The following is a 576,716-nucleotide window of genomic DNA, read 5'->3' on the forward strand; positions in this document are numbered from 1 at the left end:
TCTTTCCACATCCACACTAGCCCTCCAATAATCCATAGGTTTCATCAATATTCAGTCAGTGAAACCCAACATAGATTGGGGCATCACTTTGTCAATTTCACTCCATCCACCACAACTGGCGGGATTTCCTGGTGACCATCCATTTTAATTCTACTTCCCATTCCCATTCCGACATGTCAATCCATGCCTTCCCCTACAGCCACAATGAGGCAGGTTGGAAGAGGAACACCATATATTCCGCCTGTGTAGCCTCCAACATTGATTTCTCTAACTTCTAGATTTTTCTTCCTCCTCCCCCTTCTCTCCTTTTCTATACCCCATTCTGGCTCTCCTCCTACCCCTTTTCTTCTCCTCACCTGCCCATCACCTCCTCCTTGTGTCCCTCTTCTCCTTCCCATTCTCCCATGGTTCACTACCCTCTCCTATCAGATTCCTTCTTCCTCATACTTCTGCCATTTCCACTTAATTCATCTCCCCCCACCTAATCTCACCTATCACCTTCTAGATCATACTCCGCCCCCTTCCCCTCCATGTTATTCTGGCTTCTGCCCCCTTCCTCTCCAGTCCTGATGAAAGGCCTCGGCCTGAAATGTCAACTGGTCGTTCCCTCAGTAGATGTAGCCTGGCCTGCCAAGTTCCTCCAGCATTTTGTACGTCGTACTTCCAAAACCTGTCTGTCAGCTTCTCCCAGTTGTAATGACAGGTCATTGACCTGCAAACTGTTCCTCACCACGCAGCTGCTGTTGTACCTCTGGCATTTTCTGTATTTATTTCACACTTCCAGCACCTGCAGCTTTCAGCTTTATGATGCGACTTATGCTGGTAATATTATACTTCACTCTGATTCAGATTCTGACCAGCTATTTCCGTTTGATGAGCCAGCAGCCGTGGCCCAATAGTCCAAGCCAACCTTGCAGGCATGTATCTTGGAAGCACTTCAACATGTGGGAAAATGAGGCAAAGAGCGTAGTGGTTAGCACAACACTGTCAAGACTCGAGGCATTCCGGAGCTCAGAGTTCAATCCCAGCACCCTTCTGTAAGGAGTCTCTGTAAGTCCTCCCCATGGAATGCATCGGTTTTCTCTGGGTCCTCTAGTTCCCTCCCACAGTCCAGAGACGGACTGGGTAGGTTGTAAATCTGTCCCGTGATTAGGTTAGGGTTGACTGGCATTGCGGTGTTGCTGGGGCGGGGTGTATTGGAGGGCTGGAAGGGCCTACTCTGCGCTGAATCACTAAATAAATAAATGAATTTAAAATGTGGTACATGTGGTGAAGCACTTCAACCTGAGGCTTTATTCAGACCACACTTGGAGTACTGTGAACAGATTTCATCCCCTTATCAAAGAATGGACGTGCTAGCATTGGAGAGGATCCGGAGGAGGTTTGCGAGCATTCTCCCGGGAATGAAGGGGTTAATGTATGAGGATTATTTGAGGACTCTGGGCTTGTACACGCTGGAGTTTAGAAGAAAGAGCATGTAATCTCATTGAAACCTAGCTAAAATGGAAGTCTTAGAGTGGACATGTAGAGGATGTTTCCAATTGGAACCGGAGTAGGTATAGAAGAACGTCCATTTAGAATGGAGATGAGGAGGAATTTCCTGAGCCAGAGGGTGGTGAATCTGTGGAATTCATCGCCACAGACGGCAGTGGAGGCCAAATCACTGGGTATATTTAAAGCAGAATTTGTTAGGTTCTTGATTCGTTAGGGCATCAAAGGCTACAGGGAAAAGACAGAAGAAGGAGCTTGAGAGGGAAGTGGATCATCCATGATGGAATAGACCATGAGGCCATAAGATATAGGAGCAGAATTGGGCCATTTGGCCCATCAAGTCTGCTCTGGCATTTCATCATGGCTGATCCATGCTCCTTCTCAGCTCCAGTCTCCTGCCTACTCCCCGTATCCCTTCACGCCCTGACTAATCAAGAATCCATCAACCCCTGCCTTAAAAGTACACAGAGGTTTACAGATTCTTGACTGGTCAGGGGAGAATGGTGGAGTGGACTCAGTGAGTCAAATGGGCTAATTCTGCTCCTATGATTAGAGTCTGATGGTTATTGTTTCATGTTGTGTTGCCTAACCTCAGTGCATGGTTGTAATGAAATGATCTGTATGAATAGTGTGCTGGATAAGTTTCTCACTCTGTACTGGGGCGCCACAGTGGTGTTTTAGTTAGCGCGACGCTATTACAGCTCGAGGCATTGGAGTTCAAAGTTCAATTCTGGCATTCTGGTTTGTATGTTCTTCTGGGTTTCCTCTGGGTGCTCCGGTTTCCTGCCACAGTCCAAAGACCTACCGGATGGTAGGTTAATTGGTCATTGTAAATCATCCCATGATTCGGCTGGGGTGAAATCGGTGGGTTGCTGGGCAGTGGAACTCAGAGGGCCAGAAGGACTGGCTCCCCACGGCGCCTCAATAAAGAAATAAATAATGAGACTATTTTCCAGTTTACTTCACCAATTTATTTTGTAGTTCTTTATTTAAGAGCAGCTAGGCAAGAATGATTGGGACAGCTTATTAGAAAAGGCAATCTTGCTATTTAATTTGCATTGGCAGCTTCGTCTAAAGGGAACAGGGTTGACATTGTAGATAGAAAATAGAACAACTAATATTTCAGCACAGTACAGGCCCTTCAGCCCACGATGATGTGCTGACTGCCTAATCTACTCTAAGATCAATCTAACCCTTCCTTCCTACATAGCCCTCCATTTTTCTATCATCCATGTGTCTATCTAAGAGCTTCTTCAACGTCCCTGATGTATCTGTGTCTACCACTACACCTGGCACTCACCGCTCGTAGTGTAAAAGAACTTACCTCTAACATCCCCCCATACTTTCCTTCAGTCACCTTCCAGTTATGCCCCCTCATATTGGCCATTTCTGCCCTGGGGAAAAGGAGTCTCTGGCTGTCCACTCAATCATCCTGTACACCTATAGTAAGCCACCTCTCATCCTCCTTTGCTCTGGCTTAACCCACCCTCCAGTAGGGAAACTACAGGCCCAGCGACTGTGTAGTTGCACGTGTGGGGCGGGAGAGAGGAAAGAGTGAGAAACGGTGGCCTGCAGGCATCAAACTCCCAGACCCGCTTCACTCAGCTCAGCACTGAGCCGTCTCTGTGGCTGTGGAATCACATCCGGGGACTCTGCAGTTCGTGTTATTTGTTTACTTTTTTCACACATCGGGTGTACGATGGTCTTTGTGGTGAGGGGCTTTTCAGGAACTCTGCTATGTTTCTTTGTCTAGCAGCTGCCTGAAAGAAGATCATTCTCAAGGTTGAATATGGTATACATACTTTGAATTTTGCAGTACAAGAGATTCTGCAGATGTTGGAAGATTTGAGCAAACGCACAGAACGCTGCAGGGGAATAAACAGTCAGCGCTCCGGACCGAGTCCTGATGACGAGTCTCAGCCTGAAACGTCGACTGTTTATTTGCCTCCATAGATGTTGCTGACCTACTGAGTTCCTCCAGTGTTTTGTGTGAGGATAGAGTGAGATTATCCAAGAGTTGTTTAAGGCACAATGGGGCAAAAAATCTCTTGCTTTGTCTAAAGCCTCAGGGAACTGTAGTACTGTCAAATCTTACTGCATCCAGAGCTTGTGAGAATTAAAACTCTCTGGTAACTTGTGCGCATGCTTTCCTCACAGGGAACCAATGCATGTGCACCTGAAAATAACTGGTAACTGTACAGAACTGGATTAAACCTGACCGGCATGGTCAGAACCTGCTACTGAGAAACTGTAGGTCCATAGTTCACTGCAGCTCAGAAACTGGCCCATCCAGTCCATGCTGAACTGTTGACCTGCACCTGATCTAATGCTCTCCATCCTCCACCATCCAAATATCTCTTAAACTTTCAAATCAAACCCACATCCACCACTTGCGAGGGCAGCTCATTCCACACTCTCACCACCCTGAGCAAAGAAGCTCCCCCTCCTGTTCCATTTAATTATTTGGCCTCTCACCCTTAACCTAGAAATGCTGGGAAGAGAGTGAACCTCAAGGTAGTATAAACATTCTTTGATTATACATTTACTTTGACTTTGAACAATCAGATGTCAGATGTACACACAAGCGCACACAAACACACACTCACACACACACACGCACAGAAGCACACAAACACACATACACACACAAGCGCACACACATGTGCACTCAAAAGACTATAAGATCAAAATTCAAAGTTTAAAGATATGACAAAAATATCATAAGACATAGAAGCAGAATTCCGCCATTCAGCCCATCGTCTGCATCATTGCATCATGGCTGATTTATTATCCCTCTCAACCCTACTCTCCTGCCTTCTCCGCGTAACCTTTGCCACCCTGACTATATCACAAACATCTATAACCTGATGCATTCATCACGCACCACAGACACACACGTATAACACCAAGGGTTTGTTTTCCTTCGCAGATTTTGAAACATATCGTGCTTTCAGAAGGAAAAACAGCCTGCAGGCCAATCCAAAGATTGTTCCAGTCATTTCAATGTTGCTATAATGGTGGTTGTAAATTCAGGACGCTGGATGCTCTCACTTCCTCTCCAATCTGGATCATAGTTAGTTCATGGAGAGCCTAACCAAAACCAGTTGCGACTCCGACATTGTAGGGTGGTTGGTGCAGAAGCACTGACAGAACAAATACCTCTTTATACCCACAAACAACTGATAAACGCAAAAAAGAAAATCAGCAAGGATTATTTTAAAAAGCAGCGTTAAGGATACAGTAGTTGCTAAGCCTGATTCAAATATGTTTTGGCATTAAAACACCTTCAAACAAAATAACAATCAATTCCCCAGGACCACAAAGCTCTACAGTTGACTTGGAGTGTGTAATTAAGTCAAGCCAAGATAAATGCTAACGAGGCACAGCAAGAGTGCAACTTGGCGCCCTCGAGCTGGCGTGCTCGCTGCAGCAGTGAATGGTAAGCTGAAGGTGGGGTGGCACGCCTCGCAGTCCGAACTGCAGAGGGTGCAGAAATCGGTTCTGGACATCACTTCCGAGTTGTACGTCTTCACTGCTTTTTGTCCTGTGGAACAAAAGTTCAAAGTCCATTGTAAATTTATTCACAAAGTACATATATGTCACCATATACTACCCAGAGTATAATTTTCTTGTGGACATGCACAGAAATGCAATAGAATCAATGAAAAACCAACACGATAAAGACAGTCAATGTCCAAATATATAAAAAAATAACGATAATAAACAAATAAATAATAAATTAGCACATAAATAAACAACCAGACAAATAAATAGGTTAAGTAAGTCAGTAATAAATATTAACTTAAAGTGAAATTATAGGCTGCAGATTCTATCAACAGCCATTCAAAAGAACTATATCTAGAAGTTTTGTGGGAAACTTTGAGGGAACTAGACTATACCAAGGATGTAATGCTGAGACTTTATAAAGCGCTGGTGAGGCCTCATTTAGAGTATTGTGAGCAGGTTTGGGCCACTTATCTAAGAAAGGATGTAGTGACATTGGAAAGAATTCAAAGGAGGTTTACGAAAAAATGATTCCGGGATTGAAAAGCATATCACATGGAGCATTTGATGGCTCTGGGCCTGTACTTACTGGAATTCAGAAGAATGGTGGGGTGGGGGGGGGGGGGGGTGGTGGTGGTTGTTCTCATTAAGACCTTTCGACTGGTGAAAGGCTTCAAGAGAGTGGAGGTGGAGGCGATGTTTCCTATGGTGGGGGAATCTAAGACCAGAGGACACAGCCTCAATACAGAAACATCTATTTGGAATGAGATGAGGAGAAATTTCTTTGGCCAGGGAGTAGTGAATCTGTGGAATTCTTTGCCACAGACACCTGTGGAGGCCAAGTCATTGGATATAATTAAGACAGAGGTTGATAGATTCTTGATTAGTCATGGATAGGGGAGAAGGCAGGAGATTGGGGCTGAAAGCAAAATGGATCAGCCATGATGAAATGGCAGAGCAGATTTGATAGGTCAAAGGGCTTATTGCTGCTCCTGTGTCCTGTGGTAAACTACCCACAAAACGCCACAGTGTTTCACCAGAGCCATCTTGATTGTGACTTTGTTCACCAGTTGCAACCTCCTCTTGTGCTCCTTCTCAAAGCCACTCACACCAACTTATTACACCTATCAAAAGTCAGTTGAGTCAAGATTTTGGGGTTGTTTGGGCAATGACAGGATAGTGTTGATAGGGTAGATAAGAAGGCATTTGGCATGCTTGCTTTTTTTAGCTGAGACATTGAGTTCATAAGTCAGGAAGTTATGTTTCAGCTTTATAAAACTCTGGCTGGGCCACATCTGGAGTTCCGGTTGCCTCACTATAGGAAGGATGTCAATACTTTGGAGAGCCTGCAGAAGAGGTTCACCAGGATGCTGCCTGGATTAGAGGGCATTTTTATGATGAGAAGTTAGACAAATTTGAGTTGTTTTCTCTCGAGCAGAGGAGGCCAAGGAGAAGTGAGAAAGAAGTTTATAAGATAGAGTAGACAGACAGTATCTTTTCCCCTGTGTTGAAATGTCCTTTAAAAGAGGGCATGCACTTAAGGTGAGAGGGAGAATTTTGAAAGGAGGTGTGAGGGGCCAGTTATTTTTTTTAAATCTTTTAAATTTCCAAATTTATTTATTTTTACACAGAGTGTAGTGGGTGCCTGGAATGTGGTGCCTAGGATGGTGGTAGAGGGCTTTAGGAGATGTTTAGATAGGCACAGGAATGCAAGGAAAACGGAAAATATGGGCAGTGGGTAGGCAGAAGAGATTAGTTTAGTTGGCCATTTGATTACTAATTTAACTACCTCAGCACAACATTGTGGGAAAAGGGTCTTTTCCTGTTCTATGTTATATGTTCTATGAATTGTAAAGTGAGGATTAAAATGACAGATCCACAGATTCATAGAGTGGGACAGGTAGAAACAGGCCCTTCAGCCCACAATGTCCATGCTAATCATTCGTCTATCTACACTAATCCCCCTTAACCTATATTAGATCATAAGACACTCATTCGATAGGCCAGTGACATTGTGGGGTTGGAACTGGACTCTCTGACGGTGGTGTCTGAAAAGAGGATGCTGTCCAAGTTGCATGCCATCTTGGACAGTGACTCCCATCCACTCCATGATGTACTGGTTAGGCACAGGAGTACATTCAGCCAGAGACTCATTCCACCAAGATGTAACACTGAGCGTCACAGGAAGTCATTCCTGCCTGTGGCCATCAAACTTTACAACTCCTCCCTCAGAGTGTCAGACACACTGAGCCAATAGGCTGTCCTGGACTTATTTCCACTTGGCGTAATTAACTTATTATTATTTAATTATTTATTGTTTTATATTGCTATATTTCTACACTATTTTTGGTTGGTGCGACTGTAACAAAGCCCAATTTCCCTCGGGATCAATAAAGTATGTTTGTCTGTAAAACGACAAGACATTGGGGCAGAATTAGGTCATTTAGTCTAAGTCTGCTCCACCATTCAATCAAGGCTGATATATTTTCCCTCAAACCCATTCTCCTGCCTTCTTCCCATCACTTTTCATGCCCTTACTATCAAAGCAATGTACAACTATCACCTCCCTTCCTCAGGTTGCAAACAATACACTGGTCAGGCCCCACTTGGGGTATCGCGAGCAGTTTTGGGGCCCATATCAAAGAAAGGATGTGCTGGCGTTGGAGAGGGTCCGAGGAAGGTCACAAGAGTGATCCTGGGTATAAATGGGTTAATTTATGAGGAGCGTTCGATGGCTCAGGGCCTGTACTCACTGGAGTTTAGAAGAATGAGGGAGGATCTCATTGAAACCTGTCGAATATTGTAATACCTAAATAGAGTGGATGTGGAGGGGATGTTTCTTCTAGTGGGGGGGGGGGTCTAGGACCAGAGGGCACAGCATCAAAGTAGAAGGAGGTCCATTTAGAACGGAGATGAGGAAGAAGGTAGCTAGAGGGTGGTGAGTCTGGAATTCATTGCCATAGATAGCTGTGATGGCCAGGTCACTGGGTCTATGTAGAGCAGATTTTGAGAGTTTCTTGATCAGTAAGGATGTCAAAGGTTACGCGGAGAAGGCAGGAGAATGGGGATGAGAGGATTAATAAATCAGCCATGGCAAAGCAGGTGTGATGGGCTGAAAGGCCTAATTCTGCTCCTGTATTTTATGATGTCCCTATCAACCTCCTGCAGGGAAAGTCTGTGTTTCTCAGTTCCCAAGCTCTACTGGATCTGTCGATTTTACGCCAAACAACAAACAGACTCTACTTGAGTCCTGTGATTGAATCTCTGATAAATCACTGTGAGGATGGTTGGTGGGAGGAGGTGGAGAATGGACTTCCACGAAGCTCAAAATAATTATTCAGTCACAATCCAATTACATCACTGCTCCCTCTGAGCACGATCATCTGAAGATATGCAGCACATTCTGGCCCCAAGTTGTAATGTCACTATATAACCACTCACACCCAAAGGCAGGCGGATAAATTAATACACACAAAATGCTGGAGGATCGCAGCAGGTCAGGCAGTATCTACGGAGAGGAATAAACGGTTGACGTTTTGGGCTGAGAACCTTCTTCAGGACTGGAACGGAAGGAAAATGAAGACAGAATAAGAAGCTGAGGGAGGGGAAGGAGTACAGTCTGCCAGCTGATAGGTGGACCAGGTGGGGGAGGAAGGTAAGTGGATAGGGGAGGGGGGGTGAAGTAAGAAACTGGGAGGTGATAGGTGGAAGAGGTAAAGGGCTGGATAAGAAGGAATCTGATAGGAGAGGACTGTGGACCAGAGGAGAGAGGGAAAGCAGAAGGGAACCAAAGGGAGGTGATAGGCAGGTAAAGAGAAGAGGTAAGAGAATAACCCAAAGGAGAATGGAGAAATAAACACCTTACCTGGCTCATAATAATCAAAGATGCTCACCACAGCATCCTGGGCATTCGCTACCTTGGAATCTCTTATTACTGGGATGGTCACACAGACTTCTGTTTCATTCAACTGTTAAAAACAAAGGAATGTCTCTTTACAAATGCTTCTAAGCATTTTCCAAAGAAGACAAGAAACATGAGGACAGGATTCTTCTATCAAACATCACATGACACAAAATTCAAAGTGCTTGAAAGACAGTTACCACTCTTTGATGTATAGTCACCAGTGGGTGCTGTGTACGGGTGCCGCCTGGCCCTACAGAGAACTAAAAGAGCGAGGGATCTATTTTCATGAGGTTGGTTAAGGAATAAATATTGACCCAAATAGCAGGATAGTTCTCGTATTCTTCTTAATGAGAATGAAATTCTTTCAAGGCACAATGTGCCTCCTTATACTCTGTTTCTGGAATCTGGTTCCAATTATGTCAATGAATCTGAGTTTTTGAAATAGTGTGCAATTGAAGCCTGCTATGACATTGCAAAGTTAAGCATTTCAGAGGTGGGATTTTATGGAGCAGTTGTCCAGCTCATTGGTGAGGCCACTCTTGGTGTAGAGTCATAGACCACACAGAAACAGGTCCTTTGGCCCATCTAGTCCATGCCAAACTACAGGCCACAATACCTTATCCGAAATCCTTGGGGCCAGTTGCATTTTGGAATTCAGAATTTTTCAGATTTCAGAATCCCTCTTTATTGTTCTGGGACCCGCCTCGGATGCCAAAAATCATGTACGCTCAAGTTCCTGATTTAATCTGTTTCAGTGTGGATGGACTTTAGGACCCGGCGGAGCTCCAGACCTACGCACATCCTCCCATATACTTTAAATCATCTCTAGATTACTTATAACACCTAATACAATGTAAATGCTATGTAAGTAGTTGTTATACTGTATTGTTTAGGGAATAATGACAAGAAAAATATTTTATTGCCAACAGAAATATTCAATAATACATAAAAATATACAGCTTCAAACGAACTGAATCAAACACATGGTAAATGACTATTGGGAATAAATGTAGAACATCACTGTCACTATAAAATTTCAGTAACTTGTCTCTCTGTTTCTTTAAATCATATACAGTGGTAGTCCCGACACGATATTCTTCAGTAAGACGCTGCACACACCACAATCAAGCTTCTGTAATAACTCCACTTTCTGTGTTATTGATAGTGATAGATGCTTCCTTCTTTTTTTCTCATTGTTATCTTTAGGGGTACCTGCACCTCTTTTTGACATTTTCACAGTGAAATTAAACACAAAGTCAACAGTAAACACAAAATATCAGCGAACAGCAAATGCACGTGTAATCAGTACGAGCGCTGAGCCACAACTGACGTCTGGCGGGCTCTGCTAGTGCTGCCACGTCACACCTGAGTGACGCCAGCTGTGGGTGAAAAAACTTCGGTTTTCAGAGCTTTTTGGATTTCAGAATTTTGGATGAGGGATTGTGGACCTGTAGTCCCATCAACCTGCACCTGGACCTTAGCCCTCAACACCCCTCCCATCCATATACTTACACAAAACTTTCTTAAAAGCTGCAATCAAATCCACATTCAGCATGTCTGCTGACAGCACATTGCATATTCTCACCACCCTCTGAATAAAGAAGATCCCCTTCAGGTTCTTCTGTATTTCATATTTTACCCTGAACCCATGACCTCTAGTTCCAGTCTCACCCAGGCTAAATGGAAAAGGCCTGCTTGCATTTACCTTCTCTATACCCCTCATAAATTTGTATACCTCTATCAAGTCTCCCCTCATTCTCCTACTCTCTAGGGAATAAAGTCCAAATCAATTCAAAGTATCAGGTCCTCAAGTCCCAACAAGATCATTGTAAATGTACTCTCTACTCTTTCAATCATATTGATATCTATCCTGTCTATCGTGTACAGCTTTGGTCACCGTGTTTAAGGAAGATGAGACTGAACAAGAATGAGTGCAGAGACAACTTATAAGAAAGATTATTATCACTCCCTTATACAAGAAATTTCTCATTATGTAAGACAATGATTCTGGAGGGACTGAGTTATAGGGAGAGATTGGCCAGGTTAGGTCTTTATTCCTTGGAATATAGGAGAATGACGGGTGGTTTTACAGAAATGTTTAAAATCAGGAGACACGCAGATAAGATGGATAAGGTTACAGTCTTTTCCATAGGATAGGGAAGAACAACATTAGAGGGCGTAATCAAGAGAAAATCTGCAGATGCTGGAAATCCAAGCAACGCACACAAAATGCTGGAGGAACTCAACAGGCCAGGCAGCATCTGTGGAAAAGAGTAATCAGTGGATGTTTTGGGTCACACCCTTTCATTAGGACTGGAAGAAAAGGTGAGAAGTCAGAGTAAGAATGTGGGGGGAGAGGAGGAAGGCAGGAGGTGATAATGAAACCGGGAGAGGGAGAGGTGAAGTAAAGAGACGGGAGGTTGATTGTTGAGAGAGATAAAGGGCTGGAGAAGGGGGAATCTGATAGGTGAGGGTTGAAGTCCATGGAAGAAAGGGAAGGGGAGGAGCACAAGAGGGAAGTGATGGGTAGGTAAGGAGATAAGGTGAGAGAGGGAAATAGGAATGGGGGAACTTTGAGGATGGTGGGGAGCAATTACTGGAAGTTCGAAAAATCAATGTTCGTGCCATCAGTTTGGATGCTACCCAGATGGAATACAAGGTGCTTCTCCTCCAACATGAGCATGGCCTCATTGCGACAGTAGATTGCCGCTTGGAGACACAAGTTCAGGCTGGTTGGCAGAACGAAAACACAGGGGGAATCCTCTGACTCACACATTATCCTCTCCAAACAGAGTTGCAGGGACATTCAGCACAAACCTTTGGTCCAATTTGTCCATGCTGACTAAGATGTCTATCTAAGCTAGTCCCAGACACAAGAGGTTCTGCACAGGCTGGAAATCCAAGGCAACAAGTACGAAATGCTGGAGGAATTCGACAGGTCACTCAACACCTATGGAGAGTATGAAGGGTTTTCGTTTGAAACATTGACTGCTTATTCCTCCTTGGAGATGTTGCCTGACCTGTTGAGTTCCTCCAGCATTTTGTGCTTGGTAACCTTGTCCCGTGCTTGGCCCGTATCCATCTAAACCTTTCCTCTCCATATGGGTGGATTTATTTATCGAGCTACAGTGCAGAGCAGGCTCTTCAAGCCACACCACCCACCAATCCCCTGATTCAATCCTAGCCTAATCCCAGGACAATTTATAATGACCAAGCAACCTACCAACCAGTACGCCAGTGGACTGGGGGTGGGGGGGGAACCAAGGGGAGCACTCAGAGGAAACCCACGCGGTCACAGAGAGAATGTACAAACTCCTCACAGACTGAGGCGGGAATTGAACCTGGGTTGCTGCTACTGCAGAGCATTGTGCTAACCACCACGCTGCAGTTTTCTCCCTTCCTCATTCCAGATCATCAAAGAAACCAACCATGGGCTCTGTCTACACTTCTCACTTCCTTGGTAAAATAGCCGACATAATCAAAGACTCCAACCGTGCCCAGACATTCTCTCTTCTCCTCTTCTTCTACCGGGGAGAAGCTACAAAAGTTGGAAAGCAGATATCAGCAGGTTCTACCCCATTGTTATAAGACTATTGAATGTTCCCCTAGTACAATCAGGTAGATTCTTGATCTCACAATCTACCTCGCCATTATCATTTACCGGATTGTCCATCTGCATTGCACTTTCTCTGCAACTAAAGAAGACTTCATTCTGCATTCTGTTCTTGTTTTCCTTTGTACTACCTCAAAGCACTGATGTAATAATGTGATCATGCTAGGGGAGGGCCGGAAGCATGGTGACACTTACAGGCTGCTCCCAGCACCTCCCTGCGGGTGTGTTGCGTGTTCATGCACACGACACATTTCACTATATGTTTCATGTACCCGAGTTAAGTAAATCTGAATCTGAATCTGATCCGTACTGATGGCATGCAAGGCAAAGTTCTTCACTGTACCTTGGTACATCAGAATCAGAAATCAGAAATCAGAATCAGGTTTATTATCACCGGCATGTGACGTGAAATTTGTTACCTCAGCAGCAGCAGTTCAATGCAACACATAATCTAGCAGAGAGAAAATGTATATATTATAATAATAAATAAAATAACAATAATAATAAATAAACAAGTAAATCAATTACAGTATAGTCACATTGAATAGATTTTTTTTTAAAGGGCAAAAATAGAAATACTGTTTATTTTTTAAAAAGTGAGGTAGTATCCAAAGATTCAACGTCCATTTAGGAATCGGATAGCAGAGGGGAGTGTGTGCCTTCAGGCTTCTGTACCCCCTACCTGATGTTAACAGTGAGAATCGGATTTATTATCACTGACATATGTCAAGATATTCCTTGTTTTATGGAAGCAGTACAGCAACATACATAAAAACTCAATTAAAGGTCATCATCATCGTCATTATGCGTCCTGTCTTATGACATGGGCGATTATGCTCTCGTGACCATGATTGCTCTTGGCAAATTTTTCTACAGAAGTGGTTTGCCTTCTGCATTCTTCTGGGCAGTGTCTCGACAAGTTGGATGACCCCAGTCGTTATCAGTACTCTTCAGAGATTGTCTCCCTGGCGTCAGTGGTCGCATAACCAGGACTTGTGATAGGCACCAGCCATCCACCACCTGCTCCTATGGCTTCCTGTGACCCAGAATGGATATTCTTCATTGTGCTCTCACACAATTAATAATATACAGTAAAAAATAAATAATAGAGAGCAAAATAGTGAAGTAGTGTTTATGAGTTCATGGACCATTCATAAATCTGATGGCAGAGAGGTTCAGAAAGGCTGTTGAAACATTGAGTGTTGGTCCTCAGGCTACTGTACCTCCTCCTCAATGCTTGTAATACATGTAACAATATTATGTAATAATAATGAACCAATTAAAAAATTTACTCACTGAATCAAAGTACAGATTAACGTTTCCATTTGTAAATTCCACCTTCTTGATGACATCACTGGTGTGGATGCTATCAGTCTCTGGAATGAAACCACTGAGCATCCCAACTTCCATCAGGACCATTCCAGTGATTGAGTGATTTCCATCACCTCGGAACCTTCGGCAGCAAAAGAAAAGCTCACTTTTAGATTAAATGCTTCTCCTGCCTGCACTGCACTCCAACTCTCCCCACTCCTCACTGCCTCCCACTCTCCTCGTTCAATAAAACACAGAGCACAACATAGTACAGGCTCTTTGGTCCATGATGTTGTGTCGACATTTTCGCTTATTCACGTGTAAAAAAGTACCTCAAACATCCCTGTATACTTTCCTCTAATCACTTTAAAATTATGTCCACTCATACAGCCATAGTCATGGAGAAGTAGAGAACAAAAACAGGCCCGTTGGCCCATCTAGTCCATGTCATAACCATTTAAACTGCCATTCCCATCGACCTGCACAGGGACCATACCCCTCCATAGCTCTACAATCCATGTGCCTATCCAAACTTCTCTTATACGTTGAAATTGAGCTTGCATGCACCACTTGTGCTGGCAGCTCATTCCACGAGTTTCTGAATGAAGAAGTTTCCCTTTATGTTCCCCTTAAACTTCTTACCTGAACCCATGATGTCTGGTTGTAGTCCCACGCAACTTCAGTGGAAAAAGCCTGCTTGCATTGATCCTAACTATACCTCTCATAATTTTGTATAACTTTATCAAATGTCCTCTCAATCAGCTACATTCTGAAGAATATAGTCCTAGCCTAATCAATCTTTCCTTATAACTCAGGTCCTCGGAACCAGGCAACATCCTTGTAAATTTCCTCTGCTCTCTTTCAATATTGTTTACATCTTTCCTTTAGGTAGGTGACCAAAACCACACACAATATTACAAATTAGGCCTCACCAAGGTCTTATACAACTTCAACAAAACATCCCATCTTCTGGACCCAACAAATTGATTTATGAAGGTCAATGTGCCAAAAGATTTCTTCATGTCCCTATCTACCTGTGATGCTACTAACAAAGAATTATGGACCTCTATTCCCAGATCCCTCTATTTTGCCACACACCTCAGTGCCCAACCATTCACTGTGTAAGACTTACCCTGGTTGGTCTTACCAAAGTGCAAAACCTCACACTTATATGTGTTAAATTCCTTTTGCCATTTTTCAGCCCATTTTTTCCAGATGATGCAGATCCTTCTGCAAGCCATGATAGCCTTCCTCACTATCCACTACACCCCCAATCATGGTGTCATCTGCAAATCTGCTGATCCAGTTAACTGCATTATCACCCAGATCATTTACATAGATGTCAAGCAACAAAGGACCCAGCCAATCCTTGCGGTATTCCATTAGTCACAGGCCTCCAGTCAGAGAGGCAACCCTCTACTACCACTCCCTGGCTTCTCCCACAAAGCCAATGTCTAATCTAATTTACTAATTCATCTTAAATCCTGAGTGATTGAAACTTCTTGACCAACCTCCCATGTAGAACCTTGTCAAGTGCTTTATTAAAGTCCACTTAGTCAACATTGACTGATTTGCCTTCATCCACTTTCCTGGTACCTTACTCCAAAAACTCTGTAAGATTGGTTAGACATGACCTACCACACACAAAGCATGCTGACTATTCTAAATCAGTCCATGTCTATCCAAATACTTGTATATCTGGTCTCTTAGAATACCTTCCAATAGTTTTCCAACATCTGATGTCAGACTCACTGGCCTATTATTTCCTGATCTCTGTTTAAACTATTTAAGTAGCACAACAACATTGGCTATCCTCCAATCTCCAGGTACCTCTCCTGTTGCTAAGGATGTTTTAAATATCTCTGCTAGGTACCCAGCAATTTCTGCACTTCACTACTGTAGGATCCAAGGGAAAACCTTGTCAGGTCCTGGGGAGTTATCCACCCTGATTTCCCTCAGGATAGTAAACACTTCCTCCTCTGTATTCTGTACAGAGTCCATGAAGTTGACGCCACTCTACCTCACTTCTATGGACTGTGTATCTGTCTCCCGAGTGAGTACAGATGCAAAGAATGCATTTAAGATCTCCCCCATCTGCTTAGGCTCCGCTCTTGGATTACCATTCTGGTCTTCCAGAGGGCCAGTTTGTCCCTAGGAATTTTTTTGCTCTTAATATCTCCATAGGATCCCTTAGGATTCTCCTTCACATTGTCTGCTAGAGTAACTTCACACCTTCTTTTAGACTTCCTGATATCTTTATTGAGTATTCTCTTGCATTTCTTGTACTCCATAAGCACCTTATTTATTCCAACTTGCCTAATACCAGCTATGCACCTCCTTTTTTTTGCTTAACCAGTATCTCAATATCACTTGAAAACCAAGGTTTCCTACTCATGTTATCTTTACCTTTTATTCTGACAGACAATGCAAGCTTTGTATCTCAAAATTTTGATTTTGTGGGCCTCCCACCTACCTTTGCCAGAAAACAGCTTTTCCCAATCCACACTTGACAGTTCATTTCTGATACCATCAAAATTGGTCATTCTCCAATTTAGAATCTCAGCCCTCGGACCAGACCTATCTTTTTGCAGATTTACTTGCCCTCTTTCATTCCTCAATAGCAGACCCAGTATCGCACGCTCTCTCATTTGGACTTTTACGTACTGATGAAGGAAACTTTCCTGAACACATCTGACAAACTCTATCCCATCTCGTCTTTTTACAGTATGGGAGTTCCAGTCAATATGTGGAAGGTTAGCAACACCTACTATAACAATCTTATGTTTCTTGCCACAGCCTGCAATCCCTTTACAAATTTGTTTCTCTAAATCTTTAAGACTATTGGGTGGTCAGTAATATTGCCTCATTATCTTCGTCATATGCTTCTTATTTCTCAGTTCCACACGTATTAGCCAATTTTCTGGCTATCCATTATATTAATACCTCTTATAATTTTATTCACCTCCAACAAGTCATGAGTCAGCATCCTGAAAAAAGCCCTAGCTCACACAATCTTTCCTCATAAGACATAAAACCATATCTGCTCTATCAAGGCCTGTCATCATTTGATAGGTTTCAAGGACATCACACCTCATTCTTTGAATTCCAATGCATACAGGCCCAGATTCATCAGACGATATTCATATGACAAGCCATTCAATCATTGTATCAGTTTCGTGACCCTCCTTTGAACCCTCTCCAGTTTCAGCACATCTTTTCTAGGATGAGGCCCAGAACTGCTCTCAACACTCCAAGTGAGGCCTCTCCAGTGCTTTGTAAAGTCTCAACATTATATCCTTGTTTTTATATTTCAGTCTTTTTGAAATAAATGCTAACATTGCATTTGCCTTCATCACCAAAGACTCAACCTACAAATTAACCTCAAGGGAATCTTGCATAAGGACTCCCAAGCCTTTTCGCACCTCAGTTTTTTTTTTGTATTCTCTTTCCTTTTAGAAAATAGTCAACACTTCCATTTTTTTCTACCAAAGTGTATCACCATACACTTCCGACATAATATTCCATCTGCCATTTCTTTGCCCATTCTCCTAATCTATCTAAGTCCATCTGTAGCTTCTCTACTTCTCCAAACTTACATGTCCCTCTGCCTATCTTCCTATTGTCTTCAAATTTTGCAACAAAGCCATTAATTCCATCATCCAAATCATTGATATATAACGTAAAAAAATCGGTCCCAACACAGACCCCTGTGGAACACCGCTGTCACCGACAGCCAACCAGAACAGGCTCCCTTTATTACCACTCCTTCTCCTGCCAATCAGCCAATGCTTTATCCACACTAGAATCTTTTCTCTAATACCATGGGGCTTGTGTCTTGTTAAGCAGCCTCTTATGTGGCTTGTTGTCAAGGGCCTTTTGAAAATCCAAGTAAACAACATCAACCAATTGTCCTTTGTCTATCCTTCTTGTTAGTTCTTCAGAGAATTCCCACAGATTTGCTAGGCAAGATTTTCCCTTGATGAAATCGTGTTGGCTATGGCCTATTTTATCATATGCCTCCAAGTACCCTGAGACCTCATTATTAATAATTGACCTCAACACCTTCCCAACCACTGAGGTCAGACTAACTGGCTCATAGTTTCCTTTCTTCTCTCTCTCTCTCTCTCTCTCTTTCTCGCTTCCTCTTACTTGACCTCTCCCTCCTCCCCTCTCTCTTTCCCCCTTCTCTCTCCTTCCCTTTCTCTCTCTCTCTCTCTCTCTCTCTCTCTCTCTCTCTCTCTCCCTTCTTGAAGCTTGGAGTGACATTTGCAATTTTCCAGTGATTCTTGAAAGATCATTACTAATGCCTCCACAATTTCTTCAGTCAGCTCTTTCATAACCCTGGGGTGTACACCTGCTGGTCCAGGTGACTTAACTACCTTCAGACCTTTCAGTTTCACAAGAACATCCTTTCCAGTTATGGTAACTTCACACACTTAGTATCATCTGACACTTGGAACTTCTGCCCTTAGCGGGGCATGAGAGAGGTGTTGGCCAGAATTGTTTGGAAAAGAACACTGGGAGAGATGACAGCAAATAGCTGGAATTTGGAAGGCACAGGATAAATACATACCAAAGAGGAAGAAGGATTCTAAAAGAAAGATGACACAAGCGAGGGTAACAAAAGATGTTGCCAGGGATGGCTGACCCCTCAGGTGGGGGCAGTGTGGCGCTCTGGGATCCTGGACAGTCGCTCACTGCAGCATCCCCCGCAGCCAGCGCTACTTACTTATCTTGTTTTAAAATGCATTCATGGGATTATGGTAAGCTGTTCAAGACCACTTCTTGTTACCCTTTAGCTTGGGCTATACAGTAGTGCGCTTGTGTTTTTGTGGGTCACCCTGACTGTAACCAGGGTGGGTAATAATCACCTCCCTTGTCTGCAAGTGACTGAGTGGGCTCTCACTGAATGACGATGCTCAGTCTCTCATTATGCTGCATGCGAGATAATCAAGCTCTTCTCGTCTGTCGTCATACTCACCACAATTAGTATGACCATAATATTTTTAGGAGCAGAAATAGAGCATTTTGCCTATCAAGGATGCTCTTCCCGTCCATCATAGTTGATTTATTACTCCTCACAATCCCATTCTCCTGCCTTCTCCCCATAACATTGATACCCTGACTAATCAGGAGCCTATGAAACTCTGTTTTAAATATACTAAATAACTGGACCTCCGGAGCCATCTGAGGAAATGAATTCTACAGATTTATTATGCTCTAGCTAAAGAAAGTCTTACTCATCTCTGGCCTAAATGGACACTCCTCTATTCTGAAGCTGTTTCCTCTGGTCTTATACTCATCCTCTCCGCATCCACTCTTTCTAGACCTTTCAATATTTGAAAGGTTTCAATGAGATCCCCCCCCCCCCCCCCCCGTTCTTCTAAACTCCAATAAGTACAGGCCAAGAGGCATCGAATGCACCTAACATGTGAAACCTTCAATTCCTGGAATCATTCTGTGCACCTACTCTGGGCACTCTCCAATGCCAGCACATCCTTTCTCAGATAAGGGCCCAAAAATACTCACAAAAGCCTGAGTGCAGTCTGAACAATGCCTTATAAAGCCTCAGAATGACATCACTGCTTTTATATTCTAGCCCTCTTGAAATGAATGCTAACACTGCATTCACCTTCCTTACCACTAACTCAAACTGCAAGTTCTGGTCGTCTACCTAGAGGAAAGATAGCGATAAGACCATAAGATATGGAAGCAGAATTGGGCTATCTGGCCCATAAAGTCTGCTGTGAAATAAGATTGATATTATTTAACGGTGCTCTGTTCAGATTCTCACACTGGATGTTGCCAGGACAAGTATCCTCATAATAGGGAATGATTAAATAACTTCGCTAACACACCATACATCTTTCTAACCACCCAATCAAATTGCATGTCAACTTTGAAGGATCTTGAGCCTAATCCTTGTAAATTTTCCTTGTACACTTTCAATTTTATTCATAACTTTCCTGTAGGTATGTGACCAGACCTGCACACAATACCTCAAATTTGACCTCACCATCATCTCATACAACTTCAACATAACCTCCCAACTCCTGTACTCATTACTCTGGTTCTTTATGACTCTGTCTACCTGTGACTCCACATATGAGACATCACACTTCCATAGTATATTCCATCTCGAAGCATAGAGGGAGGCCACTCTGCTCATTTCAAATGAAATAAGTCTGAGGTGCTGCATTTTAGGGATTTAAATGACAGAAGTCCATTTACAATGAATGGTAAGGCCCTGGAGAGTCTTTGTAGAACAGAGAAACCTTGGAGTTCAGGTACATGGTTCCCAGAAATTGGGTGGATAGGGTGAAGAAGAAGGCACAGAGGCAACAGATGCTGGAATCTGAAGCAACAAACAACCCATGAAAGAACTCAGCAGGGTAGGCAGCACAAACACAAGAAAATCTGCAGATGATGAAAATCCAAAGCTACACATACACAATGCTGGAGGAACTCAGCAGGCCAGGCGGCAACTGTGAAAAGGAATAAACAGGTGACTTTTTGGACTGAGACTCTTCATCAGGACTGGAAAGGAAAAGGAGAAGACAGGGTAAGAATGTGGTAGAGGGGAGGAAGAAATACAAGGTGATAGGTGATAGGGGAAACCAAGAGAGGAGTAGAGGCAAAGTAAAGAGCTGGAAAGTTGAATGATGAAAGCGATAAAGGAGGAATCTGACATGAGAGAACAAAAGAACATGGAAGAAAGGGAAGAGGGAGGAGCACCAGAAGGAGATAATGGGCAGTTAAGGAGATAAGATGAGAGAGGAAAATGAGAATGGGGAATCCTGAAGTGGGGAGGAAGTTCGAGAAACCGGTTCATGCCATCAGGTTGGAGGCAACTCAGACCGAACGTAAGGTGTGGCTCCTCCCACCTGAGTGTGCCCTCATAGCAGCAGGAGAGGAGACCATGGACTGACGTTTCAGAATGGGAATAGGACTTAGAATTAAAATGTGTAGCCACCAGGAGATCTCGCTTTTTCTGGTAGATAGAGTGTAGGTGATTGGCAAAGCAGCCTCTGTCAATCTACATTGGGTCTCACATATGTATAGAAGGCCACACTAAGAGAACTGGATGCTGTAGTTAACCACAGCAGACTCATAGGTGAAGTGTCGCGTCACCAGGAAGGACTGTTTGGGCCCTTGAACTGTAGTGAGGTAGGAGATACAGGGGCAGGTGTGGCACTTGTTCCGCTCGCAAGCTTAAGTGCCAGGAGGGAGATCAGTGGGGAGAGACAAATGAACAAGTGAGTCACATATGAAGCCATGTCTATGGAAGGTGAAAAGTAGGGGAAGGAAAGAATTGATTGCTGGTGGGATCCGATTGGGAAGGCAGCAACTGTGGGAGGAAAGGAATTGCCAGTGTTTTGGGTTGAAAGGAATTGCTGACATTTGAGTTCAAGAGCCACAAGGTCATGTTGCTGCTCTATAAAACCCTAGTTAGACCACACTTAGATTATCATGTTCAGTTCTGGTGTTTGGAAGGATGTAGAAGCTTTGGAGAAGGTGTAGAGGGAACTTAGACCATAAGACCAAAAGACCATAAGATATAGGAGCAGAATTAGGCCATTTGGGCCATTGAGTCTGCTCTGCTATTCAATCATGGCTGATCCTTTCTTCTCTCCTCCTCAACCCCATTCCCCTGCCTTCTCCCCATTACTTTAGATGTCATGCCCAATCAAGAACCTATCAATGCCTGCTTTAAAGACTCCCGACAACATGACATCCATAGTTGCCTGTGTTAACAAATTCCACAAAGTCACCACCTCTGGCTAAAGAAATTTATCCACATCCATTTTAAATGGACCCCCTCCATCCTGAGGCTGTGCCCTGGTGTCCTAGACTCCCCCACCATGGGAAACATCCTTTCCGCATCTACTCTGCCTAGACCTTTCGACATTCGAGGGGTTTCAATGAGATCCCCCATCATCCTTCTAAATTCCAGTGAGTACAGGCCCTGAGTCATCAAACATACCTCGTATGATAATGCTTTTATTCCTGGAATCATTCTTCTAAACCTCCTCTGGACCCTCTCCAATGGCAGCAAATCTTTTCTTAGATGAGGAGCCAAATACTGTTCACAATACTCAAGGTGAGGCTTTACCATTACCTTATAAAACCTCAGCATCACATCCCTGCTCTTGTACTTAAGACCTCTTGAAATGAATGCAAACATTGAATTTGCCTTCCTCACCACTGACTCAACCTGCAAATTAACCTTTAGGGTGTTCTGCACAAGGTCTCCCAAGTCCCTCTGTATCTCACATTTTTGGATTTTCTCTCCATTTAGAAAATAGTCAGTACTTTTATTTATATTACCAAAGTGCATGATCAAGCATTTTCTAACATTGTATTTCATTTGCCACTTTCTTGTCCATTCACCTAATCTGTCTAAGTCCTTCTACAGCCTACCTGTTTCCTCAACACTATCTGCCCCTCCACCAATCTTCATATCAAAGCCATATATTCCATCATCTAAATCACTGATATTCAGCATAAAAAGAAGTGGTCCCAACACCGACCCCTGTGGAACACCACTAGTCACTGGCAGCCAACCAGAAAAGGATCCTTTTACTCCCACTCACTGCCTCCTACCTATCAGCCAGTGCTCTAACCATGTTAGTAACTTTCCTGTAATACCATGGGCTCTTAACTTTGTAAACAGCCTCATGTGTGGCATCTTGTCAAAGGCCTTCTGTATTGTTTGCAGTTTTGGGCTCCTTATTTTAGAAAAGGTATACTGACATTGGAGAGGGTTCAGAGAAGATTTCAGGAATGAAAGGGTTACCATATGAGGAACGTCTGGCAGCTGTTGGGCTGTATTCCCTTGAGTTCAGGAGAATGAGGAGGGATCTCATAGAAACATTCCAAATGTTAAAAGGTCTGAACAGGTTAGATATAGCAAAGTTATTTCCCATGGTAGGGGATTCTAGGACAAGAGGATATGACTTCAAGATTGAATGACATCCTTTTAGAACTGACATGCGGAGAAATAACTTTAGTCAGAGGGTGGTAAATCTGTGGAACTTGTTGCCATGAGCAGCTGTGGAGGCCAAGTCACTGGGTGCATTTAAGGCAGAGATAGATAGGTTCTTGATTAGCCAGGGCATCAAAGAGGAGAAGGCAGGGGAGTGGGGATGATTGGAAAAATTGGATCAGCCCATGGTTGAATGGCAGAGCAGACTTGATGGGCCGAATGGCTTACCTTTACTCCTATAACCTATGGATGGGATGGAGTGAGTGGGATACAATGATTTCTTTCAGCATTTCAATGATTCAATGGTTTAATTTAATATCAGAGAATGTGCACTGCAAACAACCTGAAATGAGCCCCCAAATCCCAAGAACTTTCTACAGAGGCAGAATTGAGAGCATCCTGACTGGCTGCATCGCTGCCTGGTATAGGGACTGTACTTCCCTCAATTGCAGGACTCTGCGGAGAGTTGTGTGGACAGCCCAGCACATCTGTAGATGTGAACTTCCTACTTTCAGAATCTTTACAAAGACAGGTGCGTAAAATTGCCCGAAGGATCACTGGGGACCCTAGTCACCCCAGCCAGAGACTGTTCCAGCTACCACCATCCGGTGAGTGGTACCACAGCATAAAAGCCAGGACCAACAGGCTCCGGGACAGCTTCTTCCACCAGGCCATCAGACTGATTAATTCACGCTGATACAATTGTATTTCTATGCTATATTGACTGTCCTGTTGTAAATACTATTTATTACAAATTATTATAAGTTGCACACTGCACATTTAGATGGAAACGTAACGTAAAAGTTTTTAGTCCTCATGTATGTGAAGGATGTAAGAAATAAAGTCAATTAAATCCAAATCCTTACTGTTTGCAGACATCCACAAAAGAAAAAACCCCGAAGAATGAATGACAGGAAAACATTAGAACCCCAAAGCCCCACGCCCCCACCACCCACCACACAAACATTAGCAAAGCCGCCAAGAGGTCATGACCTAGAGTTCATCAAAAACCACAGTCCACCCCAACACTTCGACGTCTCCTTCCAGATCTGCTAACAAACAGAGAAAAGTACAAAGAATGAAATGGAAGCAACGATATTATTGTGAATGTTTTCTGTTGCATTAAAGAACACATTAGTTTTATATTTCAAAACACTTTGCAACCTTTGAGTCCTCCTGAAGTTCATTCATTCTTAGATTACAGTGCACACTGCTCTTACATTGCAGCCTCCCACACTCCCACGTTCAAAGTACCCATACAGTACTATCAAAGCATGTAGCATGTTTCACTCCTCTGCCATAGGTTGCTACGTTCCTGCATTGCAGTCTGCTACAGCCTTGCATGGCAGCTTGCTGCGCTCCTACGTTGCAGCCTGCTGCACTCATGTGCTGCAAGCTGCTTCAGTCGTGCATTGCATCCTGCTGCATGGTTGTTAGGCAGCTCACTTGCTAATTGCTGCCCGACAATTTGTTTCTTTCCTGCAAAGATGAATAGGAGGTGAATAGTGACATGGACATGACAGAGAATATCCCCATCCCTCTTCAATCCTGTCATGGACTATTGAAACAACCAATTTCCCAGATATCTTCATGGAAAAGCAGAGGCCATGGTTACACAGCCAATTTTGAGATAAATTCTGAATCAGAAACAGTTTGATATCACCGGCATATGTTGTGAAATTTGCTGTTTTGTGGCAGCAGTACAGTGCAATATACAATAATAAAAACTATAAATTAAAATAACAAGTACATATAAGAAAGAAAATTAAATTAAATAAGTAGTGGGAAAAGAGAAGGATAAATTTACTGAGGTAGTCTTCATTGGCTAATTGTCCATTCGGAAATCTGATGGTGGATGGGAAGAAGCTATTCCTGAATCATTGAGTGTGTGCCTTCAGGCTCCCGTGCCTCCTGCTTGATGGTAGCAATAAGAAGAAGGCGTGTTCTGGGTGATGGGGGACCTTAATGATGGACACTGCCTTTTTGAGGCATCACCTTTTGAAGGTGCCCTAGATGCTGGGGAGGCGAGTCCCCATGAAGGAGCTGACTGGGTTTCCAACTTCCTGCAGCTTTTCCTGTGCAGTAGCTTCTTCATACCGGATGGTGATTCAGCCAGTTAGAATGTTCTCCATGGTACATCTGTAGAAATCTGTGAGAGTCTTTGGTGACACACCAAGTCTCCTCAAACTCCTAATGAAATATAGGCGCAGTCACGCCTTCTTTGTAGCTGCAAACCACCCATGCACTGCGAGCTCCCATTTCTGAGGTACAAGTCATGCAAGGTTTGCCAACCTTTAGAATGATTTCTGTCTACACGATGGTCAGCAACCGAACAGTGAACTGGAAAAGGCTGTGTACACTCACCGGGTACAGATCATCAGAGACAGATGATTTAGGTCAAGTATGTTGTCTGAAACAGTAATGTCCAAATCAAACGCCTCCTCTGACTCCACCGATCGCTTCTCAATCGCCAGAACGTTACTCTCCAGGTTGAAGAGAACATTAAGCTAGAAAAAACACAAAAATGCAGCAATTCAGTTACTCTGTTAAACACTGGCTTCATCAGCTGTGATTTACTTCGATACTCATGCAGCATGTCATCTAAAACTCTGACAAACTTCCACAATGGAAAGTATCCTGGTTTTGTCACAGCCTGATGGGGAAACACCAATGCCCATGAACAAAAAGTCCACAAGAAGTGGCGGTTGCAGCCCATTCCATCACAGGAAAATCCAACCCCACCACTGGGCACATCTGTAGGAATGCTGCCACAAGAAAGCAGCACCATTATCAAGGAAACGCACCAGCCAGGCCATGTTCTCTCGTTGCTGCTGCCATAAGGAAGGAGGTTCAGGAGCCTTAGGCCCCACACCTTTTATGTATTGAGTTGCTGCCACATGATTGGATGATTAGATATTTACATTAATAAGCAGATGCATAAGTGTACCTAGTAAAGTGGCCACTGAGTGTATATCTTCTGTAGTGGGTAGTTGCCGTTCTGTAGCAATTGAACATCACGCACTTGAATGCTGGCCACATTGCCTGCTCAAGAAGATTACTGTTGTGCTCATCACCTGAGAGCAAGTACCAAGGATGCTGTGGGAGAACTTTACAGGATCGATAGCTCTCTACAAATCGAACATCCAGACAGTCTCTTTATTATTGCAGGAGACTTCAGTCATGTTACTTATTGTGTTTTTTTTTGTCCTTTTATTGTGTTATTTATGTTTATTGTGTTATAAAGCTGCATTAGATTGGGAATAATAATCACTTTGTTCTCCTTTATACTTGTGTACTGAAGAATGACAATAAACAACCTTGAATCTTGAATCCATAAGACCATAAGATCATAAGACATTTTTCAATTATCTAAATTTATTATCAAAGTAGGTATATGACACCATATACTACCTTGAGATTTATTTTCATGCAAGCATTCCCAGGAGCTTAACCAAAAATCAAACGAACAGCCAATGTCAACCTAGGTCACCCAGAGATAGGCACCAAAAGCCAAAAGGTGCCCCATCCCGAGAATGAACAGGACTTGCTTTGGATCAGGCTCCTGGTTTCCTTTATTTTCCGGAATTAAATCTAGTTCATTCCTGGCAGAAGAGTTGGTTTCTATTTGCATGTCATAGGTCTGTAACAATGTACACAGAACAGATCCCTGCACACCTTTCTCCTTCCAATTCATTCCTCCGTAGGCTTCTCAGGCAACTTGACACCTTCAGCTGGGAAACTACTTGTGGCTCAGTGACCATGTGTTCAATTGGTCAGCACGGACACAGAGACATACAGTCATTAGACCATAAGACATAGGAACAGAATTAGGCCATTCAGCCCATCATCTGCTTTGTCATCCCATCATGCTTGATTTATTAATCCCCTCAACCCCATTCTCCTGCCTTCTCCAAGTAACTAATGCTTTTACTGATCAATAACCTATCAACTTCTGCTTCATATATACCCAATAACTATGCCTCTGTAGATGTTTGTGGCAATGAATTCCACAGATTCACCACCCTCTGGCTAAAGAAACTCCTCCTCATTCTATATTCTAGTAGGACATCCTTTTATTCTGAGGATGTGCCCTCTGGTCTTAGACTCCCCCTCTATAGGAAACATCCTCTCCACATTGACACTATCTACCTATCCATTCCCCATTAAGCTGCTGCAGTTTAGGGCAGCAATGAAGGTCCTCTATCTCTGGCAGTGTCCAGAGCTTCCTTCTTTCTGTCAGTAGCTCGGTTTTTACTACTGTCAGTCAGGCAAGTTCTGGGTGGAGACTCAGGAATACTGCCGCATTCCGATGTAGGAGTGTTCTTCATTGCTCTTAACATAACAGCTTTGTTTGACCCGCCAGTGTTGTTAGCCTCGAGTTGAACCCCTGAACCTGGAAGACTGGTGGACCACTCCTAGTCTGGCCTTTATTTTTTGGCTTGTTTGACTTAGGTGACCTACCAAGAGTTGAAGCATAAAGCTCTTACTTCAGCCAACATAGCTCTTTGGGTCTATCTTGACCTTTTAATATTTGATAGGTTTTAATGAGATCCCCTCATTCTTCTAACTTCCAGTAAGAACGGGACCAGAGCCCACAAATGTTCTCAAATGTTAACCCTTTCAGTTTTGTGAACTTCCTCTGGACCCTCTCCAATGCCAGCACAGCCTTTCTTAGATAAGGGGTCCAAAACTGCTCACAATACTCCTAGTGCAGTCTGACCAATGCCTTAGTGAATCATGAGTCTTGAATCTCTTTGTTAGCAGTGAAATGACCGTACCTGAAAAATGGCCATGCCTTGACCCTTTGCTGTCACCGTCACCATCAGAGGCTGCTCAATGCCAAGCTGTACAAGAACAAGACCACAGTAAGCGAGCAGTGTAGTAATCTGTCACACTACACAACAATGAAGACTGAAGCAACCACATGGGACGGACTGACTTATAGGGAAAGGTTAAACAGGTTTATGAGGGGTATGGATGGAGTAAATGCAAGCAGGCTTTTTCCACTGAGGTTGAGTGAGACTGGAACTAGAGGTCATGGGTTAATTGTGAAAGGTGAATTATTTAAGGGAGCATGAGGGGGAACTTCTTCTCTCTGAGGATGGTGAGAGTGTGGAACAAGCTGCCAGTACAAGTGGTTGCAACTTTTAACAGAAGTTTGGATAGGTACATGGGTGGGAGGGGTATGAAAGACTACAGTGTGGGTTGACAGGATTAGGGGAAATAACAGTTCAACACAGACCACTTGGGGCCAAAGAGCCTGTATCTGTGCTCTATGACTCTAAAAAGGAATGGTTACAGAGGATGTGGAGAACTTCACAACAGTGGAAGTCAGGATTGAAGCCCAGTTGTTGAGCTGTGAGGCAGTGCCTCTGGTGGCTGTACATATTCACCTTAAATGTTGAAACTGAACCAGCATTCACACACAGAAAATGCTGGAGAAAATCAGCAGGCCAGGCAGCATCTATGGAAAAGAGCACTCAGTCGACATTTTGGGCTGAGACCCTTCATCAGGGCTCAAAGGGTCTTTTTGTGTGTGTGTGTGTGTGTGTTGCTTAGGTTTCCAGCATCTGCAGATTTTTCTCGTTTGTGACTGAACCATTACACACCACTTTTGCTAGAAACTCATTCCACAGCCTCCGAGTGAAGGTTCCCACTCATGTTCCCTTTAAATATTTCACCTTTCATCCTTAACCTATGACTTCCAGCTCCAGTCTCACCCAACCTCAGTGAGAAAAGCATTTACCCTATCTACACCCCTCATCATTTTGTATCGACCTATCAATTCTCCCCTCATTCTCCTACACTCCAATGATTAAAAGTCCTCCCTTTAACTCCAGTCATCAAGTCCCAGCAAAACCTTTGTAAATTTTCTCTGCACTCTTTCAATCTGATTGATATCCTTCCAGTAGTTACCTCCACTGTCTGCAGGACGAACATGTTGGTGGAAGAGATGGTCAAGGTTGCCGGGTCAAGGAGCCCGGATCCGCTGATTGACACCTCCAGGTCTGTCGAAGGAGCGATATTCTCTGCTGTGAACTGCGATAGAGCCTGGAGCGCCACTACCGTGTCCTGGAATCAAGAGCAAAACAGGCATCCCTGTAAGCAAATCTGGGAAGGATCTCCACAAATTCCCTGGATGAAATAAGGTCAAGGAACTGCCGTGTTTATCTTCTAAGCACCCTCCCAGAATTTCACGTATCTACCAACTTGGTCGACTGAAATTACCGAGATTAATGAGATCTTCAGAAAACCAACAGAGTAAATTTACACTCTGGATAGGGTGAAGAAGGCAGCACAGAGAGCAGATTCTGAAGCAACAATCAACTGAAAGAACTCAGCAAGGCAGCAACGACTATGCTAGGAAAGGAATTGAGTGTTTTGGGTCGAAAAGAATTGTTGATGTTTGAGTTCAAGAGCCATAAAGTAATGTTGCAGGTCTACAAAACTCTGTGTAGACCACAGTTAGAATATCGTGTTCAGCTCTAGTTGCCTCATTATAGGAAGAACATGGAAACTTTAGAGAAAATGCAGAGGAGATTTCCCAGGACGCTGCCCGGATTAGAGAGTATGTCTAGTAAGGGAAAGTTGAGAGAGCTATGTCTTTTCTCCTTGGAGTGAAGGAGGATGAGAAGTGATTTGATAGAAGTGTACAAGATGGTAAGAAGTATAAATAGAGTTCACAGCCAGACACTTTTACCCAGGGCGGAAACAGCTAATATGAGAGGGCGTAATTTTAAGGTGCTTGGAGGAAGGTCCAGGGGAGATGTCAATGAAATAAAATAAAATAAATAAATAAATAAAATCTCAGTTTTATTGAGAGAGAGAGAGATGGGTGCAGCTGCCAGGGTTGGTGATAGAGGTAGTTACATTAGAGACTGCTAGATAGGCACACGGAAGAAAGAAAAATAGAGGCCTACTTGAGGGGGAAGGTTGGATTGATCTTGCAGAAGGTTAAAAGGTCAGCACAACATCATGGGCCAAGGTGCCTGTATTGTGATTTAGTGTTCCATGTTCTATGATAAACCTTGGTGATGGGAAGAGTGGTGAGAAGATGGGGGTTGTTTTGTTGAGAAGCAGAAGGGAATGGGTGATCAGATGTAAGTGTACACAATCAGAAGGAGATGTGGGAGTTTCTCCTCGCCTCCAGAAGTACACAGATTTGAACAACTTAACGGTACCATAGCGGTTAGCATAACATTATGGCTGAATGAGGTCTATTTTGTCTCCATTACAACAGTGTCTTCCAATCACCTACCACTTTCTATAAACAACACTTCCATATGTAGAACATTTGTAGGATTTTGTGAATAAATCATGCAAGAGTTATTTTATGTGCTTTAACAAAAGCTGCAGCCCTTGACTTTCATTGCAAACAAACCAAAAGCATTTCCCTCACTCTGGCAACATTATGTCAAACATTGTCTCTTAAAATGAACACAATAACTCGATGATGGTGTTTGTGAACTTTGCAAAACAGTTTCTATTATGAATAATATGTGTCATAAAACCATAAGACTATATGACATAGGAACAGAATTAGGCCATTTAGCCCAAATCTTTCCACCATTCCATCATGGCTGATCCCGGATCCCACTCAACCCCATACACCTGCCTTCTCGCCGTGTCCTTTGATGCTCTGGCTGATCAGGAAACGATCAACTTCGGCTTTAAGTATACCCAGGAACTTGGTCTACACCGCAGTTTGCTACTCCCTGGCTAAAAATAAATTCCTCCTGACCTCTGTTCTGAAAGGTCTCCCATCAATTTTGAGGCTGTGCCCTCTAGTTCTGGATGCCCCCAACACAGGAAACATCCTCTCCACGTCCACCCTATCTAGTCCTTTTCAACATTCGATAAGTTTCAATGAGATCCCCCCACATTCTTCTAAATTCCAGTGAGTACAGGCCCAAAGCTGCCAAACGTTCAACATATGTTAACCCCTTCATTCCTAGAATCATCCTTGTAAACCTACTCTGGATTCTCTCCAATGATAATGCGTTTTCCGAGATATGGGCCACAAAAATCTTGACAATACTCCAAGTGTGGCCTGATTAGTGTTTTACAAAGATTCAGCATTATCTCCTTGCTTTTATATTCTATTCCCCTTGAAATAAGAGCGAATATTGCATTTACTTTCTTCACCACAGACTCAATCTTGTGGGAGTCTTGAATGAGGACTCCTAAGACCCTCTATATCTCTGATATTTGATTTTTCTCCCAATTTAGAAAATTGTCCGCATTGTTGTTCCTTTTATCAATATGCATTATCATACATTTTCCAATACTGTATTCCATCCATCACTTTTTTGCCCAGTCTTCCAGTTTGTCTAAGTCTTGCTGCAATTGCACTGCTTCCTCAGCGCTACCTACCCCTCCACCTATCTTCATATCATCCACAAACTTTGCCACAAAGCCATCACTTCCATTATCCAAATTATTGACAACCAATGTGAAAAGCAGCGGTTCCAATACTGATCACCAAGAAACACCACTAGATACTGGCAGCCAACCAGAAAAGATTTCCTTTATCCCCACTCATTGCCTCCTGCCTGTCAGCCATTCCTCTGTTTATGCCAATATCTTTCCTGTGACACCCTAGGATTGTATCTTGTTAAGTAGCTTCATGTATGGCACCTTATCAAATGCCTTCTGAAAATCCAAGTAAATAACATCCACAGTCTTTCCTTTGTCCACCCTGCTTGTTAGTTCCTCAAAGAACTCCAACAGATTTGTCAGGCAAGATTTTCCTTCACAGAAACCATGCTGATTTTGACTTATTTTATCATTAGTCTCCAAGTACCTCGAAACCTCATTCTTTATAATAGACTCCAACACTTTCCCAATCATTGATGTTAGGCTAACTGGCCTATAATTTCCTTTTGTTTGCCTTCATCGCTTCTTAAAGAGTGGAGTGACATTTGCAATCTTCCAGTCCTCCGGGGCCATACCAGAATCAAATGATTCTTGAAAGATCATGAGCAATGGATCTGTTATCACTTCAGCAACCTCTCTCAGGACTCTGGGAAGTAGTCCATCTGGTCCAGGTGACTTATCCAACTTAAGACCTTTGAGTTTGCCTAGCACTTTTTCCGTTCTAACAGCAATGGCACTCAGTCCTGCTACTGGACACTTACGGACATCAGGCACAATCGTAGTGTCTTTCACAGTGAGCACTGATGCAAAGTACCCATTAAGTTAATCTGCCATTTCTTTGTCCTCCAATTATACCTCACCAGCATCATTTTCCGGTGGTCTAATATCAACTATCAACTCCTTTTTACTCGTTATCTAACTGAAAAAATCTTTTAGTTTCCTGCTTTACACTATTGGCTAGTTTGCCCTCATATTTCATCTTTCCCCTTCTTTTTGCTTTTTTAGTTGTCTTTTGTTGGAGTTTAGAAGTCCCCCAATCATCCAGCTTCCCACCCACTTTTGCTACCTTACATGCCCTTTCCTTGGCTGTTTTGCAGTCATTAACTCCCCTTGTCAGCCATGGTTGCCTACCCCTGCCACTTGAGAACTACTTCTTCTGTGGGACGTATCTATCCTGCGCCTTGTGAACTTTTCCCAGAAACGTCAGCCATCTCCGCTCTGCTGTCATTCCCTTCAGTATCCTCCTCCAATCCACCTGGGCAAGCTCCTCTCTCATGTCTCTGTAATACCTTTTATTCCATTGCGATACTGATACCTGTGACTTATACTTCTCCCTCTCAAATTGCAGTATGAATTCATATTATGATCACTGCTTCCTAGTGGGTTCTTTACAGTAAGCTCCCTAATAAGATCTGGATTACATCTGTCACCCATTATGTTACCCTACTCATAGAATGCTACAGCACAGTACAGGCCCTTTGGCCTGCGATGTGGTGCCGACCTCTGAACCTACTCTAAAATCAATCTAACCCTTCACTCCTACAGAGCCCTCCAATTTTCTTTCATCCATGAGCCTATCTAAGAGTCTCCTAAACGTCTTTAATGTATCTGTCTCCACCAGCAACCCTGGCAGGGTGTTCCATGTACATCTCCTTTAAACTTCTCCCCTCTCACCTCAAGTTACCGTATGCTGTCCAGTATTTTAGCTATGAACCTCAGGTTAGTGCTGTATGTGGCTATATTTACACACTATGATAATAAATTAACTGTGAACTTTGTAATATATGTTATTTCTACGCTGAGAAAGAGACTCTCTATCCTGACCATACCCCTCATCAATGTATAAACCTCTATCTGGTCTCTCTCAGGCTCTGATGCTCCAGAGAAAACAACCCATGTCTGTCTAACCTCAACTACCAGTGGGTGGGACTACATTAATCATGACTCCAGAGAGCCAGAATGGGTGGAGTGATACAAATGGCCTCTTCGCTCACTGCATACCTCTCGTCTACTGCATCTATATCGACGAGAACACACAGGGAGCAGAGGCGACGGGCGTACCTGGGTGGAGGAGAAGCCTCCCAGATGGTTCCGGCGTTGACTGAGCCACTTCATGACGGGGATACCTTCCAAGAGTCTGCTCTGCCTCAAGTATGACATCAGAGCGTAGGCAGCCACCTCAATGTCGGACGACAGGACGCCCTGCATCCACCGTGAAGGTCTGTTCACGGGCGATGACCAATATTTTACACCATCTGAGATTGAGGGAATGGACAAGAAGGGATGTTTAGTCTGAATTGCTTAGAAGGAAGTTCCCAAAGTTCCCAGTCCCAGGAATAAAGTCTGGAGAGTGGCATAGAGAGGACAGCACTGTAGTGTAGCGAGTAGCTTTTTTTTAAGACCAGAGTTTGATTCCCACCCATTTGTATGGAGTTTGTATGTTCTCCCCATGAGTACACGAGGACCCTCTGGGTGCTCCAGTTTCCTCCCACACTCCTAAGAATATGGATTAGCGAGCTGTGGGCACGTTATGTTCCAGAAGCTTGCTGATATTTGCGGGGTGCCCCAACACATGATAATAGAGAGAAAAAGAAAACCGTGCACTACAGTTATATATCTATACAAGTGTGTATCTATATATTAAATAGCTAAATAAAATAAGCAGTGCAAAAATAGGAAATAAAATTAGTGAGGCGGTGTTCATGGGTTCAACGTCGATTCAGAAATCAGATGGCAGATGATTCACATAGCCTCCCCTCTATGTACACCGTATGTAGGGTATTTCTCACTATCAGCAAAATCAAAGACCTCACCCTCCTCAGGCACTCTCTCTTCTCCCTTCTCCCATATTCAACATTCAGGCCACTTAACACTTGAAATAATTCCCAGGCTGTCTGTAAGGAGTTTCTATGGTCTCCTCCAAGTGCTCCAATTTCCTCCCACATTCCAAGGGTTAGGGTTAGTCATACGATTAAGGTTAAAGTCAGTGAGTTGTGGGCCTTGCTGTGTTGGTGCTGGAAGTGTGGTGATCCTCAGTAAGCTTTCTCCAGCACAATCCTCACGGATTTGATTTGATGCAAACAATGCATTTCACTGTAGGTTTCAACATCCCTACTCACCACTTTTTATCTGATAACCCAATTACACAAACCACTCACGCATACTACAGAACACTGGGTATTTTGGTTTTGGTTTGTAAAATCCTGCTGACTGCCATAATCTAAATGAATGCGAAGGTATTTTCCAGAAGCCCTGCTTAGAATAACAAGGATTTGGTCTTATTAAAATAATGAGCTGGTCTTTGCCTGAAGTGAACACTTCTGCTATTTGTCCTGCAGTCCTTGTGGTATATTATATATTAAACTAATGCATTGATTTTCATTTAGTGACGCAGCATGTAACAGGCCCTTCGGCCCACCGGGCCCAGCAACCCGCCTATTTACTTATTGCCCGTTACACCACCTGCTGCTTAGGGCAGCAGTGAAGGTCCTCCATCTTGAATGCTGCTTCTGTACAAAATGTTTTTTGTTTTTGACTGGTCAGTTGTTAGCCCTGAGCTCTATCTGGGGGACTTGCTGACCACACTTACTTCTTCACACAAACTTCTACAGATGTACCGTTGAAAGTATTCTGACTGGCTGTGTCACCATCTGATATGAGGGGCCACTGTACAGAACTGGGAAAAGCTGCAGAGGATTGTCAACTCAGCCAGCTCTCTCATGGGAACTAGTCTTCCCAGCATCGAGGATGTCTTCAAAGGGCGATGACTCAGAAAGGCGGTATCCACCTGAAGGACTCTCAACAACCAGGACATGCTCTCCTCTTGTTCCTACCATCAGAGCGGAGGTATAGGAGTGTGAAGACGCGCTCTCAGTGTTTTAGGAACAGCTTCATCCCCACTTCCATCAGATTTCTGAATGGACATTGATCCCATGAACAGGGCTTTTGCTCCCTTTTTGATTCACTTATTTATCCTTTTTAAATATATTCATTATAATTTATGGTATATTTTATGCATGGAAATGCGCTGCTGCCACAAAATGACAAATTGCACAACATATGATAATAAATCTGATTCAGATTCTGAAGGTTTCTATTGTCTAATCCCCTTCCATCCTCTCAACCCAAAATACTGACTGTCTACTTTTGAATCAATAAAGTATGGATACTGGCCCTTCAGTCCCAGCCATTCATTCCAAGCATGGTGCCCACCCAGCTAGTTTTTCTCCACAGATGCTGCCTTACCTACTGAATACTTCACTTCTTTGAGTGATTATGCAGAAAGTCTGAAGTTAATAACTCATCTCCTTCTACCTTAGGCCACAAACTTATCAATCACCCTGATGAGTTATTAACTTGCATAATCACTCAAAGAGTTGAACTGCGTGTGCATGTAATGAGAGCTGTATCACTCATTTCCTTCTACCTTAGGCCACAAGCTTATCAATCACCCCTGCTGTGGACACTTTCTGGAGGTCCAAGATCCGTACGTTCCATGACCGCAGGACTAAGTGTGTAAATGTAGGAGGGGACTATGTTGAAAAATAAATGTGCTAGGTTTTCTAAAATTGACCCCTTTTACCTTGGGCCATGAACTTATCAATCACCCCTGATGAGTTATTAACTTGCATAATCACTCAAAGAGTTGAACTGCATGTGCATGTAATGAGAGCTGTATCACTCATCTCCTTCCACCTTAGGCCACAAACTATCAATCACTTCCTGGAGGTCCAAGATCAATATGCTCCACAACCACTGGTCTAAGTGTGTAAATGTAGGAGAGGGCTATGTTAAAAAATAAATGTACTAGGTTTTCTAAAACTGACTCCTTCTACCTTAGGCCACAAACATATCACTCATCCCTCGTACAGTGAAATGCATCGCTTGCATCTGGGGGCAGCCCTCAAGGGTCTCAGTGCTTCCAGCATGCCCAAATCTCACTATCCCTAACCTGTACATCTTTGGAATGTGGGAGGAAACCAGAGCATTGGAAGGAAATCCACAGAGTCATGGGGAGAACGTGCAGACTTCTTCCAGGAAGTGCACCCTCAACTGGCAGCTCGTGCACTCTAAAGCATCACGCTAGCAGCTACACTATCAGTCAGTCTTTAACACAAGAGATTCTGCAGATGCTAGAAATCCAGAGCAACAAACACAAAGGTGCTGGAGGAACTCAGCAGGTCAGGAGGCATCTATGGAGAGGAATAAGCAGTGATGTTTCAGGCTGAGACACTTCATCAGTCAGTCTTTAGCCATAACCAAAGACTGTTCCAACCTAAAGAAACACAATACTGTTATTTCAGAATAATTGTTCCACCATCTTACCCTGTTGGTCTGCCCTCCGGTTCAGTTCATCGAGTGCTTCTTTTGCAAGCTTACTCTTGGCTAAAGTTAGTGCATATGTTGTGAGGCACAGGGTGTAGTTACTATGGATCCCATCGCGAAACTTGCCTTCAAGATATGAGACAGCACTTGATACCTGAGCTAAAACAGTAACCTGAAAAAAAAAATTATTTATAGGCCAGAGTAAAGTAAAAAAAAACGCAAACTCAAACTTCATTAACATTTGACAATCCTTTCCACTTTTGGCTTCTTTATGCAGAGAAGCAAAGCACAGAATAAATTAAAATTTGATTAGATAAAACAAAAATGCTCAAAATTCTCAGGGCACATTGGTGGGGGGAGAAGTATGTGTATGTGAAACTCTTAGAATCAGGTTTAATATCACTGGCATACTGTATACTATTCAATAGATATTTTGCAGAGGCAGTACATTGCAATACATAACAATATTAAAAACTATAGAACATAGAACATAGAATAGTACAGCACATTACAGGCCCTTCGGCCCACAACATTGTGCCGACCCTCAAACCCTGCCTCCCATATAACCCCCCCCCCCACCTTAAATTCCTCCATATACCTGTCTAGTGGTCTCTTAAATTTCACTAGTGTATCTGCCTCCACCACTGACTCAGGCAGTGCATTCCACGCACCAACCACTCTCTGAGTGAAAAACTTTCCTCTAATGTCCCCCTTGAACTTCCCTCCCCTTACCTTAAAGCCATGTCCTCTTGTACTGAGCAGTGGTGCCCTGGGGAAGAGGCGCTGGCTGTCCACTCTGTCTATTCCTCTTAATATCTTGTACACCCCTATCATGTCTCCTCTCCAGAGAGTAAAGCCTAGCTCCCTTAATCTCTGATCATAATCTATACTCTCTAAACCAGGCAGCATCCTGGTAAATCTCCTCTGTACCCTTTCCAATGCTTCCACATCCTTCCTATAGTGAGGCGACCAGAACTGGACACAGTACTCCAAGTGTGGCCTAACCAGAGTTTTATAGAGCTGCATCATTACATCGCGTCTCTTAAACTCTATCCCTCGACTTATGAAAGCTAACACCCCATAAGCTTTCTTAACTACCCTATCTACCTATGAGGCAACTTTCAGGGATCTGTGGACATGTACCCCCAGATCTCTCTGCTCCTCCACTCTACCAAGTATCCTGCCATTCACTTTCTAATCTGCCTTGGAGTTTGTCCTTCCAAAGAGTACCACCTCACACTTCTCCGGGTCGAACTCCATCTGCCACTTCTCAGCCCACTTCTGCATCCTATCAATGTCTCTCTGCAATCTTCAACAATCCTCTACATTATCTACACCACCAACAACCTTTGTGTCGTCTGCAAACTTGCCAACCCACTCTTCTACACCCACATCCAGGTCGTTAATAAAAATCACAAAAAGTAGAGGTCCCAGAACTGAACCCTGTGGGACACCACTAGTCACAACCCTCCAATCTGAATGCACTCCCTCCACCAGGACACTCTGCCTTCTGCAGGCAAGCCAATTCTGGCCAATCTTCCCTGGATTCTATGCCTTCTGACTCTCTGAATAAGCCTACTATGTGGAACCTTGTCAAATGCCTTACTAAAATCCATGTAGATCACATACACTGCACTACCCTCATCTATATGCCTGGTCAACTCCTCAATGAACTCTACCAGGCTTGTTAGGGACGATCTGCCCTTCACAAAGCCATGCTGACTGTCCCTGATCAGACCATGATTTTCTAAATGCCCATAGATCCTATCTCTAAGAATCTTTTCAAACAGCTTTCCCACCACAGACATAAGGCTCACTGGTCTGTAATTACCTTGTCTATCCCTACTACCTTTTTTGAACAAGGGGACAACATTTGCCTCCCTCCAATCCTCCGGTCCCATTCCCATGGACAACAAGGACATAAAGATCCTAGCCAGAGGTTCAGCAATCTCTTCCCTTGCCTTGTGGAGCAGCCTGGGGAATATTCCGTCAGGCCCTGGGGACTTATCCGTCCTAATGTTTCTTAACAACTCCAACACCTCCTCTCCCTTAATATCAACATGCTCCTCACTCATCAACCTCACTCATATTGTCCTCACCGTCATCAAGTTCCCTCTCAGTGTTGAATACCGAAGAGAAGTATTCATTGAGGACCTCATTCACTTCCACAGCCTCCAGGCACATCTTCCCACTTTTATCTCTAATCGGTCCTACCTTCACTCCTGTCATCCTTTTGTTCTTCACAAAATTGAAGAATGCCCTGGGGTTTTCCTTTACTCTACTCGCCAAGGCCTTCTCATGCCCCCTTCTTGCTCTTCTCAGCCCCTTCTTAAGCTCCTTTCTTGCTACCTGATATTCCTCAATAGACCCATCTGATCCTTGCTTCCTAATGTATGCTGCCTTCTTCCACCTGACTAGATTTTCCACTTCACTTGTCACCCATGGTTCCTCCACCCTACCATTCTTTATTTTCCTCACCGGGACAAATTTATCCCTAACATCCTGCAAGAGATCCTTAAACATCAACTACATGTCCATAGTACATTTCCCTGCAAAAACATCATCCCAGTTCACACCCACAAGTTCTAGCCTTATAGCCTCATAATTTGCCCTTCCCCAATTAAAAATTTTCCTGTCCTCTCTGATTCTATCCTTTTCCATGATAATGCTAAAGGTCAGGGAGCGGTGATCTCTCTCTCCCATATGCTCACCCACTGACAGATCTGTGACCTGACCCGGTCTGTTACTTAATACTAGATCTAGTATGGCATTCACCCTAGTCGGCCTGTCAACATACTGTGACAGGAATCCATCCTGGACACACTTAACAAACTCTGCCCATCTAAACCCTTGGAACTAATCAAGTTCCAATCAATATTAGGGAAGTTAAAGTCACCCATGATAACAACCCTGTTATTTTTGCACCTTTCCAAAATCTGCCTCCCCGGTATCTCTGCTGCTACCAGGGGGCCTATAGAATACCCCCAGTAGAGTAACTGCTCCCTTCCTGTTCCTGACTTCCACCCATACTGACTCAAAAGAGGATCCTGCTATATTACCCACCCTTTCTGCAGCTGTAATAGTATCCCTGACCAATAATGCCACCCCTCCTCCCTTTTCCCCCCCTCTCTATCCCTTTTAAAGCACTGAAATCCAGGAATATTGAGAATCCATTCCTGCCCTGGTGCCAGCCAAGTCTCTGTAATGGCCACTACATCATAATTCCATGTATGTATCCAAGCTCTCAGTTCATCACCTTTGTTCCTGATGCTTCTTGCATCACTTTAGTCCACACACTTTAGCCCTTCTACCTTACTAGCTTTATTCTGCTGCTCTTTCCTCAAAGCCTCTCTATACGTTAGATCTGGCTTTACTCCATGCACTTCTTTCACTGCTCCATCGCTCCGGTCCCATCCCTCTTGCAAATTAGTTTAAACCCTCCCGAACCATGCTAGCAAACCTACCAGCAAGGATATTGCTCCCCCTCGAGTTCAGGTGCAACCCATCCAATCTGTACAGGTCCCACCTTCCCCAGAAGAGATCCCAATGGTCCAAAAATCTAAAACCCTGCCCCCTGCACCAACTCCTCAGCCACACATTCAACTGCCATCTCCTCCAACTCTTACCATCACTACCACGTAGTACTGGCAGCAATCCAGAGAACGCCACCCTTGAGCTTCTGTTCTTCAGCCTTCTGCCTAGTTCCCGAAACTCACCCTTCAGGACCTCATCCCTCTTCCTGCCTATGTCATTGGTTCCAACATGTATCACGACTTCTGGTTGCTTTTCATCTCGTACCAGGATGTCATGCACCCGGTCAGAGACATCCCGGACCCTGGCACCTGGGAGGCAACAAACTATGCGGGTTTCCTTCTCACGTTCACAAAATCTCCTGTCTGCTCCCCTGACTATAGAGTCTCCAGTGACGACAGCTCTCCTCTTCTCCGTCCCATCCTTCTGCACCGCAGGGTCAGACTCAGTGCTAGAGGCCCTGCCACCATGGCTCACACCTGGTGGGTCATCCTCACCAACAGCATCCAGGACGGTAAACTTATTATTCAGGGGAATGGCTACAGGGGTGCTCTGCACTACGTGTCTACTCTCCTTCGCTTTCTCCCCTCGGACTGTCACCCAACAACCTGCTTCCGGCAGCCTAGGTGTGACTACCTCCCTGTAGCTCTCATCTATGACTGCCTCATTCTCCCTTATGAGACAAAGGTCATCCAGCTGCTGCTGCAGATTCCTCACACGGTCTTCCAGATCGCCCAGCCGCAAGCACTTCCAGCAGATGTGACTCTGCGGGAGAGGGGAGTTCCCCCAAGACTGCCACATCTCACAGGAGAGGCACATCACCGTCTCAGCAGGCATTGTAAAAACTAACTGGGAACAAGCTCGTCCTCCGCCTCTTCTCGTCGAAGCCTCTCGAGTCAAAGCCTCAAATCTCCACTCCTTTACTGGCCCATTCACTCACTGGCCGCTTCACTTGAGGTAACCTTCTATTTATTTGTTTGAGCTTTTCAAACTGCTTGGTCACCTGACCTCGATTGCCCAATCAGCTGCTTTCTGCTGAGTCTGAGCTATTCAAATCTTAATTGACTTGATTGCACAGTCCAACTGCCAAAACTGCCAGAATCTCTCGAGTCAAAGCCTCAAATCTCCACTCCTTCACTGGCCCACTCACTCACTGGCTGCTTTCCACGTATAAATTACGTTTGTACAATAAAAAGGATATATTAAAAAATAAGTTAAATAAGTAGTGCAAAAAGAGAGCAGATAACATGTAGAGTTCATGGCAGAGGGGAAGAAGCTGTTTCTGAAACATTGAATCTGTATCTTCAGGTTTCTTCACCTCGTTCTTGATGGTCGCAATGAGAAGAAGGCATGTCCTGTTTGATGCTGTCTTTCTGAGGCATCACCCTTTGAAGATGTCCTCGATGCCGGGGAGGCTCATGCCCAGGATGGAGCTGTCTGAGTTTACAACCTTCTGCAGCTTTTTCCAATCCTGTTCAGTGGCCCCTCCATATACGACAGTTCCCAGCTCTCCACATCATCTCTCTTCCCTCACCGATCTCCTTTCCTACCTCATCCTCCCTACTTATGACCATGTCTCCCAGCTGACCATCTGAGGGGTTCGTCATTGGTCGGCAGGGAATGATGGGCCAAATGGCTGTTTCTTTGCTGTATAACTCTGTTCTTGACACATTGATTTTGTTTAACCAGCCCAGCTTCCATGTTACAGAACCAGAGCAGTTCAATCGTAACTCTCCCCAACTTCAAGGACATCTCCATAAAGTATTTTCTCAGGTAGAAGGCATCCATCATCAAGGGCCCCCACCATCCAACCTATGCCCCCTCCTCAATACTGAGGTCAGGCAGAAAGTACAGCAGCCTGAAGACACACACCTCAAGGTTCAATTTCCCCACTGCCATCAAGTTCTTGAAAGACCTTCTCTACCTCAGACTATATTTCCCTCAACTTGCACTAATGGTACAGCATGACACTGGCACTTTGGCCACCGAAGTTGTGTCAAATTTCTACCCTGCTCCTAGATCAATCTAACCCTGCCCCCCTACACTTCTGTCCATTATTCTATCAGCCATGTACCTATCTAAAAGCTTTTTAAATGCTCTACTCCTAAGCTATCTGCCTGTAACACCACTGCTGGCAGTGTGTTCTGTGTGATTATCACTCTCTGTGTAAAAAATGTCCTTCTGACATTCCCCCTCCGCATTCCTCCAATCACCATAAAATTATGCCCCCTTGTATATTAGCCATTTCCACTCTGGGGATAAAGTCTCTGGTTTATGCCTCTAATCATCTTGTACACCTCTATCAAGTCACCTCCTTCGCTCCAAAGAGAAGAGCCCTGTCTCGTTCAGCCTTTCCCTGTAAGACATACTGTCTAGTATAGTCAGCATTCTGATAAATCTCCTCTGTACCCTCTCTAAAGCTTTCACATCCTTCCTATAGACCAGAAATTTACTTTGATCTTTGAGAACTGAACACAATACTCTAAGGGTAGTCTAACCAGAGTTTTATAGAATTGCATTACCTAGCAGCTCTTGAACTCAGTCCTCCAACTAATGACGGCCAGCACAGCAAACACTTTCATAAGCCATCAACTGGCATAGCGTCTTTGAGGGATCTATGGATCTATGAATGTGGATTATTTTCAGGAGTATTTCCAGCATTTTCGGTTTCATTTCCAATGAACACAGACCCATTCGCAAATTTCTACAGATGTACTGTGAAGAGCATTCTAACTGGCTGCAACACCGTCTGGTGGGGGGGCAGGGAACGCAGGTGGAGTTACTTCTCAGAATCAAAATAAGCTGCAGAGAGTTGTAAAATTAATCAGCTCCATCATGACCACTAGCATCCGTAGTATCCAAAACATCTTGTAGGAGTGATGCCTCAAAAAGGTGACATCCATCATTAAGGACCCCCCTTACTTAGGCCAAGCCTTGTTCTCATTGCTACCACCAGGGAGGAGGTACAGGAGCCTGAAGGCACACACACAGTGCTTGAAAAACAGCTTCTTTCCCTCTGCCATCTGATTCCTAAATGGACATTGAAATCTCACTATTTTTTTCTATTTTTGCACTACTTACTTAATTAGCAATTATATACAAGGGGTGATTGATAAGTTTGTGGCCTAAGGTAGAAGGAGATGAGTTATACAGCTCTCGTTACATGCACATGCAGTTCAACTCTTTGAGTGATTATGCAGAAAGTTTGAAGTTAATAACTCATCTCCTTCTACCTTAGGCCATGAACGTTGTGTGTGTGTGTGTGTGTGTGTGTGTGTGTGTGTGTGTGTGTGTGTGTGTGTGTGTGTGTGTGTGTGTGTGTGTGTGTGTGTGTGTGTGTGTGTGTGTGTGTGATTACCGTAATTCAGATTTCTTTTCTCTATTATTATGTATTGCAATGTAATGCTACCACAAAGATAACACATATCATGACATATACTGGTAATATTAACCCTAATTCTGATCTGGATTCTGTTTGTAAAAAGAAATGATTCAGGAACCTTGATTTTTGGATCCTCCAAGAGGGCTGTAAGAACGTAGGCTGTGAGCGTGATGGGTCCATTCTGTCCTCCTTGTAGCTCTGTATGAATCACTCTCCCCGGTTCCATGAATTCCCCACTTTTATTCTGGTACTTTATTATCCAGGATGTAACCCTGTCCACCACATTTGAGTCGATGTAGATAAACTCCCGTGCCTGTAAGAAGCACCTCAGTACAAAGGCCGACAACCTTAGAAGATAAAAGCAGATGTGTTAGAATTATCCATTCTTCAAATTAGAGCTCGGAATGGTGAGAGGCAGGGGCTGCAGTCTACTCTTGGTTGCATGGTCAAGCCTGTGATACCCAAGAGCAGAATTAGATCATTTGGCCTATTGAGTCTGCCCATGTCTGATTTATTACCCCTCTCAGCCCCATTCTTCAGCCTACCCCTGTAACCTCCTTACAAATCAAGAACTTCTTAACTACTGCTTTAAGTGTACTCTGATAATTGGTCTCCCGAGCCATTTATGGCAATGAATTGCACAGGTTTGAGTTCGTCCAGCATGTTGTGTGTGTTGCTCTGGATTTCCTGCATCTGCAGATTTACGACTTGCTGCTCACTGCGAAGTCTCTTTGAGGGATGCCTACCCTGAAGAAGTTTAAATCTTCTCTTTGATGGAAGTTCAGTGAAACCCTCTCTCATTGCTGCCCCTCTGTGATCCCAGCTGCCCTCCAACCCTTTGACCATGTACTTCCCCTATCATCTTCCAGCTAGCCTCCTTTCCCTACCCCCTCCTTTCTATTCTGGCACCTCCCCCCTTCCTTCTCTCTTTTCTTAGCCAGAAAAGTTGACTGTTGATTTTTTCCACAGATGCTGCCTGACCTGTGGGCTTCTCCAGTGTTTTGTGTGCGTTGCTCTGGATTTTCAGCATCTACAGACTTCCTCATGTTTGAAATTCCTTCTCATTTCTGTTCCGTGGTTCCCACCCTGGAGTTCATGCACCCCTTGCTTAATGATATTGGGCTATGGCATAAAAAAGGTTGGGAATTGAGGCTGTGCTCTCTAGTCATAGACTCCCCAACTCTTGGAAACATCCTCTCCACATCTAATCATTTTAGCCTATCAGTATTTGATAGTTTTCAACGCAATCCCCATTAACACTCTTCTTATGTTAATCTTGTTATTCTGGCCTAGCTATTCCTGAGTCTCCACCCAGAACTTGAATGACTGACAGTAGTGAAAACCGGGCTACTGACACAATGAAGGAAGCCCTGGACACCACCAGAGATGAAGTATCTTTATTGCTGCTCTAAACACTAGTGGCATAATGGGCAGACAGTAGGTAAGATCACAGGACCACAAGACACAGGAGTAGAATTAGGCCATTCAGCCCATTGAGTTGTTTTAGTATCCCTCTCAACCCCATTCTCCTGCCTTTTCCCCGTAAACTTTGAAACCCTTACTAATCAAGAAACTATCAACATCCACTCTATATACAGTATGTCCAATGGCTTGATCGCAGTAGCCATCTCCATTCTATTGTTTCTTCACCCCTTTCTACTAAGATTTCTCTTCATCTCTGTTCTAAAGGGACATCCTATTATGAAGAGCAAGCTAGGACTTTTCTCTTTGGCATGAAGGAGGATAGGAGGTGACTTGATAGAGATGTAGAAGATGATAAGAGGCATAGATTGAGTGGACAGCCAGAGCAGAAATGGCAAATTATGTGGGGGCATAATTATAAGGTGATTAGAGGAAAACATAGGGCGGGATATCAGAGGTAGGTCTATTTATGAAGAGAGTGGTTGGTGTGTGTACTGCTGGGGTGGTGGTAGAGGCAGATACATTAAGGACATTTAAGAAACGCTTAGATAGGCACATGGATGAAAGAAAAATAGAGGGTTATGTGGGAAGGAAGGGTTAGATTGATCTTGGAATTAGGTTACAAGGTTGGCATAACATCGTGACTCGAAAAGCCTGAACTATGCTGTGATGTTTTACGTTCTCTGTTCTCTGTTCTATGCTCTATGTTCTGGACACTATTGAATCCAGCGAAACCTCATTTCACAAGCAGAGTGCACCATACAGTCTTTATCATTGCCTTTGGACATTGCCTCAAGATTCAGGGGAGAAGTTTTAGAACGGAGATGAGGAGAAACTGTTTTTCCCAGAGAGTGGTGAATCTGTGGAATTCTCTGCCCGGGGAAGCAGTTGAGGCTTCCTCACTAAATATACTTAAGAAACTGTTTCTTAAATATATCATAAGACATAAGAGCCGAATTAGGTCATTTTGGCCCATTGGGTCTGCTCTGCCATTTTAATATGGCAGATCTATTTCCCTCTCAACTCCCATCTTCTGTCTTCCCCCTCATATCCCTTCATACCCTGACTAATCAAGAATCTGTCAACCTCTGTCTTAAATATATCCAATGACTTGGCCTCAACAGCCTCCTGTGGTGAAGAATTTCACAGATTCACCGCTCTTTGACAAAAGAAATTCCTCCTCATCACCAGTCTAAAAGGGCGCCCCTCTATTCTGAAGCTGTGTCCTCTGGGCTTAGACTTCCACACCGTAGGAACCTCTCCACATGCACTCTATTGAGCCCTTTCAACATTTGATAGGTTTCAGAGGTCACCCCTCAGTCTTCTGAAGATCTGTGAGTACAGGCCCAGAACCATCAAATGCTCTTCATACAACAGACTTCTCAGTTCCAGAATTATGACCCTCCTTTGAACCCTGTCCAATATCAGCACATCCTTTCTAAGATAAGGGGCCCAAAACTGCTCACAATACTCCAAGTGAAGCCTCACCAGTGCTTTACTAAGCCTCAACATTAAGTCCTTATTTTTGTGTTTTAGTCCTCTTGAAATGAATACCAACTTTGTTGAGGTCCTGTTGAGGTTTGCGTGCTTCAAGGACTCCATCAGGTGATGCCAACTCAGGGCCAACCATGCTGGAATGGCTGTGGGTGAGATGCCAGATGAAGACTGAGTCAATCCTGGCTTCCGTGTAGACAGACTCGTGCCTGTTCTTCCCAGGCCACACTTCTTCATTTAAAGCATTAGAAGTGTAAAGAGAAAAACACCTGCCATATGAAACAACATCAACCACAGACTCAACCTGCAAATTAACCTTCAGGGAATCCTGAACAAGGTCTCTCAAGCCCCTTTGCACCTCAAGTTTTTTCCATTTTCTCTCCATTTTGAAAATAGTCGACCCTTTCATTCCTTCTATCAAAGTGCATTCTGCATTCCATCTGACAGATTCTCCTAATCTATCTAAGTCCTTCTGTAGCCTCACTACTTCCTCAAAACTACCTGACCCTCCACTCAGCTTCGTATTATCTGCAAACTTTGCAAAGAAGTCATCAATTACATGGGATCCAAGGGGACCTTGCTTTGTGGATCCAGAACTGGCTTGCCAACAGAAGGCGAAGAGTATTTGTAGACGGGTCATATTCTACATGGAGGTTGGTGACGAGTGATGTGCCTCAGGGATCTGTTCTGGGACCCTTTTTCTTTGTGATTTTTATAAATGACCTGGATGAGGAAGTGGAGGGATGGGTCAGTAAATTTGCTGATGACACAAAGGTTGGGGGTGTTGTGGATAGCGTGGAGGGCTGTCCGAGGTTACGGCAGGACATCGATAGGATGCAAAACTGGGCTGAGAAGTGGCAGATGGAGTTCAACCCAGATAAGTTGAGGTGGTTCATTTTGGCAGGTCAAATATGATGGTAGAATATAATATTAATGATATGACTTTTGGCAGTGTGGAGGATCAGAGGGACCCGGAGGGGTCTGAGACCATAGGACACTCAAAGCTGATGTGCAGGTTGACTCTGTGGTTAAGAAGGCATATGGTGCATTCGCCTTCATGAACAATGGGGTTGAGTTTAAGAGCCGAGAGGTAATGTTACAGCTATAAAGGACTCTGGTCAGACCCCAGTTGGAGTACTATGCTTAGTTCTGGTCACCTCATTACAGAAAGGAAGTGGAAACTATAGAAAGGATGCAGAGGAGATTTACAAGGATTTTGCCTGGATTGGGGAGCATGCCTTATGAGAATAGGTTGAGTGAACTTGGCCTTTTCTCCTTGGAGCGACGGAAGATGCAAGGTGACCTGATAGAGGTGTATAAGATGATGAGAGGCATTGATCGTGTGGATAGTCAGAGGCTTTTTCCCAGGGCTGAAATGGCTAAATTGAGAGGGCACAGTTTTAAGGTGCTTGGAAGTAAGTACAGAGAAGATGTCAAGGGTAAGTTTTGTTTTGTGCACAGAATGGTGAGTCCGTGGAATGGGCTGCCGGCGGCGACAGTGGAGGTGGATACGACAGGGTCTTTTAAGAGGCTCCTGGGTAGGTACATGAAGCTTAGAAAAATAGAGGGCTATGGGTAACCCTAGGTAATTTCTAAAGTAAATATATGTTCAACATTGTGGGCTGAAGAGTCTGTATTGTGCAGTAGATTTTCTATGTTTTTAATTCTGTCATCTCAGTCATTGACGTATAACATTGGTCACCTGTCACATACTAGCTTGCACTCCTCCTGCTTTGCCTGTTCTGGCTTTTTCCCCTTCCTTTCCAGTCCTAATAAAGGGTCTCAGCCCAAAATTTATTGCCCTCCTTAGAGACTGCTTGATCTGCTGAGTTCCTCAAACATTTTGTATATGTTGTTCTGGATCTCCAGCATTTGCAGAATCGCTTGTGTTTTTCTATCCTACTCTTGCTCTGGCTCAGTGAATTTTGAAACTGCCATCATTTGACTTTTTTCCTCTGCTATTACTGAGTTCCTAAACCATCCTCTTTGGGTGGCAGGGTGGAGATACATCTCTACCAAGGAAGGTATAAGGTGCTCCTTCCCTCTGCTAGCCTGCAGGTCACCTTGGGAAGGTAACTCACCTGATTAGCCCCCTCCCTGAATCAGGGTCACGTGAAACCATGGGAATAGGTGGTGGATGCTTGCATGAGCAGCTGGTTCATATCACAAGTTCTGGTTAAATGACTACTGTTGCCGGATAGACAATCTGATAATGGCTGTGGTCACCTGTCTTGTAAGGACATCCCCAGAAGAATGCAATGGCAAAGTACTTCTGTAGAAAAAATTTACCAGGAACAATCATGGTCAGAAATTCCCTTTACCCCAAATAACAGACCTCCTCTTTCAGCTGCAGAATTCCCGATACATCAGAATCCTTTACTGGAATCCTACCTTCTCTAGATTTATTCAGGAAAAAGGGTCACCTGAGATTTTCAAATTCAGGATTGTCTTTCAAGGGTCACAGTGCATCAGAACCAGGGAGGAAATGTGGTGGTTTGAGTTTCTGTTGGGCCTCATTTGAGTTGTATGGGAGGGCATACACCTAGAGAGTAATAAAGTGGAGTGGCCACCAAAATTAGACCTGAAGCTATGTGAGGACTTTTCTCTTTGGAGCACAGGAAATTGGGAGATGACTTAATAGAGGTGTACAAGATGATAAGCAGCATTGATAGAATGGACATCGAGAGACTTTTTCCCAGGGTGGAATTGGCTGATATAAGGTAGCCTAATTTTAAGATGATTGTTGGAAAGCATTGAGGGATGTGAGAGGTAGGTTTTTCACACAGAGAATGGCGGGTATGTGAAACGTCTGCCAGAGGCTGATACATTGTTCTATGTTATTTGTTCTATGTTCCACATCCTACGTTCCAAACAATGAGCAGGCTTGTGAGAATGTGCTGTCGGCCCCTGCTGCGGTTTTTAATGTTCCTGTATTTCACAATTGTTTTCTGTGGTTTGGAACACACTGCCTGAAGAACCAGCTGATGCAGAGTCAACAAGATTCTTCAAAAGGAATCAGATAACTGCTCAAAAGGAAAAACATGTTCGAAGTTATGAAAGGAGCAGCAACAAGAGAGACTACTTCATCATCTAGTCATGCTGAGGCTTTATCAGGCATTGGGTCTGACTGCACTTGGGTCCCTTATCTGAGCAAAGATGTGTTGACTTTGGAGAGGGTCCCAAGGAAGTTCACAAGAATGATTCAGGAATGAAAAGGGTTAATATATGAGGTATGTTTAATGGCTCTGGGCCTTTACTCACTGGAGTTTAAAAGAATGAGTGGGGAACTCATTGAAACCAATTGATTATTGAAAGGGCTGGATGAATGGACCTGAAGAAAATGTTTCTTTTCTTGGAGGAGACTAGGACCAGAGGGCACAGCCTCTGAATAGAGGGACATCCATTTAGAACAGAGATGGGGAGGATTTTTTTCAGCCTGAGGGTAGAGTACCTGTGGAATTCATTGCAACAGAGGGTTGAGGAACCTATGTTACTGAGTATACTTAAACTGAAGGTTGATATATTCTTTAATAGTTACAATGTGAATGCAGGAGAATGGGGTTGAGAGGAATAATAAATTAGCCATGATGGAATGGTGGAGCAGACCTGATGGTCCAAATGGCCTAATTCTGCTTCTATGCCTTAAGGTCTTAAATCACAATGTGTGGGTGAAAGTTCATAATTAAGGGTGGAAGGTGAAAATTTAAGGGGATTGTGAGGGGGAACTTCTTCACTCACAGGGTTGTACGACTGCAGGATGAGTCATCGGTGGAAGTTGGAGATACAGGTTTGATCTCAACATTTAAGAAAAAATTGTAAAAGTGCATGGATGAGAGAGGAATGGAGGTGTGGGTGCAGGTAGATGGGATGCAACAGCAAACTGGCACAGAATAGATGGGCTGAAGTGCCTGATTCTTTGCTGTTGCGCCCTGTGACCCTAAGAGTTGAAACATCCTGTGGGGATCTGGGAAACAACTTTACCCAGGGATGGTGGGAATGTGGAGCAGGGTCCAGGATAATGTGAGCTGCGGTCATTGAAATGAAACTGGAAATATGAGAAACAACCAGGCCTTATTTACTGCCCACCAGCATTCACTATTTACACCAGATACATCTTAGCCTTGACTTCAGACCAGCACCATTCCAACTTCACCTGCTGACTGGACCCATTTGAGTCTTGCGTCTTGCTGCGGAGGCCAAGTCATTGGGTATCTGTAAGGCTAGCTTCCTGATTAGTTAGGGCGTTGAAGGTTACAGGGCAGCAGGAGAATGGGGTTAAAATTAGCAATGAGAAGATGACAAGTAGGACAGATAAAGGGAATGCAGTGCATGTTGTATATTTGGACTTTCAGAAGGCCTTTGACAAGATGCCACACATGAGGCTGATTACCAATTAAGAGCCCAAGGTATTACAGTAAAGTTATTAACATAGTTAGAGCATTGGCTGATGGGTAGGAGTCAGCGAGTGGGAATAAAAGGACCCCTGTCTGGTTGGCTGCCAGTGACTAGTGGTGTTCCATAGGGGTCGGTATTGGGAACACTTTTTATGCTGTATATCAATGATTTAGTTGATGGAATAGACGGCTTTGTTGCCAAAGTTTGCAAATGATACAACAGTTGGTGGAGGGGCAGGTAGTGTTGAGGAAACAGACAGGCTGCAGAAGGACTTAGACAGATTAAGAGAATGGGCAATAAAGTGGCAAATGAAATACAATGTTGGAAAATGCATGGTCATGCACTTTGGTAGTAGAAATAAGTGTTCTGACTATTTTATAACCAGGGAGAAAATCCAAAAATCTGAGATGCAAAGGGACTTGGGAGTCCTTATGCAGAATACCCTAAAAGTTAACTTGCAGGTTGAGTCAGTGGTGAGGAAGGCAAATACAATGTTAGCATTCATTTCAAGAGGTCTAAAATACAAGAGCAGGGATGTGATACTGAGGTTTATAAAGCACTGGTAAGGCCTCACCTTGAGTATTGTGAACAGTTTTGGGCTCCTCATCTAAGAAAAGATGTGCTGGCACTGGAGAGGGTCCAGAGGCAGTTTACAAGATTGATTCTGGAAATGAAAGGGTTATCATACAAGGAACGTTTGATGGCTCTGGGTCTGTATTCGCTGGAATTTAGAAGGATGAGTGGGGATCTCATTGAAATATTTTAAATGTTGAAATGCCTGGACAGAGTAGATGTGAAAAGGATGTTTCCCGTGGTGGGGAAGTCTAGGACAAAAGGACACAGCCTCAGGATAGAGAGGCGTCCTTTTAAAACAGAAATGCAAAGAAATTTCTTTAGGCAGAGGGTAGAGAATTTGTGGAATTTGTTACCACAGGCAGCTGTGGAGGCCAGGGTCATTGGGTGTATTTAAGGCAGAGATTGGTAGGTTCTTGATTACACATGGCATCAAAGGTTAAGAGGAGAAGGACAAGGAGTGAGGTTGAGGAGGGGAGAAAGGAATCATCCATGACTAAATGGCGAAGCCTCGATGGGCCATATAGCCCAATTCTATGTCTTATGGTCTTTCGGCCTTATGATGAAATGGCAGAACAGACTCGATGGTCTAGGCCTCGATGGCCCTATGTCTTATGGTCTAACAAAACATAAGCCCTCTTAAACACTTGAAAATTGTTCTTCTTTGAAATTTCTAGCATTAGCATTTCCATATCCCAAAATTTGATTGATAAATCAGCACTTGCTGTTAAAAGATAAACACCTGGATTGTAGGGGGAAAGAATGTATTTCTATATGCTGTAGGGAATCTTGCATCAAAGTAGTTAGTGTCAGTATTAGAAAACAGAACAGTCCAGCTCAGGTCAGGCCCTTGCACCCACACTGTTGTGCCAAACCAATGAAATTAGTAATCAAATGGCTAACTAAGCTAATCTCTACAGCCTACACAATGTCCACATCCTCCCATTTTCTTCACATTCCATGTGCCTATCTGGACGTATCTTAAATGTCCCTAATGTATTTTCCTCTACCATCACCTCTTAGGTTACAGCAAATTGATGGCTCAGGGACCTAAGGAAGAAGTGGTTGGCTCATTCTCTACTTTCTGGCATAGGGAAATTAACTCCGGCATTTGAGGATGTGGTTAGGTCACGTAAGTATTTGGCTCAGGCTTGGATTAGTCAAAATGAAGCATCAAGTGTAATATAAATTGCGGAAACAACTAATTCAAACATATATTCTTTTATTGCCACTGCCCTGGCTTCCCTTCCATGGCCCATCATGTGAAATCAGACATAAGAGGCACCTAAACAATTGAATAAGCAACACACACAAAATGATGGAGGGAACTCAGCTTGCCAAGCAGCATCTGCGGAGAGGAATAAGTAGTCAGGTGCTTTGGGCCGAGAACCTTCATCGGGACAGGAAAGGAAGAGGAAAGAAGCCAGAATAAAAAGATGGGTGGGGAGGGGAATGAGTAAGCTGGCAGGTGATAGGTGAGACCAGGTGGGGTGGAAGATTGGTGGATGGGGAAGGAAGGGAAGAATTAAAAAGCTCAGAGATGATAGTGGAGGAAGTTTAAGTTTGAAGAAGAAAGAATCCATTAGGAGAGGGCAGTAGACCACGGGTGAAAGAGAAGGAGGGGAACCAAAGACAGGTGAGCCCAGCTTCTTACTTCAACATCCACACTCTTCCACCCACCTTGTTAGCTCCCCTGAATCTTTTTTGTCCTGTCCTATCCTGTCACACAGGACCTTAGCAAAGACTTGCTGAAGTCCATATAGACAACATCCATCGCCTAAACTTCATCAGTACCCTTAGTTACCTCATTGTCCTTCTGTCCAGGGTTTGTCTCTCTTCCTTCAGTCTTCTCTTCCTCTCCATCACCATCCTCCACTTTTCATTTAGCCCTTTAAGATTTTCTCTCTTTCCTTCCTTCTCTGTGATCCCGATTATCTTCCCCACTCATTGTACCTCCCTTAACTTCTGTTTCTTTATTCAGTCGTGCTCTTCCTCACTCGTGTAATGTTCCTCACTCTCTTCTCTCCTTTTCAATTCCCCATTCTCGTTCCCCTCTTACCTTTTCTCTTCTCCTCACCTGCCCATCACCTCCCTCTGGTGCCCCTCCTCTTTCCCCTTCTCCCAAGGTCTACACTGCCTTTAATTCCCTTTTCTCCACTGATGCTGCACGGTCTGCTGAGTTTGCCCAGCGGATTAAGGGTCTTTCCAGATACCGGCACCTGCAGCCTCAGTGACTTCAGTCAAATTATTGGAACTATCGAGTAAGCAAACATGTCAGAAACCCTAACAGATCCAGAAAAGAAAAATAAATTTGACTTTGCATAATGTAATCTTTAAAGGACTCTCCTTGTAGATCAACAATATTGCCTGTGAAAGTAGAAATCAGCAAAGTTGAAACAGCTCCCTTTCGAAAGGGCTTGTGATGGCTTGAAAATTCTATAACGTGCACTGTGGTATTGTAGACATGAGATATGAAATAATACACAGAAAATGCTGGAGAAACTCAACAGGTCAGGCCACATCTATGGACAGAAATAAGGGAAATATTTCCGCTTGATTAAATATTTCCCTTCTCATGTTAAACCTAAGCCCTGTGGCTCTCCACTACTCTCTACACTCTCTAGTGATTTGTAGAGAGAATATTGATTGGCTACATCACAGCCTGGTATGGAAACGCAAAGCTTTTGAATACTACAAAAGTACGGGATACGGCCCTCGCCATCATGGACAAAGTCCTCCCTACCAATGAATACTACAAAAGTACGGGATACGGCCCATGCCATCATGGACAAAGTCCTCCCTACCAATGAATACTACAAAAGTACGGGATACGGCCCACGCCATCATGGACAGTCCTCTCTACCAATGAATACTACAAAAGTACGGGATACGGCCCATGCCATCATGGACAAAGTCCTCCCTACCAATGAGCACATCTACAAAAGTACGGGATACGGCCCACGCCATCATGGACAAAGTCCTCCCTACCAATGAGCACATCTACATGGAGCAGTGTCCATCATCAGAGATACCCCACCACCCAGACCACACTCTCTTATCACTGCTGCCATCAGAAGAAAGGTACAGAAGTCTCAGGACTCACACCACCAGGTTCAAGAACAGCTACTATGCCTCAACAATCAGGCTGTTGAACCAGAGGAAATAACTTTAATCAACTTCACTTGCCAAATCATTGAAACATTCCCACAACCTATGGACTCTTCATGTCATATTCTCAATATTTATTGCTTGTGTAATTACTGTTATTATATTTGTTTCTGTTTTTCTTTCTTTATGTATACGCACAGTTTATTGTCTTTTGCACACTGTTTGGTGTGGTCTTTCATTGATTCTGTTATTGTTACTGAATTTATTGAATATTCCCACAAGAAAATGGATCTCAGGATTGTATATGGTGACAATACATGTACTTGATAATAAATTTACATTAAACTTTCTAGTTCTGACACCCTAACTTTGAGTAAAAAGACTGTGTCCATTCACCCTATCTATAGCTCTTAGGAATTTATACATCTCAAAAAGATTCCACTGAATTTGAGTGAGACAAGAACTAGAAGGCATGGGTTTAGGGTGAAAGGTGAAATGTTCAAGGGGAACATGAGGTGGATTTTCATCACTCAGTTGGTGGTGAGAATGTGGAGTGAGCTGCCAGCACAAGTGCTGGAAGGGTCAGGAAGGAAGGGAGGGGTCTCAGCCCAAAATATCAACTTTATTCCACTCCATAAATGCCGCCTGACCTGCTGAGTTCCTCCAGCATTTTGTGTGTGCTGCTCTGGATTTCCGGCATCTGCAGAACCTCTTGTGTTTATGAAATGCGGAACACCGGAAGGCTGCTTACTTTTTTGTGTGTTTTTCTGCCCACAAAAATGTTGATTTAATCATCTGTCACAAACCATTGCGTGTGTAGGAGCCAGAGCACTCTGTACTTCACCCTTTCTTCCCAGAGGAGTAGTGGAGCATAATTTTCATGCATCAGATGTCCCAGATGTCCCGTATTTCCAAAGCATGCAATGTTCACTCATTGGCCATTTTACTGGGTAACCTCCTGCACCCAACAAAATGGCCACTGAGAGCATATTTGTGGTCTTCTGCTGCTGTAGCCTGTCCACCTTGGGGTGACATGATAGTGCAGTGGTTAGCACTATGCTTTACAGAACAGGCAACTGGGACCGTTTCCTCAGATCACCCATCTGGCACCAACAATCATTCCATGGTCAAAGTCACATAAATCACATCTCTTCCCCATTCTGAGGTCTGGTCTGAACAACAACGGAACCTCCTGACCCTGTCTGCATGTTTTTATATATTGAGATGCTGCCTCAAGATTGGCTGGTTAGATATTTGCATATTTATATAGGTTTGCATATTTAGAAAGGTTCTTGAGAAGGCAGGAAAATGGGGTTGAGAAGGAGTATAAACCCTGAGGCCAAACAGCCTAATTCTGCTCCTGTGTCTTATTGTTTTAACAAGAGGGAGATGCAAAGAGAGAGCAGCAGAAATTAATGAGTGAAAGGAAGACAATAAAAGTGAGCATGTAATTAGCGTGAGGGCATGCTGGCTGGGCTAGAGACTGCGTCTCCAGGTTGAGTGAGCTAGGGCTTTTGTCCTTGGAGTGAGTCCCATGCCGGCATGGCCAATGCAAGGGAGCATAATTTTAAGAAGATTGGAGAAAAATATTGGGGGATATCAGAGGTAAGTTCTCTACACAGAAAGTGGTCAGTGCATGGAAAGCCCTGTCTGGGGTGGTGGTAGAGACAGGTACATTAGGGGCATTTAAGTAGCTATTAAACAAGCATACAGATGAATGAAAGATAGAGAGTTATGTGCAAGGGAAGGGATAGATTTTTAGGGTTAGATTTATCTAAGAGTAGGTTAAAAGATCAGCAAAACATTCTGGGCTGAAGGTCCAGTACTATGCTGTAGTGTACTATGTTCTATGTAAGCAACAGTTCAACTTAAGGAACTAACAGGCAAAAGAAACTGATTGGTTGATAGAGAGTGGGAGACAACTACACCACCAGGTTCAGCAACAGTTACTACCTCTCAAGCATCAGGCTCTTGAACCAGAGGAGATAACTTCACTCACCCCAACACTGAACTATTCCCACAAACTATGGACTCACTTTCAAGGATTCTTCATCTCATCTTCTCAATATTTATTGTTTATTTATTATTATTATTATTGATATTATTATTGTTATTATTATTTCTTCTGTATCTGTGCAGTTTGTTGTCTTTTGCACACAGGGTGAGGGAATAAAAGCTCAGAAGAACCGCAGAAAGTGCAAGGGGTGGAGAGAACGAGAACAGAGAGGCAACAGACGAATGGGATGAATACAAAAAGAAAGAGAATATTTAAGAACTAAGAGGCCAGATCTGCCAGAGTACACCAGTTGAGAACCAGCCACTGCCTCTCCCTCCACTAAATCCATTTGGAAGTGATGGGAAGTCACTCTCAGTGCTGGTTATTCCCTCCTAATGTATTCCCTTCTGACAGTTATCCACACCACATTCTTCAGGAATTCAAGTGAGGAAGAGTAAGCTATAAATCTCGCAGAGTTTTTTTTGGGCTGGTTCCACTGAAGAGAGAATGAGAGCTTTGTAATCGAAGCCACAGATGGAAGGGGCCTTCCAGCCTATCCCTCCAGAAATCTTCTTACCAAGTGCTTCCAGAAGAATCCGAATTTCCAAAGGCACTGAAGGAGCCATCAGTCCGTTGGTACGTTAACTCCCTTTGGTAACCTATGAAACAGGAATGATCCTGAGAAGTGCTCGGTCATTGACTAGGATCTAGGATCAACTTTATTTGCCATATATGTTTACATATATTAGTAATTTGCTGTGGTGTGTTGGTCAGGGTGTGACATGCAACAAAAAGCAGCAACATTCAACAGTTATAAAGAATTATATAAAAAGTAAACTTAAAGTTTAATGTAGAGATATGGAATAAAATGTGCATAAATACATAAATACCAGTATGTACTTACAATGTAATGATTGTACTTACAATGCAATGATTAAAAAGGGGTTTAAACTGTCTACAGTGCAGTAACCGAGGTAATAGATAGAGGGGGTAGGGAGGCTAACTAGGATGGTTGATCAGATTAATGGTCTGGGGGAAGGAACATTTACAATGGAATGAAGTTTTTGTTATAATAGGCCCATCTATTTTGAAACATGGGTGGAAACTGGAGCACCCAGAGGAAACACAAGCAGGTAAGGGGAGAATGTGAAAGCACCTTATCTACATTAAAGCCAGGTCACTGACACTGTAAAGCGGGGGTCACCAACCTTTTTTGCACCACGGACTGGTTTAATATTGATAATATTCTTGCAGACTGGCCGACGATGGGGGGGGGGGGTATTAATCACGGCCGGAATATAGGTGACAAGTCAACTATGAGTCACTTATAAGTGGCTAATACACTCAATTTTGTTTCTAAAAGGGTTTAAAAGGGTTTATCTAATGAATTTAATATTAAACACAGAGCGCATATTTTCCTCGCATGAGTATAGTGAAAGTCAATTATAAGTCACTTATAAGTCAATGGCATCATAACATTTTAAGTAATGCTTGGATATTAAACACACAATGCATATTTTACTTGTATGAACATATAAAATCATTGCAACACACCAATATCGCTGAATCAATGGGAGCCCTGGCCTCGTATCCATGCAACAAGACGGTCCCATCGAGGGCTGATGGGAGACAGTGATACTCAAAAGGGGTTCCTTATGTCCAGTCTATTCCACAATTTAGTTTTTGTGGCTGTTAGCACTTGCTTCTGTCCCGCTTGCTCATGTTTTCTCCACTCAAAAAACTCAACGGGTTTGTCTTTAAGTGCAGGGTACTTGGACTTAAGGTGCCAAAGCAGTTTTCATTGCCTCATTATACAGCCTCCCGCTCGCCGCCAGACACCTTGGACAGGTGGGGTTGGCCGTGGGAGGGCTGAGAGGACAAGGTCAGGGACAGAGGTCCCCGTGCCGGGGTCACAGTCCGGAGAGAGCGACCGACCGAGCGAGGAGTGCAAAAGGGCACCCGCCCCACCCCGCCTTGCAGGTCGGTAGGATCTGTCAGCTGAGAAAAGTTTGTCTCGAGGGATGACTTTCAGTAGATCGCAGCGAGGTAGCTGCTCTGCTACTTACAAAACCCTGAGACAGAATTAGGTCGTCTGTGAATATTTTAGCACTGGGTTCCCCATGAACATTTGGTGTACTAAACAGGTTTAGAGGTGGCGCCCATCTGTCCACGCTCCAGGCCAGTAGCCAAATCATATTGTTTCCTCGCAGCCCGGTAGCACATGTTTTGCAGCCTGGTGGTTGGGGACCACTGCTGTAAATTGTTACACTAACCACTATGTTACCATGCTGCCCTCTAAGCCACTATCCCACCTGTGGTGACACTTAGTTGGATGATAGGGAGGCTGAGGAGTAAGGGATGAAATAAGGAAGTCTGGATCACAAGCCAATGTCTGCTCAGAACATGGAGCAATGTCGCCGGAGAGCAGCGTCCATCAAGGACCCCGCTTTTAGACCATGCTCGCTTCTTGTTGCTATCATGAAGGGGATACAGGAGCCTCAGGCCTCACACCACTAGCTTCAAGGACAGCTATTACCCCTTAACCATCAGGCTCTTGAACCAGAGGGGTAAATTCATTCAACTTTTCTCACCCCCATCACTGAGATGTTCCCACAACCTATGGACTCACTTTCAAGGACTCTTTTGTTCTCAATATTTATTATTTTTTATTCATTATTAGCTTGTTTGTGATTGTTTTTGTATTTACTAGTGAATACCCACAGGAAAATGAATCTCAGGATTGCATATGGTGATATATAGGTACTTTGATAATAAATTTACTTTGAACTTCGAACTTTGAAATCTAGGATAACTATATTGTTGAATTTTCTGTTTCAGATGGGACATTTAACCCAGAAATTTATTAAACTCTTTAATAGACATACTAATTCTGATGAAACCATTCGGAATAAGAGAAAGAAAATGTCTCAGTCAATATTTATTTCTTAAGGATCAAAGCTAAACTTTATTCACCATAAATATTTACATGTATTAGGAATTTGTTCTGGTGTGTTGGTCAGGGCACGACATGCAACAAAATATGACATTCAACAATTATAAAGAATTATGTAAAATAAAGTTGGTTAAAGTACAGATGTGGAATAAACTGTGCATAAATATATAAATACAATATGTATTTACTAAAAAACAGCATTATAAACAGTATAATATTGTTTCCAATGTGAATACATACTAGTATTTATGTATTTATTCACACTTTATTCCATATCTGTACTTCAAGCTCTAACGAGTTTATGTAATTCTTTATTCTTTATCATTGTTGAACGCTGTTTTTGTTACCTCACGCCCTGACCAACATGCCATGGCAAATCCCTAATACATGTAAATGAAAATTCTTTATACTGGGAGTGATTGGCCATAGAATCATAGAGTCATAGAAAAGTACAGACAGAAGCAAGCCATTTGGTCAATCTAGTCCATGCTGAACCATTATTCTGCCTACTCTCATCAACCTCCACTGAGACCATGGCTCTCCATACGCCTACCATCTACAAGGAGAAACCAGCATAAGCACTGGCCTGCTGAGCCTAACGGCTCGGGACAGATTTTAACTTTATCTACGAGGGGTGATTGATAAGTTCATGGCCTAAGGTAGAAGGAGATGAGTTATATAGCTCTGGTTACATGCACATGCAGTTCAACTCTGAGTGATTATGCAGAAAATTTGAAGTTAATAACATCTCTTTCTACCTTAGGCCATAAACTTATCAAACACCCCTGATGAGTTATTAACTTCAAACTTTCTGCATAATCACTCAAAGAGTTGAACTGCATGTGCATGTAATGAAAGCTGTATAACTCATCTCCTACCCTAGGCCATGAACTTATCAATCAACCCTCGTATGTACCTCTCCAAACTTCTCTTAAACATTGAAATCGAGGTCCCATGCACCACTTGCACTGGCAGCTTGTTCCACACTCTCACTACCCCCTGAATGAGGAAGTTTCCCCTTCATGTTCCTCGTAAACCTTTTACCTTTCACCCTTAACCTAAGGAACACCCTGGCAGGGTTGGTGGTAGAGGCAGATATATTAGGGGGATTTAAGAAACTCTTAGATAGGCACATGGATAAAGTGAAAATGGAGGGTTATGGGGGAGGGAAGGGTTAGATTGATTTTGGAGTTATTTGAAAGGTCAGAACAACATTGTGGGCTGAAGGGCCTTATTGTGCTCTGTCCATGGCAAATAAAGTTGATCCTTCATCCTTGATTATAAAAAATGACTTGAAGTGAGGACAGTGCAACATAATGATGACTACAATATATAGAGTGGGTGGTTCTCTAACTGGATTAACTGCCTGGGGAAAGAAACTTTTAAGATGGCATGAAATTTTTGCTTTAATAGTCCTGCAGTGTTTTTCAGAAGGAAACTTTTGGAAAGGGAAGTTTGCAGGGTGGATAATGTCCACGATAATTTTTCTTGGGACAACTTTATTTGCTGGGCAACTAGGGAGAGGCAGCTTCTGTGTATAAGATGCATTTGGGGAACCAGTAATGGAGTGAACACTACACCGCCTTCCCAGATCCAAACCGTCAGTTCCGTCATGTGCTTCTCTGACAAGCGAGCACCACGGGAATGTTCACACATTGATTACATTTTTGTTGTTGGTGCAGAGGTTCAGGATTCAAGATTCAAGATTGTTTATTGTTATTCTTCAATGGTTAAATGGATCAATGGTTCTATTTATATCTGAGAATGTATACAGTACACAACCTGAAATTCTTACTCTTCACAGGCACCCCAAAAACAGATGTAAAACCCCAAAAAATGAATGACAGAAAAATGTTAGAATCCCAAAGCTCCCCCCACTTGCTCCAGCCGGAAGAATCAACATCCCCCCCCCACTACCCAGCATGCAAGCCATAGCAAAACCTCCAAAGAAACCATGATCTAGAGTCCACCAGAAAAGTACCGTCCATAAATCAGCAGTTCGACATGCCACAGGCTCGCTCTCTCACTAACGAGGGTGAGAGTGGTATCCACAACAAGAGTAAAGGAGAACAAACTGATTGTTACTCTGGATCTGATGCAGCACAAAAAAAAACCCCACAATAAGTGTGAACATAGAAATCTACAGCACATTACCGGCCCTTCGGCCCACAATGCTGTGCTGACCATGTAACCAACACTAGAAACTGCCTTGAATTTCCCTAGCGCATAGTCCTCTATTTTTCCAAGATCCGTGTACCATGAAAAATACAATAAACATAAATATGAAAGCAATTCTTGTAAAACATGATGTACACGTAACTTATTGTGGTCATAAAAACATAACATTTGCAATCATAATGCAGTCTCGTTGTCTTGAGCAATGACAATGAAGCTCTGTTTGGTTCTAAGTACAAAGACTGGTTTTATGTATGTGAAGTGTTTGAAGTTTTCATAGAATGCGTTCCATGGTATTGTGTTGTTTTGCGGCTGCCGTGGAAAGGCAAATCTCAGGGTTGCATACTGCGTACATTCTTTGATGATAAAACTACTTTGAATTTTTGACACTAGGTGCAGGAGTATTTGTACATAAGGTGACTCTGACAGGAACTGATAAAGTGACAAAGTGACTCTCGGCAAGATGAACTGTCCCAGGTAGCAGAAGGACATTCGGAAACACAGTAGGACAGTGACTGTCCATGTAGGGATGAGACGTGGAACGTAAGTGTAAAGTGGCCGTGCATGGGAGGGCATGGAGAGTGCAGAGGGGTTGTGGAGAGGAGAGGCTGATGTGAATGTAGCGGTGCAGGGTGGAGGTGTTGATCTGCCTGATGGCTTGGGTGAAATAATTTGGATAGGAATGAATGACCGAAGAATATGGGTTCAAATCTCACAGCAGCTGGGAAATTTAAATACACTTAATTAAATCAATCTGGATTTTTTAAAAAGCCTGATTCTGCAACATGACCAGGAAACCACTGAATTGCAAAAATCCATCTGGAATCTTCAGGGAAAAGGATCTGCCGTCTTTACTCAGTCTGTGTGACTCCAGGCACACCAGTGTGTCTGTCTTGTCATTGTCATCAAATGACCTTATAAGCCACTCAGGCTCAAGGAATAATTAGTAACTGGCTTGCTGGATCTCATGAAGGGATAAAAAACAAACATTTTTTTGTCTCCCGAAGGGTTACTCAGTCACAAACAGAACCCAGTATAGTATTTGCTCCAGTTCTGGTGAAGGGACCCAACCTGACCCAAAATGTCAACCAGCTCTCTACCTCCATAGATTCTGCTTGACCCTCTGCTCCTCCAGCAGACTGTGCTTTATCTGCTCCAGTTGAATGTTTTGCCTTCTGCCTCACATGCTGTGACTTTCCTGTGGGTTGCTTTCTCTCTTTCTTTTCCTCAGTCTTTCTCTCTCTCTCTCTCTCTCTCTCTCTCTCTCTCTCTCTCTCTCTCTCCCTATTCTTTGTCCTTCTCTCCTTTCAGTCTCTCTCCTCTTTTCTATCTCTCCCTTCTTTAGTTTCTCCTCTTTGTCTCCTACTCTCTTTCTATCTCTTGGCTTTTCCTCTCACATTTTTGCTGCCTTTCTCTCTCTCCTCTCTATCTCCTTTGACACTCTCTCCTTTCTCCGCTACTCCCATTTCTCTCCTCTCATCCCTCTCCTTCTCTTTCTCTCTTACACTATCTCTCTCCCCTTCTCTCACTCTCACTTTCTCCTTCCCTCTCTCTCACCACTTCCCTCCCTCCTCCTCTCTCTCTCTCTTTCTCCCTCTATCGACTTATCTAGCAAAATATCTCTCTCTTCCTATCACCACACTCACACTGTGAAGAAATGTTTTTCCTCAGTTCGCTGTGACCCAACAAGTTGGTCAGACCGCATCAACTCTTCTGGGTCCTCAGAGATTACCCTTCCAGTCACACAGGGAGCAGTGAACCCCAGTCTGTGCCAACCTCACCTTGGTACAGTGATGCAGTGGGCAAGACTCAATATGGCAATGAGCTCTCTGCTCAAAGAAGATGGAATAGTTTAAACCTAAGCAGTGGGTGATGAATGTGGTTAGTCAGAATCTGTCTGCAGAGTAGGAAATCACGGAGTAAGAGAGAGTTGAAGACAGTTCTTTGTGGAGTTTGTATGCCTGTTTCAAAAGCGAGCAGGGCCTATTGGGTTGCAGATTGCTTGGGTTATTAGGAATTTAGCAAAGGCCAATAAAAAGAAGCATGGTGTAAGTGGATCAGTCACTGTTGGAGTGGTCATTGTTGAAATGGTCCAGGGTTAGAATGGGAGGCTTTGGCATTTTTTTCCTCTTTCTTTCTCTATTAGTACATAGTAGTGCATTGAGAATGGGTCCAGGTTCATGGTATGCTCTTCATGTGAGCTCTGGGAAGTCTGGGCTCCTCCGTAATCCCTGATAACTACATCTGCACAAAGTGCATCGATCTGTAGCTCTTTAGAGACTACATTAAGGAACTGGAGCTGCAGCTTAATGACGTTCAGCTCATATGGGAAAATTAGGAGGTGATAGATAGGAGCTAAAGAGAGGTAGTCACCGCTAAGTTGCAGGAGGCAGGTACCTGGTTGACTTTTAGGAGAGGGAAAGGGAACAGGCACCAATGCAGAGTAGCCCTGTGGCCATTCCCCGCAATAATAAGTATATTGCTTATGATTGTGTTGGGGGGGAGGGGACTTATCAGGGAGTCACTGAGTGATTGGGTCTCTGACACTGAGTCTGGCTCAGTGGCTCTGGAGGGATGGGGGAGAAGAGAAATGCAGTAGTGATAGGGGATTCCAGAGCTATTGGAACAGATAGGAGATCCTGTGGACATAAAAGTTATATCAAGATGGCTTGTTGCCTCCCAGATGGGTCAAGTACACAGCATTCTGAAGGTGGAGGGTGAACAGCCAGAAATCATGGTTCACACTGGTACCAAAGACATAGAAAGGAGAAGGTGTGATAGCTTGAAGGGAGAATAATGGAGATTCGGTAGAAAGCAGAGGAGTAGGACCTCTATAGTAGTAATCTCTGAATTGAACAGACCACAGAGGGTAAGAATTGGATGATCTGGCAGATGAATGTGTGCCTGAAGAATGATGCAGTGGACATGGGCTTCTGATCTTTTCTGGGAAAAGTATGACCTGTACAAACAGGACAGGTTACTCCCGAACCCGAGGAAGACCAATATCCTTTCAGGCAAGTTCACTAGAGCTATTGGGGATGGTTTAAATTAACTTGGCAGGGGAATAGGGCTGAGGATGATGTAGTGTGTCGTGAGACTGTGAGGAAGAACAGGCAGATGATAGGGCAAAATTACAGTGAGTGGGATGAGATCAAGTATAACAAAGGGGAAAATTGAAAAGGGGGGTGAATACATGACTGAACATGTAAATTTGAATGTACTCAGTATACGGAAAAGATAGATGATCTTGTAGCACAGTTAGAGATTGGCAAGTATGACGTTGTGGGCATACTGAGATGTGGCTAAAAAACATTATAACTGGGTGCTGAACATCCAAGGATACACTTCGTTTCAAAGGGACAGGCAAGTAGGCAGAGGGGGTAGCTCTGTAGGTAAAAAATTAAATCAAATCCTTACAAAGAAGTGCCATAGGATTGGAAAATATATAATCTTTGTGGGTAGATTTAAGAAATTGCAAAGATAAAAAAACCCTGAGTGAAGTTATATAGAGGCCACCGAACAGTAGATTTTTTTGGACTACAAATTACAAAGGGATATATAAAAGGCATGCCTAAAGGACAATGTTACGATAGTCATGGGGATCTCAATATGTAGGTAGATCAGGTTGGTGCTGATTTTGGATCCCAGGAGAGGAAATGTGTAGGATGTCCACAAGATGCCTTTTAGAGCAGCTTGTGGTTTAATCCACTAGGGAAAAAAACAGTTTTGGATTGGTTGTTGGGTAATGAGGTAGATTTGATTAGGGAGCTTATGGTAAAGGAACCCTTACAAGACAGTGAACATAATATGATAGAATGCACCCTGCAGCTTGAGAAGGGAAAACTAAAGTTAGATGTATCAGTATTGCAATGGTATAAAGAGAATTACAGAAGCATGAGAGAGGAGCTCGCCAAGTTTGGTTGAAAGAGGACACCCACAGGGTTGACATCAGAACAACAATGGCTGGAGTTTCTAGGAGCAATTTGAATGGCACAGGATAAAGGCATCCCAAAGATGAAGAAGTATTCTAAAGGGAGAGTGACAATTCATTGCTGACAAGGGAAGGCCAAGGCAACCTAAAAGCAAATGAGATGGCATATAATGCAACAAAATTAGTGTGATGTCAGAGGATGAGAAGCTTTTTAAAAACCAACAGATCACTAAAAAGCAATAAGGAGAGAAATAATGAAATATGAAATGAAGCTAGATAATAATATAAAAGAGGATACAAAAAGATGTTTCAGATATATAAAGAGTAAAGGAAGAGCATGAGTGGATATTGGACTGGTAGAAAATAATGCTGAAAAAGTAATAATGGAAGACCAGGAAATGGCAGAAAAATTAAAGAAGTATTTTGAATCAGTCTTCACTGTGGAAGACATCAGCAGTGTGCCTGAACCTGAAAGGTCTGAAGGTAGAAAAGTCACGTGGTCCAGATGGATTGTAGCTCAGGATTCTGAAAGCAGTAGCTGAAGAGATTGTGAAGGCATTAGTAGTCATCTTTCAAGAGGAGTGGAAAAAGATTCACAGTGTTAAAACTCAGTCAGCTCCAACATGGCACTAATCTCCCCAGAAATCAGGACATCTTCAAAAGGCAATGCCTCAAAAAGGTGGCATCCATCATTGAGAAGCCCCATCAGGACATGCTCACTTCTTGTTACTACTATTAGAGATGAGGAACAGGAACAGGAAGACACAAACTCAGTGCTACAGGGACAGCTTCTTCCCTTCTGCTATCAGATTTCTGAATGGACGTGGAACCCATGAATGTTTCCTCACTATATTTGCTCTCACTTTGCAAACAATAAACCTGATCCTGATTCTGATTCTCACCATCAGGGACGTGACCTCTTCTGATTACTACCAGCAGGGAGGAAGTACAGAAACCTGAAAACCCACACTCAACAATTCAGGAGCAACTCCTTCCCCTCCACCACCAGATTTCTGAATAGTCCATGAATCAATGAACACTTGCTCATAATTCATTTTTCCACTCTTTATTTAATCTTTGTAACTTATAGCTTTTATTATTGTCCCTTGCACTGTACTGCTGCTGCGAAACAACAAATTTCACAACATATGTCAGTGACAGTTTGCACGTGAACCAGATGTGGATCAATTTTCTAATGGGCAGGCTTAAGCTGTTGGGGAGGATTTAAACTGATTCGGCAGATGGGTGGGAACTGGAGTGAAGGGTCTCAGGATAGGAAGGATGGCAACGAAGCAAAGATATCATGCAATCAGACTGTCAGGAAGGGCAAGCAGATGACAGGACAAAATTGCAGCCAGCAGGGTGAGTATCAGTGTATTAGGGATGCAGAATCAAAAAGTATAGCAAATACAGTACTCAAAGTGTTATATCTCAATGCACAGAGAATAAGAAATAGGTGGAATGTCTTGTTGCACTATGACATATTGTCAGGTATGATGTTGTGAGCATCACTGAGTCGTGGTTGAAGGATGGTTGTAGTTGGGAGCTGAACGTCCAAGGTTACACATTGTATCGGAGGGATAGGAATGTAGGAAGTGGGGATGGCATGGATCTGCTGGTAAAGAATGACATCAAATCAGTAGAAAGATGTGTCATAGGATCGGAAGATATTGAATCCTTGAGGGTTGAGCGAAAAATCTGCAAGGGTAAAAGGATCCTGACGGCAGTTCTATACAGGCCTCCCAAGAGTAGTTGGGAGGTGAACCACAGATTACAACAGGAAATAGAAAAGGTGTGATAAAAGGGCAATGTTATCGTCATGGGAGATTTCAACATGCAGATCAATTGGGAAAATTAGGTTGGTAATGGATCTGAAGATCATGAATTTGTTGAATGCCTATGAGCTGGCTTTTTAAAGCAGTTGGCCATTGAGCCTACTAGGGAATCAGCTATACTAAATAGAGTGTTATATAATGAACTGGAGGTAATTAGGAAGCTCAAAGTAAAACAAGCCTCAGGAGGCAGAGATCACAATATGATTGAGTTCAACTTTAAATTTGATAGATAGAAAGTTAAGTCTGACAAAGCAGTATTTCAGTAGAGTGAAGGAAATTACAGTGGTATGAGAGAAGTGTTGGCCAAAATAAATTGGAAGGAGATGATGGTAAGGATGACAGCAGAGCAGCAATGGCATGAGCTTCTGGGAAAACTGAGGAAGGTGCAGGATAGAAACACCAAGAAATATTCAAATGGCAAAATAATACAACTGTGGCTGACAAGGGAAGTCAAAGCTAATGTAAAAACAAAGGAGAGGGCATGGGAAAACAAAAGATTGAGAAACTTTTAAGAAGAGTCATTGGGAGGGAAAAGATGGAATATGAAAGCAAGCTAACAAACAATATCAAAGTGGACAGTAAACGCTTTTTCAAGTATATAAAAAATAAAAGAGAGATGAGAGTGGATATAGGACAACTAGTAAATGAAGCTGGGGAAATATTAACAGGAATAAGGAGATGGCAGGTGAACTAAATGAATGTTGAAGGGAAGAGAAGTGAGTGCAGTTCCTATTACAAGGGAGAAAGTGCACGAAAAGCTGAAAGACCTAAGGGGATATAACTCATCTGGGCCAGATGAACTGCACCCTAGAGTTCTGAAAGAGGTAGTGGTGGAGATTGAGTAGGCATTAGTAATGATATTTAAAAATCATTGGACTCTGGCACGGTGCCAGAGGACTGGAAAATTGCAAATGTTACTCAACTCTTTAAGAAAGGTGGAAGGCAGCAGAAAGGAAATTATAGACCGGTTAGCCTGACTTCAGTGGTTGGGAAGATGTTAGAGTCAATTGTTAAGGATAAGGTGATGGAGTACTTGGTGACACAGGACAAGATGGGACAAAGTCAGCATGGTTTCCTTAAGGGAAAATCTTACCTGACAAACCTGTTGTAATTCTTTGAGGAGATTACAAGTAGGATAGGTCAAAGGGATGTAGTGCATGTTGTATATTTGGCCTTTCAGAGGGCTTTGACAAGGTGTCATGCATGAGGCTACTTACCAAGTTACATGGAATTACAGGAGGGTTACTGGCATGGTTAAAGGATTGGCTGATTGGTAAGAGGTAGTGAGAGAGAATAAAAGGATCCTTTTCTGGTTGGCTGCCAGTGCCTAGTGGTGTTCCGCAGACGTCGGTGTTGGAACCACTTCCTTTTATGTTAGAAACATAGAAAACATACAGTACAATACAGGCCCTTTGACCCACAAAGCTGTACCGAACATGTCCCTACCTTAGAACTACCTAGGCTTTACCCACAGCCCTCTATTTTCTAAGCTCCATGTAGCCATCCGGGAGTTTCTTAAAAGACCCTATTGTTTCCACCTCCACCATCGCCGCTGGCAGCTCATTCCATGCACTCACCACTCTCTGCATAAAAAGCTTACCCCTGACATCTCCTCTGTACCTACTTCCAAGCACCTTAAAACTATGCCCTCTGGTGCTAGCCAATTCAGCCCTGGGGAAAAGCCTCTAACTATCCACATGATCAATGCCTCTCATTATCTTGTACCCCTCTATCAAGTCACCTCTCATCCTCCATCACTCCAAGGAGAAAAGGTCGAGTTCACTCAACCTATTCTCATAAGGCATGCTCCCCAATCCAGGCAACATCCTTGTAAATCTCCTCTGCACCCTTTCTATAGCTTCCACTTCCTTCCTAGAGGCAACCAGAACTCAGCACAGTACTCCAAGTGGGGCCTGACTAGGGTCCTATATAGCTGCAACATTACCTCTCGGCTCTTAAACTCAATCCTACAATTGATGAAGGTCAATGCACTGTATACCTTCTTAACCACAGAGTCAAACTGTGTAGCAGCTTTGAGTGTCCTCTGGACTCATACCCCAAGATCCCTCTGATCCTCCACCCTGCCAAAAGCCAAAATATAATGCTATATTCCGCCATTATGCTTGAGCTACCAAAATGAACCACCTCACATTTATCTGGGTTAAACTCCATCTGCCAATTCTCAGCACAGTTTTGCATCTTATCAATGTCTCGTTGTAACCTCTGACAACCCTCCTCACTAACCACAACACACCCAACCTTTGTATCATCAGCAAATTTACTAACCCAACCCTCCACTTCTTCATCCAGGTCATTTATAAAAATCACAAAGTGTAGGGGGCCCAGAATAGATCCCCGAGGCACACCACTGGTCGCTGGCCTCCATGCAGAATATGACCCGTCTACAACCACTCTTTGCCTTCTGTGGGCAAGCCAGTTCTGAATCCACAAAGCAATGTCCCCTTGGATCCCATTCCTCCTTATTTTCTCAATAAGCCTTGCATGAGGTACCTTATCAAATGCCTTGCTGAAATCCATATACACTACATCTACGGCTCTTCCTTCATCAATGTGCTTAGTCACATCCTCAAAAAATTAAATCAGGCTCATAAGGCACGACCTGCCTTTCACAAAGCCATGCTGACTATTCCTAATCATATTACGCCTCTCCAAATGTTCATAAATCCTGCCTCTCAGGATCTTCTCCATCAGCTTACCAACCACTAATGTAAGACTTACTGGCCTGCAATTTCCTGGGATACCTCTACTCCCTTTCTTGATAAGGGAACAACATCCACAGTCCTTCAATCCTCCGGAACACCTCTCCCGTCCTCATTGATCAATCACTTGTCAATGATTTAGATGATGGAATAGATGACTTTGTTGCCCAATTTGAAGATGGGGTGGGGGGGGTAGGTAGTGTTGAGGAAACAGATAGGCTGCAGAAGTACTTAGACAGATTAGGAGAATGGGCAAGAAAGTGGCAAATAAAATACAATGTTGGAAAATGCATGGTCATGCAGCTTGTTAGAAGAAGTGAATATGCAGACTATTTTTTAAATGGAGAGAAAATCCAAACATCTGAGATGCAAAGAAACTTGGGAGTCCTTATGCATAACAACCTTGCAGGTCAATTCAGTGGTGAGGAAGGCAAATGCAATGTTCGCATTCATTTCAAGGGGTCGAGAGTACAAGAACAGGGATGTGATGCTGAGTCTTTATAAGGCATTGGTGAGGTCTCACCTTGAGAATTGTGAACAGTTTTGGGCTCCTCGTCTGAGAAAAGAGATACTGGCATTGGAGTGGGGTCAGGGGAGGTTCACAGGGATGATTTCAGGAATGAAAGGGTTATCATATGAGGAACATTGATGGCTGTGGGTCTGTACTTACTGGAATTTAGAAGGAAGAAGGGGGATCTCATTGAAACCTTGCAAATGTTGAAAGACCTAAACATGGTACATGTGGAAAGGATGTTTCCTATGGTGGGGTATTCTAGGGCAAAAGGGCACAGCTTCAGGATAGAGGGGTGTCCATTTGAAACACAGACACAGAGAAATTTCTTTAGCCAATGGACAGTAAACTTGTGGAATTTATTAACACAGGCAGCTGTGGAGCCCAGTTCATTGGATGTATTTAAGACAGAGTTTGAGTGGTCCTTGAGTTGAAATGGAATCAAAGGCTATGTGGAGAAAGCATGGAAGTGGGGCTGAGGAGGGAAAAAATGATCAGTCATGATTGAATGGCAGTGCAGACTCAATGGGCCAAATGGTCTTATACTGCTCCCATGTCTTATTGGCTTATGATAAACCTGATTCTGATTCCAATTGACCTCCCCCTACAATCATTCAACCTTGATCCAGTGACATTTCGAAATCAAACTCATCAACACACCGAGCTGCAATAGCATCGTGCTAACCACCACGCTATCATGGTTCTTGACTATTTGGGTGAGGTGAATGGCTGACCTGCTTTTCACTGATCCTCGGGATAAAAAAACGTGAGTGATACACTCATGACAACATTATAATACAAATGTGGTTGTGCCATTCCAATCATATAGATACACGGCCAAGAACACCCTCCAGCATCTCTACTTCCTCAAAATACCAAAACATTTAGGCATGTTCCCTTTGACTCTCACCAACTTTTATTGATGCCCTCTAGAAAGCACCCTATTCACATGCATCACGGCTTGGGATGGCAACTGCTGTGCCCGAGACTGCAAGAAACTGCAGGGAGTTGTGAACCCACCACAGAATGGAAACCAGACTCTGCTCCATGGACACTGTCTATATTGCTCAGTTGCTCACTGTAAAGCAGACAACAGAATCACTGACCCCTCCAACCCCGGTCATTTGCTCGCAACACACACAAGATGCTGGGGGATCTCAGCAGGTCAAGTAGCATCTATGGAGGGGAATAAACTGTCGACATTTTGGGCTGAGACCTTCATCAGGACAGAAAATGAAGGCAGAAGCTAGACATCCTCTCTCCTCCCGTTTCAATGGGCAGAAGATACAAAACCCTGAAAGCATACACCATCAGGCTCAAGGACAGCTTCTATCCCACTGTAATAAGACAATCGAATGGTCCCCTCATAAAATAAGATGTACTGCTCACAATCTACCTCATTATGACCTTCCACCTTATTGTCTGCCTTCACTGTACTTTCTCTGAAACTGTAACACTTTATTCTGAATTCTGTTATTGTTTTCCCTTGTATTGCCTCAATGCACTGTGTAATGAAAAGATCTGTATGGACGGCATGCAGAGCTTTTCACTGCATCTTGGTATGTATGACAATAATTAACCTCTTTACCAGTTTACCAAATACAACTGGCAAATTTATCAATTTACCAAGACAAGTTGTTCACCTTATCTTATTATATAGGACAATAATAAATTTGAATAATAATATTTATTGTGCTTTTTTATAATTATTGGGTTCTTTATCTTATTAGGATTTTTTGCGCTGCAGCAGATCTGGAGTAACAAATATTTCATTTTACTTTACACTTGTGTACTGGAAATGGCATTAAACAATCTTGAATCTCTTGAATCATTGAATCTTGAATTTACCAAGTTATTAATTAAATGAAACAAGTTTTTCTCTGTACATTGGTACTTAAGACAATAATAAACCAATTTACCCACCTTGGACCATGTATTCAAAAGCTTTTTCCTTTATCTCCTCGGTCACTTGGTTTACAGATGCCAAGTACTGCATGATGTAGATGTTTGGAGCAAACATTATCATGTTTTGTTCACCACAGCCGTAGGGCATCTGAAGCAGGTTTTCCAAGCCATTAATGGAAGGTCCCAATATATCACCTGAAAGAAAGAACCAAATATCAGAAGACACTTCCATTCAGTTTTTTTTCTGAAATTGTCTCTTGCCTTAAGCACATCTGCACTTAAGATACGGTTTTCTGTTCCAGGACATCAGAAATTTCCTCCTTTTTACAGAAATAGTTTCCCTTCTGCTGTCATTGATGGAGCCCAGTCTTGCACCTTGTACTCTGGAGAGCAATATGGCTGGATGCATTAACATCTGGCCTGGAGGCGCGAATGCACGGGATCACAAGAAGCTGAAGAAGGTTATACATTCAGCCAGCTCCAACACCAGATGAAAACTTTCTTTAACCAGAGAGCGGGGAACCTGTGGAATTTGTTGCTACAGGCAGCTGTGGAGGCCAAGTCTTTAGATATATTTTAGGCAGAGGTTGATGGATTCTTGATTGGTCAGGGCATGAAGTAATATGGGAGAAGGTAAGAAATAGGGGCTGAGAGGGGAAATACATCAGCCAAGATGAAATGGCAGAGCAGACTCGATGAGCCAATTCTGCTCCCATGTTTTATGGTCTTATAGTCTAACTCTCCCCAAAGTTGAGGACTTCTTCAAGAGGTGGTGCCTCGTGAAATGGTAGCTATCATTAGGAACCTTCGTCACCCAGAATGTGCCCTCTTCTCATTACTATGATTGGGGAGAATACGCAAAAGCCCAAAGACACACGCTCAATGTTTTAGGAACAGATTCTTACTCTTTGCCATCAGGTTACTGACCAGTCCATGAACATGACCTCACTATTTTACTTTTGCACTGCTTTAAAAAATAAATAACTTGCATTAAATTTTATGTCTTGCATTGTGCTGTTGCCTCAGACCAACGCACTTCATGGTAATGAAGCTAATTCTAATTCCAATCCTGATTCTGATTCAGATTTAGATTTTGATTCTGATTCTGATTTTGAACCCTTGTTCTGGTCCTTCTGCTTTCACCCCACCTCCCCTCCAGGCAGAACAGAGTCCTCATTGTTCACCCTTAGAGCCACCGCATCCAGCATATCATCCCTTCGTATTTGCACCAGCTGCAAAGAGATCCCACCATTAGCCACATCTTGTCCGCCCTACCCTCTTCTGCCTTCTCCAGAGACCAGTCCCTGATGATTCACTGTCTGCTCATCCCTCCCTGAACCCTAGTTCAACATGTACTAGATGGACAGAAGGGCCTGTTTCTGTGCTGTAATGTTCTATGACTATATTTCTTATTATAATTTATTGTATATTTTATGTTAGTTCTTAATTCTATTTCTTATTCTAATTTATATTACATTTGATGTAGTGCACGGTATTGATGTCAACAAATATCAAATTTTATGACTTTTGTCAGTGATATTAGACCTGATTCTAATTATGATTCTGTTGCTGGAGAAAATCAATCAGTAAGGCAGAATTTCTGGGGGAAAGCATCAGTGAAAGGTTGAGACCCTGCTTCTGAACATTGCCAGCAATTCCAGATTTTACCTCAGATTTCCAGTTCTGCAGTGTGTTTTCTCTTTTTGCTGTTTTGCTCTCCACAGATGCTGCTTGATCTGATAAGTATTATGATTTTATAAAATAGAACATTACAGCACCGCACAGGTTGTCTGTCCCACAATGTTGTGCTGACCTTTTAACCTTCTCCAAGATCAATTTAACCTTTCCCTCCCACATAGACCTCCATTTTTATGTTATCCATGGGCCTTCCCACGAGTTTCTTAAATGCCCCTACCGTATCTGCCTCTACTGACACTCCTGGCAGGGTGTTCCAAGCATCCACCACCCTCTGTATGAAGAACCTACCTCTGACTTCCCTCTCCACCACTGTACTTTCCTCAAAACACATTAAAATTACGCCTCCTGGTATTTGTGATTCACATTTTTAGTATCCTGTGTGTTGGCAGTTTTTTTAATCACAAGAGGGGGTGAGAAGGTAAAGGTTTAAGGGGAACCTGAAGGACAGCTTTATCGCTCAGAGGGTAATGGTTATATGGAATGGGTTGTTGGATGAAGTGGTTGGGGAAGGGAGGTACTATTGCAATGTTTAAAAGGCATTTAGACGGGCACATGGATAGAAAAGGATTTGGGCCAAATGCAGGTAGATGGGACCTGTTCAGATAGTCAAACTGGTTGGTGTTCGCATGCAAAGGTTGGGCCAAAGAGAGCTTATCTGTGATGTGTAACCCTACAGTTCTGTCTGAGGTATCAAACTCCTGTTGTAGAACATAGATCAGTACAGCACAGTACAGGTCTTTCAGCCCACAATATTCCAAATGTGGTCTAACCAGAACTGCAATATTACTTTACAGTTCTTGAACTCAGTTCCCCAATAGAATTGTGTAAATTGATATGAGGGATTGATGGGTGGACAGCCAAAGACCTTTTCCCAGGGTGAATACTGCTAGTACAAGAAGGTATAATCTTAAGGTGATTGAAGGAATATATAGGGGGGATGGCATAGCTATGTATCATACACATATGGAATGCCCTACCAGGGCTGATGTTAGAGGCAGATATATTAAGGATGTTTAAGAAACTCTTATATAGGCACATAGATGATAGAAAAATGGAGAGCTATGTGGGAGAGAAGCGTTAGATTATCAGTGGTGTAGGTTAAAAAGTTGGCACAATGTCGCGGACTGAAGAGCTGGTACTCTGCTGTAATGTTCTATGTTTTTTGTTCTCAACAGGAAGACCAAGCTTATTGAGGAGTGGGTTTGGGCATTCCAGAAACCATTAACAAACCACTAGAGGAATTTATCAGGTGAGGCAGTATCTGGAAAGGGAAATGGGCATCAACGTTCTGGATTGAGATCCTTCAGAGGGAAAATAAATCAGCTATGATGGAATGGGGGTGCAGATTTGACAGGACCAAGTGGCCTAAATCTGCTCCTATGTCTTACAGCATTACAAACACATATACTGCCCTGAAGTTCATTTTCTGGTGGACTTTCACAATAGATACAAGAAATACAACAGAATCAATGAAAACACACAGTGAGACTGACAAAGAATCAATTTGAAAAAGAAGATAAACTATGCAAATGCAAAATGTAGAAATAATACTGAGGACATGAGCTGTAGAGTCCTTGAATGTGAGTCCATATGTTGTGGAATCAGTAAATTGTTCCAGATCAGACATGAACCATTAGGTTGGAGAGCCATTAGATGTGCCGTAACATTGGAGAGGGTTCAGAGAAGAGTCACGAGAATGATTCCAGGAATGAAAGGGTTACTATATGAGGAACATCTGGCAGCTCTTGGGCTGTATTCCCTTGAGTTCAGGAGAATGAGGGGGAAATCTCATAGAAACATTCTGAATGTTAAAAGGCCTGAACAGATGAGATATGGCACAGTTATTTCCCATGGTAGGGGAGTCCAGGACAAGCGGGCACTACTTCAGTATTGAAGGATATTCATTTAGAACAGAGGTGCGGAGAAATTACTTTAGTTAGAGGGTGGCAAATCTGTGGAATTTGTTTCCACGAGCGGCTGTGGAGGCCAAGTCATTGGGTGTATTTAAGGCAGAGATAGATTGTTTCTTGATTAGCCAGGGCATCAAAGGGTATGGGCTGAAAGCAGGGGAGTGGGGATGACTGGAAGAATTGGATCGCCCCATGATTGAATGGCAGAGCAGACTCAATGGGCCGAATGGGTCTTATGGTATTATAGGTTGAAGCCTTGTCTGTTCTCTCCCATAGATACCACCACACTAATTATACAGTACTATGGTAGCAGCATTTAAAAGGTACTCAGAAGGACACCTCAGTAGCAGGGAATCTTCCATTCATTATGTGCTATGTCATTTGACTATGTGATTATGGTCTTCTTGGCAAATTCTTCTGCAGAAGTGGTTTGCCATTGCCTTCCTCAGGGCAGTGTCTTTACAAGACAGGTGACCACAGCCATTATCAATACTCTTCAGAGACTGTCTGCCTGGCATCAGTGGTCACATAACCAGGACCATGCACCTGCTATTCACATGACCATCCACCACCTGCTCCCATGGCTTCACGTGACCCAGATCAGGGGGTTAAGCAGGTGCTACACCTTGCCCAAGGGTGACTTGCAGGCTAGCAGAGGTGAAGAGTGTCTTCTGCCTTCTTTAGAAGAGATATCTCTCCACGCTGCTACCCATTCCTATGTTTTACGGCCTTGTAAACATACGTATGACCTTTGGGATTCATTTTCTTGTGGACATTCACAGTAGAGCAAAGAAACACAATAGAATCAATGAAAACTACACACAAAGACTTACGAACAACCAATGTGCAAAAGAAGATAAATTGTGCATATACACTAAATAAATAAACTAACAGACAAACATTGAGAACATCAATTGTAGAGTCTTTGAACATGAGACATTGAGTTGTGGAATTAGTAAATAGTTACAACTCAGAGATCTGTCATTAGGTTGAGGCCTCATCAGTTCTTTACCGTAGACTCTGCCACACTACCTATAGAGTACTATGATAGCAGAATTTAAGAGGTGCTTACGTAGATACCTCAGCAAGCAAGGTAAAGAGGGACTTAAACAAAAGATATTCTACTGGTACGATGCTGGAAACCTTGAGCAATTTCATCAGCACTGGAAAGGAAAGCCAGAAATGGTCTCATGGACTTCGTCGGGATTTTAGCCTGAATCTTTGACTGTGCAATTCTCCCCATGGATGCTGCCTGGCCTGCAGGGTTCCTCTGCCATTTCGTGTGTTATCCCAGATTCCAGCATCTGCACAGTCTCTTGTGTCCCTGTGCGAGGATGCTTGTTCCTGGAAGGTCAGCGACCTTATCTGGTAAATGCTGCATCTGGAGGACCAATAGCAAAGGAGGCTCATCCAAGTGAGAACGTAAGATGAGAAACAGACTGCACTATTGATCTGAAGTCTGGTAGGAACTTATGCTCTTGGGAGAAGACAAAAAGAAAATTAAAATCGAGGGGAATGTATTCTGTATCTGCCTATTTCGGATGAGATGATTGGATACAGATGTGAACCGCAAAATATTTGTATCCAGAAGGGACGAAAAGGAACCAAAAGGCTTTGTAACAATAAGATACAGAGCCCAAAATAGAACAGCTGGCTCAGGATGACCATTTAGATGAGAAACACATGCTGCACAAATCTGGTAGCACGAATACTGATTGATGTTCTGGGAACATGATATTCATCTCCACGCCCAACTGCCCTCCACCTTACGCAACTTTGTGGCCGGCACAGTAGTTCAGCGGTTAGCGCATCGCTTTACAGCAGCAGCGATCAGCAATCAGGGTTCAATTCCTGTCGCTGTTTGCTCTTTCTCCCCGTGACAACGTGCATTTCCTCCAGATGCTCCAGTTACATGCCACGTCCCAGAGGTTATGACATATTATGTTGTTGCCAGAAGCATGGTGACACTTGCGAAACTGCTCCCAGCGCAACATATTTCTGAATGCATTGCTTGTTGACACAAAATGGCTCACAATACTCCAACTATATTTTGACTCTCAGCATTATATGCTTTTATATTCCAGTCCTCTTGGATTGAATGTTAACATTGTGTTTGCTTTCCTTACCACTGACTCAGTCTCGGAGTTTACCCTAAAGGAATACTGACCCAAGACTCCTAAGTCCCTTTGCACCTCTGATTTTTGAATTTGTGCCCAATTGTAAAGAAATACATAGCATTATTGTTCCTCTCAAAGTAGATAACCCCACACTTCTCTATGCTGTATCCAATCTGTCACTTAGAGTCATAGAATCATACAGAAGTAGTGCACAGAAACAGGCCCTTTGGCCCATCCAGCCCATGCCCAACCATTTAAACTGCCTACTCCCATTGACCTGCACAGGGATCATAGCCCTCCATACCCCTACCATCCATGTACCTATCCAAACTTCTCTTAAACATTGAAATCGAGCTCACATACACCACATACTGGCAGCTTGTTTCACACTCTCACAACACTCTGACTGAAGAAGTCTCTCCCCCCACCCCATATTTCCTTTAAACTTTTCACCTTTGAATTGAATTTAATTGATTTTATTTCTTACATCCTTCACACACATGAGGAGTAAAATTATTTATGTTATGTCTCCGTCTGAATGTGCAATTTATAGTAATTTGTAATAAATAGTATGTAAAACAGGACAGTCAATATATCATAGAAATACTATTTAATCAGCATGAATTAATCAGTCTGATGGCCTGGCGGAAGAAGCTGTCCCAGAGCCTGTTGGTCCTGGCTTTTATGCTGCGGTGCCGTTTCCTGGATGGTAGCAGCTGGAACAGCTTGTGGTTGGGGTGACTCGGGTCGCCAATGATCCTTCGGGCCTTTTTTTACACACCTGTCTCAGTAAATTTCCTGAATAGTGGGAAGTTCACATCTACAGATGCGCTGGGATGTCTGCACCACTCTCTGCAGAGTCCTGTGATTGAGGGAAGTACAGTTCCCATACCAGGCAGTGACACAGCCAGTCAGGATGCTCTCAACTGTCCCCCTGTAGAAAGTCCTTAGCAGCTGGGGACTCATGCCAAACTTCTTCAACCGTCTAAGGTGAAAGGCGCTGTTGTGCTTTTTTCACCACACAACCAGTATGTCTAGACCACATGAGATCATTGGTGATGTGTATGTTTCACTCTTAACCCATGACTTCTAGTTGTAGTCCCACTCAATCTCAGTGGAAAAAGCCTGTTTGCATTTACCCTATCTATATCCTTCATAATTTTGTATATTTCTATCAAATCTCCTCTCAATCTTCTACATTCCAAAGAATAAAGACCTAACCTATTCAATCTTTCCATTTCACAGATTCTAAATTCCCTCCGAAGTATCAAACTCTAGAGGTGTCAGGGGTGACTGCGTTGGCAGCATTCCACTCCTACCTAGATCCACTGACGCACGATATTGATGCATCCTGTCTGGAGGCATCAGCACTTAGTATGACAACTACTCCACCTGTGACCACAAACAAACTGCAGAGGGTTGTAGGCATGCTCAGCGTATCATGGAAGCCAGCCTCTCCTCTATGAACACTTGTCGGTACTTCTCACTGCCTTGGTAACCAACAGCATTAAGTTCCATGTCACATGACGTTCTCGGCAACTGTTTCTACAGAAATGTTTGCCTTTGCCTTCTTCTGGGCAGTGTCTTTACAAGACCTCAACCATTATCAATAATCTTCAGAGTTTGTCTGCCTGGCATCAGTGGTCACATAACCAGGACATGTGATGTGCACCACCTGCTTCCATCGATTCATGTGACCCTAAGTAAGTGCTACACCTTGTCCAAGGGTGACCTGAAGGCTAGCAGATGGAAGGAGTGTCTTACACCTCCTTTGGTGGAGCCGTACCTCCACCCCACCACCTGTAATGCCGCCTTGGTAATGCAGCTATCATAATCAAAGATCCTATAACCTACCTGCATTGCACTTTCTCTGTAGCTGTTACACTTCATTCTGTATTGTTAAAGAACAGCACAGCACAGTACAGGCCCTTTGGCCCTTTAACCTCAGCATGGCAAGTTAGTGTAGATGTTAGCACAATGCTTTACAGCACCAGCTGTAAAATCTAAGTTTGATTCCCACTGCTGTCAGTACATTGTCCCTGTGATCATGTGGTCTTCTTCCAGTTTCCTCCCACCTTCCAAAGATGTAGAGTTAGGGCTAGGGAGCTGTAGGCTGTCATGTTGGCGTTGGAAGTGTGGCATCCCTCGCAGGCTGCTCAGCACAATCTTCACTGATTTGATTTGAAGCAAGCAGCACATTTCACAGTATGTTTCGATGTATGTATGATAGATAAAGCTAATTTTTAATCTGCTCCAAAATCAATTGGACCCCTCCTTCCCACATAGCCCTCCAGTTTAATTTCATCCACATGCCAGAGAACAGCGGTTCCTCTGGCAGCATCTTCCAGAGAGTCAATCATTTCAGTTTTTCTACTTATTCTTGTTATCTTCATTTTGTTTTTGAAACGGTTGCAGCCTGTGACTTATAGTCTGAAGTTCAATCGAGTGAGCGAGCATTCTGCTGTCCTGAAGAAACGCCAAGAGAGAAATGCAAGCGTGAGCTACCAAGAGGAGAAGCTCAGAGCAGAGACGAGGGGCCACGATAGACCTCATCTCTTTCCGATTAAAGTGTTGAGGATGATCGAAACATGGAGTCAAATGCAGAGGAGAGCAAGTGGTTCTTGAAGGGGCCTCTGGGTTCCATTTGCTGCCCTATGAGCAGCCACTGGTTTGAATTGCTGCCCTCAGAGGGGCCACTGGTTTGAGTTGCTGCCCTCGGAAGTGTTGCTGGTTCAAATCGCTTCATTCGGAGGGGCCACTGTTTCGAGTTGCTTCCCTCATAAGGACAGTTGTTCGAGTCGTTGCCCTCGGAGGGGCCACTGATTCGAGTCACTGCCCTCAGAGGACCTGCTGGGTCCTGACGCTTTTGAAGCTGTTATTGAAATTTTGAGATTTACAGATTAGATTGTAGTTCAAACCATTCGTACTTCATATTGGCATCTTTCACTTCTGTGTGTTTTTTTTGAGTTCTTGCCCATTATTTCTTGTTGCCAAATAGCGGACTGAGAGCTTGGGGTTTGATATTCTTGTTGCGTTAGTTTTCTTCTCCTGTTAGTTTTTGTGCGAGGGAGGGCATGGGGCAGATTGGAGCTTGCGAGTTTTTGTTTCTTTTTCTTTTCGTGTGGGGGGGGATTGAAGTCTTTCTTTCAATTGCTTCTATAGTTTTCTTTGTTTCATGGCTTTCTGGAGAAGACAAATCTCAGAGTTCTATTTTGCGTACATACTTTGATAATAAAATGAACCTTTGAACCTTTCTGCCTTTGACACTGTTTTACCTTGTTCTACCTCAATGCACTGCGTAACGATCTGAACACTATGCAAGTCAAGCTTGTCAACATAGTTATTTTATTTAGAGATACAGCACTGTCATAAACCCATCTGTCCAACGAGCCTGTGACGCCCAATTACACCCGCGTGTCCAATTCCCATCTCTGTATGTAAGGAGTTTGTACCTTCTCCCCGTGACCGTGTGGGTTTCCTCCAGTTTCTCCCACATTCTGAAGACAGGAGTTTGATTGGTCTTACGCTGCTGGCATTTAGGGCAACAATGAAGGTTCTCCCTCTTTGGTGGTGTTCAGAACTTCCTTCATCACGTCAGTAACTTCATCTCGGCTATCGTTACAGTCAATCATGCAAGTCCGGGGTGGAGACTCAGGAATACCACCACACTCAGATGTCGAATGATTCTTCACTGCTACTTCCGTAACAATTTTGTTTAACCAGTCAGGTTTGTTAGCCCTGAGCTGAAACCCTAAACCTGGAGGACAGATGGGCCACTCTTAGACTGTCTGCTACCTTTTGACCCTGCCAAGAGCCAAAGTATAAAGCCCTGACTCCAGCCAACATAGCTCGTTGGGTCAGTGAAGTATTCAAGCCTCCAAACCACAACAAGATAGTGGTCCTCTTGGAGGGGGTTCATTGGTCGCACGGGCATAATTGGGCGGTGTTGGCTCGTTGGGCTGGGAGGACCTGTTACCGTAGTGTGGATGGTGGGTGCCTGGAATGTGACACCAGGGTGGTGCTGAAAGCTAATAAAACAGAGGCCCTTAAGAAACTCTTAGATTGGCACCTGAACGTGCAGTGAAAGACGTGGGCATTTGTGTAGGTAAAAGGCATCGTTTTAGCTAGGTGTGTAATACATGAGATTCTGCAGATGCTGGAAATCCAGAGCAACACACACAAAATGCTGGAGGAACTCAGCAGGTCAGGCAGCATCTAGGGAGAGGAATAAACAGTCGATGCTTCTGGCCAAGACCTTTCATCAGGACTGGAGAGGAAGGGGGAAGAAACCAGAAAAGCTTTGGGGGGATGGGAGTAGCTCACACTGGCATGTGAATAGATGAGTCATAGAGTCATAGAAAAGTACAGTATAGAAACAGTACTTTCAGCCCATCTAGCTCATGCCTACCCCTTTAAACTGCCTACTCCCATTGACTTACACCAGGAACATAGCCCTCCATACCCCTACCATCCATGCCCTATCCAAACGTCTCTTAAATGTTGAAATTGAGCATGTGTGTGCCACCTGTGCTGGCAGCTTGTTCCACATTCTCACGACCCTCTTAGTGAAGAAGGTGGGTGGGTGGGAATGAAGTAAAAACAAAGTTTAATTAGCTTAACATGATATTGTTGGCTGCAGTGGCTGCTCATGTCCTGTCCCGTTCTAGATGCTACGGTCCTGCGTTGTAGCAGAAAGCTTACTGAAGGGTGAAATCCAGTTACATGTTTTGAGTGGAAACTGATCGTTCGTAAGGTCAGTTATGCTGGAACAGGCAGCTCACTGGTGAAGATGGACAGGCTGTCGTCTCCTTACCAATCACAGTGACATAAGCCCTCTCGCTGCCTTCCACGACGTTCAGGGGAAAGTTGAACTGCACTTCCTTGGTCCAGAGCTGATTGTTGTCTTCCACCACGATGAGGTGGGCCTTGGAGAATGACTGCTGTATCCCTTCAGCCTGGAGACAGAGAGAAGCAAGCACAGTGTTACACATCCTCAGACACATCACAGTATGGGAATCTCCAATAGGCTCAAAGAGTCATAAAGAACCACAGCACAGAAACAGGCTCTTCGGTCCATCTACTTCTGCCTACCCCCAGCAATACACACCCGGACCATAGGCCTCCATAATGGTGCATTGAGGTGTAGAATTGTTACTTTTCTTGTAGTTTAACTTTCCTGAGCTTTTTTGTAATTTTATATAATCAATTACACTCAGTGGTCTCTTTATAAGGTACACTTGTACGCTTGTTAATGCAAATATCTAATCAGCCAATCATGTGGCAGCAACTCAATGTACAAAAGCATGCTGACACGGTCAAGAGTTTCAGTTGTTGTTCAGACCAAACATCATAATGGGGACAAAAGGTATTCTAAGTGACTTTGAACATGGAATGGTTGTTGATGACATGGAGGGTGGTTTGAGTATCTCAGAACCTGCTCATCTCCTGGGATCTTCATGCGCAACATGTGTGGATTATGAGTAATTACATAATCATGTGTGGATTATGGAATAGATGGCTTTGTGGCTAAGTTCGCTGATGATACAAAGATAGGTGGAGAGGCCAGTAGTGCTGAGGAAACAGAGAGTCTGCAGAGAGACTTAGATTGGGGGAATGGGCAAAGAAGTGGCAAATGAATTACAATGTCAGAAAGTGTACGGTCATGCACTTTAGTAGAAGAAATAAACGGGCAGACTATTATTTAAATGGGGAGAGAATTCAAAGTTCTGAGACGCAACGGGACTTGGGAGTCCTCGTGCAGGATACCCTTAAGGTTAACCTCCAGGTTGAGTCGGTGGTGAAGAAGGCAAATGCAATGTTGGCATTCATTCCTAGAGGAATAGAATATAGGAGCAGGGATGTGATGTTGAGGCTCTATAAGGCACTGGTAAGACCTCACTTGGAGTACTGTGTGCAGTTTTGGGCTCCTTATTTAAGAAAGGATGTGCTGATGTTGTGGAGGGTTCAGAGGAGGTTCACTAGAATGATTCTGGGAATGAGAGGGTTAACGTGTGAGGAATGCTTAACCACTTGGACTGTACTCCATGGAGTTTAGAAGAATGAGGGGGGACCTCATAGAAACATTTCGAATGTTGAAAGGCATGGTCAGAGTACTTGTGGCAAAGTTGTTTCCCATGGTGGGGGAGTCTAGTACGAGAGGACATGACTTGAGGATTGCAGGACACCCATTCAGAACAGAGATGCGAAAAAAAATTTTAGCCAGAGGGTGGTGAATCTATGGAATTTGTTGCCACGGGCAGCAGTGGAGGCCACGTCATTGGGTGTATTTAAGGCAGAGATTAATAGGTATCTGAGTAGTCAGGGCATCAAAGGTTATGGTGAGAAGGCGGGGGAATGGGACTAAAGGGGAGATTGGATCAGCTCATGATGAAATGGCGAGGCAGACTCGATGGGCCGAATGGCCGACTTCTGCTCCTTTGTCTTATGGTCTTATGGTCTAACAGTCTCTTGAGATTTACAGAGAATGGTGCGATAAACAGAAATAAAAATCATCCAGTGAGCAATAGATCTGTGGGCAAAATTGCCTTGTTAATGAGAGAGGTCAGAGGAGAATGTTCAAGCTGACAGAAAGGCAACAGAAGCTCAAATAACAATAGTGATGTGCAGAAGAGCATCTCTGAACACACAACACATTGATTGGCCACTCAGTGTATATACATGAAATTGTTTGGTAAATTTTTGCAGTAATTACATTTGCTTCCGTATTTTTTCCAGAAATGTCTTAGTTTTCAGTATCAAGTGTCACACCATTTAAATCTGGCTTTTATAGGTTGGTCTGAGTATAAGACGATCATGACTGCTTTTTCCAATGTCTTATTTTGTTCATTCTTTCTTCATGGAACACTCAATGAAATTGCTTAGCAATAGGTTTTATGCCTCATCCTTGACTTCTGAAGAACCTCTAGGCATCAAAAGCTTCAGTATACAATAGAACCCCTCCTATCCATGTACTTCTCTTAAATGTTGTAATCAAACCCACATCCACCACTTCTGCTGGCAGTTTGTTCAACACTCTCACTCTGAGTGAAGAAGTTCCCTTTCATGTTTCCCTTTAAGTATTTCACCTTTCAACCTTAGCCCATGATTTCTAGTTCCAGTCTCACCCAACCTCAGTGGAAAAAGCTTGCTTGCATTTACACAATCTATACCCCTCGTAATTTTGTATACCTCTATCAAGTCTTCCGTCATTTCCCTATGCTCCAGAGAATAAGGTCTTAACCTATTCAACCTTACCCAATAACTCAGGTCCTCAAGTCCTGGCAATATCCTTGAAAGTTTTCTCTGCATTTGTTCAATCTTACTGATATCTTTCCTGTGGGTAGGTGATCAGAACTACATTAAAGGTCCATGAACTAATGATGGCCTTTGGTTTCGAGGCAAATCATAGAGCAAATCAAGATTCAAGGTTGTTTAATGTCATTTCCAATACACAAGTGTAAAGGAGAATGAACTAATTGTTACTCCGAATCTGATGCAGCACAAAAAACATAATAAGATAAAAAAACAGAATAATAATTAAAATCACAAATCATGTAAATATATAATATACTGTAGCTTACATACACAGACAGACTGTACCTCTATAAAGTGACACTAGGCACAGGAGAGTATACATAAATTGACTCTGACAGGAAATTATTAAGTAGTGGTGGTTGGGGGTGTGGAGAGGTGGGTTAATGGGTGGAGGTGTTGGTCAGCCTTACTCCCCGGGCAAAGTAACTGTTTTTGAGTCTGGTGGTTGTGGTGTGGATGCTATATAGCCTCCTCCCTGATGGGAGTGGGATAAACAGTCCATCAGCAGGCTGGGATCTTTCATGATGTTCTAGGCCCTTTTCTGGCACCTTTCTGGTACCATGAAGGTGGGTAGGCTGGAGCCAGGGATGCATTGGGCAGTTTTGACTACCCGCTGTGGAGCCTTACTGTCCGCTGCAGTACGGTTTCTGCACCAAGCAGAGATGCAGCTTGTTAGGATGCTCTCTACGATGCATCTCTAGAAGGCCGTGAGTATGGATGTGCAGAGTCCAGCTCTCTTCAGCCCCCTCAGAAAGCTTTCCTGATTATGTAAATTGGGATGCATATGAAATTCACAGAAACCTAAGTCCTGTAAGAGGCCATTTGCTTCACATAGGACATTGAATACAGTACTCCCCATCAGAGGGACAATCCCTTCAGCCCCCGTGATGCCAATCTATATAACCCCAAGCACAAGACATTTTACCAATGCTGGAAACCCAGAGCAACACATACAAAAAGCCAGCTTGTCCTCCTTTACCTCCTCTCACCTTCTTATTCTGGCTTCCATTCCTGATGAAGGGTCTCAGCCTGCTAGTTCCTCTCCAAAAATGATACTGCTTGACCTGCTGAGTTCCTCCAGCATTTTGTGCAGAGTTCTAGCAACTGCCTGAATGTGGCCTACTATATATCCCTCGATTTTCTGCCTGCTCACGTGCCTGGTGAGATGTCTCATAAACATTATCATTGTATGTCCTTTCACCATCTCCTGTAGGAACAAATTCAAAGCTCTCTCTATTCTCCTTGCTTTAAAATTCACCCTCACCACCCTCCTGCCCCCAACAACCTTAAAGCTATTGAGAATTTGACATTTCCATTCAGGATGGGTCCCTACTTAGATGGAGTCATAAGATTTCAACATAGAACAGGATAGCTCAGTGCAGGCTCCGTGGCCAGCAATATTGTTCTTCTAACCCTTCCCTCCCTCATAACCCTCCATTTTTCTTTCATCCATGAGTCTCTTAAATATCCCTAATGTATCCTGGGATGTTCGGACTGTCTTACGCAGAGAGGTTAGAGAGACTGGGCTTGTACACACTGGAATTAAGGAGATTGAGAGGGGATCTGATTGCAACATATAAGATTATTAATGGATTGGACAAGATAGAGGCAGGAAATATGTTCCAGATGCTGGGAGAGTCCAGTACCAGAGGGCATGGTTTGAGAATAAGGGGTAGGTCATTTAGGACAGAGTTAAGGAAAAACTTCTTCTCCCAGAGAGTTGTGGGAGTCTGGAATGCACTGCCTCGGAAGGCATTGGAGGCCAATTCTCTGGATGCTTTCAAGAAGGAGCTAGATAGGTATCTTATGGATAGGGGAATCAAGGGATATGGGGACAAGGCAGGAACGGGGTATTGATAGTAGATGATCAGACATGATCTCAGAATGGCGGTGCAGGTTCGAAGGGCCAAATGGTCTACTTCTGCACCTATTGTCTATTTCCCTCTACCACCCTGGCAGCACTTTCCAGGCACCTGACACTCTGGGTAAAATCACGATCTCTGACAAAGCCATACTGTCCTCCAATCATGTTAAAATTATGCCCCCTTCCATCAGCCTTTTTCACCCTGGGGAAAAAGTATCTGGTTGTCCACTCAATCTATGTCTCTTATCATATTCTACATATCTATTAAGTCACCTCTCATCCTCTTTCACAACAAAGAGCTTAATCAACCTTTCCTCATAAGACATGTTCTCTAATCCAGGCAGCATCGTGGTGAAGCTACTCAGCATTCTCTCTAAAGCTTCCACATCCTTCCTAAAATGGGTGACCAGAATTGAATACAATATTCCGAGGCACAAGAGCTTCTGCAGATGCAGGAAACCCAAAGCAATGCATACAAAATGATTGGCGTACTCAGCAGATCAGGCAGCAGCTCCGGAAAAGAATAAACAGTTGACATATCAGGCTGAGACCCTTCATCAGGATAATATTCCAAGCAACGTGTAACCAGGGTTTTCTAGAGCTGCAACATTATCTCACAGCTCTTCAACTCAATCCCTCGACTAATAAAGTCCAGCACACCCCAACTTTGATTGGAGGGATGTCAGAAGTGGATTTTTACACAGAGGGTGCTGTGGTACACCCTGCCGGGGTGGTGGTAGAAGCAGATAGATAAGGGACATTTAAGAGGCTCTTATATAGGCACTTGGATGAAGAAAAAAAAATGAGGTTTACGTGGGAGTGATGGGTTAGATTTATCTTGGAATAGCTTAAGGATCAGCGCAACTTTGTGGGTCAATTGTGGGGAGAAGGCAGGAACGGGGTACTGATTGTGGATGATCAACCATGATCACAGAGAATGGAAGTACTGGCTCGAAGGGCCGAATGGCCTACTCCTGCACCTATTGTCTATTGTCAAAGGGCCTGTACTATGCTGTACTGTTCTATTTTCTGAGTTCTTCTGCACTGTAATCCTGTATTTCTAAATTTCTTCACCTCTCCCCTCCCCATTGCTGTTCTACATCCCTTTTTCTCCTCAGCCATGTTCCCTTCAGAGGCTTCACACATAATTTATCAGGCCCTGCTTCGAAATAGTTACACCAGCTATCTTCTGCCGCGTGCCTTTCCCACATATCCACTGATGTGGCTGACAGGAATATCCCTAATTGTTCAGCTTGCTTGAGGCTTTTTATAAGTTTAAATCCAGCCTGACACTCGTGGTCCAAGTTAAACAATCCCCTTATGCCTGCATTGCAGGGATAGCTCCCAGATTTTTAGAGATCTGGGCCATGCATCATCTGTAACACATTTGTAACATCTGAACCAATTCAACCTTCTCACTGCCGCACCTTTAGGTAAACCCCAGCGGGTCCAACTGTGTTGCTAGGATTCCAAATACTGGATGCTTCATCATGTTCAGCTGGCTTCAGTGAGGCTCTTACATCACGTTAACTGTGGCCCAGTGGGTAACACTCCTCTCTCTGGATCCTACGATCAGTGGTTCAAATCCCCTTCAAAGACTTGGATGCAAAATCTTCACAGGCCCTGGGGGGGCTGCCATTCCAAGGAGATGTGAACTACAAGGAGCTATAAGGGAAGGTTGGACAAGCTTGGAGGTTGGAGTGTTGGAGGCAGAAGGGAGGCCGGATTTTGGACAAACTTGAGTTGTTCTCCCGGAGCATCAGAGCCTGAGGGGAGGCCTGATTGAGATTATAAAAATTATGAGAGGCTTAGAATGGGTAGACATCAGATTTTTTCCCCCAGGAAAGAAATGACAAACATCAGGGGATATGCTTTTAAGGGTTACCCACTGGATTTCTGGTAAGGTGGCGATACGTTCACATGCAGCAGCCTCTCGGGGGGCCAACCAAAGGTGCTTTTTTTCTTTGTTAAATGTGTTTATTATGATTGCAAGACAATTCTGCTCCAAGAACTACGGGGCTACTCATCAGTCAGCAGCTCGTTGATCAGACTCGCTGGACTGCTGCCAGTGGCAGAGCCAGCCCAGGTGTCGAAGGGGCCAGCTGGGATGGCGGGAAAGAAGCCAATCAGGGAAGTCGGTCAGGATGTCAGAGGAGCCGGTTTGGGTGTGGACAAACTGACCTGGCTGCGGACTCTGTTGCTTCCTGCTAGTGATAAGCGTCGGAGTTGGTGTACGGAGGCAGCACGCGGTATAACCGAGGAAGATTGTCTCGGGCTTTTCACTTGAAATCTGTTGGACAATGATGATGCGAGTTGCCGCAGGCCTGTTGTCCTTGTCTGGTGATGTGGGAGCTGTGTGGCCTTGGCTGTAGTGAGGACTAGGCCTCGAGCCGCAGGTTTGCCCACTGCTGCAGACCAGGTAAGGAAACGCCAGAGGCGGTACAGCATGGCATCCACACCCAGCAATGGCTGGCCTTTCCTGTCAGAGCTAACCTCCCGTGTTCGAGTGGTGGGATGACAAGCTGGATTGCGTGCATCTGCCCACTGCCAGGAGACTGTACCATCAATGACATGTCACTGAGGGTCTTAGAATATATATTTTTTAATGTTTTTTCACGTAAATATGCTTCCTTTCTCGCTATCTTTAACGTGCTATTTTATTTGCTTAGCACCTTGGCCGCGGAGGAACATTGTTTCATTGGCTGTATCTATTGTGGTTGAATGATAATTAACCTTGATTTGATTTTATTTGAAGATGAGAAGGGGAAGTTGCAACATAGAACATAGAACGTTACAAAACAATATAGACTCTTCAGCCACAATTTTTTTCCATCATTTTAACCTACTCTAAGATCAATCTAACCCTTCCCTTCTACATAACCCTCCGTTTTGCTATCATCCATGTAAGAATTTCTTAAATGCCCCTCTGTATCTGTCTCTACAACCACCCCAGCAATCACCACTCACTGTTTAAAAAACTTAACTCTGACATCCACTCCCTTAAATGTTCCTCCAGTCGCTAAAGATTATGCCCCATTGTAATAGAACTTCTGACCTGGTAAAAAGTCTCTGTCTCTCCACTCGATCTCTGCCTCTTATCATCTTGTACACCTCTATCAAGTCACCTCTCATCCCTCACTCCAAAGAGAAAAGCCTTAGCTCAATCAATCTTTCCTCATAATCAAGGCAGCATCCTGTTAAATCTCCTCTGCACCCTCTCTAAAGCTTCCTGTAATGAGGCGGCTAGAACACAATTCAATTGATTGGAGTATTGTGCAGATGTAGGAGAAACGTGTAGGGATCTCAGTACTATTAACTGTGGTAACTGTTCGGGCTAACAAAATGGCTTCTCCGTATTGTTATAATGAAATGGCTTCTCTGTAATATTACTTAATGCTGTAATGGGTTTCTGTAGCTGGAATGTTTGGGATATGATTGCAGATAAGGGGGGAAATAACCAATGGAGAATTGTTCTGCTATTTTGTATGTGTGAGCTGAGCAGGAGTTTGCGGTCTTTTTTGGGAGGCAAGCAAGGAGGACGGACGTGTGAGAAGTGGACAGCGGATACTGGATGTTGGCGGTTCGGACGGTGGCTGAAGGCTTGGAAGATCATTGTGGATGGAACCGGAGGCATGAGCTCCAATGTATTAAAATATTATGTGCACAAACTGATAAACTTACTGACCTGGTGCCTTTAGGTTATCAGTTTCTACTAACCCATCACTAAGAAATAACTATAAAGTTGCAATTATTTACTCGCCTTTGGAGTATTGTCTGATATTTGTGTTGCAAGATTGTACTGGGGGGCATTACACCATATTTACACTGAAGTATTTCACTGTTGGCGGGGCGACGGCGGTTCACCCTAGGTGAACGGGAGGTAAATTGGGGGCACGGATGCTACAAACATTTCCGTGCAAGACCAGTGAAGAGCTTTAAAAACCCAGTCTCCATAAAGAGGAGTACTGTCTAGCAGAGCAGTCATCATGGGACGGTCATTGATTGGAGTGGTCTGAGTCAGAGTGGTGAGGCTTTGGCTCAACAGGACTTTGGCGAGAACAGGTGAAGGCAAGGTAAGTAGGTAAGTTAATTCCTTCTTTCTTATTTCACTTTTTTATCTAATTCTTGAGAGAATAGGGAGCAGGTCTGCAGGGTCAATGTTCTGTTCTGGGTGTCTGCTGTGGGATTTCTGGGAGACTACCAGCCTCCCCAGTGGTCACATCCGTGCTATCACGATCCTTCTCTTTAGCGACCATGTTAGGGAACTGGGGCTGCAGCTCAATGATTTTCACCTTCCTAGGGAAACTGAGGTAGTGAGACAGGAGCTACAGGAAAGCAGTTACTCCAAGGCCATAGGAGACAGGGAGGGAGAATGTCAGATAGTGGAAAACACTCCTGTGGCCATCACCCTCAACAATAAGTGCTTCATTTTGAGTACTGTTGGGGTGGAACCACCTGGGGAAGCAACAGCGGCCATGCCTCTGGCACTGAGTCTGGCCCTGTAGCTCAGAAGGGTAGGGAAGGGAAGAGCATGGCAGCAGTACTAGAGGAGTCTAGACAGGTCCATTTGGCAGCTTTGAGCCTGTGCTCTCTGGCACTTAGAAGAATGCGGGGAATCTCATTGAAACCTACCGAATATTGAAAGGATTAGATAGGGTGGAAGTGGAGAAAATGTTTCCTATGGTGGGGGTATCCAGAATTAGAAGGCACAGCCTTAAAATTGAGGGGTGACCTTTTAGAACAGAGGTCAGGAGGATTTTTGATAGTAGTGAATCTGTGGAAGACTCTGCCACAGGCCAAGTCCGGGGGCAGAAATTCATAGTTCCCTGATCAATCCAGGCATCAAAGGATATGGAGAGAAGGCAGGTGTAAGGGGATTGAATAGGATCCAGGATCAGCCACAATGGAATGGTGGAGCAGTCTTGATGGGCTGAATGGCCTAATTCTGCCCCTATGTCTTATGGTCTTACATTCCAAGTGTCTAACCAGGGTTTGATAGAAATATAACAGCTGTTCTTGAACTGTGATGTGAGGAACATGTTTTTTATGCTGAGGTTGTAGGTGCTTGGAATGGTTACCAGATAGGCAGATTGGTGGAGTTTAAAAGGCTTTTAGATAGATGTGTGAATATGAAGACAATGGCATGATATGGACAAGAGAGAACCATTTGGTGTAAATTGGCATCAAGATCAACATTCAGATTTATTTACCTCATGTACATTGTGCACATGCATTGTTTGTATTAACACCCAAGGGTGTCAAAAGCACCAGAGACTCTGTGGATGCTAGAAGTCCAAGCCACACACACAAAATGCTGGAGGAACTCAGCAGGCCTTACAGCATCTATGGATTGAATAAGCTGTTAATGTTTTGGGCCGAGCCCCTTCATCAGGATGGGTGAGATCCTCCAGCGTTTTGTGTGTGTCACCCAAGGGTGTGCTGGGGATAAACCACAAGCATCATCACACATCCCAGCGCCAACATAACCTGCCCACAATACTTAACAGAACAATACAGAACACTACACAACAGAGCACAGCAAACAACAAAACAAGTCCTGTTCCTCCCTCTCGTCCACACTCATACATGGTCCTTTAAACCACAAGACACTCCGTCATCACAATGAACAGTAGTTATTTTGGATCCTGGATCAGGACTCAGAACTAAATCGAAATCTTACCTTCACTAGAATATGCTTGGTGACAGCATCAAATGCGACTGCAGTCCTGGCCTTCACTGTGATAGGAACCTTTCCAAGAGCCTTTGGAGTGACGGGGAAGTAGAACACGTGGGCTTCCTGTGTCCTCACGGACCCACTCTGGCTGTTCAGTGCCATGTCTTCACTTGGCCCCGTGGTAAACTCAAAGAAGTCACCCAGCTCCACGGTCACCTGAACCTATTCAGAGAAGACCAAAGCCATCTTTATTGAATGATCAGCTTTTCATCTCCTGACTTACTTAACTTTTCAATAAGGTAAACTCAGGTTCGCAAATTGGCCCAAGTGGGATTTGAACCCACATCCTGACTGATCTTTCAGTCAGTGTGGCTGTAATCTGATCACTTGGCTACAGGAAGATCAAACCCCAATGTTTGTGAGCATAGATGTGCATTAAATCCTGACAGGCATTGCGAATCACACCATCTTTTATCCAGGGGAAAAAAATGCCCATTATGCCACCAACATTCAGGGCAACAGTGAAGTTCCTTCACCTCTGGTGGTGTCCGGGGTTTCCTTTACCCTCCCAATAGCCTCTTCTCGGTTTTCACTACTATCAGTCATACAAGATCCAGGTGGAGACTCAGGAATACTGTTGCATTCAGATATAGAGAGAATCTTCATTGTTCTTTCTACAGCAATTTTGTTTTACCAGTCAGAGTTGTTAGCCCTGAGCTGAACCATGAAACTGGACCATGATCAGTCTGACCTCCACCCTTTGCCCTGTTTGGCAAGGGTGACCCTACCAAGAGCCAGAGCATAAAGCCCTGACTCCAGCCAACATAGCTCTCTGGGTCATTGAAGCACACATGGCTCCAAACCCTATGACAATGTTGTGGTTCCCTTAGAGGATCCAAAGAAGGGGAACTTAAAAAGAAAACAGAGGGCATAGTTTTAGGGGAGAGGTGGAAGATTTAAAAGGGATCTGAGGGGCAACTGTTACAACCAATGGTACATACATGGATTTAGCTGCCTGCGGAGGTGGATGAGGCAGAATAATATCAGCATTTAAAAGATACTTGGTTAAGTACAGAGATGGGATGGATTTGGAGGGATAGGGGCCATGGAGAGCAAGTGGGACTTCCTTGGTGGGCACCTAGGTCAACATAGATTAGTTGGGCTGAAGGGCCTGTTCCGGTGCTATGGTGAATCTACATTTTTGTGTAGGAACTCCAGCCACTGAACCTTTCACTAACCACACCACTGTTTCAACTTTTTTTCTGGTATTAAGCACTGACTGTTCACTACAGATCTGTATTTCCTTCTCCCAGAGATCCTTGCACTCTTGACCTTGGATAACTCAGTTCAAAGTACATTTATTATCAAAGTATATATAATCATTTGCAGTATTATATAGTGTATATATATATATATATATTTATATATTTATATCAGTAGTATATATAATCATTTGCAGGTGGCGGGATGGGGGTATGCCTCTACCAAAGGAGGTGTAAGGTGCTCCTGCCCTCCATTAGCCTGCAGGTCACCCTTGGGCAAGAGGTAGCATTTGCTTAGCCCCCCCACGCCGCTACCCCACACCCAATCAGGGTTGTGTGAAGCCATGGGGGCTAGTGGTGGATGGCTGTACGAGCAGCTGATGCTGAGATAGGTAATCAATGTCAGGGATTGCATAAAAAGAATTATATTTCAATCAGGACCGCAGTCAAGATTTGAAAGGCAGTGTCTCATGGCAATTTCTTGGGGTTTAGGAGTGACCAATTAATGAGAGGGATTTAATAGAAAGGGCGAATATAAATAACTCAAGGGCAAGCCGAGTGGCTATTCATTTGAGTGTGTCAGTGTATAGGTTGACTTTAGCTCAACAAGCTTGGGCGAGATAAAGTATTTGGTAAGTTTCTCTCTTTCTGTTCTGATATGTTCATTCCTTGTTGGTTACGGCATGGCAGTGAAGTGAGAATGGCTCCAGAAGCAGTGTTTTGCACTGTGTTTGGGATGTGAGGATTCTGGGAAACCTCCATTCTCCCGGATAAACACAACTGCACCAGGCGCACTAAGGGAACTTACTGAGGAACTGGAGCTGCAGCTCACTGACCTTTGACTCATACGGGAGAATGAGGAGGTGATAGGCAGGAGCTACAGGGAGGTAGTCCCTCCTGGGTTGCAGGAGGCAGGTAGCTGAGTGACTGTCAGGAGAAGGAGGGGAAATGCACAGCCAGTGCAGAGTCTACCTGTGGCTGTTCACCTCAATAATAATTATACAACTTTCGAGACTATTGAGGGGGATGGCCTACTGGGGGGAGCCACAGTGACCGGGTCTCGAGCACTGAGTCAGATGCTGTGGCTCAGAAGAGCAAAGAGGTGAAGAGGCCTGCAGTGCTAATTGGAGATTCCATAGTCAGAGGAACAGAGCTGTGGGTGTGATAGAGACACCCAGATGTTGCTTTTCTGGTGCCAAGACCAGAGATGTCTCAGATCGTGGCCATGGCAGCATAAAGGGTGAAGGTGAGAGCCCGGAGTCTTGGTGTATATTGGCACCAAGGACTTGGGTTGACAAGGTGAGGGGGTCTGAAGAGAGATTTTAGGAAGCGAGTTAGAAAACCGAAAAACAGGGCCTCCCAGTGGAGTAATCCCTGGATTGCTGCCTGTACCACATGCCAGGAGGGTAAAAATAGGATAATTTAACAAGTGACTGAGGAAGCGGTGCAAGGGATAGGAGATCCGATTTATGGATCATCGGGATCTCTTCTGGGGAAGGTATGACCTGTACAAAAGGGATGGGTTACACCTGAACCAGAGGGGTTCAAATATCCTTCAGGGCAAGTTGGCTTGAGTAGTCTGGGAGAGTTTAGACTAATTTGGCAAGGGTATGGGAACTGAAGTGATCGTGCAGAGGATGAGGCAGCCGGTTTATAAACAGAGTCAATATGTAGGGAGACACCAAGCAAGAAGAGGCTGATGGTAGGGCAAAAGTGTAGTCAACAGGGTGAGTTGCAGCATTAAAAGTGGATACAATCAAAAAGGGTGAACACAGGACTGAAGGTGTTGTGTCTGAATATGCACAGTGTACAGAATAAGGCAGGTAAACTTGTAGCACAGTTACAAATGGCCATGTTTGATGTTTGATGGGCATCACTGAATCACAGCTGAAATACGATTATAGCTGGAAGCTTAATGTCCAAGGATACAGATTGTATCAAAAGGGCAGGCAGGAAGGCAGAGGGGGAGGTGTGGCTCCGCTGGTAAAAAAGTGAAATCAAATCCTTAGAGAGAGGTGACAGAGGGTCAGGAGGTATTGAATCGTTGTGGATAGAGATAAGGAACTGCAAGAGTTTAGAAAAAACCCTGATGGGAATTGTATACAGGCCCCCAAACGGTAGTAAGGATGTGGTCTACAATTTACACTGGGAGATATAAAATGTATGCTAAATGGGCATTGTTACAATGGGGGATCAATTTGAAGGTGAGGTTGGTGCTAGATTACGGGAGGGGGAATTTCTAGAATTTCGAGATGTTGGGGTCACTAGGGGATCAGGTATTCTGGATTGGGTGTTGTGCAATGAACCAGAATTGATTGGAGAGTTTAAGATTAAAGAACCCTCAGCAGAAAGTGATTATGTTGCAATCAAATTCACCTTGAAATCTGAGGAGATGCATGAACTCGGTCTTTTCTCCTTGGAGCGACGGACAGTGAGAGGTGTACAAGATGATGAGAGGCATTGATCGTGTGGATAGTCAGAGGCTTTTTCCCCAGGGCTGAAATGGCTAACACAAGAGGACACAGTTTTAAGGTGCTTGGAAGTAAATTTTTTTTATGCAGAGAGTGGTGAGTGCGTGGAATGGGCTGCCAGCGGCGGTGATGGAGGCAGATACGATAGACTCCTGGATAGGTACATGCTTAGAAAAATAGAGGGTTATGATCTAGCCTAGGTAGTTCTAAGGTAGGGACATGTTCAGCAGAGCTTTGTGGGCCAAAGGGCCAGTATTTTGCCGTAGGTTTTCTATGTTTCTATGCATCAGTATTACACTAGAATAAAGGGAATTACAGAGTCATCAGAGAGGAGTTGTTTGGAATAGTACACCGGCAGGGATGATGGCAAAGCAGCAATGGCTGGAATCTCTGGAAGCGATTCAGAAGGCACACGGTATATACATCCCAAAGAGGAAAAAGTATTCTAAAGAAAAGATGACACTACTATAGTTAACAAAAGAAGTCAAAGCCAAAAAGAGGGCAAATAATAAAGCAAAAATTAGTGGGAAAATTAAAAGACCGGGAAGCTTTTAAAAGCCAAAAGAAGCCAACTAAAAAAGTCATTAAGAAAATAAAGATGGAATATGAAAGTAAGCAACCCAATAATATTAAAGACGGTACCAAAAGTTTATTCAAATACATCAAGTGTAAAAGAGAGGTGAGAGTGGATACCAGACTACTGGAACACGATGCTGGAGGGGTAGTAATGGCGGATGAACTGAATAAGCATTTTGCATCAGTCTTCACTGTGAAAGACACTAGCAGTATGGTGGAAGTTCCAGGTGTCAGAGGTCATGAAGTCTGTGAGGTTACGATTACTAGGGGAAAAGTTCTTGGGAATTAGAAAGGTTTGAAGGTAGATAACTCATCTGCACCAGATGGTGTACACCCCAGGGTTCTAAAAGAAGTGGCTGAAGAGATTATGGTGACATCAATAATGATCTTTCAGGAATCCCTAGATTCTGGAATGGTTTTGGAAGACCGGAAAATAGCAAATGTCACTCCACTCTTCAAGAAGGGAAAGAAGCAGAAGAAAGTAAACTATAGGCCAACTAGACTGACCTCAGTAGTTGGAAAGATGTTGGAGGCACATGATAAAATAGGCCATAGTCAGCATGGTGTCCTCAAGGGAAAGTCTTGCCTGACAAATCTGATGGAATTCTTTGAAGAAATAACAAGCAGGATAGACAAAAGAGATTCAGTAGATGTTGTGTACCTGAAGACCTCTGACAAGGTAACACACATGAGGCAGCTTAACTAGTTAAAAGCCTATGGTATTACAGGAAGGATTCTAGCTTGGATAAAACGGTGGCTGATTAGCAGGAGGCAAAGAATGGGAATGAAGGGAGCCTTTCCTGATTGGCTGCCGGTAATTAGTGGTGTTCCACAGGGGTCTGTGTTGGGACCGATTCTTTTTACGCTATGTGTCAATGATTTGGTTGATAGACTTGGTGATTTTGTTGCAAAGTTTGCAGATGATCAGAGTAAGAATCAGAATCAGGTTTATTATCACCGGAATGTTTCGTGAAAATTGTTAACTTAGCAGCAGCAGTTCAATGCAATACATAATCTAGCAGAGAGAAGATAAATAATAATAAATAAAATTTAAAAAATAATAAATAAACAAGTAAATCAATTACAATTATTGAATAGATTTAAAAGTGCAAAAACAGAAATACTGTATATTTTTTAAAAAGTGACGCAGTGCCCAAAGATTCAATGTCCATTTAGGAATCGGATGGCAGAGGGGAAGAAGCTGTTCCTGAACCACTGAGTGTGTGCCTTCAGGCTTCTGTACCTCCTACCTGATGGTAACAGTGAGAAAAGGGGCATGCCCTGGGCACTGGAGGTCCTTAATAATGGACGCTGCCTTCTGAGACACCGCTCCCTAAAGATGTCCTAGATACTTTGTAGGCTAGTGCCCAAGACGGAGCTGACTAGACTTACAACCTTCTGCAGCTTCTTTTGGTCCTGTGCAGTAGCCCCTCCATACCAGGCAGTGCAGTAGCTTGTCAGAATGCTCTCCACGGTACAACTAGGGGCAGATAGTTTTGAGGAAGTAGAGAGGCTACAGAAGGACTTAGACAGATTAGGAGAATGGGCAAAAGAATTGGGAAATGGAATACTGTGTCGGTAAGTGTATGGCCATGCACTTTGGTAGAAGAAGGAAAAGCGTAGACTATTTTCTAAATGGAGAGAAAATACAAAAATCTATGGTGCAAAGGGACTGGCTGCTATAGCCATACGTACATTCTTGAGAGACTAGTTTGCCGAATTCTTCAGGATACAACAAAAACTTCAGATCGTTCGGAAGTTAAAAGCACAACTCCTGAAGGGAAATTATAAGCTGGAGATTCCAGTGGTCGTGGTCCGGTAAAAATATACTTAGTACATAGTTAGCAGATGCCCGCAAAACGCAGTATATCACAGGCATCATCTTGCAATGGGCTTCACATTAAAGGTTGACTTTTACCAGGTTGTGCAGCCCAGCCCAGTCACTGAAGAGTCACTTTGCAAGTCAGTCAGCATAACGACATGCTTGTGAACAAGGAACCTGGTGATTACATGGTCACCAGTACTGAGATTTACATTTTACTCCCAGCTGTTGTGGTGAGATTTCAACTAATGCTCTGAGATCATCTGGCCAGAAGGCTAAATTATTAGTCTGGGAACATAACCACAATGATAACACATCAGCGGATAAGAGAAACATTAGCCCCCGTGAGAAACCCATGAGGTCCACCCAGAAGAATGTACACACATTTCCAGTGTATCAAGTCCAATAGGGATCACTCAGATCCTTTGCCATGAGTGTGTGATACAGCACAGGAAGATGACCTTCAGCCAATCGAGTCTGCTGACCATTGGCCATCCATTTAAACCAACACTACTCTACAAAAAAACATCTGTTTCCCAAGCAAACATCGGGAAGCTGCGATGGCCAGGTGATCACAGTGGGTTACACTAAAGAGCTGTGCTGAAAAACATCTGCTTTTAGCGAATATTGAAGGCCTGTTGAATATAGAGTGGATGTGGAAAGAGAGTTTTCTATAATGAAGGAGTCTAGAACCAGCCACAGAATAGAAGTGTGTCCCTTTAGTTCAGAGATGAGGAGAATTTCCTTTCCAAGACAGTGGGGAATCTGTGGAATTTGTTGTTACAGACAGCTGTGAAGACCTAGTCACTGGGTATATTTAAAGTGGCGTTTGATAGGTTCTTGATTAGCTGGGGTGTCAAAGGTTACATAGTGGAGGCAGGAGAATGGGGTTGAAAGGAATAAATAATCAGCCATGATGGAATATTGGAGCAGACTCAATGGGCTGAAAGGTCTAATTCTGCTTCTATGTCTTAATAGTCTTATGGTCTTATCTCCTAATTATGACTGATTTCAAAGCATGCATGTTAGGCTCCATAAATCCTCATGAATCCAGCGTAGTGAGGTAATCTTGACAATCACATGCTGGAATTCCTGTTGACAGTCCATTGACATTTCAGACAGAACTGTTTGGGGTTTTGTTCAACAACAATTATGTTGTGTTTCCCAGAAGATCTCCCTTGTGTAAAGTTCAAGGTACGCATATGTCAGCATTTACTACCTTGAGATTCATTTTCCTGCAGGTATTTACAGTAGAACAAAGAAATACAATAGAATCAATGAAAATCCACACACCAAGACTGACAAACCATCAACGTACAAACTGCAAATTCACAAATGACCCAAATAATAAATAAAGAAATAAGATCATAAGACATAGGAGCAGAATTAGGCCACTCAGCCCATCGAGTCTGCTCTGCCATTCCATCTTGGCTGATTTATTATCCCTCTCAACCCCTTTCTTAGATCCACTCTGAAGAAGTGTTTTGAGATTTTGGTGGTGAAACGTATCAGCTCCTGCCTGAGATCGACTTGGATCTGCTCCAATTTGCCTACCGTCACAACATGTCCACACCAGATACCATTTCATTGGGTTTTCACACAACTTTGGAAAGTCAGGACAGTGAAGATGCCTACATCAGGATGCTCTTCACTGACTTCAATACCATCATTCCCTCAAAGCTAATCAGTAAACTCCAAGACCTTAGTTTCAATATCTTCTTACGCAATGGGATCCACGACTTTCTCGCGTGTAGACCCCAGTCAGCTCAGATTGGCGAAAACATCTCCTCCACAATCAAGATCAGCACAGCTGCACCACAAAGCTGTGTGCTCACTTTATACTAATGACTGTAAGCACAGCTCCAATGACATATTTAACCACAATCATAGGCTGTCAAAAGTGATGATGATTCAGCATAGAGAAGGGAGACTGAAAATTTCACAGAGTGGTGCCATAACAACAACCTCTTACTCAATGTCAGCAAGACCAAGGAGCAAATTATTGACTTCAGCTCCATGAGCCAGTCCTCATTCATGTTATTTCGGAGGACTTGTCTTGAGTCCAGCACATTCGTGCAATTAAGAAAAAAACATGGTAGCGCATGTACTTTCTTAAGAGTTTGTGGATTTCAGCATGACATCTAAAACTTTGACAAATTTATATATTTGTGTATACTGACTGGCTGCATCTCAGCCTGGAATGGAAACACCAATGCCATTGAATGGACTACAAAAAGTAGTGGACGCGGCCCAGTCCATCATGGGTAAAGCCCTCCCCACCATTGAGCACATCGACACAAACTGTTGCTACAGGAAAACAGCATCTATCATCAGGGATACCCACCACCCAGGACATGCTCTCTTCTCACCGCTGCCACCAGGAAGAAGGTACAGGAGCTTCAGGACTTACACTACCAGTTTCAGGAACAGTTATTACCACTCAATCATCAAGCTCTTGAACCAAAGTGGATAACTTCACCCAACTTCATTTGCCCCATTACTGAAGTGTTCCCACAACCTATGGACTCACTTTCAAGGACACTTCATCTCATGTTCTCAATATTTATTTATTTATTATTAATCTTTCTTTCTTTTTGTACTAAATCTATTGTCTTTTGCACACTTGTTGAACACTCAAATAGTGTGGTCTTTTATTGATTCTGTAAGCTTACACAGCTTACTGAAAATTCAATCTGGGACGAGCACCCCACAAATGTAACACACACGCGATCGGCTGATGTATGTCTAGGGGAAAATCTGCCCACCCGCCAAACCGTGTCTCCCGTATGCGTGGCTGCTGTGAAATGCACACTGGCACCAACTCGCGCACACATTATCAGACCGCACACCATGTACGGTTACAAAATACACTTTATAAATCTTACTTACTAGGTAATTAATAGGATACAATATATACGAAAGGAAAGAAAAGAAAGAAAAGGCGCCAAAACTTATCAGAGCTCAGTCAATTCGTGCACAACTGTTGGAGCTCAACTATCGAAGTCTTCGGTCCACTATTCGATCTTCTCCGATCTCCAGGACCCGCCGCCTGAGACCAACCTCTGTGGTCGACCAGAGCGCAAGCATCCTGCACGTCCTCCTTCCTCGCGATCTCCCCCTCCAACTCCCCAAACCTCTGCACAACACTAGCTTACAGACTTACAAGAAAGAATAACATCTATCCCAGTTGGTTAACAACTGAATACAATTCTCGTTATCAGTCATTTTAACCCAAACAAGCTGCGAGAGAAAGCACTCTCTCACCAGTTACCACACAAAGAAGCATTCTTACTTCAAACATAACAAGAAGCCATTTTGATTAACATACGCAGTAACATAAAGAAGAAACCTCTACAGATATTACTCTATTATAGATTTATTGACTATGCCCACAAGAAAATGAATATTTGAGTTGTATATGGGGACATTTATATACTTTGATAATAAATTTAATTTGAACTTTGAACTTCTTCTGCCTTCTTTTCATAATCTTAGATGCCCTGACTAATCAAGAACCTATCAACCAGCACTTTAAATATATCCACAAACACGAGGAAATCTGCAGATGCTGGAAATTCAAGCAGCACACACAAAATGCTGGTGGAACGTAGTAGGCCAGGAAGCATCTATAGGAAGAAGTACAGCCGATGTTTCGGACCAAGTCCTGACAAAGGTTCTCGGCCAGAAACGTTGACTGTACTTCCTCCTATAGATGGTGCCTGGCCTGCTGTGTTCCACCAGCATTTTGTGTGTGTTGCTTTAAATATATCCAATGACTTGGCCTCCATAGTTGCCTGTGGCAATGAATTCCACAGATTCACCATTCCCTGGCTAAAGAAATTCCTCCTCATCTCCGTTCTAAGAGGACACCCCCCCTATTCTGAAGCTGTGTCATGTGACAACTACGTGCCATTGTACACGTGAGAAATAGAGCTAATCTTTTCCTTATTTTCTCATTTGCAGGAACACAGTCCTTCACAATCTCTGTGTGCCCTCAGTTCTGGCCCCTTGGACCCACACCAATCTTCAGAACAGCCATGGCTATGCAAGGAATGATGGTCACCTTATGGTGGTTGGCTGTTGTATCCGATGATGACGGGAAACCTGTGCGGGAGAATCTTAATCCTTTGTGCACTGGATCAGCTTTACTCTCTCAGCCTTGGAAGGCCAATCCAGAGCTGAGAATAACTGGGGTCTACCAAAGCATTGCTGAATCACCTTCTTGGCCGTTGGATCTCACTGTAGATCTCAACTGCCCAGTGCACCAGAGTGGACCTTGCATGCTGGGACAGGCATCTCTCTACCTCACCAGAGTACGAAGCCTGCCAGCTGCCCTCACCTGGTATAACAGGCCTGTAGTGGTATAGTGGGGTGTGGCCACTGTCAGGGGCAAAAAGCTACTTGGAGCCACAGGTGTGAGCTGAGTCTCCAGTGGGGCCAAAGGTGAGTGAGCTGCCCCAGAATGGACACAGCAAGTCCCTTCACCAGAGCTGCTCCCCTTCTCTGGGCACCCCAAACAACCCCGTTCACCTACGAGAGATCTACAGAATCATGAAGGGTGTAGATAAAGTCAAGGTTCCAGATTCCAGACTCAAGTTTTTTTACTACGAGAACATCTTGTGAATCCTGAGACATGGAGCTTAAAACAGATAATGTCCTTACCTCCAATGTCTGTTCCAGGTAGTTGAAGATATTTACTTCCAGGATTAGTTGTTCCCCTCTGGTCACAGAGTATGGGAGGTTTAACTCCAGAAAGAAAAACTTGAAGACCTCCAGCTGTTGATCAAAGAGAGGGGACAAGTTATCATTCACATTTAATTAAATCTCAGGCCACTAAATTAATTGGAAAACCAGCCTGTAACCTTTATCACCTTTAAACTTCTTTTGCACTATTTATTCTGTAACCAATAACAATTTTCTTTAGGTATTACCCTGTACTGCTGCCACAAAATAGTACATTTCATGACAAGCCAGTGATAATAATTGTGGACCAGACTCTGCAGTTCACATTACGATGAGTTTCCTGTTACTATTTTGTGCAACTTTGTTTGGGATGGTCTAGCTCTGCATCCTGGAGTTAACAGGTGACAGAGAGCCAAACTGAACTGAATATACCTGCACTGGTTTGTTAATTTGTGGTAGAGTGTTCTTATATTCTGTATTTCTCGCTCTTTTGTTTTGCCATTTGCGCGATTTGTTCTTTTTTTGTGCAACAGGGTTTTGATGTTTTTTACCTGAGAGGGTTCCATGGTGTCTCTTTGTTTTGTGGCTGTCTGTGGGAAGTCGAACCTCAGGTATGTATACTGCATACATGCTTTGATAACAAGTGTACTTTGAATCTTTCACCACAAGAGCATTTACTTGTCTTTTTTTTTTGCAATTTTATGCCTGGCACTGTACCACTGCTGCAAAACAACTAATTCCATTTTATATAAGACAGTGTCTTTGATTCTGCATGCAGTCTTGTGCTGAAAAGCCAACTCTTTATTCTTTTACATTGATGCTGCCTGACCTGCTGAGTTCCTTCAGCATTTTGTGTGTGTTGCTCGTATATCCAGCACCTTCAGATTTTCTTGTTTTGTCTGTGTTACTTCGATTCTGTAAGAATCTTTTCTCCAATAACATTGAGTCTGGCGTCATCTAGTGGGAACATTGGGTATTAAACCCCAACGGTGCGGAGAACATTCGGGTAGAGCGGCAGCGTCGATGGAGAGGAATAAAGTCGGTTTTTCGAGTCAAAAATGTCCTGTTTATTCTTTTCCACAGATGCTGCCTGATCTGCTGAGCCTCTCCAGCAGTTTGTGTGTGTGTTGCTCCAATTTTTCACGAATCTTTCCCTTAATAACCTTGAGTCTGGAGCCATCTTGTGGGAATATTAGATATTACATCCCGCTGGAGGAGAGACCCTTCAGGCAGAGAGCTACATCTATAGTTGACATTACGGATCAAGGTGACACCTGTTTATTCTTCTCCATAGATGCTGTCTGGCCTGCTGTGTTCTTCCAGCATTTTATATGTGTTGCTCAAGATCTCCAGCATCTGCAGAATAACTTGTGTTTATAACTTTCTGTACTCATGCACTGGATTCCAGACTGCCTTACACCAACCAAAGTTTTATCCAATATGTTATGCGAGTGAATGGGGTTGTTTTATTACTATTTTTTTCCAGCGTACCTGTGGCATGGGCATAGCCAGGCACACTTGTTTCTCAATTGCCAAGGACTTTCAGACTATTCTTGTGGCTTTTGGTATTATGACTTTCTGGAGGTTTACATATTTCTGTGTAGCCCTAACTGTTTAATTCTGTTGTGTAGTGACTTTGGGATGATATGAGTTGTAGATATTACTGTTGGGACAATGTATACCTCGTTCATGTTCAATGTCTTTCAATTTCCTCTTTTAATTCAGCTTATTTCTGGTGTTTTTCACTTACTGATTTCTGTGTGTTATGTGTGTTTGGAATGGCTAACTATTTATTAAGTTGTTCTTGATTGTTTATTATATCTGGATGGTTATAATCTCTAGTAATGGATCAGTTGTAATATAATTTGTAGGACTCTGACCCTAAAACTGGATCAGGTTTGTATTTGTAGTAAGTTATGGTATCTTTCATGAGTTTGTATTTTGAAGCAAGATTTTGGTGAATGATGTTTGCTGCTTGATTGTGCCTGTGAGAGGAATTAAATTGAATTAAACTGCTGCAGGATACTTTAATGTGTTGGATTGCTTCTGGTTTCTCTTTGCATTTTCTATGTTTATCATTTTGAACTGGTTGGTCTTATTGTTGATACTTATTATTCCAGCCACCTGGATCTGTGTCTGAAAGGAACCCCTCTGTGTCTGGGAAGAGGTCTCCAACTCTGAGCCAGGCATTCAACGTTACCTTGTTGACATCTAGTCTGCTTAGATCGTGAAGACGTCTTCCATGGAGGGTCATGCTCTTCAGTTGGTTAACTTTTGCTTCTATAGTGATCATTTCTTCATTTTTCTGGGTTGTGCTCTCACTTAAGTTTTGTGGTGTATACTTAATCAGAATTGCATATGTTCATGTGGAGTGCTGAATCCTGTTTGCATTGACAAAACTGTATCCTTCGAAGTTTTATCTAACTGTTGTGCAAATTTTTTTGTGCTTGTTATTCCTCTTCCTCCTCTGTCCCAGGTAGTGTTAATCTAAGTGTATTCAAGTGTACATAGTGTTTTCTAAATTTTGTTGTTTCTGTTCTTAAATTTCTTTGTAAATTGTCCAGATCAGTTTCAGACCAAGATATTATGCCAGAAGAATATCTTTATATGGGTATAGCAAAAGTATTTATTGCTTTTTTTATGTTTAATGTTGAGCTGTGTTTGGCAGATTTTCTTTAGCCTTAAAGACAATAGACAGTAGACAGTAGGTGCAGGAGTAGGCCCTTCAGCCCTTCTAGCCAGCACCACCATTCACTGTGATCATGGCTGATCATACACAATCTGTACCCTGTTCCTGCCCTCTCCCCATATCCCTTGACCCCACTATCTATAAGAGTTCTATCTAACTCTCTCCTGAATGCATCCAGAGACTTGGCCTCCACTGCCTTCTGGGGCAGAGCATTCCACATATCCACCACTCTCTGGGTGAAAAAGTTTTTCCACATCTCTGTTCTAAATGGCCTACCCCTTATTCTTAAACTGTGGCCTCTAGTTCTGGACTCACCCATCAGCGGGAACATGTTTCCTGCCTCCAGTGTTTCCAATCCCTTAATAATCTTATATGTTTCAATCAGATCCCCTCTCATCCTTCTAAATTCCAGTGTATGCAAGCCCAGTCGCTCCAATCTTTCAACATATGACAGTCCCGCCATTCTGGGAATTAACCATGTGAACCTACTCTGCACTCCCTCAATAGCAAGAATGTCCTTCCTCAAATTTGGAGACCAAAACTGCACACAATACTCCAGGTGGGGTCTCACCAGGGCCCTGGACAGCTGCAGAAGGACCTCTTTACTGCTATACTCAATTCCTCTTGTTATAAAAGCCAGCATGTCATTAGCTTTCTTCACTGCCTGCTGTACCTGCATGCTTGCTTTCATTGACTGATGTATAAGAACACCTAGAAAATTCTGTCAAAAGTTTTCCCTTTCTCACACTATGATCCAATCTTTCCTAAGAGCCAGACTCTTCAATTGTGACCATATCTCCCCTGCAGTCAACCCAGTGTGATATCCCAGATACTTAAGTTTCATATTTATCCATTGGTTGCATTGCATCCTGCTGCTCAGTTTTATATTCTACTAGCTATTTTTAATGTTCTGCACAAATCCCAAGTTCTTGTTTATATATTTCAAAAATAGTTCTACCATCTGAATTAATTGCTTTAGCCTTACTGATGAAGGTGTAAATTTCAAATCATCCATATACAGGTGTGTCGAGGTATAATTTGTCCTGACAAAGGGTCTCGACCCCAAACGCTGACTGCTCCTTTCAACAGATGCTGCCCGACCTGCTGCGTTCATCCAGCTTTTTGTACATCTTGATTTGACCACAGCATCTGCAGTGTACTTTGTGTTTATAATTTGTTCTGTTGTTTCTGATTTGATACCTCATTTTTGTCTGATTTAGTAAATTAGGCAGTGGGTTTGGACAAAACTATAGTGGACATAGAGCGTCACTCTAAAAATGCCTTGATTTATTTTGATAACAGTGGTTGTTGTTTTCTGGTTGTTAATAGATAGGGTGATTATAGTACATTTATTATTGTTCTTTTTCATTTGTATTTGTTCAATAGTTCAATAGTTCCATTTAATATCAGGGAATGTATACAATATACAATCTGAAATTCTTACTCTCCACAGGGGTCCTCAAAACAGAAGAAAATGCCCAAAGAATGAATGACAGAGAAGGTTAGGATTTTATTCCTAGGAGAGCAGGAGAATGAAGGAAGATCTTATAGTGGTGTGCAAAGTTATGAATGGTATAGATAGAAGGAATGCAAGCATGTCTTCTTCACTGAGGTTGGGTGGGAAATTAGAACTACAGGTCATAGGTTAAGAGTGAAAGGTGAACTGTTTAGGGAAGCTGAGGGGGAACTTCTTTACTAGATGAACACATCTCAGCATATCGCAAAGTCCAGCCCCCCCCCCTCCCCCATGGTCTCTGTCTACATGGACACTGCCTCAGTAAAGCGGCCAGCAAAATCAATGACCCCACCCACCCGAGACACTCTCTCTTCTCCCTGCCTCTCGTCAGGCTGAAGATACAAAAGCCTAAAAGCCCATATCACTAGGCTCAAGGACAGCTTCCATCCCACTTTTATAGGAATCCAAATCAGGTTTACTATCACTGGTGTATGTCATGCAATTTGTTGTTTTGTGATAGTAGTACATTGCAATACATAATCACAAAAACCATAAATATATTTAAAGACTTAAATAAGTAGTGCAAAAAAGAGAGCAAAAAGTATTGAGGTAGTGTAGATGGGTTCACTGGGCATTCAGAAATCTGATGACAGAGGGGAAGAATCAATTCCCAAAGCATTGAGTGTGGTTCTTCAAGGTCCTGTACCTCCTTCTCAGTGGTAGCAATGAGAAGAGGGCATGACCTGGGTGTCGGAGGCTCTTAATGACGGATGCTGCCTTTTCGAGGCATTGCCTGCCTCAGCATAGTTCCTCGCAGCATCCTGTCTGCCTGCGTTTTCTCTGTAACTGTAACACTATATTCTGCATTCTGCTTTCTTAAACTCAAGAGATCCTGCAGATGCTGGAAATACAGAGCAACCACTGCTCCATCTATGAAAAAACATAATTTCCTGGTAGTCAACCATTTTGATTCCCATTCCCATTCCTGTTCTAACATGTTGGTCCAAGGCCTCCCCTTCTGCCACAATGGTTGGAGGAGCAACACCTCATACTCCATCCAGGTAGCCTCCAATCGATGCATGAACATTGACTTCTCCAACTTTGGTAATTTTTCCCCTTCCTCTTTCTTCACCTTCAGTTCCTTACTTTGACTTCTTACCTCATCTCTTCACCTGCCCATCTTCTCCCCTTGGTGCCCCTCCACATTCGCTTCTTCCCACGATCCACTTTCCTCTCCTATCAGATTCCTTTCTTTTTTCACCTATCAACTCCTGGCTTCTTATTTCATCCCTCCTCCCCTACCCACCAGGTTTCTGCTATCACGTTCCAGCTTGTCCTCCTTCCTCTCCCCCCACCTTATTCTGGCATTTCCCCCCCTTCCTTTCCAGTCCTGATGAAGGGTCTCAGTCCAAAGCATCGACTGTTGATTCATTTCCATAGATTCTGCCTGACCTGCTGAGTTCCTCCAGCATTTTCTGTGTGTTGTTATGTATTTTTAATACCTTCTGCACTTCCTCAATCTATTTATCTATGGAATGATCTGTCTGGATGGCAGGCAGTAAAAAGCTTGCCACTGCATCTCAGGACATTTGAAAATAATGAACCAACAACTATTACCAAATTCCCCGCAGAAGGCTGAAGAGCACTCACCTGTGCAGGTACAGTCGCCAGCTGAAGGCCTTGGTTTTTGGAAATTGCGAAAGCACTGGCCGTCCAGGTGGTGAGGGAATCAGGGACTGTCCTTTGGATGCTGATCTCCGAATTCAGACTAACAAAAAGTAAACAATATTGGAATAACAGTCAGTGATCAGGACGAAGTCTATATGAGTGGAGAACTTTCTGTTGGGTTTGTGTAGAAGAACATGGAGGTCATGGAACTGGAGAAAGAGCTTTTAGATATTTAGATCAAAGAACTTCTGCCCCATAGTAGAAGCTGACTGAAGCTGATCTTAATATCTAATAATAGTTGTAAGATTCTGGGTGGCAGGTTGGAGATACATCTCTGCCAAAGGAGGAAAGGTGCTCTTTTCCTCCACTAGCCTGCCAGTCACCCTTGGGCATGGTGTAGCACCTCCTTAACCCCCCAATTAGGGGTCACCTGAAGCCATGGGAGCAGGTGGTGGGTGCACGTAAGATCAGTTGGTGCATATCACAAGTCCTGGTTATGTGACCACTGATGCCAGGCAGACAACCTCTGAAAAGTATTCTTCCAAAGTGTAGAATGCATCAACATCTGTCTTGAAGCTTGATCTGATTAATGCAGAATGATTCAGGAATGAAAGGGTTACTATATGAAGACAGAAAAATGCCCGTGGACTTGTACTACCTGGAATTTGGAAGAATGAGGGGGGGGGGATCTTATTGAAACCTATCAGATGTTGGAAAAACCCCAACAGAGTGGATGTGGAGTGGTTGTTTCCTATGGTAGGGGAGTCTAGGAATGGAGGGCACAATAGAAAGAAGTCCGTTTAGAACAGAAATGAGGTGGAATTTCTTCAGCCAGAGAGTGGTGAATCTGTGGAATTCATTGCCAGATACAGCTGTGGAGGCCAAGTCATAGGGTATATTTAAGGCAGAGGTTGATAGGTTCCTGATTAGTCGGGGCATGAAGGGATGTGGGGAGAAGGCAGGAGACTGGGGCATGAGAGGGAAATGGAGGAGAGGCTCGATGAGCCAATTGGACTAATTCTGCTCCTATATCTGATGGTCTTATGGTTCTCCAATGTCCATTTGCATGAACACTTCTATGAAACTGCATGTCCTGATTTTGCTCTGGAACATCTGACCAAGGAAGACAAGAACAAGAGGAGCATGGAGACACCACAGTGTTCAGATTCCCCTGCAAGGCATACGTCTTCCTGGCTTGGAAACTTGGATCCTTCATTGTCACCTTCATGCCCAAACTGCTTACGGGAGCCACAAGCTATTGGATCTGGAATTTTGAACCCGAAAGTATAGAACATACCATGTTGTAATGTTCTACAGTCAGTATCGAATATTTAAGGTACAGGAGAGGAACCAGGTGTGGTCTTATGTTGCCCTAGCTCATCCACTTCAAGATTTGATGTGTTGTGCATTCAGAGTTGCTCTTCTGTGGACCACTGTTGTAACATCTGGTTGAGTTACTGTCGCCTTCCTGTCAGCTTGAACCAGTCTGGCCATTCTCCTCTGACCTCTCTCATTAACAAGACACTTTCTCACATAGAAATGCTGCTCGCTGTATGTTTTATTTTGCACCATTCTCTGTACACTCATAAATCTGTTGTGAGTAAAAACCCCAGGAGGTCATCAGTTTCTAAGATACTCAAACCACCCCATCTGGCACCAACAATCACTCCGTGGTCAAAGTCACTTCGACCACATTTCTTCTCCATTCTGATGTTTGTTCTGTTACGAAGGATGAACAACTCTGATGGGCAGAAGGGTGCAGAGTTGCCCATGCCCCCCTTTTGGAGAATCGCAAACCGTTACTATTTCGCTGCTGCTAACAGGAGAGTAAAGGAGACAAAAGAAAACATGCCAGGACAGCTGTACTGATAACAGCTCATGAGAGAGAATGAGAGAGAGACACTGATAAGAGGTAAACAAGTTGGAACATCTGCTACTAATAAGAGAGGAGAGGAGCCATTGATTTACTGTTATTGTCTTTTGGAGAAGGATTGTTTACTTGGTACTATTCTATTCATTGAAATTCCTCGATGGACAGCTGGAGTGGGCTGGTTTGATGGGTTAAGTCATTCAAAACTGATTGACACTTGAGACCCCATGAGTGGGGATAAAAGTGAGGTCTGGGGTGATACTCCTCAGACACACCAGGAGACACACTAGTGAGCATCAGACACCCACGAGAAAGTGTGGGGCATCGGAGACCGAACGAAGGATCGGTAAATTTTAACTCACAGTGTTTATAGTGAGGACGGTGGGGGCTTGTGCGTGTGTCCACCCTTGTTTGGGTGACGAGTCCACCACGGAAGAATGGTCTAGCTAAAGGACGGAGGGGTCATACTTGAATGGCCACAAAAGCACATCGACGGATCAAGATCGTAAAGAAAGGTTTGCAAGACAATTGCTGTTACAGTTGCACTCTCTCTCTCTCTCTCTCTCCAATAATTACAACACATCGACCAACAACTACCTCAGCCTGCATGAACTGAACTGAACTTTATATTTCCATGTGACAATTCATTATCCCCTAGACAACGATAGAGCTTGTTTATAATTGATTGCTATTATACCCACACTTTTAGGTTTAGTATTGCTAACGTATATTATCTGTATATTTACATTGATATTGTTTTGTATATTTTTACTAATAAACACTGTTGAAAATAGTACCACCAGTCTCCAGCGGACACTTCTATCTTTGCTGGTAAGACACCCAGTTATGGGGTACGTTAAAAATTGGGGGCTCGTCCAGGATTTGATACCAAATTGGGGGGCCAGTGAATCGGGCTATAAGTCCATTATTTTATCTGGTTGCGTGGGTAACCAGACGGGAAACCAGCAGAGATGGAAATAGACAAGTTTTTAGGAAAGCTGACTTTGAAGGCGCTAGGGGGTGCCGCAAAGACGGACTTGGTGGAAAAGGAATTGTTGGCACTTGTTTTAGCTATACAACATTTTGAAGTGTACATTTTTTCAGTGCAAAGACCCTTAATTGTTTATACAGATCACAACCCGTTGGTATTCCTGGCTAACATGAAAAATAAAAATAGGAGGTTATTAAGTTGGAGTCTGATGCTGCAAGAATTTGATATTAAGGTATAGCAATTTAAAGGAAGTGATAATGTAATCGCTGTCTGCTTATCTAAATGCTAAGTTGAATGTATATCTGTATTGCTCTGTAGTTAAAAAAATCTTCTGTATTTTGTTAGATTCTGTAATTCTGTAAGACTCTGTATTAGTTAATTTTCCCCTTTGGTGAAAATTCCTAGAAGGATGGAGGTGTTATGAAGGATGAACAACTCTGATGGGCAGAAGGGTGCAGAGTTGCCCATGCCCCCCTTTTGGAGAATCGCAGACCATTACTATTTCGCTGCTGCTAACAGGAGAGTAAGAGAGACAAAAGAAAACATGCCAGGACAGCTGTTACTGATAACAGCTCATGAGAGAGAATGAGAGAGAGACACTGATAAGAGGTAAACAAGCTGGAACATCTGCTACTGTTAAGAGTGAAGAGGAGCCATTCATTTACATTGATTTCTGAACAACAACTGAACGTCCTGACCATGTCTGCATGCTTTTACGCATTGAGTTGCTGCCACATGATTGGCTAATTGGATATTTGCATTGATGAACAGGTGTACAGGTGTATATAACAAAGTGGCCACAGAGTGAATGTTCTATATTCTTTTCTCTTATGGGAGCCTCATTCCACCCTTAAGGTATAGGATGAGAATAAGGCTGTTTAGCCCATTTACTTAACCTAGACATTCAATCATGCTTGTTTTCTTTTCAACCCTATTTTCCCATCTTCTCCCTGCAACTCCTCATACCCTTATTACCCTGAATCTTTACCTTAAATGCATCCAGTAACCTGGCCTTCACTGCTTTTTTTGGCAAGGAATTCCACAGATTAACCATGGTGTGGCTGAACAAATTGCTTCATGTCTCAATTCTAAAAGGTATCACTTTATTCTGAGCCTGTGCCTTCAGGTGAGACACTGCTAATAATGCAAATATCCTCCCCGTGCCCACTCTATCCAGGTCTTTCAGGATCCAGTACATTTCTGTAAGATGCCACCCCCTCATCCTTCTGAACTCCTTCAGGCACAGGCACAGAGACATCTTATACATTAACCCTTTCATTCTCAAGATAATTCTTGTGACCACCATCTAGACAGTCTCCAGGGCCCACACGTCCTTCCTTAGATACAGAGCCTAGAACAGCTCACAATATTCAAAATGTCATCAAACCAGTTCCTTAGAAAATCCCAGCAGTACATCCCTGCCTATTTCCCCATGAAACCATCCTTCTTTCTCCTTTTGCAAATAAAATCGATACCTGAGAGGTGAAAACTCTGGCTGAGTGGTGTCTCAAATATAACCTCTCACTCAATGACAGTCAGCAAAACCAAGAAATGATTATTGGGTAGAGGAGGAGGAAACCCGAGGACCACAACCTAGTACTCATTAGGGGTATCAGAGGTGGAGAGGGTCAGTAACTTTAAATACCCGGGTTTTAGATTCCAGAGGATCTTACACGGATCCAGCATGTGTGCCATTAGAAAGAAAGCATGGCAGTGCCTATGCGTGCTGAGAAGTTTGCCAAGATTTAGGGTGTCACCTAAAACTTTGATGGGATTCTATAGATGAGTGATAGAGAGTATATTGACTGGTTGTATCACAGTATGAAAATAAAAGTCCTAAAAATGGAAGACTGGAACAGCCTTCAGGAAGTAGTTGATACAGCGCAGTCCATCATGCATAAAGCCCTCTCCACCACTGAGCACATCTACTTCCAGTGCTGTCACAGGAAAGCAGCATCCACCACCGAGGACCCCCACCATCCGGGTCATGCTCTCTTCTCACTGCTGTCATCAGGAAGGAGGACCCACACAACCAGGTTCAGGGATGATTATTAACCCGCAACCATCAAGTTCTTGTACCAGAGGGGATAACTTCATTCACCCCAACACTGAACTTTTTCCTACAGCCTCTGGATTCACGTTCAAAGACTCTTCATCTCATGTTCTCAATATTTAGTGCTTATTTATTATTATTATTATTTATTTTGTTTCTGTGTATTTACTGTGAATACTCACAAGAAAAAGAATCTCGGGGTTGTATATGGTGACATATATGTACTTTGGTAATAAATTTATGTTGAACTTTTGAATCTTTGATACTGCCCCCACCAAACTCATTGGGCTGATGAACCCAACCATTTCAGACTTTCTCTCCACTTGGTGATGTAGCTGAAGATGATTTGGTCAGGAGCAGTGAAAAACAACCCTCCCCTCCCATAAATCAACAATATCTTCCTTTGCATAAATTGTAACCCATCAGTGGGAGGGTTCTCCTCTTGTTTCCCAATGACCTCAGCTTTACCAAGGCTCTTTGATGTCATACTCAATCTAGCACTGTCCTGGTGCCAAGGGTATCATGCTGTTGCCACCCTTGGAACACAATTCTTTGGTCTATGCTTGAAACAGGTCAACAGTGAGATCTGGAACTGAGTAATCCTTGCAAAGCTGGATGTAGACATCAGTAGTTTAGTTACATTAGACAAAAATGATTTTCCTTCCTGAATCCTTTAGAATGTACCTTATGGATTTTAGGCTGTTGATCATGAAAATCACCTCGAAATGTCCCTATCACGCATCATTTTTAAAATTACCTATACTGTATTAGTTACTTCAATTCATATCACAAGTCAGAATAAGTGATGCCAAGTTATTTTTGTTGGTCTGCAAATCAAATAGTCTTCAGTGACAGGCAATTCAAAGAACTTCTAGTTGGACCAGAGAAAATCGCATGGGAGGCATTAAAGGATGTTGTTGAAAATTTTCTTGGCAACTACAGAACACCAAACTACATGCAGCTGGTTGGCAACATTCTTCAAGCATACAAAACTATGAAGTGCAAGATTAATTTTCTACATTCCCATTTAGACTTCTTCCTTGCAAATCTTGGTGTTGTCAGTGCCCAGCATGGTGAACGTTTCTATTAGGACATTACGGTCATAAAGAAATTATACCTGCACAACTGGAATCCATCAATGCTGGCTGATTATTGTTGGTCACTTATGTAAGAAGCTTCAGACTTCAAGTACAAATGAAACACTTGGCCTCCACAGCCGGCTATGGCAATGAATTCCACAGATTCACCACTATGTGGCTAAAGAAATTTTTCCTCATCCCTGTTCCAAAAGGACACAGATCTATTCTGGGGCTATGTCCACTGGTCTTAGACTCTCCTACGTTGGAAACATTCTCTCAACATCTACCCTATCGGGGCCTTTAACATTTGATAGGTTTCAATGAGGTCACCCCTCATTCTTTTTGAAATCTAATGAATACAGGACTAGAGCCATCAAACGTTCTTCATATGATAATTAAGTGCATTATACTCAATAAAAGTTTATTTCTGGTTTATTGTTTGTTTCACCAAATTCCTATGTGATACAAGTAGTGTGAAATTATATTTGTGTTCCCAGTCAAGTGGGTTATTATAAACAAAAAAAAGTTTGATGAAGTAACACATCTGATAAAAAATTGTTGTCCAGTGTTATTGGTGAGTATCTGCCTGGGGTCAGGTCACTGAATTCAGTTTTATAACATAGAATATTTCAGCAATCTGAAATCCCCTCCCCGTACTTTCCATCAATCTCCTTAAAATTCCGCCCTCTTGTATTAGGCATTTCCGCCCTGGGGAAAGCCATTGGTTATCAACTCTATTGATATCTGTTATCATCGTTAAACACCTCTATCTAATCCTCCTTCACTACAAAGAGAAAAACCAAAGCTCGCTCAGCCTTTCCTTATGAGACATCCTCTCTAATCCAGGTAGCACTCTGTGTCCTGTCTAAAGCTTCCACCCCCTTCCTATAAAAGACGCGATCAGAAATGAACACAATGTTCCAAGTGTGGTTTAATCAGCGTTTTACAAAGCTGCAATATTACGCCACAGCTCTTGAGCTCAATCCCCTGACTAATGGAGGCCAACGCACTATATGCTCTTTTAACAATCCCATCAACTTGCATGGCAATTTGAGGGATCTATGAATGTGGACACCAAGATCCCTCTGTTCATCTACACTGCTAAAAATTCTGGCAGTAACCTTGCATTCTTCCTTAAAGTTTGACCTTCCAAAGTGAGTTACTTCACATTTTCTGGATTTAATTCATTTTGCCACTTCTGCTGATATCTTACCCAGTTAACATGTCCAACCATAGCCAAGTTTCTGGGAAATATGTCCGGACTCTTTGATCTTCTGGCTCTTCTTCTTCTTCTACATCAGCGAAACTTTCGAGCTTAAACTCAGGATCGGCGTTATATAGGACTGGGTCTGCAGAAGTACAGACACAAAGTTAGCAGAGCTCCCTGCTTGGTACCGAAAACACAAGTTTGGCAAGTCAAAGTCATCTGAAAAATCAGATGCTGTGCACTTTTAAGGAAAGTCTCATTATTAGACCTCTTTGATCTGAAGATTGAAAGAGTACAGTGAAAATTTGTAATGATGTTGCCAGGGTATGAGGACCTGAAATATAGGGAAAGATTGAATAGGTGAGGGTTTTACTCCCTGGAGCAGAGGGGAATGAGGGGAGATTTGACAGAGTTATACGATATGATGAGGGGTATAGATAGGGTAGATACAAACAGGCTTTTTCCACTGAGCTTGCGTGAGACTAGAACTTGAGGTCATGGGTTAAGGGTGAAAGGTGAAATATTTAAAGAGAACATCTGGTGAGAGTGTGGAACAAGCTGCCAGTGGAAGAGGAGGATGCAGGTTTGATTTTTAAATTTAAAAGAAATTTTTACAAGTACATGGATGGGAAGGATATGGAGGGTTAGGGTCCAAGTCAGGGCTGATATGACTGGGCAGAGTAACAGTTTGGCGTGGACTAGATGGCCGAAGGGCTTTGTGACTCTATGAAGCTGAAGCCCTTTGAGTGCCCTTTTTACAACTTCAAGTTGAGAAGGTGTGCTTCAAGTTCGGGATCCAAAAGGGCCAGGATTAATCAAAGCAGTTCCTTTTACTGCTATGGCTTACATATTCTGTCAAATAAGAAGAAAAATGCAATCAGAAGTTGACCATTCAGACCCGCCTACCCTGTCATTCAATAAGATCACAGAAAATTCAGTGCCTCATTATTTTTCCAATCTATTTTCTTCTCTGTTCACGTTTAGCACAGTATAGCAGAACAGTATAGCACAGTACAGGCCCTTCAGCCCACAATATTGTGCTGACCTTTCACCTGGTCTAAGATCTAATAGAAACATAGAACATAGAAAATATACAGCACAATACAGGCCCTTCGGCCCACAAAGCTGTGCCAAACTTGCCTCTACCTTAGAATTACCTAGGCTTTACCCATAGCCCTCTATTTTCTAAGCTCCATGTAGGCATCCAGGAGTCTCTTAAAAGACCCTATCGTTTCCGCCACCACCACTGCTGCCAGCAGCCCATTCCACGCACTCACCACTCTCTGCGTAAAGAACGTACCCCTGACATCTCCTCTGTACCTACTTCCAAGCACCTTTCCCTCCTACTGGTTGCAAGAAAAAGTTTGTGAATCCTTTTCTGCATTAATTACTTATAAAATGTGGCCTGATCTTCATCTAAGTCACAATAACAGACAAACACAATCTGCCTAAACAACTAACACATAAACAATTGTACTCTTCTTGTCAATACTGAGCACACTATTTAATCAATCACAGTCTAAGTTTTAAAAAGTACGTGAACTTCTGGGCCTTCGACAAAAGCTATTTGGAGTCAGGTGTTCCAATCAATGAGATGAGGTTGGAGGTGTGGGTTATAGAGGTGCCCTGCCCAATGAAAAAGACAGACAAAGTCAGGTTACTGACAGAGTCTGCTCTTCTCAAGAAAGATCTGTTTATGTGGACCATGCCTCGATCAAAACAACTTTCAGAGGACCTTAGAAGAATTGTTGAGATGTATGAAGTTGGAAAAGGCTACAAAAGTACTTCTAAAGACATTATTCCACAGAAAGAGAAATTGTCTACAAACGGAGGAAATTCAGTCCTGTTGCTACTCTCCCTAGGAGTGGGCGTCCTACAAAGATCACATCAAGAGCACAACGTGCAATGCTGAAGGAGGTGAAAAAGAACCCAAGGGTGACAGTTAAAGACCTGCAGAAATCTCTAGAACTTGCTAAAGTCTCTGTTCATGTGTCCACTGTAAGAAATACACTGAACAAGAATGGTGTTCAGGGAAGGACACCATGGAGGAAACCACTTCTCTCCAAAAATATCATTGCTGCATGTCTCAAGTTTTCAAAGACCACCTGGATCTTCCACAATGCTTCTGGGACAATGCTCCATGCTAAGTGAGACAAAAGTTAAATTTTTTGGCAGAAATGCATATCGCTATGTTTGAAGGAAAAAGGACACTGCACATCAACACCAAAACCTCATCCCAACTGTGGAAGGAGCACCATCGTTTGGAACTGCTTTGCTGCCGCAGGGCCTGCACAACTTCAATCATTGAGGGAACAATGTATTCAAAATTGTAATTAAGACATTTTACAGGATGAGTAATGCAACACGGCAATGATACGAAACACAAGAGTAAATCAACAAAAAAAATGGTTTAAAAAGAATAAAATACATGTTTTGATGTTTTGGAATGATCAGACCTTAACCCAATTGAGATGTTGTGGCATGACCTGAAGGGCTTTTCATGCAAGGTATCCCAGAAATATTAATGAACTGAAATAGTTTTGTGTGGAGGAATGGTCTCACATTCCTGCTCGCCATTGTGCGAGTCTGATCAGCAGCTGCAGGCAATGTTTAGTGGAAGTTACTGCTGCCAAAGGAAGTTCTACTAGTTATTAAATACATGGGTTCTCATATGAACTGTTCTAGCCTGGACTGCAAACAATGTGTACAATAAAGACATGGAGAATACAATTGTTTGCTTGTTATTAGTTTAGGCAGATTGTATTTGTCTATTATAGTGATTTAGATGAAGATCAGACCATATTTTATGAGAAAATAATGCTGAAAATGGGGTAACTGCAAAGTGTTCAAAATGTTTTCTTGCAACTGGGAATAAGCCTTCCATTTCTCTGTCATCCATGTGCTTACTTAAGGGTCTCTTAAATGCCCCTATAATGGACCACTCGGGGCAATGCATTCCACATAGCCACCTCAAACTTACCTCTGACAAACCTCCTATTCTTTCTTCAAATCACCTTCAAATTATGCCTCCTCATATTAGCCATTTATACTCTGAGAAAATGTTTCGAACTATCCACTCAATGTATGCCTCTTATCGTCTTCTACAGCTCTATCGATTCACGTCTCATCCTCCTTCGCTCCAAAGAGAAAAGCCCTAACTCGCTCAACCTTTGCTTGTGAGACATCCTGTCTAATCCAGGCTGCAGCCATGTGGTCAAAAATGCCTTGTTAATGAGAGAGGTCAGAGGAGAATGGGTAGAGCAGCTGAAGCTGACAGGAAGGTGACAATGATTCAAATAACCACAGATTGCAGGAAGAGTGCTGTGCAGAAGAGCTTCTCTAAATGCACAAAACGTTGAACCCTGAAGTGGATGTATTTCAGGAGTAGAAGATTGTAGAAGGTTCCACTCCAGTTCTAATAAAGTGGCCACTGAGAGTACTCAGTGATTTATCCCATAATCTCTGAGGATCTGGCCTCCCCTCTATAGGAGGGATGTTGAGGCTTTAGAGAGGGTGCAGAAAAGGTTGGCCAGAATGCTGCCTGGTTTAGAGGGCATGTGCTATCATGAAAGGGTGGATATATCTGGGTTGCTTTCTATGGAGTGGCAGAGGCTGAGGGGAATCTGAAAGAGGTTTATATGGTTATTAATGGCATAGATAGAGTAGACAGGGAGTATGTTTTTCTCAGAGTAGAAATGTCTAATACCAGAGGGCATGCATTGAAGGTGGGAAGGTGGGGGGGGGGGGTGGAGGGCAGGTTCAGTGGTGGATGCCTCTGGTAGAAGAGGTAAATACCAGATGTTGTAAGAGATGTTTAGGTAGGCACAAAGATGTAAAGAAGATGGAGGGATATGGACATTGTGAAGGTAGAAGGGATCCGTGTTTAGGGCTTTTTTTTTATTTAGAAATCAGATTATTTGATTACTAATTCAATTGGTTTGGCACAACATTAAGGGCTGAAGGGCCTGTTTCTTTGCTGTACTGTTCCATGTTCTATGACACAGAATTCAAAATGTTCATGGTCTTCTCAGATGTAAAAATGTTTATCCTGAGACCATGAGCTCTAACTTTAAGGTTACAGACAGTTCACTCTGCCAAGTGCTCAAAAACATTTATACATTTCAAGATGACTGTCGTTGTTCTTTATGTCAGTGAAAATGGAACTTACTTTACTCTAAATTAACTAGCTTTTTTCCAAAAATGAACCTTCCCAGAAAAACTCCAGAGCTCCATCTTTAAGGCCAATACATCTTTCCTTGGATTAGGAGACTAAATCTGGGATAAAGGAGAGGAGTTTTGCCTTCTTTCTAAGAGTTGTATCAGTACAAAGATTCAGGCTCATGTACAACTCTATTTCAGCCAGGAAGTGTTTGGTACAATCCCTCTGGAGTTAAAAATTACTGGAATCGCAATGAACTTACAATGTGGAATTAGGCTGTTTGCCTGCAAGGTTCACGTTGGCTTTTATGCATCATACCTTCCACGTTTAACCCCATCAGTAATGTGTTATTGATCCGTTTTTCAGAACATTATCATCACCATCATTATGTGCCGTGTCATATGACATCATCATTATGTGCCATGTCATATGACATGGACGATCGTGGTCTTTGACAATCATTGTTCTCGGCAAATTACAAACTACAGTAGTGGTTTGCCATTGCCTTCTTCTGAGCTGTGTCTTTACAAGATGGGTGACCCCAGCCATTATCAATACTCTTCAGAGATTTTCTGCCTGGCATCAGTGGTGACATAACCAGGACTTGTGATCTGCATCAGCTACCTACATCTGTGACACTTCACATGCTCTGGATCTTTTCAATGACTTCAAGTTTCCTGGCCCTGGTCACCTCATTTACACCACGCATGTCCAGTCGCTATACTCTTACATCTCCCATCAGGAGGGTTTTAAAGCTCTCCGCTTTTGTCTAGATAATAGACCTAACTTGTTCCCCACCACCACTACTCTCCTCCGTCTGGCAGGTCCTCTCTCTCAATAATTTCTCGTTCAGCTCCTCCCACTTCCTCCAAACAAAATGTGTGGCCATGGGCACTCGCATGAGTCCCAGCTCGGCCTGCTTGTTTCTTAGCTACATGGAACAGTCCACGTTCCATTCTTACACCAGCACCGCTCCCCAGCTTTTCCCATGCTACATCAATAACTATATTGGTGCTGCTTCCGCGTTCCAAAATGAACCACTTCACACTTATCTGGATTGAACTCCATCTGCAACTTCTCAGCCTAGTTTTGCATCCTATTAATGTCCTGCTTTAACCTCTGACAGCCCTCCACACTATCCACCTCCAACCTTTGTGTCATCAGCAAACTTACTAACCCGTCCCTCCACTTCCTCATCCAGGTCACTTATAAAAATCACAAAGAGTAAGGGCCCCAGTACAGATCCCTGAGGCACACCACTGGTCACTGACCTCCATGCAGAATATGACCTGTCTACAACCACTCTTTGCCTTCTGTTGGCAAGCCAGTTCTGGATCCACAAAGCAATATCCCCTTGGATCCCATGCTTCCCTACTTTCTCAATAAGCCTTGCATGGGGTGCCTTATCAAATGCCTTGCTGTAATTCATATACACTACATCTACTGCTCTTCCTTCATCAATGTGTTTAGTCACATCCTCAAAAAATTCAATCAGGCTGGTAAGGCACGACCTGCCCTTGACAAAGCCATGCTGACTATCCCTAATCATATTATACCCCTCCAAATGTTCATAAATCCTGCCTCTCAGGATCTTCTCCATCAACTTACCAACCACTGAGGTAAGACTCACTAGTCTATAATTTCCTGGGTTATCTCTACTCCCTTTCTTGATTAAGGGAACAACATCCACAACCCTCCAATCCTCCGGAATCTGTCCTGTCCCCATTGATGATGCAAAAATCATCGCCAGAGGCTTAGCAATCTCCTCCTTCGCCTCCCACCTGAAGGAGAAGGGAACAAGGGACACATCTGCCCTTCATCTCCTCACTCACGACCATCCAACACCCCAAACAGTCCTTCCAGGTGAGGCACCACTTCACCTGTGATTCTGTTGGGGTTATCTCCAGTGCTGGGTGTTCACGGTGTGGCCTCCTGTATATCGGTGAGACCCAACATAGATCGAAAGCACCGTTGCTCCATCTACCAGAAAAAGTGGAGTCTCCTGGCGGCCACCCATTTAAACCTACTTCCCATTTCTATTTCAGCAGTACTGTCGTGCTGAGGCCATTCTCAGATTGGAAGCGCAACTCCTTACATTCTGTCCAGAAAGCCTCCAACCTCATGGCATGAACATCGTTTTCTCAACCCCTTCACCATTCCCCATTTCCATTTCCCTCTCTCACCTCATGGTCTTACCTGCCCATCACCTCCCTCTGGTGCTACCCCTTCCCTTTCTTCCACGGTCTTCTGTCCTCTCCTATCAGACATGCCCTTCTCCAGTCCTTTGCCTCTTTCACCAATCAACTTCCAGCTCTTTAACTTCACCCCCTTTCCCTCTCCCTGTTTTATCTATCACCTACCACCTTGTACTTCTTCCTCTCCTCCCTCCACATTCTTACTCTGACTTTCCCCCTTCCCTTCCAGTACTGAAGAAAGGGCTTGACCTGATACAGTAGCGGCAGGAATGCAACCCAGGGTGCTGGTACTGAAAAGCATTGCACTAGCCACCATGATACCATATCACCCATATTCACTATTGTGCAAATGTCTTAGGCACATATATATAGCTAGGGTGCCTAAGACTCTTGCACAGTACTGTAGTAATCTTATGTATTGCTCTGTACTGCTACAAAAATAAACAAATTACATGACATATATGAGTGATGATAAATCTGATTCTGATATGGGTCTCTACTGTGGACTGAGAGTGGTGAAGGGTGTAGGGAGAGGGGAATCATGATAGGGAAAAGGGAAAAGGAGAGGGAAGGGAGCAGGAAGCACCAGAGAGACATTCTGTAATGATCAATAAACCAATTGCTCGGAGTTAAATAACATTGGCTGGGTCAGGGCCATCTCAGGGGCTGGGTGTGTCTGCACCCGCTCCATCCCCTCTCCCCTTGCAGCTGTCCCATGCCACTCCCACGACACACCATCCTCGTGATTCCCAACATCCTTTGCTCCCGCCTGATGTGCAAGCTTGCTCTCCGCTCCACATTGTGCATACAGTACTATCCAAAGGTCTTAGGCACCCTAGCTATACACATATGCCCAAGACTTTAGAACAGTGTTGTAAGTGCATTGATAATTACTTTGAATCTGAACAGCAGAGTGGACTGTTGTTAATGCATTATGGAGTCAATTGTCCAAATAACCTCATCTGAAGCCGTAACCACAACTTCAACAACTGTGAAACAACTAAACTCGACCCTTTCGATACAGGACATATTTATCCACCTTTCAAATGGATCTCCATTTCTCAATAACCAGAGGTAGCTGAAATACTTCATGATTCATACTTACACAAAGACTCAGTGAGCGGGATCCGAGCATCTGTTAATATTATTAGCCCACTCATCTGTCAAAAAAACATCAAAAACATAAAAATCAATAACTCATTCCTTTCACTCAACAAACTATTGTATGAAAACTTGCAATGGCGGCCACACAATCTTGTGCGAAAATGCAGGAGGAACTCAGCAGGCCAGGCAGCATCTATGGATAAAAGTACAGTTGATGTTCTGGGCCGAAGCCCTTCGTCAGAACTGGAAAAAAGATGAGGAACCAGCATAAGAAAGTCTCTTTGGCAGAATAAAAATCCTAGACTAGGCAAAAAATATTTACAGAAGCCTAAGAAGGAAGGTGGTTTGGCTTTGCCAAACGAGATTTTATTATTGGGCAGTTAATATACGATATTTAATATTTTGGACACAAGAATTGACTACAGCTGCCTGCCCACAATGGGTAAATTTGGAATGTAAATCTGTACAAGACTTTTCGTTGTTTTCAATCTTAGGATCTTCACTTCCTTTTTCTTTATCTAAATTGAATAAACAAATAACTAATCCTATTGTCAAATACACATTGCGAATCTGGTTTCAATTTCGTAAAGTTTTTGGTTTGAATAAGTTTATTCTATCATGCCCTATAGTATCTAATTATTTTTTTTTGGCCTTCCTTTATGGATCAAACATTTTTTTATGGAAAACAAAAGGTATAACATGTTTTCGTGATTTGTTTTTAGATGATAGCGTTATGTCCTTTGAACAGTTATCTAATAAATATAATTTACCTAAAACCCATTTTTTTAGATATTTGCAAGTTAGAAATTTTTTGTATAGGGTTACAGTCTTTTCCGAAACTAGGTCCATTGGACATTACGGAAAGAATTTTAGCTCTGAATCCTTCTCAAAAGGGTTTAGTAGCTGTCATTTATAATATGATTATGAATATACAGCCAGATGTATCAGAAGAAATTAAGAAGGAATGGGAAGAAGAACTTCATTGTCTTATATCCACTGAGCAATGGGAGAAAATGTCACTATTAGTTAATTCGTCCTCTATTTGTGCTAAACATGCTCTAATACAATTTAAGGTTGTACATAGAGCTCATATGTCTAAGGATAAACTTGCTCGATTTTATTCTTATGTTAATTCAACCTGTGACAGATGTCATTTTGATGTTGCCTCATTAACCCATATGTTTTGGTCTTGCCCTTGTTTACAAAATTACTGGAAAGATGTTTTCAGTATTATTTCAAGAGTTTTGAATATTAATATCCAACTGCGTCCTTTTACTGCAATATTTGGTTTACCAATGGTGGATAATAGTTGTCTATCCTTTTCAGCTCGACGAATGATTGCATTTGTTACACTAATGGCTAGAAGATCTATTCTATTGAATTGGAAAGAAATTAACCCTCACCCTCCAACTATATTTCAGTGGTTTTCTCAAACCATTTCTTGTTTGAGCTTAGAAAAAATTAGAAGTGTTGTTTTTGACCCTTCGGTTAAATTTGAAGAAACTTGGAGACCATTTTTTCAACATTTTCATATGAGTTGAATTGTCTTTTCCTAAACCTTACTTATATTATCCTTAATTATTTGGATGGAGGTTCGGAGTTATTGGCACTACTGTATATGTACTTAACATTATTCAATAGCCCATGTTGGGTAGTGTTTTTTTTTTCTCTTTTTTTCTGGGGTCTTTTTTTTTTCTTTTTATTTCTTTGTTCATCAATGTTATGAGTTTGGGAGGTTATATATTTTTATTATTATATAGTCTATTTAAACTATTAATTATCTACTCTCAAACACTTTGTATTCATGTTTCATTTATGTTTGTTTAAAATTAATAAAAATATTTAAAAAGAAAAAAAGAAAGTCTCTGACTCCTCAGCTTTTTCCCAATCCTGCTGAAGGGTCTCAGCCCGAAACATTAACTGTACTAATTTCCATAGGTGCTGCCCGGCCTGTTGAGTTCCTCCACCATTTTGTGTGTGTTGCTCAGATTACTAATGCCGTTATTCACAAACCTGAAATACATTGTGGCTGTAGGGAAATCCTGTGTTATCTTCAGCTGTGTTGATCAGTGTCTGAAGGACCTGTGATCAGAATGTATATAAACTACAGGTCAAAAGAGCCAATTGTTAAACAGTCATCAAATCACTTCACAACCCTTCCTACTGTTGAGAGCATTTTCATGAGTAATGCAGCAAGAAGACGGCATCCATGACTAAGGACCCTCACCATCCAGGGCATGCTCTCTTCTCATTACTACCTCAGGAATGAGATACAAGAGCTGGAGGACCCACACTCAGTCATTCAGGAGCAGCAGAGGCAGCGTAGCAGTTTAGTATAACCCTCTCACAGCACCAGCAATCCAGGTTCAATTCCCTTCGCTGTCTATATGGAGTTTGGACGTTCCCCCCCCCCCCCCCTTGAGCTCATGGGTTTCCTCCACATGATCTGGTTTCTTCACACACTCCAAAGAGGTATAGATTAGTTAGTTACATGGGTGTAATTGGGTGACATGGGTTCCTTGGGCTGGAAGGGCCTGTTACCATGCTGTATCTCTAAAATAAATTTAAAAATACTTAAGCTCTTCCCGTCAACAAAGAGATTTCTGAAGAGTCCAAGAACATATGAGCTATGTTAATAAAACTAAATCTGAAAGGTGGATTTGTCTTCCCCTTGGGCCAGGCCAGCATCAGGCAGAAGATACAAAAGCCTGAAAGCCCGTACCATCAGGGTCAAGGACAACTTCTACCCCACTATTATAGGACTATCGAATGGTTCCCAGGAATGATAAGTGGACTGTTGATTTCACAATCTACCTCGCTCTGACCTTACACTTTATTACCTGCCTGCACTGATCTCAAATCCCTCTGGACAATCTTTCATCTCACTGGGGCTCAAGGACACTCTTCTAACAGCGGGTTTTACCCCACTTCTAAAAGACTATTGAATGGACCTCTGGTATGGTAGGACGGACTCTTCTCATAATCTATCTTGCCATAGTGGGTGGTGGGGTGGAGATAGGTCTGTGCCAAAGAAGGTGTAAGGCACTCCTTCTCTCCAGTAGCATGCAGGTTACCCTTACGCAAGCTGTAGCATCTGGTTACCCCATCTCCCCCACCAGTCAGGGTCACTTGGAGCCATGGGAGCAGCTGGTGGATGGTCGTATGAGCAACTGGTGCATATCACAAGTCCTGGTTATGTGACCACTGACGCCGGGCAGACAAACTCTGAACAATACTGACAATGGCTGGGGTCACCCATCTTATAAAGTGACTTCCCAGAAGAAACCAGTGGAAAAAAACTTCTGCAGAAAAATGTGCCAAGAACAATCATGGAAAGACCATGATCACCCATGTCATATGGCATGGCACATAGTGAGCAATACGTGTTATCGTCTTGCACCTTACTGTCTACCTGCACTGTTTTCTCTCTGTAACTATAACACTTTATTCTGATTCTGTTATTGTTTTACCTTGTACAACCTCAATGCATAGATATGATGATGCCTTGTAAAGCACAGTTTTTCACTGTATCTCACTATGACCAAACGACAATTACCAGTTAATGAATGTTCACAAGTATCTGCAGTTACCAACTATTGGTTTATGTGATACATTGGAAAATAAACTGAATCCCAATCAATGAACCCCCAAATTCCAATACCAATACAAAGCATCAGGCATCATGACTTATTGACCTGAGCCTCAATCTCTCACATAGGAACTGATAAATCTACAGAAAGGTCACTATTAATTAATCATAGAGTCATAGAAAAGTACAACATGGAAACAGGCCCTTTGGCCCATCTAATCCTTGCTGAAACAATTTAAGCTGCTTACTCCCATTGACCTGCACCGGGATCATACCCCTCCATAGCCCTGCCATCCATATACATACCCAAACTTAGCTTAAATGTTGAAATCAACTCGCATACACCACTTGTGCTGGCAGCCCATTCCACATTAGCAGGACGCTCTCAATGAAGAAGCTTACCCTCATGTTCCCCTTAAACCTTTCACCTATCACCCTTAACCCATGACCTCTAGTTGTAGTCCCACCCAACCTCAGTGAAAAAAGCATGTCAGCTGACTTTTCTTGATTTCCTACCAAATATGTCAAGTGTAGAGCCATCAGGTTTCCAAGAGACCTTTGAATCAACACATACCAGTTCCTCGGTGATGTCATTTCCTCCCTTGAGAAGCTGCGCGCTCTTGTCCACGACCAGGATCCCAACAAGTGAGTTGACCTCATTGGTAGACACATTGAGAGAGACACTGTCAGCTGGCTTTGCCTGCTCTGTACTCCAGGAAAGTGAAACCTGTATTGGTTAAACATAGAACAGTACAGCACATTACATGCCCTTCAATCCATGATGTTATGCTGACCAGTTCTCCAAGATTAATCTAACCCTTCCCTCGCTCATAACCCTCCATTTTTCTATCATCCATGTGCATATCTAAGAGCTGCTTAAATGTCTCTCAAACACTGTGCCCAGCAGTCTGTTCCATACCACTCTCCATATAAAAATCTGCCTCTGACATCCCACAGGTACTTTCCTCCAGTCACCTTCAAAGTATGTCCTCTCATATTAGCTGTTGCCGCCCTTGGAAAAAGGCGCTGGCTGTCCACTCTATCCATGCCTCTTATTATCTTATAAACTTCTAGCAGGTCATCCTCCTTATCATCCAAAGAGAAAAGCCCTAGCTTGCTCAGCCTACCCTTAATAAGACACACACTCTAATCCAGGAAGCATCCTGATAAATTTTCTCTCCACACTCTCTAAACCTATCTTCACCTCTCCCAACTTCCGACTTGAAAGCCTGAAAGCAGGTACCACCACCACCATCCCATTACACTATGGTCGACGTCATCATCATCATCGTTTAGGGCAGCAATGAAGGTCCTCCATCTTAGGCTGCGTTCATCGTGTCTGTAGCTTCCTACTGTCAGTGGGTGGAGACTCAGGAATTCCTTTGTACTCAGATGTAAAAGGATTCTTCATTGCTATTTCCATAATAATTTTGATTTACAAGACAGTGTTGTTAGCCCTTAGCTGAACCCCCGAAGCTGGAGACAGGTGGATCTCTCTTACTCTGGCCTCTACCCTTTGACCTGTTTGGCATGGGTGACCCTACCAAGAGCCAAAGCATAAAGCCCTGACTCCAGCCAACGTAGCTCACTGGATCATTGATGCACGCAAGCCTCCAAATCCAATGACAAAGTAGGGTCGTCTCGGAGGAACCCCACTGGCATAAGACTACTAAATGGTCATGTAGTACAATGAATTGGACTCTTGATCTCACAATCTACTTTGTTGTGATCCTGCACTTTATTGTTTACCTGCACTGCACTCTCTCTGCAGCTGTTACACTTTATTCTGCTTTGTTATTGCTTTACATTTTTCTATCACAATGCACTATGGAATGATCAGCTGGACTGGGTTGTCTACGGCTGCATGAGTGTGTGCTGAGTACTGCTGCATGCTTGTCCCAGACAACATCCCATGCACCATCGAGCTACAGGCCATGACACACAGGGATGTGGGCTTTTTTTTCTGACTGACTGTATATTTTTCTGCTATCGTAAGTGATATCATTTTCCATTGTGTAGTGGTTAGCACAGCGCCTTACAGTACCAGCGACACAGGTTCAATTCCCACTGCTGTCTGTAAGGAGATTGCACATTCTCCCCATGACCATGTGGGTTTCCTCCAGATGCTCTGGTTCCATCCCAAACTCCAAAGACGTACCAGTTGATAGGTTAATTGGTCATTGTAAATTGTCCTGTGATTATGCTACAGCTAAAGTTGTTGTTTGATGGGAAGCAGGGCTCGAAGAGCTGGGAGGCCCTAGTCCGTTCTGTATCTCAATAAATAAATTATATATACCAAATGTGCCGTGGGTTGCGTATGGCTGTTGGTTTGTGTTTTGCACCTCAGCCCCAGAGGAACGCTGTTTCATTTGGCTGTATTCATGCATATAGTGGAATGACAATTAAACATGAACATGAACTTGAATTGGAAAGGTCCGATCTGATCTGGATGACGTGTGGCGGGGTGGAGATAGGTTTCTACCAAATGTGGCGTAAGGTGCTCCTTGTTATGTTTTGTAGTTTCAAACATTAAATTAATTCAAAGTAAAACTATGGTGTCCAAAATTAATTATTTACATAAACAAGAATGCTTAATGAAACTATATATAGTGTCACAGTTAGTGAAACTAAATATGGTGTCACGTGGAATCATGGGAGAAGGTAGTTGATGGCCGTATGAGCAGCAAGTGCATATCACAATTCCTGGAATGTGACCACTGACACCAGGCAGACAATCTGAAGAAGATTGATAATATCTGGGATAACCCACCTTGTAAAGACATTGCCCAGAAGGCAATGGCAAACCACCTCTGTAGAAAAATTTGCCAAAAATAATCATGGGCATGAGACCATGATCGCCTACATCATACGAAATGGCACATAATGATGATGATGTTGATGTTGACGATGATGACCTGCATGAGCAGTGTGCAGGACAATGTTTTCATTGTATCTCAGTACATTGACAATAATAAACCAATAATAGTTGCAAATACCAATGCCTAAAGAGAGAGAACTGAGTGGGAATGGTACGAAGAATTAAAATGACAGAAAATAGGAAATTCATAATCACTCTTGTAAATCACGTTTCTCAAAATTATCACCCAAACTGCATTTGATACCCCCACCACTCCCCAATTTCAAGGAAGGCCACCTTGAGGGCCTTTAGAACAGAGAAGAGGAGGAATTTCTTTAGCCAGAGGGTGGAGAATCTGAGGAATTCGTTACCACAGGCTGCTGTGCAGACCAAGTCTTGGGTATATTTAAAGTGGAGGTTGATAGGTGCTCAATAGGGGTGTCAAAGGTTACCTTATTTGTAAAGATTCCTTCCACGTTCAAAAGGATTTCATCACTGACCATGAGATAATATTTGATGAAATAGACAATGAGGTGTGCTGCCGGTGCCCAAGAAATATCAGGTGTTAACTGGACTTGAGTCAGGTTACTTTTGCCGATAGCTACCATTTGCCCTTTTGATATCACCTGAGTGTTGGAGAAAGTTGGGGAAAAGGGAAGATGTTAAAAATTCAGACTCATTCATTCATTCATTTTCCACATGTACAGTAAATTGAAACATACACTGAAATCTGTTGTTTACATTAACAATCAACACATCCAAGCGTGTGACTGGCTGGTGGCGCAATGGCATCAATGCCGGACTCTGGAGCGAAGGCTCCTGAGTTCGAATCCAAGTCAGGCCACCCCTGAGCGCGCTTCCCATCCGTGCCGGGTTGAGCATCGAGCTAGCCACTCTGCCTCATAAAAAATACAAGGGTCAAGTCAGGAACATTCATATCATGACCCAGTTAATTGGAAAGGAGACCAATTCTGACACCACGCACCAGACAAGAACGGCTGACTACTGTCTAGTACGACACACTAAAAAAAATTCAAGCATATGCTGAGGGCAACCCAACTTCTGAATCGTTTGCAATATTGCATACTCAGTGGCCACTTTATTAGGGACCTCCGAGTGCAACTGAGCCACTGAGTTGGTCTTCTGCTGCTGTGGCCCATCCACTTTGAGGTTCGCCATGCGTATTCATAGAAGCTCTCCTGCATACCACTGTTGTAACATTTCAGTTACTGTCACCTTCCTGTCAGCTCGAACCAGTCTGGGCATTCTCCTCTGACCTCTCTCAGAACAGGGCATATTTGCATATACAACCTCTGCTAACTGGATTTTTGGGGGGGTTTTTTGCACCATTCTCTGTAAACTCCAGAGACTGTTGTGCATGAAAATCCCAGGAGATCAGCATCTTCTGAGATATTCAAACCAACAATCATTCCACAGTCAAAGTCACTTAAACTCATATGTTTTGGTCATGTTCATTTTTGAAAAAATATTGGAAAGATACTTTTGATATTATTTCTGCAGTTTTGAATATTGATTTACAACCTCATCCTATTATCGCAATTTTTGGTTTACCAATGATGGACTCACTGCATTTATCTTCTTCCGCCCATCGAATGATTGCATTTCTTACTCTGATAGCTAGAAGATCTATATTGTTGAATTGGAAGGAAATTAACCCTCCCACTGTATTTAATTGGTTCTCTCAAACTATGTTATGTTTAAATTTAGAAAAAATTAGAAGTGGTGTTTTTGATACTTCTAATAAATTTGAAAAGTTATGGAGAGAATTTATTCAACATTTTCATATGATGTAATATGACCCCGTTCCAAGTTCATTTGACTTTCCAGCTTTTAGCTTATGTATGTTGAGAGGACCAGAGGTGACGGCATTGATGATTATTTATTTTTGTGAGATATTATAAACAGCCCTTTTTTTTTCTTTTCCCAATGTTTCTTTTTTTTCTTTTTTTTCTTCTCTTTTTTGCTTCTTTTTTCTTCTTTATTAGTCATTAGATTAATAGATTAGCTAATTTTGCATTATATTTTTTTCTTTTTTCTGTTTTTTTATATCATGTATTATGAAATATTTAGACTTACCATGTTCATACATATACTGTATGGTTTATGTCTTGGTAAACCCATTTATACTGTAACTATTGTTTATGTCTTTTTTCATCTGTAATGGAATTTGTATGTTTATAATTTCTTTTTTATTCATATATCATTTGTATTTTGTCCTTATTAATAATAATAAAAAGATTGAAAAACAAAGAAAGAAAGAAAGAAAGAAAGAAAATCACTTAGATCACATTTCCACTCCATTCCGATATTTTATCTGAACAATAGCTGAACCTCTTGACCATATCTACATGCTTTTATGCATTGAGTTGCTGCCACATGATTGGTTGAGTAGATATATGTGTATTACTGTGCAACTTCATTCAACTTCACTTGCCCCATCACTGAACTGATCCCATGACCTATGGACTCGCTTTCAAGGACTCTTCAACTCATGTTCATTGCCCTTCTAGTCTGTGCCAAAACTTTATTCCGCTCGTCCCATTGACCTGCACCCAGTCCATAACCCTCCAGATCTCTCCCATCCATGTATCTATCCAATTTATTCTTAAAATCTTAACAGTGAGCCCGCATTTACCACGTCAGATGGCAGCTCATTCCACACTCCCTGAGTGAATTTCCCCTTAATGTTCCCCCAAACCTTTCCCCTTTCACCCTAAAGCCATGTCCTCTCATACTTATCTCTCCTAATCTAGGTGAAAAGAGCTTACGCGCATTTACTCTGTCTATACCCCTCAACATTTTGTAAACCTTTATCAAATCCCCTCTCATTTTTCTACACTTCAAGGAACAATGTCCTAACCTATTCAATCTTTCCCTGTAATTCAACTCCTGAAGACCCGGCAACATCCTAGTAAATCTTCTCTGCACTCTTTCAATCTTACTGATATCCTTCCTATAGTTAGGTGACCAGAACTGTACACAACATTCCAAATTTGGCCTCACCAATGTCTTATACAACCTCACCATAAAATCCCAACTCCTATACTCAATACTTTGATTTATGAATGCCAGGATGCCAGAAGCCTTCTTTACAACCCTGTCTACCTGTGACGTCACTTTCAGAGAATTATGTGTCTGAACTCCTGGATCCCTTTGTTCCTCCGCACTCCTCAGTGCCCTACCATTTACTGTGTATGTCCTACCTTGATTTGTCCTTCCAAAATGCAACACCTCACATTTCTCTAAAATTCCATCTGCCGTTTTCTGGTCCAATTTTCCAGTTGGCTCAGATCCCTCTGCAAGCTTTGAAAACCTTCCTTGCTGTCCACACCTCCAATCTTAGTGTCATCAGCAAACTTGCTGATCCAATTTACCATATTATCATCTAGATCATTGATATAGACAACAAACAACAATGGTCCCAGCACAGATCCCTGAGCACACCACTAGTCACAGGCCTCCAGTCTGAGAAGCAATCATTTGTCTTCTCCCATACAGCCAATTTCAAATCCAGTTTACAACCTCTCCATGGATACCCAATGTCTGAACCTCCTGAACTAACCTCCCATGTGGGACCTTGTCAAATGCCTTACTAAAGTCCATGTAGACAACATCCACAGCCTTTCCTTCACCTATTTTCTTGGTAACCTCCTCGAAAATCTCTACAAGATTCGTTAAACATGATCTACCACACACAAAGCCATGCTGATTATCCTTAATCAGCCCTTGGCTGTCCAAATACTTGTATATCCGATCTCTCAGAACGCCTTCCAATAATTTACCTACTACTGACGTCAGGCTCACCAGCCTGTAATTACCTGGAGATGGCGAAAATTACAGAGAATGATGCGAAGACACTTGGGATGGTAGGTAAGGACATTAGGAACTCTATCACTATTTATGTATTTATACAGTTATGTACATTTTATGCCATATCTATACTTTCATTTCTAACTTTATTTTGATATAATTCTTTATTCCTTATAATTGTTGAATGTTGTGTTTTTTTTTTTGCATGTCACGCCCTGACCAACACACTGCAGCAAAGTCCTAATGCATGTACAGTAAATGTTTATCGTGAATGTTAGTCCTTAATAATGTTATATTTTACTGATGGAATTACCTGGTAGGTAAACTCGATTGGTAACTCAAAACTTTCAATGGAAAATTCAAATGGTGTTCCCACCTAGGTTAAAAAAAAACACAAAATTTATTCAGTTTTTCAATGCATTTGTACTTTTAAACCAAGGTGTCCAAGAATGACCAGGACAGATTTTTCCATACGATACAGGTATACATGGTTTGGAACACAACGATAATAATCTAAGAATGCTTAGAGAAACTTCATGGCATGGTAGCATAGTGATTAGCAAAATGCTTTACAGCGTCAGCGACCCAGGTTCAATTCCTGCCAGCGACTGTAAGGAGTTTGTACTTTCTTCCTGTGATCATGTGGGTTTCCTCCGGGTGTTCCAGTTCTCTCTCACAGTCCAAAGGCGTACCGGGAAGCTTAGTTGGTCATTGAAAATTGTCCCATGATTATATTAGGATTAATTGGGTTTGGCAGGGGGTTTGAAGGGCTGAAAGGGCCCACACCGCACTCTATGGCTAAGTAGATAGAGAGATAGACAGTCATTTGGGTACATTTGGGTGGTGCAACTTTGTGGTCATGCTGTATCTCTAAGTAAATAAAATAAACACAAGGGAGCAAGTCCACAGTAATGTGTTGCAAATTTAATGTGAGCACCCTAGAGAGTAGATAATGATGAAAAATATATTTGTCTGAGAAGGTAATGGGGTAGGTGATGTGATAGATTTTTGAAGGGATCTTGAAGAGAATAAAAAGGCATAACTTCTTAATGCAAGTGGGACTCTTCCTTCGGACTGGGCCATGACCAGTGCTAGGGTAGAGAGAGAAGGTTCTCAATTAGTACTGGCACCCCTCAAGGATACATGCTTAGCCCACTGCTCTACCCTCTCCATACCCATGAATGCATGGCTAAGCATAGCTCAAAAGCCATCTATAACTTTGTCAATGAGAGAACTATTGTTGGCAGAATTTCAGATGGTGACAGGGAGACATACAGGAGTGAGATAGATTTGCTAATTAAATGGTGCTACAGCAACAAGCTTGCACTTAACATCAGTAAGACTAATGAATTGACTGTGGCTTCAGGATAGGGAAGTAGAAGGAACATCGAGGGATCAGCAGTGGGAATGGTGAGCAGTTTCAAGTGTCAATGTCTGTGAAGATCTATCCTGGGCCCAGCATACGGATGCAACTACAAAGGGACAACAGCAGCTATATTTCATTAGGAGTTAGAGCATCACCAAAGAGTCTCACAAATTACTATTAATGTACTGTGGAGAGCATTCTATTGGATTGCATCACTGTTAGATATGGAGGGGCCACTGCACAGGATAGGAAAAAGCTGCAGAAAGTTGTAAACTCAACCAGTTCCGTCAAAGGCACTAGATTCCTCGGCATCGACGACATCTTCAAAAGGTGGCATCCGTCATTGAGGACCCCCATCACACAGATCATGCCCTCTTCTCATTGCTGCCATCAAGAGGGAGGTACAGGAGCCTGAAGACACACACTCACTGATTCAGGAACAGATTCTTCCCTCCACTATCAGATTTCTGAACAGCACTTCGTCTTGCTCTCTTTTTGCACCACTGACGTAATTTCACTTTACACACACACACACCCCTTAAATATATATATATATATAAAACCATAAAACCATAAGATATAGGAGCAGAAGTAGATCATTCAGCCCATTGAGTCTGCTTCGCCATCCAATCGCGGCTGATCCAGTCATCCCCACTTTGAATCCTTCACTCCATACCCTTTGATGCTCTTGCTAATCAAGAACCTATCTATCTCTGCCTTAAATACACCCAATGACTTGGCCTCCACAGTCACTCGTGGCAACAAATTCCATAGATTTACCACCTTCTGACTAAAGTAATTTCTCCGCATCTCAGTTCTAAATGGACGTCCTTCGATCTTGAAGTCATGCACTCTTGTCTTAGACTCCCCTAGCATGGGAAATAACTTTACCATATCTAATCTGTTCAGGCCTTTAACATTTGAATGTTTCTATGAGATCCCCCCTCATTCTCCTGAACTCCAGGGAATACAGCCCAAGAGCTGCTAGACATTCCTCAAACAGTAGCTCGTTCATTCCTGTAATCTTTCTTGTGAATCTTCTCTGAACCCTCTCCACTGTGAGTATATCCTTTCTAAAATAAGGAGCCCAAAGCTGCACACAATATTCCAAGAGTGATCTCACAAGTGCCTTATAGAGCATCAACATCACATCCCTGCTCTTATATTCTATACCTCTAGAAATGAATGCCAACATTGCATTCACCTTCTTCACCACCGACTCAACCTGGAGGTTAAATTTTAGGGTATCCTGCACAAGGACTCTCAAGTCTCTTTGCATCTCTGCATTTTGAATTCTCTCCCCATCTAAATGATAGTCTGCCCCTATATTTCTTCCAACAAAGTGCATGACCATACACTTTCCAACATTGTATTTCATTTGCCACTTCTTTGCCCATTCCACTACAATATATATATGGTAACTTACAGGTTTTTTGATTATGTATTGCTGCAAAACAACAAATTTGTTGACATATGCCAGTCAATTAAACCTAATTCTGATTCTGATTCTGAAGGCTACATGTAAGGTTGGACATCTGTGGTTCCCTCCAGCATTGTATAGAACAGTTGATAAAGAGGATGGTAAGCATTATTTTAAGTATAAGTATCAGAGATGTCCTCCTTCTTTAAAGAACAGGATTAACGTCCTCCAGCATTAGTGCTGACCACTGCTGCGTCTCCTCCATTCCCCAGACATCCATGCTCAACCCATCTTCTCATTACCTTAACAGAGATAGAGTTCCTCTTGTCCTCATCTACAACCCCATGAGCTTCTGCATCCAACACATCACAGCAGGTCCCTCAACACCAGCTCCATAGCAAAGAAAGCCCAGCAGCGTCTCTACTTTCTGCGAAGGCTGATGAAAGTCCATCTCCAAACCCCCATCCTCATCACATTCTACAGGGGTTGTATTGAGAGCATCCTGAGCAGTTGCATCACTGCCTGGTTCGGAAATTGCACCATCTCGGATCACAAAGCCCTGCAGCAAATAGAGGTCAGCTGAGAAGATCAACAGGGTCTCTCTTCCCGCCATCACGGACATTTACACTACACGCTGCATCCCCAAAGGAAACACCATTATGAAGGACCCCATGCACCCCTCATACAATCTCTTCTCCCTCCTGCTGTCTGGGAAAAGGCACCGAAGCATTCGGGCTCTCACGACCAGACTATGTAACAGTTTCTTCCCCCAACCTATCAGACTCCTCAATACCCAAAGCCTGGACTGACACCTTGCCTTATTGTCCTGTTTATTATTTATTGCAATGCCTGCACTGTTTTTGTGCACTTTACGCAGTCCTGTGTAGGTCTGCAGTCTAATGTAGCTTTCTCTGTGTTGTTTTTTAAGTAGTTCAGTCTAGTTTTTGTACTGTGTCATGTAGCACCATGGTCCTGAAAAACGTTGTCTCATTTTTACTATGCACTGTACCAGCTGTTATGGTCGAAATGACAATAAAAGTGACTTGACCTGACTTGGTTTGATCCTCTGCAACTTCTGTCATCTCCCGAGAGATCCCACTACCGAACACATCTTTACCTTCCCCTTTCTGGTTTCAGCAGAGAGTGCTCGCTCTGTGATTCCCGTGTCCATTCATCTGTCCCCACTAATCTCCTTCCTGGCACTTATCCGTGTAAGTGGTCAATGTTCTACACCTGCCTATTCACCTCTTCCCTCCCTCCATTCTGGGCCCCAAACAATCCTTCCAGGTGAAGCAACATTCACCAGTGAATCCACTGGGGCCGTCTATTGTGTCCAGTGCACCTGATGTGGCCCTCTCTACAGAGACCCACCGTAAATTGGGTGACCACCTCATCGAGCACCTCTGCTCCAACCGCCAAAAGCAGAACTTCCTGGTGGCCAAACATTCCCATTCCAACTTGTCAATCCACAGACCTCCTTTAGTGCCGAGATGAGACCTCGCTAAGGTTGGAGGAGCAGCACCTTATATTCCATCTGGATAGCCTCCAACTCAATGGCATGAATATTGATTTCTTTTTCCGGTAAAAGTTTTTATTCCTCCCACTCCCCTCCTCTCCTCTTTGGCTTCTTTTTTCTTCTCACCTGCCCCCTTGGTCCCCTCCTCTTTCCCTTTCTCCTGTGGTCCACTATCCTCTCCTGTTAGATTCCTTCCTCCCTTTCCTCCCCACCTGGTTTCACCCATCACTTCCTAGCTTGTTCTCTTTTCCTTCCCCTCACCTTTTTATTCTGGCATCTTTCCCCTTCCTTTCCAGTCTCAGCCCAAAACATTGACTGTTTTTTTGACTTCCACAGATACTGCCTGACCTGTCGAGTTCCTCCAGCATTTTCTGTGTGTTGTTTATGTGTCATTTTGTATCCATCTGTATTTCATTAATTATTCTTCCTGCTGTTATTCTCCATATAATTAAATTAACGTATTTATTATAACTTTTAGCACATGTACAGTGCTGCCTTTGTTTGTGGATATCTTTAGCTGCTGAATCAGAAAAGCACAAGGAACAAATATTTTAATATTTGCAAGAGTAAACCCTGCACTGTTCTTTCATTCTTTACATTCATAGTCAATGCTTTCTGTGCTCTCATCAATAGCACTGCTGACAGTCAGGTGGGACTCTGGAATGGTATACTAACTACCTCAATAATAATTGAGGAGTTTCCTTCCCCCACCTGAGCCCTCCCTATCCAGTGAAGAACTCTACAACTGTGTTCCTCCTCTACCAAGCCCTTGTGGTGGAAGCTTCAGTGGATCCCTCAGCACGTATTCCTGCTGCCTGGAATATGCCAGCCGGCAGCATGCTCCACGGACATCTCGATGTTCTAGCAGGCCCACAAGTTTCGGGGAGACCAAAGAGCATCTTTCACTGAGCTGATGATCTGCCATCAACACTTGATGTGTGTCTCCTTGTGTGTCCCTTGGAACAGCCGGTAGATCAGAGTCTTCTGTCACACAGCTGCATAGGGTGAACTGTCTCACAAGCCCTTTCAACTTTCTCCGCGCGCTCATTCCATCGGCAGTGCACTGTGAGTGATGCTCTGGGCGTGCAGGAAGGATCTGACTGCAAGGGCTCCGCTCAGCACCAGCCAGGCGAGGTCTTGGTTTTCAACATTTTGTTAAACATTGCACCCTGACAACAGTAAATTCCTAATACATGTAAACGTATATGGACAATAAAGTTGATTCTTGGTCCTGCGGTCTTTCTCTATGTAGCTTCAATGGGATAAAAACATAAAGTATCAGTTGGAAATACAAAGTTTTATTTCCTAAAGACTGGTTCACCTGTTAAATAATATATAATTATGCCATGGAAAAATGTTCACCCTCCAAATAATAATCCCTAGCATTTTCCAGTATTTGTATTTCTACCTTGGAAACATTCTGACTGTCTACTAGGTGGATCTCTATCAGAACATTCCCCCTCACCTAGCCTCTGCTGCTACAGCAAAGACAACACACGGTTGTCCAAATGCTCCTGATAGCTCAGACGCTCTGATCCAGGCAGTGCCTCAGTGAGCCTCTTCTGCACACTGTCCAAAGGAATGAGGGTAATCAGAACCGCCCACAATATTCCAAAGCTGATCTAACCAATATTTTCAAAGTTCAAAGTACATTTATCATCGAAGTTTGAAAACATTACACAACCTTGAGATTTGCCCATTAAAAGAAAAGACTGTCAGTGTGCAGAGAGAAACAAACAAATCGTGCAAACAATAAAAGCAGGCAACTAGCATTCAGAGCTGAAGTGCATGAAGGAGGGTCCTGTTTAGTGCAGAGCCGATAAGTCAAAGAGTAGTGAGCTGAGCTGGCCCATCCCTTGCCTTGGGACCTGATACTCTGATCTTTTTAATTTGGCCCAGCACTTAAAATGTCATCCAAGCGTTACAGAATCCAAATCAGTTTAACAACATTTTTCATGGAACCTGTCGTCAGAAACATGACTTCTTCACTCTTATATTCAATGCTCTGAACAATGAAGTTGAGTATAACAAATGCCACCCTATCTATTTGAGTGGTCACTTTCTGGGAACTATGGGCATGAACCCCCAAGATCCCTCTGTACGTCACATTACCTTGACAGTAGAGCTCTGAAGGTGGAGGAAGATGGCCGGTGTGCGGTAAGTTTGTCTCACATTTAAACCTGCTGATGCATCCTCAAATGTCACCTGTTGGGAAGTTCATCAGAGACAATCAGAACGAGCCACACAATACTTGCATGCTTCACCTCTTTTTAAGATGACAGGACGAAAGTAGAGGGGATGTCAGCAGCCTAGAGAGGTGGGTGCGTGGAACACCCTGTAAGTGGTAGCTGTAGGGGCAGATACATTAGGGGTATTTAAGAAATTATTGATATAGATGATAAAATCATAATAGGTGCCTCAGTAGCATAGCGGTTAGCGCGACACGGTTACAGCTTGGACCATTCTGCAGTTCAGAGTTCAATTCCAGTGCTGGGCTGTAAGGAGTCTCTGTGCGTCCTCTCAGTGAAATGAGCAGATTTTCTCCGGGTGCTCCGGTTTCGTACCACAGTCCAAAGATGTACCATGTAGGTTAATTGGTCATTGTAAGTTGTCTCTTAAGTAGGCTAGGATAAATTGTGGTTGGCAGGGGAGCGTAGTTCAGAAGGATGGAAGGGCCTACTCCTACAGTATCTCTAAATTAAATGGAGGGCTCTGTAGGAGGGAAGGGTCAGATGGATCTTTCAGTAGGTTAAGTGGTTGGTTCAAAATGGTGGCAGATGGGTCTATGTTTCCTGGATAAGAGAACATGTCCTATGAGGAAAGTTTGAGTGAGCTAGAGCGAAGGAGGATGAGAAGTAACGTGATAGTGGTATACAAGATGATGTGGCATTGAAAAGAATGATTAGTCAGAAAAATTTTCCCAGGGCAGAAATGGCTAATATGAGGGGGCATGATCTTAAGGTTGAAAGTTCAAAGTAAGTTTATTATCAAAGTACATATACGTCACCATATACTACCCTGAGATTCATTTTCTGGTGGACATTCACAATAAATAGGAATTCACAGTCATGGGGTTTTGATCAGCAACCAATCCAGACACGGTAAGTCTGAGAGGAAGGGATTTCACTCAGGTCCACTGCCCGAGCGGAAAAAGGGAGCAGAGATTCATGGCAGAGCAATAGAGCTTTGACCAGCAATCAATCCATGTTTGAGATGGATAAATAACAGAAAATTAAAGGAAGGCAGGGTCAAGTAGTGCAGTGGCTGTCATCTGAGTGGACGGAGTCAGAGTGGAGATCTTGAGGCTTGAGCTCTTCAAGGGTTCAGCGAAGAGAAGTTTGAGTCAGAAAACAAAAAAAAAAAGTCCAAGATTACTTTTTTTTCCTACCCTTCTTAGAATCTGTTCTGTTAGGACAGTAGAGATGAAACCCGGAGAAGTGTGAGGTGGTACACTTTGGAAGGACAAACTCCAAGGCAGAGTACAAAGTAAATGGCAGGATACTTGGTAGTGTGGAGGAGCAGAGGGATCTGGGGGTACACGTCCACAGATCCCTGAAAGTTGCCTCACAGGTAGATAGGGTAGTTAAGAAAGCTTATGGGGTGTTAGCTTTCATAAGTTGAGGGATAGGGTTTAAGAGTCGTGATGTAATGATGCAGATCTATAAAACTCTGGTTAGGCCACACTTGGAGTACTGTGTCCAATTCTGGCCGCCTCACTATAGGAAGGATGTGGAAGCATTGGAAAGGGTACAGAGGAGATTTACCAGGATGCTGCCTGGTTTAGGGAATATGGATTATGATCAGAGATTAAGGGAGCTAGGGCTTTACTCTTTGGAGAGAAGGAGGATGAGAGGAGACATGATAGAGGTGTACAAGATATTAAGAGGAATAGACAGAGTGGACAGCCAGCGCCTCTTCCCCAGGGCACCACTTCTCAGTACAAGAGGACATAGCTTTAAGGTAAGGGGAGGGAAGTTCAAGGGGGGATATTAGAGGAAGATTTTTCACACAGAGAGTGGTTGGTGCGTGGAATGCACTGCCTGAGTCAGTGGTGGAGGCAGAAACACTAGTGAAGTTTAAGAGACTACTAGACAGGTATATGGAGGAATTTAAGGTGGGGGGGGGGGGTTATATGGGAGGCAGGGTTTGAGGGTCGGCACAACATTGTGGGCCGAAGGGCCTGTAATGTGCTGTACTACTCTATGTTCTATGTCGTGGAATCAGTTCAGTGTGAGGTGAGTGAAATTATCCACTCTGGTTTAGGAGCCTGGAGTTGAAGAATAATAACTTCTTGTACCTGGTGATGTGGGATCTAAAGATGCACCTCTTGCACGATGTGGGAAGGTGAAGAGACTTCCAGTGTCCCCGACAACCACAACCACAACCACAAAGAAGTGAAACCAGCTGCGGCTTCTAACAAACCACGTTAAGGAATGGGAGCTGGACCTCAATGAACTCTGGATATTTCGGGAGGTAGAAGGGGTAATAGACAGGACATATAGCTAGCTAGTTATGCCCAACATGCAGGACAAAGGAAATGAGGTGACATTCAGGAAGGGGAAAGGGTTTAAGGAGCCAGTGCAGAGTTCCCCTGTGGCCATCACCCTCAACAACAAATATATCACGATCTATATTGTTGGGAGGGTTGACCTAACAGAGGAACATCACAGTGGTCGGGTGTCTGGTACTAAGTTCAACTTTGTGACTCAGAAAAGAAAGGGGGGAGAAAAGGTTCATTGTGGGGATAGGAGATTTGTTAGTTAGAGGAACAGACAGGAGGTTCTGTGGGTGAGAACGAGATTCCTGGATGGTATGTTGCCTCCCAGGTGCCAGGGCCCAGGAAATCTCAGATTGAGTCCTCAGGATTCTTAAGTGGGAGGGTGAAGAGCCAGAGGTCGTGGTCTATGTAGGTACCAATGACATGTGTAGAACGAGTGATGAGGTTCTGCATAGAGAGTTCAGGGAGTTAGTTGTTAAATTAAAGGGCAGGACATCCAGGGTTGTGATTTCAGGATTGTTACCTGTGCCACGTGCTAGTGGGGAACTAGGAAGATTAAGCAGTTTAATACGTGGCTAAGGAGTTGGTGTAGAGGAGAGAGTATAAGATTTTTGGATCATTGGGCTCTCTTCCAGGGAAGGTGGGACCTGTATAGAAGGGACGATTCGCACCTGAACTAGAGGGGGACTAATACCTAATAGGAAGGTTTGCTAATGCTGCACGGTGGAGTTTAAACTACGGTTGCAGGGGGGGAAGGGAACCAGAGTGCCAGAACAGTTAGTGGAGAGGTTGTGGAGGCAGATATTGTTAAGACCTCAGACAAAGTTAGGAATCAAAGGTTCATCATGGTGTGACGAGTGTCCTGAACTGTGTACATTTCAGTGCAAGAAGGACCATAGGAAAGGTGGATAATAGTGCTGAAGATAAGGTAACTGGTTTACAAAAAGATGCAATTTGCAGTGAGGAGAGGCTGTTGATGGGGCAAAATTGCAGTCAATAGGATGAGTTACAACATACAAGACGGACAAAATCAAAAAGGGTGAATACAGGATTGAAAGGGTTATATTCAAATCCATGCTGTATACAGAATGAGGCAGATAAACTCGCAGCACAATCACAGATTGGCAGGTTTGATGTTGTCGGCATCGCTGAATCATGACTGAAAGAAGATTAAAGCTGGGAGCTTGATGTCCAAGGATACACTCTGTATCGAAAGGATAGGCAGGAAAGCAGATGGGGTTGGTGTTGCCTTGTTGATAAAACATGAAATCAAATCATTAGAAAAAGGTGACATAGGGTCAGAAGGTATTGAATCATTGTGGATAAAGCAATGATAAAAAGACCCTGATGGGAGTTTTATACAGACCCCCAAGCAGTAATCAAGATGTGGTCTGCAAATTACAATGGGAGATAGAAAATGCATGCCACAAGGGCATTGTTGTAATAGTCATAGAGGAATACAATATGCAGATAGATTGGGAAAATCAGGTTGGTGCTGGATTCCAAGATTTTAGATTGCCTATGAGATGGCTTGTTAGAGCAGCTTGTCAACGAGTCTACTTGGGGATCAGTTATTCTGGATTGGGGGTTGTGCAATGAACCAGAATTGATTAAAGAGCTTAAGGTAAAAGAATCCTCTGAGGCAGTAGATCATAATATGATCCGTTTCACCCTGAGACTTGAGAAGAAGCTGAAGTCAGATGCATCAGTACAGTGGAGTAAAGGAAATTACAGAGGCATGAGAGAGGAGCTGGCCGGAATTGATTGGAAAGGAACATTGTCAGGGATGACAGCAGAGCTGCAATGGCTGGAATTTCTAGAAGCAATTTGGAAGGCACAGGATGTATTTTTCCCTAAGAGGAAGAAATATTCTAAATGCAAGGTAACATGAAAGTGCTTACATGGCTAACAAGAGAAGTCAAAGACAACATAAAGCCAAAGAGAGGGCATATAATTGAGCGAAAATTAGTGGGATGTTAGAGGACTGGGAAGTTTTTATAAACCAATAGAAGGCAACTAAAAAGTCATTAAGAAGGCAAAAAGGGAGTACGAAAGTAAGCTAGCCAATAATATTACAGAGGATACCAAAAGATTCTTCAGATACATAAAGTGTAAAAGAGAAGTGAGTGTGGATATTGGACTGCTGGAAAACGATGTTGGAGAGGTAGTAATGGGGGAAAGAAAATGGTGGACGAACTGAGTAAGTATTTTGCATTAGCCATCGCTGTGAAAGACACTTGCAGTACTGAGGAAGTTATAGGTGTCAGGGGGCCAATTAGTCTGACCTCAGTGTTTGGGAAGATGCTGGACTCGATAATTAAGGATGAGGTCTCAGGGTGCTTGGAGGCACATGATAAAATAGGTCATAGTAGGCATGGTTTCATCAAGGGAAAATCTTGCCTGACAAATCTGTTGGAATTCTTGCATAAGAATTCTTGTTATTTCTTGTTATTGAAGAAATAACAAGCAGGATAGACAAAGAAGATTTGGTTGATATTTTGTACTTCGATGTTCAGAAGGCCCCTGACAAGGTGCCATACGTGAAGCTGCTTAATGAGCTATGAGCCCATGGTATTACAGGAAAGATTTCTAGCATGGATAAAGCAGTAGCTGATTGACAGGAGGCAAAGAGTGGGAATAAAGGGAGCCCTTTCTGGTCGGCTGCTGGTGACTAGTGGTGTTCCACAGGGGTCTGTGTTGGGACCGTTACTAGGTTAATGATTTCGACAATGGAATTGATGGCTTTGTTGCAAAGTTTGCGGATGATATGAAGACAGGTGGGGGGGCAGGTAGTTTTGAGGAAGTAGAGAGGCTACAGAAGAACTTAGATTAGGAGAATGGGGTAAGAAGTGGCAGATGGAATACAGTGTCAGGAAGTGTATGGTCATGCACTTTGGTTGAAGAAATGAAAGGGTTGACTCTTTTCTAAATGGAGAGAAAAAAAAATTAAGGTCCAAGGGGATTTGGGAGTCCTTGCGCAGGATTCCCTAAAGGTTAACTTTCAGGTTGACTCTGTGGTGAGGAAGGCAAATGCAATGTTAACATTCATTTCAAAAGAACTACAATATAAAAACAGGGATATAATGTTAAGTCTTTACAAAACATTGGTGGGGCCTCACTTGGAGTATTGTGAGCAGTTTTGGGCATCTTATCTTAGAAAGGATGTGCTGAAGCTGAAGACGGTTCAAAGGAGGTTCATAAAAATTATTCTGGGACTGAATGGCTCGTCATGTCCCTCAGGACCAAATTTCCCTCGGGATCAATAAAGTATGTCTGTCTGTCTGTCTGTATATGAAGAATGGTTGATGGCTCTGGGCCTGTACTCACTAGAATTCAGAAGAGTGAAGGGTAACCTCATTGAAACCTATCGAATGGTGACAGGTCTTGGTAGAGTAGATGTGGAGGCTATGTATCCTTTGGTGGGGGAGTCTAAAACCAGAGGTTACAGCCTTAGAATAGAGGGGCGTCCTTTTAAAACAGAGATGAGGAGTAATTTATTTAGCCAGAGAGTGGTGAATCTGTAGAATTTTTTGCCACAGGCGACTGTGGAGGCCAAGTCTTCATGTATATTAAGGCAGACAGTGGTTCTTGACTGGTCGGGATATGAAGGGATACGGGGAGAAGGCAGAAAATTGGGGCTGAGAGGAAAAATAAATCAGACATGATGGAATGGCAGAGCAGAATCAATGGGCTGAATGATCTAATTCTGCTCCTATGTCTTATGGTCTTATAGTAAAAAGCAAACATGGTAATAATACTTCTGTTATTATTTTGTATACAATATTAATGCCCTTCCTTTGGACAACATTGGTAGTGTGGAGAGGGGAGACTTGCAGCTTGGGCAACTGCTGGCCTTCCACAAAAAAAAACCTTGCCCAGGCTTGAAACCCTGAAAACTTTCCAAGGTGCAAATCCATGGTCTATCGAGAATAATGGAGGCCTATGCTATATACAGTATTATGTAAGTGGCTTTACAGTACAGGTGACCCAGGTTCAATTCACACTGCTGCCTGAAAGGAGTTTGCACGTTCTCCCCGAGACCAAGTGGGTTGTCTCCGGATGTTCCAGTTTCCTCCCATAGTCCAAAGACATACTGATAGGCAGGTTAATTGGGCATTGTAAGTTGTCACGTGATTGGGCAGGATTAATTCAGTGGATTGCTGGGCGGCACAGCTCAAAGGCCCAGAATGGCCTTTTCCTTGCTGTTTCTCAATCAGTCAATTAAAAAAAATCAAGTAAATATATAAATAAAGATCAAGAGGGGGACAAATTCGACTGGGCATCAGTGAAAGTCATGGTGCAAGCAAACACGTGGCATGTAAGAGAATTCCTAGAAGGGTGGTTTTCTGTGAACAATTCTGCAAGTGGACATGTAGACCGCGATCCTATCTATGATCCGTTGTGCGGAAAATTTCAGACCACAAGGCACAGAGTTTGTCATGCAACCAATCAGCATTGAGTCCCCCTCCTTACATCACAGTTGAGTTTCTATAATGATGACCAATCAGCTGATTGTTACATATAAATGCCAAGCACTTGGAGACCACTCCACCAGTGAACAGCGCACTGATGATGTCTCCTCATGTGGTGATGAAATGGTTGCAAGATTGGCAAAGATCGGAGGACAACTCAACCTAAATAAATAGATGGGCTAATTAATGAATTAGATAGATGGAGAGATAAATAACTAGATAGATAAATGAGTGAATTGATAGATTTTAATAGATAAACAATACATAGAAAGAATAGTAAATACAGCAACTGGTACAATAGCTACAATAGAATGCAGCAAAGTCCAGTAGCGTAAACGATACTGGTGCGAGAAGAAAGGCTACAGTGACAGTAACGGCAAAGGTAGAATTAAGGGTTTGAGAATATGACCGCATGACCAGGGAGAGGTTGTGAAGCATGTAAAGGCAATATATTCTGTAGATGATGGAAATCCAGAGCAACACATACACAAAATACTGGAGGAACACAACAGGTCATGGAAATGAATAAACAGTAGTCGCTTCAGGCCAAGACCTTTTATCAGGGCTGTAACTGAAGGAGGGAGAAGCCAGAACAAGCTGGCAGGTGACAAATGAAGCCAAATGAGGGGGAAGGTGGGAAGGGGGTGGAGGTTGAAGTGAGAAGTTGGAAGGTAAGGAGTAAAAGAAGAATTCCCCAATCAGTCTGCCACCAATCCTGGACAGGCAGGAAGTTCAGACTTCCCCAATAACTCAGGACATGTAATATCCTCAAACAGTAAGTCCCAGGCTGAGATGCAACCCATCGGGGTACATCTGTGCATTGTGGAGGGACATGGTAAAGTCAGGATATGGATGACCAGCAGCTTGATACCATCAACCAGCTCTGCATCACCGCCCTCTTGTGGAACCTGACAAACTTGCAAGGAATTTTTAATTATTGCTTTGAAGTCCCCAGTCTTCATGATATAAGTTTGACATTGCGATTATCTCTGTGTGTCTGTGAGCATCTCAGTAACAAGTATTTGCGATGTGTGTGTGTGTGTGAGAGAGAGAGAGAGAGAGAGAGAGAGAGAAACAGAAAGAAAGAAAGAAAGAAAGAAAGAAAGAAAGAAAGAAAGAAAGAAAGAAAGAAAGAAAGAAAGAAAGAAAGAAAGAAAGAAAGAAAGAAAGAAAGAAAGAAAGAAAGAAAGAAAGAAAGAAAGAAAGAAAGAAAGAAAGAAAGAAAGAAAGAAAGAAAGAAAGAAAGAAAGAAAGAAAGAAAGAAAGAAAGAAAGAAAGAAAGAAAGAAAGAAAGAGCGAGCAGTGGGGAAGAGAGACAGAGAAGCAGTGGCAGGAGGAGAGAGAGCAGTGAGGGAGGTACTCAGGGAAGTAGTGGAGGGAGGAGAGATATAGGGAAAACTGTGGGGGGTAGGGAGTGAAAGAGAAAGAAAGAGAGCAAGAGGGAGAGGGAAAGGAGTGGGGGAGAGTGAAAAGAGAGAGAAACAGTTTGGGTGATAGGGAAAGAAAGCAGTGAGGGAGAGAGACCGTGGGGAAGAGGGAGCAAAAGAGGAAGATAAAACAGTACGGAAGAGAGGCAGAGAGAGAGAAAGCAATCATCATCGTCATAGCTTGTCACACCAGACAGCCAGCCACTCTGGTGTTGTTTGGTTGATGTTGAGCAGGTCAGTTTCAGCTAAATCAGGTGAGAGTGGGCAGTTGCGCAGAACGTGCTTAATGATCTACACCCTCTCACCACACTCACAGGATTCGCTGGTCTTTAAACCCCACTTCACCATATTGTCTCCCGTCCTACAAACTCCCGCTCTCACTCTGTTGAGAGTGCACCCCTTCCGTCTGTCAAACAGTGCCCCGTCTGGCCACATCTCTGTGGGGTCTTGCACTGTATTGTTTGCTGGGGTTCTGGCTTCTGTTTGTTGCCAGAGGTCAATCCTGTATGTTTGGGGGAATGTTCCGTGTGGTAATTCCTCCACCGTAGCAAAGCTTTTCCTCAGTTTTAGGCGTTTGGAAACTGACACATGATGATGTAGTAGGTGCCGTGGATCCAAGTTCTATTAACCATTTTTATTTTTGTTGTAGTGAGTCTTCGGATCTCTGGGGGAGCAATGCCTGCAAGTCTGTAAATGACGTTAGTGGGTGTGGGTCGCAGTGTGCCCGTGATTATTCGGTAGGCTTCTTTAAGCAATGGGTCTATTTTCTTCGCATGGGCTGATCTGCCCCACACAGGTGCACAGTATTCTGCAGGTGTACTCTGCTACTCTAGTACTGCAGAGTACTACACAGTACTCTGCTATGAGTGCTAGGGCAGTTGATCTAAGTGTGAGAGCATTAGCTCCCCATTTCATGCCTGCTAATTTTTTTCAAGACAGGATTGCGAGAGGCAACTTCCCCTCAGAGTTTTTGGATGTGGGTGGCAAATGACAGCATCCTATCCAGAGTCATGCCCAGGTAAATTGGAGTCGGTTGGTGTTCAAACTCCTTCTCACACCAGAAGTTCTTGAGTTTCCGAGCTGCTTCTCGATTCCTCAGGTGGAACGCACACACTTGAGTTTTTGATGGATTTGGGTTCAGAGAAAGCAATGAGGGTGGTGTGTGAGAAAGAGAGAAAGCAGTGGAAGGAGAGTGAAAGAGAAAGAGAGAGAAAACAGCAGAAGGAAGAGAAGAAGGCAGAGAGAGAATGAACGAGAGAGAGACAGAGAGAAAGCAGTGAGGAAAAGAGACAGAGAAGCAAGGGGGGAGAGGAAAGAGAAAGAGAGAGTCTAAGCTTCTAGCATGATGGTGACAGCAGCTTCAACAGTGTTAACAAAAGGTGCTACTGTTCTACTGTACATCTAATGATCACAAGATCCTGCAAAGGGCTCAGGTCTACGCCATCAGCGAGTGGTTCCTTGGCAGAGAAAATGAAGGAGACGCGCAAGGTGCTGCTGCTGCTTGAGTCGAAGAAGGCTCACAGACAAATAGCCAGCGGCCATCGTCATCACATTTCTTGTGACCACAAGACCCGTTTGGACACTGTTAAACTGCTACGCCACAGGTTTGATCCACGGAAAGCAGGGTGGGTGGTGGGGTGGCTCCCTGGCCTCAGTCGTAGTGAGGATTGGGCCTGAGGCTGCGGTGCAGCCGTCGGAGTGAGGCAACAAAGCCGTTGCACTTCAACGGGGGGATGTTGTGGCACGGTGTCACTGCCCTCCCAGGGTTTCGCTCGGCAGAAGACAAGCTCTGCTGTGGTTGCCTGCAGGTTTCTTGGCAGCAGTCGGTGGACACGAGCCTCCAGCTGCAGGAATGCTTACTTTTCAGCTGCCAGGGGAGAGGCCTCCAAGCCGTCACACTCTACTGGAGGCAGCACAGTGCAGATGCAGGTGATTTCATTTGGACTATGCACATGTTTATTTGTCTGGTTGTGTTTTTATTAAAATTCTATCTGTGCCTCTACATGTGAGGACTGGGCTCCAGAGCCACGATGTCTGCCAGCGGGTGACGGGATGGGTTGTCAGATGAAACTGGTGGGCTGGGGAGGTGGGGTCTGAACTACGTACGTGCATATTCTGAGTTGTTATATTTTGAACACTGAACTTTGAACATTGGATCTGTTTTGGTTTGCATGTGCGAATACTGGGTACCAAGCTACATTGCTGCATGGGTGGGGGGTATTGGGACTCTTTTATTCCATGATTGTGCTCTTATCTGTGACTGCTGGTAAGGTGTTTTAGCACCCTGGCCCCATAGTAACACTGTCTCATTTTGGCTGTATGGATGAGCAATGATTAAAAGGCAATGAAAATTGAATTGAATTGAGTCCAGTGCCTACCTCTGCCCACAAGCTGACAACATGTGGCAGCAATGGAAACTGAACTTGAACAAGCCCATTCTCAGGGACGCTGAAATTGAAGGTCTGCAGGGTTCGCATCAATGTTTCTTTACTTCCTGGGATGTTCTGGGCCTGGCTGACCATAACGGTCAAGCGGTTCTGCCTGTCCTGAGGCGAGATTTTTTGCTGGTCATTTCGCTTCACCTGCACCTGAGAATGCAAAAGGGAAGTTCACAGTCCATTCCAGCAGAGGAGAAACGGCAATATAAACAGCTGGGCCACGAACCTTTCATCTCCCATTCTACAATACCTCTACTTCCTCAGCATGGCATGTCCCCGTCGTTCCTTACCAATTCTTACTGATGCACCATGGCATCGGCTCTGCAGAGAGCTGTGGACAAGGCTCAGCGCATCGCGGATACCAGCCTGCTCTTCGTAGACTCTGTCTACACTTCCTGCTGTCTTGGCAAAGCAGTGAGTATAATCAAAAACCCCACCCACCCCACACATTCTCTCATCTCCCCTCTCCTAACAGGCAGAAGAGACAAGAGCCCAAGACCGTGTACCACCAGGCTCAAGGACAGCTTCTATCCCGCTGTTATCAGACCAGTAACTAGCTCCCCGGAACAGAGCTGTACTCTTGACATCACAATCTGTATTAATCTTGCACCTTATTGTCTATCTGCACTGCACCTTGTCTGTGGCTCTTACACTTTATGCTGCATTCTGTTATTTTTTTTAAATTATTTTTATTTATTGAAATACAGCATGGAAAAAGGCCCCTGTGGCCTTCGAACCACACTGTACAGCAACCCACCAATTTAACGCTAGCCTAATCACAGGACAATTTACACTGACCAGTTCGCCTAACAAATGATACAACTTTGGGCACTCAAAGGAAACTCACACGGTCACAGGGAGAGCGTGCAAACTTCTTACGGGGAATTGAACCCAGGTTGCCTGTACTGTAAAGTGTTGTGCTAACCACTACGCTACCTTGCCATCATGCAGCGTGTAATGATCTGATCTGTATGAACAATTTGCAAGTTAAGTTTTTTTACACAGAACAATAATAAATCAGTACCAGTTCCAATTCCAATTTGGGGCCATTATACGGTATTTGTTTACCTGCTCTGCATTTTCTCCGTAATTGTAACACTATATTCTGCAAAACAGCAGGCCAGGTAGCATCTATAGGGAGAAGGGCTGTCGACGTTTCGGGCTGAGACCCTTCGTTAGGACCTTTCGTCCTGATGAAGGGTCTCGGCCCAAAACGTCGACAGCACTTCTCTCTTTAGATGCTGCCTGGCCTGCTGTGTTCCACCAGCATTTTGTGTGTGTTGTTGTTTGAATTTCCAGCATCTGCAGATTTCCTCATGTTTGCACTATATTCTGCAGACTGGTTCCTTTTACTGACAATTATATGTGGAACAAACTGTCTGGATGGTATGCAAATAGATGTTCTGATTTTTTTTTGCATAGCAGTCCACATTCAAGTTTGTGGATGACACCACAATTGTGGTATCATAACAAAAACTTCTCCCACAATGTCAGCAAGAGCAAGGAACTGATTCTAGGCCTCAGGAGAGGAACACGGCGGCCCGTGAGCCAGTAATCATCAGAGGATCAATGCTGGAGAGCACTAGCAACTTCTAAATTCATGTGTTAGTATTTCAGAGAACCTATCCTGAACCCTGCCCGTATAGTAAGTGCAATTACAAAGGCAGCATGGCAGCATCTCTATTTCCTAGGAGTCTGAGGAGATTCAACATGACGTTTAAAACTTTGACAACCTTCTGTAGGTGTGCAGTGGAGAGTATATTGACTGGCTGCATCATTGCCTGGCATGGAAACACCAATACCCTTGAATGGAAAATCCTAAAAAAGGTACTGGATTCAACCCAGTACGTCATGGGTAAAGGCCTCCCAACTATTGAGCACATCTACAGGAAACACTGTCATAGGAAAGCACCATCCATCATCAGAGATCCCATCATTCAGGTCATCATCTTTTCTTGCTGCTGCCATCAGGTAGAAGGTACCACAGCTTCAATATTCCCCGGCTAGGTTCAAGAACACTTGCTACTGCACAACCATCAGGCTCTTGAACAAAGGGGATAACTACACACACTGCCCATACATTGAGATGATTCCACAACCATTTTAAGGACTCGTTATTTTGTTATTTCATGTTCTTGTCGTTTTGTTGGTACTTCTATTTGCATTTGCACAGTTTCTTGTCTCCTGCACTCTGGCTGATCTTTCATTGATCCTATTGTAGTGACTATTCTATATATTTGCTGAGTATGCCCACAGGAAAATGAATCTCAGGGTGATATATGGTAAAATATATATGTATTTTGATAATTAAAATCTACTTTGAACTGTTGAACTTTGAATTGGCATTAATAAATCAATTCCAGTTTTAATTCCAGTTACTTCCTTTTACCTCAGTACCTTTTCCCACCAGCTTCACCTCCCTTTCACCCACCATTGCATCCTAATATCCTCTTCCATTCTCCTGCCTCTCCCTTCATTCCTAGTGCATCCTCAATTGCTGCCTCCTCCCTCGGCCTCCCGTTCCTCCTCTCCCCTACTGCACCCATCCCCCTCCACTTCAGCTTTCAATGGAAGAACATCTATCCCTCACAATGGCCCCAGCCTCGTCTGACACTCCCACAGCCTTCCCACCTTTCTTCACCTCCATGTGTGGGTCTTTGATGCCCTCCCCAATGCCCTCTGACGCAACACATCTCTAAGTTAGGACTTACATAGGCCGTGAAATTCATAGATGGCTTTAAGATCTTCATATGGTCCAGGACAGCCAGGTAGTATTTCCTGAAGGATAATGTAATGTTTGTTGTTGCTGACTGTACTACACCTGTGAGAGCCAGGAACAGGGATGAAGTCAGAATGTTAGTAAATACCAGTAACGTTGAGCAAGTTACACATTAAGCAATGCCTTATAACAGGGAATTCTGACTGGCGCTGCATGGGCAATCTGACCACACTTGGGACTATCATGAGCATTTTGAGCCCCTTGTTGTTATGGTCCGGTCCGGAGACCGCATTCCAGGTCTTGATCTGGTCCGCAGGCTCCAGACTCCGGGTCTTGTAGCTATCCCTCCTTTCACCCTTAAGCCCAAATAGGATCATCTTGGCTTAAGGAGACGCTACTGATGCCTATCGGCTGGCAGGTGTATGTAAGGGGCTCTGGAACTGAGTCTGCTTGGGGTGTTGTCCTGTTCCTCTGTGTGTCTTGTACCTGCTGTTCTGTCTGGCTATCCTGTTTTGACCCCAGCTTAGAGTACCCACTGTTAATAATCTAGTTCTGTGAGTCTGTTCTTGTAGTCACCCTGGACTAAGCTCCCTTCTGCCCTTGCCTCTGTCGGGTAAGCAGGTTGGACTACTGTTGCCTGGTGGGGGACTCTGACCCTTTCCTACCCAGGGTTGTGCCCTGCACCTGCCCAGGTGCCCTGTGTTCCTGCCTGGGAGGTGACCCTGCCCAGGAGCTATGTGGCCTGCCCAGGGGGCTATCCTCCCAGCATTCCTTGTCCCATAGACCCATCCTTTAGCCTAGCTAAGGTCCTGCCTTTGCCATGAACTCCAGGGTCCTGACTTTGCCATGAACTCTCTGAACCCCAGGATCACTGTTGCATGCCATGGTCTCCCCCATCTTGTTCTATAGTTTTTCCTGTCCTGACCCTAGTACTTCAGTGCCTGTGTCCTGCATTTGGGTCCAGTCTCCATGTCCCCTGGTGACATTTTTTTAAGAAAAGTGGTATGAGCATTGGAGAGGAGATTCATGACAATGATTCCACAACTGAATGGGTTAATGTATGAGGAGTGTTTGATGGCTCTGAGCCTGTACTTGTGGAGATTAAAGGAATGGTGGTGGTTGGGGGAAGTCTCATTGAAACCAATCAATATTGAAAGGCCCAGATAGTTGATATTGAGAGAATATTTTCTACAGTGGGACAGCCTAGAACCAGTGGGCCAGCATCACAGTAGAGGGATATCCATTTAGAATGGAGATCTGGAGGAGGAACTTCTTCAGCCAGAGGGAGGTGAATCTGTGGAATCCATTGCCACAGATGGCTGTGGAGGCCAAGTCATTGTGTATATTTAAAGTGGCGGTTGATAAGTTCTTGATTAGCCATTGCGTCAAAGGTTATGGAAAATGGCAGAGCAGAAGAATGGGTTTGGGAGGGACAATAAATGAGCCATAATGGAACAGCAGAGCAGAATCGATCAGCCTAATGGTCTAATACTGCTCCAATGTCTTGTGGCTATCTCTAGAGTGACTAGATTCACCATCGTCACCATCTACTCTTGTATCTTCACTTCTATGACTCATACACACTTCCAGCCCATTGCTTCTCTCTCCACAGCCTGGATATACACAAGAGATTCTGGAAGATTCCAACCGCCCTGCTCATGGACTGTTTGCTCCACTCCTATCAGAGAGGAGGCTACATACCATCCATGGCAGGACTACCAGCCTCAAAAACAGTTACTTTCCCAAGCAATGAGGCTGTACAACTCCTCTGCCCACTAACCCACCCCTCCACATCCCCAACCACCACTACTTTATCATTTCCTGTCAGAGTCAGCTTATGTAGATACTCCTGTGCCTAGCATCACTTATGAATATACAAGCAGTCTGTGTATATAAGCTATCTTATGCATTTATATTTATTGTGTTTTATTATTATTTTGTCCTTAATCTTTTGTGGGTTTTTCTTGGTGCTGCATCAGATCCAGAGTAACAACTATTTGGTTCTTTGCACTTGTGTACATGAAATGATATTGAACAATCTTGAATCTTGGACTCTTGAGCAACACACACAAGATGCTGGAGGAACTCATCAGGTCAGGCAACATCTATGGAGGGGGAATGGACTGCCTATCTCCTCTACCAGATTTCCTCTTCCATCTATCACTTCCTAGTTTCTGACATCATTCCCTTTCAACTCCCCTGTCCACCATCTACCCATTGTCCCTCTCACCTATCACTTGCCAGTTTGTACTCTTCCCTCTCTCCAAAACTTCTTGCTCTGGTTTCTGCACTCCTTCCTTTCCAGTCCTGATGAAGTCCGAAATGTTAACTGTTTATTCACTTCCATAGATGCTGCCTGATCTGATGAGTTCCTCCAGCATTTTGTACATGTCACCAGCTGGGTATTTCTGTTTTTATTTCAGATTTGCACCATCTGCAGCATTATGCTTTTGCACATTTAAAATACTTTTAATCTGCTTACACTGCCTAAGGCATCTTGTAGACACACAAGACAGCAGATGCTGGAAACCTGGAGCAATACCCAAAAAATGCCGGAGGACCTCAAAGGGTCGGGCAGCATCTGAAGAGGAAAATCACCATTCAAAATTTCAAATCTGACCTGAGGCACATTTTTATGAGAGTGATCAAGACGTCCAGAGATATTAGAACAGACACTTGGTGTATTGGCTGCTGAGATAAGCCTCATGGAAGGGACAGTGGTGAGGTTTAGTGAAGGAATTTGAGACCCTAGGGCCTTATCACTAGAAAACAACCTCCAAAGTAGTTGCTGATTTGTTTTTTGGAGGTCCAAGTGGACAGGAAGCATGAGGGTCAATGATTCCAACCCCACCCCCCCACTACCCCCAGGTTGGCAAGTCCTGAGTTCCTAGGCTAGGGTCCGAAGGTCCCATGATACCCAGAGGTTGGCAAAGCCCAGAAGTTGATGCCAGAAGGTCAAAAGCCAAATTTGGCAAGTCTGAAAATCAAGGTCGACACCCAAGTTCAAAATCCCTGGGTCTGCGTGACTGGAGATCAGATGTCTCTGAGTCCAGGGCGAAGGACTGGAGGCTGGAGGTCCAAAGGCTGTCTGTCCTGCAGTTGGAGGCCTGCGTGTGTGTGTGGGAGGGGGCATGGGTTTGTTGTTGTCTCTGTAAGCACTGCGGGCATGCTCTGCTTTCAACAGAATGTGTGGCGACACTCACCATGGAGAGATTGGAGGTCCAAAGTCAGCAAGTCTTTTTATTAATACCTTTCATAAGATTTGTACTTTTTAACAAATTCATGTATTTTTCAGTATGTGGTGGTTCATCCACACTTAGATCAGGATAGTAGTTAAACTAATGGTTTATCAGCATTCTCAATGTTATGTGGAAGTTGTACAAGATGCCGGTGAGGCCTAATTTGGAGTATTGTGTGCAGTTTTGGTCACCTACCTACAGGAAAGATGTAAACAAAGTTGAAAGAGTGGAGAGAAAATTTACAAGGATGCTGTCAGGCCTGGAGGACCTGAGTTATAAGGAAAGATTGAATATGTTAGGACTGTATCCTTAGAGCATTGAAGATTGAGAGGAGAGTTGATAGACTCATATAAAATAATGAGTGACATAGATAGGGCAAAACAAGCAGGCTTTTTCCGCTGGAGTTGGGTGGGATTACAACTAGAGATCATGGGTTAAGGGTGAAAGGTGAAAATTTTAAGAGAAACATAAGGGGAAACCTCTTCACTCGGAGGGTTGTGAGCATGTGGAACGAGCTGCCAGCACAAGTGGTGCATGCAAGCTTGATCTCATTATTTAAGCAAAGTTTGGATAGGTACATGAATGGTAGGGATATGGAGGGCTTTAGTCCCAGTGCAGTTCGATGCGAGTAGGCAGTTTAAATAGTTTCAGCATGGACTAGATGGACTGAAGGGCCTGTTTCTGTGCTGTACCTGTCTACTCTATCATCTATGTCATGTAATCGTTTTAATTATGTAGCCAATTAGCTAGTTTATCTCAGTCTAAGGAACTACTTATTTATAAGAAATGGCTTGTTCAGAGACTCCATCTTTATTCCTTCTATCTCCATATTCATTCTAACTCTTAGCATCATTTCTCAGCGCTTTATTTAGTTTGCTTAGTATTTGTACTCTAAAATAAACTGTAATCTTAGAATTAAGACTACTCATCATTCCTGACTCCTGGAAGAACCTGCATAAACAGAGATTCAAAGCCTCTTTCCCAACCCACCCATCCACTCCCATACACAGGTAGGCCTCCAACTCCAGGACAGGCCACCTTCAATCCTCCAAGCTCCAGTCCTTGGCCCCTGACTCTCAGACTCACTGGCAGTAAGCCTCCAACCTCTTCATTATAGGTAAACACTGCAGTGTCAGACAAAGGGATCTCCAAGCGTCAAAGGTGATGAATTTCCTGGGAGATATTAGCTTTAGTCTGGGCTGTAGGTTCAAGGATCCCACAACTACAATCCCACAATCTCCTCCTGGAGTGTAGGAGAATAATGGGAGATTTTATAAAGGTACACACAATTCAAGGGTACAGATAGTGGCAGGATGGTGATACTTCTCTACCAAAGGAGGTGTCAGGTGCTCATTCCCTCCACTAGCCTGCAGGTCAAACTTGGGCAGGTGTACCACCTGCTTAGCCCCCTGATCAGGGTAACATGAAGCCATGGGAGTAGGTCATATGAGCAGCTGGTGCATATCACATCCTGGTCATGCAACCACTGATGTCAGGCAGAGAAGCTCTAAAGAGTACTGTATTGATCATGGCTGGGGGTCACCCATCTTGTAAAGACACTGCTCAGAAGAAGGCAATGGCAAACCATTTCTGTAGAAAAAAATCTGCCAAGAACAATCATAGTCATGGAAAGGCCATGATCATCCACATCATACAACACAGCACAGGATGATGATAGATTGGGCAATTGCAAGCAGGCTTTTTCCACTGAGGCTGGGTAACACTAGAATGAAAGGTTATGGGTGAAGGGTGAAAGTTGAAAGACCGGAGAAATAAAAATGGAGGACAAGGAGATGGCAGCTGAATTAAATGACTATTTTGCATCAGTCTTCATTGTGGAAGACACTAGTAGTCTGCCAAGTGTTGAAGGGTGTGAGGGAAGAGAAGTGGTTGTAGGGACTATTATGAGGGGTGATTGATAAGTTTGTGACCTAAGGTAGCAGGAGTCAATTTTAGAAAACGTAACACAATTATTTTTCAACATAGTCCTCTTCTATATTTACACACTTAGTCCAGTGGTCGTGTAGAGTTGGACCTCCAGAAAGTGTCCACAGCGCGGGTGATTGATAAGTTTGTGGCCTAAAGAAGAAGGAGATGAGTTATACAGCTCTCATTACATGCACATGCAGCTCAACTCTGAGTGATTATGCAGAAAATTTTAAGTTAATAACTCATCTTCTTCTACCTTAGGTCACAAACTTATCAATCACCCCTCGTACAAGGGAGAATATTTTCAAATAGCTGAAAGACCTAGAGGTGCATAAGTCACCCAGACTAGATTAACTGCACCCTAGGGCTCTGAAAGTGGTAACTGTAGAGATTATGGAGGCGTTAAAAAAGAAAGCGAGTCAGCAGAAAGGAAATTATAGACCAGTTACCTTGACCTCAGTGGTTGGGAAGATGTTGGGGTCAATTGCAAGGATAAGGTTATGGAGTACTTGGTGACACAGGACAAAGTCAGCATGCTTTCCTTAAGGTAAAATCATGCCTGACTAACCTGTTGGAATTCTTTGAAGAGATTACAAGTAGGATAGATAAAGGGACTGTAGTGGATGTTGTATATTTGGACTTCCAGAAGGTCTTTGACAAGGTGCCAGACATAAGACTGCTCAGCAAGTTAAGAACCCCTGGTAGTTAACTGCATGGTTATAGCATTGGCTGATTGGTAGGAGGCAATGAGCGGGAATAAAAGATCCTTTTCTGGTTGGCTGCCAGTGACTAGTGGTGTTCTTCAGGGGTTGGCGTTGGAACCACTTCCTTTTATGCTGCACATCAATGATTTAGATGACGAAATAGATGGCTCTGTTGGCAAGTTTGCAGATTATATAAAGATTGGTGGAGCAGAAGGTAGTGTTGAAGAAACAGGAAGACTGCAGCAGGACAAATTAGGAGAATGGGCAAGAAAGGGGCAAATGAAATACAATGTTGGTAAATGCACGGTCATTCACTTTGTTAGAATAGACTTTTCTGAACAAGGAGAAGATCCAAAAGTCTAAGATGCAAAGAGACTTGGGAATCCTTGTGCAGAACACACTAAAGGTTAACTTGCAGGTTTAGTCAGTGGTGAGGAAGGCAAATGCAATGTTAGTATTCATTTCAAGATGTCTAGAATATTAGAACAGGGATGTAATGCTAAGGTTTATAAGGCACTAATGAGACCTCACCTTGAGTATTGTGAACAGTTCTGGGCTTCTTTATCAAGAAAGGAGGTGCTAACACTGGAGGGGATTTAGAGGAGATTCACAAGGATGATTCCCGGAATGAAAACATTATCATTTGAGGAATGTTTAATGGCTCTGTGCTGGAATTTAGGATTTGAGGGGGGGAGGGAGGAAATCTCATTGAACCCTTTCAAATTTTGAAAGGCCTGGACAGAATAGAAGTTGAAAGGATGTTTCCTATGGTGGGGGAATCTAGGAGAAGAGGGCACAGCCCCAGGATAAAGGGGCATCCATTTAAAACAGAGATGCAGAGAAGTTTCTTTAGCCAGAGCCAGAATTCGTTACCACGGGCAGCTCTGGAGGCCAGGTCGGTGGGTGTATTCAAGGCAGAGATTGATAGGTTCTTGATCGGCCAGGGCATCAAAGGGTGTAGGGATAAGGCAGGCAGGGGAGTGGGGTTGAGGAAGGGAAAAAGGATCAGTCATGATTGATTGGTGGAACAGACCTGATGGGCCAAAAGGCCTAATTCTACTCCTATGTGTTACAGTTTAAGTGGAACTTCTTCACTCAGAAGGTGGTGCGAGTGTGGAACAATCTGACAGTGTGGAGGACGTGGGTTCGATTTCAACATCTAAGAGAAATATGGATAGGTACATGGATGGGAGGGGAATGGAGGGCAGTGGTATAGTTGCAATAGTGTTAGGGTTAGGCAGAATAATAGTTTGGCATGGACTAGATCAGCTGAAGGGCCTACTTCTGTGCTTTAGTGTTCTACTAGACAACCGGGTGACCTGTTGGGGCACCCTTTGAGAGAAAGGTAGTGCAGTCTGATGTGATGTGCTTTGGAAATTAAAGAAGAAAAGCTCAGTTTATTAAAGAAGAAAGACGCGTAGCAAGGCAAATATAGCTCCTCCTTGTTTAATGAAGGGCACTTTTGATGGCAACATTTCTGGTTGATCTGCCATCCTTGTGCCTTTCGTTGTCTGTGCTTTAGTGTTCTATGTCAAGGACTATGACTCTATGCCTCTGTTATTTATTACACAGGACTGGTGGAGTTCCAAGTCATGACTGTTAATTATCCTTTAACTCATATCTCTGAAAAACTGTGGAAGCGCAGTGTGTAGCTTGAGGTTTTTTTGGTTTGGACCATTGTGTTTGGAGTTCAGTTCTGACAAAGGATGTAGCAATTGAACTCTGAATTCCGACACCCAGAACTGTAGTAGTGCCTTGCCAACCGTTATGCTACCACGGCGCCCCAGAATGCTGGCGCAGCATCACGGGCCAAAGGTCCTGCACTGTGCTGTGATATTCTATGAAATCCAAGTGGTCACCAGGAGAACATACAAATTCCTTGCAGACAGCAGTGGGAATTCAATCCCGATCTTCCTCTGGCTGCACAGCGTTACACTAACCGCTACACTACCATGCCAGCCATGGTTTAGAGGGCTATGGGCCAAATGCAGATAGATAAGATGAGCTTGGTGGGCGACACAGTTGGCACAGATAAGTTTGGCTGAAGTACCTGTTTCTATCCTGTACGACCCTAAAGCTGTAAAGCAGGACAACGGAGAGGGCATTATGACAATTCAAGCCCTTAGATTTCATGGGTGATGCACTGTAAGTGGTGTGACATGGTAACACTTACCTGTATGATACTCAGTGACCACTGCTTTGAGCATCACCTGGTGCTTCCAATAGCCAATTAGTAAGGCTGATTTTTCCAGAATGTACGCTTTCATCGTCTGATTTGAGAAGGGTATACCATCGAAGTCTAAATAGGGTGCATAAACGCCAAGGATGAACTCGCGCAGTTCAGAGAAAAGGAAGGCAAAATCAGCAGTCCCAATGATCTACAAAAGAGAGGAAAAGTAATTTCTAGAGGTTTAAACTTCACCATTTTTACTTTAAATATTGGATTGGCCTAAAATAGCAGATTAGGTGTCATCTGTGCAGAAAGAAACAGAGTTAAAAACAGAGTTCAGAAGTGGAATGGTGAGAGAAACAAGTTAGTCTTAAGTCGAGGAAAGGCATGGGGTAGGATGGAGAGGACAAGAGGAGTAGCCCAAATAGAGTGGTTGTGGCAATGGATTGTGAGACCACAAGACATAGGAACAGAAATAAGCCATTCAGCCATTGAGTCGGCTCTGCTATTCTATCATAGTTGATTCCATCTTAACCACATTCTCCTGACTTTTCCTCATACCTTTTGACTTCCTTGACTCATCAAGAACTTATCAAACTCCCTTTAAATATACCCAGTGACTTGGTAGATATGACAGTGGTGTTGAGGAGGCTGGTAGATAGACATGAGGACAGGCAGGGAAATGGAGAGACACAAATCGTAGAACATAGAACAGTACAGCACAGTTAAGGCCCTTCAGCCTACAATGATGTGCCAACATTTTAACATACTCCAAGATCAGTCTAACCCTTCTCTTCCACATAGCCCTCCATTTTTCTATTGTCTATGTGCCTATCCAAGAGTTTCTTAAATGTCCCTGATGTCTCCGTCTCTACCAACAACCCTGGCAGTGCTGTTCATGATCCCACCCTTTCTGTGTGAAAAAACTGTCAAACTACCTGCATTCCCCTCCCCCATACTTACCCACCGACACCTTAAAATTATGCCCCTTGTATTAAGCATCTCCAGTCTTGGAAAAGGTCTCTGTCTGTGTACCTGATCTATGCCTCTAATCATTTTGCACACCGATATCATGTCCATAAAGGCCTTAAGCTATAGGAGCAGAATTAGGCCATTCAGCTCAATGAGCCTGCTCTGTCATTTCATCATGGCTAATCCATTTCCCTTCAATCCGATTATCCTGCCTTCTCCTTGTAACCTTTCACACTCTAACTAATCAAAAACCTATCATTCTCCACTTTAAATATACTCAATGATAGCCTCCACAGTTGGCTGTCGTAACAATTCCATAGATTCACCGCCCTCTGGTTAAAGAAATTCCTCCTCATCTCTGTTCTAAAGGCTGACAGTCTGGTGACATGGTGGATTTGTGAATGGATTATGAGACCATAAAACCGTAAGACATAGGAGCCGAATTAAGCCAATTGGCCCATCTAGTCTACTCCACCATTCCAACACAGCTGATTTATTTTCCATCTCAACCCCATTTTTCCTGCCTTCTCCCTGTACCTTTTGACGCCCTTACTAATCAAGAACCTATCAAACTCCGCTTTAAATAAAGCCAATGACTTGGTAGATATATCAGTCATATTGAAGGGACTGGTAGATAGACACAAGAATATGCCAGGAATGGAGAAGTACAGACCATAGAACATAGAACAGCACAGCACAGTAATCCCTCTATTTGGTTATCTTTCTATTCCCCCTGTTCTGGTGCTCGCTACAGGAAATATTCTCATCACATCCAATCGATCTAGTCCTGTCAGCATTCAATGGTTTTCAATGACATTATCCCCATTCTCCTAAATCCAGCGAGTACAGGACCAGAGCCATCAAACATTCTTCATATGATCAGCCTTTCATTCCCAGACTCATTCTTGTGAACCTTCTCTCAACACTCACCAATGTCGGCACATCCTTCCTTTAATAAAAGACCCAAAGCTGCTCACAATACTCCAAGTGTGGCCCTCACCAGTGTCTTATAAAGCCTCCACATTACATTTCTGTTTTAATATTCTAGTGCTCTCGAAATGAATGCTAACATTGCATTTGCTTTCCTCACCACCGACTCAAGCCAACCTTTAGGGAATCCTGCAAAATGACTCCCAAGTCTCTCTGCACCTCAGAATTTTTGAATTTCTTCCCCATTTAGAAAATCATCTGCAATTTCATTCCTTCTATCCAAGTGCATGACCATACACTTCCCAACACTGTATTCTATCTGACACTTTTTTCCACCACCTATTCTGTCTCAGCCCTTCTGCAGCCTCTTTGCTTCCTCAACACTGCCTGCCCCCCCAACTCTCTTTGTATCTGCAAACTTGACCACAAAGCCATCAATTCCATCATTCAAATTATTGACATATAATGTAAAAAGAAGTAATCCCTAGACCAACCCTTGCAGAACACTACTAGTCACTAGTAGCCAATCAGAAAATGTTCCCTTTATTCCCTTTGCCTCCTGCCAATCAGCCAATGTTCTATCTATGGTAGTATCTTTCCCATAATACCATGGGTTCCCATCTTGCCAAGCAGCTTCGTGTGCAGCACCTTGCTAAAGGCCTTCTGAGAACCCAAGCACACAACATTCACCAATTTTCCTTTGTCTATCCTGTTTGTTATTTCCTCAAAGAATTCCAACAGATTTGTCAGGCAAAATTTTCTGTTAAAGAAACTATGCTGACTTTGGCCTATTTTATCATGTAGTCTAAATCTTCATCCTTAAAAATGGACTCCAACATCTTCCCAACCACTGAGGTCAGGCTAACTGGGCCATAATTTCCTTTCCTCTTCCTCTGTCCCTTCTAAAGTGTGGAGTAATACTTGCAATTTCCCAGCCCTTCGGGACCATGCCAGAGTCTACTGATTCTTGAAAGACTCGTGCTACATAATCTTTTCAACTATATTTTTCAGAACCCTGGGGTATTGTCTATCTGGTCCAGGTTACCTAACTATCTTTAGACCTTTCAGTTTTCCAAGCACCTCTCCTTAATAATAGCAAATCCACTTACTCTTACACCCTGGCACTCTTGAAATTCCAGCTTACTGCTACTGCCTTCCAGGTCTTTTTCCAGCAGTCTAATATCTACTCTGATGTCTCTTTTACTCTTTCTACATCTGAAAGAAAAAACTTTTGGTATCCTGTTTCATATTATTGGCTAGCTTACCTTCATATTTCACCTTTTCCTCCTCATTGCTTTTTTTATTTGCCTCCTACTGGTTTTTAAAAGCTTCCCTATCTATTAAGTGCCTTCTCTTTTGTTTTTATGTTGACTTTGACTTCCCTTGTCAGCCACAGTTGTGTCATCCTGCCTCTTGAATACTTCTTCTTCTTTGAGATGTATCTTTCCTTTGCCTTCCAAATTGCTCCCAAAAACTCTGGCCATTGCTGTTCTGCCATTATCCCTGCTAGTGTTCCTTCCGAGCAACTTCGGCCAGCTCCTGCTTCATGCCTTTGACTCCACTATAATACTGATACATTTGACTTTAGCTACTCCCTCTCAAATTGCAGGGTGAATTCTATCATATTATATCACTACCTCCTAATGGCTCCTTTACCTTAAGCTCCCTAATCAAATCTGGTTCACTACACAATAAACAAACCAGAATTGCCTTTCCCCTAGTGGGCTCAACCACAAACTGATCTAAAAAGCCATCTCATAGGCATTCTGCAAATTCCCTCTTTTAGGATCTAGTACCAACCTGATTTTTCCAATCTACCTGCATATTGAAATTCCTAATGACTATTGTAACATTACCCTTCTCTCAAACCTGCCTTAACTTATATCCCACATCATGGCTAATGTTATAAGTGTGTATATAACGCCTATCAGGGTCTTTGCACCTTTGCAGTTTCCTCACACTACCCACAAGGATTAGACATCTTCTGATCCTATGTTACCTTTTTCTATGTAGTAGATTTCATTTTTTACTGCCCTCTCTGCCTACCTGTATGTTCATTTGAAACAATGGAGCCCAAGTCTGATGATCTTGCATCCACAACTCAGTGATGTCCTCAATATCATAATTGTCAATCTTTAACAGTGGTACAAGTGAATCTATCTTTCTCCATATACTCTTTGCATTCAAATGTAACATCTTCGGTCCTGTATTCACCCTTTTTGATTCTGCACCCATGTCACACTTTAACTCATTTTACTAACAGCAAATCTGCTTGACCTTTCTCATAGTCTTACTACACACAGCATTTGCTTGCATACCAACTGCCTCATAGTCTCACTACACACAGCATTTGCTTGCATACCAACTGCCTCATAGTCAGCCCCCTTACCCTGATTCCCATTCCCCTAACAATTTAGATTAAGCCCTCCCCAACAGCTGCAGAATGCAGAATATCACGTTACAGAGAAAATTCAGTGCAGGTAGACATTAGAGTACAAGGGTAACCACAAGTTAGATTGAAGGAACAAGAATTCATCTTTGTCATACACATGCCCATTCAAGAGTTTTATGACAGACTCATAGAAGCTGTGCTTTAGCCTGGTGTTTTTATATCTTCTGCCCGAAGAGAGTGGGAGAGGAGAGAATGTCCGGGTGGATCAGAGTCTCCCTAAGTAAACAGCAATTCCAAAAGTACCTCAAACGTTTTGTTTAGTGTCTGAGAGAAGTATGGCAAGGATAGGATGATGGTCACATTTCCTTTTACAGGTTTTCCATAGAGGTATCTGAAAAATAGAAAACATAGCTATTATGGGCTTAGATCAGCCAGCAGAGTTCACCAAATTTGGCAATTTGCTTGCAGATGTCTCATCAACAGCCGAGTGATATCCTCAGTGTGCAGGAGTTGATGCTTTTCTCTAGGAGTGTTGGCATTTATTTAGGCCCCCACTCTCTTGCCTCAGTCCTGTTTGGCTATCCCTTCAGTTGACCTTTGAATTCTATTGGCTCCTGAGCCTACATAAACACAAGCACTCCCAGAGAAAAACAGAAACAACTGCACACTGCGGATGTCATCTCGACCGGTGATGAAGCTAATTGCTAAACTTGGCAAAAATTGCAATATCAAACACCCCAATCCAAGCATCCTATATTCACCACCTTTGCTCAACTATATTCTGCTTCACTCTTGCCCAAAACCTGTTGGAGCTAACAAGGATCACAATTCTGTAAGCTGTTTTACGAGCTTTCTCTCTGAAGTGAAGTGCCCTGGAAGAAGAAAGTGTTTTAATGTATTTCTTATATTGTTTCCTTCATTTGAGGGATGTGGGCTTCACAGGTTGAGCCAGCATTTAATTGCCTCTCCTGAGTTACCCTTAAGAAGGTGATGATGAGTTCCTTCCCTGAACCACTGCAGATCTTGAGGTGAAGTAGCCCCAACAATCAGACTCAGAATCAGATTAATTGTCAGTGATAAAAGTAGTGATATTCATTGTATACACCAGAGGTTCTGCAGATGCTAAAAATACAAAGTAACACACACACACACACACACACACACACACACACACACACGCACAGAATGCTGGAGGAACTCAGCAGGTCAGATGCCAGGTGCCATCTTTGGAGGGGCAGCTTTAATTAGGTCAGACTGGCTCTGCAAGCTGCAGTCAATGAGCGACAGACCACCAAATTGAACTGAACTGAACATTTCTAGACTGTTTCCAGGACCCTGCAATTTGATGTTGCACAATTTGTCTGATGCTTTTGGATGACATGGTGGTTCTGTGTTTCACGGTTCTTTGTGGGGAGACAAATCTCAGGGTTGTGTACTGCATACGGACTTTGATAATAAACATACTTTTGTATTTGAATCTTTGAATTAACGTTTTGGGTCAAGACACTTTACTAAAAATGGAATGCCAGGGGGAAGGAGCCAGAATAAGAAGGTTGGGATTGGGGGGAGGAGAAGGTGTAAAAGCTGGAGGTGAGAGGTTAATTAAAGATTCCAAGTTGGTTTGGTAGGGTTTTATGAACTAAGACCATCAGAATATATGGGGAATGACAGGCACTTTTAAAGATGAATATTTATTTGTCATATATACATCGAAACAGTGAAATGCACTGTATGTGTCAATGACCATTGCAGGTGTAGAAGTTGTACTCGGGACCATGCTTCTGGTGCCAACATAGCATGCTCATAAATTAGCAACCCTACCGCCGATTGAAGTGCTGCACAGATGCAGTAGAAGCATTCCCACCCAAGTCCGACGAAGAGCTTTAAAAACCTAGCCTCTATAAAAGAGTCTTGCCAACTACCGGAGCAGTCATCCTGGGAGCGATTGTCACTAGAGTGGTCTGAGTCAGAGTGGCAAGGCTTTGGCTAAACGAGGGTTCAGCAAGAACAGGAGGAGGCAACCTAAGTAGACAAGTTCGTTCCTTACTTCTTATTTTTTCTTATTATTGAACTCTTGAGAGAATAGGGGGGTATGTCTACACAGCCAGTGTTCTGTTCTGGGTATCATAATAAGGGGAATAACAAAGGCATGGGAGAGGAGCTTGCCTAGGTGAACTGGAGGAGGATTGTAGCAGAACAGAGATGGCTGAAGTTTCTGGGAATTGTTCACAAGGCGCAGGATAGATATGTCACACAGAAGAAGTTCTCAATAAGTCAAAGTCAGCATGGTTTCTGTAAAAGGGAAATCTTGCCTGACAAATCTTTTAGAGTTCTTCAAGGAAGCAACAAACAGGGTGGACAGAGGAGAGGTAGCTGATGTCATTTACTTGGATTTTCAGAAGGCATTTGATAAGGTGCCACACATGAGGCTGCTTAACAAGATAAAATCCTATGGCGTGACAGGAAATATACCGGCATGGATAGAGGAATGGCTGACAGGCAGGAGGCAATGAGGGGAATAAAGGGAGCCTTTTCTGGTTGGCTGCCAATGACTAGTGGTGTTCCTCAGGGTTCAGCATTGGTACTGCTACTTTTTACACTGTTTATCAATAATTTGAATAATGAAATTGATGGCTTTGTGGCAAAGTTCGCAGATGATATGAAGATAGGTGGAGGGGTAGGTAATGATGAGAAAGCAATGTGATTGTAGCAGGACTTCGACAAATTGGAAGAATGGGCAAAAAAGTGGCTGATGGAATACAGTGCTGGGAAATCTATGATAATGCATTTTGGTAAAAGGAACAATAGTGCAGACTATTACCTAAATGGGGAGAAAGTTCAAACATTAGAGGTGCAGAGGGACTTAAAGAATCCTCATGCAAGACTTCCAGGAGTTTAACTTACAGGTTGAGTCTGTGGTAAAAAAGGCAAATGCAATGTTGGCATTTATTTTAAGAGTAATAGAATATAAAAGCAAAGAGATAATGCTGAGGTTTTAAAAGACAGTAGTCAGGCTGCACTTGGAGTATTGTCAACAGTTTTGGGACCCTTATCTCAGGAAAAAGTCATCGGCATTGGAGAGACCGGAGGAAGTACACAAGGATAATTTCGGAAATGAAGGGGTTAACATATGAGGAACATTTGGCAGATTTGGGCCTGTTCTCACTGAAATTTGAATGTTTGAAAAACCTTATTGAATTTTTTGAAGAAGTTACGAGGAATGTTGACGAGGGTAAGGCAGTGGATGTTGTCTATATGGACTTCAGCAAAGCCTTTGACAAAGTTCCACATGGAAGGTTAGTTAAGAAGGTTCAGTCGTTAGGTATTAATGCTGGAGTAATAAAATGGATTCAACAGTGGCTAGATGGGAGATGCCAGAGAGTAGTGGTGGATAATTGTTTATCGGGATGGAGGCCGGTGACTAGCGGGGTGCCTCAGGGATCTGTTTTGGGCCCAATGTTGTTTGTAATATACATAAATGATCTGGATGATGGGGTGGTAAATTGGATTAGTAAGTATGCCGATGATACTAAGGTAGGAGGTGTTGTGGATAATGAGGTGGATTTTCAAAGCTTGCAGAGAGATTTATGCCAGTTAGAAGAATGGGTTGAATGTTGGCAGATGGAGTTTAATGCTGAGAAGTGTGAGGTTCTACATTTTGGCAGGAATAATCCAAATAGAACATACAGAGTAAATGGTAGGGCATTGAGGAATGCAGAGGAACAGAGAGATCTAGGAATAACTGTGCATATTTCCCTGAAAGTGGAGTCTCATGTAGATAGGGTGGTGAAGAGGGCTTTTGGAACGCTGGCCTTTATAAATCAAAGCATTGAGTACAGAAGTTGGGATGTACAAGGCATTGGTAAGGCCAAATTTGGAATATTGTGTGCAGTTCTGGTCACCGAATTATAGGAAAGATATCAATAAATTAGAGAGAGTGCAGAGACGATTTACTAGGATGTTACCTGGGTTTCAGCAATTAAGTTACAGAGAAAGGTTGAACAAGTTAGGTCTCTATTCATTGGAGCGTAGAAGGTTGAGGGGGGATTTGATTGAGGTATTTAAAATTTTGACAGGGATAGATAGAGTTGACGTGAACAGGCTGTTTCCATTGAGAGTAGGGGAGATTCAAACTAGAGGACATGATTTGAGAGTTAGGGGGCAGAAGTTTAAGGGAAACACGAGGGGGTATTTCTTTACTCAAAGAATGATAGCTGTGTGGAATGAGCTTCCTGTAGAAGTACTAGAGGCCAGTTCAGTTGTGTCATTTAAGGTAAAATTGGATAGGTATATGGACAGGAAAGGAGTGGAGGGTTATGGGCTGAGTGCGGGTAGGTGGGACTAGGTGAGATTAAGGGTTCGGCACGGACTAGGAGGGCCAAGATGGCCTGTTTCCGTGCTGTGATTGTTATATGGTTATATGGTTAAATATAGAAGAATGTGGAGAGACTCATTGAAATCTACCAAATGTTGAAAGGACTAGATAAGGTGGACATAGAGAGGATATTTCTTATGGTGGACTATCCAGAACTAGAGGGCACAGTCTCAAAATTGAGGGGCAGCCTTTTAGCACAGAGGTAAGGCGTAATTTTTTTAACCAGAGAATAGTGAACTTGGGGAATGCTCTGCCACAACTGTGGTGGAGGTTAAGTCCGGGAGTATATTTCAGGTGGAAGTTGATAGCTTCCTGATCGGTCAGGCCATGCAGGTGTATGAGGTTGAGTGGGATCCGGTATCAGGCATGATGGAATGGCAGAGCAGACTCAATGGGCTGAAAGGCCTAATTCTGCTTGTATGTCTTATGGTGTTATGGTCTTATACTGTACAGGAGCAAGGGGGTTCTACTGCAGTTGTACAAGGCCTTGGTGAGACCACACCTGGAATATTGTGTGCAGTTTTGGTCCCCTAATCTGAGGAAAGACATTCTTGCCATAGAGGGAGTACAGAGAAGGTTCACCAGATTGATTCCTGGGATGGCAGGAGTTTCAAATGAAGAAAGACTGGTTTGACTAGGCTTATATTCACTGGAATTTAGAAGATTGAGGGGGGATCTTATTGAAACATATTAAATTCTAAAGGGATTGGACAGGGTAGATGCAGGAAGATTGTTTCCGATGTTGGGGAAGTCCAGAATGAGGGGTCACAGTTTAAGGATAAAGGGGAAGCCTTTTAGGACCGAGATGAGGAAAAACTTCTTCACACAGAGAGTGGTGAATCTGTGGAATTCTCTGCCACAGGAAACAGTTGAGGCTGGTTCATTGGCTATATTTAAGAGGAAGTTAGATATGGCCCTTGTGGCTAAAGGGATCAGGGGGTATGGAGAGAAAGCAGGTACAGGGTTCTGAGTTGGATGATGAGCCATGATCATACTGAATGGCGATGCAGGCTCGAAGGGCCAAATGGCCTACTCCTGCACCCATTTTCTATGTTTCTATGTACGTCTTTGGAATATCGGAGGATATCGGATCAGCTGGATTAAACCCAGACATTCATGGGGAGAATGTGAAAGCTCCTTACAGACAATTGGTGGTATTGTAAAGTGTTTTACTAACTGCTACACTACCAAGCTGCAACATAGAGTTGAGGTGGAGATCTTCTATAACTGGAGTGACTACAACAGGCCAAGCTGGACTGAATGGGCCACCAATATTCCAAGGCAAATGCAATGTCAAATTAATTTCAAGAGGACTAAAAGATAAAAACAAGAATGTCATGCAGAGGCTTTAGAAGACATTGGTCAGACAGCATTTGGAGCACTCTTTGGGGCCCGTATCTAAGAAAAGATATGCTGGCATTGGAGGAGCTCGAGAAGATGTTCAGAAGAATGATTCCAGGAATGAAAGGGTCAACATACGTGGAGCATTTGATAACGCTGGGCCTGTACTCACTGAAGTTTAGAATAAGGAGTGGGAGTTCTCATTAAAAACTATCAAATACTGTAAGGTCTAGATAGAGTGGACACAGAGAGGGTGTTTCCTTGAGTGGGGAAGTCTAGGATCAGATGGCATTACCTGATGATCCAAGGGCATCCCTTTAGAACAAAGATGAGGAGATGCTTCTTTCGGCAGGGGGTGGGTGATCTGTGGAATTCATTGCCACAGACACTGATAATCCCAAATCATTGGGTGTAATTAAAGCAGAGCTTGATAAACTCTTGATTAGTGAAGGCATCAAAGATTACAGAGAGAAGGCAGGAGGATGGTGGTTGAAAGGATAATAAATCGGCCATGATGGAATGGCAGAGCAAACTTGGTAGGTCAAGTGGCCTAATTCTGCTCCTTTGTCTTATGATCATAAAGCAAACATGATGATTTGATAGACCAGGCCTAATGGGCCTAATTGTGCTCCTATTTGTTATATGATGTTATAATATCTTGCTTTACCAGCCCATTGGCTAAGATCTATTGTGATCCAAGTCCACAAGACATAGGAGCATAGTTATGTCACTGGGAAGAACACAGGGTGTTCCAGGGTGGTGACGTGTTTGAACTTCAGTCTGCTCAACTGGGCCCAACTGAATGATCCACCTCTGATTCATAACCACACCCTTCTTTGGCCCCTCCTTCCCAAATGAGTTACTCACCGTCCAGTGATGCTCCCAGTTAGGCTCATTTGATCCAGTATAAAATATACAGAGGATGTGTTGATCAAAACTTCAAAACGAGGTAACACTGAAACAGCAAAGTGACAAAGAACATTAGGTGTAATTGTCTGGAGCAAATTCTCATGGGGCATCTGCTGGTGGGGGTGAAAGGGGTCATTGCCTTGCTGCTGCTTGTGCGTGGGAGGGGTATTTGGGGGTAGCTTCAGGGTTCTGATGCTTTAACTGTCATTCATTCTTTGGGGCAATCCTCTGTTTTCATGGATGCTTGTGAAGAAAAAGAATCTCAGGATGTATATTGTATATATTTCTCTGACATTAGATGTACCTATTGAAATATCTATTGAAACATTTAAAGCCTCTATCACTATGTGTAGCAACTGTGCATGGAGCCATTAGAAAAAGTTTGCAGCAGCATAATGGAGCTTTAACCAACGATCAATCCATGTCTGAGAGCAAATTAAATGAGGCAGGGTCAAGCACTGCGGAGAATGAGTTACTGGTTAAGAGAAAAAAGGAAGTGCAGAGCAGGTATAGGCAAGTAGGAAGAAATGATGGAGGGAAAGGAATGCGAGAGAACACTTAAGAAAGAAATCAGGAGAGCTAAAAGAAAGCATGAAGCTATTTGCTAATTGCTAATAAAAGATCGAATGCCTGTCTTCGATTTTGGAACAGTCATTATTGGACCTGAGTGTATGTCATGTAATTAAATAAATCTATGGGGGTCAACTTCGGTGGCAATCGGTTTGATTAGAACTGGCTGCAACACTCTATGTCTAATAGCAGGGGACTAGACCTTGATGTCATCAGTCATTATTCAGGATCAGAATAAGATTTAATATCATCAACATATATCCTGATATTTGTTGTTTTTGTGGCAGTAAATGTAAGCTATTCAAGAAATTCCACACATTAGTATTAGAATTAGTTTATTATTGCCACATGTACCAAGATACCGTGGAAAAACTTGTCTTGCAGACCGTTCATACAGATCAGATCATTCCACAGTGCATTGAGGGAGAACAAAGTAAAATAGTAATAAGGCCGTATAAAGTGTGAAAGCTATCAAAGAAGTGCAGTGCAATTAAACACTAAAGATTAAAGATTAGCTTTATTTATCATATATACATTGGGGATATGCTAATACAGCCCACAAGTATTGCTAATTTCAGAAAACCAAGCCTGCACCACTCCCTGTTACTATGGAAGGTTACGACTTGTACGTGGTGAGGACCTGCAAGTGCCTGGGGGTGCACCTGGTGGACAGACTTGAGTGGAACACCAAGACAGAGGCTGTGTACAAGAAGGACCACTGGCACATTTACTTCCTGTGGAGACCGAGGCCCTTTGGAGCATGTAGACCTCTCCTTCAGATATTCTACCAGTGCGTTGTCATTGGTACAATCTTCTATGCGGTGATGTGCTGGGGCAATGGCATCAACATGGGTGATGCCAACAGGCTCAATAAACTGATTGGAAAGGCTGGCCCTGTTATAGGAGTCAAGATGAACACACTGGAGGCTGTGGTAGAACAAAGGATCCTACAGAAAATCCTGGCAATTCTGGAAAATATTTCTCAGCCTCTGTATTCCAATTTGGCTGAATAGAGGAGCACTTTAACAGACTAAGACAACTGTGCTGCTCCAAAGAGCACTATATGAGGTCATTCTTATCTCGGCCATTAGGCTCTATAATGAGTCAACCTATAGCCAGAGAAGTGATGATGCTCTGCTGGTAGACTGTTATTAACCTCTGTTTACCAGAGCTCTGTTTAAGCTCCGTTTAGATCTGTTTACCACACCCTGATGTTGCGTAAATCTTGTATATCTTATTTTTAAGGTAACTTTTTTTAAAATCTTCTCTTCTAATATTTGTATATTGGTGCATTTGCAATGCTACTGTGACACTGTAATTTCCTTTGGGATTGATACCTCTATCTATCCATTGCCATTCTTCCAGTGCCAAAATGCCATATCTACAACTTGCTTACCCTAACTCATACAGAATGTCTCTGGAATATGGGAGGAATCTGAGAGAATGTGGAGGAAACCCAGGAATTGAACCCAATCTTACAGCTGACAGTGCAAATTGTTATGTTAACTGCCTCACTACCAGGCTTCCCTAAAGTGCAGGATCATAATAAGGCAGAACGTAAGGCCAAGAGTCCATCTTATCACATAAAAGGTCCTTTCAAGCCTCTGATAACAGTGGGGTAGAAGCTGTTAGACTCTTGATTGGTAACAATATAAGTTCAAAAGTTTAAAGTAAGCTTATTATCAGAGTACATATTTGTCACCACATACAACCTGTAGACATACTCAGCAATTCCATAGAATAATAACTATAACAGGATCAATGAAAGTTCAACCAGAAAGCAGGTCTGAAAACTGTGCAAAAATAAATAAATATCAATATGAAATAACAAGATGAAGGTTCCTTAAAGTGAGATTATTGATTGTGGGAATATCTCAATGGATGGACAAGTGAGCGTAGTTATACCCTTTTGTCCAAGAGCTTGATGATTGTGGGATAGTAACTGTTCTTGAACCTGGTGTTGTGTGTCCTGAGACACTCGTCCCTTAGATAGATAGACAGATAGAGTGGAAGGGTAGAGGACGATCCCCATAGTGGGGAAGTCTAGGACCAGATGGCACAGCCTCAGAATAGAGGGGTGTCCATTTGGAACAGAGACGAGGAGGAATTTCTTTAGCCGTGGGGATGGTGAATCTGTGGAATTCATTACCATGGGTGGCTGTGGAGGTGAAGACACCAGTTTGTTTTAAGCTGAGGTTGATAGCTTCCTGATTAATTATGGGTTAAAAAGTTACAGGGAGAAAGCAAGAGAACGAGGTTAAGAGTGGTAAAAAATTAACCATGATGGAATGGCAGAGCAGACTTGATAGGCTAAATGGCCAAATTCTGCTCCTATGTCTTATGGTCTTAATGGTTGGATAGACAGACTGCAGACAGATAGTTGGAATTCAATTGCTGCATTACCAGGGAAAAGCACCAGATGGCGACTCTTTCTTTTAATATTCAAATATGTGCTAATTAATGCAATAGATAGATAATTATAGATCCTAATCTTTGGACCTGAGATCATTTTGAAAGCAAACTGCTCTACCTTCAACATGGATCTTCTTCAGAAGTTTCCATCTCAACAACAGATATTGTATACTGCAACCCACAAGGGGTTGGATGAGGGATCCTTTGGTAACTCTTCTCTGTGGTCTGGTAGAGACTCAGTGACCCTGTACTGCTATAGAGATATTGGATTATAATCCCATCACTTGAAAATTGCTTTGGTCTCCCGAGCCCCTCTAAAGTCTTCCTCGGTTACTGCCAACTTTCATTTAACTGTTCCTTTATATTATTTAGAGATACTGCATAGAACAGCCCTTCCGGCCCAATGAGCCACACTGCCCAGCAACTCATCTATTTAGAACTGGCCCATTCCAGAACAAATCTGCCAAGGACTGGTGCGAAAGGAGGAGGGTTGGACATGGGGCTAGCCTCAGAGTCCCATAAAAACCCAGAGCTACAGAAACATCACAGAAGCTCCAAGGAAAGAGAAGGTGGGCTAAACACCTGGGACAACTGGATAGGCTGGCCCATGACAGAGGAGTGTGGTGAGCTGCTGTCAGTGTCCTATGCCCCAGTAGGGGTAATGGACTTAAGTAAGTAAGTAAGTATTGCAGGACAACTTACAAAGATCAATTACATAACCTACTAACATGTATGTCTTCGGACTGTGGATGAAACCCACACAGTTCACAGGGAGAATGTAGAATCTCCTTACGCATGGTGCTGGAATTGAACTCCAAATTCTAGAATGCTCCGGGCTGTAATGCTACAGTACCGTGTGGCCCTGAACATCTGGAGTGGGATGAGTGGAGAAAAGTATTTGTGAGACAGAATCGCGGAGGGCATTGAATCATGGGCACAAGCCTCCCCGCCATCAAGGACACCTTTAAATCCTAATGCCTCAGTAAGGCAGTATCCATTAGTAAAGACCTTGACCACCCATGAAGTCTCATTACTACCATCAGGGTAGAGGAACAGGAGCCTGAAAACCCATACTCAACATTTCTGCATCAGCTTCTTCTCCATTAGATTTGTCCTCTCATCATGTTCTAGCTGACATTTTCCCTTATGTGTCCCATTAGTTCCAACATACGCTCAATGGCCACAGTATCAGGTACAACTGTACACCTGCTCATTAATGCAAATATCTAATCAGCCAATCATGTGGCAGCAATTCAATGCAGGCATGGTCAGGAGATTCAGTTGTTGTTCAGATCAAACATCAGAACAGAGAAGAAATGTGATCTATATGACTTTGACTGTGGAATAATTATTGGTGCCAGATGGGGTGGTTTGAGGATCACAGATACTGCTGATCTCCTAGGATTTTTACACACAATGTCTCGAGAGTGTACAGGGAATGGAGTAAAAACAAAAAAAAAACAAACAGTGATCGCCACTTCTGTGGGTGAAAAAGCCTTATGAGAGAGGTCAGAGGAAGATGGCCAGACTGGTTCAAGCTGACAGGAAGGTGAGAGTAGCTCAACTAACCATGCTTTAGAACAGTGGTGTGCAGAAGATCATCTCTGAATGCTTAACATGTCAAACCTTTAAGTGGACGGGCTACAGCAGCAGGAGATCATGAACATATGCTCTATTAGGCACAGGAGGTAGCTAATAAAGAGGCCTCTATGTGTGCAGTATATAGGAAACATTTCTTGCTGAATGTCGGGTTTGTATCTAAGTATACTGAATGGTATTCTAGATCAGTTTCTGAACAGATCAAATGGAAGACAGACTATTTTACACTGAGAGTTACGTAATAATCCTAACAGGACAACAACTTGCCATGGATTGGAAGCTTTTTTCAACCATAAGTGCTGGTACAGTACATAGTAAAAATAAGACATTTTTTCAGGACCATGGTGTTACATGATACAGTATAAAAACTAGACGGGACTACATAAAAAACAACACAGAAAAAATCTACACTAGACTACAGACCTACACAGGACTGCATAAAGTGCACAAAACAGTGCAGGCATTACAGTAAATAATAAACAAGACAAAAGGGCAGTACGGTGTCAGTCCAGGCTCTGGGTATTGAGGAGTCTAATAGCTTGGGGGAAGAAACTGTTACATAGCACAAAAATACAACTGCAAATGCTGTGGAACAAAGATCAACTGTTACACAGTCTGGTCGTGAGAGCCTGAATGCTTCGGTGCCTTTTCCCAGACAGCAGGAGGGAGAAGAGTTAGTATGAGGGGTGCGTGGGGTCCTTCATAATGCTGTTTGCTTTGCGGATGCAGCGTGTAGTGTAAATGTCTGTAATGGCAGGAAGAGAGACCCCGATGATCTTCTCAGATGACCTCACTACCCACTGCAGGGTCTTGCAATCCGAGATGGTGCAATTTCTGAACCAGGCATTGACACAGTTGCTCAGGATACTCTCAATACAACCCCTGTAGAATGTGATGAGGATGATGGGTAGGAGATGGACTATCCTCAGCCTTCACAGAAAGTAGAGATGCTGCTGGGCTTTCTTTGCTATGGAGCTGGTTTTGAGGGACCAGGTGAGATTCTGCACCAGGTGAACACCAAGAAATTTGGTGATCTTAACAATCTCTACTGAGGAGCCATCGATTTTCATTAGGGAGTGCTTGCTCCATGCCCTCCTGAAGTCAACAACCATCTCTTTTGTTTTGTTCACATTCAGAGACAGGTTGTTAGCCGCTGCACCTCCTCTCTGTAAGCTGACTCATCTTGCATGTCTCAATGACACATGAAGAGCTATGTTGACTGGAGTCGGCTTTATGCTTTGGCTCTTGGTAGGGTCACCCATGCAAAACAGGTCAAAGGGTAGAAATCAGACTAAGAGTGGTCCAGCAGTCCTCCAGGGTCAGGGTTCAAATCAGGCTAACAACCCTGACTGGTCAAACAAAACTATTATGGAAACAGCAATGAAAGATCCTTCTACATCTGAGTGGCCAAGGACAGACAGAGGATCTTCATTGCTGCCCTAAGAACCAGCAGTGCAATGGGCAGTAATAATAATATAATAATAAAGAATCAACTAATACAGTGGTTGGCATGTAGAGCTTTTTCATTAGAGTAATTACAGAGGCTCTACAACAAGTAGTTAAAACTGCCCAACATATCACTGGCACTAGACCGTCCACCATCAAACCGCTGCAAGTGCACATCACACACAAACTCTCACGGTCCCTGAACATATTCCACACAGTCAGGAAAGCTCATCAACTCCTCTACTTTCTGAGAAGGCTGAAGAGCGCTGGACTTTGCACGTCCATACTCACGCCATTCCACAGATGCACGGCAGAGGACGTCCTAACAAGCTGCCTCACTGCTTGGTGCAGAAACTACAGTGCAGCAGACAGGAAGGCTCTACAGGGGTAGTTAAAACTGCCCAACACATTGCTGTCACCAGCCTAACCACCATCAATAACATACATATAGAAAGGTGTGGGAAGAGGGCCAGTTCCCACCGCTACCTGTAAGGGGTTTATATGTTCTCCCCGTGACCACGTGGGTTTCCTCCAGGTTTCCTCCCACAGTATCTTGAGGCAAATCAGAGTAGAGAAATCCCCAGGACCTGACAGGGTATTCCCTCGGACCTTGAAGGAGACTAGTGTTGGAATTGCAGGGATCCTGGCAGATATATTTAACATGTCAGTATCTATGGGTGAGGTGCCGGAGGATTGGAGGACAGCTCATGTTGTTCAGTTGTTTAAAAAAGGCTCTAAAAGTAATCTGAGAAATTATAGGCTGGTAAGTTTGACGTCTGTAGTAGTAAATTATTGGAAGGAGTACTACGAGATAGGAGCTACAAGTATTTGGATGGACAAGGACTTATTAGGGAGAGTCAACATGGCTTTGTGTGTGGTAGATCATGTTTAACGAATCTATTAGAGTTCTTCAAGGAAGTTACCAGGAAAGTGGATGACGAGAAGGCAGTGGATGTTTCAGTAAGGCCTTTGACAAGGTCCTGCATGGGAGGTTAGTTAGGAAGATTCAGTCACTAGGTATACATGGTGTGGTAGTAAATTGGATTAGACATTGGCTCAATGGGAGAAGTCAGAGAGTGGTAGTGGAGGATTGCTTCTCTGAGTGGAGGTCTGTGACTAGTAGTGTGCCACAGGGATCAGTGCTGGGTCCATTGTTATTTGTCATCTATATCAATGATCTGGATGATAATGTGGTAAATTGGATCAGCAAATTTGCTGATGATGCAAAGATTGGAGGTGTAGTGGACAGTGAGGAAGGTTTTCAAAGCTTGCACAGGGATCTGGACCGGCTGGAAAAACGGGCTGAAAAATGGCAGATGGAGTTTAATACAGACAAGTATGAGGTATTGCACTTTGGAAGGACAAACCAAGGTAGAACATACAAGGTAAATGGTAGGACACTGAGGAGTGCAGTAGAACAGAGGGATCTAGGAAGACAGATACAAAATTCCCTAAATGTGGCCTCAAAGGTAGATAAGGTCATAAAGAGAGCTTTTGGTACATTGGCCTTTATAAATCAAAGCATTGAGTTTAAGAGTTGGAATGTTATGGTGAGGTTGTATAAGGCATTGGTGAGGCCGAATTTGGAGTATTGTGTGCAGTTTCGGTCACCTAATTACAGGAAGGATATTAATAAGGTTGAAAGTGTGCAGAGAACATTTACAAGGATGCTGCCGTGACTTGAGAAACTGAGTTACAGAGCAAGGTTGAATAGGTTAGGACTTTATTCCCTGGACCGTAGAAGAATGAGGGGAGATTTGATAGAGGTTTATAAAATTATGATGGGTATAGATAGAGTGAATGCAAGCAGGCTTTTTCCATTGAGGCTAGGGAAGGAAAAAAACCAGAGGACATCAGTTAAGGGTGAAGGAGGGAAAGTTTAAAGGGACCATTAAGTGAGTGGTGGGAGTGTGGAATGAGCTGCCAGATGAAGTGGTGAATGTGGGTTTACTTTTAACATTTAAGAAAAACTTGGACAGGTACATGGATGAGAGGTTAATGGAAGGATACGGGCCAGGTGCAAGTCAGTGGGACTAGGCAGAAAAATGGTTCAGCACAGCCAAGAAGGGCCAAAAGGCCTGTTTCTGTGCTGTAATGTTCTATGGTTCTAGTACAAAAGTGTGCCGGTTGGTCGGTTTAATGATCATTATAAATCGTCCCGATGTTTAGATTAGGATTAAATCGAGGGATTGCTGGGTGGCACAGTTTGAGTGACCTATTCTGTGCTGTATTTCAATAAATCATCAACAAAAATAACATCATGAAGGATCCTGCCCACCCTGCTTAAGCTGTCAGGCTGATCAACACCTCCACCCAATATCCACCCCTCCACAACCCAAACCACCATGAATTTATCACTTCCTGTCCCTCACCTTATGTATAGACACTACTGTGCCTAGCATCACTTTATGGACATACAATCAATCTATGTATATAAGCTATCTATATATTTATATTTACTGTGAGTTTTTTATTATTGTGTTCTTTTTCTCATTGTGTTTTTTTTCTGCTGCGTCAGATCTGGAGAAACAATCATTCTGACTTCTCCCTTCCTTTCCAGTCCTGATGAAGGGTCTTAGCCCAGAACGTCAACTGTTTATTCCCGTGCATGGATGCTACCTGAGCTGTCAATCTCCTCCAGCACATTGTGTGCATTGCTAACAATCATTTTGTCATTTATTTATTGAGGCACAGTGTGAAATAGGCCCTTCTGGTCCTATGAGCCATGCTACACAGCGAATTCTCTGACTTAATCCTAGCCTAAACATGGGGCAGTTTACAATGACCAATTAACCTACCAACCGGTAGGTCTTTGGATTGTGGGAGGAAACTGGAGCACCCGCACAGTCACGTGAAGAACATACAAAATCCTTAGAGGCAGCGGTGAGAATTGAACCCTGGTCACTGGTACTGTAAAGCATTGTGCTAACCAGTACACCACCATACCCTCCCTTTCATCCTCCTTTACACTTATACACTGGAAATGACATTAAACAATCTTGAATAATAGAATTTACATCAAAATTGAAATGTTTCAGTTCCATTCAAAAATTAGAATCTTAAAATTAAACAAAGCAAACCACAAATGGGTGAGGTGTGAATTGATTACTGCTTACTGGAAAACCAAAGGTTATGACTGGATAAAAGCAAAGGCTGGTATTTAAATAATTAGTATATAGTGGGCAATAAACAGATATTCTGTTGAGACATATAAAACCAACATGAAAGATAGTATTTGGAATATTGTGCTCAGTCTTGGGCTCAAGATGCTGTTGAGCTGGAAAGAGTGCAGATTTTTGAGGAAGCTACCAGGACCTGAGACACTGTACAGACTGAGTTAAGAAGAATTAGGTGGGATCTTATAGAGGTGTAGAGGTGCAGAGATGTGGTTAATGCGACTTTAGGGAATCAAGATCTAGAGGGCATAGGCCTATGATGAGAGGGGAATGATTGAATAGGAGCCAGAGGGTTGGTGCTTTCACCCAATATATGGAACAAGTTGCCAGAGAAAGTGGATGACTTGGTACATCAACAACTTTGGAAAGGCACTTGGACAGGTGCATGGATAGGAAAGCTTACAGGGATTTATTTATTCATGTTATTTATTTAGAGATACAGTGGAACAGGTCCTACCAACCCAATGAACCTCATTGCCCAGCAACCCACCAATTTAATCCTGGCCTAATCACAGTACAATTTACAATGACCAATTAACCTACTAACTGATACGCCTTTGGATTGTAAGAGTAAACCAGAGCACCTTCACAGGAAGGACATACACATTTCTTACAGAGGAGACTGGAATTAAGCTCCAAACTCCGACACCCAAGCTGTCGTCGCACCAACTGCTACACTACCATGGGCAAGAGGGACTAGTTTAGATGTACAATGGACACCAAATGACGGAAGAACTTGGCAGGTCAGGCAGCATCAATGGAGAGGAATAAAGTGTCAATGTTTCAGACTTAAATCTTGAAAGAGTCAGATTACTACAGCACAGAAATAGGCCCTTTAGCACACCTAGTCCATGCCGAACTATTATGCTGCTACTCTCATCGATCTGTATAGCCCTCCGTACACCTCCCATCCATATACCCTATTCAAATTTCTCTTAAATGTTGAAATCGAATCTGCATTCACCATTAACTGACCCGCTGAGTTCCTCCAGCATTTTGTGTGTGTTCCTCTGGCTATCAGGAAGTGGTGGGGCCAAAGGGCTCCATCTGTTCGCACTGCACAATGATGTGTGATTGTATGGCTCTAAGTTGTCCAACCATGCCCTGCTTAAGAGCTGGATTTAAGAAATAGTAGCTAAATAGAAGAATATGGAAATAGTATAATTCTTGTGGGACAGAATAGATAGGCCAAATAGAACTGGAAATGGAATTGGTTTACTATTGTCACATGTACCGAGATACTGTGAAAAGCTTGCTCTCCATGCCGAACATACAAATCAAATCATTACACAGTGAGCTAGAATAAGATAAAACAGTAACATTGCAGAAGAAATTGTTGCAACGACAGAGAAAGTGCAGTGTAGGCAGATAATAAGGCACAAGTTCATAATGAGGTAGACCATGAGATTAAGAATCCATTTTTAAGGGACCATTTAATAGTCTTACAACAGAAGCAGTCAATAGCACATCTAAGTACACAAGAGGCACTGCTCAATAGTCTTATGACAGTGGGGAAGAAGTGGTCCTTGAGCCCAGTGGTACGTGCTTTCACAGTTTAGTACCTTTTGCCCGATGGGAGTGGGGAGAAGAGAGAATGTCTGGGGTGTGTGGAGTCTCTAATTATGCTGGTTGCTTTACTGAGGCAGTGAGAAGTGTCTTTACTGTCAATATCCATACGATGAGGAGATACTCACCATACTCGGCCACACTGAATGTCTTCTTCTGTATTACCTCCTGCAAAGGAATGACAGAACTTATCATTCAGTCTGACAACCTGCAGTAGAATTTTAATCTTACTTGAAACCAGAGCCCCCCCCCCCGCCCAAATAGGGGCATTTAAGAAACTTTCCTATAGGCCCATAGATGAAAGAAAAATGAAAGCCGATGTGGAGGGAAGGGTTAGATTCATCTTGGAGTAGTTTAAAAGGTTGGCACGAATCAGCCAGATTTTCAATCTCCCTCATAAATGCTGATTTCCCGCCACCTTTGATTTGGCCTATGATAGCATTGCCATCAGCAAACTTGAAGATGACATCGGAGCTGTGCTTAGTCACACAAACATAAGTGCAAATTGAGTAGAGCAGGGGGATTAGCACGCAGCCTAGTGGCACACCTGTGCTGATGGGGATTGTAAAGGAGATGATGTTGCCAATTCGAACTGACTGTGAATTTCAAGTGAGGAAATCGAGGATCCAATTACACATGGAGGCATTGAGGCCAAGGTCCTGAAGTTTATTGTTTAGTTTTGAGGGGATGATGGTATTGATAGTTGATAAAGAGCATCTTTGCTGTCCAGATGTTTCATGATGAGATAGTGAATTGGCTTTGTGGAAGAAACCAAATTAGTAGTAGATGGTTTCCTCTCTGACTGTAGGTCTGTGACTAGTGGCATGCCACAGGGATTGGTTCCAGGTCCATTGTTGTTTATCATCTATATCAATGGTCTGGATGTATAATGTGGTTAAATGGATCAGCAGATTTGAGAATAACACCAAGATTGGGAGCATCGTGAACAGCAAAGAAGCTTACAGTGGGATCTGGACCAGCTGAAAAATGGGTTAACAGATGGCAGATGGAACTTAATGAAAACAAGTGTGAAGTATTGCACTTTGAAAGGACAAACCATGGTAAGTGTAGCTTGTGTGGTGTGCCAGACACTGTTGGTCTCTAAGGTTTTTAGGGTACCTAAACTGGTTAATTATTGTTTAATCTGAGTCATTATGTTTAGAATTCCTTGTATTTTTTCTTGAACAACTCGCTCTTTGTAACGTGGTCTCCTGATTCTTTCTGGTTAAATGTGTTAAGTTTATTTTGATAGTCTTGGGGATTCTGTGTTACCTGTATTATTTAAGTGGAGGCCTGATTAGCACTAATCACGTTTTCCTAGCTTTTAGAATGTTACATCTCATGATGTCGTTTGGCCAAGCTACCACTTTCTGTTGGAAATCTCATGAATAAACTCTGGTTGCCGTCTCTACATCGGAATCTGTCTTTCCTCCACACGTGAGGTCTGATACTGCCAGCGCACATCGTGACAGTAGGATTTATACATTGAAAAGTAGGGCAATGAGGAGTATGGAAGAACAGAGGAACCTGGGAACACAGATCCATAATTCACTGGAAGCGGTTTCACAAAAGGTAGGGTCATAATGAAAGCTTTTGGTACATTGGCCTTCATAACTCAGAGTCCTGAGTATAGGAGTTGGGATGTTATGTTGAAATAAAATGTTAGGGGTGTCAAATTTAGAGAATTGTGTCTAAGTTCTGGTCACTTACTGTACCTACAGGAAAAAGATATGTAATATTCAAAGAGTACAGAAAAATTTCCAAGGATGTTGCCAGGGTTTGAGTTATAGGGCTTTTTCCCAGGAGCATAGAAGAATGAGGGTAGATTACATAGAGGAATACAAAATTGAGGAGTATAGATATGTTAACTGCAAACAGGCTTTTTCCACTGAAATCGGGTGAGACTAGAACTGGAGATCATAGGATAAGGGTGAAAGGTGAAATGTTTAGGGGGAACATGAGGAGGAACATTTTCATTCAGTGAGAGAGTGGAACGAGTTGCCATTGAAAGCGGTGAACGTAGATTCAATTTCAAGATCAGGTAAGTGTATGAAAGGTTAGGGGTGTGGATGGCTATCTTTCCTACTTTCTGCAGATTCCATCAGACCAGAGCAGAGCAGTTGCCATCCCAGGCTTAGATGCACTTTCTATAGCACACCTGAAGATGGTTGAAAGAATCCTTATAAACAAGGCGAGTCTTCTCAGACACCTTAGAAAGCACATACACTGATGTCCTATCTTCAAAGTTCAAACTAAATTGATATCAAATGGAGACTGTTACCATACACTACTCTTGAGATTCATTTTCTTTCAGACATTCAGATTAGAACAAGAAATAAATGAAATCAGTGCAAAACTATACACAAAGACTGACAAACAAGCAAAGTTCGAAAGAAGACAAACAAATAAATAAATAAATAAATAATACTGAGAATATGAGTTGCAGAGTCCTTGAAAGTGAGTCAATAGGTTATGGGATCAGTTTGGTGTTGAGATGAGTGCAGCTGTCCACTCCAGTATAGGAAGCTGATGGTTTAAGGGTAATAACTGTTTCTGAGTCTGATGGTATGGGACTTAAGTATCATGTACCTCCTTCCTGATGGTAGCAGCAAGAAGAGAGCATGGTCTAGATGCATGCCTCAGTATGGAGGGATGAGGTGAGTTTACCTTTGATATGGATGGAGCAATTCAGGTAAGTCCCTTTCATTAGATACAACTTTCTCCCATGGTGAGGGGAGGTGGCAAGTAACAGAGAAAGGTAAAAGAATTGAATACTCAAAGAAGGTGTTGAGAATTTGGTTAGGGAAGTTGAGGATAAGGTGCCAAACACTGCCATAGACCAGTTTGTAATAAACACAAGAGATTCTGCAGGCGCTGGAAATCTGGAGCTACACACACAAAATGCTGGAGAAACTCAGCAGGTCAGGCAGCAACTTTTCTCTGATGACCGTCGCCTTGTCAAGGTAGACAGGCTTGTGAAATCCTGAGATCTTGGGAGTCGTAGTGTCTGGGGTTTAGCCATTTGGCATTTACCTCCTGGTAGGGTCACCCATGATGATAAGGGCAAGGGGGAGGTTCCACACAAAGAGCGACCCAACCAGGACCTCAACAGTGGAGCTGGTGAAAGATGATGACATGTCACATTGGCAGTGAAGGTGGAGGAAGGCTACAGCAGTGAAAGGTCTCCAGTTGTCTTGCCACTGGACCCTGAGCCCAATTTGTTAAGGATCATGTGGTGGCTGTCCCTGCATCGGCCTCCCCACTTTACAACAAAGTCATGCACAAGCGTTCACCATGGCAACTGATCAGCGCAGGATCAACGTGTTGGGTTTGCAAACAAACCCTTAGCTAAAACATCAAACTCGACCACACAGTCGACATAGTGTGGTCAACTTATGTGAACACCATAGAACTATGGAGGAAAATACAATAAACTGTTGACATTGTGGACTGGTATACTTCATCAGGAATTCCACCAATATTTTGTATGAATTACTCATAGACCAGTTGGGATGCTCGCTTGTACTTTACTCCCTTTGCTTGATCCATAAAGCTGAGAAGCGTGATTGACAGCACTTACATTAAATGTGACACGTATCTCCCAGCTGCCTTGCAGAGCATTGGGCGACAATAAAAATTCTTTGGATACAACACCTAACGTCGTCTCTAAATCCGTCCATTGCTGGATCACCGATCCTTGTGGGTTCTGTTCAATAAAAAAACACTTCTTAATCAAAGTTCAAAGTAAATTAATTATCAAAGTATGTATCTATCACTATACACCAACTTGAGATTCATTTTCTTGCAGACATTCATGGTAAAACAATGAAATATGACAGAATCTATATAAAAAAATACAAAAGCAAAGACTGACAAGTCAAACAGCCAACGGACAAAAGAAGATAAACTGTGCAAATGAAAATAAATAGATAGACAGACTGACAGATAGATAGATAGATAGATAGATAGATAGATAGATAGATGAAGAAATTATACTGATAACATGAGCTGCACAGTCCTTGAAAGTGAGTTTGTATGTTCTGAAATTAGTTCCGAGTTGAGGTGACTGAAGTTTCCACACTGGTTAAAGAGTCTGATGGTTGACTCATTTTGGTGAATCATTACTGAAGCTGGAATTCCAGTTGCAGCACAATAACTGTTATTTATATAGCACCTTTTACACAGTAAAAAGTATACAGGTATTTCACAGGACGCTGGTCAAGAAAGATTTATTATTGTTGGATGTACCAAGGTACAGTGAAAAATGTTTATTTTTATTTAGAGATATAGCACAGAACAGCTTTGCATGTCATCTAGACAGCACAGTAACACAGTGGTTAGCCATGATTAATGACCTGTTGAAGCATAGCAAGTCGTTTGAGTTTTTAAAAATGCAGCGAGAAATGGTCGTGTAAAAAAACGTAGTGCTACATGTGCTTCTTCAGGAGGAGAAGATGTTGAAGTTTAGAAAAAGGACAGGAAATGGACCAAATTCATGGGTTCATAAACAGTGAGTACATTGGAAAGACTGACATGTTTGATTACACCACACCTAAGTGGATATTATATATGGAAAGACTTAAGCAGAATTTTAAAGCAAATGAAATATCCAGTGAGAAACGAGGATTAGTAAGAGAAAACTCCAGTGAACTAAATACACCTTCTTTATATCAAGATAAACAATAAACTGGACTGGTCAAAGAACACTGAGGCTGTCTACAAGAAGGGACAGAGCCGTCTCTATTTCCTGAGGAGACTGAGGCGTTTTAACATCTGCCGGACGATGCTGAGGATGTTCTACGAGTCTGTGGTGGCCAGTGCTATCATGTTTGCTGTTGTGTGCTGGGGCAGCAGGCTGAGGGTCACAGGCACCAATAGAATCAACAAACTTATTCGTAAGGCCAGTGATGTTGTGGGGGTGGAACTGGACTCTCTGACGGTGGTGTCTGAAAAGAGGATGCCATCCAAGTTGCATGCCATTTTGGACAATGACTCCCATCCACTCCATAATGTACTGGTTAGGCACAGGAGTACATTCAGCCAGAGACTCATTCCACCGAGATGTAACACTGAGCATCACAGGAAGTCATTCCTGCCTGTGGCCATCAAACTTTACAACTCCTCCCTCGGAGTGTCAGAAACCCTGAGCCAATAGGCTGGTCCTGGACTTATTTCCACTTGGCATGATTAACTTATTATTTAATTATTTATGGTTTTATATTGCTATATTTCTTCACTATTCTTGGTTGGTGCGGCTGTAACGAAACCCAATTTCTCTCGGGATCAATAAAGTACGTCTGTGGGTCTGACTGAAAGAAGAAAGAGAAAAAAGGAAAAGAAAGAAGAGGATGGCATGAGTGCTACAGGAATGGAAGAGGGTAAACCAGACCTAATATCTCGAGAAATTAGCAAATTTAGAGATACTCACCAGAAGAAGAAAAAGGAAAATGAGGAAAAAAAAGGGTGAAAAGGAGAAAAGAGACAGAGAGAACACAAACAAGAAAGGCATGCAAGAGAGGCAAAGATTTAAATAGATCCAGTGAGGAAAGCCAAGGAAAGATGTCCAGAGCTATCAGAGACACTTCCTGCAGTCTCAGAGTCAGCTCCTACAACCACGACAGAGGAGACCCAGACCTGAGGTTATTTGCACAGCCACAGATCTCATCTGTCAAGCAGAGTGACCTCCCTTGGAAGGAAAAATGTTATCCCAGAAGATTAAGTATATATCTGGGGCTATAACCAGAGCACCAATTGTGAGTTGGAGAGCTCTAAGAGGCAGTGCACAGGTCCAGAAGCAAAGTTTAAGAGGAAAAAGCCTCACAGGAACTCAGCTATAACTGGAGCACCATTTGTGAGTTGGAGAGCAGGGAAGGTTCAGGCATAAAAGGGAGACACTGTCTAGTGGAGCGGTCATCGATGGAGTGGTCTGAGTCAGGGTGGTAGGGCTTTGGCTCATTCAGACTTCAGCAAGGTAAGAGGGTAAGTGGACTTTGGTTTACTTTTCTTTGCATTTTTTTTTGGAGGAATAGAGAACATGTCTGCAGAGTTAGTACTTTGCTCTGGGTGTCAGATGTGGGAATACTAGGAATCTTCCAGTCACGCAGATGGACACATCTATGCCAGGTGCACCAAGATGCAGCTTCTGAGAGATTGTGTTAGGGTTCTGGAGCTGCAGCTTGATGACCTGCAGCTTATTAGGGAAAGTGATCAGGAGATAGATAGGAGCTACAGGGAGTTAGTCACCCCGAGACTGCAGGAGTTGGATAAGTGGGTGACTGTCAGGGAAGGGAAGAGCTCAGATAGTAGAGAGCATCCCTGTGGCCATTCCTCTCAGTAGTTGCTATCTTGTTTTGGATGCGGTTGAGGAGGATGACCACGGTGATTGGGTTTCTGGCACTGAGCCGGGTTCTGTGGTGCAGTAGAGAAAGAGGAAGTTGAGGAATGCGGTAGTCATAGCAGATTCCATAGTGAGGGGGACAGACAGGAGCTTCTGGTCCTTTGGCTCTTCTTCACCCACTTCCATTTCCATGTCCCCTGCCTGTTGAAGGGACTCAGCTCAAAACATCAACTGTTTACTCTTTTCCATGGAAGCTAGCTGAACTGTTGAATTCCTCCAGCATTTTGTGTGTTGTTTGGATTTTCTGGTAGTTGGAATAACAATAAAAAAATACATCTTTTTATACTAGGGAGCCATTCAATAGTCTTGTACCAGTGGGATAGAAGCTGTCCTTGAGCCTGGTGGTATGTGTTTTCAGGCTTTTGTATCTTCTGCCCTTTGGAAGACAGGAGAAGGAAAGAATGTCCAGGGTAGTTGGGGCCTTTGATTATGGTTGCTGTTGTATGGAGGCATGGTACAAAGCACACAAGGAGATACCAGGACAAGGGCATGACAAAGTAGAAGTTCACTGCTCCAGTGACCTCCGGCGAGGTCTGTGTGGAGTTCGCACGTTTTCCCTGTGCTCTGGTCCCCTCCCTATCCCAGGTTGGTAGGTTAATTGGCCACGGTAGATTGCCCCTAGTGTGTAGGTGAGTGGTAGAGCCTGGGAGGAGTTGATGAGAATGTGGGGAGAATGAAAGAACATAGCCATTATAGATTGGAGACACAAGAAACTGGATCAACTACGAATGTTACATCCAATATGGATGTTGGTTCCATATTGTTGAGGCGGTGGACTTGTTTTGGGGGACTATGAGATTCATGTTGCATGTACTTCTGGATTCTGGCTATTCTTTATTTCTGCTGTTTTTGAGTGCTTTGTTCAGGCGATCGAGATGGACTGGGGTGCTTCGGTGAAGAATGGCTCTGTGTGCAGTCTGCAGTGGGGTAGTGGCACGGTGCTGAACTGAACTAAACTGAGCACAACTGGACTCCTAGTTTGGTGTTTGGTATTCTATGTACTGTTTGTTCACTTTTTGCCATTTGTGCAATTTGTTTTTTTGCGTGCTGGGTGTTCGATGTTTTCTTGAACGGGTCCAGTGGTGCTGCTTTGTGTTGTGGCTGCCTGCGGGAGGACGGATCTCAGAGTTGTATTCTGTACACATACTTTAATAATAAATGTATTTTGAATAGTTGAATCTTTTGAATACTGTCTGTCCTACATTGCTTGTGCACAGCTGTCAGTTGATACGCAAGCAAGTACCCAATCCAGGGCAGTACGATTTGGAGAGCAAGCCATTGCCCATTCATCAGGCTCCCCCTCTCTACACAGCTGATGAATCCAAAGGAACGACAGAGACTGATACAATTTGGCACCAGAGGCACCACAGGAGTTGCCGGTCAGGTTGAACTCAACATAGGACTGCCATAGAGACTCCAGCTCTGGAACTTTACTGTAACTCCTTCCTGATGACAGCAGTGAACAGAGCCTGGAAGGTGGGGATCCTTGATAATGGACCTGCTTTCCTGTGAGCATTTCATGTACAGATGTAATCAATGGTGGGGAGGGCATGATTAGGGATAGTCTACATGGCTTTGTATATGATAGGGTGAGACAAAAACTAGAGATAATAAGCTTAAGGATGAAAAGTGAAATATTTAAATAAACAAAATGCAAAAGAAGACAAACTATAAGTGGGTCTCTATGTCATAGAATCAAAGTTCTAAGTAAGTTTATTATCAAAGCATATATATGTCACCTTATACAATCCTAAGATTTGTTTTGTTGCAGGCATACTCAATAAATCTATAATAGAATATTATAATATAGAATATAGAATCAACAAATGACCACACCAACTTGGGTATTCAACTAGTGTGTAAAAGACTACAAATTGTGCAAATACAAACAGAATGAAATAACATTAATATATAAATAGCAAGAACATGAGATGAAATGTCTTTGAAAGTGAGTTCTTAGGTTCAATGAAGGGTCAAGTGAAGTGAGGTGAAGTTATCCCCTTTGGTTCGAAAGCCTGGTGGGTAATAATGGTTCCTGAACCTGAGGCCAGTCAGGTTGAACTCAACATAGGACTGTCTTAGAGACTCCAGTTCTGGAACTTTCCTTGGGGTTTACTCCCAGAAGCTTTCCCCCGCAAGTCTGCGAAGGTTTGAGATCAGAGTTTACATTTACATTTACATTATAGAAAGCAAAGGGTAGCAGTGAATGGGTGTTTCTTAGAAAGCAAAGGGTAGCAGTGAATGGGTGTTTCTCAGACTGGCTGGAGGTAACTAGTGGGGTACCACAGGGCTCTGTATTGGGACCACAGCTCTTTACGATTTATGTCAATGATTTAGATGAGGGCATTGAAAACTATATCAGCAAGTTTGCTGACAATACTAAACTGGGTGGCAGTGTGACATGCGAAGAGGACATTAGGAGAATACAGGGAGACTTGGATAGGCTGAGTGAGTGGGCAGATACTTGGCAGATGTCATTCAATGTGAATAAATGTGAAGTTATCCACTTTGGAAGCAGGAACAAGAGGGCAGAGTATTGTCTAAACGGTGTCAAGTTAGGTAAGGAAGAAATGCAAAGAGACCTAGGAGTCCTAGTTCACCAGTCAATGAAGGTGAATGAGCAAGTGCAACAGGCAGTGAAGAGGGCAAATGGAATGTTGGCCTTTGTTACAAGGGGAATTGAATACAAGAGCAAGGATGTTCTTTTGCATTTGTACAGGGCCCTGGTGAGACCTCACCTGGAATATTGTGTACAGTTTTGGTCTCCAGGTTTAAGGAAGGACATTCTGGCAATTGAGGAAGTGCAGCGTAGATTCACTAGGTTGATTCCTGGGATGGCAGGGCTGTCTTACGCAGAGAGATTGGGCTTGTACACACTGGAATTGAGGAGATTGAGAGGGGATCTGATTGAAACGTTTAAGATAATTAAAGGATTTGATAGGATTGAGGCAGGAAATATGTTCCAGATGTTGGGAGAGTCCAGTACCAGAGGGCATGGATTGAGAATAAGAGGTCAGTTATTTAAAACAGAGTTGAGGAAGAGCTTCTTCTCCCAGAGAGTTGTGGAGGTGTGGAATGCACTGCCTCGGAAGACGGTGGAGGCCAATTCTCTGGATGCTTTCAAGAAGGAGCTGGATAGATATCTGATGGATAGGGGAATCAAGGGATATGGGGACAAGGCAGGGACTGGGTATTGATAGTGAATGATCAGCCATGATCTCAGAATGGCGGTGCAGACTCGAGGGGCCGAATGGTCTACTTCAGCACCTATTGTCTATTGTCTATTTTCCTAGATGAGTTGTCAACCACAACTGACAAGCACCATCTACCCAAAGCAACTGGTTTTAAGGCATCAGTAACCTGTCTTTGCCCCTTCCCCTGTCAGTAGAAACGGTTCAGCCAGGCTTGGTAGCTAAGCCACATGTAAAGGCCAGGAGCTGGACTTGATTGTCAGAAGCTATTTGAGATGCACGCCATTGAGAGCATTTAATAGGTAGTGGGAGCTTACCCCTATTACCACCTCCAGGTATAACCACCGTAATGACCCATCACAAGAACGTGTCCTTCAGTCCACGATGTTGTACAGAATTAATTAAGTTAATCAAACACCCAACTAAATGAATCACTTGCCTACACAGTATCCCTATCCCTTCATTCTCTGCATGTTCCTGGATGGTTCCATCCTAACTGGCTGCTTCTCCCCACCAGAAAGTATGTGATGGAGAAGATCCAGAGGAACTACACAAGAATAACCTCAGTAATGAAAAGGTTAATGTATGAGGAGTGCTTGATGGCTCCAGAGCTGAACTCACTGGAGTTCAGAAGAATGAGGGGAAATCTCATTGAAACCTATCGAACATTGAAAGGCCCAGATAGAGTGGACATGCAGAGGATGTTTTCTATAGTGGCAGAGGCTAGGACCAGAAGGCAGAGGTTCAGAATAGAAGGAGCTCCATTTAGAATAGAGATGAGGAGGTATTTCTCAACAAGAAGGTGGTGAATCTGTGCAATTCATTGTCACATTTGACTGTGGAGGCCAAGTCAGGAGAAAGAAGGAGAATGGGATTGAGAGGGACAACAAGTCAGCCATGATCAAATGGCAGAGCAGACTCATTGCGCTGACTGGCCTAATTCTGCTCCTACACTCAGCGGCCACTTTATTAGGTACACCTGTACACCTGCACATTAACGTGAATATCTCACTAGCCAATCATGTGGAAGCAACTCAATGCAAAAAAGCATGCAGACATGGTCAAGAGGCTCTGTCGTTGTTCTGACCAAACATCACAATGGGGAAGAAATGTGATCTAAGTGACTTCAACTGTGGAATAATTGCTGGGCCAGACAGGGAGGTTTAAGTATCTCAGAAACTACCGATCTTCTGGGATTTTCATGTGCAACAGTCTCTAGAGTTACAGAGAATGGTGCAAATAGCAAGAGATATCCACTGAGAGGCAGTTCTGTGGGGGGAAAGAAACCCTTATTAAAGAGAGGGGTCAGATGAGAATGGAGAAGCTTGTTCAAGTTGACAGGAAAGTGACAGTCACTCAAATAATCTCATGTTACAACTGTAGTGTGCAGAAAAGTATCTCTGAATGCACATGTTGTACCTTGAGGCAGCTGGACTATAGCATCAGAAGACCATGAACATCCAGTCAGTGGCAACTTTATCAGGTACGGGAATTATCTAACAATGTGGCCACTGAGTGTACATCTGTGTTGCCACTGATGTGGGTGTCTACCTAGGCATAACCACAAGGCCATGAGATAAAATCAAGCTGTATAAGTTGCACTTTTTGGCTGAGTGTTGGGAGTGGTCCGAGCAGAAGAATTAATCTATGCTCCTCAACTTGAAGTGTCTTGGGTCTGGAACACCTGCCCATCAACATGGGAGTTAGGTCACAAGCCTCGAGGAATGACTCAGCTGAAAGTCAACCAACTGTACGACAAAAAGAGCAAAGAATACAGGAAACAATCGCTGGCAATAACTTGGGCCTCACCTTTATTTCGGGAACTGGATGCATCATCCCTGAATGGACAATTGAAACAAAGGGGCCCATTCAGAACACTGCACTGTGCATGTGAGGAAGGCAAAACACTCTGCCCATGAAAGGTCTCTGATGGCTCCCTGTTATAGCTGTTGGCCTATTCAGTTTCAGGACCATGTTGACATCAGTGTTAGATGTTTTATGTTACCTCAGACTCTCAGTCTGGTTTCTTAATCATGAACTGGACATATCAGGAGTAAGTAAATGTTGGTAAATAGTTGACTCAACATGAATAAGAGGGGAAATTTTAAGCTGGTGAGCCTGATGTCAGTAGTGGGTAAGTTATTGGAAAGTATTCTATGGGACAGGGTACATAAGTATTTCAAAGTTCAAAGTAAATTTATTATCAAAGTACATATGTGTCACTATATAACCATATGACAATTACAGCACAGAAACAGGCCATCTCGGCCCTTCTAGTCTGTGCCGAACGCTTACTCTCACCTGGTCCCACCAACCTGCATTCAGCCCATAACCCTCCATTCCTTTCCTGTCCATATACCTATCCAATTTTACTTTAAATGACAATATCAAACCTGCCTCTACCACTTCTACTGGAAGCTCGTTCCACCCAGCTACCGGTCTCTAAGTAAAGAAATTCCCCCTCCTGTTACCCCTAAACTTTTGCCCCCTAACTCTCAACTCATGTCCTCCTGATTGAATCTCCACTACTCTCAATGGAAAAAGCCTATCCACGTCAACTCTATCTATCCCCCTCATAATTTTAAATACCTCTATCAAATCCCCCCTCAACCTTCTACGCTCCAAAGAATAAAGACCTAACTTGTTCAATCTGTCCCTGTAACTTAGGTGCTGAAAACTAGTTAACATTGTAGTAAATCTTCTCTATACTCTCTCTATTTTGTTGACATCTTTCCTAAAAGTTGGTGACCAGAACTGTACACAATACTCCAATATACCCCCCGAGATTCATTTTCTAGTGGGCATTCACAGTAAATGCAAAAGAACAGAATAGAATCAATGAAAGAACATAGAACTTAAGAAATTGGAGCAGGAGTAGGCCATCTGGCCCATCAAGCCTGCTCTGCCATTCAATGAGATCATGGCTGATCTGGTCATGGACTCATCTCCACCTACCTGCCTTTTCCCCATAACCCTTAATCCTCCTCCTATGCAAAAATCAATCCAAACTTGGCTTAAATATATTTACTGAGGTACCCTCTACGTATGTTCCCTCTAAAGCTGTGCGTGTGTGTACGCACACACACGTTATTCAATCGGCACATAAAGGAATTAATGTGCACACAAAAGCTTAGTTACCTAAAATAATGTACTAATTAATAATTATACTTATTGAAAATAATCTTTTAGCTAAATGTTTCTGTAAACTAGTTAGTCGGTTTTTCAAATAGCACAATGCACATCACTAATTTACGTCACCTCACCTTTCCTGTTCTGGTTTGTACAGCTGCATCACGGCAGCAGCCATCTTTGGTGGACAGTGTTGATATCATAAAGTTTACAAAGATCTGTTTCAAATCCCGTAGATAGATTACTAAGTTTTTATTGAAAAAAATGTTGATTCACTGTGTCGAATTCAAAAGAAGCGAAGGGCATGAAGCGCAAAAGAACTGCAAATTTGCTTAAAGTTTTGCTAAGCCAACAACGTGAAGAAAACATCACAGTATATACAAGTTCATGTTGACTTTTATAAACAGTCTTTGTGTTCATTTAGAAGAAAGGTTTCCTGAAGATGAGTTACAAGAATGGTCAGCTTTTGATTTCTCGGCAATTGCAGATAGCGACTTCACATTTGGCGATGAACAAGCTAATGCCTTGTGTCTAAAATATCATGATTTTCTAGCTGAAAATACTATAATAGTTAGACAGTTTAATGATTTAAAATTTTCCATGCAAGAAAAAATTAAGTCCAAACTGATTTCAAACTTTGCTCAAATGGTGACATTTGTACTTCAAAATGAACAGTTTTGCGACCTTGCACAGTTGATGGACACTTGGAGAACCTTTCTTGAATCTAGTGCGGACAATGAGTGAGGTTTTAGCCTAATGAATCAACCCAAAAACAGACTGAGAAATTGTTTAAGTGAATGTCATTTGGATATGTTAATGAGAATCAAAAGCTGTCAATTGGATGGAAGTTCTATTAGTCTAGATAGAGTTTACAAAGAATGGGTAAATGCCAAAGACAGGAGAGAGGAAAAAATTGAGTGACTTAAAGCAATCGAGCTTCTCAACAATACTCAGTCAGGTGTAAAAATCCTAACTGTCCCTGCACAATGTCCCCCACTAAATGGTCTTTCCTGTCCTCTTTGTTCTGTTGATAACTAATGAGTCTATTCATTGTACTAAGTACAAAAGTAGAAAGTAAATTTTAATATCAAAATACATTTATGTCACCATATAAAACCCTGAGATTCATTTTTTTCTGGGCACACTCGGCAAATTTATAGAATAGTAACTATAGCAAGAACAATGAAAGATCAATCAGAGAGCAGAATACGACAAATTGTGCAAATGAAAATATAAATAAATAGCAATAAATAACAAGAGTATGAGATAATGAGATAAAGATCCCTTAAAGTTATTGGGGGAAACATTTCAGTGATGGGTCGAGTGAGGATAGTTATACCCTTTTATTCAAGAGCCTAATAGTCGAGGGGTAGAAACTGTTCTTGAACCTGGTGGTGCAAGACCTGAGGCTCTTGTGCCTCCTCCCTGATGGAAGCACCATGAAGGCAGCATAACTTGAGTGATGAGAATCTCTGATGATGGATGCTGCTTTACTGAAGCAGTATTTCATGTAGATGTGCTTAAAGGTTGGGAGGGTTGTTGATTTGTTCTTAAAGGTTGATTTATGGCATTTGTGCATGTGACCGTTCTGCTAATTGTTGATTGCTCATGGCACTATTGTCTTGTAAATTGTTGTTTGCTATCGTGTTGTCTGTTATGGTATTTTTCTGTGTTTTATGCTTGGCACTGTTATGAATGCACCACAGCTCCGAGGGGCCGAAGGGGCGGGGGAGCCCCCTCCTTTGTGAGAATCGCAAGAGCATTATTGGGTTGGCTCAGAGGGCCCAGGAAATGAGAGAGACCTGGCAATTGTCTCCTAGAGATCACGTTTGTGGATTGGAGACTATACTACGTGCAAGCCCTCGGGCAAAGTGGGCTGGTTGAGAGAGGGATTGCATCATCCCAACCTGATTGACATCTGAGACCCCGTGAGGAAGCATAAAAGAGGGTCTGGGGGAACAACCCCTTTCAGATGCACCAGAAGAAACGCTAGCGATCCCGTAATAGCGGGAAGCCATTTGAAGGAAGCCACGTGCGTTCGGTTCCCTTGCCTGGGGGCTGGTGGCTGGTACCATGGAAAACGACTTGGAACTAATAACGGGGAACCAACTTCCCCGACACAACAGATTGGCCTTATAAAAGTCCCGGGCAAGTTTAAAACTGTCTCTCTCTTAAATCCAAAAAGCTGCAGCTTGGAAGGACAGTGACTTTTATCTTTCCATCAGACAATAACCATATAACCATCACAGCATGGAAACAGGCCATCTCGGCCCCCCGAGTCCGTGCCGAACTCTTAATCTCACCTAGTCCCACTTACCCGCACTCAGCCCATAACCCTCCACTCCTTTCCGGTCCATATACCTATCCAATTTTACCTTAAATGACACAACTGAACTGGCCTCTACTACTTCTACAGGAAGCTCATTTCACACAGCTATCATTCTCTGAGTAAAGAAATACCCCCTCGTGTTTCCCTTAAACTTCTGCCCCCTAACTCTCAAATCATGTCCTCTCGTTTGAATCTCCCCTACTCTCAATGGAAACAACCTATTCACGTCAACTCTATCTATCCCTCTCAAAGTTTTAAATACCTCGATCAAATCCTCCCTCAACCTTCTACGCTCCAATGAATAGAGACCTAACCTGTTCAACCTTTCTCTGTAACTTAAGTAAATGGTCTCTGCACTCTCTCTAATTTATTGATATCTTTCCTATAATTCGGTGACCAGAACTGTACACAATATTCCAAATTTGGCCTTACCAATGTCTTGTACAATTTTAACATTACATCCCAACTTCTGTACTCAATGCTTTGATTTATAAAGGCCAGCGTTCCAAAAGCCTTCTTCACCACCCTATCTACATGAGACTCCACCTTCAGGGAACTATGCACTGTTATTCCTAGATCTCTCTGTTCCACTGCATTCCTCAATGCCCTACCATTTACCCTGTATGTTCTATTTGGATTATTCTTGCCAAAATGTAGAAGCTCACACTTCTCAGCATTAAACTCCATCTGCCAACGTTCAGCCCATTCTTCTAACCGGCATAAATCTCCCTGCAAGCTTTGAAAACCCACCTCATTATCCACAACACCTCCTACCTTAGTATCATCGGCATACTTACCAATCCAATTTACCACCCCATCATCCAGATCATTTATGTATATTACAAATAACATTGGGCCTAAAACAGATCCCTGAGGCACCCCGCTAGTCACTGGCCTCCATCTCGATAAACAATTATCCACCACTACTCTCTGGCATCTCCCATCTAGCCACTGTTGAATCCATTTTATTACTCCAGCATTAATACCTAACGACTGAACCTTCTTAACTAACCGTCCATGTGGAACTTTGTCAAAGGCCTTGCTGAAGTCCATATAGACTACATCCACTGCCTTACCCTCATCAACATTCCTCATAACTTCTTCAAAAAATTCAATAAGGTTTGTCAAAAATGACCTTCCACGCATAAATCCATGCTGGCTACTCCTAATCAGATCCTGTCTATCCAGATAATTATTAATACTATCACTAAGAATACTTTCCATTAATTTACCCACAACTGATGTCAAACTGACAGGTCTATAATTGCTAGGCTTACTTCTAGAACCCTTTTTAAAAAATGGAACCACATGAGCAATACGCCAATCCTCTGGCACAATCCCCGTTTCTAATGACATCTTAAAGATCTCCGTCAGAGCTCCTGCTATTTCTACGCAAACTTCCCTCAAGGTCCTGGGGAATATCCTGTCAGGACCCGGAGATTTATCCACTTTAAAATTTCTTAAAAGCGCCAGTACTTCCACCTCTTTAATTGTCATCGGTTCCATAACTTCCTTACTTGTTTCCCACACCTTACACAATTCAATATCCTTCTCCTTAGTGAATACCGAAGAGAAGAAATCGTTCAACATCTCTCCCATCTCCCTCGGCTCCACACATAGCGGACCACTCTGATTCTCTAAGGGGCCAATTTTATCCCTCACTATCCTCTTGCTTTTAATATAACTGTAGAAACCTTTCGGATTTACTTTCACCTTATTTGCCAAACCAACCTTGTATCTTCTTTTAGCTTTTCAAATCTCTTTCTTAAGATTCCTTTTACATTCTTTATATTCCTCGAGCAATTCCTTTACTCCATGCTGCCTATATCTATTGTAGACATCCCTCTTTTTCCGAACCAAATTTCTAATATCCCTTGAAAACCATGGTGCTTTCAAACCTTTAACCTTTCCTTTCAACCTAACAAGAACATAAAGATTCTGTACCCTCATAAATTCACCCTTAAATGACCTCCATTTCTCTATTACATCCTTCCCATAAAACAACTTGACCCAATCCACTCTCTCTAAATCCCTTCGCATCTCCTCAAAGTTAGCCTTTCTCCAATCAAAAATCTCAACTCTAGGTCCTGTCCTGTCCTGTCCTTCTCCATAATTATATTGAAGCTAATGCTATTGTGATCACTGGACCAGAAGTGCTCCCCAACACATACATCTGTCAGCTGACCTACCGCATTCCCTAACAGGAGATCCAACACTGCCCCATCTCTAGTCGGTACTTCTATGTATTGTTGCAAAAAACTATCCTGCACACATTTCACAAACTCTAAACCATCCAGCCCTTTTACAGAATGAGCTTCCCAGTCTACGTGTGGAAAATTAAAATCTCCCACAATCACCACCTTGTGTTTACTACAAATATCTGCTATCTCCTTACATATTTGCTCTTCCAACTCACGCCCCCCATTAGGTGGCCTATAGTACACTCCTATCAGTGTTACTACACCTTTCCCATTCCTCAATTCCACCCAAATGGTCTCCCTAGAGGAGCTCTCTAATCTATCCTTCCAAAGCACCGCCATAAGATTTTCTCGGACAAGCAATGCAACACCTCCTCCTCTGGCTCCTCCTCTGGCCCCTCCTACTCTATCACACCTGAAGCAACTAAATCCAGGAATATTTAGTTGCCAATCACACCCTTCCTGCAACCATGTTTCACTAATAGCTGCAACATCATAATTCCAGGTATCAATCCACGCTTTAAGCTCATCCACCTTTCTTACAATGCTCCTAGCATTAAAATAGATACATTTAAGATACTCTCCACCTCCTCCTCTCTTTTCATCCCGAACAATGCATTCAAATTTATTATCCTTTTCTTTCTTCTCCCCTACATCTTCAGGCTGAGCAAATCCCTTCTCCATCACCTGCCTTTCCTCCCTCACACACTGTCTCTTTACTTGCTCCACTGGTGAACTAACCTCCTCTCCCATAGTCTCCTCAAATAGTCTCCCGCCCCCCCCCATCTTACTAGTTTAAAGTCCGCCCTGTAGCCCTAGCAAACCTCCCCGCTAGGATATTGGTCCCCCCAGGATTCAAATGTAACCCGTCCTTCTTGAACAGGTCACGCCTGCCCCAGAAGAGGTCCCAATGATCCAGAAACTTGAATGCCTGCCCCCTGCTCCAATCCCACAGCCACGCATTCATCCTCCACCTAATTCCATTCCTACTCTCACTGTCGCGTGGCACAGGCAGTAATCCCAAGATTACTACCTTTGCGATCCTTCTTCTTAACTGCCTTCCTAACTCCCTATACTCTCGTTTCAGGACCTCTTCCCCTTTCCTACCTGTGTCATTGGTACCTACATGTACCACAACCTCTGGCTCCTCACCCTCCCACTTCAGGATATCTTGGACGCGATCAGAAACATCCCGAATCCTGGCACCAGGGAGGCAAATTACCATCCGGGACTCCCGATCACATCCACAGAACCGCCCGTCTGAACCCCTGACTATCGAGTCCCCTATTACTATGGTCCTCTTTCTTCTATCCCTACCCTTCTGAGCTACAGGGCCATCCTCTGTGCCGGAGGCCTGGCCACTGTCACTTCCACCAGGTAGGCTGTCCCCCCCAACAGTACTCAAACATAAGTACTTATTGTCAAGGGGTACAGCCACTGGGGTACTCTCTAGTACCTGCAATACAATATCCCCTAGACAAACGATAGAGCTATTGCTTAATTGATGATTATTATTATACCCGCGTTTTTTTCACTTGAGTATTGACGATGTATTTTATCTGAATGTCTGTATTAATCTTATTTTTGTGCCCCATTATAAATAAAGACTTTTAAAAATAGTACCATTAGACTTCAACGGACCTCTCTACCTTTGCTGGTAAATGATCCAGTTACGGGAATTCGTAACAAAGTTGGGGTTCTTGTCTCGAGATTTGACACCAAATTGGGAGGCCAGTGAATCGGGATTGTAAGTCCAAAACTTGGATCTGGTATGCGAGTAGCCAGACGGGAAACCAGCAAAGATGGACGTGGATGAATTTATAGAAAACCCAACTCTGGAGGCGCCAGAGGCGGCCACAAAATCAGACTTGATAAATTTGGCGAAGGGGTTAAACCTCGCAGAGGTGAGGTCGTCCATGAAAAAGCGGGAGGTGCGAAGGGCAATAACCCAGTATTATATTGGGAAGAATGTGTTTGCAGCTGAGGTATTGGAAAATATCCCTGAAAAGGTACCAGCTAGTGGGACAGCTCAGTTAGAGTTGGAGAAATTAAGGCTGGAACAGGAGATCAAGTTAAAGCAGCTGGAAGCAGCCGAGAGAGAGAAAGAGAGGGAGAGGGCCGAGAGAGAGAAAGAGAGGGAGAGGGCTGAGAGAGAGCGAGAGCATGAAATGAGGTTAAAACAGCTGGAGGCAGAGGAAAAAGAGAAACAGAGGAAACATGATTTGGAGATGGAGAAGTTAAAGCAAGAGCAACGCGGTCAGGGGTCAGACCGAGAGGAGTGGTTTGATGTTAGTCGGGCGTTGAGGTTAGTGCCCCCGTTCGAGGAGACGGATGTTTTTAGTTATTTCTTGCTTTTTGAAAAGGTGGCAGTGAATCAGGAGTGGCCCAGAGATCAGTGGGTGGCGTTGTTACAAAGTGTGTTAAAAGGGAAGGCACAGCGAGCATATGTGGCATTGTCCATGGAGGAGGAGAGTTATGACAAAGTAAAGGCGGCCATTCTCTGGGGTTACGAGCTAGTACCTGAAGCCTATAGACAAAAGTTCAGAAATTTACGGAAAGGGTGGAATCAGACGTATACCGAGTTTGCCTATGAGAAGTGTGTGCTCTTGGACCGGTGGTGCACCACAGAGTGAGTGGGAGAAGATAATGGGCATCCCAGGGAGTTAATTCTGATTGAGGAATTTAAAGGGTGTGCTTCGGAGGATATCCGGACGTATCTGAATGAGAAGCCGGATAAGTCCATCTCCGAATTTGCAGAATCCGCAGATGAATATGCCCTCACCCACAAGGCAAAGTTTTCCTTGAATAAAAGTACCCAGAGAGACCGTGGGAATGATCAAGAAAGTCCGCCGGCTGAGGCAGAGGTCCCACCGGGAGCTAGTGGTAAGGTCGAGGGGGAAAGGCCAGACGGCCAGAGATGTCAGGGCTTGACCTGTTCTAATTGTGGGAAGGGCGGGCATGTTGCGTCTCGGTGCTTTGCTCCGAGGAGGGAGATGGGGAAAGGGAAAGCAGCAGTCCCTCTCGGATGTGCCGTGGTAATCAGTAGATCGACAAGAGAGCCCCGGGTAGACAAAGTACGAGAAGGGTTAGAGACTTGTCTGTCACACGGAACCGTGTCTGTGAGGGAGGGAGACACACCAGTTCCCGTACGAATCTGGAGAGAGACTGTCGTTGCTGTCGTTGATCAGCAGTAAGGTACTAGAGTTCGGTCGAAAGACGAGAATGGTAGCTGTAAAGGGAATAAGCAAAAGGATAGAAATGGTGCCTTTACATGAGGTCATTATGGATTGTGAGCTGGTGTCTGGACCCGTTGAAATAGGGGTGCCATCAGAATTTCCGAGAACTGACGCGGACATCCTTCTCGGTAACGATTTAGCCGGTGGTAAGCTTTGGGCAGCCATGATGCCGACCCACCGACCGTCAAGCGCGGTGGCCCCGCCCCTAGAGTCCCAGATCTATCCCGCATGTGCGGTCACTCGCAGCCTGTCGAGAAAGGCAGCTGAGAACGAGAGCAGTTTAAATCTGGCCAGTTTTGATTTGGCCGAGACGTTTCTACCGACCCTGTACCACGAGGGTTTAGAGGGTGGTAAAATGAAGAGTAGTAAGGTGAAAGAGGGTAAGGGAGCAGAGGTAGATCTGCCTTTAGCGAGGAGAAAGGTCCTAGAAGCAGAAAATAAAGATGAAGAACCGATAGAGCGGTTAAGAGGTCCAGAGTTGGACAGGGATGATCTGTTTGGTTTGGCAGAACTGTTTGAGGAAGTTGAAACTTCTAAAGGTGTTCCGGATATTGAAATGAGGGCAGTCCTAGATGAAAAGGGTGCCCTTACCTCGAAGAAGTCTGCTGGGTTGGCAGATGAGGTTGTTTCAGCCCGCGGGGTTGAGTTTACTCCGGAAGGGAGTTGCCCAGAGAGTACCTGGGAGAAACGGGGGAACCTAGAATTTGAAAAGGGTACGGGTATTGAAAGCCTGGAAGAGGCTAATGTCCAGTTTGAGTGTTGTCCAAGATGGGGATGCATGTGGTACTGAACCTAGTAACAGAGCTCAGAAGAAGTCTGAGGTATTTGATTCAGTGGAACGGGGCAGCCGTCCTTGTGGGTCAGATAGACTTGGTTCAGTGAAGAAAGGGTTAACCTTGGTAATAGTGGGAAGAAGTGAGAGTTCCCAGGTGTTTGTGCTGGAAGGTGTGTTCAAAGTTAATGCAGAATTTAAGAATGGGGAGATGAGAATTATTATTGAAGGAAACGGAAAGTCTGTAGTTCCCAAGTTGAATGAAGAAATTTTAAACCTGGCAGATCGCTTACAGAGTGAGCCGGGAGATAGCGGGGGGGGGGGGGGGGGGGGGGCCACTCTATTGTTATGCCAGGATGGGGTGTGAAGAGGCCGAATTCAAAATGCTACTTGAACTAAGAGTTCGAATTAAAAACCAATAGCCTGAAGGCTCCTGACCAGAGGGCTAGCCACCTGTGTAAAATTAAAGAATTGGGTCTAAGTTTGGGAGGTGTTGATAAAATAACCCCTATAAAAAAGGCGGGCGGGAGTTTACCTCGCCAGATTACTCAAGTTCCCCACGTGGGAACTCACCGGAAAAGAGACGACGGTTAATGGGGGTGCCATTTTAAATAGCAAAGCAGGTTGTACGGGATTTCGCCAAAGCCTGTGAATAATAAAGACGACCCCCCTGGATGCCTGCCTGTTAAGGGAAAACGACCGAAATGATTAGTATTCGCATAAACTTTTGTAGATGCACATAAGCTAAGATCACAACTCCTTAGTTCTGTTGCTGAAAAAAAAGGGTGGTTATTAAGTTGAAGTCTGATGCTACAAAACTTTAGTAAGGTACAAGATGTTAAAATATGGAAGGAATGCCACTGTAATCATTAACCGTTTGGATGCTGAATTGAATGTATCACTGTATTACTCTGGAGAAAAAAAAACTTTTGTATTGTGTAAGCTTCTAAAACCCTGTAAGACTCTGTACTACTTTGTTTCACCGCTGGTGAAAACGCTTTGAAGAAAGGGGGTGTTATGAATGCACCACAGCTCTGAGGAGCCGAAGGGGCGGGTGAGCCCACCCCTTTGTGAGAATCGCAAGAGCATTATTGGGTTGGCTCAGAGGACCCAGGAAATGAGAGAGAGAGACCTGGCCATTGTCTCCTGGAGACCACGTTTGTGGATTGGGGACTATGCTACGTGCAAGCCCTCGGGCAAAGTGGGCTGGTTGAGAGAGGGATTGCATCATCCCAACCTGATTGACATCTGAGACCCCGTGAGGAAGTATAAAAGAGGGTCTGGGGGAACAACCCCTTTCAGACGCACCAGAAGAAACGCTAGCGATCCCGTAATAGCGGGAAGCCATTTTAAGGAAGCCACGAGCGTTCGGTTCCCTTGCCTGGGAGCTGGTGGCTGGTACCATGGAAAACGACTTGGAACTAACTATGGGGAACCAACTCCCCCGACGCAACGGATTGGCCTCATAAAAGTCCCGGGCAAGTTTAAAACTGTCTCTCTCTTAAATCCAAAAAGCTGCAGCTTGAAAGGACAGTAACTTTTATCTTTCCATCGGACAATACCATATCCCCTAGATAAACAATAGAGCTATTGCTTAATTGATGATTATTATTATACCTGCATTTTTTTCAATTGAGCATTGACGTCGTATTTTATCTGAATGTCTGTATTAATCTTATTTTTGTGCCCCATTATAAATAAAGACTTTTAAAAGTAGTACCATCAGACTTAAACGGACCTCTCTATCTTTGCTGGTAAGTGATCCAGTTACGGGAATTCATAACAGCACCAAACCTCAATCAATTCTGGTGTGTTTCACATATTGGCAATAAGTGATTCTGAAGACCATAATGAGATAGACTGAGGTCTGGAAGCTGTCGTTGAGCCTGGTGGTACATGCTTTCAAACATTTGTATCTTTTGTCCATTGGGAAAGAGAATGAGGACACCTCTTGTGTCACTGTTATAAGAAAATGAATAGTTCCCTAATAGAAGATGAACAATTGACCTGACTTTAGCTTATGATCTTGCACCTAATTGTCTACCTGCCCTGCACTTTGTCTGGGACTGTAACATTTTATTCTACATTTTGGGTTTTTTTTCAAACCTTGTTCTACCTCAATGCACTGTGAAGTGATTTCATCTGTATGAACAGTATGCAAGACGAGCTTTTCACTAATTCTTGGCACATCTGTCAATAATAAACCAATTTTAATTCCAAATCTTTTAGTTCCTTGGGCTTTGTTCTTGTACTCAATGACTTCAGGATTGACCTCCTTTCCACTAATGGCTTTGCTAACAGAAATATAATACTGTGTGCTTTAAATTTGCAAAATGGCGCTGCTTTTGTTTTCCCTCCGCCTTTAGCCCCTACATTAATCTGTGAATCCACTGGCCCTGTAACCAGCAACACTGAACAACCTTGGCCTCACCTCATTGCATATTCTGGCCACACCATTAGAGGAAGGATGTTGAGGCTTTGGAGAGGGTGTAGAAAAGGTTTACCTGAATGCTGCCTGGATTAGAGAGCATGTCGTATAACTAGAATCTAGTCAAACTTGGGTTGTTTTCTCCAGAGCAGCAGGGGCTGAGGGGAGTAGTGTTAATGGTTTATAAGATTATGAGAGGCATAGATTGAATAGGCACACAGTATCTTTTTCCTGGGGTTTAAATGTCTAATACCAGAGAACATACTTTTAAGATGGTGATGTGAGGCACAAGTTTCTTGACACAGAGTAGTGTGAGCCTGAAATGCACTGCCTGGGGCAGTGCTGGAGGCAGCTATATCAGGGATTCTTTTAAAAGATGTTCAGATAGGCATATAAATGTGAGGAAAATGGAAGGATATGGATATTGTGTAGGTTGAAGGGATTAATTTAGTTAGCCATTTGATTACTAATTTAATTGGTTTGCCGCATGGTTGTTGGCCAGAGGACCTGTTCCTGTGCTGCACTGTTCTATGTCCACCACATTCGAGATTTTCCCCTTGCTCTACCCAGCCCTATAGCTTAAAAACTACAGTAAATGGGTTTCTGAATCTCTCAGTCCACTAGAGGTGCTTTGACAGGACGCGCTGACATTGATACTTGTTCTACTTTCGTTGCCTGACCTATTGAGCATTTGGTGAAATTAGAAACGAGAAATGCTGGAGGAGCTGAACAAATCCGCTGTAGAGAGAAAAACAAGACTGACAGTTTTGGGTCCATGACCTTGCGTCAGAGTAAGACTTCTTACTTAATTTCTGAAATTTGTCCCTGTTATTTAACACTGCCATTCCAGGTATTGTACTTTAAGAAACATAATCTTACATGGTCATTAATCACAGTAGGGTGCATGGCTGTGGTAGGAGTGGAGTCTCAGTCAATTGTAGTGTGCCAGGCTGTTCAAAGAATTTCTAGTGGGACCAGAAATAATTGCATGGAAGGCATTCAAGAATGTTGTTAAAAATGTTCTTGGCAACTACAGAGCACTAAACTACATGCATAGGTATGTTCCATGGGACAGGGAAAGAATGGTAGCATACAGGAACCATGATATATAAAGACTGTTGTAAATCTAATCAAGAAGTAAAGCTTATGAAACATTCAAAAACTAGGTAATGATAGAGATCTAGAAGATTATAAGGCTAGCAGGAAGGAGCTTAAGAATTAAATTAGCAGAGCCAGAAAGGGTCATGAGAAGGCCTTGGCGAACAGGATTAAAGAAAACCCTAAGGCATTCTACAAGTATGTGAGGAGCAAGAGGATAAGATCTGAGAGTATAGGACCAATCAAGTCTGACAGTGGAAAAGTGTGTATAAAACTGGAAGAGTTAGTAGAGGTTCTTAATGAATACTTTCCTTCAATATTCACTATGAAAAAGGATTGTAGGGATGACTTGCAGCGGATTGAAAAGTTTGAGCATATATACATTCAGAAAGAGGATGTGCTGGAGCTTTTGGAAAGTATCAAGTTGGTTAAGTCTCCAGGACTGGACAAGCTGTACCCCAGGCTAATGTAGGAGGCAAGGGAGGAGATGGCTGAGACTCTGGCAATGATCTTTGCATCATCAATGGGAATGGGAAAGGTTCCAGGTGACTGAACGGTTGCAGATTTTTTACCCTTATTCAAGAAAGGGAGTAGAGATAGCCCAGGAAATTATAGACCAGTGAGTCTTACTTCAGTGGTTGGTAAATTGACGGAGAAGATCCTGAGAGGCATAATATGATTAGGAGTAGTCAGCATGGCTTTGTCAAAGGCAGGTCGTGCCTTACGAGGCTGAGTGAATTTTTTTAAGGATGTGCCTAAACACATTGATGAAGGAAGAGCAGTAGATGTAGTGTATATGGATTTCAGCAAGGCATTTGATAAGGTACACCATGCAAGGCTTATTGAGAAATTAAGGAGGCATAGGATCCAAGGGGACCTTGCTTTGTGGAAACAGAATTAGCTTGCCCACAGAAGGCAAAGAGTGGTTGTAGACGGGTCATGGAGGCCAGTCACAGTTAGTGTGCCTCAGGGGTCTGTTCTGGGACCCCTTCTCTTTGTGATTTTTTAAAAATAAATGACTGGGTGAGGAAGTGGAGGGATGGTTTAGTAAGTTTGCTGATGACACAAAGGTTGCGGTGTTGTGGATAGTGTGGAGGGCTTTCAGAGGTTACAGCAGAACACTGATAGGATGCAAAACTGGGCTGAGAAGTGGCAGATGGAGTTCAACCCAGATAACTATGATGACAGAATATAATATTAATGTAAGACTCTCGGCAGTGTGGAGGATCAGAGGGATCTTGCGGTCTGAGTCCATAGTACACTCAAAGCTACTGCACAGGTTGACTGTGTGATTAAGAAGGCATGCGGTACAATGGCCTTTATCAACCATGGGATTGAGTTCAAGAGCCAAGAGGTAATGTTGAAGCTATATAAGACCCTGGTCAGACCCCACTTAGAGTACTGTGCTCAGTTCTGGTCACCTCACTACAGGAAGGATGTGGAAACTATAGAAAGGGTGCAGAGAAGATTTACAAGGATGTTGCCTGGATTGGAAAGCAAACCTTATGAGAATAGGTTGAGTGAACTTGGCCTTTTCTCCTTGGAGCAACAGAGGATGAGAGGTGACCTGACAGTGGTGTATAAGATAATGAGAGGCATTGATTGTGTGGATAGTCAGAGGCTCTTTCCCAGGGCTGAAATGGCTAACATGAGAGGACACAGTTTTAGGGTGCTTGGAAGTAGGTACAGAGGAGATGTCAGGGGTAAGTTTGTTATGCAGAGAGTGATGAGTGTGTGGAATGGTGGTGGAGGCAGATATGATAGGGTCTTTTAAGAGATTCCTGGATAGGTACGTGGAGGTTAGGAAAATAGAGGGCTATGGGTAACCCTAGAAAATTTCTAAAGTATATGTTTGGCAGAGCATTGTGGTCCGGTTTTCTAAGTTTCTATGTCACTAAAGATTCATTTTCTACATTCCTATTTAGTCTTCCTCCCTGCAAATCTTGGCACTATCAGAGATGAGCGTGATGAAAGGTTTCAGCCAGATATTGCATGGAGAAAGGATATCAGAGCACCTGGAATCCATCAAGGCTGGCTGATTATTGTTGGACACTTAAGCGAGAAGCCTCAATCACTGAGTACAAATGAAAATCATCAACAAAACATTTTTAACTTAGGTGAACTATTGCAAAGTGTCAGTACCATTATGCAATTAAATGCATAATATTTAATAAAAGTTCATTTTTCCAAATTCCTACATGATGCAAATAGTCCAAACCTATGTTTGGTTTCAGCTTCAAGTGGTCTATCATGTTAAAAAAAACTCGGAGGAAACAATACTTTTGAAAAAAATTGTTCTCCTGCATAATTGAACCACTATCTTCCGATCAGCGGTGCTATAAAGCGTTACACTAACTGTTATGCCACGACGCCTGACAGAGCACCCAAGGCACCCATCAGTCTGCGTGTGGTGGGGGTGAGAAAAGTGCCTGCACATCTCCTTTGAACATACCCCTCCTGCCTTCTGGCATTGGATATTTTGACCCTAGGATCTCTATCCTTATCCATGTCCCTCACAATCTTATAAACTTCTAACAGCAACACACACAAAATGCTGGTGGAACACAGCAGGCCAGGCAGCACCTATAGGGAGAAGCGATGTCGACATTTCGGGCCGAGACCCTATCTTTCCTTTCGGTTAGTCCTGACGAAGGGTCTCGGCCCGAAATGTCGACATCGCTTCTCCCTATAGGTGCTGCTTGTCCTGCTGTGTTCTACCAGCATTTTGTGTGTGTTGTTTGAATTTCCAGCATCTGCAGATTTCCTCGTGTTTGCTCTTATAAACTTCTATTAGGTCACCTCACAGTAGAAGAGGAAGCAGGACAGTCACTATCCTATACAGACCTGGTGCAGAATACTTGGTCTGTATGGCCTTTATCCCAGCTGTAACACTTAAGGTGCTATGGCAGTGTAATGGTTAGTGCACCGGAGAACAGAAGATGGGCGTTCAATTTCCGCCACTGTCTGTCAGGAGTTTGTACATTCTCCCCGTGACCACGAGGTTTTCCTCCAGGTGTTGTGGTTTCTTCCCACGTTCCAAAGAAGCAGGGATTAGGGTTGGGTGAGTCGTGGGCGTGCTATGATGGTGCCAGAGCATGGTGACAGTTGTAGGCTATACCCAGCACATCCGTGTTGGTCATTGACACAAACCTCACACTTTGGCGCATGTCTCGATGTTTGGATGGACATATGACAAATTAAGCTAATCCTTATATTTATTGCATTTAATTTTGCTTTTCCCTTTATAGGAAGGCTTTGAATAGGGTGCAGAAGAGGTTTACCAAGACACCACCTGGATTAGAGAGCCTGTCTTATGAAGACAGGTTAAGCAAGCTCGAGCTTTTCTCTTTGGAGCAAAGGAGGAGGAGAAGTGACTTGATAGAGATGTATGAACTGGAAAGAGGCATAGATTAAGTGGTAGCCAACGCTTTCTTCACCAGGATGGCAATGACGAATATGAGTGCATTTAACTTTAAGGTGTTGGAAGGAATGTTTCAGTGTTTGGATATACATGTGACTGATCTAATAATCTGATTCTATAACTAACATGATTCAAACTGGCTCAATTTAATATCAAAGAGTATATGCAGAATACAACCTGAAATTCTTACTCTTCACAGAAACATGCATGAAACAAGAAACCACACAGAAACAATGATAGACACAACAGAACCCCAAACACCACCCTTCACCTCCCATCACAGAAGCAGTGACCCTCCCCCTCCCCCCACTTGCACCAGTAGACTCTCCCCCCCCCCCCGCCACTTTCCCACCATGCAAGCAATAGCAACAGTCCCCAAAGAGCGCGCCCACTCCGACATGTCTGTCCATGGCCTCCTCTACTGTCAAGATGAGGCTACATGCAGGTCAATGAAGCAATACCTTATCTCCCGCCTAGGTAGCCTCCTACCTGCCAGCATGAACATTCAACTCACAGACTTCCGTTGATACCCCTGCCCCCACCTTACCCCCATCCCTATCTACTATTTTAGTCTGGTTCTCTTTCTTTCCCCCCCCCACTATAATCTCCCCCCAGCCCTACCTTTCTTTCGCTTTTATTTCCCATAATTCTCCACCTTCCCCATAGCCCATTTCCCTCCAGCCTATCACTTCCTAGCTCTCTACTTCATCCCTCCCCCCACTTCTACTCCCCCCTCGACCATCCCATGTTACTTCACTCTGATGAGGGGTTTCGGCCCGAAACATCGTCACTACCTCCTCCCATAGATGCTGTCTGGCCTGCTGAGTTCTGCCAGCATTTTGTGTTTTTATTTACTTCCAGCATCTGCAGATTCACTCGAGTCCCAAAAGAGGCCTTGATCTGCAGTCCATCAGAAACTACGGTCCATTATAGTCAATCAAGATCAAGTAGTTTCAGAGCATGCACACACATGTCACTGTCAGTCACACCCAAGGTAGAAGTTACTATTACACACTTACATAAATGAGGATGTTTATCTTGCCCAGGTATGGTTTCAAATCTGTGTAGATGCAGATGGCTCGAATTTTCACAGTCTGTCCTGGTTTGTACATCGCCTTGTCTGTCTGAATCAATGCAGAGACCCTCTCGGGAATAATCTCCGCAGAGCTGCTTTCGGAAAACAGTAAGTTCTGGTCTCCATGGCCCTCCACCACCAAATTATATCGGTTTTCTGGCAAGCCTTCCTGAAGAATGCAGAAAGAAAAAAAATGAAGTTACAAGTACTAAAGTTACACTGACAAACAGCCATAAATGTGTGTCGCCCTTATCATCCTAATTGTAGCAATTTGTCCCCCGACACACTGATATTAGAGTTATAAAGTCATAGACCACTATAGCACAGATACTGACCCTTTGGCCCATCTAGTCTGTGACAACCTGCTCTTCTGGCCTAGGCCAATCTACATGTACACAGCCCTTAGTCCTTCATACTCCTTCCATCCATGTACTTATTCAAACTTTGCTTATATGTTGCAATTGAGCCAGCATCCACCACTTCCACTGGCATTCGCTCCACCTTCTGAGTAAAGAGTGTTTTCCCTCAAATTCACTTTAAATATTTCACCTTTCACTCTTAACCCATGGCCTCGCATTCTAGTCTCACTCAGTCTGAGGGGGAAAAATGCTTAACTAAACCCTTCATAATCTGCTATACCTCTAAAAGATCTCCCCTCTTGTGCTTTAGTGAATAAAGTCCTTACCTACTAAATCTTTCCCTATAACTCAGGTCCTCCACACTCGCTCAAGTTTTTTGATATCTTTCCTGTGGGTAGGTGACTGGAAAAGCACACAATGCTCCAAATTTGGCCACATCAACTTTAACATAACATCTCAATTCTTGTATTCAGGGTTCTGATTTATGAAGGCCAATGTGCTAAAAGCTCTCGCTATGACTCTCTCTGCATTTGAAGTCTATATAAAGTGTCATTAACATTGTAAAAACTGCATGTTATTAGTGGGGATGAGCTCTCATTACTTATTAAATGTTCCCAATGGCATGTGTCTCAAATAGCCTCTAACAACCAAATCCAGCTCCTTGCCTTCACATGTGCCTTAGCTACTAAGATCGTTGGAGCTGTTCCTTCCATCAGGGGCAAAGGCAGATTACTGGCACCTTAAAACCAATCGCTTTGGGTACATGAGCCTTGTCAGCCATGTTTGGCACTCATCTAGGAGATGGAAAACTTTGATCTCAAATCTCCGCTGCCTTGCAGTGACACTCAATCATAGGGAAGGCTTCAGGAGTTACAGTCCCTAAAGTAGTCCTAAGTTAAGTTCAATGCTGACTGGCAACTCCTATGACACCATTGGTGCCAACCCATATCAGTCTCTGCCATTCCTTTGGATTCATCAGCTGTGTAGAGACGGGGGGGGGGGGGGGTGCTGCTACATGGGTAACAGCTTGCCCTGCATATCCTACTGCCCTGGCTTGCATATCGATAACATAGACAACAAGGACACAACATCCATGGCCTACCCTGACTAACTAAGGGCCTCCATTCTCCACCTTGCCTCCCTTTGTTTCGATAGAATTGAGGTAAGCATTGAAGGTTAAAGGATGCAGTTGAAAGGAGAAGTGTGGAGCAACTTTTATACCAAGTGCTAAATTCGGTGAGTGAGTTCTGGTCACTGAATTATAGGAAAGATGTAAACAAAATGGACAGAGTACAGAGAAAATTTACTAGAATGTCCTGGGTTTCAGCACCTAAGTTACAGAGAAAGGTTGAGCAAGTTAGGTCTTTATTCTTTGGAGCGTAGAAGGTTGGGGGGGGGGGTCTTGATAAAGGTATTTAAAATTATGAGGGGATAAATAGAGTTGACGTTGATAGGCTTTTTCCATTGAGAGTAGGGGAGATTCAAACAAGAGGATATGAGTTGAGAGTTAGGGGGCAAAAGTTTAGGGGTAACACGAGGGGGTATTTCTTTACCCAGAGGGTGGTAGCTGTGTGGAACGAGCTTCCAGTGGAAGTGGTAGAGGCAGGTTTGATATTGTCATTTAAAGTAAAATTGGATAGGTATATGGACAGGAAAGGAATGGAGGGTTATGGGCTGAGTGCAGGTTGGTGGGACTAGGTGAGAGTAAACATTCGGCATGGACTAGAAGGGCCGAGATGGCCTGTTTCCGTGCTGCAATTGTTATATGGTAAACGCCTGGACCTGGGAATAAAAGTTAAAAATTCCTTGAAAGTGGTGAATAACCTGAAAATCCTACCTCTCTGGCACCTTTTAAAACACTCCCACTTTAAACCTATTCCCTCTGAATTCCCCTAAACTAAGAATAAGACTGTGAGATTAAGTTTACTGTCATATGACCAAACATGCATTTAACAAAAGAAACAATGTTCCCCTAAACCACAGTGCATCCACAAAACATACATCCAACCCGGCACATAAAACAAAATATTGCCATAAGCAAATTAATAAAATATAATTCAAAAATACATGTAATGCACAGCATAGATAAATTGTAAACAGTTTGCTGTCCTACTGACTGGTCTTTGGTGTTGACAGGGTATTCATTAGTCTCACAGCCTGAGAGAAGAAACTGTGACCCAGTCTGACAGTCTTAGACCTGATGCCCCTGTACCTCCTTCCTGACGGAAGTGGGTCAAATAGATTGTGGGATGAGTGGTAGGGATCCCCAACAATACTTCAGGCTAAGAATATTTACCTTATCTATGCCCTTACTAACTTCCATAAGGTCACCCTTCTACGCTCCAGGGAAGAAAAAATTCCAGACTATCCAGTCTCCTCTTATAACACCCACCAATCCCAGCAACATCCTCATAAATCTTTTTTTGAACTTTCTCCAGTTTAATGACAACCTTCCTATAGAGAGAGAGGCCTTTGTTGGCTGGGATTGACCATGAATGTTGCATCCTAGTTGTCTACATTCAGACAATGGACAGCACCATATGGAGGGCAAGCCGAGGTCTATGCAACAGGCCAACGCAGCTGGTGGATCAAAAAGAATGGCAGAGACCGATACAGTTTGCTACCAGCAGCATTGCAGGAGTTGCTAGTCAGCATTGACTATGTAGAGAATCCAGCTCGGGGTTTACTCCTGAAGCCCTCCCCATGAATGGGCATAGGCATAAAGCAGTGGAGGTTTGAAATCAGAGTTTTCTTTCTCGTAGATGACCTGCCAGCCATGGCTGATCATCCCTATCTTCCTGAGGTGGTTGGTTTTAAGGCACCAGTGTCCCACCTTTACCCCTTCTCCCATCAGCAGAAATGGTTCCACCACGTGAAGTCTATTCCTTCCTGCAGAAAGGCAACCAAAGTTGTAGAAAGCACACCAAATGTGGTCTTGCTAACAGCTCGAGCAACTGTAGCAAGATGTCTCAATTCCTGGACTCAACTTCCTGGCTGTTTAAGGACAAACATGCCAAACACTTGCATCACCATGTCTACCAGTGTTGGCACTTTCAAGGACTTTTGTACCTGCACACCAAGGTCTCCAGAATTAATCTTTAATTTTTAACATGGCAATTAGAATACATCAGTCATTCATTAAACACTGCACTGGATCTAAACTACAACACATACAAACTGCTGGAGAAACTCAGCAGGTCAGGCAGCATCTATAGAGAGGAACTAACAGATGACATTTCGGGCCCAGACCCTTCATCAGGACTGGAAAGGTGGAAGAAGGCAGAATAAGGAGGTGGGGAGAGGGGGGAAGGGGGTGGAGTACAAGCTAGTGGGTAGGTGAAAGGCCCTTGCTTTTTAGGAGGTGAATGGGCAGGTGTACTTGCACTGGCAGGGATATACATCTGGAGGGAAATTAGTGGGGAAGGACAAATGGGAACCACAGAAGAGCAGTCCCTATGGAAAGAGGAGAGTGGTGGTACAGGGTGGGAAGTAAAGATGTCTTTGGTGTTAGAGATGGCAGAACTTGCAGAGATGTGTTGGATGCTGAGGCTCATGGGATGGTAGGTGAGGACACAGGCGCGAAGATAGGATAAGCACAGATGTCAGGGAAATGGAGGAAATGTGGGTGAGATCGATGCTGGAGGGAGGGATACACAGTTCTTTGAAGAAGGAGGACATCTGCTGGAGGAACTCTGCAGGTCAGGCAGCACCTCTGGAGAGGGATAAACAGTCAATATTTCGGGCGGAGAACCTTCATCAGGATCTAAACTACTTCCTCCACTTCTAGGCTGGAATACTTACTGTGGGCAGAACCAGTTTTCCAATGCTACCTGAAAGAAACAAAATGCAAACACAGTTCCAATTAATAAACTGGTGAAAGTTATTGAAAATAATCAGTGTAAGATGAAATGTGATTCAAAGTTCAAGGTATATTTCATATCAAAGTATGTGCACCACACAGAGCCTTGAGGGTCATCGTCTTTCAGGCAGCCACAAAACAAAGTAACACAGTAGAATCCATGAAAGACTCCACACAAAGACCATCAAACAGCCAAAGTGCAACAAAAAAACAAATTATGCAAGTAATAAAAACTGTAAACGGTAAAATTAATAATAAAGCATCCTTAACATATAGATAAAGGAAATAGAATAGGGCCATGTCCTGAGTGGCTGTGCAGCTGTCCAGGATCAGCGTTATTATCACTGAAATATGTCATGGTTTTGTTTTGTGGCAGCAATACAGTGCAATATGTAAAATATACCATAAATTACAATTAAAAAAAACAAGATATAACTGCAGTGGATAATGGGGACACCTTAGGCCCTGTATATTTTGGCCCAATTAAGTGGATGCTGCTCCAATTAGCTGGAGTTACATGGAAATAGTTAAAAAGGTATAAAAAAGATAACCTACCATTTAACTGAGTAACAAATTATATATAACCATATAACAATTACAGCACGGAAACAGGCCATCTTGGCCCTTCTAGTCCATGCTGAATGCATACTCTCACCTAGTCCTACCAACCTGCACTCAGCCCATAACCCTCCATTCCTTTCCGGTCCATATACCTATCCAATTTTACTTAAACTGACAATACTGAACCTGCCTCTACCACTTCCACTGGAAGCTCGTTCCACACAGATACCACTCTCTGAGTAAAGAAATTCCCCCTCGTGTTACCCCTAAACTTTTGCCCCCTAACTCTCAACTCATGTCCTCTTGTTTGAATCTCCCCTACTCCCAATGGAAAAAGCCTATCCAAGTCAACTCGATCTATCCCCCTCATAATTTTAAATGCATCTATCAAGTCCCCCATCAACCTTCTATGCTCCAAAGAATAAAGACCTAACTTGTTCAACCTTTCCCTGTAACTTAGGTGCTGAAACCCAGGTTACATTCTAGTAAATCTCCTCTGTACTCTCTCTATTTTGCTGATATCTTTCCTATAATTCTGTGAACGGAACTGTACACAATACTCCAAATTTGGCCTTACCAATGCCATGTACAATTTTAACACTACATCCCAACTCCTATACTCAATGCTCTGATTTATAAAGGCCAACATACCAAAAGATTTCTTCACCACCCTATCCACATGAGATTCCAACTTCAGGGAACCATGCACCATTATTCCTAGATCACTCTGTTCTACTGCATTCCTCAATGCCCTACCATTTACCATGTATGTCCTATTTGGATTATTCCTACCAAAATGTAGCACCTCACACTTATCAGCATTAAACTCCATCTGCCTTCTTTCAGCCCACTCTTCTAACTGGCCTAAATCTCTCTGCAAGGTTTGAAAATCTACTTCATTATCCACAACGCCACCTATCTTAGTATCATCTGCATACTTACTAATCCAATTTACCACTCCATCATCCAGATCATTCATGTATATGACAAACAACATTGGATCCAGTACTGATCCCTGAGGCATATCACTAGTCACCGGCCTCCAACCTGACAAATAGTTATCCACCACTACTCTCTGTCATCTCCCATCCAGCCATTTACTACTTCAGTTTTAACACCTGAAGATTGAACCTTCCTAACAAACCTTCCGTGCGGAACTTTGTCAAAGGCCTTACTGAAGTCCATATAGACAACATCCACTGCTTTACCCTCGTCAACTTTCCTATTAACCTCTTCAAAAAAATCAATAAGATTTGTCAAACATGACCTTCCACACACAAATCCATGTTGACTGTTCCTAATCAGACCCTGTCTATCCAGATAATTATATATACCGTCTCTAAGAATACTTTCCATTAATTTATAGCATACAAATGAAATACAGAACAAAGTAGAAGACTATCAATACTACTACAGTGTTTATAAACCAGTATTCATTCCTAACCAATGGAGGAATTCATCCTTGCCCTGTTCTTTTGATTGACTGTAAATGAACAAAATCAGGGCAGACACCTTGTGTAGATAATGGACTGATTGCCTTCATACAATGCTGTCGAAGTTTACATCCTCCAAACTTCTTTTTCATCGTAACATTCAAGCTGATTGTCAATACCTTCAAATTCTTTGTAGTTCCTAACTTGTTGAAGTAGTGAAATCATTTCATTTTCACTCCGGGCCATTTCTGGCATCTCCAAGCCTGAATGCTTGAAACTGCAGTGAGTAAAACAGTTCTGAATTGTCCCACTGCTTAGTTCTCACCAACTATCAGTGACAAAAATCATTTTTAACCCAAACACACGTAACTGATGTTAGTTGAAAACTTTTCGGTCTAAGCAAAGTGAAGTGTTTAATGGCCACACAAGTGTATGTGACTGACCCTCATCAGAAACTGTTCAGCATAATGTTCCAAGTAAACAAAAGTAATCCCAGCTGTTTTCTTAATTAAGTTTTTGTTCTTTAAGAATTGGTTCAATTAAGCAGCTGCCCCAATTAATCGATGGCCCAATTAACCAGAATCTACTGTATATGCAAAAAAAGTGTAAAATCTACTGAAAGAGTGCAGTGCAGGTAAACAATAAAGTATAAAAAAATTACTGGATGCCAAACCCTCTTCACATTTAAATAGTATATGGATTTTTGCTTTGAAATCTATGACATGCTGGTGTAAAGGACCAATACTGGGAGATATGTTCAGGTCAGATAGCTCTTTTCCAGTGGTGATGAAATGGTCTATTATATCTCAATCTTTCTAATGTTCCTCTGGTTTTACCAACCATTCTGTCTTTATCAATATAGTGGAATAGTTTAAATTTCTTCTTGCACTCTTAAAGCAGCTAAAAGGACAACTTCTGTCTCATGCCTGACTAACCTCCCAGTATTTTAGTATTAGTATGGGTTTATGACAGTCACAAAGATACAAAGGCTTAAGATATTAAGATACAAAGGCTTGTCTTGCATACTGTCCATACAGATCAGATCATTACATTGAGCCAGAATGAGGTAAAACAATAATGCAGAAACAGCCACATAGAAAGTGCAGTACAGGTGAACAATTGGACTCCATGGAAACAGAGCCTATAGCTGGATGCTATTACAGCTCTGGGCATTGAAATTCAGAGTACAATTCTTGTATCCTCTGTAAGAAAGTTTGTATATTCTTCCTGTGTGTGCATGGGTTTCCTCCCACAGGTCTAAGGCATATCATTGTAAATCATCCTGTGATTAGGCTAGGGTTGAATAAGTGTGTTGCTGGGTGGCATGCCTCGTTGGGCCAGAAGAGCCTGTTCTTCACAGGTCTCTAAATAAATAAAATGCAAGATCCTAACAAGACAATTCTTGGAGAGAGTGAATTCATATTTTAAAGAGTAGAACAGTTACAATAAAAATGACAAGTGGACCCACAGGAAGAAGCCTGCAAAAGGTCGCCACACCTCAGCATCATCTTGGTACAGTATACAGTTCCTTGGATTTACAGGGGAGCCAGAGAGCACAGGGAACAGGCATGTTGGAGGAGCTGAGGCCAATACTTGATCTGTTATGATTTTAAGCTTCAAGGTACAGTTGTTATCAATATCTGTATGATGTATACAACTCTAAGATTTGTCTTCCCCAGACAGCCATGAAACAAAGAAAACCATGGAAGCCATTCAAAGAAAAACATCAACCTCCCATTGTGCAAAAAAACAAACAAATCATGCAAACAGCAACAAGAATATCAAAGCCCCAACCCCTCACAAAAAAAGCAAATCACACAAACAGCAAGAAGATCATCAAAACCCCCAAAGACCCAACTCCCGCACAAAAAACAAACAAATCACACAAACAGCAACAAGAATATCAAAACCCCCAAAGCCCCAACCCCCCCACAAAAAAATAAGCAAATCATGCAAACAGCAACACGAAAGAACAGAATATAAAACATAAAAATGAATTGAATGGTGAAGAATGATGTACTCCTGTTTCTATTTCTTACGATATGCTGACCACAACAATTTCCTATGGACAACATCAAGGAATAACTTTTTTTAAACCAAAATAACCTTTATTCATCATAAAAAGCACTTACGAGAAGTAAACTAGAGCACCTTTTCACTCTTACATTCATAGACAATGTAATAATTCTGCTATATTTCTTAAAATCTCTTGCACCAGTGGCATTCATGTGGCCCCCACCATCCACGCCGTGCTCTGTTCTCACCATTTAGATTGTGACTTTCTGAAGATTTTCATAAATATTGCTGTGTAGGCCTAATTGTTCAATGCTACTGTGTAGTGACTTTGGGATGATACCAATTGTGGATATTATAATCGGGGCAATGTTTATGCAGTTCATGTTCCAGAGTCTTTTAGTTTCCTTTTTTAATTCTGCATATTTCTGGTGTTTTTCGCTAAATGATTTCTGTATTGTGTATTTGGAATGGCTATATCTATTAAAAAAAGTTGTTCTAGTTTGTTTATCCTGTATTATTATATCTAGATGGTTATTACGGATTGTCCTATCTGTAATAACAGATTGGTCTTAACATAATTTGTGGAACTCTAATTCTAAAACTGGATCAGGCTTGTATTATTATTATTATTATTATTATTATTATTATTATTATTATTATTACTTGTTTCTTGTATTTGTACAATTTGTCCATCTCTGTTTTTGTATATTTTTTCATTGATTCCTTTTTTCCTGTGAATACCTGTAAAAAAATGAATCTCAGGCTACTATTTGGTGACATATATGTACTTAGATAACAAATTTGCTTTGAACTTTGACCATACCACCTGAAAATTTCAGAACTGATGGACTTCCTCACCCAACGCATCCCATCCTTGTCGTAGAAAGGTTTGGTAGGGGAGGACCACAGTACAGGGTTCTTCTACTACTGAAAGAGGGTGGGTCCTCTCAACATAAATGCATGCTCTCTGGACCATTGATTCCCACCCCGGGGTCCACAGATCCCTCGGTTGGTGGTAGGGGTCCATGGCATAAGAAAGGTTGGGAAGTCCTGCTCTAGACTAGTATTATTTCAAAGGGAGGGTTGAACTGCCGTAGGGATGAGCTGGCTACTCACTGCTTTTTTGGACTGCAGATTTGCTAAGAAGGTGTGGAGGAAGATGCAAGAGCCTGTATTGCGGTTCACCCTGAGCCGCTGTAGACAGAGAACTCTCCGCTCTACGGGCTGTTCCCAGGGACACATACACGTTAACATCAGGGCTGATGGCAGATCGTCACTTTGGTAAAAAATGTCCTTTGGTCTCTCTGAAACCTTCTGGTCTGCCAGCACATCAAGATGTCCGTGGATGAATGCTGCCAACTAGCACATTCCAAGCTGCAGGAGTACCTGCTGATGGGCTCACTGAAGCTCGGTGCAGCCACTGCAAGAGCTTGGTATGATCTGGGATGAACCACAATACAGATCCCTGCATCTTCCTCCACACCCTCTTAGCAAACTAGCACCTACAAGCAGGTGAGTGACCAGCTCATCCCTACTACAGTCTGACCCTTCCTTTGAAATAACACTAGGCTGCCAGCTAATACCAGAGGGCATGCATTTAAGCTGAGAGGAGGTAAGGTCAAAGAAGATGTGTGAGGAAAGTGCTTTTATGCAGAGAGTGGAGGGTGCCTGGAATAAGACCAGAAGACATAGGAGCAGAATTAGGCCATTCAGCCCATTGGGTCTGCTCAACCATTCCATCATGGCTGATTTATTATTCATCTCAACCCCATTCTCTTGCCTTCTCCCTGTAACCCTTAATCCTTACTAATCAAGCTCCATTTTAAATATACCCACATACTTACCTGCACAGCCATATGTGGCAATGAATTTCACAGCTTCAACACCCTCAGTCTAAAGAATGGTCTTTCAGGGTAATTGTTAAGTCAAGTAGGTCAGAGGCATTTAAGAGGCCCCAAGAATATGCGGAGAATGGAGGGATATAGAGCATGTGAAGGCAGAAGGGATAAGTTTAACGTAAAAGCAACTTAATTAGTTTTACACAATATCCAGATCCTGAGTTCTGCGTACTAGGTCTGCTCTAATGGTCATGGGATCTTGTGCATTCACTACTGAGCGTGGACAAGAAATGGGTTAAAGGTGGGACCACAGACAATAGGGCATTCCATCAATATGGTGATGGAAGAGTGTCGCGGGATATTTGTGAAGCTCTACTATCTATACTCTCACGACTGTGGGTTGATACAGGTCAAGCACCTTCTATAAATATGCTGATGATACAACTGTTATTGGTAGAGTCTCAGATGGCGATGAGGAGAGAAATAGATTGACCGAGTGCAGCTTCAAGTTCCTGGGTATCAACATCTCGAGGATCTATCCTGGTCCCAACACATTGACGCAATGACAAAGATGACCCAACAGCAACTGTACTTCTCAGGGAGTTTGAAGAGATTTGGAGTGTCACCAAGACATGAACAAATTTCTACAGATGTACCGTGGAAAGCATTGTGACTGGTTGCATCACCGTCTGGTAGGGAGGCTCCAATGTGCAGGATCGCAAGCGGCTTCAGACAATTGTAGACTCACCCAGCTCCATCACGGGCATAAGCCTTACCCCCATCGAGGACTCCTTCAAAAAGACGGTGCCTCAAGAAGGGGGCATCCATCCTTAAGGGTCCTGCATGCCCTGATCTCATTGCTACCATCAAGGAAGAGATACAGGAGCCCAAAGACCCACACTCTGTGTCTTAGGACCAGCTTCTACTCATCTGTCATCAGATTTCTGAACAGGTTATGGACCCATAAACATTATCTCAGTATCTTTGCTTTCTTTTTGCACTAGCTATTTATTTACGTTACTTGTTATATCTTAAAGATTTTTATGTGCTGCACTCTACCACTGCCTCAACATAACCAGTCATGATAATAAATCTAGATTTGATTCTGATCTTTTTAAAATCATGACTTATATTATTTTTTGTCTTGCACGGTACTGCTGCTAAAAACAAATTTCAAATCGTATATCAGTGATAATAAAACTGCTTCTGATTCAGAGGCAAAAAGCAGCTACTCTCAGCCATAGTCTTCTCATAGAACACAGAGCAGTACAGCACAGCAGCAGACCCTTTGGCCCACAATGTTCTGCCGTACCAATTAGTAAGCAAACCACATAGTGTGGTACCAAATAAATTAGTAATCAAAGTAAAGATGGTGGCCTGGCTCACTGCCACGCTTACTCCCCAAAGGAGCAGAATGCACAGATGATGGGAGTTGAGAAGGGAAATGCTTATGTAAAGGAAATAATACCAGCTTAGATTTCCTTGGTTGCTTTTATGGCTGTTCTAATTACCTCTGGAAAAAGTTAACAATGTTCTTAAAACCTGATCCCTCACACGTAAAGTACCAGTGACACCCAACTATTCAAACAGTTTATGAACCCTCTGTTCTCTCCACAATAGCAATGTCTTAAGTCTCTGGTCTCGGTGGAGAGAGACAATGGGAAGAAATGCGGAAGCAAGCCCACCTTTCAAAGGTATGATCAATTTCAAGAGTAGAAGAGGTTTAAGGCAAACCATTAGAAAACAGACTTGTTGGGTGAGAGGCAAAGACTACCCAATAGGTATTGTTCAGAAACATTCCCCAGGGTGCAGATATCCCTCTGTCACACACATTTTGGAAACCCAAGCTTGATAATTGTTGACATTGGTTAGCTTGGGGTGGGGGGGTCAATATATAGCCTCAAATATGCCATACAATCCTGTCACCAAAATAAAAGCCTTATTCTTCTGTGCTCTTGTTTCAGGCAGTAAACAGAAACTGATATAAGGTTATTTTTAATCAATTTCAATGTGATTCTTTTAAATTAATGCTTTTAGTGAATCAGTTAGTCATCATCTTCGTATTATTGCTTTTAGACTGCTTAGAAACGAGCTGCAATTCAATATTGAACTCCCCACCCCGTCCCTTCCGACAGATCTTTATAGCTTTAGTTTTTTTATTCTTAAGATGCTATAATTTTTGCGAGTCCACTCTGCAAACTTTTATTTATTTATTTTATTTAGAGATACAGCGTGGAATAGGCCATTCCGCCCCTTTGAGCTGTGCCGCCCAGTAACACATCGATTTAACCCTAGCCTACTCACAGGACTATTTATACAGACAGACAAACATACTTTATTGACCCCAAGGGAAATTGGGTTTCGTTACAGTCGCACCAACCAAGGATAGTGTAGACAATATAGCAATATAAAACCATAAATAATTAAATAATAATAAGTAAATTATTTCAAGTGGAAATAAGTCCAGGACCAGCCTATTGGCTCAGGGTGTCTGACACTCTGAGGGAGGAGTTGTAAAGTTTGATGGCCACAGGCAGGAATGACTTCCTATGACGCTCAGTGTTGCATCTCGGTGGAATGAGTCTCTGGTTGAACGTACTCCTGTGCCCAACCAGTACATTATGGAGTGGATGGGAGACATTGTCCAAGATAGCATGCAACTTGGACAGCATCCTCTTTCCAGACACCACCGTCAGAGAGTTCAGTTCCACCCCCACAACATCACTGGCCTTATGAATGAGTTTGTTGATTCTGTTGGTGTCTGCTACCCTCAGCCTGCTGCCCCACCACACAACAGCAAACATAATAGCACTGGCCACCACAGCCTCATAGAACATCCTCAGCATCGTCCGGCAGATGTTAAAGGACCTCAGTCTCCTCAGGAAATAGAGACGGCTCTGACCTTTCTTGTAGACAGCCTCAGTGTTCTTTGACCAGTCCAGTTTATTGTCAATTCGTATCCCCAAGTATTTGTAATCCCCCACCATGTCCACATGGACCCCTTATAATAATGACCAATTAACTGACTAACTGGTGCCTCTTTGGGCTATGGGAGAAAACTACAGCACCTGAAATAAACTCACATACACACAGGAAGGATTGAACAAACTTTCTTACAGAGGTGTCAGAAATGAATTCTGAACTCCAATACTCTGAGCTGCAATAGTGTTGCGCTAACCGCTATACCTCCATGCTGACCCAACAGGCCTCAAGAAGACAAGTTGGCACTGATATGTGGCAGTATATAAGCTGACAGAACCATAAGACATACAAGCTGAATTAGGGCATTAAGCCCACCGAGTCTGCTCCACCATTCCATCATGGCTGATTTATTATCCTTCCCATCCCCATTCTCCAGCCTTCTCCCTGTAGCCTTTGACATCTTTACTAATTAAAAAACCAATGAATCTCAGTCTTAAATACACTCAGTGACTCAGCATCCACAGCTGTCCATAGCAATGAACTGCACAGATTCACCGCCAGATGGCTAAGGAAATGACCCCTCATTTCTGTCCTAAAGGGATGTCCTTGAATTCTGAGGCTGTGCACTCCGGTCTGAGACTTCCCCATTACAGGAAATATTGTCTCCACGTCGCATTGGCCAACAATACTACCTCCACAAATGAAAAATCCAGTGGCGTCTTTAAGTTCAAAGATCTTACCAGAACAAATAAAGTTATACACTGATTATTCTAGTTATTGGTGGATGTGGGTTTGAATTCTTTGGACACCCTGTTTAACAATATTCAAATTAACTCTTTTAGTAATGAACTCCACCAAAGCTGTTGTTATCTATTTCCACTGTTCATGGAAACACTTCATACTTTTTTTTTCTTGAATCATTGAGGCTTCACCACCTAATTTCTGCTCTTATGTGCTGCAAGCAAGAACCAACAGATTCAAGGGCAGCTGCCATTCCACTGTTGAGCATTCTACCCAGACGCATCTCGGTTCGGTAGAGCAGGTGCTCTGGAAGACACCATAGATAGGGTAAATGCAAGCAAAATTTTTCCTCTCAGGTTGGGTGAAACTAGAAGGGTGAAATACTCAAGAGGAACATGTGGGGAACCTCTTCACTCTGGGGGTGATGCAAGCGTGGAACAAGCTGCCAGTGGAAGTGGTGGATTTCAACATTTAAGAGAAGTTGAAAGAAGTACATGGATGGGAGGGGTATGGAGGGCTATGGTCTGGGTGCAGGTCAATGGGACTTGGCAGTATAACAGTTCAGCATGGACTAGATGGGATGAAGGTCCTGTCTCTGTGGTGTTCTCTCTGACTCCCCTTCCTGGCGTATCACTTAATTTTCTTTCAGTAACACCTCTGCTTTCTACTGCCACCCATATTATATTGCTCTGCAACCGTGAACCTTTTGTTTCATCAAATCACTTCTGCATTCACTCTAACACTACTTACCTCTCAACTAATTTAATGCATCAGTTAGGGGTTTGATTACAGGAGTTGGGACATCGTGGCGCAGTTGTATAAATGGTTTGTGAGGTAGCGCCTGGAGAACTGCATACTTCTTCAGTCACCTTGTTATAGAAGAAATGTAGTTAAACTGGAGAGAGTGCAGTAAAAATTTATGAGAATTTATAGGATCTGAGTTATAGGGATAGGTTGCCTAGGCTGGGTCTTTATTCCTTGTAAAGTAGGAGAATGTGAGGTGACTTTTATGGAAACATTCAGAATTAGGAGTTTGAGAAGATTTGGAATGTCACCTTGCACTTGCAAATTTCTACATTCTAACTGAGGGAGGGGCTACTGCACAGGATCAAAGTAAGCTGCAGACAGCAGTAAACTCGGGAAGCTCCATCACGAGCACCAGCCTCCGCAGTATCCAGGACATCTACAAGGAGTGGTGCCTCAAAAAGGCGGCATCCATCATTAACAGCCCTCATCATCCAAGTCATACCTTGTTCTCATTGCTACCATCAGGGAGGAGGTACAGAAGCCTGAAGTCACACACTCAGCGATTCAGGAACAGCTTCTTCCCCTCTGTCATCAGGGAGGAGGTACAGAAGCCTGAAGTCACACACTCAGCGATTCAGGAACAGCTTCTTCCCCTCTGCCATCTAATTGCTAAGTGGACATTGAACCCATGAACTCTATCCCTACTGCTTTTTATTTCTAGTTTTGCAGTACTTATTTAATTTACCTATTAAGTATACAGTATATACTGACTGTAATTCAGTTTTTGTTCTATTGCTGCTGGTAAATCCGTGACACATGCCAGGGATAATAAACCTGGTTCTGATTCATATTTTTCTTCTGAAAATTATGAGAGGCATATATAGAGTGGATGGCCCCAGGGGAGGGGGTGTCCAAACTAAGAGGCATAAGTTTAGGATGAGAGGGAAAAGATTTAAAAGGGACCTGAAGCGCAACTTTATCATGAGGAATCTAGTAAGTACATGGAACGACCCGTAAGAGGAAGTGTTTGAGGCAGGTACAACAGTATCATTTAAGAAGCACTTGGACAAGGATGTGGAAGAGTGGGGCTTGGAGAGATATGGGCTGTATGCAGGAAATTGAGACAAGTGCATCATGAACTGATGGGGCCGAATGGCCTGTATCTGTGCTGTACTGCAGAGGTACCAACCTGTGGTCCACAGAACCCTTGCTTAATGGATTTGGTCCATGGCATAACAAAGGTTGGGAACCACAATGGAACATGTATATAACCAGATAACCATTTAACAATTACAACATAGAAACAGGCCATCTTGGCCCTTCTAATCTGTGCCGAACACTTACTTTCACCTAGTTCTACCTACCTGCACTCAGCCCATAACTCTCCATTCCTTTCCTGTCCATATACCTATCCAATTTTATTTTTAATGACAAAGTCTCTACCACTTCTCCTGGAAGCTCGTTCCACACAGCTACCACTCTCTGAGTAAAGAACTTCCCCTGTCATTGTAAATTCAACCCAGCCCATTAAGCAACATCCCTATAGAATGAACTTAGAGAAAAGCAAAATTGGTGGAAAAAGAAATTGAACACATCCTAGCTGCCGGTATCATTAGGCGATCTACTTCGGACTGTGCGTCACGGTGTGTGATTGTTCCAAAACCGAACGGTAGTGTGAGATTCTGTACAGATTACAGGAAAATAAATGCCATCACAAAGACCTATGCTTATCCTATTCCGAGAGTAGATGATTGCATTGATAGTGGGAAAGGCTAGGTACATCACGAAAATTGACTTGCTGAAGGATATTGGTGTGTTCCTTTGACTGAAAGGGCTAGAGAAATCTCAGCACTTGTCATACCTTCAGGGTTGTTTGAATATAATGTTTTACCTTTCAGAATGAAAAATGCCCCAGGGACATTACAAAGGACGATTCACTCGGTAATTAGATATTTAGAAAACACAGGGGCTTATATCGATGATTTAGTGGTCTGGAGTGACACGTAGGAAGAGCACATTGTGGCTGTGGAAAAACTGTTCAAATGGCTGTCTGAGGCCAATCTAACAGTGAACCTTGCTGAAAATGAGTTCGGCCACGCCACTGTCACGTATCTGGAGCATGTTGTAGGTCAGAGGCAGCCGGCTCCTGCACAAGCCAAGGTACAGGCTATTGCTGAGGTTCCCGTTCCGACTAACAAAAAAAGCTTTGAGAAGGTTTTAACGAATGGTAGGGTATTACCGGAAGTTCTGTAATAACTTTGCAGATATCGCTCATCCCCTTACCAGGCTCTTGGGAAAGAGTGAGAAATTTGTATGGACTGACCTTTGTCAAGAAGCCTTTGAGAGGCTGAAAACTATATTGTGTTACCATCCTGTGCTCAAAGCACCTGATTTTTCAAAACCCTTCTCTCTAGCAACGGACGCTAGTGACAAAGCTGCTGGGGCAGTATTGCTACAAAAAGATGGGGATGAAATTGAACAGCCAGTGGCTTATTTCTCCAGAAAATTTAATGTACACCAGAAAAATTATTCCACTGTGGAGAAAGAGTTACGACCACTTATTCTGGCTTGACAACAATTTGAAGTTTATGTTTGTCCTGCACAGAAGCCACTAATAGTTTACACTGACCATAATCCGTTGGTATTTCTGACTAATATGAAAGATAAGAACAGAAGGTTGCTGAACTGGAGTCTGATATTGCAAGAGTATGACCTCAAAATAAAACATGTAAAGGGTACTGACAATGTGATAGCCGATTGTTTATCTAGATGTTAGATTTGAAATTATACCTGTTTTACTCTGTCAACTGATGATTACCTATGTATTATATTAAACTCTGTAATGTACATTTGTTTAAATTTTTCCTCCGTAAAAATTTCTTAAAAGGAGGGGGTGTCATGGGCAAACCAAGCTTGAAACGGGGTCCAGAGTTGACCCTATGAACTGTGCTGCTATTGAGAGAGAGAGAGAGACGGGGGAAGCATCCAGTGCAAGTGAGAGAGAGAGAGAGAGACAGAAATTGCTCGAAAGATTTAATGTTGTGGTTTCTTCTGCCAGCGTGTTTACCTTTTCCCCAAGGACACTTTGCCTGCTGCTTAAGGTTCCTGCAGAAAGAGCAGGGCAGAGCCTGTTGATGGACAGCCAGTGTCCAGCATGTGGAGATAAAAAGCAGGTCCACTGGGACTCAGACAGACACACCACGAGACATGCGGTGTGGACACTGAATGAGCTTTGTGCACCCACAGGAAGGTGGGGTTTTTGGAGGATCGATTTGGGGAAATCAATCAGTGGCTCACAGTGTGAAAAGGTGTGACCGGTGGGGAATTATTTGTGTGTCCATCCTTGCCTGGTTGATAGGTCCACCACTGAAGAACGGTCATACGTATCATGGTCATAGTCAGTGACCACAACAGTACTTCGGAAGACAATGGGACAATCGACGGCAACAGCTCACCTCTCATCACCTCTCTCTCTCTGTGTCTCTCTCTCTCTCTCTCCAACGTTACTCAAATAACTATCTCGAACTGAACTGAACTCTTCACCATTGTAAGACTTTATCCATTTACCCCTAGGTTTCAAAGAGCCTGGCTTTGGTTCCTATTTCCACACCTCTGTATACATCATTGCTAAGCTGTTTCATATATTTGCATTCTATTGTTCTGTATGGCATAGTTTACTAATAAACACTATTAGTTACTAGTAATACCAGACTCCAAAGTGTTTTTCCATTTCTGCTGTTTCTTTAACCCGTTCACGGGATACGTGACACCAAGTAACTTCTTCAAAAAATTCAATTAGATTTGTCAAACATGACCTTCCACGCACAAATCCATTTTGCTGGTTCCTAATCAGACCTTGTCTATCTAGATAATTATATATACCATCTCTAAGAATACTTTCCATTAATTTATCCACCACTGACGTCAAATTTACAGGCCGATAATTGCTAGGTTTACTCTTAGAACCCTTTTTAAACAATGGAACCACATGAGCAATACGCCAATCCTCTGGAACTACCCCCATTTCTAATGACATTTGAAATATTTCTTTAAGAGCCCCTGCTATTTCTACACCCAGATGCTGCACCCATTTTGTAATGAATATCACAAACCAGTTTAATAATACTTGTTCGGCTAACAAAGCATTTATGGGATAATTTATGGGTGAACAAACTCCTATTCTTCGGTCTAAATACACCACTGTTCAACCGGGTGATGGACTTCTTAACAAACTGACCTCGAGATAGTCAAGAGGCACAACCACACCTCCCTCCTCATCGTCCTCAACACAGGTGCCCCAGTGCTGTGTGCTGAGCCCATTGCTGTACACTCTGCTCACAGGAACACACAACCAAACACCCAAGTAGTTACATGGTCAAGTTCGCCAATGAAACAACAGTAGTAGGGCTCATCATCTATAGTAATGAGATGGCCTACAGCAAGGAGATGGAAGAGCTTGAGGCCTGGTGCCAGGCAAATAACCTCTTCCTCAATGTCAATCAGACAAAAGTGATGGTTACTGATTTCAGGAGATCTCACACCATTCACTCCCTTCTTCACACTGGCAGTGGAAACTATGAGCAGTTTCAAACTCCTGGGAGTGTACCTCTCGTACAAACTCTCATGGGCCCAGAACACATTCTACACAATCAGGAAAGCTCTCCAGTTACTGAGGAGGCTGAAGGGAGCTGGACTCAGGCCATTCTACAGATGTCCAGTAGAGAACATCGAGCATGCTGCATCACTACATGGCACAGAGACTGTACTCTGGCAATCAGGAAAGCTCTTCAACGGGTAGTCAAAACTTCCCAATGCATCACTGACAGCAGCCTACCCACCATCAAGGACATACATGCAGAAAGGTACCAGAAAAGGTTCAATCATGAGGAATCCCACCCACCCTGCTCACGGTCTGTTCGTCCCACTCCCACCAGGGAGGAAGTTACCTGGCACCCACACCAGGACCACCAGGCTCGAAGACAGTTGTTTTCCCCAAGGCAATCAACACCTCCACCCAGTAACCCACCCCTCCATATCCCCAACCATCACTACTTTATCATTTCCTGTCAGAGTCACCTTATGTATAGATACTTCTGTGCCTAACATCACATTATCAATCTATGTACATATATAATCAATATGTATGTATATAATCAATCTACTAATGTTTGTACAAAGGGTGATTGATAAGTTTGTGGCCTAAGGTAGGAGGAGATGAGTTATATTGCTTTCGTTACATGCACATGCAGTTCAACTCTTTGAGTGATTATGCAGAAAGTTTGAAGTTAATAACTCATCTCCTTCGACCTTAGGCTACGAACTTATCGATCACCCCTCGTATCTAAGCTATCTTATGTTTTTATATTTCTTCTGAGTTTATTATTATTGTTCTGTTCTTTTTTCTTATTGTGTTTCTTTTGTGTTGCATCAGATCCAGAGTAACAAATACTTCATTCTCCTTTACACTTGTATACGGGAAATGATACTAAACAATCCTGTATCTTGAATCTTGAATGTTCATGAAGTTGGATTTCTGTCAGTTCGGTCCTCCGTGACACAGAGAGCCTCGTACTTCAAAAGTGCTTCATTGGATCAAGTAACAAGTGGTTAGCACGACACTATTCATCACGGGGCATTCCAGAGTTTAGAATTCAGTTCTGGCACTGTCCTGTAAAGAGTCTCTGTGGGTTCTTGGCGATATCCAGGTGCTCAGGTTTCCTCCCACAGTCCAGAGACATACCGGGTAGGCCAATTGGTCATTGTAGGTTGTCCCATGATTAGGTCAGGGTTAATTAGGGTTGTGGGTTTGCAGGAGTGGCGTGTTCGAAGGGCCGGAAGGGCCTGCTCTGAGGTGTGTGGCTAAATAAATAAAATAAATGTGATAATCACTTTCAAGAAGCTGCTAGACAGGCACAGGAATATACAGGGAATGGAGGGCTATGGATCACGTGCAGGTGGAGGGATTAGTTTAATTTGGCATTGTACTTAGCACAGACATCATGGGCTGAAAGGCCTCTTCCAGCACTGCACTTTAACTTCAATGTTCTTTAATTTTGAAATACAGCACGGTAACAGACCCCTCCCACCCAATGGGCCCGTGCCGCCCAATTGCACCCTAGTGACCATTTAAGCTACCACTGGGTATGGGCTAAACCCTTGCTGTCATGGGGAGAACACACGAACTGCTTATAGACAGCAGCAGGAATCGAACCCAGGTTGCTCGCACCATAATCGGGTTATGCTAGTTATTGCATTACTGTTTAATGCTGCTAATAACATAATTGTAATGTTCTGAGTCTGTGCTGTGGGAACTGAAACTTTACATTTGTTAAACATTAAGGAAAAGACCATAAGACATAGAAACAGAATTAAGCCATTCGATCCATTAAGTCTGCTGCAGTGTTCCATCATGGCTGATTTATTATACCTCTCAACCTCATTCTCCTGCCTTCTCCGAGTAGCTTTTGGCACCCTCACTAATCAAGAACCTATCAACACCTGCACTAAATATACTCGGTGACTGGGTTTCCACAGCTGTCTGTGGCAATGAATTCCACAGATTCACCACCTTCTGGCTACAGAAAATTTTTCTCATCTCTATTCTACAGGGATGTCCTTCTATTCTGAGGCTGTGCCTCCTGGTCCGAGATTCCCCCACAATAGGAACCATCCTCTCACATCCACCTACCTATGCCTTACAATATTCGATGGGTTTCAATGAGACACCCCCTCATTCTTCTAAACTCCAAGTACAGGCCCAGAGCTATTGAGCTCACCTCATACATTAACACTTTCATTTAAAAATCTTTCTCATGAACATCCTCTGGGCACTGTCCACTGCCAGCACATCTTTTCTGAAATAAGGGGCCTAAAACTACTCACGATACTCTAAGTGCAGTCTGACCAGTGCCTTACAAAGCCTTAAAAATAACACATCCTTCCCTTAAACTTACTTGAGCGGAGATCCACATCAATACACAGGAGAATGGAAGGGGATACCAATAGATACCATGCAGACTAAATAACCACTATACGGATGGAGATGTGGAAGAAGATTTCTTTCTTAATATATTGCCTATCCCCAGCTGACATTCTGAAGGAGAGATACCTCATTCTGCCCCAGAGTTACTTGACAAAACCCAAAAGGTAAGCTTAACTCTGACTCTCTGCCTGACAAGTTGCAGTCACCCCAAAGATCTGGACAGTGTCCAAAAGACGTAGGAGCAGGCATATGTCATTTGGCCCCTTGAGACTGCTCCGTCATTCAACAGGAGGCTAAAGAAATCTGGTGTGCCCCCTTTGACCCTCACCAACCACTCTTCAACTTCTTGCAGTTACAGGCAGAGCAGTTGCCGTACAATGCGAGGATGCATCCAGGCAGGATTCCTTCTGTGGTGAATCAATAGAAACTGGTGATGGTCGATGAGAACACAATAAGTGTCTTGAACCTCCTGGGAGATGAAGGGCAACTCCGCACTGGATCAGAAGAAGCTGTGGAAAGTTGCGCACTAGCCTCCCCAGCAGCGAGGTTATCTTCAAAAGACAGTGCTCAAAAAGACGGCATCCATCATTAAAGACACCCATCACCCAAGAAAAGCCCACTTCTCATTGCTCCCATCAAGGACAAGATACAGCAGCCTGAAGACACACACTCAGTGCTTTAGGTACAGAGTGCTTTCCACTCTGCCATCAGATATCTGAATGGACATTGAACCCATGAAAACCACCTCACTATTTTTCTGCTCTCTTCTTGCATTACTTATTTTAGTTTAATTTTTAATTTCTTATTGTAATTTATTGTTTTTTTTTATTTATATTGTACTGCAATGTACTGTTACCACTAAAAACAAATTTCACAATATATGGCAGTGATATTAAATCTGATTCTGTAGTAGAGGCATTAGTGAGCTTTCTTGGCATCTTTGCAGTTGGAACAATGTGTGTCTCATTTGTTTTGTTGGCATTGAGGGAAGGTTATTGGAACCCATTGACTACCTGGACCTAAACACGAAAATGTTGCAGAGGACCACACACAAAATGCTGGAGGAACTCATCAGGTCAGGCTGCATCTACAAAGAGGAATAAACAGTCTATGTTTTGGCTTGAGACCCTTGATCAGGACTGGAAAGGAAAGGAGGAAGATGCCAGAATAAAAAGATGGCAGGAGAAGAAGGAGGACAAGCAAGAAGGTGATAGGTGAACCCAGGTGGGTGAGAAAGGTAAAGGGCTGGAGAAGAAGGAATCTGATAGGAGACATGATTGGATTGTAGGTAACGTAACCGGGAGAAATGTACATAATTCACAACCACCGACAATGAGTTGGTGTTTTGCTTTAAGAGGCTAGTCTGATGTGATGATGTAAGGATTTTAAGTGCACTTCTGTGCTTTAGGTTTTGGACTTCAATAAGATGTGTTACCGGGTTTCATTAAACATGAAACACCTCACTTTGTCTTATTTGCAGATACCTTATAGGAACATGGAAGAAAGGGAAGAGGGGCACCAGGGTGAGGTGACAGAGAGGTTAGGAGAACAGGTAAGAGGCCAAAGTGGGGAATAGAAGAAGAGGGAAAGTGGGAGGGGAGAAAAAGAAAAAGAAAAAAAGTAACTGGAAAGAGAAATTGACGTTCATGCCATTAGGTTGGAGGTAACCTAGATGGAATATGAAGTGTTGCTCCTCCACCTTGAGTGTGGGAGTGCTCATCAGGGCATAAGAGGGGCCAAAGACTGACATGTCAGAACTGGAATGTGTACCTACCCTGGCGTCCCTTTAGAAGGCATCTTACCTGGGTGGAAGGTATCTGTGGCACTGGTAATGTTCTGGCCCTTGTCGCTGATGCGGGCTGTTATTGTCACAGGGCTCTGGCTACCTTCCAGAATGCAGATGGTGAAGGTCATATTGAGTCTGGTTGACAGCTTTCTCGGTGCTGTGATGACATAGGTTGGTCTTCAATAAAACAAAAAACAGGTTTATTTGTTTATTCCATGCTGCTTGGTTTGGCAATAGCACTGCCTGAGACTGTAAGGAAGACCACACCATACGGCCATAAGGCGTAGAAAGTGAAATAGGCCACTCAGCCCATCGAGTCTGCTCTGCCATTCTGCCATGATTGACTTATCATCCCTCTCAACCCCATTCTCCTGCCTTCTTCATGTAAACTTCGACACCCTGACAAATCAAGGACCTATCAACCTCTGCTTTAGATATACCCAATGACTTGGCCTCCACCTATTCACCACCTTTTAGCTAAAGAAATTCCCCCTTCTCTCTGTTCTAGAGAGGTACCCTTGTGTTCTGAGGCTGTGCCCTCTGGTCCTGGACTCTCCCACTATAGGGGACATCCTAGCAATGTGCACTCTAGAGAGAGTTGAGGACAGAGCTCAGCTCGTCGCAGGAAACAAATCTCCCATGGTCTTATGGAAGGGCTATTTGAAATTGGTGTATTCAAAATTAAATCCCAAGGAGTCCATTTGGAAAATGAGCTTCAGTTCCTTCTGTTTTTTTGGAATAAGACCAACATCACAGTTGGGAAGAGGAGTGGGAATGGGAGCAGACTGGGAGTGGGTTTCTGATGGAGATTTAAAGAGACAGACAACCAGAGGCTCAGGGTTGCTCATACCCAGGGCAAGAGGCAGCATGTTAGCATAGCGGTTAACGCAATCACGTTAAGCACCAGCGATCACTGATCGTATTTCAATTCCCACCGCTGTCTATAAGGAGTTTGTACATTCTCCCCATGCCCACGTGGGTTTCCTCCGGGTGCTCTGGTTTCCCTCCCACAGCCCAAACCCATGCGGTCAGGGTAAAGGTCAGTAATTTGTTGGTTTGTTATGTTTGCACCAGATGTGTGGTGACACTTGTGCGCTGCCTGCCGTCAGTACAGTCCTCACCAATCTTACTTGATGACAACATTTCACTGTATTTTTAATATGTGACAAATAGAGCTCATTTCTTTTTCTTTTAAAATTGCTCAAGGACAACTTCTACCCTGCTGTAATATGCTGGACTCTTGGCCTCAGAATCTACCTCATTAGGACCTTGCATCTGCCTGCTCTGCACTTTCACTGTAACTGTAACATTTTATTCTGCTGTTACTGTTTGCTCTTATACTACCTCAATGCACAGTTAAAATAACATGATCTGTGAGGATGGCATGCAAAACAAACTTTTTCACTGTACCTCGGTACATGCGACAGTAATGAACCAATTTACCAATTCACCAACCGAATAGAGGCGCTTTCAAAATGTTCACACAACCTATTCTGATAGTGTAATAGAGTAAAGCAATAGACACAGTACAAATGTACTATGGGGAGCATTCTGACCGGCTGCATCACCGTCTGGTGCTCGTGGACTAAAGCACAGGATCGAAGGGGGGTTGTAAAATGAGTCAGCTCCATCATGGGCACTATATAGTATCCAAGATATCTTCAAGTAGCATTCAATATTAAGGAAACCCCCTCCCCCAGGAGATGCCTTGTTATCATTGCTACCATCAGGGAGGAGGTACAGAAGCCTGAAGTCACACACTCAGTGATGCTGAAACAGCTTCTTCCCCTCTGCCATCCGATTTCTGAATGGACATTGAACCCATGAACTACCTCACTACTTTTTTCTCTCTACTTTTGCACTACTTATTTAACTATTTTATATATTTTTCTCTTCCCTTATGGGTGGTGTGTATGTGTATTTTTTACTCAATCTCAAGTTCTCTAGCAGAAGCCCGGGAGCTTGAGGGTTCTATGCAGTATCCTTGCTGTTCCTAGTTCAGCATTCTTCTGGACCGAGAATTTAGATGTTGTTCCTGGGATTTGTTGGAACCACTCTCCCAGTCCAGGTGTCACAGCTCCAAGTGCTCCTATCACCACCGGGATTACTCTGGCTTTAACATTCCACATCCTTTCTATCTGCTCTTTCAAGCCCTGGTATTTCTCCAGCTTCTCATAATCTTTCCTCCAAATGTCACCGTCATTTGGAATCGTCACATCTATTACTATTGCTTTCTTCTGTTCCTTGCCAGTGTTACAATGTCTGGTCAGTTGGCCAGTACCTGCATATCAGTCTGTATTTGGAAGTCCCAACTGGATCTTAGCTCTGTCATTCTCCACCACCTTCTCAGGTGTTTCCCATTTGGACTGGGGAGTGTCCAATCCATAGTTAGTGCAGGTGTTTCTGTACACAATTACTACAACTTGGTCGTGCCGTTACGTGAATACTGTCCCCGCCTGCATCCTGCACCCTGCTACTGTGTACTGGATGATTTCAGTGGATTCCTTGCACAGTGTGCATCTTGGGTCTTGTCTGGTGTGACAGACCCCTGCTTCTATTGCTCTTGTGCTCAGTGCCTGTCTTGTGCAGCCATGAGCAGTACCTCTGTGCTATCCCTCAGCCCTGCCATTTCCAGCCATTAGTAGGACTTTCTTATGTCAGCCACCTCTGATATCTGGTGATAGTACATCCCGTACAGTGGCTTGGCCTGACGTGGCCTCAGGTCCTCTGGCTCTGCTTCAGCTACTTCCATTTCCATGTCCTTTGCCTGATCTCTGAGGTATTCTCCTAGCATGTCATCTTTAGGGGCCGTCTTCCTGACATACTCATGGATGTTTCGCATTTCTTCCAGAACTGTGGCCTTGACACTTCCAAGTCCCCGTCCTCCTTTATTCCAGTGGGTGTACAGCTGCTCGGCATTAGGCTTTGGATGGAGTCCTCCGTGTACTGTTAGTAGTTTTCTGGTCTTGATATCAGCGGTTTCCAGTTCATTCCTTGGCCAGCACACTATTGCACCAGGGTACCTAATGACTGGTAGGGTGAACGTGTAGATGCCTCTGATCTTGTTCTTCCTATTCAGCTGCCTTTTTAGGACCTGCCTCACTCTTTGGAGACATCTCTTTGAGATGATCTGGCAAAGGGAGTTCAAGCCTATGCCGAACAGAAGTGGGGATAATGCATCACCCTGGTATATTCTACACCTGATGGTCACTTGCGCTATTGGCCTTGAGTTAACTTCTAGCATCATCCTCCAGCAGCCCGCTGAATCTTGATGAAGATCCTTAGTGTTTCGTTGACCTTGTACAGAGACAGGAATTCCAGGATCCATGTATGGGGCATTGAGTTGTATGCTTTCTGGTGGTCAGTCCAGGCTGTGCTTAGGTTGGTTTGCCTGGCCTTAAAGTCTCACATGACTGCTTTGTCCACCAGTAGTTGGTGCTTGGAGTTTTTGGTTCCATTTCCAATTCCCCTCTGAGCAGGACTCAGGAATTTTCCCACACGTTCCTTCAGCTTACTGGCTATGATGCCTGATAGGCACTTCCATGTTGTTGACAGGCAGGTTATAGGCTGATAGGTTGATGCAGTTGTGATGATCCTTCATTATGAGTACTGTCTTTCCTTCAGTCAGCCAGTCAGGGTGGGAGCCTGATTCAAGCAGCTGATTCATCTGAGCTGCCAGCCATGTATGTAACACTGTCAGTTTCTTCAGCCAATAGGTGTGGATCATGTCAGGCCCTGGTCTAGGTCTTCATATTTGTTACCTGATGCTGGACATTCACTGCTATGATGGTGAGTGGTTCTTCCTCTGACAGATTGCAGAGGCTTAACTGTAGGTCTTTCAGCCATTGGGCACTGGTGTTATGTGATGCTTCCTTCTCCCATATACTCTTCCAGTACTCCTCAGTTTTGGTTGGTTCAGGTTTTGGCATATTCTTGCTCTGGAACTATGTGAATACTGTTTAGACTTACTGTAACTCACAGAGTTTTTTCTATCCTTAAGTATTGTACTGCTGCCACAAAACAACAAATTTTACAACATATGCCAGTGATACTAAACCGGATTTTGATTCTGGAAACAGATGCTTCGGCCCAACTAATCCATGCTAAAGCTAGTTCCATTTGCCTGCATTTGACCCCTATCCATCAAAATATTTCCAATCCACGTACCCATCCAAATGTCTTATATAATGATACTGAAGAGCAATTCACGCCTTTCTACCGAATAGACTAGATTACAGCAATGCATATTATACTGGCCTTCCAAAGCAATCTATTCACAAACTTCAACTCATTCAGAACATCACTGTTAGACCCTTAACCAAAATCAGGATGAATACCATAAGACCATAAGACAAAGGAGCAGAAGTCAGCCATTTGGCCCATCAAGTCTGCTCCACCATTTTATCATGAGCTGATCCATTCTCCCATTTAGTCCCACTCCCCCGCCTTCTCACCATAACCTTTGATGCCCTGGCTACTCAGATAGCTATCAATCTCTGCCTTAAATACACCCAATGACTTGGCCTCCACTGCCGCCCATGGCAACAAATTCCACAGATTCACCTCCCTCTGGCTAAAATAATTTCTTCCCATCTCTGTTCTGAATAGGCGCCCTTCAATCCTTAAGTCATGCCCTCTCGTATTAGACTCCCCCACCATGGGATACAGTTTTGCCACATCCAATCTGTCCATGCCTTTCAACATTCGAAATGTTTCTATGAGGTCCCCCCTCATTCTTCTAAACTCTAACGAGTACAGTCCAAAAGCAGTCAAACGTTCCTCATATGTTAACCCTCTCATTCACGGAATCATTGTAGTGAATCTTCTCTGAACCCTCTCCAACGTCAGCACATCCTTTCTTAAATAAGGAGCCCAAAACTGTACACAGTACTCCAAGTGAGGTCTTACCAGTGCCTTATAGAGCCTCAACATCACATCCCTGCTCCTATATTCTATTCCTCTAGGAATGAATGCCAACATTGCATTTGCCTTCTTCATCACCGACTCAACCTGGAGGTAAACCTTAAGGGTATCCTGCACGAGGACTCCCAAGTCCCATTGCATCTCAGAACTTTGAATTCTCTCCCCATTTAAATAATAGTCTGCCCATTTATTTCTTCTACCAAAGTGCATGACCATACCCCTTCCAACACTGTATTTCATTTGCCACTTCTTCACCCATTCCCCCAATCTATCCAAGTCTCTCTGCAGACTCTCTGTTTCATCAGCACTACCGGCCCGTCCACCTATCTTTGTATCATCAGCAAACTTAGCCACAAAGCCATCTATTCCATAATCCAAATCGTTGACATACAACGTAAAAAGAAGCGGCCCCAACATGGACCACTGTGGAACACCACTGGTAACCAACCGGCAGCCAATCAGAATGGGATTCCTTTATTCCCACTCTCTGTTTCCTGCCAATCAACCAATGCTCTATCCATGTATGTAACTTTCCTGTAATTCCACGTGCTCTTATCTCATTTAGCAGCCTCATGTGCGGCACTTTGTCAAAGGCCTTCTGAAAATCCAAATACACAACATCCACTGCATCTCCCTTGTCGAGCCTACTTGTAATTTCCTCAAAAAATTGCAATAGGTTTATCAGGTAGGATTTTCCTTTAAGGAAACCATGCTGAGTTCTGCCTATCTTGTCACATGCCTCCAGGTACTCCGTAACCTCATTCTTGACAATCGACTCCAACAACTTCCCAACCACCAATGTCAAGCTATAATTTCCTTTCTGCTTCCTTGTCTCCTTCTTAAATAGCGGAGTGACATTTGCAATCTTCCAGTCCTCCAGAATCAGGCCAGAATCTATCGACTTTTGAAAAATCATTGCTAATGCCTCCACAATCTCCACTGCTACTTCCTTCAGAACACGAAGGTGCATTCCATCTGGTCCAGGAGATTTATCTACCGTTAGACTATTCAGCTTCCTGAGTACTTTCTCTGTCGTAATTGTGACTGCGTGCACTTCTCTTCCCTGACATCCTTGAGTGTCCAGTATACTGCTGATGTCTTCCTCAGTGAAGACTGGTGCAAAATACTCATTCAGTTCCTCCGCCATCTCCTTATCTCCAATTACAATTTCTCCAGCATCATTTTCTATTGGTCCTATATCTACTCTCACCTGTCTTTTACTCTTTATATACTTGAAAAAGCTTTTAGTATCCTCTTTGATATTATTTGCTAGCTTCCTTTCATAGTTCATCTTTTCCCTCTTAATGACCTTCTTAGTTTCCTTTTGTAAGCTTTTAAAAACTTTCCAATCCTCTGTCTTCCCATTAATTTTTGCTTTCTTGTATGCACTCTCCTTTGCTTTTACTTTGGCTTTGACTTCTCTTGTCAGCCATGGTTGCATCCTTTTTTCCAGTCGAAAATTTCTTCTTTTTTGGAATATATCTGTCTTGCACCTTCCTCACTTCTCGCATAAACTCCAGCCACTGCTGCTCTGCCGTCCTTCCCACAAGTGTCCCTTTCCAGTCAACTTTGGCCAGTTCCTCTCTCATGCCACTGTAATTTCCCTTACTCCACTGAAATACCGACACATCGAATTTCGGCTTCTCTTTCTCAAATTTCACAGTGAACTCAATCATGTTGTGATCGTTGCCTCCTAAGGGCTCCTTCACCTCAATCCCTCTAATCACCTCTGGTTCATTACACAATACCCGATCCCCTAGTGGGCTCAACAACAAGCTGTTCTAAAAAGCCATCTCGTAGGTATTCTACAAATTCTCTCTCTTGAGATCCAGTGTCGATCTGATTTTCCCAATCCATTCACATGTTAAAATCCCCCACAATTATCATAACACTGCCCTTCTGGCAAGCCTTTTCTATTTCCTGGTGTAATTTGTAGTCCACATCACTGCAGCTGTTAGGAGCCCTGTATATAATCGCCTTCAGGGTCCCTTTACCCCTGAGATTTCTTAGCTCAACCCATAAATATTTTGCACCTTCTGATCCTAGGTCATCTCTTCCTAATGATTTAATATCATTTCTTACCATTAAAGCCATGCTATCCCCTCTGCCTACCTGCCTATCCTTCCGATATACCGTGTATCCTTGGACGTTCAGCTCCCAGAGACATGCATCCTTTAGCCATGTCTCAGTGATGGCCACAACATCATACCTGCCAATCTGTAGCTGTACAACAAGGCCATCCACCTTATTCCTTATGCTGCATGCGTTTAAGTATAACACCTTAAGCCAGTATTTGGTACTTCTTGCTTTGATTGCACTGCAACTCATCCCAATGACTGCAAAATTGCCCCATCACCTGCCTGTCTTTCCTGACATCTTTATTGCTTACTATCTTAGATTTATTTCTGTTTTCCCCCTCCTCTGCTCTATCAGTCCGGTTCCCATCCCCTGCAAAATTAGTTTAAACCCTCCCCAACAGCTCTATTAAACCTTCCTGGAAGGATATTGGTCCCTTTTGGGTTCAAGTGTAACCCGTCCTTTTTGAACAGGTCATACTCCCCCCAGAAGAGATCCCAATGATCCAAGAATCTGAAGCCTTGCCCCCTGCTCCAGTCTCTCAGCCACACATTCATCTGCCTGATCCTACAATTCTTGCCCTCGCTAGCATGTGGCACAGGTAGCAATCCTGAGATTACTACCCTGGAGGTCCTGCTTCTCAGCTTCCTTCCTAACTCCTGAAAATCTCTCTTCAGGACCTCCTCCCTTTTTCTATCTATGGTACCAACATGTACAAGACAAGCTGGCTGTTCGCCCTCTCCCTTCAGAATATTCTGGACCCGATCTGAGACATCCCATACCCTGGCACCTGGGAACGCCCATCTTAGCTAATCTACATTGCCTTCCTGGATCTTTTAGAATTGATTTTAAAGTTGTCCTACATGTTTTAAAGTTCTCAATGGCTGGGACCTGAGTACATCACCGAATTATTTTCATTTTATAAACTTGCTCGAGTGCTCGGGTCTTCTTCTGCCGGAGTCTTAAACTTAAACTATCCACCTCAAAAGATAATTGGCAGGTCAGCTTTCTTAAACCACGCTCCTAAACTGTGGAACTCGATACCTGAAACTATAAGGTAGGCAGATTCAATCGACACCTTTAAAAGCCAGCTCGAAACTTATTTATTTCATCTTGTTTTTAACAAACATTTTTTTTGTCCATTAGACTCATGTTTTTTATTTTTTTAAATTTTATTTCCATCCTTGCACTTTATCGCCGTGTGAAGCACTTTGAACTATATTGGCTGTATGAGAATTGCTCTATAAATAAGTTATGCTTATAATTATTATAGGGGGATGTTAGGGGTAAGTTCCGTGCACTGAGAGTGGTGGGTGCTTGTAATGCCCAGCCATGCTGGTGGTAGACTCAGACCCTTTAGAGACATTTAAGAAATTCTCAAATAGGCACATGGGTGAAAGAAAACTGGAGGGCTATGTGGGAGAGAAGGGTTAGAATAGATTGATCTAAAGAGTATGTTGAAAGGTCGGCACAACACTGTGGGACCAATGGCCCGTAAAGTGCAAAAGTCTTAGCCAAGTATATACAGCTAGGGTGCCTAAGGCTTTTGCCCAGTACTGTATTTGTCAACATGGATGGGGAATAAGTTTGTAAATCTGCTGGGAGCAAAATATGTTAGAAAAGATGAGGGTGGAGTGGTGTGAGACTGGTGGCATGGCAGGGGTGTCAGGGGTGGGGCGTTGAGTAGGTGCAGATATACCCAGCTTTGAGACAAACACAAGGTCATTTGATTCCAAACAATTGGTTTATTAATCTTTACAGAATGTCTCTCTGGTACTTCCTGCACCCTCCCCTCTCCTTACTCCTTTTCCCAACCACTATTCTCCTCTTTCTGCCCCCCCCCCCTCACTTCCTGTCCACAATAGCGACCCATATCAGAATCAGGTTTATCATCACTCATTATGTCATGAAGTGTGTATTTTTGTGACAACAATACAGTACAAAACATAAAATTACTACAGTACTGTGCAAAAGTCTTAGGCACCCTTGCTATATAAATGAGCCTAAGCCTTTTGCACAGTACTGTACATTCCCTATAAACTTCAAGTTATACTCACGTATACCAACAGTAGTACCAAAAATGAGTTTGCAAAATGTAATAAGCTTTCAATAACTGTCTCAGTCTCAGAGAACCAGGTATAGTTGGATCTCAGACATACAAGAGCATCTGCAGATGTTGGAAATCTTGAGCAATGCACACAAAATGGTGGAGAAACTCAGCAGGTCAGGCAGCCTCTACGGAGAGGATTAAATCATTGACATTTGGGGGGTCCAAAACATTCACTGTTCAATTTTTCTACATAGGTGCTGCCTAACCCACTGAGTTCCTCCTGCATATTGTGTGTGTGTGTGTGTGTTTTAATTAGATCCCAGCTACATTGCAAGGTGGACATTGAAACATTGACTCTTGGAATCGGGCGATTAACAAGCATTCACAAAATTAACTTGCATTTTTACAGAGAAAAACAATTTTAATTATACGAGATATGCAAGGAGGTTCCATTCACATTCTCTGCCTGGATGAAAATATCACAAAATTATCCCTAAATCAATAAAAAATATAAACATCCACTTAAAAATTAAATGCTGTTCAGTGACAATAAAAGAGACTGCAGCTGCCGGAATCTGGAGTAAAAAATAAACTGTAGGAGGAACTCAGTGGGTCAGGCAGCGTCTGCAGAAGGAAGTAAATGGTCAGCGATTTGGGTCGTGACCCTTCACCTGAATTTGGGTCTTACCTTGTAAAGTTGCAGCTGGAGAGGGTGATGAACAACAGCAGTACAGAGAGGAACAGAGTGCCGGTGAGAGGCTGCATGTTGCCGGGTTCAGGCGGGGGCTGTCTCGCTGTCACACCTTCCTCTTTTTGCACACTTTTGCTCTCCGACACTCTATAACATTGAAATACTCTCTCTCTCTCTCTCTCTCTCTCTCTCTCTCTCTCTCTCTGTACACCTGCCTGTCTCTCTGTCGCACCTTCCTCTTCTTGGCGCACTTTTGCTCTCTGACGCTCTATGATATTCTCATTGCATTGTGCAATCCTCCCCCCCACCCACCCCTCGGCTCTCAATTTCTCATTCTGGTAAACTCTGGATCTCTGAACTCTCTCTCTCTCGCTGGCTCTGTATTTCTCTCCGTTGCCTGCTTTCTCTCTCACTGGGACTCTATGCTACCTCTCCCTGTGGCAAGCTCTCTATTTCACTCTCAGTATGACTGACACACACTCGCTCTCTCTCTCTCTCTGACTCACTCTGTTTTTTCCTAACACTCTCACCGTCTCTGTCTCTCTCTCCCTCGCTCCGGAGTACATATCAATATACTTGCCGGAGTTGGGAATCTTCGCGCTGTGCTCGCTCCCGCTTCTCTCCCAGCGCGGGCGCGAGATTTGAGAAGTAAATCCCACACTAAAAGTTCAGGAACGAATTCTTCCCTCCCCCTCCCCATCAATAGATGCAGCTCGATCCGCCGAATTCCTCCAGAGATTGTCCATTAAGAGCAACATACACAAAATGACGGAGGATTTAAGAACCCGCTTACCCGGAAAGTGCACACCCTGAGAAATAAAACGCATAGGTTACGTAAAGCGATCCGATAAAAGTGTTTTGGCACAAAAAGTCAACTCTTTATCCCCCTCCATGGATGCTGCCTGACCTGCTGAGTTCCTCCAGCACTTTGTGTGTATGTTGCTGTGGATTTCCAGCATCTGCAGAATCTCCTGTTCATGTATTGTGACAGGCTAGTGGGGGAAGGGGGCACAATGTTATGTTGATGCAGGAAAGTATAGGGGAGGGATGTCAATGGTAGGTTTTTTTTAAGAGAGTTATGGATGTGTGGAACATCCGGCCTGGGGTGATGGTAGAGACAAATACATGTCACCATTCTGCTAATTGTTGATTACTCATGGCAGTTTGCACAGATACAGAGTCAGGGAGATTTAAGAAATTCTTAGGTGGGCACATATATGAAAGAAAAATGGAGGACTATGAATGAGGGAAGAGTTAGATGGGTTTTAGAGTAGGTTAAATGGTTCTGGGCCAAAGGGCCTGTATTGTCGTAATCTCTCTGTTCCACTCTATGTTCGATGCTTTATAATGTTAGAATGGGGTGTTCCAATGACTTGTCCTACACCCACGGCTAGTGCGATGCTATTACAGCTCGGAATGTCGTTGTTTACCGTTGTACCCCAGCCACATCTGTAAGAGTCTCTGTACATTCACCCTGTGACCGCGTGGGTTTCCTTACACAGTTCAAAGACGTGCCAGTTGGTAGGTAAATTGGTCATTGTAAATTGTCCCATGATTATGTTAGGGTTAAGTCAGGGACTGCAGGGCAGCGTGGCTCAAAGGGACCTCGAAGGGTCTATTCTATTCTCTCTCATAAAGAAATAATATAAACAAAAATTCAACAAGCAGTTTCTTTCTTCAGGGTTCTGTGAGTGGGTGAAAGGGAGTGATTAAATGCAACTACTTATCTGTTTAATGACTGGTGCAATCTGATCAGGGTTGTCACAGAGTCACAGAAAAGTACAGCGCAGAAACAGTTGCTTTGGCCCATCTAGTCCATGCCAAACCATTTAAACTGCCTGTCCCTATCGATCTACACCTGGACCATGTTGTAACTCCCTGGTTGCGAGCTGAGGTAGAGTCACAACAGGAGCTTAGAAGGACAGAGCAGATTAGCCTGGATGGTTTTGAACAGATTCCCCAGGAAGTCCAACAAACATCTTCAGCTAGGTGGTCTTCCTCTGCGTCCACAGAGAATCATTGATGGAGACAAGAAACAGAGTACGTATCATCTGCTGGAAGAACTCAGCAGGTCAAGCAGCATCTGTGGAAGGAAGGAATTATCCATGTTTTGTGTTGAAAAAATTACTGCTGATTCCACGCACCCTAGCAGTCACCTATTCACCAAATTGCCATCAGGGAGATTGCCATCACCACCAGGATTACACATAATCTCCAAAGCTTCTTTCCTGTAGCTATCCAGCTTCTCAACAAAACTCACTCAAGTGTAATACCCTAATCATTCTTAAACAACATCTATTAGATGGTCTTTCCTGCTCTCCTTGTTCTGTTGGTAATTATTGAGTCTGTTCGTATCTTCACACTTACTTAAGTTTGATTATTGATGTTTCCGCATGTGACCGTTCTGCTAATTGTTGATTACTCATGGCAATTTGCACAATTGTATTGTAAATTGTTGGTTGCTAATGCATTGTCCGTTAAGGTATTGGTATTGTTCTGTGATTTTATGCTTGGCACCGAATCACAATTCATTCTGGTATGTTTCACATAAATAAAGTGATTCTGATTCTGTTCAGGACAGAGAGTGGAGAGGGGAGGTAGAACATAGAACTATACAGCACAGTACAGGCCCTTTGGCCCACAATTCTGTGCCAACTAATATAAACCTCCTCCACTATCAATCTAACCTTTCTCTCCAACACAAACCATAACCCTCTATTTTTCTTTCATCCATGTAGTTTCTAAGATGCTCTTAAAGGTCCCTATTGTATCAGTGTCTACATTCACCGTCGGTAGTGTGTTCTAGGCCCTTAGACTGTAAGACCATGACGTAGGAGCAGAATTAGGCCATTCAGCCATTCATGGCATCATGGCCACTTCATTAGCCCTCTCAACCCCATTCTTCAGCCTTCTCCCTGTAATCTTTGATGCCCTTATTAATCAGGACCCTATCAATCTCTGCTTTAAATATACCCAATGACTTGGTCTCCACAGCCGTCTGTGGCAATGAATTCTGCAGGTTCACCTCTGGCTAAAGAAATTATTCTTGATCTCTGTTGTAAAAGGATGTCCTTCTATTCTAAGGCTCTGCCCTCTGGTCCTAAACTGACCCACTACAGAAAACATCTCCACATCTGCTCCATCGCAGCCTTTCTGTATACACTCTGCATAAAATCATCTATCTCTGATACATCTTGTAAACTTTCCTACAATCACCTTAATTGAATATCCTCTGGTATTTCTCATTGCTATACTGGGGAAAAGGTGTTGGATGTCCACCCTATCTATGCCTCTCGTAACCTTATACACTTCTATCAAGTCACCTCTTGATAGAGGCACATAAAATATGGTATAGAGTTGAGAAGGGCAGTGGTGAGTTTGGGCCCAGGAGGTGATTAGTGGAATGAGAAGAGTGGGAGGATAATGGACAGATGAAGCTGGGTAGAGGAGGGAGAAGCTTTCAACTATTTCAGCATCTGCAGTGTGTTGCATCCCTGCAGGTAAGGAACAGTAAGGCATTCAGCCCATTGAGCCTTCCCTCTCATCAGGATCATGGCCAATACTATACCATTCTCCTCACCCCACCCCAATTCTGAATGTAATCTCTAGTGAAGCCAAAATAAGCTGGGTGGAGGGGAAGGTGAACAAGCTGGAAAGTGATAGGTAAAGCCAGGTGAAGGGGGAAGGTAAATGGGTTGAAGAGAGTGTATTATTCTGGCTTCTTCCTCCTTCCTTTTCAGTTTTGATGAAGGGTCTCGGCCCAAGTCATCGACTATTTATTTATTTCCAGAGATGTTCCCTAAATGGTTGAGTTCTTCCATCATTTTATTTGAGTTGCTCTGGATTTCCAGCATCAGCAGAATCTCTTGGGTTCATAACAGTAGATCCAGTTTTCTGTTACAACAACGGGTGCATGCTGGAACTTAATTAGTGATGTTTCTGAAACTTGGGTGTTGTCGCTTGGGAGCTGTATCAAAGGGACATTAGAACCATTTGTGTCCCTTGTTTCGCAGAATCTTGGTTAACTCCTTCTGTACTGAATGTAGCAATTCAAATACAGAACTTCACAATACACCTTCTGTTGAGTCTCTTAGAATCAGAAATGGAGGTGTATACTTCATGATAAATTCCTTGGGGTGTACAAACGTTGCAGTGCTTTCCCAGTCCTGCTCACCAGACCTGGCAGATATATCATGTGCTGGCCATTCAACCCACCGCAGGAGTGGTGTACATTCCACCTCAGGCCAATGTCAAACAGGCTCTAGACGAACTGAACAGGCATGAAACAGCACATCTTAATGCCTTCCCCATCATTTTGGGGATATTAACGAGGGCACCTTGATAAAGTCACGAAATAATTATTATCAACAAATTACTTGTAGTACCAAAAGAAGCAACACACTGGACCACAGTTACATTAAGATCAAGAGTGCTTACCATGCCCACATCTGATCACCTGGCTGTACTTCTACTCCCGGCATGTAGAAGACAGCAGTAGCAGTGGTGAGGACCAAGCAGGTATGGACAAGGGAGGCACAGGAGCACTTACAGGACTGCTTTGAATCAGTGGACTGGACTGTATTCAAGGAGTCATCTTCGAGCCTGGATGATATTAACACAGATCCCACTGACTTCATTAAATCCTTGTGAATGAGCATGTGCCTACGAAAACTTGCATCCCTTGATAAACCAGGAGGCTTATAGTCTGCTAAGGGCTGGCTTTGTGGTATTTAAGTCTGGAGACCTAGGTATGTACAAGAAAATTGGGTATGGCTTGCGGAGGGCTATTTCAAGAGTTAAGAAGCAATTCTGAGTGAGGTTAGAGGTGACGTCAGGTGCACATCAACTCTGGCAGGGTGTGCAGGCCATTGCTACTTATAAAGCAAAACCCAACATCATGAATGGCAGTGTTGTCTCACTACCAGACGAGCTCAATGTCTTCTATCCTCACTTTGAAAGGGAGAATAAAACTACAGCTATGAGGATCCACGTGGCATCCAGTGACCCTGTGATCTCTGTCTTGGAGGCTGACATCTGACTGTCTTTCAGGAGGGTGAACCCTCTCAAGGCGGCAGGCCTCAATGGAGTTCCTAGTAAGGCTCTGAAACCCTGTGCCAACCAACTGGCAGGACTATTCAAAGACAATTTCACCCTCTGACTGCTATGGTTGTAAGTTCCCACCTGCTTTACAAAGGCAGCAATTCTACCAGTGCCTAAGAAGAGCAGGGTGCACTAATGTCTATTATTCTGTACCACTCACATCTACAGTGATGTAACTATTTGAGGTCAATTAAAGCTAGAATAAACTCCTGCCTCAGCAAGGACCTGGACCATTGCAATTTGCCTAATGTCACAATAGGTGTACGGCAGGAGTGATCTCAATGGCTCTCCATGCAGCCTTGAATCATCTGGACAACACAAATACCTATGGCAGGATGCTATTTGTTGACTATAGTTCAACATTTAACACCATAATTCCCACAGTCCTGATCGAAAAGCTACAGAATCTGGACCTCAGTACCTCCCTCTGCAATTGAATCCTTGACTTTCAAACAGGAAGACCACAATCTGGGTGGATTGGAAATAACATCTCCATCTTGCTGACGATCTACACTGGCGCACCTCAGTGTGTGCTTACCCCACTGCTCTACTCTCTCTACACACATGACTGTGAGGTTAGGCATAGCTCAAATGGCATCTATAAATTTGCTGATGATACAACCATTGTTGGCAATATCTCAGGTGTCAATGAGAGGGTGTATAGGAGTAAGATATGCCAACTAGTTGAGTGGTGTCAAAGCAACAACCTTGCACTCAGTGTTAGCAAGAATAAAGAGCTGATTGTGGACTTTAGGAAGGGTAAGACGAGGGAACACAAACCAATTCTCATAGAGGGATCAGAAGTGGAGAGAGTGAGCTATTTCAAGTTCCAGGGTGTCAAGATCTCTGAGGACCTAACTTGGTAGCAACATATTGAAGCAGCTATAAAGAAGGTAAGACAGTGGCTATATTTCATTGAGAGTTTGAGGAGATTTGGTTTCTCATCTAAAATCGCAAAAACTTCTGCAGGTATACCATGAAGAGCATTCTGACTGGCTGTATCACTGTCTGGTATGGGGAGGGGAGGCAACTGTACAAGATCAAAGTAAGTTACAGAAGCTTATAAAATTAGTTAACTCCATCATGGGCGCTAGCCTCCGTAGTATCGAAGATATCTTCAAGCAGTGGTGCCTCAAAAAGGCGGCATCCATCATTAAGGACCCCCAACACACTTTTCTCATTGTTACAGCCTGGAAGGAGATACAGAAGCCTGAAGGCACACACTCAGCGATTCAGGAACAGCTCCTTCCCCTCTGCCATCTGATTTCTAAGTGGACACTGAACCCATGTATGCTACCTCACTACTTATTATTTCTGGTTTTGCACTACTTAATTAATTTAACTATTTAATATGCATATATAATGACTGTAATTCAGTATTTTTTCTATATTAATCACATATTGTATTGTGCTGCTGCCGTGAAGTGAGCAAGTTTCACAATATATGCCAGCGATATTAAATCTAATTCTGATCCTGAATCTGATAACAAGTACCGAGACACAGTGACAAGCTTTTGCTTCAGTGCCAACCAAACAGATCATTCTATACATAAGTACGTGGAGGTGGTACAAATGGAAAACAATATAGAATACAATATACAGTATAGTTACAGAGAAAGTGCAGTGCCAGTAGACAATGTGCAAAGGCATGATGAAACAGATTGAGAGATCAGGAGTCAATGTTTATTATGTAAGAGGTAGGTTCTATAGTCTTATGATAGTGGGTGAATACTTTCCACTCCTATTAAATGTGTGTCTCAAATAGCTCCAGACAACCTAGTCCATCTCCTGGCCTTCACGTGTGGCTTAGCTACTAAGCCCAGTGGAACTATTTCTACTGACAGGAGAAGGGGCAAAGGAGGATTACTGGCATCTTACAACTAGTCGCTTCAGCAGATGGGACTCTTCAGCTGTGGTTGGCAGCTCATCTAGGAGAAGGAAAACTCTGTTGCCTTGTGGCCATACCCACTCTTGGGGAAGGCTTCGGGAGCAGACCCTGAAGGAAAAATCTGGAGCTGGAGTCTTGCATTGAGTTCAATGCTGACTGGCAACTCCTACGACACTGCTGGTGCTAAAGTGTATCGGTCTCTGTCATTCATTTGGGTTCATATGATGGGCGGAGAGGGGGAGCTTCCTACATGGGCAACAGCTTGCTCTGCAAATTGAACTGCCCCGGCTTGCATATCTAGACAATATCCATGGTTGACTCTGACTAACAGAGGCCTCTAAGTTGTGATGAAAGGCAAGTGGGCCAGTTGGAATGTGAAATTGGCTCAGTTGCAAGGAACAACGATGAGGGATGGAGATGGCGGTGTGCACCGGTGGCAGCAGTCTCTCCAGCTACGATCAATGGTGAAATGTTTTGTACTGTTCATCTTTTCTATGATCGAAAAACACTGCTGATCATAAGGAACACTAAAACCTGCAATTCTGCATCGGTAGCAAGTGGGATAATGAAGCTGCGACACAGTTAGGGCCTAACACATGGAGCAGGTCCTCACACTGTGCCTCGGCCTACTACAGCTACTCAGGGAAGCAGTGTGCAAGGATGCTGAAGCGTGGTAAGTGTTACATACCCTGTGGGTAACTTGTGGTTATCTTATGACCATGATGTAATTGAGTATCTGGTGAGTGTGATGTAATGGTCTTGTGATGGTGGGGTGATGTAATTTCCTGCCTGTGTGAGGTCACATGATATGATTTTTCTGCCAGTGGGAGGTCATGTGATGGCCTGTTCCAACAGGTATAAAACGGGAAAGCCTTGCTGTGACGCAGGTCAGATTGTTGTTTAATTTGTCAGTGACTCTGTTATGCTGCGTATCCGTCTCATGACACAGTTTTGTTTTAAAGTGGAGTTTTACTTTCTGTCTTAAGTCTCAAAGGTTACTGCCGGCAGTTTTGCCACAACGCTGCCAGTTGTGGTTTGGTTTCTACCTTTGCAATTCAGTTGGAGACTGAAGAATTTATCGAGGTACGGAAATCCGAAGGATCGAGTAAAGTTGGTGTCGTCGGTAGTAATATAGGATCGACCTTGTTGGATCTTCATTCATGAAATAGTAACCTGCATCCAAGATAACCCCTGTTTTGTAAGGGCAGAAAGGGTTGGGGTAGCGTTACTCGTCAAGGAAAAGGTCAGTTCCTTCAAGCCGTTTTCATATCCTTCATTGTAAGTCTTTCAGGCAAGGCATATTTTGGCTGGGATCAGCAGTAACATGTCGTCGAGGAATTCGTTACTTCAGGAAAGTCTCTCCTAATTGACTGTATAAATCATTTGGACTTTCGCATTTATCGCTTTAAGAACTGTTTGAGTTGCCATATAGCAGTTAACTTCTGGTTAAGTTAGTTGTTTGTTTATTTTTCATTTTTATTGAGCAGAGTTGAAATAAATGTTTATTTGTTTATAAAAGACCAGGCTCAATTCTATATTCATTGTTGCCAGAGAAGTATCATAACATAAGTGCACCAGTATTCGAGTGAAACTGAAAGCTGATCCCTGCAGGCGTACGCTCCCGACAATCACACTTATTAATGTCCAATCCACCAGACATGCACTTTCAAATATATTTATTAACTCACTTCTAGTAATATTTTGGTTTATGTGCTGTGTGTGATATACGTTTTGTGGCTGTATCATGGTCTGGAGGAACATTGTTTCATTTGGTTGTATATATGTACAGTCAGATGACAATAAACTTGAACTTGAGATAAGTGGTGACTTGATAGATGTGTATAAGATGATAAGAGGCATAGATCAAATCGACAATCATCGCCTTTTTCCCAGGGTGGAAGTGGGGAATACGAGAGGACATAATTTTAAGGTAATAGTTGGAAAGCATAGGTTTATTTCACAGAGTAGTGAGAATATGCAATGCACTGCCAGGGGTGGTGATAGTGGCAGATACATTAAGGAGATTTAAGAGACTTTTAAATAGGCACATGGATGAAAATAAAATGGAAGGTTAAGTGGGAGGGAAGGGTTAGATTGATCTTGGATTCTGACTGGCTGCATCAATACTGCACAGAACCAAAAGAAGCTGCAGAAGGTTGTAAATCTAGTCAGCTTCATCTTGGGCACTAGCCTACAAAGTACCCAGGACACCTTTAGGAAGCGGTGTCTCAGAGAGGCAGTGTCCATTATTAAAGACCTCCAGGACCCAGGGCATGTCCTTTTCTCACTGTTACCATCAGGCGGGAGATACAGAAGCCTGAAGGCACACATTCAGCAATTCAGGAACAGCTTCTTCCCCTCTGCCATACGATTCATAAATGGACGTTGAGGCTTTTTTTAATATACAGTATTACTGTTTTTGAATATTTTTAAATAATCTATTCAATATATGTAATTGATTTACTTGTTTATATATTATTATGCATTATTTTATTTATTATTATTATTATTTTCTTTCTCTCTCTGCTAGATTATGTACTGCATTGAACTGTTGCTGCTAAGTTAACAAATTTCACGTCACATGCCAGTGATAATAAACCTGATTCTGATTCTGAGTAGCTGAGGTGGTCAGCACAACATTGTGGGCCAAAGGGCCTGAACTGTGCAGTACTGTTCTATGTTCTATGAGTCATTTTGGAAATGGAATGCTGATTTCATGTGGGTTCCATGGAAAGTGTACCTGGAAACTGAAGACTCCTCAGAATTTGGGAGGAGTTGATAGGAATATGGGAAGATCAAAGTTCCAAGTTCAAAATACATTCATTATCAAAGTATGTCTACTATATACAACCTTGAGATTTGTCTCCTTACAGCCAGCCACAAAACAAAGAAATCCAATACAGCCCGTTAAAATTAGACTATCAAACACTCAATGAGGGAGAAAAAACAAACTGTGCAAACAATAAAAGTGAGCAACTAACATTCAGACTGAAATTCATGGAAGTGAGTCCGCAGCCACAAAGCCGGTCATCAATATCAATATCAATATTAATTTTATTATTAATATTGAAGTAGTAAAACAGATTCAACTGTGGCTAGATGGGAGATGACAGAGAGTAGTGCTGGTTAACTGTTTGTCAGGTTGGAGGTGGGTGACTAGTGGTGTGCCTCAGGGATCTGTACTGGGTCCAATTTTGTTTGTCATATACATTAATGATCTGGATGATGGGGTGGTAAATTGGATTAGTAAGTATGTAGATGACTCTAAAATAGGTGGCATTGTGAATAATGAAGTAGGTTTTCAAAGCTTGCAGAGAAATTTAAGCCAGTTAGAAGAGCGGGCTGAAAGATGGCAGATGGAGTTTAATGCTGATAAGCGTAAGGTGTTACATTTTGGTAGGACTAATCAAAATAGTAATGGTAAATGGTAGGGCTTTGAGGAATGCAGTAGAACAGAGTGATCTAGGAATAATGGTGCATAGTTCCCTGAAGGTGGAATCTCATGTGGATAGGGTGGTGAAGAAAGCTTTTTGTATGATGGCCTTTATAAATCAGAGCATTGAGTATAAGAGTTGGGATGTAATGTTAAAACTGTACAAAGCATTGGTGAGGCAAAATTTGGAGTATTGTGTACAGTTCTGCTCACCGAATTATAGGAAAGATGTCAACAAAATAGAGAGAGTACAAAGGAGATTTACTAGAATGTTACCTGGGTTTCAGCACCTAATTTACAGAGAAAGGTTGAATAAGTTAGGTCTTTATTCTTTGGAGCATAGAAGGTTGAGGGGGGACGATAGAGGTATTTAAAATTATGAGGGGGATAGAGTTGACATGGATAGGCTTTTTCCATTGAGAGTAGGGGAGATTCAAACAAGAGGACATGAGTTGAGAGGGGGCAAAAGTTTAGGGGAAACACGAGGGGGAACTTCTTTACTCAGAGAGTGGTAGCTGTGTGGAATGAGCTTCCAGTAGAAGTGGTAGAAGCAGGTTCGGTATTGTCATTTGAAGTAAAATTGGATAGGTATATGGACAGGAAAGGAATGGAGGGTTATGGGCTGAGTGCAGGTCGGTTGGACTAGGTGAAAGTAAGCGTTCAGCACGGACTAGAAGGGCCAAGATGGCCTGTTTCCATGCTGTAATTGTTATATGGTTACTGGTTATATCACTGAAGCCAGTTCCGGAATCCATTAGTTGCAGGCCACACCGTTAATTTTTTGCACAGAGAGGAGTAAACCTTGCAGAGCACAGAGCTGAATCAGCCCATCCCTCATCTCTGGTCCAGATGTCCTCTTCTTTTCAATCTGATCCAGTCATCCAAGCCTTGAGTCATTCCTTGCTCCCAGACCTGGAAAAATGCCAGGTCCTACAGGTGGTTCAACAGATCCCCACCAAAAGGGAACTTACAGGCTATTGATTGCAATGACGATATCCAAGAAAAAGTGTGATTGAAACAGTTTTTTTTTGATTTGGTTTCTATCCACAAGTTGTCACTGTGCTTCACCTGCGCCATCCTAAACCGAAGATTAAAATGATGATTTATGTGTGTATCATCCGTGCCCCCAATTTACCCCCGTTAGCCAGGGTAAACCGCCGTCGCCCTGCCAACAGTGCAATACTTCGGTGTAACTGCGGTGTAATGCCCCCCCCCCGGTACAATTGCAACACAAACATCGGACAATACACCAAAGGCGAGTAAATAATTTCAACTTTATAGTTATTTCTTAGTGATGGATTAGTAGAAACAGATAACCTAAAGGTGCCAAATCAGTAAATTTATCAGTTTGGGCACATAATATTTTAATACGTTGGTGATCATGCCTCCAGTTCCATCCAGAACAACCTTCTGAGCCTTCAGCCACCGTCTGAGCCACCAACTTTCAGTTCCGTGGCCCTGGAGCTGCTGTCCGCTCTTCACACATCTGACCTCCTCGCTCGCCTACCAAGAAAGACCGTGAACTCTTGCTCAGCTCACACATACAAGATAGCAGAAAAATTCTCCATTGGTTAGTTCCATCCTTATCTGCAGTCATAACCCAAACATTCCAGCTACAGAAACCCATTACAGCATTAAGTAACATTACAGAGAAGCCATTTCATTATAACAATACAGAGAAGCCATTTTGTTAGCCTGAACACTTATCACCACAGTTAATGGTACTGAGAGTCCTACATGTGGGATTACTGTTGGTGGTTGATGATTGGTGTGGACTCAGTGGACTGAAGGACGTGCTCCCATGCCCTCAAACACTTTGACTTGATCAATCCCCTGCTCTTTGTAGAATATATTGATGATTTAAACATGGAAGTCTTAGCAAGAGGTTTGATTATGACATAAGAATCAGCCACGTGGTCAATGCTGAGGAGGAAAGTTTTGAATTGCAGGATTCAGACCTATTTATCAGATGTACATCAAAATCTAAGAAAAGGTGTGCTGGCATTGGAGATGATCCAGAGGAGGTTCACAAGAATGATCGCAAGGATTAATGTATGAGGAGCGTTTGATGGGCTCTGGACCTGCATTCGCTGGAGTTTAGAAGTTATGAGCAGCGATTTTATTGAAACCTATCAAATGTTGAAAGGTTGGGATAGACTGAATGCAAAGAAGACACTTCATATAGTGAGGGAGTCTTGGGCCAAAGGGTACAGCCTCAGAATAGAGCAAGGATCCATTTAGAACAAGGATGAAGAGGAATTTCTTCAGCCAGAGAGTAGGGAATCTGTGCAATTCATTGCCACAGATGGCTGTAGAGGCCAAGTCATTGGGTACTGTATATTTGAAGTGAAGGTTGATTAGTAAGGGTGTCAAAGGTTATGGGGGGGAAGGCAGGAGAATGGAAGATGGAAGGTTGAGATGGAATGGCAGAGCAGACTCAAAGTTCAAAAGCAATTTTATTATCAAAGTACATAAATGTCACCATATACAACCTTGAGATTCATTTTCCTGTGTGCATACTTGATGGGCCAAATGGCCTAATTCTGCTTCAATGTCTTATGATTCATGGAACCATACAGTGAAAGGTGTTGTTTGTGCTAATAACCATCTCTACTAGGGATGTGCACGAGCAGCCAGCAAGTGTCATTATTCAGTCCGGCGCCAGCACAGCATGCCTACCATGTTCTTTTCGTTCAAGGTACTGAACAAAAACACAGAAGAGTAGGAGCAAGAGTGGGCAATTCATCCCTTCATCTGCTCCTGTATTCAATATACTGAGAGTTATCCTCTTCTCTTCCCATACCCTTGGCTGAAATTTACTCAGTCACTTGGCCTCCATCACTTTCTTTGGTGGAAGCATTGCACAGCATGACCATCCACCGAGTGAAGAACTCTCTCCACAGTCCAGTCAACACACGTCTCATCAACACGCTGAAACCGTGCTGCTATTTCGGAACCTAACTCCGCACTGCCGGCTGGGGAAGAATCCACCCCACGTGCAATTGACCTAGGAAGATTGAGGATAAGCTTTGGATTGGTGGGAATAGATGCTTTTTGGTCAACGAGCTTGCTTGTGGGCTGTTCCACTCTATGAACATATGCTTCTCCAAATGACATGATAAATTAAGATTGCTCCCTTTAGGACGTAAACCAAGAAATTATAGGCTGGTGAGTCGGACATCAGTGGTGGGAAAGTTATTGGAAAATATTCTAAGGGGATGGATACATAAGTATTTGGATAAACAGGGAATGATCAGGGATAGTCAGCATGGCTTTGTGCATGGTGGGTCATATCTAATCTCATAGTTTTTTGAGGAAGTTACTAGGAAAGTGAATGAAGGCAAGCCAGTGGTTGTTGTCTACGTGGACCTTGCAAGGTATTGACAAAGTACCACATTGAAAGTTGGTCAAGAAGGTTCAGTTGCTCAGGATTCAAGATAGGGTCATAAACTACATTAAGCATTGGCTTTGTGGGAGAAGCCAGAGAGTAGTGTTAGAGGGTTGCTTCTCTGACTGGAGGCCTGTGACTAGTTGGTGCCGCAGGGATCTGTGCTGCGTCCTTTGTTGTTTGTCATCTATATCAATGATCTGGATGATAATATAGTTAACTGGAGCTGCAAATTTGCAGGTGACACCAAGATTAGGGGTGTAGTGGAGAGTGAAGAAGGCTAACATGGCTTGCAGAGGTAACTGTATCAGCTGGAAAAATTAGCTGAAAAATAGTGGATGGAATTTAATGCAGCCAAGTGTGAGGTGTTACACTCCGGTAGAACTAACCAGGGTGGGTTTTACATAGTGAATGGTAGGACACCGAGGAATGTGGTAGAACAAAGGGATATGGGAATATGCGTCCATAATTTGTGGAAAGTGGCATTACAAGTAGATAGGATCAAAAAGCAACACACTAAATGCTGGAGGACAGCAGAGATTTCAGAGGAGGAGCAGCAAGAGAGGGTCTTACTGAACTCTTGTCAAAGAGAAGATTTAAACTTCTTTGGAGTAGGCATCCCTCAAAGAAGCTTTACAGTGGAGCAGCAACTCATTAACACGATAAGAGTCTGCAGATGCTGGAACCCCAGAACAACACACACAAAACATAAGAGAGAAGATGACAGAATAAGAAGGCGGAGGACAAGGTGAAAGAGGTACAAGTCTAGGTGAACACATGTTCGAAGAGTTGGAGGACAGCAGAGATCACAGAGGTGGAGCAGTGAGAGAGGATCTCACTAAACTCCTACTGAAGTGAAGATTTAAACTTCTTCAAGGTAGGAGTTCCTCAAAGAGACTTTGCAATGGAGCAGCAAATCATAAACAGGAGAAATTCTACAGATTCATCTCCATAGATGTTGTCTAACCTGCTGAGTTCCTCCAGCATTTTGTGTAGGTTGCACTGATGTATTCAGGTCAGATAACTCTTTTCCAGTTCTGATGAAAACAACACATCAAAAGACATACTTCTGTATGAAATACTCTTCGATGGTCCTCTTGGTTTACCAACTAATTTGCTTTTGTTTATATATTGGAATAGTTAAAATTTTATAGGGTCCTTAAAGCAGATAAAAGGACAACTGCCACCAAATTCTGAAGAACACAGCAGGCTAGGCAACTTTTCTCTTCTCTTCGTCACACGTGACTCACCTCCCAGTATTTTGGTATCAGTATTGTTTTATTATTGTCACCTGCAAGAAGATTCAGTGAAAAGCTTAACTTGTCTTGGCCAGAAAGAATGCCAAATCAGTGAACAGGAATGGGGTGGCCATTTTGTGAGACTTTCCTTGCAGCTCCCATTTTGTGAACTGTTCGAAATGATTTCTTACCCTGGGATAATTTTATCAGAGCATTAGACTGCGGACACAAGGAGTTTTCGGCTATTGACCTGCTAAACCTGAGACTTGTTCTCAGACAAGTACTGCAGCTATTTACTATGTAAAGTGGCATGCTTGCAGAAAGAGCAATTAGTATTCTTGCTAGGCTTGGTGCTTGAGTCACCTGGTTTGACTGGTTTGAGTCAGTCAGAGCTGAAAAGAAAAAAGGTTTATTTTACATTTATTCATTTTATGGGATGTGGGCATCGCCAGCTAAACCAGCATTTGTTACCCTCTTAATACTTGTGCGCGTGGGCTAAGCCGCAGCCTTGATTTTCACTTCTGTGTCGCTCTACGCCACAGCGAGCATGCGTTGATGTGCGCCAAAATGCTAGTTGGCAGTGGGGTTTCTATGCCACTGTATTGAGTTTCTTTGTGAGAGACATGGACGAGGAAATGCATTTCAAACATTTTCGCATGACGGCAGTGAGATTTGACGATTTGGTTCATCTATTTCGCATCGGTGTACAGACATGGCAGAGAAGAAGCAAACGGCAATGCGTAGGAGGAAATGTGATGCTACCAAGTGGACCAATCACAGTTGTTGCGGTCTGCGTCGCCGCAACATGTGAGTTACTTTTCTGGGGAGGTGCCCGTCACCCTACGGCGTAGGGTACGTGGTACCTACGGCATCGATGCGCTGCCTTCTTGAACTGCTGCAGTTCCTGAGGTGCAGGAACACCCACAGTGCTCTTAGGGAAAGAATTCCATGATTTTGACTCAGCGACAATGAAGGAACAGCGATACGTCAGGATGGTGAGGGACTTGGAGGAGCTTTTCCAAGTGGTGCTGTTCTTGTCCTTCTAGATGGTAGTGGTCGTGGGTCTGGAAGGTTCCTTAGGAACTTGGGTATATTTTTGCAGTACACATTGTACACATGTACACATGATAGTAGAAGATAGTACACATTGATGCAAATGTTCATCGATGGTGGAGGGATTGGATGCTTTTAAAGGGGTACCAATCAAGTGGGCTGCCTTGTACTGGATGGTGTCAAGCTTCCTGAGTGTTGATGGAGTTGTAGTCACCCATACGAGTAGCGAGTATTCTATTACACTCCTGACCCGAGCCTTGTAGATGGTGGACAGGCTTTGCGAAGACCGGAGGTGAGTAACACGGGTAGCCATGGTGGTTATATGGCTAGACCAGTTCAGTTTCCTGTCAATGGTGAGCCCCTGGATATTGAAAGTAGGGGATTCAGTGATGGTGATGCCACTAAATGCCAAAGGACAATGGTTAGAGCTTCTCTTGTTGGAAATGGTCTTTGCTTGGCATTTAATGGTGGCTCGAATGTTACTTGCCACTTGTCATCCCAAGCCTGGATATTGTTCAGGTCCCGCTGCATTTTGATATGAACTTCTTCACGACCTGAGGAGTCATGAATGGTGCAGAACATGTGCAGTCATGTGTGAACATCCCCACTTCTGACCTTATGACAGAAGGAAGGTCATTGATGAAGCAGCTGAGGGCAAAGACCATATAACAATGCTGGTTGTAGCCATAGATCAGAGCCAATAGAAGGTGACCCAGATAAGTCAGGTGACCTCAAGCCAATGGGATAAAAAATGCACCACTTAAACTGATAGGCAGTGTTCTTAAAAGTAAGGAGCTTCAAATGCAAAACAGTAACAACTCTCCAGGGACCAACCATCGTAATGTAGAGTACCACATGTACATGAGGTGATGAGATCAGGAATATGAGTAACACTTGGTCAGCGTAGATTCCTTTCCCACCTTTTCTTTTCTTCGACTGTCCATGGAGGGTCAGGAAAATGTAGTAAATTTACATGTTCTTCAGTTGAGACGAGCATACTTGTCTGAAAGTACAGATACTCTCGCTGCTTCTCTGATCATTATTACTAAGGGGTAGAACCTTATAACATTTGCCTACTGTTCATACAAATCAAAACATTACACAGTGCATTGAGATGGAACAAGGTAAATCAATCCAGAATGGATCATTCTCCATGGATGTTACGTGATCTGCTGAGTATTTCAGCTCCACACCATTTAACACGTAAAGTGTACCAACTACAGAGAAAATGTAGTGCTGGTAATCAATAAAGTACAAGATCATAATGAGGAAAACTGTGAGGTCAAGAGTCTGATTTATCATAATTGAAAACTATTTAGCAGACTTGTAACTGCAAGGTAGAAGCTGTCCTTGAGTCTCGTGGTATATGCTCTCAGGCTTTCTGTCTGTTGGAAGGGGGGAGAAGAGAATGTGTCTGGGGTGGGTAGGGTTCATGGAGGGGAGGCTGGCTCCCGCGATATGCTGATCTGTGTCCACAACTCACTGCAGCTTGTTACGGTCATGGGCAGAGCAGTTGTCATAACATGATGCACGCAGATAAGGAGGTGCAGTATTTATTCGAGTTCTTCAATTATACTCAAGGAATTGTCTGAGCCATCACTCCCAATGCCAATTTCCAAAGGTAGTAAGCAATAGAATGGGATAAAGAACTGTCTATTTATGAAGTAACACTAATCAAGGGATAAATCACTGGAAATATTCGCTGTGACTCTCTCCATGGACACTGCTCGACCTGCTGAGTGTTCTCTGAAATTCCACTTTTATTTGAGATTCCCACCATTTACCACATATTGAATTTGGAAGCAGTGCTGTTTGTTTTGTCCTTATGGAAACCTGGGATCCTCCGGCAGAAACAGCACCTATTGTTCACCCGTTGCCACATATGTTGACAGGATGGTTAAGCTCAACATGGAGTGTTGACCTTCATTAGTTTGGGGAAGTGAGCTCAAGAGTTGCGACGTAACATTACAGCTCTATAAACCCTGGTTAGACAACACTTGGAGTATTGTGTATAGTTCTGGTTACCTCATCAAAGAAGAATATCGACGGCGCCAGAGGGCCACTTCTTCAAGTTCATCAGCGAAACAGTTTAAATTCTTCTCTTTAATAGAAACATAAAAAACTTACAGCACAATACAGGCCTTTCGGCCCACTAGGCTGTGTCAAATATGTCCTTATCTTAGAAACTACCTAGGGTTACCCACAGCCCTCTATTTTTCTAAGCTCCATGTATCCATCCAGGAGTCTCTTCAAAGACCCTATTAAGAGACTATTAGACAGGTATATGGAGGAATTTAAGGTGGGGGGTTATATGGGAGGCAGGGTTTAAGGGACAGCACAACATTGTGGGCTGAAGGGCCTGTACTGTGTTGTATAGTTCTATGTTCTACGTTCTATACTGCCTCCACCGCCGCTGCTGGCAGCCCATTCCATTCACTCACCACTCTCTGAGTAAAAAAGCCTACCCCTGACATTTCCCCTGTACCTGCTTCCAAGCATCTTCAAACTATGCCCTCTTGTGGCAACGATTTCAGCCCTGGGAAAAAACCTCTGTCTATTCACATGATCAACCTCTCATCATCTTGTACACCTATCAGGTCACCTCATCCTCCGTGACTCCAAAGAGAAAAGGCCAAGTTCACTCAATCTATTCTCATAGGGCATGCTCCCCAATCCAGGCAAAATCCTTGTAAATCTCCTCTGCACCCTCTCTATGGTTTCCACATCCTTCCTGCAGTGAGGCAACCAGAACTGAGCACAGTACTCCAAGTGGGGTTTGACCAGGGTCCTATATAGCTGCAACATTACCTCTCGGCTCTTAAACTCAATCCCATGATTGATGAAGGCCAATGCAGCATACGCTTTCTTAACCACAATCAACCTGCGCGGTAGCTTTGAGTGTCCTATGGACTCAGACCCCAAGATCCCTCTGATCCTCCACACTGCCAAGAGTCTTACCATTAATACTACATTCTGCCTTCATATTTTGACCTTCCAAAATTAACCACCTCACACTTATCTGGGTTGAGCTCCATCTGCCACCTCTCAGCCCAGTTTTGTATCCTATCAACGTCCCATTGTAACCTCTGACAGCCCTCCACACTATCCACAACACCTCCAACCTTTGTGTCATCAGCAAATTTACTAACCCATCCCTCCACTTCCTCATCCAGGTCATTTATAAAAGTCACGAAGAGTAGCGTGGGAACAGTGAGCTGTCGGCCCCTTGATGTGGCAGCAGTGATACCTCTCTCTCCTTTGTTAGTGAAAGAGATATCCTATGGGATGTCGAACTGTTGGGAGGGGTCCCAGAACAGATCCTTGCAGAACACCACTGGTCACCATCCTCCATCCATGCAGAAGACGAACCATCCACAACCCCCCTTTGCCTTCTGTGTCAAGCCAATTCTGGATTCACAAAGCAACCTTTCCTTGGATCCCATGCCTCCTTACTTACTGAATGAGCCTCTCATGGGGAATCTTATCAAATGCCTTACTGAAATCCATATACCCTACACCCACTGCCCGACCTTCATCAGTGTATTCTGTTACATCCTCAAATAATTCAATCAGATTCGTAGGGCATGACCTGCCCTTGACAAAGCCATGCTGTCTAATCCTAATCAGTCACTACAAATGCTTATAAATCCTGCCTCTCAGGAACTTCCCCGACAACTTTCCCACCACTACAGTAAGACTCACTGGTTTATAATTTTCTGCGTTATCTCTACTCCCTTTCTTGAACAAGAGGACAACGTTTGCAATCTTCCAATCCTCCGGTGCTTCTCCCGTCCCTATTGATGATGCAAAGATCATTGCCAGAGGCTCAGCAATCTCCTCCCTCACTTCCCACAGTAGCCTGGGGAATATCTCATCCGGTCCCGACGACTTACCTAACTTAATACCTTTGAAAAGCTCCAGCACATCCTCTTTCTTAATGTCTATACGCTCAAGTGGTTCAGTCCTCTTTAAGTCATCCCCACAATTGCCAAGGTCCTTTTCCTTGCTGAATACTGAAGCAAAATGTTCATTAAGTACCTCCACTACATCCTCCAGCTCCATGCACATGTTTCCACTCTCACTCCTGGTTGGTCCTATTCTCACATGGTTCATCCTCTTGCTCTTCATATACTTGTAGAGTGCCTTGGTGTTTTCCTTAACTCTGCTCATCAAAGCCTGTTCATGGCCTTTTCGGGTTTCTGACCCTTCCGTAGGCTTTTCTTTAGCTTGTAACTAGATTTTCTACATCCTTTGTACACCATGGTTGTTTTACCCTACCATATTTTCCCTGCCTCAATGGAACATACCTGCGCAGAATGCCAGGCAAGTAAATGTTCCCTGAACATTTCCCACATTTCTGCCATGCATTTTCCTGAGAACATCTGCTCCCAATTTATGTTCCCAAAACCCTGCCTAATAGCATCATATTCCCCCCTACCCCAATTACATGATTTCCCAAATTGTCTGCTCCTATCTCTCTCTCCAGTGCTGTGGTAAAGGAGATAGAGTCGTGATCACTTCCTCCAAAATGCTCTCCCACCAAGAGACCTGACACCTGACCAGGATCATTTCTTAATACTAGATCAAGTACAGCCTCTCCTCTAGTTGGCATATCTGCATATTGTGTCAGGAAACTTTCCCGAACCCACCTAACAAACTCCACCCCATCTAAATCCCTTGCTCGAAGGAGGTGCCAGTCAATATTAGGAAAGGTAAAATCTCCCATCACCACATCCCTATTATTATTGCATCAGCCGTAATATTAGTGCACCAAAGCTTATAGCACCACCCTATTATTACAGCACCACCCTATTATTATTGCACTCATGGAACCTTTCATTGTGAAAGGCCCTTCTTTCATGAGATTGTGATGAAGTTGGACAAGTACATACTACTTTTCAGCCTCTTCGCAATCCTATGCATTGGAGCCTCCATACCAGAAGTGATGCAAGAAGTCAGAATGGTTCTCTACCATTCTGTACATTCGTGGAAATTTGCAAGTATCTTTGGTGATTTACCAATTCCCCTCAAACTCTTAATGAAGTAGAGCCTTATTATACTCCAATAATTGTTTCACCGTTTGACAAAGGTATCGTATGGAACTCCTCTTGGTCGCATTGAGATGAGTGAGGTCACTGATAAATAAATACAGTTGAACTCTGAATACCGGCGATGGAGAACTACAATATACATTTTCATGAGTGGATGAGAGGGAGGATCAGGGGCTTGTTTTGTTGTTCTCCATGTTTATTTTTTCATTTTTATTCAGAGATACAGCACCGAACGGGCTCTTTCAGCCCAATAAGCTGCATGGCCAGGAACTCTCCTATTTAACACTGGCATAATCACAGGACAATTTGCAACGTCCAATTAACCATGTTTTGTTTTATCGTGTCCTGATGAGCTTTGTGGACGTGCTATACTGGCGCCAGAACATGCGGCGTCCCTTGCGGGCTGCCGTCAGCACATCGTTAGGTTGTGTTAATTGCTGATGCAAATAGCATATTTCACAGTAATACACACAAAATGCTGGAGGAATTCGGCAGGCCAGGTAGCATCTATAGAAAAGAGTCAATGTTTCAGGCTGACATCCATCATCAAGACTGGAAAGGATGAAGCCAGGTGTGGAGGAAAGATAAAGGGAGGAAGTGGACCATGGGAGAAAGGGAAGGAGAGGGGATCTGGGGGGATGGTGATAGCCAGAGTGGGGAATAGAAAAGGGGAGGGGAGGGAATTTCTTTTTTACTGGAAGAAGAAATCAATATTCATGCCATCAGGTTGGAGGATACCCGGATAGAAAATAAGGTGTTGCCCCTCCACCCTGAGGGTGTCATAAGGCGGGCGTTGAGAGCGGACCCAAATGCAAGACACAGACACTAGGAGCAGGACTAGGTGTGTCAAGAAAGCAAGGGAAATAGGGAAGAAATGACGCTGGACAAGACACAGGCCCTGGACGAGACTAGGAGACAGGGCCTGGGCTAGGAATAGACCAGGAAAGCGGGACCTGGATGAGGAAATAGGAACTTGGAACCTGGACAAGGACTCCGAGCCAGAGACTGGACACGGACCCGGAACCTGGGTCTTGACTCGGGCTCAGACTCCGGACCTAGGCAAGGACAAGACGTGGCAAGGCAACAGGACTGGATGTGGGGGCAGACTCCAAGGCTGGATGAGGACATGAAGCTCAGACTTGGACAGCAGACCAGAACGCAGAACACAAGAGCCTTGGTCTTGGGAGACCGGAACACGGAACACCAGAGCCTTGGTCTTGGGAGACAGCAACGCGGAACACAAGAGCCCTGGTCTTGGGAGACAGGATCGCGGAACACAAGAGCCCTGGTCTTGGGAGACAGGATCGCGGAACACAAGAGCCCTGGTCTTGGGAGACAGCAACGCGGAACACAAGAGCCCTGGTCTTGGGAGACAGGAACGCGGAACACAAGAGCCCTGGTCTTGGGAGACAGGAGTGTGAAACACAAGAGCTTGGTCTTGGGAGACAGCAACGCGGAACACAAGAGCTTGGTCTTGGGAGACAGGAACGCAGAACACAAGAGCCCTGGCCTTGGGAGACAGGAGTGCGGAACACAAGAGCTTGGTCTTAGGAGACAGGAATGTAGAACACAGAGCCAGGACCCCTCCTTGGGAACAGGACATAGGGCCAGGACTCATACGCAGAAAGCTGAACATGAGACGATTCCCAACACAAGGTAGTGTCAAACGGCCGAACCTACCTAGCGAAGGTGAGGCCACACAGAAACAGTTCCAAACAACAAAAGACAGTTCCTTATCTAGACACAGCAAGGCTCCGGTATTGCTCCGGCAGTCGAACTCAACAGCGAGAATAGCTGAGGATGCAGGCGAGGCTTCAGGCGAAAGGTGAAGGGAAGGGAACAGTCCACCCTCAGGGTAACGGCAAAGACGGCCTGGCACAAGAGGAGGCCATGGACTGACATGGGAATTGTAATTAAAATGTTTGGCCACTGGGAAGACCAGCTTTTAGCAGATGTCACTGCATGTACAAGTGATAAATAAATGAACCTGCGATCTGTGGAGAAGTGGTGTCAGTGTGCTCATTTGAAAGCAATGTTACAATTGTTGAGGACTGAAAAGTGTCAGTTTGACCTGTCAGACTTGAAGCCAAAGAGGACACTGTCTCATTTAGAAAGTAAGGCGTGATAAATAGGAAGTAGCCTCATTAGATTGGGTTTCGTTGCACGTTTTTGTTCCATTTATTTATGAATACTAAGCTGCCTTGAATGACATTTTTGGAGAGGAATTTCTTGTCAAAGATAAATACAGGTTGATCTATTATTCCATACCACCAGCGTATCAATCTGTGACCTACTTACTGCTCTCAATCAACAATGACATGAATTATGTATCAACTTCAATATAACAAAACTTTCCAGGACAGACTGACTTTACACAGAAAGTGGTGGATGCATGGAATAACCTGCAAGGCGTGGTGGTGGATTAGGAACACTTAAGCTCTTAGATCAAGGTGAGGCCAATGTCGGTAAGGATCAACCATGGGTGTTGCATTCTAGCTGTCTAGATACACAAGTCTGGACAGTAAAACATGGAGAGCAAGCTGTTGCCCATGTAGCAAGCTCCCCTCTCCACACGGCTAATGAACCTGAAGAAACTGCAGAGACGGATACAGTTTGGCACCAGCAGCATCACAGGAGTAGCCAGTCAGCATTGAACTCGATGTCAGACTGCCTTAAGACTCCAGCTCCAGACTTTTTCCATCGGGATTTATTCCCGAAACATTCCACATGAGTGGGTATAGCCACAAAGGGAAAAGGTTTGAGACCAGAGCTTCATTCTCCCAGATGAGCTACCAACCATGGCTGACAAGCCCCATTTGCCCGAAGCGACTTGTTTTAAGGCAGTAGTGACCCACCTTTGACTCTTCTCCTGGAACATAGCTGACAGAAATATGGAAGGTGATTTAGAGGGGAAGGTTTAGATTAAAGGATCGGTGCAACATCGTGGGACAAAGACACATTCAGTGTCCATTTTATTAGGCACTCTTCTCGTTAATACAAACATTTAATCCGCCAATCATGTGGCAGCAACTTAATGCATAAAAGCATACAGGCATGATCAAGAGGATCAGTTATTGTTCAGAAAAAGTATCAAAGTGGGTAAGAAATGTGATCTAAATGACTTTGACCATCAAATGGTTGCTGGTGTCTGACGGGGTGGTTTGAATATTTCAGAAACTGAATTCCTGTGGTTTTCACACACAACAGCTTGTAGAGTTTACAGAGTTATAAGCCTGTACAGTACAGAAACAAACCCTTCAGCCCATCTAGTCCATGCTGAAAGCATGTAAATTGCCTACTCCCATTGACTTGCACTGGGACCATTATCTTCCATATCCCTACCATCCATGTACCTATTTAAACTTCTCTTAATCATTGAAATCGAGCTCGCATGCACCACTTGTGCCTGCAGTTCATTCCACACTCTCACAACCCTCTGAGTGAAGAAATTTCTCCTCATGTTTCCCTTAAACTTTTTACATTTCACCCTTAACCCATGACCTCTTGTTGTAGTCCCACCCAACCTCAGTGAAAAAAACCTGCTTGCATCTACCCTATCTATACATCTCATAATTTGGAATTCTATAGATCTCCTCTAATCTTCTATGTTCTAAGGAATGCAGCCCCAACTATTCAATCTTTCCTTATAACTCAGGTCCCCCAGAGCCAGCAAAATTGTAAATTTTCTCTGCACTCTTTCAACCTTAATTACATCTCTCCTGTAGGTAGGTGTCAAAAACTGCACACAATACTCCAAATTAGGTCTCACCAACATTTCATACAACATTCTATCTCCTGTACTCAATACATTGATTTACGAAGGCCAATGTTCCAAAAGCTTTTTTTACAACCCTGTCAACCTATGATGCCACTTTTAGTAAATTATGGACCTTTGTTCTACCGCACTCCTCAGTGCCCTACCAACAGAATCAACAAACTCATTCGTAAGGCCAGTGATGTTGTGGGGGTGGAACTGGACTCTCTGACAGTGGTGTCTGAAAAGAGGATGCTGTCCAAGTTGCATGCCATCTTGGATAATGTCTCCCATCCACTCCATAATGTACTGGTTAGGCACAGGAGTACATTCAGCCAGAGACTCATTCCACCGAGATGCAACACTGAGTGTCATAGGAAGTCATTCCTACCTGTGGCCATCAAACTTTACAACCCCTCCCTAGGAGTGTCAGACACCCTGAGCCAAAAGGCTGGTCTTGGACTTATTTCTGCTTGGCATAATTTACCTATTATTATTTAATTATTTCAGGTTTTATATTGCTATATTGTCTACACTATTCTTAGTTGGTGCGACTGTAACGAAACCCAATTTCTCTCGGGATCAATAAAGTATGTCTGTCTGTCTGTACCATTCACTGTGTAAGACCTGCCCTGATTGGTCCTACTGAAGTGCAACATCTCGTACTTGTCTGTATTAAATTCCATCTGGCATTTTTCAGCCCATTTTCCAGCTGATGTAGATCCCTCTGCAAGCCATGATAGCCTTTTACACCCTAACCTTGGAGTCATCCACAAATTTACTGTTCCAGTTAACCACATTATCATCCAGATTGTTGAGAAAAATGACAAACAACAATAGACTCAGCATTGATCCCTGTAGCACACTACTAGTCATAGGCCTCCAGTCATAAAAGGCAACCATCTACTACCACTCTCTGGCTTCTCCCACAAAGCCAATGTCTAATCCAATTAACTACCTCATTTTGAATGCTGAGTAACAGAACCTTCTTGACCAACCTTCTATGTGAATGGAAGAGATGGCAGTACTGATAGGGGACTCTATAGTCAGGGGGTCAGACAGACGATTCTGTGGATGCAGGAAAGAAACACTTATGGTAGTTTGTCTCCCAGGTGCCAGGGTCCAGGATTTTTCTGATCACGCCCACGATATCCTGAAGTGGGTAGGAGAACAGCCAGAGGTCGTGGTACATATTGGTACCAATAATGTAGGCAGGAAAAGGGAGAAGATCCTGAAAGCAGACTACAGGGAGTTAGGAAAGAAGCTGAGAAGCAGGACCACAAGGGTAGTAATCTCAGGATTACCACCTGTGCCATGCAGCAGTGAGTATAGGAATAGAGTGAGGTGGAGGATAAATGCGTGCCTGAGGGATTGGAGCAGGGGCAGGGATTCAGATTTCTGGATCACTGGAACCTCCATTGGGGCAGATGAGACCTGTACAATAAGGATAGGTTGCACTTGAATCTGACGGGGACAGATATCCTGGCAGGGAGGTTTGCTAAGGTTATTGGGGAGAATTTAAACTAGAATTGCTGGGGGGTGGGAACCGAACTGAAGAGACAGAGGAAGGGAAGGAGGAAGACGGAGGAAGCTCACAAATAGAGAAAGCTTGTAGGCAGTGTGAGAAGGAGGATAGGCAGGTGATAGAGAATGAATACACTCAGAATGATGGTTTGAAATGTGTCTATTTTAATGCAAGGAGTATCATGAACAAAGTGGATGATCTTAGAGCGTGGATCAGTACTTAGAGCTATGAGGTTGTGGTCATTACAGAGACTTGGATGGCTCAGGGACTAGAATGGCTACTTAGAGTGCCAGGCTTTAGATGATTCAGAAAGGACAGGGAAGGAGGCAAAGGAGGTGGGGGCTTGGCACTGTTGATCAGAAGTAGTGTCACGGCTGCAGAAAGGGAAGAAGTCATGGAGGGATTGTCTACAGAGTCTCTGTGGGTGGCAGTTAGAAATAGGAAGGGGTCAATAACTCTATTGGGTGTTTTTTATAGACCACCCAATAGTAACAGAGACATCGAGGAGCAGATAGGGAAACAGATTCTGGAACGGTGCAATAATAACAGGGTTGTCGTGATGAGAGATTTTAATTCCCCCAATATTGATTGACATTTCCCTAAAGAAAGAGGTTTAGATGGGGTGGAGTTTGTTAGGTGTGTTCAGTAAGGTTTCTTGACATAATATGTAGATAAGCCTACAAGAGGAGAGGCAGTACTTGATCTGGTATTGGGAAGTGAACCTGGTCAGGTGTCAGGTCTCTCAGTGGGAGAGCATTTTGGAGATAGTGATCAGAATTCTATCCCCTTTACCATGGCATTGGAGAGGGATAGGAACAGACAAGTTAGGAAAGCGATTATTTGGAGTAAGGGGAAATATGAAGCTATCAGACAGGAACTTGGAAGCATAAATTAGGAGCAGATGTTATCAGGGAAATGTATGGCAGAAATGTGGCAAATGTTCAAGGGATATTTATGTGGCGTTCTGCATAGGTATGTTCCAATGAGACAGGGAAAAGGTAGAAGGATACAGGAATTGTGGTGTACAAAGGCTGATGAAAATCTAATCAGAAAGAAAAGAAACGCTTATGAAAGGTTCAAAAAACCAGGTAATGATAGAGATCTAGAAGATTATAAGGTTAGCAGGAAGGAGCTTAAGAATGAAACTAGGAAAGTCAGAAGGGTTTGGCAAACAGGATTAAGGAAAACCCTAAGGCATTCTACAAGTATGTGAAGGGCAAAAGGATAAGATGTAAGAGAATAGGAACAATCGAGTGTGGCCGTTAAAAAGTGTGTATGAAACTGGAGAAGGTTACAGGTACTGAATACCTTGCTTCAGTATTCACTACGTAAAAGGACCTTGGCAATTGTAACAATGATTTACAGTGGACCAAAAAGCTTGAGAATATAGACATTCATAAAGAGGATGCGCTGGAGCTTTTGAAATTGGATAAATCACCAGGATTGGACATGATGTACCCTAGGCTACTGTGGGGGACAAAGGAGGAGACTTCTGAGCCTCATTTGAATCATCATTGGGGATAGGATAGGTTCTGGAGAATTGGAGGGTTGCAAATTTTGTTACCTTATTCAAGAAAGAGAGTAGAGATAGCCCAAGAAATTATAGACCAGTGAGTCTTACTTCAGTGGTTGGAAAGTTGATGGAGAAGATCCTGAGAGGCAAGATTTATTAACATTTGGAGAAGCATAATATGATTAGGAATAGTCAGCATGGCTTTGTCAAAGGCAGATCGTGCCTGATTGAATTTTTTGAGGATGTGATTAAACACTTTGATGAAGGTAGAACAGTAGATGTAATATATGTAGACTTCAGCAATGATCCAGAATTGACTTGCCCACAGAAGGCAAAGAATGGTTGTAGACGGGTCATATTCTACATGGAGGTCGGTGAAAGAAATTAGAAAAGCTAAAAGAAGATATGAGGTTGCTTTGGCAAGTAAGGTGAAAACAAATCCAAAGGGTTTCTGCAGTTATATTAATAACAAAAGGATAGTGAGTGATAAAATTGGGTCCTTAGGTGTACCTCAGAGATTTGTTCTGGGACCCCTCCTCTTTGAGATTTCTATAAATGACCTGGATGAGGTGGAAATGGGCAAGGCAAAGTAGGTTTAGTTTTCAATTTTTCCTGTTATTTGAGGAAAAGGGGAATTATGAGTGTGAGGACAGTTTTCTGTGCTCGGTGTCGGACGTGGGAGATCCTGGAGTCTCCTAGCCTCCCGGACGTCCATATCTGCACCAGGTGTGCTGAGCTGCAGCTCCTAAGGGACCATGTTAGGGAACTGGAGCTGCAGCTCAATGACCTTCGTCTGGTCAGGGAGAGTGAGGAGTTGATAGAGAGGAGTTACAGGCAAGTGGTCACACCAGAACCAAGGGAGGCAGACAAGTGGGTTACGGTTAGGAGAGGGAAGGGGAAGAGTCAGGTACTAGAGAGTACCCCAGTGGCTGTACCCCTTGACAATAAGTACTCCTGTTTGAGTACTTGTGGGGGGACAGCCTACTTGGGGGAAGAAACAGTGGCTGGCCCTGTAGCTCATAAAGGTAGGATAAGGAAAAGGAAGGCAGTAGTAATAGGGGACTCGATAGTTAGGGGGTCAGATAGGCGATTCTATGAACGCAGTCAGGAGACCCAGATGGTAGTTTGCCTCCCTGGTGCCAGGGTCCGGGATGTTTCTGATCACGTCCAAGATATCCTGAAGTGGGAGGGTGAGGAGCCAGAGGTCGTGGTACATATAGGTACCAATGACATAGGTAGGAAAAGGGAAGAGGTCCTGAAAGGGGAATATAGGGAGTTAGGAAGGGAGTTGAGAAGGACTGCAAAGGTAGTAATCTTGGGATTACTGCCTGTGCCACGCGACAGTGAGAGTAGGAATGGAATGAGGTGGAGGATAAATGCATGGCTGAGGGATTGGAGCAAGGGGCAGGGATGCAAGTTTCTGGATCATTGGGACCTCTTTTGGGGCAGGTGTGACCTGTACAAAAAGGACGGGTTGCACTTGAATCCTAGGGGGACCAATATCCTGGCGGGGAGATTTGCTAATGCTACTGGGGAGACTTTAAACTAGAATGGTTGGGGGGTGGGAATCAATTTGAAGAGACTAGGAGAGAGGAGGTTAGTTCACAAATAGAGAAAGCTTGTAGACAGTGTGTGAGGGAGGATAGGCAGGTGATAGAGAAGGGGAGCACTCAGACCGAGGATGTAGGGGAGAAGGAAAAAAAAAAGATAGTAAAGTTGTTTGAACCATTAGGGATAAGCAGTGAGTAAGAGGTGGAGAATTTCTTAAATGCATTTATTTTAATGCTAGGAGCATTGTAAGAAAGGCGGATGAGCTTAGAGCATGGAATGATAGCTGGAAATATGATGTTGTAGCTATTAGTGAAACATGGTTGCAGGAGGGGTGTGATTGGCAACTAATTATTCCTGGATTTCGTTGCTTCAGGTGTGATAGAATTGGAGGGGCAAGACGGGGAGGTGTTGCATAACTTGTCAGAGAAAATATTACAGCGGTGCTTTGGCAGGATGGATTAGAGGCCTCGTCTAGGGAGACTACTTAGGTGGAATGGGGAAGGTGTAGTAACACTTATAGGGGTGTATTATAGACCACCTAATGGGGAGCAAGAATTGGAGGAGCAAATCTGTAAGGAGGTAGCAGTTATTTGTAGTAAGCACAAAGTTGTGATTGTGGGAGATTTTAATTTTCCACACATAAACTGGGAAACCCATTCTGTAAAAGGGCTGGATGCTGTGGAGTTTGTAAAATGTGTGCAGGATAGCTTTTTGCAGCAATACATAGAGGTACCAAGTAGAGAAGGGATAGTGTTGGATCTCCTGTTAGGGAATAGGTCAGCTGACAGAGGTGTGTGTTGGGGAGCACTTCGGGTCCAGTGATCACAATGCCATTAGTTTCAATATAATTATGGAGAAGGCTTGGTCTGGACCCAGGGTTGAGATTTTTGATTGGAGAAAGGCTAACTTTGAGGAGATGCAAAAGGATTTACAAGGAGTGGACTGGGACAATTTGTTTTATGGGAAGAATGTAATAGACAAATGGAGGTAATTTACAGGTGAAATTTTGAGAGTACAGAATCTTTATGTTCCTCTTAGGTTGAAAGGAAAAGTTAAAAATTTGAGACAGCCATGGTTTTCAAGGGATATTAGAAACTTGGTTCGGAAAAAGGGAGAGATCTACAATACATATAGGCAGCCTGAAGTAAATGTGGTGCTCGAGGAATATAAAGAATGTAAAAACAATCTTAAGAAAGAAATTAGAAAAGCTAAAAGAAGATATGAGGTTTCTGCAGTTATATTAATAGAAAAAGGATAGTGAGGGATAAAATTGGTTCCTTAGAGAATCAGAGTGGACAGCTCTGTGTAGAGCTGAAAGAGATGGGGGAGATGTTGAACAATTTTTTTTCTTTGGTATTCACTAATGAGAAGGATATTGAATTGTGTAAGGTAAGGGAAACAAGTAGGGTAGTTATGGAAACTATGATGATTAAAGGAGAGGAAGTACTGGCGCTTTAAAAGAATATAAAAGTGGATAAGTCTCCCAATCCTGACAGGATATTCCCTCAGACCTTAAGGGAAGTTAGTGTAGAAATAGCAGGGGTTCTGAAAAAAATATTCAAATGTCATTGGAAACAGGGATGGTGCCAGAGAATTGGCGTATTGCTCAAGTTGTTCCATTGTTCAAAAAGGGTTTTAAGAGTAAACCTAGCAATTATAGGCCTGTAAGTTTGACATCAGTGGTGGGTAAATTAATGGAAAGTATTCTTAGAGATGGTATATATAATTATCTGGATAGACAGGGTCTGATTAGGAATAGTCAGCATGGATTTGTGCGTGGAAGGTCATGTTTGACAAATCTTATTGAACTTTTTGAAGAGTTTATGAGGAAAGTTGACGAGGGTAAAGCAGTGGATGTTGTCTACATGGACTTCAGTAAGGCCTTTGACCAAGGTTCCACATGGAAGGTTAGTTAGGAAGATTCAATAGTTAGATATTAATATTGAAGTAGTAAAATGGATTCAACAGTGGCTGGATGGGAGATGCCAGAGTGTAGTGGTGGATAACTGTTCGTCAGGTTGGAGACCGGTGACTCGTGGTGTGCCTCAGGAATCAGTACTGGGTCCAATGTTGTTTGTCAAATATATTAATGATCTGGATGATGGGGTGGTAACTTGGATGAGTAAGTATGCAGGTGATACTAAGATAGGTGGCGTTGTGGATAATGAAGTAGGTTTTCAAAGCTTGCAGAGAGATTTAGGCCAGTTAGAAGAGTGGGTTGAAAGATGGCAGATGGAGTTTAATGCTGATAAGTGTGAGGTGCTACATTTTGGTAGGACTAATCAAAATAGGACATACATGGTAAATGGTAGGGCATCGAGAAACGTTGTAGAACAGAGTGATCTAGGAATAATGGTGCATAGTTCCCTGAGGGTGGAATCTCATGTGGATAGGGTGCTGAAGAAAGCTTTTTGTATGCTGGCCTTTATAAATCAGAGCATTGCGTATAGGAGTTGGGATGTAATGTTAGAAATGTACAAGGCATTGGTAAGGCCAAATTTGGAGTATTGTGTACAGTTCTGGTCACCAAATTATAGGAAAGATGTCAACAAAATGGAGAGAGTACAGAGGAGATTTACTAGAATGTTACCTGGGTTTCAGCACCTAAGTTACAGAGAAAGGTTGAACAAGTTAGGTCTTTATTCCTTGGAGCGTAGAAGATTGAGGGGGGACTTGATAGAGGTATTTAAAATTATGAGGGGGATAGAGTTGACATGGATAGGCTTTTTCCTTTGAGAGTAGGGGAGATTCAAACAATAGGATATGAGTTGAGAGTTAGGGGGAAAAAGTTTAGTGTTAACACGAGGGGGAACTTCTTTACTCAAGAGAGTGGTAGCTGTGTGGAACAAGCTTCCAGTAAAAGTAGTAAAGGCAGGTTCGATATTGTCATTAAAAAAAAATTGGATAGGTATATGGACAGGAAAGGAATGGAGGATTATGGGCTGTGCAGTTCGGTGGGTAGGTGAGAGTAAGCATTCGGCACAGTCTAGAAGGGCTGAGATGGCCTGTTTCCGTGCTGTAGTTTTTATATGTTATATGGTTATATGAGGAAGTGGAGGGATGGGTTAGTAAATTTGCTGATGATACAAAGGTTGGAGGTGTTGTGGATGGTGTGGAGGGCTGTCAGAGGTTACAGCAGGACATTGACAGGATGCAAAACTGGACTAAGAAGTGGCAGATGGAGTTCAACCCAGATAAGTGTAAAGTGGTTCATTTTGGTAGGCCAAATATGATGGCAGAATATAGTATTAATAATAAATCTCTTGGCAGCGTTGAGGAACAGAGGGATCTTGGGGTCCGAGTCCATAGGACGCTCAAACCTGCTGCGCAGATTGACTGCATGATTAAGAAGACATATGGTGCACTGGTCTTCATCAATCGTAGGTTTGAGTTCAAGAGCTGAGAGGTAATGTGACAGCTATATAGGACCTTGGTCAGACCCTACTTGAAGTACTGTGCTCAGTTCTGGTCACCTCACTACTGGAAGGATGTGGAAACCATAGAAAGGGTGCAGAGGAGACTTACAAGGATGTTGCCTAGCTTGGGGAGAACACCTTGAGTGAAATTGGCCTTGGAACGAAGGAGGATGAGAAGTGACATGATAGAGGTCTATAAAATGATGAGAGGCATTCATCATGTGGATAGTCAGAGACTTTTTCCCAGGGCTGAAATGGCTAACACGAGAGGGTACAATTTTAAGGTGCTTAGTAGAAGATACAGAGGAGATATCAGGGGTAAGTTTTTTTACGCAGAGAGTGGTGAGTGTGTGGAATGGGCTGCTGGCGACTGTGGATGCAGATATGATAGGGTCTTTTAAGAGATTCCTGGATAGGTATATTGAGCTTAGAAAAATAGAGGGATATCGGTAACCTTCGGTAATTTCTAAAGTAAGTTCGTGTTCGGCAGAGTATTGTGGGCCAAAGGGCCTGTATTGTGCTATAGGTTTTCAATGTTATACCTAATTCTATTTTTTATTTTCATACTCTTAAGTCCCCATGTTAGACAGGTGGATAGATAGATAGATAGATACTTTATTGATCCCTAAGGAAATTACAGTGTCACAGTAGCATTATAAGTGGACAAATATACAAATATTAGAAGAGAAGAAAGAAAGAATAAAAAATACCTCAAACAATCTAACAGGAGGGGTCATCAATTCCCCGACTGTAGGTGATTCATTACAGAGCCTAATGGCCAAGGCTATGAATGACCTCACAAAGCACTCTTTGGAACAGTGCAGTTGTCTTAGTGTATTACTAAATATGCTCCTTTGTCCAGCGAAGGTGACATGTAGAGGGTGAAAAACATTGTCCAGAATTACCAGGATTTTCCATAGGATCCTCTGTTCTACCACAGTCTCCAGTATGTTGAGTTGGACTCCTTATAACAGAGCCAGCCTTTCTCATCAGTTCATTGAGTCTATTGGCATCACACATGTTGGAGCTATTGCCCTAAAACCACTGCATAGAAGATCGTACTGGCACCAACAGACTGGTAGGACATATAAAGGAGAGGATGCACACTCCAAAGGGCCTCAGCCTCCTTAGTAAGTAGAGGCTACTCTGGCCCTTCTTGAGATTCTTCCCTCATTTGCTTCTTTATTAATTCATACTCCAATCTCTCCACAATTGGCATTGGTTTAATATGGTACTGTCATATGTAACAAGAATCAGGTTACTGAACAGCAGCACTCCAATTCCCCTGCAATTGGTTCACTGCCACTGTCCCTTTAAGACTCTTGACTGCCGATTAATGCCTGTCACATTCCTCCATGGAATGTCTGTCTTGAATTGAATTGAATTAATTTTATTACTTACATCCTTCATATACATGAGGAGTAAAAATCTAATGTGACATCTCTGCCTAAATGTGCAATTTATAGTAATTTGCAATAAATAGTACGTACAACAGGACAGTCAATATAACATAGAAATACAATTGTATCAGCATGAATGAATCAATCTGATGGCCTGGTGGAAGAAGCTGTCCTGGAGCCTGCTGGTCCTGGCTTTTATGCTGAGGTACCATTTAGCGGACAGTAGCAGTTGGAACAGTTTGTGGTTGGGGTGACTCGGGTCCCCAGTGATCCTTCATGCCCTTTTAACACACCTGTCTTTGTAAATGTCCTGAATAGTGGGAAGTTCACATCTATAGATGTGCTGGGCTGTCCGCAGCACTCTCTGAAGAGTCCTGTGATTGAGGGAGGTACAGTTCCCATACCAGGCAGTGATGCAGCCAGTCAGGATGCTCTCAATTGTGCCCCTATAGAAAGTTCTTAGGATTTGGGGGCCTAGAACAAATTTCTTCAACTGTCTGAGGTAAGAGAAGCACTGTTAGTGATGTTTATGCCGAGGAATTTAAAGCTTTCACCCTCTCAACCCCAGATACATTGATGTCAATAGGGGTTGGCCTGTCTCCATTCCTCCTGTAATCCACAACCAGCTCCTTTGTTTTTGCGATACTGAGGGAGAGGTTGTTTTCCTGACACCACTGTGTCAAGGTGATGACTTCTCTGTAGGCTGCCTCGTTATTGAGATTAGGCCAATCAGTGTAGTATCATCAGCAAATTTAATTCAGAGATTGAAGCACTGGGTGGTGACACAGTCATGGGTATACAGAGAATAAAGGAGGGGGCTTTGGACACAGCCCTAAGGGGCACCTGTGCTATGGTTCAGAGGGGCAAAAGTGTACTCAAAGGCCTCATGCTGAACTCTCAGTGCTTAACTGTAGGAGTTCCATTACTTGTACAATGGTTTGTGATTATTTTTGCCTTTGGATTTTGTGTTGTCTTGTTTATTTTGATTCTGAGTTAATTCTAGACCTTACTCTGCACTTGGGTTCACCACCATCCATAACTCTCTTGTTACATTATTGTTTAATTGCTCTACTTCTTTGCAGCCTTTCTCATGTTGGAGGATAACACCTCCTATTCTGTCTGGACAGCCTCCAACCTGATGGCATAAACACTGATTACCTTCTGGTAATTTCTCTCCCTACCCTCTTTTGCAGCTTAGCAATTAATTGTCTGCTTACAGTTTATATTTTATATACATGTAACTATTTGGTGTGTTCCCTAGTGGCCACAGTTTGTGCAGTTGTTTCCTCAAGAAGGTTGAAAGTGTACTAGTTGGTAGGTTAATTGTTGATTGTAAATTGCTCCATGACAGCTTGAAGGGTTGGAATGGCCTGTTCCCTGCTCTATCTCAATAAATAAATATATAGTGGTATGTGCTTTCAGGCTTTTGTATCATTTGATGGGAGGGAAAAATGTCCAGCTGGGTGGTGGCTACATTACCCAGGCTGTTATACATGTTGAGAGTGCTAGGGCTTCTCTCTTTAGAATGACGGAAGTTGAGAGGTGATTTGATAGAGGTATACAAGGGGTGTAAATTGACTGGATAGCCAGAGATTTTTTTTTCCAGGGCTAAAATGAGGGGGCATCACTTTGGGAGTGGTATTGTAAGTATATTTAAGAAATCATTGGCAGCGATGTGGATGGTAGAAAAATGGGAAACTATGGATGAGGGAAGGGCTAGATTGATCTTGGAGCGGGAATAAAAATCAGGCACAACATTGTGGGCAGAAGGGTCTGTACTGTGTTCTCCACTGCTTCAGGGACTGACAGCTTGTTGTAGTGGAGTGGCTGAGATCCAGTGAGCAAAGCTATTTAGAATTCAATTCCTGGTAATGTCACCGAGGACAGTAAGGTCAAAGGAGATGTTCCAGACAAAGAGCGATCCAACCAAAATCTCAATGGTGGACTGAGGGAGATGCTGTCACATCATAATGGGAGTGAAAACAGAGGAAGGCTGCCACAGTGAAGGGTCCCCAGCAGTTCCATGCCAGGTGACTAATAGATTCATCATCCTCTGGCTAAATCTCATCTCTGTTCTAAAGGGAAGTCCTCATATTTTGAGGCTGTGCTCTCTGGTCCTAGACTCTTCCACTATAGGAAACGTCCTCTCTATATTCAATCTATCTTGGTCTTTCAACGTTCGATAGGTTTCAATAAGATTCTCCCCCCACCCCCCCATACCCATTCTGCTAAACACTAGTGAGTACAGACCTAGAGCCATTAAACATTCCTCAAACATTAACCCTTTTATTCCCAAGAACATTTTCATAAACCTCCTATGGAATCTTTCCAACATCTTTGGAACCTGTCTTGAGCCAAATTAAGGTGGATAAATCCCAGGGCCTGACAAGGTGTTCTTTCGGACCTTTTGTGAGGCAAGTGCAGAAACTTGCTGGGAGGTCCTAGCAGGGATATTTAAATCATCCTTAGCGACAGGTGAGGAACCAGAGGAATGGAGGATAGTCAATGTTGTTCCACTGTTTAAGAAAGGCTCTAAAAATAAACAAGGGAATCGTAGGTTGGTGAGCCTGGCAACAAGCAGTGGGAAAGTTATTGGAAGGTATTCTAAGGGACTGAATATGAGTATTTGGATAGAAATGGACTGATTAAGGACAGTCAGTATGACTTTGTGCGTAGTAGGTCATGTAGGTCTAACCAATCTTATAGAGTTTATCAAGGAAGTTACCAGGTAAGTGAATGAAAGCAAGGTAGTGGATGTTGTCTACATGGACTTTAGTAAGGCATTTGACAAGGTCCTGCATGCGAGGTTGGTCATGAAGGTTTAGTCTCTTGGCATTTAAGATGAGGTAGTAAATTAGATTAGATGTTGGCTTTGTGGAAGAAGCCAGAGGGTGGTAGTAGAGGGTTGCCTCTCTGGCTGAAGGCCTATGATGGGTTAATTGCTGTAGGGATTGGTGCTGGGTCTGTTGTTGTTTGCCATCTATATCAACGATCTGGACAATAACGTAATTAACTGGATCAGCAAATTTGTGGATGACACAAAGACTGCGGGTGTAGTGGACAGTGAGGAAGGTGATCATGGCTTGCAGTGGGATGTGGACCAGCTGGAAAAATGGCAGATGGAATTTAATGCAGACAAATGTGAGGTGTTGCACTTTGGTAGGAGGTCTTAAGTGAATGGTAGGGCACTGAGGAGTGTGGTATAACAAAGGAATCTGGGAATACAGGTCCATAATTTATTGAAAGTGGCATCACAAGTGGATAGGGTTGTAAAGCAAGCTTTTGGCACATTGGCCTTCATAAATCAAAGTATTAAGTACAGAAGATGAGATGTTATGTTGACGTTGTATAAGACATTGGTGAGGCCTAATTTGGAATATTGTGTGCAGTTTTGGTCACCTATCAACGGGAAAGATCTAAATCAGGTTGAAAGAGTACAGGGACTGGAGGACCTGAGTTATGTGGAAAGATTGAATAGGATAGGATTTTATTCTTTGGAACATAGAAAATTGAGAGGAGACTTGATAGAGGTATATGAAATTGAGGGGTATAGATAGGGTAAAAGCAAGGAGGTTTTTTCTACGGAGGTTGGTTGGGACAACTAGAGGTCATGGGTCAAGGGTGAAAGGTGAAATGAGTAAGGGACGGTGAGAGGAAACTTTACACAAAGGGTTGTGAAAGTATGGAATAAGCTGTCAGTGCAAGTGGTACATGCGAGCTCGACTTCAATCTTTAAAAGTCTAGATGGGTACATGGATGACAGAGTGTGGAGGGCTATGGTCCCAGTGCAGGTTTATGAGAGTAGGCAGTTTACATGGTTCGACATGGACTAGATTGGCCTAAGGGCCTGTTTCTGTTCTGTACTTTTCTATGACTATGCAAGCACATCCTTTCGTAGAAAAGGGGCCCAAAATTGCATACAGTACTCCGCATGCAATCTGACCAAAGCCTTAGAAAGCCTTGGATGCTATGTTTTTGAATGAGAAGACAACACAGATTAAGGATTTACTTTGTGCTCTGTTATTTTAATACTGTACATTTGTAACAGGTTTTTTAAATTATTATAGCAAGGAAACCAAAGTGAGAAGAGCAAAGAAAGAACTGCCACACATTTAGGAAATCCCAGTCTCGGCTGGAACACACATACTTGCTCACACGCACATACACACACACACACACACACCAGTAAAAATACATACCCACACAACCCCAGGCCCAGTCTATTACAGCTTATAATGTACAGTACACAAGTACAAATAACAGGCCGGTACAAAATATTTACAGGCAAATTAATGTGATTGTTTCCAGAAAGATTCTGTAGAAGCTAATGGCAAACAGCCATTAGGGACAATGTGTTTAGTTGAGGCACGGTACCTCTGAGAATGACAAACATTTTCCGTCATGATGGGCAAGAAATGAGGCTGGGCCCCTCACTCGCTCACTGGGAGTTACTTCTCCAGCTGAACGGGGGAGCTGAATGCTTCGTAGATGTTGGCGGCAAAGTCCTTGACTTGGTCCATCAGCAGAAGATCCTGGGCAACAGTCAAATCAGACAGTCAGTTATGTTGAATTTACAGCCCTTTCAGCCTGAGAAAGCACCCAGAGGCAGGCTCTTTCACAGACACAAGTGACTGGAGTAAGAAAGGGTAGTCAAAAGCCAGCCAAGACAATGGTTTCAATAAGTGCTTTAATGACGCAGAAAACTAGAAGGTAGAGGTCATATCAATGCAGGTGCTAGAAATCTGAAGTAGAAAGTGCTTGAAACACTGAATGTAGAACATCACCACACAGAATAGGCCCTTCGGCCAATAATGCTGTGATGACATTTTAACCAACGATCGATCTAACCCTTCTCTCCCACATAGCCCTGTATTTTTCTATCATTATTGCTCCTACCCAAGAGTTTCTTGAATGCCCCTAATTTATCTGCCTTTACCACTACCCTCACTCTCTTGGATATGGACCCCAAGATCACTCTGTTCCTGCACACAGCTGTTAGCCATGTATGCTGTCTTCAAATTTGATCTTCTACAGATAGTACTCCACAGTTAATTCTATTTCTCTCTCCACAGATGCTGCCTGACCTGCAGAGTGCTTCTAGCATTTTCTGTTTTTATTGCAATAGATGGAAGGTATGAATTCAGATAAAGGGTCAGGATGGCTGAAGGAAGCTTGTCAAAGGCTACAACAGGACCTAAATCAGTTCCTAAGTTGGATCGAGTGTTGGCATTTGTAATTTAATCTAAAAAGCATGAGATGATGAATTTTGGGAAGTGAAATTAGGGTAGGACATGTACCGTGAATGTTAAGACACTAAGGAACAGTGCAGTATGGGGTTGCAAGTACATAATCCCCTCAAACTGGCAACAGAGGTAGATAGGGTGCTGAAGACGGCATATGCATGAGGTATCAAACACAAGAGACCATTTGCTCAAAAGTGAGGAGGAGCTTTTGGACCTCTCGTTGGCACTGTGCTCCAGTGTTCACTCAGTTGGAGACGAGCTGAATTATGTTTGTTTTTGGTTGCACTAGCACAAGATGAGGAATTGCCATGTATTTGTTCTTGCAGAAACGTGGCTCCAGGCCAACATCAGACTACAGGCCATGACACCAGGGACTTGGGCTATATTACTATTTTTGTGACTTTTCTTTTTGCTGCTACCGTAATTACATAAGCTGTATGTGTCTTGTGCTGTGTGTTAGTGCTCTGTTTAGCGCCTTAGCCCCACAGGAATGTTGTTTTATTTGGCTGTATTCATGTGTATGATTAATGAAAATTAAACTAGAACCTTTAAAGAAGCTCTGAGGGGAGAGTGTTTTTGTAACACACGGAGAATAGTTGATATTTGGAACTCATTGCCAGGGATGATGATGGAAAGAAATTCACTCGCTGTTTACAAGAAGCACTTGGAGAGAAAGCAGTAATCCAGGTGCGGCCTAATCAGTGTCCTGAATACCTGTTTGACTGCCATTAAAAGACTAAGTTCATGGTTCAGGAAATGTTGAGTTATCTCTTATATATCAAAGAGATAAGATAAGTTATTTCAAATATATCTCTTCACATTCCTTTTAGTTTTAGGTTTTAAAAGTGAAAGATGGTGAACAGATCAAACAAAGTTTGGGAAACTTCAAATTTTGGAAATGACCCTGTAGTTATAGGATAGGAAAGACTTTGCAGGTGTTTCCAAGCTACAGTCCACTGACTCCTTGCTTTGAATCAGATGCCATTTTTATGCATTGTTCCATAGCATAAAAAAAGCTGGGAACCCCTGACTTAAGAGGGATATAGGTCAAATGTGGGCAAATAGGACGAACTTAGATGGGCATCTTGATTGGCATGAACGAGTTGTGCCAAACAGCTTGCTTCTGTGCTACATTGGCTTATTCAACCGAGAACTCACAGGGAGATTGGAATACAGGTACAGCACAGTGGTGTAGTGTTTAGCACAAAGCTTTACTGTACCAGTGAGCCGAGTTCAATTCCTGTTGCTATCTGTAACGAGTTTGTACATTCTCCCTGACCACGTGGGTTTCCTCCGGGTGTTCCGGTACCCTCCCACAGTCCAAAGACCTAGTGGTCGGTAGGTTAATTGGTCATTGTAAATTGTCCTATGATTAGGCTAGGGTTAATTGGTAGGTTGCTGGGCGGTTCAATTGGAAAGGCCTGTTCCATGCTGTATTCCAATAAATAAATAAATACTGGGAAATACTTTACTCTAAACAGGATAAGATTCAAGTTTGTTTATTGTCTTCTGTCAATTCCCAAGTGTAAAGGAGAATGAAATTATTGCTATTCTGGATCCAACGCAGCTTTAAAAAAATACAAGCTTAAAGAACAATAAAAAGCAGATTAAAAATAAATATTTAAGATCAGTTTACGTACTGTATATACATAAACTGACTCTAGGTTCAGGAATATCTGTACATAGGATGATTCTTAAATGAAATGATAAAGTAGTGGTAATGGGCAGTACAATGTACAAGAGACTATTATATACATAGATCGATTGTATATAAAGAAAGCGACTCCAGGTGATGTATATGTAGTGGTGGTGGGGTGAGACGGGTGGAGGCCTGATGGCTTGGGGGAAGTAACTGCTTTTGAGTGGGGTGGTCCTGGTGTCAAAGTCAAAATCGAGACTTGATGGCAAGTTTTAGCCTACTGGTGTAGGAAAAGAGGAGAGCTTGGTAAGCACTGCTGGGTGAATGATTAAAGCACAATGAAAGCAGGGAGCGTGCAACTGGGATTCACAGAAGGACAGCCACTCACCTGAACAAAATGGCTGGGAGTCTCGCTGCAAGTCGAATGGATCTGCCCATTAATAATAGGGATGATCTTGGCAAGGGGAAGTTTTGCATTTGATAAGCTGTAAGGTTGGGAAGAAACGACAGAGGTGAAATATGAGTAGAGTCTTCTGGAAAAAGAAATGAATTTATGCAATGAACCCTGACCAGTGCTGTCCATACCTCCTCCATCCTTCCAGGAATTGTGCCCAGAGCATTACAACTCATCAATTAAACACGTTAATCTTCTCCCCTTTGATTCTTTATCAATCATCTTAAATTGATTCCTTAAGGTTGTTATTGACGGGGTGCTGGGGATGAACTCCACTATCTATTACGTTGTTCCCAATGGCATCTGATTCAAATAGTATGTGATAACTAAGCCCATCTGCTGACCTTCATGTGTGGCTTAAAGAGGCAAAAGCAGGTTACTGGTGTCTTAAAACTAGTTGCTTTTGGCAGATGGGGCTAATTAGCTGTGGCTGGCAGCTTATCTTGGAGAAGGAAAAATTCCAATCTCACATCTCCAGTGCCTTACAGCTATACTCCCACATAGGGAAGGCTTCAGGAGTAAATCCTGAGGGAAAACTGGAGCTGGAGTCCCTAAGGCAGTCCTTCATCAAGTTCAATGCAGACTGCCAACTCCTGTGACGCCTCTGGTGATAAACTGTATCTGCCTCTGCCATTCATTTGGATTTATCAGCTGCATGGTGCTCCATAGGCAACGGCTCTGCCTTGCGTATCACGTAGACAACTAGACACAACATCCGTGCTCAATCCTGACCAAGGGAGGGCGTCATTGCATCTTAAAATACTGGTTATTGACTCCCAATGGCCGTAGGAGCCTATGCCCAACCAAAGTATCTCATGATGAGAGCAGCTGAGCACAGAAAACAGGCCCTACAAGCCATTTATTCTATGCTGAACTATTATATTATTATTATTTGGCCTAGTCCCGTCAACTTGCATACCCGTCCCATCCATGTATTACTTATTCAAATTTCTGTTAAATGTCGGAATTGAACCCGCATCCACCATTTCCACTTTCAGCCAGATTCTGAATGACAAAGTTTCCCCTCAGGGACCCCTTAAATATTTCACCTTTCACCAAATGTGATGTTTCTATGTGCAGTTTGCTGTGGATGACGTGTTCTGCACTTGCCCCTGGCGGAACTCTGTTTTGTTTGCCTATATTCATGCGTGGTTGAATGACAATTAAACTTGAACTTCTTTTTTTGAGTTCCTCTTCTTACCTTTTGTGATCAATTGGCAACGTTGCTGTATCTTTAGCATATGTTTGTTTTTTACAAAGCCAAATTGCTAGCTTGACACTCAACCCAGCATGGGTGGAAAGCGTGCAAAGAGCCAGCCAGATTCAAACCCCAGACCCCTCATCTCGAAGCCCGATGTGGATGCCACTATACCACCAGCTGGCTTAAATTTGAACTTTACACGTAACTTATGACTTGCCATTCTAGTATCACCAATCCTCAGTGGAAAAAGTCTGTTTGCATTTACTCTCCCTCAAATAAATTCTCAACAATACTCAAAGGAGAACAATGCAGCATTCCCTACTCCAATAAATAATTCTTCATCTCCAATATTATAGAACGTATACAGTAGTTCAGGCTCTTCGGCCCACAATGTTATACCGTCCCTTCAACCTACTCCAAGATTAATCTCACCCTTCCCTCCCACATTGCCCTCCAATTTTCTTTCATCTGGGATTTCATCCTTCTGCATATCCAAGAGTCTCAAGTGTCCTTACCTGCGGTAGTTAACGCAAACAACACTTTTCACCGTATGTTTCGATGTGAGTGTCATTAGTAAATCTGAATCTAATGTACCTACCTCTACCACCACCCCCGGCAGGGCTTTCCACACACCTACCAACCTGTGTAAAACCCAGGTAACATACCCCCTATAATTTTCTTCAAACACCTTACAGTTACAGTATGCCCACTCATATTAGCCTTTTTCACCCTGGGAAAAATTCTATCTATGCTTCTTATGTACACCTCTATCAAGTCACCTCTCGTCCTCTTTTGCTCCAAAGAGAAATGCCTTAATACTAAATCTAAAGCGCGGGTATAATAATAACCAATGAGAAATAGTTCTATCGTTGTCTAGGGGATAATGTATCGTCCGATGGAAAGATAATAGTCACTAACAGTTCGTTCAAGCTGCAGCGTTGTTGGGTTTAAGAGCGATGCGGTTTAAACTTGCCCAAGTCTTTTATGATGCCAATCCGTGGAGTCAGGGGAGCGGATTCCCCCGTTGTTAGCTACAAGCTGTTTTCCATGGTTCCAGCCACCAATTCCAGCCACGGAATTGAACGCACATGGCCTCCTTCAGATGACTTCCTGCTGTTACGTGGTCGCTTAACGTTTCTTCTGGTGCGTCTGAGGGACTGTTCCTACAGATCCTGACTCGCAGGGTCGTAGATGTCAATCAGGTTGGGGGTGTGCACTCTCTCCCTCAACCAGTCCACTTTGCCTGAGGGCGTTCACATTGTATAGTAGCTGAATCCACAAATTGGTCTCCAAGAGATAATGGCCATGTCCCGTAGCTTTACATCGCCGGGGAAACGAGCCAGCCTCTTTTCCCATTTCCTGGGCCCCTTGACCCAACGCAACAGTGATCTTGCGATTCTCACAAAGGAGGGGGCTATGGACGTAACAAAGTCACTTAACCTATCCTCATAAAAGTTGCTGTCTAGCCCAGGCAGCATCCTGGTAGATCTTTTCTGGGCCCTCCCCATGCCCTTTGCTCATATTTGGTGCCCAGAATGAAGCACAATACTAATAAATATATAGTGCAACTCGTCTGATTTGCAGACAAAATTTCATCTGACCTTTCCCTGTAGAGTTGGGTCCAGTCACAGCAAATGCCAAACATGGTGGCACACTACAGGTGGACAAACTGACCTGTTGATCTTTCCATTCTGAGTGGCTGCCTCTTCTGTGGGCTTGAAGAATTCTGCCATGTTGTCCAGCAGTCGGCTAAAGCCTCGATTCAAGCAGGAATTTAGAACGGTTTTGAAGTCTGCACTGTGGTATATAACCAGAGTGACAATTAATGACCACATTATGGACAAGTTATAACTCGGTGAATGGTTAAAAACGTGGGTATGTACTACAAAGGACAAAAGTACCACGTCACTTTAGTGAGCTGAGATACAGTGAGAGGGTTCCCTCCAGCTCCTTATAATAGGATAAATAAAGATTCAAAATTGGTTATTGTCATTCTTCAGCACACAAGTGTAAAGGAGAATGAAATGATTATTATTCCTGAACTGATGCAGCATTAAACGAAACACAATAACCATAAAATACATATAATTTCAATTCCTGCTGCTACCTGTAGGAATTTGTACATTATCCCCAAGACTACATGGGTTTCCTTCCACATTCCAAAGTTGTACTGGTTGGGAGGTTAATTGATCATTGTAAATTGTCCTGTGATTAGGCTAGGTTTAAAGCGGGGGATTCCCTGGGTAGTGTGGCTCAAAGGGCTGGAAAGGCCAATTTAGTGCTCTGTATCAATAAATAAATAAATATATACGTAATCCTATAAAACACAACATATTTGGGTTTGAATGTCCAGATATAAGATTAGCTTATAGGTTTCTAAGGCTGTCATTGCCAGGACGGGGTGATAGTGGGGATAAGTTTCCCCTTTCCTCTCCAGTCCCAATGAAGGGTCTCGGGCCGAAAATTTGACCTTTTATTCTTCTTCATATATGCTACCTGACCAGCTTAGTTCCTCCAGCACTTTGTGTGCATTCCTCAAGTAGAAAGTTATGACACAGTTACAGATAATTATTCCAACACAGTCCTGGCTGACCCCCTTCAGTTTACCTATCCCTTCACTCCCTGATAGCTCAAGGGCACCGAACACACTCCAACTAGATAAACAAGCCACACCATGATCCATCCTGAACAATCAGACATACAATCATTCCTGGCTAAAAAAGGCTTCATTCTGAAAATTCTCATATTTTTCAGATTCCTTGATTGCCTCATCAGATGCTACTTTTAATAAGTCTCTGTGGTACAGAAGCCTGAGGTCCCACAGCCTAAATATTAGATTCTGCAGATGCTGGAAATCCAGAGTGGTACAAACAAAATGCTGCAGGAACTAAGCAGGTCAGGCAGCACCTATGGAGAGGAATAAACAGTTGACGTTTTGGGTCAAACTCTTCATTGCTCAGGCCCAAAATGTTGAAAGTTTATTACTCTCCATTGATGCTGCCTGACCTGCTGAGTTGCTTCAGCACTTTATGTGTGTTGCTAAGGTCCCACATCACAAGGTTCAGGAACAGTTGTTATTTTACAGCCATCAGGCTCCTGAACCAACTAACCAGGTTACCCTGAAGTGGATAACTTCATTCACCACAACTCTGTACTGATTCCACAACCAACAGACTCACTTTCGAGGACTCTCTATAACTCAAGAGGAGCTCAATCTTGTTGTGGCTTGGAGGGTTGTGTGCTTCAATAATCTGGAAAGCTATATTGGCTGGAATCAGGGCTTTATGCTTTTGCTCTTGGTAGGATCACTCATACCAAACAGGCCAGACTAAGAATGGTCCACCAGTACTCCTGGTTTGTGGGGTTCAGCTCTGGACTAACAACCCTGACTGGTAAAAGGAAATCATTACAGAAATGAAGAATCCTTCTATATTTGAGTGCAATGGTATTCCTGAGTCTCCACCCAGGACTTGCATGACTGACAGTCATGAAAACTGAAATGAAGCTACTGACAGGATGAACACTGCCAGAGATGGACCTTCATTTCTGCCCTAAATGTCAGTGGCATAATGGGCAGCATAATCATAAAAATTCTCAGTATTATTTATTTTATTTGCACAGTTCGTCAGAAGAGTACAGCACAGGAACAGGCTATTCAGCTCACAACCTTATGCCAAACGAGCTAAAAAATAAATCAAAAACACCCAAACAATAATCCCCCCATCATCCTAACATTCAGTGCCTATCCAAACAAGTCTTAAAAGCCTCTAATGTATTTGCTTCTACCACCATACCAGACATCAACTCTGAGTAAAAACACTTACCCCTCACATCCCCCTTGAACCTACCCCCTCGCACCTTCAATGCATGTCCTCTGGTATTGGACATTTCTGCTATTAGACCCTGGGAAACAGATATTCTTTGTCCACTCTATCAATGCCTCTCATAATCTTGATCTCCCCTCAGCCTCCGCTGCTCCAGAGAAAACAATCCAAGTGTATCCAGCCTTTTGTGATGGCACATGCCCTCTACACCCGGCAGCATCCTGGTGAACCCCTTCTGTACCCTCTCCAAAGTCTCAACATCCTTCCTAGGTGGGGTGACCAGAACTGCACACAATAATCTAGATGTGGCCTAACTAAAGTTTTATAAAGTTGCAACATAACCTCCTGACTTTTGAACTCAATGCCTTGACTAATATATATCCCCCCTTTTTCCTTGAGTGGTCCCACCCTCTCCCTATTTATCCTCTTTCTCTTGACGAATGCCTTGGGTTTCACATTAATCCTGCTTGCCAAGAACTTCTCATGGCCCTTCCTGGCTTTTCTAATTCCCTTCTTTAGTTCTTTTCTGGGATCTTTATACTCACCACGAGCTTTATTTGTTTCTAACTTCTGGAGCTTTACAAACTTCTCCTTTTTCTTCTTGACTAAATTCATCACCTCTCTTGACATTCAAGGTTATAGACAATAGACAATAGGTGCAGAAGTAGACCATTCGACCGTTCGAGCCTGCACCGCCATTTTGAGATCATGACTGATCATCTACTATCAATATCCGGTTCCTGCCTTGTCCCCATATCCCTTGATTCCCCTATCCATAAGATATCTATCTAGCTCCTTCTTGAAAGCATCCAGAGAATTGGCCTCCACTACCTTCCGAGGCAGTGCATTCCAGACCCCCACAACTGTCTGGGAGAAGAAGTTTTTCCTTAACTCTGTCCTAAATGACCTACCCCTTATTCTCAAACCATGCCCTCTGGTACTGGACTCTCCCAGCATCTGGAACGTATTTCCTGCCTCTATCTTGTCTAATCCCTTATCTTCCATTCTTATCTTTCTCATTCTTATCTTTCATCTCTTATCTTTCCATTCCCGTCCTTCCTACTCACAGGAACTTACCTGTCCTTTATTTTGTGCATTTGATTTTTAAACACCCTCCACATGTCTGACGTGGACTTGCCAGAGAAAAGGTGTTCACAATTAACGCTTCCTAGTTCCTGCCTAATGCCCTCGTAATTTACCCTACTCCAATTAAAAACTTTCCCACAAGGAATATGCCTATCCTTATCGATAGCTATCTTGGAAGTTAAGGAAATGTGACACTCAAAGCTGCTACGCAGGTTGACTCTTTGGTTAAGACAGCATTCGGTTCATTGACCTTCATCAATCGTGGGTTTGAGTTTAGAAGCCGAGAGGTAATATTGCAGCTATATAGGACCCTGGTCAGACCCCACTTGGAGTACTGTGCTCAGTTCTGGTCGCCTCACTACAGGAAGGATGTGGAAACCATAGAAAGGGTGCAAAGGAGATTTACAAGGATGTTGCCTGGATTTGGGAGCACACCTTATAAGAATAGGTTGAGTGAACTCGGCCTTTACTCCTTGGAGCGACAGAATATGAGAGGTGACTTGATAGAGGTGTTCAAGATAATGAGAGGCATTGATCAGAGGCTTCTTCCCAGGGCAGAAATGGCTAGCACAAGAGGATATAGTTTTAAGGTGCTTGGAAGTAGGTACAGAGGAGATGTCAGGGCTAAGTTTTTTTAATGCGAAGTGGTGAGTGAGTGGAATGGGCTGTTGGCGGCGGTGGTGGAGGCGGAAATAATAGGGTCTTTTAAGAGACTCCTGGATGGCTACATGGAGCTTAGAAAAATAGAGGGCAATGGGTAAAGCCTAGGTAGTTCTAAGGTAGGGACATGTTCGGCACAGCTTTGTGGGTTGAAGGGCCTGTATTGTGCTGTAGGTTTTCTATGTTCACTAACTGTTCACCCACTGAAAGGTCGGTCAACTGGCCAGGCTCATTGCCCTACACCAGGGCGTACGGCCTCTCCTCTTGTTGAACCATCCACCTATTGATTTAAGCCTTTATGGATAAACTTAACAAATTCAGCCCCATCTAAACCTCTTACACTAAGAAGGATCCAGTTTATATTAGGGAAATTGAAATCCCCTATGAGAACAACCCTAATAGTTTTGCATATTTCCTTAATCTGATTACATATCTGGTCCTCAATGTCCTGGTGGCTATTAAGGGGTCTTCTCTTACACATTAGTTGTTTGTCTGTCTTAATGTATAGTTTTTCGTAAATGCTATTGTATTCTTTATTTCTCCTGTAACTGCCTGAAGGTAGCCCATGGTAACACACACACAGTTCAAAAATAAACTTACTTTAATCTTTAACATCTCCAGGTTTCCATTCCCTTAACTGATACCTCATTTAATCAATGCCAATGTGCTTTCTTATCTCTGGAATTCCCTCCATCTCTCTCTCTCCTTAATGGTGCAACGGCTTTATTATGCTATTGGCGCAACAACCTGAATGCTGTCAAATTTAAAGGCCCAAGAGATTCTGCAGATGCTGAAATCTGAAGCAAGTCACAAAATGCTAGTGGAACTCAGCAGGTTGAGTGTTGAGTAGTGTCTGTGCAAGGAAAGGTACTGATGACGTTTCAGATCAAGACCATATGCAGAAAATATGACAATTATTTTCCTATTACAGATGCTGCTCAGTTCGCTGAGTTCCTCTGCCAGATTGTGGTTGTCTAAGTTTGTCTTATTAGCCTCTCTAAATCAGCTAGCAATACATAGTCAGTCGTTACTTACTGAATTTCTTTATTTTCCTGCAAATGTCTGAAAGATGATGACTTTCATGGTAGTGGGAGTTAATACATATTCTCTATATATTACCATATACAATCACGAGATTCATTTTTTATGTACTCTTGGGTGACTGGATGGAGATACATCTCTGCCAACGGAGGTGTAAGGTGCTCCTTTCCTCCGCTAGCTTGCAGGTCACCCTCGGGCAAGGTGTAGCACCTGCTTAGCCCCCTGATCAAGGGCATGTGAAGCCATGGGAGCAGGTGGTAGATGGTCGTATGAGTAGCCGGTGCATATCACAAGTCCTGGTCATGTGACCACTGACACCAGGCAGACAACCTTTCAAGGGTATTAATTATGGCTGGGGTCACCCGTCTTGTAGACACTGCCCCGAAGAAGGCAATGGCAAACCTGTCAAAAAACTTTGCCAAGAACAATCATGATCCGTGATCACCTACGTCATATGATATGACACATAATGATGAGGATGACGATGATTCATACTCTGATATTAAATTGACTTTGATTATAAACCTGATTCTGTTTCAATACTTTGGGTATGGCCCTCCAAATCCAGGACAGGTGCAGCAACTTCCTAAGGCCACACCAACACCCATAAAATGATGGAGGAACTCAGCAGGTCAGGCAGCATCTATGGAGAGGAATAAACAGTTGACGTTTCAAGCAGAGACGCTCAATCATGACTCCTAAGGCCATATGTACTACAAGACTAAAAACCCAAGCAGTTACCCTCAGAATTCCAGAATACAGACCTTTCCAACATATCCCTTGTTTCATTAATAAGTCTGAGAGTAGTTAAATCTTTACTGGTCAAGCCACAAGCCTGTAGAAAGAAAATCTAGAATTAGAAGTTGCAGTAATAAGTCATATATGAAAAATTATACTCTTTAGTTTACTGTGCAAAAAACATTGCTGGAGCAACTCAGCTGGTCTCTGAGGTAGATGGACGGTTGATATTTTGGGTTGAGACTGCAGTGGGAGGGAGGGCTGCAGAGGGAAGATATAAAAAGGTGAGGGGAAAGGGCGAGACAAGAGGCTGGCAGGTGATAACAACAAACGAGGAGGGAGAGAGTGGGCAGTTGAATCCATGTGGGAGAGGGGAGGGTGGAGTTAGGATACAGTAGGGCCGAGAGTAGCAGTTAATACAATTGCTTTACAGCACCAGTGACCACTGATCAGGGTTCGATTGCCGCCACCGCCTGTAAGGAGTTTGTATATTCGCATTAATCACTGCCAGTGTGACTCCGTATCTCTAGAATTCTCTTTATCTCTCTATCTGATTAATGGTACAATGGAAACACAGCGACACTTGGGGGCTGCTAAGCACAATTTGACCTGGTGTGAAATGACACGTTTCGCTGCATGTTTCAACACTTTGATGTACACGTGACAAAGAATGCTGATCTTGATCTCGAGAAGAAAAGAGCAGATGCAGCTTGGAGGGGAAGGGAGGGCAGAGAAAATCTGGAATTTAATAAATGGATAGGTGCTGGAATATGATAAGGAAGGTGGTAAGTGGAACCAGATGACAGAGGAATGATGGGGAGATTGTGCTCGGGTGACAGAAAAACTAGCTAGTGTGTAGATGGAACCAACAGGCTCTTGTAAATTTATACAGAGGTAAAGTGGAGATTATTCTGACTGGCCTGGTATGGAGGGGCCACTGCAGAGGGTTGGGAAAAACGCTGCAAAAATGTTGTAAACTCAGCCAGCTTCACCATGGGCACTGGCCTTTCCAGCATTTAGGACATCTTCAAAAGGTGAAGTTTCAGGAAGGTGGCATCCATCCATCCAGAAGGGCCCCCATCACCCAGGAAAAGCCCTTTTCTCATTGCTACCATCAAGGAGGTAGTATAGGAGCCTGAAGACACACACTCAACGCATCAGGAAAAGCTTCTTCCTTCCAACATCAGATTTCTGAATGGACAATAAAGCTATGAACGCTGCCTCACTACTGTTCTTTGCTCTCTTTTTTCATGACTTATTTAATTTTACTTTTTAATATATATTTATTATAATTTATAGTTTTTTAAAATTAAGTATTGCAACGAACTGCTGACGGAAAGCAACAAATTTCACGACAAATGCCTGTGGTACAAAACCTGACAGTGATTTTGAGGCTGACGGAAGCGGGTTGGAATAGTGTGCAGCTGAGAGGTCATGATAGCCAGTGGAGACAGAGAAGAGGTATTCTGTAAAATGATCGTCTAGTATACACTTGGTCTTGCTGATGTAGAGGAGACCACATCACAAATACAGTAGACAAGGTGGGAGGAGATGCATATTAACTTTCGCCTGCCTGGAAGGGTCACTTAGGTCCCTAGATGGTGGTGAAGGAGGAGATGGCGCAGTAAGTGCCAGGTGGCAGGGAGAGATGTGTGAACCAGGGCGTCCCAGTGGAAGGTAGGAATGGGTGGAGACAGGAAGATGTGACTGGCAGTGCGATCCTTTATAACTACAGAAATAATAAAGGATGATTGTTCGCAAGAACAATCTCGGGAATGACAGGATTTTAGAAGAATGAAGGTGAGATCTCATTGACACCTATCAAATATTAAAAGGCTTATATAGAGTGGACATGGAGAGGATGTTTCCTATAAAGGGAGAGCCCAGGACCAGAATGCATAACCTCAGAATAGAAGGGTATTCCTTTAGAACACAGGCATTGATCGTGTGGATAGTCAGAAGCTTTTTCCCAGGGCTGAAATGGTTGCCACAAGAGGACACAGGTTTAAGGTGCTGGGTAGTAGGTACAGAGGAGATGTCAGGGGTAAGTTTTTTACTCAGAGTGCGTGGAATGGGCTGCTAGCAACGGAGGTGGAGGATACAATAGGGTCTTTTAAGAGACTTTTGGATAGGTACATGGAGCTTAGAAAAATAGAGGGCTATAGGTAAACCTAGTAATTTCTAAGGTAATTTCTTTAAGTTGTGCATGTTCGGCACAACTTTGTGGGGCAAAGGGCCTGTATTGTGCCATAGATTTTCTATGTTTTCTATGTTTCTAACACAGATAAGGAAGGATTTCTTTAGCAAGAGAGTGGTAAGTCTGTAGAATTCATTACCAAAGATGACTACTGAGGCCAAGTCCTTAGGTATACTTAAAGAGAAGGTTGATAGGTTCTTAATTAGAAAGAGCATCAAAAGTTAAAGGTAGATAGCTGGAGGTTTTGTGGGATTTAGAGGGATAACAAGTCAGCCATGATGGAAAGGCAGAGCTGACTTGATGGGCTGAATGGTCTAGTTCTGCTCTGATCTCTTATGATGCAGATGCTGGTGATGAACCATCATTAAGGACACCCCGCCCATCACCAGGTCAGATCCTGTTCTCACTGCTACCATCAGGAAGGAGGTACAGGAGCCTGAAGGCACACACTCAACAATTCAGGAACAGCTTCTTCTCTCTCTGCTATCAGATTTCAGAATCGACTTTGAAACCATGAACACTATCTCACTACCTTTTTTATTTCTATTTTTTGCAATACTTACTTAACTGCGTGTGCGTGTGTGTGTTCACATTTTATTCCCCCCTCTATTATGTATTGCTCTGTACTGCTGCCGCAAAGACAACAAATTTAATGACATACGGCGGTAATATTAAACCTGATTCTGGTAGGATAGAAGGTGAGGACAAAGTGTTCTGCATGGAGTTTGAGTTGGGTGAGATCTGAATACCCTGAAATAAAAGAAATGGGAGTGATGTGGGCTCTAAAGTGAGGATATTTCAGATGTCCTGGAGTGGAAAGCCTCATTTTAGGATTGGACGTGGTGGGGGAAGAGGGGAAAACATAGAGACAGGATAGTAGGGGATATAGGGTGGCACAGTAGCTTAGTGGTTAGTGTGATGTTTTATAGTGCTGGCTGTAAGGAGTTTGTATGTTCTCCCTGTTACCCTGCGAGCTTCCTCTGGATGCTCTGGTTTCCTTCCACGTTTCAAAGACATCTGGGCTAGGGTTAGAAAGTTGTGGGCATGCAATGTTGGCGCCAGAAGCACAGCGACACCTGTGGGCTGCCCCCAGCACAATGTTCAGACTGTGTTGGATGTTTGATACAAACAACGCATTTCACTGTATGTTTCGATGTGCATGTGACAAATAAAGCTAACCTTTACTGCTGTTGCTCGTGTTGTTCTGCTGAGCAGTGTGGGCATGGTGCCGGAATGTGGGGCAATACTAGCCAATTGCCCCCACCACATCCTTAGGTTGCGTCAGTTAATGTAGAGGATGTATTTCACTGCAAGTTTTGATAAATAAATGAGCCTGAATCTGAAAGCAGTTCCGGTATAATTGATGCAGAATTGCCGAACAGACTTGTTTGCAGGGTCACTCTTACCTGAGAGGATAAGGCAGCTTCCTCGTCAGGGATGAGATACCAACAGAGCGCCGACTTGGTCACCTCTGAATGGCCGGGGTTACTGGGCTGTTCCACCTGCTGCCGGATTTCACCCAGGTATCTTTCCAGTTCCTGGATCGACACGCTTTGCTTCAGTGACAAACTGCGGGGAAATGGACTGGCCGTTAGCCACTGCATGGCATCACACAGCATAACAAAGCCAATGAACGTGGGACTCTAACTGCGATTGTAGCTCACCACTCAACCCCAGGCAAAATGATTGAGCTAGTGGAGGAACTCAGCAGGTCAGGCAGCATCAGTGGAGGGGAACAGGCAGCTGACTTCAGACAGAGATCTCCCATCAGAGCTGGGAAGGAAGGGAACAGATAGAGTTTGGGGTTGATTATGGATGTCTACATGGTACACAAGCCAGGGCCATACAATATGGAGAGCAAGATGTTGCTTATGTAGCAGGCTCTCCCCCTCCAAGTAGCTGATGAGTCCAAAGGAAGGGCAGAGACTGAGAGTTTGACACCAGCAGTGCCGCAGGAATTGCCGGTCAGTGTTGAACTCAATAAAGGACTACCTTACAAGCTCCAGCACCAGACTTTTCCTCGAGGCTTACCTCCCCATGAGCCGCAAGGCGGTGGGTTTGAGATCGGAGTTTTCCTTCTCCTAGATGAGCTGCCAACCACGGCTAACAAGCCCATCTGCTCAAAGCGAGTGCTTTTAAGGCCTCAGTAACCCAACTTCGCCCCTTCTCCTGTCAGTAGAAACGGTTCCATCGGGCTTAGTACCTAAGCCACACGTGAAGGCCAGGAGCTGGACTTGGTTGTCACAGGCTGTTTGTGATGCATGCCATTGGGAGCATTTAATAGGTAGAAGCTATGACAACTTTAAGGAATCAAGGGGGCAGAAGCCAGAACAAAAAGGATCGGGAGGGGGGAGGAACATAAGCTGGCAGGTGATAGGCGGAAGGTGGGTGAGTGAGAGGTGGGGGGGGTGAGAATCTAGGAGATGATAGTGGATGCAGCAAAGGGCTGAAGATGGAGGAATCTGATAGGAGAGGACGATGCCTTCCCCACTCACTTATCTTGTATTAGTGACCTCTAGTTCTGGAGTCCCCAACCTTATGGAAAAGACAATGATTGTCCAAACCCCTCATGCTGTTATAAACTATTACTGACACAGTCAGCAGAGAACATTGGCAAGTACCATAATATTTACCTTCCAATGACGTTCTGTACGGCTTTTTTCACCACCGTTATCAGTTCATTCAAACCTAAAGTGGGAGTCAGGTGGAGGTGGCAATAGAAACAGAACACAGCCACGGTTAGTGTGTGTGGAAGGAGCTCCGCTGAAGAATTCATAGCCACAATTACACCCAACTCATCAGCTATATTTAAAGCAGTTTTTTGATTAGTCAGAGTGTCAAAGGATATGGGGAGAAGGCAAGAGAATGGGGTTGAGAGGGATAATGAATCAGCCATGATAGAAATGCAGAGCAGACTTGATGGGCCGAATGGCCTAATTCCGCTCCTACGTCTAACGGTATGGGCAGCACAGTAGCATAGTGGTTAGCTTTACAGTACCAAGGATCCAGATTCAGTTCTCACCGCCGCCTGTAAGGAAGTTTATAAGGTTATTCCCATGTCCACATGGGTTTCTTCTCGGTGCTCCAGTTTCTTCCCATGGTCAAAAGGCGTACCAGTTAATAGATTAATTAGTCACTGTAAAACGTCCTGTGATTCGGCTCAAATTAAATCCAGTGATTGCTGGGCAGCACAGCTCAAAGGGCCAGAAAGGCCGACACCGTGTTGTATCTCAATAAATAAATAAATAAATAAAGGCCTTGGGTCCAATTCCAATACCAGCACACAGCATGCCCCTGGGTCTATCAGTACCTGGAGATCTTTTGTTTTGTAGTGATAATGACCCTGGATCTATGTCATGAACAATAACTCTGCTGATCTTTTGACTGTGCTGTGGTACTCTTTATATCTACCTGAGAAAAGATCTGACGGAATACGAGCAAAAGCTGGCTCTCTCAGCTGCATAAGCTTTGGGGAACAGCTCCTTCCTCAGTTCCCAAGGCACTCAGAGTGCAAGGGTGTGCCCAATGCTGCAGTCACAGACTCTTGTTCGTGCAGGGCTCCTCTCTATCTCAGTGAACCTTAGCCAAGTGAGAATGCACCCTCTGGAAGCTTTGCACCTCATCGAAGTCCTCTCAGAATTCAATAGTTTTCACTTTAAAGCCACAGTAATTTCCAGGGTGTGGATTTAGTTAGAAATCCTGGCATTTTTAATCCATCCTTAATTCAACAAGACTCTTAAGAGTCAACCGGTTTGGTAGGTACATAGACCAGAATGGGCAGGAACAATTATATTACATAGTGAAGTAAATGACTTTTTTTTTAAATAACAATGTTGTGACAACCATTGATTCTTGATTTATTTAATTAAATTTAAACTTAGCTGCCATGTAGGAGTGTAAAATTATTACTGTGTGCATTTTCTGACTGAACATCATCCCTCAAACTGAGTACAGACCCTTTTACCGTACTCCAAAATTAATCTAACCCTTCCCTCCCAACTAATCTTCCACTTTTTCAACCTGTGCTACCTTAAGAATCTCTTCAATGTCCCTAATGTATCTGCCTGTACCACCGCCCCAGCAGCACGTTCCACACACGCATCACACACTGTGCAAAGAACTATCATAAGACCTTAAAATATAGGAGTAGAATTAGGCCATTCAGCCCACTGAGTCTGCTCCACCATGGCTGATTTATTATCCCTCCCAATCCCATTTTCCTGCCTTCTCCCCGTAACCTTTGATGTACTTACTAATTAAAAACCTGTCAACTTCTGCTTTAAATATACACAATGACTGGGCCTCCACAGCTGTCTATAACAATAAATTCCACAGATTCACTGCCCTCCGGTGAAAGAAATTCCTCCTCATCTGTTTTAAAGGGACATACTTGTACTGTGAGGCTGTGCCCTCTGGTCCTAGGCTCCCCCACCATAGGAAACAACAATTAAATGACAACCTTTGCAGATTATACAAATATTAGTAGAATAGTGGATACTGAGGAAGAGTGTTAAAAGAGGTGAATAAGTTGATCAACACAGGAGATTCTGCAGATTTGGAAATCTAAATTTACACACAAAATGCTGAAGGTTCTCAGCAGGTCAGGCAGCATTCATGGACAGGAATAAACAGTTGTCATTTTAAGCTGAGAGCCTTCACCCAGATGATTATAAGAGGCATAGATAAAGCGGACAGTTGGAGACCTTCTCCACAGGACAGAAATGGCTAATATGAGGGAGGGAAAATTTTAAGGTGATTGGAAGAATATATGGGGGGTGGGGATGTCAGAAATAGCTTTTCTTCACAGAGAGTGGGGATGGTACATGGAATACCCTGCCAGGAGTGTTGGTGGAGGCATATACATTAGGGACATTTCAAAGTTCAAAGTAAATTTATTATCAAAATATATATACGTCATCATAAACAACCCTGAAATTTATTTTCTTACAGACATAATAAATCATAACCATAACAGAATCAATGAAAAACTGCTTCAACAGTGTGGATAATTAGTGTGCAAAAGACAAAAATTTGTGCAGATACTGAAAGAAAAAAAAAATAAGCAATAAAACTGAGAAAATGAGAACATTTAAGAGAATCGTAGGCATATGGATGAAAGAATAATGGAAGTGCTTTGTGGGAGGGAAGAGTTACATTGATCTTAGAGTAGGTTAAAGGGTCGGCACAACATCATGGGCCAAAGTGACTGTATTGCATTGTGATACAGCAGGACACACTGTAGATCAGTTGAAAAAATGGATGGAGAAATAGCATTTGGAATTTAATTTGGTGCTGCATGTTTAGGAGGCTAAATACAAGAGGAAAGAATACTGTAAGTAGCAGTACCCTGAGAACCTCTTAGGGAACTTGGGGTGCAGGTCTACAGCCGCAGGTTAGTGTAGACATGGTAGCAAGAAGGCATAAAACAAAATAACTTCAGTCAGTCTAGGAACTGAGTATAAAAGATGGCAAGTGAAGTTGCAGCTGTCGAACACTCTGACAAAATCACATTTGGAATATTATGTGCAGTTCTGGTTGCTCAAAGGAAGCGGAGGCTTTGGAGAGGGTTGCACAAAAGGTTTGCCAGGATACTGCCTGGATTAGAGAATATGAGATTTAAGGAGAGGTTAGACAAACTTGAATTGTTTACTCTGGAGCACCAGAGGCTGAGGAGCAGTGCATAAAGTTATCGGAGGCAGAGGCATAGATGGTCATGGATTTTTTCCACAGAGTAGAAGTATCAAATACATTGGCGTTATATTTTTAAAGTGAGGAGGAGGAAGTTTAAGAGATGTGTGGGGCAATATCTCATACAAGACCCTACAGAGGAGAGTATAAAACCTTCTCTCCCATTTGTGACCTTTACCTCATGCATTATATACAAAGAGCCCCAAAGTACTGTTGAGGCTCCCTACCCACCACCCCACAATCTCTTGTATTCACTACAGTCATGAGCATCAGGATGAGGACTGCCAGAAAGGGTAGCAGCTTCTTTCCTCAGGCAATGAGACTAATAAATACCCTCCCACTACTGTGGTCAACCCACACGACATCATACGGTTTACTGTACTGTTGAACGTGCATTTTGAATTATAATTTACTTATTTGTGGTTATATTTTGCATTTATGTGCTGTGTGTAATATATTTTTTGGTAGCTCCATCATAGTCTCAAGGAATGTTATTTCCTTCAGCTGTATACATGTACAATCAGATGACAATAAACTTGAATACATGTTTCTCCCACCACAGAAGGGGTGGTGAGTGTCCAGAACACGATGCACATATAGACCATGTGGCAGCAGATTCAATTAGTTTCACTTGGCAAAATGTTCAGCATAGTTAGGCCAAAAAGCCTGTTATTATGCTGGACTAATTTCAATTCTGTCCTATGACAGCCATCATCCCTTTCTCAACAAGAGAACACAATCGACTTGGAGGTGCTGAGATTGCAGAGAATGTGCCTCATGGTCACTGAAATCTCAGAAAACGCCAAGGTGCTTTCACTGAAACAAAAACCTCATGGGGCAAGACAGGATGGAGCATATGAGGAGCTCCTTACTCCAGCTTCTTTCTCCTTCCTTTCTAGTCCTAGTAAAGGGTTCTGGCCTGAAACCTCAACTGCTTATTCTGCTCCATAGATGCTGCCTGACCTGTTGAGTTCCTCCAGTAGTTTGTGTGTGTTGCTCTTACAAAGGAATCCAATTAATCTAGTTGAACCTGCACATTCTCAACAATCACGGACACATATACAGCAAGATGCTGGAAAAGGGCCAATAACATCATGAAGGATCCCACCCACCCTACTCATGGATTGACGTGTATCCCACTCACATCAGGGAGGAGGCTAAGCAGCATACATGCCAGGGGCACCAGACTCAAGAAACAGTTACTTTCCCCAAGCAGTAAGGCCGAACAACACCTTTACCCACTAAATCCACCACTATTTTATTATTTCATATCAGTCACCTTATGGACAGCCTAGCATTAATCTACGCATATAAGCTATCTTATGTATTTGTTTACTGCATTTATTATTGTGTTATCTTATTGTTTTTTTTTGAGCTGCATCGAATCCAGAGGAACAATTATTTCATTCTCCTTTACTGGAAATGACATTGAACAATCTTGGATCTTGAATCAATGTCGCTTTGTCAGTTTTCTCTTTAATATCGAATCTCTTTACAAAGTTCCCATTGAACCACTTCCAGCGCCCTGAAGCAGATGACTGCAACTTAGTTCATCAAAACAGAAATAAAATCCTCCTCCTTCCAAAGGCACTTGTGCAAATCACCTGACGTTTGTATTGCCGACTGTTGCCATGGTGATGCAGGGACAATTCTTCACAACTCCAGTTATCACCTTTCTGCACACTCATCCCAAATTGTAAATTAGAGTCCGCATAGGCCCTTTGGACTACTTAATCCTTGCTCTCTGTTATTCTGCCTGGTCCTATGGCTCCTGAACCATATCCCTCCATACCCCTCCCCGTCCATGTATCTATCAAAACTTCTTTAAACCGTTGAACCAAATTCTGAACAACATACGGTATCAGATTCCCTCATATTTACTTATAACATGGAACACTGTACAGGCCACTTGGCCCACGATGTTGTGCCAACTATTTAACCTACACTAAGATCAATTTAACCCTTCCCTCCCATGTAGCCCTCCATTTTTTTCTTTCATCCACGTGCCTATCCAAAAGTCTCTTACATGTCCCTAAGGTATCTGTATCTATTCCCAACAGCGGGTTCCACACACTTACCACTCTGGAAAAAAAAAACCCATCTCTGAGATTCTTCCCCCCAATCACCATAAAATTATACCCTCTCATATTAACCATTTCTGTCCCAAGGAAGAATGTTTTTCACCCTCCTTTGTTCCAAATAGAAAATTCCAAATCTCCTCAGCACCCTCTTTAAAAACTCCACATCCTTCCTTTAATGAGGTGACTAGAACTAAACACAATATTCCAAGTATGGTCTATCCAGGATTTTATAGAACTGCAACTTTACCTTGTGGCTCTTAAACTCAATCCCTCAACTAATGAAGGCCAACACATCATATGCCTTCTTAATGATCCTGCAACTGACTAACACTGCAACTTTGAGAGAACTATGAACACAAGACCATAAAGAGCAGAATTTGGTCATTTAGATCATCAAGTCTGCTTCACCACTTCTTCATGGCTGATTCAATTTTCCTCTCAGCCCCAATCTCCTGCCTTCTCCCCATATCCCTTCATCCCCAGACCAATCAACAATCTATCAACTTGCTGAGAGTTGTTTAAAGTAAAATGGCAGGGGGATGGGAACCAGTATGATAGAGCTGAGGATAAGTCAGAGGCTTACAAGTAAATGATGGATGTAATATGAATGTAAGGAAGGACAAGCCATTAATCAATGGCACAAATGCAGACAGAGCAAAGAGTTAAATTGTAACACAGGCAAAAATCAAAAGGGCAAAGAATGCAGGATTGAAAGTGCTGAATTTAAGTGCACATAGCATTTGGAATAAGGTGGATGAACTCATGGCACAATTAGAGATTGGTTGATATAAATCTCTGGGCATCACTGAGTCATCGCTGAAAGAAGGCCATAATTGAGAGCTTAACATCAAAGGATATACTTTATATCGAAAGGGCAGCCAGGCAGGAAGGCACAGGCGGTGGTGTGGTTTTATTGCTAACAGACAGAATTACATCTTTAGAAAGAGGTGACCTAGGGTCAGAGAATGTTGAATCTTTGTGGGTGGAGTTAAGAAACAGCAAGGGTAATAAAAACCATTATGGGAATCATAAATAGGCATGAAATAAGGGTAATGTCACAATTGCAATGGGGGACTTCAATATGAAAGGGAATTGGAAAAAAATCAGGTTGGCATAGGCTCGCAAGAGAGGGAATTAGTTGAATGCCTACAAGATGGCTTCTTAAGAGCAGCTTGTGTTTGAGCCTACTCAGGGAAAGGCCATCTTAGATTGGATGTTGTGTAGTAACCCAGATCTTATCAGAAAGCTAAGAGTAAAGAAACTCTTAGAAAGCAGTGATCATAATATGATTGAATTCATATTGCAATTTGAGAAGGAGAAGCATGTATCAGTATCGCAATGGAATAAAGGGAACTACAGATGCATGAGAGAGGAGCTTGTCCAGGTGGATTGCAGGATACTGGCAGGGATGGGCAGAGCAAAGATGGCAGAAGTTTCTGGGAATAGTTTACAAGGCATAGGATAGATATGTCCCACAGAAATAGTTGTTCTCAAATGGCAGGGGGAGGCAACTGTGGCTGACAAGGTAAGTTAAGAACTGCACAAAAGCCAAAGAAAGGGGCATAAAAGGTAGCAAAAGTGAGTGGGAAGTTGGATGAGTGGATCTTAAAAGTTTGACGACAAAAGGCAACTAAAAAAGCTACAAGGGAAAAGATGAAATATGAGGGCAAACTAACCATTAATATAAAACAGGAAACTAAGTTTTTTTCTGTTATATAAAAAGCAAAAGGGGAGGTGAGAATTGATATTGGACCCCTGGAAAATGATGTTAGTGAGGTAGTAATGGGGACAAAGACATGGCAGATGAACTTAATGAGTACTTTGCGTTAGTCTTCACTGTGAAAGACACTAGCAGTGTGCCAGGGGTCTGTGAGTGATATTGCATTTACAAAGGAAAAGGTGCTAGGCAAATTCAAAGGTCTTAAGGTGCAAGATGGCGGCGCCACACAGCGCGCAGTGGCCACTCCAGGAATGACTATCTGTTATCTGTAAGTAGGGGCCATGTACAATCCTGATTTGATGGAGACGGACGTGTGAAGCACGGAGGAACATCTGGTGGAGCTTTTGAAATGCCTGTTTTGCTGCCGCTGTGCGATCGGAAAAATCACAGGGAGGAAGGCCCTGAAACTTCGGCTTTGCCTGTTGCTTGGCCGGGGTCAAAGCGCTTGGCAGAGATGGTGCTCAATGCTGGTTGGAGGCTTGAAGTTTTCGGACAGGCTCAGAGTTGGCTGTGGTCGGAGCTCCTAAAGTGCTGTATCGGCAAGCTGCGGCGCTGGAGGTTCATGGCAGGAAGCTTTTCTTCCTTCTACCGTCTGCGTGAGATGAAAGGCTATCGGGACTTTTGAGACTTTCTTTTAAACCGTGTCATGGACTGCTCTTTATCAGATTATGGTATTGCTTTGCACTGTTGAAACTATGTGTTATAATTATGTGGTCATTGTCAGTTAGTTTTTTATCAATTATGGTTTTGTCTGCACTGTTGAAACTATATGTTAACTATAACTATATGTAATCTATGTGGTTTTGTGTAGGTCTTGTAGCTTTAGGTTTGTCTGATGGGTTTGTAGTTCCTTTCCGGGGAACGTGCTAAGACGGTAGCGCGATATCGATACGCAGCAGCCTCTCCGGACTCTGGACTGGGGATTACCAAACGTTATGTGGTTTTTCTTGTGTGGTCTGTTTTGTGCTTTTTCACGATATCATTCCAGAGAATGTTGTCTCATTTTTTAACTGCATTGTATATCGTGGTTTATAAATGACAATAAACTGAATCTGAATCTGAGTAAGTCAGCTGGACCAGATGGACTACAGCCCCGAGTCCTGAGAGAGGTTGCTGAAGAGATAGTGGATGCACTGGTCATGATCTTTCAAGAATTACTTGACTCTGGCATGGTCCCAGAGGACTGGAAGATTGCAAATGTCACTCCACTCTTTAAGAAGGGAAGGAGACAAAAGAAAGGAAATTACAGGCCAATTAGCCTAACCTCAGTGATTGGGAAAGTGTTGGAGTCTATTATTAAGGATGAGGTTTCAGGTACTTGGAGACTAATGATAAAATAAGTCAAAGTCAGCATGATTTCTGTGAAGGAAAATCTTGCCCGATAAATCTGTTAACGAGTTCTTTGAGGAAGTAGCAAGTAGGGTGGACAAAGGAGAGGCAGTGGATGTCATTTACTTGGATTTTCAGTAGACATTTGCTAAGGTGCCATACATGAGGCTGCTTAACAAGACAAAATCCTATGGTGTTACAGGAAAGATACTGGCGTGAATAGAGGAATGGCTGTCAGGCAGGATGCAGCGAGTGGGAATAAGGGGGGCCTTTTCACATTGTTTGTCAGTGATTTAGATAATGGAATTGATGGCTTTGTGACAAAGTTTGTGGATCATATGAAGATAGATGGAGGGGTAGGTAGTGCTGAGGAAGCAATGCCATTGCACCAGCACTTACACAAATTGGAAGATTGGGCAAAAAAAGTGGCAGATGGAATACAGTGTTCGGGAATGTATGACTATGCATTTTGGTAAAAGGAACAATAGTGCAGACTATTATCTAAATGGAGAGAAGGTTCAAACTTCAGAGGTGCAAAGGGACATGGAAGTCTTCATCCAAGGCTCCCAGAAGGTTAATTTACAGGTTGAGTCTGTGGTAAAGAAGGGAAAATGCAATGTTGGCATTTACTTTAAGAGGACTAGAACATAAAAGCAAAAAGATAATGCTGAGCCTTTATAAGACACTAATCAGGCCACGCTAAGTATTATCAACAGTTTTGGGCTCCATATCTCAAAAAGGATGTGTTGTCATTGGAGAGAGTCCAGAGGAAGCTCACGATGATGATTCCAGGAACATACGAAGAGCTTTTGACATCTATGGGCCGGTAATCACTGGCCTTTAGAAGAAAGGTGGGGGGGGGGGGGCGGGGGTGTGAGAAATTTCACTGAAAACTACTGAATGCTGAAAGGACTAGACAGAGTGCATGTGGAGAAGTTGATTTCTATGGTGGGGGTATCTAGAACATGAGGGCACAGCCTCAAAATTGAGGGGCAACCTTTTATCACAGAGGTAAGTAGGAATTTTTTAAGCCAGAGAGAAGTGAATCTGTGGAATGCTCTGCCACAGACTGTGGTGGAGGTCAAATCCGTAGGTATATTTAAGGTGGAAGCTGATGATTTCCTGATCGATTAACGAATATGGCAAGAAGGCAAGTGAATAGGGTTGAGTGGGATTGGGGATCAGCTCTGATCGAATGGCAGAACTGAATAGCCTAATTCTGCTCCTGTGTCTTATAGTCTAACCTCTGCCTTAAATATACATAAAGACTTGACCTCAACAGCTGCTTCTTGCAAAGAATTCCACAGATTCATCACTGCCTGGTTAAACAAATTCTTCCTCATCTCCATTCTAAAAGGATGCCCTTCTATTCTAAGGCTGTGTCCTCTGGTCTTAGACTCGCCCCATCAGAGGAAACATCCTCTCCACATCCACTCTACCCAGCCCTTCCACCATTCGACAGGTTTCAATGAAGCCACCCCTCACTCTTAATTCCAGTGAATGCTATCAAATGCTCTTCATATAACAAGCTATTCAATCCTGGAATCATTTTTGAGAACCTCCTTTACATCCTCTCCAGTTTAAGCACATCCTTTCTAAGGGGCCAAAATCTGTTCACAGTACTCAAAGTGGTACTTCATTAGTGCTTGATGAAGCCTCAACATTACTTCTTTGTTTTTATATTCTAGTCCTCTTGAAATGAATGCTAACATTGCATTTGCCTTCCTCACCACAGCTTCAAATTGCAAATTAACCTTTAGGGAATCCTGCACAAGGACTCTCAAGTCCGTTTGCACCTCTATATTTTGTATTTTCTCTCCACTTCAAAAACCTTTTCATTTCTTCAACCAATATGCATGATCATACTTCTCAACACTGCATTCCATCTGACATTTCTTTGCCCATTCTCCTAATCTAAGTCCTTCTGTAGCCTTTCCACTTCCTGAAAACTATCTGCACCTCCACCCATCTTCATATAGTTTGCAAACTTTGCAACATAACTATCAATTCCATCACCCAAATCGTCGACATATAATGTAAAAGAATCAGTCACAGCACAAAACCCTGTGGAACACCACTAGTCACTGGAAGCCAACTAGAAAACGCTCCCTTTATTCCCACTCTTTGCCTCCTGCCAATCAGCTACTGCTTTATCCAGGGTACAATCTTTCCTGTAATACCATAGATTCACAGCTTGTTAAGCAGCCTCATGTGCGGCATCTTGTCAAAGGCCTTCTGAAAATCCAAGTACACAACATCAACTGATTCTGTTTTGTCTATCCTTCTTGTTACTTCTTCAAAGAATTCCAACAGATTTGTCCAGAAAGATTTCTCCTTGACTACATCCTATTTTATCATGTACCTTCAAGTTCCCAGAGACCTCATCATTAATAATCAGCTCCAACATCTTACCAACTACTGAAGTCAGATTTACTGACCTATAATTTCCTTTCTACTGCCGCTCTCCCTTCTTGAAGAGCGGAATGATATTTGTAATGTTCCAGTCTTCTGGACCCATTCCAGAATCTAGTGATTTTTGAAAGATCAGTACTAATGCCTCCACGATTTCTCCAGCCACCTCTTTCAGAACCCCGGGGTATACATGATCTGGTCCAGCTGACTTATCTACCCTCAGACCTTTCAGTTTCCCAAGCACCTTCTCTCTAGAATTGATAATTTCATACACTTCATGACCCCCGACACCTGGAGCTTCCAGCATACTGCTAGTATCTTTCACAGTGAAGACTGAAGCAAATTACTTATTCAGTTCATCCACCATTTCATTGTCCCCCATTACTACCCCTCCAGCATCGTTTTCCAGCAGTCTGATATCCACTCTCGCCTCTTTTACACTTCAGGTATCTGAATAAACCTTTTGCATCTTGTTTATTATTGGCTAGCTTGCAGTCATATTCCATATTCACCTTCTTAATGACTTTTTTACATGACTTCTGTTGGATTTTTAAAAGCTTCCGAATCCTCATAATTCAGAATCAGGTTTATTATCACTGCATGTGACGTGAAATTTGTTAACTTAGCAGCAGCAGAACAATGCAAAACATAATACAGAAGGAAAAAAAACAAAATAAAATAGTAATAAATAAATAACAATTACAGTATATGAATATTGAATAGATTACAAATTGTGGAGAAAACAGAAATACTATATATTAAGAAAGTGAGCCAGTGTCCAAGGGTTCAATGTCCATTTAGGAATCGGATGGCAGAGGGGAAGAAGCTGCTCCTGAATCAACAAGTGTGTGCCTTCAGGCGATGGCAACTGCAAAAAAAGGGCATGCCCTGGGTGCTGGAGGTTCTTAATAATGGACGATGCCTTTCTGAGACACTGCTCCTTGAAGATGTCCTGGGTACTTTGTAGGCTAGTACCCAAGATGGAGCAGACTAAATTTACAAGCCTCTGCAGCTTCTTTCAGTCCTGTGCAGTAGCTCCCACATACCAGACAGTGATGCAGCCTGTCAGAATGCTGTCCACAGTACATCTATAGAAGTTTTTGAGTGTATTTCTTGATAAACCAAATCTCTTCAGACTCCTAATGAACTATAGTTGCGGTCTTGCCTTCTTCATAACTGCATCGACATGTTGGGACCAGCTTAGATCCTAAGAGATCTTGACACCCAGGAACATGAAACTGCTCACCCTCTCCACTTCTGATCCCTCTATGATGATTGGTATGTGTTCCTTCATCTTACCCTTCCAGAAGTCCACAATCAGCTCTTTCATCTTACTGACGCTGAGTGCCAGATTGTTGCTTTGACACCACTCCACTAGTTGGCATATTTCACTCCTGTACGCTCTCTCGTCACCACTTGAGATTCTACCAACAATGGTTGTATCGTCAGCAAATTCGTAGATGGTATTTGAACTGTGCCAATCCTCACATGGGTGTTTGTGCTGGTCTAAAGCCATGAGAAGAGCCACTGAGATTGCATCTGCCATTGACCTATTGTGGCGATAGGCAAATTGCAATGGGTCCAGCTTCTTGCTGAGGCAGGAGTTCAGTCTAGTCATGACCAACTTCTCAAAGCATTTCATCACTGTAGATGTGAGTGCTACTGGGTGATAATCATTAAGGCAGCTCGCATTATTGTTCTTAGGCACTGGTATAATTGTTGCCTTTTTGAAGCAAGTGGGAACTTACATCTATAGCAGTGAGAGGTTGAAAATGTCCTTGAATACTCCTGCCAGTTGTTTGGTACAGGTTTTCAGAGCCTTACCAGGTACTCCATCGGAACCCTCTGCCTTGCAAGGGTTCTCTCTCTTTAAAGACAGTCTAACATTGGCCTCTGAGACAGAGATCACAGGGTCATCAGGTGCAGCAGGGATCTTCACAGCTGTAGTTGTATTCTCCCTTTCAAAGCGTGCGTAGAAGGTGTTGAGTTCATCTGGTAGTGAAGCATCGCTGCCAATTATGCTATTGGGTTTCACTTTGTAAGAAGTAATGTCTTGCAAACCCTACCAGAGTTGTCGTGCATCCGATGTTGTCTCTGAGCTCGTTCGAAATTGTTGCTTTGCACTTGAAATAGCCCTTTGCAAATCATACCTGGTTTACTGGTACACCCTGGGTCATCAGATTAGAATGCCACAGATCTAGCCTTCAGCAGGCAATGCATCTCCTGGTTCATCCATAGCTTTTGGTTTGGGAATGTATAGGCACACATCCATCCACATAGGTCTTAATGAAGTCGGTAACAACTGCAGCATACTCATACAGGTTTGAAGATAAATCCCTGAATACAAGGGATTCATCTAATTCACACTAATTTTTGCTCTATTATTTGCCCCCTCTTTGGCTTTTATGTCAGCTTTGACTTCTGTTGTTAGCCATGGTTTTGTCATTTTTCCTTAGAATACTTCTGCCTCTTTGGCATGTATACATCCCGTGCCTTTTGAACTGCTTCCAGAAATTCCAGCCACTGCTGCTCTACTGTCATCCCTGCCAGTGTTCTTTTCCAATCAATTCTGGCCACTTCCTCTCTCATGCCTCTGTAATTCCATTTACTCCACTGTAATACTGATACATTTGACTTTAGTTTCTCCTTCTCAAAATTTAGGGTTAATTCGATCATATTGTGATCACTTACCCCATGGGTTCTTATACATTAAGCTCTCTGATCAATTCTGACAATCCTCTGTTCCTCCACACTGCTAAGAATCTTGCCATTAACTCTATATTTTGCCTTCAAATTTGACCTTACAAAGTGAAACAATTCATATTTTTCTGGGGATGAACTCCATCTGCCACTTCTGATGTATACTTTGATTTTTAAATTTACTTTGAACTTTGATTTTGAAGCTGGTACCTGACAAGAATAATGCTTACCGTCACCAAGAAGGTGCTGTATACTGGACAGGTACTGCTGCTGAACCTCAGGAGGGGCTAACGGCGTCTGCAACACAGAAGTGAAACAGTAACAGTAATGGAGGGTTTAAATGAACAGCAACAAACCGGGGTGGCTGCCATATTAACATTAATACAAACAGTCATGAAATCTCTCTTGGTATTCCTTCTTGCTTTATGTACAATGCAAGGTACTGGACATTCAGCATGACATCAAAGACTCTGACCCACTTCTACAGATGGTGCTGGGGAAAGCATTCTGACTTGGTGTATCACAGCCTGGTATGGGAACTCCAGTGCACAAGAACGCACAAGGCTTCAGAGAATGGGGTCTCAACCGGTCCATCATGGGTACAATTCTCCTTCAATCAAGGACATCTACAAGAGGCAATATCTTAGGAAGGATGAGGCATTGGTCAAACTGCACCTGGAGCATTGTATGCCTCATCTAAGGAAGGATGTGCTGGCATTTGAGGAAGCCCAGAGGAGGTTCATGAAAGGGTTACTGTATGAAGAGCATTTGATAGCTTTGGGTCTGTACTCACTGAGTTTAGAAGAATGAGGAGGAGAAACTCTTTGAAATCTGTGAAATATTGAAAGGCCTAGATAGAGTGGATGTGTAGAGGATGTTTCCATAGTGGGGGACTCTAAGACCAGGGAACACAGCCTCAGAATACAAGGATGTCCTGTTAGAACAGAGTTGAGGAAGAATTCCTTTAGCTAGAGGGTGGTGAATCTGTGGAATTTATTGCCACAGATGGCTGCAGAGGCCTAGTCATTGGGAACAGTGAAAGTTGAGTTTGACAGGTTCTTGATTAGGCTTAAGTGGGGGAAAGCAGTCATAATGAAATGGCAGAGCAGACTGAATGGGCCAAATGGCCTAATTTTGCTCCTACATCTTATGATGAAAAACTAGACTGGGGTTTGCCTGTGTCGATTGTGACTGAGGAGCTAACATTTTCTGGCCTCCAAAATCGGAAGGCTGTGGGTTCTGGATACACACCAGACACTTGACAGCAAGGAGAAAAGTTGGTGTCCTGGTAGGTTTCTGAGGGACAACCATACTAGCACAGTTACCATCCATCAGAAGTGATGCTAAACTGAGGGATCCTTCCACTCTGTCATGTGGATACCACAGAAGTATTTCAAAACTCAGTACGGGGCCCCATCCAGGGCCCGGGTCAGTACTTGTCACTAAATCATTTACAATGTTAAAAAAAAATCTGGCTACTATCACCTTGTGAGAGCTTGCTCAGAGTGAAACAGGTCCCTTGGCTCATCAAGTCCACGTTGATCATAAACCAAGCATTTGCACTAATCCTACACACTTCCATTTCATTCCTCCATGTCCCCATCAAATCTCCTGATGTCAGGAATCTCTCACCTATAAATTAGTGGCAATCAGAATCAGACAGGTCATCATTGATGTATGATGCAACATGTATTGTTTCACAGCAGTACAGTGCAAAGGCAAAAAAGATCTATACATTTCAAAAATAAATAAATAAACTGCGAAAAGAGAGCAAAACAGTGAGGTAGTGTTCTGAAATCTGATGGCAGAGGGGAAGAAGCTGTTCCTAATTCGTTGAGTTTGCGACCTCGGCTCCTGTACCTCCTCTCTGATGGTAGTAACAGAAGGGCACGTCCTGGATGGTAAAGGGCCTCAATGATGGACATGGCCTTCTTGAGACACTGTTTTCTGAAGATGTCTCTGATAGTTGTGAAGGTTGTGCCCGTGGTGGAGCTGGAGGAAAACGGAGCACCAGGAGGAAACATGCACAGTCACAGACTGAACTGTACACAGATAGCACCTGAGCTCAGCATTGAGCCTGGGTCTCTGGCACTGTAAGGTAGTCATCTACCCGAAAGAGCTCCGTGATAATTTTGTTATATTAAACAAGGAATTTTTTTTCAAACTAAATTGTTTAATTATCATTTAACTATAAAGCCAAATGAGACAGCATTCCTCTGGGGCCAAGGTGAAAACATATACAGCCCATTCAAAATAGCGAGGGGAAAAAGAACAGTCAGGTTAGAAAAAACATATATAGCCCTGAATAACATGTCCCACAAATTGATGGTACGGTCCCCAGCAATCCAGCCTGTCATTCCACTGATTGAACACTGGAGGGCAGCACTGACAGGAGAGGCCAGCTCCCAACTGAGCACGGATGCCACGCTACCCCACCTCCAGTGTCTCCTCACCCAGACTGCAGCAGCAAGCAAGCCCATAGCTTGAGATCCAGTCCACGCTACAACCAAGGCTACGTGGCTCACAAGCTGCCTGTCTCTCCACCAAACAAGGGAAATAGGCCTGTGGCATCTTACATTATCAATGTCCAACAGGGTCTTGCAATCGCAAGTGTAATGTCCAAGACAATCACTCATGGTTAAACCACACCCTGCTTTTACATACTAACTCATTTGTTTTTGACTAGCAGGGAGCCCCACAGTCTGCACCCTGGTCGGCTCCTCCTTCTCCAACCTTCTGGCTGGCTACATCAATCAATGAGCAGCTCACTGATGCATTACCTGCTGTACTTGAAGTTCTTGGAGTCCAGTATAGTCTTACAATCATCAAAAACATTTAACAAAGAAAAGAACACCATTGATTGGCTCCTCCAGGAGGTTGCTGCATCCGAGCGTGTCATCATCTTACCGGAAGTTCAATGCGAGTCTGACTTCTCTCTCTCTTATTCATGGGATATTACAAGATATCCTAGTATGGCTTGCTCAACAAGTAAGGTCTGGACTGTTTGATCTCTGTATGCAGCAGTTTGAATCCCTCCCTATTCAAATGCTGGATTATTACTATAGTCACATGTATTGAGATGCAGTCAAAGGCTTGTCTCACATACTGTTCCTACAGATCAGATCAGTACACAGTGCACTGAGGTAAGACAAGGTAAAATACCAACAATGCAGAATAAAGTGTAAGAGCTACAGGGAAAGTGTCGTGCAGGTGAACAATAAAGTGCAAAAAACCTACCCATCGTTCAAGAGGTGCATTCAAAAATCCGTTAACAGTGGGAAAAGCTGTCCTTGGGCCTGGTGGTACACGCTTTCCACACGATGGCGGAAGGGAGAAAGAATGTCCGGCAAGGATGGGGTCTCTGATTATGCCAGCCGCTTTACCGAAGCAATGAGAAGTGTAGACAGAATCTTTAGAGGAGAGGCTAATGCAATGTGCTTATCAACAAGCCTCTGCAGTTTCTTGCTGTCACTTGCAGAGCAGTTGCCATACCAAGCTGATATATGTTCAGACAGAATGACACTTAGCAGGGTTACCGACAGACAGCTGCAACTGAGAGAGCAACATGATTTTTTTTTTTCAAATTTATCTTTGTAAGGCATAGTCCACAGCATCAAGAATATCTTCAAAAAGTAATGCCTCAAGAAGGCGGCAACCATCATTAAAGAGTGCCATCACCTAGAACATGCCCTCTTCTCATAGCAGCCATCAAAGAGGTGATACAGGAGCTTGAAGACAGACACTTAACATTTCAGGGTCAGCTTCTTCCCCTCTGCCACCAGATTTCTGTACAATCAACCCATGAAATTACTTCACTTTGTTTGCACTCTTTTTGCACCGTTTAATTTTTATATACAATTCTTACTTTAATTCATAGATGTTTCAAAATTATTTTGCATTGCAATGTATTACTGCCACAAAACAACAAATTTCGCAACATATGTCAGTGATAATACACACGATTCTAATACATGCCGTGTGGCAATGATCCCCTGGCTTCCAGTGCCACCTTCTGGCAACATTAATGTACTGCAGAGGTTATTTTGTCATCCTCTGAATACCTTTCAATGAACTACCAGAGGTTTTCAGGGTAACAGGTCTTTCAAAACCCCAGTCTTGATACCGCAAACAGAAATTCATCACAGAGTCACTTCTTTCTTCACAGGTTTTCAGTGCATTATACATCAAGTTAAACTCAGGTGAAACGCTGTATCTCAAGTACAATCAATCAGCAGCAAAGGGCCCTAATCATCTGGGACATGCCTACTTCTCATTGCTACCATCAGTAGGAGATAAAAGAGCCTAAAGACCCATAATCAATGATTTAGAAGCAGGTTCTTTCCTTCTGCTACCAAATTTCTGAACAGTTATTCCTGAACCTTGTGTGAAACCTACTGAAGAGTCTTGGCCCGAAGCGTACTTTTTTTTCCATCTATGCTGCCTGGCCTGCCGAGTTCCTCCAGCATTTTGTGTGTGCTGCTACCTTGTGATTACTAATTTTTGCACCTTTTATTTCTGTAATTTATCATAGGAATTTTTGTGTCTTGCATTGTACTGTTGCCGCAAAGAACCACAAATCTCACGACATACATGTCAGTGATAATACAACTGATTCTGAGTCCACCACTGAGACACAAGAGACAGCAGAGGCTAGAACTGGGAGTTCAAAAAAAATGCTAAAGAAACCCAGAGCATCAGGCAGCACCTACAGAGGGAAAAGTCCGAAGCACTGACTGATCACTTTCCTCCATAGATGCTGCCTCACTTGTTGAGTTCCTTCAGCATCATAGTTTTGACTCTGATATCTATCATCACTAAGAAAACAAAATAGTGGAAATGCACATCAGGCCCACCATCATCACTGCAATGAACTCAGACCTTCCGATTCACATTCTACAAATGATCTTGATCTATGATGTTTAAAGGAATCTCTCCTGCTTGTTTTTCAATGCCTGATCTTTTTCCTCTGGGAATCACTGTCGTTATGCTGACGCTTTGAATTATACAGCACCACAGCACAGAAACAGGCCCTTCAGCCCATCTACTCCATGCTACACTATTATTTGATGAACTCAGCAAAATAATAGTTTGGCAAGGAGTGTTATTATTCTGCCTAGTTCATCAAATAATAGCTTAGCACAGACTTTAAAACCCTTCCTGTGGGGATCTCTGTGGGTAGTAATAATGACCTCTTGAATTTCTATTATTTTAATTACCTGATAACCACCAGGTGCAACGGTCCAGACTCCTTCAATTCCCTCCCTAAAGCTCCCCTCTGCCCTCTGACTTCACAATCCTCTAACAAAGCCTCTGGCCATCAACTTCGCTAATATTTCCTTCAGTATACAGGTTCCAAATGGATGACTGTTAAGTGGCTGTAATCATTTATTTTTATGCTAATTGCTTATGAAAGTGATTCTAGGAATGAAAGGGTTATGCATGAGGAGCGTTTGATGGCGCTGGGCTTTTACTCAGTGGAGTGCAGCAAAGAATTGGAGGGGGAAATCTCATTGAAACCTATTGAATATTTCCAAGGATTAGATGAAGTAGGTGTGGAGAGGATGCTTCCTATTGTGGAAGAGACTAGGACTAGAGGGTACAGCCTCAGAATATTCACTTAGAACAGAGATGAGGAGGAATTTCTTTAGTCAGAGGGTGGGGAATCTGTGAAATTCATTGTCATGGACAACTGTGGAGGCCAAGTCACTGGGTATACTTAAAGCAGAAGTTGATCAGTTCTTGATTACTAAGGACATTAAAGGTTATGGTGAGAAGGGTGGAAAATGGGGATAAGAGGGAAAATAAATCAGCCATGATAGAAAAGCAAATGCCCAATTCTGCTCTGATGCCTCATGGTCTAAGGTGGATGTTGAGGGGTCGCAAGCAGGTCTTGATGACATAAGAGAGTGAACAAGCAGTGCCGATGGGTTCTTGTTTAGTAAGGGCGTTAAGTGGGCGAAGGCAGGAGAATAGGGGTGAGAGGAAAAATAATTCAGCCATGACTGAATTCTTCCCCTTTTCCATCTGATTTTTAAATGAACATTGAGCCAATGAACACTCACCTTTTTTGCACTACTTAATTTAACTATTTAATACACAGTTGCAAGAAAGTTTGTGAACCCTTGGAAATCACCTGGTTTTCTGCATTAATTACTCATAAAATGTGGTCTGATCTTCATCTAAGTCACACTAATAGACAAATACAATCTGCCTAAACTAACAACGCACAAACAATTGTACTTCTTCTCGTCAATACCAAGTACACCATTTAGCCAATCACAGTCTAGGTTCAAAAAAAGCACGTGAACCTCTGGGGCAATGCCTTCTACAAAGGCTATTTGGAGTCAGGTGTTCCAATCAATGAGATGAGATTGGAGGTGTGGGTTGTAGAGGTGCCCTGCCTTATAAAAAAGGCACACAAAGTCAGGCTACTGACAGAGGCTACTCTTCTCAAGTAAGATCTATTTATGTGCACCACGCCTCAATCAAAGCAACTTTCAGATGACCTTAGAAGAAGAATTGTAGTGATGCATGAAATCGGAAAAGGCTATAAAATTATTTCTAAAGACCCGGGTGTTCATCAGTCCACCGTAAATTATCTACAAATGCAGGAAATTCAGTACTATTGCTACTCTCTCTAGGAATGGACATCCTGCAAAGATCACACCAACAGCACAACATGCAATGCTGAAGGAGATGAAAAAGAACTCAAGGGTAACAGCAAAATACCTGCAGAAATCTCTAGAACTTGCTAAAGTTTCTGTTCATGTGTCCATTATAAGAAAAATACTGAACAAGTAGGGTGTTCATGGAAGGACATCACGGAGAAAACTACTGCTCTTCAACATGGCTGCATGCCTCAAGCTTTCAAAAGAACCCTGGATGTTCCACAATGCTTCTGGGATGATGTTTTGTGGACAGATGAGACAAAAGTAGAACTTTCTGGCAGAAATACACGCTGCTATGTTTAGAGGGAAAAGGATATTGTACACCAATACCAAAACATCATCCCAACTGTGAAGCATGGTTTGGGACTGCTTTGCTGCTCCTTGGGCCAGACAGCTTGCAATTGTTGAGGGAACAATGAAATCAAATTTGTATCAGGATATTTTACAGGAGAATATCAATGTAGCGGTCTGTCACTTGAAACTTAATAGAAGTTTGATGCTGTAACAACGATCCAAAACATAACAGCAAATCAACAACAGAATGGTTTAAAAAAAAGAAAATTTGTGTTTTGGAATGGCCAAATCAGAGTTCAGACCTTAACCCAATTAAGATGTTGTGGCATGACCTGAAGAGAGCTGATCATGCAAGGTATCCCAGAAATACTGATGAACTGAAATAGTCTTGTACGGAGGAATGATCTAAAACTCCTCCTCACCATTGTGCAAGCCTGATCAGCAGCTACAGGAAACATTTGGTGGAGCTAATTGCTGTTAAGAGATTTCACCAGTTATTAAATACAAGGGTTCACATACTTTATCCAGCCTGGACTGTGAGTGATTAAACAATGTGTTCAATAAAGATATAAAAAGTACAATTGTTTGTGTATTATTAGTTTAGGCAGATCGTATGTGACTGTTATTGTGACTTAGGTGAAGATCAGACCACTTTTTATGAGTAATTAATCCAGGTAATTGCATTTGTATGTAATATACACAGATTAAACTTGTTCTGATTCAGAATGCCAGAACAGACTTGATGGGCTGAATGGCCTGTCTTATGGTCTTAAATACAAGTTGCAGATAGTCTTTTGGAATGTGCTGTGTAATTTCAGCAATTTCTGTAGATTTTTTTGGTCATCATTTTCCAACTGTTTGCTTTTTCTAAAAGAAATGTTTCAGAAGGTTCTCAGAACCAGCTTACCATGCCGTTCTTACCAACCGTTGCGTTGTCCAGGTAGATGTATCCTCCAATTATATTTAGCTGGACCCTTAAGAGGACAACCAGCATGCAAGTACTATACACGGCTACGATGGTCCGGCTGAAACCTTGGGGAAAGAGATGGTGGGTGAATGAACTAAGAAAGGGAAAGAAAGATAAAGATTAGCTTTATTTGTCACACGTACATCAAAACAAATGGTGAAGTGCGTTGATTGTGTCCACACATGTTGCCATACTTCTGGCAGCAACAAAAAGTGCCCACAACCTACTAACCCATATGCCTTTGGAACTGGAGAGCCCGGAGGAAACCAAGGACAACATACAACTCTGATCTTGATCGCTGGTCCTGTGAAGCATTGCACTACCATTTGGTACTGCAAGATTTGAATATCTGAGCTTAAAATGGGAAACAATATGACCACGAGCTGTCAGAATTGGAGCTCAACAACTACTATACCCCAGCGTATTGGTATCTGAGGACAGCAGTAAACAAGGCTTTGAGCCTGCGTATGTGATAATGTAATATTTTGATTGCTGGCTCTATGTGCACAGGCACCCCGTTGTGGTTCGTGCAGCACTTTACAGCAGCAGCAATCAGGGTTCAATTCCTGCCGCTGTTCGTAAGGAATTCGTACGTTTACACTGTGATCACATGGGCATCATCTGCATGCTCCAATTTTCTGCCACATTCCAAAGGCATATAGTTAGTAAGTTGTAGACATGCCACGTTGGTGCTGGAAATCCAGCAATACTTGCAGGCTGCCTCCAGAACATGCTCAATCTCTGTTGGCTGTTGATGCAAATGACAGGTTTCACTATATTTTGATATACATGAGACAAATAAAGCTAATTTTTAATCTTTAAAAAGTACCTATAAATTCCTAAATCATTCTTTAAATTCTTGTAATGCAAGCGTTTTTGTCAAAGATGACATTTATTGCCAATACCCTAATTGAAGTGAATACCAGCGAGAAAGCAAATAATGGGCAACATTGCGGGTCTGGAGTTGCAAACAGTTCGAACTAAACAAAATCATCAAGTTCAACTTTTGTCATTCAACTATACACACGTCTACCACCAAATGAAACATTTCTCCAGACCAAATTGCAAAACTCAACATATAACTCACACCCAGAACCCATAAAGTATTATTACCACTAGAAAATTAACAAGTACTGAGATGCATGTATGACACAAATTAATCGTAAACAGTATTATGCGATGGGATGAGCGGCCTAATTCTGCTCCTATGTCTTATGGTCTTAGACTGCAGAATGTCCAGACAAAGAAGGCTTCTAAAGAGCATAGCTTTTCTTGGCACAGCAGGCGGCAGGAACCATTTTGCTTTACTGAGACAAGATAAGGATGTTATCGAAGGATGCAAGGATGATATTCACTATATGTAGTTTGATAATAAATTTACTTAGAAGGGGCACACACACCAACTAAGAGACGAATATTTTACTAACTTCTTACTTCCTTAGAAGTTTGTGAAGATTCAGTTTGTTATCTGGAACTTCAACAAACATCTATAGATGCACAGTGGAGTCTACTGACTGCTGCATCATGGCCTAGTATGGAAACAGCAATGAATGGAAAAACCTACTAAAGGTAGTGGATACAGCCCATTCATCACGGGTAAAGTGCTCCCCACTATTGAGCACATCTGCAAGGAGTACTGCCAGAAGGAAAGTACTATCTTCAAAAAGGACTCCCACTATCCAGGCCATGCTCTCTTCTTGCCGTTCCCATTGGGTAAGAAATACAGGAGCTTCAGGATTCACACTACACAATTCAGGAACAGTTCTTAACCCTCAACCATCAGGTACCTGAACCACAGGTGTTAACTTCACTTACTCCAATACTGAACCTATCCCACAATCTCTCTCTTAAGGACTCTACAACCTGTGCTCTCGATATTTTATTGATTATTTTTTTTTATATTTGGGAAGTTTGTTGTCCTTTGCACATTGATTTTGTCAACTGTCGTGTGTGGTTTTTCACTGATTCTATTGTGTTTCTTGGTATCCATTGTGAATACCTGCAAGAAAATGAATAGCAGGGTAGTATATGGTGACATACATGTACTTTAATAATAAATTTACTTTAAACTTTAAATAAACTTTAAAGGTTGTTAGCTTGACTTTAATCTCTGTATCGTAAATAGTGATTGTTTTTGCAACTGAATTTAAACATATACAAGGCCAACAATTAGTCAATATCCATAACTGCTAGTCAATTCTGTATTAAGAAAATGACATTTCTCTGTTCAGACTTCAGATCTCAATAAATTACCAAACAAACAGACAGCGTGGGTGACAGGGGTCATGATGTTCTCCATACGCACAAATAATTAAAGTGTGACCAAGGAAGGAGTGTGAGTTTTCAGAGTCTAATTAATTAGCAGCGACATAAGGTTTTTAACTAGATGGAAGCAGAATGGCCCCTGACCGATGAGCTGAGAACCAAGGTTTACTACTTCAAAATCTGGGAACAATTACTCCGGATTAAGACAAGGAGAAATTCCTTCACCCAGTATAATAATAATAATAACAACAACAACTCTATTTATCACAAGTGGGAAATTCTTTCATTACAGCAGCAACATTTAAAACACACATTGCAGTGTGCATAATAATAAAATACAGGATAACAATATACACAATAATTTATTAATGTGCAATAATAATGTACAAAATAATAAAACAGAGACTATTGTACTACGATGTGTGTTCTCCTGTCGCACAGAGATGGAAAGTTGTATATGCTTATTGCACTTGGTAGGAAAGATTTCCTATAATGATTAAATTTTCAGAGATTCTGCACCCCACAGGGCCATGGAAATTAAATTCATTCAACACAAAGACTGTTAGATAGGTGAACATTAAGATAAACAAGGTGCGCAGGGATAGGACAAGAATAGGGTGCTGAGGTAGACAATCAGGAGGTGTTGATGAAAGTAAAGCAAGCTCCCAAGGGCTGGAAAGCCTACTCTTCTCCTGTTCCCATGTACCCTTTTCTAATATACTATGATGGGATTTGAACTCCCTATCATTAATCCAGGCCTCGGGGTACAAGTACTACCCCACTTGACCAGGATTATCCCTCAGTTCAAAGCAAACTTATTATCAAGGTATGTGTAACCTTATATAGCAAAATGCAAAAGCCTCAGGCACATATATATTAGTTAAGGTGCTTAAGACTTTTGCACAGTACTGCAGTAATTTTATGCATTGCACTGTACTGTTGCCGCAAAAAAAAAATTTCAAGACACGTGAGTGATGATAAGCCTGATTCTGATATGGGTCTCTATTGTTCAAATGACCTTGCCTGGTGTTCCAGGGCTGGGGTGTCTCCACACACATCATCATCTGCCTCTGGCACTCCTTCTTTGCCATATGTCGAGCTGCTTTGCCCTCCCTATTCCCAACATCCTTTGCTCCTGCCAGATCCACAAACTCTCTCTTTGTTCCATGCTGACAAATATAGTACTGTGCAAAAATCTCAGGCACCCTAGCTTTATATTTGAACAGTACAGTCTGCCCTCCTTATTCGCGGGGGATTGGTTCCGGGACCCCTCGCGGATACCAAAATTTGCAGATGCTCAAGTGCCTTATTCAACCTGTCTCAATACAGTGGACCTTAGGACCCAGTGGAACCCCAGACCTTATTTAACCTGTCTCCTTGCAGTGGGCGTTAGGATCCGGCAGCGGAGCTCTGAATCCGCAGTGTTTCTGTTCACGAAAATAATCACGATCGCGATTGAAAATAAAGTGGAAATAATAAAGCAATCAGAAAGAAGTGAAACGCCATTGGTCATTGCAAAAGCGTTAGGCTAGGTCGGTCAACGATCGGAACAATTTTAAAGGATAAAGTGAGAAAGGTTCTGCCCCGATGTAAGCTACAATTATTACTAAGCAACGTAGTGGTTTAATTATTAGGTTTTGGGGTTTTGAGTTTTTGATCCTCCATATCAACCCGGCACGGTGGAGAGCGCACTAGAGAGCGATCTGTCCCAAGAACTTCCGTTCCCGAGCCCGGCGCTGAAACATACGTTCTTAAGTGTTTTATATGCATAGAAAGGTAAAATATATACTATATACTAAGACAAATGTTTGACTAACTGACGCTAAATAATACTGGATGTACTTGTTCCGACTTACTTAGTAAGAGAACTTCTGATTTTTTTCGATTCTGATGCACGATAACCCACGCACATCCTCCCGTATACTTTAAATCATCTCTAGATTACTTATAATATCTAATACAATGTAAGTGCTAAGTAAAATGGTTGTTATACTGCATTGTTTAGGGAATAATGACAAGAAAAAAAAGTCTGCACATGCTCGAGCAACATGCTGGAAGAGCACTACCGGGTTTTCGCGATTTGCGGTTGGTTGAATTCGCGCATGTGGAATCCATGGATAAGGAGGGCCGACTGTACTACCTTGATACTCAGTTTCTCACAGAAATTTACAGGACAATACAGAAATTCAATAGAATTATGAAAAACTATAAATAACAAACATCAACAAATATCCAATTTGCAAAAGAAAACAAATGATGCAAATAATATTTTTTTTTAAAGCAAATAAATAATACTGAGTTGTGGAGTCCTTGACAGTGAGTCTGTAGATTGTGGAATTCATCCAGTGTTGAGGTGAGTGAAGTTGTCCACGCTGGTTCAGGAGCCTGATGGCTGAAGGGTCATAACATAGAAACATAGAAAACCTACAGCACAATACAGGCCTTTTGGCCCACATTTGTGCCCATCATGTCCCTACCTTAGAAATTACTAGGCTTACTTATAGCCCTCTATTTTACTAAGCTCCATGTACCTATCCAAAAGTCTCTTAAAAGACCCTATCGTATCCACCTCCACCATTGCTGCTGGCAGCCCATTCCACGCACTCACCCCTGACATCCCCTCTGTACCTATGTGGCAAACATTTCAGCCCTGGGAAAAAGCCTCTGACTATCCACATGATCAATGCCTCTCATCATCTTATAACAGTTCCTAAACTTGATGGTGTAGGGCCCAAGTCTCCTGCATCTCCTTCCCAATGGCAGCAACAAGAAGAGCATGGCCTGGATAACGGGGATCCTTGATGATGGATGCTGCTTTCTTGTAGCAGCACTCCTTGTACATGTAGTCAGGATTACATTACATCTGTACTGCAGTGAATACAGTTTAAAAGAGGAAATTCCCCTTAAATTATTGTCTGTGCATTCAAATATACTGACCAAAGATTACTAATGGTGGCATTCCTATCCAATTCTACATCTATAAAACCACCACCGTCACCTTAAAATATTACAGAATAGAAAGCAAGCTTACTTATTATTCTGAGATCCTCCCAAATCTCCAACTTGTTAGCAGGTCTGGAAAAGAGCCAAAAGAAGAAAAAATTATAAATTGGGCACCACAGTAACATAGCAGTTAGCACAACGCTATTACAGCTTGGGGCATCAAAGGTTGGATTTCAATCCCAATATCCTCTGTAAGGAGTCTCTGTATGTCCTCTCCCTGTAGAATGCATGGGTTTTCTCTGGGTGCTCCAGTTTCCTCCCACAGTCCAAAGACGCACCGGTTAGTAGGTCAATTAGTCATTGCAAATTGTCCCGTGATTAGACTAGGGTTAAAACAGCTTGTTAGGGGTTGCTGGATGGTGTGACTTGAAGGGCCTACCTACTCCACGCTGCATCTCTAAAACCATGAAACTCCTAAAATGATGACTGAGGCCTTAGAACATACAACAGTACAGCATAGAAACAGGCCCTTCGGCTCACAAATTGATGACCTTCTCATCATGAAGATGAGATGAAGATGTTCCCTGAAGGCAAGGGTTCATAACCTTTTTTATGTCATGGACCAATACCATTAAGCAAAGGGTTTGTGGACCCCAGGTTGGGAACTCCTGTTCTAAGAAGTTGTCTATTGGTGGGCTCTCTGGTGGCTGTTGAGGCCAATCCAAGATCCATATATTCTGATACCGTGTGGACAAGAGTAAGTGGTGACAGTGGTGAGTGGTTGGGTCTTTTGGTTGTTCAGTCTCTCCTTTCACAGCTGCCACTTGTTTTTTGCAGAGGTCACTCTCAGGTAGTGTAGCTCCCGCTCAGATTTCCTCCAGGCGCATCCACTGAGGGCAATGTCTTCCCGGTTTTTACAAGTCATGTTGAATTTCTTCAGGCTGATTTTAATGTTATCTTTGGAAAGTTTCCTTTGCTCACCAGGCCTCACTGAACTTTCTTCAACTGGGATTGAAGGATTTGTTTAGAGAGATGCGAGTTAGGCATCTGGATGACATAACCTATCCGTCATCGTTGCCGTTGCTTTATCATGGTGGACATGCTGTTCACGTGTGTCTCCTCCAGTACGTGTCAGTGTGCGTCTCCTTCCAGCTAATCCTCAAAATCTTTCATAAGATTCTTTGGTGGTATTGTTCCTGGGCTTTCAGCTGTCTACTGTAGCTGTCCATGATTCAGCTCCATACTGTAATGTATGGAGGTGAGCTTCAAAGACTCTTTCCTTAATCTTGCATTGGCTAGACCCGTCGTAAATTAGGGGAACCTCTTTATCGAGCACCTTCGGTCCACCCGCCAAAAGCGGAACCTGATGGCCAAACATTTTAATTCCAATTCCCATTCCAAAATGTCACTCCTGTGCCAAGATAAGGCCTCCCTCAGGATACAGAAGCAACACCTTACATTCTGTCCAGGTAGCCTCCAACCCGATAGCATAAATATTAATTTCCCCTTTGGGGAAAAAAAAATTCCCCCCACCCCTTCTTTGATTCCCCCTCTGAACTCTTATCTCCTCTCAACTGCCTATCACTTCCTCATGGGTCCGCTCCCCCTTCCCTTTCTCCCATGGTTCACTCTCCTCTCCTATCAGATTTCCTCTTCTCCAGCCCTTTACCTTTCCCACCCACCTGGCATCATCCATCATCTTTTAACTATCCTTCTTCCCTTCCCCACCTCTTTATTCTGGCACTTTCCCTCTTCTCTCTCAGTCCTGATGAAGGGGCTCAGTCTTAAAAGTTGACTGTACATTCATGTCCATAGATGCTGCCTGACCCGATGAGTTCCTTCAGCATTTTGTGTGTGTTGGACAACTAGCACTGCTCAGGGGGTGGTTGATCTTGAGTCATTGGCTGTTTTTGAGGAGAGAATGTAGGGAAAGTGTCAACATTTTGAAGGGTGACCAGAGATCCATGCTTTGTTTCCACGTATATGATAGAGGGATAAATATTTGTCAGCATAGGTAATATTCCGCAAAGGCACCCTTCTTGTGGGTTTATTCTAGAAGCTGGGCTAACATGTTTTCATGATTTGTTTTTGGATGATAGTGTTATGTCCTTTGAACAGCTATCTAATAAATATAATTTACCTAAAACCCATTTTTTTTTAGATATTTGTAAGTTAGAAATTTTTTGTATAATGAGTTACAGTCTTTTCCGAAACTATGTCCATTGGACATTGCGGAAAGAATTTTAGCTCTGAATCCTTGTCAAAAGGGTTTAGTAGCTGTCATTTATAATATGATCATGAAAATACAGCCAGATGTATCAGAAAAAATTAAGAAGGAATGGGAAGAAGAACTTCATTGTCTTATATCCACTGAGCAGTGGAGAAAATTTTACTATTAGTCAATTCATCCTCTATTTGTGCTAAACATGCCCTAATACAATTTAAGGTTGCACATAGAGCTCATATGTCTAAGGATAAACTTGCTCGATTTTATTCTCATGTTAATCCAACCTGTGACAGATGTCATTCTGATATTGCCTCATTGACCCATATGTTTTGGTCTTGCCCTTGTTTACAAAATTACTGGAAAGATATTTTCAGTATTATTTCAAGAGTTCTGAATATCAATTTCCAGCTGCATCCTTTTACTGCAATTTTTGGTTTACCAATAGTGAATAATAGTCATTTATCCTCTTCATCTCAACGAATGATTGCATTTGTTACATTAATGGCTAGAAGATCTATTTTATTGAATTGGAAAGAAATTAATCCTCCAACTATATTTCAGTGGTTTTCTCAAACTATCTCTTGTTTGAGCTTAGAAAAAATTAGAAGCGTTGTTTTTGACCCTTCAGTTAAATTTGAAGAAACTTGGAGACCATTTATTCAACATTTTCATATGAGTTAAATTGTCTTTTCCTAAACTTTACTTTTATTATCCTTAATTATTTGGATGGAGGTTCAGAGTTATTGGCACTACAGTATGTATTTAACATTATGCAACGGCCCATGTTGGTTAGTGTTTTTTTTTCTTCTCTTTTTTTGTTTTTTTTTTGTTTCTTTTGTTCGTAAATACTGTGAGTTTGGGAGGCTATATATATTGATTATTATATATTTGAATGTCTACAAACTATCAATTATGTACTCTCAAACACTTTGTATTCATGTTTCATTTATGTTTGTTTAAAAATTAATAAAAAGATTTAAAAAGAAAGAAAGAAGCTAGGCACTTGGCAGAACTGACCATGGATCAGGTGGCCAGAACTGCAGTAATAATACGTGGCCCGACTGCCAATGAATCAATCCTCAGTCATGTCTCCTTGCCAAGTCACGCAGCTCAGTCAAGGCCAGCAACAGGGTTAGTTGTTGGCAGTCAACTAAAGATCAGCTTATGGATACATAGAAGACTACAGTACATAAAAGACCCTTTGGCCCATCTATCCTATGTTAAACTCTTATTCTGCCCAGTCCCATCAACCTGCACCTGGACCATATCTCTGCCATCCATGTACTTACACAAACCGCTCTTAAATGTTGAATTTGAATCTGCATCCACCACTTCCGCTGGCAGTTCATTCCACACTCACACCACCCTCTGAGTGAAGGAGTTCCCCTTCAGGCTCTCCTGAAACATTTCACCTTTCACCCTTAACCCATGATCTCCATTTCCAGCCTCACCCAACCTCAATGGAAAAAGCCTGCTTGCATTTAGCTTCATAATTTTGTAAATCTCATTCAAATCTCCCCTCATTCTCCTACACTCCAAGGAATAAAATCCAAACTTAACAGAAACATGGAAATCTACAGCACATTTCAGACCCTTCAGCCCACAATGTTGTGCCAACCTACTTAACTTATTCAATCTTTCCCTATACCTCAGGTTCTCAATCCTGGCAACACCCTTGTAAATTTTCTACAAGTTAGTTCAGTAAGGGCATCTAAGCAAGTCAACAGACTTACATAGTGACTCAACCAGCCATGTTAGCTCTTGGTTATAATTTTTTTTTGCAGAAACAAAGAATGCAAGAAAAGCTGTCACCTTACTGAAGTTTATCCTACTATCTGGGTGGCATAGTAATGAGTGTTTAGTTAACACTTTATAGCATCAGCAATCAGGGTTCAACTCCTGCTGCTGTCTGTAAGGGCGAGACTAGAACTAGAGGTCCTAAGTTCATCTTGAAAGGTGAAATATTTAAGGGGAAACTGGGGAGAGACTTTTTAACTCAGAGGGTGGGGTGAGTGTTTCTTCCAGGTACTCTGGTTTTCTCCCACATTCCAAAGACTTAAGGTTCTGGTTAGTAAGTTGTGGGGGTGCTATGTTGGCACTGTGGGCTGTCCCCCAGAGCACATTGCCAGATGCATTTCACTGCATGTGACAAATAAAGCTAAACTTTACTCTTCCAGCTCCCTCAGTCCAGACCCAAACCTTTCCAACACTGATTACTCCAAAGTGTAGTACACACCTACTTGAATTCACTTCTCATTTTTTTTTCACAAGCTTGCATTTACAATTAGAAGCACTGCTTCGAGTTGTTCATGCTCATTTTAAAACAATATCCCAAATTTGCTTTATTTGGCCAGTTGAGTATTTTAATGTGGTTTCCCCTTAAATTGCTAAGCTTGCTGCACTGAAGAGGCCATGTAAGGAAAATGATTCACACCAAATTCCATTCCCTACTTCAGCCATGTTCCAGCCTTCACTTTCAGCTGCACAGAATTAAATTTTTTCTTCACTTTTTACTTCTAGGATCCATTCTGTTGCTTTTTTACCCTCTGCAGCCTCTCTCCAATGACTGTAGGTTGAGTTTTGTAAAGCAGAAAGAAAAGTTACAGACTACAACATTAACCGTTATCCAACCAGTATATTAGATCATAAGACGTGAAGCAGAATCTGGCCATTCGGTTCACTGAGTCAGTCATGGCTGACTTATTATCCCTCTCAACCCCATTCTCCTGCCTTCACCCATAACCTTTGATGCCCTTACTAATCAAGAACCTATCAACCTCCGCTGTAAATATCCAATGACTTGACCTCCACAGCCACACGTGGAAATGAATTCTACAGATTTACCACGCTCTAGCATAAGAAATTCCTCTTCATCACGGTTTTAAAGTTGCGTCCTTGTATTCTGAAGTGATGCCTACTCTATAGGAAACATCCTTCCCACTTCCACTTTATCAGTGCATTGTATTGACTCAGGAATGGCTTATGTATACAAGTTTTCCATTATCGTGGCATTTCAATAACCATGGAAAAGTTTATGCTGTTTTCATAATTACCTGCTTTTTAGTAGACACGTGAGACTCTCTGAGTTAAGCTGCTGCATGATTGCTTCTCTCAAAGTGGGCAGCATCGAGAGCACTGTTAAAGCAAAGGCAATCAAGTGTGAGGATTCAGTCTTGTTTACTCTGTCAAAGCTGTCCCACACTGATGGTATGTTACATTGCATAAAAAACAGGAGCAGAAATAGAATCTGTTCAGCCATATGGTCACGGCTGATTTATTATCCCTCTCAATCAATTCTCCTGCCTTCTCTCTCTAACCTTTGGCACCCTTACTAATCAAGAATCTATCAACTTCCACTTTAAATATACCCAATGACTTGGCCTCCATAGCCATCTGTGGCAATGAACTCCACAGATTCACCACCTCCTTAACTGTATTCTAAATGAATGTCCTATTCTGAAGTTGTGCCCCTCCGGTCCAAGACTCCCTTCATCGAAAACACCCTCTCCATACTACTCTAAGCCTTTCAATACACAGTAGGTTTCAACACCAGTGAGTACGGCCCCAGAGCCATTAAACGTTTCTCATAAATTAACCTTTCACTGCCAGATCCAATGAAATTCCTCTGGATCCTTCAATGTGTTTGGCAAGCCCACCCAAAAGCCAAGGGGAGAGACAGCAATTTATCCTTGAGTCTCACAGGATAAGGAGTTTCAGTAATGTCAACAATAATTGGGGCACCATGGTAGTGTAACAATTAGCACAAGGCTATCACAGCTTGGGCGTTCTGGAATCATTTGTAAGGAGTTTGTATGCTCTCCCCATGTCTGTGTGGGTTTCCTCCCACAGTTCAAAGACATGCAGGTTGGCAGGTTAATTGGCTATTGTAAATTGTCCTGTGATTAGATTAGGGTTAAAAATCAAGGAGTTGCTGGGCAGTGTGGCTTGTTGGGCCAGAAGGGCCTAGCCTGCACTGTACCTTTAAGTAAAAGTAACTATAAAGGTCAGTCACAATGTCATGACATCTTATGCTTTTAAGATGCTGGCACATTGTCAGACCAATTAAAAGTCAATAAAATCTTGAAAATTCATTTAGACTCTAAGACACAGGAGCAGAATTAGGGCATTTGGCCCATCGAGTCTGCTCGGCCATTCAATCATGACTGATCCATTTTTCTCCTCCTGATCCCACTCCCTGGCCTTCTCCGCGTAACTTCTGATGCCGTTTCCAATCAAGAACCTATCAAGCTCTGCCTTAAATACACCCAATGACTTGGCCTACACAGCTGCCTGTGTTAATAAATTTCACAAATTCACCACCTTCTGGCTAAAGAGATTTCTCTGCATCTCCGTTTTAAATGGACACCCCTCTATCCTGAGGCTGTGCCCTCTTGGATGACTCCCCCACCATGGGAAACATCTACTTTGTCTAGGCCAGGGGTCAGCAACCTTTACCACTGAAAGAGCCACTTGGACCTGTTTCCCACAGAAAAGAAAACACTGGGAGCCGCAAAACCCGTTTGACATTTAAAATGAAATAACACTGCATACAACGTTTTGTTTTGCCTTTATGCTATGTATAAACAAACTATAATGTGTTGCATTTATGAAATTGATGAACTCCTGCAGAGAAAACGAAATTACATTTCTGCATGCAACAGAAACATTTTGAACTCCGAAAAAAAGACGTTAGGTTAAAGGTTACTTTTAAGTAAAATACTCAACGTCTATTTGAGTCCTTCTTGTATTTATGAAAAACGCCAAACTTAAATTTGCCGCCAGCAGCAAATCAAAAATAACATCAGCCAGCTGTCAGCCTGAAAAATAAAAGGACTATTTCACTGAACAATGAAAACATATGAATATACGTAAAATAATAGGCAATTAAAATATTTATCATACTTGTTCAGGTTGACTCACACCTGACAATGCAGTCGTATTCAGTAGGGATGGATCGATGCTTAGGGGAGTGACCGGGAAGGATAATGTGTTTTTTTCCTCTCTGAACTCACAGAAGCGTTTCGCAAACGATGTTTGCATTGCGATGATTGCAGAATGTAAATACTCCGAATTTATCATGTCGTGACATTGTTTGAACTCTCTCAAATTGGGCAAGTGAGACAATGTGCCTTTCTGTAAATCTCTGGCAAGCAACGTCAACTTGCGCTCGAATGCCAAAACATCCTCCAACATGTGCAGGGCTGTACGTCCTTACCCTGTTGAAGAGCTGTGTTCAGCGTGTTCAGGTGCGCTGTCATGTCTACCATGAAGTGTAGCTTTTCCAGCCACTCTGGCTGTTCCAGCTCAGGAAAGTTGAGCCCTTTGCTGCCCAGGAAAGTTTTCACTTCTTCCAGACACGCGACAAAGCGTTTCAGCACCTTCCCTCTGGACAGCCAGCGATAAAAACACGTTGTAGCGGTTGCTACACGCAGTCAGTAAACTGCAGTCAAAGATAGCTTTATTCGAACTAAACAGCCTTGCTTTTAAGCCTCCCTCAACCCGCCCCCCATGGGCGCGGATGCTGCAAAAGACACGTACTCACAAACCCCCGTAGGCTATCTCCTGAACGCTGGATAATTGTGAGCCGGTTCGGATGTGTCAGGAAATGGGTCGCCACAACGTCTTAATTAGATTGTACAAGATCACCATAATCTTCAAATTTAGATTTACATTTCAAAAACTAACAAACTAACATAAAATACATTTTAATTAAATACTGACCATGTAGCGGTGTGCTACACGCAGCGCTAAAATTACGACACGGAGTCGGTAACTGCAGTCGAAGGAAAAAACCTTATTCGAAATCTTCAGCCTCACTTTTAAGCCTCCCTCAACCTGCCCCCCATGGCGCAGAGGTTCCAAAGCTCTGTGCTCGCAAACCCCCGTAGGCTATCTAATTGTGAGTCGGTTCGGATGTGCCAGGAAAAGGGTCGCCACAACCAATTATTTCCCAAAGTAACAGGGAGCCGCAGCACAGACGTAAAAGAGCCACATGTGGCTCCGGAGCCGCGGGTTGCCGACCCCCGGTCTAGGCCTTTCAACGTTTGAAAAATCTCAGTGAGATTTCCCCTCATGCTTCCAAATTCCAGTGAGAACAGATCCAGAGCCATCAAACATTTCTCGTATGATAACCCTTTCATTCCCAGAATCATCCTTGTGAACCTCTTCTGAACCCTTTCCAAAGTCAGCACATCTTTTCTTAGTTGAGGAACCCAAAACTGTTCACAATACTCAAGATGAGACCTCACCAGTGCCTCATAAAGCCTCAGCATCGCATCCTTGCTCTTGTATTCTAGACCTCTTGAAATGAATGCTAATATTAGATTTGCAATCTTCAGGGTGCCCTGCATGAAGACTCCCAAGTCGGTTTGAATCTCAGATTTTTGGATTTTCTTCCAGTTTAGAAAATAGTCTGCATTTTATTTCTACTACCATAAGTGCATGACCATGCATTTTTCAGCATTGTATTTCATTTGCCACTTTCTTGCCCATTCTCCTAACCTAAGTTCTTCTGCATCTGTTTCTCTCAACACTACCTGCCCCTCCACTAATCTTCGTATCATTTGCAAACTTGGCAACAAAGCCATCTATTCCATTATCTAAATCATAGACATACAGCATAACAAGAAGTGGTCCGAACACCCACCCCTGCAGAACACCACTAATCACAGGCAGCCAACCAGAAAAGGATCCATTTATTCCCACTTGCTGCCTCCTACCAATCAGACAATGCTTTAACCATGCCAGTAGCTTTCCTGTAATACTATGGGCTCTTAACTTGGTAATCAGCCTCATATATAGCACCTTGTCAATGGCCTTCTGAAAGTCCAAATATATAACATCCACTGCATCTCCTTTATCCATCCTACTTGAAATCTCCTCAAAGAATTCCAAAAGGTTTGTCACGCAAGATTTTCCCTTAAGGAAACCATACTGACTTTGTCCTATCTTGTCCGGTGTCACCAAGTACGTACTCCATAACCTCATCTTTAACAATTGACTCCAACATCTTCCCAACCACTGAGGTCAGGCCACCTGCTCTATAATTTTCTTTCTGCTGCTTCCTCTAGTCTCAAAGATTGGGGTGACATTTGCAGTCTTCTATTTCTATGGTACCATGCCAGAGATCAATGATTTTTGTAAGATCATTACTAATGTCTCTACAATCTCTATCACTACATCTTTCAGAACCCTTTCGGCAGTTCATCTGGTCCAAGTGACTTACATACCCTTAGGTCTTTCAGCCTTTTGAGTACCTTCGCCCTTGTAACAGTAACAGCATTCACTTCTCTTCCCTCACACTAGTCAACATCTGGCACATTGCTAGTGTCCTCCACAGTAAAGAATGATGCAAAATATTCACTTAGTTCATCTGCCATCTCCTTGTCCCCCATTATTATCTCTCTGGCCTCATTTTCTAGCTGTCCTATATCCACTTTCATCTTTTTACAAAATACACACCTGAAAAAGCTTTTGCTATCCACTTTGATATAGTTTGCTAGCTTGCTTTTATATTTCATTTTTTCCCTCCTAATGATTCTTTTAGTTACTCTCTGTAGGTTTTAAAAAGTTTCTCAATCCTCTATCTTCCTGCTAACTTTGCTTTGTTGTATGCCTTCTTTGTTGTTTTTACACTAGCTTTGACTTCTCTTGTCAGCCACAGTTGTACTATTTTGCCATTTGACTATTTCTTCATTTTTGGAATACATCTACCTTGTACCTTCTTAATTTTTCCCAGAAACTTACACAACTGCTGCTCTGCTGTCATCCCTGTCAGCATCTCTTTCCAATCTACTTTGGGAAACCTCTCTCATACCACTGTAACTTCCTTTATTCCACTGAAATGGCATAATTTACTTTTTCTTTATCAAATTTCAAGTTGAACTCAATCATATTGTGATCACTGACTCCCAAGGGTTCCTTTATCTTATGCTCCCTAACTGCCTCCAGTTCATTACAAAACATCCAATTAAGTATAGCTGATCCCCAAGTAGGCTCAATGACAAACTGCTCTAAAAAGCCATTTCTTAGACATTCAACAGACTCACTCTCTTGGGATCCATTACCAACCTGACTTTCCCAATCGACCTGCAAGTTAAATCTCCCATGGCCGTCATAACATTGCTCTTTTGACACGTCTTTACTATTTCTCGTTGAAATCTGTGGTCCACATCCCAACTACTGTTGGGAGACTTGTACATAGCTGCAATTAGGATTCTTTTACACTTGCAGTTTCTTAACTGAACCCACAAAGATTCAATATCTAATGATCTGATGGCTTTCTTTTCCAGCAGAGCCACAGCACCTCCACTGCCTACCTTCATATTCCTCCGATACAATGTATAACTTGAATATTTAGCTCCCAACTACAACCATTCTTCAGCCACGATTTAGTGACAAACTGTAATAGTGCAACAAGATCATCTACCTTATTTCGTATACTCCATGCTTTGATACACAATGCCTGTATTTGCTACCTTTTTTTATTCTGCATCCCTAATGCACCGATACTCACCCAGCTGGGTGCAATTTTGTTCTATTATCCGCTTTACTTTTTTACCATCTGTCCTATTCGGAGCCCCTTTCCTACTGCCAAATTAGTTTAAACCCTCCCCAACAACCCTCACAAACCTGCTCACAAGAATATTGGTTCAGGTGCAACCAATCTCTTTTGTACAGGTCACACCTCCCCCAGAAGAGATCCCAAGAGTACCTGAAGCCCTGCCCCCTGCATCATATTCTCAGGCAGTCATTACTCTGCCAAATCATCTTGTTTCTACCCTCACTGGCACATGGCACAGGCATTTGTTGTGAGATACAGGCAGAACTAGAAACATTAACTTTAACTGTCCATCTCTACCTGTTCTCAAGAACAAGATGCCTTTTTGAAATACATCACTCCCCACAGGCAATGTAATGACTTCTTCTCCATAGAGAAGATGAAATGAGAAGAGTGAGGAGAGGTTAAAATACAGGAAGTGGGGGCTGTGACAAATTTACGAGCCTGAGTGATGGTGTGGGACTGAGGTAGGTATTTCTTTGATAGTTGGCACAAAAAAATGGATCAATACTCATCAACCATAATGTGTAAGAGATCAACACAGAGACATGCCTTCACAGCAAAAGCTTACCATTTCCCAGCACAACCAATGGTTAACAAATTTTATGACACTTGCCCGTGATAATAAACCAGATTCTCATCCTAACATGCTATATATCCAGTTGACATTATTTGGGCTCAAACTTCAACTTTTTGACACACTTTGTAAGCACACACCCAGGAGATCAATACTGCAGCACAGGATTGCTGCAATATTTATCACAAATAATTGCACAGGCACTCTGAGTGCCAAGTTCACAGCAGGTTCCTTCAGGCCAAGAGACAAAATTACACAGCAGTGACGGAGAAGGTTTTACCTGTCATGTTGCAGGTTCGCTGGTTACTCTCAAAGTGGTACTGTCGCCGTGCTTGTGCAATGTACTCTGCCGCTTCTCGCTCTTGAAGGTCTCGGAGCTTCTTTTGTGCATATTTCCCCAACAGGTATGCACCTAAGAGGGAAAACAAAGCTCTTAAAAGTTGTAATAGTCATGGCACATAAACAGCCCAACTAGTATATGCCAAACTGTTACTCTGCCTAGTCCTATCAAACTGCACTCGGACCATAGCCCTCCCTATCCCTCCTATCTATGTATAGTACATATTCCAATTTCTCTGAAATGTTGCAATCAAACCCATATCTATCACTTCTGCTGGCAGCTCATTCCACACTATTAACATCCTCTGAGTGAAGAAGATCCTCTCAGATTCCCTTACTCATTTCAGCTTTCGCTCTTAATCGATGAGCTCACCCGAGCTCAGTGGAAAAAGCCGCCTTGCATTTACCCTATCTATACTCATAATTTTGTAAACCTCTTACAAATCTCTCCTCATTCTCCCGTGCTGTATGAATAAAGTCCGAACCTATTCAACCTTTCCCAAACTCAGGTCCTCAACTCCTGACAATATCTTTGTAAATTTTCTTTGTACACTTTCAATTTTATTGATACTTTTTCCTGTAAGTACATGACCAGAATGACACACAATACAACAGATTTGGCCTCACCAATGTCTTATAAAACTTCAACATTATATCCCAACTCCTGGACTCAATACGCTGGTTTATGCAGGTATATGTGCCAAAAGCTCTCTTTATGACCCTTTATGTACTTCATTATTAATTAAGTCTGCAGACTGCTATGTATGTTTTTAAATGTTGTTACTGGACCGAAAGAATTTCCCATTCAGAATCAATAAAGTACTTATTATTATAATTATCTACCTGTGAGACCACATTCAAGGAACTATGAATCGGTATTGCCAGATTTCCTTGTTCGAATACATTCTTCAGTGCTCCTACCCTGGTTTGTCCTCCCAAAGTGAGGGGAGGACTTCTCTAACACTTGTCTGTATTAAATCCCACTAAATAAAAACAATAATGTTGTGTACCTTTGCTCCCTGTTCCCTCTCTCTCCCCACTGTTTCTACCCTTCCACCCTTCTCCCCCATTATCTGTTCCTCACTGCCTCTTCTCACCTACTCTCCCCCACACTTTTCCCCATGCTCTCTCCCCCACCCACCCATTTCCCCTTACTCCCCCACCCTCTCCCCTCACTCTCCTCTTAACCTCCCTTCCAGGCACTCACTTCTTCCACATCCGCCTCACCCCCACTGTCCCCCTCCCTTCTTCCCCCACTCCCTCCCCTACGTTCCCCTCTGTCCCCTTACACTCCCCCACACCCACCCTTCTCCCCTACCATACTCTCCCCCACACCCACCCTTCCCCCCCACTATACACTCCCCCACACCCACCCTTCTCCCCTACCATACTCTCCCCCACACCCACCCTTCCCCCCCACTATACTCTCTCCCAACACCCACCCTTCTCTCCCCAATCTATTTTCACTTCACCCCCATGTCTCAACTCCATACTTTTTCCACCACTCCCCTTCCCCCACCACACACACACACAATCTGTATTCCCTGATTTTTACCTCCGATCAGGGCTCCAGTGAACAGGAATTTCCTGCGGTGCCGCTTGACGAAGGCCCAGGCCGAGTGCAGCATGCTGCAGCCGGGAGCAGCGCAGAGGTCCGAGGCCGGCCCGGTCCCTAGGGGTGGTGGTAGTTGGAGGGGGGGGTGGTTCAGTCCTGGCTCCGGGAGGGGTAGATGAGGGAACGGGGTGCACTGACACTGGCGCCCGCCCGCCGGCGCCGCGCGTTCCCGATCCTGATCCGCGTGCACCCCGCGCTCCGGATCCCGATCTGGCGCCCGCGCTCCGGGTTTCGCCGCAGATCGAAGATCCGGATCCGGGTCTAACTCAGGCAGCGCTAATTAATCTCAGCTATTGTCACGGCTTTCTATCTGACACATCAAAGCGTTGGCTTCAGATCACTTCCACCGGATTTATCCCTTTAATTCGGATTAATCTCCAATTTGAGAAGGGATCCGGCTCCTTGTTTTCCTGCGTCCCACTAAAATATCGGCCCCCACAACTGCATTCTCTTACAATCGTTCCACATCCAAGTCACCCATTTAACAGCAGGGATATAACTAACGCATTGAGTTTTCACCACAGAGTGAAGACTGTTGATTCATACTTCTTTGAAATTTACGGCTCAGGACCCTCTAATCATTCCACGAGGGGTGATATTCCTCTACAGGAAAGTCCGTTCGTATCTGTCCGGGCGAAGCCAATGATTTCCGTTTTCTGGTGCTTATCGCATGGAAGTTCTGGGTGGTGAAGGAGAGAGGGGAGCGGGGAAAGTTTACTGTGAGTTTGGGGGAGAACGAGGAGGAGACGGTTCCTGTGGGATTGGAGGAGAAGGAGAAAGAAGAAAAGGGCCCTATCAATTTGGGGGAGATGGAGGAAGATGTCTCCATGAGGTTGAACAACGAGGAGGAGAGAAGCCCTCTGAAGTCGTAGGAGGAGGGGGAAAGCATCCCTGTAAGTTTGAACGAGGAGGAGGAAGGGGAGAAGGAGAACGAGGACTCTGTGAGGTCGGAGGAGGCTGCAAAGGTTCTTGTGAGGTTGGGAGAAGAAGACGAGGAGGAAGAGGTGGTAGCAGTGGTCCCAGTGAAGCTGGGGTGAAAGGAGGTCCCTGTAAGGGGAGGGCAGAAGGAGGGGAAGGACATACCCGTGAGGTCAGGATCAGGACCCCTAATAAAGGTGAGGTTGGGATTCAAGCAACAGGAGGTACCGGTGAGAAAGGGGTTGGAAGTGTGGAGCTTAGTGCGGAGGCCCGAGGGATTCACGACAACAGAGAGGATGTCAATAAGAAAGAGTTTTGCGTGCCCAGTCAAGAAGAACAGCAGAGCTGGATGGAGCAGGCATTGAGTACGGTGAGAAAGTGTTTTTCTAAGTATTTACAGGCATTCTTCTAAACCAAAGATAGTGAATTGAAATCCTGAGTATGAAATCTAGTGTAACACTCCAATTCCGTATTGAGAGCATGCCACACAATATAGCACTGGCCCTTTGGCCTACGATGTTTAGCTGAGCCAAATAAATTAGCAATCAAAAGGCCAACTAAACTCATGCCTATATAATGACCATACTTCTCCATTTTCCTCACATTCATGTGCCTGGCTGAGCTCATCTTAAAAGTACCTAATATGCAGTATCTGTCTCTACCACCACCACAGGCAGTGTATTCCAGGTACCCAACTCTCTCTGTAAAATAATCTTTGCCTCTAACATCACCTTTAAAATTATCCCCTCCCTTAAATCAGAATCGCTTTACTACCAGTGTGTGAAACAGCCCAGAAATGACTGTAACATGGTGCTAAGCACAGAACACAGGACAATATAGCAGACAATACAATAGCAGCCAACAATTTACAAGACAATAATGCAAACAGCCATGAACAATCAACAATTAGCAGAATGGTCACATGTACAAACATCAATAAATAAATGTGAAGATATGAACAGACACAATAATTACCAACAGAACAAGGAGAGCAGGAAAGACCATCTTACAGATGTTGTGCAGGGACAGTTAGGGTATTACACCTGTGTGAGTTTTGTTGAGAAGGTGGATAGCTACAGGAAAAGAAGCTTCGGCGATGATGTGGAGTCTTAGTGGTGGTGCATGTCCTCTGGTAGTAGACAATTCAACGTTGTATATTCTATGCCTTACATAATCTTATAAACCTCTATCAGATCTCCTCTCAGCCTCCTCCGTTCCAGAGAAAACAACCCTAGTTTATCCAACCCCTCATCAAAGGTGTCTTCTTTCTATCTTTCCTCTCTTTCAGTTGGAGACAAAACACCACCACCCAAGAGAAAATATCTCCTCAATCACAGCCTTTATTGAATATGATCAGGAATTTCTCCCAGTCATGAGTCATCTCTCAATCGCCATCACTGAAATTGATTATCAGCTAATAGTCTCATTCATTGCTTACATATTTTGTCTGCGAATTCACAAGCCTGCTGGAGGCCAAAGGTGGCCTGTCCTGAGGTTAGAGGACTGTGGGTGGGTGGAAGGGAGGAACTTGGCTTGTTTTGCTGTCACTGCTTTATCGCCTGGTAGGCTCTGTTTTGTTGTGTTCTGTGTTACTGCTGAAAATTGTGGGCAGACTTGTTGGCAACTGACTGTGTTACGACTCTCGCGGACTGCCCCCAGTGCACCTGCAGCTGTGTTCAGAATTAGGTTCAATACCACTGGCATATGTTGTGAACTGTGTTATTTTGTGGCAGCACATACAGTACTGTGCAAAAGTCTTAGGCACATTATGTAGAGCCTGAGACATTTGCTCAGTACTGTAGTCAGTTTAAGTAGACAGACATACTTTATCGATCCCGAGGGAAATTGGGTTTCGTTACAGTTGCACCAACCAAGAATAGTGTAGAAATATATCAATATAAAACCATAAATAGTAATAGGTAAATTATGCCAAGTGGAAATAAGTCCAGGACCAGCCTATTGGCTCAGGGTGTCAAACTAGACATAAATTATTTCTGAGGTACTTTCCGCAACAAACTCTGACCTAGATCAGTTTTAGCATATAACCAACAGCTTGGTGAAAGACACTCCTACGCGATCATCGACATAGGAACAGAATTAGGCCATTCAACTCATTGTCTGTTCTGCCATTTCATCACTTCTAATCCATTTCTCTCTCAAACCCATTCTCCTGCTTTGTCCCCATAACCTTTCACACCTTGATTAATCAAGTACCTGTCAACCACTGCCTTAAATACACCCAATCTCCCAGCCTCCACAGTTGCCTGTGGCAAAGAATTCCACAGATTTCGCCACTCTCGGGCTAAAGGAATTCCTCCTCGTCTCCATTCTGAAAGGATGTCCCTCTAGTCCAAGACTTTCCCATTATAGGAAACATCCTTTCTACAGCCACTCTTATCTATCCCCTTCAACATTTGATACGTTACAATGAGATTTCCTCTCATTCTTGAATTCCAGTGAGTACAGGCCCAAAACAATCAAACACTCCTCACATGATGAGCCTTTCATTCCCAGAATCATTTTGGTGAGCCTCCTTTGAATCTTCTCCGATGTCAGTACATCCTTTCTAGGATAAGGGGCCCAAATCTGCTCACAATACTCCAAGTGACGCCTCACCAGAACCTTATAAACCTCAGCATTACATCCTTATTTTAATATTATATCCTTTCAAAATAAATGCTAACATAGCATTTCCATTCCTCACCACCAACTCAACCTGCAAGTTAACTTTTAGAGAATCCTGCAAAAGGACTCACAAGGCACTTTGCACCTCGGATTTTCAAATTTTCTCTCCGTCTTGAAAATAGTGTATGCTTTTTTTCCCTCCTTCCAAAGTGCACTGCTATGCACTTCCTGACATTGTATTCCATCTGCCACTTCTTTGCCCATTCTCCTGATCTGTCTGAAGTATTTTCTAACTGCTGCCATTTCTTAACTCTCTCTAAAATGTTTCTGCTTCTTTATTGTCTGACCCATGGTTGAAACAGGTATATTAACATGTGAAATTCATCATCGGCACTAGCCTACCCATAATCAAGTACATATATACAGAAATGAGCCTGAACAGGGTCAGTAACATGAAGAATCCTACCCAACCTGCTCATGGACTGTTCGTCCCACTCACATCAAGGAAGAGGCTACGTAGCATCCACGCCAGAACCACCAGACCTAAAAACAGTTACTTTCCCTAGGCAGTACGACTGATCAACAACTTGACCATTAATCCAATTAACCCACCCCTCACACCCTCAACCTACCACTACTTTATCATTTTCTATCAATACAGAAATTCCTGTACCTAGTGTGACATGCTGGGCATACAGCAATCTATTGATATAAGCTACCTGATGTATTTATTGTGTTTTTAATATTATTATTATTATTATTGTGTTCATTTTTGTGCTGCATAAGATGCAGATTAACAATTATTTTATTCCCCTTTGCACCTGTATGCTGGAAATGACATTAAGCAGTTTTGAATCTTGACAGATACATAGATAGGAAAGGTTTAGACCAGGGATCCTGAACCTTTTTTATGCCATGGACCTCTTTGTCAGTCCAGTGAAGCCTATGGACCCCTTCTCAGAATAATGTATTTAAATATATAAAATAAAATGCATAGGATTATAAAATCAACTGATTAAATTGAAAACAGAGAAGATCTGCAGCTGATGGAAATCCAAGCAGCACGCACAAAATGCTGGCCAGGCAGCATCTATGAATAAAAGTACAATGTGACGTTTCAGGCCGAGACCCTTCAGCAGGACTGGACGAAAAAAGATGAAGAGTCAGAGTTAGAAGTTGGGGGGAGGGGAGGAAGAAACACCAGGTGATGGGTGAAACTGGGAGGAGGGAGGTGAAGTTAAGAGCTGGGAAGTTGGTTGATGAAAGATATACAGGGCTGAAGAAGGGGTGGGAGGCAGGGATCCATAGGAGAGGACAGAGGGCTATGGAAAAAAGAAAAAGGGGATAGGTACCAAAGATAGGCGATGGGCATATTAGATTAAAATACAATTAACAAAATATATTAAAACTAATATGTGATTAGTAATATATGTGCTTCTTTATTAATACATTAAATAATAAGACTGGGCATTTAAAAGTAGCCAAGTTAAAATTTTAAAGGATATTGGTGCTTAGCCTGAAAAAGAACAGAAACAATATTTTGCTGTAAATGATAGGGGTGAGATATTTGTAACCACTGTGATGTGTTATGAAAATATCTGTGATTTCTATCGATAACAAAGTCACAGGTACTGCTAATACTACTGTGCTTTGTTGCCTACATTCATAATTAAAGGAAATTCTAAATTTCAGTAGAGATTTGTAAAAATAAGGGTATAAACTTTTTCCCATCAAAGTTCATGGACCTCCAGGAAACTCTCCATGGACCCCCAGTTAAGAATGATTAGTTTAGAGGGATATGGGTCCAGTTCCGGTAAAGAGGATTAGCTTAGATTGGCATCTTGGTTGACATCAACTGGTTGGGCCAAAAGACCTGTGTCCTTACTGTATAATTCTGATTGATCTGAAATGCTTTTCCTTTACTGTCTCAATTGTTAATGATTACCTTTCCTCTTTCTCAAATACAAGAGATTCTGCAAATGCTGAAAATCCTGAGTGACACAAAAACATCTATGGAAACAATCAACATTTTGGCCAAAATCATCAAATGCTTATTTCTTTGCGTACATGCTGCCTGACCTGCTGAGTTCCTCCAGTGTTTTGCGTGTGTTAGTTTCCATTTCCTTTCCATTTTACCAATCCTTCCAAAAAGTTGAGTATCTTGTAATGTTTAATTTTCAACCTTGGTCCCTTCTTCACCCTATCTCTTGAAGTACTATCAAATTATACCCATTTGCTTCTGTTCATCATATGGCTGGCATTCCACAGAATGACTGACCGGAGGTTAGTTAGGTGTTGACAGAAACAGTGATACCATTGAGAACACTTACATGAGGTGCTGCCACAAGGAAGCAACATCCATCCCGCCTCCCAGTAAAAAGAAAGAATAAAAGCAAAATAAGTAAATCCTCCCGCACAAAAAAAAAATCAAAACGAATCAGGCACATCGACTCCCAAATCCTCCTCCCCCACACAAAAACAGACGAGACGATAGGCAAAAAAGCACTGAATATAAAAACTATAGACTGAAAAATAAAGTCTTTAGTCCAAAGTCTATAACTGAAACACAGAAAAGGCCTGGGTAACACTCTCCCGGTGCAGCAGCAGGCTCTCCCCTCTCCGGTATCGATTAATAGACGGGCAGCCAGTGCTCTTGGTCTGCATTCGCTTCGATGCTTCATTCTTCCCCGTTGCATGAATCAGCGAACAATGGGAGGAGTTCTAATTGGTGAAGTGGAACCAAACATCGCCTTGCTCCCCTTCCTGCCGCCTGCTCACTAGGAGGTTCCCTCATGCTGTCTCTGCCTCCCAGAATCCTCTCAGAGACTGCAGAGCGCCGGAATATGCCCAAACGACTTCCAAACTTCCATACTCACCTTGACGTTTCAGCCTCCCTAGTCACTTTAATTGGTGAACAATGGAAGCTAAAATCAATTAAATGGAGTTGAACATCAGCTCGTGCGTCATCCTACAGCCTTCTCACCACTAGGTTCGCTCATGCTACCTCTGCCTTCCGAAATCCCCTCGGACACTGCGGAGCGCTGAAGCTCCCAAGCAATCTCCAAACAACAAAACACGGGCTCTAACAGTTCCAGAATCCAATTCAAAACGAGAAATAAATATATAAGACATAAAAGAAGAGAAAAAGATGGTTTTATGATCTATCCAGATGATGCCAACCACAACTCATGTTCTTGCTATTATTTATTTATATATATATTTTTTTATTGTTGTTGGTAGTATTATTGTTATATTTATACAGTTTGTCTCCTTTTATGAATCGGTTGTTTGTCAGACTTTGTGTTGTCTTTGATTCTGTTGTTTTTTTTTGTTTTACTGTGAATGCGTGCAGGATAATGACTCTTAATGTAGTATATGGTGACATATCACATCTTCTAGCTTGTGCTCCTTCATCTCACCCCCACCTTATTCCCACTTCCTTTCCAGTCCTGCAGAAGGGTCTCAGCCCGAAATGTCAACTGTTTATTCATTTCCATAAGTGCTGCCTGACCTGCTGAGATTATCCAGCATTTTGGGTGTATTTCTCTGGACTTCCAGCATCTGTTGAATCTCTTGTGTTTATGACTTGCTGCTCCACTGCAAAGTTTCTTCAAGAGATGGTTACCTTGAAGAAGTTTAAATCTTCTCTTCAACAGGAGTTTAGGGAGATCCTCTCTCACTGCTCCCCCCATCCCTGGTGATCTCTACTGCCCTCCAACTCTTTGACTGTGTGTTCACCTAGACTTGCACCTCTTCTAGCTTGTACTCCTTCCTGTCCTCCACCACCTTCTCCTTATTCTGGCATCTTGCCTCTTCCGCTCCAGTCTCCAAGAAGGGTCTCAGCTTGAAATGTCAACTGCTTATTTGTCTCCATAGATGTTACCTGACCTGCTGAGTTTCTCAAGCATTTTGTGTGTGTTACCTATGGTGATGTACAGTGATACTAGAAAGTTTGTGAACCCTGTAGAATTTTCTCTATCTTTGCACAGATATGACCTAAAATGTGATCAGTTCTTCATGTAAGATAAAGACAACCCAATTAAGTAAATAATACAAAATGTTATACTTGTTCATTTATTTATTGAGAAAAATACTTCAATATTACATGTATTTGTGGAAAAAGTATGTGAACCTCTGGGGTAATGCCTCATACAAAAGAAAAGAAAATTTGGATTTTGTAATGGCCGAGTCAAAGTCTGTCCTTATTCCTATAGAAATGTTGTGGAGGGATGGAGCAAGCAGTTCATGCGAGCAAGCCCACCAACATCCCAGAGTTAAAGCAGTTTTGTAATGGCCTAAAATACCTCCAAGCCGATATGCAGGACTGATGGATGGTTACTGGAATCTTTTGGTTGAATTTATTGCTGTATAAGAGGTGGGGGGGGGGGGTCACACCAGTTACCAAAAGCAAAGGTTCACATACAAGGGTACAACAGATAAATGTAATATTGGATAATTTTTATCAATTTTTAGCTAAAATTTTTGTGTTATTGATTTAATTGAATGCTCTTTATCTAGTTTTAGGCTTGTGTGAAGATCTGATCACAGTATTTATGCAGAAATAAAGAAAATTCTACAGGGTTCACAAACTTTCTACCATCACTGTAGGTACTCCGATAATAAATTTACGCTGAACTTTTTGAACGTTGAATCAGAGCCTAGAAAATTGCCTCAGCATTTGATGCAGGTGAAGGTTCAGGCATCATTTGAAAACCATAGACAAAGGAGGACAGTGATTTAAAATAGTGCATTGAGACCCTTAAATGCTTAATGTTTATTAATGGGATTCAAAAGGCTAAGTTAAGGTGAGATGTACTATTTCAGAACAAGCAGTGCATCAGTTTAGAGCAGACAGGTTTCAAAATGGGAGTCCCCCAGCCAATCCTGCTATGGTCAGCTAGAGCCATTCCATTTAATCACAGCAGCTTGTCGCTGTTGAATATTTTCCATCCCTGAAGAAAGAAGAGAATCGGAATCAGGTTCATTATCACTGCCTTATATGATGTGTGGGGTGTATAGGGTATTTTGATAGAGGCTTGTGTCCATTCTGGGGCAGCTCACTCACCAGACACTCGGCTCTCAGCTGTGGCTCCGTTACTGTTTGCATTTGACAGAGGCCACACCCCAGTACACTCCTTCAACAGACAGGCTAAACCTGCTATCAAGGACACATCTGTATATACAGAAAGGTGCCAGAAAAGGGCCAACAATATCATGAAGGATCCCACCCATCTGCCATGGACTGTTTGTCCCACTCCCATCAGGGAAGAGGTTACATAGTATTCACACCAGGACCAGCAGACTCAAAAATAGTTACTTTCCCCAAGCAGCAAGACTGCTCAACATCTCTGCCCACTAACTCCACCACTACTTTATTATCTCCTGTCAGTTACATTGTGTACAGCCCAGCGCCTCTTTAATGGGCATACTGTACAATCGATCTCAGTAGATAAGCTACCTTATGTATTATGACGTTCTGGGTGAGGGCCTGGTCAACAGCTCACCCCTGCATTTCTAATGACCAGTACTGTTTACTATTCTTGTGTTAAAATGCTTTTGTGGGATTATGGTGGTAAGTTCCAGTTCGTTTACTGTTACATTTTAGCTTGGGTTATGCAGTTATTTGCTTGTGTATTTGTGGGTCACCCTGACTGTAACCAGGGTGTGATGGTCACCTCCCCCGTCGGCGTAAGATGGGTTGGGTTCACTCTCCGGGTTATGGCGTCTGGTCTGTTTTGTGTCTATCACAATAAAACGGTTGTTGAATTAAGGAGTTGCCTCTCCTGTCATTATGGACCAAATGCTCACCACAGTATTTATAGTTGTTGTGTTTTTATTGTTGTTATTATGTTCTTTGCCTTTTGTGGGTTTTTTTGTGCTGTATCAGATCCGAAGAAACAGTTATTTCATTTTCGTTTACACTTGTGTACTGGAAATGACATTAAACAATCTTTAATCTTAACTCCATCCAAAGTGGTTCTACTGTTTGACTTACAACACGCTGGAGTTGTAAGTCCTCCAGCATGGTGCACATGTTGCTTTGACCCCAGCATCTGCAGAGTATTTTGTGTCTGCTGTTTCACTGTCTGACCATTGGTTAAGGCAGATACATTAATAACATTTAAATGATATTTGGACAGGTACATGGCAGAGGGATATGGGTCAAACACAGGCGAATTTAGATGGTCTAAATTAGTTTTTACACCTTCATCTGCATTGTTATTGTTTTTTCAACACACTTGAGCTCAACAACTCAATGATTTAATCCAGGGGTGGGCAAACTTTTTGACTTGTGGGCCACAAAGGGTTCTAAAATTTGACAGGGGGGCTGGCCCAGGAGCAGATGGATGGAGTGTTTTAGTAATACAGCTCATAAGAGAAAATAAAATATCATGGGATATGTAGAAAACATGTGCTTTAATTTCAATTGAAAATGAACAAATGCATTGCAACAAAATATCTGTCTTTGAAGTCCCATGGTATTTAGCTATTTATTGAAATGACTTTTAAAACACTGAAAATTAAATGAATAAAATACAGCTTTTTTTAATAGTAGCAGTTATTATTTTAAAGCACTGAAAATTCTGTTATCCTTCAAGATATTATCATCATCACTCTCCTCCTGACTGTCTTTATTTCAAAAACGGTAGGAGATGCAGGTCTACTTGTCCTGCTCCTTCTTATTCAATTGTCCCCTGTGCCAAAACTCAACAACGACCAGCACAAGGACAGAACAGTGACAGCGCGCCAGTATGCGGAGCGCGTTATTTGATCTGGAGCGCATTTTTTATTTTGAGAACGTACGTGCACCTGCGCACTACTCATGTCCATCACTTAACAGAAATGACATGTAACATGTAAGGCTTATTGAAAAAAATATTTTCAAATGCATTTTTTACATAACACAACAAAGAAACTTATTTTTAATTTCAGTGGGAACAGTGTTGTTGGTCTCCCTTTTTAGCCAGCGCATCAAAGTCTGGATTTAGTTTTGTTGTGCCGATTCTCAGGATGGATCTGAGGTGTTGGTCAGTTAACTTGGATCTGTGGCTGGCTTTGTTGATGTTCATGACGCTGAACGCCTGTTCACACAAATAGGTCGAGCCGAACAAAGAGTAAAGCGCAAATGTGGAGTAATACGCTGCACCTCAACAGAGGTCAATGTATATAGAGGGCGTCAGCTATTGGGAAAACGCCAGAATTGCGGGGGAAAAAACGTTAACAAGGTTTATTAATGTAATTTCATCAAGTTCTGCGGGCCGGATTAAAAAGCTTAATGGGCCGCATATGGCCCCCGGGCCGTAGTTTGCCCATGCCTAATTTAATCTGTACAAATTCCACAACATATGGATTCACTTTCGGGGACTCTACAACTCGTGTTTGCAATATTATTTATTTTTATTATTATTGTTATTTTCATATCGGTTGTTTGTCAGTCTTTGTATGTGTGTAGTTTTTCATTGATTCTGTCGTATTTCTTTATTCTAAATAAGCTGTGGGGGAGGGTTTAAACTAGATTTGCTGGGGGATAGGAACCGAAGTGAAGAGGCAAGGATGGGGCACTTGGCGCACAAGTAGAGCCAGCTTGTAGGGAGTTTGTGAGGAAGGGTAAGTAGGTGACAGAGTAAAGAGCACTCAGACCAATGGTTTGAGATGTGTCTATTTTAATGCAAGGAGTATCAGAAAAAGGTGGATCATTACGTGGAAGCTATGAGCTTGTGGCCATTGCTGAGACTTTCATATCTTGGGCAGGAATGGCTGCTCAGTGTGCCAGGCTTTAGATGGACAGGGAGGGAGGCAAAAGAGGCGGAGGACCTGGCATTGCTCATCCGGGATAGTGTCATGGCTACAGAAAAGGAGGAAGTCATGGGGTCGGTGTGGATTGATAGAACATATATTGAATAGTACAGCACATTACAGGCCCTTCGCCCCACAATGCTGTGCCGACCCTCAAACCCTGCCTCCCATATCACCCCCCCACCTTAAATTCCTCCATATACTTGTCTAGTAGTCTCTTAAACTTCACTTGTGTATCTGCCTCCACCACTGACTCAGGCAGTGCATTCCACGCACCAACCACTCTCTGAGTAAAAAACCTTCCTCTAATATCCCCCTTGAATTTTCCTCCCCTTACCTTAAAGCCATGTCCTCTTGTACTGAGCAGTGGTGCCCTGGGGAAGAGGTGCTGGCTGTCCACCCTGTTTATTTCTCTTAATATCTTGTACACCTCTATCATGTCTCCTCTCAACCTTCTTCTCTCCAAAGAGTAAAGCCCTAGCTCCCTTAATCTCTGATCATAATGCATACTCTCTAAACCAAGCAGCATCCTGGTAAATCTCCTCTGTACCCTTTCCAATGCTTCCACATCCTTCCTATAGTGAGGCGACCAGAACTGGACACAGTACACCAAGTGTGGCCTAACCAGAGTTTTATAGAGTTGCATCATTACCTTGCAACTTTTAAACTCTATCCCTCAACTTATGAAAGCTAACACCCCATAAGCTTTCCTAACTACCCTATCTACCTGTGAGGCAACTTTCAGGGATCTGTGGACATGTACCCCCAAATCCCTCTGCTCCTCCACACTACCAAGTATCCTGCCATTTACTTTGTACTCTGCCTTGGAGTTTGTCCTTCCAAAGTGTACCACCTCACATTTATCCGGTTTGAACTCCATCTGCCACTTCTCAGCCCACTTCTGCATCCTATCAATGTCTCTCTGCAATCTTCGACAATCCTACACTATCTACAACACCACCAACCTTTGTGTCGTCTGCAAACTTGCCAACCCGTGGAAGTCCCATGGAAGGAAGTCCAAAACAGGAAGGGGGCAATAACTCTACTGGGTGTTTTTTATAGACCCCCCCAATAGTAACAGAGACATTGAGTAGCAGGTAGGGAGGCAGATTCTGGAACAATGCAATAATAATAGGGTTTTTGTAATGGGAGATTTTAACTTTATTTCAATCGTCATCGTGATTATTTTCATGAACAGAAACACTGCGGATTCAGAGCTCTGCCGCCAGGTCCTAATGTCCACCGCACGGAGACAGGTTAAGTAAGGTCTGGGTTCTGCTGGGTCCTAAGGTCCACCGCATTGGGACAGGTTGAATAGGGAGCTTGAGCATCTGTGTTTTTTGGTATCCGCAAAGGGTCCCGGAACCAATCCCTCACGGATAAGGAGGGCCGACTGTATATTAAAAAAGTGAGGTAGTGTCCAAGAGTTCAATGTCCATATGTGAATCGGATAGCAGAGGGGAAGAAGCTGGTTCTGAATCGCTGTGTGCCTTCAGGCTTCTATGTCTCCTCCCTGATGGTAGCAGTGAGAAAAGGGTATGCCCTGGGTGCTGGAGGTCCTTAGTAATTGATGCTGCCTTTCCGAGATACTGCTCCTTGAAAATGTCCTGGGTACTTTGTAGGCTTGTACCCAAGATGGACCCAACTAAATTTACAATCCTCTGTAGCTTCTTTCAGTCCTGTGCAGTAGCCCCTCCACCCCCATATCAGACAGTAATGCAGCCTGTCGGAATGCTCTCCATGGTATATCTATAGAAGTTTTTGAGTGTATTTGTTGACATGCCAAATCTCTTCAAAATCCGAATACAGTATAGCCGCTCTCTTGCCTTCTTTATAACTGCATTGATATGTTGGGACCAGGTTAGGTGTTCCGAGAGCTTGACACCCAGGACTTGAAACTGCTCTCTCTCTCCACTTCTGATCCCTCTATGAGAATTGGTATGTGTTCCTTTGTCTTACCCTTCTTGAAGTTCACAATCAACTCTTTCATCTTACTGATGTTGAGTGCCGGGTTATTGCTGCAGCACCACTCCACTAGTTGGCATATCTTACTCCTGTACGCCTTCTCATCACTACCGGAGATTCTATCAAGAATGGTTGTATCATCAGCAAATTTATAGATGATATTTGACCTATGTCTAGTCACATAGTCATGGGTATATAAAGAGTAGAGCAGTGGGCTAAGCACACACCCCTGAGGTGTGTCAGTGTTGATCATCAGCAAGGAGGAGATGTTATCACCAATCCGCACAGATTATGGTCTTCCGGTTAGGAAGTCAAGGATACATTTGCAGAGGGAGGTACAGAGGCCCAGGTTCTGCAACTTCTCAATCAGGATTGTGGGAATGTTGGTATTAAATACTGAACAGCATCCTGTTTGTGTTGTCCAAATGGTCTAAAGCCAAGTGAAGAGCCATTAAGATTACATCTGCCGTTGACCTATTGTAGCAATAGGCAGATTACAATGGGTCCAGGTCCTTGCTGAGGCAGGAGTTCAGTCTAGTCATGACTAACCTCTCAAAGTATTTCATCAGTGCAGATTCGAGGCTACTGGGCAATAGTCATTAAGGCAGCTCAGAAGAAAAGAAAAGCTTACAAAAGGTTCAAGAAACTAGGTACTTGTAGAGTTTTAGAAAATTACAAGGTTGCCAGGAAGGAGCTTAAGAATGGAATGAGAGCTAGAAGGGGCCATGAGAAGATCTTGGTGAGCAGGATGAAGGAACAACCAAGGCATTCTACAAGTATGTGGAGGGCAAGAGGATGAGCTGTGTGAGAATAGGACCAATATGTTGCGATAGTGGAAACATGTGCATGGAGCCGGAGAAAGATAATGGAGGTACTTAATGAATACTTTGCTTCAGTATTCACCAGGGAAAAGGACCTAGGCAATTGTGGGGATGTTTACAGCAGACTGAAATGCTTGAACAAATAGACATTAAAAAAGAAGATATGCTGGAGCTTTTGGAAAGCATTAAGTTAGATAAGTCGCCAGACTGGACGAGGTATACCCCAGGCTCCTATGGGAAGCAACGTAGGAGAATGCTGAGCCTTTGGCAATGATCTTTGCATTAACAATAGAGACAGGAGGATTGGAAGGTTGCAAATGTTGTTCTCTTGATCAATAAAAGGGAGCAGAGATAACCCAGGAAATTATACACCAATGCGTCTTACTTCAGTGGTGGGCAAGTTGTTGGAGAACATCCTGAGAGGCAGGATTTATGAGCATTTGGAGAGATGTAATCTGATTAGGGATAGTCAGCATGGCTTTGCCAAGGGCAGGTCCTACCTCATGAGCCTAATTGAACTCTTTGAGAATGTAACAAATCAAATTGATGAAGATAGAGCAGTAGATGTAGTGTATATGTATTTCAGTAAGGCATTTGATAAGGTATCCCATGCAAGGCTTTTTGAGGTAAGGAGACATAGGATCCAAGGAGACCATGCTTTGTGGATCCAGAATTGGTTTGCCCGCAGAAGTTAAAGGGTGAGCGTAGATGGTTCGTATTTTGCATGGAGGATGGTGTCAGTAGTGTTCCACAGGGATCTGTTCTGGGATCTCTCCTCTTTGTGATTTTTATACGAGGGGTGATTGATAAGTTTGTGGCTTAAGGTAGAAGTCGATTTTAGAAAACTTAGCACATTTATTTTTCAACATAGTCCCCTTCTACACTTACACACTTGGTCCACCGGTCGTGGAGCATACGAATCTTGGACCTCCAGAAAGTGTCCGCAGATGGGTGATTGATAAGTTCATGGCCTAAGTTAAAAGGCGATGAGTTATACAGCTCTCGTTACATGTACGTGCAGTTCAACTCTTTGAGTGATTATGCAGAAAGTTTGAAGTTAATAACTCATCTCCTTCTACCTTAGGTCACGAACTTACTAATCACCTTTGAGGAGTTATTAACTTGCATAATCACGCAAAGAGTTGAACTGCCTGTGCATGTAACGAGAGCTGTATAACTCATCTCCTCCTACCTTAGGCCACAAACTTATCAGTCACCCCTGCTGTGGATGCTTTCTGGAGGTTCAAGATCAGTATGCTCCAACACAGCTGGACTAAGTGTCAGCAAGGACCCCACCACCCAGAACGTGCTGTGAAGTTGAATGAAGTTACCATCTTTAGTTCAAATGCCTGAACTTGGGGGTGTTAGTCTTGAAGCTCCTGTACCTTCTTCCTGATGGCAGCAGTGATAACTTCATTCAACTTCACTTGGCCCATCAATGAAATGTTCATACAACCAATAGATTCACTTTCAAGAACTCTTCATCTTGTATTTTCAATGTTTATTGCTTGCTTATTATTTCTTCTTTTTATATTTGCAGTTTGTTGTCTTCTGAACTCAATAGTTCTATTTAATATCAGAGAAATGCATGCAATAGAAATCCCAAAATTCTTGTGCTTCGCAGGCATCCACGTAAACTAAAGAGTGCCCCAAAGAATGAGTGACAGTAAAAACGTCCCCAGCTCCACTTCCCACGCACAAGCAGCAGCAAAGTCATAACCCTCCCCCACTCACTGCCGCGAGAAAAGGATCAGCACCCTTCACCCACCCAAGCAAGCAATAGCAAAGCTCCAAGAAAGGCCATGAACTAAAATACACAAAAACTATTTGTTCACTCGACAATTCAACATATTATATTCCCCCTCCTTCTCCCCCTCCCCCTCTCTCCCCGTAATAAAGGGAAAAAGAGGTGTCCCCTTTTCACAGTGAGATGGCAGACACAACAAAACAACTTGCTGATTTGCAGTGATAAAATCTGTTACATAACTTTTTTTTGAGTACGCCGACCAGAGAATCAGCAACAAACTCTCCTAAAACGAGAGAGAGCGTGATTCATTGAGAACAGAGCCTTCAATAGCTGATCCACTGTTCCTGATGTTCCACTTTCATCACAATGCTTCAGGTGGCAGCACCAACATAGAATCAGCCCGTCCACGTGGCCGTGAAACCTCAGAACCCCGAAGACACTTAAAGAACTATTTTCATGCTGTTTGACTCCAGAATTTTGCATAAATGTACATCGGTCCTAAAATAACTCCCTTCTTACCTTGAATTACACACAGTGATCATTTACACACTGAGTTTATGTTTGTGTTCTTCTGGTGCTGTCGCCCACCCACTTCAAGGTTTGGCATGCTGTTCTTTCAGAGATGTTGTTCTGCAAACTACTGTTGTAATGCTTGGTTATCTGAGTTACTGTTGCCTTCCTGTCAGCTTGAGCCAGTCTGACTATTAACCAAACACAAGGAAATCTACAGATGCTGGAAATTCAAGCAACACACACAAAATGCTGATGGAACACTGCAGGCCAGGCAGCATCTATAGGGAGAAGTACAGACGACATTTTGGGCCGAGACCCTTCGTCAGGACTGAAATCCTATAGATGCTGCCTGGCCTGCAGCGTTCCATCAGCATTTTGTGTGTGTTGCTTGACTATTAACCATGCATTTTTGCCCATAGAACTGCTTCTCACTGGATGTTTTTTTTTGCACCATTCTCTATAAATTCTACAGACTTGTGAGTGAAAATCCCAGGAGATCAGCAGTTTCTGAGATATTGAAACCACCGGTCTGTCACCAACAATTAATTATTCCATGGTCATTTTCCATTAGGTCACATTTTTACCCCATTCTGATAGTTGGTCTGTACATAAACTGAACCTCTTGACCATGTCTGCATGCTTTTATGCATTGATTGGCTGATTAGATATTTGCAAACACGAGCAGCTGTATGGATGTACCAAATAAAGTTGTCACTGAGTTTATATACTTAAACTGATAATGATCAAGCTATCTTTCTTTTTCTCCCTTGAAAAAATTGTTTTTGTATATTGTTCAACAATCTGAAATATAGGAACATGCTCCTTTGATGTGCTGTTGCATTAATTTGCTTTACTGGTGTATTCCTCTTCTACAGCTTTATAGATGTCTCCTTTGAAATGTAATGTGTGGTAAAGGCTTTGCACAATTAGAAAACCTTTCCAGAATTCCCAGCACCTCTTAAACTTTCAACATATATCCTTCATACGTCCTGATGAAGGGTCTTGACCCGAAATATTGACTCATTATTTCTCACCATCGATGCTACCTGGCTTACTGAGTTCCTTCAGCACCTTGTGTCTGTGTGTGTTTGACCTATAGGTATTGATGCTTCTGCAATTAATCTAGAGCCTTTGTTCTAGATTAAAAACGCCAATAAAATGGATTTAGTTCATCTTCAAAGCAGCATGTGTTCAAAGCAACATTGTAGAGTTTATTCTTTTAGTGGGCTGACCAATTGATGAGTCATTAGCTTAATCCTTCAGTTACAACTAAACAAAATGAAGAACACGATATGGGAACACAAATGCTGTACAGTCAGCCCTCCTTATCCGCGAGTTCCGCACGTGCGAATTCAACCAACCACGAATCAAGAAAACCCGGAAGTGCTCTTCCAGCACTTGTTGTTCGAGCATGTACAGACTTTATTTCCTTGTCATTATTCCCTAAACAATGCAGTATAACAACAGTTTACATAGCATTTACATTGTATTAGGTATTATAATTTATCTAGAGATGATTTAAAGTATACAGGAGAATGTGATGGGTTATCGTGGATCAGGATAGAAAAAAATCAGAAGTTCTCTTACTATGTAAATCAGAACAGGTACATCTGCTATTATTTAGTGTCCGTTAGTTCAACATTTGTCTTAGTATATAATATATATTTTACCTTTCGATGCATATAAAACACTTAAGAACGTATGTTTCAGCGCCGGGCTCGGGAAGTTCCTGAGTTCGATCCAGTGACAGACCACTTCCGAGTCCGCTGTCTATCTGCGCTGGGTTGATGTGGAGGATCAAAACCCCAAAACCCAATAATTAAACCATTATGTTGCTTAATAATAATTGTAACTTTCATCGTGGCAGGGCCTTTATCCTTTAAAATTGTTCCGATCATTGACCGACTGTAGCCTAACGCTTTTCCAATGACCGATAGCGTTTCATCAATTTCTGATCGCTTTATTATTTCCACTTTATTTTCAATTGTGATCGTGATTATTTTCGTGAACAGAAACACTGCAGATTCAGAGCTCCGCTGCCGGGTCCTAATCTCCACCACACTGAGACAGGTTAAATAAGGTCTGAGGTTCCGCTGGGTCCTAAGGTCCACTGCATTGAGACAGGTTGAATAAGGGACTTGAGCATCCGCGAGGGGTCCCGGAACCAATCCCTCGCTGATAAGGAGGGCCGACTATACTCTTATCATAATACAGACAAAATGTAGGAAAAACTCAGGCAAGATTAGGCAGCATCTATTGAAAAGAATAAGAGTTGACTCTTAATTCGTCTCCTTGGAGTCTTAGCCCAGTGTCGACTCTCCATAGGTGCTGCCTGATCTGCTGAGTTCCTCCATCATTTTCTGTGTGTTGCAGAATCTCTTGTGTTTGTGATTATACTGTACTCTATCAGCAGGGGTCAGTATTGGCTTTTGAAATGAAGATAAAGATCGGCTTCATTTGTCACGTACATGCAAACACACACTGAAATGCATCATTGCTTGCAATATGCTGGGGACAGCCCACAAGTGTCGCCACACTTCCAGCGCCAAGGTAGCATGCCCTCAGCTCACTAACCCTAAAAGGAATTCAAACTATACAAAAGATCAGTTGACAAAATATACAGTTTGGCTTTGCCAAGAGTTGTCATCAATTGTACCAACATTACTGGGACGAGTTATTTACTCTAGTGCATTATCTAAGATACTGCTGGAAAATTACCAAAAATGAATTATATTTCAAAATTTTGGCCACTCTCCTCTCCTGGCAATTCCTCGTTCTTCAGCACCAGCCAATAGGCTTCACCTATCACCTTCTAGCTTGTACCTCCCACCTACCTTGTAAAGGCTTCTTTTCCTGTTCCTTTCCAGTTCTGATTAAGGGTCTCAGCCTGAAATGTCGACTGTTTGTTCCTCTTCATAGATGTTGCCTGACCTGCTGAGTTCTGTCAGCATTCTGTGTGCATGTTACCCTGAGAATTTTGGCATTAGAATTTATTTTCTGTCCCATCAGATTTTAGATTTGCTGATTCTAGATCTCGGAGATATTGTGATTAAAGTTGGATTTGCCTTCATACTGCATATTACTTCAGAGTAATTTTGCTTTTTTTTGTATCAAAGATTCAAAAGAATTCGAAGTACATTTATCATCAAAGTATCATCTTCAGTATCAACCTGAAGATTTGTCTTCCTCACAGATAGCCACAAAACAAAGACCATGGAGCCCATTCAAAGAAAACATGGAAAAATACACAAATCATGTGCAAATTGAAATCAAACCAGTCTTTGAAACAGTGTAAGAATGTTCAGTTTAGTTCAGGTCAATTAAATTTAGCACTCTGTTGTTTGTTCACTGCACGTTGCAGTGCCACTCCACCCCAATCAAAGTTGCGTGTTCAAAATCAAAAATTCAGGACCAAACTACAGTACTTCTCTGTTCCTTTTGCTTTTGCAATTAAAGTAGTAACATTGAACAATTCTGCATTTGGGAGTGCATGTGCGGAACTTCGATTGATCCTGTTTAACACACACAAAATGCTGGAGGAACTCAGCCGGTCAGGCGGCATCTACGGAGAGGATTTCCCAGCAGCCATCCATTTCAATTCCATAAGAAATAGGAGCAGAATTAGGCCATCTGGCCCATCCAGTCTGCTCCACCACTCAATCAAGGCTGATTATTTTATTTATCTCTTCCTCAACCCCAGTTCCCAGTCTTTTCCCCATAACCTTTGATGTCATTCCCAATCAAAAACCTATCAAGTCTGCCTTAAATACACCAAGCAACCTGGCCTCCACAGCTGCATGTGGCCACAAATTCACCACCCTTTGGCTAAAGAAATTTCTCCGCATCTCTGCTTTGAAAGGATGCCCCTCTATCCTGAGGCTGTGCCCTCTTGTCCTATGCTCTCCCACAGTGGGAAACATCCTTTCCACATCTACTCTCTCTCGGCCTTTCAACATTTGAAAGGTTTTAATGAGATCCTTCTGACCCAGAGCCATCAAACATTCCTCCTATGATAACCCTTTCATTCCAGGATTCATCGTTGTGAACCTCCTCTGGACCCTTTTCAATGCCAGCACATCTTTTCTAAGGGTGTCAAAACTGTTCACAATACTCAAGATGAGGCCTCACCAGTGCCTTATAAAGCTTCAGCATTACATCCTTCCCATTCCATTCCCTTTCCTATTCTGACATATCAGGGCATGGCCTCCACTGCAACAATGAGGCCACTCTTAGATTGAAGGAGCCAATACCTCATGTTCCATTTGGGTAGCCTCCAACTTTATGGCTTCAGTATCGATTTCTTCAGCTTCCAGCATTTCACCTCCTTCTCTTTCCATTCCCCAGTCTGTCTCCCCTTTTATCCCCTTTTCTCACCTCAGAATCAGATCTAATATTACTGGCATATGTCATTAAATTTGTAGATAAAATAGTTAAATAAATCATGCACAGTCAGTAGTGAGGTAGTCTCATGGGTTCAGTCTCCATTCAAAAATCTGGTGGCTGAGGGGAAGAAGCAGTTCCTGGATTGTTGTTTGTGTGTCTTCAGGCTCCTCTACTTCATCCTTGATGGTAGCAACGAGAAAAGGGCATGTCTTGGGTGATGGGGGTCACTAATGATGGATGCTGCCTTTTTGAAGCATTGCTTCTTGAATATGTCCTGGACACCATGGAGGCTAGTGCTCATAGTGAAACTGACTGCACCCACAACTTTTTGCAGCTTCGTTCGATCCGAGTAGCCAGAATGTTCTCTATGTTACATTTATTCTGCCCGTCACCTCACTCTGGTGCCTGTCCTTTCATTTCTCCCATAGTCCACTCTCCTCTCCTATAATATTCCTTCTTCTTCAGCCCTTTGGCTCTTGCGCCTATCCCCTCGCAGCTTCTTAGTTCACCCCTCCCCCAAATGCCAACCTTCCCCCTCACCTGGTCTCATATATCACCACCTTACTTGTACTGCTTCCCTTCCTTCCTTCTTAATCTGGCTTCCTCCTCCCTTCCTTTCTAGTCTTGATGAAGGGTTTCGGCCTGAAATGTTGACTATAGATTGTATCAACTTACTAAATTCCTCCAGCATTTTGTGTGTTGCTTTGGATCTCTAGCATCTGCAGTATCTCTTGTGCATGTGTGTTTTATTGATTCTGTTTGTTTGGTTGGTTTACAGGCAAAAGTGGCTTTGGAGAAGGGTGAGGTGCCTGTTGGGTGTCTGATGGTTTACCACGATGAGATATTGGGACAAGGGAAGAATGAGGTCAATGAAACTAAAAATGTAAGTTAATTCAATATTCAAGATTGTTTAATGTCATTTCCAGTACACAAATGTAAAGGAGAATGAAATAATTATTTTCTTGATCTGATGCAGCACAAAAAACAAAGACACTAAGATAAAGAACGCAACAATAAAAAGCACAATAAATATAAATATATAAGATAGCTTATATACATAGATTGATTGTATGCCCATAAAGCGATGTTAGGCACAAGAGTGTCTGTGAAACTGACAGAAAATGATAAAGTAGTAGTGGTGGGAGTGTGTTGAGGTGGGTTAGTGGGTGGAGGTGTTGATCAGTCTTACCGCTTGAGGAAAGTAACTGTTTTTAAGCCTGGTGGTCCTGGTGTGGATGCTATGTAGCCTCCTCCCTGATGAGAGTGGGACATACGGTCCAAGAGTAGGGTGGATGGGATCCTTCATGATGATGCTGGCTTTTTCTGGTTCCTTTCTCTATAGATGTCCTTGATGACAGGTAAGCTGGTGCCAGTTCTGCATTGGGCACTTCTGACAACCCGTTGAAGAGCCCTCCTGTCTGCTACAGTGCAGTTTCCAGACCATGAAGGAGGCTGTCTTTTGCATATCTTTAGAAGGACGTGTTTGTCGATGCACGTAGCCCAGCTCCTCAGAAAGAGAGGCATGGCTGTGCTTTCTCAGTTGTGTATTATGTGTTCCGGCACCAGGAGAGGTTGTGTGAGATGTGCATTCTCAGGAGTTTAACACTGCTCACAGTTTCCACTGCTGTGCTTGGAGGGGTGCGAATCGTGCAAGTTCACCTGACGTTGATAGTCATTTCCTTTGTCTTGTTGACATTGAGGAAGAGGTTATTTCCCCGGCATCAGGCCTCGAGATCTACCATCTCCTCTCTGTAGGCAGTCTCATTGTTGTTGTTGATGAACCCCACCACTGTTGTGTCATTGGCAAACTTGACAATGTGATTACTCGGCTGTTTGGCCAGGCAGTTATATGTGAGCAGAGTGTACCACAGTGGGATCAGCACACAGCCCTGGGGAGGGGCACATGTGCTGAGGATGATGGGGATGGAGGAGCAGTATGTGGTGTGCAAAACAGCACAGCGGAACACACTGAAGATGATTATTACTTTGCTCATCAGAATCAGAAATTGGGTTTAATCGCTCTGACTTGTATGACGTGAAGCCAAATGTCAGATGAGCTTAGATGGGCATCTTTGTCAGCATGGGTGAGTTGGGCTGAAGGGCCTCTTTCCATACTGTATGACTCTTGTCTCCAGACTTCAGAAATGGTGTCTTACTGCAGCAGTCTGGTGCAAAGGCATAAAAAATGCTATAAATTGAAAAATAAATAGTGTAATAAAATGAAAAGTGAGGCTGAGTTCATGGACTGTTTAGAAGTCTAATGAAGGAGGGGAAGAAACTGTCCCTAAATTATTGAGCGTGCTTCTTCAAGCTCCTGTACCTCCTCAATTGTAGTAATGAGATGGGATGTTCTGGACGGTGTGGGTCCTTAACGATGGATGCCACCTTCTGAGGCACCACTCTTGAAGGTGTCCTCGATGGTAGGGAGGGTTGTGCCTTTGATCGAGCTGGCTGAGTCTACAACCCTCTGTAGATTCCTGTGATCTTGTTCATCGGAGCCTCGGTACCATTATGTGATACAACCAGTTAGAATGCTGTCCACCGTACATCTGTAGAAATCTGTGACAGTCTTTGGTGACGTACCGAATTTCCTCAAGCTTCTAATGAAATATAGCCATAGTATGCCCTCTTAATGATTGCAACTCCATGGTGGGCCTAGGGTAGACCTTCCAAGACATTGACACCCAGGAGTAGGAAGCTGACCCTCTGTGGACTGGTGTGTGTTTCCTCGATTTCCTCTTCCTGAAGTCCTTGGCCTTACGGATGCTGTGTGGAAGGTTGTTGCAACACCAGTTAACTGCACTCCAAATGTTAAAAGTCTTTGGGGTTACTTGGAGAGGTGCTAATCCAAGCCTGCAGTCACTGGCAACTCTACACAGGGTTTGGGAAAACAAGGAACCATGCGCCAATCATATCAGCACTCTGAAGTGAAACGCACAGATAGAGTGGATGTTTCCTGTAGTAGGGGAGTCTAGGACCAAAGGGCACTGCCTCAGAATACAAGAACACCCCCTTCAGGACAGAGATGAGAAAGAATTTCTTTTGCCAAAGGGTGGTGAACCAGTGGAATTCAGTGCCACAGAGAGCCTTGCAGGCCAAATCATTGGGTATATTTAAGATGGAGACTGGTAGGTTCTTGATTAGTAATAGCATCATAGGTTACAGGGAGAAGGCACAAGGGCGGAGTTGAAGGATAATAAATCAGCCAAGGTCATATGGCAGCAGCACGCTCAATGAACCGAATGGCGTAAAAATGCCCCTGTGTCTTATAGTCTCAACTAAAGAGTGTTCATCGATCGGCCCATGTTCACTAACCAATTGTGGTCCACTGTTAGGCGAAACCTTTGTTTTAAAACATGTCATTCTTGTTTCAGTACCTTCTGTGACCTTACACCTGTCTACCTCTACAATCTTTCCCAGCTCAATCACAAATAAATACCTCCACTCCTCCAAGTGTGAGCTCTTAATCTTTCCTGAATTGAATTCCCATCGGAAGCATGTGCTTTCAAATGTCAACAACCCAAGTCAAAATGTCAAAATCTATCCACCCCTTTTCATTACATTAACCTCTTTGAGTAAGCTTTTGTTCACTTGCTCTAATTCCTGTGGATTTTTTTCCATTCCCAGAGGGGTGGAGGTGAAGTCATTGAATGTTGTTATTTTATCTCCTAATGTGGCTGGATTTCAACACCTTTTACCCTATTAAAGGTGCTTACAAATATAAGTTGTTATTGAAAAGTTGCATTGACAAGGCCCAGCTGATAATGTAACCACCAATGCTTGTAAAGGTTAACAGGAAATTTGTAATAGCGCAGAGGAACGGAAGTCATCTGATGCAAAGGTTGGGTTTCAGAAATCTGTAGATTATTAAATAAAGGAAAGATTAAGGTGCATCAGAGACTTAAGAGATGACGCATACTAAGATGAGGAGTAAGAAAAAACTTGTGGAAGGTGGGTTGGGAGAAGAATGATGATGTGCGGAGAATATTTCCTGTAGTGAGTGAATCCAGGACCAGAGGGCATGGTCTCGGAATGGAGGGATGGCCATTTAGAACTGAGATGAGGAGGAATTTGTTAAGCCAGAGGGTGGTGAATCTGTGGAATCCATTGCCAGAGGCTGTGGAGGCCAAGTTGTTAGGTATACATAAAGTGGTTGATAAGTTCTTGATTAGTCAGGGCATCAAGGTTTATGGGAAGAAGGCAGGAGAATAGGGCTGAGAGGATAATAAATTAGCCATGATTGAATGGCAGAGCAGACGAAAGGCCAAATGGCTAAGTGCTGCTCCAGTGTCTTATGGTTTAAGACGGAACGTCCTGGTTGAGTGGGGTCTTTGATTATATTGGCTGCTTCACAGAGGCAGCAAGATTAAGTAAGCAGATCCAGCTTATGCATTGAGTAACTTGTTGCAGAATGTCTCCAACTTGCTGTTGTCACCAGAGCTGGTCATTGACTTCAGGAAGGTGGGTCATTGCATGTGCCCCTGTCTGCATCAACAGTGCTGAGGCTAAGGAAGTTGAAAGCATCAAGTTCCAAGACCCCACCCATCCTGGACATTCTCTCTTCTCCCCTCTCCTACCAAGCAGAATATACATATGCCTGAAAGGACGCACCACCAAGCTGAAGGACAGCTGTTATCAGGCTCTTGAACGGACCTCTTGTACAATAAGATGGACTCTTCACCTCACAGTCTACCTGGTTATAATCTTGTACCTTATTGTTTACCTGCACTGCACTTTCTCTGTGGCTGTTGAACTTTATCCTGCATTGTTGTTGTTTTACCTCATACTAGTACGATGTACTGTCTAATGATCTGCTATGTATAAACAGTATGCCAGACAAACTTTTCACTGTATTTTGGTACATGTGACAATAATAAATCAAAACCAATGTCACTACTCCCTCACGAGGCTAAAGAAATTTGACATGTCCCCATCGACCCTCTCAAATTTTTAATTTATCAAAGTACCATAGAAAGCATCCTATCTGGTGCGTAGTGGCTCGGTATGACAACTGTTCTAAACGTAACTGTAGGACACTGCAGGAAGCTGTAAATTTAGCTCAGCACGTCACGAAAACGCCTGCCTTCTATGGTGTTTGAATATACAGCACTGCCTCGGTAAAACAGGCAGATTAGTCAAAGACCCACCCATCCCGGGCATTCACTCTTCTCCCATCTCCCACTGGGCAGAAGATACAAAAGTCTGAAAGCATATACCATCAAGCTCAAAGACAGCTTCTCCTTGCTGTTATAAGACTATTAAATGGTTGCTTAATACAATAAGATGGACTCTTGAACTCACAATCCACCTTGTTATGATTTTGCACCTATTGGTTACCTGTACTGTACTTTCTCCAACACTCTATTCTGCATTCCTTTTGTTCTACCTCAATGCACTGTGTATTGATTTGATCTGTATGAACTGTATGCAAGACAAGCTTTCCATTGTATCTTGGTAATAAACCTATTCCAATTCTAATTTAATAACTAATCTACCTAGGTTTCTGATCATTGGTGACCACTCCTCGGTGATTGCCCTGCCTTTGAATACAAGGATAGCTGGTTAGATATTCTGGTCAGCACTGATCGATGACTGACACTTTTGTGGCTTAAACGTTCTGTGCCACTTTCCCCATGTCTGCATATTTAAGGTTTTGCTTCATGCAGGCAGGGACTGCCACGCATTTGTCCACTTTGGTTTCAAATGCTTTATGCTGATGGTGCTAGTGTCTAGTTCTACATTGGTCCCCATTTCCCAAGTCCCTCAGCCATCCTTACTCACTCCCTAATGTCCTCGAGGCCGCTCTGCATCCACCTTAGACCATAAGGCATGGGAGTAGAATCAGGCAGTTTGGCCTGTCGAGTGTGCTTTGCCATTTCATCATGGCTGGTTTATTTTCCGTCTCAATCTTATTTTCTTGTCTTCTCCCATAACTTTCGACACCTTGACTGATCAATAACCTGTCAAACTCTAAATATACTCAACGACTTGGCCTTTACAGCTGTCTGTGGCATTGAATTCCACAGATTCACTGCCCTGTGGCTAAGGAAGTTTCTCCTCGCCTCTGTGATAAGGGGATTCCGGGTGAACAATGTGGTCTTTGGGGTAACTGCAAGTCTGTGTCCTTACTGTTACTTTGCTCACTCTTGAGCGCTTGGTGGCGGGCGCTGACGCTTTTATTTTGCCGGTGGGGGGAGGGGATCGTTGCTTGCTGCCACTTGCGCGTGGAAGGGAAGGGAGGTGGGGGTAATTTGGGGTTCTATCATTTAACTGTTGTTCATTCTTTGGGGCACTCCTCTGTTTTTGTGGATGGTTGCGAAGAAAAAGCATTTCAAGATGTACATTGCATACATTTCTCTGACATTAAATGTACCTTTGAAACCCTTTAAAGCCTTCTATTCAGAGTCTGTGCCCTTTAGTCCTTGACTCTCCCACTGTAGGAAACATCCTCTTGTCCACTCTGTCTAGGCCTTTCTATATTCAGTAGGTTTCATGATACCCCTCATTCGTCTAAAGTCCAAAGAGTAGAAGCCCAGAGCTATCAAATGTTTCTCATATAGTGACCCTTTAATTCCCCCGCTCTTTCTTATGAATGTCCTCTGGACCCTCTCAAATGTCAGCAAGTTCTTTCTTAGATAAGGGGCCCAAAACTGCTCACAATTGCACTGACTCCAAGCCTGTCCACACATTGTCAGCACTCTATTATGAGACCCAGTCCTTGCCTCTTTCTTTTTTTTACCAAAATAAGCTTTATTCCTAATAAAGATTAATTACTAGAGTAAACTGTGCAATGCTTATAAATTCTTACATTCATAGTCAATGCTTTCTGTACAGTTCTATTATATTCTGACTCATTAGTAGCACTGCTGTGACTTCGTGGACCCCTGGGGTAGTACGGTAGCTACAATAATGAAGGCACTTCCTCCCCAACTCACATCCTCCCTGTCCAGAAGGAGACGAACCCTAGGCTGTTATCCTTCACCAAGACCTTGTGGTGGCTGTACCAAGCTTCAGTGCATCCCTCAGCATCTACTCCAATTAGCAGCATTCTTACATGGACATCTCGATGTGTTGAGGTACCAACAAGGTGTTGTGTTCTGTTACATTTGTTAAAATTGATCGGACTGCTACCTCTCATGCTGCTGCCTGGGGTGGTACACTTCTACAGTCATCCTCACCCTCCGCACCTTCCTCTCCAAGAACCCTGTAATGTTGTCCTTTTTCACCAAGCCCTTGAAATTGCTCCACTGAGTTTCAGTGTATCCCTTAGCATGAACTCCTGTAGCCTGGAATGGGCCTGTCAGCAGCATTCCTCCATGGACATCTCGGTGGAGGCAGGCCAATAAGTTTTCGGCAGACCAAAGGCCATCTTTCATGTTGAGTTGCTGATACTTGCCTCCTTGTGTGGATTATCAGCTCATTGACAAACAACAGAGCCTTGAGAAGTTGACCTATTGCCTACCTCCCTAACATTGAGCCTTGGTGAGAGAAGGGGAAGGCAGCAAGGGAAAATCTGTAGACAATTCAAACCCATTCAGAGTGGAGGAGCCGCAGCAAGTGGTGGATACAGCACAGTCTATCATAGGAAAATCCCTCCCCACCATTGTGCACACCTACAAGGAGCAATGCCCAAGAAAGCAGCATTGAACATCAAGGACCTTCACCATCCTGCACATGTTCTTTTCTCACTGTTGACATCGGGAAGGAGGTACACGAGCCTTTAATCCCACACCACCAGGTTTAGGAGCAGTTATTACCTTTCAACCAATCAGTGTGGATAACCTCTACTCTGAACTGATTCCAAAACACTTTCAAGGACTCTACAACTCATATTCTCAGTATCATTCGTGTACTATCTTTTATTTGAAGTTAGTTGCCTTTTGCTCATCAGTTGTTTGTCAGTCTTTGTTTATGTGCAGTTTTCAATTGATTCTGTTGCATTTCTTTGTGAATGCCTTTAAGTAAATGAATCTCAGGGTAGTACACACTGACATATACATAGTTTGATAATAAAGTTATTTTGAACCTTGATTAATAAGGATATGGTCGAGCACTTCTGAATCAGAATCAAGTTTAACATTGTTGGTATTTGTTGTGTTTTACAGCAGCAGTACATAGAATACATCAGACTAAAATCTATGAATTGCAGTGAGAAATACATACTGTATATGAAATTAAATTTGTAGTGCAAAAAGAAAGGATAGGGAGGTACTGTAAATGCTTTAATGTCCATTCATAAATCTGTTGGCAGAGGGGGAAAAGCTGTACCTAAATCACTGAGCATGTGTCTTCAGGCTTCTCCACCTTCTCCTTGATGGTAGCAATAAGAAGAGGGCTTGTCCTGGGTGATGAGAGTCATTAATGATGGATGCCACCTTTCTGAAGCCTCGCCTTTTGAAGATGTCCTTGATGCTGGGGAGGCGATGGACCTGCCTGAGCTTGCAACTTTCCAACCTTGTGCAGTGGCCACTCCATTTCAGATGGTGATGCAACCGGTTAGAATGCTCTCCACAACACATCTGTAGAACATTACTAGTATCTGGTGACAATCTTCTAATGAAATATAGCTGCGTTGTGCCGCCTTTGTAATTGCATCAATATGTTAGGCCCGGGATAGATCTTCAGAGATGTTGATGCCCAGAAACTTGAAATTTCTGACCATTTCATTGTATCATTGGCAACATCACGCTTCAACTTCTTATTCTTAAAAGAAGCAATTTGACAGGTTTGAGAGAAGGTTTATAGCAATAAAAGTGATCTTTCTGACGTCCTTAGTCCTATATTGTACTTAATCCATGATTTATCTCTGTTCAAACAGGCTACTCGCCATGCAGAGATGGTCGCCATTGGCCATGTCTTGGAGTGGTGTCGCCAGAAAGGCATGAGGTGGCAGGAAGTGTTTAAAGAGACGGTGTTGTACGTCACTGTGGAGCCTTGCATCATGTGTGCTGCTGCCTTGCGACTGCTGAGTATCCTTCAACGGTTTTGAACTTTCACACGAGGGATAACTTGGGAAACCGGCTGAACATTCTCTGAAATGAACATTTCTATGTCAAGTAGTATTCCCTTTCTCTTCCTCCATAGAAAAAAACAAAAATTCTCAAAACTGGAAACCAATAGTCTGTTGACATTCTGGGGAGTGTTAGCAGTTTGGAATCCAGAGAAAATCACAGGTTGGGAAAATTGAGGCAAGAGATTCTATAGATGTTGGAAATCTTGAGCAACACATACAAGTTGCTGGAGGAACTCGGCAGGTCAGGCAGTGTCTACGGAGGGAAATGGACACTCAACATTTTAGTCACCTGAACTGTTGGCTGATTATGTCCCTCCATCAGTGTTGCCTGACCTGCTGAGTTCCTCCTGCCTTTTTTATGTGTTGGGGAAAATTGAGCGTGTGCCTTCAGGTTTCTGGATTGCCTTCCTGATGGTAGGAATTAGAAAACAGCATGACCTGCGTGATGGGGGTTTTAATGATGGATGTCACCTTTTTGAGGCATCTCTCCTTAAAGATGTCCTGGATGTTGGGGAAATGAGTGCTCATGATGGAGTTGATTAAGTTAACAACTCGCTGTAGCTTATTTCGATCCTGTTCAGTAGCCCCGCCACACCCCCCACCCCCTTTATACCAGGTGGTGATGCAGCCAGTTAGAGTGCTCTCCACGGTACAGCTGTAGAAATTTGTGTGTGTCTTTGGTGACAAACCAAATCTCTTCAAGCTCCTAATGAAATGCCTTCTTTGTAGCTGCATCGATATGTTGGTTCCAGGTTAGGTTCTCAGAGCTCCTGTATACTCTGTTATCCCCCGTCTTCATTTTTTGGTGACTGCTATTAGCTTCTACGACCTGATCCCTTAAATTTTCTCCATAAACCTCTAAGCCTCACATGTTCTGTTTGCACACAAGAGGTACTGCAAAATGCTGGAAATCTAAAGCAATACTCATGATGTGCTGGAGGAGCTCAGCAGGTCAGGCAGCATCTATGAAAGTGTATAGACAGTCGACGTTTTGCCCTCACCTCATCCTCCCACCGCCTCACCAGGGATAGCATTCCTCTTGTCCTCACCTGCCATCCCACCAGTGTTCTCATCCAGCACCTAATTCTCCGTAACTTCCACCATCTCCAACGGGATCCCACCACCAAGAAATTCTTTCCCTCCTCCCCCCGCCCCCACTTTCTGCTTTCTGCAGAGGTCGCTCCCTACACGATTCCTTTGTCCACTCATCCCTCTCCGCTGATCTCCCTCCCAACACTTATCCTTACAAGCAGAACAAGTGCCACACCTGCCCTTGCACCTCCTCCCACATTACCATTCAGGGCCCCAAATAGTCCTTCCAAATGAGGTGACGTTACAGACGTGAGTCTGCTGGGGTCATCCACAGTATCTGGTGCTCCTGATGTGGCTTCCTTGTACATCAGTAAACGTAGAGCATAGAAATCTAAAGCACATTACAGGCCCTTCAGCCCACAATGTTGTGCCGACCATGTAACCTACTTTTGACATACAACACGCTGGAGGAACTCAGCAGGTCGGGTAATTTCCCTCTCTCTCCCTTCCCCCATCCCAGTTTCACTCTGCCTCCTCTTCCAGCTGCCTATCACCTCTCTCATGATTCTGCCTTCCTCTACTACCCATAGTGTTACATTTCTTCACCTTTCCTGCCTATCCCCTCTCTGCTTCCTCCCCCCTCACCTTGATCTTTCCTCTTATTGGTTTTTCACCTGTCACCTACCAGCCTTCTCCTTCCCACCGTCCCCCCATCTTCTTTATAGAGCCCCTGCCCCCTCCCTCTTCAGTTCTGATGAAGGGTCTCGGCCCGAAACGTTGACTGCTCATTTCCACGGATGCTGCCCGACCTGCTGAGTTCCTCCAGTGTGTTGTACGTGTTGCTTTGACCACAGCATCTGCAGTGTACTTTGTGTTAACCTACTCTAGAAGCTGCCAAGAATTTCCTACTGCATAGCCCTCTATTTTTCTAAGCTCCATGTACCTATCTAAGAGTCTCTTAAAGGACCCTATTGTATCTGCCTCTACCACCATTGCTGGCAATGGATTCCACATACCTTCCACTCTCTCTGTGAAAAACTTACCTCTAACATCCCCCTTGTACCTACTTCCAAACACCTTAAAATTATGCCCCTTCATGTCAGCCACTATACCCCCTCGGTGAGACCCAGCAAAGATTGAGAGACCGTTTTGCCGAACATCTATGCTCCATTCGCCAGAAAAATTGGGATCACCCGGTAGCCACCCATTTCAGTTCTGCTTCCCATTCCCATTCCAACACATCAGTGCATGGCTTCCTCTACTGCCGTGATGAGGGTAGACAATCAGGTTGGAGAAGCAACACCTTATTTTCCCTTTGGGCAGCCTCCAACCTGATGGCGCGAACATCAATTTCTCAAACTTCCAGTAATTAGCCTCCCCCCCACCTCCTTTTCTTCACCATTCCCCATTCCTGTTTGCCTTATCTCCTTACCCACCCATCACCTCCCTTTGGTGCTCCTCCCCCTTCCCTTTCTTCCATGGTCTTCTGTCCTCTCCTGTCAGATTGCCCCTTCTCCAGGCCTTTGTCTCTTTCACCAGTCAACTTCCCAGCTCTCTACTTCACCCCCTCTTCTCTCCCGGTTTCACCTATTGTATTTCTTCCTCCCCTTTCCCCACCTTCCAACTCTGACTCCTTCTAGTCCTGATGAAGGGTCTCAGCCTGAAATGTTGACTACTTATTCCTTTCAATGTATGCTGCCTGACCTGCTGAGTTCCTCTAGCATTTTTAGTGTGTTGCTCTGTTTCCTTTGCTAGGATACTTTATAAACCAACAATTTTGACCTCACAATCTACCTCAGTATCATTTTCCACCTTATTGTTTACCTGCACTGCATGTTCTAGACCCCGTTCTGTTATTATTCTACATTATTCCATCTCAGTGCACTGTGTAATGATCTGATCTGTATGAACAGTTTGCAAGGCTATTTGTTTTACCGGATCTCGATACATGTGACAATAATAAACACAATTCTAATTCCAATTCTAAGCTTTTTTTTAACCTACCCAATAGCATATATGGGGCGTGTTAAGCTATCAAAATTCAAAGTAAATTTATTATTGAAATACATGTAAGTCACCATACACTACCCTGATTTATTTTCTTCTGGACTTTCACAGTAGGACAACAAAATACAATAGAATCAGTGAAAAACCACACACTAACAGATACAAGTAAACAATGTGCTGAAGAAAGCAAAATAGAAAATAAAACCAGAAATAATAAATAAATGCATATATACATCGTTTTAGTAATTCTAAAAACATGAATTGTAGAGTCTTTGAAAGTCAGTCCATAGGTCAGACTATGTCTGACTTAAGCTCCAGTGAAAATCCTCGAGGTGTTTTTGCCAGGTAGTGTTTAAAAAAAAGTCTTTCCATTTGTCAAGGGTGACCAATACCATAAGATATTCGCTAATAAGTCCAGGAGAAGTGTTTGATGGTATAATTTATGATAAATGTGCCTCATAACTTCTAGTTATTACTGACAAGGTAATGAGCTGTTCTAGAAGTCTGGATTTTTCTTACTTCATCCCACTGTTTAATTATTTCCAGTTAAGGGTTATCAAGTCATGCAAGTCTGTTACCCCCATATTATTTCATAGCCTAATAAACAACTCTGTCTGATCCTCCTCCCTCATTGCTGGCTCCAAGTGCTGGTTTCATTTAATTTTATTTCTATATATATTTTTTTACCAGATCCAGGGAACTTTAATGACTTTCAGAGTCTACAATGAGCAGTTAGAGATTTGCAGCAAAAAGAAAGAATGGCAGAAATTATTAAGATTAGAAGATTTTAATTAAGAAATTAAATATATCTATACCTTTTGCCCAGAACACCTTCCTGCTCTTGAGATTTCATTATGGAGTTGTTAAATATTCTGACGTGGTGTCACTTTCTGCTGCTATTTGGAACGGAGTGGGTCTATTTATAGAGGTAAATTGCAGCATTCTGTTGGCACTCATGTGAACCACACGACAGAGCAGCCACTTGGGAGAGTGATTAAGTGGGACGCAAACCTCCTCACCCACAATTGTACTGAGCAGCAATTATCCCTGTTGCTCTGTAGCTCCTGTCGTATAGTGGAATGAATGAGACCACAGCTACTGTGTGGGGGTGGCTCGGAGGCAAATGTAAGGAGGTCTTGCAAGACGTCCAGGGGTTTAGCTTTTCTCCTTGAGGATACAGTGTTTTGCACCAAATTTTCCATCATTCATTCTTTCATAGGAGCGTAGTGCTTCACAACTCCCTGCCTCTAATTACCTATTCCTCCCACACAACATTCAAATCCAAAATGTTACCTTACCACTGCTCTCTGTTTTACCTTTTGTCTCGTCCTACTTTCGGTGGAATTCAGCAGTAGAGCATTTCCATAAATAACTTGCATTTCTACAGAATTATTGAGAACTTTTACAGAGTCATAGAGTTGTACAAGATAGTCTAACTTGTCTCTGTCAAGCAAGGTGTCTCCCTGAACTAGTCCCATTGGCCTCCATTTGGCCCACATCCCAGTCCAAACCAGGGATTCCCAATCTTTTTTTTAATGCCACCGACCAATAAGCAAGGGGTCAGTGGACCCCTGCTTCTAAACCTTCAACACTGCTCAATCCTGATGAAGGGTCTTGGCCTGAAACATTGACTTTTTATTCCTTTCCATAGATGCTGCCTGATCTGTTGAGTGCCTCTGGAATTTTGTGCATTGCTCTGGGCTTGCAGCATCTGCATAATCACTCGTATTTAAGACTTCTCAAGCTATTTTGCAGCCAAGTGAGTATTTTAGTGCAGCATACATGGAATGCTGGAGAAACTTAGCAAGTCAGGCAGCATCTGTGAAGAGGAGTAAACAGTCGACATTTTGGGCCGAGAGCCCTCATCGGGATTCAATGAAAGGGAGCTGAAGCCAGACTAAGAAGGTAGGGTCAGGAGGAGGAGCTTGTGTGGCAGGTGAGAGGGGAGTGTGGCTGGGTTGGAAGGATGAAATAAGCTGAGAGGTGATAGGTTTTCTTTCCTTGAAAGACATTAGACAGATGAAGTCCACGACATCTGTGAGACCCAACACAGATGAGGGCAAACAGACACAAAATGCTGGAGGAACTCAGCAGGTCAGACAGTGTCATTAGCTGATGTTTTGGGCTGAGACCCTTCAGGACTGGAAAGGAGAGGGGGAAGATGTCAGAATAAGAAGGTGGGAGTGGAAACAGTACAGCTAGAAGGTGATAGATAATGAGAAGGTGATAGGTTAAATCAGGTGCAGGGGAAGGTAGGTGGTTGGGAGGTGACAGGTGGAAAGGGTAAAGGGCTGAAGAAGGAGGAATATGATAGGAGAGGATAGTGGACCACAGGTGAATAGGAAGGAGGAGGAGGAGCACGAGAGGGAGGCGATGGGCAGGTGAGGAAAAGAGAAGAGGTAAGAGGGGAGCCAGAATAGGAAAAATAAAAAGAGAAAAGGGGACTGGGGGGGGAAAGCTACTGGGAGCTAGAGAAATCAATGTTGATGCCATCGCATTGGAGACTGGTATGCGGTGGTGCTCCTCCAACCTGAGAGTGTCCTCAATGTAGCAGTAGGGGAAGCCATAGACTGACATGTCAGAAAGCGAATCCGAAGTAGAATTAAAAAGGGTGGCCAACGGGAAATCCCTCCTGTTGTGGCAGACGGAGTGAAGGTGCTTGACAAAGCAGTCCCCCAATCTACATCAGGTCACACCAATATCAGGGAGGCTGCATTAGCAGCACTCTTTCACTATTTCTGCTGTTCTCTCCTCTACATGCCAATCACCTCACCTCTCCTGGATCCGCCTATCACTGTACGCTCCAACTCTTCCCCTCCACCTCTTTGTAGTGTGGCGCTATTACACCGCGGGACGTTGGAGCTCTGAGTTGAGTTCCAGCGGAGTTTGTATGTTCTCCCTGTGAACTACATGGATTTCCTTCGAGTATTCCGATTTCCTCTCTCATTCCAAAGATGTACTGGTTATTAGATTAATTGGTGATTGTAAATTGTCCTGTGATTAGGCTAGGGTTAAATCGATGAGTTGCTGGGCAGTGCAGCTCACTGGGCTGGAAAGGTCTGCACCTCTTTGAATCTGTAAGTAAACACCTATTCATCTTGGTGAGGAATCAGAATCAGATTTATTAAAACTGCATTGTATTTGTTGTTGAAATTCATTCTTTCACTTCAGTTCTACAGTGCAAGTAGGTACAACAATTGTGCATTATAAACATAAATAAATAAAGCAAAAAAGGAATAATGAGGTAGTGTTCACTGGACTGTGCACCAGTCAGAAATATGATGGGGGTTGGGGGAGAAGAAGCTGTTTCTGAATTATTGAGTGCAGGTTTTCTGACGTCTAAACCTCCTCGCTGATGGTAATGAGAAGAGGGTAAGTCCGAGATAGGAAGGGTCCTTAATGATGGATGCCCCCTCCATTGAAGCACTTATTCTCCATAAGGCCGCAAGATATTGGAGCAGAATTAGGCCATTTGGCCTATTGAGTCTAGCCATTTCATCATGGCTGATTCAATTTTTCTCTCAGCCCCAATCTCCTGTCTTCTCCCCATATCCCTTCATGCCCTGACCAATCAGAATCTATCAACCTCTGCCTTAAGTATACATACAGACTTGGCCGCAACTCCCTGGGGCAAAGAATTCCACAGGTTCACCACTCTCTGGCTAAAGAAGTTCCTCTTCATCTGCATTCTGAAAGGGCACCCCTCTATTCTGAGGTTTTGTCCTCTGGTCTTAGACTCTTCCACCATAGGAAACATCCTCTCTACATGCACTCTATCAAGGCCTTTCATGATTCGATAGGTTTCAATGAGGACAACCCTCATTCTGAATTCTAGTCAATACAGGCTCAGAGCCATCAAGTACTCTTCATATGACAAGCCTTTCAATCCTGGAATCATTTTCGTGAACCTTTGAACCCTCTCCAGTTTTAGCACATCCTTTCTAAGATAAGGGGGCCCAAAGCTGCTCTCAATACTCAAACTGAGACCTCACCAGTGTTTTATAAAGTCTCAACATTATATCCTTGCTTTTATATTCTAATTCCCTTGAAATGAATGCTAACATTGCATTTGCCTTCCTCACACTGTTCAACCTGCAAATTAACCTTTAGGGAATCCTATCCTAAGTCTCTTTGCACCTCAATTTTTTTTGTATTTTCTCTCCATTTAGTAAATAGTCAACCTTGCATTTCTTCAACCAAAGTGCATGACCAGACTCTTCCCAACACTGTATTCCATCTGCCATTTCTTTGCCCATTTTCCGAGTTTGTCCTTCTGTAGCCACTCTACTTCCTCAAAACTAACTGCTCCTCCACCTATCTTTGTATCAACTACAAACTTTGCAACAAAGCCATCAATTCCATCATCCAAATCATTGACATATAATGCAAAAAGAATTGGTCCCACACAGCGCCCTGTGGAACACCACTAGTCACTGGCAGCCAACCCAGAAAAGGCTCTCTTTATTCCCACTTTTTGCCTCCTACCAATCAGCCACTGCTTCATCCATGTTAGAATCTTTCCTGTAATAATGACCTTGATGGTGTGGAAGGTTGTGCCCTTGATCGAACTGGCTGAGGCTACAATCGTCTGCAGCATTTTACAATCCAGCACATTGACCCTCAATACCAAGGTATGATGCAACCTGTCAGAATGCCCTTCACTCTATGTGGTTAAGTAGAGCAGCTGATATACTTTGTTCATTAGCATGGGGTGTGTGGTTAGCATAAGGCTTTCCTCCCACGGTGCAAAGACCTACGGGTTAATTTTGGTAAGTTGTTGGCACGCTATGTTGGCGCTGGATGGCGAGTGACACTCGTAGATTGTCCCCAGCTCATCCTTGAACTGTTTGTTGTTGAAGTAAAGGATGTATTTCACAGTATGTTTCAATGTACATGTGACAAATATTGCTAATCTTCAATGGAAGAGGCAGGGAGTGGGAATCGGAAAGCTACCTGAAAGAATTGAGTAGCACACACAAAATGCTGGAGGAACTCAGCAGGTCAGGCAGCATCTATGGAGAGGAATAAAGAGCCAATATATGGGGAAGGGTCTCAGGCCGAAATGTCGGGTCTTTATTCCTTGTCATAGATGCTGGCTGACCTGCTGAATCCCTGCACCATTTTGTGTGTGTTCCTCTGGATATCCGGCATCTGCAGCATCCCTAGTGTTTATGAAGGGAAGTAACTGTTCTTGAACCTGGTGATATCGGACTTCAGGCTTCTGTACCTGAGCTGCGAGGAGGTGGCATAGCCAAGATAGTGAGGATCGTTGATGATAGGTGTTTCCTCTTCAGGCAGTGCCTCAAGCAGATACTACTGACGGTGGGGAGGGATGTGCCTGTGATGTATTGGGCAGAATCCACTGCTCGCTGCAGCTTCCTACATTCCTGCACATTTAAATTCCCAAACCAGAATATGATACAAAATGTCAGGAAACCTTCGACAGTTCATCAGTTGAAATTCAGTAGCTTATTCTGCTCCTACATCTTGAGTCCTGATGAAGAGTCCCAAATCAAAACCTCCACTCTTTGTTTCTTTCCATAGATGCTACCTGACCTGCTGAGTTCCTGCTGCATTTTATGTGTGTTGGTCTGGATTCCCGGCATCTGCAGAATCTCTTGTGCTGAGGAAAGAATTGAAGAAGGCAGATGTGACGGGTTGGCTGAGCTCTTTCTGCCTTGTGTCATTCTGGGCCAGCAGCCATAACGTTTGGCATTTCCCTTTCCAGGAACCAATTAGATTATTAAAAGAAAATGCAAGGGAAGTCCAAGAGGTTGGATGGGGAAAGAGGGATTGGTAAGGGGTGGGATGGAGCTGGGTGGGTGGTTTTATTTGGAAGAAAGGCTCTTTGTTTTCCTGAACTTCATGTCAGACATTCCACTAGTGGTGTACGGCTGTCGGAATGAGCGCTTTGGAGGCTGTGGTTCAGTGCTGAATGTTCCCGCTGATAATTTACAACGCACTGGAGCACCCTTCAAGGTAAACCTATTACAATGATCTGCATGCAACGTCTTTGCATTATAACGAGTTCCAACTAGTGCCCTGGAGGCGCATTGGGACTGTGGATCATGAGACAGGGGAGCAGAATTAGGCCATTCAGCCCACTGAGTCTGTTCCACCATTCCATCATGGCTGATTTATTATCCCTCTCAACCCCATTCTCCTGCCTTCTCCCTGTAAACTTCGACACCCTTACTGATCAAGAACCTATTAACCTTTGCTTTAAATATATCCACTGACCTTGGCTTCCCGTAGGGAGGAATTTTGTTAGCCAGTGGAATTCATTACTACAGACGGCTGTGGAGGCCAAGGCCGAGACCCTTCAACAGGACTAGAGAAAAAAACGATGAGAAGTCAGGTACGAAGGTGTGGGGAGGGGAGGAAGAAGTACAAGGTGGTAGGTGATAGATGAAACTGGGAGAGGGAGTGGGGTGAAGTAAAGAGCTGGGAAGTCGATTGACGAAAGAGACAAACGGCTGGCGATGGGGGAATCCGATAGAGGACAGAAGGTCATGGAAGAAAGGGAAGGGGGAGGAGCACCAGAGGGGCAGGTAAGGTAAGAGAGGGAAATGGGGAATGGTGAAGGAGAGGGGGTTGGCATCACTTGAGAAATTGAGTTCATGCCATCAGGTTGGAGGCTACCCAGACAGAAAGTGTTGCTCCTCCAATCTGAGTGTGGCCTCATCATAGCAGTAGAGGAGGCCTTGGAATGACATTTGGGAATGGGAAGTAGTGTTAAAATGGGTGACCACTGGGAGATCCCACTTTTTCTGGTGGGTGCTTAGTGAAGCAATTTCCCAATCTACATCAGGTCTCACCAATGGACAGGAGGCATCACCGGGAGCACCAGACACAGTATATGACCCCAACAGACTCACAGGTGAACTGCTGTCTCACCTGGAAGGACTGTTTGGGACCCTGAATGGCAGTGAGGGAGCAGGTATACGGGCAGATGTAGCATTTGTTCCACTTGCAAGGGTAAGTGCCAGGAGGGAGATCAGTGGGGAGGGACAAATGGACAAGGGAGTCACATAAGGAGTGATCCCTGCGGAAAACAGGAAGTGGGAGGTGGGGAGGAAAGATGTGCTTGGTTGTGGGATTATTCCGCCATTTCCAACAGGATCCCACCAACAAGCGCATCTTCCCCACCCCCCAACTTTCTGCTTTTTGCGGGATTGCTCCCTACACAGCTCCTTTGTCCATTCGTCCCTCCACAATGACCTCTCTCTTTGCACTTATCCTTGCAAGCAGAACAAGTGTGACACCTTCTCCCTCGCTGCCATTCAGGGCCCCTGACTGTCCTTACAGGTGAGGCAACACTTCACCCGCGAATCTTTTGGGTCAATCACTGTATCTGTTGCTCCCGGTGTGGCCTCCTGTATATCAGTGAGACCTAACATAGATTAGGAGACCGCTTTGCCAAGACAATAGACCACCCCAAAATGCTGGAGGAACACAGCTGTCCAGGCAGCATCTATGGAAAAGAGCAAACAGTTGAAGTTTTAGGCTGAGACCCTTCATCAGGACTGGAGAAAAAAGACAAGAAGGCAGTGTAAACGGGAGGGGAGGAAGAAGTACAAGGTAGTAGGTGATAGGTGAATCTGGGAGAGGGCAGGGATGAAGTAAAGAGCTGGGAAGTCGTTTTGTGGAAGGACTGAACCCTGCAGAAAGTGGGGGGGGGGGGGGGGGAGGGAAAGATGTGATTTGTGATGGGATCCTGTTGGAGATGGCTGAAGTTACAGAGAGTTATGTGGTGGGTGCAGAGGCTGGTGGGTGGTAGTTGAGGACAACAGGAACCCTATCCCTGGTGGGGTGGTGGGTGGTTGGGGTTAAGGCATCCCTTTCTCCTATCGTCAACTCTCCTCTCCTATCAGACTCCTTCTTCTCCATCACTTTACCTTTCATATTTGCCTGGTTTCACCTATCACCTTGCTGTCCTCTTTTTATTCCTTTTATTTTATTTTTATTCCACCATCTTTTTATTCCTTTCCTGAAGAAGAGTTTTCATCTGAAACATCAACTGTTACTTAATTTCCACAGATGCTGCCTGACCTGCAGAGTTCCTCCAGCATTTTGTGTGTGTTGCTTTGGATTTGCAGCACCTGCAGACTTTCGTGTGTTTATTAAAAGCAAAGCAATGCCCTTTCCTCCTTCCCATCCACCCACACACACAGACAGTCGTCCAATCACAGGCCAGACCTCCTATTACATGGTAGGCCTCCTATCAGAGGCCTGGCTTTCAATCACAGGGCAGGCCTCCAGTTTCCAGACTTTGACTATCGGGCTTTGACGTCTCGATTTCTGAGTAACCTGCAAGCACTGTTTGTTCATTTGTTTGGTTATTCTGTGCCGTGTCATATGACATGGGAGATCATGGTCTTTCCATGACCATGATTGTTCTCGGTAAATTTTTCTACAGAAGTGGTTTGCCATTGCCCTTTTCTGGGTGGTGTCTTTACAAGATGGGCGACCCCAGCCATGATCAATACCCTTTAGAGATTGTCTGACTGGCGTCAGTGGTCACATAACCAGGGCTTGTGATGTGCACCACCTGCTCCCATGGCTTCACGTGACCCTGAGTAGGGGGGCTAAGCAGGCACTACATCTTGCCCAAGGGTGAGCTGCAGGCTAGCAGAGGGAAGGAATGCTTTGCACCTACTTTAGTAAAGACATATCTCCACCTTGCCATCTAACTGGTTGTAATAAAACACACAAAATACTGGAGTAACTCAGCAGGTCAGGCAGCACCTATGGAGAGGAATAAGCAGTTAACGTTTTGGGCCAAGACATCTTTGCCAAGATGGGAAAGGAAGGAAAAAGTGGGCGAGTGGTTGAGGGGGCATGACACAAGAAGCTCAGTGGGAATAGGGGGAGAATATAAAGGGCTGTAGAAGAAGGAATCTGACAGGAGAGGCTCTGATCTTTGGTATCGACCCCTGGACTAGCTGATGGTGGAAGCCCAAATTCCAGGTTCAAAAGATCCTGGAGTGTGTTGCATCTGCAGGATCTCTTGTGTTTATTAGTTTAAAAGGATGCCTGGAAGTCATCAATGTCTTGGAAGGCCATAGGGTCTGTATCCATGCCCTATGACTCCATAGCTCCTGGGAAAAATCCTGGAAAGAGTAGCTTCATGAGGAAAGATTGTTTATGTCATTGTCCAATACAAGAGTGTAAAGGAAAACTAAATGACTGATACTCTGAATCCGATGCAGCATAAAAACACAATAAGCATAAAGAAGGCGATATAAATATACAATAAATATAAAAACAATCCTATAAAACAGAATGTAAAAGTAACTTTGAGTATGGTTGTATATACAGTAATTGGCCACATTACCAGGTACCTACTGTATCATATACTTCAGACACTGCATAATGCTACTCCGCATAGCCCTGTTTCATTGCAATTTTTAAAAATAACAAAAATTAATTCTAAACAACACTTAAAACTTCTCAAGAGCGGCCGCCATTACAGTAAACATCCAATCAGCCAATGAGAGTGGATTACATACACTCTGAGCCACTCATAGCCAATCACGTATTAGTGCATGCTCTGCCTCCCCTGCGTGTGTAAAAGTCCTTGCCCCCTCGCCAATATATTTAATCTTTTTTCACCCGTAATGTCTGGAAAATGGCCTGTAGCTTCCAGTGAGGGTAGTACATCTGAAGTGTCTAAGAAAAGCAGGAGCATGGATGTGAAACTTCAAATGGTACGTTTGAAAGCTAGTGATCATCGGGTTGATGTTGGCGCCTCTTTGAAATTGGCTACATCGACGATCAAAACAATTATGAAAAAATTCAGACAAGATAAAAGCTTCTGCAACAATGACCTCAAAGTTATCATCAATGAAGGTGACTCATTCAAGGAGCCATTTGCTTGAAGAAATGGAATATAGACTAAATATATAATTTATCCAGCTGATAATAATGGAAAAGGCAAGAAGCATCTTCAGTCATATTCAAGCAGAGGAAGAAGATATGTCAGTAACATTCACAGCCAGCAGAAGTTGATTTGGTAGATTTAAACAGTGTAGTAACCTCCATAGCACACGCATCTCTGGTGAAGTGGCTGGCACAGCAAGGCAGCTTGTGATTTTCCTGCAGCTCTGAAGGGCATAATGGAAAAGAGTTATTAAGATCCGGAGCTTGTCTTCAATTTTGGAAAAGAATGCCTTCTCGTTCTTTCATTTCCCAAGAAGAGAAGCATGCATCTGGGTTCAAGACTGCAAAGGACGGGTTAACTCACTTGCTAGGAGGCAATGCTACAGGAGTCTTTTAAGTTAAAGCCTATTATTGTGTATCACTCTGAAATGCCAAGAACAATGAAAGGCATTTTAAAGTCAAGTCTACCAGTGAATTGGAAATCAAGCAAGAAAGCCTGGGTGACAATTGATGTTTTCTAAAGTTGGTTTGTTTCACATTTTTGTGCAGCAGTGAAGCTGTATTGTGAAGAGCTTGACCTTCAACCTAAAGCCTGTCGGTACCTGATAATGCCCCAGGCCACCCTAAGAATCTTGGCGTGCTTTGGAACTGCATTCCTGTAGAAGTGGTTTACCTTCCACCCAACACCACTCACTTACTCCAACGAATCAAAGAGTAATATTGAATTTTAAAGGCTATTACCTTCCTCGCACAGTCAGGCAACTTGTAGAGGAACGAAAAGATCAAGACAAACAATCCATAAGGCAATTTTGGAAAAACTAACAATCTCAGAGCAGTCTGGGATGAAGTAACTTCAAGCTGCATGAACGGAGTGTGGAAGGAGCTATGGACAGAGCATGCAATGGCATCCTAGGATTTCAGGCGGAACCAGTCATCCACAACATCGTTGAACTGGCCAGTGAAACAGGGTTAGAGGATGTTAATGATGGCAGTCTTGAAGGGTTACTACATTCTCATGGTGAGAGCCTTAATAACAAAGAGCTTCGAGATTTGGCAGAATTACGCACCCTGGGTGAATCTGAGGACACCGATGGAGAAGAAGAAACATCAGCAAGGAACTCACCACAAAATTCCTCAGCACTAGCATCACCACGATGACACAAATCATGGACCAGTTCATCGATAGTGACCCAGCAAAGCAATAAGGCAAAGAGAGGTGTTCTCGGCATATTTCCTGCTACCAAGAGCTGCGTCATGAGAGGAAACTTAACAAAAAGCTGTCAAATCTCGATGCCTACTTGAGGAAGAAGCCAAAGTTAGAAGAGGACCCACAGCCTGGTCCCTCCTCTACGATGTAACCACCATCCGCTCCCCTTTGCTGCTTCTGTGATGTGTTGCTGCTCCGCTGATGTACAAGTTAGGCCTATTTGCGTGTTTGTTACTCCACAAATTATTGTCTGTACATAAAATAATATCTCATATATGTCAGGTTTGATTTTTTTTAAATCAGGCACACGTGTCCTTTTACGTAATATTATAATGACCCTGCATAGCGTGATTTTCATAGCACTCCACTTCAAAGGAATGCATCCTCAACATCAAGAGGGGTCTGAGTATGAAGTGGCCACTGAGTACCTATTCATGGTTAGCTGCTGCTGTGGCCCATCCACTTCAAGGTTCAGTGTGTTGTGAGCTTAACAATGCTCTTCTGCAAACCACTGTTGTAACATGCTGTTATTTGAGTTCCAGTCACCTTTCTGTCAGCTTGAACCAGTCTGGCCAGTCTCTTCTGACCTCTCTCATTAACAAGGTGTTTTCATCCGCAGAACTGCCACCCTCTGGACGATTTTTGTTTTTCACACCATTCTCTAGAGACTGTTCTGCATGAAAATCCCAGGAGCTCAGCAGTCTCTGAGATCCTCAAAACACCCTGTTTGGCACCAACAATAATTCCATAGTCAAGTCACTTAGATCACATTTCTTCCCCATTCTGAAGTTTGGGCTGAACAACAATGGAACCTCTTGACCATGTCTGCATGCTTTTATGCATTGAGTTGCTGCCACATGATTGGCCAATTAGAAATTTGCATTACGAGCAGGTGTATGGATGTAGCAAATAAAGTGGCCACTGAGTGTACATACATTGCACGTACATAAAGTCACACTAGGTGCAGGAGTACCTGAACATAAGGTGACCTCATTGTCACCATCATTGAAACTAGATTGTCATTCCAGATTTAGTTATCAAATGAATTTAAATTCTCCAGATGCCGAGTTGGAATTTAAGTGTGAGTCTTTAAGTTGCTAGTTCCTGCCTCATTACTTGCAGGGTAATATAAACACTGTGTTGACACAGCGCTGGTTTCTGTGATCAAAGGAAACATGTTGCTCCATTTGATCTGAGCCATAAGACCGAGATGCAATAGCAGAAAAAGCTGGTATTCTGTATCTGACACAAAACACTACGAGTGCAATCATGCTTCTTGTGAATAGGAAGGTCCTGATGATACTGAATGCACACAGTGCACAGCTGGTAGAGTCGCTGCCTCACAGCGCCTGGGTCCCAGGTTCAGTCCTTACCTTGGGCACTAATCGTATAGAGTCCAGACCTTCTCCAGAGTGTTACCCTAGAATGCTCCAGCTTCCTCCCACTCGCCAAGACATGATAATTAGCAGGTTAAACCACTGTAAATTGTGCGAGTGAGTTCATGTACGGAGATCCAGTGAAAAACCTGCCTTGAATACTGCTCATATGGATTAATTCATTACACAGTTTACTAAGGTCACGCAAGACAAAGCAATAACAATGAAGGGGCACAATGTTAGGGAGCGGTTAGCTTGACGTTATCACAGCTTGGTGTGTCGATTCTGGCGTTCCTCTAAGTACATCTGTATGCTTCTCTTGTGCGTGTGGGTTTCCTCCCACAATCTAAAGGCATATCACTTCGAAGGTTCATTGGTCATTGGAAATTGTCCAGTGATTAGGCTAGGGTTAAATCAACAGCGTGCTAGACAGCATAGATCGAAGGACTGGATGGGCCTGTTCTGCACTGTATCTCTAAATAAATAAATAAAGTGTAATAGCTATAGAAAGAGTGCAGTGTAGATAATAACGTGCAAGTTCATAACGAGGTAGATGTGAGGTCAGAGAGATTGGTTTAGTAATTATACGAGTGAAAGAAACAGAAAAGTTTTTTCGGCAGAGAGTGCTGAGTGTGTGGAATGGGCAGCCAGCAGCGGTGGTGCAGACAGAGACAATAGGGTCATTTAAGAGACTCCTGGATGGATACATGGAGCTCAGAAAAATAGAGAGCTATGGGTAACCCTAGATAATTTCTAAGGTAAGGACATGTGCGACACAGCTTTGTGGGCTGAAGGGCCTGTATTGTGCTGTAGGTTTTCTCTGTTCCTTTGTTTCTAGAAAAAGGCTTATAAATTAATGGAGAGAATTTAAGGGGTGAGCTCCTAGAAGCTAATAGCAGTCACCAAAAGTGAAGATGGAGGGTGATGGAGTAGATGGAATCACAAATAATTGTTGTGACGGACTGGATATCACAGAGAAGGGAAGAGACAAGTGTGAGCTAGGACAAGTAAGATAGAAGGAACAGTCAAGGGTCTGGAACTGGGTAAGGCTCAATTTTCTCCACACATGCAAAGTAGTAGAGGAACTCGGCAAGTCAGACAGCATCTTAATAGGCACCTGTTAGTCTCGTGAAACCATGGATTTCCACCTTGGAAGGTTTCCAGGGTGCAGGCCTGGGCAGGTTTGTATGGGAGACTGGCAGATGCCCAAGCTGCAAGCCTTCCCCTCTCCACACCACCAATGTTGTCCAAGGGAAGGGCACTAGGACCCAAGCAGCTTGGCACCGGTGTTGTCGCAGAGCAATGTGTGGTTAAGTGCCTTGCTCAAGGACGCAACATGCTGCCTCAGCTGAGGCTCAAACCAGTGACCTTCAGATCACTAGACCGATGCCTTATCCACTAGGCCACAACAGCAACTGTGGAGGATAAATAAATAGTTGACATTTCAGCAGTCGAAATATCATCAGTAGTGGAGAAGATGCTAGAGTCCGTTATTAAAGATGAAATAGTGGCATATCTAGATAGCAGTGATAGGATTGGGCCGAGCCAGCATGGATTTACCAAGGGTTAATCATGCTTGACTAATCTATTGGAGTTTTTCGAGGATGTAACCAGGAAGTTAGACAAGGGAGATCCAGTGGGTGTAGTGTACCTCGATTTCTGTATCTGATAAGGTCCCACATAGGAAATTGGTGGGTAAAATCAAAGCTCATGGCATTGGGGGGAAGACATTGACATGGATAGAAAACTGGTTGGCAGATAGAAAGCAAAGGGTAGCGGTGAATGGGTGTTTCTCAGAACGGCAGGTGGTGACTAGTGGGGTGCCACAGGGCTCGGTTTTGGGACCACAGCTGTTTACGATTTACGTCAATGATTTAGATGAAGGCATTGAGAATAACATCAGCAAGTTTGCTGATGATACTACGCTGGGTGGCAGTGTGACATGTGATGAGGATGTTAGAATTCATGGTGACTTGGATAGGCTGGGTGAGTGGGCAGATACTTGGCAGATGACCTTTAATGTGAATAAGTGTGAGGTTATCCATTTTGGGAGTAAGAACAGGAAGGCAGATTATTATTTGAATGGTGTAGAGTTCGGTAAGGGAGAAATACAAAGAGATCTAGGAGTCCTTGTTCATCAGTCACTGAAAGTGAATGAGCAAGTGCAGCAGGCAGTGAAGAAGGCTAATGGAATGTTGGCCTTTATTACAAAGGGAATTGAGTAGAAGAGCAAGGAAATCCTCTTGCATTTGTACAGGGCCCTGGTGAGACCACACCTGGAGCATTGGAGTTTTGGTCTCCAGGGTTAAGGAAGGACATCCTGGCTACAGAGAAAGTGCAGCATAGATTCACAAGGTTAATTCCTGGGATGTCCGGACTGTCTTACGCAGAGAGGTTAGAGAGACTGGGCTTGTACACGCTGGAATTAAGGAGATTGAGAGGGGATCTGATTGCAACATATAAGATTATTAAGGGATTGGACAAGATAGAGGCAGGAAATATGTTCCAGATGCTGGGAGAGTCCAGTACCAGAGGGCATGGGTTGAGAATAAGGGGTAGGTCATTTAGGGCAGAGTTAAGGAAAAACTTCTTCTCCCAGAGAGTTGTGAGGGTCTGGAATGCACTGCCTCAGAAGGCAGTGGAGGCCAATTCTCTGGATGCTTTCAAGAAGGAGCTAGATAGGTATCTTATGGATAGGGGAATCAAGGGATATGGGACAAGGCAGGAACCGGGTATTGATAGTAGATGTTCAGCCATGATCTCAAAACGGCGGTGCAGGCTCGAAGAGCCAAATGGTCTACTTCTGCACCTATTGTCTATTGTATCAACTGTCCATTTCCCCCAGTAGATGTTGCCTGACCCACTGAGTTCCTTCAGTATTCTGTGTCTGTTGCTCAAGATTTCCCCTATCTGTAGTTCCTTGTGTTTTTGACTGTTTTGTAGTCTTGTTTGCTTTTGTCGTGTTGTCTTCCCTCCCCTTTATCTATAGTGAAAGACGAGGGGAAAACATCTCATCTACCGACGTGGTCTTCAGTGCATTTTACTAACAGGGAAATACCTTCCACAGTAGTGCACTGTGTGCATTGGCCTTCAGAATCTTTGGACTGCTTCGATGCATTCACTATCAGGAAGGTTCATGTTAGCCCAGGGTGGCCTTGGATTAGATTGCACCTCATTCAATTTGCCTCTGGAGAGCTTATCATAGGTGGGCATTGACATGGTGGGCAGAAGCCTGCTCTTGTGCAGTAGGACTCTCTAACTCCAGGATATCTCGCCCTGTTAAATTCCCTTTCATCTCAATCTCTTAAATATTTGAAAGTTTGAGAGGAGACCTTTTCTTAAACCTTTCTTGTAACTGTGTCTTGTGATTGATCCAGAACCCCAGGACTATCCAGGAGGGTTGGTGACCTCCATGTACTGAGGTGGAATCGATTAGATTTGGGGATGAAGGGCTACAGCCAAGTTGTAGGTGACTACCAGTGCTGGAACGCTTGGTTTTTAGTACAAAGATTAGCTTTATTTGTCACTTGTACATCAAAACATACAGTCCGAACGCAAGGGAATCTGCAGATGCTGGAAATTCAAGCAACAACACACAAAATGCTGGTGGAACACACCAGGCCAGGCAGCATCTATAGGGAGAAGCGCCGTCGACGTTTCGGGCCGAGACCCGTCGTCAGGACTAATCGAAAGGAAAGATAGTAAGAGATTTGAAAGTAGTGGGGGGGAGGGGGAAATGCGAAATGATAGGAGAAGACCCGAGGGGGTGGGATGAAGCTAAGAGCTGGAAAGGTGATTGGTGAAAGTGATACAGAGCTGGAGAAGGGAAAGGATCATGAGGAGGGAGGCCTCAGGAGAAAGAAAGGAGTGGGGGGGGCAGCACCAGAGGGAGATGGAGAACAAGCAAACAACTAAATATGCCAGGGATGGGGTAAGAAGGGGAGGAGAGGCATTAACGGAAGTTAGAGAAGTCAATGTTCATGCCATCAGGTTGGAGGCTACCCAGCTGGTATATAAGGTGTTGTTCCTCCAACCTGAGTTTGGATTCATTTTGACAACAGAGGAGGCCATGGATAGACATATCAGAATGGGAAGGGGACGTGGAATTAAAATGTGTGGCCACTGGGAGATCCTGCTTTTTCTGGCGGACCGAGCGTAGGTGTTCTGCGTCGGGTCTCTCCAATATATAAAAGGCCACACCGGGAGCACCGGATACAGTATACCACACCAGCCGACTCACAGGTGAAGTGTCGCCTCACCTGGAAGGACTGTCTGGGGCCCTGAATGGTGGTGAGGAAGGAAGTGTAAGGGCAGGTGTAGCACTTTTTCCGTTTACAAGGATAAGTGCCAGGAGGGAGATCGGTGAGAAGGGATGGGGGGGACGAGTGTACAAGGGAGTCGCGTAGGAAGCGATCCCTGCGAAAAGCAGAAGGGGTGGGGGAGGGAAAAATGTGTTTGGTAGTGGGAAACGTACAGTCAATAGGTTTGTTCTGCATCAATGGCCAACACAGCCCGAGGATGTGCTGGGTCAACCCAAAAGCATTGCCATGCATCTTGAGCCAACGTGATATGCCCACAAATGACTAACCCTAATCCATACAGTTTTGTGTAAAAAAAAATTGGAGTACCCAGAAGCAACACATGTAGACACTGGGAGAATGTACGAATTCCTTACAAACAGCAATGGGATTTGAACATTGATCTTCTGAACACTTGCACTGTAAAACATTATGCTCACCACTGCACAACAGTCTGAAGTGTGAAGGAGATCCTCTCAGGTACAAACAAAAATAAAAAAAACAATAGGCATCAGCCCAGGGTCTCTGATTTGCTGCAGAAAAACTCCCTATTGATTCAGATTTATTTATCATGTGTGTTCAAAACATAGACTAAAGTGCGTCGTTTGCATTAACAACCAACCCAATCTAATGATATGCTGGGGGCAACCCATCAACATTGCTTACTCACAATGTTCAGCAGAGCAATTCAAGCCGCAGCAACAAAGATAGTCTTTCTTTAAAATTAGCTTTATTTGTCTGTGACTCTGTTGTCCATTCATCCCTCCCCACTGATCTCCCTCCTGACACTTATTCCTCAAAGTGAGGCAAGTGTTACTCCTGCACATTCACCTCCTTCTTCCCACCATTTAGTACTTCCGTGTGAGGTAACACTTTCACCTGACAGTCTGTCAGGATCATCTACTGTATCTGGTGTTCCTAGTGTGACCTCCCCTACATTGGTGAGACCTAACGTAGATTGAGGACACCATTCTGTCTGCAACAGCAGGTGGGATTTCCTATTAGCCACCCATTTTAATTCTGCTTCCCATTCCCATTCTCACATCTCAGGCCATTGTCTCCTCTACTGCCACAGTGAGACTACTCATTCCAAGTAAGAACTGGAATTTGATTGTAAACAATGTAGGACAGCTGAAGCCTGATTGGTTGAGGACTAAGCATCATCCCTGATGAAGATGGCCGAGCTTGTCATTGAAACATCAGTTAAAATTGATATCTGTACCCTTGGAAGCCCGAGAAGAGCTTATTCAACACCTCGTTCTGTCTGAGTAGCCTCCTACCTGATGGCAGGAACATCAATTTTGCTAATTTCCCCTCCCCTTCTTTCTTTATCCGTTGCCCATTCTGGCTCCGCTTTTACTCCTTCCCCTCAACTCCCTATCACCTCCTTCAGGTTTCCCTCCTCCTCCACTTTCCCCTATGGTTCGCTGTCCTCTCCTATCAGATTCCTTCTTCAGCCCTTTACCTTATCCACTTACCACCTCCCAGCTTCTCAATTCATCCCTTCTCCCCAACCCACTTGGTCTCACCTATCATTTGCCAGTTTGTATTCCTTCCTCTCCCCCTATCTTCATATTCTGGCTTTTTCCTCGTCCTTTTACAGTCAGTCCTGATGAAGGGTTTCAGCCTGAAACAGTGACTGTTTATTCCGCTCCATAGAGTTCCTCCAGCATTTTGTATGTGTGCGTGTTACTCTAGATTGAGCTGAAGGGCAGGAAGGTTGAGGGGAGGGTGTAAATTGGTATATTACTGTCATATACTGAGGCACAGTTGAAAACCACTGAATTTTGCATGTCATCCATATAGACCGTTGCATAAAATCAGGACATCAAGATAGTACATCATCTTCATCAGGTGCCATGCCCAGTTTGAGCTTTGACTGCCATGGCCCACACACTCCTGTTTCGGGTCAAGTGGATCAACTCATTAGTATTCATTTCCAGTTCTCTGGCTGCTGTCTCCAACATCATTTGTCTTTGCCTTCCTCTTGCTTTCTTCCCTTCAATCTTTCCCATAATTACTGTGCATTTTGACTCCTCTTTCCTAATCAATTGTCCAATGAAGTCACATTGCCTTTTCATGATCTCATACATTATTTCTCTTTTTGTGCTTGCTCCGTTCATGACATCCTCGTTGGATATTCATTTTGTCCATGATGTTCTTTGCATCCTCCTCAAAAGCCACATCTCTGCTGCTTCAATTCGTTTCCTCATGTTGTTCAACGTTCTGAGCCATATAACATAACTGGATAAACATAACATTTCCATTTTCTGAGGCGGGTTGTCATGCCTAGTTTAGTATTGGTCACTAGACACTTCATTCTCGTAAAGGTGTCTTTTGCCATCCCTATTCTTCTTTTGATTTCCATGTCGCACCTGCCATCTGATGTCACCCAGCTTCCTAAGTAGCAAAAGTTCTGTATTTGTTTTATGTCTTCCGTGTTTATTCTCAGCCTTCAGATAGGATTCTCCTTCTTTTTGGATATCACCATACATTGTCTTTTTGCAATTGATAGACAGACCCATTTTTGCACTTTCTTCAAAAACTGTATCTTATTTTTTGTAATATTGTTTCACTGTACACATTAAACAAATCGGGAGAAAACACACCCTTGTCTAACGCCTCTCTTGATTTTGTAAACTGACTCACTTCTCCACTGGCAGTTTGTTCCCAGTACAGATTTCCGATTAGGCAGGGGTTTTTCGAATCTAGATGTAGAGTTTCCTGTAATATTTCAAATAACTAATTGTGCTTCACTTTATCAAATGCTTTTGTGTAGTCGATAAAATAAACAAACAAATCTTTTTGCACTTGAATAGCTCATTCTGATAGTAGCCTTAACATCAATATCGCATTTCTTGTACCTTTGTCTTTCACAAAACCACTTTGTTCTTTACTTATTTCAGCTTTCAGCTCTTGTCATCAAAATTCTTAGAAGTATCTTGGTGATATGACTCATTAAACTTATGGTCCTATGTAATTCACATTCTATCGCTCCAAGTTTCTTAGGAAGAGTGATAAATACTGATTTTTTTCATCTATTCTGGTATTATTCCAGTCTCATCAATGTCATTGATTAAATCAGTAAGTTTTTCAATTCCATAAACTTCAAGGGCGATAATTTGTTCTATTACTAATTCATCAAGACCTGCTGCCTTTCCTTTTTTCATCTTATTTATTGCATTACGAACTTCAGATTTTAAAATTCTGGGACCTTCAATGGTCTTCTTAATTTCTGGTTTTAAACCTAAATAACTGAAGAATAACTAGTGTTGGCGTGTGGCCTAGTGGATAAGGCATCGGTCTAGTGATCTGAAGGTCACTGGTTCGAGCCTCAGCTGAGACCTGGAGCAAGTCACTGAACAACACATTGCTCTGCGATGACACCGGTGCCAAGCTGCTTGGGTCCTAGTGCCCTTCCCTTGGACAACGTTGGTGGCGTGGAGAGGGGAAGGCTTGCAGCTTGGACAACTGCCAGTCTCCCATACAACTCTGCCCAGGCACAAATCCATGGTGTCACGAGGCTAATGAATGCCTATTTATTTTATCTAAAGAAGCAAAAACCTGAACGATCCCCTTGACTACTCACAATTAATTGAAGAAGAAAACTTTTTGAGACAAAAATTTACAATTGAAGTAAGGAATTCAATCTAGAAATTAAATCTGTTGAAGATGATAGCAAACATGTAGAAATGAAGTTTAACTCTCTAAAAGATGCCTTGGTAGAATCAGCAAAGTCAGTGATTCCTAAAAAAGAAAAAGGCACAAAGAATAAATGGATGACAGATTAAAATCGACAATCTAATGGAAGGAAGCAAATCCTATAGAATGTAAGTCCTTAAATTAAAAATTTTAAAGCTTATGTCAAAAAGCCAATGAAGAATGGTTAAACCAGGAATGTGAGCAACGAGAAAGAATCCTTATTACTGATCCAAAAAGGTTACGTCAACAGATCAAGAATATCACTGGTAAAAAGATCCTCTGTTCTTCGGGTGGATGTTTGAAAGCAAAGGACAGTACCATTATCATGGAAGAAGATGAGATTGTGAACAGATGGATTGAGTATGTTCTGGAATTGTTTGAAGACGATCGAGGCGAAAAACCAAAAATTAAGAAGAACATTGAAGGTCCAAGATAGTACAAGGAATAATAATAGCAGAATGCAGAATAATGTGTTACAATTGCATAGAAAGTACAGTGCAGGCAGACAGTACTGTCCAAGACAACAAGTTAGATTGTAAGGGCAAGAGTCCTAACTGTATAAGAGAACTATTCAGCAACAGCATAGAACAACAGCATAGAAGCTGTCACTGAACCTGGTGATATGTGCTTTCAGAGGATTTCTAAGGTGAGGAGTTACTGCGGTGTGGGGAGCATAAGGGAAGTCAGATTCCGACTTGTTTATTTACCATAGGTACATTGAACCATTCAGTGAATTGCATTATTTGTGTTAACAACCAACACAAGTAAGGACATGCTGGGGACAGCCCACAACCATTCTGGCGCCAACATGGTACATTAACAACTTTCAGCAGAACAAAATAGAACACAACAAGCAACAAAAGAAACACTTTTCAACACAGCCACCCACGTATTTGTGGAATCCTCCAACCCTAGGACAGCCCTTCATCAGCCTCCTGTGGACACAGAGATTCGCAGACATTGAGCTTCAACTTGGCCAGCTCAAGACCTAAGACCTAGGCTTCTGCAGATTTCCGGATTTCCAATCGGCCTTCCGGCTTTGATCTTCGACATTAATGCCGGGGCTCGCCGATGACAATGAATGAGGACCCTGGACAGTAGACCTCAAACTGCAGTCTCACTGAGTGGTGTACCAATCGGGGTCACCGGCCCTTGTGCTTGCTATCGCCGTAGAACTCTGATTCCGGAGCTGTGGTCCACTCGGTGACAGGGGGAGGCCTCCAGCCCGCGTCTTCACAGGTCCGACCACTGATGTCCATTATGGCTGACCTTCAAGCATGGAGCAGAGGCAGAGGCCTATACTAACACATGTAAAATGCTGGAGGCACTCAGGAAAGGAATAAAGAGGTGATGTTTCTGGCCATGGCTTCCATCAGGACTGGAAAGGAAGGAGGAAGAATCACCCCCTCCCCCACACTGCCTGAACTGCTGAGTAGCTCCAGCATTTTGTGTGTGTTACTCTGGATTTCTGACATCTGAAGGATCTCTTGTGTTTATGAGAGGCCTAGACCCCTACACATTTATTTATTTAGATAGAGAGCACAGAATACATCCTTCAAGCTGCGCTGCCCAGCAACCCCTGGTTTAACCCTAGCCTAAACATGGGGCAATTTACAATGACTAATTAACCTCCTTGCCGATACGTCTTTGGACTGTGTGAGGAAACTAGAGCACCCGGAGAAAACCCATGCATTACATGGGGAGGGAGTACAAACTCCTTACAGAGATTGAGCTCCAAACTCTGATGCCCTGAGTTGTAATATCTGTCCCTAAACCCTATCCATCCCCTATCTCCACTCCCTGTACCCAAAACCATCCCTAGAGTCTGCAGTGAGGCCAATGCTTGTGACTCTTCGGGTGATACACCTTGTCGTGCCTCACTAATAGGTGAATGACTGAGGATCTGGAAGTGTTGCAGTCCATCATTGCTTGCCCCCAACTCTCAATCATCCCACTCCATTGACCTGCTTCATGTTGTGAGCTAACTTAATTAATCTTGAGTTGACAACTTTAATGAGCCTTGGGGGGAAAAAAATACTTCTACTATCTAATGGTACTTCAACCAGAAATTGTGTCAGAACAGAGATACTTAATTCTGTTTATTTATTTTGTGACTTACTTTTCAGTAGCATATGCTTATTGAGCTTGTAGTTAAAAGTTGGCAGGGTAAACTTAAACAATCACTAAAACACAGGTGGGTGAGAGGAGATAAGATCAAGGTGCATGGAATTTGAAGAGGGTGAGGTAGAATGAATAAGGATTTATTTTCCACAACACAGGTGCTTAAATCTAAAACTATTAATGCAAAAGTAGGTAAGTTATAATTACTTACTTATGATGGAGGTGTACACAAAATGATAAGAGGATAGATCGTGTGGACAGCCAGAGACTTATTTCCCAGGATGCAAATGGCTTATACAAGAAGACAAAGTTCTGAGGTGATTGGAGGAAAGTACAGATAGCTGTCAGTGGTAGGTTTCTTTGACAGAGGGTGGTGGGTGCGTGGTACATCCTGCCAGGGGTAGTGGTAGAGGCAGATGCATTAAGGGGCATTTAAGAAATTCGGAGATAGCCATATAGTTAATAGAAAAATGGAAGGTTGTGTAGGAGGGAAGAGTTAGATTGATCTTGGAGTAGGTTAACAGCTCCTGGGCCAAAGAGCCTAAACTGTGCTGTAGTGTTCTATATTCTGTGTTCAGTGACACACTGGCCTTCATCATTCAGCGCATTGACTATAGGAGTTGGGATGTTGTGTAAGGCTGCACCTGGATTTTGGATACCCTGGTATAGGAAAAGCTTATTAAACTACAAAGAATGCAAATGTTGCCAGGACTCGAGGGCTGAGGTTGGACAGGCAAGGACTTGGAGCACTGGGGGGCGGCAATCTTATAGAGGCTTATAAAATCATGAGGAGCATAGATAAAGAAAGAAAAGATAAATTAATTTTAATTGTCACAAGTACATCAAAACATACAGTTTTGTGTCAAATCAAATCAGTGAGGATTGTGCTGGGCAGTCTGCAAGTGTTCTGGCACCAGCATAGCGTGCCCACAATTCACTAACTACATCTTTGGAAAGTGGGAGAAACCGATATTGGTCCATGGCATAAAAAGTGGTTGGGGAAAAAAATATAGAGGGATATGGGTCAAATGCTGGCAAATACCGAGCTAGGCTCTTATCTTTGAAGCAAAGAGGCAACTTGATAGTAGTGTGCAAGATGATAAGAGGCACAGATAGAGTGGACAGAGACTTTTCCCAAGATGGAAATGGCTAATTTTAAGGTGATTGGAGGATAGTATAGTGGGGAATGTCAGAGGTAGGTGTCTGACACAGAGTGCTAAGTTTGCACAGCCGTGTGTAGTGGCAGAGGCAGATACATTAGGAACATTCATGAGAATCTTAGATAGGTACATGGATGAAAGGAAAAAATGGAGATTTCTGTGGGATGGAAGGTTTATATTGATCTGGGAGTAGGTGAGGTGGTCAGCACGACATTGTGGCCGAAGGGTCTGAACTGTGCTTACTGTTGTATGTTCTGAATGGGACTAGCTTTATGGTATTTTCAGTCGGTATGGATGATTTGAACCGAAGGGCCTTCTTCCTTGTATTAGCAAGTAAACAGCGTGGAGAAGACAGTTTAATCTCCAACAGAGGACGGGGATCAGAGTAGTTATTTTGGTCAAGTGTGTAATTAGCGGGAGGAGAAACAGTGTGGCAGAGAGAGCAAGTGAAAATTATTGAGGTACAGCGTGGAATAGGCTCTTCTGGCCCTCAAGCCACGCAGCCCAGCAATCCCCTAATTTAATCCTAGCCAAATTTACAATGACCAATTAGCCTACCAATCAGTATGTCTTTAGACTGTGGGAGAAAACCAGAGCACCCAGAGGAAACCCACACAGTCACGGGGAGAGCTTACACATTCCTTATGGCCAGCAGTGGGAATTGAACCCTGGTCGCCTGTACTGTAAGGTGCTGTGCTAACCTCTGCACTACTGTGCATGATGGTGAAGGTGGGGGCTACACAGGGCCAGCATCCATTGTGCAAATTAGATTTTTCTTCCCCCAATAAGTGAAGATCGAGTGAATTCAAAGCTGTGTCTATTTTAATGCAAAGTGTGTAACAAGTAAAGTAGATGTACTCAAAGTTGATGTTTCCAATTGTGGGGGAGTCTAGGACCAGAGGGCACAGACTCAGAATAGAGGGACATCCATTTACAGCAGAGATGAAGAGTAAGTACTTTAGCCAGAGTGTGGTGTGGCTGGAGAATTCATTGTCTGTGGAGGCCAAATTGTTGGGTATTTTTAAAGCAGAGGTTCATAGTCAGGACATTAAATGTTACAGGGAGAAGGCAGGAGAATGGGGTTGAGAAGGATAATAAATCAGCCAGGATGGAATGGTGAATGTTCAATCTGAATGCCCTAATTCTCCAATGTCTTGTTGTTTTATGGTCTAAAGCTTTAATGGAGATGAGGGGCTGCTATACTGTTGCTATCACCAGAACATGGCTGAGAGTCGGACAGGACTAGCAACCCAATATCTCAGGGTATGGGGTTTCCAGAGGAGACAGCTCATGTAAATGGGGTATTCCACTGCAGGTTAGAGACTAAAGCAGGATATCCTAGAAGGGTCCTCAAACAAGACCACATGGGTAGAGATTACAAACAAAAAGAACGTTGTCTCTTTTCCGGTGTATATTACAGACCTCCCAACAGTCAACAGGAGATAGAGGGACAGTGACCAGATATCAGGGGTGTCGTACAAGGGGACTTTGATTACCTAAATTTTAATTGGCATTGCCTTATTAATATAACCATATAACAATCACAGCACGGAAACAGGCCATCTTGGCCCTCCTAGTCCGTGTCGAACCCTTAATCTCACCTAGTCCCACCTACCCGCACTCAGCCCAAACCCTCCACTCCTTTCCTGTCCATATACCTATCCAATTTTACCTTAAATGACACAACTGAACTGGCCTCTACTACTTCTACAGGAAGCTCATTCCACACAGCTATCACTGTTTGAGTGAAGAAATACCCCCTCGTGTTTCCCTTAAACTTCTGCCCCCTAACTCTCAAATCATGTCCTCTAGTTTGAATCTCCCCTACTCTCAATGGAAACAGCCTGTTCACGTCAACTCTATCTATCCCTCTCAAAATTTTAAATACCTCGATCAAATCCCCCCTCAACCTTCTACGCTCCAATGAATAGAGACCTAACTTGTTCAACCTTTCTCTGTAACTTAATTGCTGAAACCCAGGTAACATCCTAGTAAATCGTCTCTGCACTCTCTCTAATTTATTGATATCTTTCCTATAATTCGGTGACCAGAACTGCACACAATATTCCAAATTTGGCCTTACCAATGCCTTGTACAACTTTAGCATTACATCCCAACTTCTGTACTCAATGCTTTGATTTATAAAGGCCAGCATTCCAAAAGCCCTCTTCACCACCCTATCTACATGAGACTCCACTTTCAGGGAACTATGCACAGTTATTCCTAGATCTCTCTGTTCCTCTGCATTCCTCAATGCCCTACCATTTACTCTGTATGTTCTATTTGGATTATTCCTGCCAAAATGTAGAACCTCACACTTCTCAGCATTAAACTCCATATGCCAACGTTCAGCCCATTCTTCTAACCGGCATAAATCTCCCTGCAAGCTTTGAAAATCCACCTCATTATCCACAACACCTCCTACCTTAGTATCATCGGCATACTTACTAATCCAATTTACCACCCCATCATCCAGATCATTTATGTATATTACAAACAACATTGGGCCCAAAACAGATCCCTGAGGCACCCCGCTAGTCACCGGCCTCCATCCCGATAAACAATTATCCACCACTACTCTCTGGCATCTCCCATCTAGCCACTGTTGAATCCATTTTATTACTCCAGCATTAATACCTAATGACTGAACCTTCTTAACTAACCTTCCATGTGGAACTTTGTCAAAGGCTTTGCTGAAGTCCATATAGACTACATCCACTGCCTTACCCTCGTCAACATTCCTCGAAACTTCTTCAAAAAATTCAATAAGGTTTGTCAAACATGACCTTCCACGCACAAATCCATGCTGGCTACTTCTAATCAGATCCCGTCTATCCAGATAATTATAAATACTATCTCTAAGAATACTTTCCATTAATTTACCCACCTTTATTTACCTTTATAAAGGCTCTAAGGTTGGCATTTTTGAGGTATGTCCAGGAGACCCTTATGACAGTGTATATAGATCAAGGATCAACTTTATTCGTCTTTATTCGTCATGTATATTTACATGTATTCAGAATTTGCTGTGGTGTGTTGGTCAGGATGTGACATGCAGCGAAAAACAACAATCAACATTCAAAGTAAATGTACTATCAAAGTACAATATGTCACTATATAAAATCCTAAGATTTACTTTCTTGCGTGCGTTCTCAATAAATCTATAGAATAATAGCCATAACAGAATCAATGAAGGATCGCACCGACTTAGGCACACCATCTGAGGCTGTGTTCTCTGGTCTTAGACTCATTCACCGTAGGAAACATCCCCTCCATATCCACCAGTTCTCAAGGCCTTTTATCACTCAATAGGTTTCAATGAGGTCACCCCTCATTCTTCTGAATTCCAATGAATACAGGCCCTGAGCCATCAAACGCTCTCCATATGATAAGCCATTCAATCCAGAAATAATTTTTGTGAACCTCTTTTGAATCTTCTCCAATTTCAGTACATCCTTTCTAAGATAAAGAACCCAAAATTGCTCATAATACTCCAAGTGAGACCTCATGAGTCCCTTATAAAGCCTCAACATTACATCCTTAATTTTATATTCTAGTCCTCTTGAAATGAATGCTAACATTGCATTTGCCTTCCTCACCACCAACTCAACCTGCCAATTAACCTTTAGGGAATCCTGTACAAGGACTTCCAAGTCAATTTGTGCCTCAGCTTTTTTGAATTTTCTCTCCATTTAGAAAAGTCTACCCTTTTATTTCTTCAAGTGCAGGGCAATACACTTCCCTACACTGTATTCCATCTCCCACTTCTTTGCCCGTTCTCCTAATCTGTCTGTTCTTCTGTAGCCTCTCTACTTCCTCAAAACTTCCTGCCCTCCACAAATCTTCATATCAGAAGCAAACTTTGCAACATCCATCATCCAAATCTTTGACATATAACTTAAAAAGAAGCAGTCCTAACACAGATCCCTGTGGAGCACCACTGGTCACTGACAGAAAAATCTCCCTTTATTCTCACTCTTTGCCTCCTGCCAAGCAGTCTCATGTGGCACCTTATAAAAGGACTTCTGAAAATCAATGTACACAACATCAATCGATTCACTTTTAGAGATCCCCCACCACCCAGGATATGCTCTCTTCTCAGTGATACTATCAGGAAGAAGATGCAGACTGACACCACCAGGTTCAGAAACAGTTACTACCCCTCAACCATCAGGCTCTTGAGTCAAAGAGGCCATTCTTTTGAGTCTGATGGTGTTTCGAGAGGTTTGGCTGATGTGGCTCTGGCAAGATCGGGCTTGGGCAATGGAACGTTCCTCTCTTTTTGTTCTGACTGGTTTATTTCTCCTCTGTTAGGGCATGGTAGTGTAGTGAGAATGGCTCCGGGGGCAGTGTTTTGTACTCTGGGATGTGGGAAGTCAGGGAGACCTCCAGTCTCCTGGATAAACCCATCTGCACTAGGTGCACTAGCTTGTCTACTTCCTGGTTGTACTTGCATTCGTGATCTTTGGTGATTAGGCCTGTTTCCGAGTCTGCTGGCCCTGGCATGGATGCTGTGTAGCCTTTTCCCTGATGAGAGTGGGACCGATAGTGGGTGGGATCATTCATGATGTCACTGGCACATGTCTGTATAAATGTCCTTGATGGTGGGTGGGCTGGTGCCAGTGTTGTGTGAAGCAGTTATTGCTGCTGCTTCTGTCCTGCTGAGCGTTGTGGGCATGCTATGTCAGAATGTATGGTGACACTTGCGAGCTGCCCTCAGCACTTAAAGTTATAGGGCACTGTAGCACAAAAAGAATCCTCTTGGCCCACCCAGTCCATGCCAAACTATTGCTCTGCCTAGTCCCATTAACCCACTCCAGACCATAGCCCTCCATACCCCTCCCATCCATGTACCTACCCAAACTTCTCTTAAATGTTGAAGTTGAACCCACATCCACCACTTCCGCTGTCAGCTCGTTCCACACTCTCACCACCCTCTGAGTGAAGAAATTCTCCCTCCTGTTCCCTTAAACATTTCACCTTTCACTCCTGCCCCATGACCTTTTGTTCTAGTCTCACCCACCCTCAGTGGAAAAAGCCTGCTTGCATTTACCCTATCTACCCACCTCATAATTTTGTATACTTCTACCAAATCTCTCCCCATTTTCTTATGCTGTTGTGGTTGTGTTGGTTGTTAACGCAAGCGACGCATTTCACTGTATGTTTTGATGTACATAAACAAATAAATCTCAATCTGGTTCTGAAAGCCATGCAGGAACATGACTCGACTAAGATCCCTTAGGAGATGTGCACTGCTCCAGATTCCAGTGTCTGCCATCTCTTATGGCTCCATTCTCAACTTGAGAGTGTTCCAAGTGCACGTTTCCTCCTCCATTCCTTTATCTTTCAATTTTCTCTCCATATCCCACTGAAAGGCCAAGTGGATTAGGATGTACTTAGACTTTCTGTGAATCTGGCTGCATTCCTTTGTCAGAGTGCATGAACTGCTTTATTCAAGAGTGCTTAGTGTCACTTTTCAGAACACAAGTTTAAAGAAGAACAAAATGATTTTTACTCTGGATCTAGTGCAGCATAAAAAACATACTAAGCATAAAAGGAAACAATAAAAAACACAAAAATACACAATAAATAAAAATATGAAAGCAATTATATAAAACACAATGTGCAAGTAACTGTTATCTACTTAAAATCAGTCTATACATAGACTAATTGTATGTATGTACACAAAGTCATGCTAGGTGGTGTGTATTTAGTGGTGCAAGGGTGAGTTTGTGGGTGGACGTGTTGATTAACCTGACGGCTTGGGGGAAGTAACTGTTTTTCAGTCTGCTGGGTCTGGCATGGATGCTGCTCAGCCTCTTCCCTAATGGGAGTGGGACAAGCAGTCCATGAGCAGGGTGGGTAGGATCTTTCATGATATTGCTGCCCTTTTTTCCACCTTTCTCTATATGTGCTTGATGGCGGGTAGGGTCACTTCTCTGGGAGGGATTCGGTAATCCAGGAGCCCTGGGGTTATATCAGTGCCTATGTTCTCAGAATCCCTGTCTGCATTGAGAAAATTAACCGTCAGCTTTACTGCCTGAGGTCCGTTCCAGAAGACGAAAATACAACGTTGGAACAGACATCCTGAACACATATGGAGATGTCATTTGGTCCGTGTGCACACTGCAGTACCTGAAGTCAGCACTAGAGGGTATTCATTGTATTCTTGGAGTTGTTCAAAGCAGCCTGTAGACTGGCGGGCCTGGTTCTCTGTCCATTGGCATGAGCTGTTTCTTGCCTGGCGCTTTCCAGCCAGGAGCACAGAAAACCCTGCTTAGCTGATTGTTATCTGGCTGGATTGCGGTCTGAAGGGCCAGACCAGTGCACACAGCACTTTCAAAGTTCAAAGTAAATTTATTAACAATGTAATTTAATCAAAGCAACTCAATTTTTTTTGTATTGGAACAGTTTGTCTTCTTTTGCACATTGGTTGTTGTGTGTAGTTGTATTTCTTTAGTCCTGAGGAGGGATCTCGGCCTGTAACATCGACTGTTTATTCTTTTCCATGGAAGTTGTCTGACCTGCTGAGTTCCTCCAGCATTTTGTGTGCATTCCTCTAGATTTCTAGCATCTGCAGATTTTCTTGTGTTTATTTTTTTTTGTATCCATCGTGAATGCCTGCAAGAAGATGAATCTCAGGGAAGTGTAGGTGTCATATACATATTTCAATAATAAATTTATTTTGAACATTGAAGTATATATATGTTACGTTGAGACACATTTTATTGCAAGCATTTACAGTAGAACAAAGAAATGCAATAGAATCAATGATAAACCACATTGTTATCCACATTGCTTCAGGATCCTGATGGTTGACACATAATAGCTGTTCCTGAACCTGGTGCTGTAGGACCTGAGGCTCCTGCACCTGCTTCCCAATTTCAGCAGTGAGAAGAGAGCATGGCCTAGGATGGTAGGGGTCTTTGATGTTGGATGCTGCTTTCTTGAAGCTGCACACCTTGTATATGTGCACAATGGTGGGGAATGCTTTTCCTGTGATGGACTGAGCTGTGTCCATTACCTTTTGTAGGCTTGTAGTTGGCCAATGGCTTATCTTAACTCTCTAATTAGTGTCCTGAAAACCAACAGCCAGCCACTTAAAGCAGCCTTATATCTCTGAATCACAGCTTCTGCAACAAGCTCAATCCCAGCGCTGTCATTTCCTCTATGTAATAAATCAGCCATGATTGAATGACAGAGCAGACTTGATGGGCTGAATGGCCTAACTCTGCTCATATGTCTGACAGTCTTATAAATACTGGATGGCGGGGTGTGGTGGGGAAGTCACCCCACAAATCTGTTAACTCTGTTGTGGACTCCACTTAGCACATCATGGGAGGTAGCGCCTCCTCTATGGACTCTGTTTATATTTCTTGCTACCTCAGTAAAGCAGATGGCATAATCAGGCACCCCAGACATTCTGTCTTCTCCCCTCTCTCACTGGGCAGAAAGCACGTACGACCAGGTTAAAGGGCAACTTCTATCCCCTGATATCACACTGTTAGTGTGACGAGATGGACTCTTGACCTCACAATCCACCTCGTTCTGATCTTGCACTTTGCTGCTTACCTGCACTTTCTCGGTAGCTATTACCCTTTATTCTGCATTGTTATCGTTTTACCTTGTCTGCCCGCATTGTGTGATGATCTGATCTGTATGAACAGTATGCAATATGAGCTTTTCACTGCATCTCAGTACATGTGACAATAATAAACCAATTCCATTGCCAATGCTGGATTAGTCACCTAGGTTTCTTGGCAGTGTTGAGGCACTTCTAGTGAAGTGTTGACTGCTGTTTGTGTCGATATTGTTAGAACAGCTTTAGTGGGAAGCACTCTTGTCTTCATGACATTAGGTGGTGGTTCCACTGTAGTGCAGAAAATCTGGGCTACCTTCCTCCCGCAGCACTGCTGAAGGCAGAGTTTTTCAGACCAGGTGGGCAAGCACTGTTTGATTACCTAACAGATCATAGAACTGTACAGCACAGGCCTTTGGGCCCATCTGCTCTGTGTTGACCTGCTCCTTTGCCTAGTCTCATTATAAGACCAAAAGACATCGGGGCAGAATTATGTCATTCAGCCCACTGAGTCTGCGGTGCCATCCCATCATGGCAGATTTATTATCCCTCTCAACCCCGTTCTCCTGCCTTCTCCCTGTAACCTTTGACATCTTGATTGATCAAGAATCTATCAACTTCTGCCTTGAATAAATGAATTGGACTGCACAGCTGTCTGTGGCAATGAATTCCATAGACTCACTACCTGCTGGCTAAATAACTATTTCCTTATCTCTGTTCTAAATGGACGACTTTCTATTCTGAGGTTGTTCCCTCTGGTCCTAGACTCCCCCACCATAGGAAACATCCTCTCCACATCTTTCAATATTGGAGAACTATCATTTCCCTCCCATCCATATACCTATCCAAATGTCTCTTAGAGTGAAGTGTCGAAAAACAGTTCCATCATGGAAGAATTGAGAGCCATTCAGCCCCTGCAGTCTGTTTCACCCATTTACGCTTGGATAGTGCACATGTAGTACAGCACAGAAAAAAAACCCTTCAGCCCACAGTGTTGTGACAAACGAGTTTTGCTAATGACTCCTAATCCCTTCTGTCTGCGCAAGATCACATATCCACCCATTCTCTGCATATCCATGTGCTTAATGTATTGTGAATAAAGTCACCATCGACACTGAAGCTAGTGTATTTAGTAGTGTTTTATTCAACAAAAATGAGCAACAGGCATCATATTCGAGAATCCCTTGGAAGAAGGGGCCTGCCCGACCCAATATTACATGGTATGTTTATTTGCTAAATCAAAGATAACAACAGGACAATTTTATATCTACAGTGCTTCCTTTAAATTACATATAGTTTTCATACACCTCCTTCTTCACACCCATACTCTAGACAACCGAAATGAATGTTAATCCCCTCTGCATATACAGGGTTCGAAGGTTGAAGTAGAGTGTTTCATTGTTTGCAATTGACCCCAACCTGCAGCTTCAGGAAACCCATAGTTCTGAGCTGTGTTTTAAACTTCATCTGAAATCCACGTTCAAATCTGAAGAGTGGCTGCTGTTGAAATTAATATTTGCTATGTACCCTAACAGTTAAACATCTTTATCGCATGTGCCCTCACCACCACAGCTAGCGACACATTTCAGACATGTACCACTCTCTGTAAAAATAACCCTACCCTGCACAGCTTCTTTGAGCTTACCCCCCCCCCCCCACCTTAAATGCATGCAGTCAAGTATGAGGTATTTCCATTCTGAACGATGATTCCATGACACCGTTTCAAAGAAGAGCTTGAGAGTAATAAAGCACAGAAACAGGCCCTCCAGCCGATCATGTTCTCGCTAACCAAGCTAGCTGTTTCTCCTTCTGATAACACCTGTCACTTTTTCGCTATCTTCCTTCCCCTACCCCCACTTTTTTATTCTGTCATCCCCCCCGTCCTGAAAAAGGGTCTCAACCCGAAATGCCACAATTTCCGCATGTAGCCTCCATTCCTCCATTTTACCCCCGTTCGCATAGGGTGAACAGCTGTCACCCCACCAATAGTGCAATACTTCGGTGTAAATACAGTGTGATGCCCCCCCAGTGCACACTCGCAACACAAATACCAGACAATACACCAAAGGCGAGTAAATAATTGCAACTTTATAGTTATTTCTCAGTGATGGGTTAGTAGAAACAGATAACCTAAAGACACCAAATCAATAAGTTTATCAGTTTGTGCACATAATATTTTAATACATTGGAGCTCACGCCTCCGGTTCCATCCACAATGACCTTCCGAGCTTTCGGCCACCGTCCAAACCGCCAACATCCAGTATCCACCGCCCTGGAACCCCGGTCCGCTCCCCACACGTCCGTCCTCCTCGCTCTTCCGCTCAGCTTACACGCACAAGGTAGCATAACAATTCTCCATTGGTTAGTTCCCCCCTTATCTGCAGTTATAACCCAAACACTCCAGACACAGAAACCCATTACAGCATTAAATAACATTCCAGAGAAGCCATTTTGTTAGTCTGAACTGTCTTTTAAGTGGTGTAATAGCACCAGCTTCAATCATTCCTTCTGGCAGCTCGTTCCGCATGGTCCCCATTCCCTGTGTGGAAAAAATGCACCTCAGGTCCCTTTTCACCACAGTTACTGGTACTGAGAGTCCTACACGCAGATCATGCTTGCCCTACCAAGTTCTTCCAGCATTTTGTGTGTGTGCCTTGGTTATTATTCTTACACATACCAATTGAAAAGCTTGCCTTGCAAGCTGCTCCTATAGATCAAATCAATACACAGTGCATTGAGATAGAATATCTCTAGAAAGTTGGAGTTCCCAACTTTTTTTGTCATCGACCCTTGCCATTAACTAAGGGGTCTGTGGAACCCAGTTTGGGAACCTCTGCTCTAAACCTTTCTATCCATGTACCTGCCCGTATGACTTTTAAATACTGTAATTGTACCTGCCTCAACCACTTCATCTGGCAGCTTGTTCCATGTACCCACGCCTTCTAGGTGAAGAAGTTGCCCCTCACATCCCCTTTAAATCTTTCCCCTCTCACCTTAAACCTCTACACTCTTGTTTTTAGATTCTGCAGTCCAGCGGAAAGCAACAGTTTGAGCTTATCTCCGCGCGTTGAGCTAGAATATTCCCAGAAATTTGCCTCACACCTGCCTACCATTATCTAAGGGTAGGAACCCCTACTGTGAGCCTTTTCTATTAATGTCTTTTAAGTGGTGTAATAGCACCAGCTTCAATCACTCCTTCTGGCAGCTCGTTCCGCATGGTCCCCATTCCCTGTGAGGAAAAAATGCACCTCAGGTCCCTTTTCAGTCTTTGCCCTCTCACTGTAAACCTACACCCTCAGTTTTAGACTCCACTACCATGGGGAAAAGAGCTATCAAATCTGCAGGTGTTCTGGTAAATATTTATCTGTAACTATGGCTACATCATTATGTGGTTGTCGACATATGTGGGAGCTTGTTGTACATAAGTGTGACTGTCACATTTCCTACACTGGAACTGCAATGTTGAGAGAGAGACAGGACTGGCAGCCGTGCTGTAGGTCTAAATAAAAAAATACTGAACTGAACAGTTGAAAGAAAGTAGCTGTTCTTGAACCCCGGGAAGTGGGATTTCAGGCTTCTGTACAAAATACAAGCATGAATAGAAGATTGGCTGACTGGCAGTAGGTAAAGAGTGGGAAGCCATTTCTGGTTGACTGCTGGTGGCTTGTGGTGTTCCACTGAGGTCTATGTCCGGATCACTTATTTTCACATTATATGCCACTGATTTGGATGACAGAATTGTTGAGTTTGCTGACAATACGAAGGTAGGTAGGGGGGCAGGTAGTGTTGAGGAAGCAGGGAATTTGCAAAAGGACTTGGATTATAGTGCAACTGTAGCATAGTGGCTAGCAAGATGCTATTACAGCTCAAAGCACTGTAGTTCAGAGTTCAATCCTAGCATCCTCTGTAAGGAGCTGGTATGTCCTCCCCTTGGAATGCATGCCATCTTGGACAATGTCTCCCATCCACTCCATAATGTACTGGTTAGGCACAGGAGTACATTCAGCCAGAGACTCATTCCACCGAGATGCAACACAGAGCGTCATAGGAAGTCATTCCTGCCTGTGGCCATTAAACTTTACAACTCCTTCCTCGGAGTGTCAGACACCCTGAGCCAATAGGCTGGTCCTGGACTTACTTCCACTTGTCATAATTTGCTTATTATTATTATTATTAATGGTTTTATATTGCTATATTTAAAGGACATAGCTTTCAAGTGATCTGAGAAAAATATAGGGTGGATGTCAAAGGTATATTCTTTACACAAAGAGAGTGGAACACCCTGCCAGGGTTGGTGGTGGGGACAGATATATTAGGGAAATTTAAGACACTCTTAGATAGGCACGTGGATAATAGAACAATGGATCTTAGAGTAGGTTAGAAGGTCCTGCACCTGAACCGGATGTGGGGTGAAGATATGTCACTGCCAAAGGAATGGCGCTCTTACCCTCTGCTCACCTGCAGGTCACCCTTGCATCCTTGGGCTAAGCACCCCAACTCCAATCAGGGTCACATGATGCCATGGGCACATGAGCAGCCGGTGCATATCACAAGTCCTGGTTATATGACCAATGAGGCCATGCAGACAATCTAAATGATAATGGCTGGAGTCACCCATCTTGTAAAGACACGGCCCAGAAGGCAATTGCAAACCACTTCTGCAGAAAAATTTGCCAAGAACAATCATGGTCACGGAGACCATGATCCCCCATATTATGTGACGAGGCATGTAGCACTGATGATGATAAACTGTTTACATTTCTACAAGGTGTCAGCACAGAGTGTGGCTGGCTGGTGTCTGGAATGTAGGTGAGGTGGGGAAAGTTGACACATTAGCAGGGTTTAGGTAGGTGCATAAACAGGCAGGAAATGGAGGGATATGGACTATGTGCAGGCGGCTGGGATTAGTATACATTTCCATCATGGTACGAATAGGTCTAGAGGGCTGAAGGGCCTGTTACTCTGCGATACTATTCTACCTTCTATTGCAGCAGTGATTAAATTCAAGACCACACAATGCCCCATGTTTAATACAGATCAGTAATGCAGATTAATACAATCCATCTCCCTTTCCTGTTACAGTGTGTCGGTGGATACCGAGCTGAGGAAGCTGTGGAGCTGTTAAAGACTTTCTACAAAGCTGAAAACCCCAATGGTTTGTATTTCCTAATTAGATTACATAAAGATGAGTTTTATTTGTTACAAGTACATCACCACACTTCCGACATCGACATAGCATGCCCACAATTCTCTAACCCTAGCCCTAATCAGAATGTGGGAGGGAACCAGAGCACTCAGTGGAAACCTGTGTGGTGATAGTGGAGTGGTCAAACTCTTTGCAGACAGTGGTGGGAACTGAGCGCTGACACTGACCGCTGCTCATTCCCATGGCCCACCGTTTATGCGTCGTCCTCCGTGCAATGTTTACATGCTTGAATAAAATCAGCTGCGCTTTAATTTTTAAATATTTCTTTCTCCAATATACAGCACCAAAAACAAAAGTACGGAAGAAGGTATAATGCCTGCCTGATCAACTGCTCATTTATAGAGCGCATGGCACAGCGCTCAGCGGGTTGAGGGACAAACACGCGGTGTTTAACGTGAACTTACTGGATGGAAGAAGTGCGTGGCATTCGACTGAGTCAAGACAGAATAAGAGCAATAACAGCAATTATAGGCAGCATCAGAATATCTCGGAGCCTGTTACCCTGTCTGGTTAACAGCCTCCCCCTTCCAGTCAGCCCGCCCATTTTGACAGTTTAACGGGATCTCCTTCCTGTGGCACTCAATACCTACCCTCTGCCTTCTGGTCGGGAATGAGAATCCAAACGTCTGCAGGGGTGTAGGGGTGCCAGGTATGAACATGTTCCCCACCACTTTGATTTGGGTGTATCACAGCTCCCAAATCATCCAAATGTAAATCTTATTTCTTGAGTATCATTCATAAATTACAATGTTCATCAAAATAGCCTTCCTAAATGAAAGTATTGAGTACAGGAAATGGGATATTAGGTTAAAGTTGTGTAAGACTTTGGTGAGGCCTAATTTGGAGTGTTATGTGCAGTTTTGGATACCTTCCTACAGGAAGGATGTAAATACGTTTGAAAGAATGGAGAGGATATTTACAAGGACGTTGCTGTGTGTGGAGGACCTGAGTTATAAGGTAAGATAGAATAGCTCAGGAATTTATTCCTTGGAAAATGGAGATTGAGGGGAGATTTGAAAGAGGTATTCAAAATTATGAGGGGTATAGATAAGTCAAATGCAAGCAGGCTTTTTTTTACTGAGTTTGAGTGAGACTGCAACTAGGTATCATGGGTTAAGGGTGAAAGGTGAAATGTTTAAGAGGAACGTGAGGGGAAACTTCTTCACTAGGAAAGGGGAGAAAATGTGGAATGACCTGTCAGCATAAGTGTGAACTCGATTTCATTGTTTAAGCGCATTTTAGATTGGTACGTGGAAGGGTGAGGTATGGAGGGCTGTGGTCCAGGTGTATGTTGATGGAACTAGATGGTTGAAGTACTTCAGCATGGCCCAAAGAACCTTTTTTTTTGCTGTACTTTTCTATCACTCTATAACTCTATGGCAAGTGAACAAAACATTTCCCTAAGTGTATCATATTGTGCGTAGGCCACCTAAGCAAAATATATCACAAACACAAGGGTAGATGGTCACGATTTGGCCCTTTTGTAGGACGTACACTACACTCTAACTTAATAGATTGCAGCTCCTCATGGACACGAGATTTTGCAGATGCTGGAAATCTTGATCAACACACATAAAATGCAGGGGGATCTCAGCAAGTCAGGCAGCATCTATGAAGGAAAATGAACAGTCGATGTTTCGTCCTGAAACTCTCATTAGGATTGGATAAAAACATACCACTTTGGATAAAGAAGGGAGACGTACTAATTTTATAATGTGATAATTTATCACAACAGCAGTGGCTTAGACAACCAGGCACTGAGCCTTGAGGAATTTGGCTCGTTCACCCACTGAGTATTCCTCCACTTTTGGCCTCTTGGTATTCCCTTCTTTTAATCCCTCAACCTCTGGCAAGGCCTTACATATGGAATTCCTTTCTCTCTCTCTCGTTCCTCTTTGAGAGGATTCTTTAAGCTTCATCCTAATCAAGCTTTTAGGTCCTCTACTCTAATCCACTCTTGCAGTTTGATTACCAATCCTGCCCAAGTACACTCCTTGTGATATATTGGTCACGTACGTTGAGTGTGCATAATAAGTGCAAGTGATTGTTGCTTTGTGGGTGCAAGGGAAGGTAGGGAGGAGTACCAAGTAAATTTATTATCAAAGTATGTTTATGTTAGCATCTTCGACCCTGAGATTCATTTCATTGTAGACATCTGCGGGGAGAAAAAGAAATATAATTAAATTTACAAAAAAAATACATGTACAGACAGAGACTGACAAACAACCAATGTGTAAAGAAGACAAACTGTGCAAATAAAGAAATACTGAGAACTTGAGTTGTTAAGAATCCTTGAAAGTGTCAGAATCTGTTCAGAGTTGCGAGTGAAGGTATCCACACCAGTTTAGGAACCTGATGGCTGAAGGGTAATAACTGTTCCTGAATCTGGTGGTGTGGGACCTAAGGCTCTTGTAGCTCCTGCCCTGATGGTCCCAGCGAGAAGGGATCATTGCCTGGATGGTTGGGGTCTTTGATGGTGAATGCTGCTTTCTTGAGTTAGAGCTCCTTTCAGGTGTGTTCATTAGTGAGGAGGGCTCTGCCAAGGATGCAAGTTACACATGTAGTCTTGGACCTGAGATTGGCCAGGGTGGGCACACTGCAGAGGAATGGTGCAGAGAAGATCCACCAGGATGTTCTCTAAGATGAAGTATTTCAGTCATTAGGGGTTGCTTTCCTTGAAGTAGGTGAGGCTGAGAAATATGATATAGAAAGTTATGAGATGTGGATAGGATAGATGGTAAGAAACATTCAGGAAGGCAAAGTCAAGGAATCACAGACCAGTCCTCATTGAGGGATCAGCGATGGAAAGGGTGAGCAGTTTAAGTTCCAGGATGTCAGCATCCCTCCTGGGTCCAACATATTGATGTAATCATAAGATAACAGCTATATTTCATTAGGAGCTTGAGGAGATTTGGTATGTCACCAAAGACACTCGTAAATGTCTACGGATGTAATGTGGAGAGCAGTCTAACTGGTAGTATCACTGCCTGGAGTGGCACTGCGCAGGATCAGAAAAAGCTGCAGGATGTTGTAAGCTCAGCCAGTTTCATCATGGGCACGAGCCTCCCCAGCGTGGAGGAAATCTTCAAAAGGTAATTCATTAAAAAGGCAGCATCCATCATTAAAGGTGCCCTTTTCTGATTGCTACCATCAAGGAGGAGGTACCTGAGCCTGAAGACATACAGTCAGGAGCAGCTTCCCCTCTGCCATCAGATTTCAGAATGGACAGTGAACCCATGAATTCTACTCACTAATTTTTTATTTGCTCTCTTTTTTGCACTACTTAATTTAATGTGTGTGTGTATATGTATATATATATTTCTTTTTGTAATGTATATTTTTCTATATTGCAATATTCTGCTGCCACAAAACAACACATTTCACAACATACGCCAGTGATATTAAACCTGATTCTTATTCTGAACATTGTGCCATAGCAGTGGTGTATAAAACTGGAAAGTATTGGCTTAAGGTAAAAGCCAAGTGATCTGAAAGAACTTTCTCATCCAGAGTGTAGGTGGAGTTTGGACAGCTCCATCTGAGTGCGTGAAGGAGGCTGAGATCTTTGTACCTAAACTGAGCCTTCATATGACCAATTCACATAACATAAGGCTAGGAATTGAAGGCTGGTGCTGGTGAAGTTTGAGGAGATTTGGTGTGTCATCAAAGACTTGAAAATTTCATGGATCATTCTCATTGCCAATTCATAAATCCAGTGACGGAGGGGAAGAATCTCCACTAAGTCTCGCAAGGCACAATTACAACACTGAGTAGATCGTTATCAGGATTCTTATTACTTGCAAGGGGAAAATTCACCTCTACTCCCACTAGGGATGGTAGACTTTCAACACACCGTTAACAAAGGGTTCTTTTTATATGTAATGCTCCGATAGGGGGTTCACTGCTAACATAGGGTATTTCAAGTAGTGGTTTTTCTGTAGAAGCAGAATTTGGGTTATTGTTTGAGATTTTGGGTGCTTCAGAATGTGAGCCATCTAACCAGGAGAGAAGGATGGGGAGCGGGGTTTTGTTGTGCCTGATGCCGACCGGTGTGAGCTTTTGGTCTTTGTTTGACGGGAGATGAACAGAGAAGATGCCGGAGAGAACCAGTCATAGGATTTGATCCTATGGTGGACAGTGATTCGAAGGAGCGTGGTGCAGGAGTCTATTGAGGATCAGTGAATATGACTTCTGGAAGAGTTGAGCTCCAACCTGTGCACTGATTCTGATTTTTGTTTCTTTTTCTTTACTAAACCTTTAGTTAAGTTAATATTCTGAAATATACTTCCTTTAGTTATATGCAGTCTGTTATTTCCTAGTAAGGAGTTGCAACAGGGCAGCAAATCACACAGAATGCACACAAACGGGTTTGGGTGGGAGAGAAGTCCCAATCTCACAGATTTTATCGGGACCGGAGTGTGTATTTCCTAGAGGTATGCGGCTGAAGAACAGTGGGTCTTTCTGTACTGAGTTGGGAGGCTGCAAGGGAAGGGTAACGAGTCATTTTCCTGTGATGGCAGAGAAAGGGGGCTCATATACATAAGAACAAGACAAAGTTACTATTTCCAGCAAGCTTTGTCCTTTGTTGTAATTTGCCATCTGCAGTTGACTGGTCTCTGCTGCTTCCTTATTTTTGAACAATGTTCAGTACATTGCGTGCTTGAAGTCACCTATTCCCTTAGTAAGAACATTTCTTGTAGTTTCTTCTTGTTACTTTAGTCACGTACATATATTGCAACATGTTTGCTCAGCACTTTGGGATTATCTATTCCATTTTGTTACATCAAATGTTCATAAAAAGTACAAAATTCAATACATATATCTACATTCCTGTCATGGTCTCTTCTGGCAATCAGGTATTGGACCTCAATCCCCTCGTTTAGTTTCCATTCATTCTCAGGTTCCACTAACTACACACACCGGCTTTCCATCAGAAAATGCAGGATAAAGACCCTGTGATCACAACAAGGAGCTGCCAGTTCGTTGGTCGACTCCGGTGTGAGTAACCTCGTTTCATGGTTCTTAGGACTGCCAGTTCTAAGTCTAGCATTGCTCCTGGATACCGATTCCACACTCGCTACGTCAATAACACCTCTCGACTCTTTCTCCGCACCGGCGTTCTGCACTTGGGTTTGTCCACTTGCGTAACAGAACGAACTGACCATAATGAACCCAGTGGACACGGATTCTGTACGACAGGCCCTCGCCAGCCAGGGCTACCTACTGGGTGCCCACGACTTGGCTTGGGCAACCACGATATGGGATAACCAGCCAGAGGTTTGTTCCTCCTTCCTCTCCTCTGTTGCTGAAATGAGGAAGGTCTTCAAACAACCCATTTGTGGTAAGGTCGTGCTGACTCTGTCAGGGTGCACGAAGCTTAGCAAGGTATTGCATCGAGTTCCGAACCTTAGCCACAGACTCTAGGTGGAATGATGAGGCCCTACGGGAGGTGTTTCAACAGGTCTCTCAGACAAGATAAAGTATGAACTGGCAGCGAGGGACGACACGGACTGTCTGGATTCTCTGATCTCGCTAACCACTAGATTAGATAATCGACTTCAAGACTGGCTGAGACAAAGAACCAGTCACCCCACTCCTCGGGGAAGCCCGCGGTCCACCTTATCAGTCCCAGCCAGCCTCCTTTCCCCAGGCGCTCCAAGTGTAGCTCCTGCTCTGACCGTCCCCACCGCCCTGGGGGAGGAACCAATGCAGCTGGGATGGAATCCGCTCTCCCTGGCTGAACAACTGGAGGTGGAGAGCTGGGCATCGTTTCTATTGTGGCCTGTCAGGACATTTCTGGGAAACCTGCCCTCAGCAGCCAAAAGGGAGGGCACCAGTGAAAAAGGGGACCCTGGTGAGCTGGACAATACACCCTTCAGCCCCCCAGACTCAGATGCAGATCCAGACTACCATGAATTACCAATGACAGTCTCTGTCCCTGTCCGCTTTGGTGGGTTCCAGTGCTGAGGGAAATCTGCTGGACGAAGACATAGCCTCCCAGGCTGGAATACCTCGTGAGCCACTAACTACCCCCCAGGAGGCCCAGGCCCTGGATGGAAAACTTATGGCTCGGGTGACCCGCTGTACGCCGCCCCTGACCCTGATCCTATCTGGCAACCATCGGGAAGAGGTACGATTCAGTCTCATTTGTTCACCTCAAGCCCCGGTAGTTCTAGGGTATCCATGGCTGACCCAACACAATCCCTACATCGACTGGTCTACTGGGAAGATAGCCAAATGGAGCTCATCTTGCCACGCCAACTGTCTGCGGTCAGCCCCATCTCCCAGGGAAGCTACCATGACTCCGCCTGTCCCAGAACCACATGATTTGTCCCGAGTCCCCACCGAATACCATGACCTGGGATCGGTATTCAGTAAACAACGGGCCCTTTCCCTGCCTCCGCACTGCCCATATAATTGTGCCATTGACCTTCTCCCCGGGGCCTCGGTGCCCACCAGTCGCCTTTTTAACCTATCCTGACCGGAGAGAGAGGCCATGGAGAGGTACATCAGCGAGGCCCTCGCGGTGGGCATTATCAGACCTTCACCTTCCCCGGCAGGCGCCAGTTTCTGCTTAGTAGAAAAGAAGGATGGGTGGCTTCATCCTTGTATTAATTACAGAGACCTGAACAGTATAACAGTTATCTACCCTTTACCCCTTATTTGTTCGGCTTTTGAACCACTGCATGGAGCCACCATTTTCTCAAAGCTGGACCTTCATAACGCCTACCATCTAGTCAGGGTGAGGGAGGGGGACGAGTGGAAGATGGCCTTTATTACACCTCTGTGCCACTTCAAATATTCGGTCAGGCCGTTTGGCCTCAGCAATGCTCCCACCATTTTTCAAGCCCTCATTAGTGACGTATGAATTGGTTCGTATTAGTTTACCTCGATGATATCCTGATATTTTCTAGCACCCCCCCCCCCCCAAGAACACGTTCACCAGGTCTATCAAGTCCTCCAGAGACTAGGAAAACCAATTATTTGTGAAGGTGGAGAAATGTGAGTTCCACGTTCCTTCGGTCAGCTTCCTAGGTTATATCATCGAGAGCGGGCAGGTGAGAGCAGACCCTGAGAAGATCCGGGCAGTGGAAGAATGGCCTAGGCCCACTAACCGCAAACAACTTCAACGATTCCTGGGGTTTGCCAACTTCTATTGCCAATTTATCAGAGACTACAGTCGAGTGGCACCCCCCCCCCCCTTACCCAGCTTACCTTGCCTACTACCCCCTTCTGTTGGGACTCCGAAGCGGACTCAGCATTCACCCACCTGAAGAGGCGTTTCACCACCGCTCCATCCAGACCCATCCCGTCAATTCATTGTCGAGGTGGACGCCTCTGACTCCGGGATAGGAGCAGTCCTCTCCCAGTGATCAAGTTCGGATGAAAAACTTCACACCTGCACCTTCTATTCTCGCCAACTGTTCCCCGCTGAGCAGAATTACGACATGGGGAATCAGGAACTCCTGGCAGTCAAACTGGCATTGGAAGAATGGAGACACTGGCTGGAGGGGGCAGAACAACCGTTTGTGGTATGGACTGATCATAAAAACCTGAGGTATATTCAGACCGCAAATGTTTGAACTCCTGCCAGGCCTGTTGGGCATAATTTTTTGGATGGTTCAAGGTTTCCCTCATGCACCATCCAGGGTCCAAGAACAGGAAGCCGGATGCGCTCTCCCTCCAATATGACTCCAAGGAGGAAACTTCCAGCCCAGGGACTATCCTCCCACCATCCTACATGGTTGCCACCATCCCTTGGGAGATCGAGTCCAAAGTAAAAGAAGCCCAACGAGATGACCCCGACCCCAGCAATGGACCCAGCCATCACCTGTATGTGCCTGTTTCCATCAGGTCTCAGATTCTGCAAAGGGGGCACACTTCTTGGTTCGCCTGCCACCTGTGGAGTGATTGGACCCTAGCGCTCCCAAAAAAACACTTCTGGTGGCTGTCCATGGAGGCAGATACCCATTCCTGTGTCTTGGCATGTTCCACCTGTGCCCGGGGAAAAGCCTCTCATCGGTCACCTGCGGGTTTACTTTGTCCTCTACCTGTACCTGGTCGCCCCTGGTCACACATCACCCTAGACTTTGTCACCAGTTTACCCCCTTCACATGGGAACACCACCGTACTCACCATGGTAGACCGGTTCTCCAAGGCTGTGCACTTCATAGCCCTCCCTAAACTCCCTTCCTCTCAAGAAACCGCAGATCTTCTCATCCGCTACGTCTTCCGCCTCCACGGAATCCCTGCAGACATCATCTCCAATCAAGGTTCCCAGTTTATCTCACAGATATGGAAGGCCTTCTGCCAAGCCTTAGGTGCATCAGTCACCCTGTCATCCAGCTTCCACCGCCAGGCGGAACAGGTCAACCAAGACCTGGAGGTGACGCTATGTTGTGATACAGCAAGCAACCCGTCGACCTGGAGCGACCACCTCCCGTGGGTTGAGTACGCCCACAACCCATTGACCTGGAGTGACCACCTCCTGTGGGTTGAGTACGCCCACAACCATTGACCTGGAGCGACCACCTCCCGTGGGTTGAGTACGCCCACAACCCATCGACCTGGAGCGACCACCTCCTGTGGGTTGAGTACGCCCACAACCCATCGACCTGGAGCGACCACCTCCTGTGGGTTGAGTACGCCCACAACCCGTCGACCTGGAGTGACCACCTCCCGTGGGTTGAGTACGCCCACAACCCGTCGACCTGGAGCGACCACCTCCCGTGGGTTGAGAACGCCCACAACCCATCGACCTGGAGCGACCACCTCCTGTGGGTTGAGAACGCCCACAACCCATCGACCTGGAGCGACCACCTCCCGTGGGTTGAGTACGCCCACAACCCATCGACCTGGAGCGACCACCTCCCGTGGGTTGAGAACGCCCACAACCCATCGACCTGGAGCGACCACCTCCCGTGGGTTGAGTACGCCCACAACCCATCGACCTGGAGCGACCACCTCCTGTGGGTTGAGTACGCCCACAACCCGTCGACCTGGAGTGACCACCTCCGGTGGGTTGAGTACGCCCACAACCCGTCGACCTGGAGTGACCACCTCCCGTGGGTTGAGTACGCCCACAACCCGTCGACCTGGAGCGACCACCTCCCGTGGGTTGAGTACACCCACAACCCAACGACCTGGAGCGACCACCTCCCGTGGGTTGAGTACGCCCACAACCCGTTGACCTGGAGCGACCACCTCCCATGGGTTGAGTACGCCCACAACCCATCGACCTGGAGCGACCACCTCCCGTGGGTTGAGAATGCCCACAACCCGTCGACCTGGAGTGACCACCTCCCGTGGGTTGAGTACACCCACAACCCATCGACCTGGAGCGACCACCTCCTGTGGGTTGAGTACGCCCACAACCCATCGACCTGGAGTGACCACCTCCTGTGGGTTGAGTACGCCCACAACCCGTCGACCTGGAGCGACCACCTCCCGTGGGTTGAGTACGCCCACAACCCGTTGACCTGGAGTGACCACCTCCCGTGGGTCAACTCTCAGGTGAGCTCTGCCATTGGAAGGTCTCCATTCGAGTGTTCTCTGGGGTACCAACCCCTTGCCCCGCTTAAGAAGAGGAGATTGCGGTACAGTTGGTTCAGGACCATATCGATCGGTGCCTGAAGTTTTGGGAGGAGACATGCACGGCCCTACTCAGATCAGCAAAATGCAATACGAAGATGGCCGATCAACACCGGGTTCCGGGCCAGATGGTGTGGCTTGCATCCAAGGACATCCCGCTCAAGAACGAGCACAGGAAACTCGCCCCTCGCTACCTGGGACCATTCAAGGTTGAAAGTGTTATCAACCCCACAGCGGTCCGCCTAAAACTGCCAAGCTCTATACACATCCACCTGCCTTTTCATGTTTCCCAGTTAAAGCCAGTTTCCATCAGCCCCATGAGTCCCCCGGCTGAGACTCCCACACCTGCCTGTATCATCGACAACCATCCGGCATATACCATCCGAAGACTACTGGATGTGCACCGTAGGAGCAGGGGTTTCCAATACCTGGTAGATTAAGAAGGGTACGGTCCAGAAGAGCTTTCCTGGGTTCCCCGCTCCTTCATTGGGACCATCCAGACAGACCTGGAGGACCGCCTGGAGTCTCCCATTGAAGGAAAGGTACTGTCATGGTCCCTTCTGGCAATCCCCCACCTTGCTATTTACCTCAGGAATTTGGCCTCAATCCCCTCGTTTAGTTTCCAATCATTCCCAGGTTCCACTAACTACACACATCTGCTTTCCATCAGAAAATGCAGGATAAAGACCCTGTGATCACAACATGGAGCTGCCAGTTCGTTGGTTGACTCCGGTGTGAGTAAACTCGTTTTGTGGTTCTTAGGACTGCCAGTTCTATGTCTAGCATCGTTCCTGGATAGCAATTCCAAGCTCACTACATCAATAACGCCTCCCAACTCTCTCCCTGCCCATGTTCTGAACTTGGGTTTGTCCACCATCACGCTTGTGTAACAATTCCCTCCTTTTTGTCATCCCATAACAACATACATGCAGTATTATCAGGATTTACAAAGTGAATTTTGTCTTTAAGGGTATAATGATTCAGCTCTCAGGACTTTCTTTTACCTTTTATCCCATCCATTACTAATGAGTACCCAAACCCTAACTTCCCTTCCTTTTCAGATCCATTACTGAGCACAAGAATAGTAAAAGGATGCTTGCCATTATTATCATGCCAATGGTTATTCCATAATGTCAAACAGTAGTCCACCATCCTCCCAGCATCCCAAATGGCCACCAGCTTTCTAAGGTGTGATAATTGTGGAACTGCTCTCCCACTTTTCTGATTCTATCTGCTGCCTCTTGGATATAATCTGTGAGATGACTTACATTTTCAGCTTTGTCTGGTATGTAGGTGAAACATTCCTGCCCAATTAAAGCACACATGTCCTCTTTTTCAGCTAATTCAGGGCCATTGAGCTTTGCAGAACTACAGTTCATACTGCCAATATTTCAGAAATTGCCTGTTGTGCCTCATCAAGGGAGTCAGCTGTGTCATTTGCCAATTTCTCAAGTGTGGAAGCCATGTTAATTAATTTCTGAGCAGCTTTTCCAGTCCCATAGTGAGGGAACACTACCATCCAGAACCTTTCAGCTTCAGTAATGTGCCATTTTCTCCTTTTTATATGATGCTGTTCATGTCCTAAATCATACGTATGATGTATGAGGGTAGCACATATCCCAAATACAAGCAGTCCTTCCAACTCCAAGGGAGCCATGGATAAGCTCAGTCACCACATATCCAGTATATGTTATTTAATGCCCAAAATACTTTTACCAGTCATCCATTAAGTACTTTCGTTATCACACATACTTGGGCCCGTGGACTGACTCCTATTTTCCCTCTTACACCAGCACTGATCAGCTGGCTATGGGATAACATGCAATGTACGGGCTCTTAATTAAGTCAAATTATATTTGGGAACCACCAATCCCACATAAAGTAAGGCCAACCAATATTATTCAAATATCCTTCATTAAATTCCCTTCATTACTTAGTAAATAGCCTGGGGCCATCTGAACAATATCATTGTTAGTGTTAAGTTGTTTTCCAAATACCCAGGAACTGAAAAAAATGACAGCATAAGTTCATCATTGCTAATTTATTATGCATCTCAACCAGGGGTTCCCAGCCTGGGATCTATAGACTCCCTTGGTAATGTTAGGGAACCATCGCATAAAAAGTTTAGAAACTCCTATTTTTTCTGCCTTCTCCCCTTATGTTTTGACACCTGTCTACTAATTTTGTACCTAATATATCTCCAGTTTAAATATACTCAATGACTTGGCATCCACAGCTGTCTGTGGCAATGAACTCCACAGATTCACCACCCTCCATAAAGCTAGATGCACTGCTAGAGAAAAAGAATAATCTTTTCAGTCTTTGATTAATCAACCTCTTTTGCCAATAGTTTTATTAGTTCCTACATAGAAGAATACAGAGTACAAGAAAGTGTATATAAAAGGTCAAAAAAGATTTTAAAAATACCAATTACATTATATCAATTCACAATAACAATCTCATACCCTGTATTCATGTAAGTAAATCAGTAGTTGAAATATACTAATTTAATAGTATAATTGAAATATACTAATTTATTACAAAAAAATCCCTACCAAGACCAAAGCTGTTTATTAAGGAGAAAAGAAGGGAAAATACCTTCTCATATAATAAAAACTAATAATAGCCAGCATCTGAGTTTAAACAACTAATTGGTATTGAAAAAATTCAGAAAAGGTCCCCACAATGTTTGAAAGTCTTGACGAGATTCAGAAATTGAACAGCGAATCTTCTCTAAATCTAAACATAACGTCACATAACCATTGAGCTTGAGTAGGAGGAAAAACATCTTTCCATTTAGACAAAAGCGTCCTCCTAGCTATAAGAGAGCTAAAGGCCAAAATATGTAGATCAGATGCCTTCAACTTAATATCTTGTCTTGCAACAATACCGAATAGGGCCGTCAGAAGGTTAGGCTTAAAGTTGACTTTAAAAAGTAAGGAAAAAGTTTGAAAACTTCCTTCCAATATTTATCAAGATTCGGACAAGTCCAAAACATATGAATTAATGAAGTTTCTCCATTATTACATCTGTCACAGCAGGGAGATATATCCAAATAAAAATGAGATAGCTTATCCTTAGACATATGTGCTCGATGTAACATCTTAAATGGTACAAAGGAATGATGAGCACATAGCGATGAAGTATTAACCAGTTTAAAAATTTCATTCCAAGTTTCCTCAGATATTGTTGTCTGTACATCCTGTTCCCAGTGATTCTTAATTTTGTCTAAAGGAACATTCCTCATCTCCAGTAACATACCATAAATATTAGATATTGAACCATTATGAAAAGGTGTCAAGTTAAAAATTACGTCCAGTAAGTTCTTATCTGAGCTTATAGGAAATGTGCATAATTGAGATCTTAAAAAGTCTTTGATTGGTAAGTATCTAAAAAAGTGAGTTTGGGGTAAGCTATATTTAGCTCACAATTGCTCAAATGAAAAAGGGTTTCCTCCAACAAATAGTTTAATACCCAACCTGTCCCAGCAAGGGGTTCTAAAGCTAGATCAAAGAGCAAAGGGCCCAACGGACAGCCTTGTCTAGCTCCACGATGAAGTTTAAATGGTTTGGAATTTTGAAAATTAGTAAGAACCCGAGCAGAAGAAGATAGATAAAGTAATTTAATCCATGGAATTAAATCTGGTCCAAAATTAACTTTTTCTAAGGTTTTAAATAAATAATTCCATTCAACCTGATCGAAGACCTTCTCAGCATCTAAGGATATCACACATTCTGATATCTCCAGGGAGGGTGAGTAAGTAGCCTTTAATACATGGCATATATTAAAATTAGAATGTCAGTTTTTAATAAATCCAGTCTGATCATCAGAAATAATAGAAGGCAGAATATTTTCAATCCTACGAGCCAGAACTTTAGGAAGGATTTTAGTATCAACATTGAGTAATGAAATTGGCCTATATTAAGGGCATTCAGCTGGGTCCTTGTTCTTCTTTAGGATAAGTGAAAAGATCGAGGCAAGCTACCCAATTTGAAAGAATCCAAAAAGACTAAGTGTAACTGCAGTATAATTAATGAAGAAAAAGCCTTATAAAATTCTCCAGAAGATCCATCTGGACCCTGAGCCTTCCCCAAGTGTAATGAACGTATAGCCTTGGCAATTTCCTCATAAGAAATGGATTGATCCATCTGTTTACAATTATCTGCAGAAAGTGCAGGGATATTTAATTGATCTAGAAAATTATTCATTACAGCATTATCTTTAGGGGAATCAGAACTATAAAGTTTAGAATAGAATTCTCTAAAGGTATCATTTATTTCAGAGTGATCAGTTGTCCTATCGTCATTAGTTTCACAAATTACTTTAATTTGTTGTTTAACTAAAAAGTTTTTAATTGGTTGGCCAATACTTTGTTTGATTTATCTCTGTGAATGTGAAATTGAGTTTTATCTTTAAGAAGGTGGGTTTCAGAAAACAGAAGATCACACTTAGTTTTAACTTCAACATGTCTTTTATATAAAACAGGATCTGGAGCTATAGCATATTTTTGATCTAATTGTTTCAATTGATTGGCTAATTCAATTCTTTATTAGCTTTATTCTTAACACTCGCATTATAAGAAATAATTTCTCCTCTAATATAGGCTTTGAAAGTATCCCATACAAGAAGATTAGCAGTCTCTTACCATGCTCCATTAAAACTTTCTATTAAATTTACGGATACAGCTTCTATTGTTAGACAATGGCGATTTGACTCTACCTTACTGCAAGATCCGGACTTTATTACATTTCTGAAGGAACAGATCGATTTCTTCTTTTCAACTAATTCCACAGATGATATTTCTTGTGGAACACTTTGGGACACTTTTAAAGCGTATATACGTGGACAAATTATTTCTTACTCTGTTGGTTTGAGAAAACGCATTAAGAAGGAAACTCTTTTATGGGTCGATAAAATTAAAGAGATTGACAAGAAATATTCGATCACTCCTAGTAAGGAGCTTTACAAACAAAGGGTTGAACTTCAAATGGAACATAGTTTATTACTTACATCTCCGATTGAAAATCAATTAATGAAAACTAGATCTGATTTTTATATACATAGTAATAAATCAGGTAAACTGTTAGCTAGTCAGTTGAAGAATGCTTTGGTTAAACGTCAAATCCTAAGATTCGTCAGCAGAATGGGGATTTGACAGTTAACCATGATGAGATAAATAAATCATTTCAAGACTTTTATACCTCCCTGTATCAATCTGAATTCCCACAGGATCGTAATACCATGTGTGATTTTCTTGGGAAATTGAATTTTCCAAAATTATCATCCGATGATCTTTCAATATTAGATACTCCTATTACGGACGCAGAAATCAAAGGGGTTATTTCCTTAATGAATTTTGGGAAAGCACCAGGTCCAGATGGGTATACAGTAGAATTTTTTAAATGTTTTTCTGCTACTCTTTCTCCTTGGTTATGCAGGGTTTTTGAAGAAGCGATTAGATTGGGGAATTTGCCACAATCTTTTTACAGAGCTTCCATTTCTTTAATACTGAAGAAAGATAAAGACCCTACTGACTGTGCATCCTATAGACCAATATCTTTATTGAATGTAGACTCCAAGATCTTTTCCAAGTTACTGGCATCCAGGTTGGAGAAGGTATTACCCCAAATTATTTCGGAAGATCAAACCGGTTTTATTAAAAATCGCTATTCTTTTTTCAATGTTAGGAGATTACTGAATATTGTTTATACTCCTTCACATAGCACTTCAGAATGTGTTATTTCATTAGATGTGGAGAAAGCATTTGATAGAGTTGAATGGTCTTACTTATTTAATGTGTTGGAGAAGTTTAATTTTAGTCCGACATTTATTTCCTGGATTAAACTGATTTATCACAGTCCAGTAGTCTCAGTGTTTACTAATAATCAAAGATCTCCCTTTTTTTGTTTATTTCGGGGCACTAGACAAGGCTGTCCTCTTAGCCCATTACTATTTAACGTTGCTTTAGAACCCTTGGCAATTGCCATCAGAGAATCACAGGATATTTTGGATATTAATCGTGGGACAGATATTCATAAGTTATCTTTGTATGCAGATGATTTATTATTATTCATTTCTAACCCTGAGAAATCTATTCCAGCAGTTCTATCATTGTTGTCTCAATTTAGTGAGTTTTCTGGGTATAAGTTAAATCTTAATAAGAGTGAATTGTGTCCTTTGAATAGACAGGTCCCAATTTATGGAAATTTACCTTTTAAATTAGTTAACGACTCTTTTATTTATTTAGGGATTAAAATCACAAAAAAACCATAAAGAATTATTTAGGTTTAATTTTTTTACCCTTAATTGATCAGATTAAAGGTTTGTTTACTATGTGGTCACCATTATCTTTATCTCTGATAGGTAGGATAAATGCTATTAAGATGGTTATTTTACCTAAGTTTTTATATACTTTTCAAGCGGTACCAATTTTTATTCCGAAATCTTTTTTTTACTAATGTTGATTCAAAAATTTCCTCATATATATGGCAGAATAAAAATCCCAGGTTAGGTAAAATATGTTTACAGAAGACAAAGAAGGAAGGTGGGTTAGCATTACCTAATTTCAGATTTTATTATTGGGCAGTTAATATTAGATATTTGTTATGTTGGTTGAAAGATTGGGATGGATCTTTTGGCCCTCATTGGGTGAGTTTGGAAATTAAATCGGTACCAGGTTATGCTCTGGGTTCTATTTTAGGGACTTTTCTCCCTTTTGCTCTTTCTAAATTGCTGAAACGAATTGACAACCCAATAGTTAAACATACTTTACATATATGGTTTCTATTTCGGAAATTTTTCAGGTTAATTCAATTTGTTTCAAATATTCCTATTGTATCTAATTGCTTTTTCCACCCTTCAATTATAGATCAAGCTATGAATTGTGAATTGGAAAACTAAGGGATTACTAAGATTTTCTGATTCATTTTTGGACAATTGTTTTATGTCTTTTGAGCAATTATCTAATAAATATAATTTGCCTAGATTTCATTTTTTTAGATATTTACAGATTAGGCATTTTTTAAGTACTGTACTTCCTACGTTTCCAAATTTTGTGTCTTCAGATATTTTGGAGAGTTTGTTTGAATTAAACCCTTTTCTAAAAGGGCTTATATCAAAACTTTATAATATAATTATGAAGATACATTCAGAGCCCCTTTATAAGACAAAAAATGATTGGGAAAGAGAGCTTAATCTTATTATTCCTATTGAGAATTGGGATAGAATTCTTCAATTAGTTAATACATCTTCTATATGTGCCAAACATTCATTAATACAATTTAAGGTTGTACATAGGGCCCATATGTCCAAGGATAAATTAGCTCATTTTTATTCTTATATGTATCCTATTAGTGATAGATGTCAATTTGAAACTGCGTCTTACAGTCATATGTTTTGGTCATGTCGGCTTTTGAAAAAATATTGGAAAGATATTTTTGATATTATCTCTGCGGTATTGAACATCGATTTACAATCCCATCCTATTACCGCAATTTTTGGTTTACCAATGATGGACTTACTGCATTTATCTTTTCCCATCTGTCGAATGATTGCATTTCTCACTCTGATGGCTAGAAGATCTATTTTGCTGAATTGGAAGGAAATTAATCCTCCCACTGTATTTCATTGGTGTTCTCAAACTATGTTATGTTTAAATTTAGAAAAAATTAGAAGTGGTGTATTTGATACTTCTATTAAATTTGAAAAGATATGGAGACCATTTATTCAATATTTTCATATGATGTAATATGACCCTTTTCCAGGCTTATTTGATTTTCCAGCTTTAATCTTATTTATGTTGAGAGGATCAGAGTTGATGACACTGATGATTATGTATTCTTGTGAGATATTATAGACAGCCCTTTTTTTTCTTTTTCTAGTTTTTCTTTCCTTTCTTTCTTCGTTATTAGCTATTAGATTAGTAGTTTAGTTATTTTTGCATAATATTTTTTTCTTTTTTCTGTGTTTTTTTATATTATATATTATGAAATACCTAGATTTACCTTGTTCATACATATACTGTATGGTTCATGTTTTGGGAAAACTCATTTATATTGTAATCATTGCTTATGTATTCTTTCATGTGCAATGGGAATTTGTATGTTTGTAATCCCTTTATTAATATATCAATTGTATTTTGTCCATATTATTAATGATAATAAAAAGATTGAAAAATACAGAAAGAAGTCTCTTCCTTTTTATTCTCTTCAAAAAACAAAATATTATGCCTCTCCAGAAATTTTAAAAATTCCTTATCAGATAACAAAGTTGTATTAAAATGCCAAAATCTGTTTGTTTGAGGAAGACCAGGGAGATTTAAAGATAGAAATACAGCAGCATGATCTGAAACAGCAATCTCTTTATATTAATACGAATGAACTGATGAAATCATTTGACTATCAATAAAAAATAATCAATCCTAGAATATGTATGATGAACATGGGGAAAAAAACGAGTACTAAAGGATGCCAAATATCAACAATACCACATTTCAATAAAAAAGATTTAATAAAGCTGATTTATTAAGAGACACTGGTTTAGAAGATGATCAGTCTAAAATTGGGTCTAGCCAGCAGTTAAAATCTGCTTCCATCACCAAAGAATAAAGAATCAGATCTGGTAAAGATGAAAAAAACACTCAAAGAATCCTGGATCATCTACATTTGGGGCATACACATTGGCAAACACTATTAATTTATTATCTTGTTTCCTGAAACTATAACAAAATGTCCATTAGTATCAGACACTACTTTATGTTGGACCAAGGAAAGTGTATTATCTGTAAGAATGGAAACTCCTCTAGGTTTGGCCTGAAAAGATGAATGAAAACAAAGTCCATTCCAACGGCTAAAAAAATGTAGATTATCACATTTGCTTATGTGAGTTTCTTGTAACAAAATAATAGGGACCTTACATTTCTTAATATAAGCAAAATTCTTATTACATTTAACAGGGTGATTTAACCTTTTCACGTTAAAACCGAGTAAGTTAATAGTTTGGTCCATTTTTAATATTATTTAAAGGAAGGGTTAAAACATAAGTTAAAACCAATCCATAAGCCTTGAGGAATGGTAACCAAGCAACAAGTTGGCTAAAAAAAATTCAGAAACAGCTTCTGAAAAAACCATATCCCCACCCACCTCCCAAAGAAAGAAGACGGACCAATAGAAATCCGGCATCTACAACTATGGACAACCCCCCATAAAACCTGGTGGTCACTCCAATTAGTTTCAAGGTTATTTATATTCCAACCTAGACTAAACAATATCCAATTAAGAAATTCAATTCTCGCATATCAAAAATACAGTATTAAAAATACAAAAGGAAATTAGTTACAAAAGTTTACCAAAAGTAAATGATACTATTATTCATACAGAAAGACATTAAACATTTAATCTTATATATTCATGAAAAAAATGCTAAGCAGTTAGCTTTCAAATTTAAAAAACCTTTAAGCTTCAGCATTCAAATGAAACCATTCGAAGGATCCATCTTTAATGAGATTCTCAGTCAAACTGGGTAGCCAAGGGACAAGTTAAAACCCTTGTTAAAAAAAATTCCAACAAAGCTCATGTAAACTTAGCACATTCCTGCATAACCTCAAGTGAATAGTCTTCGGGAATCTTAATATTCCACCACATAACCAATCATGCCCCTTCGACAGGATTTGCGAATTAAAAGTTGCTCATTTAATCTTGTGTCTTCATGTAAGGAGAAACTAAACAGCTAGCCTTCGGATTTTAAAAACCGTTATGCTTCAGCAATCGAATGAAACCATTCAAAAGATCCATTTGAGTCGAGCAGGGTACCGAAGGGAGGGCTTGAAAACCTTGTTAAAAAACTCGGACATAACTTCTTTGAATTTAGCACATTCCTGCATAACCTCAGGCGAGTAATCTTCAACAATTCTAATCTTGCAACAATGATAGTCAATCATGCCTCTTCGACGAGATTCACGTATTAACAGTTCCTTTGTTTTAACTTCATGAAAACAAATTATTACTGATCTTGGTCTATCTCTGTTAGGAGGTCTAAACATGGGAGATCTGTAAACTCAATTAATCGTAGGCAAAGAAGCCAAAATTTCTGGAAATAATTCTTGTAGAAAGTTTGCAAAGAGTTCTATAGGATGATTACCTTCGGTTAATTCTTCGAGACCCAGAACCCATAGGTTGTTCCTTCTACTTCTATTGATATGTTGATAATCTTCTGTTTTATCTTTTTGTTGGACTTGGATTGCTTTTCACAAAGCTTTTGCAATTTATCCACTTCCGTTTCCAGAGACGACAAAATTGCTTCATTATTTTTGATACATTTATCGTGTTCATTAAGAGTTTACTGAATAGAATCCAATTTACCATCTATTTGCTTAAATTCAGAGCTGAATTGTTGAAACTTCTCAGAGGCTTCTCATGTATGACCTTGCAGCAAATCGATAATAGAATCCAGAGAAGCAGGGGGATCATCGTTTTTAATACCTCTGCCGCACCTTAATGTAGCCATACTGAAAAAATATCACACTTAAAAAAGAAGTTTCAAGACAGGTTGGAAATAGTAAGATAATTAGAGTTGGAGCAATGGCAGATTGCTGTTACTCAATCAGCCACCACCAGGAAATCCTGATTAATCAACTAAATGATCAATTAATCCCATGCTGAATAAAAGATCATGAGTAACTACCTGGTCATCTGGCTCACAGTGCTCTCCCCCTTGAGTGTTAGGATTTCACTGTGGAAATTGGATATTTTGCCCAGGTACAAAGGTCTGGGCCAGCAGAAAATGTGAAAGGCTGTGATTAACTGAGGTAGGTGGAGAGGTGTGGAAGCTTTAAGTGAGAGCATGGGGCTGACGCAACCAGTGGCCAATGAAAATGTTCTCAGGAGGAGAGGAGAAAGATTCAAGATTGCTTAATGTCATTTCCTGTGCATAACTGTAAAGAGGAATGAAATAATTGTTATTCTGGATCTGTTGCAGTATTAAAAAAATCTCAGAAAATAACCACAGTAGTGTAGTGTTTGTGCAATGCCCCCATGGTGGTTGAGTGTTAATGCTATTCCCTTGGGTAGCATGGTGGTTAGCATGATGCTATTACTGCTCAGGACTTAAGAGCTCATTCCCAGTGTCCTCTGTAAGGAGCATACATACAGTATTTTCCTCATTGTGTATGTGGGTTTCCTCCACATGCTCTGGTTTACTTCCAATAGTCAAAGATGTACTGGTTAGTTGGTTAATTGGTCATTGTAAATTTTACTGTGATTAGTTTAGGGTTAACTCGAGGGTTCCTGGCAGCACAGCTGGAAGGTTCAGAAGGGGTAGTTCTGCTCTGTATCTCTAAGTAAAAAATAAAATTTTACAGCTTGGGCTGTTGGAGTTCAGCTCTGGACAGTGTCCTTTGTAAGGAGTCTGTATGTGATTCTTGTGGAATGTCTGGGTTTTCCCCAGGCGCTTATTTAGTTAAGGGAGGGAAGTTTAGGGGAGACATCAGGGGTAAGTTTTTTACACTGGGTTGTGGGTGCCTGGAATGACTTGCCAGGGATGGTGATGGAGGCTAAATTGTCAGGGGTATTTAAGAGCCTTTTGGACAGGCACATAGATGAAAGAAAAATAGAAGGTTACGGGGTAGTGTGGGTTTAATACTATTTCTAAAGGAATATATGGGTCCGCACAACATCAAGGGCTGAAGGGCCTGTACTGTGCTGTAGTATTCTAGTGTCTAGTGGCCTCCCACTGATGACCCAGTTAGTAGGTTAATTGTTTTTTGTAAATTGTCCCATGATGAGGTTAAGGTTAAATCTGTGTCGTTGGAGTTGCTGGGGTGGCAGCTGCAGTTTGAAGGACCAATTCCACACTGCCTCTCTAAATATCATCATCATTATATGTGCTGTATTGTATGACATGGGCGATTATGGTCCCATGACCTTGATTGTTCTTGGCAAATTTTCATACAGAAGTGATTTGCCATTGCCTTCTTTGGACAGTATCTTTACACAACCGGTGATGCCAGCAATTATCAGTACTCTTCAGAGATTGCCTGCCAGGCGTCAGTGATCACATAGTCAGGACGTGTGATATTCACCAGTTGCTTGTATGACTATCCACCACCTGCTTCCATGGCTTGATGTGAACCTGATCAGGTGCACAACTTTGCCCAATGGTGACCTACATGCTAGTGCAGGCAAGGAGCACCTGACACCTCCTTTGGTAGAGATGTATCTCCACCCCACCACCCACTTTATTATTATTGTGTTCTTTATCTCATTGTGTTTTTTATTTGTGCTGCACCGGATCTGGAGTCACAATATTTTGTTCTCTTTTGTAAATGGCAGATGGTGCATTGGGCAGCTTTGACCACTCATTGTAGGGCCTTACTATAAGCTGCAGTACAGTTTTTGTACCAAGTGGGGTGTCGCGCTGCATCTAGATAACAATTTTACCTCCTTTACCATAGCATTGGAGAGGGATAGGAACAGACAAGTTAAGAAAATGATTAATTGGAGAAAGGGGAAATATGAGGCTATCAGGCAGGAACTTGGAAGCATAAATTGGGAACAGATGTTCTCAGGGAAATGTGCAGAGGAAATGTGGCAAATGTTCAGAGGATGTTTGCATTGAGTTCTGCATAGGTATGCTCCAATGAGACCAGGAAAGGATGGTAGGGTACAGGAACCATGGTGTACAAAGGCTGTTGTAAATCTAGTCAAGAAGAAAAGAGCTTAGGAAAGGTTTGAAAAACTAGGTATTGATAGAGATCTAGAAGATTATAAGGCTAGAAGGAAGGAGCTTAAGAAAGAAAGTAGGAGAGCCAGAAGGGGCCATGAGAAGGCCTTGGCTGACAGAATTAAGGAAAACCCCAAGTGATTCTACAAGTATGTGAAGAGCAAGAGCATAAAACATGAGAGAATAGGACCAGTCAAGTGTGACAGTGGGAAAGTGTGTATGGAACTGGAGGAAATAGTGGAGTATGAATACTTTGCTTCGGTATTTACTACAGAAAATGATCTTGGAGATTGTAGGGATGCCTTACTTCAGACAGAAAAGCTTGAGCATGTAGATATTAAGAAAGAGGATGTGCTGGAGGCTTTTGGAAAGCATTAAGCTGGTTAAGTCACCGGGACTGGATGAGATGTACCCCAGGATACTGTGGGTGTCGAGTGAGGAGATTGCTGAGCCTCTGGCAATGACCTTTGCATCATCAATGGGGACAGAAGAGGTTCTGGAGGATTGGAGATGTTGTTCCATTACTCAAAAAAAGAGAGTAAAGATAGCCCAGGATAATAAACCTGATTCTGCACAATTTGTTGTCTTTTACACACTGGTTGAACACTTCAGTGGTGTGATCTTTCATTGATTCCGTTATGGTTATTACTCGATTATGGATTTATTCAGTTTGCCCACAAGAAGTTGAATTTCAGGGTTGTATATGGTGACGTATATGTACCTTGATAATAAATTTACTCCGAACTTTGAACTCTAATCCAGGTAGCATCCTTGTAAAGCTTCACTGCAAAATAACCATTAACAGTCATCTCTGTGCATTTGTAAAAGATCTGACTGATCGATTGTATGAGGGCTATGGAAGAAATCAGCAGTGGCTGATGGCAGGAGGCAAAGAGTGGGAATAACGGGAGCTTTTTCTGACTGGCTGCTGGAGACTAGTGATGTTCCACAGGGATCTGTGTTGGGATCACTTCTTTTTGCGTTGTATGTCAATGATTTGGATGATGGAATTGAAAGCTTTGTTGCAATGTTTCAGAGGATATGAAGATAGGTGGAGGGGCAGATAGTTTAGAGGAAGTAGAGAGGCTATGGAAGGACTTGGACAGCTGAGGAGAATGGGCAAAGAAATGACAGATGGAATAGAGTGTTGGGAAATGTATGGTCTTGCACTTTGGTAGAAGAAATGAAAGGGTTGACTATTTTCTAAATGGAGAGAAACTACAAAAAACTGAGAAACAAAGGGACTTGGGCATCCTTATGCAGGATTCCCTAAAGGTTAATTTGCAGGTTGAGTCTTTGGTGAAAAATGTAATTGCAATGTTAGCACTCATTTCAAGAGGATTAGAACATAAGAGCAAGGATGTAAAGTTGAGACTTTATAAACTCCAGTCCTTGGAGTACTGTGAGCAGGTCTGGGCTCCTTATCTTAGAAAGGATGTGCTGAAACTGGAGAGGGTTCAAAGGAGATCCACAAAAATGATTCCAGTATTGAATGGTTTGTCACATGAAGAGCGTTTGATGGCTCTGGGCCTGCATTCACTGGAATTCAGAAGAATGAGGCATGACCTCATTGAAACCTATCGAATAGTGAAAGGCCTTGATAGAGTAGATGTGGAGAGGATGTTTCCTATGGTGAGAGAATCTAAGACAAGAGGACACTGCCTCCGAATAGAGGGGTGTCCTTTTAGAATGGAGATGTGGAGGAATTTCTTTAGCCAGAGAGTGGTGAATCTTTGCCACAGGCAGCTGTGGAGGTAAAGTCTTTATGCATTTTTAAAGCAGAGGTTGATAGACTATTGATTGGTCAGGGCAAGAAGGGATACAGGGAGAAGATAGGAGATTGGGGCTGAGGGAAATTAAATTAGATCGGTCATGATGAATTTAAACAGACTCTATGGGCAAATGGCCTAATTCTTCTCCAATATCTTATGGTCTTTTTGAACTTTCTCATTAGAGCCCTATTGCTCTTCCTAGCCTAGACAGAATAGACATGGAGAGGAAGTTTCCTATAGTGGGAGAACATAGAACCTTACAGCCCTTTGGCCTATGTTGTTGTGCTGACCTTTTAACTTACTCTATCAACCACGTATGCAATAGAGGTTTGTCTCTCTCTTAGAGTGCTGTCCAGCTACATTCCTCTGCTCTTTCCTTACAACTCTAAACCTCCACCTTGCTCAGTATTTATCTAAAAACCTTGAATGCTCCTTTTGAAGTTGCAGACACCTTGAAATCACTGCTACTGCCTGGGTTACAAAGATTCAAACTTCAAGGTAAATTTATTATCAAATCACATATATGATACCATACACTATCTTGAGATTCTGTTTCTTGCAGGTACTTACTGGGGAAAAAAGAATTACAATAGAATTTTAGGAAAAAACTATATACATAAAAACCTGAAAACAACCAATTTGCAAAAGAAGGCAAAGAGTGCAAATAAAAATAATAATGAGAATAGGAGTTGCAAAGAATTATTGGAAGTGAGTGTATAGTTCCTAGAATCAGTACTATGATATTTTAGTTCTAGATATATCATGAATCGTATATCATAAAGTAATGATCTTTCAAAAATCTCTAGATTCTGGAATGGTCCCAGAAGACTGGAAAATTGCAAATGTCACTTTATTCTTCAAGAAGGGAGAGAAGCAGAAGAAAGGAAACTATAGGCCAGTGAGTCTGACCTCAGTGGTTGGGAAGATGTTGGAGTTGATTTTTAAGGATAAAGTCTCAGAGTACTTGAAGGCACATAATAAAATAGGCCGTAGTCAGTATGGTTTCCTCAAGGGAAAATCTTGCCTGACAAATCTGCTGTAATTATTTGAAGAAATAACAAGTAGGATAGACAAAAGAGAATTGGTTGATGTTGTGTACTTGGATTTTCAGAAGGCCTTTGACAAGGTGCCACACATGGTTGCTTAACAAGCTATGTGCCCATAGTATTGCAGGAAATATTCTAGCTTGGATAAAGTAGTGGCTGATTGGCAGGAGGCAAAGAGTGGAAATAAATGGAGCCTTATCTGACTAGCTGCCAGTGACTAGTGGTGTTCCATAGGGGTCTGAGTTGGAACAAATAATTTTACATTATACGTCAATGATTTGGGTGATGGAATTGATGAGGTGGAGGGGCAGGTAGTTTTGAGGAAATAGAGAGGACTTGGACAGATTAGGAGAATGGGCAAAGAAATGACAGATGGAATATATACGTTAGGAAATGTATGGTCATGCACTTTGGTAGAAGAAACAAAGGGGTTGACAATTTTCTAAATGGGGAGAAAATACAAAAAAACTGAGACACAAAGGGACTTGGGTGGCCTTGTGCAGGGTTCCCTAAAGGTTAATTTGCAGGTTGAGTCTTTGGTGAAAAATGCAAATGCAATGTTAGCATCCATTTCAAGAGGACTAGAATATAAAAGCAAGGATGTAACGTTGCTGCTTTATAAAGCACTGGTGAGGCTTCGCTTGCCGTATTGTGAGCAGGTTTGGGCCCCTTATCTCAGAAAGAATGTGCTACAGCTGGAGAAGGTTCAAAAGAGGCTCATGAAAATTATACCAGGATTGAATGGCTCTTTTGAAGACTGGATATTGGGAAAAGGTAGGTGCTTGGGGCTGAGAGGAAAATTGGATCAGCCTTGATAAACTTTGAAGTTGTAGAGTACTGTTTATTTCATATTGAACCCTTGCGGTACAATATCTTACGAAGAAAGGTTGAGCAAGTTAGGGCTTTTCTCTTTGGAGAAAAGGGGTATGAGAGTTATCTTAATAGAGATTTATAAGATTATGAGAGGACAGCCAGCACTTTTTTCCAACGTGGCAATGGCCAATACCAGAGGAAATCCATTTGCCAACACCAAAGGATATCCATTTAAAGTGACAGGAAAAAAGTTTATTGTGGATGTTAGAGGTGGGATTTTTATTCAGAGTGATGGGTGCCTGGAACACACTGCTGGGGGTGATGATGTCAGACCTGCCGCCACTGACACCTCCCACCCTGCACACGCAAGCACCTCCCCATCTCCATCTAGGCACATAGGATTCACCTGCCGCTCACTCCAGACTCATCACCTGCAGCCTATTTAACCCCGGTTCTCACCCACAGTCCTTGTTCACTCATCAGACCAGCTGGTGTCAATTAGTTACTCCAGCTTTCACTCTGTCTGCCTAAGCTTTACTCTGTTGCCTGTTTACTTTCTGTTCTCAGTTGGTTTGTGGCCCCTCATGGCATGTTATTTTGTGGTCTATTATTAAAGTTATTGTTTACCGCTGAATCATCTCTGCTGCTCTGTTTATGGGTCAAGTCTCCTCTACATTTCCTGACAGATACAACAGGGACATTTAAAAGAGTCCAAGGCACATGGATTGTGACAGGCTGTGCAAGAGGAAAGGGTTAGGTTGATCATTGAGCAGTGTTATATAGGGCAACACAAGATCATGATGTGAAGGGCTGTGCTGTTCTGTTCAATATTCTATGTGCAGAAGCTAAGAGTGGTTGATGGGGTAACATAAAGGCAAAAGGTAACTAATATTTGCTGCATGTAACCTGGGCTGTCTGTTGAATCTGACAATGACAGTTCAGAATCAGGACCATAATCAGGTTTCATATCACTGGCATATGTCATGAAATTGGTGGCAGCAGTACATTGCAATACATAATAAAAACTATAAATTACAATAAGTATATATTTTAAAAAATGAATTAAATAAGTGGTGCAAAAAGAGAGCAACAAAAAGAAAAGTAGTGAGGTATTGTTTATGGGTGCACTGTCCATTTAGAAATCTGGTGGCAGAAGGGAAGAAACTGTTCCTGAAAAGTTGAGTGTGGGACTTCAGGCTCCTGTACCTCCCCCATGTTGGTAGCAATGAGAAGAAGACATGTTCTGAGTGATCAGGGTCCTTAATGATGGATGCCTTTTGAAGGTGTCCTCAGTGCTGGGGAGGCTGGTGTCTATGATGGAGTTAGCTGAGTTTACAATTTTCTGCAGCATTTTCATATCCTGTACACTGTAAGCTCCAAACCAGATGGTGATGCAATGAGTTAGAATTCTCTCCATGGTACATCTGTCAAAATTCATGAGCATCATTCACGACCTACCAACTCTCCTCAAGATCCTAATGGAGTATAGTTGTTGTGGTGCCTTGGTAATTGCATCAATATTTTGGGCCCAGAATAAATCTTCAGAGTTGTTGACACCCAGGAACTTGAAACTGCTCAGCTTTTCCACTGCTAGTCCCTTGATAAGGACTGCTGTGTCCCCTTGACTTCCCTTTCCTGAAATCCACAATTTGTGCAGGCCTTCTGTTATGCGTTTCAAGGTAGGTGGCTGTTGAGTCCAAGTTGTGGCGCGTAAACTGTCCTGGATCTGGTATAGGAGCCAGTGCTACAGCTTTAGATGATGTGAACTGCACAAAGGTACCTGTGTTGCAGAGATTTTAAAGTGGAAAGGCCGTTGTATTGGGGCAGTTCCACTCTCCCAATCTCAGAAGTCTGGGGCAAGAAATGTAAACAGTCATCACATCTGGGGTCTTGGTTGCAGTGGATGACTGTGCCTCGTTCTGCACCTTGTCATGCCCTTTGCTCTCCACAAAGCATTGCAGAAACACCTTCCTATCCATTGGATCTCACTGTTGATCTCAACCGAAAGAGCGTAAAACATAGGACATAAGACAAGCTTCCAGTGGAAGTGGTAGAGGCAGGTTCGGTATTGTCATTTAAAGTACAAGTGTTTGTAAAATTGGGTAGGTATATGGACAGGAAAGGAATGGAGGGCTATGGGCTGAGTGCAGGTCAGTGGGACTAGGTGAGAGTAAGTGTTCAGCACGGACTAGAAGGGCTGAGATGGCCTGTTTCCGTGCAGTAATTGTTATATGGTTATATAGGAGCAGAATTAGGCTATTTGGCCTATCAACTCTGCCATTCAATCTTGGCTGATCCTTTTTCCCTTCTCAGCCCCACTCCCCAGTCTCTCCCCATAACATTTGATGCCATTGCCAATTAAAAACCTTAAATACCTCCACCTTAAATACACCCAACAACCTTGTCTCCAGACCTATTTAGCTAAAGAGCTTTCTCTGCATCTGTTTTAAATGTATACCCCTCTATCCTGAGGCTGTACCCTCTTGTCTTAGACTCCTACACCATGGCAAACATCCTTTCCACATCTACTCTGTCTTGGTCTTTTAAAATTCGAAAGGTTTCAATGAGATCCCCTCCGTATCTTTATAAATTCCATTGAGTACAGACCCAGAGCCATCAAACGTTCCTTGTATGATAACCCTTTCATTCCTGGAATCATCCTTGTGAACCTCCTCTGGACCCTCTCCAATGCCGGCATATCTTTTCTAAATGAGGGCCCAAAACTTTTCACAAGACACAAGGCGAGGCCTCAAAAGTGCCTTTATAAAGCCCAGCATCACATCCTTGCTTTTGTATTCTAGACCTCTTGAAATGAATGCCAACATGGCATTTTTCTTCCTCATCAACTCAACCTGCAAGTTAATCTTCAGGGTGTTCTGCACAAGGATTCCCAGGTTCCTCGGCATCTCAGATTCCCGAATTTTCTCCCCATTTAGAAAATAGTCCGTGCATTTATTTCTACTACCAAAGTGCATGACCACATTACATTTTCCAACATTGTATTTCATTTGCCATTTTCTTGCCCATTCTCCTAATTTGTCTAAGCCCTTCTGCATCCTACCTGATTCCTCACACTACCTGCCCCTCCACCAATCTTCGTATATACAGCATAAAAGGAAGTGGTCCCAACACCAACCCCTCCGGAATATCACTAGTCACTGGCAGCTAACCAGAAATGGCTCCTTTTATTCCCACTTGCTGCCTTCTACCAATCAGCCAGTGCTCTAGCCATGTTAGTAACTTTCCTATAATACCATGGGCTCTTAATCTGGTAAGCAGCTTTATGCATGACTCCTTGTCAAAGACCTTTTGAAAGTCCAAATATACTGCATCCCCTTTATCTATCCTACTTGTGATATCCTCAAAGAATTCCAACAGGTTCGTCGGGCAAGATTTTCCCTGAAGGAAACTATGTTGACTTCATACTATCTTGTCCTGTGTCACTAAGTATTCCATCACCTCATCCTTAACAATTGACTCCAACATTTTCCCAACCACTGAGGTGAGGCTAACTGGTCTATAATTTCCTTTCTGCTGCCTTCCTCCTTTCTTAAAGAGTGGAGTGACATTTGCAATTTTCCAGTCCTCTGGCACCATGCTGGAGTCCAATTATTTTTGAAAGATCATTTCTAATGCCACCACAATCTCTAACACTACATCTTTCAGAACCCTAGGGCGCAGTTCCTCTGTGTGACTTATGTACCTTTAGGTCTTCCAGCTTTTTGAGCACCTTCTCTCTTGTAACAGTAACTGCACCCACTTCTCTTCCTTCACACACTACAACATCAGGCATACTGCTAGTGACTTCCAAAGTGAAGACTAATGCAAAATACTCATTTGTTTCATCAGTCATCTCCTCATCCCCCATTATTATTTCTCCTGCCTCATTTTATAGTGGTCCTATATCCATTCTCATTTCTCTTTTATTTTTAACATACTCGAAAAAACTTTTGCTCTCCACTTTGATATTATTTGCTTGCTTTCATATTTCATCTTTTCCATTCTAATGATTTTTTTTTTGTTGCTCTCTGTTGGTTTTTAAAAACTTTCCAATCCTCTACCTTCCTGCTAATTTTTGTTTTGTGGTATGCCCTTTCTTTCACTTTTACAATAGATTTGACTCCCCTTGTCAGCCATAATTGTACGATTTTACCATTTGAGTATCTCTTCATTTTTGGAATACACATGTCCTGCACCTTCCTCAATTTGCCCAGACACACATGCTCTGCTGACATCCCTGCCAGCAGCTCCTTCCAATTTACTTTGGCCAACTCCTCTCTCATACCACTGCAATTTCCCTTACTCCATTGAAGTACTGCTACATCAAACTTTACTTTCTCCTTATCACATTTCAAGTTGGACTTGATCATACTGTGATCACTGGTTCCTAAGGGTTCTTTTACCTTGAGCTCCCTAACCACCTCTGGTTCAATACATAATACCCAATCCAGTATTGCTGATTCCCTAGAAGGGTCTATGACAAACTGCTCTAGAAAGCCATCTCTTAGGCCTTCAACAAACTCACTCGTTTTGGATACATTATCAACCTGATTTTCCCAATCGACCTGCATCTTAAAATCTCCCATGACTACTATAATACTGCCCTTTTGACTTGCCTTTTCTATTTCCTGGTGTAACCTGTGGTCCACCTCCCAGCCACTGTTGGGAGACCAGTATATAACTGCCATCCACGTCCTTTTATCCTTGCAGTTTCTTAACTCAACCCACAAGGATTCAGCACCTTCCAATCCTGTATCACATCTTTCTACTGATCTGATGCCATTCTTTACCAGTAGAGCCACACCGCCCTCTCTGCCTACGTTCCTATCCCTCCGATATAACGTGTAACTTGGACATTCAGCTCCCAACTACAACCATCCTTCAGCCATGATTCAGTGATGGCCACAACATTATACTTGCTATCCTTTCTGATTCTGCATCCCTAATGATTTGATACTCAGCCTATTTGCTGCAACCAAGTCCCATCACCTACCTGCCCTTCCTGACAATTTGACTGCATGCTATCTTTGCTTTTTTACCATCCGTTCTTCCCTGAGTCCCTTCACTCCAGTTCCCACCCCTCTGCCAAGTTGGGTTTAAACCCTCCCCAACAGCTCTAACAAACCTGTCTGCAAGAATATTGGTCAGGTAAAACCCGTCACTTTTGACCAGGTCATAACTCTCCCAGAAGAGATACCAGTTATCCAAGAACTTGAAGTTCTGCCCCCACACCAGCTTCTCAGCCAGGCACTTATTTGCTAAATCATCCTGTTTCTACCTTTACTGGTGCATGGCACAGGTAGCAATCCAGAAATTAATACCCAGGAGGTCCTGCTCCTCAGCTTTCTACCTAGCTCTCTAAATTCTCTTTTCAGAACCTCAATGCTTTTCCTTCCTATTTCATTGGTACCAATATGTACCAAGATATCCGGATGCTCACCACCCCCTTCCAAAATGTTGTGGATGCGACCTGAGACATCCCTGAACCTGGCACCTGGGAGGGAACATACCATCAGGGTGTCCCATTCACATCCACAGAATCTCCAGTCTCTTCTCCTCACTTTCGAGACCCCTATCACTACCACTCCCTTCTTCTCTCTCTCTTTCCCTTCTGCACCACGGACCCATGCTCAGTGCCTATAACACAGTCATCACAAGCATTCTCCCAGGAGATCATCCCCCACAAAAGTATCCTGAGGGGAATGACCACAGGGGTGCTCCGCTCTGTCTATTTCCATTTCTCCTGATGGTCACCCAGCTCCTCGCCTCCTACAACTTTGGGGTGACTACCTCCTTGTAATTTTGATCAATTATATCCTTGCTCTCCCGTACAAGCCGAAGGTCATCCAGTTGCTGCTCCAGATCCCTAACACGGTCTTCAAGGAGCTGCAGCCGGATGCTCTTCACGCAGATTTAGTTCCCTGGGGGATTCTGGGCTTTCAGTTCTCCAACTTCCGGCACGAAGAGCATACCACAGCCATTTAAATGGTACAGTAAGAGGGGGAAAAACAGAAAAAGGAAACCTTAACAGATGCTTTACAAAGAGAGCCAAAGCCTGTCACTTCTACTCTCGCCACTAGGCCGAGTCTCGACAGTGGCCGCCCCGACAATGCATGCTCGGCTTCTCCCTTCTGGACTTTTATTGAGTTCATAGAGCTCTGTTGATGCTGCTGATAGATCCAAGCACCATGGACAAACGCTGTCGAAGCTCCCTTTTTAAATAACCACTGCCGACCTGTGAGAAATCCCTCTTGGTAGAGTTATATTGACGCTGCTGATAGGCCATGTTTTTCAGACAGACGGACATACTTTATTAATCCTGAGGGAAATTGGGTTTTATTACAGCCATACCAACCAAGAATAGTGTAGAAATATAGCAATATAAAACTATAAATAATTAAATAATAATAAGTTAATTATGCCAAGTGGAAATAAGTCCAGGACCAGCCTATTGGCTCAGGGTGTCTGACACTCCGAGGGAGGAGTTGTAAAGTTTGATGGCCACAGGCAGGAATGACTTCCTATGACGCTCAGTGTTATATCTCGGTGGAATGAGTCTCTGGCTGAATGTACTCCTGTGCCTAACCAGTATATTATGGAGTGGATGGGAGTCATTGTCCAAGATGGCATGCAACTTGGACAGCATCCTCTTTTCAAACACCACTGTCAGAGAGTCCAGTTCCACCCCACAACATCACTGGCCTTATGAATGAGTTTGTTGATTCTGTTGGTGTCTGCTACCCTCAGCCTGCTGGCCCAGCACACAACAACAAACATGATAGCACTGGCTACCACAGACTCGTAGAACATCCTCAGCATCGTCCAGCAGATGTTAAAGGACCTCAGTCTCCTCAGGAAATAGACTCTGCTCTGACCCTTCTTGTAGACAGCCTCAGTGTTCTTCGACCAGTCCAGTTTGTCCTCCACCATGTTCACGTTGACCCCTTGGATGGAATCATTGATTCTGTTGTGTTTCTTTGTATTTACTGCAAATGCCCACAAGAAAATGAACTTCAGGGTTGTATCTGGTGACATATAAGTAACTTTGATAATAAATTTACTTTGAAATTTGAACTTTGAGAACACGTTTTGTTCCTCAACAGGACTGTAAGATAAACCCTAAAAGGAAAAGTTAAAAGAAACACACTTTTGCCAGCTAACTATTTGATCGTTTGCTATATTATCTCTCAGTGGGACATTCGGTTTGATGTAAAAATAGGAACGCAGAGAGAGTTTCAACAAAGATATTTTGATCTGTGACTTAGATACAATAGCTGTCTTGGACTCAACCCACCAGACTGTAGTGTTGCTACTCCTAAATACTACTTGCAATGATAAGTAACAATTTGCATTGCAATTAAAGATTATGCTTTGTTAAAGCAGCTAGAGGGAAAGAGACCAATCAGAAATGTTTTTTCAAAGACCATCCAGACGTCTAAAGGGCTGAATGGCCTCTTGTCTAAGATTCTGTGTTGATCTCTTTTACTGCTTCACTTTAATGATTATGGAGCAGTTTGAAGATGATCCTATCATAGAGTCATGCGGAATGTTATCAGGCCATTCAGCCCATCTAGTCCATGCTAACCAAGATTCCCTTCTAAAGTAGTCCCATTTGTCTCTGTTTGGCGTCCTCTACCTTTTTATGCCATGGACCTCTATCATTAACAGAGGGGTCCATGGACCCCAGGTGAGGAATATTTGCTCTAAACCTTTCCTATCCATATACTTGTCCATCTGTCTTTTAGATATTAATGTACCTGCTTCAGCCACTTCCTCAGGCAGGCCATTCCATATACTGACCATCCTAAGCATAAGATTTCCCCTCATGCACCTATTAAATCTTTCCATTCTCACCTGAAATCCAACACCATTTAAGTTCTTGATTCCTCAACCCTGTGAAAAAGATTGTGTGTTCACCCTAAGACCCCATGATTGTATACCCCTCTATCAGATCAAACCTCATTGTCTAATGCCCAAACAAATAAAGTGCCAGTCTACTCAACCTCTCTCTACATCCCAGTCCCTCGAGTGCCGGCAACATCTTGTAAGTGAGGGGGTGGCACTGTAGTGTAACGATATCACAGTGCCTGTGATCTGAGTTCAATACCCACCGCTGTCTGTAAGGAGTTAATACATTCTCCACATGACTGCGTAGGTTTCCTCCGGGTGCTCTGGTTTCCTCCCACATTCCAAAGATGTAGGGAAATTGGTCACATGGGTGCAATTGGGCAATGCAGGCTCGTTGGGCTGGAAGGGTCTGTCATCCTAGAGTATTTCAAAATATATTTATTATCAAAGTACATATGCAGTGTACAACCCTGAGATTTGTCTTCCCACGGACAGCCACAAAACAAAGAAAACTATGGAGCCCATTCAAAGAAAAACATCAAACACCACCTCCAACTCCAACATTAAAAATCAAATTGTGCAATAAAAATATAAATAATAAATAAATCTTCATTGCACTCATTCAAGCAGTCAGGGATGGACAACACACAAACACTGCTCAATGCATCCCCGTCCCATGAAATAATAGGTTTAAAATTGGAAATGGGTTATTTTTGTCACATGTACTGAGATACAGTGACAAGCTTGTCTTGCATGCTGTTCATACAGATCAGATTATTACACAGTGCATTGAGGGAGAACAAGGTAAAGCAATAACAGAATGCAGAATAAAGCGATTGAGAGGCTGCGGTTAAAAGAAAGCCCACCCCAACCCTCATCAAAGTACTAGTCTTCCAAAGTAAGAGGTCACCAACAAAACTTTTCACCAGTGTAAAACTCTTAGTGTAGAACAGCATGCCAAGACACCACACAGTTTTTTTTTAAGTGTGTTGCACCAGACAGCCATTCTTGTCTGGTGCATGGTGTCAGAATTGGTCTCCTTTCTGATTAACTGGGTCATGATATGAACATTCCTGGCTCGGCCCTTGTATTTTTTACGAGGCAGAGCAGCTAGCTCGACGCTCAACCCAGCACGGATGGAAAGCGCGCTCAGGGGTGGCCTGACTTGGATTCGAACTCAGGAGCCTTCGCTCCGGAGTCCGGCGCTGATGCCATTGCGCCACCAGCCGGTCACACAGTAGTGTTAACATATAGAAATAGGCACCCAAAAATCAAGGTGGATGGATGGATAGATCTATCACCTGAGAACATGAGTTGTAGATTCCTTGAAAGCAAGTCCATAGGTTGTAAAAGCAGTTGAGTGTTGAGGTGAGTGAAGTTATCCATACTGGTTCAACAGCCTAATGGTTGAAGAGTAATAACTGTTCTTGAACTTGGTAGTGTGGGATCTAAGGCTCCTGTACCTCCTTCCTGATGGTAGTAGTGAGAAGAGAGCATGGCCTGGATGGTGGGGGTCTTTGATGATGGGTGCCCCTTTCCTGTGGCAATGCTTCTTGTAGATGATGGCTGGGGATGCATGGGAAAGCTTGAGCTGGGCTGTGATTTTCTCTGCTCTCTCAGTATTTGCTTGATGAGCTGAGGGCAGGTACTAATTATCAGTGGCTGAGGAAGCAGTGAACTAGACTGCACTGTCTGAAGCTCTTTTCAGTATTCCCAAATAGCAGCTCGAGGGAGGAATAAACGCCAATAAACATACCCTTTGTCGAGCACCTCCTCACCCTCCGCCACAAGTGTGACTTCCCAGTGGCCAGACATTTTAATTCCCATTCACATTCCCACTCTAATGCATCAATCCATGGCTTCCTCCTCTGCCAAGCTGAGGTCACACTTAGGGTGGAAGAGCAACACCTTATATTCCAATTGGGAACCCTCCAACCTGATGGTATGAATATCGATATCACCTTCTGGTAACAAGTTCCACCCCCTCCCCCCACTCCCCTCTCTGACCTGTCACTTCTTCTCACCTGCCTATGACTTCTTCCTGGGTTCCTTCCTCTTTCCCTTTCTCCTATTTTTCCCTTTTTTTTTTGTTTATTTTTCTTTTCACGTGGGAAGAGGGCCATAGCGACTTCCATGGTCTTTCTGTATTTTATGTCTGTCTGGAGAAGACAAATCTCAAAGTTGTATTCTGCGTACATACTTTGATAATAAAATGAGCCATTGAACCTTTGTCCTCTCCTATCAGATTCTTTCTTTTCCAGCTCTTGATCTTTCCTACTCACCTGGCTTCACTAATCACCTTCCAATTGGCCTCTTTCCCCTCCCCTCACACTTTTTTATTCTGACCTCTACCCCTCCCTTCTCAGTCCGAAATGTTGACTGTTTACTCTTTTATGTAGATGCTGCCTGACCTGCAGAGTTCCTCCAGTGTTCTGTGTGTGTGTGTTCTTTTCAATAAACATGGGATGCTTTTTTAACCCTTTAATGGTACACCCAACGAGCTCCATGTTGATGTGCACCACCTTTCTTACTCAAAATAGTCATTCATGGGGATTTTTTTTACATTCATTCATGGGATGTGAAATCAGACTGGCCTGCATTTATAAAGACAAGCAATTCTGCAGATGCTGGAAATCCAGAGTAACACACACAAAATGCTGAAGGAACTCAGATGGTCAGGCAACATCTGTAGAGGGGGATAAACAGTCGGCATTCTCGGCCGAGACACTTCATCTGGACTGGAAATGGAGGGGGAAGAGGCCGGAATAAGGAGGTGGTGGGTGGGAAGTGGGCAGGTGCTAGGCCCTTCCTTTCCAGTCCTGTTGAAGGTCTTGGCCCTCTACAGGTTCCTAAGCTTCTGAGTTCCTCCCAGATTGTGTGTGTGTTACTCAGTGTTTTTATTGTCATAGAGTCATAGAGCAATACAAATACAGCACAAATTTCTTCAGCTCAACCAGTCCATGCCTATCATTGTGCCCACCCGACTAGTTCCAATTTCCTGCTTTTGCCCAGTATCCCTGTAAGCCCCTCCACTCCACCTACCTATCCGAGTGCTTCTTAAATAATACTTTTGTACCTGCCTCAACCACTTCCACTGGTAACCTCTTCCATGTACTCAGCACCTTCTGAGGGAAGAAGTTGTCCCTCAGGTCCCTTTCAAATCTTCCCCTCCCCCACCCTTAACCTATGCTCCATATTTTGGACTCCCCCACCTTGGGGGAAAAGACCGTTCTCTCCACCTTATCTATGCTTCTCATCATTTTAAACATTTCAGTTAAGGTTTTCAAAGAAAGATCTGCTTTATTTGTCATGTATTCACTGAAACATCGAACCATACAGTAAAATGTATCACTTACGTCGATGGCCAGCACAATCCAGGGATGTGCTTGGGGCAGCCCGCAAGTGTCACCACGCTTCCGCTGCCAACATGGAAACCGGAGCATTCGGAGGAAACCTACGTGGTCGTGGGAGAATGCAGAAACTCTTTACAGACAGCCTTGTAGTTCAAGAGTTAGATGGCCTGGATGTGGAATATGGGAGAGAGGAGATGAGAGAATGCCCGCGGTAGATGGAGTCTTCGGTTATGCTGGTTGCTTTACCGAGGCAGTAAGAAGACCTTAGAGGGAGGCTATATGAAACATATGAAATGTTCCATTTACATCAAATCAAATAAGTGAGGATTGTGTTGAGGCAGCTTGCAAATATTGCCAAACTTCTAGTTGCAACACAGCACGCCCACAATTCACTAACTCTAGCGCTAACAACTTTGGATTGTGGGAGGAAACTGGAGCATTTGGAGGGTGGCACACCAGCACAGCGGTTAGTGTAAAGCTATAACAGCATTAGTGACCTGTGTTCAATTCCTGCTGCTTTCTGCAAGCAGTTTGTACGTTCTCCCTGAGGCTGCATTGGTTTGCTCCGGGTGCTCTGATTTCCTCCCATATCCCAAAGATGTAAGGACTTTGTAGGTTAACTCATCACGTGGGTATGATTGGGCAGCACAGGCACCCACAGCACCTGTTAATGTGCTGTATCTCCAAATTAAATGGAAGAAAAGGAACACACACACAGTCATATGCAAATTCCTTACAAGCAGTGCCGGGAATTGAACTCTGATTGTGATTTGCTGATGCTGTGAAGCATTGCGCTAACCATACTCTGACATGCCGCCCATCTCTGCCTCTTGTTCTCCTGTGTTCCAAGGAATAACGACCCAGCCTAGTCAGATTGTCCCTGTAATTCAGGCCTATTAGCTGCAACAACATCCTCATAACCCCCCAATGGCCCTCAATCTCTTTGAGAAGTTGATAAAAATCTGCTACATTGAAGAACTAAAATGGGGGCACAAGAGAGATGGCAGACACTGGAATCCGGAGCAATAAATGAGCTGCTGGAGGCAAAGAGATATTTGATGTTTCAGGTCAAGCCGCCTGCTTCAGTCCTGATGGAGACAGCAGATGTTTGAATCTGGAGCAACAAACAATCAGCTTGCTGGAGGGCAAGGGCTAAAAGTGAGAAGTAAGAGAATATTTGAGGAAGATATTTTATTACCCTGAGGGTAGTTGTATCTGGAACACACTGCCTGAGGGAATGACCATAAGACATAGGAGCAGAATTAGATGATAATGTACATTGAGTCTGATCTGCTATTCTTTCATGGCTGATTTATTATCCCTCTCATCACCATTCTCCTGCCTTTTCCCCATAACCTTTGATGTCCTTATTAATCAAGAACCCCTCAACCTAATGACTTGGCCTTCACAGCCGTCTGTGCCAATGACTTACACAGAATCACTACACTCAGGTTAAAAAAGATTTTCCTCATCCCTGTCATAAATGGATGTCCCTCCCTTCTGAGGTTGTGGCCTCTGAACCCCACCATAGGAAACATCTGCTCCACCTTCACTCTATCTCGGCCTTTCAATATTCCTTTGGTTTCAGTGAGATTCCCACCCCCACCGCCCCCCACACACATTCTTCTAAGCTCCAGTGAGAACATGCCCAGAGCCATCAAACATTCCTCATATGTGTGGTGGAAGCACGCATCTTCAAAGAAGCATTCTGAAACAGGGTTTTGATCCAAAACATCAACAGTTCCTTTTCTCTGACAGAAATCGCCTAGTTCCTTGCTCTTGGACCCAGTCCCTGCCACCTCGAATCATCTCCATGTCCACACGATGACCAAACCTTATCTGTTCCCCACTCTCGGACCTGGGCCCCGCTGCATTCAGGACTTACATTCACACGCAAAAATATCAGGTCGTACAGGCAATTGAAAAGCTCATTTCTGAAAGGGTAGGTACAGGCTATTGATTGCAGACATTGTTTTCCAGAAAATGTGTGATTAATAAGGTAATTGTTTGCTGTCAGATAGTCATTGCTATGCTTCACCACCGCTATCTTAATCAGGATAGCCACCTTAAAACTATGCCAACTACTAAAAAAGTAAAGGTTGTGTACATGCCTTCAACACTTGCCTGCTGGTCCCAGGACAGATTCTGCCGCCTCAGTATCCTCAGGTCCTTTGTGTGCTGTACTCGATTTCCTGTATCAGCAACCTCTTGCATTTCCATTGTGCGATATCTTTCTCTTGGAGTCAATTCTGAGCTGCTTCTTCTAACGGGCAGCAGTTTGAGAAACTTGTTGGATTAGACAGTTTAATTTTTTTTGCAGGTTAATATCTTCTTCTGGTATTTTTGTGTAACTACTTATCTACATGGAACTCTTTAGTATGTTCCCTAGTGGTCACAGTATGTACAGTATGAGCGGTTGATCAGAGTGCCTCCATGTGGTTACTGTTCTTCATATTCTGGAAAGCTCTGGACACTTCTCTGGTGTTGCATTATTTGAATCTGACTGGTAAACTCTAATCTGCAGATTTGAATGGAATGTTTCATATCTATGGAGTATAAAAAGAGCCGACCACACAATGGCTCCATCTTCTTTCTGTTTCCTTCTCCCTTTCTCTTAGTAGACCTTTATCACTGCCTGGTTTCAAATTCTCTTTGTTCTATTTATGATTAATAAAACTATCGTAAATTCTGTGCCTCTTTCTTGACTTCCAAATGAACCTTGATTAAAAACATCAGAATCTAACAAGCTCAACTGGCAAATCATTTCCTGATCTAAGACTTCTAAAATTAACAGGAGGTGCAAGTATAAAAGTTAGATAATTATAAATAAAGTAGAACTTTTTTCTCCTAGCAGGGACAGAGATTAGTGAAGATTGTGAATAACTTACCTGGGCAATTAAATGTTACTGAAGAGCATTACTGTCAAAAGCAATAATTAGTTAATAAGTTATTGATATTTGCACCCTTGTTTGATGTCTGGGAAGTGAAAATTATTCCCCTTCCCTGTGAATAGAACATAGAACACGATAGATTCTGCAGATGCTGGAAATCCAAAGCAACACACAAAAAATGCTGGAGGAACTCAGCAGGTCAGACAGCATCTATGGAAATGAATAAACAGTCAAAGTTTCAGAACGAGACCCTTCTGGATTGGAAAGGAAGGGGGAAGATGCCAGAACAAAATAGTGGAGGAATGAGGGGGAAGAGGATAGTTAGAAGGTGTTAGGTGAAGCCAGCTGGGTTGAAAAAGTAAAGGGCTGAAGAGAAAGGAATCTGATAGGGAGAGTGGACTATAGGAAAAAGAGAAGGAGGAGGGAAACAAGCAGAGGTGATAGGCAGGTGAGAAGAGGTAAGGGACCAGAGTGGGGAAGAGAAGAGGGGAGAGGGAGCAAAAAGATTTTGTTACTGGAAGATGAAATTAATATTCATACCATCAGGTTGGAGGATACCCCAACAGAATGTAAGGTGTTAGTCCTCCACCCTAAGGGTGGCCTCATCATGGCACAAGAGATGGTCATAGGTCGACATGTCAGAATGGGAACGGGAATTGGAATGAAAATGTTTTGCCACCAGGAAGTTTTGCTTTTTGCGGATGGAGCGGAGGTGCCCGATGAAGCAGTCTCCCAATTTATAACGGGTCTCCATAACGTAGAGGAGGCCGCACTGGGTGCACCATTTACAGTAGACAATCCCAGCAGATTTGCAGGTGAAGTGTTACCTCACCTGGAAGGACTTTTTGGTCCCCTGAATGGAGGTGAAGGAGGAGGTACATGGGCAGGTGTAGCACTTTGACTGCTTGCTGGCATAAGTGCTGTGAGGGAGATTAGTGGGAAGTGAAGAACATGGAACATAGAACAATACAGCACAGTACAGGCCCTTCAGCCCAAGATGTTATGCTGACACTTTAAACTACTCCAAGAACCATCTAACACTTCCTTGTCACATATCTCTCCATTTTAATTGCATCCATATTGTTAAGAGTCTCTTAAATTTTCCTAATACATCTGCCTCTACCACCACCCCTGGCAGGGCATTCCATGCAGTTGCCACTCTCTGAGTGAAAAAAATCTACCTCTGACACCTCCACCCTATACTTTCCTTCAATCACCTTCAAAGGTGACCTGATAGACGTGTGCAAGATGGTGACGGGCGTGGATCAAGTGGACAGCCAGAGACCTTTTTCCAGGGGCAGAAATGGCTAACATGAGGGGAAGCAATTTTAAGATGATTGGAAGAAAGTAGAGGTTTAGCTGAGAGTGGTGGGTGTGTGGAACGTGCTGGCAACAGTGGTGGTAGAGGCAGGTACATTAGGGACAATAAAGAGACTGTTAGATAGGTGCATGGGTGAAAGAAAAATGGAGGGCTATGTAGGAGGTAAGGGTTAGACTTGTCTTAGAGCAGGTTAAAGGGTCGACACAACATTGTGGGATGAAGGGCCTGTACTGTGCAGTACTTTTCTATTGCAATAAATCAGTTACCAATGCAAAAAAAACTTGGTGTTCTTGGGAACGGAGTAGAACTTTCTCCTCCATGAAACTGAGATCTGTCAGTTCATAGAGCATAAGACCATATGATGCAGGAGCAGAATGAGGCCATTTGGCCCATCAAGACTGTTCCGCAATTTTCCATCACGGATGATTTCTTATCCCTCTCCATCTTAGCCTCCTGCCTTCTGCCCATAACCTTTCACACCCTTACTAATCAACGATCTGACTTAGAACACTACAGCAAGTTGGAAGTCTGCAGATCTCGGGGGAACAGCAGCTACAGTGAACGGGGGCTAGGAGCCCACCCGCTCGCAATGTGCTCGTCAATCAAAGCGATTGAGAAAAACGCAGCCCTTGGATCTCATTCACAAATGCACGATGGAAACCGAAGAAATAACAACCCCGTGCTGTAAGAGATGTAATCTCGTGTAAAAAAAAAACACTCCACTGGGCACAATTTGTGTAAGACAAAGCATTTTATTTTTCCACTGAATTGGCTGTCTGGGATTCGAGCCATGTTTGTTCTACAGAGACTCATTATCTTCCCGTGACGCAAAACATATTTGAGCCCTGGACAAATGCATTAGGTAAAGATACAAAACAGTAACACTTAAAATGGCTGTGTAATTTCAGTGAGCTTTATCCTTGAAACTCACTGTAATTTCAAGTCCATTTAATTGCCATTTAACTACATACATGACTGCTGTCAAACAGGACATTTCTCTGAACCAGGGTGTAAAGCACATTTGTACATGTAACACACAACAATTTAGGAAACTAAGAATTAAATCTGCAAGTTCATTACACATAAACAAACAAAGTAAAGTGCATAAGTTCAATATTGCTGGGTACAGTACAAATTATCCAGTGACACTTCAAAAGCAATACGGCAGGGAGTTCAGAACCCTCATAGCCTGAGGGGAAAACTGTTTACTATCCTGACTGTTCTTGTTTTTATGCATCCGAGTCTCCTCTCAAAGAGGAAGCTGGATAGATGGGTGGGATCCTTGGTAATGCTAAGGGCCCTGTGTGTGTAGCGATCCCCGACGGATGGTAGGGAGACCCTTTTCATCTCCTCACCCATTCTCCCAGTCCTTTGCAGGGACTTCTGGTCCGATGCTCGGCGGCTGCCATACCAGATAGAGATGTAACTTGCCAGGATGCCCCCAGTAGTGCTCCTGTAAAATGCAGTTAAGCTGGGTGGAGGGAGGGGGGAGCCTTGCTTGCCTCAATCTCCTCAGGAAGTGGAGGCACTGCTATACCTTCTTATTCAGGGCAGTGATTGTGAGGGACCAGGTGAGGTCATCCATGATGTGATCTCCTAGGAACAAGATGGTGAAGAACCCAGGGACTCATTTTAAGGCACAGTCTTGATTATAGAAAGGTGACCGACAGATACTTGTCCCATTTGCTCATAATTGGCCCACATCCATCTTAAACTCTCCTATTCTTCCAGAGTTCAGAGAAGAATGTGGGGGAGGGTCCAAAGGAGGTGCATGAGCAAGATTCTGGGAATGAAAGTGTTAATGTATGAGGAGCATTTAATGGCTTTGGACCCGTACTTACTGGGGTCTAGCAGAGTTGGAGGGGATCTCATTGAAACCTATCGAATATTGAAAGGCCCAGACAGTGTGGATGTAGGGAGGATTTTTCATATAGTGGAGGAGTCACAGTCCTGAATAGAAAGACATCTCTTTAGAACAGAGACGAGGAGGAATTTCTTCAGCCAGAGGGTGGTGAATCTGTAGGAGTCTGTATGTTCCCCCGTGATTGCGTGTGTTTCCTCAAGGTGCTCTGATTTACTCCCACAGTCCAAAGGCGTACGGGTTAGTAGGTTCATTGGTCACATGGCTGTGATTGGTAGCATGAATTTGTTGGGCCAGAAGGGTTTGTTACTGTGCTGTATCTCTAAATAAATCAGGGACATTACTGCATGACGTTCGTGGCCATTAGACACAGGAGCAGAATCAAGCAATTTGACCCATTGAGTCTGCCCCATTATTCTATCACTGCTGATTTATTATCCATCTCAATCCCATTCTTCTGCCTTTTCCCCATAACCTTTGACACCCTGATTAATCAAGAACTTATCAACATCCACTTCAAAATATGCTTATTCACTTGGCCTCCACAGCCATCTGTGGACCCCCGGCGAAAAAAATTCCTCCTCGTCACCATCCTAAATGGAAGCCCCTCTATTCTGAAGCTATTCATTCTGATCTTAGACTCCACCACTATTGAAATATCCCCTCTGCGTTCACTCCAACTAGGTCTTTCAATACTCAAGAGGTTAAAATGAGACCCCCTCATCCTTCTAACCTTCTGTGAGTAAAGGCTGAGAGCCAGCAAATGCTCCTCATGCACTAACCCTTTCACTCCTGGGATCATTGTTGTGAACCTCCTCTGGACCCTCTCCACTGAGGTTCAGGCAGACATAAGTGGGAGGCTCCAGTGATCCTGAAAGAGAGGAGGAGGTGTGCAAAAGGGTGCAGGCAATGAATCATTTTGTGTGAATGGTGAACACTGGGTGGGGAAGGATTATTTGTAAACAATTTAATATTATACCATAAGACCTTATGATATAGGAGCAGAATTAGGCCACTTGGCCCACTGAGTCTGCCCTGCCATTTCATCATGGCTGATCCAATTTTCTTCTCAGCCCCAATCTCCTGCCTTCTCCCCATCTCCCTTCATGCCCTGATCAATCAAGAATCTGCCTTAAATGTACATAATGACTTGGCCTCCACAGCTGCCTGAGGCAACGAATTCCACAGATTCACCACTTTCTGGCTAAAGAAATTCCTCGTCATCTCCATTCTAAGGACGCCCCTCTATTCTGAGGCTGTGTCTTTTGGTCTTAGACTCTCCCACCACAGGAAACATCCTCTCCATACCCATTCTACCGAGGCCTTTCACCATTCGATAGGTTTCAATGAGGCCACCCCTCATTCTTCTAAATTCCAGTGAATGCTGGCCCAGAGCCATCAAACGCTCTTCACACGACAAGCCATTCAATCCTGGAATCATTTTCATGAACCTCCTTTGAGCCCTCTCCAGTTTTAGCACAATAAATATAAATACATAAGATAGCTAGATTGTATGTTCATAAAGTGATGCTAGTCACAAGAGTGTCTGTACAGGAAAAGATAAAACAGTGGTGGTTGGGGATGTGGTGGGGTGACTTAGTGTCTGTAGGTCTTGATCAGCCTTGGGGAAAGTAGCTGACTTTTGGAGTGGATGTTATGTAGCCTCTTCCCTGATGAGAGTGGGATAATCAGACCACGACAGGGTAGGTGTCTTTCTCACATCTTACAAGGATTGGAAGATGGCCCATCTACAGACCACAGAACCTACTGCCTCCATTGCTGGCTGGCCTGGACATCTATAGACCCTAATATCTGCTGCTGACCTCAATGGCTGTAACGATCTAGAGCAGATTCAAAATCTGGATTCCACAACCTTCAAAGCAGGTTCCAATGACCTCAAACACAGATTGCACAACACAGCCTAGACCTCCAGGCTGAGTCTTCAAACACTGCTGCTGGAACCCCCGTCTCCCCTTCTCCCACCACCAGCTCTTAGGCTTTCGGAGACACCATCTTCCTCTCACCCTACCATTCCTGATCTCCCTTCTCCTCAGACACAACCGACCCTCATCCCTCCTCCAATCCCAGCTCTCACCCATTTCTGGGTTTTCACTGTTCCCTCTGACATTCCCCTCTTTGGGGCAGAACATTCTGTCCTCAGTAAGGGCCTCACACTCCCCCCGCCCCATGCCCACACCTCGGTGTGTTCCGCACCTGCCGCAATGCTGAACCCTTCTTCCGCCACCTCCGTCTCTGAGCCTATTTCTTTGGGAAAGACTCCCCCACCCCACACCGATGACCCCTTTCCCCATCTTCAACCCTCCTCTTCTTCCTTGATACCCTGCCCTAGCCTTCTGCCTGCTTTGGACCTTTTCATTGCCAACTGCCGACGGGACATCAACCATCCAGACTTCAACACTCCCCTCTTCAATTTTAACCTCACTCTTTGAACGGTATGCTCTCCACTCCCTCCACACCAATCCTAACCTTACCATCAAACCCACAGATAAGGGGGTGCTGTTGTAGTCTGGTGTACTGACCTCTACCTTGCTGAGGTCCAACGCCAACTCTCAGACATCTCCGCTTACTTACCCATCGAACAGAATCCCACTAAGGAACACCAGGCCGTTATCTCCCACACCATCACCAACCTTATTGACTCTGAGGATCTCCCATACACCAATCCCAGCCTCATAGTTTCCACACCTTGCACCTCCTGTTTCTACTGCCTAATCAAGATCCACAGACCCACTAGTCCACATAGACCCATTGTTTCAGCTTGTTCCCACTCCACTGAACTCTTATTGGCATGCATCAACTCTGCTTTATCTCCCCAGTTCAGTCCCTTCCCACCTACAACTGTGACACCTCACACGTTCTTGATCTTTTTGATGATTTCAGGTTCCCTGTATCTCATCATGTTATTTTTACTATGTATATCCAGTCCCTATACACTTCCATCCCCCACCAGGAAGGCCTTAAAGCTCCCCGTTTCTTTCTGGACATCAGACTCAATCGGTTCCCCACCACCACCTCTCCTCCACCTAATGGAACTTGTCCTCACTCTAAATAGTTTCTCCTTTGGCTCCTCCCACTTCCTTCAAACAAAAGACCTAGCCATGAGCACTCGCATGGGTCCCAGCTAATCCTGCCTATTTGTCAGCTACGTGGAACAGTCTACGTTCTAAGCCTACACTGGTGACCGTCTCCCACTTTTCCTACGTTACATCAATGACTGCACTGGTGCTGCTTCCTGCACCTGTGCTGAACTCATCAACTTCACCTGCTTTGCCCCCAACTTCCACCCTACCCTTAAATTCACTTCCCCTTTCTCAATCTCACTGTCTCTGTCTCAGGAGACAGCTTATCCACTGATGTCTATCACAAACCTAAGGACTCTCACAGCTACCTAGACTACAGTTCGTTCCACCCTACTAATGTAAAAACACCGTCCCTTTTTCTCAATCTCTCCATCTCCCCCACATCCGCTCACAGGGCGAGGCTTTTCATTCTAGAATGAAGGAAATGTCCTACTTTTTCAAAGAAAGGGGCTTCCCTTCCTCTACCATCAATGCTGCCCTCAACTGCATCTCTTCCATTTCACACACGTCTGCTCTTACCCCATCCTCCCATCACCCTACCAGGGGTAAGGTTCCTCTTCTCCTCACCTACCACCCCACCCGCCTCTGTGTCCAACACATAATTCTCCTAAACTTCCGCCACCTCCAACAGGATCCCACCACCAAGCACATCTTTCCCTCCCCCCAACTTTCTGCTTTCCGCAGGGAAGGTTCCCTATGCGACTCCCTTGTCCATTCATCCCTCCCCACTGATCCCCCTCCTGGCACTTAGCCTTGCAAGTGGAACAAGTGCTACATCTGCCCCTACACCTTCTCCCTTAATACCATTCAGGGCCCCAAACAGTCCTTCCAGGTGAGGCGACTCTTCACCCATGAGTCTGTTGGGGTCATTTACTGTGTCTGGTGTTCCCGGTGTGGCCTTCAGTATATTGGAGTGACCCGACATAGTTGAGAGACTGCTGTGCCAAGCACCTATGCTCCATCCAGCAGAAAAGGCTGGATATCCCAGTGGCCACCCATTTTAATTTGATTCCGATATGTCCGTCCATGGCCTCCTCCACTGTTGTGATGAGGCCACATTTAAGTTGGAGGAACAACACCTTATATTCTGTCTGGGTAGCCTCCAACCTGATAGCATGAACATTGATTTCTCAAACTTTGGTAATGCCTCCCCCACTCTCCTCTCCTTCACCATTTGCCATCCCCTTCTCCTTCTCTTGCCTATCTCCTTGCCTCCCTCTGGTGCTCCTCCCCCATTTCCCTTCTTCCATGGTCTTCTGTCTGGTTCACTAATCATCTACCCAGCCCTTTACCTCATCTCTCCCCTCCAGGTTTCACCTATCATCTGGTGCTTCTCTCTGTCCTCCTCCCACCTTTTAAATCTACTCCTTAGCTTTAGATGGGAGCAGTCAGCAGAGGGGCGTGTCCAGACAGGTATATATAGTTTACAACACCTACCGAAGGGTCTCGGCCCAAAAGGCCGAATGTACTCTTTTCCATAAATGCTGCCTGGCCTGTTGTGTTCCTCCAACATTTTGTGTGTGTTGCTGGGATCATTCACAATGTTTTCTGGCATCTTTCTGTATGCATATCCTGGATGGAGGTAAGTGAGTGTCGGTGATACATTGGGTAGTTTAGATGACCCTTTGCAGAGGGTTGTAGAGCCATGGTTGTTAAACAACAGGACATCACAAATTGTTTGGGCTGGGCTTTACTCTATGAATTTCCAAGATCTCATTCCCTTAAAACACTCAAATCCAGGCTCATTCCTGAGGTTTGACTCAAACATTGGCAGGTTTGCTGACATCTCATTACCAGATGCTGCATTTAGCAAAGCATAGGTAAGGGAATTGTCAAGAAGAATCAGTAACCCTTTGAATGTACAAGTAATTGTTAATCACGCTAAAATTTCTGTCAACGGCATTGTGCAGGAATGTTGAGGTATTTTGTTTAATGCCAGGTGAAGAAGATATTTTGCTCAAGACAATTACAGAGACGAGGAGGAATTCCTTTAGCCAGGGGGTGGTGAATCTGTGGAATTCATCGCCACAGACGGCTGTGGAGGCCAAGTCATTGGGTATATTTAAAGCAGAGGTTGATAGGTTCTTGATTAGTCAGGAATCAACTTAGATATAAATCAGCTATGATGGAATGGTAGAGCAGACTCGATGGGCCGAATGGCCTAATTTACTCCAGTATCTTAGAGCTCCAATTTGAATAATATGTCAATTGCTTCTGATTGTTAGTCACTTAAAAACATTGTTTTAATTAAATTCACTTTAAGTGGGACCCAGACGATAATATTGACCTTCCAATGACATTCTGTATGGCTTTCTTCACCACTGTTACTAGTTCATTCAAACCTAAAGTGGGAGTCAGGTGGAGGTGGCAATAGAAACAGAACACAGTCATGGTTAGCTTGTGTGAAAGGGGCTGCACTGAAGAATTCATAGCCACAGACGGTTGTAAAGTCCCAGTCATCAGGTACATTTGAAGCGGAGGTTGACGGGTTCCTCAATAGTCAGGGTTTCAAAGGTTGTGGGGAGAAGCTAGGAGAATGGAGTTGAGAAGGATAATAAATCAGCCTTGATAGAATTATAAAGCAGATTTGATGGACTGAATGGCCCAATTCTGCTCATATATCATCTCTTTTGGACTATAAGTACATGATTCATAGATTTGTATGGGGCGCCACAGTAGCATGGTGGTTAGCACAACGATATTGCAGCTCGGGGTGTCAGAGTTTGGAGTCCAATTCCAATGGGGCAGACTGAATGAACCAAATGATCTAATTTGCTCCTATATCTTATGGTCACCTATAAGGAGTTTGTATGTTTTCTCTGTGGAATGCATGTATTTTTCCCCCTCAATCTTCAGGTTTCCTCCCACTCTCCAAAGACGTACCAGTTAGTAGGTTAATTGTTTATAGAGTGATTAGATTAAGGTTAAGTCGGGGAATATATATATGAATGCAGAGAACATAATGTTATAGCACAGTACAGGCCCTTCAGCCCACAATGTTTTGCCAGCCTTTTAACCTACTCTAAAATCAATCTAACCTTTCCCTCCTACATAGCCCTCCATTTTCCTAACTACCATGTGTCTATCTGCTAGTCTTTTACAAGTCTCTAGCAGGAAGCTCAGCCTAAAACTCTATAAAACATTATTTAGATGTCAGATTAATTACAGTGTGCAGTTCTTTCTATTCAGAGATACGCCACGATAACAGGCCCTTCTGACCTTGTGAGTCCTCCATGCCCAATTACATCCATGTGACCAATTAACTTCCAAGCCCGCATGCCTCTGGAGCATTAGAGGAAACCATAGCATTGAGAGGGGCAACAGGAACTGAACCCAGGTGGCTGTTGCTGTAGCAGTAAAAGATTATTTTCAGGGATTGAGTTCAAGAGCCATGAGGTAATGTTGCTGCTGTATAAAACCCTGGTTAGAATGCTTTTTGAGTATTGTGTTCAGCTCTAGGCACCTCATTATAGGAAGGATGTGGAAGCTTTAGGGAGGGTGCAGAGGAGATTTACCAGAATGCTGCCTAGATTAGAGAGTATGTTTCGAGGGAATGGTTAAATGACCTAGAACCTTTCACTTTGGAGCAAACGGGGATGAGAGTTGACTTGATAGAGATGTCCTAGATCAGGGGTCGGCAACCCACGGCTCCGGAGCCGCATGCAACTCTTTCATCTCTGTGCTGTGGCTCCCTATGGCTTTGGAAAATAAATGATGAGTATTTAATTAAAATGTATTTTATGTTAGTTTGTTAGTTTTTGAAATGTAATTCTAAATTTGAAGATTATGGTCATCTTGTGCAATCTAAATAAAACGTGTTTTTTGTCGCTATTAATATACGTCACCACGGCCAATGCCTGACACCCGCCAGTGCGCGATTTCTTTAATTTTTCGATCCAAGGTAGGCTAACTATGGAGAATTCTAAAAAAAGAAAAGTGACTGAGAAGAACAGAACGTTTAATGATACGTGGGCAGATTCATTTGCTTTCACTGCTGACGAGACTGGTTTACCGGTATGCTTAATATGCAATGAGAAACTAGCAAACAACAAAAAGTCAAAAGTCGGAAGACATTTCCAGAATAAACACACAGCCTTTGCTCAAAAATATCCGGATGGAGATGAGAGAAAAAAAGTTGTTTCGGAACTGAAGCGGAAGGTTGATCTGAGCAAAAATCATTTCAAGAAGTGGATGATGTCTGGAAAATCAACGGCATATGCTAGTTTTGTTGTCGCTCAGGAAGTAGTCAGGCACGGGAAGCAGTTTACAGATGATGAATATATAAAAGAATCTTTCATTAAGATTTCAGAACATCTATTCACGGACTTTAAAAACAAGTGTGAAATTGTGCAGAAAATCAGGGATATGCCCCTCTCTGCAAAGACTGTCAAAGACAGAACCATAAAAATGGCAGAAGACATCAGAAGACAATAAATTAAAGACATCAATTCAGCTGTGGCCTACTCAATTGCCTGTAACGAGTCTAAAGACAAAGGTGATATTGAACAAATAGCGTGGTTCTGCCGGTATGTAAACTCTGCCAGGCCATAGGAAGAAATGATTGAGTTGATACCTCTAAAAGTCCAAACACGGGGGGAGGACATCTGTGAGGCTGTCTTGAATTGTTTAAGAGCCAAAGTAATAAAGACCACCCACCTGGTGTCAGTAGCTACTGATGGGGCACCAAGTATGACAGGAGCGCACAAGGGATTTGTGGCTTTACTGCAGAAGTCGCTGGACAGAAAGCTGCTGACTTTTCACTGCATTGTGCGCTCAAACATTTCCTCCGGAATGCACAGAAGTAATGGATGTTGTCATTCAGATTGTCAATAAAATAATGGCAAAAAGTTTAAATCACCGTCAATTCCGTTTGTTACAGGACGAGCTGGAAAGCGCATATTCTGATCTCCTGCTGCACAACAAAGTCCGGTGGCTGTCAAGAGGGGAGGTGCTGAAACGCTTTGTTGCGTGTCTGGAAGAAGTGAAAACTTTCCTGGGCAGCAAAGGTCTCACCTTTCCTGAGCTGGAACAGCCAGAGTGCCTGTAAAAGCTACACTTCATGGTAGACATGACAGCGCACCTGAACACGCTGAACACAGCTCTTCAGGGGAAAGGACGCACAGCCCTGCACATGTTGTAGGATGTTTTGGCATTCCAGCGCAAGTTGACAGTGCTTGCCAGAGATTTACAGAAAGGCACATTGTCTCACTTCCCCAATTTGAGAGAGTTCAAACAAGCTCACGACATGATAAATTCAGAGTATTTACATTCTGCAATCATCGCATTGCAAACATCGTTTGGGAAATGCTTCTGTGAGTTCAGAGAGGTAAAAAACACACTATCCTTCCTGGTCACTCCCTTAAGCATCGATCCATCCCTACTGAATACGACTGCATTGGCAGGTGTGAGTCAACCTGATCTTGAGATGGAACTGGCCGACATAGCCATCAAAGACATATGGGTGTCCAAGTTTAGATGCTTGACAGCAGACCTTGAAGATGTTGCCTGTCAGAAGGCCGTTCTTGCTCAGAGTCACAAATGATGTGATATTGAAAACCTCCCCGAACCGGACAAACTTGTGTTCGAAATATGGAATGCTATCCCCGACATTTATGTAAACATTAAAAAGTATGCGCTTGGAGTCCTGGCAATCTTTGGATCCACATATGTATGTGAGCAGGTGTTCTCCAACATGAACTTTATTAAAAACAAACATCACGCACGCCTCACAGATGACAGCTTGCGATCCTGTGTAAAGATGAAGGTGACGTCATACAGCCCTGATGTGCAGACGCTGTGCGCTGAGGTCCAGGAGCAGAAATCCCATTAACCAAGTATGATAAATATTTTAATTGCCTATTATTTTACGTATATTCATATTTTTTCATTGTTCAGCGAAATAGTCCTTTTATTTTTCAGGTTGACATCTGGCTGACGTTATTTTTGGTTTGCTGCTGGCGGACAATTTAAGTTCGGCGTTTTTCATAAATACAAGAAGGACTCAAATAGACATTGATTATTTTACTTAAAAGTAACCTTCAACCCAACATCTTTTTTTCGGAGTTCAAAATGTTTTTGTTGCATGCAGAAATGTAATTTTGTTTTCTCTGCAGGAGTTCATCGATTTCATAAATGCAACACATTATAGTTTGTTTATACATAGCATGAAGGCAAAAAAACGTTGTATGCAGTGTTATTTCATTTTAAATGTCAGACGGGTTTTGTGGCTCCCAGTGTTTTCTTTTCTGTGGGAGACAGGTCCAAATGGCTCTTTCAGTGGTAAAGGTTGCCGACCCCTGTCCTAGATGATGAGAGACACAGACTGAGTGGAGAGCTGGAGACTTTTAACCAGGGCAGAAATGGCAGCTACAAGGGGGCATAATTTTAAGATGACTGGAGGTAAGTATAGAGGGGATGTCAGAGGTAGGTTTTTTCACTCAGAGAGTGGTGCCTTGCCAGGGGTGCTGGTTGAGACAGATACATTAGGGATATTAAACAGGCACATGGATGAAGGAGAAGTGGAATGTATGTATGAGGCAATGGTTAGATTTTGGAGTAGATTAAAAGGTCTGCACAACATTGTGGGCTGAGAGCCTGCACTGTGCTGTATTATTCTGTGTTCAATGTTTATCATGCAGTACAACATGGAAACAGGCCTTTTGCTCCATCTATTCCATGCCATCTGATCTTTCACCATTAATTCCAGAGATTGGGGGGTGGGGTGGGGTGGGGTTAGCCTGTGAGGAGAGATTAGGTCACCTTGGGACAATCTTTGGTGGAATTCAGAAGATGAGAGTGATTTTATAGAAACATGTGGTATAAAGTGTTGAGAGGGATGGGTAAGATTGAGGCAGGAAAGTTGTTTGCACTGGTGAGTGAGACCAGAACTACAACAAATAGCCTCAAGATTCAGGAGAGTAGACTTAGGACGGTCAAGAGGAAATGCTTTTCCCAGAGATTAGTGAATCTTTGGAATTCTTTGTCCAGAAAAGCTGTAGAGGTTACCTTGTTAAATATATTTGAGACACTGTTAGATAAGTTTTTGCATAACAGGGGAGCTAAAGGTTATGAGGTAAAGGAGGTATGTGGAACTGAGTCCACAATCACATCAGCCATAACTTTATTGAATGACAGAATAGGCTTGATGGGCCAGATGGCCAACTCCTGCTCCTTGTTCTTATGGTCTTATGTGATTGATTTTTAAACTGAAGTTGTTGTTTAGCCAGTGAAAGAGGACAAGAGCAGCACTGCTGTGAATTAGGCCATGGATTTCCAAATGGCAACCAACAGAACATAAAACATAGAATAGTACATCACATTACAGGCCTTTAAACCTACAATGTTCTGTCAACCCATATAAACATACTCCAAGATCAATCTAACCCTTTGCTCCTGCATGACCCTCCATGTTTCTTGCCTATCTAAGAGTCTCTTAAATGTCCCCATTGTTATCAAGGAGGAAAGATCTATGACTCCATGACTCTATTCTATCTGCCTGAAAGGTCAATCTGGCCTCCCTCACCTTCCCATCATCCCTGGCAGTGTGTTCCAGGCACCTACCACACTGTGTGTATAAAAGAAAATCTACCTCTGATGTTCCTCCTGTACTTTTGTCCACTTATATTACATTTTCCTCTTATCTCTGGCTGTCCATTCTGTCTACGTCTGTCATACTGTACATCTCTATCAAGTCTCTTCTTATTCAACTTCCACCCTGCCCTCAAATTTTCATCCACTATGCCCCCAGCTTTCACTCTGCCCTCAAATTTCCAACTTCCACCCTGCCCTCTATTTCCAGAGAAAACTTATCCAATGGCGTCTATTACAAACACATGGATTCTCACGGATACCTGGACTACATCTCATAAAAGCACCTCCCCTTTTCTCGATTCCTCCATCTCCATCGCATCTGCTCTCAGGATGAGGATCTTCTCAGGAACGAAGGAGATGTCTTCCTTCTTCAAAGAAAGGGGCTTCCCTTCCTCCATCATCAATGCTGTCCTCAACTGCATCTCTTTCCTTTCACACACGTCTGCTCTTACCCCATCCTCCCACCACCCCACCAGGGATAAGGTTCCTCTTGTGTTCACCTACCACCTCACCCGCCTCCGTATCCAGCACATAATTCTCCAAAACTTCCACCACCTCCACCAGGATCCCTCCACCAGGCACATCTTTCCCTTCTCCCCGCTTCTGCTTTCCGGAGGGATCACTCCCTATGTGACTCCCTTGTCCATTCATCCCTCCTCACTGATCTCTCTCCTGGCACTTAACCTTGCAAGCGGAGCAAGTGCTACACCTGCTCCTAAACCTCCTCCCTCACTACCATCCAGGGCTTTGAACAGTCCTTCCAGGTGAGGCAGCACTTCATCTGTGAGTCTGTTGGCGTCGTTTACTGTGCTCCCGGGGTGGCCTCATGTACATGGGTGAGACCCGATGTAGTTTGGGAGACCACTTTGTCGAGCATCTATGCTCCGTCCGCCAGAACAAGCGGGATCTCGCAGTGGCCATCCATTTTAATTCCACTTCCCATTCCCTTTCCGATCCTTCACTGTCGTGATGAGGCCACACTTAGGTTGGAGGAACAACACCTTATATTCCGTTTGGGTAGCCTCCAACTTGATGGCATGAACATCGATTTCTCAAACTTCTGGTAATGACCCCCGTCCCCCACCCTCCATTTCCCATCCCTTTTTCCTTCTTTCACCTCATGTCACCAACCAACTTCCCAGCTCTTTACTTCATCCCTCCCCCTCGAGGTTTCACCTATCATCTGGTGGTTCTTTCTCCCCTCTCCCTACCTTTTAAATTTACTCCTCAGCTTTATTTCTCCAGTCCTGCTGAAGGGTTTTGCCCCAAAATGTCGACTGTACTTTTTTTCCATAGATGTTGCCTGGCCTGTTGAGTTCCTCCTGTATTCTTTGTGTGTTGCTCCTCTTTACCTCCTTCATTCCAAAGAGAAAAGTTCTAGCTCACTCAATCTTCTGATACTCCTGGAATGCCTTAGTGGGTGCCTCTGACTGCAAGAATCAGTATCAGGTTTACTATCACTGGCTTATTTCATAAAACTTGTTCTTTTACAGCAGCAGTACATTGCAATACATAATAACCTATAAATTTCAAAGTAATATATATTAAAAATAAATAAAATAAGTAGTGTAAAAAGAGAGAAAAGTAGTGATGTAGTGTTCATGGATTCAATGTCCTTTCAGAAATCGGATGGTGGTGAGGAGGAAGCTGTTTCTGAAACATTGAGTGTGAGTCTTCAGGCTCCTGTACCTCCTCCTTAATGGTAGCAATGAGAGAATGACTTGTCTTGGGTTATAGCATCCTTAATAATGGATGCCACTTTTTGAAGGTGTCTTTGATGCTGGGGAGGCTAGTGCCCATGAGTTTACAACTTGCTGCAGCTTTTTCCAGTCGTGAGCAGTTGCCCTCTATTTCCAATACTGTGCAGTGGCCCCTACGTACCAGATTCTGATGCAACCCATCGTCAATGAGGAGACAATGTGACCCCATCACAAGCTCTGAACTCCCTACCTGAAGGGGCCAGACTAGGTGCCCAGCTGAGATCAGCAAAAAGACCAGGTACCGAAACCCGACTCTGCCTTGAATAGTACCACTTCATAGTCGGGTTTGGCATTGTCCTGCTGAGTTGTCAGGGCAAGGCATCAGAAAAGTGCAGCTAAATGCTTTTCAGCCGAGGCAGTGGAAATTAAGGATCCTGGAATGTCCTTTGGCTAATATTGTGGCATTTTAATCCTTCAAAATAACAAGTTAAACTTGGAAGGAACAATAGTTTCCACCAGTTTGGTTTGTGGCAAATCTCCTCCTTCCCGTTTAATTACAAAAGAGAATTCTCAGTGTAATCTTAATGGAGTACACGTGCATGCGATGGGTGGTGCATAACTCAAAACAGGTCCCTTGGGGAATAACATTCCCCCCTCCCCTCTCTGTTCCACCTCCTTTCAATCCCCTCTCTGGCTTCCTTCTTACATCTTCTTTTCTCCCCACCTGCTGCCCCTCTTCCTTCCCCTTCTCCTATGGTCCTTTCCCCTTCTCCTATCAGAATCCTCCTTCTTCTTTGTCCCTTTACCTGTTCCACCTATCACCTACCAGTTTGTATTCCTTCCCGTTCGCCTACCTCACATTTTCCCCCCCCTTTCCAGTCCTGATGAAGTGTCTTGACCCGAAATATCAACTGTTTGTTCCGCTCCATAGGTGCTGTCTGTCCTGCAGAGCTCCTCCAGCATTTACTGGGTGTTACTCTAGATTTCCACCATCTGCAGAATCTCCTGTGTTTATCCCTCTTCTCGACTCCGCCGAAACATGTGTTTGCATCTTGTGTTAGGCTGCTAGCTTGCAGAATGACCTCTCCCTGCCAGATGTTACAGGCCTGAAGCAAACTTGGCCCTAATTCCCAGCAGAGAGGGCTAAGCAACAGGGGAAAAAAAAGAGGAAGGCAGTGCACGAATCACCAGTAACCGCAGCTGGAGATTCCGCAGGGTGGTAGGAGTGGAAAATGGAAGGAATGCCAGCAATGATCCACCTATTTGCTAAAGGGTGGGCAACACTTAAAGCTGGAACTGGACTCAGCTGGAATGTTGTTGATTATCAGGCACTGTAGGCAGTGAAATGTGGCTTCTTATCAACCATAGACATCATCTCACCATCAAAGGGAGAGTGGCTGAGGAGCACAGTGCTGATGAAATCAATAGCAAAACCACATCATATTGTATGGTCAGTACTGTGAACATTCATTTCAAGAGGACAAGAATATAAAAGCAAGGATGGAATGTTGAGAGTTCATAAAGAACTGGCGAAGCCTGACTTGGAGGATTGTGAGCAGGTTTGGGCCCCTTATCTTGGAAAGGATGTGCTGAAACTGGAGAGGGTTCAAAGGAGGTTCACAAAAAAGATTACAGGATTGAATGACTTGTCATATGAAGAATGAAGAATGTTTGATTCACTGGAATTCAGAAGAATGAAACTTATCGAATGGTAAAAGGCCTGGACAGAGTGGGTATGGTACAGATGTTTCCTATGATGGGAGAGTCTAAGACCAGAAGGCATTGTCCTGAGATGTCCTCTTAGAATAAAGATGAGCAGCAATTTCTTTAGCCAGAGAGTGGCGAATCTGTGGAACTCTTTGCATAATGACCAAGTCTTTATGTACGTTTGTATATTTAAGGCAGAGGTTGTTGCATACTTGATAGGTCAGGGTATGAAGAGATATGGGGAGAAGGCAGGAGATTGGGGCTGAGAGGAAAAATGGATCAGCCATGAAGAAATGATGGGGCAGAGTCGATGGGCCAAATGGCCTAATTCTGTTCCTATATATCTTATGGTAAGGAGTTTGTACATTCTCCCTATGACTGCCTGGGTTTCCTCCAGGTGCTCTGGTTTCTTCCCACATTCTCGAGACATAAAGGTTAGTAGGTTAATTGGTCACATGGGTGTAATAGCTGCTTAGACTCATTGGCCAACAATTGTTTGCTACTGTGGTGTATCTCTAAAGAAAAATATTTTAAAAATAAAGATCAGAATCACATTTCATATAGCTGGCATATGTTGTGAAATTTGTTGTTATGCATCAGAAGTACATTGCAATATTTAATACTAAAAGCTAAATTACAGTAAGGAATCTCTCTCTATACACACACACACACACACACACACACACACACACACAAAGATAAGTTTGTGGCCTAAGGTAGGAGTCCATTTTAGAAAACCTAGCACATTTAGTCACCTCCTACATTTACACACTTAGTCCAGCGGTCGTGGAGCCAAGGGTTCCCTTCTTTGTAGAAGTGGTCTGCAGCAGGGGTGATTGATAAGTTTGTGGCCTAAGGTAGAAGGAGATGTGCTCTTGTTACGTGCACATGCAGGTCAACTCTTTGAGTGATTATGCAGAAAGTTTGAAGTTAATAACTCCTCTCCGTCTACCTTGGGCCATGAACTTATCAATTACCCCTTCTGTGGACCACTTCTGGAGGTCCAAGACACCGACTTCTACAAAGAAGGGATCCGTATGCTCCACAACCGCTGGACTAAGTGTATAAATGTAGGAAAAATAAATGTGCTAGGTTTTCTAAAATTGACTCCTACCTTAAGCCACAAACTTATCAATCACCCCTCTTATAATATTTAAGAAGTTAAATTAGTTAAGTTGTGCAAAATGAGAAAAGAAAGTAATGAGGTAGTGTTCATGGGTTCACCGTCCATCCAAAAATCAGATGGCAGAGGGGAAGAAGCTGTTCCTGAATTGTTGAGTGTGTACCTTCAAGCTTCTGTACCTTCTTCCTGATGGTAACGATGAGAAGAGGGCATATCCTGGGTGATTGGGGTCCTTAAAGATTGATGCCACCTTTTTGAGGCTTTGCTCCTTGAAGATGTCACAAAAATGCTACCTGGAAGGGTTTGATCTATAAGAGGAGGCTGGATAGGCTTGGACTGTTTTATGTGGAGCCAAGGATTCTTATAGACTGGGGTTTGAGAGGAATAATAAATAAGTGTATCAGTGCCAGCAATCTCTGATCGGGGTTCAGTTCCTGCCACAGTCTCTAAGGAGTTCTTATTATTCCCCCATGGCCGGGTGAGTTTCCTCTAGGTGCTCTGGTTTTATCCCACATTCCAAAGACATATGGGCTAGGGTTAGTGAGTTGTGGGCATGTTATATTGATGCTGGAACTGTGGCAATGCTTGCGGGCTGCCTCCAGTACAATCCTTGCTGATTTCATTTGATGCAAAATCTACGCATTTCACTGCATGTTTCAACGTGCATGTGACAACGAAAGCGAGGATCTTGGCCTGAAACGTCGATTGTACTTTTTTCCATTGACGCTGACTGACCTGCTGGGTTCCTCCAGCATTTTGTGTGTGTTGCTTGTATTTCCAACATCTGCAGATTTTCTCTTGTTTGTGCCTAGAAGTAGAGAGAAAAGCCTAGACAGAATGGATCTGAAGAGGATGTTTCCTGTAATGTGTGAGTCTAGGACCAGAGGGCAGAGACACAGAATACAATGACATCCTTTAGAACAGAGATGTTGATGAATTTCTCTAGCCATGTTACTGGGGGCCACATTGCTGAGTCTGACTCGATTGCCTGCTGACATACAAACTTTAAAACTTCAGAGGGCATGAGGAATAATGTCTCCCAAACTAAAATAAATACTCTTAATCAGTCATGTTATAGATCTATTTATTGCTTGAATTTGAAGTGAATTTCAACACAACAGGGAACGTAAGATGGAGATGGTTTCCATTTCCTTTATGCACACGTGATGATTGAACATAGAGTCATGGAGTCACAGAGCACTACAGCACAGAAAAAGGCCAATCGGCTCATCTGCTCCATGTTTTCTGCCTAATCCCATCTAACCATATCCGGACTAAAGTCTTCTATACCCCTCCTGTCCATGTACTTGTTCAAACCTTTCTTAAATGTTGCAAACAAATCTGAATCCAACACTACCTCTGGTAGCTCGCTCCACACTCGGGCCATCAACTGAGTGAAGTTCCACCTTGCATATTTCACCCTCCATGCCACCCTCTATGACTTCTAGTTCTAGTGTCACCCAACCTCAGTGGAAAAAAGCCTGCTTGCACTTACCCTATCTATACCCTTCATAATTTTGTATACCTCTATCAAATCTCTCCTCATTCAAATAACACTATTCTCTTTCACTCTCTCTCCTTCTCTCTTTCTCTCTCTCCCCTCTCTTTCTCACTCCTTTCCTTTCTTGTGCCTACTCTCTCACTTTCCCTTTCTGTCCCTCTCTTTCTCTCTTTCTCACTTTCTTTCTGTCTCTCACTTTGTCTCTCTCTTTATCTCTCTCACTTTCTTCTGCACTTTCTTGCCCTCTCTGTCACCCCTTTTCTCTCCCTTTCTGTTTCTTTCTCTTTCTCCCCCTTCCTTTCTTCTCCTCTCAGCTTAACCTATTCATCCTTTGCCTAAACCCAGGTCCTCAAATCCCAGCAACATAGGCAGAGTCACAGAGCTAAGTGTCCCAACAATAGCCACATGTCAATTGTCACCAATAACCATTATCCGTGATGGGCATCATAAAATCTGATTCATATGTTCTTTTGATTCTGCAAATGATTGGCTTTGATTGCAACTAATAACATGATGGGCATGTTGGTGAAAATCTACAGGTGCTGAGTATTTGGACAGGATTTCCAAGCAGTTAAGTTAGAACCATTTCTACAGAGAGACTCAGCCCAATGCTAGATCAGAGGAAGAAAGTCCAAAACATACAAACCACAAGGTATGAGGCTTAGTCAGAGTGGATAGACAGCTCCTCTTTCCAAGTGCAAGCATTGGCCAAGACCAGAGGACATCCATTAAAGATAAGTAGAGAAAAGCAGAGGAACTTCTTCCCCTCTGTATCAGATTTCTGAACAGTCCATGAACCAATGAACACTAACTCATGATTCTTCTTTTACACTATTATTATAACTTACAGTTATTTTTTATTTCTCCCTCAGAAAAAAGAGTCCGGCTGCTACTCTGTGCTTTTCATAATTTTGTAAAACTTCTCAGCCTCCAATGCTCCGGAGAAAAGAACCCAAGTTTGTCCAACCTCTTCTCATAACAAGTACACTCCAATGAAGGCAGCATCCTTGTGAACCATCTCTGCACCCTCTTTAAAGCCTATCATGGGACTGTAATTATCAAATGCAAGGGTATACACCGACCAAATTCACACCGCTTTAGAGCAAAAGGTGGATTATAGAGTTGATGCTCCATATGAGTCATAAAGTCATAAAGCCTTACAGGCCCTTCAGCCCCACCAGTGCATGCTGTTATGGTGCTCACATGTCTAGTCCCAATGTCCTGCATTTGGCCCTTATTCCTCTAAACCTCACCCCTCCAAGTACCTATCCAAGTGCTTCTTCAATGATACTATTGTAACTGCGTCAATCACTTCCTCTTACACTCAACTTCACTTGCCCCATGATTGAAATGTTCCCCAAACTATCTCACTTTCAAAAACTCTTCAGCTCATTATCTAATGTTCTCTTTATTATTGCTATTTATTTATAACTGTATTTGCACTGTTTGTTGTCTTCTGCACTCTGGTTGATCTTTCATTGATTCTGTTATTGTTACTATTCTATAGATTTGCTGAGTGTACCCACAAGAAAATGAATCTCAGAGTTGTATATGGTGACATATTCTATATGTACTTCAATAATAAAATTTACTATGAACTTTGAAAACTTTGACCCCCATCAGGGCCCTTTTAAATCTTTCACCTCTTACCCTAAAACTAGTTTTAGACTCGCCTACTTTGGGGAGATGACCGTCACTGTCCACCTTATCTATGGCTTTTGATTTTATAAATCTCTGTAAGGTCAGCCCTCATTTTCCTGTATTCCAGAGAATAAAGACCTAGCTGAGCCAATCTCTCAGGCCTTTGTTTCCTAGCAACATCCTCATAAATCTTCCCTGCACTTGTTCCAGTTAAACTATGTCCTTCTTATAAGAGGGCGACCAAACTGTACAGAGAACTCCAAGTACTGCCTCACCAATGACTTATACAACTGCACCAGTTCCTGTAATCAATGTCCTGACAGACAAAGGTCACCAACCTATCTGTCTGTAAAATCGTTTTCAATCGTGTGCTCCTAGGTTCTCCGTTCCATTACACTCCCTACTGCCCTACCATTCCTAATGTATGAATCCACTGTATTCATAGAATATGAATTCTCCTCAATTGTAGAGGCCAAGTGAGGGTTGTCAGGGCATCAAAGGTTATGGGGAGAAGGCAGGAGAAAGGGGTTGAGAGGAATGATAAATCAGCCATAATGGAATGGCAGGGCAGATTTGATGGGCTGAATGGCTTAATTCAAGTCAAAGAGTCATAACAAAGTACAGCACAGAAACAGGCCCTTCAGCTTATCTAGTCCATGCCAAAACAAATTAAACTGCCTACTCCCATGAACCTGCACACGGACAATAGCCCTCCATACCCTACCGTCCATTTACCTCTCAAAACTTATCTTAAACATTGAAATCAAGCTTGTATGAACCACTTGTGCTGGCAGGTCATTCACATTCTCATAATCCTCTCAGTGAAGAAATTTCCCCTCATGCTCCCCTTAAACTTTTTACCTTTCACCCTTAACCCATTGACCCTAGTTGAAGTCCACCCAACCTCAGTGGAAAACCTGTTTGCATTTACCCTATCCCTAACACCTCATAATTTTGTATTTCTATCAAATCTCCCCTCAGTCTTCTACATTCCATGGAATAAAGTCTTAACCTATTCAATCTTTCTTTATAACTCAGGTTCTCCAGTCTTAGTAACATCCTTGTAAGTTTTCTTTGTACTCTTTCAACCTTATTTACATCTCTCCTATAGGTAGGTGACCAATTCTGCTCCTATGTCTTACAAGTTCTAAGCTGGTTTGACTTTCCACTGACATTATTTTCATCCTGTGCATACCTGCTCCCTCTTAAAGACATCTATGCAATGTGCCTCAGCTGTTAGTACCCAGGATGGAAGTACGTTGAGAACTATGGCAAAGGGAGTCATTAGCAAAAAGGCAATGGCCATCTTCAGCACAATGAATAAATAACTTGAAATTGTAAATTATGTGTATTCATCACTTACAAGATGGTAAATGAGGACAAATCATGCACATATTTTCCTCAGCCTCTTGTGGTTCTTTATTTCCTCACAAGGATGACATTTAATGTTGTTTTTTAATGATTACGGAGGGACTGGTAGAATAGCTTTGAATCCAATTATTCATCGCGACCAAGACTTTAGGAGACTGGAGCTGACATTAATAGTGTGATTCAACGGAAGGTTTCTTTTGGCGGTAGCTATATGATACGCAGAGATTACTTTCACTAACATTACATCAGCATTTTCTTTCTGCATCTTACCCAGTCAGTGCAGAACAAGAAAATTTACCTTCTTCTTCTTAAACACTTTGCCCTTCCTGGGGCAAAGGCTGTCAACAGCAGTTCACCAGAATCCTCTGTCATGGTTGTCCTCAGGTGTAGCCCATCTTCAGAGATCCCTTCTCACCCAGGGCTGAGGTCTTTAGACTTATGAGATGGGGTTGCTAGCCCCATGTCCATGGTGGAGCTAACTCTACGATGGACAATCCCAAGCCTGGTTCCCATAAACCATGGGAACTTTAGCTTCCCTGATGATTTCCAGCAAAATACAAGGTTCTACAGTTGTTTAGGGTAGTTTTAAACATATTGCGGTGAGTTAATGAATTCATCACACTGCCTGAGTTTACACTATTGGAGGAAGATTGAAAATCTGGTTGAGTGGTGCCACAACGACAGCCTCTCAGCAAAACCAAACAGCAAATTATTGAGTACTGGAGGGGGAAAACGAGGTTCATGAGCCAGTTCTCATTAGGGGAGCAGATAGACAGAAAAGCACCCCTCCACCACCAACCATCTTGCGAACAGCTTTATGTGTTTGAGGAGATTTGATATGTCACTGAAGATTGTAACAAATTTCTACAGATGTAAGGTGGAGAGCATTCAGATAGGTTGCATCATCATCTGGAATGGAGACTCCAATGCACAGGATTGGAAAATACTGCAGAGGGTTGCAAACTCAACCAGTTCCATCATGGGCTTTAGCCTCCCAACCGTTGAGGATTTCTCCATCATCAAGGACTGTCAATACCCAGCAAATGCCCTCTTCTCAATGCTACCATCAGGGAGGAGGTATAGGAGTCTGAAGGTACATACTCAATGTTTTAAGAACAGCTTCTTCTCCTCCACCATCAGATTTCCCATGGGCACTACGTCATTATTTTGTTCTCTTTTTGCACTATATTTTTAATATATTCTTATTGAATTTACTGTAATTTTTATGCATTGCATTGTACTGCAATGAATTTCATGACTTCATGACATATAGCACGTCAGTCATATTAAAACTGATTCTGATTCTTCTCTTGACTTAAGCCAATTTTGTATCAAATTTAACATTCACTATGGATCCCATATTTCTTATTCTTCAAGACCAGACTGCCATGAGAGACCTCAAATGATTTACTAAAGTCCATGTAGACAACATCTACTGTGCTACCCTCATCCACTATCCTCAAGAGACTCAATCAAATTTGTGTAGCACATAGAAAGTCAATACTAACCATTCCTGGTAAGTCAATGTTTTCTCAGAAGCAGATAAATCCTGACCCTATGAATCTTCTCAGATAATTTCCTTTCACTGATGTTAGGCTCACTAGTTTATAGTTTCCCCCCATTACCCTTCTTAAACTAAGGAACAGCCTTGGATATTCTCCAGTCTTTCAGAACTCCACCTGCAGCTAACGACGACACAGAGATCTCTGTCAGGACCCCATCAATTCCTCCCTGTATCCCTCAGTAAACTGGGAGAAATCCCAACAAGCTGTGAACATCCACTGATTTTCAAGACAGTATCTCTTCCTTCTTACTGTAATATTGACATGCTTCTGAATATCAACATGGTCCTCTTTTTTTCCCATAAGACAATTAAGTGGAATTAGGCCCTCCAGCTCATTGAATCTATTCTGCCATTCCATCATGGCTGATTTATTATCCCTCTCAGCACCATTCTCCTGCCTTCTCCCTGAAGCTTTTGATGCCTTGACTAATCAAGAACCTATCAACTTCTGGATTAAATATACCCAACGACTTGGCCTCCACAACTGTCTGTGGCAATGGGTTCCACAGATACACTGTCCTCTGGCTAAGGAATGAATGATAAGTAAAATGAAGGGCAATGTGGGAGGGAAGGATTAGAGTAAGTTAGAAGGTTGGTACAACATTGTGGGCTGAGAGCTTGTACTGCACTGTAATGTTCTATGTATAACACTGCAAAGCAGGTAACCAATACTGCCTTTCACAATTAGAATGGCACTTCAGTTTCCCTGGGATGGATGCCGCTATGGAGGAGTGAGTGAACGGACCTCAATTGCTGCCTAACCCAGTTTCACAGGAAGGACCCACTCCAAAGGCAGATGTGATGTAATGTTCTATGCTCTGTGCTCATGTTGTATGTACAGTACTATACAAAAGACTTAGTGACTTGTAAAAAAAACACAATTCTGTAAAGTGACGATGCTTTCCAAAACAGTGAAATGAAAAATTTCTAACTCTTATTCTGAAGAATGGTAAAAAGTAAAAAAAAAACTAAATCAAATCAATACCTAGCATGCCTTTAAAACTGCATCAGTTCACTAAGGTATACTGTTTTGCAGTTTTATAAGAAAATCAGCTGGTGGGTTGCTCCAAGCATCTTAGGGAACTTGCCACAGTTCTTCTGCAGATTTTGACTGTCGCGCTTGCTTTTGTCGCTCCAGGTGATCCCAGGCAGCCTGAATGATGTTGGGGTCAGGGCTCTGTGGAGGCCGTACCATCCAAAACCATATAAAAAAATTAGTATGCCTATGACCTTTGCACAGTAAGAACAAGAAGGTAGCTGGGGGAACTAGAGCAGATCATAAAATGAGAACCCTGCATCAGTGTTCACCAAGGAGAAGGACTTCTATTAAGAGTTAATGTATGAGGGGCATTTGATCGCTCTGGGTCTGTATTTGCTGGAAATTAGAAGAATGAAGGGGGATCTCATCAAAATGTATCAAATATTGAAAGGTATATAAAGTAGATATGGAGAGGATGTTTCTGATAATGGGGGAGTTATAACTAAAGAGCACAGCCTCAGAATAGAAGAAGGATGCCCCTTTAGAACAGAGTTGAAGGAATTGAATTTGTGGAATACATTGACAGATAGCTCTGAGGCCAAGTTAGTGGGTATACTTAAAGCAGAGGTTGATTGGTTAGTGAAGGTGCCAGAGGAAGAAGGCAGGAGAGTAGAATGGAGTGGGACAATAAATCAGCCTTGATGGAATGGCAGAGAAGATCTGATTGGCCAAATGATCTAATCCTGCTCCTATGTCTTATGGTCTTATAATTTTTATAAGCTTCTATCAGGTCTTGCCTCACCCTCTGACGACACAACAGAGACTGCCAATGCTGGAAATCCCGATCAATCAAAATGCAGGAAGAAGTCAACTCATCAAGCAGCATCTCTGGAGGAAAAAGAGCAGCCAGTGTTGTATTTTCCTTCATGGGAACATCCCAATGAAGAGTCAAGGCTTGAAACTTTGACTGTTCAGTTTTCATCTATAGATGCTGCCTTACTTGCTGAGTTCCTCCAGCTTATTGGCAAGGAAAGCAAATTCCATGTTATTCATTTCAAAGACTAGAATATAAGAGCAAGGATGTAATGCTGAGGCTTTATAAAGCATTGGTCAGGCTGAACTTGGAGCATTGTGAGCAGTTTTGGGCCCCTTGACTCAGAAAGGATGCACTGGTATTGGAGAGGTTCTAGAGCAGGTTAATGAAAATGATTCTGGGAATTAAACAGCTAATGTGTGAGGAATGTTTGATGACTCTCAGTCTGTATTCACTGGGGTTTAGAAAAATGAGATGTGATCTCATTGAAACCTAGCCAATTTTGAAGGGCCTAGATAGAGTTGATTTGGAGAGGATGTATCCTATAGAGAGGGAGTCTAAGAGCAGAGGACGTAGCCTCAGAATGTAGGGATGTCTTTTCAGATCCAATAAGAAAAGGCATTATTTAGCTAGTGGTGGTGAATCTGTGGAATTCATTGCCATGGTGGCTGTGAAGCCCAAGTTGTTGAGGATATTTAAAGTAGTGGTTGATGGATTCTTGGTTGGTCAGGGTGTGAAAGGGTATGGGGTTAAGGCAAGAAAAAGGGGTTGAGAGGGATAGTAAGTCAGCCATGGTGGAATAGTGGAGGAGACTTGATTCAATGATTGGCCTAATTCTGATCTTACATCTTCTGGTCTTATGGTCTTATAACTGGTGGACAGAGATTTGATTCATAGAGCAGTACAGCACATAAAGAGGCCTTCAGACAATCTGGTCCCTTTTGAACTATTGTTCTGTCTCTTCCATTTAACTTGCACCTTGAACCATACCCTTCTTTCCATTTGTTAATTGAAGCACAGGCTTTGAGGAAGGATTTTTTTCCACCTGATCTGAGCACCAGGAGCTTATGGTGTAAAATGGGGTGGGGGGGGGGGGAGGGTGTGTGGAGAGACAGAAGCAGACAGCCTCATCATGTGAAAAGAATCAGGAAATAACTATGAGAAGCTGTAAGGATCTTGGCCTGAAACATTGACTATTTACTCCCCTCCGTAGATGCTGTCTGATCTGCTGAGTTCCTCCAACATTGTGTGTGTGCTACTGAAAATTTCCAGCTTCTGCAGAAACTCTTGCATCTATAAGGAGCTGTAATCTGTTCAGTTAGCGTGTAGTGTATGCCCCACAAAAGGGCCAAATCATGACCATTTGTTGCATAGCACCATCTACACTTAACATTCAATGATATCTTCATTTTACAGTTCCCCACCATCAATGCTCCAACTTTCAACATTCATCAAAAACTCAACTAAACAATCAAACCAACACAAAGGCCACAAAGACAGGTCTGAAGCTGAGTTATAGGTAGCAGGTGACTTATCCCCCAACACCACAAATGTACAAGGCACAAATCGAGAGGGTAATCAAATATTCTCAGTTTTGCCTGAATGTGGATTTTGATGGATTCTAGGTCATGGTCTCTTTGGGGGCTTTCCTGTTGCTTGTATGCTGGGTGGTGGTTGGCTAATGCTTTGTGCTGGAACAAGTGGGGAGAGGGGGAGTGTTGATGTTTTGTTGCTGCTTCTGCATGGGGGGGGGGGAGGCTTTGATGTTCTAAAGTTTTTTTCTGTCATTCACTTTTTGGGGTGTTTCTTCTGTTTCCTGGGTGTCCGAGAAGAGAAGAATTTCAGCCCGTATGCTGCATACATTCTGTGATGTTAAATGGAGCCATTGAACTGAATAAGCCTGTCAACATACAGGGCAAGACAGGCTATGGGATCATCTTCCTATTCACCACCCTAAGTCACTCATGTTCTTCACTGTCCAGCCCACTGTTGCTGCAGTGTTCACCTTCTATAAAATACATATCAGTTATTTACTTGGGCTAACCTGTGACCAAGAAGTCAATGGCAACAGAATAAGCACCACCAAGAGAAGATCTGCAGATGCTGGAAATCAAAGTAACACGCACAAAATGATGCAGGAACTCAGTGGGTCAGGCAGCATCTATGGAAAAGAGTAAGCGGTTGTTGTTTCAGGCCGGGCTCTTCATCAGGACTGGAAAGAAAGACGAGAAGTCAGAGTTAGAACGTAGGGGAAGGGAGGAAGGGGTACAAGTGGCAGGTGACAGGTGAAACCAGGAGAGGGGGAATGGTGAAGTAAAGAGCTAGGAATTTGATTGGTGAAAGAGAAAAAGAGATGTAGAAGGAGGAATCTGAGAGGAATCTCCATCAAAAACATCTTCACTTGAAAATAAGATCTTTGTCGTCATTATGTGCCATGTCGTATGACGTGAGCAATCATTGTCTTCCCATGACCATGATTTTCTTAGCAATTCTTTCTATAGTAGTGGTATGCCAATGCCACCTTCTGGACAGTGACTTTACAAGACAGGTGACCTTAGCCATTATCAATACTTTGCCTGGAAGCAATGGTCGCATAACCAGGACTTGTGATATGCTTCAGATGCTCTTACGACCTGCCCCCATGGCTTCACATGAGCCTGACTGGGGACTAAGAGTGACCTGCAGGCTAGCAGAGGAAAGCAGCGCCTTACACCTCCTTTGTTAGAGTTGTATCTCCACCCCACCATCCCAGACGGTCACCGTGTCTAAACCCTAGAACTATGCTCATTTAAAACATAGAATATAGTACATTACGGCGCGGTACAAGCCCTTTGACATACGGTATTGTGCTGACTTTTTAACTGATTCCAAGATCAATCTAACCCTTCCAGCTTACATAGCATTTCAAATTCTCTGTCATCCATGTGCCTCAGAGTCTCTTAAGGTCCCTAGTGTATCAATGTCTACCACCACCCTGCCAGGGTATTCCAGTCTCTGTAAAGATCTATCTCTGACATCCCTCCTATATTTTCACCTTAAAATTATGCCCCCTTGCATTATCCATTTAGCGTCATAGAATACCACCATACTTCAGCCCATCTAGTCCTTGCCAAACTATTATTCTACCTAGTCCCATTGACCTGCTCTGGGACCATAGGTATCCATTTGTCTCTGATCCATGTAGCTATACAAACCTCTCTTAAGTGTTGAAATTGGATCCAATTGGCTCATCCCACTCCCTGCTGCTAAAATATACCAGGCATTGCATTATTGAATTTGAAAAGCAAACGCGAGGAAATCTGCAGATACTGGAAATTCAAGCAACACACACGAAATGCTGGTGGAATGCAGCAGGCCAGGCAGCATCTATAGGAAGAAGCACTGTCGACGTTTCGGGCCGAGACCCTTCATCAGGACTAAGGGTCTCGGCCCAAAACATCGACAGTGCTTCTTCCTATAGGTGCTGCCTGGCCTGCTGTGTTCCACCAGCATTTTGTGTGTCAGGCCTTGCATCTCTGCATTTGCCATAGGGTTGGAGGTTGCTTAGAGAAATGTTAACACAGCAGCTCTGCATAACAAAGTGGCCGGATGTATAAGACTGACAGAGAAAGTCTGAGCAGATGCAGAACATGAATGTTACTCAGTAATCATAGTATTTGGTCAGCATCTCATGTACCTACCAAAGTGACCATTGTATGTATATTTGTAGTAATCTACGATTGTAGCCCATCTACTTCAACATGTTTCGTGTTCGGAATTACACTTCTGCTCACGTGTTACAAGAGTTCAAAGTTCAAAGTTTTTAAAATCAAAGCACATATATGTTACCATTTACTAACAAAGGTAAAGTAAATTTATTTTGAACTTTGAACTGTTGGGTTATTTGAGTTACCATTGCCTTCCTGTCAGCTTGAACCAGTCTGGTCATTCTCCTCTGACCTCTCTCATTAACAAGTCATCTTTGCCCACAGAACTTCAACTCACTAGAGGCTTTTGTTTTTCACACCATTCTCTGTAAACTCTAGAAATTGATGTGTGTCAAAATCCCAGGAGATCAGCAGTGTCTGAGATACTCAAGCCGCCCCGTCTGGCAGCAACAGTCATTCCATGATCAAAGTCACTCAGGTCACATTTCTTCCCCATTCTGATGTTTGGCCTGAACAACAACTGAACCTCTTGACAAAGTCTGCATGTTATTATGCATTGAGTTACTGCCACATGATTGACTTATTAGATATTTGCATTAACGAGCAGGTGTCCAAGTGTCCCTAATAAAGTGATCACGGAGTATAGAAGACTGACAGAGAAACTGTGTGAGGAGGAACAGATTAGGTATGTTTGTCAAACCCAATGAAGTTCAGAACCAGTTTGCTTGATTACATTGACCGAAAGCCACCATTGATCCTAGAAAAACTGTGTTCTCACCAGTGTTCAAGGAACACAGTTGTCTCTAAGACATTGCATACCTAAACTGAACTTCTGTACTTCACAAGTAAGAGTATTACTAATTACGACTTAATAACTAGTTTTGATGGCATGATTTGGTTAGTCTGATGATGTGGGTTCGGGTGATTAATGGTGTAAACATTGGATCCATTTTGATGATGAGACAGAACTTATGTCTCCATCCATCCATCTGGTCCTCGATCGACCTTGTCTGGCTTGTGTCAGTCGACTTTGTTCTTATCATTGAGTTTTTCTTCTATACCTAGGAATGACAAAACAGGTTAAATTTGTGTGCTTTGTGAAACCTGCTCCATTTCACCTCAAAACACAAAATACTGCAACTGTCAGATATCTGAAATTTTAAAAAAAACAAGAAACAGCACCGTACATTCTGCCTGGACGGTGCACAGCCTGTTGGTATAAACACTGAATTCTCCAATTTCAAGTAATCTTCTCTCCTTCTGTCCCTTTTCCCTCTCCTCCTGATCTACCCAGTTCCTCCTACACCCACATAGCACATCCAACACTCTCTTTCCTTCCCCTACTTCACCCATTTCATTTGCCCATCACTTACGCACCCCTCTCCCTACTGCTCTCATCAGCCCTCCAATCGTGCTGAACCCATCAGCAGGACCACCTTTTTACACTGACTATCTCTGCTCTTCCTTTCCAGTCCCAAGACATTGACTGTTCATTCCCCTACACAGATGCTGTCTGACCCGTTAAGTTCCTCCCCTTTGTGTGTTGTTCCAGATTTCCAGCACCTGAAGAATCTCTTGTGTCATCTGGAATAAAGTTCGCTGTGGGTAAAGAATAAAGGAAATATTTAAAGAAGAAAACAAAATTGCAGAGTGACTGGGGAAAATAATCTAGTGATTGATTGGATCGTTCCTTAAAGAACTAAAACTGGCCCAACGGCCCAAATAAACTCCTCCTAGTGTTGTATTATACCACAAAACCAATTTTTAGTAAAGTAATTTATTTATTCATAAGGAGAGGTAAGGTGATTTGGCCATTCCCCTCAGCAACAAGTATACCCCTTTGGATACCACTGGGGAGGATGACCCATCAGATTATGCAGCAGTTGCCAGGCTGGTGGCACTCTGCCATCTCTGAGGCTCGACAGGGCAGGGGCAAGTCAGGCAGCACAGTTGTTACAGGAGAATCGATAGTTGGGGGGGGGGTAGGAAGGAAGGAAATTCTGTGGCTGCAAAAGAGACACCAGAAGGGTATGTTGCTTCCCAGGTGCAGGATTTTCTCAAGGGAGGATGAACAGCCAGAGGTTGTGGTGCATATTGACACCAATGGCATAGGCAGAATGGAGGAAGAGGTCCTACACAGTGAGCATATGGATTTAGGAAAGTGGCTGAAGAGAAAGACCTCCAAGGTAGCCATCTCTGGAATACTCCCAGTGCTATGGGCTAGTGCAAGAAGGAAAGGGGCGATAGCACAGATGGATGAGTGACTGCAGAGATGGTGCAGGAGAGAGGGTTTCAAGTTCTTGGATCTTTTCTGATGACGATGGGTTGGGTTGCACCTGAGCTGGATGGGATCCAACATCCTGGCCGTGTGGTTTGCTGATGCTACTCAGAGAGCTGAAGTTAGTTTGGCAAGGGGCTGGGAACCAAAGCCCTATGTAAGTATGGGAAGGATCAGACTGGAAGGGAGATATCAGGGAAAGTATTGAAAGGCAAAATCAAAATCACAGGCATGGTGGGTCAGGTAGTTTGAAGTGTGTATATTGTAATGCTAGGAGTATTATGGGTAAGAGTAATGAACTTAGAGCATGGATCAGTAAAGGGAACAATGATGCTGTAGTCATTTCTGCAACTTGGTTGAGAGAGGGGCAGGAACAGGTGATTAATGTACCATGTTTTTGAAGCTTTAGAAAAGATAGAGGAGGAGGTGAAAGAGGGGGTGGAGTTGTACTACCAATAAGGGGCAATATCCCAGCTGCAATCAGGGGAGACAAATATGGAGGGTTCAGACACTATGTCCTTTTGGGTGGAACTCAGGAATAGGAAGAGTGCAATCACACTGTTGGGATTGTACTAGAGACCTCTTAATAGCCACTAGGATACTGAGGAATCAGATTAAGGAAATATGTAGAAATAACAGGGATTTTTCATTGGGAATTTCAGTTTCCCTAATAAACTGGGACCTTCTTGGTGCAAGACGTTTAGATGGGGCAGAATTTTTTAAGTGTATCCAGGAAGGTACCTTAAATCAATATGTGGACTGTCCAGTGAAAGGAGGGGCTGTACTGGACTGGTGCTGAGTAATGAGCCTGAAGGTGATGGATTTAATCCAGAAGGAAAAGCTTCAGAAGTAAGGATCATTTGAAGAACATGAGTACAAAGAAGCAAGAAAAGAACTAAAGAAGGGAGTTTGGAAATTCAGGAGGAGCCATGGAGAGTTCTTGGCGAGTAGGATTAAGGTGAATCCCAAGTCATTCTATACATACATCAAGAGTAAGAGGATAACCAGGGGCAGGGTGGATCCACTAAAGGATAAATTGGGGAAGGGGAGCACTTTTGCTTGGGTGTGGAGGTGTGAGTGAGGGTACTTAATGAGTACTTTGCTTCAGTATTTACCAAGGAAATGGATATGGAGGACCAGGAGATCAGTGCTGAGCGTATAAATACATTAGGTCATTTAGAGGTCAAGGAAGAGGGCGTATTGGGCCTCCTAATGAGCATTAAATTGAATAATTCCCCAGGGCCTGATAGGATTTATCCCAGTTTATTGAAAGAGGCAAGAAATGAGACTGCTGAGCCCTTGACCAGTCTCTTTGTGTCCTCTCTAGCCACAGGCATGGTCCCAGAGGACTGGCGAGTGGTTAATGTTGTACCACTATTTAAGAAAGGAACAACGGGAAATCCTGGAAACTATAGACCAGAGAGTTTGGCATCTGTTGTAGGGAAATTCCTTGAGAAAATTGTTAGAATAGGATTTATGAGCATTTGGAAACTCATGGCCTAATTAGGGAGAGCCAGCATAGATTTTTGTGAGGCAGGTCATGTCTTCCAACTTGATTGAGTTTTTTAACAAGGTGATGAGTGAGATTGATGAGGGTAGCACAATGGAAGTTAACTACATGGATTTTAGTAAGGTGTTTGACGACGTCCCTCATGGGAGGCTAATCTAGAAGATTATGATACATGGGTCCCATGGCAAATTAGCTGTTTGGATTGAGAATTAGTTTGCGCTGAGAAGACAGAGGGTAGTTGTTGAAGGTACTTACTCGAGCTGGAGGTCTGTATTTAGTGGAGTTCCGTGGGGGTCTGTGCTGGGACTTATGTCATTTGTGATGTATATAAAATACCTGAATAAAAATGTAGATGGGTGGGTTCGTAAGTTTGCGGATGATACCAAGGTTGGTGGAGTTGTGAATAGTATAGAAGAGTGACAAAGAATACAACGTGATATAGATCAGTTGCAGATATGGGCAGAGAAATGGAAGATGGAGCTTAACCCAGATAACTGGGCTGTTCCACCTTAGTAGTCCAAAAGCAAGGAAACAATGCACTGTTAAGGGCAAAATCATTAACAATTTTGCAGTAGAAGTGTTCCTGCGCAGGTCTGGTTTAAAAGGTGGGAAGGTTTTTTCAATGGGACTTGTTGATTGGTGTGTTGTGCAGATGAAGTGGAAGCATTCCCGCGCAAATCCAGCAAAGAGCTTTAAAAACCCAGTCTCCATAAAAGAGGGGTACCATCTAGCGGAGCGGTCATCATGGGAATGGTCATCATTGGAGTGGTCAGAGACAGAGTGGTAAGGCTTTGGCTCAACAGAGCCTCGATGAGAATGGGCAGAGTCAAGGTAAGTAGGTAAGTTATTTCCTTATTTCTTATTTAACTCTTGAGAAAATAGGGGGTAAGTCTATGGGGCCAATGATCTGTTCTGGGTGTCAGATGTGGGATTCCCAGGAGACTACTAGCCTCACCGATGGTCACACCTTCAGCAGGTGCATTGAGACGCAGCTCAATGTTAAGAAAATTGGACCAGCAGCTTGATGACCTTTGGCTTGTTAGGGAAAGTGAAGAGATGATAAAAAGGTGTACAGGGAAGTAGTTACCCCAGGGCTACAGGAGACAGATAAACAGGTGACTGTCAGGAGAGAGGAGGAAGAAACCTACCAAATATTGGTAGGACCAGATAGGGTGGATATGGAGAGGATGTTTCTTATGGTGGGGTATCCAGAACTAAAGGGCATGGCCTCAGAATTGAAGGGCACCCTTTGGAACAGAAGTAAGGGGGAATCTTTTTAAACCAGAGAGTAATGAGCCTGTGGAATGCTCTGCTACAGACTGTGGTGGAGGCGAAGTCAGTGGGCATATTTATGATGGAAGTTGATGGTTTCCTGTTTGGTCAATGCTCAGAGGATGTGGCAAGAGGGCTGGTGTATGGGGTTGAGTGGGATCCGGGATCAGCCATGATGGAATGGCGGAGCAGGCTCGATGGCCTAATTCTGCTCCTATGTCTTATGGTCTAGCATTATAAAACTCTGGTTAGGCCATAACTGGATTATTGCTTACAGATCTGGTTGGCCCACTATAGGAAGGATGTTGAGGCATTGGACAGGATGCAAAAGTGTTTTATCAAGATGCTCCACAAACAAGAGAAAATCTGCAGATGCTGGAAATTCAAAGCAACCCACACAAAATGTGGGAGGAACTCAGCAGCTCAGGCAGCATGGAAAAAAGCGAACAGTTGACATTTTGAGCCAAGACCATTCATCAGGTCATGATTACTGCTGGATTTGCACCTATATTTGTTAATTGTCTGAACTAGAGTTGTTAAACCCTGGTGTTGTCTGTTTAACCTTGTCAAGTTAATTGTGACTGACATGTGAGTTTCGCATTCCAAAATGGTTTAAGCTGACTCAGTTAACGCTCATTGCTGTGTGTGTGTGGGCGCGCACGTGCATGGGTACACGTTGTTGCACGGTCAAGCCACCAAAGTTCAGTTGGAGTTCCGATAGCCTAATCACAGGACAATTTACAATGCCAATTAACCTATCTATTGGTACACTTTGGGAATGTGGGAGGAAACTGCAGCAGTGGGAGGAAACCCATGCAGTTCATGGGGAGAATGTTCAGACTCTTTACAGACGGTGCTGGAATTAAACTCCAAACCCCAGTTTGGCCCTTGCTGTAATAGCGTCACATTAACCACAACACTACCATGTTGCCCAGCATCTGAGAGCTATGTGACTATTCCTTGGGAAATAAAAGTGAGTGGCATGCTAGTGTATTGGTTAGTGTAGCATTTTACATCTCCAGCAACCCAGGTTTAATTCCTGCCACCATCTGTAAGAAGTTTGTATGCTCTCCCCGTAACTGCCTGAAATAGATTCCTCTTTATGCTAATATTAGAAAAAGCATTTTGATTAATCAGAATTCCATAAAACAGTTATAACCTGTGTTGAATAATATTGGCCATTGGCTGATATACCAATGGCTGTTATTGGGCAGCACAATAATGTAGTCCCTAGCATAATGTTCTTGCAGCACCAGTGAGCGGGTTCAATTTTGCCCCTGTTTGTAATGAGTATGTATGTTCTCTCCATGATGTACGGGTTTCCTCCAGGTGATTTGGTTTCCTCCCACAGTCCATAGACTGTACAGGTGAAGGTTAGAGAGCTGTGGACATGGTATATTGGCACCAGAAGCATGGCAACTCTCGCAAGCAGTCCCCAGCACGTCGTCGGACTGTGTTGTTCATTGACATGAATCATGCATTTCACTTCATGTTTCAATGTTTTGATGTAAATGTGACAAATAAAGCTTATGTAAAAATCTAAGTCTAATATAAAATAATTTTTTCATTGCCAAAAACCTGGTAACAAGCTCTTTCAGCTCAAAGGTTAGAATGATCAGGTTGTTGTTTGCCTCCTTGAAGAAGTCACAGCGTACTCTGAAAGTTGACCATGACACGTTTAGAGATGGACAGAAGAAATCAATCCCCATTAGCTAATTGAGGACTGTGTATAATTTAGTTATTTTTTTCCTTTTTTCGGGTGCTACAAGTCTGTGATTCTGCTGCAGATAAGTTTTTCATTGCTCCTGTGCATGCATGTACTTGTGCATCTGACAATAAACTGAACTTGACTGGGGACATGGATTTGAAAATTAAGGGAAAATATATAATGACAATATGAAGGTAAATATTTTTATTTTATTTGTGATTTTATTGAGGTACAGTGCCTTTGAGCCATGCTGCCCAGCAACCCCTGATTGAACCGTAGTGTAACCATGGGACAATTTACAAGTACCAATTAACCTACCAACTGATTCATCTTTGGACTTTGGGAGAACATGGGGGAAACTGAGGGGTCACAGAGAAAATGTACAAGCTCCTTACAGATAGTGGTGGGAATTGAACCAGGATTACTGGTACTGTAAACCATTGTGCTAACCGCTATGCTACTGTGCCACACCACTTTTGTAGAGTAATTATGGCAGAAACAGCATCATTCAGGCCATTCAAATAGGAGTTGGATGGGCACTTAAGACAGAATAATTTACAGGGCTGTGTGGAAATGAAGCTTATAGTATCAACTCAATGGGATAAGTCGTCTACGTTTGTGCTGTGACAGGTTTGAGGTATCCAGGAAGAGGATGAGTAAAATCAAAACATTTAAATGGAAATTAAATTTTAACTAGAATGATTGATGTGCTTACTTTAATAAGATTGCATTGCTAACCACAACAAGGTGTTTATAAAGCAGTTTCATGACCTTCATAAATCAGAGCATTGAGTACAAGAGCTGGGATGTTATGTTGACATTGTATAAGACATTGGTGAGGTTGATTCGGAGCATTGTGTGTAATTCTGGTCACTTACCTACAGGAAAGTTATCAATAAGGTTGAGAGAAAATCTACCAGGATATTGCCAGAACTTGAGGACCTGAGTTACAGAGAAAGTTTAAGTAGGTGAGGACTTTATTCAGTAAAGTGTAGGAAAATGAGAGATTTGACTGAGCTATAAAAATTATGAGAGTTATAGGGTGAATGCATATAGTCTTTTTCCTCTCAGGTTGGGTGAGACTAGAACTAGAGGTCATAGGTTAAGAGTGAAAGGTGAAATATTTAGGAGAAACCTAGGGGAAACTTCTTCACTCAGAGAGCTGTGCAAATGTGGAATGAGCTGCCAGCAGGAATGGTGGATGCAGATTCAATTGTAGCATTTAGAAAAGTTCAGGTAGGTTCAAAGAAGAGGGGGGAGGAACGACAGCTATCTGGTCCAGGTGCAGGTAGATGGGACTAGGCAGAAAATTAGGTTGGGATGGACTGGATAGAGAGCCTGATATAATGTTCTATGACTTTGTAACCTTTGAGTGGCTTTTTTATGCCCATGAAATTGCTGCATGGGTAGCAGGGTGGAGATATGTCCCTACCAAAAGAGACATAAAAGCTCCTTCCCTCCGCTAGACTGTAGGTCAGACTTGGGCAAGGTGTGGCACCTGCTTATGGTCATATGAAGCCATGGGAGCAGGTGGTGGATGGCCGTATGTGGATCTGGTGCATATCACAAGTCCATAGTTATGTGAATACTGATGCCAGAAGAGAATTGATAATGGCTGCAGTCACCCATCTTGTAAAGACATTGTTCAGAAAAAGGCAATGGCAAAGCACTTCTGTAGATAAATTTGCCAAGAACAATCATGGTCAAAGATTGCCTACATCATGAAACGACACATAATGATGATGATGATGATATTGGTGTCTGACAAACAGATAGAACAGGAGGCTCCCTGTGTTTGTAGGGTTGACAAGAAAGGGCTTGCTTGAGATGCATCACAAATGACAGGCAAGAGCTCTAATTCAGTCCTGAAATTCAGAGTTCAATTCCATTGCCACAGTGTAAGGAATCTCTGTATGCCCTCCTCATGGAATGTGTGGCTTTTCTCTGTGTCTGACAGTTTCCTCGAACAGTCCCAACAACATTCCAGTCATCATTGTAAATTGTCCCATAATTAAGTTAGGGTTAATCGAGTTTGTTGGAGATTGCTGGGGCAGCATGGCTCGAAGGACTAGAAGGGCCTCTCCCACTGTATTACTGAGTAAATAAATAGATTAAGTGAAATCTTTAGATCTTTCATTTGTCTGTTTCAATGGTATAAAAACAGAATCTAAGCAATGTTGGTACTTACATCTTGACTTGTCCCAAATGTAACTACTTAGTGTTTCACCCATCAGGTACAATACATTGATGACACCCACCGATGAGACGAAGACAACCAGCTTCGGAAAGCTGGGTAGGTGGTCGAGGAGTGGATAGACCCACATTCCCGTCACGTGATGGACCCAACAAATCCTGGAGGAGTGAGGGGTGAAACAAGGAAATAGAAAGGATCAATGCTCCCTCCATGAAGATGATGTGCATCACCCTTGCAACCACATTCCCTGGGTAGTATTTGCCTGGAACAATCCTCACCTATCCTCCAACCAGCCACAGACCCTTCACTCTGTCCGCCACAATAGGTGGCAGTTCCCAGCGCCCTCCCATTACAGGATTTGTGACTTGTCAGGCTCTTGAACCAGATGGGATAACTTCACTCACCCCAACATTGAATTGTTCCCATAACTTACTGGCTCACTTTCAAGAACTTATTTATTTATTATTATTATTTTGGTCTTTTTTTTCTTTTTGTGTTTGCACAGTTTATTGTCTTTTGCCAATTGGTTGTTAATTCATCTTGTTGTGTGCTGCCTTTCATTGATTCTATTGTGTTTCTTTGTATTTACTGTGAATGCCCACAAGAAAGTGAACCTTGGAGAAGTATTCAGTAAAGCATATCATATTAAAAATGAACCAAACTATTAATCTACTCAGTTTTAACATGAAAGGGTTAAATCAATCTGTTAAACATAATAAGATTTTTGCTTACATTAGCAAATTTAAGGTCCCTATTATTTTTTACAAGAAACTCACATACGCAAATGTGATAATCTACGTTTTTTTTTAGCCCGTTGGAATGGATTTTTTTTCCATTCGTCTTTTCAAGCCAAATCTAGAGGAGTTTCGATTCTACTAGATAATACACTTTCCTTTGTCCAACGTAAAGTAGTGTCTGATATTAATGGATGTTTTGTTATAGCTTCAGGAAAACTAGATAATAAATTAATAGTATTTACCAATGTGTATGCCCCAAATGTAGATGATCCAGGATTCCTAGAGCATATTTTTTTTGATTTACCAGATCTGACTCTTTATTCTTTGGTGATGGAAGGAGATTTTAACTGCCAGCTAGACTCAATTTTAGACCGATCATCTTCTAAAACAGTGTCTCTTAATAAATCAGCTTTGTTTATTCAACCTTTTTTTATTGAAATGTGGTATTGTTGATATTTGGTGTTTCTTACATCCTTTAGCTAGGGAGTACTCATTTTTTTCCCATGTTCATCATACTTATTCCAGGATTGATTATTTTTTATTGATAGTCAAATGATTTCATCAGTTCGTTCATATGAATATAAAGAGATTGCTGTTTCAGATTATGTTCCTGTATTTCTATCTTTAAATCTCCCTGGTCTTCCTCAAACAAACAGATTTTAGTGTTTTAATACAACTTTGTTATCTATAAGGAATTTTTAAAATTTCTAGAGGCATATTATTTTGTGTTTTGAAGGGAATAAAAAGGAAGAGACGTCTAATCTTATTTTATGGATACTTTCAAGGCCTATATTAGAGGGCAAATTATTTCTTATACTGCTAGTGTTAAGTATAAAGCTAATAAAGAATTGAATTAGCCAATCAATTGAAACAATTAGATCAAAAACATGCTATAGCTCCAGATCCTGTTTTATATAAAAGATGTGTTGAAATTAAAACTAAATATGATCTTCTGATCACATATCCAATTGAAACTCAACTTCTTAAAGATAAAACTCAATTTTACATTCACTGAGATAAATCAGGTAAAGTGTTTGCCAACCAATTAAAACTTCTGTAGTTAATTAAAGACAAATTAAAGAAATTTGCAAAACGGTGATAGGATAACTGATAATTCTGAAATAAATGATACCTTTAGAGATTCCTATTCTAAACTTTATAGTTCTGATTCCCCTAAAGATAATACTGTAATGAATAATTTTCTAGATCAACTGAATATCCATGAACTTTTTGAAGATAATTGTAAACAGATGGATCAACCGATTTCTTATGAGGAATTTGCCGAGTCTATATGTTCATTATACTCAGGGAAGGCTCTGGGTCCAGATGGATTTTCTGGAGAATTTTATAAGGCTTTTTCTTCATTAATTACACTGCAGTTACTCTTAGTCTTTTTGGATTCTTTCAAATTGGGTATCTTGCCTCAATCTTTCTATGAAGCCTATATTTTACTTATCCTAAAGAAGGACAAGCACCCAACTGAATGTTCTTCATATAAGCCAAATTCATTACTCAATGTTGATACTAAAATCCATTCTAAAATTCTGGCTTGTAGGATTGAAAATATTCTACCTTCTATTATTTCTGATGATCAGACAAGATTTATTAAAAACCAACATTCCCATTTTAATATACGCCGTGTATTAAAAGTTATTTACTCACCCTCCCAGGAGATATCAGAATGTGTGATATCCTTAGATGCTGAGAAGGCCTTTGATCAGGTTGAATGGAATTATTTATTTAAAAACTTAGAAAAATTTAATTTTGGACCAGATTTTATTCAACGGATTAAATTACTTTATCTATCTCCCTCTGCTCTGGTTCTTACTAATTTTCAAAATTCCAAACCATTTAAACTTCATCGCGAACTAGACAAGGCTGTCCGTTGAGCCCTTTGCTCTTTGATCTAGCTTTAGAACCCCTTGCCATTGCTTTTTGAGTATCTAATGATATCTGTGGTATTTTAAGGAGCAGTATTACTCACAAAATTTTGCTTTATGCTGATGATATATTGCTGTTTATCTATAATGCTGAGACCTCGTTACCTTGTGTGCTTTCTTTACTCTCCTGTTTTAGCCAGTTTTCAGGATATAAATTGAACCTACATAAGAGTGAATTGAATTATTTCCTTTAAATAATTTGGTATCAATTAATACTAATCTCCCTTTTAAAGTTGTAAGGAATCAACTTACTTATTTAGGTGTAACAGTCACTAAGAATTACAAACACCTGTTTAAAGAAAACTTTCTTACTCTATTGAATCTTGTAAAAAGAATATTATTAAATTGGTCACCTCTTTCAATATCATTGATTGGACAAATTAATTCTATGAAAATGAATATTCTACCTAAATTTATAAAATCTTTTTCAGGCTTTACCCATTTTTATTCCTAAATCCTCTTTTGACTCTCTTGATTTCATTTTATCCTCCTATATATGGAAAAATAAACACCTTCGTTTAAATAAAGTTCATCTTCAAAAATCTAAAAAGTTTAGCCTTACCTAATTTTAGGTTTTATTACTGGGCAGTTAGTATACAATATCTTATGCTTTGGCTATACTATATTAATCGTGTAGACTGTCTGGTGTGAGTCTCTTTAGAAGCTAACTCTGTTAATAAATTTTCTATTATTTCTCTTCTTGGATCCTCACTTCCTCTATTTGTAGGTAAACTAGCTGATAATTTAATAGTTAAACATACTCGGAAAATCTGGATACAATTTAGAAAATTTTATTGAGATTTTCCCTTTGAAGTCCTATTTATTCAAATTTTTTTAAACCCCCCATGATTGATCTAGTTTTTAAAGAATGGGACAGGTTGGGTATTAAATATTTTTGGGATCTGTTTGTTGGAGGAAACCTTTTTTTCATTTGAGCAATTGTCAGCTAAATATAGCTTACCCTAAACTCACTTTTTTAGATATTTACAATTCAGAGATGTTTTAAGATCTCAATTATGCACATTTCCTATAAGCTCAGATAAGAACTTACTAGATGTAATTTTCAGTTTGACACCTTTTCATAATGGTTCAATATCTAATATTTATGGTATGCTACTGTAGACAAGGAATGTTACTTTAGACAAAATTAAGAATCACTGGGAACGAAATTTACAGACATCAATATCTGAGGAAACTTGGAATGAAATTTTTAAACCGGTTAATACTTCATCACTATGTGCTCATCATTCCCTCATACAAACTAAGGTGGTACGTAGAGCTCATATGACTAAGGATAAGCTATCTCATTTTTATTTGGATATATCTCCCTACTGTGACAGATGTAATAATGGAGAAGCTTCATTAATTCATATGTTTTGGACTTGTCCGAATCTTGAAAAATATTAGAAGGAAGTTTTTCAAACTTTTTCCTTACTTTTTAAAGTCAACTTTAAGCCTAACCCTCTGATGGCCCTATTCAGTATTGTTGCAGGACAAGATATTAAGCTGAAGGCATCTGATTTACATATTTTGGCCTTTAGTTTTCTTATAGCTAGGAGGATGCTTTTGTTTAAATGGAAAGATGTTTTTCCTCCTACTCATGCTCAATGGTTATGCGACGTTATGTTTAGATTTAGGGAAGATTCATTGTTCAATTTCTGAATCTCATCAAGACATTCAAACATTGTGGGGACTTTTTCTGAATTATTTTCAATACCTTCAATTCATTGTTTAACCTCAAATGTTGGCTATTATTAATTTTTATTATATGAGAAGGTATTTTACCTTTTCTCCTTAATAAACAACTTTGGTCTTGGTAGGTGTTAGATTCCTTTTTGTAATAAATTAGTATATTTCAATATAACTATTGATTAACTTATATGAATACAGGGTAACGGGTTTGTTATTATGAACAGATATAATGAAATTGGTAATTTGTTGACCTTTTATTTACACTTCCTTGTACTCTGTATTCTTCTATGTAGAAACTAATAAAAATATTGGAAAAAAAGGAAAAGAAAAGTAATGCATATGTACTTTGTGAATAAATTTATTTTGAACTTTGAACTGCTCTTCATCCACCATTGTGGGGCTGCATGGGTAGAATAACACTTCTACAGCAGCAGTGACCTGGGTTCAATTTCTGTTACAATTGTAACGAGTTTATACTTTCTCCCTGTGACCGCGTGGGTTTCCTCCGTGCATACGGGTCAGTAGGTTAATTAGGAGTACAGGCTCGTTGGGCCCGAAGGGCCTGTTACTCGGCTGTATCTCTAAATAACAAAAACAAATTATTGAGTCATTGCTGTGGCACAGAATAGAAACGGGACTTTCATCACATCTGTGTTGACCATCAGTCCTCTCCGTATCTTCCCACTTGCCTGAATTTATTCCACTTCCTTCTCAGTTTTGACTATCCTGTCTTGCTACCCCTTAAATGAAGCTTTCCATCAAGAAACCCAAGATCCAGCCACAGAGAGGGGTGCCAATTCTGAACAAGTACAGTTTATCCATTATCCTTTTACTGTTTATTGCTCCTGCCTCCACTCCTTCCTCTGGAATCTCGTTCCCTTTCCAGTTTGCCTTCTGCTCATGATGCCATAGTCTTAGCTCTCCACTCTGTCCTGTCCCACCTAGAAAACAATGCGTCATACTTCAGGATATTGTTCATCAACTTCAGCTCAGCGTTTAACATGACCATCTTTCTGAGGCTGATGGGTAAACTGTGCCCATTGGGACTCAACACTCCTCTCTGTAGCTGGATCATGGACTTCTTGATGGAAAGACCCCAGTCAGTCCGAGTTGGCAGCAGCATCACAAAATCCATCACGAGGAGCACTATTGCCCCCCCAGGGCTGCGTGATCAGCCTGCTGCTGTTCACGTTTCTGACTCATGCCTGCTCTGCCAAATTCAGCTCAAACTGCATCAAGTTTGCTGATGCTATGAGAATGGTTGGTCTCCTCAACAACAATGATATAGAGAGAAGGCAGAGTGCCTTGTTAAATAGTGTGAGAATGACATCCCGAGTCTCCATATCTCCATTGTGGGCCACAGGAAGGCGCAGGATGACCACTCTTCCTTGCACATCAATGGCTCTGCCATGTACAGAATAAACAGCACAATATTCCTTGATGTGCATATAATGGACAATCTAACCTGGATCCACACCACCTTCTCATTAGTCATGAAGGCGCCTATACTTTCCACAGACACTGAGACATGGAAAGCTCCCACCTCCATTCTAACAACCTCCTACAGGAACGCTATTGAGGTGTTCTGTCTGGCTGCATCATTGTGCGGTACAGAAGCTGAAAGGCATTGGACCACAAGACTTCATTTTAGTAGGCAGCCGTCGATCCCAGGAGATCATGGGCTTGTGCCTCTAGTGGACTGTGTCCTCTCCAGGGCGCATGGCTGGGTGGGAAGATTTGAAGAACTGGCTGTTGCCCATGCAGTGGGCTCCCCCTCTCCATGTCACTGATGTAGTCTAAGAGAAGGGCAAGCGCCAGTACAGTTTGGCACCAGTGTCATCGCAGAGGTTGCCAGAGTGAAGTTGTAAACAACATCAAACTGCCTTAGGGACCCCAGCTCCAGATTTCTGCCTTGGGGTTTACTCTCGAAGCCTTTCCCATGGGTGGGTGCGGCCACAAGGCAGCGGAGATTTAAAATCAGAGTTTTCCTTCTCTCAGGTGGGCTTCTGTCCAAGGCTGTTGAGCCCCACTGCCCGAAGCAACCGGTTTTGAGGCACCAGTGGTCTGCCTTCGCCCTTTCTCTTGTCCATAGAAACAGTTCCACTGGGCCTAGTAGTTGAGCCACACATGAAGGCCAAGAGTTGGACATGGTTGTCAGAGGCTGTTGGAGCCACATGCCATTTGGAGCACTTTATAGGTAGTGGGAACTTATCCCCACTACCACCCCCGGCTAAAAGACTTTACAGAGGACAGTAAAAATCACCAAGATGATCATTGCAATATCCCTCCTCATTATTTGTGACATTTACTTGGAGCATTGAAGATGAAGGCTTTGTTGAGGACCCCCACCACCCATCGCACAATCTCTTTGACCCATTGACATCAGGAAGGAGGTACAGGAACATCAGGACTGGGTCTGCCAGACTGGGTAACAGCTTCTTCCCACAGGCTGTGAGACTAATGAATACCCTGTCACCACCAGGGTCTCGTCAGTAGGACAGCGAGCTGTTTACTGTTTACTGTACTGTTTACTGTTTACATCCTTTTAGGAAGCCAGATACAGTGCAAGACCTCACAGAAATGTTACCAGACGGGGCACTGTTTGACAAACGAAAGTGGTGCACTCGCAACAGAGTGAGAGCGGGAGTTTGTAGGACGGGAGACAATATGGTGAAGTGGGGTTTAAAGACCAGTGAATCCTGTGAGTGTGGTGAGAGGGTGTAGAACATTGAGCACATTCTGCGCAACTGCCCACTCTCACCTGATTTAGCTGAAACTGACCTGCTCAACATCAACCAAACAACACCAGAGTGGCTGGCTGTCTGGTGTGACAAGTTATGATGATGACTGTTTACATATGCTGCATATTACTATATGCATCTTGAATTAATTTATTTATAGTATTATATTTTGGTTTTTGAATTGTGTATAATATATGTTGTGTGGGTGAACTTGGTCTGCAGGAATGTTGTTTCATTTGATTGTATATATGTATTGTCAGATGACAATAAACTTGATAGCAATTATTCTATGAGTGAAAAATGTACCCCTCAAAGATGTCCCTCCAAGGATTGAAACCTCCTCACTCTTGCTTTAAATCTCTGTCCTTTTGGTACTCCTCCCCTATGCAAGTCTCTGATTTAAAAAAAGGCAGATTTCCAGGTGTCCATCCATTTCAATTTGATTTACCATTCGCTTTCCAGCATGGCCTCCTCTACTGCCAAAATGAGGCCACACTCACTCTGGAGGAGCAAGACTTTACATTCTGTCTGGGTAGCCTCAGACCTAATGGCATGAACATAGCTTTCCCTAACTTCTGCTTGTTTCTCACCCCTCCCTCCTTCTCACTTCTTCCTTCCCTAATCTGCTTCTCCTTTCACCCCTTCTATTCCCCTCACCTGCTTATCATCTTCTTCTGGTTCCCCTCCTCCTTCCCTTTCTCCCAAGGTCCACTCTCCTCCCTCATCTTCGGACCTTTAACTCTATCGCTTCAAGCTTTGTACCTTCCTCAGACACTCACCTTCCCCGTCGCCTGGTCTCACTAACCTGGTCTCATTAGTCAAGGACAGGGAGAATTGAGTTCAAGAGCTGCAAAACCTGGTCAGACCACACTTTGACTATAGTGTTCAGGTCTGGTCACATCATTATAGGATGGATGTAGAAGATTTAGAAAGGATGTAGAGGAGATTTACTGGGATGCTGCCTGGATTAGAGAGCATATCTTATAAAATAGGTTGTGCAAGCTAGAACTTTTCTCGTTGGAATGAAGCAGAATGAGAGGCAATAACATAGAGATGGTATCAGACATAAATCAAGTGGACAGCCAGTGATTTTTTTTCCCAGGGCAGAAGTGGTTAAGACAAGGTGGCATGATTTTAAGGTGATTGGAGGAAAGTATCAGGGGATGCCAGAAGTGTATTCTTTACAAAGTGAGTGGTAAGTGCGTGCAATGCCCTGCCAGAGATTGTGGTAGAGGCAGATACATTAGAGGCATCTAAGAAATTCTTAGATAGGCAAAGAAAAAATAGAGCTGTGTAGGGGTATGGTTAAATTGATCTTAGAGTAGATTAAAGGATCAGGACAGTATCATGTGCCGAAGGGCTTGTACTGTGTTGTACAGCTCTATGTTCTATATTGTATGTTATATTTTCTATGTTACAGAGTCAGGGAGTCAAAGAAAAATACAACACAGAAACAGGCTCTCTGGCCCATCTAGTCCATGCTGAACTGCTTTGTCCCATCAACCTGCTCTCAGACCACAGCCCTCCATACCCATCCATGTACCTTTCCAAACTTCTCTTGAATGTTGAAATTGAAATCAATCCACAACTTCCACTGGCAGCACTTTTCACACTCTCACCATATGGCCCTGATCAGGGGCTAAGCAGATGTTACACCTTCTCAAGGGTGACCTGCAGGTTAGCCTATCATCTCCTTTGGTAGAGACGTACCTCCACCCTGCCACCTGATCTATACCCCTCATAATTTTGAATCGCTCTATCAAATCTCCAATGTTTTATGTTCTATGTACAATACTCCCGACTCTCCCTATAATTCATCATGGTAGCATAGCAGTTAACGCAACACTATTACAGCTCAAGGCATCGGAGTCCAGAGTTCAATCCTGGCATTCTCCCCGTGAAATCCATGGGATTTCTCTGGGTGCTCCAGTTTCCTCTCAGAGTGCAAAAATGTACCAGATAGTAGGTTAATTGGTCATTGTAAATTGCCTTTGGTTTAAATCAGGTGTTGTTGGGCAGCACGGCTCAAAAGGGTGGAAGGGCCTACCTTGAACTCTATCTCTAGATAAAAAACTTTAAATTTGGGCTTTCGAGTCCTTTCAATACTCTTGTTAATCTTTCTACTCTCTGCAGCTTAATGGCGCCTTTCCTATAACTGAGCAACCAAAGAGGGAACCACAAATTGCAATTCACCTTGACAAAAAGAAGTCAGGAAGTCTCCCAGATAACAATTGCACCCGAAAGCATTGGCACAACACAAGACTGGCAAATCCACTCTGAAGTGGCTGCCAAGATGAAGGAACAGACTGGACTTACCCTGACTGACCTGAATAAAATGCATTTTATCCACAGTTGTACATTAATGATGGCAATCTCCCTGACATTGGAGACCCCAGAAAATAAAGATTTATTTCTGGAGATTAATTATTATTAACCCATGAGAAGTATCCCATTGAAGTTGAAAGAATTCTTGAACATACACTCAATGGCCACTTTATTGGTTGCCTCCTGTTCCCAATAAAATAGCCACAGAGCATATGTCTTTTGCTGCTGTAGACCATCCACTTCAAGGTTCGACATGTTGTGCATTCAGAAATGCTCTTCTTCACATCACTGTTGTAATGCATGGTTACTTGAGTTACTGTTACATGCCTGTTGGCATGAACCAGTCTGGCAATTCTCCTCTAGCCTCCCTCATTAACAAGGTGTTCCACTCACAGGAATGCCACTCACCAGTTATAGCTTGTTTTTTTTTTGCATCATTCTCTGTGAACTCTAGAGACTGTTGTGTGTAAAAATCGCAGGAGGTCAGCCATTTCTGAGATACTCAAACCACCCCATCTGACACCAACAATCATTCCATGATCTAAATCACTTAGATCGCATTGCTGTCCCATTCTAATGAATAACTGAACCTCTTGACCATATTTGCATGTTTTATGCATTAAGTTGCTGCCACACGATTGGCTGATTCAATACTTCACATGATCACAAGACAAAGGAGCAGAAGTAGGCCATTCAGCCCATCAAGTCTGCTTTGCCACTCCACCATGAGCTAAACTATTCTCCTGTCTAGTTCCAATTTCTGGCTTTTTTCTCATATCCCTTGATACTCTGACTAATTAGATACCTGTCAATCTCCTCCTTAAAAACCCTCAATGATTGGGCCTATACAGCTGTATGTGGCAATGAATTCCATAAATCTATGACCCTCTGGCTAAAAAACTTTCTCCTCATCTGTTTTAAATGGGTACCCTCTAATTCTAAGACTGTGGCCTCTTGTCCTGGACTCACCCAGCAAGGGAAACAGCCTTTCCACATCTACTCTGTCCAACCCTTTCAACATTTGAAATGTTTCTATGAGATCCCCTCTCATTCTTCTATACTCTAATGAATACTATGGAGCCATGAGGGAGGAGCTGGCCAAAGTTGACTGGACGGATATCCTAGCAGAAAAGACAGTGGAACAGCAATGGCAGGTATTCTTGGGACTAATGCACAAGGTGCAAAATCAGTTCAGCCCCTGGAGAAGGAAGGTTTCTAAGAGGGGAAAGGGGCCACAGTGGTTGACAAAGGAAGTCAGAGATTGCATAGCATTAAAAAAAAGAAGTATGACAGAGCTAAGGTGAGTAGGAGGACAGATGATTGGGAAAATTTTAAGGAACAACAGAACTTAACTAAAAAGGCAATACGGGGAGAAAAAATGAGGTACGAACACAAGCTAGCCAGAAATATAAAGGAAGATAGCAAAAGTTTTTTTAGGTATGTGAAGAGTAAGAAGATAGTTAAGAACAATATTGGGCCCTTGAAGAATGAATTGGGTGAAATTGTTATGAGAAACAGAGAAATGGCAGAAGAATTTAATAAGTACTTTAGATCTGTCTTCACGAAGGAAGACACAAGCAATCTCCCAGATGTAGGGATGGGCCAAGGACATAGGATAACAGAGAAAATGAAACAGATTGATGTTAGGAATGAAATGGTGATGAGTAGACTGATGGGACTGAAGGCTGACAAATCCCCAAGTCCAGATGGTCTGCATCCTAGGGTACTAAAGGAGGTGGCCCTGGAAATTGCGGATGCATTGGTAATCATTTTCCAATGTTCCTTAGATTAAGGATCAGTTCCTGAGGATTGGAGAATGGCTAATGTTATCCCACTTTTTAAGAAAGGAGGGAGGGAGAAAACAGAGAACTATCGACCTGTCAGCCTAACATCAGTAGTGGGGAAGATGCTAGAGTCCATTATTAAAGATGAAATAGTGGCATATCTAGATAGTAATGATAGGATTGGGCCGAGCCAGCATGGATTTACCAAGGGTAAATCATGCTTGACTAATCTATTGGAGTTTTTTGAGGATGTAACCAGGAAGTTAGACAAGGGAGATCCAGTGGATGTAGTGTACCTCGATTTTCAGAAGGCATTTGATAAGGTCCCACATAGGAGATTGGTGGGTAAAATCAAAGCTCAGGGCACTGGGGGGAAGACATTGACATGGATAGAAAAATGGTTGGCAGATAGAAAGCAAAGGGTAGCGGTGAATAGGTGTTTCTCAGAATGGCAGGTGGTGACTAGTGGGGCGCCACAGGGCTCAGTAATGGGACCTGTTTACGATTTACGTCAACGATTTAGATGAAGGCATTGAGAATAACACCAGCAAGTTTGCTGATGTTACTAAGCTGGGTGGCAGTGTGACATGTGATGAAAATGTTAGGAGAATTCAGGGTGACTTGGATAGTCTGGGTGAGTGGGCAGATACTTGGCAGATGACATTTAATGTGAATAAGTGTGAGGTTATCCACTTTGGGAGTAAGAACAGGAAGGCAGATTATTATCTGAGCGGTGTAGAGTTAGGTAAGGGAGAAATACAAAGAGATCTAGGAGTCCTTGTTCATCAGTCACTGAAGGTGAATGAGCAAGTGCAGCAGGCAGTGAAGAAGGCTAATGGAATGTTGGCCTTTATTACAAAGGGAATTGAGTACAAGAGCAAGGAAATCCTTTTGCATTTGTACAGGGCCCTGGTGAGACCACACCTGAAGTATTGTGTACAGTTTTGGTCTCCAGTGTTAAGGAAGGACATCCTGGCTGTAGAGGAAGTGCAGCGTAGATTCACAAGGTTAATTCCTGGGATGTCAGGACTGTCTTACGCAGAGAGGTTAGAGAGACTGGGCTTGTACACGCTGGAATTAAGGAGATTGAGAGGAGATCTGATTGAAACATATAAGATTATTAAGGGATTGGACAAGATAGAGGCAGGAAATATGATCCAGATACTGGGAGAGTCCAGTACCAGAGGGCATGGTTTGAGAACAAGGGGTAGGTCATTTAGGACAGAGTTAAGGAAAAACTTCTTCTCCCTGAGAGTTGTGGAGGTTTGGAATGCATTGCATCAGAAGGCAGTGGAGACCAATTCTCTGGATGCTTTCAAGAAGGAGCTAGATAGGTATCTTATGGATCGGGAAATCAAGGGATATGGAGACAAGGCAGGAACCGGGTATTGATAGTAGATGATCAGCCATGATCTCAAAATGGCGGTGCAGGCCCAAAGGGCCGAATGGTCTACCTCTGCACCTATTGTCTATTGAATACAATCCAAGAGCCAACAAATGCTCCTCATATGTTAGTCCCTGCATTCCATGAATCATCCTCGTGAGTCTTCTCTGAACTCTCTCCAACATCAGCACATCTTTTCTAAGATAGGGGCCCCAAAACTGCACACTGTATTCCAAATGGGGTCTCACCAGTGCCCCATAGAGCCTCATCAACACCTCCTTACTCTTATACACTATTCCTCTTGAAATGAATGCCAACATAGCATTCGCTTTCCTTACTGCTGATCCAACCTGGTGGTTAACCTTTAGGGTATCCTGCACTAGGACCCCCAAGTCCCTTTACACTTCCGATTTTTGAATTTTCTCCCCATCTAAATAATAATCTGCCTGATTGTTTCTTCTTCCAAAATGTACAACCGTACATTTCTCAACATTGTATCTCGTCTGCCATTTCTTTGCCCACTCTCCTAAACTGACCAAGTCTCTCTACAACCTTTCTGTTTCTTCAACACATTCTGCTCCTCCACCTATCTTGGTATCATCTGCAAACTTAGACACAAAACTATTTAATCCATAATCTAAATCATCGATATACAGTGTAAAAAGAAGCGGCCCCAACAGCGACCCCTGCAGAACACCACTAGTAACCAGTAACCATCTAGAGTAGGATCCCTGTATTCCCACTCCTTGCTTTCTGCCTGTCAGCCAATGCTCCACCCATTTCAATATCCTTCCTGTAATTCCATAGGCCCTCATCTTATTAAGCAGCCTCTTATGCAGCACCTTATCAAAGTCCTTTTGAAAATCAAAATACACAATATCCACAGCCTCTCCCTTGTCAATCTTATTTGAGATTACCCCAAAAAAATTCCAATAGGTTGGTGAGGCAGGAACTTCCCTTCATGAAACCATGCTGGCTTGGGCCTATCTTGTCATTCACCTCGAGGTAATTCATAATCTCATCCTTGAGGATCGACTCCAATATTTTCCAACTACTAATGTCAGACTAATAGGTCTGTAATTTTCTTTTTGATACCTCCCCCCTTTCTTAAACAACAGAACTACATTTGTGACCTTCCAGTTCTCCGGAACTCTGCCAGAGTCTACTGATTCCTGAAAGATTATTTCCAATGCCTCCACAATCTCCAAAGCCACCTCCTTCAGAACCTGTGGATGCACTTCATCCGGTCTGGGAGACTTATCTATCCTTAGTCCATTTAGATTTTCAAACACTTTCTCTTGCATTAACAATCAGGTATACAGGTGTACCTAATAAAGTGGCCATTGAGTGTATGCTCTGAAAATATTGTTGAATTGAAGCTGAGAGGTAGGAAAATTGAAAGAAAGAACCTTAGGAGTCCTGTTAGCAGGCAAATTCTTTTTAGTTCCTTTATCTTATCAATAGTCTCCCCATCCCTGATCAACATCACGGCCTTGCACATCATTCCAACATTAGCCCCTTACAAAGTTCTGAATATCTATGCCATATCTGGTCTACCTCTGTACAAGGACATACTCAGTCCTCCCATCACAGTGCCCTCTGTGCGTTAGTCTACCTGGCCAGAATACATACACCCAAGGAACTAGTACCAAGAGCATATTCTTGTGGTCATTGCTTCTAATTTCTAGTGTTTAATTTTCATCATAGAGTCTATAAGTCTATGACATCACTAATTGCCCCTAAGCTGGTTATTTAAGTAGGTAGTTAGGTGTCACCCATATTGCTGACAGACTGGTTGGATATGTACAACCAGTGTTTCGTGTCATGACCAAGAAAGCACACCAGCACCTCTACTTCCTCAGGACTCTGAAGAAATTGAACATGGTCCTTCTGACACTCACCAGGTTTTATTGATGCACCATAGAGTGCATCCTAGCTGGATGCATCACAGCTTGGTGTGGTAACTGCTCTTGCCCTTGACAAAGAGAAACTGCAGCGGTTTGTGGATACAGCTGAGCATATCATGGAAAACAGCTTCTCCTCCATGGACTTTGTCTACACTTCTCGCTGACTTAATAAATCAGACAGCATAATCAAAATTATGCTGTACCGTCTCTCTTCTTTGCTCTCACATCGGGCAGAAGATACAAAAATCTTTAAAGCACGTTCCATTGGGCTCATCGACAGCTTTGCCCCACTGTTGTAGGATTATTGAGTGATTCCCTAGTCTGATAAGTTGGACTCCGTACCTTACTATCTAACTTGTTATCACCTTATACTTTACTGTCTACCTGCATGGTGTTTGCTCTGCAGCTGTCACACTTTATTCTGCATTCTGGTTTTGTTTTCCCTTGTTCGACCTCAATACACTGCGAAGTGAATTGATTTGCATGAGTAGTATGCACGACAAGATTTTCACTACACCTCAGTATGTGACAATAATAAGCCAATTTACCAGTTTGATTTGGCTTACAGTGGAAAATTTCAGACAGTTGTGGACACAGCACAGGACATCACAGAAACCAGCCTCCATGGACTCTGCACTTCTTGCTACCATAGTAAGGAAGCCAGCATAATCAGAAATCACTTCCATCCTGGACATTCTCTACCATTGGGTAGAACATACAAAAGCTTGAGCCCATGTACCACCAGGCTCAAGAACAGTTTTTATCGCACTGTTATCAGACTCCTGAACAGACCTACTGTACAATAAGCTGGATTGCTGGCCTCACTATCTACCTTGTAATAATCTTGCACGTTAGCATTTACTTCCACTGCACTTTTTTCTTTAAGTTTTGCACTTTATTCAAAGTTCAAAGTAAATTTATTATCAAAGTATGTATATGACACCATATACTACCCTGGGAATCTTTTTTTTTTGCAGGCAGTTGTAGTAGAAAAAAGAAATACAATAGAATCAATGAAAAGTTGCACACAGAGATTGACAAGTAACCAATGTGCAGAAGACAAATTGTGCAAATGCTGAGAACATGAGCTGCAGTCTTTAAAGTGACTCAGCATTATTATTCAATTATAATAACTTGTTATTATTATAATAACTTGATATTATTCAGCATTTTATTGTTTTAGCTTGTTCTACCTCAATGCACTGTGTAATGATCTGATCTGTATGAACAGAATGCAAGGCAAGATTTGCACTGTAACTCAGTACATGTGACAATAATAAACCAATATCAATAAACCAGTATTGTTCTGTGCTTTAGAACAGAGATGAGGAGAAATTTCTTTAGCCAGAGTGTGTCCATTGCCACAGATGGCTGTGGAGGCCAAATCATTGGGTATGTTTAAAATGGAGGTTGTTAGGTTCTTGATTAGCCAAGGCATCAAAAGTTATGGGGAGAAAGCAGGAGAATGGGGTTGAGAGAGATAATAAATCAGCCATGATGGAATGGCGGAGCAGACTCGATAGACTGAATGGTCAAATTCTGTTCTTGTGTCTTATGGTCTTATGGGTCCAATGTTCTAATTCACTTCACTGTACGCTGACAGACAAATCAGCTAATACCCCTGTGTGCAGTTGTATGCTCATCACTGCAGTCTCCCACAATAATAATATTACAGAAAGTGACTCAACCTCATTAGAGAGTGATATTTGTTGAAGGTGCGTAAGAGCGGTGGTGGGTTCTGCGCGAGATCTCATCGCCATTTGATTGATTTGTCCCTGATGCTGTAGGTGTGTGCTAAGCCACTGCTCACTCTGACGTCCCTGAGGCGTTGGTTTATAAAAACAAAGATATCATTTTGCCTTTCTGTACACAGAGGTGCATTTTCCTCCCACGATCCTCAGATTTGCTTTTGGCCTTTAGTTATAGCAGTAACAGTGATGTGAATTAATAGAGAGCACTGTGGAGAGTAGCAACACAGACCGTTGGAACAGTTTGGCAACTGCAGAGGCAGAGGGGTTAGACCATAAGATATAGGAGCAGAAATAGGCCATTCAGTCCATCAAATCTGTTGCGCCATTCTGTTATGCATGGCTGACTTATTGTCTCTCTCAACCCCATTCTCCTGCCTTCTCTCAGTGACCTTTGATACCTTTACTAATCAAGAACCTATCAACCTCTTCTTTAAATACCCCCAATGACTTCACTTCCACAGTCATCTGTGGCAACAAGTTCAACAGATTCAGCACACTTCACCTCTGTTCTAAATGGATGTCCTTCTCTCCTAAAGCTCTCCCTCTGGTTCCAGATTCCCCCACTACAGGAAACATTCTCCCCACATCCACTCTATCCAGACCTGACAATATTCAAAAGTTTTCAATGAGGTTGATGTCAAAGTCAAAATAAAATTTATTATTAAAGTACGTATATGTTACAATATACCACCTTGAGATTTGTTTTCTTGCAAGAATTTACAGGGAGATGAAGAAATGCAATATTTTCAGATTTCAGGGCCAGACCCTGCATCAGGTCCGAGAGTGAGGAGTGGCAATTGATGGTCGAAAAAGGAGAGAGAGAGGAGGCGAGACAAGGGCTGGCAGGCGATAGGAGGAACCATGTGGGGTGGGGGATGATGGGCAGATGGAGTTGGATGGAGGGGAAGGGGGACAGAGGTAGGGAGAAAGTGATTGGTGGATGGTAGGTCAAAACAGATAAGAAGTGTTATAGAGTCAGGGAGCTATACAGCATGGATACAGGCCCTTCAGCCCAACTGGTCCATGCCGACCATGGTGTCCACCCAGCTAGTCTCAATATCCTGCGTATGTCCCTTTAAGCCCTACCCCTGCATGTACCTAACCAAGTCCCTCTTAACTGATACTATTGCACCAGCTTCAGCCCCTTCCTCTGGCAGTCACCACCATCATCAATGTGAAACAGCTGGCTCTCAGGTCCCTTTTAAAATGTTAAGCTTAAGGGATTCTGCGGAAGCTGGAAATCATAAGCAACACACACAAAATGCCCGAGGAGCTCAGCAGTTGAAGCAATATCTACGTGGGGAATAAACAGGCTGCAACCCTTCATCAGAACTAGAAAGAAGAATGAAGAAGCTAGAATCGGAAGGTGGGGGTACTGTAAGCTGACAGATGATAAGTGAAACCACATGAGGTTTAATTTGTTAAATCTTTCTCTTCCCACTCTAAATCTACAACCCTTAGTTTTAACACCATAAAGCCATAAGATATAAGAGAAGCCTATATCTCCAGTCTCCTGCCTTCCTGCCTTCTCCCCATATCACTTCATGCCCTGACCAGTCCAGAATCTATCAACCTCTGCCTTCTATATATATATATATAAAGACTTGGCCTCGATGGCTGCCTGTGACAAATAATTCTACGGATTCACCACTCTCTGGTGAAAGAAATTTCTTCTCATCTCCATTCTAAAAGGTCACCCCTCTATTCTGAGGCTATGTCCTTTGGTCTTAGACTCTCCCACCATAGGAAACATCCTCTCCACATCCACTCTATCAAGGCCTTTCACTATTTGATTGGTTTCAATGAGGTCACTGCTCATACTTCTGAATTCTACTTAATACAAATCTAGAACCATCAAACGCTCTTCATATGATATTCAATCCTGGAATCATTTTCATCAACCTCTTCTGAACCCTCTCCAGTTTCAGCACATCCTTTCTAAGATAAGGGGCCCAAACCTGCTCACAATACTCCAAGTGAGGCCTCACCAGTGCTTTATAAAGTTTCAATGTCACTTGCTTTTATATTCTTGTCCTCTTGAAATGAATGCTAACATCACATTTGCCTTCCTCACCACAGACTCAACTTGCAAATCAACTTTCAGAGGATCCTGCACAAGGACCCCCAAGTCCATTTGCACTTCAGTTTTTAAAATATTTTCTCTCCGTTTAGAAAATAGTCAACACTTTCATTTCCTCTGCCAAAGTGTATGACCATACATTTTCCAACGCTGTATTCCATCCACTATTTCTTTGCCCATCTTTCTAATCTGTCTAAGTCCTTCTGTAGCCTCTTTACTTCCTCATAACTACCTATCCTCCAGCTATCTTCATATTGTCTCCAAACTTTTCAACAAACCATCAATTCCATCATTCAAATAACATAAAAAGAATTGGTCCCAATAGGGATCCCTCTGGAACGCCACTAGTCACCAGCACCCAGGCAGAAAAGATTCCCTTTATTTCCACACCTTACCTCCTGCCAATCGGTCTCTGCTTTACCCATGCTAGAACCTTTCCTGTAATACCATGGGCTCATAGCTTGTTAGGTAGCTTCATGTATGACACCTTGACAAAGGCCTTCTGAAAATTGAAGTACACAACATCCATCTGTTCTCCTTTGTCTATCCTGCTTGTTATTTCTTCAAAGAATTCCAACGGATTTGTCAGGCAAGATTATACCTTGAGGAAACCATGCTGACTATAGCCTATTTTATCATGTGCTCCAAGTGCCCTGAGACCTCATCCTTAATAACCAACTCCGACATCTTCCAAACCACTGAGGTAGACTGTGAGGCCAAAGGTTCATCTTCTTGCACAAGATGAAGAGTCCAATAACAGTGAGAGAGAAGCTGTCCTTGACACTGGTGATTCCATAAGTGCATTAAGGTAGTACAAGGCAAGACAATAATAGACCATAGAATAAAGTGCTACAGAGAAAATGCAGCATGGGCAAACAATAAGGTGCAAGAGCATAATGACGTAGATGGTTAGGCCAAGGAGCCATATTATCATAGTCGGGCAGGGGTTCCATGGACCAATCCCATTAAATAAGGGATCCATGGACCACGGTTTGGGAATGCCTGTACCAGAGAATTATTCAATATTCTTATAACAGAAACTGTCAGAACTAGAATCAGAATCTGGTTTAATATCATTGGCATATGTTGTGAGATATATATTTCTTATTGTAATTTATAGTATTTTATATATTTTCTATATACTGTATATATACAATACTGTACAAAAGTCTTAGGTGCATATGTATACTTGCTAGAAAGTTTAAGATGGTACTGTAGTAATTCTATCTATTGCACTGTGCTGCTGCTGCTGCAAAAAACAAAATTATGACATATGTGAGTAACAATAAACCTGATTCTGATATGGTTCTCTATTGTGGACTGAGAAAAGGGCAGGGAGAGGGGAATTATGGTTTGGAAATGGGGAAAGGAGAGGGGAGGGAGTGGGAAGCTCCAGAGAGACATTCTGTAATGATCAATAAACCAATTGTTTGGAATCAAATGACCTTGCCTGGTGTCTCAGCCGGGTGTGTCTGCTCCTGCATCACCTCCTGCCCCTGGCACATCTTCTCTGCCACTTGTCCCACACCCCTCCTGCGGCGCTCCACCATCACCATTTCCAATATCCTTTGCTCCCACCAGATTTACAAACTCACTCTCTGCTCCATGTTGACAAGTACAACATTGTGCAAAGGTCTTACGCACCCTAGCTATATATATGTTCTTAAGACTTTTGCACAGTACTGCTTAGGTCTTAAATGATGGATACATGGAAGCTTTGTCAAGCATGCGGGTCCAAGAGCTGGGCAGTACCTGTTAGGGTTTTGTATCTTCTGCCCAAAGGAAGGGGAGAAGAGAGAGAAAATGCTTGACGTGGGTACCAGGTTGGAAGTCTGAACAGTGTGTGGTCCCTAATCTAGAGAACTTGTCCCAGCATGCCACAGATATTTGACACATTCTCTGATAACTGTTGTCTCAGCAGATTCTCCTTTTCACAATCCTCACGAAAAGGTGGAGATACGAATGTTTTACTACATCACAACGGTACTCTGGAAGAATTTCTTCATTCATGGGATTGAAGTATGTGAAGGTAGGTTAGATTCATATTGGAATAGGTTAAAAGGTCAGCACAAATTTATGGACCGAAGGGTCTGTACTGTGTGGTACAGTTCTATGTTCTACACTCAGTGGCCACTTTATTAGGTACACCTGTTCACCTGCTCGCTAATGCAGATATCTAATCAGCCAATCATGTGTCAGCAACTCAATGCATCAAAGAATGCAGACATGTTAAAAAGGTTCAGTTGTTATCCAGATCAAGCATCAGAATGGGGAAATCTGATTGAAATGACCTGGACCATGCAATGAGTATGGTGCCAGACTGGGTGGTTTGAGTATCTCAGAAACTGCTGATCTCTTGGGACTTTCATGATAACAGTTTCTAAAGTTTACAGACAATGGTGGAAAAAACCCCAAAAAAAACCTGTGAGCAGCAGTTCTGTGGCCAAAAAATGCCTTGCTAATGAGAGAGATCAGAGGACGATGGTCAGACTGGTTCAAACTGACAGGAAGGTGTCAGTCGCTCAAATAATCATAGATCACGACTGCAGTGTGCAGAAGAGCATCTCTGAATTCACAACATGTTGATCCTTGAAGTGAATGGGCTACAGCGGCAGAAAACCATGAACATACATCCAGTGTCCTCTTTATTAGGTACAGGATGCATCTAATACAGTGACTACTGAGTGTACATTCTCTGTTCCATTTAACATCAAGACTTAGCCTAAAACTAAACTTGATCTCAACTGCAATCCACTGTGTCTCTGTGTGAAATAGTAATGAGCACAAAATGTGAAGCCAGTGGTGCAGAAACATCCTCACAGGTGGATGATTGACTATGGCACAAAAGTCTGTCTGACTGAAAGGCGCCCTGTACAGTATGTTCAGGAGATCATCAACAGCCAGGTTTCTTTGTCTCCCAATTTCATCTCTTTAGTGCTGTTGTGGTCCAACATGAGCTGCGTGCTGTGACTCCTTTGGCTTCTCACCCTCCGTCAGAGACACAAATGTAGTAAGTGTTTTGTGGCAACTCTGTTCGGCTGCCTTTTTGTACAGCTCGGATGAGTGCAAATGTGAAGGGAGTTTTGCCCTGTAATATATTGTATTTAAAGAAACATTCAACGTGGTAAAATCAGCATCATCTTTATTATCACAGACATAAGTCATAAAAGTTGCTATTTTGTGAAAACAGTACCGTGCAAGACATAAAACTAATTACTGCAAGTTGTAATAAGAGATATTAAAACAATACAGTACATGCATAACAAATTACTATTAGTGACAATAAACATAAATAAAATAATAGTCCAAAAAAGGAAAATATACTGAGGCAGTGTTCATGGATTCATTGTCCATTCAGAAATCTGATAGTGGAAGTGAAGAAGCTGTTTTTAAAATGTTGAGTGTGTATCTTCCGGGTTCTGTACCTCATCCCTGATGGTAGTAAAGAGAAGAGGGCCTATCCTGGGTGGTATTGTCCTTCATGGTGGATGCTACCTTCTTGAGGCATCACCTTTTGAAGATGATCCTGATGGTTGAGAGGCTTTTGATTGTAATGGAAATGACTGAGTCTACAACCCTTCATTATTGTTGAATATACTGAGAAACTGGATATGCAACCTCTGACACCAGGTAGACAATCTCTGAAGGGTACTGATAATGGTTGGGATCATCTGTCTTGTAAAGACACTGCCCAGGGGAAGGCAATGGCAAACCACTTCTGTAGAAAAATTTGCCAAGAACAATCATGGTCATGCGACCAGGATCAACTATGTCATACAACCTGGCACATAATGATAATGATGACTGAAACAGAGGTTCCTTTAGGTTGTCATAGCCGGGCTGGTGAGGGGGAGAGTAGTAGATAAGATCCCACTACCTATTAAATGCTCCCAAAGATGTTCATCTCAAATAGCCTATGACAACCACGTCCAGCTCTTGGCCTTCATGTGTGGCTTAGCAACTAAGCCAAGCAGAACATTTCTACTGACAAGAGAAGAGTCAAAGATGGGCTGCTGGCACCTTAAAATTCTGTATTGGACGCAACATCCATGGTTGTCCCCAGCCAATGGAAGCTTCAGAAACTCAGATAGATCGAAATGCTTTAGCTTTGCATGCAATCCATACCAGTCAAACCAAACATAATTACACAGAGACAGTAAAAGGAACACAGAATGTACTGTAAGTCCATAAGACATTGGAGCAGAATTAGGCCATTCAGCCCATCGAGTCTGCTCTGTCACTTGGTTTATTTTGTGTAGGGCAAGTCATTGGGTGTATCTAAAGTGGAGGTTGATCGGTTCTTGATTAGTAAAAGTGTCAAAGGTTATGGCGAGAAGACAGACGGATGACACTGAGAGAGATAATAAATCATGCATGGTGGAGCAGACTTGATGGTCTGAATGGCCTTATCCTGCTCCTATGCCTTATAGCCATTAGCTTGCACTGTTAGTCATCACTTACTCAAATCAATTTGTTTTATTATTTTCACCTGTACCAAAGTGCAGAGGAAAAAATTGTCTTTTGTACCATCCTGACAGGTTAATGCATCACATCTGAGAGAGTACAAGGAAAAACAATAACAAAATGTAGAGTAAAGTATTACAGTTACAGACGAAGTGCAGCTTAGGCAGACAACGAAGTTCAAGGTCATGAAAAGGTAGATTGTTACATCAAGAGCCTGAAAAAGTCTGGAGATGCTGGAAATCCCAAGCAACACACACAAAATGCTGGACGAACTCAGCAGGTCAGGCAGCACCTATGGAAATGGGCAAACAGTTAACGTTTCAGTATGAGATCCTTGTTCGGGAGTGGGAAGGAAGGGGTAGATGCCAGAATAAAGAAGTTGGGGGTGCAAGAAGGCTAGCTGGAAAGTGATAGGCGAAGCCAAGTGAATGGGAAAGGTAGCGGCTGGAGAAGAAGGAATCTGATAGGAGAGAAGAGTGGACCATGGGAGAAAGGGACCCAGTAGGAGGTAATAGACAGTTGAGAAGAGGTAAAAGGTCAGAGTGGGGAATAGAGGAAGAGCGTGGGGAGAATGTGTTTACTGGAAGGAGAAATCGGTGTTTATGACATCAGGTAAAGAGTCCAACATATTGCACAAGGGAACCATTCAATAATTTTACAACAGCAGGGTAGAAGCAGTCCTTGAGCCTGGTGGTACATGCTTTCAGACTTTTATATCTTCTACCCAATGGGAGGCAGAGATGAGAGAACGTCTTGGATGGGCATGGTCCTGGCATAGGAGAGCATGATTCACTTAATACCTGGAAAGGTGATTCACTTTCAGAATGATGGAATCATTCTTCACTCTGAATACACCCAATCACTCGGTGTCCACTGCCTTCGGTGACAATGAATTCCATAGATTTACCACCCCTTGGCTGAAGAAATTCCTCCTCATCTCTGTTCTAAAAGGACATTTCAATGCCAGGGAAATGTCAATGTCAGTGTTCTGGAATATATTTTATTCTTTGTTAATTTATGTGTGGTAATACTGCTTTATGTGTTGTGTGTGAATTATATGTACTGTGTTGTGCACCTTAGTCTGGAAAAAAGTTGTTTTGTTTGGCAATATACATGTTGAATGACAATAAACTTGAATTTGAACTTGAGAAAAATAAACTGAATGGGATTTGATGAAGTGCAGCTCATTCTAACTATGGGCCAGCAATGCACTTGCAAACCAATCCACTGTGAGACTCAGTAATGAATTTCCGTTCTGCAAGGAATTAGTTTATGTATCTGGAGGTGGTGATTTTCATTGTGGTTCTTTGCATGTTCCTATGAAAGGGGATGACGTGTTTCTGGAGAGGAACATCCAGTGGGAGTTGGGAGGTGTGAAACTGCCAGGATGGGTGCCAAGGTTCTGAGAAGTGCTGCTAGATGATTGTCATGGAAACGGAGCACAGGAAATATCTAAGTGGATTAGTTGGGAAAAATGAAGGGAAATTGTTAAAAAGCAGTCTCCAGCACCTCAGTGCAAGGTGATGTTCAATGATCTTACAAGGAAAGCCATGAGAGATGTGATTTCTTTGAATGATAAGGTTTTGCTTGACTTCTACCTTTCCTGTATTCTTTGTTTCACTGATATAGATATGACACCTTTGGCAGGATAATAACTTATTGTCCATCTCAAATGTTTCAGTAAATTTAAGACCATAAGACGTAGGAGCAGAATTAGACCCTTTGGCCCATTGAGCCTGCTCTGTCAATCAATCATGGCTGAATTATTATCCCCTCAACCTTATTCTGTTGCCCCCTTCCATAATCTTTGACTCACTGACTAATCAAGAACTTCCATTTTAAATATACCTGATAACTTGGCCTCCAAAGCCATCTGTGACAGCAAATTCCACAGATTCACCACCGGAAAAGAGAGGAAGAGGAATCTCTTTAGCCAAAGGGACATCCTTCTATTCTGAAGCTGTGCCCTCTGGTCCTAGACTCTCCCACTATTAGAAGCATCCTCTCCATCCTCTGTCTAGGTTAGCAGTAAGGCTCTAACGAGAAAGCTCAATATGGTCTGAATCCTTCCACAACCATCGTACAATCGGTTTGTCAGACTTCTACAAGCCCACGTAAACTTCTGTGAATGGTTGCTTTGCAGAGGTGATTTACCAGGATGCTCGCTGGGGAGAGCATATCGTATGACGTTAGGTTACGCAAGCTAGGACTTTTCTCTTTGGAACAAAGGAGTGTGAAAGTTTACTTGATAAAGTCATATAAGATGTTAAGAGGCATACATTGAATGGATAGCCAGGGACATTTTCTCACAGCAGAAACGGGTAATAAGGTGCATAATTTTAAAGTAATTAAACCTCACTTCTTTCCCTTACCTTGGCCCTTGCCATGTGTCTAATAACATAAACAGACTTAAATTTCTGAAGGAAGTCCAAACAAGCCCTGTTTGCATTTTTAATTTGGTGCTAAAGTCTGCAAGCAACTGTCACAGCCAACTTGTGCTCAGCAGAAAGTCACATTGATAGAGTTGACAGCCAGCACTGTTTTCCCAAGGCAGCACCAGAGGAAATCCTTTTTAGGTGATGGGAGGGAAGTATAAGGGATGTATCAGAGGTAAAATTTTTACACCAAGAGTGGAGGGTGCATGCAATGCCCTGTCAGAAGTGGTGGTAGAGTCAGATACATTAGGGACATTTAATAATCTCTTAGGTAGGCACATGAGGTCCTTTAACATCTGCCAGACGATGCTGAGGATGTTCTATGAGTCTGTGGTAGCCAGTGCTATCATGTTTGCTGTTGTGTGCTGGGGCAGCAGGCTGAGGGTAGCAGACACCAACAGAATCAACAAACTCATTTGTAAGGCCAGTGATGTTGTGGGGGTGGAACTGGACTCTCTGACGGTGGTGTCTGGAAAGAGGATGCTGTCCAAGTTGCATGCCATCTTGGACAATGTCTCCCATCCACTCAATAATGTACTGGTTAGACACAGGAGTACATTCAGCCAGAGACTCATTCCACCAAGATGCAACACTGAGCGTCATAGGAAGTCATTCCTACCTGTGGCCATCAAACTTTACAACTTCTCCCTCAGAGTGTCAGACACCCTGAGCTAAAAGGCTGGTCCTGGACTTATTTCCACTTGGTTGAATTTACCTATTATTAATTAATTATTATTAAGTAATAATTAATTAATTAATTCTACACTATTCTTGGTTGGTGTGACTGTAACGAAACCCAATTTCCCTCGGGATCAATAAAGTATGTCTGTCTGTCTGGATGATAGAAAAATGGAGGCTATGTGGGAGGGGGGAGGGTTAGATTGATCTTAGAGTAGGTTAGAATATCGACACAACATAGAACATAGAACAATACAGCATAGTACAGGCCCTATGACCCACAATGCTGAGCCAACCCTTAAATTCTGCCTCCCATATAACCCTCCACCTTAAATTCCTCCATCTACCTGTCTAGTAGTCTCTTAAATTTTGCTAGTGTATCTGCCTCCACACACTCAGGCAGTGCATTCCACACACCAACCAATCTCTGAGTGAAAAACCTTCCTCTAATATCCCCCTTGAACTTTCCACCCCTTACCTTAAAGCCATGACCTCTTGTATTGAGCAGTGGTGCCCTGGGGAAGAGGCGCTGGTTATCCACTCAATCTATTCCTCTTAATATCTTGTACACCTCTATCATGTCTCCTCTCATCTTCCTTCTCTCCAGAGAGCAAAGTCCTAGCTCCCTTAATCTCTGATCAGAATCCATACACTCTAAACCAGGCAGCATCCTGGTAAATCTCCTCTGTACCCTTTCCAATGCTTCCACATCCTTCCTATAGTGAGGTGACCAGAACTGCACATAGTACTCCAAGTGTGGCTTAACCAGAGTTTTATAGAGCTGCATCATTATCCCACGACTCTTAAACTCTATCCCTCGACTTATGAAAGGTAACATTCCATAAGCTTTCTTAACTAACTGTGAGGCAACTTTCAGGGATCTGTGGACATGTACCCCCAGATCCCTCTGCTCCTCCACACTACCAAGTATCCTGCCACATCAAAGTAACATCATGGGCCAAAGGCCCTGTATCGTGTGCTGTACTATGTTCTAAGTTTCCACTGAGCCCCACGAGTACAACAGACTGAAGGCAAATATGCCAGCAGAACTTTTTATCTTTAGCACAAGAGATTCTGCAGATGCTAGAAATCTAGAACAAAACACCCAAAATGCTGGAGGAACTCAGCAAGTCAGGCAGCATCTCTGGAGGGGAATAAATAGTTGACATTTTGGGTGAAGGCCCTTCATTAGCCGTTTATTCTCCTCCATCGATGGTGCCTGACCTTCTGAGTTCCTCCAGCATTTTGTGTGTGTGTTCTACATCCTGCTTTGTTCTCTCAGTTTCCGGGTAATTCAGACAATCAGGAACTTTCTTGTCCTCTTGGCACCTCAAGCACTTCACAGCACAAACCTGAGTTGGTCACTCATTAATGGTTGTCCACTTTAAACTTGTGAGTTAGACAATAAGGTGCAAGGCCATAATGAGGTAGACTGTGCGGTCAAGAGCCTATCTTACTGTATTAGGGCACTGGTACTAGTCTTATAATAACTGGATAGATGCTGTCCTTGAGCCTACTTGTACATACTTTAAGGCTTTTGTACCTTCTGCCCGATGAGAGACGACAGAAGAGGAATGCCCAGGACTGTGATATATTCAATTAAGTTGGGCAGCCATGACAATGTAACAGTTGCCACAATGCTTTCTATTACTAGAGATCACTGACTGACGTTCAATTCCCATTGGAATCTGTCTGGAATTTGTACATTCTCCATGTGGACCTGTGGGTTTCCTCCCACATTCCAAAGACATCGAAGTAAGTTGTGGGCAGGCTTAGTAGGCACTGGAAGCATTGCGACCATTGTGGGCTGACATTAGCACATCCTCAAAGTGTGCTGGTGGTTGACGCAAGTGACCCATTTCACTAACTATTTCGATGTTTCGATGTACGAGTGACAAATAAAACTCATACTTACCTTTACCTTATAGTAATCCAGTATAATTATGTGCTTGATTATCGGCATGGACTTGATGGGCTGAAGGACCTGCTGCCGTACAAAGGGTCTTGCAGGTATATCTCGCTTACAGGTATGGGGGAGGGAGCTACTGCATGAGAATCGAAACAAGCTGCAGAGTGTTGTAACCTTAGCCATCTCCATTGTGGGCACTAAGACTCCATTGTATCGATGACACCATCATTAGGACCCCCGTTACCTAGGTCATGCCCCCTTCTCATTGCTACCATCAGCGGGAGGTACAGGAGTCTGAAGACACACAATAATACAGGAGGAGCTTCTTCCCATCTACCATCTGATTTCTGAATGGACATTGAACCCATGAACTCTCCTTTACTGCTTATTTTTATTTCTTTTTTTTGCACTAATTTAATTTAACTACTATATATACACTTACTGCAATTCAGGTTTTTTCTCTATTATTGTGTATTGCAATGTACTGCTGCTGCATAACAACAAATTTCACAACAGATGCCAATGATATTAATCCCAGTTCTGATGTTTATCAACTCCGTATGGTGTCGCCTTTCCCAAATAGTCGGATTGCCTTTTTGTTGACTGGATGTCTTGAGATCTTTTTAAAATTCCACCTCAAAGGCAGACAAACTTCATAAGACTATATGGCCATAAGACATAGGAGCAGAGTTCAGCCATTCAGCCCATTGAATTGACTTCAGCTTCCCATCATGGCTGATTTATTATCCCTCTCAATTTCATTCTCCTGCTTTCTCCATGTAACTTTTGATAACCTAACTAATCAAGAACCTATTAAACACCACCTTTAATATACCCAATTACTTGGTCTCCACAGCTGTATGTAGCAATGAATCCACAGATTCATTACCCTCTGGCTGAAGAAATTCCTCCTCATCTCTGTCCTAAATGGACATCTCTCTATTCTAAAACTGTGCCCACTGGTCCTCGTCTCATTCACTGTAGTAAACATCCTCCCGAAATCCACTTAATTCAGACCTTTCAATATTTGATAGATTTCAATGAGGTTCACCCTCATTCTTCTAAACTCCAGTGTGTACAGACCCAAAGCCATCAAATGTTAACCCTTTCATTCTCGAAATCATGTTTTTTTAGACAAGGGGCCAAAACAGCTCACAATGCTACAAGCCTGGTCTGATGAATGCCTTATAACACCATAGCATTACATCCCTGCTCTTATATTCTAGTCCTCTCAAAATGAATGCTAAAAATGCATTTGCCTTCCTCATCAAGAACTCAACGTGCAAGTTAACCTTACGGAATCCTACATGAGGACTCCAAAGTTCTTTTGCATCACTAATTTGTGAATTTTCTCTTCTTTTAGATTATAGTCTACATCTTTATTTCTTCCACCAAAGTGCATAGCCATACAGTTCCATACACTACATTTAATCTGCCACTTACCTGCCCATTCTCCCAACCCACCTTTGTGCTTCTGCAGACTTCCTTCTTCCTCTACACTTCCTGCTCCTCCACCTATCTTCGTACTGTCCAGAAAGCTATGTATTCCATCATCCAAATCATGGACATATAACGTGAAAAGAAGTGATCCCAACACCAACCCCTGCAGAACAGAGCTAGTCATCAGCAGCCGTCCAGCAAAGGACACCTTTATTCCTACTCTTTGCTTCCCGCCAGTCAGTCAATCTTCTATCCATACCAATATATTTCTTGTAATACCATGGGCTCTCACCTTGTTAAGCAGCTTTATGTGTGGTACCTTGTCAAAAGCCTTCAGGAAATTCAAGTACACAACATCAATAAATTCTGCTTGTTATTTCCTCAAAGCATTCTAATAGATCTGTCAGGCAAGATATCCTCCTTGAGGAAACCATGTTGACTTTGGTCTATTTTATCATGTGCCTCTAGGTATACCAAAACCTCATCCTTAGTAATAGACTCCAACATCTGAAGTAAGGGTAACTGTACTATCCTGTCTTCCACCTCCCCCACTTCTTAAAAAGCTCAAAGAAGCTTACGACACTGTAGGTGTGGGGTGTTGCTTGATGATCTGACCATTGCAATGCATTATTTATTGGTCAGTTGCTGGTTAAATGGCTTTGCTAATGCTCAGCCTGTATGTCATTAAGAAGGTGATGGTGACCATGTTCTTGAACCACTTCAGTCCTTTCTAGGAAACTACTCAATACAATGAAGCTGTATAACCTGTAAGGCCATTTCGCAGGGCATGTAGGAATTAACTTACTGTGATTATGAAGTCCCACATACATATTATCATTTATATTTATTTATTTATTTAGAGACAGAGCACAGAAGAGGCCACTCTAGCCCAACGATCTGCTCTGCCCAACAGCCCGCCTATTTAACCCTAGCTTAACCATAGAAAGATTTGTAATGAGCAATTAACCTACCAACTAGTACGTCCTTGGACCATGGGAGGAAACTGGAACATCCAGTGGAATGCACATGGTCACAGGAAGGACGTACAAACTTCTGATAAAGGACACCAGCATTGGGTATGAACTCCAAGCTCCAACACCCAAACTGGCAATGAAACGTGTTCACCGCTATATTACCATGGCATCCCATCAATAGTCTAAGTAACAATGCTCAGGGCATAATTAGTAATTTTGGAGATGACACTGAAAAAAAAAACAACCTTTGGACTTACTTTCAAGGACTCTGCAACTCACATTCTTGGTATTTATTTATGCATCTATCTAATCATTTATTTATTTATTTGCACAAGTTTATCTTCTTTTGCACATTTGTTATTTGTCACTCTTTGTTTATGTGTAGTTTTTCAATGATACACTTGTAGGAACATTCTATTCTTTGTTCTACTGTGAATGCCCATGAGAAAGTGCATTCCAGGCTTGTATATGGTGACATATATGTACTTTGATAATAAATTTACTTTGAACTTTGAAAAAAAGATGGTGTGGTAAACAATGAAGATTATTGAAAATTACAGAGGGGCATTGATCGGGTGAGGAAGTGGGCCAAGGAATAGCAAGTGGAGTTTAAGTTGGATAAGTGCAAAGAGTTGCACTTTGGAAAGTTAATTCCAGGTCCAACTTTCATAGTGGACGGCATGGCCCTGGAGGATATTGTAGAACAGGTGGACCTTGGAGTACCAGCACATGGGCCTCTGGCAGTGTTTCAGACAGGGAGGTAAAGGAAGCTTTACGCATGCTGGCCTTCATCAATCAGGGCGCTGAGAATCGAAGTCTGAATGTTATGTTACAGTTATATGTGACACTGGCAAAGCCACACTTGGAGTATTATGTTCAGTCAGATCCTTTCTTTTCTGAGCCACAGAGCCAGACTCAGTGCCAGAGACTTGGTTGCTGTGGCTTTTCTTTGATATATGTCATCCCCCCAGAAATATTCAGAATGGTATACTTATTATTGAGAGAAGCCCATTCATTTCCTTTCCCTCTGCTGACAGTCACTCAGCTACCTACCTCTTACAGCTTAGGGGTGACTACCTCCCTGTAGCTTCTAACTCTCACCTCTTCACTCTCCCTTTTGAGCCGAGGTGATCCAGGTCCAGCTCCTGTTCACTAACATGGTCTGTAACGAGTTGTATCCCGAATGCAGTTCTTGCAGATGTAGCAATCAGGGAGACTGGAGCCACATCTTGAATAAGGAGTGCATCGCTGACCTGGGATCCATCCTCACTGCTCTAGTTGGGCACTCGTAAAGCAAAAAAGAGAAACTTGACAAAAAACCTTAACCTAGTCTCCCTCTCTCCTTGCCTAAGCAGTTCCCCACTCTAATTTTGTCCCACTCCAACATGCTGGCCACCCCCACAATGGCCGCCCCACTTCCACTTAACTTCTTTATTTTGGTCCTTGCTAAGTATCTGATAACCCAAATAATTTTAAGTTTCTGCAGAAATACCCAACAGGTCTGGCATGCCTTTTGAATTTGGTGTAAACTCTGTAAGCAACAGCTTCGCAGACTGTCAGACTGTTATAGCTGACACACAGTACCGTTTTCTCAAGACAGCAATGGTGAACACCAGAGGATATCCTTTTGCATACGGTGGTGGGGTGGAGAGACAGCTCTATCAATGGAGGTGCAAGGCACTTCTTCCCTCTGCTAACCTGTAGGCCATCCTTGGGCAAGGTGTAGCACCTGCTTATCCCTCCTGATCGGGGTGACATGAAGCATGGGAACAGGTGGTGGATGGTCGTATGAGCCACTGGTGCATATCACAAATTCTGGCTATGCGACCACTGATGCCAGGCAGACAATCTCTGAATAGTATTGGGGTCACCTGCCCTGTAAAGACGGCCCAGAAGAAGGCAATGACAAACCACTTCTGTAGAAAAAATTGCCAAGAACAATCAAGGGCAAGACCATGATCACCCACATCATATGGCATGGCTCATAATGATGATGATGATCCTTCTATGGTAATTAGAGAGAATTATAATGGAGATGTCAAAGATAAGTTTTTTACACAGAGAGTGGTTGGTGCATACAGTGCCCTGCCAGGGGTAGTGATAGAGGCTGATATGATAGGGACACTTGAAAGACTCTTAGATAGGCACATGAATGATAGAAAAATGGAGGGCTGTGTGGGAGGGAACCATTAGATTGACCTTGGAGCAGGTTAAAATGTTGTCACAAAATGGAGGAGTATGGGCTGTCTAGGAGGGTGGGGTTAGATTGATCGCTGAGTAGGGTTATGACGGTTGGCACAGCATCAAAGTTCAAAGTTTAAAGCTCAAAGTTAATGTATTATCAAAGTACACGTACGTCAGCATATACAACCATGAGGTTCATTTTCTTCTGGGCATTTACAGTAGAACAAAGAAGAAGACACACAAAGAATCAATGAAAGACAACACATATCAAGATGGACAAGCCAGTGTGCAAAAGACAACACACTGTACAAATACAAAAAGAAACAATAATAATAATTAAACAATAACTATCAAGAACATGAGATGAAGAGTCCTTGAAGAGGACCAAAAGGCTTGCACTGTGCTGAACTGCGCAATGTTCTGCATCACTGCTCCAAGTGACCCTACTCTGGCAGTGTAGATCGGCACAACATTGTGGGCCGAAGGGCCTGTATTGTGCGGTAATGATCTATCTGTTGAATTGATTCAGAATTTGGTTGACTGATTGGTATTGGTCATGTTGAAAGGCTCCCTCTGTTGATTTACTCTTGACCATGCTTTCAGAATAAATCACTGTAAAAACAAGGAACGGAGTACGGTTCAGAACAATTTTAAAGGTGCTATGGTGGCATAGTGGTCAGCACAACACTATTAGAGCTTGGGGTGTCGGAGTTCACAGTTAAATTCTAGCACTGTCTATAAGTAATTTATATGTCCTTCTCATGAACAACGAGTCAGCTTACAGAGAGGAGGTGCAGCGGCTAACGGACAGGTGCAGAGCCAACAACCTGAGTCTGAATGTGAACAAAACAAAAGAGATGATCATTGACTTCAGGAGGGCATGGAGCAACTACTCCCCGCTGAACATCGACGGCTCCTCAGTAGAGATCAATAAGAGCACCAGATTTCTTGGTGTTCACCTGGCGGAGAATCTCACCTGGTCCCTCAACACCAATTCCATAGCAAAGAAAGCCCAGCAGCATTTCTATTTTCTGCAAAGGCTGAGGAAAGTCTATCTCCCACACACCCCCTATTCTCATCACATTCTACAGGGGTTGTATTGAGAGCTTCCTGAGCAGCTGCATCACCGCCTGGTTCAGAAATTGCACCATCTCAGATCGCAAGACCCTGCAGCGGATAGTGAAATCAGCTGAGAAGATCATTGGGGTCTCTCTTCCCGCCATCACTGGCATTTACACTACACGCTGCATCCGCAAAGCAAGCTGCATTTTGAAGGACCCCAAGCACCCCTCATACAACCTCTTCTCCTTCCTGTCGTTTGGCAAAAGGCACTGAAGCATTCAGGCTCTCCCGACCAGACTATGTAATAGTTTCTTCCCCCAAGCTATCAGACTCCTCAATACCCGAAGCCTGAACTGACACCTTGCCCTATTGTCTTGCTTATTATTTATTGTAATGCCTGCACTGTTTTTGTGCACTTTATGCAGTCCTGGGTAGGTCTGTAGTCTAGTGTAGTTTTTTTTCTCTGTGTTGTTTTTTACATAGTTCAGTCTAGTTTTTGTACTGTGTCATGTAACACCACGGTCCTGAAAAACGTCTCATTTTTACAATATACTGTACATAGCAGTTGTGGTCGAAATTAAAATAAAAGTGACTTGACTTGATGAACCTACGGTTTCGTCCAGGTGTTCCGGTTTCCTCCCACAGTCCAAAGACATACCGGTTAGTGAATTGGCCATTGTAAATTGTCCTGTCATTAGGCTAGTGTTAAATAGGGGGGAACCGGAGTGGTGCAGGCTCATTGAACTGGAAGGGCCTGTTCCATGTTGTATCTCTAAATAAATAACTGAATGTAGACCTTTTGGCCCTCAAAGTTGTGCTTACACTATTACCTATTCCTAACCTGTCTAACCCTTCCCGCCCACCTCCATGGCCAACCATTTCAATTCAATTTTCTATTTTCATTCCAACATGGTCTCCTCCACTGCCACAATGAGGCCAAACTCAGGTCAGAGTAGCACCAACTCATATTCCATCTGGGTAGCCATAAGACTACAAAACATAGGACCAGAATTAGGCAGTTATAATATTGCATTTTCCTTCCTCAGCACCAACTCAACCTGCAAGTTAACTTGCACGAGAACTCCCAAAGTTCCTGTGAACCTTTGATTGTTGAACCTTCTCCCTGTTCAGAAAATAGTCTATGTCTTTATTCCTTCTACCAAAGTGCACAACCAGCTACTTCCCTACATTGTATTCCATCTGCCACTTTTTGCCCATACTCCAGATTGCTTTATGTACACACAATCTATGTAAATAAGCTATCTTATCTATTTATTGCCTTTTTAAAAATTCTGTTCTTTATCTCTTGCCTTTGTTTTTGCGTAGCCTTGGATCCGAAGTAACAATTATTTTGGTTTCCTTTATACTTGAGTACCGGAAATAACATTAAAAAATGTTGAATCCTTGTGATTGTCTAAATCCCCCTGCAGACTCCTTTCTTCCTCAACACTACCTGCTCCTCCACTTATCTTTGTATAGTCCATAAAGCTATCTATTCTGTCATCCACCTGATGGGTTAGCATCTTCTGGAGGGGCAAAAAGGAATGTGGAAAAAAGGATGCCGTCACCTTTTCGAAGCCTCGACACCAAAAATGCACAAAAGCGGGTCTGACTCATTTGTAACTGCTACACCTTGATGACAGCCTGCGGAGTTAATTATTATTCAGAGTGTTTAAAATAATTCGCTGCCTATCAGCCTTCACCAGAGCTCCTGTCTATACCACTTCAGAGCTCTGCGTGGGATGTGTGCTGGAGCGATAGCTCCTGATTTAGGTCCTTTATTGTCACTTCAGCAGCCTCCAGTTGTTGAAGAGAAGTCGTTATTAATTAAAACATTGCTGCGGTTCCTCTCTGAATAACAGAGGGCTTGTAAATCTAGGATCTGCTTTCGTGTCAGAAGGGAGGCATCAGCAGAGCAGGGCTACGGTTAAATTACAGTGTGATGGTGAGGTTTACTGGTCTGTTGAAGACCCCTGGCTCAATGGATGGCCTTGGACCCTCCATAATGTACAAGGTCACACACTGTGGCCCGTTAACTTCTGGCCATATGGACTGACATCTCATTGGTTCTTTAAAAATTGGCCAATTCAAATATGTGAACCCATGAACACTAACTTGCTGTTTTTCTGTCTTTTTAAACCACTTACTTCTTCATATATACACTCAATGGCCACTGTATTAAGTACAACAGTACATCCGTTCATTAATGCAAATATCAAATTAGCCAGTCATGAGCAGCAATTCAATGTATTAAAGCATACAGTTCAAAAGGATCTGACAAAACTTCAGAATAGGAAGGAAATGTGATCTAAGTGACTTTGAACATAGAATGATTGTTGGTGCCAGACGGGGTGGTTTGAGTATTTCAGAAACTGCTGATTTTCTGGGATTTCTACACACAACAGCCTCTGGACTTTACAGAGAATGATATGAAAAACAAAACATCCAGAGAGAGGCACCTCTGATGGCAAAAATGCCTAGTTCATGAGAGAGGTCAGAGAGAAAGGACAGACTGATTCAAGCTGACAGGAAGGTGACAGTAACTCAAATAACCACACATTACAACAATAGTTTACAGAAGAGCATCTCTGAATGCACAACACATCGAACCTTGAAGTGGATGGGCTACGGCACCAGAAGATCATGAACATACCCACAGTGGCCACTTCATTATGTGCAGGAAGTACCTAGTAATGTGGCTACAGTGTGTACTTATTGCAACTTATGGTATATTTTATGTATTGTATACTGTGCCACAAAACAACAAAATTCACATATTTTAGTGATAATAAACCATCCTCTGATTCTGGTTCAGTGAAGGAATATAATTACAATGCATTTGGGAATGTATTTTGATAGTGAAATTGCTATCGGATTTTGTTAGTCAGTGGTGCCACAGTCCAGATCTGGCTGAGCATTGTGTAGCAGTGAGCTTAACTCTTTACAGCATCAGCAATCGGGGTTCAATTCCTGCCGCTGTCGGTAAGGAGCTTGTACCCCATAACTGTTTGGGTTTCCTCTGGGTGTTCTGGGTTCCTCTCACATTCCAAAGCTATATTGGTTAATAACTTGTGGGCATGCTATGTTGGTACCAGAAGTATGGCAACAATTGGCGTCTGTCCCCAGCACATAGAACATAGAATATAGAAGACGACAGCACAGTAGAGGCTCTTTAGCTCACAATGATGTGCCAACATTTTAATCCACTCTAAGATCAACCTAACCTTCCTTCTTACATAGCCCTCAAATTTTCCATGTGCCTACCTAAGAGATTACTTAATGTCCCTAATGTATCTGCCTCTATCACCACCTCTGGCAGAGTGTCCGCATAGCCACCACTCTTTGTGTAAAGAACCTATCTCTGACATCCTCCTTGTACTTTTCTCCAATCACCTTAAAGTTATGTCTTGTTATATTAACTATTTCCACAGTGGGAATAGGACACTGGCTGTCCACTCGATCTATGCTTCTTATCATCTTGTACACCTCAGTCAAGTCACTTCTCATCCTCCTTTTCTCCAAAGAGACAAGCCAGAGCTCACTCAATCATTGCTCGTGTTGGTTGTTCGATAAATTTGCTGTGTCCCATTCAGTACATCTGAATGCTTACATTGCATTTGGGGACACTATTCAATGGTCCTGATGTTATCAGATATAGTTAGCCATCAGGTCACAGTTCAGATTTCACAAAAACACTCATGATAAGAGAAGTTTGGATAGGTATATGGATGAAAGTGTGTTGATCCAAAACGTTGACTGTTTATTCCCCTCCATAGATGCTGCCTGACCTACTGAGCTCCTCCAGCATCTTGTGTGTGTTGATCTGGATTTCCAGCATCTGCAGAATCTCTTGCATTTACAGTGATGGACAATTCCACTTGACCATTTTAACTTGTTTAAGTAGAGTGCAATTTGATTTCTTTGAGTCTCTGTGGTACCTTTGAATGCACGGTCAGCATTCTCACACCTCAGTAAAATGGTGCCCCTCTAAAGACATGAACACAAAGATCTGAGTTACCTCACTGTCTATACTGAGGACACATGAGCAATGCACAACTCCTGGGTGGACACAAAAGTTCCTATCAAAGGACTGTAGAGGTATTGTATCACAGGTAAAGTCCTTTCCAACGCATAGTGCATTTACATGAAGCGCTGCCACGAGAAAGCAGCATCTGCCATCAAAGACCCTCACCATCAGGAAGGAGGTACGACACCACAGGTTCAGGAACAGTTATTGTCAAAAAACCATCAGGTTTCTGAACCAGTGTAGATAACTTCACTCACCTCAACGCTGAATGATTCCATAGCCTATAAACCCACTGTTAAGAACTCTACAATACATGCTCTCCATATTATTTATTTACTGTGTTTATTTTTCAACATTTTGTCTTCTTTTGCACTTGGGTTATTTGTCAGTCTTAGTTAATGTATAGGTTTTCATAAATTCCATTGTTTTTCTTTATTTACCTGTAAATGCCTGCATGGTGACATATACATTCTTCGATAAAAATTTACTGTGAATTTTGAACATTGACCACTATACATATGTCTCAACTGACAATACTGGAAGTTTGCTATAAACAAATTGGAAGCAAATTTTCTAATCTTAAAAAAAGTATCCTCAAATAAAATGATATTCCACTGACCATAAAAGCATTTTTGAGAGATAGTATCCTTCTAATAGATTCCCCCTTCTTCAGCCCTTTACCTCTTCTACCTCTCCCCTCCCAGCTTCTTACTTCATCCCTCTCCCCCACCCATCCACCTTCCCCATTATCTGGTCTCATCTGCCAGCAAGCTACCTCTCCCTCAGCCTACCTTCTGCCCCCAGTTCTTAAAATGGCCAACATAACTTAATCCATTTCACCCCCAATACTTTCAGTCACTAATACAGAAAGCTAGAGAAGGAGTGAGATGGAGAGAAAAGAGAATGAGAGAGAGAGAGAGAGCGAGAGAGAGAGAGAGAGAGAGAGAGAGAGAGAGAGAGAGAGAGAGAGAGAGAGAGAGCAGTGAGAGAGAGAGAGAGAGAGAGAGAGAGAGAGAGAGAGAGAGAGCAGTGAGAGAGAGAGAGAGAGAGAGAGAGAGAGAGAAAGGGAAGGAGAGAGAAGGGGGGGAGGAGGGAGAGGTCAAGTAAGAGGAAGCGAGAAAGAGAGAGAGAGGGAGAGAGAGGGAGAGTGGGAGAGAGGCAAAATGTTTCCCTTGTTTCAATGCACACTTTGATGCACTTAAAACCACCAACACCAGTTAAGTTCGAGATAATTAATGGTTAATACCAAGGTTCTTCAGGACAGTCTTGAGGGTTAAGCAAAAAATTTTTTGCTGGTGTACAGTCATCAAGCACTAAAGCACAGAAACAGGCCCTTTGGCCCATCTAGTCCATGCCAAACTCTTAAAATGTTTCATTCTATTGATCTGTACCTGGACTATAGCCCTCCATACTCCTCCCATCCATGTACCTATCTAAATTTCTCTTAAATGTTGAAGCCTAACCCACATCCTCCACTTCCACTGGCAGCACATTCCACACGCACCACCTTCTGACAGAAGATGTTTCCCCTTCTGTTTCCCTTAATCATTTAACTCCTTAGCCCAGAAACTCTAGTTCTAGTCTTATCCAAGCTCAGTGGAAAAAGCCTGCTTTCATTTACCCTCTCATAATATTGTAACAGCTATCAAATGTCTCTTCATTCTCCTACACTCCAGAGAATGAAGTCCTAACCTATTCAGCCTTTCCCTATAGCTCAAGTCCTCAAGACCTGGCAACATTCTTGCAAATTTTCTATGCACTCTTTTAACTTATTGATATCTTTCTTATAGGTAGGTGACAAAACAGCATACAATATTCCAAAGTAGTCCTCACCAATGTCTTATAAAACTTCAACATAATATCTCAATTCCTGTACCCAATACCTTGATTTATAAAGGCCAATGTGCCAAAAACTTTGCTTATGACCCTAACAACCTGCGATGATACTTTCAATGAATTATGAAACTGCATTCCTCGATCTCTTTGTTCTAGCACACTCCTCAATACGCCAATTTAGGCCTCATCATCATCTTGTACAACTTCAACATAACATCCCAACTCCTGTACTCAACACTTCGACTTATGAAATAGATCACATCTGGAAAGCTAAAGATAGTTACGTGTTGACAGTTGCTTCTTGATTTCTGCAGCAGTTTACAATAGCGCTCTTAAGGCTGAAAATGCATCAGTAATTGAGATTTCAGCTTGACTGAATGAGAATTGGTGATGACTGTGTCCATTATGTCCAAATATAGCAGTGGGTGACTCAACGATGGTGCTGTTAAGTGGAGCCACTTACCATAGAATATATCCAGTGGAAAAGAAGCTAACGGCAGCCTGGCCTGTCGTTCTGTTTGGGTAATGATGATGAGTTGTCCTCATTTCAATCAGAATGAAGGGAAGGACTGTGGTATGCTGCAAGAGGAAATAACAAAATAAAGATGTATCATGCTGGGACTGAGAATAATAAATATACCTATTAGCAATTCAAATTGGACACCTTGAATAATTGAAGAAAAGGAGGGGGCTGCAACATTGCAATGAGGCGGTTTTCGAATCTGTCTCGTTTGGAAACTTCACGCCCCCTTTTGCATTGTCAGCTCATTACTGTGATCCCACACCTCAAGGGTCCTCTCTTCAGGCAGTCAGAGGACTGAGACCAGCTCTAACATTTCCTGCATTTCTTAACCAGATGCGGCACCCGTCTTATTTGTGGAGAGGATGTTTGGAGAGGATGTTTCTTAGAGTGGGAGACACAAAGACCAGAGGGTACAGACTCAGAATACAAGGACGTCCCTGTGGAATAGCGATGAAGTGGAATTTCTTTTGCCAAAGGGTGATGAATGTATGGAATTCATTGCCACAGACGGCTGTGGAGGCCAACTCTTGAATATTTGAAGCAGAGTTTGATTAATTCTTCATTAGTAGTCAATGTCAAAGGATATAGGGAGAAGGCAGAAAAATGAGGTTGAGGGAGATTATAAATTAGCCATGGCAGAAGGAAATTGATGGGCTGAATGGCCTAATGTCTTATGGTCTTACAAGGTTGAGTGAACTAGACTTTTCCTCTTTGGAGCGAAGGAGGATGAGAGGTGACTGGTTAGGTGTATATAAGGATAAGAGACATAGATTGAGCGGAGAGCCAGAGAATATTTGTCAGTGTGGAAAAGGTTAATACCAGGGTGCAATTTTAAAGGGATTGGAGGAACATATAAGAGAGATGTCAGAGGTAAGGTCTTTACACAGAGCAGATGTACCAGGATGCTGCCTGGATTAGAGAGCAATCCTCATGAGGATAGGTAGAGTGAGCTAGTGCTTCCCTCTTTGGAGTTAAAGAAGATGAAAGGTGAATTGATAAGAGATAAGCAAGCTGATAAGAAGCATGGATCAAGAGGAAAGCCAAAGATTTTATCCCAGGGTGGAAATAGTTAATACCAGGAGTATATTTTTAAGGTGATTTGGGGAGAATATAAGGGGATTTCAGAGCTATGTTCTTTCTACAGAGAGGGATGAGTGTGTGGAATGCCCTGCCAATGGTGGTGGCAGAGGCAGGTGGATTAGGGACATATAAAAAATTCATAGAAAGGCACATAGATGACAGAAAAATGGAGGGATACATAGGAGGGAAGGGTTAAATTGATCTTAGAGTAGGTTAAAAGGTCAGCAGAACATTGTGGGCCATAGGGCCTGTGCTGTGCCGTGATGTTCTGTGTTCAGACAGCTTTGGAGGGAAGAGGTAAACTTCCGTCCTCAGTGAACAAACCGGCAAAGTTTCTCATTTCCTAGTGCATGCTGAGTGATTTTGAAAAGGTAGTAATTACGCCACATTCGCAGAGCTGGCTGACACTAATGGTGACAGCAGGCAATTAAAGCATTTTTAGCGGAGTGGAGTGAAGTCAGAGTAAAAACGCTAATGCTAAAAAAGGAAGCAGTAAGCTCTGGAAATTCAGTCAGCCATTCCAGCCCATATTTTCAGCTTTCACAAAATTTCCTGTCAACCAACAAATATGCAGGTTTTATTTTTTCATCTTCAAAGTTTAAAGTTCAAACTAAATTTATTACCAAAATACATCTATGTCACCATATACAATAGACAGTAGGTGCAGGAGTGAGCCATTTGGCCCTTCTAGCCAGCACTGTGATCATGGCTGATCATCCACAATCAGTACCCCGTTCCTGCCCTCTCCCCATATCCCTTGACCCCGCTATCTATAAGAGCTCTACCTAAATCTCTCTTGAATGCATCCAGAGACTTGGCCTTCACTGCCTTCTGGGGCAGAGCATTCCACATATCCACCACTCTCTGGGTGAAAAGATTTTCCCGCATCTCTGTTCTAAATGGCCTACCCCTTATTCTTAAACTGTGGCCTCTAGTTCTGGACTCACCCATCAGCGGGAACATGCTTCCTGCCTCCAGTATGCCCAATCCCTTAATAATCTTATATGTTTCAATCAGATCCCCTCCCATCCTTCTAAATTCCAGTGTATACAAGCCCAGTCGCTCCAATCTTTCAACATATGACAGTCCCACCATTCAGGGAATTAACCTTGTGAACCTATGCTGCACTTCCTCAATAGCAAGAATGTCTTTCCTCAAATTTGGAGACCAAAACTGCACATAATACTCCAGGTGGGGTCTCACCAGGGCCCTGTACAGCTGCAGAAGGACCTCTTTACTCCTATACTCAATTCCTCTTGTAATAAAGGCCAGCATACCATTAGCTTCCTTCACTGCCTGATGTACCTGCATGCTTGCTTTCATTGACTGATGTACAAGAACACCTAGATCTCGTTGTACTTCCCCTTTCCCGAACTTGACTCCATTTAGATAGTAATCTGCCTTCCTGTTCTTGCCACCAAAATGGATAACCTCATATTTATCCACATTAAACTGCATCTGCCATACATTTGCCTACTCACCCAACCTGTCCAAGTCACCCTGCATTCTCATAACATCCTCCTGACATTTCACACTGCCACCCAGCTTTGTGTCATCGGCAAATTTGTTGATGTTACTTTTAATCCCTTCATCTAAGTCATTAATGTATATTGTAAATCGCTGCGGTCCCAGCACCAAACCTTGCAGTGCCCCACTGGTCACAGCCTGCCATTCTGAAAGGGACCCGTTAATCGCTACTCTTTGTTTCCTGTCAGCCAGCCAATTTTCAATCCATGTCAGTACTCTGCCCCCAATAACATGTGCCCTAATTTTGCCCACTAATTTCCTATGTGGGACATTATCAAAAGCTTTCTGGAAGTCCAGGTACACTACATTCACTGGCTCTCCCTTGTCCATTTTCATAGTTACAACCCCGAGACTCTTCTTTTGCAGTCATACTCAATAAATCGGAAACCATAACAGAATCAATGAAAGACTGCACCACAGGGTGACTAACCATGTGCAAAACAAAAAAAAACTGTGCAAATATAAAAAGCAAACAAAATAAAAATAAATACAAGAGCAATAAATATTCAGAACATGAGATGAAGAATCTTTGAAAGTGAGTCCATAGGTTGTTGGAACATTTCAGTGATGGAGTGAGTGAAGTTGAGTAAAGTTATCCCCTCTGATTCTAGAGCCTGATGGTTGAGGGGGGAAAATTGTTCCTGCACCTGGCAATATGAGCCCTGAGGGTGAGTCTCCCACAAGTTCTCCAATTAATATACAGTAGTCTATTCACTAATCAGCCATTAACTTTGTTAGCAAATACGCTCCTCACCTGTTTTAGTGTCAGTCTGCTCATCGAGAGCTGCTCCGCTGTGCAAGCTAGGAAGTGTTGTGTTTAGGGAACATTGGCTGCAATTCAGTTCCACGATAATGGCACCAAAAGAGTTTAAATCTATTGTGCTAAATGCACCTGGTCTTTTTTTTTTAAACTGTTTTCGATTCAGGTGAAAGGATTGCGATTGGTCCTGTGGAAAAAAAGGTCGAGTACTGCGGGAGAGAGTACCCGAACGTATACTTTACATAAGTATTTGTAATGGGCTGTAACGTGAAGGATTTACTGAATGTTTAGTGTCTATCTTGTCCTGCGAATAAAGAGATAACTTTGTTAGCGGTAATCAGTGTCTTCAATCCCCATTCAAACCTGATTTTAAACAACACCACCCCAGTTTAATCAAACCTGATTTCACAAAACACCCCACTTCACTCAAAGCTGATTCCACAGAACATCCCACATCACTCAAACTTGATTTCACACAACACCTCTCCACTTCACTCAAACCTGATTTCACAGAACACCCCACTTCACCCAAACCTGATTTCAAGGAACACCACACCACTTCACTCAAACCTGATTTTACAAACCACCTCACTTCACTCAAACCTGATTTCACTCAACACTACTTCACTTCACTCAAACCTGTTTTCACACACCACTCCACTTCACTGAAACATGGTTTCACACAACACCTCACATCATTTAAACCTGATTTCACACAACACCACCTTATTTCACTCAAAACTGATTTCACACTCCGCATCACTTCACTCAAACCTGATTTCACACAGAACCTCCCCACTTCAAGCAAACTGATTTTACACAACACCACCACACTTCAATCAAACCTGATTTCACACAAATCTCCACTTCACTCAAACCTGATTTCACACACCACCCCACTTCACTCAAACCTGATTTCACACAACACCACCCCACTTCAAACAAATCTGATTTCACACAACACCACACCACATCACTCAAAACTGATTTCACACACCACTCCACTTCACTCAAACCTGCTTTCACACAACACCAGGCCACTTCACTCAAACCTGATTTCACACAACACTCCACTTCACTCAAAACTGATTTCACACAACACCACCCCATATCACTCAAATCTGATTTCACACAACACCACCCCACTTCATTCAAGCCTGATTTCACAGAAAATCCCACTTCACTCAAACCTGATTTTACATGCCACCGCTTCACTGAAGCCTGATTTCACACACCACCCCACTTCACTCAAACCCAATTCCACACAAAACCACCCTACTTCACTCAAACCTGATTGCACACAACACCACCACACTTCACTCAAATATGATTTCATACAAAACACCATTTCACTCAAACATGATTTTACACACCACCAGTTCACTCAAACATGATTTCACACACCTCTCCACTTAACACAAACCTGATTTCACTGAACATTCCACTTCACTCAAACTTGATTTCACACAACACCAACCCACTTCACTCAAACCTGATTTCACAGAACATCCCACTTCACTCAAACCTGATTTCACACACCACGCCACTTCAATCAAATCTGATTTCAGACAACACCATCCCACTTCACTCAAACCTGATTTCACACACCACCCCACTTCACTCAAACATTATTTCACACAACTCCACCCCACTTCAATCAAATCTGATTTCACTCAACACCTCTCCACTTCAATCAAACTTAATTTCACAGAACACCAGCCCACTTCATTCAAGCCTGATTTCAGACACCACCCAACTTCAATCAAACCTGATTTCATACACGACACCACTTTATCTAAACCTGATTTCACACACCACCCCACTTCACTCAAAGCTGATTTCACACAACACCACCCCAATTCACTCAAACCTGATTTTACACACCACCTCAATTCCCTCAAGCCTGATTTCACACAACACACCACTTCACAAAAACCTGATTTTACATGCCACCACTTCACTCAAACCTGAATTCACACAACACCTCACTTCACTCAAAACTGATTTCACACACCACTCCACTTCACTCAAACCTGCTTTCACACAACACCACGCCATTTCACACAAACCTGATTTCACACAACACCCCACTTCACTCAAAACTGATTTCACACACCACCCCATATCACTCAAATCTGATTTCACACAACACCACTCCACTTCATTCAAGCCTTATTTCACAGAAAGTGCCACGTCACTCAAACCTGATTTTACATGCCACCGCTTCACTGAGGCCTGATTTCACACACCACCCCACTTCACTCAAACCCAATTTCACACAAAACCACCCTACTTCACTCAAACCTGATTGCACACAACACCACCCCACTTCACTCAAATATGACTTCATACAAAACACCATTTCACTCAAACATGATTTTACACACCACCAGTTCACTCAAACATGATTTCACAAAACACCTCACTTCACTCATACCTGATTTTACACAACATCACCCCACTTCCCTCAAACCTGATTTCACGCAACACCCCACTTCAGTCAAACCTGATTTCACACAACACCACGCCACTTCACTCAAACCTGATTTTACACACCACCTCACTTCACTCAAACCTGATTTCACACAACACACCACTTCACAAAAACCTGATTTTACTTGCCACCACTTCACTCAAAACCTGATTTCACACACCTCTCCACTTAACACAAACCTGATTTCACTGAACATTCCACTTCACTCAAACTTGATTTCACACAACACCAACCCACTTCACTCAAACCTGATTTCACAGAACATCCCACTTCACTCAAACCTGATTTCACACACCATGCCACTTCAATCAAATCTGATTTCAGACAACACCATCCCACTTCACTCAAACCTGATTTCACACACCACCCCACTTCACTCAAACATTATTTCACACAACTCCAGCCCACTTCAATCAAATCTGATTTCACAGAACACCAGCCCACTTCATTCAAGCCTGATTTCAGACACCACCCAACTTCAATCAAACCTGATTTCATACACGACCCCACTTTATCTAAACCTGATTTCACACACCACCCCACTTCACTCAAACCTGATTTCCCACAACACCACTTCACTTCACTCAAACCTAATTTCACTCAGCACTTCTCCACTTCACTGAAACCTGATTTCACACAACACCACTCCACTTCAATCAAAACTGATTTCACAGAAAATGCCACGTCACTCAAACCTGATTTTACTTGCCACCACTTCACTGAAAGCTGATTTCTCACACAATTCTACTTCACTCAAGCCTGATTTCAGACACCACCCCACTTCACTCAAATCTGATTTCACACACCACTCCACTTCACTCAAACCTGATTTCACACAACACCACCCCACTTCAAACAAATCTGATTTCAAACAACACCACCCCACATCACTCAAAACTGATTTCACACACCACTCCACTTCACTCAAACCTGCTTTCACACAACACCACGCCACTTCACTCAAACCTGATTTCACGCAACACACCACTTCACTCAAAACTGATTTCACACAACACCACCCCACTTCATTCAAGCCTGATTTCACAGAAAATCCCACTTCACTCAAACCTGATTTTACATGCCACCGCTTCACTGAAGCCTGATTTCACACACCACCCCACTTCACTCAAACCCAATTTCACACAAAACCACCTTACTTCACTCAAACCTGATTGCACACAACACCACCCCACTTCACTCAAATATGATTTCATACAAAACACCATTTCACTCAAACATGATTTTACACACCACCAGTTCACTCAAACCTGATTTCACAGAACATTCCACTTCACTCAAACTTGATTTCACACAACACCAACCCACTTCACTCAAACCTGATTTCACAGAACATCCCACTTCACTCAAACCTGATTTCACACACCATGCCACTTTAATCAAATCTGATTTCAGACAACACCATCCCACTTCACTCAAACCTGATTTCACACACCACCCCACTACACTCAAACATTATTTCACACAACTCCACCCCACTTCACTCAAACCTGATTTCACACAAATCTCCACTTCACTCAAACCCGATTTCACTGAACATCCCAATTCACTCAAACTTGACTTCACACAAAGCCAACCCACTTCACAATCCTGATTTCACAGAACATCTCACTTCACTCAAACCTGATTTCCCACAATACCACTTCACTTCACACAAACCTAATTTCACTCAGCACTTCTCCACTTCACTCAAACCTGATTTCACACAACACCACCCCACTTCATACAAATCTAATTTCACACAACACCACACCACATCACTCAAAACTGATTTCACACACCACTCCACTTCACTCAAACCTGCTTTCACACAACACCACGCCACTTCACTCAAACCTGATTTCACACAACACTCCACTTCACTCAAAACTGATTTTACACAACACCACCTCATATCACTCAAATCTGATTTCACACAACACCACCCCACTTCATTCAAGCCTGATTTCACAGAAAATCCCACTTCACTCAAACCTGATTTTACATGCCACCGCTTCACTGAAGCCTGATTTCACACACCACCCCACTTCACTCAAACCCAATTTCACACAAAACCACCCTACTTCACTCAAACCTGATTGCACACAACACCACCCCACTTCACTCAAATATGACTTCATACAAAACACCATTTCACTCAAACATGATTTTACACACCACCAGTACACTCAAACATGATTTCACAAAACACCTCACTTCACTCATACCTGATTTTACACAACATCACCCCACTTCCCTCAAACCTGATTTCACACAACACCCCACTTCAGTCAAACCTGATTTCACACAACACCACGCCACTTCACTCAAACCTGATTTTACACACCACCTCACTTCACTCAAACCTGATTTCACACAACACACCACTTCACAAAAACTTAATTTTACTTGCCACCACTTCACTCAAAACCTGATTTCACACACCACTCCACTTAACACAAACCTGATTTCACTGAACATTCCACTTCACTCAAACTTGATTTCACACAACACCAACCCACTTCACTCAAACCTGATTTCACAGAACATTCCACTTCACTCAAACCTGATTTCACACACCATGCCACTTCAATCAAATCTGATTTCAGACAACACCATCCCACTTTACTCAAACCTGATTTCACACACCACCCCACTTCACTCAAACATTATTTCACACAACTCCACCCCACTTCAATCAAATCTGATTTCACTCAACACCTCTCCACTTCAATCAAACCTAATTTCACAGAACACCAGCCCACTTCATTCAAGCCTGATTTCAGACACCACCCAACTTCAATCAAACCTGATTTCATACACGACCCCACTTTATCTAAACCTGATTTCACACACCACCCCACTTCACTCAAACCTGATTTCCCACAACACCACTTCACTTCACTCAAACCTAATTTCACTCAGCACTTCTCCACTTCACTGAAACCTGATTTCACACAACACCACTCCAGTTCACTGAAACCTGATTTCACACAACACCACTCCAGTTCACTGAAACCTAATTTCACACAACACCACTCCACTTCAATCAAATCTGATTTCACACAACACCACCCCTCTTCACTCAAACCTGATATCACAGAAAATGCCACGTCACTCAAACCTGATTTTACTTGCCACCACTTCACTGAAACCTGATTTCTCACACAATTCTACTTCACTCAAGCCTGATTTCAGACACCACCCCACTTCACTCAAATCTGATTTCACACACCACTCCACTTCACTCAAACCTGATTTCACATAACACCACCCCATTTCAAACAAATCTGATTTCAAACAACACCACACCACATCACTCAAAACTGATTTCACACACCACTCCACTTCACTCAAACCTGCTTTCACACAACACCACGCCACTTCACTCAAACCTGATTTCACACAACACACCACTTCACTCAAAACTGATTTCACACAACACCACCCCACTTCATTCAAGCCTGATTTCACAGAAAATCCCACTTCACTCAAACCTGATTTTACATGCCACCGCTTCACTGAAGCCTGATTTCACACACCACCCCACTTCACTCAAACCCAATTCCACACAAAACCACCCTACTTCACTCAAACCTGATTGCACACACCACCACACATCACTCAAATATGATTTCATACAAAACACCATTTCACTCAAACATGATTTTACACACCACCAGTTCACTCAAACATGATTTCACAAAACACCCCACTTCACTCAAACCTGATTTCCCACAACACCACTTCACTTCACTCAAACCTAATTTCACTCAGCACTTCTCCACTTCACTGAAACCTGATTTCACACAACACCACTCCAGTTCACTGAAACCTGATTTCACACAACACCACTCCAGTTCACTGAAACCTAATTTCACACAACACCACTCCACTTCAATCAAATCTGATTTCACACAACACCACCCCTCTTCACTCAAACCTGATATCACAGAAAATGCCACGTCACTCAAACCTGATTTTACTTGCCACCACTTCACTGAAACCTGATTTCTCACACAATTCTACTTCACTCAAGCCTGATTTCAGACACCACCCCACTTCACTCAAATCTGATTTCACACACCACCCCACTTCACTCAAACCTGATTTCACACAACACCACCCCACTTCAAACAAATCTGATTTCAAACAACACCACCCCACATCACTCAAAACTGATTTCACACACCACGCCACTTCACTCAAACCTGATTTCACGCAACACACCACTTCACTCAAAACTGATTTCACACAACACCACCCCACTTCATTCAAGCCTGATTTCACAGAAAATCCCACTTCACTCAAACCTGATTTTACATGCCACCGCTTCACTGAAGCCTGATTTCACACACCACCCCACTTCACTCAAACCCAATTTCACACAAAACCACCTTACTTCACTCAAACCTGATTGCACACAACACCACCCCACTTCACTCAAATATGATTTCATACAAAACACCATTTCACTCAAACATGATTTTACACACCACCAGTTCACTCAAACATGATTTCACAAAACACCTCACTTCACTCATACCTGATTTCACACAACACCCCACTTCAGTCAAACCTGATTTCACACAACACCACGCCACTTCACACAAACCTGATTTTACACACCACCTCACTTCACTCAAACCTGATTTCACACAACACACCACTTCACAAAAACCTGATTTTACTTGCCACCACTTCACTCAAAACCTGATTTCACACACCTCTCCACTTAACACAAACCTGATTTCACTGAACATTCCACTTCACTCAAACTTGATTTCACACAACACCAACCCACTTCACTCAAACCTGATTTCACAGAACATCCCACTTCACTCAAACCTGATTTCACACACCACGCCACTTCAATCAAATCTGATTTCAGACAACACCATCCCACTTCACTCATACCTGATTTCACACACCACCCCACTTCACTCAAACATTATTTCACACAACTCCACCCCACTTCAATCAAATCTGATTTCACTCAACACCTCTCCACTTCAATCAAACTTAATTTCACAGAACATCAGCCCACTTCATTCAAGCCTGATTTCAGACACCACCCAACTTCAATCAAACCTGATTTCATACACGACCCCACTTTATCTAAACCTGATTTCACACACCACCCCACTTCACTCAAAGCTGATTTCACACAACACCACCCCAATTCACTCAAACCTGATTTTACACACCACCTCAATTCCCTCAAGCCTGATTTCACACAACACACCACGTCACAAAAACCTGATTTTACATGCCACCACTTCACTCAAACCTGATTTCCCACAACACCACTTCACTTCACTCAAACCTAATTTCACTCAGCACTTCTCCACTTCACTGAAACATGATTTCACACAACACCACTCCAGTTCACTGAAACCTGATTTCACAGAACACCACTCCAGTTCACTGAAACCTAATTTCACACAACACCACTCCACTTCAATCAAACCTGATTTCACACAACACCACCCTTCTTCACTCAAACCTGATATCACAGAAAATGCCACGTCACTCAAACCTGATTTTACTTGCCACCACTTCACTGAAACCTGATTTCTCACACAATTCTACTTCACTCAAGCCTGATTTCAGACACCACCCCACTTCACTCAAATCTGATTTCACACACCACTCCACTTCACTCAAACCTGATTTCACACAACACCACCCCATTTCAAACAAATCTGATTTCAAACAACACCACACCACATCACACAAAACTGATTTCACACACCACTCCACTTCACTCAAACCTGCTTTCACACAACACAACGCCACTTCACTCAAACCTGATTTCACGCAACACACCACTTCACTCAAATATGATTTCATACAAAACACCATTTCACTCAAACATGATTTTACACACCACCAGTTCACTCAAACATGATTTCACAAAACACCCCACTTCACTCAAACCTGATTTCCCACAACACCACTTCACTTCACTCAAACCTAATTTCACTCAGCACTTCTCCACTTCACTGAAACCTGATTTCACACAACACCACTCCAGTTCACTGAAACCTGATTTCACACAACACCACTCCAGTTCACTGAAACCTAATTTCACACAACACCACTCCACTTCAATCAAACCTGATTTCACACAACACCACCCCTCTTCACTCAAACCTGATATCACAGAAAATGCCACGTCACTCAAACCTGATTTTACTTGCCACCACTTCACTGAAACCTGATTTCTCACACAATTCTACTTCACTCAAGCCTGATTTCAGACACCACCCCACTTCACTCAAATCTGATTTCACACACCACCCCACTTCACTCAAACCTGATTTCACACAACACCACCCCACTTCAAACAAATCTGATTTCAAACAACACCACCCCACATCACTCAAAACTGATTTCACACACCACGCCACTTCACTCAAACCTGATTTCACGCAACACACCACTTCACTCAAAACTGATTTCACACAACACCACCCCACTTCATTCAAGCCTGATTTCACAGAAAATCCCACTTCACTCAAACCTGATTTTACATGCCACCGCTTCACTGAAGCCTGATTTCACACACCACCCCACTTCACTCAAACCCAATTTCACACAAAACCACCTTACTTCACTCAAACCTGATTGCACACAACACCACCCCACTTCACTCAAATATGATTTCATACAAAACACCATTTCACTCAAACATGATTTTACACACCACCAGTTCACTCAAACATGATTTCACAAAACACCTCACTTCACTCATACCTGATTTCACACAACACCCCACTTCAGTCAAACCTGATTTCACACAACACCACGCCACTTCACACAAACCTGATTTTACACACCACCTCACTTCACTCAAACCTGATTTCACACAACACACCACTTCACAAAAACCTGATTTTACTTGCCACCACTTCACTCAAAACCTGATTTCACACACCTCTCCACTTAACACAAACCTGATTTCACTGAACATTCCACTTCACTCAAACTTGATTTCACACAACACCAACCCACTTCACTCAAACCTGATTTCACAGAACATCCCACTTCACTCAAACCTGATTTCACACACCACGCCACTTCAATCAAATCTGATTTCAGACAACACCATCCCACTTCACTCATACCTGATTTCACACACCACCCCACTTCACTCAAACATTATTTCACACAACTCCACCCCACTTCAATCAAATCTGATTTCACTCAACACCTCTCCACTTCAATCAAACTTAATTTCACAGAACATCAGCCCACTTCATTCAAGCCTGATTTCAGACACCACCCAACTTCAATCAAACCTGATTTCATACACGACCCCACTTTATCTAAACCTGATTTCACACACCACCCCACTTCACTCAAAGCTGATTTCACACAACACCACCCCAATTCACTCAAACCTGATTTTACACACCACCTCAATTCCCTCAAGCCTGATTTCACACAACACACCACGTCACAAAAACCTGATTTTACATGCCACCACTTCACTCAAACCTGAATTCACACAACACCTCACTTCACTCAAAACTGATTTCACACACCACTCCACTTCACTCAAACCTGCTTTCACACAACACCACGCCACTTCACTCAAACCTGATTTCACACAACACCCCACTTCACTCAAAACTGATTTCACACACCACCCCATATCACTCAAATCTGATTTCACACAACACCACTCCACTTCATTCAAGCCTTATTTCACAGAAAGTGCCACGTCACTCAAACCTGATTTTACATGCCACCGCTTCACTGAAGCCTGATTTCACACACCACCCCACTTCACTCAAACCCAATTTCACACAAAACCACCCTACTTCACTCAAACCTGATTGCACACAACACCACCCCACTTCACTCAAATATGACTTCATACAAAACACCATTTCACTCAAACATGATTTTACACACCACCAGTTCACTCAAACATGATTTCACAAAACACCTCACTTCACTCATACCTGATTTTACACAACATCACCCCACTTCCCTCAAACCTGATTTCACACAACACCCCACTTCAGTCAAACCTGATTTCACACAACACCACGCCACTTCACTCAAACCTGATTTTACACACCACCTCACTTCACTCAAACCTGATTTCACACAACACACCACTTCACAAAAACCTGATTTTACTTGCCACCACTTCACTCAAAACCTGATTTCACACACCTCTCCACTTAACACAAACCTGATTTCACTGAACATTCCACTTCACTCAAACTTGATTTCACACAACACCAACCCACTTCACTCAAACCTGATTTCACAGAAAATCCCACTTCACTCAAACCTGATTTCACACACCATGCCACTTCAATCAAATCTGATTTCAGACAACACCATCCCACTTTACTCAAACCTGATTTCACACACCACCCCACTTCACTCAAACATTATTTCACACAACTCCACCCCACTTCAATCAAATCTGATTTCACTCAACACCTCTCCACTTCAATCAAACCTAATTTCACAGAACACCAGCCCACTTCATTCAAGCCTGATTTCAGACACCACCCAACTTCAATCAAACCTGATTTCATACACGACCCCACTTTATCTAAACCTGATTTCACACACCACCCCACTTCACTCAAACCTGATTTCCCACAACACCACTTCACTTCACTCAAACCTAATTTCACTCAGCACTTCTCCACTTCACTGAAACCTGATTTCACACAACACCACTCCAGTTCACTGAAACCTGATTTCACACAACAACACTCCAGTTCACTGAAACCTGATTTCACACAACTCCACCCCACTTCAATCAAATCTGATTTCACTCAACACCTCTCCACTTCAATCAAACCTAATTTCACAGAACACCAGCCCACTTCATTCAAGCCTGATTTCAGACACCACCCAACTTCAATCAAACCTGATTTCATACACGACCCCACTTTATCTAAACCTGATTTCACACACCACCCCACTTCACTCAAACCTGATTTCCCACAACACCACTTCACTTCACTCAAACCTAATTTCACTCAGCACTTCTCCACTTCACTGAAACCTGATTTCACACAACACCACTCCCGTTCACTGAAACCTGATTTCACACAACACCACTCCAGTTCACTGAAACCTAATTTCACACAACACCACTCCACTTCAATCAAATCTGATTTCACACAACACCACCCCTCTTCACTCAAACCTGATATCACAGAAAATGCCACGTCACTCAAACCTGATTTTACTTGCCACCACTTCACTGAAACCTGATTTCTCACACAATTCTACTTCACTCAAGCCTGATTTCAGACACCACCCCACTTCACTCAAACCTGATTTCCCACAACACCACTTCACTTCACTCAAACCTAATTTCACTCAGCACTTCTCCACTTCACTGAAACCTGATTTCACACAACACCACTCCAGTTCACTGAAACCTGATTTCACACAACACCACTCCAGTTCACTGAAACCTAATTTCACACAACACCACTCCACTTCAATCAAACCTGATTTCACAGAAAATGCCACGTCACTCAAACCTGATTTTACTTGCCACCACTTCACTGAAACCTGATTTCTCACACAATTCTACTTCACTCAAGCCTGATTTCAGACACCACCCCACTTCACTCAAATCTGATTTCACACACCACTCCACTTCACTCAAACCTGATTTCACACAACACCACCCCACTTCAAACAAATCTGATTTCAAACAACACCACCCCACATCACTCAAAACTGATTTCACACACCACTCCACTTCACTCAAACCTGCTTTCACACAACACCACGCCACTTCACTCAAACCTGATTTCACGCAACACACCACTTCACTCAAAACTGATTTCACACAACACCACCCCACTTCATTCAAGCCTGATTTCACAGAAAATCCCACTTCACTCAAACCTGATTTTACATGCCACCGCTTTACTGAAGCCTGATTTCACACACCACCCCACTTCACTCAAACCCAATTTCACACAAAACCACCTTACTTCACTCAAACCTGATTGCACACAACACCACCCCACTTCACTCAAATATGATTTCATACAAAACACCATTTCACTCAAACATGATTTTACACACCACCAGTTCACTCAAACCTGATTTCACAGAACATTCCACTTCACTCAAACTTGATTTCACACAACACCAACCCACTTCACTCAAACCTGATTTCACAGAACATCCCACTTCACTCAAACCTGATTTCACACACCATGCCACTTTAATCAAATCTGATTTCAGACAACACCATCCCACTTCACTCAAACCTGATTTCACACACCACCCCACTACACTCAAACATTATTTCACACAACTCCACCCCACTTCACTCAAACCTGATTTCACACAAATCTCCACTTCACTCAAACCCGATTTCACTGAACATCCCTATTCACTCAAACTTGACTTCACACAAAACCAACCCACTTCACAATCCTGATTTCACAGAACATCTCCCTTCACTCAAACCTGATTTCCCACAATACCACTTCACTTCACACAAACCTAATTTCACTCAGCACTTCTCCACTTCACTGATACCTGATTTCACACAACACCACTCCAGTTCACTGAAACCTGATTTCACACAACACCACCCGAATTCACTCAAACCTGATTTTACACACCACCTCAATTCCCTCAAGCCTGATTTCACACAACACACCACTTCACAAAAACCTGATTTTACATGCCACCACTTCACTCAAACCTGAATTCACACAACACCTCACTTCACTCAAAACTGATTTCACACACCACTCCACTTCACTCAAACCTGCTTTCACACAACACCACGCCACTTCACTCAAACCTGATTTCACACAACACCCCACTTCACTCAAAACTGATTTCACACACCACCCCATATCACTCAAATCTGATTTCACACAACACCACTCCACTTCATTCAAGCCTTATTTCACAGAAAGTGCCACGTCACTCAAACCTGATTTTACATGCCACCGCTTCACTGAAGCCTGATTTCACACACCACCCCACTTCACTCAAACCCAATTTCACACAAAACCACCCTACTTCACTCAAACCTGATTGCACACAACACCACCCCACTTCACTCAAATATGACTTCATACAAAACACCATTTCACTCAAACATGATTTTACACACCACCAGTTCACTCAAACATGATTTCACAAAACACCTCACTTCACTCATACCTGATTTTACACAACATCACCCCACTTCCCTCAAACCTGATTTCACACAACACCCCACTTCAGTCAAACCTGATTTCACACAACACACCACTTCACAAAAACCTGATTTTACTTGCCACCACTTCACTCAAAACCTGATTTCACACACCTCTCCACTTAACACAAACCTGATTTCACTGAACATTCCACTTCACTCAAACTTGATTTCACACAACACCAACCCACTTCACTCAAACCTGATTTCACAGAACATCCCACTTCACTCAAACCTGATTTCACACACCATGCCACTTCAATCAAATCTGATTTCAGACAACACCATCCCACTTCACTCAAACCTGATTTCACACACCACCCCACTTCACTCAAACATTATTTCACACAACTCCACCCCACTTCAATCAAATCTGATTTCACTCAACACCTCTCCACTTCAATCAAACCTAATTTCACAGAACACCAGCCCACTTCATTCAAGCCTGATTTCAGACACCACCCAACTTCAATCAAACCTGATTTCATACACGACCCCACTTTATCTAAACCTGATTTCACACACCACCCCACTTCACTCAAACCTGATTTCCCACAACACCACTTCACTTCACTCAAACCTAATTTCACTCAGCACTTCTCCACTTCACTGAAACCTGATTTCACACAACACCACTCCAGTTCACTGAAACCTGATTTCACACAACACCACTCCAGTTCACTGAAACCTGATTTCACACAACACCACTCCACTTCACTCAAACCTGATTTCACAGAAAATGCCACGTCACTCAAACCTGATTTCACACACCACCCCACTTCACTCAAACCTGATTTCACACAACACCAACTCACATCACTCAAACCTGATTTCACACACCACTCCACTTCACTCAAACCTGATTTCACACAACACCACCCCACTTCAAACAAATCTGATTTCACACAACACCACACCACATCACTCAAAACTGATTTCACACACCACTCCACTTCACTCAAACCTGCTTTCACACAACACCACGCCACTTCACTCAAACCTGATTTCACACAACACTCCACTTCACTCAAAACTGATTTCACACAACACCACCCCATATCACTCAAATCTGATTTCACACAACACCACCCCACTTCATTCAAGCCTGATTTCTCAGAAAATCCCACTTCACTCAAACCTGATTTTACATGCCACCGCTTCACTGAAGCCTGATTTCACACACCACCCCACTTCACTCAAACCCAATTTCACACAAAACCACCCTACGTCACTCAAACCTGATTGCACACAACACCACCCCACTTCACTCAAATATGACTTCATACAAAACACCATTTCACTCAAACATGATTTTAAACACCACCAGTACACTCAAACATGATTTCACAAAACACCTCACTTCACTCATACCTGATTTTACACAACATCACCCCACTTCCCTCAAACCTGATTTCACACAACACCCCACTTCAGTCAAACCTGATTTCACACAACACCACGCCACTTCACTCAAACCTGATTTTACACACCACCTCACTTCACTCAAACCTGATTTCACACAACACACCACTTCACAAAAACCTGATTTTACTTGCCACCACTTCACTCAAAACCTGATTTCACACACCTCTCCACTTAACACAAACCTGATTTCACTGAACATTCCACATCACTCAAACTTGATTTCACACAACACCAACCCACTTCACTCAAACCTGATTTCACAGAACATCCCACTTCACTCAAACCTGATTTCACACACCATGCCACTTCAATCAAATCTGATTTCAGACAACACCATCCCACTTCACTCAAACCTGATTTCACACACCACCCCACTTCACTCAAACATTATTTCACACAACTCCACCCCACTTCAATCAAATCTGATTTCACTCAACACCTCTCCACTTCAATCAAACCTAATTTCACAGAACACCAGCCCACTTCATTCGCCTGATTTTACACAACACCACCCCTCTTCACTCAAACCTGATATCACAGAAAATGCCACGTCACTCAAACCTGATTTTACTTGCCACCACTTCACTTCACCTGATTTCTCACACAATTCTACTTCACTCAAGCCTGATTTCAGACACCACCCCACTTCACTCAAATCTGATTTCACACACCACCCCACTTCACTCAAACCTGATTTCACACAACACCACCCCACTTCACTCAAAACTGATTTCACACACCACGCCACTTCACTCAAACCTGATTTCACGCAACACACCACTTCACTCAAAACTGATTTCACACACCACGCCACTTCACTCAAACCTGATTTCACACAACACACCACTTCACTCAAAACTGATTTCACAAAACACCACCCCACTTCATTCAAGACTGATTTCACAGAAAATCCCACTTCACTCAAACCCAATTTCACACAAAACCACCTTACTTCACTCAAACCTGATTGCACACAACACCACCCCACTTCACTCAAATATGATTTCATACAAAACACCATTTCACTCAAACATGATTTTACACACCACCAGTTCACTCAAACATGATTTCACAAAACACCTCACTTCACTCATACCTGATTTCACACAACACCCCACTTCAGTCAAACCTGATTTCACACAACACCACGCCACGTCACACAAACCTGATTTTACACACCACCTCACTTCACTCAAACCTGATTTCACACAACACACCACTTCACAAAAACCTGATTTTACTTGCCACCACTTCACTCAAAACCTGATTTCACACACCTCTCCACTTAACACAAACCTGATTTCACTGAACATTCCACTTCACTCAAACTTGATTTCACACAACACCAACCCACTTCACTCAAACCTGATTTCACAGAACATCCCACTTCACTCAAACCTGATTTCACACACCACGCCACTTCAATCGAATCTGATTTCAGACAACACCATCCCACTTCACTCAAACCTGATTTCACACACCACCCCACTTCACTCAAACATTATTTCACACAACTCCACCCCACTTCAATCAAATCTGATTTCACTCAACACCTCTCCACTTCAATCAAACTTAATTTCACAGAACATCAGCCCACTTCATTCAAGCCTGATTTCAGACACCACCCAACTTCAATCAAACCTGATTTCATACACGACCCCACTTTATCTAAACCTGATTTCACACACCACCCCACTTCACTCAAAGCTGATTTCACACAACACCACCCCAATTCACTCAAACCTGATTTTACACACCACCTCAATTCCCTCAAGCCTGATTTCACACAACACACCACTTCACAAAAACCTGATTTTACATGCCACCACTTCACTCAAACCTGAATTCACACAACACCTCACTTCACTCAAAACTGATTTCACACACCACTCCACTTCACTCAAATCTGCTTTCACACAACACCACGCCACTTCACTCAAACCTGATTTCACACAACACCCCACTTCACTCAAAACTGATTTCACACACCACCCCATATCACTCAAATCTGATTTCACACAACACCACTCCACTTCATTCAAGCCTTATTTCACAGAAAGTGCCACGTCACACAAACCTGATTTTACATGCCACCGCTTCACTGAAGCCTGATTTCACACACCACCCCACTTCACTCAAACCCAATTTCACACAAAACCACCCTACTTCACTCAAACCTGATTGCACACAACACCACCCCACTTCACTCAAATATGACTTCATACAAAACACCATTTCACTCAAACATGATTTTACAAACCACCAGTTCACTCAAACATGATTTTACAAAACACCTCACTTCACTCATACCTGATTTTACACAACATCACCCCACTTCCCTCAAACCTGATTTCACACAACACCCCACTTCAGTCAAACCTGATTTCACACAACACCACGCCACTTCACTCAAACCTGATTTTACACACCACCTCACTTCACTCAAACCTGATTTCACACAACACACCACTTCACAAAAACCTGATTTTACTTGCCACCACTTCACTCAAAACCTGATTTCACACACCTCTCCACTTAACACAAACCTGATTTCACTGAACATTCCACTTCACTCAAACTTGATTTCACACAACACCAACCCACTTCACTCAAACCTGATTTCACAGAACATCCCACTTCACTCAAACCTGATTTCACACACCATGCCACTTCAATCAAATCTGATTTCAGACAACACCATCCCACTTCACTCAAACCTGATTTCACACACCACCCCACTTCACTCAAACATTATTTCACACAACTCCACCCCACTTCAATCAAATCTGATTTCACTCAACACCTCTCCACTTCAATCAAACCTAATTTCACAGAACACCAGCCCACTTCAATCAAGCCTGATTTCAGACACCACCCAACTTCAATCAAACCTGATTTCATACACGACCCCACTTTATCTAAACCTGATTTCACACACCACCCCACTTCACTCAAACCTGATTTCCCACAACACCACTTCACTTCACTCAAACCTAATTTCACTCAGCACTTCTCCACTTCACTGAAACCTGATTTCACACAACACCACTCCAGTTCACTGAAACCTGATTTCACACAACACCACTCCAGTTCACTGAAACCTGATTTCACACAACACCACTCCACTTCAATCAAACCTGATTTCACAGAAAATGCCACGTCACTCAAACCTGATTTTACTTGCCACCACTTCACTGAAACCTGATTTCTCACACAATTTTACTTCACTCAAGCCTGATTTCAGACACCACCCCACTTCACTCAAATCTGATTTCACACACCACTCCACTTCACTCAAACCTGCTTTCACACAACACCACGCCACTTCACTCAAACCTGATTTCACGCAACACACCACTTCACTCAAAACTGATTTCACACCACACCACCCCACTTCATTCAAGCCTGATTTCACAGAAAATCCCACTTCACTCAAACCTGATTTTACATGCCACCGCTTCACTGAAGCCTGATTTCACACACCACACCACTTCACTCAAACCCAATTTCACACAAAACCACCGGACTTCACTCAAACCTGATTGCACACAACACCACCCCACTTCACTCAAATATGATTTCATACAAAACACCATTTCACTCAAACATGATTTTACACACCACCAGTTCACTCAAACCTGATTTCACAGAACATTCCACTTCACTCAAACTTGATTTCACACAACACCAACCCACTTCACTCAAACCTGATTTCACAGAACATCCCACTTCACTCAAACCTGATTTCACACACCATGCCACTTTAATCAAATCTGATTTCAGACAACACCATCCCACTTCACTCAAACCTGATTTCACACACCACCCCACTACACTCAAACATTATTTCACACAACTCCACCCCACTTCACTCAAACCTGATTTCACACAAATCTCCACTTCACTCAAACCCGATTTCACTGAACATCCCTATTCACTCAAACTTGACTTCACACAAAACCAACCCACTTCACAATCCTGATTTCACAGAACATCTCACTTCACTCAAACCTGATTTCCCACAATACCACTTCACTTCACACAAACCTAATTTCACTCAGCACTTCTCCACTTCACTGATACCTGATTTCACACAACACCACTCCAGTTCACTGAAACCTGATTTCACACAACACCACTCCAGTTCACTGAAACCTGATTTCACATAACAACACTCCACTTCAATCAAACCTGATATCACAGAAAATGCCACGTCACACAAACCTGATTTTACTTGCCACCACTTCACTGAAACCTGATTTCTCACACAATTCCACTTCACTCAAACTTGATTTCACACAAAACCAACCCACTTCACTCAAACCTGATATCACACACAACCCCACTTCAAACAAATCTGACTTCACACAACACCACCCCACTTCACTCAAACCTAATTTCACAGAACATTCCACTTCACTCAAACCTGATTTCACACACCACCCCACTTCACTCAAACCTGATTTCACACAACACCAACTCACATCACTCAAACCTGATTTCACACACCACTCCACTTCACTCAAACCTGATTTCACACAACACCACCCCACTTCAAACAAATCTGATTTCACACAACACCACACCACATCACTCAAAACTGATTTCACACACCACTCCACTTCACTCAAACCTGCTTTCACACAACACCACGCCACTTCACTCAAACCCAATTTCACACAAAACCACCCTACTTCACTCAAACCTGATTGCACACAACACCACCCCACTTCACTCAAATATGACTTCATACAAAACACCATTTCACTCAAACATGATTTTACACACCACCAGTTCACTCAAACATGATTTCACAAAACACCTCACTTCACTCATACCTGATTTTACACAACATCACCCCACTTCCCTCAAACCTGATTTCACACAACACCCCACTTCAGTCAAACCTGATTTCACACAACACCACGCCACTTCACTCAAACCTGATTTTACACACCACCTTACTTCACTCAAACCTGATTTCACACAACACACCACTTCACAAAAACCTGATTTTACTTGCCACCACTTCACTCAAAACCTGATTTCACACACCTCTCCACTTAACACAAACCTGATTTCACTGAACATTCCACTTCACTCAAACTTGATTTCACACAACACCAACCCACTTCACTCAAACCTGATTTCACAGAAAATCCCACTTCACTCAAACCTGATTTCACACACCATGCCACTTCAATCAAATCTGATTTCAGACAACACCATCCCACTTCACTCAAACCTGATTTCACACACCACCCCACTTCACTCAAACATTATTTCACACAACTCCACCCCACTTCAATCAAATCTGATTTCACTCAACACCTCTCCACTTCAATCAAACCTAATTTCACAGAACACCAGCCCACTTCATTCAAGCCTGATTTCAGACACCACCCAACTTCACTCAAACCTGATTTCCCACAACACCACTTCACTTCACTCAAACCTAATTTCACTCAGCACTTCTCCACTTCACTGAAACCTGATTTCACACAACACCACTCCAGTTCACTGAAACCTGATTTCACACAACACCACTCCAGTTCACTGAAACCTGATTTCACACAACACCACTCCACTTCAATCAAACCTGATTTCACAGAAAATGCCACGTCACTCAAACCTGATTTTACTTGCCACCACTTCACTGAAACCTGATTTCTCACACAATTCTACTTCACTCAAGCCTGATTTCAGACACCACCCAACTTCACTCAAATCTGATTTCACACACCACTCCACTTCACTCAAACCTGATTTCACACAACACCACCCCACTTCAAACAAATCTGATTTCAAACAACACCACCCCACATCACTCAAAACTGATTTCACACACCACTCCACTTCACTCAAACCTGCTTTCACACAACACCACGCCACTTCACTCAAACCTGATTTCACGCAACACACCACTTCACTCAAAACTGATTTCACACAACACCACCCCACTTCATTCAAGCCTGATTTCACAGAAAATCCCACTTCACTCAAACCTGATTTTACATGCCACCGCTTCACTGAAGCCTGATTTCACACACCACCCCACTTCACTCAAACCCAATTTCACACAAAACCACCTTACTTCACTCAAACCTGATTGCACACAACACCACCCCACTTCACTCAAATATGATTTCATACAAAACACCATTTCACTCAAACATGATTTTACACACCACCAGTTCACTCAAACCTGATTTCACAGAACATTCCACTTCACTCAAACTTGATTTCACACAACACCAACCCACTTCACTCAAACCTGATTTCACAGAACATCCCACTTCACTCAAACCTGATTTCACACACCATGCCACTTTAATCAAATCTGATTTCAGACAACACCATCCCACTTCACTCAAACCTGATTTCACACACCACCCCACTACACTCAAACATTATTTCACACAACTCCACCCCACTTCACTCAAACCTGATTTCACACAAATCTCCACTTCACTCAAACCCGATTTCACTGAACATCCCTATTCACTCAAACTTGACTTCACACAAAACCAACCCACTTCACAATCCTGATTTCACAGAACATCTCCCTTCACTCAAACCTGATTTCCCACAATACCACTTCACTTCACACAAACCTAATTTCACTCAGCACTTCTCCACTTCACTGATACCTGATTTCACACAACACCACTCCAGTTCACTGAAACCTGATTTCACACAACACCACCCGAATTCACTCAAACCTGATTTTACACACCACCTCAATTCCCTCAAGCCTGATTTCACACAACACACCACTTCACAAAAACCTGATTTTACATGCCACCACTTCACTCAAACCTGAATTCACACAACACCTCACTTCACTCAAAACTGATTTCACACACCACTCCACTTCACTCAAACCTGCTTTCACACAACACCACGCCACTTCACTCAAACCTAATTTCACACAACACCCCACTTCACTCAAAACTGATTTCACACACCACCCCATATCACTCAAATCTGATTTCACACAACACCACTCCACTTCATTCAAGCCTTATTTCACAGAAAGTGCCACGTCACTCAAACCTGATTTTACATGCCACCGCTTCACTGAAGCCTGATTTCACACACCACCCCACTTCACTCAAACCCAATTTCACACAAAACCACCCTACTTCACTCAAACCTGATTGCACACAACACCACCCCACTTCACTCAAATATGACTTCATACAAAACACCATTTCACTCAAACATGATTTTACACACCACCAGTTCACTCAAACATGATTTCACAAAACACCTCACTTCACTCATACCTGATTTTACACAACATCACCCCACTTCCCTCAAACCTGATTTCACACAACACCCCACTTCAGTCAAACCTGATTTCACACAACACACCACTTCACAAAAACCTGATTTTACTTGCCACCACTTCACTCAAAACCTGATTTCACACACCTCTCCACTTAACACAAACCTGATTTCACTGAACATTCCACTTCACTCAAACTTGATTTCACACACCAACCCACTTCACTCAAACCTGATTTCACAGAACATCCCACTTCACTCAAACCTGATTTCACACACCATGCCACTTCAATCAAATCTGATTTCAGACAACACCATCCCACTTCACTCAAACCTGATTTCACACACCACCCCACTTCACTCAAACATTATTTCACACAACTCCACCCCACTTCAATCAAATCTGATTTCACTCAACACCTCTCCACTTCAATCAAACCTAATTTCACAGAACACCAGCCCACTTCATTCAAGCCTGATTTCAGACACCACCCAACTTCAATCAAACCTGATTTCATACACGACCCCACTTTATCTAAACCTGATTTCACACACCACCCCACTTCACTCAAACCTGATTTCCCACAACACCACTTCACTTCACTCAAACCTAATTTCACTCAGCACTTCTCCACTTCACTGAAACCTGATTTCACACAACACCACTCCAGTTCACTGAAACCTGATTTCACACAACACCACTCCAGTTCACTGAAACCTGATTTCACACAACACCACTCCACTTCAATCAAACCTGATTTCACAGAAAATGCCACGTCACTCAAACCTGATTTTACTTGCCACCACTTCACTGAAACCTGATTTCTCACACAATTCTACTTCACTCAAGCCTGATTTCAGACACCACCCCACTTCACTCAAATCTGATTTCACACACCACTCCACTTCACTCAAACCTGATTTCACACAACACCACCCCACTTCAAACAAATCTGATTTCAAACAACACCACCCCACATCACTCAAAACTGATTTCACACACCACTCCACTTCACTCAAACCTGCTTTCACACAACACCACGCCACTTCACTCAAACCTGATTTCACGCAACACACCACTTCACTCAAAACTGATTTCACACAACACCACCCCACTTCATTCAAGCCTGATTTCACAGAAAATCCCACTTCACTCAAACCTGATTTTACATGCCACCGCTTCACTGAAGCCTGATTTCACACACCACCCCACTTCACTCAAACCCAATTTCACACAAAACCACCGGACTTCACTCAAACCTGATTGCACACAACACCACCCCACTTCACTCAAATATGATTTCATACAAAACACCATTTCACTCAAACATGATTTTACACACCACCAGTTCACTCAAACCTGATTTCACAGAACATTCCACTTCACTCAAACTTGATTTCACACAACACCAACCCACTTCACTCAAACCTGATTTCACAGAACATCCCACTTCACTCAAACCTGATTTCACACACCATGCCACTTTAATCAAATCTGATTTCAGACAACACCATCCCACTTCACTCAAACCTGATTTCACACACCACCCCACTACACTCAAACATTATTTCACACAACTCCACCCCACTTCACTCAAACCTGATTTCACACAAATCTCCACTTCACTCAAACCCGATTTCACTGAACATCCCTATTCACTCAAACTTGACTTCACACAAAACCAACCCACTTCACAATCCTGATTTTACAGAACATCTCACTTCACTCAAACCTGATTTCCCACAATACCACTTCACTTCACACAAACCTAATTTCACTCAGCACTTCTCCACTTCACTGATACCTGATTTCACACAACACCACTCCAGTTCACTGAAACCTGATTTCACACAACACCACTCCAGTTCACTGAAACCTGATTTCACATAACAACACTCCACTTCAATCAAACCTGATATCACAGAAAATGCCACGTCACACAAACCTGATTTTACTTGCCACCACTTCACTGAAACCTGATTTCTCACACAATTCCACTTCACTCAAACTTGATTTCACACAAAACCAACCCACTTCACTCAAACCTGATATCACACACAACCCCACTTCAAACAAATCTGACTTCACACAACACCACCCCACTTCACTCAAACCTAATTTCACAGAACATTCCACTTCACTCAAACCTGATTTCACACACCACCCCACTTCACTCAAACCTGATTTCACACAACACCAACTCACATCACTCAAACCTGATTTCACACACCACTCCACTTCACTCAAACCTGATTTCACACAACACCACCCCACTTCAAACAAATCTGATTTCACACAACACCACACCACATCACTCAAAACTGATTTCACACACCACTCCACTTCACTCAAACCTGCTTTCACACAACACCACGCCACTTCACTCAAACCTGATTTCACACAACACTCCACTTCACTCAAAACTAATTTCACACAACACCACCCCATATCACTCAAATCTGATTTCACACAACACCACCCCACTTCATTCAAGCCTGATTTCTCAGAAAATCCCACTTCACTCAAACCTGATTTTACATGCCACCGCTTCACTGAAGCCTGATTTCACACACCAGCCCACTTCACTCAAACCCAATTTCACACAAAACCACCCTACTTCACTCAAACCTGATTGCACACAAGACCCCCCCACTTCACTCAAATATGACTTCATACAAAACACCATTTCACTCAAACATGATTTTAAACACCACCAGTACACTCAAACATGATTTCACAAAACACCTCACTTCACTCATACCTGATTTTACACAACATCACCCCACTTCCCTCAAACCTGATTTCACACAACACCCCACTTCAGTCAAACCTGATTTCACACAACACCACGCCACTTCACTCAAACCTGATTTTACACACCACCTCACTTCACTCAAACCTGATTTCACACAACACACCACTTCACAAAAACCTGATTTTACTTGCCACCACTTCACTCAAAACCTGATTTCACACACCTCTCCAGTTAACACAAACCTGATTTCACTGAACATTCCACATCACTCAAACTTGATTTCACACAACACCAAACCACTTCACTCAAACCTGATTTCACAGAACATCCCACTTCACTCAAACCTGATTTCACACACCATGCCACTTCAATCAAATCTGATTTCAGACAACACCATCCCACTTCACTCAAACCTGATTTCACACACCACCCCACTTCACTCAAACATTATTTCACACAACTCCACCCCACTTCAATCAAATCTGATTTCACTCAACACCTCTCCACTTCAATCAAACCTAATTTCACAGAACACCAGCCCACTTCATTCAAGCCTGATTTCACACACCACTCCACTTCACTCAAACCTGCTTTCACACAACACCACGCCACTTCATTCAAGCCTGATTTCACAGAAAATCCCACTTCACTCAAACCTGATTTTACATGCCACCGCTTCACTGAAGCCTGATTTCACACACCACCCCACTTCACTCAAACCCAATTCCACACAAAACCACCCTACTTCACTCAAACCTAATTGCACACAACACCACCACACATCACGCAAATATGATTTCATACAAAACACCATTTCACTCAAACATGATTTTACACACCACCAGTTCACTCAAACATAATTTCACAAAACACCCCACTTCACTCAAACCTGATTTCCTACAACACCACTTCACTTCACTCAAACCTAATTTCACTCAGCACTTCTCCACTTCACTGAAACCTGATTTCACACAACACCACTCCACTTCAATCAAACCTGATTTCACACAACACCACCCCTCTTCACTCAAACCTGATATCACAGAAAATGCCACGTCACTCAAACCTGATTTTACTTGCCACCACTTCACTGAAACCTGATTTCTCACACAATTCTACTTCACTCAAGCCTGATTTCAGACACCACCCCACTTCACTCAAACCTGATTTCACACAACACCACCCCACTTCAAACAAATCTGATTTCAAACAACACCACCCCACATCACTCAAAACTGATTTCACACACCACGCCACTTCACTCAAACCTGATTTCACGCAACACACCACTTCACTAAAAACTGATTGCACACAACACCACCCCACTTCATTCAAGCCTGATTTCACAGAAAATCCCACTTCACTCAAACCTGATTTTACATGCCACCGCTTCACTGAAGCCTGATTTCACACACCACCCCACTTCACTCAAACCCAATTTCACACAAAACCACCTTACTTCACTCAAACCTGATTGCACACAACACCACCCCACTTCACTCAAATATGATTTCATACAAAACACCATTTCACTCAAACATGATTTTACACACCACCAGTTCACTCAAACCTGATTTCACAGAACATTCCACTTCACTCAAACTTGATTTCACACAACACCAACCCACTTCACTCAAACCTGATTTCACAGAACATCCCACTTCACTCAAACCTGATTTCACACACCATGCCACTTTAATCAAATCTGATTTCAGACAACACCATCCCACTTCACTCAAACCTGATTTCACACACCACCCCACTACACTCAAACATTATTTCACACAACTCCACCCCACTTCACTCAAACCTGATTTCACACAAATCTCCACTTCACTCAAACCCGATTTCACTGAACATCCCAATTCACTCAAACTTGACTTCACACAAAACCAACCCACTTCACAATCCTGATTTCACAGAACATCTCACTTCACTCAAACCTGATTTCCCACAATACCACTTCACTTCACACAAACCTAATTTCACTCAGCACTTCTCCACTTCACTGATACCTGATTTCACACAACACCACTCCAGTTCACTGAAACCTGATTTCACACAACACCACTCCAGTTCACTGAAACCTGATTTCACATAACAACACTCCACTTCAATCAAACCTGATATCACAGAAAATGCCACGTCACTCAAACCTGATTTTACTTGCCACCACTTCACTGAAACCTGATTTCTCACACAATTCCACTTCACTCAAACTTGATTTCACACAAAACCAACCCACTTCACTCAAACCTGATATCACACACAACCCCACTTCAAACAAATCTGACTTCACACAACACCACCCCACTTCACTCAAACCTAATTTCACAGAACATTCCACTTCACTCAAACCTGATGTCACACACCACCCCACTTCACTCAAACCTGATTTCACACAACACCAACTCACATCACTCAAACCTGATTTCACACAACACCACGCCACTTCACTCAAACCTGATTTCACACAACACTCCACTTCACTCAAAACTGATTTCACACAACACCACCCCATATCACTCAAATCTGATTTCACACAACACCACCCCACTTCATTCAAGCCTGATTTCACAGAAAATCCCACTTCACTCAAACCTGATTTTACATGCCACCGCTTCACTGAAGCCTGATTTCACACACCACCCCACTTCACTCAAACCCAATTTCACACAAAACCACCTTACTTCACTCAAACCTGATTGCACACAACACCACCCCACTTCACTCAAATATGATTTCATACAAAACACCATTTCACTCAAACATGATTTTACACACCACCAGTTCACTCAAACCTGATTTCACAGAACATTCCACTTCACTCAAACTTGATTTCACACAACACCAACCCACTTCACTCAAACCTGATTTCACAGAACATCCCACTTCACTCAAACCTGATTTCACACACCATGCCACTTTAATCAAATCTGATTTCAGACAACACCATCCCACTTCACTCAAACCTGATTTCACACACCACCCCACTACACTCAAACATTATTTCACACAACTCCACCCCACTTCACTCAAACCTGATTTCACACAAATCTCCACTTCACTCAAACCCGATTTCACTGAACATCCCAATTCACTCAAACTTGACTTCACACAAAACCAACCCACTTCACAATCCTGATTTCACAGAACATCTCACTTCACTCAAACCTGATTTCCCACAATACCACTTCACTTCACACAAACCTAATTTCACTCAGCACTTCTCCACTTCACTGATACCTGATTTCACACAACACCACTCCAGTTCACTGAAACCTGATTTCACACAACACCACTCCAGTTCACTGAAACCTGATTTCACATAACAACACTCCACTTCAATCAAACCTGATATCACAGAAAATGCCACGTCACTCAAACCTGATTTTACTTGCCACCACTTCACTGAAACCTGATTTCTCACACAATTCCACTTCACTCAAACTTGATTTCACACAAAACCAACCCACTTCACTCAAACCTGATATCACACACAACCCCACTTCAAACAAATCTGACTTCACACAACACCACCCCACTTCACTCAAACCTAATTTCACAGAACATTCCACTTCACTCAAACCTGATTTCACACAACACCAACTCACATCACTCAAACCTGATTTCACACAACACCACGCCACTTCACTCAAACCTGATTTCACACAACACTCCACTTAACTCAAAACTGATTTCACACAACACCACCCCATATCACTCAAATCTGATTTCACACAACACCACCCCACTTCATTCAAGCCTGATTTCACAGAAAATCCCACTTCACTCAAACCTGATTTTACATGCCACCGCTTCACTGAAGCCTGATTTCACACACCACCCCACTTCACTCAAACCCAGTTTCACACAAAACCACCCTACTTCACTCAAACCTGATTGCACACAACACCACCCCACTTCACTCAAATATGACTTCATACAAAACACCATTTCACTCAAACATGATTTTAAACACCACCAGTACACTCAAACATGATTTCACAAAACACCTCACTTCACTCATACCTGATTTTACACAACATCACCCCACTTCCCTCAAACCTGATTTCACACAACACCCCACTTCAGTCAAACCTGATTTCACACAACACCACGCCACTTCACTCAAACCTGATTTTACACACCACCTCACTTCACTCAAACCTGATTTCACAGAACATCCCACTTCACTCAAACCTGATTTCACACACCATGCCACTTCAATCAAATCTGATTTCAGACAACACCATCCCACTTCACTCAAACCTGATTTCACACACCACCCCACTTCACTCAAACATTATTTCACACAACTCCACCCCACTTCAATCAAATCTGATTTCACTCAACACCTCTCCACTTCAATCAAACCTAATTTCACAGAACACCAGCCCACTTCATTCAAGCCTGATTTCAGACACCACCCAACTTCAATCAAACCTGATTTCATACACGACCCCACTTTATCTAAACCTGATTTCACACACCACCCCACTTCACTCAAACCTGATTTCCCACAACACCACTTCACTTCACTCAAACCTAATTTCACTCAGCACTTCTCCACTTCATTGAAACCTGATTTCACACAACACCACTCCAGTTCACTGAAACCTGATTTCACACAACACCACTCCAGTTCACTGAAACCTAATTTCACACAACACCACTCCACTTCAATCAAACCTGATTTCACACAACACCACCCCTCTTCACTCAAACCTGATATCACAGAAAATGCCACGTCACTCAAACCTGATTTTACTTGCCACCACTTCACTGAAACCTGATTTCTCACACAATTCTACTTCACTCAAGCCTGATTTCAGACACCACCCCACTTCACTCAAATCTGATTTCACACAGCACTCCACTTCACTCAAACCTGATTTCACACAACACCACCACATTTCAAACAAATCTGATTTCAAACAACACCACACCACATCACTCAAAACTGATTTCACACACCACTCCACTTCACTCAAACCTGCTTTCACACAACACCACGCCACTTCACTCAAACCTGATTTCACGCAACACACCACTTCACTCAAAACTGATTTCACACAACACCACCCCACTTCATTCAAGCCTGATTTCACAGAAAATCCCACTTCACTCAAACCTGATTTTACATGCCACCGCTTCACTGAAGCCTGATTTCACACACCACCCCACTTCACTCAAACCCAATTCCACACAAAACCACCCTACTTCACTCAAACCTGATTGCACACAACACCACCACACATCACTCAAATATGATTTCATGCAAAACACCATTTCACTCAAACATGATTTTACACACCACCAGTTCACTCAAACATGATTTCACAAAACACCCCACTTCACTCAAACCTGATTTCCCACAACACCACTTCACTTCACTCAAACCTAATTTCACTCAGCACTTCTCCACTTCACTGAAACCTGATTTCACACAACACCACTCCAGTTCACTGAAACCTGATTTCACACAACACCACTCCAGTTCACTGAAACCTAATTTCACACAACACCACTCCACTTCAATCAAACCTGATTTCACACAACACCACCCCTCTTCACTCAAACCTGATATCACAGAAAATGCCACGTCACTCAAACCTGATTTTACTTGCCACCACTTCACTGAAACCTGATTTCTCACACAATTCTACTTCACTCAAGCCTGATTTCAGACACCACCCCACTTCACTCAAATCTGATTTCACACACCACCCCACTTCACTCAAACCTGATTTCACACACCACCCCACTTCAAACAAATCTGATTTCAAACAACACCACCCCACATCACTCAAAACTGATTTCACACACCACGCCACTTCACTCAAACCTGATTTCACGCAACACACCACTTCACTCAAAACTGATTTCACACAACACCACCCCACTTCATTCAAGCCTGATTTCACAGAAAATCCCACTTCACTCAAACCTGATTTTACATGCCACCGCTTCACTGAAGCCTGATTTCACACACCACCCCACTTCACTCAAACCCAATTTCACACAAAACCACCTTACTTCACTCAAACCTGATTGCACACAACACCACCCCACTTCACTCAAATATGATTTCATACAAAACACCATTTCACTCAAACATGATTTTACACACCACCAGTTCACTCAAACCTGATTTCACAGAACATTCCACTTCACTCAAACTTGATTTCACACAACACCAACCCACTTCACTCAAACCTGATTTCACAGAACATCCCACTTCACTCAAACCTGATTTCACACACCACCCCACTACACTCAAACATTATTTCACACAACTCCACCCCACTTCACTCAAACCTGATTTCACACAAATCTCCACTTCACTCAAACCCGATTTCACTGAACATCCCAATTCACTCAAACTTGACTTCACACAAAACCAACCCACTTCACAATCCTGATTTCACAGAACATCTCACTTCACTCAAACCTGATTTCCCACAATACCACTTCACTTCACACAAACCTAATTTCACTCAGCACTTCTCCACTTCACTGATACCTGATTTCACACAACACCACCCCAGTTCACTGAAACCTGATTTCACACAACACCACTCCAGTTCACTGAAACCTGATTTCACATAACAACACTCCACTTCAATCAAACCTGATATCACAGAAAATGCCACGTCACTCAAACCTGATTTTACTTGCCACCACTTCACTGAAACCTGATTTCTCACACAATTCCACTTCACTCAAACTTGATTTCACACAAAACCAACCCACTTCACTCAAACCTGATATCACACACAACCCCACTTCAAACAAATCTGACTTCACACAACACCACCCCACTTCACTCAAACCTAATTTCACAGAACATTCCACTTCACTCAAACCTGATTTCACACAACACCAACTCACATCACTCAAACCTGATTTCACACAACACCACGCCACTTCACTCAAACCTGATTTCACACAACACTCCACTTAACTCAAAACTGATTTCACACAACACCACCCCATATCACTCAAATCTGATTTCACACAACACCACCCCACTTCATTCAAGCCTGATTTCACAGAAAATCCCACTTCACTCAAACCTGATTTTACATGCCACCGCTTCACTGAAGCCTGATTTCACACACCACCCCACTTCACTCAAACCCAATTTCACACAAAACCACCCTACTTCACTCAAACCTGATTGCACACAACACCACCCCACTTCACTCAAATATGACTTCATACAAAACACCATTTCACTCAAACATGATTTTAAACACCACCAGTACACTCAAACATGATTTCACAAAACACCTCACTTCACTCATACCTGATTTTACACAACATCACCCCACTTCCCTCAAACCTGATTTCACACAACACCCCACTTCAGTCAAACCTGATTTCACACAACACCACGCCACTTCACTCAAACCTGATTTTACACACCACCTCACTTCACTCAAACCTGATTTCACACAACACACCACTTCACAAAAACCTGATTTTACTTGCCACCACTTCACTCAAAACCTGATTTCACACACCTCTCCACTTAACACAAACCTGATTTCACTGAACATTCCACATCACTCAAACTTGATTTCACACAACACCAACCCACTTCACTCAAACCTGATTTCACAGAACATCCCACTTCACTCAAACCTGATTTCACACACCATGCCACTTCAATCAAATCTGATTTCAGACAACACCATCCCACTTCACTCAAACCTGATTTCACACACCACCCCACTTCACTCAAACATTATTTCACACAACTCCACCCCACTTCAATCAAATCTGATTTCACTCAACACCTCTCCACTTCAATCAAACCTAATTTCACAGAACACCAGCCCACTTCATTCAAGCCTGATTTCAGACACCACCCAACTTCAATCAAACCTGATTTCATACACGACCCCACTTTATCTAAACCTGATTTCACACACCACCCCACTTCACTCAAACCTGATTTCCCACAACACCACTTCACTTCACTCAAACCTAATTTCACTCAGCACTTCTCCACTTCATTGAAACCTGATTTCACACAACACCACTCCAGTTCACTGAAACCTGATTTCACACAACACCACTCCAGTTCACTGAAACCTAATTTCACACAACACCACTCCACTTCAATCAAACCTGATTTCACACAACACCACCCCTCTTCACTCAAACCTGATATCACAGAAAATGCCACGTCACTCAAACCTGATTTTACTTGCCACCACTTCACTGAAACCTGATTTCTCACACAATTCTACTTCACTCAAGCCTGATTTCAGACACCACCCCACTTCACTCAAATCTGATTTCACACAGCACTCCACTTCACTCAAACCTGATTTCACACAACACCACCACATTTCAAACAAATCTGATTTCAAACAACACCACACCACATCACTCAAAACTGATTTCACACACCACTCCACTTCACTCAAACCTGCTTTCACACAACACCACGCCACTTCACTCAAACCTGATTTCACGCAACACACCACTTCACTCAAAACTGATTTCACACAACACCACCCCACTTCATTCAAGCCTGATTTCACAGAAAATCCCACTTCACTCAAACCTGATTTTACATGCCACCGCTTCACTGAAGCCTGATTTCACACACCACCCCACTTCACTCAAACCCAATTCCACACAAAACCACCCTACTTCACTCAAACCTGATTGCACACAACACCACCACACATCACTCAAATATGATTTCATGCAAAACACCATTTCACTCAAACATGATTTTACACACCACCAGTTCACTCAAACATGATTTCACAAAACACCCCACTTCACTCAAACCTGATTTCCCACAACACCACTTCACTTCACTCAAACCTAATTTCACTCAGCACTTCTCCACTTCACTGAAACCTGATTTCACACAACACCACTCCAGTTCACTGAAACCTGATTTCACACAACACCACTCCAGTTCACTGAAACCTAATTTCACACAACACCACTCCACTTCAATCAAACCTGATTTCACACAACACCACCCCTCTTCACTCAAACCTGATATCACAGAAAATGCCACGTCACTCAAACCTGATTTTACTTGCCACCACTTCACTGAAACCTGATTTCTCACACAATTCTACTTCACTCAAGCCTGATTTCAGACACCACCCCACTTCACTCAAATCTGATTTCACACACCACCCCACTTCACTCAAACCTGATTTCACACACCACCCCACTTCAAACAAATCTGATTTCAAACAACACCACCCCACATCACTCAAAACTGATTTCACACACCACGCCACTTCACTCAAACCTGATTTCACGCAACACACCACTTCACTCAAAACTGATTTCACACAACACCACCCCACTTCATTCAAGCCTGATTTCACAGAAAATCCCACTTCACTCAAACCTGATTTTACATGCCACCGCTTCACTGAAGCCTGATTTCACACACCACCCCACTTCACTCAAACCCAATTTCACACAAAACCACCTTACTTCACTCAAACCTGATTGCACACAACACCACCCCACTTCACTCAAATATGATTTCATACAAAACACCATTTCACTCAAACATGATTTTACACACCACCAGTTCACTCAAACCTGATTTCACAGAACATTCCACTTCACTCAAACTTGATTTCACACAACACCAACCCACTTCACTCAAACCTGATTTCACAGAACATCCCACTTCACTCAAACCTGATTTCACACACCATGCCACTTTAATCAAATCTGATTTCAGACAACACCATCCCACTTCACTCAAACCTGATTTCACACACCACCCCACTACACTCAAACATTATTTCACACAACTCCACCCCACTTCACTCAAACCTGATTTCACACAAATCTCCACTTCACTCAAACCCGATTTCACTGAACATCCCAATTCACTCAAACTTGACTTCACACAAAACCAACCCACTTCACAATCCTGATTTCACAGAACATCTCACTTCACTCAAACCTGATTTCCCACAATACCACTTCACTTCACACAAACCTAATTTCACTCAGCACTTCTCCACTTCACTGATACCTGATTTCACACAACACCACCCCAGTTCACTGAAACCTGATTTCACACAACACCACTCCAGTTCACTGAAACCTGATTTCACATAACAACACTCCACTTCAATCAAACCTGATATCACAGAAAATGCCACGTCACTCAAACCTGATTTTACTTGCCACCACTTCACTGAAACCTGATTTCTCACACAATTCCACTTCACTCAAACTTGATTTCACACAAAACCAACCCACTTCACTCAAACCTGATATCACACACAACCCCACTTCAAACAAATCTGACTTCACACAACACCACCCCACTTCACTCAAACCTAATTTCACAGAACATTCCACTTCACTCAAACCTGATTTCACACAACACCAACTCACATCACTCAAACCTGATTTCACACAACACCACGCCACTTCACTCAAACCTGATTTCACACAACACTCCACTTAACTCAAAACTGATTTCACACAACACCACCCCATATCACTCAAATCTGATTTCACACAACACCACCCCACTTCATTCAAGCCTGATTTCACAGAAAATCCCACTTCACTCAAACCTGATTTTACATGCCACCGCTTCACTGAAGCCTGATTTCACACACCACCCCACTTCACTCAAACCCAATTTCACACAAAACCACCCTACTTCACTCAAACCTGATTGCACACAACACCACCCCACTTCACTCAAATATGACTTCATACAAAACACCATTTCACTCAAACATGATTTTAAACACCACCAGTACACTCAAACATGATTTCACAAAACACCTCACTTCACTCATACCTGATTTTACACAACATCACCCCACTTCCCTCAAACCTGATTTCACACAACACCCCACTTCAGTCAAACCTGATTTCACACAACACCACGCCACTTCACTCAAACCTGATTTTACACACCACCTCACTTCACTCAAACCTGATTTCACACAACACACCACTTCACAAAAACCTGATTTTACTTGCCACCACTTCACTCAAAACCTGATTTCACACACCTCTCCACTTAACACAAACCTGATTTCACTGAACATTCCACATCACTCAAACTTGATTTCACACAACACCAACCCACTTCACTCAAACCTGATTTCACAGAACATCCCACTTCACTCAAACCTGATTTCACACACCATGCCACTTCAATCAAATCTGATTTCAGACAACACCATCCCACTTCACTCAAACCTGATTTCACACACCACCCCACTTCACTCAAACATTATTTCACACAACTCCACCCCACTTCAATCAAATCTGATTTCACTCAACACCTCTCCACTTCAATCAAACCTAATTTCACAGAACACCAGCCCACTTCATTCAAGCCTTTCAGACACCACCCAACTTCAATCAAACCTGATTTCATACACGACCCCACTTTATCTAAACCTGATTTCACACACCACCCCACTTCACTCAAACCTGATTTCCCACAACACCACTTCACTTCACTCAAACCTAATTTCACTCAGCACTTCTCCACTTCATTGAAACCTGATTTCACACAACACCACTCCAGTTCACTGAAACCTGATTTCACACAACACCACTCCAGTTCACTGAAACCTAATTTCACACAACACCACTCCACTTCAATCAAACCTGATTTCACACAACACCACCCCTCTTCACTCAAACCTGATATCACAGAAAATGCCACGTCACTCAAACCTGATTTTACTTGCCACCACTTCACTGAAACCTGATTTCTCACACAATTCTACTTCACTCAAGCCTGATTTCAGACACCACCCCACTTCACTCAAATCTGATTTCACACAGCACTCCACTTCACTCAAACCTGATTTCACACAACACCACCACATTTCAAACAAATCTGATTTCAAACAACACCACACCACATCACTCAAAACTGATTTCACACACCACTCCACTTCACTCAAACCTGCTTTCACACAACACCACGCCACTTCACTCAAACCTGATTTCACGCAACACACCACTTCACTCAAAACTGATTTCACACAACACCACCCCACTTCATTCAAGCCTGATTTCACAGAAAATCCCACTTCACTCAAACCTGATTTTACATGCCACCGCTTCACTGAAGCCTGATTTCACACACCACCCCACTTCACTCAAACCCAATTTCACACAAAACCACCTTACTTCACTCAAACCTGATTGCACACAACTCCACCCCACTTCACTCAAATATGATTTCATACAAAACACCATTTCACTCAAACATGATTTTACACACCACCAGTTCACTCAAACCTGATTTCACAGAACATTCCACTTCACTCAAACTTGATTTCACACAACACCAACCCACTTCACTCAAACCTGATTTCACAGAACATCTCACTTCACTCAAACCTGATTTCCCACAACACCACTTCACTTCACTCAAACCTAATTTCACTCAGCACTTCTCCACTTCACTGATACCTGATTTCACACAACACCACTCCAGTTCACTGAAACCTGATTTCACATAACAACACTCCACTTCAATCAAACCTGATATCACAGAAAATGCCACGTCACTCAAACCTGATTTTACTTGCCACCACTTCACTGAAACCTGATTTCTCACACAATTCCACTTCACTCAAACTTGATTTCACACAAAACCAACCCACTTCACTCAAACCCAATTCCACACAAAACCACCCTACTTCACTCAAACCTGATTGCACACAACACCACCACACATCACTCAAATATGATTTCATACAAAACACCATTTCACTCAAACATGATTTTACACACCACCAGTTCACTCAAACATGATTTCACAAAACACCCCACTTCACTCAAACCTGATTTCCCACAACACCACTTCACTTCACTCAAACCTAATTTCACTCAGCACTTCTCCACTTCACTGAAACCTGATTTCACACAACACCACTCCAGTTCACTGAAACCTGATTTCACACAACACCACTCCAGTTCACTGAAACCTAATTTCACACAACACCACTCCACTTCAATCAAACCTGATTTCACACAACACCACCCCTCTTCACTCAAACCTGATATCACAGAAAATGCCACGTCACTCAAACCTGATTTTACTTGCCACCACTTCACTGAAACCTGATTTCTCACACAATTCTACTTCACTCAAGCCTGATTTCAGACACCACCCCACTTCACTCAAATCTGATTTCACACACCACCCCACTTCACTCAAACCTGATTTCACACACCACCCCACTTCAAACAAATCTGATTTCAAACAACACCACCCCACATCACTCAAAACTGATTTCACACACCACGCCACTTCACTCAAACCTGATTTCACGCAACACACCACTTCACTCAAAACTGATTTCACACAACACCACCCCACTTCATTCAAGCCTGATTTCACAGAAAATCCCACTTCACTCAAACCTGATTTTACATGCCACCGCTTCACTGAAGCCTGATTTCACACACCACCCCACTTCACTCAAACCCAATTTCACACAAAACCACCTTACTTCACTCAAACCTGATTGCACACAACACCACCCCACTTCACTCAAATATGATTTCATACAAAACACCATTTCACTCAAACATGATTTTACACACCACCAGTTCACTCAAACCTGATTTCACAGAACATTCCACTTCACTCAAACTTGATTTCACACAACACCAACCCACTTCACTCAAACCTGATTTCACAGAACATCCCACTTCACTCAAACCTGATTTCACACACCATGCCACTTTAATCAAATCTGATTTCAGACAACACCATCCCACTTCACTCAAACCTGATTTCACACACCACCCCACTACACTCAAACATTATTTCACACAACTCCACCCCACTTCACTCAAACCTGATTTCACACAAATCTCCACTTCACTCAAACCCGATTTCACTGAACATCCCAATTCACTCAAACTTGACTTCACACAAAACCAACCCACTTCACAATCCTGATTTCACAGAACATCTCACTTCACTCAAACCTGATTTCCCACAATACCACTTCACTTCACACAAACCTAATTTCACTCAGCACTTCTCCACTTCACTGATACCTGATTTCACACAACACCACTCCAGTTCACTGAAACCTGATTTCACACAACACCACTCCAGTTCACTGAAACCTGATTTCACATAACAACACTCCACTTCAATCAAACCTGATATCACAGAAAATGCCACGTCACTCAAACCTGATTTTACTTGCCACCACTTCACTGAAACCTGATTTCTCACACAATTCCACTTCACTCAAACTTGATTTCACACAAAACCAACCCACTTCACTCAAACCTGATATCACACACAACCCCACTTCAAACAAATCTGACTTCACACAACACCACCCCACTTCACTCAAACCTAATTTCACAGAACATTCCACTTCACTCAAACCTGATTTCACACACCACCCCACTTCACTCAAACCTGATTTCACACAACACCACGCCACTTCACTCAAACCTGATTTCACACAACACTCCACTTCACTCAAAACTGATTTCACACAACACCACCCCATATCACTCAAATCTGATTTCACACAACACCACCCCACTTCATTCAAGCCTGATTTCACAGAAAATCCCACTTCACTCAAACCTGATTTTACATGCCACCGCTTCACTGAAGCCTGATTTCACACACCACCCCACTTCACTCAAACCCAATTTCACACAAAACCACCTTACTTCACTCAAACCTGATTGCACACAACACCACCCCACTTCACTCAAATATGATTTCATACAAAACACCATTTCACTCAAACATGATTTTACACACCACCAGTTCACTCAAACCTGATTTCACAGAACATTCCACTTCACTCAAACTTGATTTCACACAACACCAACCCACTTCACTCAAACCTGATTTCACAGAACATCCCACTTCACTCAAACCTGATTTCACACACCATGCCACTTTAATCAAATCTGATTTCAGACAACACCATCCCACTTCACTCAAACCTGATTTCACACACCACCCCACTACACTCAAACTTGATTTCACACAACACCAACCCACTTCACTCAAACATGATTTCACAGAACATCCCACTTCACTCAAACCTGATTTCACACACCATGCCACTTTAATCAAATCTGATTTCAGACAACACCACTTCACTTCACTCAAACCTAATTTCACTCAGCACTTCTCCACTTCACTGATACCTGATTTCACACAACACCACTCCAGTTCACTGAAACCTGATTTCACATAACAACACTCCACTTCAATCAAACCTGATATCACAGAAAATGCCACGTCACTCAAACCTGATTTTACTTGCCACCACTTCACTGAAACCTGATTTCTCACACAATTCCACTTCACTCAAACTTGATTTCACACAAAACCAACCCACTTCACTCAAACCTGATATCACACACAACCCCACTTCAAACAAATCTGACTTCACACAACACCACCCCACTTCACTCAAACCTAATTTCACAGAACATTCCACTTCACTCAAACCTGATTTCACACACCACCCCACTTCACTCAAACCTGATTTCACACAACACCAACTCACATCACTCAAACCTGATTTCACACAACACCACGCCACTTCACTAAAACCTGATTTCACACAACACTCCACTTCACTCAAAACTGATTTCACACAACACCACCCCATATCACTCAAATCTGATTTCACACAACACCACCCCACTTCATTCAAGCCTGATTTCACAGAAAATCCCACTTCACTCAAACCTGATTTTACATGCCACCGCTTCACTGAAGCCTGATTTCACACACCACCCCACTTCACTCAAACCCAATTTCACACAAAACCACCTTACTTCACTCAAACCTGATTGCACACAACACCACCCCACTTCACTCAAATATGATTTCATACAAAACACCATTTCACTCAAACATGATTTTACACACCAACAGTTTACTCAAACCTGATTTCACAGAACATTCCACTTCACTCAAACTTGATTTCACACAACACCAACCCACTTCACTCAAACCTGATTTCACAGAACATCCCACTTCACTCAAACCTGATTTCACACACCACCCCACTACACTCAAACTTGATTTCACACAACACCACCCCACTTCACTCAAATATGATTTCATACAAAACACCATTTCACTCAAACATGATTTTACACACCATGCCACTTTAATCAAATCTGATTTCTGTCAACACCATCCCACTTCACTCAAACCTGATTTCACACACCACCCCACTACACTCAAACATTATTTCACACAACTCCACCCCACTTCACTCAAACCTGATTTCACACAACTCTCCACTTCACTCAAACCCGATTTCACTGAACATCCCAATTCACTCAAACTTGACTTCACACAAAACCAACCCACTTCACAATCCTGATTTCACAGAACATCTCACTTCACTCAAACCTGATTTCCCACAATACCACTTCACTTCACACAAACCTAATTTCTCTCAGCACTTCTCCACTTCACTGATACCTGATTTCACACAACACCACTCCAGTTCACTGAAACCTGATTTCACACAACACCACTCCAGTTCACTGAAACCTGATTTCACATAACAACACTCCACTTCAATCAAACCTGATATCACAGAAAATGCCACGTCACTCAAACCTGATTTTACTTGCCACCACTTCACTGAAACCTGATTTCTCACACAATTCCACTTCACTCAAACTAGATTTCACACAAAACCAACCCACTTCACTCAAACCTGATATCACACACAACCCCACTTCAAACAAATCTGACTTCACACAACACCACCCCACTTCACTCAAACCTAATTTCACAGAACATTCCACTTCACTCAAACCTGATTTCACACAACACCAACTCACATCACTCAAACCTGATTTCACACAACACCACGCCACTTCACTCAAACCTGATTTCACACAACACTCCACTTCACTCAAAACTGATTTCACACAACACCACCCCATATCACTCAAATCTGATTTCACACAACACCACCCCACTTCATTCAAGCCTGATTTCACAGAAAATCCCACTTCACTCAAACCTGATTTTACATGCCACCGCTTCACTGAAGCCTGATTTCACACACCACCCCACTTCACTCAAACCCAATTTCACACAAAACCACCTTACTTCACTCAAACCTGATTGCACACAACACCACCCCACTTCACTCAAATATGATTTCATACAAAACACCATTTCACTCAAACATGATTTTACACACCACCAGTTCACTCAAACCTGATTTCACAGAACATTCCACTTCACTCAAACTTGATTTCACACAACACCAACCCACTTCACTCAAACCTGATTTCACAGAACATCCCACTTCACTCAAACCTGATTTCACACACCACCCCACTACACTCAAACTTGATTTCACACAACACCAACCCACTTCACTCAAACCTGATTTCACAGAACATCCCACTTCACTCAAACCTGATTTCACACACCATGCCACTTTAATCAAATCTGATTTCAGACAACACCACTTCACTTCACTCAAACCTAATTTCACTCAGCACTTCTCCACTTCACTGATACCTGATTTCACACAACACCACTCCAGTTCACTGAAACCTGATTTCACATAACAACACTCCACTTCAATCAAACCTGATATCACAGAAAATGCCACGTCACTCAAACCTGATTTTACTTGCCACCACTTCACTGAAACCTGATTTCTCACACAATTCCACTTCACTCAAACTTGATTTCACACAAAACCAACCCACTTCACTCAAACCCAATTCCACACAAAACCACCCTACTTCACTCAAACCTGATTGCACACAACACCACCACACATCACTCAAATATGATTTCATACAAAACACCATTTCACTCAAACATGATTTTACACACCACCAGTTCACTCAAACATGATTTCACAAAACACCCCACTTCACTCAAAGCTGATTTCCCACAACACCACTTCACTTCACTCAAACCTAATTTCACTCAGCACTTCTCCACTTCACTGAAACCTGATTTCACACAACACCACTCCAGTTCACTGAAACCTGATTTCACACAACACCACTCCAGTTCACTGAAACCTAATTTCACACAACACCACTCCACTTCAATCAAACCTGATTTTACACAACACCACCCCTCTTCACTCAAACCTGATATCACAGAAAATGCCACGTCACTCAAACCTGATTTTACTTGCCACCACTTCACTGAAACCTGATTTCTCACACAATTCTACTTCACTCAAGCCTGATTTCAGACACCACCCCACTTCACTCAAATCTGATTTCACACACCACCCCACTTCACTCAAACCTGATTTCACACAACACCACCCCACTTCAAACAAATCTGATTTCAAACAACACCACCCCACATCACTCAAAACTGATTTCACACACCACGCCACTTCACTCAAACCTGATTTCACGCAACACACCACTTCACTCAAAACTGATTTCACACAACACCACCCCACTTCATTCAAGCCTGATTTCACAGAAAATCCCACTTCACTCAAACCTGATTTTACATGCCACCGCTTCACTGAAGCCTGATTTCACACACCACCCCACTTCACTCAAACCCAATTTCACACAAAACCACCTTACTTCACTCAAACCTGATTGCACACAACACCACCCCACTTCACTCAAATATGATTTCATACAAAACACCATTTCACTCAAACATGATTTTACACACCATGCCACTTTAATCAAATCTGATTTCAGACAACACCATCCCACTTCACTCAAACCTGATTTCACACACCACCCCACTACACTCAAACATTATTTCACACAACTCCACCCCACTTCACTCAAACCT

At 42.9% G+C, this 576,716-nt stretch overlaps 4 protein-coding genes across 7 annotated transcripts in view; 1 reads left to right on the forward strand and 3 right to left on the reverse strand.

Moving 5' to 3' along the window:
• Positions 1 to 2,447: 2,447 nt before the first annotated feature.
• cd109 (CD109 molecule) lies at positions 2,448 to 246,705 on the reverse strand. Of its 3 annotated transcripts, XM_059985524.1 has the most exons (33): positions 246,422 to 246,705; positions 236,701 to 236,861; positions 217,601 to 217,629; positions 213,385 to 213,609; positions 187,747 to 187,872; positions 184,295 to 184,334; positions 173,356 to 173,443; positions 167,076 to 167,163; positions 162,482 to 162,686; positions 154,429 to 154,538; positions 151,658 to 151,867; positions 140,995 to 141,087; positions 134,894 to 134,956; positions 131,202 to 131,375; positions 128,467 to 128,619; positions 126,317 to 126,385; positions 124,305 to 124,359; positions 116,852 to 116,987; positions 109,628 to 109,745; positions 103,812 to 103,925; positions 93,025 to 93,240; positions 82,980 to 83,121; positions 72,460 to 72,636; positions 56,989 to 57,070; positions 43,542 to 43,770; positions 36,511 to 36,682; positions 33,247 to 33,440; positions 28,726 to 28,881; positions 27,588 to 27,653; positions 25,174 to 25,316; positions 13,809 to 13,965; positions 8,861 to 8,963; positions 2,448 to 5,035 (listed from the first exon to the last, which is right to left on the reverse strand). In XM_059985524.1, the coding sequence occupies exons 1-33, from the start codon at positions 246,496 to 246,498 to the stop codon at positions 4,842 to 4,844; spliced, it is 4,365 nt and encodes a 1,454-aa protein (XP_059841507.1). In that variant the 5' UTR covers positions 246,499 to 246,705; the 3' UTR covers positions 2,448 to 4,841. The 3 variants fall into 3 exon arrangements, with proteins under 3 accessions (XP_059841507.1, XP_059841508.1, XP_059841509.1); XM_059985525.1 differs by lacking the exons at positions 213,385 to 213,609; positions 217,601 to 217,629; positions 236,701 to 236,861; positions 246,422 to 246,705 and adding an exon at positions 188,163 to 188,186; XM_059985526.1 differs by lacking the exons at positions 213,385 to 213,609; positions 217,601 to 217,629; positions 236,701 to 236,861; positions 246,422 to 246,705 and adding an exon at positions 187,954 to 188,130.
• A 38,033-nt stretch (positions 246,706 to 284,738) lies between these two features.
• pex3 (peroxisomal biogenesis factor 3) lies at positions 284,739 to 341,463 on the reverse strand. The gene is made up of 12 exons (XM_059985529.1): positions 341,143 to 341,463; positions 339,529 to 339,660; positions 333,165 to 333,246; positions 327,973 to 328,016; positions 322,617 to 322,741; positions 314,978 to 315,044; positions 301,451 to 301,505; positions 300,224 to 300,386; positions 296,647 to 296,717; positions 290,946 to 291,068; positions 288,005 to 288,101; positions 284,739 to 285,266 (listed from the first exon to the last, which is right to left on the reverse strand). The coding sequence occupies exons 1-12, from the start codon at positions 341,213 to 341,215 to the stop codon at positions 285,183 to 285,185; spliced, it is 1,116 nt and encodes a 371-aa protein (XP_059841512.1). The 5' UTR covers positions 341,216 to 341,463; the 3' UTR covers positions 284,739 to 285,182.
• On the forward strand, positions 341,344 to 413,946 carry adat2 (adenosine deaminase tRNA specific 2). Of its 2 annotated transcripts, XM_059985527.1 has the most exons (6): positions 341,344 to 342,490; positions 362,750 to 362,854; positions 370,790 to 370,940; positions 379,896 to 380,002; positions 410,431 to 410,503; positions 410,836 to 413,945. In XM_059985527.1, the coding sequence occupies exons 1-6, from the start codon at positions 341,873 to 341,875 to the stop codon at positions 410,865 to 410,867; spliced, it is 1,086 nt and encodes a 361-aa protein (XP_059841510.1). In that variant the 5' UTR covers positions 341,344 to 341,872; the 3' UTR covers positions 410,868 to 413,945. The 2 variants fall into 2 exon arrangements, with proteins under 2 accessions (XP_059841510.1, XP_059841511.1); XM_059985528.1 differs by lacking the exon at positions 362,750 to 362,854 and having other exon boundaries at positions 410,836 to 413,946.
• Positions 413,947 to 529,276: 115,330 nt separating this feature from the next.
• aig1 (androgen-induced 1 (H. sapiens)) overlaps positions 529,277 to 576,716 on the reverse strand; it is a 336,483-nt gene continuing 289,043 nt past the window's right edge. The window contains exon 4 of the mRNA XM_059985296.1: positions 529,277 to 529,396. Coding sequence (XP_059841279.1) covers positions 529,277 to 529,396 — 120 coding nt within the window. The remainder of the gene's footprint in view (positions 529,397 to 576,716) is intronic.

Source organism: Hypanus sabinus, chromosome 12 (genome assembly GCF_030144855.1).
Source record: "Hypanus sabinus isolate sHypSab1 chromosome 12, sHypSab1.hap1, whole genome shotgun sequence".
Taxonomy (NCBI): domain Eukaryota; kingdom Metazoa; phylum Chordata; class Chondrichthyes; order Myliobatiformes; family Dasyatidae; genus Hypanus; species Hypanus sabinus.

Coding starts and splice junctions, on each gene's coding strand:
- cd109 (XM_059985524.1), bottom strand. CDS start 246,498: ATGCAGCCTCTCACCGGCACTCTGTTCCTCTCTGTACTGCTGTTGTTC. Junction 217,630..236,700: donor CACAGATACCTTCCACCCAG/GTAAGATGCCTT, acceptor TGTTTCTTTCAG/GTAGCATTGGAAAACTGGTT. Junction 184,335..187,746: donor AGATACGTGTCACATTTAAT/GTAAGTGCTGTC, acceptor ATTCCTTTGCAG/GAGGTAATACAGAAGAAGAC.
- pex3 (XM_059985529.1), bottom strand. CDS start 341,215: ATGCTGCACTCGGCCTGGGCCTTCGTCAAGCGGCACCGCAGGAAATTC. Junction 328,017..333,164: donor ACGTGTCTACTAAAAAGCAG/GTAATTATGAAA, acceptor GCTCTTTTCCAG/ACCTGCTAACAAGTTGGAGA. Junction 291,069..296,646: donor ACAAGGGATATGTTGGAAAG/GTCTGTATTCTG, acceptor TATATACCACAG/TGCAGACTTCAAAACCGTTC.
- adat2 (XM_059985527.1), top strand. CDS start 341,873: ATGGAAGTTCTGGGTGGTGAAGGAGAGAGGGGAGCGGGGAAAGTTTAC. Junction 362,855..370,789: donor AGGTCAATGAAACTAAAAAT/GTAAGTTAATTC, acceptor CTGTTCAAACAG/GCTACTCGCCATGCAGAGAT. Junction 380,003..410,430: donor GCACTGGAGCACCCTTCAAG/GTAAACCTATTA, acceptor TTCCTGTTACAG/TGTGTCGGTGGATACCGAGC.